Source organism: Andrographis paniculata, unplaced genomic scaffold (assembly GCF_009805555.1).
Source record: "Andrographis paniculata isolate CXL003 unplaced genomic scaffold, ASM980555v1 Contig59END, whole genome shotgun sequence".
In the NCBI taxonomy this organism is placed as follows: domain Eukaryota; kingdom Viridiplantae; phylum Streptophyta; class Magnoliopsida; order Lamiales; family Acanthaceae; genus Andrographis; species Andrographis paniculata.
Window position 1 is genome coordinate 681,520 of NW_026137594.1, and position 480,354 is coordinate 1,161,873.

The 480,354-nt window shown below is 33.0% G+C and overlaps 78 protein-coding genes, 5 long non-coding RNA genes and 1 pseudogene across 163 annotated transcripts; 37 read left to right on the plus strand and 47 right to left on the minus strand.

Moving 5' to 3' along the window:
• The first annotated feature begins 896 nt into the window (after window positions 1-896).
• LOC127258134 (uncharacterized) lies at window positions 897-14,573 on the plus strand. Of its 6 annotated transcripts, none has more exons than XR_007840225.1 (9): window positions 897-1,015; window positions 1,496-1,667; window positions 1,741-1,840; window positions 4,580-4,661; window positions 4,730-8,192; window positions 8,271-8,357; window positions 8,891-9,056; window positions 9,184-9,404; window positions 14,482-14,573. It is a non-coding gene; the product is annotated as an uncharacterized LOC127258134 (long non-coding RNA). The 6 variants fall into 6 exon arrangements; XR_007840224.1 differs by having other exon boundaries at window positions 1,757-4,661; window positions 4,730-4,864; window positions 4,974-8,192; XR_007840223.1 differs by having other exon boundaries at window positions 1,757-1,840.
• LOC127258133 (probable inactive leucine-rich repeat receptor kinase XIAO) lies at window positions 12,249-13,804 on the minus strand. The gene has a single exon (XM_051284821.1). The coding sequence runs from the start codon at window positions 13,762-13,764 to the stop codon at window positions 12,361-12,363; it is 1,404 nt and encodes a 467-aa protein (XP_051140778.1). The 5' UTR covers window positions 13,765-13,804; the 3' UTR covers window positions 12,249-12,360.
• A 508-nt stretch (window positions 14,574-15,081) lies between the features above and the next one.
• On the minus strand, window positions 15,082-21,514 carry LOC127258395 (uncharacterized). Its single transcript, XM_051285219.1, has 8 exons — window positions 20,890-21,514; window positions 18,262-19,953; window positions 18,012-18,173; window positions 17,854-17,908; window positions 16,991-17,139; window positions 16,192-16,278; window positions 15,903-16,031; window positions 15,082-15,480 (listed from the first exon to the last, which is right to left on the minus strand). Exons 1-8 carry the CDS (start codon window positions 20,959-20,961, stop codon window positions 15,355-15,357), a joined length of 2,472 nt encoding a protein of 823 aa, XP_051141176.1. The 5' UTR covers window positions 20,962-21,514; the 3' UTR covers window positions 15,082-15,354.
• Window positions 21,515-35,899: 14,385 nt separating this feature from the next.
• On the plus strand, window positions 35,900-38,226 carry LOC127258295 (protein EXPRESSION OF TERPENOIDS 1-like). The gene is made up of 3 exons (XM_051285092.1): window positions 35,900-36,149; window positions 36,447-37,136; window positions 37,448-38,226. Exons 1-3 carry the CDS (start codon window positions 36,137-36,139, stop codon window positions 37,861-37,863), a joined length of 1,119 nt encoding a protein of 372 aa, XP_051141049.1. The 5' UTR covers window positions 35,900-36,136; the 3' UTR covers window positions 37,864-38,226.
• An 8,645-nt stretch (window positions 38,227-46,871) lies between these two features.
• On the plus strand, window positions 46,872-53,373 carry LOC127258566 (uncharacterized). 9 transcript variants are annotated; one of them, XM_051285447.1, is made up of 9 exons: window positions 46,872-47,162; window positions 48,559-49,573; window positions 50,358-50,548; window positions 51,120-51,207; window positions 51,747-51,801; window positions 52,295-52,436; window positions 52,635-52,787; window positions 52,886-53,076; window positions 53,226-53,373. In XM_051285447.1, the coding sequence occupies exons 2-7, from the start codon at window positions 48,577-48,579 to the stop codon at window positions 52,725-52,727; spliced, it is 1,566 nt and encodes a 521-aa protein (XP_051141404.1). In that variant the 5' UTR covers window positions 46,872-47,162; window positions 48,559-48,576; the 3' UTR covers window positions 52,728-52,787; window positions 52,886-53,076; window positions 53,226-53,373. The 9 variants fall into 9 exon arrangements, with proteins under 9 accessions (XP_051141404.1, XP_051141405.1, XP_051141407.1 ...); XM_051285448.1 differs by having other exon boundaries at window positions 52,932-53,076; XM_051285450.1 differs by having other exon boundaries at window positions 52,298-52,436.
• LOC127258565 (uncharacterized) lies at window positions 47,396-63,113 on the minus strand. Of its 4 annotated transcripts, XM_051285444.1 has the most exons (7): window positions 62,678-63,113; window positions 62,449-62,527; window positions 61,395-62,078; window positions 61,068-61,307; window positions 60,752-60,994; window positions 59,882-60,163; window positions 59,368-59,738 (listed from the first exon to the last, which is right to left on the minus strand). In XM_051285444.1, the coding sequence occupies exons 1-5, from the start codon at window positions 63,093-63,095 to the stop codon at window positions 60,835-60,837; spliced, it is 1,581 nt and encodes a 526-aa protein (XP_051141401.1). In that variant the 5' UTR covers window positions 63,096-63,113; the 3' UTR covers window positions 59,368-59,738; window positions 59,882-60,163; window positions 60,752-60,834. The 4 variants fall into 4 exon arrangements, with proteins under 4 accessions (XP_051141403.1, XP_051141401.1, XP_051141400.1 ...); XM_051285446.1 differs by lacking the exons at window positions 59,368-59,738; window positions 59,882-60,163 and adding an exon at window positions 47,396-47,405; XM_051285443.1 differs by having other exon boundaries at window positions 59,882-60,994.
• LOC127258568 (peroxidase 72) lies at window positions 53,597-56,918 on the minus strand. The gene is made up of 4 exons (XM_051285458.1): window positions 55,002-56,918; window positions 54,725-54,916; window positions 54,464-54,629; window positions 53,597-54,012 (listed from the first exon to the last, which is right to left on the minus strand). Exons 1-4 carry the CDS (start codon window positions 55,227-55,229, stop codon window positions 53,597-53,599), a joined length of 1,002 nt encoding a protein of 333 aa, XP_051141415.1. The 5' UTR covers window positions 55,230-56,918.
• On the minus strand, window positions 57,073-59,148 carry LOC127258569 (uncharacterized). 3 transcript variants are annotated; one of them, XM_051285459.1, is made up of 3 exons: window positions 59,018-59,148; window positions 58,309-58,532; window positions 57,073-57,420 (listed from the first exon to the last, which is right to left on the minus strand). In XM_051285459.1, the coding sequence occupies exons 2-3, from the start codon at window positions 58,474-58,476 to the stop codon at window positions 57,223-57,225; spliced, it is 366 nt and encodes a 121-aa protein (XP_051141416.1). In that variant the 5' UTR covers window positions 58,477-58,532; window positions 59,018-59,148; the 3' UTR covers window positions 57,073-57,222. The 3 variants fall into 3 exon arrangements, with proteins under 3 accessions (XP_051141416.1, XP_051141417.1, XP_051141418.1); XM_051285460.1 differs by having other exon boundaries at window positions 58,968-59,024; XM_051285461.1 differs by lacking the exon at window positions 59,018-59,148 and adding an exon at window positions 58,905-58,966.
• Window positions 59,577-60,121, minus strand: LOC127258028 (dehydrin DHN1). Its single transcript, XM_051284667.1, has 2 exons — window positions 59,882-60,121; window positions 59,577-59,738 (listed from the first exon to the last, which is right to left on the minus strand). The coding sequence occupies exons 1-2, from the start codon at window positions 60,119-60,121 to the stop codon at window positions 59,577-59,579; spliced, it is 402 nt and encodes a 133-aa protein (XP_051140624.1).
• Window positions 63,114-63,718: 605 nt separating the features above from the next.
• On the minus strand, window positions 63,719-65,648 carry LOC127258285 (AAA-ATPase At5g17760-like). 2 transcript variants are annotated; one of them, XM_051285079.1, is made up of 2 exons: window positions 64,593-65,648; window positions 63,719-64,251 (listed from the first exon to the last, which is right to left on the minus strand). In XM_051285079.1, the coding sequence occupies exons 1-2, from the start codon at window positions 65,622-65,624 to the stop codon at window positions 63,886-63,888; spliced, it is 1,398 nt and encodes a 465-aa protein (XP_051141036.1). In that variant the 5' UTR covers window positions 65,625-65,648; the 3' UTR covers window positions 63,719-63,885. The 2 variants fall into 2 exon arrangements, with proteins under 2 accessions (XP_051141036.1, XP_051141035.1); XM_051285078.1 differs by having other exon boundaries at window positions 63,719-64,254.
• Window positions 65,649-70,361: 4,713 nt separating this feature from the next.
• LOC127258223 (toMV susceptible protein tm-1(GCR26)) lies at window positions 70,362-75,201 on the minus strand. Its single transcript, XM_051284995.1, has 9 exons — window positions 74,831-75,201; window positions 72,974-73,630; window positions 72,543-72,749; window positions 72,103-72,318; window positions 71,798-72,014; window positions 71,391-71,638; window positions 71,108-71,286; window positions 70,768-71,021; window positions 70,362-70,695 (listed from the first exon to the last, which is right to left on the minus strand). The coding sequence occupies exons 1-9, from the start codon at window positions 74,963-74,965 to the stop codon at window positions 70,544-70,546; spliced, it is 2,265 nt and encodes a 754-aa protein (XP_051140952.1). The 5' UTR covers window positions 74,966-75,201; the 3' UTR covers window positions 70,362-70,543.
• Window positions 75,202-76,389: 1,188 nt separating this feature from the next.
• LOC127257878 (uncharacterized) lies at window positions 76,390-77,382 on the minus strand. The gene has a single exon (XM_051284379.1). It carries the CDS (start codon window positions 77,286-77,288, stop codon window positions 76,590-76,592), a length of 699 nt encoding a protein of 232 aa, XP_051140336.1. The 5' UTR covers window positions 77,289-77,382; the 3' UTR covers window positions 76,390-76,589.
• Window positions 77,383-81,906: 4,524 nt separating this feature from the next.
• Window positions 81,907-84,477, plus strand: LOC127257884 (lipid phosphate phosphatase epsilon 1, chloroplastic). Of its 3 annotated transcripts, XM_051284390.1 has the most exons (5): window positions 81,907-82,027; window positions 82,123-82,309; window positions 83,278-83,503; window positions 83,839-83,912; window positions 84,140-84,477. In XM_051284390.1, exons 2-5 carry the CDS (start codon window positions 82,178-82,180, stop codon window positions 84,377-84,379), a joined length of 672 nt encoding a protein of 223 aa, XP_051140347.1. In that variant the 5' UTR covers window positions 81,907-82,027; window positions 82,123-82,177; the 3' UTR covers window positions 84,380-84,477. The 3 variants fall into 3 exon arrangements, with proteins under 3 accessions (XP_051140347.1, XP_051140345.1, XP_051140346.1); XM_051284388.1 differs by having other exon boundaries at window positions 81,933-82,309; XM_051284389.1 differs by having other exon boundaries at window positions 81,933-82,309; window positions 84,009-84,362.
• LOC127257879 (putative pentatricopeptide repeat-containing protein At3g47840) lies at window positions 84,460-86,842 on the minus strand. Its single transcript, XM_051284380.1, has one exon. The coding sequence runs from the start codon at window positions 86,640-86,642 to the stop codon at window positions 84,525-84,527; it is 2,118 nt and encodes a 705-aa protein (XP_051140337.1). The 5' UTR covers window positions 86,643-86,842; the 3' UTR covers window positions 84,460-84,524.
• Window positions 86,843-87,086: 244 nt separating this feature from the next.
• On the minus strand, window positions 87,087-90,168 carry LOC127257881 (mannan endo-1,4-beta-mannosidase 7). 2 transcript variants are annotated; one of them, XM_051284384.1, is made up of 7 exons: window positions 90,071-90,168; window positions 89,870-89,934; window positions 89,177-89,508; window positions 88,860-89,054; window positions 88,626-88,748; window positions 87,980-88,185; window positions 87,087-87,900 (listed from the first exon to the last, which is right to left on the minus strand). In XM_051284384.1, exons 1-7 carry the CDS (start codon window positions 90,148-90,150, stop codon window positions 87,456-87,458), a joined length of 1,446 nt encoding a protein of 481 aa, XP_051140341.1. In that variant the 5' UTR covers window positions 90,151-90,168; the 3' UTR covers window positions 87,087-87,455. The 2 variants fall into 2 exon arrangements, with proteins under 2 accessions (XP_051140341.1, XP_051140340.1); XM_051284383.1 differs by having other exon boundaries at window positions 89,846-89,934.
• On the minus strand, window positions 90,134-93,684 carry LOC127257883 (GTPase ERA-like, chloroplastic). Its single transcript, XM_051284387.1, has 8 exons — window positions 93,045-93,684; window positions 91,992-92,132; window positions 91,801-91,911; window positions 91,439-91,564; window positions 91,152-91,250; window positions 90,960-91,061; window positions 90,515-90,595; window positions 90,134-90,433 (listed from the first exon to the last, which is right to left on the minus strand). The coding sequence occupies exons 1-8, from the start codon at window positions 93,528-93,530 to the stop codon at window positions 90,347-90,349; spliced, it is 1,233 nt and encodes a 410-aa protein (XP_051140344.1). The 5' UTR covers window positions 93,531-93,684; the 3' UTR covers window positions 90,134-90,346.
• Window positions 93,685-93,785: 101 nt separating this feature from the next.
• LOC127257882 (26S proteasome non-ATPase regulatory subunit 11 homolog) lies at window positions 93,786-96,016 on the plus strand. Of its 2 annotated transcripts, none has more exons than XM_051284385.1 (2): window positions 93,786-93,910; window positions 94,428-96,016. In XM_051284385.1, exon 2 carries the CDS (start codon window positions 94,473-94,475, stop codon window positions 95,742-95,744), a length of 1,272 nt encoding a protein of 423 aa, XP_051140342.1. In that variant the 5' UTR covers window positions 93,786-93,910; window positions 94,428-94,472; the 3' UTR covers window positions 95,745-96,016. The 2 variants fall into 2 exon arrangements, with proteins under 2 accessions (XP_051140342.1, XP_051140343.1); XM_051284386.1 differs by having other exon boundaries at window positions 93,792-93,910; window positions 94,440-96,016.
• Window positions 96,017-96,234: 218 nt separating this feature from the next.
• Window positions 96,235-100,015, minus strand: LOC127257880 (uncharacterized). The gene is made up of 4 exons (XM_051284382.1): window positions 99,543-100,015; window positions 98,177-99,074; window positions 96,885-97,313; window positions 96,235-96,542 (listed from the first exon to the last, which is right to left on the minus strand). The coding sequence occupies exons 2-4, from the start codon at window positions 99,051-99,053 to the stop codon at window positions 96,379-96,381; spliced, it is 1,470 nt and encodes a 489-aa protein (XP_051140339.1). The 5' UTR covers window positions 99,054-99,074; window positions 99,543-100,015; the 3' UTR covers window positions 96,235-96,378.
• A 1,033-nt stretch (window positions 100,016-101,048) lies between these two features.
• On the minus strand, window positions 101,049-104,764 carry LOC127257886 (gamma carbonic anhydrase 1, mitochondrial). The gene is made up of 5 exons (XM_051284391.1): window positions 104,525-104,764; window positions 103,903-104,046; window positions 102,614-102,739; window positions 102,371-102,522; window positions 101,049-101,577 (listed from the first exon to the last, which is right to left on the minus strand). The coding sequence occupies exons 1-5, from the start codon at window positions 104,637-104,639 to the stop codon at window positions 101,311-101,313; spliced, it is 804 nt and encodes a 267-aa protein (XP_051140348.1). The 5' UTR covers window positions 104,640-104,764; the 3' UTR covers window positions 101,049-101,310.
• Window positions 104,765-105,600: 836 nt separating this feature from the next.
• On the minus strand, window positions 105,601-114,149 carry LOC127257887 (soluble inorganic pyrophosphatase-like). 14 transcript variants are annotated; one of them, XM_051284405.1, is made up of 11 exons: window positions 109,909-110,208; window positions 109,218-109,402; window positions 108,201-108,525; window positions 107,687-107,805; window positions 107,554-107,582; window positions 107,036-107,101; window positions 106,783-106,890; window positions 106,628-106,693; window positions 106,091-106,211; window positions 105,928-106,009; window positions 105,601-105,839 (listed from the first exon to the last, which is right to left on the minus strand). In XM_051284405.1, the coding sequence occupies exons 4-11, from the start codon at window positions 107,796-107,798 to the stop codon at window positions 105,797-105,799; spliced, it is 627 nt and encodes a 208-aa protein (XP_051140362.1). In that variant the 5' UTR covers window positions 107,799-107,805; window positions 108,201-108,525; window positions 109,218-109,402; window positions 109,909-110,208; the 3' UTR covers window positions 105,601-105,796. The 14 variants fall into 14 exon arrangements, with proteins under 14 accessions (XP_051140362.1, XP_051140363.1, XP_051140356.1 ...); XM_051284406.1 differs by lacking the exons at window positions 109,218-109,402; window positions 109,909-110,208 and having other exon boundaries at window positions 108,116-108,212; XM_051284399.1 differs by lacking the exons at window positions 105,601-105,839; window positions 105,928-106,009; window positions 106,091-106,211; ... (3 more) ...; window positions 107,554-107,582; window positions 107,687-107,805 and adding exons at window positions 109,485-109,538; window positions 111,048-113,024; window positions 113,096-113,575; window positions 113,774-114,149 and having other exon boundaries at window positions 108,202-108,525; window positions 109,909-109,973; window positions 110,106-110,213.
• A 3,139-nt stretch (window positions 114,150-117,288) lies between these two features.
• Window positions 117,289-121,041, plus strand: LOC127257976 (calcium-dependent protein kinase SK5-like). Its single transcript, XM_051284588.1, has 7 exons — window positions 117,289-118,155; window positions 118,987-119,130; window positions 119,226-119,378; window positions 119,464-119,579; window positions 120,025-120,192; window positions 120,281-120,505; window positions 120,581-121,041. Exons 1-7 carry the CDS (start codon window positions 117,522-117,524, stop codon window positions 120,737-120,739), a joined length of 1,599 nt encoding a protein of 532 aa, XP_051140545.1. The 5' UTR covers window positions 117,289-117,521; the 3' UTR covers window positions 120,740-121,041.
• Window positions 120,994-122,761, minus strand: LOC127257977 (AAA-ATPase At3g28580-like). Its single transcript, XM_051284589.1, has one exon. It carries the CDS (start codon window positions 122,699-122,701, stop codon window positions 121,136-121,138), a length of 1,566 nt encoding a protein of 521 aa, XP_051140546.1. The 5' UTR covers window positions 122,702-122,761; the 3' UTR covers window positions 120,994-121,135.
• Window positions 122,762-128,955: 6,194 nt separating this feature from the next.
• LOC127258324 (uncharacterized) lies at window positions 128,956-131,327 on the minus strand. The gene is made up of 5 exons (XM_051285123.1): window positions 130,860-131,327; window positions 130,515-130,757; window positions 130,052-130,135; window positions 129,677-129,806; window positions 128,956-129,474 (listed from the first exon to the last, which is right to left on the minus strand). Exons 1-5 carry the CDS (start codon window positions 131,126-131,128, stop codon window positions 129,214-129,216), a joined length of 987 nt encoding a protein of 328 aa, XP_051141080.1. The 5' UTR covers window positions 131,129-131,327; the 3' UTR covers window positions 128,956-129,213.
• Window positions 131,328-132,405: 1,078 nt separating this feature from the next.
• Window positions 132,406-135,538, minus strand: LOC127258234 (probable aquaporin NIP5-1). Its single transcript, XM_051285010.1, has 4 exons — window positions 134,670-135,538; window positions 133,901-134,320; window positions 133,756-133,817; window positions 132,406-133,007 (listed from the first exon to the last, which is right to left on the minus strand). The coding sequence occupies exons 1-4, from the start codon at window positions 134,886-134,888 to the stop codon at window positions 132,812-132,814; spliced, it is 897 nt and encodes a 298-aa protein (XP_051140967.1). The 5' UTR covers window positions 134,889-135,538; the 3' UTR covers window positions 132,406-132,811.
• A 12,229-nt stretch (window positions 135,539-147,767) lies between these two features.
• LOC127257894 (uncharacterized) lies at window positions 147,768-150,151 on the plus strand. Its single transcript, XM_051284418.1, has 2 exons — window positions 147,768-147,978; window positions 149,612-150,151. Exon 2 carries the CDS (start codon window positions 149,614-149,616, stop codon window positions 150,022-150,024), a length of 411 nt encoding a protein of 136 aa, XP_051140375.1. The 5' UTR covers window positions 147,768-147,978; window positions 149,612-149,613; the 3' UTR covers window positions 150,025-150,151.
• A 130-nt stretch (window positions 150,152-150,281) lies between these two features.
• Window positions 150,282-158,765, minus strand: LOC127257893 (uncharacterized). The gene is made up of 12 exons (XM_051284416.1): window positions 158,473-158,765; window positions 156,895-158,240; window positions 156,366-156,373; window positions 155,267-155,442; window positions 154,681-154,741; window positions 154,496-154,594; window positions 152,624-152,718; window positions 152,353-152,466; window positions 152,185-152,252; window positions 151,437-151,547; window positions 150,724-150,961; window positions 150,282-150,562 (listed from the first exon to the last, which is right to left on the minus strand). The coding sequence occupies exons 2-12, from the start codon at window positions 158,214-158,216 to the stop codon at window positions 150,449-150,451; spliced, it is 2,406 nt and encodes an 801-aa protein (XP_051140373.1). The 5' UTR covers window positions 158,217-158,240; window positions 158,473-158,765; the 3' UTR covers window positions 150,282-150,448.
• An 8,497-nt stretch (window positions 158,766-167,262) lies between these two features.
• LOC127258031 (zinc-finger homeodomain protein 10-like) lies at window positions 167,263-167,940 on the minus strand. Its single transcript, XM_051284671.1, has one exon. The coding sequence runs from the start codon at window positions 167,938-167,940 to the stop codon at window positions 167,263-167,265; it is 678 nt and encodes a 225-aa protein (XP_051140628.1).
• A 4,031-nt stretch (window positions 167,941-171,971) lies between these two features.
• LOC127258032 (zinc-finger homeodomain protein 1-like) lies at window positions 171,972-173,311 on the plus strand (annotated as a pseudogene).
• A 4,354-nt stretch (window positions 173,312-177,665) lies between these two features.
• Window positions 177,666-178,229, plus strand: LOC127258034 (zinc-finger homeodomain protein 1-like). The gene has a single exon (XM_051284672.1). The coding sequence runs from the start codon at window positions 177,666-177,668 to the stop codon at window positions 178,227-178,229; it is 564 nt and encodes a 187-aa protein (XP_051140629.1).
• Window positions 178,230-182,622: 4,393 nt separating this feature from the next.
• LOC127258035 (zinc-finger homeodomain protein 1-like) lies at window positions 182,623-183,186 on the plus strand. The gene has a single exon (XM_051284673.1). It carries the CDS (start codon window positions 182,623-182,625, stop codon window positions 183,184-183,186), a length of 564 nt encoding a protein of 187 aa, XP_051140630.1.
• Window positions 183,187-197,875: 14,689 nt separating this feature from the next.
• Window positions 197,876-199,778, minus strand: LOC127257861 (peroxidase 47). Its single transcript, XM_051284356.1, has 3 exons — window positions 199,427-199,778; window positions 198,754-198,942; window positions 197,876-198,681 (listed from the first exon to the last, which is right to left on the minus strand). The coding sequence occupies exons 1-3, from the start codon at window positions 199,712-199,714 to the stop codon at window positions 198,118-198,120; spliced, it is 1,041 nt and encodes a 346-aa protein (XP_051140313.1). The 5' UTR covers window positions 199,715-199,778; the 3' UTR covers window positions 197,876-198,117.
• Window positions 199,779-202,981: 3,203 nt separating this feature from the next.
• LOC127258294 (L-ascorbate oxidase-like) lies at window positions 202,982-206,028 on the plus strand. The gene is made up of 4 exons (XM_051285090.1): window positions 202,982-203,317; window positions 203,836-203,928; window positions 204,028-204,240; window positions 204,646-206,028. Exons 1-4 carry the CDS (start codon window positions 203,051-203,053, stop codon window positions 205,774-205,776), a joined length of 1,704 nt encoding a protein of 567 aa, XP_051141047.1. The 5' UTR covers window positions 202,982-203,050; the 3' UTR covers window positions 205,777-206,028.
• A 946-nt stretch (window positions 206,029-206,974) lies between these two features.
• Window positions 206,975-208,611, minus strand: LOC127257873 (heavy metal-associated isoprenylated plant protein 23-like). The gene is made up of 2 exons (XM_051284371.1): window positions 208,232-208,611; window positions 206,975-207,485 (listed from the first exon to the last, which is right to left on the minus strand). The coding sequence occupies exons 1-2, from the start codon at window positions 208,395-208,397 to the stop codon at window positions 207,187-207,189; spliced, it is 465 nt and encodes a 154-aa protein (XP_051140328.1). The 5' UTR covers window positions 208,398-208,611; the 3' UTR covers window positions 206,975-207,186.
• A 4,023-nt stretch (window positions 208,612-212,634) lies between these two features.
• On the minus strand, window positions 212,635-218,263 carry LOC127258109 (aspartic proteinase-like protein 1). Of its 2 annotated transcripts, none has more exons than XM_051284764.1 (10): window positions 217,658-218,263; window positions 216,656-216,794; window positions 215,122-215,363; window positions 214,783-215,010; window positions 214,569-214,707; window positions 213,980-214,050; window positions 213,788-213,887; window positions 213,361-213,421; window positions 213,215-213,286; window positions 212,635-213,103 (listed from the first exon to the last, which is right to left on the minus strand). In XM_051284764.1, exons 1-10 carry the CDS (start codon window positions 217,975-217,977, stop codon window positions 212,892-212,894), a joined length of 1,584 nt encoding a protein of 527 aa, XP_051140721.1. In that variant the 5' UTR covers window positions 217,978-218,263; the 3' UTR covers window positions 212,635-212,891. The 2 variants fall into 2 exon arrangements, with proteins under 2 accessions (XP_051140721.1, XP_051140722.1); XM_051284765.1 differs by having other exon boundaries at window positions 216,656-216,768; window positions 217,628-217,822.
• Window positions 218,264-218,790: 527 nt separating this feature from the next.
• LOC127258110 (60S ribosomal protein L30) lies at window positions 218,791-220,922 on the plus strand. Of its 2 annotated transcripts, XM_051284766.1 has the most exons (6): window positions 218,791-218,931; window positions 219,025-219,130; window positions 219,241-219,342; window positions 219,636-219,704; window positions 220,308-220,376; window positions 220,449-220,922. In XM_051284766.1, the coding sequence occupies exons 1-6, from the start codon at window positions 218,911-218,913 to the stop codon at window positions 220,487-220,489; spliced, it is 408 nt and encodes a 135-aa protein (XP_051140723.1). In that variant the 5' UTR covers window positions 218,791-218,910; the 3' UTR covers window positions 220,490-220,922. The 2 variants fall into 2 exon arrangements, with proteins under 2 accessions (XP_051140723.1, XP_051140724.1); XM_051284767.1 differs by lacking the exon at window positions 219,636-219,704 and having other exon boundaries at window positions 220,449-220,919.
• A 1,340-nt stretch (window positions 220,923-222,262) lies between these two features.
• On the plus strand, window positions 222,263-226,071 carry LOC127258587 (bifunctional aspartate aminotransferase and glutamate/aspartate-prephenate aminotransferase). Its single transcript, XM_051285488.1, has 10 exons — window positions 222,263-222,702; window positions 223,121-223,349; window positions 223,443-223,536; window positions 223,606-223,709; window positions 224,201-224,449; window positions 224,539-224,652; window positions 224,723-224,806; window positions 225,096-225,266; window positions 225,498-225,611; window positions 225,687-226,071. Exons 1-10 carry the CDS (start codon window positions 222,566-222,568, stop codon window positions 225,825-225,827), a joined length of 1,437 nt encoding a protein of 478 aa, XP_051141445.1. The 5' UTR covers window positions 222,263-222,565; the 3' UTR covers window positions 225,828-226,071.
• A 6,527-nt stretch (window positions 226,072-232,598) lies between these two features.
• LOC127257969 (inositol-3-phosphate synthase) lies at window positions 232,599-235,592 on the plus strand. The gene is made up of 10 exons (XM_051284578.1): window positions 232,599-232,912; window positions 233,039-233,107; window positions 233,286-233,421; window positions 233,588-233,835; window positions 233,968-234,194; window positions 234,284-234,399; window positions 234,507-234,683; window positions 234,788-234,976; window positions 235,076-235,138; window positions 235,249-235,592. Exons 1-10 carry the CDS (start codon window positions 232,725-232,727, stop codon window positions 235,366-235,368), a joined length of 1,533 nt encoding a protein of 510 aa, XP_051140535.1. The 5' UTR covers window positions 232,599-232,724; the 3' UTR covers window positions 235,369-235,592.
• Window positions 235,593-236,064: 472 nt separating this feature from the next.
• LOC127257971 (protein SOSEKI 2-like) lies at window positions 236,065-238,832 on the plus strand. 2 transcript variants are annotated; one of them, XM_051284581.1, is made up of 6 exons: window positions 236,065-236,377; window positions 236,860-237,124; window positions 237,257-237,326; window positions 237,421-237,560; window positions 237,655-238,414; window positions 238,487-238,832. In XM_051284581.1, exons 2-6 carry the CDS (start codon window positions 236,884-236,886, stop codon window positions 238,629-238,631), a joined length of 1,356 nt encoding a protein of 451 aa, XP_051140538.1. In that variant the 5' UTR covers window positions 236,065-236,377; window positions 236,860-236,883; the 3' UTR covers window positions 238,632-238,832. The 2 variants fall into 2 exon arrangements, with proteins under 2 accessions (XP_051140538.1, XP_051140537.1); XM_051284580.1 differs by having other exon boundaries at window positions 236,065-237,124.
• Window positions 238,833-239,107: 275 nt separating this feature from the next.
• LOC127257772 (pollen allergen Che a 1-like) lies at window positions 239,108-240,766 on the plus strand. The gene is made up of 2 exons (XM_051284232.1): window positions 239,108-239,361; window positions 240,208-240,766. Exons 1-2 carry the CDS (start codon window positions 239,208-239,210, stop codon window positions 240,540-240,542), a joined length of 489 nt encoding a protein of 162 aa, XP_051140189.1. The 5' UTR covers window positions 239,108-239,207; the 3' UTR covers window positions 240,543-240,766.
• A 1,085-nt stretch (window positions 240,767-241,851) lies between these two features.
• Window positions 241,852-245,647, plus strand: LOC127258511 (protein ALTERED PHOSPHATE STARVATION RESPONSE 1). Its single transcript, XM_051285373.1, has 6 exons — window positions 241,852-242,080; window positions 242,342-243,596; window positions 243,755-243,832; window positions 244,069-244,271; window positions 244,574-244,797; window positions 244,900-245,647. The coding sequence occupies exons 2-6, from the start codon at window positions 242,591-242,593 to the stop codon at window positions 245,585-245,587; spliced, it is 2,199 nt and encodes a 732-aa protein (XP_051141330.1). The 5' UTR covers window positions 241,852-242,080; window positions 242,342-242,590; the 3' UTR covers window positions 245,588-245,647.
• A 296-nt stretch (window positions 245,648-245,943) lies between these two features.
• On the plus strand, window positions 245,944-248,500 carry LOC127258513 (uncharacterized). Its single transcript, XM_051285375.1, has 5 exons — window positions 245,944-246,104; window positions 246,233-247,406; window positions 247,521-247,574; window positions 247,759-247,940; window positions 248,023-248,500. The coding sequence occupies exons 2-5, from the start codon at window positions 246,257-246,259 to the stop codon at window positions 248,140-248,142; spliced, it is 1,506 nt and encodes a 501-aa protein (XP_051141332.1). The 5' UTR covers window positions 245,944-246,104; window positions 246,233-246,256; the 3' UTR covers window positions 248,143-248,500.
• Window positions 248,501-251,638: 3,138 nt separating this feature from the next.
• On the plus strand, window positions 251,639-253,258 carry LOC127258514 (ethylene-responsive transcription factor RAP2-13-like). Its single transcript, XM_051285376.1, has one exon. It carries the CDS (start codon window positions 251,956-251,958, stop codon window positions 252,994-252,996), a length of 1,041 nt encoding a protein of 346 aa, XP_051141333.1. The 5' UTR covers window positions 251,639-251,955; the 3' UTR covers window positions 252,997-253,258.
• Window positions 253,259-260,455: 7,197 nt separating this feature from the next.
• On the plus strand, window positions 260,456-263,033 carry LOC127258512 (probable trehalose-phosphate phosphatase H). The gene is made up of 9 exons (XM_051285374.1): window positions 260,456-260,990; window positions 261,062-261,133; window positions 261,239-261,334; window positions 261,441-261,545; window positions 261,633-261,734; window positions 261,833-261,910; window positions 262,205-262,274; window positions 262,393-262,463; window positions 262,569-263,033. Exons 1-9 carry the CDS (start codon window positions 260,643-260,645, stop codon window positions 262,770-262,772), a joined length of 1,146 nt encoding a protein of 381 aa, XP_051141331.1. The 5' UTR covers window positions 260,456-260,642; the 3' UTR covers window positions 262,773-263,033.
• A 4,448-nt stretch (window positions 263,034-267,481) lies between these two features.
• On the plus strand, window positions 267,482-268,666 carry LOC127258515 (PLAT domain-containing protein 3-like). 3 transcript variants are annotated; one of them, XM_051285377.1, is made up of 2 exons: window positions 267,482-267,624; window positions 267,821-268,666. In XM_051285377.1, exons 1-2 carry the CDS (start codon window positions 267,517-267,519, stop codon window positions 268,307-268,309), a joined length of 597 nt encoding a protein of 198 aa, XP_051141334.1. In that variant the 5' UTR covers window positions 267,482-267,516; the 3' UTR covers window positions 268,310-268,666. The 3 variants fall into 3 exon arrangements, with proteins under 3 accessions (XP_051141334.1, XP_051141335.1, XP_051141336.1); XM_051285378.1 differs by having other exon boundaries at window positions 267,827-268,666; XM_051285379.1 differs by having other exon boundaries at window positions 267,495-267,624; window positions 267,750-268,666.
• A 220-nt stretch (window positions 268,667-268,886) lies between these two features.
• Window positions 268,887-270,018, plus strand: LOC127258518 (PLAT domain-containing protein 3-like). The gene is made up of 2 exons (XM_051285382.1): window positions 268,887-269,312; window positions 269,424-270,018. Exons 1-2 carry the CDS (start codon window positions 269,211-269,213, stop codon window positions 269,829-269,831), a joined length of 510 nt encoding a protein of 169 aa, XP_051141339.1. The 5' UTR covers window positions 268,887-269,210; the 3' UTR covers window positions 269,832-270,018.
• Window positions 270,019-270,514: 496 nt separating this feature from the next.
• LOC127258516 (PLAT domain-containing protein 3-like) lies at window positions 270,515-271,551 on the plus strand. 2 transcript variants are annotated; one of them, XM_051285381.1, is made up of 2 exons: window positions 270,515-270,741; window positions 270,844-271,551. In XM_051285381.1, exons 1-2 carry the CDS (start codon window positions 270,625-270,627, stop codon window positions 271,309-271,311), a joined length of 585 nt encoding a protein of 194 aa, XP_051141338.1. In that variant the 5' UTR covers window positions 270,515-270,624; the 3' UTR covers window positions 271,312-271,551. The 2 variants fall into 2 exon arrangements, with proteins under 2 accessions (XP_051141338.1, XP_051141337.1); XM_051285380.1 differs by having other exon boundaries at window positions 270,528-270,741; window positions 270,841-271,498.
• Window positions 271,552-275,887: 4,336 nt separating this feature from the next.
• Window positions 275,888-280,839, plus strand: LOC127258141 (ubiquitin carboxyl-terminal hydrolase 3). Of its 4 annotated transcripts, none has more exons than XR_007840227.1 (8): window positions 275,888-276,318; window positions 276,956-277,072; window positions 278,722-278,820; window positions 279,002-279,181; window positions 279,429-279,610; window positions 279,892-280,304; window positions 280,410-280,464; window positions 280,746-280,839. XR_007840227.1 is itself a non-coding variant. In XM_051284837.1 (7 exons), exons 1-6 carry the CDS (start codon window positions 276,202-276,204, stop codon window positions 280,301-280,303), a joined length of 1,107 nt encoding a protein of 368 aa, XP_051140794.1. In that variant the 5' UTR covers window positions 275,888-276,201; the 3' UTR covers window position 280,304; window positions 280,401-280,620. The 4 variants fall into 4 exon arrangements, 2 of the variants coding, with proteins under 2 accessions (XP_051140794.1, XP_051140793.1); XR_007840228.1 differs by having other exon boundaries at window positions 280,401-280,464; window positions 280,746-280,801; XM_051284837.1 differs by lacking the exon at window positions 280,746-280,839 and having other exon boundaries at window positions 280,401-280,620.
• Window positions 280,453-288,459, plus strand: LOC127258138 (cyclin-dependent kinase C-2). Of its 4 annotated transcripts, none has more exons than XM_051284832.1 (14): window positions 280,453-280,464; window positions 280,746-280,842; window positions 281,174-281,518; window positions 283,148-283,229; window positions 283,359-283,449; window positions 283,536-283,565; window positions 283,658-283,767; window positions 283,844-283,916; window positions 283,995-284,115; window positions 284,203-284,320; window positions 285,566-285,705; window positions 285,803-285,860; window positions 286,897-286,967; window positions 287,573-288,459. In XM_051284832.1, the coding sequence occupies exons 3-14, from the start codon at window positions 281,409-281,411 to the stop codon at window positions 288,108-288,110; spliced, it is 1,542 nt and encodes a 513-aa protein (XP_051140789.1). In that variant the 5' UTR covers window positions 280,453-280,464; window positions 280,746-280,842; window positions 281,174-281,408; the 3' UTR covers window positions 288,111-288,459. The 4 variants fall into 4 exon arrangements, 3 of the variants coding, with proteins under 3 accessions (XP_051140789.1, XP_051140788.1, XP_051140790.1); XR_007840226.1 differs by lacking the exon at window positions 280,453-280,464 and having other exon boundaries at window positions 280,752-280,842; window positions 281,344-281,518; window positions 287,573-288,169; window positions 288,296-288,459; XM_051284831.1 differs by lacking the exon at window positions 280,453-280,464 and having other exon boundaries at window positions 280,752-280,842; window positions 281,344-281,518.
• LOC127258136 (BTB/POZ domain-containing protein DOT3) lies at window positions 288,323-291,857 on the plus strand. 3 transcript variants are annotated; one of them, XM_051284824.1, is made up of 7 exons: window positions 288,323-288,434; window positions 289,177-289,352; window positions 289,453-289,522; window positions 289,606-290,538; window positions 290,607-290,883; window positions 290,974-291,102; window positions 291,179-291,857. In XM_051284824.1, the coding sequence occupies exons 2-7, from the start codon at window positions 289,256-289,258 to the stop codon at window positions 291,539-291,541; spliced, it is 1,869 nt and encodes a 622-aa protein (XP_051140781.1). In that variant the 5' UTR covers window positions 288,323-288,434; window positions 289,177-289,255; the 3' UTR covers window positions 291,542-291,857. The 3 variants fall into 3 exon arrangements, with proteins under 3 accessions (XP_051140781.1, XP_051140779.1, XP_051140780.1); XM_051284822.1 differs by having other exon boundaries at window positions 289,637-290,538; XM_051284823.1 differs by having other exon boundaries at window positions 289,637-290,538; window positions 290,622-290,883.
• Window positions 291,858-292,934: 1,077 nt separating this feature from the next.
• Window positions 292,935-301,687, minus strand: LOC127258137 (probable LRR receptor-like serine/threonine-protein kinase At5g10290). Of its 6 annotated transcripts, none has more exons than XM_051284826.1 (13): window positions 301,511-301,687; window positions 301,000-301,340; window positions 299,172-299,239; window positions 298,417-298,549; window positions 298,226-298,297; window positions 297,499-297,642; window positions 297,348-297,419; window positions 296,416-296,481; window positions 296,249-296,313; window positions 295,910-296,056; window positions 294,854-295,195; window positions 294,199-294,593; window positions 292,935-293,585 (listed from the first exon to the last, which is right to left on the minus strand). In XM_051284826.1, the coding sequence occupies exons 3-13, from the start codon at window positions 299,236-299,238 to the stop codon at window positions 293,271-293,273; spliced, it is 1,818 nt and encodes a 605-aa protein (XP_051140783.1). In that variant the 5' UTR covers window position 299,239; window positions 301,000-301,340; window positions 301,511-301,687; the 3' UTR covers window positions 292,935-293,270. The 6 variants fall into 6 exon arrangements, with proteins under 6 accessions (XP_051140783.1, XP_051140784.1, XP_051140786.1 ...); XM_051284827.1 differs by lacking the exon at window positions 301,511-301,687 and adding an exon at window positions 299,996-300,086 and having other exon boundaries at window positions 301,000-301,378; XM_051284829.1 differs by lacking the exon at window positions 301,000-301,340 and having other exon boundaries at window positions 301,511-301,637.
• LOC127258140 (E3 ubiquitin-protein ligase WAV3-like) lies at window positions 301,657-303,906 on the plus strand. Of its 2 annotated transcripts, XM_051284835.1 has the most exons (3): window positions 301,683-301,765; window positions 302,039-302,062; window positions 302,229-303,906. In XM_051284835.1, the coding sequence occupies exon 3, from the start codon at window positions 302,305-302,307 to the stop codon at window positions 303,817-303,819; it is 1,515 nt and encodes a 504-aa protein (XP_051140792.1). In that variant the 5' UTR covers window positions 301,683-301,765; window positions 302,039-302,062; window positions 302,229-302,304; the 3' UTR covers window positions 303,820-303,906. The 2 variants fall into 2 exon arrangements, with proteins under 2 accessions (XP_051140791.1, XP_051140792.1); XM_051284834.1 differs by lacking the exon at window positions 302,039-302,062 and having other exon boundaries at window positions 301,657-301,765.
• Window positions 303,907-304,468: 562 nt separating this feature from the next.
• Window positions 304,469-308,402, minus strand: LOC127258594 (uncharacterized). Its single transcript, XM_051285501.1, has 7 exons — window positions 308,031-308,402; window positions 307,315-307,400; window positions 306,873-307,019; window positions 306,610-306,718; window positions 305,999-306,122; window positions 305,188-305,461; window positions 304,469-304,833 (listed from the first exon to the last, which is right to left on the minus strand). Exons 1-7 carry the CDS (start codon window positions 308,158-308,160, stop codon window positions 304,729-304,731), a joined length of 975 nt encoding a protein of 324 aa, XP_051141458.1. The 5' UTR covers window positions 308,161-308,402; the 3' UTR covers window positions 304,469-304,728.
• A 4,271-nt stretch (window positions 308,403-312,673) lies between these two features.
• On the minus strand, window positions 312,674-319,846 carry LOC127258152 (pentatricopeptide repeat-containing protein At2g22070). Its single transcript, XM_051284863.1, has 3 exons — window positions 317,184-319,846; window positions 316,990-317,084; window positions 312,674-312,991 (listed from the first exon to the last, which is right to left on the minus strand). Exon 1 carries the CDS (start codon window positions 319,704-319,706, stop codon window positions 317,352-317,354), a length of 2,355 nt encoding a protein of 784 aa, XP_051140820.1. The 5' UTR covers window positions 319,707-319,846; the 3' UTR covers window positions 312,674-312,991; window positions 316,990-317,084; window positions 317,184-317,351.
• On the plus strand, window positions 313,595-316,723 carry LOC127258153 (TGACG-sequence-specific DNA-binding protein TGA-1A-like). 2 transcript variants are annotated; one of them, XM_051284864.1, is made up of 9 exons: window positions 313,595-313,797; window positions 314,564-314,733; window positions 314,830-314,904; window positions 314,979-315,038; window positions 315,153-315,230; window positions 315,341-315,404; window positions 315,500-315,771; window positions 316,006-316,233; window positions 316,340-316,723. In XM_051284864.1, the coding sequence occupies exons 1-9, from the start codon at window positions 313,758-313,760 to the stop codon at window positions 316,490-316,492; spliced, it is 1,140 nt and encodes a 379-aa protein (XP_051140821.1). In that variant the 5' UTR covers window positions 313,595-313,757; the 3' UTR covers window positions 316,493-316,723. The 2 variants fall into 2 exon arrangements, with proteins under 2 accessions (XP_051140821.1, XP_051140822.1); XM_051284865.1 differs by having other exon boundaries at window positions 316,006-316,220.
• Window positions 319,847-320,322: 476 nt separating the features above from the next.
• On the minus strand, window positions 320,323-321,094 carry LOC127257932 (LOB domain-containing protein 24-like). Its single transcript, XM_051284514.1, has 2 exons — window positions 320,942-321,094; window positions 320,323-320,877 (listed from the first exon to the last, which is right to left on the minus strand). Exons 1-2 carry the CDS (start codon window positions 321,092-321,094, stop codon window positions 320,575-320,577), a joined length of 456 nt encoding a protein of 151 aa, XP_051140471.1. The 3' UTR covers window positions 320,323-320,574.
• A 1,769-nt stretch (window positions 321,095-322,863) lies between these two features.
• Window positions 322,864-325,088, minus strand: LOC127257931 (pentatricopeptide repeat-containing protein At4g39620, chloroplastic). Its single transcript, XM_051284513.1, has 2 exons — window positions 324,560-325,088; window positions 322,864-324,121 (listed from the first exon to the last, which is right to left on the minus strand). Exons 1-2 carry the CDS (start codon window positions 324,911-324,913, stop codon window positions 323,003-323,005), a joined length of 1,473 nt encoding a protein of 490 aa, XP_051140470.1. The 5' UTR covers window positions 324,914-325,088; the 3' UTR covers window positions 322,864-323,002.
• Window positions 325,089-325,495: 407 nt separating this feature from the next.
• On the plus strand, window positions 325,496-328,827 carry LOC127257930 (cytochrome P450 71AU50-like). Its single transcript, XM_051284512.1, has 2 exons — window positions 325,496-326,535; window positions 328,043-328,827. The coding sequence occupies exons 1-2, from the start codon at window positions 325,654-325,656 to the stop codon at window positions 328,640-328,642; spliced, it is 1,482 nt and encodes a 493-aa protein (XP_051140469.1). The 5' UTR covers window positions 325,496-325,653; the 3' UTR covers window positions 328,643-328,827.
• A 237-nt stretch (window positions 328,828-329,064) lies between these two features.
• On the minus strand, window positions 329,065-329,614 carry LOC127258036 (cytochrome P450 71AU50-like). The gene is made up of 2 exons (XM_051284674.1): window positions 329,303-329,614; window positions 329,065-329,247 (listed from the first exon to the last, which is right to left on the minus strand). Exons 1-2 carry the CDS (start codon window positions 329,612-329,614, stop codon window positions 329,065-329,067), a joined length of 495 nt encoding a protein of 164 aa, XP_051140631.1.
• Window positions 329,615-331,323: 1,709 nt separating this feature from the next.
• On the minus strand, window positions 331,324-333,370 carry LOC127258236 (cytochrome P450 71AU50-like). Its single transcript, XM_051285012.1, has 2 exons — window positions 332,447-333,370; window positions 331,324-332,039 (listed from the first exon to the last, which is right to left on the minus strand). Exons 1-2 carry the CDS (start codon window positions 333,365-333,367, stop codon window positions 331,416-331,418), a joined length of 1,545 nt encoding a protein of 514 aa, XP_051140969.1. The 5' UTR covers window positions 333,368-333,370; the 3' UTR covers window positions 331,324-331,415.
• An 8,992-nt stretch (window positions 333,371-342,362) lies between these two features.
• LOC127257890 (E3 ubiquitin-protein ligase RKP) lies at window positions 342,363-351,132 on the plus strand. Of its 3 annotated transcripts, none has more exons than XM_051284412.1 (11): window positions 342,363-342,922; window positions 343,022-344,592; window positions 345,376-346,206; window positions 347,650-347,810; window positions 348,256-348,394; window positions 348,653-348,736; window positions 349,146-349,427; window positions 349,531-349,662; window positions 349,732-349,931; window positions 350,163-350,376; window positions 350,460-351,132. In XM_051284412.1, exons 2-11 carry the CDS (start codon window positions 343,099-343,101, stop codon window positions 350,775-350,777), a joined length of 3,855 nt encoding a protein of 1,284 aa, XP_051140369.1. In that variant the 5' UTR covers window positions 342,363-342,922; window positions 343,022-343,098; the 3' UTR covers window positions 350,778-351,132. The 3 variants fall into 3 exon arrangements, with proteins under 3 accessions (XP_051140369.1, XP_051140370.1, XP_051140368.1); XM_051284413.1 differs by having other exon boundaries at window positions 342,363-342,616; window positions 342,816-344,592; XM_051284411.1 differs by having other exon boundaries at window positions 342,363-344,592.
• A 433-nt stretch (window positions 351,133-351,565) lies between these two features.
• Window positions 351,566-353,459, minus strand: LOC127257891 (uncharacterized). The gene is made up of 2 exons (XM_051284414.1): window positions 353,121-353,459; window positions 351,566-351,858 (listed from the first exon to the last, which is right to left on the minus strand). Exons 1-2 carry the CDS (start codon window positions 353,331-353,333, stop codon window positions 351,637-351,639), a joined length of 435 nt encoding a protein of 144 aa, XP_051140371.1. The 5' UTR covers window positions 353,334-353,459; the 3' UTR covers window positions 351,566-351,636.
• Window positions 353,460-355,408: 1,949 nt separating this feature from the next.
• Window positions 355,409-357,162, minus strand: LOC127258404 (cytochrome P450 78A7-like). The gene is made up of 2 exons (XM_051285234.1): window positions 356,170-357,162; window positions 355,409-356,073 (listed from the first exon to the last, which is right to left on the minus strand). The coding sequence occupies exons 1-2, from the start codon at window positions 357,160-357,162 to the stop codon at window positions 355,450-355,452; spliced, it is 1,617 nt and encodes a 538-aa protein (XP_051141191.1). The 3' UTR covers window positions 355,409-355,449.
• Window positions 357,163-358,482: 1,320 nt separating this feature from the next.
• On the plus strand, window positions 358,483-363,549 carry LOC127258208 (protein MIZU-KUSSEI 1-like). Of its 2 annotated transcripts, none has more exons than XM_051284965.1 (2): window positions 358,483-359,217; window positions 363,421-363,549. In XM_051284965.1, the coding sequence occupies exons 1-2, from the start codon at window positions 358,580-358,582 to the stop codon at window positions 363,455-363,457; spliced, it is 675 nt and encodes a 224-aa protein (XP_051140922.1). In that variant the 5' UTR covers window positions 358,483-358,579; the 3' UTR covers window positions 363,458-363,549. The 2 variants fall into 2 exon arrangements, with proteins under 2 accessions (XP_051140922.1, XP_051140923.1); XM_051284966.1 differs by having other exon boundaries at window positions 358,483-359,167; window positions 363,421-363,531.
• LOC127258207 (uncharacterized) lies at window positions 359,426-365,582 on the minus strand. Its single transcript, XM_051284964.1, has 10 exons — window positions 365,330-365,582; window positions 363,781-363,876; window positions 363,630-363,704; window positions 363,476-363,544; window positions 362,549-362,625; window positions 361,732-361,820; window positions 360,181-360,310; window positions 359,960-360,050; window positions 359,816-359,881; window positions 359,426-359,732 (listed from the first exon to the last, which is right to left on the minus strand). Exons 1-10 carry the CDS (start codon window positions 365,486-365,488, stop codon window positions 359,613-359,615), a joined length of 972 nt encoding a protein of 323 aa, XP_051140921.1. The 5' UTR covers window positions 365,489-365,582; the 3' UTR covers window positions 359,426-359,612.
• A 15,975-nt stretch (window positions 365,583-381,557) lies between these two features.
• On the minus strand, window positions 381,558-383,576 carry LOC127258582 (cytochrome P450 78A7-like). The gene is made up of 2 exons (XM_051285483.1): window positions 382,517-383,576; window positions 381,558-382,449 (listed from the first exon to the last, which is right to left on the minus strand). The coding sequence occupies exons 1-2, from the start codon at window positions 383,519-383,521 to the stop codon at window positions 381,823-381,825; spliced, it is 1,632 nt and encodes a 543-aa protein (XP_051141440.1). The 5' UTR covers window positions 383,522-383,576; the 3' UTR covers window positions 381,558-381,822.
• A 3,083-nt stretch (window positions 383,577-386,659) lies between these two features.
• Window positions 386,660-388,705, plus strand: LOC127258308 (cytochrome P450 78A7-like). The gene is made up of 2 exons (XM_051285105.1): window positions 386,660-387,852; window positions 387,924-388,705. Exons 1-2 carry the CDS (start codon window positions 386,860-386,862, stop codon window positions 388,551-388,553), a joined length of 1,623 nt encoding a protein of 540 aa, XP_051141062.1. The 5' UTR covers window positions 386,660-386,859; the 3' UTR covers window positions 388,554-388,705.
• Window positions 388,706-389,294: 589 nt separating this feature from the next.
• Window positions 389,295-393,314, minus strand: LOC127258615 (shikimate kinase, chloroplastic-like). 5 transcript variants are annotated; one of them, XM_051285538.1, is made up of 11 exons: window positions 393,152-393,314; window positions 392,537-392,798; window positions 391,681-391,739; window positions 391,440-391,494; window positions 391,284-391,356; window positions 390,962-391,049; window positions 390,178-390,260; window positions 389,952-390,081; window positions 389,737-389,815; window positions 389,588-389,652; window positions 389,295-389,499 (listed from the first exon to the last, which is right to left on the minus strand). In XM_051285538.1, exons 2-11 carry the CDS (start codon window positions 392,745-392,747, stop codon window positions 389,455-389,457), a joined length of 888 nt encoding a protein of 295 aa, XP_051141495.1. In that variant the 5' UTR covers window positions 392,748-392,798; window positions 393,152-393,314; the 3' UTR covers window positions 389,295-389,454. The 5 variants fall into 5 exon arrangements, with proteins under 5 accessions (XP_051141495.1, XP_051141497.1, XP_051141492.1 ...); XM_051285540.1 differs by having other exon boundaries at window positions 392,537-392,792; window positions 393,039-393,314; XM_051285535.1 differs by having other exon boundaries at window positions 392,537-392,792; window positions 393,152-393,313.
• A 285-nt stretch (window positions 393,315-393,599) lies between these two features.
• LOC127258461 (developmentally-regulated G-protein 3) lies at window positions 393,600-399,228 on the plus strand. Its single transcript, XM_051285309.1, has 10 exons — window positions 393,600-393,803; window positions 394,503-394,556; window positions 395,321-395,494; window positions 395,808-395,879; window positions 396,991-397,050; window positions 397,140-397,249; window positions 397,597-397,896; window positions 398,025-398,216; window positions 398,742-398,793; window positions 398,883-399,228. The coding sequence occupies exons 1-10, from the start codon at window positions 393,762-393,764 to the stop codon at window positions 398,931-398,933; spliced, it is 1,107 nt and encodes a 368-aa protein (XP_051141266.1). The 5' UTR covers window positions 393,600-393,761; the 3' UTR covers window positions 398,934-399,228.
• Window positions 399,229-399,725: 497 nt separating this feature from the next.
• LOC127258418 (putative F-box/LRR-repeat protein 23) lies at window positions 399,726-401,958 on the plus strand. The gene is made up of 3 exons (XM_051285254.1): window positions 399,726-399,904; window positions 400,097-400,474; window positions 401,193-401,958. The coding sequence occupies exons 2-3, from the start codon at window positions 400,113-400,115 to the stop codon at window positions 401,830-401,832; spliced, it is 1,002 nt and encodes a 333-aa protein (XP_051141211.1). The 5' UTR covers window positions 399,726-399,904; window positions 400,097-400,112; the 3' UTR covers window positions 401,833-401,958.
• Window positions 401,959-402,100: 142 nt separating this feature from the next.
• On the minus strand, window positions 402,101-404,635 carry LOC127258417 (uncharacterized). Of its 2 annotated transcripts, XM_051285253.1 has the most exons (6): window positions 404,348-404,635; window positions 404,084-404,176; window positions 403,397-403,531; window positions 402,628-402,849; window positions 402,454-402,540; window positions 402,104-402,354 (listed from the first exon to the last, which is right to left on the minus strand). In XM_051285253.1, exons 1-6 carry the CDS (start codon window positions 404,378-404,380, stop codon window positions 402,265-402,267), a joined length of 660 nt encoding a protein of 219 aa, XP_051141210.1. In that variant the 5' UTR covers window positions 404,381-404,635; the 3' UTR covers window positions 402,104-402,264. The 2 variants fall into 2 exon arrangements, with proteins under 2 accessions (XP_051141209.1, XP_051141210.1); XM_051285252.1 differs by having other exon boundaries at window positions 402,101-402,354; window positions 402,454-402,849.
• Window positions 404,636-406,374: 1,739 nt separating this feature from the next.
• Window positions 406,375-408,692, minus strand: LOC127258419 (uncharacterized). The gene is made up of 5 exons (XR_007840307.1): window positions 408,295-408,692; window positions 407,847-407,927; window positions 407,208-407,428; window positions 407,010-407,121; window positions 406,375-406,923 (listed from the first exon to the last, which is right to left on the minus strand). It is a non-coding gene; the product is annotated as an uncharacterized LOC127258419 (long non-coding RNA).
• Window positions 408,693-411,535: 2,843 nt separating this feature from the next.
• On the minus strand, window positions 411,536-413,668 carry LOC127258450 (uncharacterized). The gene is made up of 3 exons (XR_007840312.1): window positions 413,468-413,668; window positions 412,315-412,449; window positions 411,536-411,646 (listed from the first exon to the last, which is right to left on the minus strand). It is a non-coding gene; the product is annotated as an uncharacterized LOC127258450 (long non-coding RNA).
• A 7,360-nt stretch (window positions 413,669-421,028) lies between these two features.
• Window positions 421,029-423,703, minus strand: LOC127258449 (uncharacterized). Of its 2 annotated transcripts, none has more exons than XM_051285291.1 (5): window positions 423,539-423,703; window positions 422,535-422,669; window positions 421,659-421,877; window positions 421,471-421,569; window positions 421,029-421,371 (listed from the first exon to the last, which is right to left on the minus strand). In XM_051285291.1, exons 2-5 carry the CDS (start codon window positions 422,544-422,546, stop codon window positions 421,300-421,302), a joined length of 402 nt encoding a protein of 133 aa, XP_051141248.1. In that variant the 5' UTR covers window positions 422,547-422,669; window positions 423,539-423,703; the 3' UTR covers window positions 421,029-421,299. The 2 variants fall into 2 exon arrangements, with proteins under 2 accessions (XP_051141248.1, XP_051141249.1); XM_051285292.1 differs by having other exon boundaries at window positions 423,535-423,703.
• Window positions 423,704-426,349: 2,646 nt separating this feature from the next.
• LOC127258307 (uncharacterized) lies at window positions 426,350-427,984 on the minus strand. The gene is made up of 3 exons (XR_007840284.1): window positions 427,870-427,984; window positions 427,500-427,592; window positions 426,350-426,669 (listed from the first exon to the last, which is right to left on the minus strand). It is a non-coding gene; the product is annotated as an uncharacterized LOC127258307 (long non-coding RNA).
• Window positions 427,985-429,877: 1,893 nt separating this feature from the next.
• On the minus strand, window positions 429,878-432,198 carry LOC127258583 (uncharacterized). 2 transcript variants are annotated; one of them, XM_051285485.1, is made up of 4 exons: window positions 431,928-432,198; window positions 430,734-430,976; window positions 430,012-430,072; window positions 429,878-429,969 (listed from the first exon to the last, which is right to left on the minus strand). In XM_051285485.1, exons 1-3 carry the CDS (start codon window positions 431,943-431,945, stop codon window positions 430,025-430,027), a joined length of 309 nt encoding a protein of 102 aa, XP_051141442.1. In that variant the 5' UTR covers window positions 431,946-432,198; the 3' UTR covers window positions 429,878-429,969; window positions 430,012-430,024. The 2 variants fall into 2 exon arrangements, with proteins under 2 accessions (XP_051141442.1, XP_051141441.1); XM_051285484.1 differs by having other exon boundaries at window positions 429,878-430,072; window positions 431,928-432,197.
• LOC127258584 (uncharacterized) lies at window positions 431,441-431,921 on the minus strand. Its single transcript, XR_007840331.1, has 2 exons — window positions 431,755-431,921; window positions 431,441-431,668 (listed from the first exon to the last, which is right to left on the minus strand). It is a non-coding gene; the product is annotated as an uncharacterized LOC127258584 (long non-coding RNA).
• An 871-nt stretch (window positions 432,199-433,069) lies between the features above and the next one.
• On the minus strand, window positions 433,070-435,183 carry LOC127258275 (alkane hydroxylase MAH1-like). The gene is made up of 3 exons (XM_051285068.1): window positions 435,084-435,183; window positions 434,853-434,945; window positions 433,070-434,767 (listed from the first exon to the last, which is right to left on the minus strand). The coding sequence occupies exon 3, from the start codon at window positions 434,708-434,710 to the stop codon at window positions 433,166-433,168; it is 1,545 nt and encodes a 514-aa protein (XP_051141025.1). The 5' UTR covers window positions 434,711-434,767; window positions 434,853-434,945; window positions 435,084-435,183; the 3' UTR covers window positions 433,070-433,165.
• A 2,826-nt stretch (window positions 435,184-438,009) lies between these two features.
• Window positions 438,010-441,398, minus strand: LOC127258255 (small GTPase LIP1). Of its 3 annotated transcripts, XM_051285039.1 has the most exons (8): window positions 440,879-441,398; window positions 440,298-440,467; window positions 439,752-439,843; window positions 439,533-439,674; window positions 439,073-439,365; window positions 438,570-438,623; window positions 438,347-438,474; window positions 438,010-438,266 (listed from the first exon to the last, which is right to left on the minus strand). In XM_051285039.1, exons 2-8 carry the CDS (start codon window positions 440,311-440,313, stop codon window positions 438,233-438,235), a joined length of 759 nt encoding a protein of 252 aa, XP_051140996.1. In that variant the 5' UTR covers window positions 440,314-440,467; window positions 440,879-441,398; the 3' UTR covers window positions 438,010-438,232. The 3 variants fall into 3 exon arrangements, with proteins under 3 accessions (XP_051140996.1, XP_051140995.1, XP_051140997.1); XM_051285038.1 differs by lacking the exon at window positions 440,298-440,467; XM_051285040.1 differs by lacking the exon at window positions 440,298-440,467 and having other exon boundaries at window positions 438,011-438,266; window positions 439,752-439,884; window positions 440,879-441,397.
• Window positions 441,399-442,651: 1,253 nt separating this feature from the next.
• On the plus strand, window positions 442,652-446,496 carry LOC127258503 (pentatricopeptide repeat-containing protein At2g26790, mitochondrial-like). 5 transcript variants are annotated; one of them, XM_051285356.1, is made up of 4 exons: window positions 442,652-445,441; window positions 445,567-445,637; window positions 445,736-445,993; window positions 446,146-446,496. In XM_051285356.1, exon 1 carries the CDS (start codon window positions 442,934-442,936, stop codon window positions 445,406-445,408), a length of 2,475 nt encoding a protein of 824 aa, XP_051141313.1. In that variant the 5' UTR covers window positions 442,652-442,933; the 3' UTR covers window positions 445,409-445,441; window positions 445,567-445,637; window positions 445,736-445,993; window positions 446,146-446,496. The 5 variants fall into 5 exon arrangements, with proteins under 5 accessions (XP_051141313.1, XP_051141310.1, XP_051141311.1 ...); XM_051285353.1 differs by having other exon boundaries at window positions 445,770-445,993; window positions 446,146-446,495; XM_051285354.1 differs by having other exon boundaries at window positions 445,770-445,993; window positions 446,151-446,495.
• Window positions 446,497-447,217: 721 nt separating this feature from the next.
• Window positions 447,218-454,067, plus strand: LOC127257830 (uncharacterized). Of its 6 annotated transcripts, XM_051284311.1 has the most exons (15): window positions 447,218-447,315; window positions 448,046-448,223; window positions 448,401-448,535; window positions 448,645-448,707; window positions 448,786-448,906; window positions 449,022-449,345; window positions 449,550-449,631; window positions 449,699-449,924; window positions 450,012-450,377; window positions 450,734-451,219; window positions 451,286-451,435; window positions 451,611-451,781; window positions 451,865-451,912; window positions 452,177-452,613; window positions 453,256-454,066. In XM_051284311.1, the coding sequence occupies exons 8-15, from the start codon at window positions 449,909-449,911 to the stop codon at window positions 453,883-453,885; spliced, it is 2,304 nt and encodes a 767-aa protein (XP_051140268.1). In that variant the 5' UTR covers window positions 447,218-447,315; window positions 448,046-448,223; window positions 448,401-448,535; window positions 448,645-448,707; window positions 448,786-448,906; window positions 449,022-449,345; window positions 449,550-449,631; window positions 449,699-449,908; the 3' UTR covers window positions 453,886-454,066. The 6 variants fall into 6 exon arrangements, with proteins under 6 accessions (XP_051140268.1, XP_051140271.1, XP_051140267.1 ...); XM_051284314.1 differs by having other exon boundaries at window positions 447,218-448,223; window positions 450,743-451,219; window positions 453,256-454,067; XM_051284310.1 differs by having other exon boundaries at window positions 447,218-448,223; window positions 449,510-449,631.
• A 1,040-nt stretch (window positions 454,068-455,107) lies between these two features.
• Window positions 455,108-456,111, plus strand: LOC127258241 (protein MKS1-like). The gene has a single exon (XM_051285017.1). It carries the CDS (start codon window positions 455,145-455,147, stop codon window positions 455,940-455,942), a length of 798 nt encoding a protein of 265 aa, XP_051140974.1. The 5' UTR covers window positions 455,108-455,144; the 3' UTR covers window positions 455,943-456,111.
• A 1,152-nt stretch (window positions 456,112-457,263) lies between these two features.
• On the minus strand, window positions 457,264-460,512 carry LOC127258520 (uncharacterized). The gene is made up of 7 exons (XM_051285384.1): window positions 460,105-460,512; window positions 459,160-459,313; window positions 459,028-459,081; window positions 458,856-458,947; window positions 458,158-458,384; window positions 457,745-457,921; window positions 457,264-457,596 (listed from the first exon to the last, which is right to left on the minus strand). The coding sequence occupies exons 1-7, from the start codon at window positions 460,302-460,304 to the stop codon at window positions 457,487-457,489; spliced, it is 1,014 nt and encodes a 337-aa protein (XP_051141341.1). The 5' UTR covers window positions 460,305-460,512; the 3' UTR covers window positions 457,264-457,486.
• A 1,213-nt stretch (window positions 460,513-461,725) lies between these two features.
• LOC127258249 (probable nucleolar protein 5-1) lies at window positions 461,726-465,844 on the minus strand. The gene is made up of 9 exons (XM_051285029.1): window positions 465,723-465,844; window positions 465,424-465,563; window positions 465,233-465,274; window positions 464,740-464,919; window positions 464,490-464,654; window positions 463,659-463,859; window positions 462,767-463,264; window positions 462,529-462,663; window positions 461,726-462,448 (listed from the first exon to the last, which is right to left on the minus strand). Exons 2-9 carry the CDS (start codon window positions 465,499-465,501, stop codon window positions 461,996-461,998), a joined length of 1,752 nt encoding a protein of 583 aa, XP_051140986.1. The 5' UTR covers window positions 465,502-465,563; window positions 465,723-465,844; the 3' UTR covers window positions 461,726-461,995.
• A 1,123-nt stretch (window positions 465,845-466,967) lies between these two features.
• LOC127257798 (protein TONSOKU) lies at window positions 466,968-477,038 on the minus strand. Of its 3 annotated transcripts, none has more exons than XM_051284263.1 (19): window positions 476,634-477,038; window positions 475,347-476,144; window positions 474,711-474,887; window positions 474,431-474,522; window positions 473,732-473,830; window positions 473,073-473,545; window positions 472,951-472,991; window positions 472,793-472,876; window positions 472,281-472,428; window positions 471,262-471,381; window positions 470,800-470,900; window positions 470,538-470,661; window positions 470,251-470,363; window positions 469,572-469,683; window positions 469,264-469,368; window positions 469,108-469,174; window positions 468,904-469,024; window positions 468,399-468,572; window positions 466,968-467,861 (listed from the first exon to the last, which is right to left on the minus strand). In XM_051284263.1, the coding sequence occupies exons 1-19, from the start codon at window positions 476,919-476,921 to the stop codon at window positions 467,241-467,243; spliced, it is 3,858 nt and encodes a 1,285-aa protein (XP_051140220.1). In that variant the 5' UTR covers window positions 476,922-477,038; the 3' UTR covers window positions 466,968-467,240. The 3 variants fall into 3 exon arrangements, with proteins under 3 accessions (XP_051140220.1, XP_051140221.1, XP_051140222.1); XM_051284264.1 differs by having other exon boundaries at window positions 466,969-467,861; window positions 471,262-471,378; XM_051284265.1 differs by lacking the exon at window positions 466,968-467,861 and adding an exon at window positions 468,681-468,805 and having other exon boundaries at window positions 468,481-468,572.
• Between the last annotated feature and the right edge of the window lie 3,316 nt (window positions 477,039-480,354).

Here is a 480,354-nt window from a genome sequence, read left to right on the forward strand (position 1 = left end):
AATAAGTGTTTAATTTAATATTTTTTTTTAAAAAAAATAAAATAAATAGTGAAAATCTAATCAAATCACCAAACAAACACACTCTAATTTGGATTTTGAGTTGAGATTTGAATAGTAAAAATTTTGAATTTGAATAGTTGTATGATGTGATATAAATAGGTGTTGATGTGATGTTTTGAATGTAAAATTGATTTTTAGTATAATATAAAAAATGAAAAATAGGTGTTTGATTTGATATTTTTGGGGGGAAAAAATGAAATGAATAGTAGAAATCTTTACAAATTTTTCAAACAAACACACCCTAAATGTTATGTTTACTTTTGAAGCATAATATAATAATTTATATCGACAGGCCTCCTGGTATAAGTAGAATATTCTAATGGGCCCAAAGTTGAATTAAATTTAATGGGCTTACTTGGCTGAACGGTGTCCTATTTAATTTATGGTGTATTAATTCAACAAAATATTAATTAAACAAAAAATAATAATAATAATTACAAAATATTATTATTTACCATACTTTTTCATATCTAACTTAAAAAAAAATATACTAGAAAATTAGAACACTAAATTTGAATTAATTAAAATTTCACTGTTATTATAATTATTTTAGGGTTTAGGGATATCAGCAAACATGATCGTAAAGAACTAATTATATCATTATATGGTAAAATCAAATTTTTATTTCTAATTAAATATAGCCAAACACGGCCTTAAGTAACTAATTTTTCCGTTAAATTAAATTTTCATTGATAAAAAATCGCGTGTAATCATCCCGGAAGATTTTGTTTTTAAAAAAAGATCTTTATAATAAGTGATTTGACCGTTAAAATAAAATTTCTTTCCAAATATAACTACTAGTATTATTATTTATTTATTTAACGACTCTTGTTATAATAAGTATGAATGAAAAATGTTTGCGAGAGACTCCTCATCTCTACTCCGTTCTTCGTCGTCGTTCGTCGTCCCCTCAGGGTTTTAAGGTTTGGAGGCGACCAAATATTGCGGTTTTATGGTAATTAGCTTTTTTTTTGTTTTTGTTTTTGTTTTAAAAAGCCTTTTTATTAATCTCTTGATTGACGATCGATTGCTTTCGTCTTTAATTTCTCTGCAATTTGCTCGGTTCAGGTATAGTAATTAGGGTTTCGTGTTTTAGTAAACATTTTTAATTTCGATTGATTGCCTTTTTAACTTCTGTGCAATTTGCTAGGCCAGATACTACGGTTCTATAGTAATTAGGGTTTTTGGTTTTAAAATACCTTTTTAATTTCTTGATTGACGATTGATTCTTTTCGCTTTTAACTTCTCTGGAATTTTCATGGATACTGTGGTTGTATAGTAAGCAGAGTTTCTTGTTTTAAAGAATAGTTACTTTTAAAGTTGATGCGAATGCTATTGAAATCTCATCCATTTCCTCTGCAAGTGCGTGGCTAATGCCTCTATATGTTGGGAACGGAAGTTAATCATGCTGCTGTTGTTGTTGTCGCATGTCTAGCTTTGCTGTCGGTACCTTCTCTCTCTCTCTCTCTCAAGGATTGAAGTTTGTTGTCATGCCTCGGCATTCAAAACTCTGCGGATAGCCACACTGATTAACGAGCAATCGACTGACAAGCAGCAACCGCTAGCTGGTGGTGGCGTTCTACGAGTTTCGCAGTGAAATTCACCCGGTGACTTTTTAATTTCTTGATTGATGATTGATTGTTTTTTGTCTTTTAACTTATATGCAATTAGCTTGGTTAGATTTGTTTGTTCTCAGGTTTTGAAGATCGGAATGGGGAGGAAAGACCTGTTCTCAAGTTAATACGGATTCGACCTGATATTCTGGTTTTATAGTAATCAGGTTTCTTGTTTTAAAAAATCTTCTCTAATTTCTTGATTGACTATTGATTGTTTTTGCCTTTTAACTTCTCTGCAATTTCCACAGGTTTCTTGTTTTAAAAAATCTTTTCTAATTTCTTGATTCACTATTGATTGTTTTTGCCTTTTAACTTCTCTGCAATTTCCATGGTTCCTTTTGAAGGGGTTAAATGCTTTCAAAGTTTGTTTTGATGAAAGAATGAACATGTTCTACTTTAATTCATAATTTTCACAAACTTGTTTTTAAAAATCTTTCTAATTTCTTGATTGACGATTGATTGTTTTGGCCTTTTTAACTTCTCTGCAATTTCCGTGGTTCCTTTTGAAGGGGTTAAATGCTTTCAAAGTTTGTTTTGACGAAAGAATGAACATGTTCTACTTTAATTCATAATTTTCACAAACTTGTTTTTAAAAATCTTTCTAATTTCTTGATTGACGATTGATTGTTTTTGCCTTTTAACTTCTCTGCAATTTCCATGGTTCCTTTTGAAGGTGTTAAATGCTTTAAAAATTTGTTTTGATGTAAGAATGAACATGTTCTACTTTAATTCATAATTTTCACAAACTTGTTTAAAAAATTTTAAACTATCCGTTCACCTATCTTTTCCAAACTATTCTATATTTTTCTTATAGATTGATTTTCACGAAGTTGTTAAATGACGTTCTGTTGGGTGGGGTCTTTTGAAGGTGTTAAAATGCTTTTAAAGTTTTTATCTTGATGAAAGAATGAACATAATATTTTTCACAGAATCTGTTCAATAATTTTAAACTATCCGTTCACCCATCTCTTCCAAAGTATTCTATATTTTCTTATTTTTATTAATAGGAGACCAAACAACTCATTTTTCTCTGAATACAAAATTCTTTTAAATCCTATTTTTAATCTTCAATTTTATTACTTACTTTATTATCTTTTGACGTAGTTTACTGTATTACATTCCTCTTCTCCTGGGACCAGGAATAAAAAATTTATTCACTTTGGGGCTGGGACTGTGGTTGGGTCTGGTTTTGGGTCCGATATTAGGTCTGGTTTGAGATTGCGTCTCGATCTGGTTCTGGTTCGATTTATGTCTGGATCCGGGTCTGGGTCTGGGTACGAATTTGGTGAGGGTCTGCTCCTGGGTTCGGGTCTGAGTTCCGGTCTGGGTTTGGCTTGGATTGGATCTGGTTTACTTCTGGGTCTAGATCTGGGTCGGGTCTGGGCTTGGGCCTGGGTCCGAGTTTGGGTGTGGTCTATGGCCTGTTCGTGTTTGGGTCTGGCTAAGTCTGGGTCAGGGTCAGGATCTGGGTCTAGTCTTGTTCTGGATCTGGTTCGGGTCGGGCTCTAGGCCTGCCTAGCTTTGGTTCTATTCCTATTGGTTCCATTTCAGGAAATATGGTTTGCCATATTGTGTTGTTACAATGACACTTTTGAGGGGCATCTATATCTATATATATATATATATATATATCTGGTTTTAATTATATATTTTTCTTATAGATTGATTTTCACGAAGTTGTTAAATGACGTTCGCTTTTAAAGTTTTATTTTGATGAAAGAATGAGCATGTTTTTACTTAATATATTTCACAAAATCTGTTCAAAAATTTTAAACTATCCGTTCACCCATCTCTTCCAAAGTATTCTATATTTTCTTATTTTTATTAATACGAGACCAAACAATTCATTTCTCTCTGAACACAAAATTCTTTCAAATCCTATTTTGAATCTTCAATTTTATTACTTACTTTATTATATTTTTGACGTAGTTTTACTGTATTGCATTCCTCTTGTCCTGGGACCAGGAATAAAAAATATATTCACTTTGGGCTGGGACTGTGGTTGGGTTTGGTTTTGGGTCCGATATTAGGTCTGGTTTGAGATTGGGTCTCGATCTGGTTCTGGTTCGATTTATGTCTGGATCCGGGTCTGGGTCTGGCTACGAATTTGGTGAGGGTCTGCTCCTGGGTTCGGGTCTGAGTTCGGGTTTGGGTTTGGCTTGGATTTGGATCTGGTGTACTTCTGGGTCTAGGTTTGGGTCGGGTCTGGGCTTGGGCCTGGGTCTGAGTTTGGGTGTGGTCTATGGCCTGTTCGTGTTTGGGGCTGGCCTGGGTCTGGCTAAGTCTGGGTCTGGGTCAGGATCTGGGTCTAGTCTTGTTCTTGGTCTGGTTCGGGTCGGGCTCTAGGCCTGCCTAGCTTTGGTTCTATTCCTACTGGTTCCATTTCAGGAATTATGGTTTGCCATACTGTGTTATACAGATTGATTTTCACTTAGTTGTTACAATGACACTTGAGGGGCATCTATATATATATCTGGTTTTAATCCTTTGGCTTCATGCATTACAAATAGCTGCGTCATAGACTTTGGATGAACTCAACTGAACATGATTTCAATTTATTTGTTTATTTTTCTTTAAGTGCATCCATTCCTCTTAGCTGTTAAATGACTTTTGAATTGAATTTGTTTGTTTCGTTATTCACCGACCTGCAATTTTCTGTGTGTATTTATATACCAATTTGTTTGCTTTTTTGGGGATTACTGCTCTGGTTTGGTGTGATTTTTATTCGTTCTGGTTAAGGAATTAGGGTTGATAATGTGTAAGGGAGGAAAATTGGATAGAACTTAGAAGTGGTTAATGTAGGAGCTTACAGCATATTTGCAGTAATTTTTTTGTGGAAAAAGAATACTTACTTTTAAAGTTTCTGCTAATGCTATTGGAATCTCATCCATTTCCTCTCCAAGTGTGTGGCTCTACTGCCTCTATATGTTGGGAACCGAAGTTAATCATGCTGCTGTTGTTGTCGCATGTCTAGCTTTGCTGCCGGTACCTTCTCTCTCTCTCTCTCAAGGATTGAAGTTTGTTCTCATGCCTCGGTATTATTTTCTCTGCAGATAGCCACACTGATTAATGAACTATCGACTGACAAGCAGCAGCCACTAGTTGGTAGCGGCGTACTATGAGTATTGCTGTGAAATTCACACGGTAACTAATCGCACCTCCAATCTCGCTGTGAGATCAAATATCTGGTACTGCTCTGTTTTTCTCTAGGTTAATTTTGGATTTACGTTGGGGATTGATTGAGGTAAGTTCTGTTGGAATTGAATTTGTTTGTTTCGTTATTCACCGACCTACAAGGTATACAGGGATAATAATGTGGACAGTTTATCTGTAAGGGAGGAAACTTGAATGGAACTTAGAGTGGTTAATGTAAGAGCTTACATCACACACTTGCAGTTACTTTTGTCGCATGTCCAGCTTTGCTGTCTGTTCTCTCTCTATCTCTCAAGGATTGAAGCTTGTGTGTGTTACTGTATGTGTTGGTTTTTGTTTTTGTTATTGTTTGTATTTTTTGCATATATATTATTTTAATTTTACGTTTGTGTTTGTGTATGTGTTTGTTACTGTTTGTTATTGTTATTGTTTGTGTTTTTATTTTTTTTGTAATTGTTATTGTTTGTGTTTGTTTTTTTTACTGTTTGTGTATTTGTTTTTGTAATTGTCTATCTTTGTGCTTTTGCTTTTTTGTTAATGTTTGTGTTTGTGCTTGTGCTTGTATTTGTGTTTTTGTTGTTTGTTATTATTTCTGACTGTTATTGTTTGTGTTTGTTTCTGCTTATGTTATTGTTTTTGTTTGTGTTTTGTGTTCGTATTATTGTTTTTCATTTTTGTTTGTGCTCGTTCAGTAGGGATTTGACAAGATCTTTTGTAGTTTTATAGGAATTAAGGTGTTTGTTTTTAAAAAATCATTTTAATTTCTTTATTGACGATTGATTGTTTTTGCCTTTAATTCCTTTGTAATTTCCATGGGTCCTTCTGAAGGTGTTAATGCTTTAAAAGTAATATTTTGATGAAACAATGAACACATTTTTACTTCATTTCATAATTTTCACAAAACTTGTTTAAAAAAATTCTAAACTATCCTTTCACCGATCTTTTCAAAACTAGCCTGGGCCGAGGTCTGAGTTTGGGTGAGGTCTATGGCCTGTTTGTGTTTGGATCTGGTCTGGGTCTGGTTAAGTTGGGGTCTAGTCTTGGTCTTGGTCTTGGTCTGGTTTGTATCTAGGTCTGGGCCTGGGCCTGGGCCTGGGCCTGCCTAGCTTTGGTTCATAGGGGCCTGCCTATTGGTTCCATTTCAGAAAATATAGTGTTCGCAGGGGCCTTTTGAAGGAGTTAAATACTTAAGAGTTCTATTTTGATGAAACAATGAACATGTTTTTACTTTAATTCATATTTTTGACAAAGCTTGTTTCAAAAATTTTAAACTATCGTTCACTGTTCCTTTTCAAATTATCCGTCGGTCTTTTCCAAACTATTCGATATTTTTCTTATCTTCTTTATACGAGACAAAATAACTCATTTGTTCTCTGCATACAAAATTCTTGTAAATCCTATCTTTAATCTTCAATTTATTATTACTCATCTTCTTCCATTATTCACTCGGGGGCTGTGGCTGTGTTGGGTTTGGTTTTGGGTCCGAGATTAGGTCTGGTTTGAGATTTGGGTCTGGATCCAGGTCTGGCTTGATTTATATCTGGGTCAGGGTCTGGTACGAATTTGGTCTGTGTCTGCACCTAGGTTCGGGTCTGAGTTTGGGTCTGGATCTGGTTTACTTCTGGGTCAGGTCTGGGCCGAGGCCTGGGTCTTCGTTTGGGTGTGACTGTTTGGGTCTGGTCTGAGTCTGGTTAAGTCGGGGTCTGGATCTGGGTCTAGTCTTGTTCTTGGTCTGGTTTGGGTCCGGGCCTGCCTAGCTTTCTTTTTATGCCTATTGGTCCCATTTCAGAAATTATAATTGTCACGTCGTGTTGGGTATTTGTCCTGCAAATTAATTCACTGGGTTTTTAAAATGACGTTTTGGTGGGGGACATCTATATATATATTTATGTATCTGTTTGTGATCCCTTGGCTGCATGCTTACAAATAGCTGCGTCATAGACTTTGGATGAACTTCACTAAACATGATTCCAATTTTTTTATTTATTCAATTTTATATATTTTTCTTTATGTGCACCCATTCCTTTAGTTGTTAAATGATAATTGAAGTTGTTTGTTTCGTTATTCACCAGCCTCCAATTTTTCTGTGTGTGCTTATTCACCTATTTTTTTTATTCTTTTTTTGGGGATTAATGCTCTGGTTTGGTTTGATTTTTATCCATTCTGTTTTAGGAATTATGGATGACAATGTGGAAAATTGCCTCTTTGGGTTTATTGTTATTTTTTGTGTTTTGGTTATTGTCTATGTTTGTGCTATTGTTTGTTTGTTTGTGCATGTGTTTTTTTAATTTATTTGTATTTTTGTTTTTGTTGTTTGTTATTCTTTCTTACGATTGTTTGTGTTTTTGTGTTATTGTTTTCATTTTTGTTTGTGCTTGTTTCTGTTTTGGTTTTGGTTTTTGTGTTTGTGGTTCTGTTTGTTATTGTTATTGTTAATGTTTGTGTTTGTATTTGTGTTATTATTGTTATTGTTTGCGTAATTGTTTTGTTTTTGTTTTTTGCTTCTGTTGTTTTTGTGATTACTATTGTTTTTGTTTTGTGTTTGTATGTGTTCTATATTTTTTATTGTTATTGTTATTGTTATTGCTTGTGTGTGTGTTTGTTTGTTATTGTTTTTGTTTTTGTGTACGTTGTGTGTTTGTGTATGTGTTTTATTTTTGTAATTGTTATTGTTTGTGAATTGTTATTTTATGGTTATTGTTAGTGTTTGTGTTTGTTTTTGTTATTGATAGTCTACTTCTGAGATTAATTTTACTCAAGCTAGCAAGAATTGCATGATTTGGTTTAGATCATCAAGATTGCTTGTGAACTCAACTCACATGTCAAACAATAGCTAACTTATTCTGAGCATTGCTGCATGTTTTTGCTTGATTTTGAGTGAATAGTGCTGTTGATCTTTATTCAACAAAGCATGGGACCAATTCCTTTGCTCCTTTATTTGATCAAGGAAGACCTGCTTTCCAAGTATGAACTTTAAATCATTTATTGACCTACTAGTTTAATCAAGATCGATTGATCAGGTTGTGTATCTTTTCTCTAATCAGTTGATTTCTATTTGTACTTTTAAATCTTCACTTCTAACTCAGATTTATTCAACTTACACATATGAATCTGTGATATGGAGCTTTCGTATGTGCCATGGTTGAAGGCATTCAACTGTAGTTGCTGCTTGAAGACTGGACATACGATGGATTGGAATTCTTTAAACACAGAAAATGGAAAGTATTTGCTATTAAATCTCTCAAATTCATGCATTCAAACGGTGCATTTATATGTTCATTCATGCATTATTTTTATTTTTGAATTTTATAACAATTTTTTCTTTTCATGTTTTACGTAGGACTGGTGTCTGATCAAAAGAAAGTGAGTTTCTCTTATTTATTTTTTCCTATTGATATTTAAAACAAAAATATTTACCAGAAGCATTTGATTGGACATTAGTTAGCAGAGGCATTTGATTGGACTTTCGGCTTGAGAGACTGCACATCCAATAGAATGGAGTTGTTCAAACGCATGAAAAATCAGCAAGTATCCACAAACTAATCTCTTAATTTCTTGTATTCATTCATGCATAGATGCATTTTATTTATACATTACTTTTATATGGGCATCCACATTTTTTTTTAGTGTTAGTATTACTGTTATTACTATTAGTATTTGTATTGGTATTATTAGTATCATTAGTTTTAGTTCTAGCAATATTATTATCAGTTGTAGTGATTGATTGCTTTCGCTTTAACTTCCCTGTAATTTCCATGAGCCCTTTTGAAGGTGTTAAATGCCTTAAAAGTTCTATTTTGATGAACCAATCAACACGTTTTTACTTTTAAGTTTTAATTCATATTTTTAACAAAACTTGTTTAAAAAATTTTAAACTATCCATTCGCCAATTTTTTACAAACAATTCTATATTTTACTCATCTTCTTTATATGAGATAAAATAACTCATTTTTTTGATACAAATCTTATTTTTGATCTTCAATTTTATTATTAGTCATTTTCTACCATTTTATGTAGTATTACTGATTTACTGTATACATTACTCTTGTTGGAGCTACCAGGAATAAAAAAATTAATTCACTCTGGGGCTGTGGTTGGGTCTGGATCCGGTTCTGATTCGATTTGTCTGGATCTGGTTTACATCTCGGTCTGGGTCAGGCCTAGGCCTAGATCTGGTTCAGTCAGTGTCTGGATCTGGGTCTAGTCTTGTTCTTGGTCTGGGCCAGGGTAACTTTGTTTTTATGCCTATTTGTTTGTTTCGTTGGTTGTTCACCATATACCCAATTTGTTTGACTTTTTGGGGATTACTTTTAAATCTTCACTTGTAACTCACAGTTCTTCAACTTGTGGTTAGGTTGAAGTCATTCGAAAGACTGCACATTCCATGGATTGGAATTATGTAATGTAAACATATGGATAATTGGGAAGTATTCGCTTTTTAATCTCTCAAAAACTCATATGCTATTGTTTTTATTTTTGAATTGTATAATAACAAAATTTTCTTCTCATGTTTTCTGTAGGAGATGAGATAGATGCAAAGGAATTTTAAACCAATTGGGCTTCCACCAATACAAAGTGAGTTTCTCTTATTAATTTTCTTTTAAATTAATATTAAAAACAAAATTAGATGTTTTTGGTGAACGTGTAAAAATATTTTTGTTTGATATTTAAAACTTTTTATTTTTATAAAATTAATTATTTGTATCGTTAAAAAATAAGTATTTTTTTAGTTATTTGTATATTAAAAGATTTTATTTTTATAAAATAATATCTATATTATATATTTTTTTATTAAGAAGTAATTTTTAAAATGTTTATATATTTATTTTAAATTTTTAATCATATCAATTATTATCTTAAAATTATTAATAATACCATTTATATAAAATAATAAAATTATATTATTTAAGTTAATTAATTACTATAATATAAATAATAATATTATAATATTTTAAAAAAATAAAATATTATTTTGTTCATTTATTTAAGTAATACTTTTCTTATTTTTACTTATCGGCATTTATAATTAGAGATATATATTTATGTGTGAACATGCTTATATATATTTTATAATATTAGTTAAAAATTGTATAGATATTTTCTTTTAAAATTGAATGAACATATTAAAAATAATAAAATAGTTAGTTATTTTTTGTACGAATGGATATAATATGAATAATATGTTTTAATATGAGTGTGTATTTTTTTATAGTAAAAAATATAGAGAATAATATGATTTTTTACTAAAGAAAAACAAAAATATTTTTTATTAAAAAAATATAAATTTAGAAAACAAAATGAAAATACTTTTAAAAGATAAGACAAACAAAAAAAAAGTGAACATAATTTTAAGACAGAAGGAATTATATTTTATATATGTATATAAAAATTAATTTAAATTTTTACTATCATTTAATTGTTGTATTGTTAACATATTTATTTGTTCAATTATCAAATTAAGTTTTTTTTTTTTATTATTATTATAATTTCTGTTTTAAAAAATAACGTTTACACATAATTAAATTGAAATATATTAGAAATGATAGGAATTAAAACTTAGGGGGATTGTTTATTTTGAAGAATGATATTATATTTCAATGGATTATATGATTACGAATAACATAAATTTCTTAGCTAGATTAATTTCATAATTAACATATTAGTGTAGCAAATTTTAATGAAAACCGAATTTTATTTCATTATAGTAGTGCTTCGGTTGTGGTGCCAACGCCTTAGAAGTTAGCAGTGCGGTGATTTTTCAAAAAAGTAAAAATTAGATGTCTAGATAGCATCAATTTTTAGTGCTAACATAATGCTTTGTGAAGTAAGAGAGATGTGCTATAGGTTTATTTTTTAAAATGATGTTCTAAAAATATATATATATATATATATATGATATTTTATTGAAATATGTCTTGTGCTTATATTGTATTGTTAGTTTTTCAAGTAACGTCAACTTAAGAGGTGATAATACTGATCAATAATTCAAAAATCCGTCTAATATACTCTTTTCATTTCATAACAATTGATACGTTATTAATTTTTTTTAGGAGATTGACAATTTTAAATATATTTAATAAGTGTTACTTAATTAAATTTATCACATTTTATTTTTAGGGAAAAGATCAATTTTAGTCTCAATATAAAAAACTTAATAATAATGTGTTTGTTTGAGAAATTGGATTTTAAATGCACTATTCATCTCATTTTTTCCTCCCTAAAAAATATCAAATCAAACACTTATTTTTTATTTTTTATATTATACTAAAAATTAATTTTACATTCAAAACATCACATCAATACCTATTTATATCACATCATACAACTATTCAAATTCAAAATTTTTACTATTCAAATTATAACTCAAAATTCAAACCTCCAAACAAAAACACCCTTATTTTAATCTTATTATAAATAATTTCAAATAATTTTGGTCTCATTATAACTAATTTCAATCAATTTTGACATAATTATAAACAATTTCAATCAATTTTAGTTCCATTGTTAAAAAACTAACAGAAATTCCCGACGCAATCTACCACGTCACCTCCGTTATGTTTATGTTAGCAATTTTCGTTAATTTTTTAATTATGAAACCAAAATTAATTGAATTTTTTTATTAAAATTGATATATATATATTTTTTATATTGAAACTAAAATTAATTTTTTCTTTTATTTTTAATATCTCACAAATAAATAAATAAATAATTTTTTTTTTATCAAATTTTGGTGAGAAAAAATATGCTCTTCTGAAATTTGATTTAAACTATATTATGTGAATTATATTTTCAATAAATTGTGGACCAGTTTGAATATAAGCTTGTCCTTTAATTTTATTGCCACTGAATTCTTGGACAAAGGACAGACCAGTAACTTTACATTAAAAATAAAATAAAAAATAATAATAATATAGTGATGAAAGCCACGTGAATAAGTGTTCACATGACACTCAATCTAGCACTGTCCTTCACTTTCTTCGCCACTACACTAAATTACACGCACATATACTATAATTATATTTTATTTATTTTACGAGTTCAATTTTAAATTTATGTTAATTGGTAACTGTTATTTTTATTCATGTTCACTTTAAAAAATACTATAATATACTTAAGTTGGTTTACTCTGTGTTTTTTCAGTGGTATAGTTATTAATAAATATAAAAAACATATAATATATATTTTATTCTATTAAAAAAATTAATAATTTAATAAATATTATTTTTGTATAGTACTCAATAATCATACCTAAAATAAAAATATAGAGATTTATAAACAAAAATTAAACACAATACATACTTAGTAATAATAAAAATTAATAAAAATATTATATTTTATTCTTACAACAAACTATAAAAACTATACAAATGCAATATTTCCCAAATAAAAGTAGAGGTAATAATAATTAAATAATAATAATAATGAAATATAAAAATTGTCATACAAATCCGAAATTGTACACGAGATGGAATAAAATTAGTGGTCACTCCGGCTCCGGGACCTCGAAAATACACAAAAACAGAGACACGTGTCAGGGGATGATAGGGCCGAAGGCTCTACACTCAGTTAAGGACTTCTGCACCCCGCCCTCGCAGAAAAACCATCTGAGGGGACACCGGTACAGGCAGTTGTCCCCCAACCGGACAGTAACCGACCCGGCTTTAAGCTCCAGGAACGCACCCGGTATCGGCCCGAATAAGTAATTCCCACCCAACAGCAGCCTCTCGAATTGGGCCAAGCCCAAAGCCGGATCCACGCCCGGATCCACCACCTTCAGAACATACTGGGTCGGAATCGGACCCGAGAACTTGTTGTTCTCCAACGAGAGCGCGGAGAGTCGGGGCAGTTGACCCATGAACCCGGGTAAGAATCCTCGGATCTGGTTGTTACTCAGATCGACGGAGATTAGCTGGCTGGTCAGGGTCGGGTCCGGGTAGGGTCCGGGCTGTTGGATCGAACCGAATTGGTTGTACGACACCGTCAGCTGCTCCAGCGAGGGGTGAGAGAAGAGCGCCGCCGGAATTTCTCCGGCGAGGGAGTTGTGGCTGAGGTCGAGGACTTCTAGAGAGGATACGGCGGCGACGCTCGCCGGAATGCTGCCGGAGAGCTGGTTGTTTCGGAGGGCTAATTCGACGAGGGAGGGGGGGAGTGCCGCCGGAATCTCGCCGGAGAAGGAGTTGTCGCTGGCGTCGAGGAAGTTGAGGGCGGCGAGCCGAGACAAGTCGGGCAGCGCGCCGCCGAGCCGGTTGTTTTGGAGCTCGAGCCGCTGTAGATTTCTTAGAAGGTTGAGGGAGGGGGGGAGGGGGCCGGAGAGGTAATTGGAGTCGAGGATGAGCTCCTGGAGGTTTGGAAGGGCGGCGACGGCGGCGGCGGGGATGGCGCCGGTGAGGGAGTTGTGGGAGAGGACGAGGCGTTGGAGGTTTGTGAGGGCGGAGAAGGCGGCGGGGATGGGGCCGGAGAAGTTGTTGTTGGAGAGGTCGAGGTTTTGGAGGTAAGGGAAGGTCCAGGCGGCGGCGGAGAGGGCGGCAGAGTAGCCGGCGGCGTCGAGGGCGAGGTCGGTGACGCGGGAGAAGTTGCAGCGGAAGCCGCAGGTGAATTTGGCGGAGAAGATGGAGTCGCAGGGGTCGACGGAGAAGTCCCATGAGTCGATGCAGGACCCCGCCGGAATCGACGAGGGGTCGATGGCCGATTTCAGCTGCCGGAGGGCTTGGAGGTCCTGAGGGTGGGTGGCGGCGGAGGCGGAGGCGGCGCCGGCGAAGAGGAGGAGGAGGAGGAGGAGGAGCGGGGCCATTGGGAAGTGAGAATGGGGGGAGGAGAGGGAGACAGGGAGTTGTAAGTAAGTAAGAATGATGGACGGTGGAGATGGAGTGGTGGGGCCGGACGGAGGGCTGGGATGTGTCAGAGGGGGGACTGTTTGGTGTCTTTCCCAGGCCATACATCCATTAATAAAATTGTTGGTTGGTTTGGATTTTTGTGGTGGCTTTTGGAAATGGATTATTTTAGAGTGAAAAAAGATTCTTAAAAATTGAAAATTTAGAGTCCAGAAATTGGGAAACACTTGAAGAAAGGAAGAAAGACCCAAAAATGATGGATGGATGGATGGATGATTGATTTCATTTCATGGGTAGGCAAAGCTAAGGCTAGTAAGTAAAATGGATTTAATGATGGATGGATGAATGAATGAATGAATTAGATTCTCCAAAGGGGTAGTAGTAGTAGCATTGCATAACGTGAGGATTTAATACTAGAAAAATATTTAGTCAACTCTGAATGAATTAATATGAATGATAGATATGGGTATTGGGGCTGTAGTAGGGTACCTGTGTGTTTGTGTATGGATAAGTGAAAGAGAGAATGAATGAGGGAGCAGCCAAAAAACACTACATTTAATATAATATATATATATATATATATATATAGTATGGGTCACTTTAATTCAATACAATACTTGAAGCATCCCACATATTATAAGAGACAACATACAAATTTATGTTAAATATAATACAAATACTAACACAGTGTCACTTACAAACTTACATTGTCTGTCAGCCTAGTTTTTTATGCATCATAGCCAATCACTCTACCTAATATTGGTTCATTCATAATAAGCTATTTTATTTATAGTTCAAGCAAACACACCTTTTTGTTGCAGAGTGAGACTGAGAGAAAGATAGATAGAGAGAGAGAGGCATCAATCCATCCATCAAGTAATCATCTACAATCGATCCCTTTAACAAAGATGCCTCAAAACTCAATCATTCAAAGACAAACAACCTTCATCCCACTGATTTTGCAGCTAAGCATATCACCAACCAGGGCACCATTATTATGCCCAACTAATATATATATATATATATATAATTATCTCCATGCATTCTGCCATCACTAATTTCTTCTTTCCTATCTTCTTCTATACTTAATATCATATCATATAACAAGAACTCACTCAATTATTCATCATGGAATCCATTTACCTAACCAATGAATTAACACCCAAAGAACCTGTTTCTACACTACACATTGATTGCCCCAAAAATCAAAATGGCTCTAACATTCACAAATTTGTACCTATTTTGCTTGTTTTCTACTTCAAAGAAACAGACGGGGAGCAGCACTTATCGAACAAACGGCCAAACAATACCAATGATATATACATACATTCCTATAGAATCACATGCTCTAGGAACAAGCTAAGGTTGGTCTGAAGAAGTATACAAAATTTAACACCGAAAAGTGCCAACAGTTTTTCTCATGATGGAAACAGCTGATGGATTTTCATGAAGCAAAACTAACATATTTGAACAAGGAGAAGCAATATGTTAATACACAGAAGAATCCCACCATACAATAACATTACAACCTCGCTTATTTACAATTTTTGTCGTTTAGCGACAAAAGTAAGAATACATATAGATTCTCAGAAGTTGCTATGCTTATGCATACACACGCACAGATTTATTCAGTAAAAAGGAAAGATGAACCAACCTTTTTTCTTTTTCTTTTTTTTTTTTTTACCAGAATCCAGTCATGATTCATCCTCGCCAGACCAGTCAGTCTTTTCCAACTTTCTTTTGTTTTTCCGACATAAGTTGGCTAAGTAGTTCCTCACGTATCCTTGGTTGATCTCAAATACAAAATTCATCCCTTTAATCTGCAATTTACCACACACAATTTTCAAGAATAAATCAATATAGCTGAGTGTAGGAAATCAGTGCAGCAAAGCAAGTTAGGGGTATAAGGCCAAATCCCAAGGACGCAAAACAACTGACCTAGACATAATGTCAGAAAGGAATTAAAACAGAGGGTCTATAGTCGAATTTCTCCAGTTACAGAACAAATATGGAAGAGAAAATATGGCAAGTTCAAAACCATGATTGGGTATGCATCAACATATAACAAATGTAAAATGAATTAATAGCTTCCGTTACAGGTCTTTGGTATGCACTTAAAGAATAATGATGAGGAAAGAATCTTAAGTTTCTGAAATTTGATGAAAAAAGTGATGCTAACATATAAAATGACAATTATATTCAGATGTTGCACAATTTTGCAAATTTTAGGTGAGAGAAATACCTCAACCAAAGAACTGGAACTCAGGTTCACTAATTGGCCTCTAGCTACTGGCAGGCCATTCACAGTCACGGAGCTCTTCCCAAGATTTCTTAGAAAGAAAGATCCATTATCTTCCATCTTGATTATAGCCTAAACAGATATACTTACAAAAGTTAGGGTTGAAAGGGATCTGAAAACATAAAAAACATTGATACCCCACAACTTAAATGCATAATTAACATCGGAATATGCATTAATTTGCCACCATTTAATATGGGAAGGATGATGCTAGGCACAAAATAACACATACCTGCCGTCGCGATATCTTATTGGCTCTCCCTTCTCTACTTAGGTCGATGTCAACTTCAATATCATCTGTTGATCTTCCTAGTAAAACCTACAATGACAAATACATTAATGAAAGTGACAGACTAATGGAATAGCACATTAAATACCTATGAGGCACATGTACTAATATGATGTGAGCAAATTTACAAGCACCGCGCAATAGTTGGAATGGAAAAATGATGAGTTCCATACCCAAAAAAATTCAAGGAGATAAAAGAAACAGAGCCGAAACAAGGGGGAAAATTATATGGAATTTGTAACAAGAAATTAGTGATACCATTCTACAAATTCTACTAAAGAATCCACTCACCTAATCTCTATGCACTGAGCTTTTTGAAAACATGGATAAACTAAAATTTCAATAAGAGAGAATCTTGAGCAATCTCAGGAACATAAGTTCTCTAGAATTCTGGAATTAACAGATTATTGCGCTGAGAAGTTGTAACTCAAGCGGTTGAACACTCTTTGACATACTATGGGATTAGGGGTTCAATCCCCGTGGAGTGCGTGAGTGTGTGAGTGTTTGGGTAAAAAACAAAGATTACTGGATTATTTCATAGAATCAATGCAATATTGAAAGGAAATAATAATTAACTCAAATGTGGAAGGCACCTCTGTACCAGGGCAAATGCGCAGAGGCACGTGCCTACCAAAAGCGTGCCGGCACAGTGGCCGCAGCATTGCACGCTTTTAATAACTATGTTCGGATTTACACACAAATATGAGAAATACTAGAAGACAGCTGGAGAATGGAAAGTAACCTCAGGCTTCTTGATGTAATGCCTTAAATGCCGGCCATAAAAGATGGCAAAGGCTCTTCGAGATGTCATGGCCCTCTGCAAGCATGAATAAGCATTTTGCTCCAACCGTATGATTGTCCTTTTAGTTTCATCGTACTGATAATTTGGAACTGAATAGTAAATGCAACAAAGCAAATCAATTAGGAATTAATTACAACCCTCGAAACAGCACATAGTGAAGCAAATTTTCACTTCAAACACAAGAGATGAGCCTATCATTAATTATTCAATGCTGCATATTTAATTATTTAGGGTGCTAATTATGTATATGATGGTCAAGGCAGGTCAACATATGATATCTAACTCACAAGTTCAGTAACACCGTCAGTTTTGTCAATGTAAGAATTGTGTAGTGGAGAGTCTTCTAACATTGTAGTCAGCTAAAGATACACAGAGGGTTACTGCAAATGTCTATTCTATTCTCGATAATTGATAACATAACATAACAGAACAAATAAATGTACCTAGTTTAAATGAGCCTAAACTAATCTAACATACAAGTCATACGATCCAAGATTGTTACGTATGAAGTCAAATTGAGAACTTTAAGGCCTTTGTAAATATGTTTGCAAGTTTATTCCATTATTGATAAGTTACATAAAACAGCAAATAAATAAACACATTTTAAATGGGCCTAAACTAATAATAAGATACGGCCTAATCGAACGGTTACAAAAGGATCAATGATAAACAGGTGAAAGGAATCGTAATAATCTTGATTCATATTCTTTTGAAAGATTTTTTACATTTAAATGCTTTACTTGCCGATGGTCAACAGAAAAATAATTATATCAACTAAATATAGTACCATATAAATTACCTACCTTTCCTAATATTATTGGAGTCTTGATCACAAGGCTCCAGGTCCATATCAAGTATCTGCAAGTAAATATTATCCGATCACAAGTGGTATAAATGTATATATTAATATTTCCAGTTATAGATCAGATTCTAGTGAAATAATATATTTCTAAACTAATACCATTGCTTCTACATCTGAGAAATGGGGCACATCATCATCAATCTCAGCTTCATTCAGATCTGATGCCGAGGAATCAAGAGCTGGTTCTTGAATTGGGGCTCCACCATAACTTGCTTCTCTATCTTCCATTATTGCACTAGTTGTCGCCGGGTTTTCACCAACCTATTTATGAACAAAGTTAGCAACGGTTACCAAATCCTAGAATGCAAAACTTCACAGAATAACTAAAAAGGAGCATGTGAAAGCCTACCTTCATCTCACTAGAAACTTCTTTCTCGGGAGGCCTATTGGTAGATGGCAGTGCAATTGCATTAAGGGGTTTGTTTTGACTAGATTCTCCAATGGTTTTGTCCATAAATCTCGATAGGACCTGAGACCTAGAATTGTAACTTTCACTTTTTAATGGTTGAACGTAATTAGGTCCTGGCAAGCCACGTTTTCCAATCTTCTGGCCCAACCCAAAAGGTTTGGTAGACCCTGTTGCTTTTTCCGGCCAACCCATAACTTGTTCACTATTCTTTGCATGTGCAACAGACGATGCATTCATAAATGCTGCGGTGGTTGGTTGTGTCAAAGAACCAAATGACGTCGAAGGATGGATGAGTAAGAATATATCATCATTGCATGGAATTTCAGTGTCTTCAGTGTTCAACACGCAGCAGATCTTGCCATCACTGAGTTCCGAAAAATCGGATTTTACAGTTGGTTTCAAAGGCACATCGAGTGCAGGCTGAGAACTCTTATGGTCTCCATGACCAGAGGGCGCAGCAACGTCCACTGCCACAGCATTTTCTCCATGAGCAGACACTGCACTAGCTTCTACGACAATAGCACTTTCTCCATGAGCAGACACTGCACTAGCGTCTACGACAATTTGAGTCTCATTTTCAGCTTTTGAAACATCATTTTCCTGAATAGCTTTATTGGAAACCTCAAGAACTGAATCAATATTGTTGCTGCGTACTTTCTTATCTCCATTTTTTCCGTCAGCATCCTCCAAAAGAATCTCTTCATCATTTGAGAGGTTCAAAAGTGAATCTGGGTAGACCAATTCACCTGTGCATGGACCCGAACCATCTTCTTTAACCCCAATATCATTAGAAATTACATCTTCAGAATCATGAGCTGCATCTTGGAGACTCATGCTAACAGGTATTGAAGGAGCCAAAAAATCTTGCACTGCGCCCCAGTGGCTTACGTGAGGTGAGTCGGGTGCAAATGCAACTCCTTGAAAAGAAGAAAATCTGTCTGAATTAGGAGTATTACATTGTTGTCTACCCTCAAATCCAACGGCAGAATTGTGGGGATTATCATCGTCTACTGAACTTTGTCCGAGGGTAAGTGGACTTTCGGTGTTTTTAATATTGATCTCCAAAATATCTTTCTTACCTTTTGTCAATGCAGAAGCAACATTCTTGTTATATCCATAGCCACCTATGATTCCACTTCTTTTCTTTACGTCAAAGGAGTTTGCACTTGGTTCTGCAGCGACTTCATTCCTTGTTCCCAGAAAAGCATGACGTAAAATATCTAAATCTTCCTCCTGAAGTCTTAAATGATCTGGTATATCGTCTCCAAGAATACAATTTTGGGCCAAAGCATTCCCATCAAGCATCATCTGTTTATCAGAAGTTGGTCCAAAAAGATTGCTACTAAAAACTTCAGCTCGTAATTTTTTCCTCATGGCATAGTAGTCCCTTCGAACGCTCCCAGCTTTCCTCTTCAGTGAAACCTCTTTATTACCGGATGTGTTCTCTGATTTATTTAACTTTGGTGCATGAGTTAAGCCAGATATCTCATGCTCAAACATACGTTCAGAAGCCTGAGTTGAAATATCAGAATCATAGAGAAGTGCGAACCATCTCTCTCGCAGTTCTTTTAAAGTATACTTGCGAGAAAACTGCACTGCACCCTTGGCAAGTGCTTCCAATGATGCACCAGCCTGAAAAAATAACATAGAATAAAAAAGTAAAGAAACAAAATAGCTGTTACAATATCGATAGAACAGAATAAAAAAGATGAAATTATGATGTTGGACTACAATACAATTACGAACAAAACTGAAAAGGCATATATTGGTGTTTATATCCATATTTTTCAAGTCAGGCACAAAATAATACATTTCATTAGCTTAAATTCATTTCTATCATTGCAAATTTCACCGAATATAGGTAATAAACCTTGTATTCCCTTCATCTCCAAAATTTGTGATCAAACTTTTTGGCACAGATTTTAATGCGCATAGGGTTTTGATTGATACTTTTGTTTTTTATAGTAAAAAACATATATATAAAAAGTGGTACAACTTTTTACAAAACGAGAAAATTTGGACATTTTTAGAAGATGACAAAAAAGAAAAGTGAGCACAGTTTTAAGAGACAGAAGTATTAATCAACTGATGACGAATTCATAGGTAACTTAAATTCATGTCTATCTTTGCGAGTTTCGTCGTATATAATATATAGGTAACTTAAATTCATGTCTATCTTTGAGAATTTCATCGTATATAGGTAAATTAAATTCATGTCTATCTTTGCGAATTTCATCGTATATAGGTAACTTAAATTCATTTCTATCTTAGCAGAGTATTCGTCTAACTAATTCATCCATTGTAACTATGAAGAAAGGTATGTTCAACTTATGCTCCATAATTAGTAACATAAATAATTCATGGAGCAAGTTGCTCAAGCTCAACTGCGTCCAAACAGAGTCATAAAATCCAAAAATTAGATCATCATAAGAGACCACAAGATACATGAATTGCAGAAGATCAAAGAGTAAAATTCACAGTCATGGGCAAGAACATTACAAAAGAATAACTAAGCTAAAGCGAAAACAGAACTTTTGAGTGAAGTATTCCCACAAGAAATTAAATTACCTCAACAGCATTCTTCAACGCTAGGTCATCTTCAGGAACCCATGGAACAGCCATCGGAGGAGCGGTCTCCATGTATAAATTAAATTACTCTTTCCGAAACCTAATCACACTAAATTCTCCTTCCTCCACGCTACGTAAGAACTCAAATCGAGCTTTCCAGAGCAAATTACAGCCAACTCGAAATTTGATGCTTTCAGAAAAATCCCCGTTCAGAATCAAGGGTTTCCGATTTCACATCAAACAAAAGTGAGCAGAAGAAAAACTCAAAACCGTGACGCCATAATCGAAATTAGCACAAAATCACTCGATTCCTCTCCAGAGTGAAAAAGGGAAACACCACCATAACCAATTGGGGAAATGCTAATTGCAAAATTCACAGAATTCCACCGACTTACAGACGAAATCAACAATTTTTCCAATCAGCCAAATTTTTCCCCCTCCCTTGATATCATCGATTGCACTTGGAACCACCGGATAATTCCGCTCGACGTGAATCCCAACCACCCGTTTGCGAGGATTGTGTGGAGTTATCGAATCACACAAATGCACTTCTCTGTTGATCTTCCTCAGATGCTTTCCGTAAGCACCTCTCAGCTTTCAGTTCCGACTCTCGACTCTATGAAGGATTTTGAAATATATTATTAAAAATGAATAATTATTACTATTATTTTTTTTAGCAGAATTGTTAATGACTTATTGACTATTATCATTATTACTTATTTAACTAAATTTACAATACTTAATACTCCTATTAAAATTTTCATAATTATAAATATTATATTTAATGTCTATTTATTTCTTCTATTTTAAATAAATATTGAAAGCTAGAAATGGACTTCTAGAAAAATCTTCTCCGCAAATCGGGTTAAATTTTGGGCTTTATTAAGGCCCGTTTATAATAAAAGCCGAGTAGGCCCAATAAGTGGGCCCAATTCCAAATAGACGTTTAAATTTAATTATACATATACTTTCTAATTATTTTTTACACTTTTCTAATGCAAAATAACTGTTATATATAATATTTTCAGATAAAAAAAATAATTTTTAAGGAAATTTTAGTCAATTTTCACTTAATAATAATAATAATAATCATATAAATATTGAATAATAAAAAATAGATACTAAGTGAATCAGAGTATTTTAATTATTACAGTAATAGGCCTAATCTCATATGATTAGTTAGCTAAATTAACAAGCTATAATGGGCTTTGTACCCCCATAATAGCAAACCTCTTATTTTATTAATTTGTTACGCTAAATAAATAAATAATAATAATAATAATATATTATATAATTTTTTAATAGAGAATATGTTTTTTTTTTATTTAATATTTTAAACGAAAAATAATTGTATGTTTTTGTTCAATAGAATTGTAATGAATAGTAAAAAAAATAAAAATTTATAAGTGTGTTTGTTTGGGTGATTTGATTTGTTTTCTATACTAATCATAATTTTTTCTACTAAAATTATAAATCAAATATTTATTTTTTTATATTATATTAAAAATTAATTTTATATTCAAAATATCATATCAAACAAATATTCGAATTCAAAATTTTACTATTCTAATATTATGATAAATTGTTTTGTTATTTTTTAGTCACCTATTTTTGTATATTTATACTCATAGTTTTTTATATATATATTCTCAAAACTCTATTATTTAATTTTTAAATCCTTTTATAAAAAGAGTAATATTTTCTAGAGTAAATTATATAACACATCCTTATGTTTTACTAAAAATGCACAAAACACCATGTGTTTTATTTATTGCGTGAAACCCTTTTGTGTTAATGAAAAGCTTGCATGAAACACCTTCCTTGTCCAAAACTGATGTTTGGTTCGAAATAAAGGCCTAAATTACGTAAGTTTTATACAAATAAAAAACGTAAAATATCTTAAATAATTTTGTTTGAATAAAATAAATAAATAAATAATTGAGCAATCATTTATTTTTATAATTTTTATAAAAATCAGATAACAACTTGTCTCAAAAGCTATAAAACGAAGGATTAATAAATTATTTATTTATTTATTTATTTAATGCAAAAAATTTATTTAAGATATTTTGCACTTTGTATAAAACTTGCGTAATTTAGGTATTTATTTAGAACTAAATATCAGTTTTGGACAAGAAAGATGTTTCGTGCAAATTTTACGTTAACACAAGGAGATTTCACGCAATAAATAAAATATAGGGTATTTTGTACATTTTTACTAAAAAACAAAGGGGTTTTATATAATTTACCCTATTTTCTATTACAAAAGTAGTATCACATTTAAGCTAGTATTCAAATTATTATTATTAATTTAAATCCTAACCAAACACAGTTGGTGACCTTACAAAATAAAATTATAGGACATTGTGGATTAAGACCAGATCTTGACCTAAATTAACCAACAGTAGTGTCCACAACTTGTACCATATATAGGGTAATAAGGGTGTGTTTTTATTTTAATACAATTTTTTTAAAAAAATTTTACTATTTAAATTTCGACGTATTTCGAAATTTTTTCTTTTATAAAATTATATTAAATATTATTTTACCAAGAATTTGAATCAAAATTTTTCAAGAAAAAAAACCTCAGGTATGATTATACTTGTATAATTTTCACCATAATTTTACTATTTCAAAATTATTTTCCCTCCAAAATATCAAATAAATTACCAAATTTTAATTTATTATATTAAGCTGAAATTTAGTGTTACGTTTGAAATACATATCAATATATATTTATATAATAATTATTTTAATTCAAAATTTTATAATTCAAATCTGGACAATGAGTAATTTACTTGTAATTTGCTGGATATAATATTTTATTAAAAAATAAATTTATAAAGAATTTTGGATCCGACTAACATCAAAGTTTAGGGTGTGCTTAGTTTGTGCATATTTTAAATCAATACTAAACCAATCATTTTAATTAAAAATATATTATTTTTTTTTTCAAATATCTCATTAAAAATATCATTTTAAATCAAAACTCAAATTAAAACAAAACAAACCTTAAAAAAACAAATAAATAAATATTGCTAATGTTTAAATAAATTGACATGTATGTTAGATGCCATGAGGCCAACAACAAATCAATAAACATAAATATATATAGGTTTGTTGGCTTTTACAAAATATTGTACTATATTGTTTCACTAAAAAATTATTTTTTTAAAAAAATTATTTTTAAAAATAACAAAAACATATATTTTCATCTTGAAACTCTAGCTAGGTTCTATTTCTTTTATAATTTGAAAATGATATTGCATTACTTATCAAAATTCTTTTATGCCAAAATCATCAAATAAATTATTTATTTTATATTTAATATATTATCAAAAATTATGTTTTTATTTAAAATATTTTACATCAAAATACTTATTATATAATATCAATAAATAATTCAATTCAAACTTTTAATTTACTAATTATAGACCTAAAACTCAAATTTAAACTTTATTTGTTGTTTTGTAATTTCAAACTAAAATTAATACTTCTTCATTTTATACAATTTTTACTTATTTTTCAAAAATATATTATTCATATTTTTTCCATAAAGTAGTATTATTTTTTCACAACATTTTTTAAAAAGAATACAAATTATTTCACTCAAATAAATTTGCAATTTCTCAAAACACTTTCATAGTTTTCTATAACTAACAAAAAAAAAATACTCCCGTTCCATCTAATATGCCCATATTATTTCTATGTATTATATAATTAGTAAGTAATAAAAAAATTGTATTGGTAAAATAATTATAGGTTAAGATTAAAATGATCAAATAGTTTACTTAAAAAATAAATAATTTATAAATTTTAAATTTTAAAATGTAATTAAAATGTATAATTATATTTTTTAAAAAAAGGACAAAGTATCACACAATCTAAAACATGAGTGTGTTTCTTTGGATTTTTATTTTTATTTTTGGGTTTTGAAGGCTTAAATTTTATTAAAATAATAATTTGATATTGTGTTGTATGAGAAAAAAAAATATTTTTATTATGAAAAATGGAAACTCAATACTAAAAAAAATAAAAAATTAAAGATTTTCGTTTTACATATTTTTTAATTGACATATGAATAAAATAAATTAGGTCGAAATTGATGAAGAAGATCAAATCACTTAATTAATTGGTGAATTGTATTAATTTGATGAGATAATTTGGTAGCCAAAATATTAATTTGTATTAAAAGTGTGACATTAATGAGTTAATAATAAGTGAGGGTATTTTCTGTGTATATTTAAAATTAATTAAGTGGGAAAATAATACCAATTAATTTAATATACATTCGTGCCTAATTAATTTATTCTCACCCGTAAGGAAATATAATATTTGAGGATAAATTATAAAATTTCTTTTCTTGTGTATATATTTAATTATCTATTTTTCTATTCATTGTAATCATGGATGCATGACATATTACATATAAATTATAAAATTTATTCTCATTTTAATAATAATAATAATAATAAAATGCAAAAAAAATCTTTATTAAGTATATGTTAATATTAATATATAAATTAATTATATAAATATACTATCACTAATAAACTTAATTGAACTATCTGTGAGCTAAGTCTGCACTTCTTTTGTTTATAGAGAAAATAAATTTTAATTTCGACCTGTTTATTTTTATAAACAAGTCGAGCCAAATTGTTAATGAGTTGAATTGAATTTGATTTGCGAGCCAATCGATTTGTTTAATAATTTTATGCACAAATGAATATTGATTTGAATAATAGTTGTATGTAATATTTTATTAGAAGATGTCTTTTTATACATATCGTAAGAATTATATACCGAAGAAACTGAAATCAAATTCCAACCAAACAAATAATTTATGTTTATATCATTTTTCTTTTTTGTTCACAAATTTTAATAATAATTTACACTTTTGTATGGTACAATAGTTAGGAATTTTATGTTATTCGAATTCAAACGAAGCAATATCAAAATTATTAATTTAAAATTTCAACATATCATATACTCCATTCGTCCCTTAACAATCTATCTATTTTTTTTTTTTAATTTTGGTCCGTCTCATAACAAAATATCTATTTTCTTTTTTAGTAATTGTACTATCTACCTAATATTACAAATACCCTTCAAATTTACAATATATTACACAAATGTCATTACCTTTATATCATACAATACTAATAGGGTTAATTTAATATTTTTACCTTTATTTTTACTTTATTCCAATACAATACTAATATTTGTAAAATTTCGTGCAAAAAACAAATAGATATATAGATATTGGACGGAGAGAGTAATTAATTCGAAGATTAAAAACTTTTAGATTCAACTCTACAAAAAGTCCAAATGCAATTATATGTATTTATATACAAAACCCAAAAATATTTTAATAGTAGGGTATTAAAAAATAAATCAATTAAATTAAGAGTAGAAGTCATATACATAATTAATCTACAGGACATGTAAAAAGGCTAACAATACATACATACATACATATATATTATTAATTAAAGTACAAAAAATATAGCATGAGCAAATGTAAAATTTTATTTATTAAAGTACGTTTCATGTCACAATTTTAAAGGTAAATTATTGAATTCCAAACTAAAGGGACCCTACACACACTATTATATATATATATATCATATTTGTTTTTAATATAAATTTATAAAATAAATTATTGTATATATATATATAAAGTTTATTAGTAAATAAATAATTCATAAATTTTACTCCCTCTGTCCACTCACAAAGTAATTGAAAGTAGTGTAATGACATTTTTGCCCTTATTTTTTTTTGTGTAAAAGTAATGATATGATGTAAAGTAAGGGTATCTGTGAAAAAAAGTAGGGTATTTAATGAAATGTTTAAATTATAATTGGACGTCCCAAAATAGAAATATGTATACTTTCTAACCGGATGGAGAGAGTATATATTTATGAAGAAACCCTTATATTTATATATATATATATATATCATTTACAACATTACATTAAACAAATGAGTACACTTAAAATTAAAATTTAAATACAATTGTGAATAAACCCAAATTTTAGCCTATGTGTAATTGGTAAATCCTCAATCCCTATATGTTATAATAAGGTAAAAATAAAAAGGCACATGCTTATATAATTATATATGTATAATAAATCTAAATGTCCCTATAAATATTTATTAGTAAGTTTAATCCCACTTCAATTTATTTACTTTGTAGATAACGAATTAGGTATTTCTTGGTGTTATGCTTATATGAGACAACATAAAATTTCAATAATAACAATATCATTCATAATAATAATAATAATAATAATAATAATAATAATACAGAATGGTAGGGTTAAGGGTAGGGTAGGTGTGTATTTATATCACCATAAGTGTAATAAGTCAAAAATTGTGACAATATATTAAAGAAGTTTTAATTACGACCAAAAACCCTTAATTAATTATAATGTAAAAACTTTAACGATATACTTATTTTCAATGTTAGAAAAAAAAAAATAATAATAATAAAAAAAATAAAAGTAAGATTTCGGCTTAATTAATAATGTGCCAAGTGGGCTTCTAGCTAGCTTCACTTATTCATCAATTTTTCACTTTTTAATAATTTATTATTATTTTAAAATAAAAATAAGTGGATGATAATTTGATATTATTATTATTTCAAATAATGTGTTTAGTTTTAATATATACATGAGATTATGGTTGTGGTTCTCTATTTAAATACTCCGTCCGTCTCATATACCGTGTCTGCTACACTGTAGACACGGTATTTTAGAAGGAGTGTAATTAGTAGATAATTAAGAATATATTAGTGAAAATAATTATCCTATAATATAAATAATTATAAATTAAGATTAAAATAACTAATTACTTTAATTAAAATTAAAAAGTTTAAAATGGGATTAAAGTGTATAATCATTTTTCAAAAAAAAAAATGACATGGAATGTGGGACAGATAGAAACGGCAACGTGAACACAGTATGTGAGACGAAAGGAGTATAATTTTTTAATTTTGTATGTTCGGATATACTGACATAAAAACCTAAACGGAGAAAGTATAAAAAAATTCTCCCTCTGTCTCAAACACTGTGCAACATTTGTGTTTGACACGAGAATTTATGTGGAAAATATTAAGTATGTAATTTTAGATAATTTGGATATTAAGTGATGTGATTGGAGAGATAAATGAATATTTTTTTTTTATTTGAGTGATGTAATGAGATAAAGTGTATATTAATATATGTATATAAATATTATTAATTATTTCTAAATTTGAAAACTGCAGTGAATTTGGAACAAACAAAAAAAAAATATTATAGAGTATTTGGGGCGGAGGAAATAATATATACATATGTTTTTATTAAGAAGCACGATAACTTGAATAGTAAAAATATTTTGAGAAAAAATGCAAAGAGAACAAAATTTATAAAATTTTGGTGTTGAATTATATTCTTAATATAACTAAATGAACAAATGTTGTATTTTACTTTGTATTATACACAAATATTGATCATTTAATACATATTATACATCTATTTTATTTAAAATATTATATAGAAAATAGAATTTATTTATTTTTAAAGTTTTTACTATTTCATACATATCTTCATTTTTTCTTAAAAAATTTAATTCAACAACAGTTTTTTATGTAAAATATCATAAATAGTAATAAGAATAATAATTGAAAAAAAAAAAAACCTCAAGTAGGAAACCTTTATTTTCATATTCAACAACTTTTAAATAAAACCACACAATATATACACACACATACACATACCCTGATATTAATTTGCACTCCATTTAATTTTTCTTATTTATTTATTTATTTATTAAAAAATATTATATCAAAAGCGCATGGTGTGCTCTCTTGATTTTATTATTATTTTTTTAAAAAAAATTAATTTATCTAATATTTTGATATGATATTCATAAAAAAAAAGGTGATATTTTTTTATTATTAAGAATTAAGTAGTAAAAATAGTGAAAAATAAAATATTTAAATAAAATAAAGAGCCATTTTTTTATTATTCAAAGGAATTCGTGACCGTGAGATTATTAGTTTAAATTTCAGACATTTCTTGATTCTGTCTGTCACATAGTGTAATTTTTTTAAGTTTCAGACATTTCTTTATTTTGTCTGTTACATAGTGTAATTTTTTTTTTTTTTATTATTTTTATTGGTGTACTTCACGGACTATTGTATTGATATAAAGATTTATCCAGTGCACACTCGAATAATAGTATTGTAAATTCTAATGTATTAAAAAAAATATCACATCAACTCTATAATTTTTTTTTACCATTTAAAAAAAAAAATCAGACATATATACAAATTAAAATTATAAATTAAACAAGCCCATAGTATCTTATTCACTAGCCTACATAGTTAATGTCAAAGAAAATCTTACAAGTCTATAATATCTTTAGCATTGAGATTAAATATTAATACACATATTTAGATTTTATTTTGTGCCACGAGTTTAAATTAAAACAATGTAAATTGCATAAAATCTATCGATCATAAAGTATTATAGTATATAATTAAATTAACTATTCAATGATACATTGTTTTATAATATTACTATTGCTGGGGACTTATGTATGTTAAAAATATATGAATAATACATATTTCTATTAGTTTAAATTTTTAGATGGAATGATCATTTCGATTATCTAACATATTGGAGAATTCCATATATAGAAAAATTAATAATTATAGTAAATAAATATTAAAATAAAAATATAGTTAAATATATATATATATATATGCTCAAATTAGTAATATGATAAGTTAAACAAAAAAAAAAGAATATTGTAAAGTAAGTACTAACTTGATAAGAATGTATGTTTACTCTATTTTATTTTTTTTTCTTAAAAAAAAGAAAAAATTACTATGCAATACTTAGGATTATCTGTAATAATATAATATTTATTTTTACAATATCTCATTTTTTAGATTAAAAAAAATCAAATACACATACTAATCATTATTTTTAATATACATGGATATAGATATAGATATAGATATATATATATATATACATATATAAGTAATGAAAATTTAAAGGAAAGTAAATATTTTCATTTAAAGCTAATTTCATATGTTACTAACAGCTAGAAAAGCAATGATTTAACTGTACAATATATCATAATTAAATTTTCTTAGTTATAATTAAATTATGTCATAACCTAAGTCTATATACGTATGGTCACTTTTATAGTTATGCTAAACTGATTCTTAGTTGATTACTGTAAAAAAAAAAAATAACTGCAATTATTAATTACACTATCTCTATAATATCCATATATATTATGTGTTATAACTAAAATAAATAAATATAATATTTTGTGGACTTGTATTAGAAAAAAGTAATGTAGATTATGTGATATTGTAATATTACGTGTATATATAGGCATTTTATAGATAATTTCGATCACACATGGGATTGATTTTACATAATATATATTTTAATTTGATGTATGCCTACAAAGGTAAATTTAAGTAATTAAATCTTATCTAGCTTAAAAAAACATAAGAAATAATTAAAAATACTGCCTCCGTCCCACGTAACATGTCCACGTTGTCGTTTCTGTCCGTGTCATATTCCACCTTTTTTGGAAAATGATTAGACACTTTAATCTCATTTTAAACTTTTATATATATATATATTTTTTAATTTTAATTAAACTAATTAGTTATCTTAATATTAATTTATAATTATTTATATTATAGAATAATTATCGAGGCGCTTCATGCCCTCTCGCTTCGCTCGAGCTCACTCAATCCTCTCATATTTTCACTAATATATTCTTAATTATCTACTAATTACACCCCTTTTAAAATACCGTATCTACAGTGTAGCAGACACGGTATATGGGATGAAGGGAGTAAAATATTATATTCTCTAAAAAATTTAACATGGTATTATTAAAACTTGATCTTGTGCATGTTAAAATTTGAAACCTTATATATAGTCACATAGTTTCTAAATTTCATAACAAGAAAATTAAAGTAAAATAAAATTATAATGATATATTTTTACCTAGTTAATTACTTAGTAATTTTCTTTCTTAACAATTTATGACTTAAAATTTAGTTAATACATATAGAAAGACAATTAGAAAGGATTATTGGGATTATGTATTAAACAAATATTCATCAATGTTGAACAATGTACTTTTAACATTTTCATAAATGTAATTTAATAGATAGCTTTCTTTTTTTACATCCATACAATATATATTTACACATAGTTTCAATAATTTTATTTATTTATTTCTTTGTAGTTTAATACATTTATATAATAATGATTAAATATTCTTTTTTCTTGTATATATAGGAGTATTTTAATAAAATTACTCATTTAATAGTTCACCATATTTTATATGTAGTTTTAGTATATGTCAATAGTTTTAAAATAAATTAAAAAGGTAAATATATTTTTTATGCTATGTACAACTATTTTAATTCAAATTTTTTTATTCAAAATCAAAATCCAAAACAAACATCACAAGTAAACATACAGTCAGTTTATTATATTATATATAAAAAAAATATTAATATTTTAAAATTTACGTATAAAAAAAAAAAAAATTTATTTATTTACAAAATAAATATACAGCTACGAAGGAGAGGCCGGCGGGCATCCGTATACGGTATTAAATACAGCCATATGTTGTGGTTGTGGATACGTACACATGGCGCACGTGAAATGACGTAAGTGCCCCTTGCCCATAGTCAACCCTAAATGAAATTAATTAAAGCTTAATTATTAAGGTACATGAATATAATATACATATATATATATATATGAATGGTCCACTCTACCCCTAATTCACTGTTTTATTTAAGTGATGACCAAAAATTATTATCTCGAATTATTGTAGTATTACTTAATTAATTAATTAATTATACTTTTATTGGGGTTTGAATTTTGAATTTTGGTAAGTGATAATTTGTGTACTGTGTTTTAAATGATTTTTTTTTTTAAAAAAAAAAATTAAACACAAATCAATACTATATATTTGCTAGAAATATATTATTTTTTAAAAAAATTATTAAAATAAAAAATACAAATAAAAATCAAACAAATCGTAACTTTTCAAGTTTTATTAGTAATTTTAATTTTTTTTTTTTTTAAATATGAAACAAATCTATATGTTATTTGTATGATATTTCATATAATACTTATAAAGGTATATTAAAACACAAACAAACACCTCAACTTGGCCTCAATTGGTTCAATTTGTGCTTTTTACACATCGTATCATAAAGATAAATGTTTGAATATAGTAAATATGGATCATTGGATTTAAATTCAATTCATTTTCGGGACCAAATATGATATTATTTATTTTGAAAATTTTGGGCTAGTTATTTTAATTAAAAAATTTCTAACTTATTTTAGAATCTAATTGTAACAAAAATATATACAATAGTATGTAATGTATTTATAGGTATAAATTTATTTAAATTTTGGATATATGATTGGCTAGGCATTTAAAATATCTAAAATTTCTGAATACTCGACTCAAACTATACAAATCTAAGCTACTCGACCCGGGACAACTCCTAATCTTTAGTATATATAATTGAGTATTGTATAAATAGTGTAGGGATATATAAATCAGTCGAATAATCAATTAATCATGATAATTATAATATAGAAGTATTTTTAAAAATTAAATACTATGTATTCATGCACTTATATATAATTTGTATTTGAGTTTTAATTATTTTTTTAAATATTTTTTTTTTTTGTGAGGAATTTCGACGTTATTCGTAATAATATGTATTGAGATTTCCTTATTTTTGTTGCCCAAAAATTAAGTATATTTGAAGTGTAATCTTATAGGGAAAACATATATATTTAAATTTTTATCTAGTTTTTAATTATACTTTGATTTGGATACAGAATATTATAGTACAATTGATGTTACATATGTGGAATCTTTTCAAACATTTATTTGTTTTTTCTACTTTTGAGAATTTGTTTACTTTGAATTTATATCAGTGTTATACTTTTTAGTTTGATTTTAATAATTGTTAAATGTGACATTTTATAATAAAAATAATACTTCATCCGTCCAATTTCTACTGTTCTAAAGTATATTTGCACAGTTTTTAGATGATTGTCCTTTTTTTTTTTGTTATGAATGGACAAATTTGCCCTTAAATGTATGGTAAAGATTAAAAATAACAAATGAATGAAGGATAAAAATGTAAAATTTTTCTTTAAAAAAAAAAATAGGACAATAGTTGTTGAACGTTTCAAATAGGAAAGTAGGATATTAGTTTGTGGACAAATGGAGTATATTTTATAGAAATTATAGAGTATGTATATATATAGTTGAAAAAATCAAAGTGAACTTAAAAAAAATAAAAAAATAAAAACATTTGCGGCTTAATTAGGGTTGTTCCTTGTGTGTTTTGGTATTGATTTTGTTTTTTCTTATATAAAAAATATAAATATAATATATAACATAATCCTCCCTCCATCCCACATACAATGTTCACATTGCCGTTTCTGTCCGTCCTACATACTATGTCGCTTTTCTTTTTCGGAAAATGATTATACACTTTAATCTCATTTTAAATTTTTAAAATTTATTTTTTTTAATTTTAATTAAACTAATTAGTTATCTTAATCTTAATTTATAATTATTTATATTATAGGATAATTATTTTCACTAATACATTCTTAATTATCTACTAATTATACCGCTCCTGAAATACCGTGTCTACAGTGTAGCAAACACGGCATTTGGGACGGAGGGAGTATATTACAATACATGTTTCTATAACATCAAAAATATTATCTAAAATGTTAATTACTTCGAAATAGTATACTAAGTTGGTCAAATCAGTGGGATCCTACCCTCTATCTGATAACTTACTCGTATGCTTTTCAAAACTCTTCATTTCATATTACAATTAACTAATATAATAATTTCTCTATTTTAACTGAAAAAAATATTATTTTTATTATTTTCGTTTGTTCTATTCAAAAATATTTATTTTTATTATAGTAAAAATAATAATATACAAATACTGAAATACATTTATTTTTTTATATAAATTAAAAAGATATCATTACACATATACATAAAGTACATACGACGAAAATATGAAAATTATTTTACATATTTTGATTAAGTAATAAAATATTATTATTATTTTATAATTTATTATAAAAATTTAAAATAATATATTTATTTGAGGCGAAAAGAGTATTATATTATTAAAACTCATCTCCAATTCAAATAAACATAAATTTTTTGAACAAAAAAAAAAAAAATACAATACATATAAAGAAAATTATAAAGTGAATATATATATATATATACAAAATATATGCATGCATTCGCCATCCATAATCTACCTTTATCAGATGTTTAAATATTTTATATACTTCGTGTCCGTCGTTTAAACATGTAATAGAGTGTGTTTGTTCTGTATTTCTAATATGAATATTATTTATTTATTTTGTTCTGTATTTCTAATATGAATATTATTTTTTTTTTTTTTTTTATGGTATGTATATGAAAGTGTGTCGTCAATATAAAAAATTATAATTTGTATTAAAATTATTGACTTTTTTGAATTAATAGACTATATATTATATATTTTATGTGAATATATATTATATTTTTTATAATAGCATCAAATGTTTTTTAGAAAAACACACTATAAACAAATAGGCCGCGGTTATTGTATTGATTGAAAATTTTTAGTATAATATTGACAATATATAGCAAAGAGATAATCAATTAAACACATAATATGTTAAATAAAATTATGCAGTTGCGCTATTTTTATGGGAGATTGTGTTGTACTTGATCATCATGTCTGTTATTCGTTTTATGTTAATATAATATAAATATAACATATAAACTAACAATATAATTTGTAATTGATTTCAATACAATTTAACATAGTACATGATGTATTAAAAAATAAATTATTCTGATTATATTATATATGCATTTAATAAAAAAGAAATAACATAATTAGTTCTTTTTTTTTTTAAGAAAATATATATATATATATATATATTTTTTTTACATATATGAGCACATAATCTAAATTTGAAAATAGTAATAAAATTTTTTCCCATTGAAAACAATCAAATGTCCACACCAATATATGTGTATAAAGAAGAATAAAGACATAAAAGCAGCGCCTTTTCCGGTTGCAAAAACAAGGGCCACGATGCGGCCCTTTCGACACGTGGCACCACACCAACTGTAGGATCCTCATGCAAGAAAAAACACAACCATACAACACACTCCGGATTAGTATTCACAGAATCAGAAAATTTACCAGACATTTATTTTACAATAATAATAATAATATAAATGGATCTGACCCAACTCACACAATATCTGTGTTATGAATAATATTAGTCTTTTCATTATGGAAAATTATGTAATTTTAGTCGACTATGAAAACTAAAAAATAATAATATTAAAATAATCAGGTAAAAAATAAATAATGATATTATAAAATTTATATTAATTAATGGATAAAAAAATAACGGAGTAATTAATGGTAAAATTATTATAAGTATTTATTAAATTAAGAGTAATATAAAATTATTGATTGATAAAATATTTTGCTATAAATAAAAATGTGCATAAATTAACTTATAACAAAAAATACTTATATAATTTTGGCAGACATGAGAGTATTTACCTTAGTGTTGACACATTTGTTAATGAGGTTACCGAATGTGTTTTCATTTTGTAAGATAGTTATTTTTTGATATAAAATATAAAAAATAATAATTTTTTATAATATATTAATTTTTTTTTATATATTTTTATAAAAAATACACATATGTCAATATATCATATCCAATATATACGAAGTGTTACTTAAAAATATTTATTATCTGTTTTTTTTTTTAATCCACTAATTGGTGCTGATTTATTCCAATTTGCAATCGGTCCCCATATGTGTGTATATATATATATATATATACATACACACAGAGACACACAATTAATATATATGTATATATGAAAGTTGAAAAAGGCTGAGAAGGTGCAGAAAGTTTCACAGTGAAGGAATGAGAGTAGCGTTGAATGCTGTAAATGGTGGTTTGGGGATAAACGGAAGCTAATTTATAAGCTTTGTTGAGATCATCCATGGCGGCGTGCCAGACACCCTCTAATTAATGCCAACAACACAATTCAATTCAATTCAGGAACAACAAGAACAAGCACCAGAATCGGAGACGACTGGATTCGATCGATTTATTATATGCCCATAAAAAGTGAGTCGTCTTCTTCCTAAAACCCTAATTAAAGCTGCCACAAACCCCTTTTTCTCTAATCCATTTTGCAATCCCTAATTTTTAGGGTTTGTTCTTCATCCAACGCATGCAATTAGCTCCACCCCATTCCCAATTCTCAATCGATTTCCAGAAATTGTGTGCCCCCAAATCCATAATTCGAGAATTTCTGAAATTCGACGAAGAAAAATCCCCAATTCGATTGTTCTTCGTCGTCCCCCGTTGGAGTTTGTTTGTGCTATGGATTGTGGCTGCTCGCGATTGATTCCGGAATGGCAGGTTTTTTCTCACTAGGCGGCGGCGGCGCCGGCGGAGGAGGGAGGACCGGCGGCGGCGGCGGCGGTGGCAGCAGTAACCCCGATCAGGAGAGCAGCAGCCACCACAACGACATCAATCCAGAGAGCTGGTTTCTGTTCAGAAATGAGGAAATTCCGTACCGTGGATTCGAGCTATGGCAGCCACAGCCGCCGCCGCACCACCACCACCACCACCACCACCACCACACTCTCCAGGCGGAGAACTTCCTGCAGCGCGGCGAAGGCAGCGTCAATCCGCTGCAGGATCTCGGCGGCGGACTCGCCGTCGGCCCCAGCCGCGGCGGCGCCACCGCCTTCAACGGCTCTCCGAGATCGGGATTTCTGATGATGCGCAGCAGCGGCGGCGGCGGAATCAGCTGCCAAGACTGCGGCAATCAGGCGAAGAAAGACTGCGCCCATATGAGGTGTAGAACTTGCTGCAAGAGCCGAGGGTTTCAGTGCCAGACGCACGTGAAGAGCACGTGGGTTCCCGCCGCTAAACGCCGGGAACGGCAGCAGCAGCTGGCGGCGCTCCAGCAGCAGCAGGACAACCACCGCGAAACCTCCGCCGGAAAACGTCAACGAGCTGAGAATAATAATAATAATAATAATAATACTAATAATCCGTCGGCTTCGAATTCCCTCGCCTGCACAAGAATTCCTCCTGCGTCAGGTAAATTTTAAATTTACATATACAATGATTTCGATTCGATTTGATCCAATTTCTTGACAGATTAGATGTTTTTTCATTACAACTGTTACTTGGTCTTCGTCTACATGACACCAATTCCGATTTCCTGTCCAATCCGATCTGAATTCCATCGAAAAAGGAAAATTCGAAATTCTCACTTTGATTTCTGCCCCAAATTTCTTTCTTGTCAAAGGAACTGTTTTTGGGTATTCTTGACAGGATAATCACTGTTCCAATTTTCCCCCAAAAATTAGGGTTTTTTTATGAACTAATTTTTTGCGGTATGTAATTAGGGTTAGAGATTGGGAATTTCCCGTCGGAGGTGAGTTCGGCGGCGAATTTCCGGTGCGTGAGGGTGAGCGCCATTGACGACGCTGAAGATCAGTACGCGTATCAGGCGGCGGTGAACATCGGCGGCCATGTCTTCAAAGGGATACTTTACGACCAAGGGACGGAGAGTCAGTACATGGCGGCGGCGGCGGCGGGGGAGACTTCCTCCGGCGGAGGAAGTGTCAGCGGCGCCGCCGGAGTTCAACAGCTCAATTTAATCACTGGTCCTTCTGCAGCAACCGCCACCTCCGCCGGGGATAATTCCGGCGGCGCCGCCGCCGCTGCCGGTGGGTCGGGTTTTCTTGACCCGTCTTTGTATCCAGCTCCGATTAGCAGCTTCATGGCCGGTGCGCAATTCTTCCCACCCCCAAGATCCTGAAATTATTTTTAAAAAAAGAAAAAGAAAGAACATCAAAATCAAAATCGAATTAGAGATTCAGAAAAATTAATTAATGATTAAATCGGTTCATTTAGGATTTTGATGTTTCTGTAAGAAATGAAGACAACATAGGATTGATAATTATTACAAGCTGCTTCTGCTGCTGCTGCTGTTGTTGTGTTGTAAAACTCTGTTGAGGTTAGAAGATGAGAATCCATATGTATATATATATGTATGTATATATATATATATATATGTGATATGGATCATCATCGATCATCAATTACATTTGAAGGGACTTTTTTATTTTATTTTATTTTTGTAATCACATTTGATTTAAATTTTCAGTTAATACATATTTCTGTTTATTCCTCATTTTTTATGTATGTATATGTTACACTTCTTGCTTTGATTCTTTGCATTACATTAGGGTTTGCTTGTATATGTTTGGGGAAGAGTTTTAGGTTGATTTGAAAAATAGTATAAAAATTAAATAGAAAATAAATATTGGACGTCGGATATTTAAATAAAAAAAATAAATTTTGAGTTGTATATATATATATTTAAGAAAATAGTAATTTTTGTAAAACAAGTTTGAAAACATATATATATATATATATATAGATATATAAATAAACAAAAAGTTGCTTGGTTTTGGTTTCAAACGAATCAAAATCATTATTGTTCATTTTGTATGATATTCAATAAAAATTTATTATTTTTTCTCATAAAATAATTATTATAGAATATTATTAAATAAAAATTCAAACTAAAATCAAAATTAATAAAAGCTTTGGAGTTTTTTTTTTTAAATAAAAGAAAAATAAAAATAAAAAATTAAATGAATTTCAATACTAGTCAATAGAAAAGGCAACTCCCTTGTGATACACCGAATTCGGCTAGGTTATTGATGGAATGAGTAGATCGTCATTTCTTGAAATTTCTCTTATGATCTTATATAACGGCAATTACTTAAATACAATTACTTCAAATGCATTTGGATAACATCTTAAATTTTATATAGTTTTCAATAAAAATATAAATATTTTTTCACATAAAATATTTCATTAAAATACTATTTATATAAAAAGTCAAATTAAAAAAATACAGTTTTAAATCAAAAACAAAAAAAAAATAATAATAATTTCTTTTCTTAATCCTTAATATTTTTAGTATTATGTAACTTCACACTTTCATAGTAAAATTGCAATAAACATCTAGTACATATGATAAATGACCCCTCTTTTCTTTTAATTATCATAATAGAAAAATATATCTCACATATATCACTATTTCGCGATTTTTGTGCTCTGGCCACACGTAAAGTTCACGATGGATACAATTTCACGCGCACGAAATAGAATTGTGCTATGGAGTACAAAAATTGCGAAAAAAATAATACTTGTGGAATATATTTTGCTAAAGTAACAATTAAAAGATAAGAATGATAATCGCTCGAAATTACACCATTCTTATATTCAAAATTACACAAGATTTGCACGATTAATCTGAAACGACCAAACGAACCAGTTAATGATATATTATTTTATCCATCAGAGATCATTTGGGGCCCTAAAATTTCTAAATGCTAAAAAAAATGTCACTTATTTTCAGATTCAAAATTATACACATATTGAACATAATTTGCACGGTTTATCCAAAATGATCAAACAAAATATAAACTTATTTTTAGACCAATTATCACCGGTTACAAAATACAATTAATTTATACTAAAAACTAAATGCAAACACATACTACAAAATAACAAACCTTGAGGTCTTTTTCTTTAAGGTTTTTTTTTTTTAAAAAAAAAAAAATTACTATTCCATTTCTTTGTTTTTTTTTTTTAAAATAAAAGTATATTATTTTAAAAAAATAAAAAAAATTACATTAAATTATGATTTAAACCAAGATTCAAATTTAAAACTCAAATCCAAATCTTAAAAAACACACACAAAGTATTTTTGGTGCATGTGTTTAAAACATATATAAATATATATATTTACATTTATATGATCAACAGCATATGGAATTTTCCCAATAATCATATCTCGATGTGGAAAAAAGGGAATGACCTCTCTCTCTCTCTCTCTCTCTCTCTCTCTCTCTCTCTCTCTCTCTCCCCCTCAGTCTCTCTCTCTCTATAATATATATAAATATATTGATATGACATGTTTTCCATCAGTTGGCAGCAGATATTCGAAATGAATATGCACATAAAAAGGAATAGAAAGAATTTAATTAATTGAATTGAATTGAAGCAGACGATGTATATATATATATATATATTTGGATTAAATTAATTTAAAATGGCTGCTGCAGCAGGTGCATTTATTTGTTTCTTTACCAAAACTTGAATCTTCTCTTCGAAACAATAATCATAATAATATATATAAAAATAAATATGAAATGAATGTCACTGTATGCATATAATTAAAAGGGTGCCTGTGAATCACACAGAATCGTTTGGAATTTTTTCTTGTTTTAGAAAATATATACACATCTTCATCATATCATATGTATACAGTATATATATATATATAAATAAATAAATTGTGACATCTTCCTTAATTTATTCTGCTTGCTTCAGATCAAATTCAATTCTTCTGCAATAATAATGGATTATATTTATATTCCTTGTCTGATTTGAATTTAATAAATCTCCGCATTTACTGAAAGCAACAATTTTTAGGACAGCATTCAAGAAATGCTGGAAAATGAAGATGCATGCATGCATGCAAGAATTATTATTATTATTATTATTATTATTATTATTATTATTGTATGTGTAGCTTTTAATAATCTTGATGGCTGTAGATATCATTATGGGACACTTGTTGTGCTTACACACACTCATGTACATATATATATATAAATATGTATATTTATAGAGAGAGAAAGAGCAGGAGAGAGAGAGAGAGCTCTACTTGTCTCTTGAAAACATTACAAGAATAAATTCAGATGTTATAAATTATGATGCATTTTGTGCTTTCATTTATTTATTTGCTTGCCTTAATTAATAATACTCAATAAATGCTTATAGGAGTTGTTCATACAAAGAAATGACATTTTATATTTTTATTTATATATACACATTGTGAAGAAATTTAAAGTTATGCTTCATATATTATAACAAAGTCAATAAGCGTATGTTTGGTTGTGGGGTAACTTGGATTGTACCATTTTTTTTTTTTTCATAAACAATATTAAATTAATTTTTAATTTTTATATTATACTAAAATTAATTTTATATTCAAAATATGATATCAATTTATATTTATATTATTAAATAATTATTTTAATTTAAAATTTTACTATTTGAAATCTCACATTTAACTTCAAAACTCACAATCCTTAAATACATAAACTCTCTTATCTCAAAAAGTTGAAATTAATATTTTGATTTAAAAATATTTTAATATGATATTTTATAAAAGAAAAATAATAAATTTTTATCAAAAAACCGTGCAAGAGTGAATAGTGTAGAAATTGCTTTGAAAAAAAATAAAATAAAATTAGGATATGTTTTTTTGGGGGTTTTTTTTTTCCCAAATATACTATTTATCTTTTTTTTTTTCAAAAAATATCAAATATATTATATAAAAAATTAATTTTACATTCAAAATATCACATCAACACCTATTTATATCACATCATACAACTATTTAAATTCAAAATTTTTACTGTTCAAATTTCAACTCAAAATTCAAACCTCCAAACAAACACACCCAAATGTAATACTATCACTATTCAGTTTCAGTGTATTTATTTTGTCATTTTAGTGCACTCATTCTTAGGGTGTGTTTGTTTGGGAGTTTGAATTTTGGATTGGGATTTGAATAGTAAAAACTTTGAATTTAAATAGTTGTATGATGTGATATAAATAGGTGTTGATACGATGTTTTGAATGTAAAATTTATTTTTAGTATAATATAAAAAATGAAAAATAGGTGTTTGATTTGATGTTTTTGGGGGGAAAATTTTGGATGAATAATAGAATTTTGACAAAATCCTACAACCAACACACCCTTAATGTATCCATTTTTTTAAATAATTATACTTTTTATTTAAATAAATAAATAAAAATGCTTTGACATTTTATATAATATGACAAAGAATGCCATTATAAAATAAATGAGTTAAGGATTTAAATATTTTTTTTATTTTTATACAGTGTTATTACCTATAATACCAATATTCTAAAATTTATACGCAAAAATTAAACAGTTATATTAAGATTGGAGAAAGAATATTTTAACTGAAAGTTAGGTCTTAAATAGAGTGAAGACCAAGTTCACGTACTAAAGATTGTAGGTTTTAGATTTGATTTTCAATATTTATAATTTTTTTTTTAAAAAATATTAAATTAAATTATTTTTTATTTTCATATTACAAAATATCAAATCAATATTTATTTATTATACTAGTAATTATTATAATTTAAAATATTATTATTTTAACCTCAAATATAATTTCAAACATACCACCAAACACAAGTTACATATATGGGTTGATTTATGTAACGTTATCTATTTATTTATTTTTGTGGGAGATTGGGTGTTGGATTATGATGCTATGAATAAAAACAGTTATTGAATTAAATATTTAAAAATGAAAATACTGCATATATATTACTCTTAAAACAAAAGTAAATAAATGGTGTTTTAAATTGTTTAAACACTAGTAAAATTTAAGTGGAAAAATAAATAAATAATGTAACTTTTTGTGTAATTTTAAAATAAAAGTATATAGACTTTATATATATATATTCATAAAATATAAAAAAAAAATTGGAAAATAATTAATATTTCCAAATAGTATAAGAATATTGGATAACGTGCGATTGAATTCCTACAGTGAAATATACTAATATACTATAATAATATAATAATTAATATTAGTTTCCTCGAGCAACAAAACATGTAGGAAAGGCATCCCTCCTATCATATGGTACACTATTCCTGCACCCTATCTATATATTTAAATTCACTTGTTATTATTTATATAATAATAAAAAAATTATCCGAAAAATATCAAGTGAGGTATTTATTTGTTTTTGTTTTACATTTAAGTATTAAATTAATATATATTTATATCATATAAAATAATTATTTTGATTCAATATTTTACTCCATTCGTTCAATTCTAAGGGTCATATTTATATTTTGCATCATTGTACTTAATATTAAAAATATTTTTATAGTTGTATAATATTTTGTACAAATGTTTTTGTATTAGTATCATAAGATACTAATTGAAATATTTTTGTAATTATATTTTTTTTTAATTTGTATTACGTTTTGATATAATAATTAATATTCAAATATTAACAAGTAAAAATAAATGAGACCTTAGAGCCAGATAAATGTAGTATTATTTGTTGGGGACTCATAAATTAATGATACATTCATTTTGTACTTCCGACATTATATCAGAGTCTTAGGTCTCGAGTTCGAATTCTAAAATATAGATACATGTTTGATTTATGGTTTTGAAGGGAATTTTTTTTTTTGGGTGTTCTTGTTCGAGGTTTGGATTTTGAGTTGAGATTTGAATAATAAAAAATTTGAATTGTAATAGTAATATGATGTGATATAAATAGAGATTAATATGATATTTTGAATGTAAAGTTCATTTTTAATATAATTTTTTAAAAAATAAATATTTGATTTGATATTTTTGAAAAAAAATAGTGAATAATAGAAATCCTGTCAAATTTTTCAAAGGAACAAACACTATAAGTATTAATAAATTTGGTAAAAAACTAAAAACAAACAGAGCTTTAGGTGTATTTAGTTTTGTTTTTGTTTGTATTTTAATAGTTATTATATTATTATTTTTTTAAGATAAAATAATATATTTTATGTAAATAATTGTGATGGTTAAATAAAAAAGAAAGAAAAAAAGAATCTCAATTATCAAGCATAATAAAGCAGTAAAACCAGTAGTAATAATATGAATAGGCTACTCCATTTTCAATCAAGCAAAATAATTACATTTTATTTAATAATATTTCAATTGTGATTAATTTACATGCACATATGAATACATTAATTAATTATTATTATTATATATATATATTAAATATTGGAAAGATATACGTATTATATATTTATTCAAAAAGTTGAATGATTAGTGTCCGTAAATGATAGTCTGGTGGTGCGGAGTCGGACTTGTGACCGTGAGATTATTTTATAGAAAATTTTGAAGTTCTTGAATATTTTAAAAATTGTAAAAAAATGATTATTTGATGTGATTTTTTAGTATTCACGAATTATATCAAAACTTTGACTATTCGGCAGCAATTTTTATTTTATTTTATTTTATTTTATTTTATTTTTTGACTATTCGACAGCAATTTTTTATTTTATTTTTTAACAGCAATTGAATATGAATTGATGAGCAATTAGGGTTTGTATTATTATTGTAACACTATCACATGCATTGGAGGCTACAGAGTACAGACAACAACTTAAGGTTGTGTTTGTTTGCTCATTAATTACTCTTATAATTATATATATATATATATATATAGTATACTATTAACTAATTCATCTAATTTTTACACTGAATAATTTAATTTGTTCATTGAAATTAAATTGATTTGATAAGTGAATAATTAATTGAATAATGGGTGTATTGTACTTCCCTTTTAATTTAATTATTTATTTCGCTGCATGCATTATTGAATATGATGCAATTGTTAGTGAAATTATTTAGGGATAAATGATATATGTATTTTTTATTCATTAGTGTCATTTATTATATCATTTTGGATTATATATATTTTTATAAAATATTATCACAAAATTCAAAAATTTCTGCAACTTATATACTTGCACGAATAAAACTTAAATTTAAATTTGTACGTACATATATAGTACGTGGCAGACTTTGGAGGGGCAAACGTGCTTCAGCCCCCACCCCCACCCCCCACATTAGATTTTTCGTCACTAATTATATATATATATATATAGGTTGAATTGATATATGTGCAATGATCATTTTGAAATGAGTGGATTGAAGTTCATGTGTGTATTGTATGTATTATTATTGTCCGATATGCATGCATGCATGCATGCATGTGATGTGTTTTTTAATTATGTGAATTATATATATTAAACACACTCAATTTTCAATCTCATGAAAAACCCTTTTAGTTATTTTTATTTTTTTTAAGAAAAAAAAAATAAAATTTATGTATTAGTTTGAAATTGGAAATATTCGTGATTAATCCCAACCATAGGCTGTCTTGAGACATTGAAACAAAGATATTGAATAACGTGTGTTGTGTGTTGTGAGTTGTGACAAGTGAAAATGACCCAAAGTAGATAATAATTATTGCCATTCCAATTGCATTGTTTCCTCAATAATATATATATATATATTGAAATAATGGCATGTTCGAAAATTTGATTGGCACAAAATAAATATACTTGAGCCTAAAAAATAAGTCCGTAAAGTTTTTGAAACCGTGCGAATCCGACAAAACAATGAACCAGACTATGCTTAGGTCTACTAAGATCGAACCGTGTAGAGCCAATCAGGTTTAGTGAATTTAATATATTTTTATATATTATTAAAAAATGAATGCATATAAAAAATAGAAATATAATCTATTTATTTAGTTCTTATTTTACTAGCACTAACTCCAAGGTTCAATTCTCACTTTGAATAAAAATGGACCGATAGCCCTAAATTGTCACATTTCATTACTTTAGAAGTTCTTACAATTAGTCCCACTTATATTATTTCACTTATCTTTTAAAATTAGTTCAAATTTATACACCAATATAATATATATTTTCCTTAATCAACTCTAAAAAGACAAATAAAACACTTTAGGTGAAACATTATTATTTTCTCCATTATTTCTTTTCACAAAGTGTCATCAAATTACTAAATAGTTGTTGATGTAATTTTTCAACAAAAATAAAGTAAAATTCAAAGATATAGAAAATATCTTTAAACTTGATTAATTAGTGGCTGAGATTAGGAATCTCTAAACACTGTATGGTACAGAAAATAAACTGGAAAATAAAAGACTGAAATTTAAAGTGGTGATCCCCAAATCTGACTTTGCTTTGTTGAAGTTGATTGAAGATGCCTTGCCAAATGATGATCCAAATCCTTAAATATTCTTTGAAGAAAACGTTCAGAACCGTCGCACTGTTTCACCAACCGTTCCCACCAGTTACAGAACTCAGAACTGCCTCTTTCATTGACACATGTCTTTAACCGCCTCGCCAACCGCATAACCCAACGACCGACCAACCGACCAATCTAGATACATAATTGGTCGCCAGATCAAAAGACTCACTGGTCGCCCCATCAAACGACCACTATTTGGTCTCTTCAATCGTCTGACCTATCAACAGACCTTTCTTCGCCCGACTTCCTTTTTCGACTGACCCCCATAGCAGCCAACCTTTGTATCAACCGACCCATTTATCCGACTGCGGATAATCCGACCTGTTTGCCCGACCGCGGACCATCTGACTTGCTTATCTGATTGAGAACCAACCGACTGAGAACCCACCGACTGACTCTGGATACCTTATTATTATTATTATTATTATTATTATTATTTTTTGTGCGTAACAATAGTATATGAATTACAACTAAAAAAGAATTTTAATTTCCTAAATAAAAAATATATATAAATTAAAAGTAAAATATACTCTGTTTATCAGTCTATAAGATTCATATTACCTTTGTCATAATGGTATAATTTTTTTTTTTTTTTTTATCAAAATAGTACTTTTACAATTTTTTTTAACTTGTACTATATTTAAAAATAAATAGTAAATAAAATATTTAAAATCGGACAAAGTATTACTTCTTTCGTCTCACCTAGCATATCCGATTATCGTAGATATAAAAGTTTAAAATAAATATAATTAATAAATAATTAAAAATATATTAATAAAAATAATTATGATGTAATATAAATAATTATCATTTTGGATTATATATATAAAAATTAAAATAGTTAAGCTATGAGATGTTTGAGAAATGGAAAGGACGGTGTGACCGGAGAGAGTATTTCAAATTATTCCCAAATTACAAACCCTAATTTACTCCAGCCCGCCGCTCGCTCACCCGTTCTCTCCCTCAGCATCCGACCGCCGCCGCCGTCGATAGTCGCGCCGCCTTCGCGTGGCCGCAGTTCCACCGCCGGCGTTCGTTCCCCGTCCAATCTGCACGCACCCGGACTCAGGCCACGCCACCCCGTCGGCCGCCTTCGCCCGCCTCTCCTTCCACCGTTCGACCGCCCGCCCAGTTGGAGCTCCACCCGGTAAGTTTGTGTTTGTTTTCACCGCTGAGACTTTTGGATTTATCGATTCAGTAGGCTCGTTTCAGTAGAATTTTGGATTCATCGATTTATTTTCACGGTCGGCTCCATACATTCGTCTGCATTTTCCACTAATTGGTGGTCTGAGAGCGTTGCGTTGTAAGATTCAACAACAGTGTCCGAGACCTTAGGTGAGGGGAAAACAGAGAATGTCATCATCATCCTGTCGGGATACTCTTCTCTGATCTTGGAGATCAGCAGAGTTCCCATTCCTGATCTCGTGCCTCCTCCGACTGAATGGCACAATTTGAATCCTGTAAATACAGAAAATTAGTTTCGTAGCTAAAGGTTGCGTAGACTGCTAGATTTGAGTGTCAGGTGTTACCTTGTAGCAGTCACAGTTCTCTGCTTCCTTACGAACAACGTCGATCAATTCAGCTCCTTCAGTGTAATGCCCCTTTGCCCAATTGTTTCCCGCACCATTTTGCCCGAACTCAAAGTTATCAGACCGAAATATTTTCCCATATGGTCCAGTCCGTAGGCCGTCCATAGTCCCCGGTTCCAGATCCATAAGCACGGCCCGTGGGAGATATCTCCCTCCACTAGAAAGGCTTATTATTCATACTTCTGTGCGTTGGGTACAAACGATGAAATTAACATAGAAATGATAGTAAATAATAGAATTGTAGAGATAGAATGAGAATTAGTTTCTATATGTTAAAATTGATGATTAAATTGTAACATAGAAATGCAACAATAGGGATGAATCAATCAAAAGAAGATTATAGGTTTGGGAAAGGAAGGATTTTAGTAGAGTAGAAAACCGTGGAAAAGAAATTTGATTGTGGTTTGAAATTGATTTGAAATAGAGCGTTGCTTTGAGTATTTGTTTAAATACTAGTACTATTATTTTGATGTGATGTTTAGAGAAAATAATGTATTTTTATTGGAAACAGTGCTAAGTGAATAGTAATTTTTTTATTTTGGTTTTGGTTTTGATTTTGATTTTTAAGTTGAATAATAATTTGAATATGATGTTTTGTGGAGAATATAATGTATATTTATAACAACTTATGAAAAATGAATAGTAAAAAGAAATCAATAAATTACCAAATGAAAATACTCTGTATTTCTAATTTATTGTGTCTATTTTCTATTTTGATTTTTTTGGCTAAGACAAACAAGATAAATGAGATATTTCCATTTCTCTGTACTAAAAGTTTCAATTTTTTATTTTTTTATGGAAGTTTGCTATGTCATAATTGTCCGTTTCTGAAGTTGAATCCTTGTTAAAAATTTCAAAACAATGAAGCTAATGTATGCACAAGGTGATGTAGCTGCAATTTATTTGGAAGTTGTTATCTAAATAAATCTCTTTCGATTCGCCATTTTGATGTAGGCTTAGTAGCGCTTCAATATGAGAGAAGAAGACATAAACCGGTGCCAAATTCAGGACTGGTACCCGAAATTCTCGTCCGTATCCATCAAAACCATAATCCACGAGCTTCCAGAGTCCTTCATCCAATACCTTCTCGATGATTCCGGAACCTTCCTGCTCCCGCATTCAATAACTAACGACGATGCCCTGCCGAACCGAGTCCATAAACCCGAAGATGAAGAAGATTTTGTCGCATTGGAAGGATCTGAAAACGAAGCAGAGGAACCGACGCTGCCGCCGTCTTTCCCCGAACTAGAAACCGCAGTTAAAGCTTCGATCGAATCCCTAGGAGGCGCAGTTTTTCCTAAGCTCAACTGGAGCGCTCCCAAAGACGCAGCCTGGATCAGCTCAACCGGGAATCTCAAATGCACCAATCTCGCCGAGATCGCGCTCCTTCTAAAATCATCCGACTCGATTGTCCACGACCTTTGCCATGCCTATGACTCATGTGTCGACAGCAAGACTTCATTGAGGCCCGCAAAGTTTTGCCTTGCGCTCCGAAAATGGCACCCCTCGTTAAAGCCCGAGATGGAATTCCGTTGCTTTGTGCGCAGTAATGTCCTCTTGGCCATTTGTCAGCGCGAGGTTACCAATTTGTATCCGGCCCTTATCGAGAGAATAGCTGACTTGAAGGCCAGAATTCACGACTTTTTCCTCGAGGAGGTGAAAGGGAGTTTTGAATCCGAGAGGTATACATTCGATGTTTATGTTAGAAAAGATTTTCGGGTTAAGCTTTTGGACTTCAACCTGTGGGGTGCCCCGACACTTCCTTTGCTATTTACATGGGATGAACTGGAAGAGATGCCGATGTCTGGATCAGGGGACGGCGAATTGGAATTCAGGATTGCCGAGAACCGGTGTATTCGGCCGGGGCTGAAAACTGCAGTCCCTTTTGATTATTTAGATACGAGCCCTGGGAGCGGATGGGATCAGTTCTTGAAGAATGCTGAGGAGGAACTGAAGCACCAAACTTCAGGTACTTCCTGACTTCAACTTTGATTTCAATTTTAGGGTACCATTGATGTGCTGATGGTATATGTTTTTAGTTTAGATATGGGCCCCTTCATGGTTTGGAGAATATAGAAATGATATACTTGAATTTGAATCCAGTCTTAATTAAAAAATATTTAAGTTTATTCTCTCTTTCTCGTGCACCTGCAATTCTTATTTTTCATTTCAATTTATCTTTTACTCCCTTGTTTCGATGACCGCTCCGATTCGAACTGAACTGCCTGTTTGGAACTGACCGCGCAAGTTTGATTAATAAAATTTTAAAAGTAACGAGACAACAAAAAAAAAATGATTTTCTTCCCTTCTAATTGTACTGATTATGGAGCCTAGTGCAACAGCGGTGGCGTCCCTATCCCTGCCACCGCCGCCGTCAATTTCTTTGTTCAGTCGCTCATCAGGTACATCTCTCTCATTTCCATGGAACTACTTCCTGCACTCTGTTATGTTACTTCTAAGTTGTTTCTGCATTTGGATTTTCAAATCCTGTGGATTTAGAATATTTTCGATTTTTTTTCAAATGTAGACCTACTTGATGTCCAATTCCCAATTTATCTATACTGGTCGGCGCTCACTCAACTTCATCATCTTCGCCTTTTTTTTTGTCCCGATAAAGAACAATGAATCACTACCTTATGATTTTCCTTTTAATTGTGTATTTATTTCCTTGTACCTATTCAAATCCTGTAATTTATTACCCTTTGTTCATTATAATGCAAAGGCTATACACATTCATCATTGTATGCTGACAGAATCTAACATGGAGCCATTAGTAATTACAAAAGGACGGTATACATATGTACATGATGTCAAGAATGGCGGATCCAAAGCCATAGATGTTCATCATATCATTCATGCAAGAAGCAGTGCAAGTATTCTTATGTTTTGCAGATATGCTATTCTTTTGAGCATCTTGTGCATAGTTGTTGTGTTATACTTGCAGGTATATGTTGTAGTCTAATCGGGCTTCCTTTTTTTTTTTTTTTTTTAAGTGAATGCTAGCAATTGTTATGCCTATAATGATACATTTTCATTGCTAGATTCTTGATAGATTTGAGCTCAGTGTTGTAATGTTTTCATGCCTTCATACTTCACAATCTATATTTCAATCTTCGTAGTCAAGACTCAAGCTATATGTTTAGGAGTTTATGCTATCAGTTTTTTTTTGTTACAATCTCATGAAACTTACTGGCAATATCTTTTTTCCTGGAATTTTGGATGCTTCGTAGTTTTAGTTTGTACATCTGTAGATGTCATGACAGTTAGTTCCATATTTATTTGAGAAAGTAAAAATTTGAAAAATGAAAAATGCAAGGTATGGTTATGCCCATCTGAAAGCTATAGCATGTGCCTACAGGTTGTATTGATGTTTTTTCTTGTCTAAAATTCCCATAAATATTAACTGTGAGATGCTTTTCGTGTATTCTCGTTATCTAATGCATGTTTTAGGTCAAACCATTCTTATATTCTATGTTATGTTTCAGAACATGACTGGTTTCTGCTAACTTTTGAAGCAGGAGAAGTTTGCTATTAATGTTATCTGGATCCTTATCGTGGCTGGTTTATTTTTAAGACAATTTGAGAGAAAGAAGGTTGAGAAAGGTGAGGAGTTGAGTAATAAATGCATCTTTGTCCTCAAATATTTGAACTATAATCATAATTGGGTGAATGTACATCTCTTTTAATGTCCAAGTTTGATGGTGGTTGCTTTGCCTGTCATCTGGCATTCCAGAACTCAAAATGATTGTGTTTGTATAAAACACTGATTTCTTTAAATCTTTTTTTACATTCCTTTGTACCCAATAACTTTCGGATTCTGTTTGTGAATCTTCTTTTTATATCACCCTTTACCAATATATATTGTTTAACATTTTCTATCCCATCACATGTAACGTAATATTGTATCCAAAACTTGACTGAGCTTGCTTTGATCCTTAACTGTTTCTGTAATTATGCTGGGAGCTAGCGTACATATATGGAGATTATTTCCTGAAGTGCAATTTTATTTTTTAGCTAAATGACACTGGTCTGATTAGCTGAAAAAGTTTAGCGGAAATAAAAGGATTATAGTTGGTGTTAGTAAGATATTTCCTTTCATCGTTTCTTAAGTTATGACATTTTGTTTTTTATTTGTCTAACAGAGACGGTTACAATTTTTCCAACATTCGGGGTGCAGCTTCAAACATCTTACAGAGGGTAAAACACTTTCTTTTAATTCTCTGCGGAATGTACTGATTTTGCTTCTTCATGGTTTATAATGGCTGGTGTAATACGTTTCAAGACATGGACCTTATCAAAGTGTAGAACATTAATTTCATAAATTAATGAAGTATTTATATTACAAAGTAATCCCCAATAAAGTGAAAAAAACATAAAATCCCTTTGACATTACAATATATTAGCTATGTGACTTCTTTAAGATTAACTAATATCCTAGATCTTCGATATGTTAGAAAGTTGTTTTAGAGATTGGACAAAATACTAAATGCATAAAACACAGTGATTGAAGTGAATGATATCATAGCACAAGGTTACGTGGTGGAGAAGAATAAAAAAACCAAACCATGACAAATTTCAAAATTATTCAATGGAAGAACAACTATATATTGAAAGAGATTTAAAATGTGAAGAACCAAATAGCGCTGGTGCATACTTCCTAACCTTCTTAACTAATTGATTTTGTTTGCAGCAGTGGGAGAACAGTTTGCCACTTTGTTCCAATTGGCAAGATCTTAAAACCTGTCTTGAATGAATGTGTGACTCCAGTTACCTGCTACTGGAGTCTATCTCTAATTCTACGTGGAGAGGAACAACTTTTGCTAGTGTTCAAGGTAGCTCATTTTTAAACTTTTTGAAATAGTTTTCCTTTAGTATTTGCTGTGTGAGAACGACAAGAATTTAGATTTTGGTTGTTTATGGGTACATAATGGATCTTTAATGCTGGGTTGTTAGCTATGGGTTGAGATCAAATTTTCATGCCAAATACTTGTGTTTTTAACATTTTCCATGTGTTCAATTTCTATTTCTAGGAATCATATCCTCCTGTTGCAATGCTTGTCCCCATTTGGAAGGCTTTGTGCACTGATATTGATGATAAAGAATGTCGTGATGGCCATTCGTAATGTGGCACTGGATGATGGGCTAGAGAGCAATAGAAATCTAATATATTGACCTTGTCAGAGGTAATTTGGCATTTTTAATAGGCATATAGCTTCTGTCGTTGTGAGGGGTTTTGTTTGATCAAAAGAGGAAGAATGAAATTTTTCATCTATCCTTTCAGGTACTTTATTTATTTTTTTGAAGAATTCCAGCATGACACTTTTCAGGCTTGAAAATTCTCACATAGCTACAGCCATTGCAATTACCGAAAACATGGGCAGTTCAGTAACTTCCAAATATGTAAAACCATTAACCCACAGCTGACCATTTCCCATGCTGCTCATGTCCAGTGCCAGTGGTCATCCCCGCCAGGTAAGTTGAAATGCAATGCGCCTGCAAAAGTTTCATTAGACTCTATGATATCCAGAGTCCCCCCTAAGGATCAAATTTTTTTATTTTATTTTTTTGTTTTCATTCTGTACCTTATGCCATGACAAAGGTTGCTGTTTGTTTGTAATCAGGGAGCCTTTTGTCCATTCAACTGCAGAAACATTATCTGGCAAGACAAGATTCTCGGTTTCTCGTTTCATCCCAACCTATTTGAAGAAAGGTATTCAGGAGAATGATTCCCATGTACAGTATATATATATATATATATACACACTCCAATAATATACATATTTTTTGGAGATTGATTAGATAGCATATAAAGAGAAGAAACTTGTAAAAGGTGTGGACACACCCGATGTGAAACTGTTATTTTCAGACAAACAACATGAATTGAGACAGGGAATTAAACAAGAAGAAGACAAAGCAACATGGATTAATTCAGACAACAACGAACATGTATATATATATTAAACATCCCGATTGATTCTCTCATGACTCCTCCTCAGGCTTTGTTTATGTATCTGCAATGCTTTCTGATTTCACCCCTGAAGCCCGTTAATGGAGATATGTTTCCCATTTTAACCATGGACTTGGCGAACTGCTCGAAGAAATCCTCGTTGCTCGCCGCGTACTTTTTCACGAGCCCCAGCGAGATAGGATTCTTTGTCACCAGGATTTGGTCCGAACTCAGAAGCCCCTTGTAGCTCAGCAAGTTCCTGAAGTAGCTGTTGTCGAATGCTGTCGGGGAAATGAAGTCGAGAAAGAAGAGGTTCTGATCGCCGCCGGACTTGGGACATCCGGCGCGCAACTTGGATGCATACGATTGGTCCAACGTGTAGTCGGGCTGCGAGTTTCCCGTCTGGTTGTATAGCCTCTGTCTGAAGCTTACACATCTTGCATTTCCTATGGTATGGCTTCCTGTACATGTTTGTGTGTGTTGATATATTATTGGTTAGCACGATGATGCAATTTAATTATGATTAGCCTTCGATATTGTTCTAATGTCCTTTTATATGTAGAGATAAGGACATTTACTAGTGCAATTACTACTGAAATTAAAACATGTGTTTTATGTACTTATTATTATGTTTTATATAATGAATTTATATTATGTTAAAATATAATATGTATTTAAAATCAATCATGACATAACATATGGTGGTACATAAACTATTATACCATGTCTTTTATAATTTGTGTTGAGATCAATATGAATTCATATGTTATATTTGTATTATATTATATATCATGTAATATTGATATATGTTTTGTGTGATTCCAACACTCTGCTTACTTACCTATAGTCACCACAGTAACAATCGTCATAGAGATATGCATGAATATTAAGCATGAGAAGAAGCGAGCATACCGGATAATGCCACAAGATCGACAATGTCCAATCCTTGCAACTTGAACTTTGTAAGAATAGTTTGGAATGTGTTGTTAGGGGCAGGTATGTTGTTGTTCGAACCACTCAAGCTCGCGCCTAAGGAGTCCCGTCTTCCCAACGGAACCACCCAACTTGGCCCTCCGCTCTACGCAAAAAACAGAAAGCATAAACACGATCAAGAAGGCTCGTCACTCACTCGCCAAAAAGTGTTTTTTATTTTTTCTTTTTTTAACAGCTTACAATCACGGTGGAGTCCCGAGCAGCAAGAGCCATTATATCGGCGCAAGAAACGGTATGAGGGCACTCTTTCTCCACGGCTGCTTTGATCTCATCGATCACTTCGAACCCGCGTGCAGAATTCCTATTCGGATTCGATCTCTTCTCGCTCACAAAGCTTCCCGTGCTGTCCAAAAGTATCGACGCATCGCATCCCTTTACACGAAGCACACATTAGCAAACACATCAAATACGAAGATACGGCGTAATAGTGGAAGAAAGTAAATAACGAATAACTAACCTTGACAAAGCAGTCGTGAAAATGGAGGCGGAGGAGCGAGGCAGCCATTCGAGCTTCACGGGCAACGGCCTTGGCAATGACTGATTTGACGATATCTTGGAGTCTCGGACACGACCGATCGTAGAATTGCGGGAAGAGATAGCCTCCATAGTTTTTGTGGCAGAGACAAAGAGGCGAAAAAGAAAAAGAAAGAAGAAACACAATCAAGAATAAGTTGAATTTGGCCATTGTGTGTTATGAATGTTTTCGATTAGACTCGGCTTGGAATGTCACAAGTATTATTTATAGAGATTATATGAAGGAGAAATGATGGAGTTGGTGAGATTTTTGAGTTGAAATTTACAAAGTAGGAATGTCTTTTTTCTTAGGAAATGCTTCTTCATACATTAGTATTAGCTTACAATTATTTCAACAACTTTTCTACATTGCTTTGTACAAATGATCTTTTCTTTTTCAAGGTATTCTACAATATATATATATATATACATATATTTAAAAATGAATTTTCGATCGCATTGAAAATATAAGATAAAATATTCTCTAGGTCCGGTAATAATAAAGATATTTTGTAATTTAGAAGGTTCATTTAAATCCCAAATATTCTCTTTTATTATTATTATTATTATTATTATTATTATTATTATTAATTCTTGAAGCAATGGCAGTCTCATTGGCTCCATTTCTTGCAAGGTATTTTACATGGAACGTTAAGGCAAATAAGGCATACACATACACGTATATGTATGTCTATACACATACGCAGCTACTTAATAATAGGGATGTGATTCCTAGTCATACTTATTTTATTATTATTTCTTTCACAAAAATGACATTTATAGATTTTATGCCAACATAAAAAATAAAAAAAATAAAAAAATAAAAATGACACAAAATAAAATAGATAGCAGTAAGTACATTTTTAGTAAAATACAAAGATGAGTCACTTAGTCACCATGTTTCTTATAAAATATGATAATTTTTCTTACAAAATATTATTTAAATATAAAATATCCATCCTAAGGTGAGAATTGTCCTAAATGTGGAGGTGGGGAAGGATGGGAAAGTGTAGTGAGTAGAAGCACCTGCTCTGTTGACAAATGGACACTGTATCTGTAATCTGTATGTATCCTAGTACTAATTGGCTATGAAGATGATCATCAGAGAGAGAAAGATAAAGATAGGTAGAGAGAGAGACTAACATATGATATGACACAAACTACTTCTAGTCTTAGGTTAAAATATATATATATTTATATAAAAATATATAATCTTGACTGCCAAAACATATTGAGATTAGGACAACTACTCCCCCTCATCCTGTTCATTCTTCTTTCCATCTAATAATCCTGTCGTCTACAGAATCTTCCAATTTAGTTTGCAACCAAACATACCAGAAAGAAAAATAAATAAATTAATAAATAATTCTATCTTTCTTTCTTGGCTAAGAGAAGCAGTTCCATAAACCTGACTAAAATGCCTTGACTTGATCCTATAATGTGAGCAAGATCAGCACATAGTGAGTGTATGCCATTTTTGGCCATCCCTAAACCCTATATCGGTAATATTGTAGTGACTATAAAGCGCCGAGCTAATCCTAATGAAGCGCTTTAGTGTTGCCATTGTTTCGAGAAACTTTGACATCTATGAGGTTTTGGACATTAATGAGATTCAACGGCGTATTACTATGACTATCGTGTGTGCATATCTCTAGAGAGCTCGACTAAATCTCAAATGATCAACACATAAAACATATTAACATAATATCAAGACATCAGATAAACTAACATCATACGACAATAGTCCATAAGGTATATACTGTAATTAAACTCAGCATATAAGGTATATAGAAACAACATAACCTTAAAATATAATTGGTAACACTGTAAAAATCAATCCGGACATTCTATTCATTCAAGTCATGTGTTGTCAACGTATATTTTATATATTGTTGGCACAATACTAATTAATTTAAATAAGCACCCTAACCAATCCGAGTCAATATATATATCACTTTCAAAACCTATGCTCCAAACAAAACTAGATCTATAGACACATTTAAGCACACCTATCCTCACATTGCAAGTAATAATATCATGTCGCAAAAACAAATTTATCCGAGCTCTTGGCAAGTATTTACAGAGTACAGATGTGTCGTAAACATTTTTAACAAAACCAAATAATCTCATGATTAGAATCAAATAATTATCTTAGCCAAAAACATTTATGGTTTCGACCTTGAAGCATCATCAGTTCTAGGCCTCGTCTGCTTCACAACAGGTTTAGTGAACCATGTCGTGTATAGAAATTGCTTGTGAGGCCCGACATGGTTACATATTTGCCTTAGCTTTTGCCGCTCCCTCATCCATCTCATAACCATTTTCATGTGCCTCTTGCTATCAAGTCCTTTTAACCCAACGTCCTGCTCGCAGGAAACTACTTCTTTAACATACGAAAGTAAAAATAATAACTGATTGATCACACAAAAAATACAAGCTTTATAGTAACCATGGAATGTCAAAGGAGAACCATTCTTTTTAATATGTTTTCAACTTTCTTTTAGCCTTATTTATCAGCATTTCCCTCTTTAAAATAGAAAGGGTATGTTTAGTATATAGAATGAATCCTAGATAAATGATAATAGATAGTAAAATTGAAGAGAAAGAGAAAGAAAATATAATTGCTTCTTTTGTTTGGTAGGCCGGAGTATTCAACAGAGATATATAAATCAATTGTAAATTTGTAATTTACTCAAACAAATATTATATATACAAAGTAACAATTTAAAATTACTATAATCAATAACAAAAATATGTCAGAAAAACTTTATCATCAATCTACAAAATTCTCAAATCAATGGCAGATGGTGTGATGACAATGATGGCGGTGGAGAAGAAAATTTTGGGAAAAAAACAATGGAAGACCGTTTTTTGATGCGGAATCAAAAAAAGGTTAGAGATAAGTCTATGTTTTTTCTTCTACTCTCACAAATTCAATTCTCATTTCTCCACGGACAACAAAAGAGAACTGGAAATTAAGAATGAAATTTCTTTCCAATCTTAAATTCTCACGTCCAAACAAACAGTCAAAATATGTTTTTGTGCATTTAACTGTTCTCAATTTCCTATACCAAACAAGTTCAAAACCTAATTTTCATTCAATATATTCTCTATTCCAAATATCATATTCAAACCATATCTATGTCACCTCAAACACCTAGTTTACATTCAATTTGTTGCTATATCCAAATCAATCAAAGACACCAATACATATCCAAAATATTCAAAAGTTGAAAAAAATTCTGGAATACCTTAACATGCTCCCATGTATTGGCGATGGTTAGAGGACCATGTTCCTTCAAGATGTCGAAAATCACCCTTGTGAGTGTTTGCGTTTGCTCTGGAGGAGTTTTGAGTTCTATCGGTTTCATCTTCGGTTTTGGTTTCTTTGCCATATATCTTATTGCAGTTGCAAACATGATGATAACCTTTTAGCAGCTGTGTACCCAATGAACAAAGAACTCCTTTCTTAGCTCTGTGACAGAGTTTAATTAACCTTTTGAGTGATTATCCAGAAGAAATCTCCACGATAAATCATAGAAATCAAATTAAGATTCTACAGATGACAGATGGCCAGCATCGAAAGTGGGGCTTGCAAATTAGAATGAGATATATATTTCGAAAAATAAAAACTCGAAACTTTGCCACACTGCTCAGTTCCATAGCTTTAATTTCCGGAGAAAAAGGTCAATATGAAACTCGAAATCGCTCAAGAAATAGAAAATGATTTCACAAAATGTTTAAATTTCATGAATTGCTTGTCCGACAAAGGTCGATATAATCGCAAATAAGAAAACAGCAAAATCCTAAAAATTGCTGCAATATACTTGATAATTCTCACACTTACAAAATAAATTGAAATAACAAAACATCGAACACGTCAAAAATCAAAATTACTGTGAATCCTTACGGTTGCTTCTCTTATAGCCCTAGGAAGTGAAAAAAGGGAGCAGAACTTACAGTTATTTTGATGCAGCTGTAGCTTCTAGAGACGACTCCAGCTCACCAAACAACCAACAGCGACGAAGGATCGTTTTTCTCGATCCGATTGGCCTTGATTTGGGAATTGAGAATACTGCTAATTAGAGTTGCCCAATTGCCTTTTCAATTGGGCTGAAGATCGGTGTATTTTGGCTGGGCTGGCCTGCTCTTATAATGGAGGGCTATCGATTTGGTAGTTCCATTTGGGTTTTAAAAAGAAAAGGCTATAATTTGATTTTATTTTCTAGGAGGTGTTTCTATTTTGTTTGTCAGAATTATTTTTGCAACTGATGAATTAGCTATGGGTATATGAATCGGGAACAGCCTCATACATCAAAACAAACATATATATATATATACACACACATACAATACATACAGTACACGCCTGCCTTCTCATGTAAGTAGCTGAGAATGGCGGCTTATTGCAGCCTCGTACGCCAAAAACGTACACACACACAGATATATGTATTACAGAGACGGTGAAGTATTGCTTTAATTACATGATTAATTCAGTCTTGGATCCTTTTCACCATCTTCAAATCTTTTCATGGTGTACGGCGGCGCCGCCGTGCACTTCATGTCCAGCGGCGGCGGCGGCACCATCCGTCTTGTGACCGCCGCCGGGGAGCATATCCTTTATCTTCCCCATCAGGCCCTTCTTCTTCCTCCTCCCACCTTGCCCGTCGTCCTCCGAAGACTGCCTTCCACCCAAATACAATAATCATTCATAACAAAAAATATATATATTAGCTATTTCAAAAAAAAAAAAAAAAAAATGATTGTTGATTAATAGTAATATCGAAATTAAAAAAGAGTATTCTTTAATCTATGGTTATATACCGAGCTGGAGGCGCTGCCAGAGCGGCGGTGGTGGCCGCCTTCCTCCCTTCCAGCATCAACTTTTCCGGCCTCCGCCCCGTGGTTTCCGGTCATCCCGTAACCTCCAACAGCACCACCGGCGGCCCCATATTGATCCGTCTTGTAAGCTCCTCCGGTGTTTCCAGTAGTTCCATATTCTCCTCCATGGACTCCATACTTTTCGTCGCTCTGCCGCCCGTACTGCTCGCCGTACTGTGCCATATTCTCAAAATATACTCACTGAAACTTGGTACCTTCTCTGATCTGCAACTTAGTAGTTAACCAATGGCATATATATGTATATACATATACATACAAATGTAGCAGAGAAGATGCAATAAGCAAATCAATGGAATGCCACGTAGAGTTTCTGGATTGATCAATCAACACATCCACAGAAATTTCCACAAGTGTCCTGGCAGTGTCGGCAAATTAAAATTGCAGTCCCCAAATCAACAAGATATGCATAGATTTCAAAGAAAGGATCTTTCTTGCAGACAATCTACAGATATGCCATTTCGGGGCTTACAGGTGTCCCGACTGCAAAACTACATCTGACACTTTTGGAACTTACAGAAATGTCATTTCAGAGCTCTTTATCAAATAATATTTCTTCTCACAATACATCAAATCAAATACACATGTAATTGCATCCCAAATTTGATCAAGAACTGATATATAGAGAATGAAATAAGTTCTAACACTGATTGGATAAGTATAAAAAATGTCAAGCCACATATAGAGTGGATGAAGGGCGTTGATGACTGTTGATTCCGTAGTAAATATATATCTAGATATATATTCATATGTATATATGATTTTGGCTGAAAGAGTGAACTAGCAGACACATACCGTTGCTAATTGCCTAATTCACTTGCTTTGCTCCTTGGGGATGTGAGTGAATCTCGGGTATATTTGTTTGTGTTAGTCGCTATCTATCTCCTCAAGCTAGACATCGATAAACCCTGTAATGAAGCGCAGGATGGCGGATACAGGCTATTGGCCTCCTCGAGAATTCTAATTATCTTGTGTATTTGAGTTGAAAACATGTAGATTTCATCGGCTTGATTTTTACGAACCCAGTCTTCGAGAGTCCTGACCAGTATTCAAGCCCAACAAACATGAGTTCATAAGGATATAAGGAAATGGATTTTAATATGCAAGTTACCTCGAATTATGTTCGGTGTCGTGAGCAGAGGCAGAAAAAAGGACTTTGATACTGGGAAGCATAACAAGCTTATCAGCAGCAGATTCGGTAGAGCAACAGCTCCATGAATTAGGATTCAGAAGAATAATTTGAAGAACGCTGGATTTAGTTCGAATGTCTCTAACAATAGTTCTGTACGATAGTTCATCTTCTGCACTTTCCAGCAACTGACTAGCAAACATTCTCTCAAGGGTGTAGTTCCTATTTCGATTGTACATTAATGGATCAGCAAGTAATCAAGAAATAATAAGAATCTGAGATTAGAGTACGAAGAACAATGTAACTTACTTGAATGCATCGTCAGATAGATTGCAGGGAACACAAGTTGATACACAGCATTTGAATAGACGAATTCCACCATCTAGAGGCGCATTATCATCAACACAAGGATAAGCTCCTATAAGACACGAGCAATCTGGGCAGCAAAATTCGACCCACCGGATATCATTAGAAAGGCCTGAAGATCTAACCATGAAACCATTTCCAAGATAACCGTTCAGAAATACTTTCTGAGTTTCCAACAGTTCAGCATTTGCTTTAGTAATTTCTGCACTTAAAGTGGTTCCTGGTGTTTCTTCAGCATTCGATTTTCCATGACAGCATTCTGTATGACTCTTCTCATTTGCAACCACTATCTTATCATCAATCTTCAAAGTAGGAAAGACACTTGCTAAACTACTATCATCGAATGAATTTCGTAAACTGCTACAACTTTCAACGTGTTCTTGGGAATGTAGATCAGACTTATGGCTTTGCTTGATTGGCGCATCAGAAAAACTACAACCGAGGAGATCATCCTTGGATAAAAGAACAGATGTCGGGTTCAAGAAGCATAATCCCGGTGCACAAGTGTAGGACTTAGCATATTTTGCAACAAGCTTCTCACTTACACCAACAAATGAGCAACAACAATTCCCAAACCAATTGTCAGCGACATCTCGCCAATTAACAGATGGCAGTTCCTCGAAACAACTGTCATTAAAAGCAAAAGTGCAGAATCTGTCACTAGTGATCTTGTAGGGGAATGTATGCAAATTTCATAAGCCAAAATCAATCCGATCTTCATTCACATGGTCAGTCTAATGCCCATTTAGCTCTGGAAAAGTGTTATTAACTTAAAGTCAAACCCAATGCATAGAAAACTAGTCGGAAGATCTACTGAGTGCACTAATAAACAACCAATGCTGCTGCTAATGTTACAAGTTCGTCAGAAATGATTCTATGATCTTAAAATGCAGCCATGGAAATAGTTTTGCCGTATTCAATTAACTCAAAATTTCCATAACAGGGACAAGCAACTCAAACATGAATTGAGCAACAAAAACAGAAACCAAATGTTTACCTGAGACCCTTGGTCAATTTAAAAGAGCAATTTCTGCAGTAGAAGTGAACCTCCTTCATAAGAGATAATTTCTTCAAATCTGACATTCCAACAACACACTTAATGTTTGGAAAAGAATATACATATAAAGTCCCTTACAAAGCAAATTTTCCTAAAACCCTAGAAATTAAGGATAGCAGGAATTAAATCCAAACCCTACCAATAATTAACGAATCAAATAAACAATTACCAGAATCCAGTGACAGAGGAGGAAGAGCATCCCCTTTCTCCTCGAAATTAAGAATTGAATCGAATTCTGAAACGATAGGATGGTCGACCGGAAGCAACAAAACGAGCTTAACTTCAATGTGGTCATCAAATGCTTTCACTTGGAGAGCAGCTTCGGGATCAACCAACACCCGAGGGAGCGGGACCCGAACAATGGCCTCCATTCGGACATCACTCTCCCAAAACGACAACTCAAGAAACGATTTCTCAGGGAGAAGACTGAGCTTGAGGTCTCTGCATTGAGCAGAGGGTTTAACGCCTGGTTTGAATAAGAGTAAGCGCAGTATCGGAGTACGCGACTGAGCTTCCCACGTAAACCGCCAATTCCCGGAGGCGGCGGTCGTCGGAGGTTCATCCCCTGACGGCGTTGTTGAGGCCATTTTTGGGCTCACTGCAGTTTGGACGGCTAATTTTTAGTAAATAATAAGAAATGGTATTTGGGCTATTTTAGGGTACCAAAAAAGCCCAATTATTGGAGCCCGGCCCGTTAATTTTATTCGTACTAATTATTAAGTTAAATTAATCAAACACAAATTTTAATTCATTATGATGTTTGAAATGTAATGTTGGGACAACCCAACAATGCACAAAGATTTGCTGGAAAGTTGCAATTTCCTACTAAAGGAATTGCGTTATCCACTAAAGTCGAAATTAATTAAAGTATGAATGCCTTTGTCTTTAAGCGTAGTGAGTATATACTTTCCTTGTTGGATTTCCATGCTCCAAAGCTTCTTTCCCTTAATGAAATACCCTAAAAAAATATTCGGTCATCTACCCCACTTTCAGTCAATATAGTTTTTGCACGCATCTGTTAAAATACATCTAATTTGCAGAGTATTAGATTCGATCGAAATTATCTAGTGCGCACTTTCGGATAGCAATTGCGAATTTTCGCAAGATATATATATATATAGTTTTTGCACATGCTTAAACAATCTTTTTTGTTTTTTTTACTCAACTTGAAATTTCAAATAGGATGATTTACTATTTGATTTATAAAAGTTTGAATTGCAAATTTTACCAAATGGAAAGATCGTCGAAATTGAACCTAACTTGAAATTAAAAACTACTGAACTTTTACAACTCAAAATCAAGCAATAGTTTTAACAAAAACAAACTATCCTACTCGAACAATGTGGTCACAAGTTAACCTCTTCTATGCTCAATCCCTCATTGGTTCTTCGTTTTCTTGCATTTGAGAAAATTAAGGAGCCCTTCAAGCGATGTTTCGGCATTGTCGCTCTTCATTAGCTCCTCCGCGACCTCGGCCGGGGTAACTTTCATCTCCTCGATTAGGCCTTCGATCTCCGGGAAGCGAGGATGATCAGGATCGTTTACATTGAGGTATGTCGATGCGAGAAGTTTGAAGCCTGCTGGCGTGAGATAGGACATGTGGATGTGCATGTCCATTCGGCCCGGCCTGAGCAATGCCGGATCGAGCTTTTCCTTCTTGTTGGTGGTGAAGATTATAATTCGCTCGTCGCCGCAGCTCGACCATAGGCCGTCGATGAAGTTTAGTAATGCTGATAGTGTGAACTGCTGTCATAGATTAAGATCTATTAGTATAAAGAGAGTCTCGATTTGTATAGATATTTTTGAAAATTTGATAATATTAATAGCAATATTTAAAAATATCAAATCAAATCAAATATTGTGTTCTTTCAATATTAATTATTATAACAAAACGTACTCTAAGTTAAGAAAAAAAAATAATTCTATTAGTGTCTTATAATAAAAATATAATGACATTTTTACAAATATAATTATATTTTTAATGTTAAAATAAAAATTGTGAATAGCAAAAAATTAGAATTTTATAGTATGACATGTAAAAAATAATATATTTGATATCATATTTTTAAAAGAATATTACTAACCTGCTTTTCGCTGGAAGTGGAATTGTTGGGAATGCACTCGTTGTCGTCGTCGTCGTCGTCGTCCGTTGGACAATTCCGGTTGGGGAGCTTGACGGTGCAATCGATGTCTTCAATGACGAGAATAGACTTGTTTGCTGTCCGGAGGAGAACTTTCCTTAAATCGGAATCCTGTCGGACATTGGAGAGTTCGAGGTCGTAGATGTCGAATTTGAGGTAATTAGCCATGGCGGCAATAAGGCTGGACTTTCCGGTGCCGGGAGGACCGTACAGAAGGTAACCTCTCTTCCACGCCCTGCCTACCTTCCTGTAAAATTCTTTCCTCCTCAAAAACCTGTCCAAATCCTCAATTATGCACTTCTTCTCCGCCGGCTCCATCGCGAGCGTCTCGAAGGTCGAAGGATGTTCTAGATTGATCCGATCCCATGAAATCGAGGAAGAACAGGACGACGAGGAAAGAGTGTGGAGTTTTATCACTTTCCTTTTTGACCTAATCGAATTCGCCCATTCGAGGATGTACGGAACGTAGGTTTCCAGGACAGTCGCCTTGTGCTTCGTGTCGAAGCAGAGTTTGAAGTGGCGCTTTTTGTTGGAATTTCCGGTGTCGGAATCTTCGTACATCAAATTAGGTTTCTCCTGGACCTTCTCGACGAATTTCCAGACAAGACGAATACCTTGGAAGGAATCGACGACGGATTCGGACTGCGCGAATCGGACGCGGAAATCGGTGTCGCTGTAGCGTTTGGAGATTTTCATGTTCTGGATGTCGCGTCCGTTTTTGGTGCAGAGGTAGAGCTCGGCGGCGCCGTACACTTCGTTGGTGATCATGTCGTCGTTCTCCTCGATGATGACGGTGGTGTCGCTGTCGACGCGCCGCCACAAGTAGTGGTGGACGGCGGAGATTATGTACTGTTGCAGGCTCGCCGGAATCAGCTGCTTCAGCATCGTCTGGAGCATCATGATGAAGGTCGTCGCCGACGCGTAGGCGGCGAAGATCGACGACGCCGGCGGCATCAATGAGGACAGGAACGCCATTGTTGATTAAGGTCGAATGTTGAAAGGAATTATTGTGTTGGTATAAGATCAAGCGCTGTATATATATATATATACACGTAGAACGGGCAGGGCATGCTTAACGTATGACTCTAAGGATTTGTTTGTTCGGAAATTTGGATTTTGAGGTGTGATTTGAATATTTTTTTAATGTGAGATTCCAATATTAAAATTTTTTATATTTGTATGATAAGATATAAATAAATATTGACGTGATGTTTTTAATATAAAATTAATATTTAATATAATATAAAAATATATATATATATATATAGGTGCTTGATTTATATTTTAGAGATAAAAAATTCTCCAATCAACACACCCTTAAGAGCATTATTATTATTATTATTATTTAAAAGAACATTATTTGAATACCTATTATGCTATCCGTATAATTTCAACAAATTTGGGTGCTGTTATTTTGAAGGTTGAGATTATTGGGGGGAGTTTTGGGATTTAGATAAGATTGGAATGGATCAGATTAAGATAAGTACTCCCGTACGAAATAATTAGGGATTTGGGTGAATTTAAAGAAAATTGATTTGAATTGATATTATAATTATTTAATAGGATATTTAGTGAGAAAAAATATAGAGTATTTTTAAAAAATCATAGTTTAAATAATAATTTTTTAAAAATAAATTAAAAAAATGACAAAATAAACACACATGTTAATCTCTTTTTGTTGTCTGTTAAGCTAATTAGAATTTATATATAATATGAGTGTGTTCGCTTCCGAATTGAATTTGAGATTTTTATTTAATATTTAATTTAAATAACATTTAAATGTGATATTTTATAAAATTAATTATATATCTTTATTGTAAATTGCTTAAAAAGGGAGCTATGTATTATGGGTCTGATACCATGTTGAGAATGAATTCGAGCTTTCAATTTAAAATTAATGGGTGATAGCTAAAGTGATATAAGTCAAAGAAAGATCACATTTTTTCCAATGTGAAAAATGTTTAACAAAATCATAGAAGAGAAAATAACACAAAATATGTTAATGTACATGACACATACAAAATTAAACACGTACTTATATAAATTCAAATTATATGTTGTGTAATTATATTTCAAATAATTTATATATATATATAATATAGGAATCTACAGCTATTTTTATTATAATGTCGTAGCTTACAAATTAGTAACGTTAAGAGGATTTTAAATTATAATCTTACAAAAAGGTATTAAATCGAATTTATGATCTTAAGATCACGAATTCACGGCTCATACCATCAGAGCATCGTATCTTTAGAGACCGTATAAGTTTTGGATAGCGACAAAGTACAATGAAAAAAGGAAATCAAAAGGTCCTTACTCGTTATGGGAAAGTATGCATTACTATTTATTTACTATTATTATTATTATTTAAATTAAGTTGTGCAAGGAGAATACAGCCACGACTTTCTTTCTCTTTATATTCCCTTTACCCTTTGCCCCTTTTGGTGTCAAATGACATATACATATATATATATATAATATACTAACATGCATGCATGCATCAAAACTATAAAAATAATTATATATAAATTAAAATAAAAAATAAAAAAAAATAAAAACAAAAAAGGAACTTGTTATACTCCATATTATTAGGTATACGTGCATGCAACTTTATGGGAAATTGACCTTTGCTTTTGCAGGTTGTTCTGGCAGATCCACCGCCGTTGGATCTGATTTCGAGGGTGGAGATCTAATCTCCAGTTGACACTTGTCCTAAAAAGCCTAAATAACAAATATATGTATACATCAAAATAAAATAATCGATGAGTGTCTGAAAGAAAAGCATATACAATGAAGTGGCCCTTTTTGTCCTCTTTGTTCATTTGTGTAATAAATAGAATAATAGAATCAAGATCCATGAAGATATATAACCAATCTTATTTATTTATGGATATATAAAGATTTGCATTTGTTGGTGTGTGTGACATTCTCAACAAGATTCTGCACCTCTATATATCATCACATGCACAATATCAGTCAGTAGTGGGGGTGGGGGTGGGGGTGGGGGTGGGGGACCCTTTGCTTTAGGTGTCTGTCATTTGTGGTGTTGGATTTAGGACAAATTGTATAACCTGACCCTTGTCTTACTTATAATTATTACATGCCTATTTATCATTCATTGTTGTGTGGTTTTGGAATTGTGGTTGAAATTTTGGTTGTAGTGAGATGTTGTTTTGTAGTAATTATATTATATACTTGATTGATATAAATTTAAAAATGAATGTTAAAGTATTTAATAATAATAATAACAATAGTAGTAGTAGTTGCATCTACATAATATATTCAATTTGAATACTACTATTTCATTTCCGGATAATTATGTCATTGTTCGCTAAATTTATCCATAATTCATTTATGGTAAATAATTTTATTCACTTATAATTTTATTATTCTTAATTCAAAAATAATTATTAATTTGTGACTACTTTTCTTCTACTTACTCCAGTATCTTTTTTATAATACACATTTTACATTTTACCTAATATTTTTTTATAAATAAAATACTATGGAGTAATTATTAGTTGTGCTAGGATAATGTCGCATAAAGTGCCCAAACACAAAAAATATTTCATAAAGAATAAAATACATGTAATATAAATAAATAATATATTACATATAATTGACATAAAAAAAATTTAAACTTATCTAAGAGAAATAGGGATAAAATATTAAGTAGGTCCTTATTTTTTGAATTTGGAGAAATATTTGAAAAATGGAAAAATTAAATTGAAACAGGAGTATTATTACTGGCCAAAGACATCATATCACTTTTGAAGGAATCGTGGAGGTGTCCAGCTCGATGAAAGCCTACATCACAAGAAGTCCCTTTCGAGATCCAAGAATTATAAGAAGAGGTCGTCGAGAAACTTAATTTTCGGGTCAAGAAGTCCATTTTTTTATTATTATTTTTTTTTAATCGGGTCTATTGTAATAGACCTTTTGGAAAGTTCATTTGATGAAATCTATCCAAAAAATGGTATAAAAAGCCCAAGACTTTAGAGAAATTTAGAAACATGGAGGCATTGCATTGCATTGCATTTCCTTTCATTTTAATTCCATACAATTAATCTTTCTTCGTCTTCTTCCAATTTTACTTGCCTTATTTTATGCTATTTGTGTCGATTTTGTTTTATTTTTATTCATGTATCCAACCTACTCGAGACTAGTTCTAAGCTTTCTTGAGGGATCGAAAAATCCAGATTGTCAATCTTCCGACAAGCCTAACTCATACCGGCCTCCCGGGAGTCGAGTTCCAACGGCAATAGATAGTGAAAACTAAAGCTAAGATGGTAAACAAGTAATCGTTCATTAGATTTATTATACTAAAATCAATAATATATTGTACTTAGTAAAATTTTAATTATTTCTAAACTTTGAAAACACTGCCTAGGGGACTTTTCAAAAAAGTACTTTGGAACCCAAAAGGACTAAAGCCCGTTTTGATTAGTTTAAAAAATAAGCAGAAGCTAAAAACAGAAGTAGAAGCAAAAATCAAAAGCAGAAATAGTTCGATTTTATATTTGGATAAATCATTATAAAAACAGCTTTTTGTGAAAAACTGTTTGGACGTTATATAGTTGAAAGTGCTTTTAAACTGTTAAAATTACTTAAAAAGGACATGCGGTTAATATAATAATAGTATTTTTCTATAACACTTTTATAATTTAATTTAAATTTCATAAATTATATTTAAAGATATTAAATTAAAGTATAAAAAATGTACTTTTAAATTTTGATTATTTATATTTTAAAATTTTAATTTTAGGATAATATATCAATTACACATAAAATTAAAATATAATATTAAATAATTTGTATTTTATAATTTATTTTAAAATTTTATAGATTATATTTAGTAATTTAATTACAATTAAAAAATCCAAATATAATACTCCCTCCGTCCCAGATACCATGTTCACGTTGCCGTTTCTGTCCGTCCCACGTACCATGTCACTTTCGTTTTTTGGAAAATAATTACACACTTTAATCTCATTTTAAATTTTAAAATTTTATTTTTTTAAATTTTAATTAAACTAATTAGTTATCTTAATCTTAATTTATAATTATTTATATTATAGGATAATTATTTTTATCTATTAATTACATCCCTCCTAAAATACTGTTTCTACAGTGGAAACAGACACGGTATCTGAGACGGAAGGAGTACATAAATTAACAATAATAAATTAATTATATATTTTTATTTTTATTAAAATATAATATATAAGTTATTTATTTTATATTATATTATATTATCTTATTGTATTTATTATTATTATTATTATTATTATTATTATTATTATTATTAAAGATAAAACATAAATTCTAAATGAAAAGTGTTTCTACTTATTTTAGAAGCTATCTTTAATGTGCTTTCTAAAAAAAAGCACTTTTTAGCTTTAAAAGTTGCTTCTACTTATTTCAGAAGCTACCTATAATGTGCTTCTAAAAAAAACACTTTTTAACTTCAAAAGTTGCTTCTGTTTTTGGACAAAAACCAATGCAAACAGGTGCAAACTGGTTTTTTTAGAAATAAAAGCCAAAAACTCCTGCCAAAATCCTGCCAAAAACTAATCCAAACGGGGCCTTTTTTTAGAAATAGAAACCAAAAGCAAACGGATACCAAAAGCAAAAACAATTTGATTTTATGGTTATAAAACCAATTTCTCCATATTGTGCATGAGCAATAATTTGCATTGATGGCCGGAATAATAACATAACATAACATAAACAAAATCAAACTCCAAAATAATTTCAAATGTTCTATTCCTTATTGTGAGAAGTGGTATATGTGTATATATGTATATATATATATATGTAATTTAACATCACCTTGATTGATTTTTTCATTGATTAAGAAGAAGAAGAAGAAGAAGAAGAAGAAGAAGAAGCTAAGCCAAAGATATAGATTTGTACCTATTCACAGTAGCTGTGATAGCTTCTTCAACAGGCAGCCTCTCCAAGCTCGAAGCCCCGTAGAATCCGTGAACCCCGTTCGTTCTCTTCAGCACATACTCCGCCTCCTTCGCCTCAGATATCGGCCCTGCAACCATCCAATCGAATAATATAACACAAAATACGTAACTCATTATCAAATAAGCACATAATTAGTTACCGCCGTGGCACAGAACAATAGCTTCACGGTTAATTGCATGAACAGCATCTGCAATCGCTTGTACAAGGGTCACGCTTTCCTCGAGGGACACCGCAGTTTTTGCACCAATCGAACCGGATGTAGTCAGCCCCATATGCGCCACGATAATGTCAGCACCGGCTTTCGCCATTGCTGTCGCCTCATTTTCGTTGAAAGCATAGGGAGTTGTCAGAAGTCCCATTTTATGAGCACTGGCAATCATCTCCACCTCTATACTGAAAATGGGAATGAAACAAGGTCATGCTTTGCTGTATTTACAACGATCGGTTAATGGCAGACATCTCGATGTTTTCGTGATTACCTATATCCCATTCCAGTCTCTTCTAGATTCTGTCTAAAGTTACCGTCAAATAGGCCAACAGTCGGGAAATTCTGCACACCCGAGAATCCAGTAGCCTCCAGTTGCTTCAGGAAAAAATCCATCCTTCGGAACGGGTCTGTTGCGCATACTCCCGCAAGGACTGGAGCTTTTTTCACTACCTAAAACATGGTAACCCAAGAAACATTGTAAGTTTAGTTTATTATAATCCGAGGAAACTTAACTTTCGGGTGAGAACACTAAAAACCAATAAATGGAAACTTACAGGCAGCACTTCGTTGGCCATTTCAAGTACAACGGCATTTGCATCAGCAAATGGCAATAGTCCAGCTAAAGATCCTCTTCCAGCCATTCGGAATCGACCAGAATTGTACACGACAATCAGGTCTACTCCACCGACTTCCTCGAACTTGGCTGATATGCCTGTCCCAGCACCAGCACCAATAATGGGTTTGCCCTCAGTGATTAGCTGTTTCAATTGCTGCAGTATCTTCTGTGTTCCTTGAAGAGTTTCTGTTCAAACAAATCATGAATTAACACACGGGCATATAATCTATTATGGCATGGTAGATGCATAGTTTCTAACTTCAGATTACCGATAAATTGCATTTACTCACAAGTAGCACGAATATGAAAAATAAAATAAATTAAGAAAGGGCAGTGGGTGTTCACCTGGTTTTGCATTAGGGAAGTTGTTCAAGGTATATGGAACTGGAATTATGCTGTCATGATGGACGCCAGATTCAGAAATTTGATCTTCAGAGCCTTGCGTAGATCCGGGAACAATCTGACTGCTAGTACTCTCAGTGTTCGTAAACATCTCCAAGAATGAGTCCACTAATGCATCAGCAAACTCCGGATCATTGATATGTTGTGGGATAACTTTAACCTATTAATAAACAGTGATGAATGAAATAATTAGCACAAGCTGAGAATACATAATGCCCGAACACTGTATGTGATGAGAGACGGAAAACCTGACGGTTTTCATCAGTGTCAATTCGCTTCTGAAGTTCATCTATAAGAACACCGGTAGCATCAGGATCGTAGAAGGCCTTGCCTGGTGCATCTAATGCAGAGAAACCCATCTTTGGCAGGCAGACACAAAGCTTGGATGATGACTTGTTCAGTTTGTCTGCTATAAATTCAGCAAATTTGATATTCTCATCCACTGTAGTTCGCATTAGAGTCACCTGATAATAAGGCAACGAACATGTTGATCCATAGAAGCATTACCTCTAGGCATATTCTTGTATGACTTCATGGAGTTCAAAGTGTTGCTTTTTTTGGGTAAAAACATTTATCGTATCTAACTATCTAAGGACCAATGAGTATATCCGACAAGCTTCAGAAGCCCAATGTAGACGCGAAGTAGAGGAAACAGAACAAAAGACATGTCAGATAAATCATAAATCACCTGTTCATTGTGCTTGTAGATTTTTCTTTGCTGAAATTTAGAAGGTACGGTGTCTCTGGATCCAAAGTTCACCATATCCAATGCTCCGGAGCTGAGAACTAGCGGTATCTTCTTTTCTAACATGGCATCGAAACGGGAACCATCACACGCCATGACTCCTCCAACTATGTAATCAGCTACCTCAGTTGTCGTGATATCCAAAACACCCTACAGGGAACAAACATCAGATAAAAACCAAGAAACAATCACAAGAAGTTGATTCTTTTTTTTTCTTTTCTGTCATTGGTACGAAAGATCTAACATAATGGGATTCCGAATAATCTGATTTCAGATTACTAAATTGAGAGACATCAAACGGCCAAAGCTACAAATTTGTGACATTTCAATAATACAAGATACACAAAATTATAATTGGAATGCAGCCAAAATACCTGTATAAATCCTCCTCTAACAAGATCCTCCATGGCTCTCCCTCCAACCCCAGTAGCATGGAAAACCAGGGTCTCATAACCTTCTCGAGCCAATCGATCCTTCACAGCACTGACGCATGGAGTAGTAACCCCAAACATAGTTATGCCGACAGTACCCTTTTTACCCGAAGCAACTGGCAATTTAGGTACCTCTAATTGTCCAACAATCATTCCAGAAAAAGCAGCCGCGGCATTAGACAATACCACCTTACTCACATTATTAATGCCGCAAATATCCACCACCGAAGGGAATAGCACCAAATCAGATGTTCCGACATAACCTTCTGTCTGTCCGCTGGCCACAGTCGACACAATCACCTTTGGAGTTCCTATAGGAAGGGACCGGAAGACAGTTGACATTAACGATGTTCCACCACTACCTCCAAGCCCTATAACTCCGGCGACAACTCCATCACGATAAACATTGCTTAGAAACACGTTCAGCGCTTTCTTCATGACTGCTATAGCTTTGCTTCTGTCATCTGGAAGCAGGGTACTAAGAGGTTCCCCTGATCCGAAACAACAAGAAAGAACCTCTTTTCTTGACACAAATTTGAAATCCTCAAAATTTTTGACATCTTTCTGACTGGTGGAAACATCAACCACAGTCACAAGAATCTGCTTGCACAGACAATTATGTGATAAATTCGGCATATACAGCAAAATACAGTATCTTAGCATTGCCTCCGGCCTAAGAATGACTAAATCCTTCAATCAAACAGCACTAGAAATCTTGGGAATTCATCAGACCTAAGATTTACTAAATCCTCCTATCAAACAATATTAGAAATCATATAAATTATCAGAGTAGAAGTGCATAATGCAGATCAATGTTTTAAAAACCAAACCATCATTGAACCCAAAAGTTAAATGGTTTAAGGATTGGTTTCAAGTTGAACAACAGGTTGAATTGATGACATTATTTGCAAGCACAATGACTGGGTGAAACACTTTTTCACTAAAATTGTTACATTCGAAAAATAAGATGTAGTTTTCCAATACATATTCAAGTGCTAACAAATTTAGCTATTAATATTCATCGATTTTTACCATCCGAAAATGCAGAGATAAAATCAACATCCATCAAATCATTAATAAATTAATGAAATCATCTAAAACATCAATCCCAAGAATCCATAATAATACTAACATTTCAAAAACTCATTTGATTATTTATGCTATGCAACCTCACAATTCCTTATAAAAACATACCACAATTCCGGATATCAATTTTTCATACAAAACATCATCTTCAACCACTATGTCATCTAAAAACCAAACACAAATTAAACACGCACAACAAAGTGTTCAACAAATTTCTTGTATGGTTCAAGAAATTCTTATGTCGCATAACTCATGGGTGTTCATAGCATGCTTATACCATAGTCTAACTTATTTCTTATATGAGAGGGGACATATTCAGCATCTATGCTGAATCCCTGAAAACTAATTAAATTAATTTACATAATTAAATAATATAATTAATATAAATATATATCATCAATTTTTAATCATCAGCATGGTTCAGCACCCGATCCATGTTGTTCTTTATATCACTCATCCAACAAAGGTTGCATATCATCTATCATTAGGTCAAACACACTTCCATATTATTCTAAGAGATTCGAATCATAGTTATGTACACCCAATCTGCTCCCCAATTTTGGAAAAGTATCTTTGCAGATAACAATGTTAGAATATTTCAAGCTCGACTAAAATGCAAATCCAGGACTTCATGCAGAAAAATAACTGACAAATTAACAACTCTGAAAGTACGAAAACAAAAAATTGGCCAAGCAATGAGAGAATTAACCCCACCTTTGAGGAACACTTGGAGGAGAAATGCTGGAGATTGGATCGCACGGATTTGGCCAGGAATCTGAGTTCTTCAAGCTTCGTATCAGCAGTCCCGACGCAAAACACTTGAAGAGGACTGTTCTCCACACTCGCCATTTGATTTCTTTTTCTTCAACAGTATCCGGAATTGATGGATATGAGCAGATTGGGGATGGAGCTCAATTTTGCCAAGTTGCGTATAAAAACAGTTGAAAATTGCAGAAGAGCGACTGCACCCCCTACCCTACAGCGACAGGTGTCCTCACCTCTCGTCACATACCCACAGGCAGGCAGGGCAACGGCAAACGGTGAATCAATTGTCCGCCATTTGTATCCCCCTCAAGAACACGAAGTTTATGGGGCTCCCGTCCAGTATAGTTGGGCTTTGTGGGTGATATAGTCTGAACCCAATTGTTCGATCTTGGTTAGCATTTCTTTAATGTAATTTGCATTTAATTGGATTTGATTTTTGACTAAAATATTTATTTTTAATTAATATAATTCCCCGTCCCGCCTTTTTACGTCGTTATGTCCGCCCTTTCTATACGGGTAGGCCCGGGAGAGTGTAATTAGTATAAAAGTGGTGTCTACCTATACTTATCAATAATAATTTGGATTATTTTTTAATTAAATAAACTACAAATAAATTCTATTTCTTTACATAAAAATTATTCTTATTTCGAATAATTATATCAATTTTTTTATTTTTTTTTATTATCACTTAAATTTTATGTATAATTTTATTATTTTTATTTTAATAAATAATAATTAATTTTTTTTTATGTTATTTTTTATACTTACTCTTTTACTACTTGTGTATTAATTTTTTAATAATTTTTTTATGACATCACTTTTACTAATTTACTTCTATTCTTATTTTGTTACCAAAATAATACTTCACTTTTGACTCGTCCGTCCGGATCCAAAATATTATTCATTCCGTTCACCACATATATCTCTATTTAGGTTAACACGAATTTTAATTAATATAGTATTTTCTTCACTTTGATTCAAATGAATTATTTAAAATTTTGTAATAAATTATTAAATAATATTATTTTACTAGTTAGTAAAAATGTAAAAAAAAAATAAAAATTAAGTAGTTGTAATATTTTTATAAATAAGTATAATATTGAACGAACAATTTATATCAATAAATGTTATTTATTTGTTTTTTAAAAAAAAAATTAATTTTTGTGGATAAGAAAATAAATATAAATTTGGTAAACCGAAGAGTATTGATTTTTTTATATATATACAAAGTCACTTATCAAATATAACATTCTTTTGTTCGGATTAATTATATCACTTTAGTACTAAGTCTAAAATGTAAAAGCTTATAGAAAATTTAATAAAAAAATAATATGACAAATAAAAAAAAAATAACAACAAATTAATTATTATTTATTAAAATAAAAATAATAAAATAATTTATTTAAAAAGGCTGCATAAATTTAGTCCAAGAGAAGATGATATAATTATAGGGACGGGGTAATATTTTTGCTTAATCTAATATAGATTTATTTTAAAATTATTTAGATGGAATATGCGGGGTAATGTTTGTGGCTCCAAATAAAAATGATTTAGAAATAGGTGGAAATAGATGAATTAACGTTAATTTAATTATTTATAAATTAATAAATTGATTTAACTAAAGACGTGCAACTAATTAATTAAGATTCCTTTAATTTTAATTATTCTCTAATTAAGTGGAATCGGAAAGCTAATTAGGTAATTAAAGCTAGCGATGAACAACAATGGCGAGCTTTTCTTCCCGGTGAAACTTTATCTGTCGAGCAATGAACGCTTCGATCGCTCTCCGGAACTCCTCGTTGCTCAGCTCATCCACCATCGCCCTCCGCCGCCACTTGTCCGCCGCCGTCTCCGACCGCCGCAGCACCTTATTGTTATCACCATCGCCGCCGGATCTCCTCAGATTCTCCGATCGACTCCTCCGGACGACGCCTTTTGGCAATTCCAGAATCGCCTGCTTGTCCTCGTACACAATATTCTCCGGCGGGGGCGGCGGAGAAGACGACGGAGACCTTCCGCCGCCTGACGTGATCCAATGATTTTTGAGAATTTCGTAGCAGAGATCGTCGGAGATGGCGTCTCCGGCGGCGGCGGCCTGCTTCCGCGACTTGAAGAGGAGAGTTAGGACTATGAAATTACTGAGGAGGAAGATGGAGAAGTGGCTGAGGAGGAGGTTGAGGAGGCGCCGGAAGTACTCGCCTGAGATTCTGACGGCGAAGGGGAGGCGCGTGGAGGCCCAGACGAGGAAGAAGAAGATGAAAGAAGCTTCTAGAACACGGAACAGCTTCGCGATTGCAGAGCCAAAGCCGTTTGATTTTTTCAGGCTGCAGGAACTTGACGATGAGAAGTAGTATTTGTTATAATTATTCTTCTTATTATGATCATCAAGATCAAAGACAAGATCCATATAAACATAAAAATGTATATATATATATATATATGTGTGTGTGTAGCAGCACTGCACTGTTAGTGTCTGTTGTAAATTTCAGAGACTGATCTGAAATTTCTGAAGAGATGAATGAATGAATCGTGTGAGAAGTGGGGGTTGTCTGCCCTTATATAGACTTATTTAAATTTACGAGAAAATGGAAATTTTAAAAATAATTGAAAAAAAAAATGAAGGGGAATTATTCCTGTGAGAGTTCATATTCATTCAGGGGTAGCTACAGTTTTAAGACAATAATGTCATTTTTATTATTTTTGTCAGTTTCAAAATAAAAATTCTATCTTTATTTTGATAATAACTTTTTTGAGTTTTTTACAAAATTATTTTTATTTTTCACAATAATTTTATAGAGTCGATTATTTTGATCTTTTAAAAATATTTTTACACTCACAAAAAACTATTATTACTTAATTCATGTCTCAATCCCAAATATCACTAGCTTCCCCTGCTCAAGTCGCGGCCTTTGTCAATATTACAATAATTTTTTAAACACGGACTAAGAGTAAATATATATACATTTGAAAAAAATATTTTTTAATAATTTATTAATTATATCACTTTCTAAAATTTTATATCTATATTGTACGGGCGGAAGTATATTGGATTTGGATCCATTGATCCGATGATAAGAGATATGATTAAATGGATAATGATAATGAAGTTATATTTATGAGTATGATTTTGTAATCAAGCTCGGTGAGGTGGCCGGGACACCATCAGTCATTTTTCCTGTATGTGTATGTATGAGTACGATACAGGGGTGTGGTGGGGTGTCGGGTAGGGTAAGGTAGGGTAGAGTAGAGTAGGGGTACGTACCCCGTACCTCTGGGAGAAACATATACTTAAACATTTATCAAATTTTCATTTTAATTTATCCTAAAATAAAATATTTTATATTATATAATATTAATAAAAAGAAAGAAAAAAAGAGTATATATATATATATAGTGTTAATAGCTCTTGGTTTGTACTTTGATGTCAAAGCGTCTTTCAAGCTGCAAGTGCAGGCAGCTGGATTCATTTTTTCATTTCAAGACTGATTGACAGACAGACAGACAGACAGACGTTCAGACAGACTGTAATAAAAGTATTGAAATACTAATCAAATTGAGACAAACACTGTAAATCAATTATGTCCCTAGAGAGGAGAGAGAGCATCTCAAGCTTGTCCACGGCCAAAATAATACTCTATTCCTCCGTGCTATTGTGATCATGTTGTCATTTTTTATTTGTTTCCTGTTTCATGTCATTTTTTTTCTTGTATTTTAATTTATTTTTTTTAATTTAAATTAAATTAATTAATTATTTTAATTTTAATTAATAATAATTTATATTATAAATTAATTATTTTTATTAATATATTTTTAATTATTTATTAATTATATTTATTCTAAACAACCAATGTGAGACTGAGGAAGTAAGAATATCGGGGTCCTGACCCCCACCACGCTCAGTAACTTTTGCGTTCCATCGTTCCTTCATTTTATTTATATATATATAATTAATAATTAATTCATTGGATAATTAGGTCATAAATAATAAAGACCATCAATATATGTTACATCGTACTTTCATTTTGATTTCATCCAGGCTCTCTTCTATATATATATTTATATTTATATGTATTTTACTGTAGTAATAGTTGGGTGGAAGTAGCTAGCTAAGGCCTAGGGGGAGTAGGCGGGCTGGAACGTTCATTTTTTTATAAAAAAAATAAAAATATATTAATGGTATGTACTGATCATGTAATGTTATCACTTCAAGTCGTACTGTTGTACTCTCTGCTCATTTTGATTTTTTACTGTATCCCATTACTCTTATTTTAGCTTTGACTGCTGTCAGATCAGATCTCATTATCACTCACTCCTGTAAAATTCTGCACGGTTAAATCTTACTCTATTATTGCAATTATAAGCACACTTTCATTAATATACAAGTTTTGAGGGTTTTTTATTTAAAAAATTTAAAAATAGTAAAAATTAAAATATTCCAAAAAGGTCCATATAAATAGAGCCTTCGTTTTTTTGGATAAACCAGCTGCACAGTGCGTGGGATTTTCATGAATATATACTCTCTCTGTCATTCAAACGTGTGTTCATTTGATGGGATACAGATTTTAATAAAAACGAATAATAATTGTTAATTTTTTTTTATAATAATAAAAATGAGAGTTTTTTTTTTTTTTTTTATGATAACCCAACAAAAAAAATAAGCATAAATTTGAATGACGAAGGAAGTATTATTAATGCAAACTTATGCCTATTTTATCAAACATTAATTTCTTTAAAAAAATAATAAAAATATGTTTATTATAAAAAAAAAAATTGTAAGAAAAATTAAAATGATAAATATTTGTGGTTAATTTATTGAATTAAACAACGGTGGAGAATCTGCAGTGGGTTGAAAAGGGACGACACTCATCCATTCCATTGATTTTGATGTCTAATTCATTCCCAAATTAATTTATTCCACCTTATTTATTAATTAATTTATTTATTGATGGTTGCTTTTTACACAAAGTTCTATAAATATTAATATTATCTGGAATGCAGTAGAAATAAAATAGAAATATTTAAAACAATCTTATTAGTATTATGTGATATAAATGTAATAATATTTGTGTAATATATTATAAATTGTAAGAGTATTTGTAATGCTAGTTAAATAGTACAATTACTAAAAACGAATTAAAATAGAAAAATGTATAATTTGTTATGAGATAGAGAGAGTATATATATATATATAATCCCTAATTTGAGAAGGTATATTCGAGGACGAGTGATGGATGATCAATCGTGTATGTAATATATTCGATTAGTTAGTTAGAGTTAGTGTGTGGATTTGGGGCAAATAAGATAACTTAACTTTATTGTGGGCATCAAAGTGGAAAGAAGAATTCGAAGGTGGAAAGAAAATAGATAATTATCTTTTTTAATTGCAGATAAGAAACCTGTGTTGGAATGCCATTTTGCTGACACATCCATCTTCAGTTTTTTAAGTACTTATGTTGTGTTAGACAACATCATCGTATTCGTATCGTATCCACTGCCTGCCTCCTGATGCTGTCTTGTAATAAAATACGCCTTTTCGTTAATGGGCCTCCATTAATAAGAAGCCCAAATATTATATCTGGGCCTTTCAGCCCAACTACTCACATGTGGGCTGAAAAACTTGAGGAAAATGGTAGTAACCAATGGGGGGTTTATGGACTAATTAAGGAGTATGGGAGACGTTACAAAAACAAATACATGAGCTAACGAATGAAACCTTATGGGAAGATAATAATTAAATACAGACTAAATTGCACAAAACTCACGTGTAATTTCACAAAATTGCATTATCCTTTTTTTTTTTTTTTTTCATAAACTAACCTCATTGGTCTTTGTTTAATCTGCATGCGACCAAAATGCCAATAAATTTTAGAATTTTAATTTATAAACCCTTTAAATTACAAATATACAGTCATTGTTCTTGTTATTTAACCTCAATAAACAATAAATATGCTAAAAAATAGTTATTTTTTATTTGATTTTAAAAGTGTTTTTTTTACTGTTATTTAATGCTAAATATAAGATAAATAAATATATATTTATAACTTTAGGAGTTTAGAAATAAGTATTTTTGAAATTTATTTAGAAATGAGTTTGACGACGCAATTTTGAAAATATGAGATTTTGCGCAATTATATGAAACCACAAATGAGTTTTTATGCAATATAGCCTTAAATATAATACTATAATATAATAGATGATTTAATGGGTGAACTTATGATTATGAAGTTTATTTGTAACTTATTTTGTCGGAGTAATATATAAGTAACAACGGTCAGATTGCATTTGAAGAATAGCGATGACATATTCTTGCCTTATTAAAAATATATCATTCACACCTTATTCATAAATTTTAAAAAATTATCGACTTTTGTATTTTAAATAAGCACATTCATTATATGGATATGTTTTTTTTGCAAAAAGAAATGCCGACGTTTCTATTATTTGAATTCTGTGTTTTTCGAAAAAAATATTTTTTTTTTCTCACAAAACATTCCATCATACATTATTTTAATACAAAACTCAAACCAATTTTTTTTTTTAAATCCATCAAAGGAAACACACCCATAATTCTATTAGATTTTTAATTTATTATAAAAATTTCTTTATTAATAACTTATTGGCATTCATTTTTCTACCTTCCCGTATTATTTTTTATAAACTTTTTTTTATATAAATTTTCCCAAATACCGATTTTGTCTTTTGACCTTTTGCCCTATATGGAATACCCGATTTTGCTTAAACATCCACGATAGACGAATTTGATAATTATATACTCCCCTTCCCTTCGTTCCAAATACTATGTCTATGTTGCCCTTTTTGTCACTGTTTTTTTTTAAATAATTATACACTTTAATCTCATTTTAAATTTTTAAATTTTATTTATTTTTTATTTTAATTAAATTAATTAATTATCTTAATCATAATTTATAATTATTTATATTATAGGATAATTATTTTCGTATGGGGATTATAATTTATAATAATAATAATGAAAAGAAAATCGTGATTCGTGCCTATTACCCTGTACGGAATACCATTTTTATAAAAGAAAGGCCTGCGGAGTCCCGACCGGCTTTGATTGGGTGGGCATTGGCGTGAGGAGCGAAGCTTCTCCAGCGGGAAGAAATGTCAACGATTTCCGGAACAGTGAGTGTTTTTACGGTATCAAGGTCCAATAATATAAGCAAATTTCAGATTTCAGCCAAAAGATTGATCAATTTTCGGGAGGAGTTCGATTGCAGAGCGTCGGTGTCTCGGCATAGGGCTGCGAGCCTGTGGGTAAGCAGGCGGAGTACTATGGAGAGCTCTCGTGGAATCGCTGCGAGCACGAAGGACGATGGCATTCATTCGTTTGAGCAGGAAGCGTTAGTGGAAGAGACTCTAGGTTTTGGAGGAGGTGGTGGTGTCGAGGCTACTATGAATAATTTGGTTGGTAATTCTGCAACCCTATGTTGATTGTGTTGTTAAAATTCTCTGCTTGCTCGGAGTATATATGATGAAAGATTGAAGTTGTTTGGAAGAACTTGGAAGGAGATATGTGATTCACCATTAAAAGTAGATTCTGCCATTGATTGATGATATGTGTTGTAAGTAATTATGTTGTTAATGGATGAACTAGATAATCCATGTCATTATGAGTTTCTGATTCTGGTCATCTTGTTTAGGGTTCTTGAAAGGCTGAATTCTTGTTGTGTGTTTAGTTCTGTTTTCGAAGTCTTTTCCGATGCAATGCGATATTTTGAATTTAAAACTTATTGAAGGCCCTTTGGATAGAAGTTTTGGATATTTGAGAAACTTTGGAAATAATAAAAAAATTTGGTTATTTAGTGTGATAGTTTTACTAGAGAAAAAAAGATATTCGATGCAAAAGTTAATGTTGTAGAATCTATTAAAGTTCAAAAAGTATCTATGTAAATTTGAGCTAGGAGTTGGATGCGACCTTTTGAATCGTCTTAGATGTACATTTTAAATAGAAGGGTAAAGGATATAACACATCTTTGTATTTTCCTTGTGTTTTTATAAAGTTGGTATAGAATACTCTTTTCATCAAAAAAATAACAATGGTTAAGAATCACACATAGCCCGGAGACACCATAATTGGCCATCCATAGTAGTTTCTGTTTCTGTATAATCTTAAGAAAACATAAGAAGAGTGTATTATGTATTTTACCCTAAATAAAAAGTAGGCGTTAAATGTAATGTTTGTATATATTTTACACTCGAATAAATAGTGCGAAAGCGCCTTTGAAAACAAAGTAAACACACCTTACTAGATGTGTTTTTTTATAAAATTTTTAAGTTCTCTCTTTTTTTATTTGAAAACATGCATTTTGCCATAATGCTGTTGCTTGATGACATTTTATGATTTCGATTGGTTTATTGGCCCGTATTTTCAGAGCAAATGGATCACGCTAGTATTTTTTGCTGCACTGATACTCTGGAAGCACGATGCAGAGTCTTTATGGACTACCATGGGTGCTGTTCTCAATACTGGACTCTCAGTTATACTTAAAATTATACTAAACCAAGAAAGGCCGATTCCTACATCAAGACCAGACCCGGGAATGCCTTCTTCTCACGCACAGTCCATCTTCTATATGACCACATATTTCAATCTATTGTGTAAGCCTGCATCGCCATTGTGATATCTTTTTAAGCATATTTCCATTCTGCATCTATTACTTTTTAAGAAGCTTTGATGCCATTTATATGGTTATGGTGGTTAATTGTGCATTTCTTTTCTCTGCTTCGACATTTTTACCCTTTGTACTTTTATTTTGCTGACCTGCTTAAAAAATGATGGCATTTTTGTGAGAAAGACACCAAGATATAGTATTGCAACACTGAAAAATACCCCATCATTTGCTTAAGTTCATTAAATTGCGATTGTAATTTGAGTTTCCTATATTATTATAATGCATCAGGTTTGTGCGACTAATGTGTATTTCTCATTGCAGTGGTAGCGTCGTTTGGGATGAATGCAGTTACTGGAATTCTCAGCACAATCTTTTTCATAGTTGGATCTTATTTTGTAAGTATGCCAGTTGTTTTCGATTTTACGTCATATATCTCTGGATTGGCAACAGCCTAGAATTCATTTTCATTTTCGACGACTTGCATTCAATAGATCACATGTTATGGCAAAGCCCGGGAGAGTGGGGATCTGCTACAGAAAATCGGGGATTTCATAAGTGATTATATATCAAACCTGCCCAAATATTATGCTGTCCTGACATATTTCGTTGCTCATGTTTGCAGTCATGGCTAAGGGTCGCCCTACAATATCATACAATTAGCCAGGTCGTTGTTGGCGCCGTTATTGGACTAATTTTCTCCGTTCTGTGGTTTTGGGGGTGGAATAATTTTGTATCTCATTATTTTGCATCATTCTTGTGGCTTAGAATTGTGGTTGTTATAGGTTCGATTGCATTCTGTTTGGCCTTTCTTCTTCATGTTTATCAAACCTGGATTTGGGAGGAAAGGTCCGAGCAATTATAAAGCTTTTGTGTAGGATCTGTACTGAATTAGTTCGGTTAGCCTGTATCGAATTGATTTATAGCTTGCGAATGAATCGAACAACCATGCTCTTTTCTATATATGTTATCAAGAAATCTGAATAACCAAAAGCCATAATCTCTGTGTATTATTCTTCTGAAATGTTTAGGATTGAATCAAGATCTTGTACAGTGACTTCTTTACAGGATATTAGCTCCAAAAGGGCGTAGATTTCATCGATCTTCGGGTGGGATTTGTCGCCGGCAACGAATGCAGAAATGCAGCCCTTAACCTTTGTCCAAGACCATCCAGGTTCTTTCACGACGCCTTTCGCTTTCATCATTCTTCGCATTTCTGCCGCTTCTTTCCATTTCCCTTTCGACGCATATATATTCGCCATTGTTATATGTGTTCCTGCACAGTCTGGATCCAGTTTAAGCACCTGCTCTGCTGCAATCCTTCCACACTCAATGTCGCCGTGTTCTCTGCTGGCTCGTAGCAGAATAGACCAGACGACGTCGTCTTTCCCAAACGGCATGCTCTCCGTCATCCTCAGAGCTTCGCGTAAACGCCCGCCTCGACAGAGAAGATCGATCATGCAGCCGTAGTGTTCTTTCGAAGGATCGATTCTGTGCTCTTTACTCATCGAGTCGAAGTAACGGAATCCGAGGTCTATAAGACCGACATGGCTACAAGCACTGAGAACGCCGATGAACGTGACAGAGTCTGGCGTCAATCCAACTTCGCGGATTCGTTCGAAAAGATCGATCGCTTCTCGGCTGTATCCATGCTCGGCGTATCCGTTAATCATCGCTGTCCACGACACGATATCGTTGGCCTCCAAGGTATGAAATATCTTCGCTGCGTCGACTATGCTCCCGCATTTCGAGTACAGGTTTATCAAGGAACTTTGTGTCATCGCCGTTCGATCTAAACCTACGATCAAAGCGTACGCGTGAAGCTGTCTTCCCTGATCGAGTATCGCCATACTCCCGCAGGCGCTCAAAACGCTCGATACGGTGAATTCGTTTGGCTCGGGTCCTTCCCTTCTCATTGACGAAAAAAGCTCGAAAGCTTCCTCTCCACACCCTCCTTGCGAATAACCCGCAATCAGAGTACTCCAAGAAATCACATCTCTTCTCGACATTTCGTGAAAAACAATCGAGGCGAAAGTCGAGCATCCGCATTTCGAATACATCGTCATCAGCGAGTTCGCGACGGATAACGAATGCGCGAGACCTACTCGAAGAGCAACGGTATGCAATTGCTGCCCCCAGTCGAGCCTCGTCATATTTGCGACGCCCGAAATCACGGCGGCGTAAGTGTACTCGTTAGGAGCTACATGACGCGCCCGCATCTTCAAAAAAGAATCGATCGCCTCTTCCTCCCGCCCCGTCTGAACAAACGTGGTTATTACAGACGTCCAAGAGACCACGTCGGGCGCGCTCATGTCGTTAAACAGGCGCATGCCATAAGAAAGCTTCCCGCACTTGTTATACATCGCGGCGAGGCTATTGCACACGTACGAGGTTGTGTCCACGCCCTTCTTCATCGTCCGAGCGTGGATCGCCCTCCCGTGATTAAGACGCTCTAAATCAGCGCATGCTTTCAACGCGATCGCGAACGTATACGCATCATACTCCACCCCGTCGCTCCACATTTGAGCGAAATACGACATTCCGTGCGAACTAAGACCCGTGCGGACGAGTCCCGTGATTATGGCTGTCCACGACACTTCGTTTTTCAATGGCATCTCGTCGAAGACTCTACAGCCGTCGAAAACTCGGCTATTCTTCATGTACATATCGAGTAAGGCGCTCCCGACAAAAACGGAGGTAATGAGACCGACTTTCGTCGAGTAAGCGTGCAATGTTTCGCCATAATTCACGTCGGAGTTCAAGCCGCATGCCTTGAGAGCGAGGCTGAGCGCGAAGGGATCGACTCGGATGGTCGGCTGCGCCGACATTTTCGAGAAGAGAGAGAGAGCTTCGGATAGGTTGGAGGCATTAACATAGCCTGAAATCATGATCGTCCAAGTCACTTCATCTCTTTGAGGCAATGTGTCGAACAGGTTGCGGGCACTTTTCAACTCTCCAGATTTTGTAAGTAGTTTGAGCTGTGAGTTGATTTCTGGCATGTTGAATTGCTCGGATTCGTGTGAGATTGAGCCGTTTGATCCTTCTTCTGAAGAGAAAATGTTTGCGGAAGCAAGGAATGATCTTGCGAATGATCTACGGGCAATGAATGGCCTCAGCGACAGCACCATGTTGATGTTTGTAGGCGAATAGAAAGCTAAGTCTGCGATTTTTGTAGCGTAAGATTTAGGAGTAGAGATTGACTTCTGCCCGAGAACGAATCCATAGCTGGGCTTAGATTGAATGACAATCGCCTACAGCAGAACCCTGTGATTCAGTAATTTTCCTGTAAAATGATGGAATCGAGAACTCGGAGGAAGATGATGGGTGTTTTTAAAGTTTGGATTTGAGAACCAGAAAAAAATAATTTTTTTAAATGGTAGAATTTTGAAAATTTTTAAAAATAATAAAAAAAATTAAATATTTAATCTAGTATTTTACTAAATAATTTAATAATTTGATATTATATTTTTTCAGTATCAACAAAAAAAAAAAAAAAAAAATGTTTTTAAAATGTAATTAATTGTAAAAAGAAAGAAAATACTATTAAGGTAAAGAAACAAGTCTCGGATAAGTTGTGGTTTGGAAACTGCAGATGTATATATATGTATGTAATGATCGTTACAACGCCAAGAAAACAGACAAAACTCATCAAACTCCCAACCACACACAACAATAAAATGGATCATCATCCATCCACTCTGTATATATCATATATATATATATATATATATATCTATATCTATAGTCACAGTATAGCTTCAAGATTACCATCCACTCTGTATATATCATATATATATATATATCTATATCTATAGTCACAGTATAGCTTCAAGATTAACATCTTCAGCAAGCTCATTCCTTCCTTCCCCTAAAAATGCAGTTTCTTTTCATGTTAATAGACACTCTGTATGTCTTCTAAAACAACCTTACCTTTCTCACTGTCAATTTCCGATGCGCCGGCCCCGGTTTCTTCCGGCCGGTCGCGCATGAGCCCTCCTCCACCGTTCCAAGTTCCTCATCCGGACAAATATCCGACGAATCTGTTCCAGCTTATGCGCATGCTGAGCTATAAGGTTCGCCGTCGAGGAATTCTCATCCAACACTATCTCATACCCGTCTCTGAACGAATCCATTCCCGGGGCCAGCAGCTGCCAGAACAGCCCTCCGGCAGCCGGCCCGCCCCGCCTGGCCGAGCTATAGATATTCAAGTAGACAACATTGAAGAGCGTGTCTCTTTGGTACGGGCTAAAACCGGGAACTTTCCAAGATTTTCCGAATTCTGTGATCAGCAAGGGCTTGCGGAGTATGTTTTGCGCGTCTTGGATGTGTGCGCCGAGCCATTTTCCGAGGAAGGCAAGCTGGTCGCGCTCGCTCGATCCCGATATCCTAATCAATCATCGATAATAAACATCATGGAAGAGAGCTAAGAATTTTTGTTAGTTTAGTTAGGAGAGAGGACACACACCATTGATCGGGGTATGAGTGTACGGTCGCAAAATCGATACCGGGGATCCTGTTGTTTGCGATGAAATCAGTTCCGATGTCGAAGCCAGCTGGATTAAGATGAGTCCTCCAACTAGATGACACGCCGTAGAATCCTTCCAACCCGGCTTCGAGCAAATGGTTTCGGTCTATGGACTTCACGTAAGCAGCCATCTCCGCTATCCATACCTGTCGAAACCAAAACCGAAACCGACAGAACAGAACCACCCTTAGCTTAAACCAATATGTACAACAGTAAGAGATATTGTTTCATCCTATAGATAAATGCTTAAGACTCAAGAATATCTTCCAAGATCATGTAAAGTTTGTATCTTTTGGAATGGGGAAACTGATCAATGTAATGTGGGGTAGGGGTGGGGGTGGGGGTAGGGGTCGGGGGGGTGAACTTGTGGCATATCACATGGTGGACCTCTGCCCAATTTAATTTTCTTGGTTTGATCTCTCAGATCAGTTCCATCTGTCCTCCAAACTAAAAGATCTTCTCAACTCACTTCACTCCTAAATATGTGGAAAAGAAGATAACCACATTGAACTCCATTAATGTATTCAAGTTTGGGGTTTCATCATCCAATATAGATAGGACAGGTTAATAAAAAATGCACAAGAACCTGAATGGTCCGGCCAGACGGATCGGACGGGCATCTGGGCTCGTTCATGAGCTCCCACGCCATGATTGTCGGATCGTTCTTGTACACAAGTCTCGTAAAGGTATTGTATCGATTAAGAACTGTCTGCAAGGTGTAAACACAGAAAGGGATGTGAAACAGATAGATCAATTGAGTTTTCTTTTGCTCGGAAAGATGAAAGAAATGGAATCTCATCATGCTATGATATATATATACCCTTATGTGGTTCCTGTAAAAGCCTTTGACAACTGCGTTTCGAAAGAAATCGTCATTGGAGGTAAGGCGCTGCCCTTGATTTCTAGCCCAGTTCACATATTGCTTCTTTCCCCCGAAGCTTTCGTAGTTATTGGCCAAGCTTAATATCAGCCTGATCCCATGTTTTCTTGCTTCAGCGATCACAAAATCCAGTCCCTTCACGAATCAAGAGCCACCGAAACATAGAAAATCACGACGATGTAGAAAGGTGAGGATGCAGACACTTATATATGCAATGTGTATGCAAGCTAATGTGTGATTTTCTCATACGAACAAACCTTAAAAACTTGTTCGTTATAAGAACCAGGGTAGCGCTGCAACGGGCGGTACCCGCCATCGCTGAACGCCCAAGTTCTTGCAACAGTGAGTCCATGGCTTGCAGCTTGGCGAAATGCAGCCGAGACTTTGGCCCTCTGCGAAGGGTCGGAGGCCACATACATGAGCCAGTAGGCATTGAAGCCGTTGGCGTAGAAAGGGTTGCCATTGAGCATGAAATGGATTCCTTGACTCCTGATGAACATATCTCCATTCGAAAGAATCAACTTTGCTTGGAGCAAAATCGAAATCAGGAACACGCTGCTCAAATGCAGCTTCTTCATGTTCTTGTTTCCTGTTTCAGTTAAAGAATACACAATAAAGAGAGGATAGGGAGTTAGTGAGTGAGTGATGGTGACGAATGCCCTCCTATTTATATCACAAAACAAAGCAAGATTTGATCCACCAAAACATGTAATGTATGTATATATTATTCACAGCAGGACCCATCTTGTGATCATAATAATATCACAGATAAAACAAAAGAAATTTAATAAAATCCGGTGAACTTATTTATCAAGAACATTTCATTTGCATTGAAATGTGCAGTTCAACAACTGAAAAGATAAGACAAGAAAATGAAATCAACCACAGCAACTATAACAAGAAGTTACGAGCCGAAGAAAACTTACCCGATCGTTGCATTAAAACTATACCTTGATCCGTTGGCGAACCTAACACTGGCCTACTTTCATCCTCACCATTAAGCAGTTGGTTTTTGCTGCAAGAAAATCAAACTGGGATGGTGATGTGTGTGTTTTTGTTAATGGGTCAAAGAAATTCTTGACATTTAGGAGCAGAACAAGCAGTGATTAATGGCGTGATTGATGGCCTTGTGCTACTGCTTTTAATTTCACCTTTTCTTGGATTGCATTGCAATCAACTGCCAACCACTTTTTCTTTTCATTTTCTCTGTAACATAAAAGTAGAGCACCATCAAGGGCTTCTTTTTTCTTTTTCATCCACAAATTTCATTTGTTCAACTTATACAACATCACAACGATGGCTGTCGCCGGCACACAGCCGACTGGACTGCAAAAGACGGTGACATTAGGGTGTCTGAACAGGCAGCATCAGTCGTTGTTGCCAAAATGTGCAGCCATTTGGTGCCATGGGATGAAATACGGTTAATGTCAGGAAGCTTGAATTTGGCCACCGTAGCCGTAGAACTTGAGGAGCCCCTCGTTCTGTCGCCAGTTCTCTTTCACTTTTACTTCAATCTGCATTGTTTGGCTTCTATCACTCGTTTTACCATTTGCAATGTGTTAATCCATTATTTGGTTATCAGAGAAAAATTATACCTCGAGGAAGACTTTCTTCTGCAAGAAATCTTCTATATCCAGTCGAGCTGCTGTTGCTAGTAGCTTTAATGCTTTCCCTTCCTGACAACATAAGAGATAATGATCAGGACCATAGCATTGCTGCTTATAGATACATTCAATCTGGCTTAATAGTCTACAGTTTGAAGTTTAAGACAACAGGTAACCTTCGAATTTCAGCGTAGCTTGTTCAGTGAGAATCATGTTATTATAATGGGACTTTGAAGGATTAAAGGAAACGCATTTCGATTCTAATAACAATGGAAGTACTTCCATTAATCTGATACTTTTTACAATTACACAAGTTTCCGGGTATTATATCATAAAGGAATCATCCAAAATAACTAAATGGCTATGTAGATACACAAGATGTACCAGTACAAAAAGTAACGGGCTAAATAAAAAGTAATGAATAAAGATATTCAACCTTTCCAATGAGGATGATCTTCTGTGAATTCTTCTCCACAACAATCTCAACTTGGATAAAATCTTTTGCATTTGGTCTACTTTTATAAGCAACCACATTAACCTGTAAAGATGGAGAAAATGATGAAGGAAATAAAAAGTGATGAATCACATGCAGAATAGAAGTTTTTCAAAATTTTATTATTATATTTACCTGGCAAGCATAGGGAACTTCATTTCGGTATTGCATAAAGATTTTTTCTCTGATAATTTCAGCTACAAAAAACCTTTCAGGATGCTCACTTGCAATATCCTGCAGACATATAATCAATCATTGGATTGCAAATGTATAGACTTGCATAGCATAATAATATCGACAATCCTCAAGCGGTTGTATCAATTCAAAACTATATATCATCAATCCTCCAGCTAGCTATACGAAAAACCTCATTTATAATTGGAATCTTATTACATACATGTCGTGAATACAACACCACTCACCTTAGGATAATAAGCTGGCCCATAAGGAAGTTTTGACAGAATCCATTCCTTGACATCTTCTACGCCATCGCCATACTTGGCACTTACAGGTATAACCTCATCAGCATCTGTACATTTCTCATACCACTGCAGGACATGTGGCGTTCATTTAGATAAATTAGTGGACCATGCCAGAAGTAACAGTAACCTATTGAAAGCTTCGATATGCAGGATTAAAGGGAGCAGGAGCTACAGAACAGTCCAAACTATTGAAGGCAACTTCCGTCATATTAATGACTTGTACTTCAGAATAATGCCCGGAAAGAAGAAATCAAGCTACCATCATATGTTTAACAATAGTATACAATGGAGAAGAAATATACCTCAATTTTCTTGGCGATTTCACCAGGTTTGATGAGGTCCTTCTTGTTTAACACCAGCAAGGTGGGTAATTTGCCTTTGAACTCTCCAACCCCTTCCAATACTTCCTCAATCTAACAAAATATCTAGTGTTAATTTAAGGCATAATAGACGACAAATTTAGGCTGTCTTATTATCGACATGAATGGGATACCGTTTGAGGTATCTTAGTGGCATCAACAACAACAATCACACAATCTGCATTGATGGCAGCACTGCGAACATTCTTCATCATCATAGAGTCCAGTTTGTGCATTTTCTTCTCAATAACACCTGGTGTGTCATACAGTATCATCTACAAGAAATCACAACAGAGATTATTGGAGCAAACATACTAATTCATCTTCATTATACTTAATCCATTAACAAACACTCAGACTACTCCACCAACACAGAGGAGCTGAAACAATGTTCAGAAACATCAGCGATAGCATTAAAATAGTACAAACTACCTTAACCAATCAGTTCTATTGAGAGGTTTTCTATATTTTGTTATGATTAGGTCGTTGTTATTATATGATTATATCAATTAGATTAGGAAGTTATTATTTGAGTCTATTCACATCTATTCAGAAGATAGCTGCGACCGGGACATTTCCTCTCCTATAGATTGAGTGACTAAGTTCCTCTCCAGCTATTTTATAGGCTCTAAAATTATTATTAATACGAAGCATCTTTGGAATTCTGCAAAATGTAGCATGATATCATAGCCACGTAATCTCTAGATTCTGAAATATTCAACTATGCCAACAATCGCCCACCTATCAAATTCGTTTTTCAGTTTTCTAAAGTCTTAATTCTGCCTTCGATCATCTGTCCTAATTCTGTTGAGAGCTATGTTTTCGATTTTTAACATCACTGAGAGCCCCGATTCTAATGTTGTTAAGACTTTTAGTATTGTTTCCGATTCTAACTCTAATGCTTCAGACTCTTCACGACATTGGGAATCCTATTGAGTGCATTGAGAGTCTGTGTTTTCGACCCCAATTGACTATTCAGCATCCTATTTCTTTGAGCAAACAAGTCTTTATTCTTTGGTGGTTATACCATTTAGATTCGATCGTTAATTAGTTATTATCTAAAGTCTATTGATTTCGTTATAAATAAGCAACTCTAGAGTTCTGCAGATCGTAACAAGCTACAAGTACCTCAGACCTTACAGGAACCAAAATAATTACACAAACATCAAACTTGAAGATTATCGAACCTGATAAACAGGACCAGAGCAAATTCCAAGGATTCGATGCCTAGTGGTCTGAGGCTTATCAGTGACGATAGAAAGCTTTTGGCCAAGCATTTGATTGGACAGAGTACTCTTCCCCACATTGGGCTTCCCAACCACCGCCACATACCCACTCCGGTGGTTTGGGTTATCCGCCTCAAAATCCATTTCTTCCATCTCGTAATCGTCCAACAGAGACATGTTCCGATCGGGCTTCATACTCAACGAAAGCAATGTCGAAGACGTGTCTGCATCCTCGTAGTCCTCATCAATTTCGCTTTTCATGTAATATCCACGAGGTTCGATAAGAGAAGCAGCTGACCTTTTCTCACTCGTCGTAGAACAGCAATTTACAGCTCTTCCCAAATTCCTCCTTCCCGCGGCTTTAAGAGCTTTTCTCTGGTGGATTCGAATTTTTGTGGTGGGAAGGAGCGGGAGCGGAACATTGTACTGCAAACACACTTCCTTCATGCTGAATTCTCGGAATTACCAACGGATCACTCTGACCATTGCCGCCGCAACTTACTCTTGAAAGATAGTCGTTGGCTTGCAGAATTTCAGTTGGACTGCTCCGACACCATGGCCAAAACCAGAAGGTTATCTGCTCGATTTCTTCCCCGTCGCCATCTGCAAAGGGAGTCTACCTTTATTGCTAAATGGACCGATAAAAGGCCCAAAAATTTACGTTGGCCCATATTTATGGGCCTATTTAAGGCCCACGGGAGGTTTGTTGGGGTTGCCCCTTTCAACAAGAAAGGTTTTCGATTTGTAAGTCATTCCTCTGCAAATCTACTGAAACTCTCCGCCTTTACAACCTTCGCATCGCGCTGAATTTGCTCTGAAAATTACAGGTGAGCTTTCCCGTTTCTTGTATGCAATGTTTTTCTTGTATGGTAGATGGATTCTTGGTTTTCCTTTGTATTTTCTGGTGTGTGTCTCGTTGCTTGCGGGAAGATGTAATTCTGATCTATTGATTGTTTGCGAATAATCGGTAATGAACTATTTGTTAGGTACGATAAACGCTATCATTTCGTTTCTTTGTGTCCGTTTCCTGTTGTTTAATTTCGCTCCGTAATTTTTTTTACCGTAGAAATTGTTAATTCTTGTAGTTAGGGCAAATTTGGGGGAGAAGTGATACTTGTTCTTGCTTCCGGAATTCATTTTCAGTTTTCATCTGTGCTGTATTTTTAACCTTCATTTACGAAGAATGTGAGGAAAGAAATGTTAAAAGTTTTGAGCAAGTAGAAAACGCTGCAGAATTTCGTAGAATCTTGACTTCTTTGAAACAAGCCTAATTGATTAGTCATCTCTACATCAGTTGTGTTTATTTATGGTATTCTTGATGGTAATATATTGCCAATTTTGTAGTGTTTGGTTTAGATTTGCAGATCTTCAGATTGAATATTGATAACCATGTCTTCATCGCCTTTCCCTGCCACAACTGATTCACTTACTCTGGCTTCCGATGCCAAAACCCCTTCTGAGGCTATCTCCATCCTTTATGGGATCATTGAAAGCCCTTCATCTTCTTCGGAAGCTCTGCGCATTAAAGAACAGGCTATTACCAACATTTCAGACCTTTTAAGACAAGAGGGTCGAGCAGAAGATCTTCAGAATCTGCTCACTAAGTTGCGACCTTTCTTTTCGTTGATTCCAAAGGCAAAAACTGCAAAAATTGTCCGTGGAATTGTTGATGCAGTGGCTAAAATTCCAGGCACATCTGATCTCCAAATCACTCTTTGCAAGGAGATTGTGCAATGGACACGTGCTGAAAAGCGAACCTTTTTGCGCCAGCGAATTGAAGCGAGGCTTGCGGCACTGCTGATGGAAAACAAGGAATATTCAGAGGCTCTGAATCTCCTTTCAGGGCTTGTCAAGGAGGTCAGAAGACTGGATGACAAGCTACTGCTTGTGGAAATCGACTTACTTGAGAGCAAACTCCATTTTTCTCTGAGAAACCTTCCGAAAGCCAAGGCTGCGTTAACTGCAGCAAGAACAGCTGCAAATGCTATATACGTGCCTCCAGCGCAACAAGGAACTATAGATTTGCAGAGCGGAATACTTCATGCCGAGGAGAAGGATTACAAGACTGCCTACAGCTACTTCTTTGAAGCATTCGAAGCCTTCAATGCTCTTGAAGATCCGCAGGCAATTTACAGCCTTAAGTACATGCTCCTGTGCAAGATTATGGTAAGCCAAGCTGACGACGTGGCGGGGATTATATCATCACCAAAAGTCGGCTTGCAATATCAAGGACCAGAATTAGATGCAATGAAAGCCATTGCTGATGCTCATTCGAAGCGCTCTCTCAAGCTTTTCGAGGTTGCTTTGCAGAATTTCAGGAGCCAGTTGGATGAAGACCCCATTGTTCACAGGCACCTTTCTTCTCTTTACGACACATTACTGGAGCAGAATCTTTGCAGGCTGATCGAACCTTTCTCAAGAGTTGAAATCGCACACATTGCTGAGTTGATTGAGTTGCCGGCCAACCATGTTGAGAAGAAGCTATCTCAGATGATTCTTGATAAGAAATTTTCAGGAACTCTAGACCAGGGCGCAGGTTGCCTGATCATATTCGACGACCCCAAGACGGATGAGATATATACAGCAACCTTGGACACTATTTCAAATATGGAGAAGGTTGTGGACAGCCTCTATGCAAGATCTGCCAAGATAATGGCTTGAGGTTTGCTTTGCAGGTCGAAATCTTTTGCATGCTTAGTTACTTTCTTTATCACAGATTTTACTGTTGCTCATCTCTCTGTAATTCCTTCTTGAATCCTTGATGATGTCTGTGACACCTTATTGAAGTTTGGTTTAGTGATCTAGCACAATCTCATTATGTTAAGAACTTGGTAGCATTCTTGTCTATGGAGGAAATGCTATGAAGTTATTTTTTAAAATGTTGATTTCTGGCTGGATTTATGATCATATCTGAGTTCTAATTATTCACATGAGATGATATTCTTGAAATGCATTGATGTTTGCTAGATTAAGCTTGTTAGGAACTTCCATTGTTGTCCAAACAAAGACAGTACATTTTAGCTAGCCTAGTAAAAACATGAAATCATATTTCAAATGGCATAGAATCAAAAACCATTAGCAAACAAATCCTACAAGATTTGTGCATTGTTTGGTGTGCTTTTCTTATTGGGTGGATTGCTACATCCCTGTGTGATAAAAATCATGTTGTTGCAACCAACAGAAAAATACATTGTTGGTATCCACAAGATAAGATGGTCAGTATAATACCTCATGCCCCATGTCTTATTATTTCTTTCTATGTTTTTGTCTGTGTACTAAGTTACGAAAGAAGCCCCTACTTTGGTTTGGGTTCGATTTTGGAGGGAGAAGATGACTCTTTTCCACCCTTGAAGTACGAATATGCTAAGACGGCTGAACCGATTGAAATCGCAGCAGCAATAGAACCCCAAGCCCATCTCTGCCTTCTCTTCCTTTTTTGCCGGAGTCGCCTTGACATTTCTGTGCACAAACAATACGACGGCATCACTCACACAGAAAGACCAAAGAAAGCTCGTATAGACCAATATTCGAAAGAAACCAATACAATAGACATTCTAGGAAACAAAAAGAAGATGAACATCTATTCCACTTACGAACCAAAAAAATTACTCCAAGAATTTGACACACAAGATCATTTATGGAGACATATAAGCCTATGTTGTCTAAGATATTTGGCCTCAACATGTCGAAGAAGAAGCTAAGATTCATCTTTCTAGTATATAAGCACACAACGGGCATAGCTCAAGGCAATCATCAAATAAGTTTGGAAAGAATTTAAAAGAGCATGCGTTGAAATCTCACCTACAACTTCTTGGTTCCTTTGAGACATTTCTTGATTCACCGCTTCATAATAATGAAGCCTGTCCCATAAGCGGGCAATCTCGATGTTTTTCAGGTCTATTTGAGCCTGCATCTCCATTTCAACCTCAGCCTTTGCAATTCCCCTTCCGATCGTATTTGACACAAAGCGGGCAATATAGACTTGCTGGCACAAATCTGCTGCAATGGCAACAGGTTGTTCGCCCACTGGCTGAGAAGTTGGATCCAAAGGCAGTGTCAGCCCCACATGAGATAATTGTTCGCGTATCCTCTGCCATTGGCTTCGCATATTTTGTAGGGTTTCTTCTGCTTGCTTCCTCTTCTCTATCTCCGCCAATAAGCACAATCTAATCTCCCGTGATTCAGTCTCGATATCTCGCATTGATAGATGAGAACCAGTCTCTGACAATTCTGGAGAATAAGATATGACAAGTTGAGAAAATGTAACAAATGGTAGTTGAAGGAGACGAAAAAGTATAATGTTAATTTCCACCAAATCACCAAACAAAACATTCTTCACTTAACTATATCTATAGCCCATATGACTTAAGAAAACAAAATACTACAAGAATTGTAAGTTACGATCATAGTTGTCAATCTCAAATAGCTTTATATAGCTGTCAACCTCTAAAATGCTTTGGCGGAATAGCGGATAGTAGGACGACCTCTATTTAAAAATTTAAGAAGATACATAGAAAAATTATTATACATACAAAATTACAATAAAAATGCATAAGAAAGTTTCTATAAATTAATCTCATAATTATCTTTCAATCTAATAAAATTGCAAAAAGTTTTTAATCATAGTTGATAGATAGCTATATAAACAAAAACAATTAGACTACAACTACTTTGATAATCAAAATCTGATAAATAATTTATTTTCTCATTTTACCATCTTCACTGCTACTTTTGTATGAAAATTCTTCCTCTTCTTCGTTTTCTTTTCTAGCTTACTTCATTTCTTCGTCATATTGCACAATATTCTTTTCCTTTTTGGAGCTTGAAGTAATTATAGTATACTATAATACCAAATAACAAATATAATATTATATTGTAAATTCTAAACCTATCTAAACCTACTTATGATCAAATTTATAATATATTATTTTTAAAAGGCATTCCGCTAAAAGCTGTGACGCTGCTATTACATAAAAGCAGCGCAAGAGCATAATGTCGCTCTATTCCACTACACTGCTATTAGCGCATTAATGACAACTACGATCACGATAATAATGAAAACAACAAGAAGCGAAATATGTAAAAGGAAGTACCTTCCCATGCATCATAGAACTCAGCCATAGGTGTCATAGACTTCAAGAACCGTTCATCCCAAGCAAATCCTTCATTTTCACTAATGCTCCTAGCACTCACTGAATCCTGCGGATCAACAAAAGTATCGTCCTCACCTTCTAGGTGTAGATGAACTGCCACAGGCTTCAACATGCCATTCTCCCCTTGAAGGCCATTTTGCACATCACTGATTTCATGGTTATCGACACAAAGCCCATTCAAATGCTCTTCCTTGGGATCTTCAACGCTAGGTAATTTCGTGGGTTCCATAACCATGCTCGGAACACAAGTATCATCCTTAGACGCATTTGCTACCCCTTTTTCTGCAGCATCCCAACCTTCATCTACATTAACCTCATCTCTGGCTGCTGGTTCACGAGCTGCAACATCCTCTTCAGAGAAACTCTTCATTAAACGTGGACCGCGTCGCTTGTGATTAATAATGTAAGGTGATGGCGGGAACGACGAAGGAGAATCAGGAAGCGGTGTCGATTCAGGAGTCGCATATAGTGCAGGAGATATCTGAGTCCAATGGTGCTTTTTCTCCACCAGTGAAGCTGTAGGTGGCGGCAAACTATTTCTCCTGTCGAGCTTCTGTTTGGAACCAGCAAGAACTACCAGATCAGTCTTGGAATTTGGAGGAACGCTTACTCCCCTACCTAGTTTAGGCTTCGGAACATCGCTGGGTCGTCTTTCTGGCTTCAAGCTAGGGGGATCTGTTTCCCTGTCTTTCAAAGTGTTAGGAGCGCTATGCCTCCTATCAAGCATTGAATCATTTGAATCTTGTGAAAGCACCATGGACTTTGTAGCTCCAGGTTCTATTAGCCTATCCAAAGCTATGGCTGTGAACGTCGGCATGACTTTCCAGCATCAAACAATCTACAAAGAACATAAGAACAGTTTTTTATAACCCTAAACAGCTACCAGGACAAAAACAAGAACAAGTTAAAAAGTCCATTTCAACGATATACAAACCTCCAAATTTTCATGAATACGAAGAGAAGCATACCACACTTACCACTCAAAAAGTTCTGATAAATTCCATATTCATAGAATTCGAAGAAAAAGGAAAGAAAGATACAGCAGAGAATTTGGAATTTGATCGTTGGTTTGGAGCATAACGTTATCGTTTTCCAAAGTTCAAGGAATCGTATGAAATCGTATCGAAACCACCAACGACAGACAAAAAAATCAAAATTATGAGCAGTCGGAAGGGAATTCTCGAAATTAAAAAATCTTCCAACACACGAGGCGTGAATTATCAACGAGGAAGTAATCGCCAGATGAGAGATAACAATCAAAATCAACGATTAATGCAAAGGAGTAATAGGAATAAGAGAAACTCACCGAAAGAGCGTGAAAAATGAATTGCAGGATTCGGAGGAATCAACGGAACAATAGCGTGAGAAAGAAGAAACCCTTGCGCTCATCTAAAGGGCAAAATTGCGGAATCAGCAGCATCAATGACGTAAGAAACGAAGAACAGATCCGTGATTCGGACCATATCGCTTGCGCTTGCGGACGGACACACACGATGTTCGCCGCTCTCTCTTTCTCTTTCTCTCTCTCTCTAAAAATCGAAATTGGAGCCCTAAAGTTTGGGAGAAAGATGAGAGAGTCTGTTATGTTATGCCACACAACAGATGAGACAACAGAGTGTGTCGTCTACTCTTCTTCTTCGATTGGATCGTCTTCTTCTTCCCCCTTTTATTAATTAGGTCACCAAAATTCGGCCGTGGCGACTGACTGCCATTTTTGTGCGTCTGAGGATGCTTCGGCGATCGCGTCTGTCTCTCTCTCACCACACCTTATTCATGAATTTGAGCATAAACAACGCTTATTTATTTATTTATTTATTTTGAAACTTTTTATTAAATATTTGAGTCAAATATGCATCAATTTTTTTTTTCTTTATTTTTATTATTTACTATGCGGCTGCAATTTCTTTTCTTCCTGCAAAATAAATACAACTCCTCCCATTCAAATCTTTCAATTTTTTATTTTCGTCTGTACCAATAAAATTATCATTTTCTAATTTAATAATTATATTATTTATTTAATATAATAAATCTTCTTTTAACTTACAATATATTATTTAAATGTCATTATTTTTATATTATATTATATTAAAGGTATTTTTATTTTTTTTTACTACAATTCAATATAATATTAAAAATTTTTGGCAAATGTCACCCTTCCAAACCCTTCCAATAGGACGGATGGAGTAGTATATTTAACAATTACATTGGCACAAATTCAATTAAAATAATTAAGCACTTCATTGCCCCCAATATTTTAAAATACTTATCTAGCAAAGGTTTAATAATTGCTACTATAATTTTCTCGAGAATTTAGGATTTGTTTTGTTAGAGTTTGAATATTGGAGATTGTTCAATTTTTATTTAAATAATATTTTCTTTAAAAATAATCATATTCATGCCAATGTTATTCAACTTATATTTTAAATAAAAAAATTATATAATTTATTTATTAAATATTATATAATTTTTTTAATAAATAATTGATAATAAAAAATAATATTTTTTATTAATGATTAACCTTTTATGAATAATATATATTACATTAATATATATATTTATATTTTTTTAATAATATTTAGGTTTTGACAAACTGAATATTTTAGGAAAAAAAAATTGTTGTATTTTTTATTAAAACTAACAAACCTTTAGTTGTTCTTATAATATAAAAAAAAGCATCCAAATCAACCCAAAACAAATACACCCCCAATATACACATAGATATTATATATATATAAACAAAGCTTCAAATCACGTTGCTAACTGTAGACACCCTCAAAAAAGTTCATCCTGTAAGAACAAATTACATTAAAGATATGATAAAAGTTTAAGGTTGACTTTCAGATATCGAATAAGTTTTCAACCAACCAACCTATCCACCAAATCCATTACAAGCACAACTCCGAGCATACAACAAATAAGCCAACATTTTTAAGTCTCCGGAAAATCAAAGACCAGGATCGATCCAATGGAACTTAAGACTCGTCCCATGATTTATTGGGAGCTGAAAACTTGGGGAGGGATTCTTATAAATATCCACCGGAAATAACAAAAAAGCAAATACTTTAAACACTTAGTTATGAAGCCTTTGGAGCTTTTACATTCTCCGGAAGAATTTCTGGCACTGTCTCGCGGACAGCGCCCAAAATTGAGCCATACTCTCCATCCTTATTAGCAAGTTTCTTGCGAAGTACCTTTTCAAATTCCACTTTGTCGAAATCTTTAGCATTTTCAGCAGCGTGAGCTCGGGCCAGGTTTGCGTAGTTAATGGCTGACTGAGGAATGAAGGCGATTTCTTCATCAGTTAGCTTCCTCAGAAATTTGGCTGGATTTCCTCCCCAAACCTGCGGTTAACAACGAGCAAGTTCAATTGATAAAAATTACGGCACTTAATTAATAATGTATGGTGTGTTTGCTCAATTTTTATCATCATTCACATTAACCACCATTCCTAATAAATATATATATATATATATTTTTCCTAAATATTTAGGAAGCAATAAAAAATAATATTTCCAAAAACTAACAAAAACCTCAAAATTTCATAAACACAAATAGAACATAAAGGTAATCTCTTGGTGAATAAATTAAATTACATCAAATCAAATCAAAATCCAAGGCTTTGTTCTTTTAACCATTGATTTCAAATTTTTTTACTATTCAAAATTTCAAAACCTCCACGATTCATTATAAAAAAACATTGTCTCATCTCACGAAACATCACATCAAAACAACTATTCAAATCAAAGAACAAAACAAAAATTCAAAAAAACAATCTAAAAATCCAGCATTCAAATTGTCAATTTATCAGCATAGAGCAATGCAGGGGAAAGAACATAGAAATTCAGCTGTTTTTTGCATCTTAGTAACACTATTATAAGTGAAAGCAAAAGCACCTAGAGTTTGCTATCCATTTTTTATTTTTCAAGTGGTTATTAATATATTAAGGGAAATTTGGACTATTAAACTCGAGGCAGGTTTTAGAAATCCGAAAGGATTGCAGCTTTTAGGTTTTGGGTTCAGAGCCTACACCGTTGAAGATTGTAAATACAAATTGGGCGCTTATCAAGAAACATGTAAAACTAAATATCATCAAAATGTCATAATAAACAGTGGGAATCAATAAATCTCACAAACCTCTCCGGAAGGTATTCTCGTTTCCTGTCTCACAAGCGCTCCAGCAGCAACCATTGCATGCTTCTCCACAACCACCCCATCGAGCAATGTTGCACCCATACCGACAAATGCCTCATCCTCTACAGTACATCCATGCAAGACTGCGCTGTGACCTGTCCAGTCCAATGCATATAAGTTATTTGATAGGACATCCCAAGCAGGACTTAATTTTATAATATTAAATATTTCCGCAATCTTACTAACCTACAGTGACATTGTCACCAATAAGGGTCGGCAGGACCTTCCCACTAAGATTAGATTTCGCTACATGAATGAGAGAATTGTCTTGTATGTTCGTTCCAGATCCGATACTGATGATGTTTGCATCACCTGCTCAAGAGCATCAAAGTTTAAGCAAACATCACATGGAAGCATGCCATGAGGAAATTGAACAGTTCTCTATAATTAAACCTGGAATGTTTATATCTATAAAATTGTAAATCTTTTGAGTCAAATACCTCAAGGGAATCATTTTCAACAGTTATTATATAGTATAATTTTTCTTCATTGTAGATATAGCAATCTTCATTGAACAAATGGCTTGTGCAACTGAAAATACTTAGGCCCCATTTGTTTGGATGGATTTGGATTCGAGGGCTGATTTAAATGAACGGATATAAATTACATTGAATTTTAAATACTTTTTAATTAAAATACATCATTTGGTTGCATAAAGTATTAGAAATGACACAGTATAAATGGTATTTGAAATATTAAAGAAGATAGAGTTGAAATCCACAACAAACGTATTGCCATATAAAACTAATGAATTTGATGGAATAATTTAAAATACTTATAATCCAATTCCTCAACCAAATAGGGGCTTAGTATATTTGACATTTTATTTGATTCAAGAAGGCTAGAATCATGAAATGATAAAAATCTTAATGAATGTTGCCTTGTTTTCTCAACTATTTCTCTCATGATCATTTATCTTTGATATCACCATTTATAATTCTTGCTTTTTTAGAAAGGTTTTCAAATGTTACAATTTTTTATCGTAGTCTATTTTACAAACTGAAAAACTATTGATCATTAATATAAGGTCATCGACCCAAAAAAGGATAATTGATTGCTCATGCTATGGATTAAGATGTTGGAAACTATTGTTGCTGATACTATTATTTATAAATTTGTGTTTAGAGATGTTCAACAAAATCGTGTGCTTATAATTTTCATGTATTTGTTTACCTTGCAGTTAAACAATGATTATGATTTAGAGAACCTTATTTTCTAATTCACCCCAGGCACTCTAAATATATGTTTCCTCCACATGACCTTAAAGATATAACTTTTCTACAAATCGAGATTGAGTTTGAGTTCCCATACTAGCAACAAACTCTCATCAAAATTTCACATTACAAAAAGCAATTGTGAATTAAGAGGCCTTTAATGATAGAAACCATAATCGCCACGAGGAAATGACCAGTAATAAATAAAGTGAAGTATCAAAGAATCAGCAGGAGCTATAATTGATAGAAAGAAGAGCATACCTCGGAGCACACATCCATACCAAATAGACGATCCACGACCAACATAAACATCCCCAGTGAGGGACGCGCTCGGGGCCACAAAGGCTTCCTTAGCAACCTCAGGAACTTTATCAAATACGTTCATAAGCGTTCTATGCCTCGACACTGGTAGACAAAAACATGTCAAAAACGTCCAAATAAAGTTTATCTTAAAAATTAGAAGGCATATATACATACATATCTACATATACAATTACTTAGTCGAGTACTACGAAAGACAAGTGATGCTCGGGAGTTCAGTTCCATATAATTACATTAGATTGCAGCAAAAGTAAATTGAGAAACGTTTAACTAAAACAAGCCATAATCCTATCTATCAATCAGTTGTGAAAACAACAGAATGTATTGCCACTCTTAAGACTGATTTGGTCGCAACCAGATATGAATCGCGTGATAATTAAGCCTCTACCAAAAAGATGAACTGCAAATCTCGATTTCCATAGAAATTGGGGGAAATAACTAATATTGTAGCGTCGGTAAACAGGGAGAAATTAAAATATAAAAGACAATTCGAATCCAGAAATGCGGCAGCGAGAAGCTACTGATATAGTTGATGAAGCTAAAAGAAGGAGCAGATAATTACGCTGTTCTTGGAAAAGGTAATTCCCCTGGAGACGGGAGCCGAGGCGATCGAGAGCTTGGCCGGATTCCCTGATCCAGAAGCCGACGGTGTAGAAAGCTCTGCCCAGAGTACCCATCGGCGATGGAATTGAGCGTAGTATTTCAGTGGTAGTGGTAGGGTTTTGCAGAGATGCGTCGATCAGAATAAGAGCATTTATTGGAGAAGGGGGAATTGTCTTCGCGGCGACCAAACCTTGAAAATTACTCCAACTAAAACCTTAAAACGACCCATAAATCACTTATTGAGAACTCGATTTTTTTATTTTTTTTAATGATATATTTTCATTAATTAAAATAAAATTGGCTTAATAAATCCAAATAGTGTTCTTTAGAAAAAGAAAAAATATATATGTTCGAATATAAAAATAATAATACTTATTATAACAATTTTATTGATTTGATTATAATAATTTGTTCATAAAATAATTTCAAATTTTTATTCTTTTCAATCACAAATCCAACTCACTATCCTACTCTATGGCTTTGACTTGTTTTTGGATAAGTTGATTTTTAGTATATAAATAAAAAATTATGTTAATAGATTCGTAAGAACCTTTTTTTTTTTTTTTTTTATAATAATATTTGATTTTTAGATTTTTTATAATATGTTTCTAATTATATATAATCATATATTATCTGCTGATTCAATCCCTTTCTTATAAAAAATTATGTAAAAAATATAAAATATTATTTTTAGAATTGCAATGTAACCAAATCGGTTCACTGAGTCCTTTCCACAGCATGTCCAAATCTCAGATTATCCATATGTTCATTAGGCTCTAACCATGAGATGCCCGAGTCGATGGTGCAATCAAATAACCATATATATTTTCCAAGTTCTCAATATGGAATGCCCTCAACCTCAACATTGAAACGTAGACACCTAGATATACTCAGCCGTGCCGTGCAATCAAATAGCTGATACGATACATTCATTCGCTAAGTCCTCACGTGCGCCTTCCTTCAACAACTTCAAGAACAAGAAACTTGGAGAGTGAAATGGCTTAGATACAAGGAGAGCAGATTCACAAAACACGGTTAAACACAATGTAACTTAGATCTTATTCCTCGATGAATCTTCCCATTCACTTCTAGTTTCAGAGTTCGTCGAAGAACTTATTTGTCTAATCAAACATGATAAAAGCATCATTAATCTTCCCAGCATAAGGGTTCAAGGATTATACAGACATCCTTAATAAAGACATACATATAGACATCCTTTATAATAGAGCTACTACTGCCTCAAGCTTTCAACAATGTAGGAAGCATACAGATCCCTGAAAATGCAACACAGCCAAGCTCATTTCTCCAAAATTTTCGACAGGAAATGAAAGATTTTTAGGTCAGATAAATGTTGCAACTTACATGGAGTACTTGATTGCGTTGATTGCAGCTTCAGCTGGTAGGAAGTCTTCGACTGCCACGGATTTGTTCTCGTTCTTTTTATCTATTCAATGTGAGTCAAGGGAATTGCAATAAAATAGTAACAGTTAGTTATATAAGACGGGGAGAATGAGTGGAAGGATACAATCCTCGAAGAAGCGGCGGATTTCAGCTAGTCGATGGGGTGGGAGATCATTGATGTCCTTATAGTGACGGAACTCGGGGTCGTCATTACATACTGCAATTATTTTGTCATCCTTCTCGCCCTGTAGAAATACCGAATTCGAAAACTGAGGTCAAGATTTAAAACTTCACAACACCCAAATTTCTTATATTAAGAGTTGTTAAACAAGCAAGCTTGAGTATTTGTTGTTCGACCTCTAGTTCAATTCGTTTATTTTTATAAACGAATCGAGTCGAGCTATGAGTTGGATCGAGCTTGTCTTGCAAGCTACCAGATTTGTTTGACAGCTATACTCATATATAAAGCATTAGTGTGTTTGATTATGTTTTGAATTTGAATTTTTCGACTTAAAAAGAATTACATCCGAAACCCCCAAAATGCATCCAAACGCACCCCTAGTTTTCAAGATTTTCAGAGATAGAATCAAATGCAGCAAAGACGTATATCGTAGGACATACCATAGCTACAAATATTATGAGAAGTGCGCGTGGTAAGTACCTGATCTATCATGGGCATTAATCCAATTGCACGTGCCCGAAGATAAGCACCAGGAAGAACCGGTTCCTGCAGGCAAGAATCGAAGGAGAATCAAGAAAATGAAATTAAGTTCATGTGGAGAGTTAAGCAAATCATATTGTGCCGGCAGGAGTGACCTGCATCAGGACAAGAACATCCATCGGATCACTGTCTTCACAGATTGTCCGCGGAATGAAACCATAGTTGTGCGGATATACCACCGATGAGTAGAGAACCCTATCTACCTGTTGAACAACGCCATATCAATAAAAACACCAATGTGGTCTAAAAACTTTGTCGATCTTAAAAAAAAAAAAAAAAAAAGGAAAACTGAGGAGATGCAAACAATCATTCTACGTAAATCCAAATGAAGGAACGGTATTTGCTCACTTTGATTAGACCAGTTTCCTTGTCAAGCTCATATTTCACTTTGCTTCCCTTTCCAATTTCAATCACCTGCCAAGTTATCTCATAGATCAAGATGCTGCCCATCGACTCGTGTCCTTATTGAACTATGCTCGAAAGAAATCAAATTTAACGCAGAAATATACGCTTTCGCCGCAAAAACAGACAAATGGAAAGATACAAGAGGTGCGCCGTAAAAAAGAAAATTTCTTCGATGTCATTAGTTATGGATTCTCTCCGTTGAGACAATATTTCAAAAAGCGCTAAGAATTGTACCTAGAAAGAATGATCGAGCTCTGTTTACATACACTTTCATAAATTTTAGCACTAATCATTTACAGTTACATTATAATAAAAGCATACTATCCTTAGAATTTTTCAACACTTCTATCTAAGCAGAGCTGATTTGAGGAATTCCTCAAGTTCGATTATTTCGAGCAGACCAACACAAGATAGCTTATATCTACCAATGTCTGCAATATGCATTGAGAAAAAATACTCACACAGTTGAAGATCGATGGCGCCCCCGGTCCTGCATAAACATCAAGCTCAGTATACAAATATTCAAGAAATTGATACAATTTCACCATGGAAAACACCATAAACTGACGTCTTAGGCTTATGAAAAACTCTTACCAATTTCTAAGTCATGCCAAGGATGAGCAGCCACAGATCTTCGTGCCATGGAAGAAAGTATTCTTTCATTGAGGGCAACACGAACAGTCCCTTGTGTACTCTTGTTAGCCATATTCAAACTGTTTTGGCAGAAACATGATCAGACAACCTTCTTATTTTTCTAATTTAATTTTCAATCAAACGAGCGAAGAACGTGTTAGATATAACAGTAACTACGAATCTACGATAACTGAAGTGATGACTGCAAATTGTTAAAGATCAGCAATCAATCCGCCATGGAACAAGCAGCAAATTCAAAACAGAGTTTTAACAAACAAATTACATACAGGATCGAGCGATGAGCAGTGAATGAAAAAATAAAAGGCAATGGAATTAAAAATTTCAAAATCAAGCAAAAACCTAGATTGTTACTGCAAATAACAAACAAACCTCGCAGAAAAAATCTATCGAGAACGGAATGTATATGAAATCTGCACAAGTAACGAAGAAATCAATTATGAGAGTTGGTACTTACAGTTACAGCGAGAGGGATTTGAGAGGTGGGAGAAGGAGCGAGGGAGAAAAAGAGGTGTGAGAGTAGAGAGGACAGGCACAGTACGGGCGTCAACATCTGACGTCGGATTCTCTGCTTTCTTCAGCATCCAACGATGTGTAAGGCGCCACGGATGAAAGGGTATCTTTTTAGGTATGGAGCGAGAAAAGGAGGGGTCGGTGGCGGTAACCAGATTGATTCAGGGTGGGGTCCGCCAACCGCCATGGCCATGGCCACCAGAATATACCTGAAAGAGAAAATGGGTGGGGCGACTCTGCTTTTCAGATGCTGATTCTGCACATCAACACTGTACGAACATGAATTATTGAGCCATAGCATAAAGAAGACGCTGGTGTTTTACTTCGCAAAACTTCTATCAATTTCCCCAAAAAAAAAAAAAAAAAAAAACTATGAAAATGATATACTTGTGCATTAGTAAAATGTAAGAGAAGTTTTTTTTTTGAATAAATTAATTACATAAATAATTAAATATTATATTTATAAATCAGTACTAATATTTAAAGACATAAATAAATATATACTTTGATGAAAGGAATAAATATTCTTTTCATAGTATAAATTATTATATAAATATACGATAAAAGCCAAGAAAACCTATGCTGCCCACCACCATATGAATTTCTTTTTATCTCAAGTTGAAATCTAAAATAAAAAATATACTATATACTAAAAAAAAAAACAAAGCATATATTATCAATATCTTTTTATCTGATAAATAGTTGAAATTTATGTATAATATTTTATTTTTATTACTTTGAAATTTTTAAAAAAATGATATGTATCTAATAAATTTTTATTTTATTTATAAATTTATATTTATCATATATATATTTAATTTGAGTTATATATAATTCTATTATTTGCCAAACTTATTCTATACACCTTATTGAAGTATAATTTGTAAAATAATTCACACATATATATACATGTACTCCCTCCGTTCGCAGATAAAAGGCAGATCAAGAGCTGGATGTTCACCTGAGCACGATAGTCGGCAGAGCTCCGTCGGCCGTTGGTATTTCTAGACGATGACGGCAGCTCCAAGGTATACTCCCGCCTCTTCCAAGAGGATTCGACGCATGTCAAGAAAGGTTCTACCATGGAACTAGTGATTCTGCTTTCCCGATCACCTGGAGAGCTTTCTTCCTTATATATCCTCCGTCCTGTGGGTCGAATAAAAGTGGCAAGTGAGAAATTACTTCTAAAGTGACAAGGTTATGATTAAAATCCGTGCATTCGACTAACCCGCGTAAAATTTGCAACAAGTTTTTTTAAGCTTGAAAGACCGCTGCTACTATGCTGATTATAACACGATATATATTAATATAACATAAATAGAATAAATGAATGGACAAAATATGACAGTAGACCACACAACACTACTATAACTGATCTTGTTTGGGCTACTAGATTTATGTTCTTTATCTCCTGTGGTAGAACTTAATACAAATATAAAATAGAACAAAAGACAACACATGCTAACAATATATAAAGTATGTGTTGTCTAAATTGTTAGCATATGTTGTCTATTCTATTTTCATGCGCTAATAGGCATCAATCGGCAATCAGCACCCTAGTCATTTTCGGAAGTAAAAGTCTCATTTGAACAACAACCAGCTTTTCAGGCTAATTATAGATGAAGCTGCAAATGAAAGCCTAATTAACAAACCTGAGATTCCAGCACCTTAGTTTTAAGCTTCCAAAGAGCTGACATAATTCCAATTTCATCCTTCACTGTCAAGAAAGCTCGATTAGCTTATAAAATTTTCATGGGAACACTTGTAATAATTTTGGGAGTTCATTCCCAGACATCATTTTTCAAAAGATCTTTCCGCAGAAAATCCAATTGTTCTTCCATTTCATTACATGCTCTTTTGAAGAATGGCTTCTTGTCTTCTAATTCTTTCGTAAGTGCAGAACATTGAAGCTGAGAAGATTGAGAACATCGATAGTAGCTTTAGCAGCAGTGAAATACTGCAGTAAATAACAATAACACATTTTCAGGTCAAAAGCAAGGTAAAGAAACTAGAATGAATTCTCAAAAACATATCATACGAACTGATTGTTCTGTAACCAAGAGCATCCTTCCAATTTCAGACATTCAGATGTCGGGAAACTGATAAATCAATGAATTTTAACAAGAAGACACTTTGAAGAAATAGATCATTAGCAGGATGCATCCACAGATGAAAATTATAAGCCACAGGATCAATACATTTTTATGCCTTTTCTTCTAAAAGTTTTCATAAAAAACTTATTTGAAAATACATCTGCAACAGCGCACCATTTTAAAAGTTCAGTTCATTAATGTTCATCGACAATTATAAATACAAGGGACAATTTATACAGAAACAGAACAATGCATTTGAACTGCACCAGGAAGCAAAATAACAAGAAAGCAATTGTCATTCAAGATGTCCAATCAGAACAAATTCACAACCGAACATCTTAGAAACCGACAAAGCAAACCATGAAGAACATCAAATTTTGGAAACAGAACTTCACAATACGAGATTCACCAAAACAATGATGAGGTCCATATTTATCAAAGTCTGCAAATTTAACAGACAAGCCAATATAAATCACTACCCAAAAACCAAGAATAATAAAATGAAAATGGGAGGCAAGAAGACAAACAAATTCAGAAAAATTATTCAATCTTTATCCAGGGGGATGATCAGTTAATCCACAAAATTACTTTCTCATTCACCTATTGGGGTCTATCAGAAAGCCTAACCTACTATGTTCATGCATAATTGAAGCCCATAGATTTAAAGAAAGGGAAGACGAAGATTGAAGAGAACTTACAATCCCTAAAACTACAACAAAACCTCTTTACAAGTCGACTTGTTGTGCCCAATGCCCTTGCATCTACTGCAGTGCAGTTGGCGTCTCCCGGCATCTCGTGATCCGCCTCTCTTGCTGGTAGGGCGGCCAGGAGGGCGGCGCGTTGGAGGAGGGTTTACAGTCACTGTCATTGCCGCCTGAGAACTGCCGCTCTGCCATTGACCATCTAAATCCAGAACAGGATGTACTGATTCCGAATAAGTTATTCTGTAGCAGTCTGTTGTGAAGTATCTTGAGCAATAATCATAGGGATCCCGACCAAGACATCCAATAACAGCAATGGCATGGCAACAAGGTACGCTCGTAAGCTGCCAGTTCTTGCAAGTACAATCATAGTTATCAACATCAACAGATTCTACTGTATCCCCACGAACTTCAAACCGGTTCCCACCAGAGATCAACACCTGAAGAGTCCTGACTTTGAGGTTTTCCTTCTCTAGCTTTCCTTCCATAGATGGGGTTAACCTGGTCAACCATTCATTGGACTCTGCTCGCCGAGTATAAATCAGTTCCATGATCTTACACCGAATAGTGTCGACCAATTGGGTTATGGGCAATTCGTGCGCATCCGACACCCAGCTGTAGAACAACTCACCAAAATTCGAAGTCATGTGGTTATATCTTGCACCTTGGAAGAATGCATTTGCCCAATGCATAGGCTCGCTACTCATTATCCAATCATATGCATAGATGGAAATATGTTTTATGCTTTCCACACACCTTTCGAAGCCTTCAGACGTAGTGGCATATGCTGCGCTGTAGAAATCTTCGACCATGAGACGTTTCACTTCATGAGAAAACTGCCCTGTCAGATCTCTCATCAGCTGCTCAGATAGGTACCGCAGGCAGAAGCCATGATAAACCTCCTCATCCCGGAAAACCTCAGCAATTGATTGTCGTAGTCCCTTCTCTCTATCAGCCACAAAAGTTATTCCCCTACACATCGAAAGTGCAGCCTTGAGTTGCTGTAAGAACCACCGCCAGTTGTCGTCAGACTCATCATCTACAATTGCAAAAGCCACAGGGAAAACTCCATCTTCCCCATCAGCAGCAGTGGCCGCCAGTAGAGAGCCTTGATACTTCGACTTTAAGAATATGCTATCCAAGAAAAGCAATGGACGACATCCTTGTTCAAAACCGTAAAGTGAACCATGAAAGGCGACAAACAAGCGATGGAAACTCGAGTCTTCTTTTGTCGAGAAAGTGGCAAAGCTTCCCGGGTTTGTTTCCACTATCTTCTCACAGAAAAACGGAAGCTGACCATATGCCTCCTTGTAAGACCCCTGAAGCTGCTCCTTCGCAATCTCTTTGCCCCTCCACGCCTGAAAGTAGTTTAATTGGACTCCATATTCTTGCTTGATGTCATTAACAATGTCCTTCGGTTTGTAATTCGGGAAAACTTTTAGCTTCTCCTTGACGATGCTGGCAACCCAGCTTCTTGTGGCTTGATACCCCGTCGTCACCACAGAGCCTTCACATGTGTGAGTCGAGTTCATTTTCTTGATGCAAATCAGAGGAGTAGTCGACAGCCTTGACGCATGGATCCTCCAGGGACACCCATCCGCTTTGCATTTAACAGTTACTCGGTGGCTGTCATTCTTCTTGTACTTGAACGCAAACTGATGAGCAATGGCATACTTTCGTAACGCCTCCCGAAATTCGTGCACACTGTTGAATCGTTGACCCACACCTGTGATATTGTTCTGCCATTGCTGTGCAGCTTTCGTCTGCTTCTCATCGTAGGAGGTGGAAAAGGGGATTGGTAAGGGCATTTCAATTGGAGCATCGATTTGGGAGACTGCATCATTGTTGGTATCGCCAACCACATCAAAGGCTGAATCGAGGAGAAGATGGGGCTGGTTTATATCATCCACAATATTGTCGATCATAGTTGGGGAAGCAGGCGCCCCCGATTGAGACAATGTCGTCCTACTTGACCTGCAAGAATGAAATTAAATTCCCAAATATGCATTTTGATGCGTGTACAATGCCACAGTGGAAATATATACCTGCTTCCAGGCATGTGGGATCCATCATCAGGGGCAGCAACTTCTTCAGACACGACATATACCTCGGCACAATCTGAATTGTCGTGGAACTTGATCATACGTTTGAGGTCTTTGTCATTGGAGATGGTGATGAGAGTCTTCTTGTTCCCTGGAAGGAAATACTTGATTGTGATGGTTTCCTGGTTAAAATTAAACATCTCAGAGACCTCCAACTTGAAAACTTTAAACTCCATTTTGTTATCAATTTCCATAGCATGAGCATCGCCGCCATTGTAGGTGACTAAACCATCTGCATTGGTCTTGAATTCACCTCCCGACTGACATATGGCTATCACTTTTTTCCCATCCATTTTATCTAATTCGAAAGGAACAAACATCAGAATCCGAACTCATTTGCAGGAAGATCAATGCAAGCAATGCTTAATCACCAAACTGATCTCTGTTCCCAAACCTTCAATTAATCAGTACATCCAAAAACCCCTAGTACGGATAAAAGTAAAATAAACATGATTGATCAGAGCTTTCGAGTTTAATCACTCCGCCGTCGTGCGAGTTCTGGAATTAATTGCCAACGAAACACAGCGTATAGAAGCGAAATTCATAAAAATATGATCCGAACCGACACAAACCCTAAAAAAATTTTATAAAAAAAAACAAAACAAAACGCGATGAACTTACCTTCCGGCATAAATTGAACCTCGGGAGCCTTCGTGGTCGATCTGGAGTGAGCAATCGAAGAAACAATCGTTCGATTTTTCGGAGTGCACAAGGAATTTCCCAAAACACAGACGGATTAGTCCAGCAGCAGAAGCGAAGTGGTAGGTGGGGTGTACGAGAAGAACCAAGAATTAATTGATGATTTGGAAAGGTAAGTGAAAGAAGTTCGTCTTCCTATTGTGGAAACATGACTATGAAACAGTTGGGTGCTTTCATTCTTTCTTTCTAACATCAGCATCAGAATCAGTATCCGCATCAACGTCAAGATCCTTCTTCCTTCCCCAATTGTTTTTCACGCCTGCCTCTTCGTTCACCTATTTCAGTCTATGTTTTGCTTTATCCGACTTGGGAATCTGCGCTAAAACGTTTTCTTATTTTTTATTTTTTTTAATTCACACTTAATAATAATATTTTATTTATTAATTTATATTTTCGACCATAACATTTTATATATAAATTAATACCTCGCATTGGACACTACAATCGACAATATACACTAGAAAAAATCTTTTGGAGATAAATGCAAGTTCATTTTAATATGTCAATTATTGACCAGAAATGTACTAATTCATTCAAAATTAAAATTCAATATTTATTTTTTTATAATACCCTTGTTGTTATTGGATTGCCTTTTATGCCATATCTTTAAGTTTCAAGTGATTCATATACTTGATTTGCCTAATATGACATATTTCGATGAATTTAGTTTGTCGACTAATAAGTTTAATTTACCTAAAATTTATTCGAAAAATAACAGCTTCAGTTTTTTACGTTGAAAAAAATTTTTGACTAAGACTCGAATTATTCAATTCATTTAAAAAATTATATCGGACTCACTTTTATAGAGATTGTAAATTGAATATGTAAAAAGGAAAGTAAATAGATGAAAAACAACACAATTGGAAGACGAATTAGGAAATTGGAATACGATATTGATATATAAAGTGTATGAATTTAAATAGTTGAAATGAAAATTGACTGAAGAATGTAAATAAGCAAAATAAAATAAAGGAAGGAAAATAATAGGAAAACTTGTGTTTGATAGTGGTTCTTATCTCTCTTCCAACCCTCCTCCATCATTTCAATTAATATCATTCCGGCGGCAGATTTCTACGTCAAAAAAAAAATAATAATAATAATATTATTTGATATTCATTAAACTTCTTTATTTGAATTAAATTTGAAAAAAAAATAAAAAGTTAATATTTGATATAATGTTATACTAAAGAAATAGTATATTTTATGTAATATTATTTAAAAATCGAATAATATCAAATGAGTGAAAATGAATAAAATAAACAAAATCTAAATTTTTCATCTTGTATGTTTGGGGCGGGGATAACAATCCGTATAAAAACGCGGCCTTAGTCCCGAATTCAGTAAAACCTGATGGGCTCAATCCATCTCATTTCAGCATTTAGTGTGGAAGCTAAGATAAGAATTCTTGATCCAAATAGATGAGATGAAGATGAAGATCCATTTCCAAGATGTGTTGAGAATTTATGGATATGGAATGTAATTAAGGCTCAATTCAAAGTATATAGACATGACATGAATGATGATATGACCTGACTCACACTCATTCCTCATTTATTTACACTTACAATAGTAGTAATAATAATGGCATCACCAAGCTTATCTAAGCTTTCATTACATCCATTCTAATAATTGTCCAAACCTTTTTACACCTTCTACCAATTTAAAATTGTTGGGAGACATTTGTTCCGGAATAAATAAATTAATGATGCATTTCTTTAACAATTTTAATTTATAGATGAAACGATCATTATGTGCATCCTACATATATCATAGCTTTAAATTTTAAAAAAATTTGATAAAAATATAATAAAAAATAAAAATAATACCATCTTTGTCATCCAAGTCGATTTCATTTTATTAAATTAAAAAGGGTATGAGAAAATATGTTTTTACAGAAATATTAGTTGACCCCAATGAAATTATTACAATTTGATGTAATTTTACTTTTTTGGGATTTTATTTATTTTTTGTAAAAAAAAATTGTATTAATTCTTTATGCCTATTCCTTTATACTTCGAACCTAAAGTGTTTCGTTATTATTTTATGGGAAAAAATTATTTTTGTCTCAATATAATCAAAATTATCAATTTTGGTCATAATATAAAAATCTTATCAATTTTGTTCCCAATATAACCAAAATTCATCATTCTTGATTCAAATATAAAATTTTTATCAATTTTAGTCCCAATATAACCAAAACTTTGTCTCAATATAATCAAAATTATCAATTTTGGTCATAATATAAAAATCTTATCAATTTTGTTCCTAATATAACCAAAATTCATCATTCTTGATTCAAATATAAAATTTTTATCAATTTTAGTCCCAATATAACCAAAACTTTGTCTCAATATAATCAAATCTTATATTTTTTTTTATCCCACCGTCAACAAATCGACGAAAAAAACTGACATTAACTTGCAAGATTATACAATTTCTTCGAATATAAATATAAGGTTTGATTTCTTTTCATGTCAATATTTTCCGTCGGTTTGTTGACGGTGGGACAAAAAAAGATAAGGTTTGATTATATTGGGACAAAAAATAATGAGTTTTGGTTATATTGAGACTAAAATTGATAAAAATTTTATATTGAGACAAAAAATATGAGTTTTTGGTTATATTGAGACAAAAAATATGAATTTTTGGTTATATTGAGATGATGAATTTTTGTTATATAGAGACTTAATAAAATTTTTATATTGTAATCAAAATTGATGAATTTTGCCTAAAAAATGATTTTTTTCCTTATTTTATTTGAGTGTTCATTTTCATTAATAAAATTATCTTCGTCTTTTTATGCAAATTCTAAATGGGAACTATTACAGTTGGAATAAATTAATCCAAACCCCTAATTAAGTAATTAAGGTAGTCAAAGATTAACAGATTTCAAGTTGCATAAATGGCTGCTCATCTCCATCTCCAGCAATGCATTGACGAAGACGATGGCTGATCCTTACCCAGACAAGAGAGAGAAAGAAAGAGAGAGAGAGAGAGAGAGAGAGAGGTAGCAGCATTTGTCAAATTAGTTGAACCGTTCTCGGTCAACGCCTCCATTTCATAGTTTGTCCGAAATTACATTCATTGACCTGGTCTCTCCTGTTCTTCATGATATTATATCTTAGTTTCACCTAACCATAATTAATTTATATTACAACCCTAAAAGCTAAAACCTTTTTGTAACACAACTCTATCCATAAATCAAGAATTGAAGATTAGATATGAAAGAGATGTTTCTACACAGTCATATTATGGATACTTACATTATTACCTTTCTATCTTCCAATTATTGGTAACTCCCCCAAATTATTACCACACCAAATCCAAATCTACACAAGAAAAAGATTACCTTTTTTATTTTATTTTTAAAATTTTACGAGTTTTTCTAATAGGCCTAGTTTGGCCCATTGTAGAATTTCAAGAAAATGATGAACACGTGAAGCAAGGAATATTGTCCATCCCCAAACGAAGAACAACGCAGAAAAAGTGCGACGAAGAAAATCAGGGAAAAAGGATAGATAAATAAATAAAATGAGAAAGAGAGAGAGTGAATCTAGATAGAGAAAATCCAAGAATCAAAATCGATTTCGCACTTCTTTCTGCTCTCTCCCCCTCAAATCAAAGTTCCCTTTTGTTGAAGAATCAAGATTTGTACTGTAATCACCTCACCATGTCATCGTCAACTCCGCCGCCGTCGCACGACCACCACCCCTCCGGCGAGAATCAGAATCAAGTTCAGAAACCCCAATCAGAGATCAAAAAGCCGACCTTTATCCCACCCCACCCCCAAAAACCCACATGGGTCCTCCCCTACCGAACCCCTTCTCTCAAAAGCCTTTACGCCATAGGTAAGAAGCTCGGACAAGGTCAATTCGGGATTACTTTTCTCTGCACCGAGAAATCCAGCGGCATTCCTTACGCCTGCAAATCTATACCCAAGAAGAAACTGATCTGCAAGGAGGATTACGAGGATGTGTGGAGGGAGATTCAGATAATGCACCATTTGTCTGAGCATCCTAATGTGGTAAGAATAAAAGGGACTTATGAGGATGCTTTGTTTGTTCACATAGTCATGGAGTTATGCGCCGGCGGGGAGCTTTTTGATCGGATTGTTCAGAAGGGTCATTACAGTGAAAAAGAAGCTGCTAAGCTGATCAAGACCATTGTTGGTGTGGTGGAAGCTTGTCATTCTTTGGGGGTTATGCATAGGGATTTGAAGCCTGAGAATTTCTTGTTTATTGGTAATGATGAAGATGCTGCTCTCAAGACTATTGATTTTGGGCTCTCTGTGTTCTACAAGCCAGGTTTGGTTCAAACATTTTTTGCTTTGATTGAAACAGGAAAGAGTTTTTTTTGAGTCTTGATGTTTGTTTTGAATTGGTTTTTGGTGTTAATCTCACTTTCTTGCTGGGATTTTGGGTGTTTGTGAATTGTGATTGTGAAATTAGTTTGTAAGAAATCATCTTTTTGGTTATATTAAGAATGTCTCGATTGCTTTGCTGTTCTTCTTATCGGTGTTAGGAATGTAATTGTAGAAAAATATGAAAATTGAGAATGTAAGAAAATGAGAATTAATTCATCTGTTCGGTAAAATGGATAACATAAAGGCAATATGGATGAAAGGATTAAAAGGAGACAATGGATCGGTAAGAGGGTTTTAACTGAGTGGAAATTCATGGAGAAATTTGGTGTGTTTACTCAAACAAACACTAGAAATTGAAAGATTTCTACTTATTTGTCTCCATTTCACTGTACCAAATGCACTCTTAAGTTTCGATTGGTTATTTCATCAGGGGAGATATAATTTTTGTGTGTTGGACTAGATACATTAATTCTATCTGCATATACATTGCTGCCCTGCATCTGAACCTGATGATGCATCGATCCTCTTGTCAAAATTCATGGTATAATCGTGAACTCTTATGGTCATCTGAAAAGGGATTCTTCGCTAACATAGTGCACGTTCTTGATTTGATATCTATTTTCTAGATATGTTCTTATTAGCTGCATCTTTCGTGGGCATTTTCCGTATCTTTCTTTTTCTCAAAATCAATCCGTCTAAGTTCTGTTTTTTGTAAGTAACTTAGCTGATACATGTTGTGGGACGAATTATGTTAGACTTGTCATATTTGCAGATGAAACTTTTTGTGACGTTGTCGGAAGTCCTTATTATGTTGCACCGGAGGTGCTGCGCAAGCATTATGGGCACGAGTCAGACGTATGGAGTGCAGGAGTCATATTATACATTTTACTTAGCGGCGTTCCGCCTTTCTGGGCCGGTATTTTTTAAATTTGTGTATATATTCCCTCGTTTTTAATTTGTATTGGACTCTTGATACGTTCTAAGATCTATGTTCCTTTCTTTTGACTCCAGAAACTGAGATGGGAATTTTCCGTCAGATATTAAGAGGAAAGTTGGATTTTGAATCTGAACCGTGGCCTGGGATTTCAGACGGTGCCAAGGATTTGATCCGAAAGATGCTCGACAGAAATCCAAAGACAAGAGTTACTGCTCACGAAGTTCTTTGTAAGAAGCTTATACATAATGACATTTTGTTATTCCCATTGGAAGAATTTATTCTTTCCGTTTCCTAAATGCTTCTTTCGATCAGGTCATCCATGGATTGTCGACGACACAATGACCCCTGACAAGCCTCTCGATTCTGCTGTTTTATCGCGGCTCAAACACTTCTCTGCAATGAACAAACTCAAAAAGATGGCTTTACGTGTAAGGCTTTAATCGCTGCTTCAAGATTTAATTTTTTCTTCCCATTAGCAATCAACATTAAGCATCTCAGTAAATACTATAGATTTAATCATCCAAAACTAGAAAACGAGACGAGACATTGAGTATGCCGGTTTTTTTCACTATCCATTTGTAAGTGATGTTTATTTCCCGATCTTGTTTCTAGCTAACGCTTAGTTTAAATTTTTTTTTAGATTACTTTTGTTTGTCTGAATTTGGCTTGGGTGTGTTTCTTTTCGATCTCTACACAGTTTTTTACTATTTGGACTTTACATTTCGGTAGAATTGCACTTACAAAGTTCTTAAATTTTTGTCCGGCATAGATTGAATCGATGATGGGTTATTAGTGATCTAAAGCTTTCTGACATGTTGCTAATTTATGCTAATGCTTTTTTCTATTCTTACATTGATGTCTATTTGTTTTCAGGTCATTGCGGAGGGATTATCCGAAGAGGAAATCGGCGGTTTGAAAGAGTTGTTCAAAATGATCGACACGGACAACAGTGGAACCATCACATTCGATGAACTCAAAGAGGGTTTAAGGCGAGTAGGCTCGGAGCTGATGGAGTCCGAAATAAGAGATCTGATGGACGCTGTAAGAAACTTCGATGTCTTAGCTCACACAAATATCTTATTGCTTCCCCGATAAATCCCAGCTCTTTACCAAAATCTTTCCTGTCCAGGCCGACATAGACAACAGCGGAACGATCGATTATGGCGAGTTTCTTGCAGCTACAGTGCACTTGAACAAGTTAGAAAGAGAGGAGAATCTCGTCTCGGCATTCTCGTTCTTCGATAAAGACGGCAGCGGTTATATAACCATCGACGAGCTTCAACAGGCCTGCAAGGAGTTCGGTCTTAGTGAGCTTAATCTTGATGAGATGATCAGAGAGATCGATCAAGATAACGTAAGTTGTATTTCTTGTCTCGATTGTTCGTTTTGAACGAATGTTTGGATTTCGATTTTTGTTTTTTTTGGACAGGATGGGCAGATTGATTACGGAGAATTTGCTGCAATGATGAGGAAAGGGAATGGAGGCGGAGCAATCGGGAGGAGAACGATGAGGAAAACTATAAACTTAGGACAAGCCTTTGGGCTCGGGGCGATTAAGGAAGGGGCGATTAAGGAAGACGTCGAATGAGTCGAAAATGAACACTATGAACACTAATTGGATCGAAACCTTCTAATCATCTAATTTATTTGAAGTTTGGTAATTTTACTACATCTCTGTTTTCTTGGATCCTCGTTCTTTTTGAATTTTCGATCTTATGGTTTTGGTCGGTTGTTGCAAGAAACAAATCTGGTGGCGAGGAAGGGAGTCGAGTAGTCGGGTGTAAAGGTTAGGACATACGGAAATAGACCGAGGGAATCGTACGTTGTGGGCGGCGTAAAATATGTATAGATGATGGATATTGATGAGTGCGAAAATCATTGGTTTTTCAACTCTTGGGTATTGGCAGCCGGCGTCGTACATCCAATGTTAGCTTTCGGATACTAATATTTAGACAATGTAATAAAATTTCTGATTCGAATGAGCCTAGATAACTCCATTTTCTTCGACTCCATTGGCGACATTACTTTGATCAGATTCAACGCCATTTTCGTTGTTCTTATCGTCTTTATCGGAATTCTTTTCTTCTTTTTCTTTCTTTTCTTCTTTTTCTTTCTCGGCCTTCAATCGAGCTTCTTCCTTGGCATCTTCCAGGGCAGTGATCAATCTCTTCAGACAGGTTTCTTTATCTTCACCGGCGGCTTTAGGCATCAGATTCTCGGCGACATCGGCCGGGGTCATCTTCGTTTCCTCGAGCTGCTGTCTCACCGTGGCGAAAAGCTCGTGTGATTCCATGTCCAAATAATTCTTGGCAAGAACCTTAAACCCCTTGAAAGTGCAGTACGAGAGTTCGATGTGCTTGTCCATCCTCCCTCGCCGAATTAGAGCCGGATCGAGCTTCTCGACATGATTGGTCGTGAAGACTATGATTCTTTCTTTTCCACAAGCTGACCAGAGGCCGTCGATGAAGTTTAGCAGCCCCGATAATGTGACCTGGCTTGGTTTCTCCTTCTCCATTTTCTTGACTGAATCCTTAATCTTCTCGACGTCTTTATTCTTCCCGTCTTTGTCTTTGTCTTTGTCCTCGTCTTCTTCTTTCTTGCTCTCCCTCTGCCCTGTTAGGTCTAGAGAGCAATCGATGTCCTCAATCACGACCACGGATTTTCCGGCCGTGTCGATCAGAAGCTTTCTTAGCTCAGTGTTGTCTTTGACTGACGTCAGCTCCAAATCATAAACATCGTAATTGAGAAGATTAGCCATGGCGGCGATCATGGTGGATTTTCCCGTTCCGGGCGGGCCGTACAGAAGGTACCCACGTTTCCAGGCCTTGCCAATTTTAGCGTAATAGTCTTTCGATTTGGAGAAATTAATGAGATCGTCGATGAGCTCCTGCTTCTTGTACGGATCCATTGCAAGAGAATCGAAGGTCGCAGGATGTTCGAACAGCACGTGGCTCCAGAGGCGGCGTCCGTACCATCCGCCGTCGGATTTAATGTTGGTGTAGAGCTTGCGGCGGCGCTCCTTGACGGCGATGGCTTTACCTTCGTCGAGCACGTGCTTTAAATAGAGTTTGGTGACGGCGTCGCGGTGGCGCCGGTGGAACGTCAGCCCGAATTCGCGGCGGTCGTCCTCCCTAGGGTAAAACGAAATCGATTGACGATTGGGGGAAATTTTGTAGGAGGACCACCAGAGGCGGACGCCGTTGAAGTCGTCGGTGACCTCCTCGGACTCGGCCATGGTGAGTACGACGTCGGAGTCGGTGTCGTGGACGACGTTGGCCTTGAGGCGCCTGGCTTGGCTGGCGGAATTGGCGTTGAGGTAGCGCTGGATGGCGGCGTAGGCGGCGCTGCGCTCGAAGCCGTCGCCGTCGTACTCGGAGAAGGTGATGTGGATGTAGGGGTAGAAGAAGTTGAGAAGCTTCTGGAAGTAGGGTTTGAGGGGGTCGACGAGTTCGTGGGGGAAGTAGTTTCGGAACATGGTGTAGGCGAACATGAGGCCGCCGATGGCGGAGGCCACCTGCGCTGCCACCTCCCCCATCATCGCCGCCGTCATATCTTAATCGGATTTTAATTTTATTGCAGCGGAGAGGGAGGAGAAGACGCCCCTCTGATATGATGAATGATATATATATACTTTGTCCCAAGTCATCGTAGTTTTACCAAAATATATTTTAGTTTTTAAAAAGTAATCTCCTTGTCCCAGATCAGAAGGGTATTTGAAAGTCATACGTTAAATTAAAAAATACCCCGTCCGTCCCATGGAATAAGGGCTTATTATAGTAGACACTAGTAAAATATAATTAATAAGTAATTAAAAAATGTATTAGTAAAAATAATTATTATTTAATAAAAATAATTATAAATTAAGATTAAAATAAATAAATAATTTAATTAAAATTAAAAAAATTTATAAAATTTAAAATTTAAAATGCGATGAAAGTGCATAATTATATTTTTAAAAATAAAAAAGACAAATTACGTGGGATCGGACTGACAAAAATAAAAAATAAAAACAAATTATATAGGAATAAAGAAATAACAGTATTTTATTAATTTAATATAATTTAATTTTTTTAAAATTTAATTTACATATTACAAGGTTCGATGGAGTTACCGGGTCATGAGTTAATCAATATGACCCTGACTAAGCAATTTCAGTATTTGTGTGTGTCTTGGCGGGCAAGATTACTGAGTGACAGTGACATTCCTCGAATGCAAGTGGCGGTTGTTAGAGTGTGGACAAGTGTAATAATAAATAAATAAATAATAGGAAGAAAAGTGTAATTGGCATTTCATAATAAATAAATAAATAAATAAATAATAGGAAGAAAAGTGTAATTGGCATTTCTGCTTGTGCTTATTAACTAGGAAGGTACAGAGAAAGAGAAAGGTGACGAGGAGGATGATGATGATGATGGTGTTTTTGGTTTTAGGATCCATAAAAGTCCGTGTGAACATCCACACCACAGAGTACTCTGTCTGAATCTACAGAGGTTCTGACAGATCCTTTTTTCAATGAAAATTTCTACATGTGTTTTACACAGTCCTTTCGTTTCCATCCATAGTAATATCTTTATTCTCTTTTTCATAAAAAAAAATTGTTTACGTAAGAATTTAGATAAAATATTATTAATAAATAATTAAAAAATATATATTTTTTAAAATAATTAAGATATTTAGAATGAAAATATGACTTAAAAAGAATAATATTAGTATTATATTGATAATAGTGGGTAAAAATATTTTAAAAAAATCAAAATGTCTTTATTCTATGTAATTATTGTGAAAAAGTGAGAATAATTATATAAAAAACAAGGAGAACTAATTACCAAAAATAGAAATAAGACTGTTGTTTTGGGATTGGCTAAAATAATAAAATGAAACTATTGTTTTAAGATAAAAGTAATATATTAGTAAAAGTAATCATAAATTATAAAATTAAAAATATAATTTAAAGTGTATAATTTTATTTTTTTTTTAAAAAAAGATATTATATGGAATGAAAGAAATATTTTTTGAGTAGATTAAAAAATAATATTATACTATTAATTAGTGAAAGTGTAAGATCATTTTAATATTTTTATCGATACAAAAGAATTGAATATTTTTTTGTAAAAATTATTAGTATTTTGTTATTTATGTTGGACTACTTTTACTATAATATAAAAAATATACTCTTAAATAAAATAAATAAAAATAGTAAAAACAAAGTAAATATTTTTTTATGTTTTCTACGGAGGACGATCAAACTATTATTGAACAAACAAAACATTTAGGATTTATTCACCTAATATTTTTTTTGGATGGTACAATTCTTATAATATTATAAAAAATAAAAAATATATATATAATATGATTATGGTTTGATTATTGGAATTTAAGGTTTTGCTTTTTATAATTCAAACTATCTGTTGATGTATTTTTTTTAACAAATAACAAGTAAAATTTAAAGAAATTGTACAATACATAAATATTCTAGAAATTAAATGCTAAAATATTGGAAATTTAAAGTGGGAATCCCCGAATCTGACATTGCTTTTGTTGAAGTTGATTGAAGATAAGGTGTCAGTTGCAAATTCTAATTCTTAAATACTCTTCAGAAACGGTACTGAAAACCGTCGCTCGAACGGTTATGACGCTTCTTTTTCAACCGTACTAACCCCTCTCCTGCTGACACGTGCCCTCAGCCGACCGAATTATTTCTCTCACTCACTTTCATCAGTGTCCGACCTCCATACCAACCGATCTGCCTATCCAACAACGAATCGGCCGACTCTTTGGACAGACCGCAAACCTTTCGCCTTTTTGGCTCGACCGCAAACCTTCCGTCCTTTTTTTGGACCGACCGCAGTCCTTCCGCCTTGTTGGTCCGACCGCAAACCTTCCGATTTACCAATCACCCGACTTATTGGTCCAGCCGCAAACTTCCCGACTTACAGACCACCCGACTTGTTGGTCCAGTCGCAAATCTCCCGACTTATAGACCATCCGACTTGTTGGCCCAACCACAAACTTCCCGACTTACAGACCACCTGACTTGTTGCTCCAGCCGCAAATCTCTCGACTTATAGACCATCCGACTTGTTGGTCCAGCCGCAAACTTCCCGACTTACAGACCACCCGACTTGTTGGTCCAGCCGTAAACCTCCCGACTTATAGACCATCCGACTTGTTGGTCCTTCCGACCTGCGGATCTTCCGACTTGCGGACCTTCCGACTTGCAGTTTCTTTAGAAACACGTCTATTTTACCTGATTTTCTCACAATATCCCTCGATCAGTCCAACCAACCCAATCGTTAGCCCATATTTTCTTTTTAATTTGAGCTTTTTAACTTAATTATAAATTTCATACGTAACAAATAAAAAAACAAAAAAAACTTTATAGTAAATAAAGACTAGAAAGTTGACGGAAACTGAACATAGCTAGCATAGCATCATCATCCTATCACTATGCCCAAACGATGGCAAAACTCCAAGCCGACACTAATTCTTTATTTGCTTTTCTCTTTTTTCTATCAAGATACAATTGGATTTTAATTTATTTTATTTTATTTTTGTTATGAAAAAACAAAAATGAGTCAAATTGTACTGATTATGGTTGCAAACTATGCAGATTACAAAATAATCAGTCTCCGGATAAAACAATCTTCATATCAATTGTGTAATTGAATACTATAAAAAGTAGAAAATCGAGCAATTTAATCGGCCACTCATTTACATAATATTATTATTATTATTATTATTATTATTATTCTTCGATACAAATTTTTACAGACTATCAATTTCATTCTATCAATCAGCCACTCAATCAGTCGTATAAGTATTGTTAAATATATATTATATTAATTAAATTATTCAATCAGTCGTACAAGTATCGTTATATATATATTATATTAATATAAATTATGTGATATCTCACTATTTATTATATATTGTGTTTGTATATACGCTATGTTGATACTTTAGCACTCAATAGTAAAATTTTTGTTGTTAGTTATTGAGAATCGTGAAATTTTTTTAAATAAAATAATTTTTATTATTTTTTAAATTATCTTTATTTAAAATATTTTGTTTGAAAATATAATATATATATATATGTTTTTAAAAAATATGAAACTATATAGTATTAATTAAAAATGGTTTGAGCCCACTTTAATTAGTTGGACCTATAGGTCAAAATGGTTACAAAACAGTCTGGATCGCATTCTTTTTTTTTTCTAAATATATATATATATGCTTAAATACCTATATTTAATAATATGCACATAAATCTGTAAAATACATATTTTATTTATTTATTAAGATAACGGAGTATTTTTTTTTTATAGAAAAAAGCCCAAGCTGAATAAAAATACATGCTGTTCTTGATTCACTCATTTTCACATTATTCTTCAACTATGAAATTTCCATTTGGGTTTGTTCTATTGTACTTGCTAATTTTCTTTCAAATATGATCGATCGATACTGATAAAATTAAATAAATAAGATTGGATATTGATTTAGAAGATAATTAATTAAGTAGGTATGAATAATTAATTAATTCATCGTCTTCTTCCTCTTGAATGTGGTGATGGTTTTGAGCAAGAATAGCTTCTTCATCGTCTTCACCACCGATTCCTGCACTAGTAGCAGCTTCTCCTTTTTCTTCTTCTTCTTCGCCGGAATCATCGCCATCAAGTTGTTGCTATTTTGTAAACGATCCACCTGACGCCGACAACTACCAAATCCTTCCAGTTCTGTAATCCGGCGAGGATCCGACGAGAACGACGACGAGGAACCGCCGGCGCCGGCGCCGCTGATGGTTTCCACAGGTGAAGAACAAGAAGAAGAAGAATAAGCAGCCATGGCTGCTGCTGATCCTGCTCCTCCTTCTTCAAATTGACTAGGGTTTTCAGTGTAATTGAAATCCTCCCACAGCAAATCCATCTTCTGCTCGCTTTCCGATTCCTCCTCCTCGCCGACTTTCATGAACAGAACTTGACCTTCCACCTGCGAGAAACTCCTTGTGAAAAGCTTGCTTCTTTTGCAGCTTTCATGTTCCGCCGACGGCAGAAATCCTGATCCTGATCTTGACGCCGCCGTCCAGAGAGGCGGCAGCACTGTCAGATGGACGGCGGCGGCGGCCGCCGTCATAATGGGGAAGCTGAACTCTTCTGTTATCATCCCTGCAATTTTAATTAAATTACCAAAGAACTGATCAAATGATCGATTTGTCTGTATAAAGATCCATGGGAGAAAGAATTGAAGATCAGAAATAATTTGCAGTGGCAGGTTCGATAGAATTTATTTAAATTTATTTATTTAGATGTTGGGTGTAGAGCTGGGAATTAATTAGGGTGGGCTAATAATTTTGGTGGAGGAAGATGAGCTGGAAATTGTCTATCCATTAGCCCCGGATTGCCCGGTCACATTTGTCTTTGTATTCTTAATTAGTTCATTCTTACACTACTTAATTGAAATTATATATTGATGTAATAAATACGGCCGCAGACTTTCAAATCATAAGATAATAAGTTATAATATAATATACTAATATATTATAAATATATTAAAATATATATTCATCATCTCTATAATATATGTTGTTGATCCAATCAAATCAGCGGCTACACAGTATATATTACTATTGATTCAGATTATGTAATGACACTTTATATTTTATGTAGTATTAATTCAATTGGTATGAGAGCTACATATCACCCAATTCTTGTCTCTCATTGTCATATTTATTGTTTATTGTCTATTGCTAGAGAAGAAGAAAATAAAAAGAAGATATTTTTTCTATTAAATATTATTATATCATGAATTAATTACAAATATATTTGTGGAGGTGCCTTGTGTGGCCTGCCTAATCAATATCAATTCAAATATTGGTGAGTACTTAATTATGGAATATCGTTATAATTATAATTGGGCCCCTGGCTAATCGACACGTGGCAATGTGTGTGTGTGTGTGTATATTTCATCTTCCCTCCTTAGATATGCCAATGATAATATAAAATGTGTACATGTACGTATGTGTCGGCATTGATTAGACAAGTAATTCCATTACATTGGCTTCATTTATTTTAAAATCTTAAAAATAATATAAAATTGAGTATTTAAAATAGTATTTTATAAAAAAAAATAATTTAAAAATATTATTAATAAATATTCATTTCATCCACCTCATTTATTTTTTTTTTTGTTTTATTTTTCATTAAATTTATCTTATTAAGAACAAAATCAGCACTAAATGTTATCATTGTTTTAATATTTATTTATAATAAATACTAGTAATTTTATTATATTTTTATACAGAAGAAATAATATAGTTTTATTAAAATATATATATTATAAATATTTTTTTGTCCTTTTTTTTAATAAAATATTTATTTTTTAAAAATTTTTGTATCGAACTCAAATAAATTATTTTTATGAAAAAAAATAGTAAATATATATATATGAATACAGAGTTGTCATTGGTCAAAATGAATTCTTGTTTTGATTAAAGAGTTGTGGATGATTTTATGACTTCAATTCAAATCGACCAATCCGGTCTACTTCTGGAATTCACAAACGAAAGGGTGGGGTGGGTCTTCTTTCCTTTATCAGTATCAGGCGGCATCACTATCTCTACCATGACTCCATTGGTTTTGAATTTTCTCCTATTTAAACGATCCGTCTGAACCAAAGAAAGAACTTTGTGGAGATTTAAAAATAATAAAAAATTTGAATTGTAATAATTGAACGTAATATAAATAAATATTGATGTAATATTTTAAACGTAAAAATTAATTTTTAATATAATATAAAAAACGAGCACAGCAAGAAGTTCTTCCTCTTCCACTTCCACACTTGTAAGTAAGTTGTAACACATCACAACACTATACAATCAACCATATATCAATGCACGCACATCATTTTCAAGTCTACATCCTTCTGTCCATCTAATCACTATCAACAGAACAAAACAAAACAAAACAAAACGACGATTGATCCTACGCATTGATAAAATACCCTTACATTTATACCATACGCGATCGTCACGACAAAATGGGTTATTTCCCGATTGCTTTCAAGTTCTTAGCTACTCGCATTTTCATTTTTGCTATCGTCATTTCCATCATCGCTGTCCGACTGCATATAATCTTCATCAGATTCTTTTTCCTCGCCTTCTAACGGCGGCGCAGAGTGTGCAGCTGAGGATGCTTCTTTTCCATCATCAACGGCATTTGGTTCTGCAATCAAAACTCCATTCTCATCGAATGACGCTTCCTCGCCTGCTTGCTCGCGAACTGTGTGTATCAGGTAATGCGCCACGGATTTGAAGCCAAGCTTCGCAACCTGCATTCGAAGAATCACTTTTAAACTTTTCGTACTATTCATCAACAGTAATATTTTTAGGAAAAAAGAAATTACCTCAAATATCCAAACTTTTACTATCTAAACAGAGCCGCAATATCTTTGTAGTGAATTAGCTGGCTCGAGCATTATTGAAAAACAATGCTAATCGCCGAGAAACAAAAAAAAAATAAAATCGAATTACCTTCTTATAGATTGCTCCGGTAGGTGTCCATCCTTTTTGTCTTCTACAGCGACTGCAATTACATATGTCGCGGCATACAGGGCAGACCCAATCCGGGTTCTGATTAACTTCAGTAACATTCTCCCCATATCTGAAATTTACCCCGACACATTTGTAACTATATTGCGTTTAGAAACCAATTTTCTGGGTCGAGTTAAATACTAGGTAATCGATAAACATGTAAAAATTTAAAGCTCTCCTTCAGATTTAAAGAACTATATAATGTTTTGATGCTAAACAGATCATTTTTAACATTACTCTAAAAAAGAGATTAGGCATTCTTGAAGAACTTTATTAAAAATATCGCCAGATTCAGATAAAAACAAACATACACACCTCATGTACAAGCAATCTCCACAAAACTGCCCGGTGACCTTCTGGCAAATGCTGCATTCAGTGTGAAGCCCGGTAGTTTTTTGCCTGCAAATTCGATAATTATTATTCGAGTCAACAAGTCGAACAAGATCAAGGAAAAAACAATAAAAGTTACACTCGAAAGCATGATAAAGCAATCTTATCACGACGAAATCATTTATTAGAGCTCGGCGATATTAAATGTCCACAGCCTACGATATGCATTCACAAATAACCACAGAAACATCGTCAAAAAACTAGCACAACAATTTTAGAAATGCATATGTTGCATATGTCTATCTCATTCATTAATCTACGATCAAGTGACAGAAGAATAAATTAAACAAATGCAGAAGCAAGCCAGTTCTAAAATGGTTCAAAAATCCATAAAACCTTCAAACAAGCAGAAAGATTCTTCAATGGCGGGTATAGCAATAATTCATACCTGCACTGGTGGCAAGTCTTGCCGTTAACAGGATCGTATATCCGCTGTCCATCCTCGTCGTATCCGTCAACATAAAGTTCCCAAACACTACTGGAATCGCCCAGCAGCTTCTGGTGCTCTTCAGTGTAAATTTCAGGCTTCTCTCCTGGTGGAATATTTATTTCCACATTCTCCACCGACTTGTCGATCTTCGAATTCGGCATTTTCTTCTCTGAGTAACTCACTCGAGGCATATCTTTCAACCTGAAAAATTGCATTCGCAAAATTCAGCCATAACGAGGCCAATCGATGAAGAAGAAACGCATATTCATTATCTAAAAAAAAAAAAAAACCCTAAATGTGGACCTCGAAGAGCGGCGTGGGGGATCACTGGAAGATACTGGCTTGGATTTCCTGAGGGAAGAAGAGGAAGGTTTGGACTTGAGCGCCATGGAGAGATCGAAAATGCCAAGGCTTTTCATTCGTTCGGAGTTCTCCTTGATTCTCTGAGCGCGAGACTCTTCGTAGTGTGCTCGTTTTCCATCTGATTCTTCTTCTTCTTCTTCGTCGTCGTCAATTTCATCTTCTCTGGTCATCTTCTTGAGGGCTCCCACTCTGCTCCTGCGACTCACCATGGCTATGCTATCTCTGTCTCTTCGCTTCCCTTCTCTCTCTTGACGTCTTTTCTGAAATTGAAAAAGGAAATGACAATCGACAGTGGAGATGCAGAGAGAGAGAGAGAGAGAGGACAGAGGAGTATTGTATAAATAAATTCTCCCGCCTCATCGACATTGGGAGGAAGGAAGCATGAATTGATCATCACAGCGGACTTTCTGGAATAATGGTTCTTTTTATAGCATTTTTAAGAATAACTCTTATTTCAATTGACAAATGTTTATTTTTGAGGCGATAGTTTAAATATAATTTTTATCTTTTAAGTATAAAAATTATAATGTAATAATAAAATAAAGATATTTATGTAAAAAGATAGAGTATTTATTTATTTAATGAAATAATTAGTTTGGACAATAAAATATCCATATTTTCTGAATTGATAAATAATATAGTATTTATTTTCCTCTCAAGCTCAAAGTATGAATTTATTTTTGAATAGTTTGAGCTATTCTAATATTTTTATCTTACAAAAAGAATAAATATTGTATAAAATTTAAAAATAAATGATACATTAATACGCAGTATTTGTTTGAAATATAAAGTTTGAATTTGATTTTTAAATAGTAAATTCGAGGCTTACTTATCTTATAGTTTAAGATAATATAAATAAAGTAAATTATGAATAAAATATTTCATTCTTACAAATTCCTTTTTATCTCCTTTTTAATGCTTTATAATTGAGTTAAATTTTTAAGAATTTTCAAAAGTACTTTTTTTTTTTTCTAAGATTTATGAACATTTTTAGATATGTTCTTTCTATATATTTTCACATATATTTTTTAAGAAAGTTAATGTATTATATATATTTATTGATTTATATTATTTATACAATTATCAGTATTATATATATAAAAAAAAATTTTAGAAAAATTTTGTATAATACACACGCTATTTGTAATTAAAAATGTTATATAATCAAAATAAATGATCATCTAAAAGCTTCGAAAACGTATCTTTTTAGTTTTTTTAGGTGAAACAATCAATCTAATCATCTTAAGATAAAAATGAAAAGGAAGTAAACTCATGAACAATTTGGTCATCTCAAGATAAAAATCAAAAGGAAGTATGGTCCACACATGAGCTGAGTGATGCATATGGTAGAATTTGATAAAATTGGAAAAATCTATAAACACACATAGGCATTAGGTGTACAGCATTTTGCATATTTCATAGCAATTTATATATACGAGCTCGAATAATAATGACCTAATGAGCACTGAAATCACCACCAACCATATCACACTAATAAGTATTATTATCATTAGGGCTTATTTTCAGTAACGATTTTTCACAACACACAAACAAACAGCACAGCACACAACATAGAGTTTCAGACAAAGAAAGGAAAAGCAGAGAGTGTAAGAGTGGTGCTGGGAATCACACAGAACACCACTTCCAACACACCAACATTGTCTTCTTCATCGAAGAATATTCCAATCATAAATGGTCCCAAAGGAATTCCAATCACCCAATCATTTCTCCTTCGACCTTTATTTCACCATCACCACACACCATATCCATATCCATATTTAGCAGTAAGTCTTTTGTCTGTATTTCAACAACATCGTACCTGTAGAAGACCAAGTAGTAGTAGTAGCAGCAGCAGCACCGGCAGGGAAGGGCTGATCGCCGCCTAGCCTAGCCTAGCGGCGGAAGCTCCTCGTCTGCCGTGGTTCGAGTTCATCGTCGCCCCGGAGTTTGACGAGCGAGTAGATTCCTGCTCCCGCAACAGCTCCGAGTGTCGGCGCCACCAGATATATCCATATCGACTTGTAATTCCCCGCCGCAACTGCCGGCCCCAGAGTGCGCACTGGATTCATCGAACCGCCGCTCGATGGCCTGCGCCGTCATCGCAACTTTAGTATTCGAAAAGAAGCATAAGATTGACAAGTTTGAAGACTATATAATATGTAATTAAGATGCATTTTCTTATTAATTTAAGATTTTAAGGAAGATGATTGTTTAATATAGTATGAGAACATGAATCCGTCTTGCAGATGAGGGGCGGGCCATTGTTGGAGGACCATATAATATGAAATTAATGATGCCATTGTTGGAGGACTATATAATATGAAATTAATGATATATTTTTCGATTACTAATGTATTTCACAACATTAGTAATTGGAAAGTGTAACATTCTCAATGTTTTAAAACTATATAATATGTAGGCGGCAGTTACCTTACAATGCTCAATGCTCATTTGAAAATAGTCCGAAAGGATAGATCAAAAATTCAAATAGCACATTATTTATGTTAATATTTTATAAATACAACATAAAAATTAAAAGCTCATTACATACTCTTATAGAGCATATGATATATTCCTATAGAACAGATGATTTTCCAAATATCACAAATAGAGTCATCGATGAAGGATTTAGAAAACATTGATCAAAAGTCCAAAGAATATGAGCTATATTTTAAACTTGTGCAATATAAACTCTTGATCGGTCTCCAAATCAATTTGTCTCAATACGTAATTAATTGAAAAACTATATAATATGTAACAAATGATGTATTTCTCTATTAGTTTAAACTTTTAATCGAGATGGTCATTCAACAACAAAAGCGAATCGGTTACTCACCCGGCAACGAGAATATTAAGCATAACCGTAGCCCCGACAGCAATTCCCGCTAGCTCCCCAACCTGCATGATAAAATCATTGTAACAACAACGATCAAATCTTTTCTCGATCAAAGAATCTCACTACTCGTAGGTCAATAACTTACAGCTCGGGTGTCAGTAGCGACAGAAGTGACGACAAACAGCAGATTGAAGGTAATGAGGAACTCGAGGGCGAAAGCCTGGCCAGTGCTGACCGACGGAATGGTGACCCCGCCGGACATGAACGGGTGGAACACGCCTTTGAGAGCAAACGAGGCGCAGATGGATGCCGAGACTTGCGCAGCAATGTACGCCGGGACATGAATCCATGGGAAGTGTCGAAGAGCTGCAAATGCTATGGTCAGCGACGGGTTGAGATGCGCCCCGGAAATGTGGCCCGTCGACAGGATCACTATCATCACAGCCAGCCCCGCGCACGCCGCATTCCCGATCAGCGTTTCTGCGCCGCCGTACTTTTGGTTCACGATTGGCCCTGCCGTCGCTGCGAATATCAAGATGAATGTCCCGACGAACTCTGCTCCTATCTGCGTATTTAAAGATCGGATTACATTTTCGGTTCACTAAAAGTTCGACTCTGTTGGACTAACAGCTCTAAAAAAAAGTTTCGAATTTCTAACACATCCAAACAGGGTATGCTAAAGTTGATTCAATTACAATTGGTGATGAATGTAAACTGACTGGCGCCCGAATTCACTGTTCAATCAGTCATTCAATTTCCACGTTTCACCAGACAGAAAGAATCTACTTTTTTCTCTAGATCAACCATTCTTCCATGGCTATTGTCGTTTACTGTTCGTTTTAGGCATTTCCTAGTTTTCAATTTTCAAGAAAGTAATCAATGGCGGATTAACTGAAAGGTAAAAATAAATTTACCTTGCGGGTGAGGGAGATGTCAGGCACAGAGAAATCGGTCAGGCAGGTGTGAGGCGCCCCCCAAGTTGGGGCATCTACGGGCAGGCACTTGCACCGAGGCTTTGAGTTCCGATCGTACGACATTGAGTCCACGCGCAGCGACGGCATCAACGGCGTCGGAGTTCCTGGAGTCGCCGGAGCCGACGACCTCGTCGGCGTCCCCACTTCGTAATCTGCCATCTCTAGCTAAAAACCAAATCCTTTTTTTTTGTTTTTGTTTTTTTTTTTTTAAAAAAAACAAACCTAATCGAAGATTAACGCAGAAAAGGTGAATCTGGATACAATTACATGATCTGGAAGACTTTTTTAAAGGTTTTCGCTACACAATATCCAGAACTGTACCCAGATCGACGCTTCTCTACAGCTTCCTAGTTGAAAACACTGTAAATATATGTATAATTTTTTTTAGGGTTTCTTTTTGGGGGAAAAGATATGGGTGAATGGAAGGAAGCTGGATTTACATGTTCTTCAGGCTTTTATAAAGATTCAGTTACAGAACACTAAAATCCAAGCTCTCCAGCTTGATTCAATACAGGAGGAAGAGAGAAATTCACCCAATCATACAAAAAGAACCCTTTTTTTTTTTATTATTTTTTTTTTTTGGTGATTTTGAGAAGATACTGAAGTGTGGAACGAAACTTTTACATGCTGGGGAAGATTTTTATAAAGGTTTGTTTAAGGTGTTGCGATTCTGCGTAAGAAATCCAGATTGAAGTTTGTATCAGAAGAACAGTTGATTGGAAGAAGCGATAAGCATGGAGGAATTGGGATTAGAAATGTAGGATGAGGAAGAAGACGAGCAAAGGGAGGGGGGGTGGTTGGGGGGGGGGTGGCGATGAGCAGAGTTTGTTTTTGTTGGGTAGCAAATGACGATGGGAGAGTGAGATAATATAAGGAGGGAGGGGGTGGGGTGGGGTGTAAATGGGTGTCGTTATTACATCATTCACTGATATAATTGAATTAATAATTAAGTAAATAAATAAATAAATAAATACAAGCTGACAGAGAATCAAAAAGAAAGCGAAAGTCAATGCCCAGAGAAGCACTCTTGTATTTGCATTATTACCGAGTCGACTCAACTCAGGTTGAGTCGACTCGCTCCCACTGTCTCTCTCCTCTCTCACTGCCTTGTTTGACCAAACTTAACAGTTTTTATTTCCTCCTGGTTTCTTTCTTTAATTATTACACCATACAGTCTTAAGGGTTTGTTTGTTTTTGATTCAAATGCAAGTTTTTATATAAATTTTAATTTAGATACAACTTCGTGTCTCGTAGAAAGGTTATTGTAAATAGATTTTTTAATATTAGTATTATATTAAATTATAGTGAAAAAAGATAAAAATATCTCTATTAATTTTATGTAATATAGTGTAAATTAAAAAAATATTTATAATAATAATCTTAGACGAACATAAATGAAAAATAACAAACTTTTAATGAATTGAATAAACTATTATTTGGATATAATATATTATAAATAAACAACATATATATTTAGAAATATATAAATCAAATAATATTAATTTTTGTTTAAGATACAAATTAAATACACTTTAAATTATACTCCCTCCGTCCCAAAATTATAGTCTAGGTTGTATTCGGCACGTAAAAAGTACTGGTAAAAGACTTTTTTACCTTTGTGAGTGTATTAGTGTAAAAAGTAGTGATCATTGTATAATAATAATTAAAAAGTAAAGATAACTTTACAGTTATACGAGTATTTATGAAAATGAGAGAATGCACTTGTGCTTAATTAATATTGAATAAGAAAATCAAATAAGCAAATCCTATTATTTCTTTATTATTTATTTTTATATTATTGTAATATAATATATATAATTATATTGTAATATTCAAATTACATAGGTAACTAAATGTATTTATAATATTTGGATAATACAATGTTCAATAATTTACTTATATTAATATTATAATATTCAAATTACATAGGTAACTAAATTTTCTTTACATGATTGTTTATACAATATTTATTTTATTTTTATTTTTATTTTTATTTCAACGTATATGATATAGTTCATGCTAATTTTTTTTGGTTTAGTATTTTCAATTTTTTGCCATGTAACATTTCGAAAAACATATTAAGGATGTATTCTTTTATCACATTTTATTCAATTTTTATTATTTATTAAATTTTTTACTTATCATCTCATGGTCACAAATTCACCCCGCATACCATCGAGTGATTCCTTGACACCTCAATTATATTATTATTATTATTATTATTATTGCGTTGGAGGAGTTTTCTTTCTATCACGTTCACTTTTCACGTAGATTTGTATGTTTAGAAGTAAAATATTATTACATCAGTCAGTGAAGTAGTAAAATATAATAAACCAAAATTAAGCAAGAGTCCATAACACACGAGAATATAACTTACTGTTCAATTGGGCAACCTCCACGTGTATGTATGTTATTTAAATGAGTGCATAAAATAATGTAGAAACCACAAAAAAGCAAAAAGAAAAGATGGTGGTAATTATTTATTTTTATTTTTATTTTAAATTGTAATTAAAATAGTGAATTTAAATCTCATAATTTCATATAAATATATTAAAAAACTCAATCACATTTTTATTAGATGCAGGCAATTGCAATTCAATGGTATTTTATTTCAAAACTTTTATGTATGATTTTTTTATAAAAATATATTATTTTATTTTATATGATATCAAATCCAAACTATAGCTCAGTAATAAAAAATAATAATAAATTCAAATTCCAAAAGTAATTAAAGGATTAAAACTCTATTTTTTAAAAAATTAATTTAATATTATTTTTCAAAACCATTCAATACATAGATGCAACTATTTCAACCTATTTAAATACAAATAAACATGCTCCTATTAAAATCAATTAATTAATTAATATATATATAGTACATAAGTGAATAAATTAAATGTTTAGATGGGGTCCGGTTGAGTGGACTAGACGTGCATAATTTGTTATATTTAGCAGCTAGCAGCCCGTGACGACTTCTTTCGGGGTACTATTCTCACATACACCCCTCAACATTATATATTATTTATTTATTTCAATAATTACGGCCAAGGTCGTAGCATTTATTTAATTAATATTTATTGTGCTCGATTATGATTGTGTATATAAAAGTATATCTATTGGTGTTATTCCGTGCATGAATTTCCCAAACACTTTCTTTTTCTAAATAAATGTCGGCTATATATTTCAATGTATATTTAAATAAAACAATTTTTCACGATCTTATATATTTTAATTACTATCAAAGGTCAAAAGTAATAACTATCTATACATAAAATATATTTGGGCGGGAGTAACAGTGCTGATTGTAATTAGTCCTCAAATATAAATAGACAATACAAAATATATATAAACACAACACATAATGTAATATTAGTACATAAAATATATATTACATAAAAAATTTATATGCAAAAAGTAATTGTAATTGTATTACAATTAAGGTTACAATTTCCTAATTTAGTAATTGTATTACCTACATAGCATAATAAATACCCTTCAAACTTACACTATATTACACAAATATCATTACTTTTATATTACATAATACTAATAGGGGTATTTTCGTCTTTTTCGCTGCAATTCATTATAATACTAACATTAAAAAATTTATATGCAAAAAGTAAATGACAACCTTGCACCGGGACGGAGGGAGTATTATATTTTAAAATATTCAGCATAATTTATTCAGCACTGGATACATACTCTTATTACAATACACATATAAAATAGAACAAATAACATATACTAACAGTTTATACGACACATGTATACATTGTACTAATTCAAATTATATATTTTGCAACTATATTTTATGTATTAATTAGAATTAATCAGCATCCTAACCTAACAACTCTCGTAAATTTGGATAGTGAACAAATATATAAATATTTGGAAGATTTATATAGTAATTAAAAATGTATAGCCTTTGAATGTTTGCATATTTTAGTTTGCAAGTATGGAAAAATGCTGTACATATGTAGACAAATACATATTTACATTTAAGGAAGAGTCGAATATATTCATGATATAAATATAACAGAATAAAATAAAATATATAGCCGTAAGAATGTAATGGTCCATGCATGGTGTCAGAGGAACAAGTTGGTTTAGACTTTAAAGACTATATATATTATAATTATTATTATTATTATTATTACTCCGTTCGTCCAGCTAGAAAGTATACATATTTTTATTTTGGGACGTCCAATTACAAAGTAAATATTTAATTAAATACGTTACATTTTTTTCACAAATACTCTTATTTTACATCAGATAATTACTTTTACACAAAAAAATAAGGGTAAAAATGTTATTATACTATTTTGTTAACTACTCACTATAATTAAAATATTATTATTTTTTAAACACCGCGCCAAAAGTAAATGTTTACTTTATGTGTGGACGGAGAGAGTATTATTATTATTATTATTATTATTATTATTATTATTATGTGCATTATTGTACTAGGGTAGAAGGAATAGAATAAAGGGGAGGACAACTACTTCATTTCTCTATATTCTCTATTATTTTTCTTTTTAATTTTTATACTATATAATTTATAATAAAAGTATAGTTTTTTTTTTTTTACAAAATATAAGGGATGTGCTTTATATTTTTGGATAGATATATTTTTTCATATTTAATTTTATATTTTGTCAGATTATTTGTGTTATCTTTTTGTTGGAAAGATTTACTAGCTATATATATATGTATATATATATATATAAAAGGAATAGAAAAGAAAATTGTAAATAAGGACATTTTTAAAATATTTTAAATTAAAAGTATATATATATTTTTTTGAAATGAAGATAATAGTATTATATTTTAAATAGTTTAGTTTGTACCTATAATTATGAAAAACAAAAACACACATGCAAATATTTATACAAAGGTGTGCTTCTATTCAATTTGAAATGAATTTTAAGATTTGAGCTTTTGATTTAGTGAAATTCAAATAATAATTAAAAAAAAAAAAAATTGTGTGGAGACTCAAAAGCTCTCTCTTTCACTATATATATATATATATATAGTTAGACTCATAGGAGAATATATAGTGATAAATATAATTAAATATTTTCAATAAACTGCATATATCTTTAATTATACAATGTTCACAAGAAATTGTGCTTTGCCTTTTTTCACTTTTCTGTTTTTGCTTTAATGACTTATTTGAATATATTAATTATGCTTCATTTTAAAATACACAAAGGTGAAGCTCATTGACGCTCACATCATGTATATGAATATATAATATGATGCTTATCAGTCCTAATCATCATTGTCTTAATTAGCTCATACATAATAATAATAATAATAATAATAATAATAATAATAATAATAATAATAATGCTTTAGTTAATCTTGTCCTCAAGTTAAAAATATCTCACCGTTTGATTTACAAAAGTTTGACAATATATATATACTTTGGATACCTATTGATAGGCATTTTTCAAAACTTTTGAAGTAAGCATATCTTATATATATATATATATTATATATATAGTTACATTAATTAATCATTTTTCTTAGCCCATTTAGAGGAGTTATACAAATTGTTCAACTCGCTTAGAAGGTGGAAATTACGAACTTACAGTGCAGATAGTACAATAATATATATCAAATAACATATTAGACATAAATCTATAGCACACATAAAATAAAATTAATAGTACGCACTAATATTTTATATAACATATGTTGTTTGTTATGTCTATACTATTTTTATGTGCTGATTGAGACAATTAACATGGTGTAGGTAAATTTTCAATCATCAACCTAATCGAATCTCACTTATAATGTCGACATCTGCGTAGAAGTTACTCAATTACACAACTAATATAATTGCACTGTTCAACTTGATTTTAATTCTTGTTTATCTAGAATACATCTATTGCTCAATCAATTTCTGCTGAATTGTTCAAATAGTAAACCAATCAATTGGTTGTATTCTTTTCTTGTTTAGCTTAAGATTATTATTTTTTTTTTGGCAAAAAAAAAAAAAATAAAATAAAATAAAAATGTGGTGGATGAGAATAAAAGAGAAGAAAAGAAAAGAAATGGAATGATGGAGAAGAGGGCATTGTGGGATCATTGTTCTATATCCTCATGATGATACATCATATTTGATTAAGTGAAATTAATTAGTGGAGATAGGATCATGACATGTCCCATGAATCAATCTTGTAAGAGTGACATTTTAAATTTGCATATAGAGTGGACTTGAACACAACAACAAATCGACAAGACAAGACTTGGAAAGCCATCATAATAATAATATATAGAGAGGCAAAAGTTATGTTCACAAATATTTTCTTTTAAAAAGCAAAATCCCAACTCATCACTATGCCCAATATTTTCTTGCTAGCTCATCACATCATTCCATTCAATTATATATATATATATATATATATGTGCAATCTCAATGATTATATGTTTGTATATATACATACATATATTGAAGTGTATGTGTGTTTATAAATGTGAATGTATGCAAAAGTTATTTTTAATCTTTTGATCACATTCTATATGGAGATGGTTTTATCATTTTTAACTTTATAACACACATGAGTATTCATAAGCAATATATGAAGAATATTAGTATATTCTATTTATTGCAGAATATATTTTATTAGCATTAATTCTGTACACAAGAATTTTCCTTCAATGAAATAAAAAATAATCTTAATTTTTTTCTAATCTTTTTATAATTCAATTTTAATTTAAATAATTTTTTAAAAAATAACAGAAATGATTAGGTTTGCTTGTTGTGATTTGAATTTCAAATAACCACTGTTCACTCTATCATCCAAACTTATTCTTATTTTTTTATTTTTTTTTATTGTCATTCAAAGTTATTCATATTTCATTTTTAGTAAAAAATATACCATATTTTTTATTTTTCCTTTAGCATAAAAAGATTTTTTTTTTTTATTTTTACCTACTTTTTTTAAAACTCGTGCCCGATCATATGGGGTATAAGTTTACATGACGGAGAGAATATTATTTTTTTTATAAAACATAAGATCAAAATATTATTAAATAAAAATATATATATTCATTTGAATCAATTTCAAATCACAATTAAACAAATAAGAGTGTAATTTACTTAATTTTTTTTTATTAATTAATTATGAACCAAATTATATATGCAATAATTACCATGTATAATTCACTTTTATATTAGTCTAAATGAAAATGATTTATATAATCTATATCTTTACCTTAAATAATATATATCAGTTTATAGGTTCTATTTTTTTTTTTTTTAAATAAAGTGGATTATCTAATATAATTTTCAATTGTGTTTGATATATTTGTATCAAAGCGCAGATATTGTGTGATATATTTTACCCCTTGATTACAACAATAAAAAAAGCAAAAGGGTCTTTTGTATATATATATATATATATATACACGGAAAAGAAAAGAAAAAGGAGAGTGCTAATAGTACTTTATTGAAAAAATAAAATTAAATAAAAGGATGCATGCTAACCAACATGTGGTGGACAGCTCTTAGTCTTAAGAATGGAATTAAGCATAATCTCATATATATATATATATATATAATCAATCAAGCAATCAATATATATATATATATATGAAGTTGAAGAGATTAGTAACAATGGTCGTAAATTAATCAAATCGATCATTTTGTTTGATATATTCATTATTTAATTTATAATTTTTGATATTTTTATTTGTAATTTGAATTCCAACATAAATATTTGATTAGTTTACGATCTTAGTAATAATGAATTGTATTGGATTTGAATGGATTAAATTGGTTGGGCAAACTCAAGAGGTTCTTAGCTTAGCTTGCTTAAATAGTCAGTCACATTCACATTCCGACATCATAAATGGTTGACATATATACTTTATTCTTCATCACATATACATACATATATATATATACATGCATGTACATGCACACACAGAGAGTCAGAGAGACACACAGCGTGGAGTGATGAGTGCCAGTGGAGTGGAAGGTTGACTTATAAAGATAATGAAGTAGTAGTTGACGACAATAATAATAATAATAATAATAATAATAATAATAATAATAATAATAATCATATGTATTGTATTAAGGGGGATGAATATGTATATGGATTTCTACATACATATGTAAGTAAAAAGAAAAAAGAAGGGATCGTATTTCAATTTCACACCACAAATATATAACCACATGATCATTATATTGACACTATATAGTAACAGTACTACGTGAATTTTTTATAATGATCCATTCCATATATATTTTATATAGTAATATCGTGTGGTATTTAGTATGGTGCTGAATTTTGCCACGTATATAGTAATTAATTGGTATTCCCTCAATCTTTAAGGTGAGTGTGTAGGTAACAAAAATAAAAATAAAAATAAAAATAAAAGTGCGAACAAAGTGCCGGTGTGCATTCAGGGTTGTCTCGGATTTTTTTGTAGCTCTGAGCGAAAATAAATTATAGGCATTATAAACACATAATTAAAATTTATTTTCAAAATATTATCACTGATTGACGTCGATTGAAGAAGAAGTTGAACGTGACCGTTTGGACCATGTCAATTTGAGAAAAGAAGATGAAAGACGGTTTGTCCGAAATTTTGAAAAGCGAGAAGGACTGAAGGAGAGTGAAAGAGATAAGAGAGCAGGTGAGACATGTTTGGTCTGAACTGGTGGCGTAAAGAAGTGTAGACGACGATTAAATTTGGAAAGATAGAGTGATGCTTGGTTAGAAAGAAAGAGATAAAAAACATATATATATATAATTAGAATTTAAAATTAAATTTTAAAATTAAATAGAATAATTATGAATAAGAAAAAATATAAATTAAAAATTAAAATTTAATTTTAAAATTTAATAATAATTTAAAATATTGACCTTTTATTAAGTAGAGGCCTGAGCTTTTGCTTACTTGTTCCTGCTATGAGCCGTCTGCGTGCATTACAATTCCTTTGAAATGACATTTCTTATGTGACAACGTCTATAAATAAATAAGTTTAATTGAATTGAGCTATTAAATTTGGTGTCCCTTAATTAATTCATTATTTATCATATAGTACACACACGCTACTCGATCCCTACCATGCACATAGATATAGATATAGATATCTGTGATGTGTGTAGACGTGACGACGAAGAAGCGAAGCACTTTATGAATGGTAGAAAGACTGGCTGAGAAGAAATTAAGGGGAGGGAGAGAGAGATGCAATAATTAATGTAGATATATATATATATATATTTATTTAAAAAAATAAAATTAATGATTGATATAATGAATGGCAGTCGATCGCTAGCTGCATCTGCATCTGCTGCTACTGCTACTGCTACTGCTTTTTTGTTTGTTTGTTTGTTCCTTCTTCTTTTATTTTCCACCATTCTTTTTTGGCTTTGCAATTAGGGTTCCATTGACTCACTCGCTCACTCACTCACTGTATTAATTATTAATTAATTATTTAATATTGTCCATACATTATTATTAATTATTATTATTATTATTATTGTGAAAACATATTCATTACTTCCTCTGCACCCTAATAAAGAGATTAAGGATTGATTGATTCCATCATGCATCACTTGGTGCTGTGCTACCCAATAATACTTAACCATATATCACTAATTAATTAACCTCCACCCCATCAGCTTCTCTGATGCTTCTCCTGCTGGCTATACATACATATATATATATATATATATGGTTATGCCTGTGGGATTAAATTAATTAATTCATTATTATAATAATAAATAATACATTTAACTAACATATTATAATATATATGGGAACCTGCACCTGCACCTGCACCTGCACTCATTTATTTAATTTTCATCATTCATGTACAATTAATTAATTAATTAATTAATTAGGAGCTGGTAAGACAAGTGATCATGAGATGAAGGTGGGGTGGTTTCTCCAACAAAGCGAACTTACAATTATTAATATAATAATTATTACTTAATTATTTAATTATGAAAATTAATATTTACATATATATAATTAAACCTAATTAATATTCTTAGGAGCTGCTGGGGGCTTCCTCGTTAGCCGACGCACGTACGGAACACACTGCTTAATTGCAAGCTAATAAGGCTAACCACTACGTACCTTTCTCTTAATTTATTTATTTAACCACTTAATTCAACTTTTTATATCATTCAAATTTTGTAAAATCAAACATAAAAAATATATATATCATTTGAAAGTAAAGAAAAAAAATAAAAAAATGAAAGCATATATACCACACAAATCGATTTTTATATACAAAGTGATTGTTCTCGAATATTGCTAAAAACATTAACACATCAAAGCTTATATAATACTTAGACATAGTTCAATGTAATTTTGAAAACAATACATTTGAAAAATGAACAAAATTTTGTCTGCCACATATAATTCGCATAATGTAATATGTCTTTTCAGTCTAATTTGCAGAAATTTATTCAAAGCGCATTCGAAAAATAACGGCTACAAATTACTGTGTCCTTAATGTTAAAAAAAAAAAAAAGAAAAGGCCTATTGTTTATGAATTATTTATTATTTGTGTTGGTATGAAAATTCAATTTCCGGCCTCATACTTCTCACAAGGAGGATAGATGGGTTCCGAGGCGACTCGATGCGATGATTTTTGGAAAAGATAATACAAATTAATCGAAAAAAATGGCACAAACTGGTTTTAATCGATTAAATCATCGAATACATTATTTCTACTAGAATTAAAGAAGAAATAGTTTGTAGAAATAATCTCATTAATTTTTTATCAACACTTTCCATGATTGCATCCATTACTCTTTCATCACTATTTGTAAGTTTGTAACATCTCATCTCATTGGCAACTTAAAAATTTTTTGTAACCTTTATGCAACCACCACATTCCATTATTGCACTTTTCAATATTTTGTTTATAACAATTAATTCCAAAACTCCACCTATTCTACTTACTTTTCCATTCCAGTCGTTAAACATCTTACTTTATCACTCGAGTTGGATTTTTCATTGGGCTTACAGACTTTGAGGCCACCACTTTTCCCCAACCCTAGCTCCCTCAAATAGTCCGAATTTTGTTCAACGGCGATAATCAGGGTCGTTTCGGATTTTTTTAGGATCCTAAGTAAAAATAAATTATAGATTCTATAAACACATCATTAAAATATATTTTCAAAATAATATCACTAATTGACACAAAATGAACAAGAGGTTGAACGTGATGGTGGGCATGGTCGATTTGAGGAAAAAAAAGATGAAAGACGAACTGTCCGGGGGTTCGAAAAGCGAAAAGAATTGAGGGAGGGTGAAAGAGAGAAGAGTTAAAGCAAGACGAGTTTGGTTTGAATGGATGGACGCAGTACAATAGGGTGTGAAGTAGAAAAATGTAGACTACGATTAACTTGGAAAGATGGGATGAGATATTGTTAAAAAGAAAGAAATAGAAAAAATATATATAATTAAGATTTAAAATTTAATTTTAAAATTAAACTGGATAATTATAAAAAAGAAAAAATATGAACTATATAAGCCCTCTAAGGTCCTGAGCAGTTGCTCACTCTACTCCTACTGTACTCGATGACAATTCGTCTTCTGACCCAGTGAGATGGGGAATTTTCCACTCCTATTTAAACTTTTGGGCATTTTATCTTTCTGAATCGAGACCTACCCTGGCTTGCGTCGCTTTAAAAACCGGATGAGAGCACCTTAGTATACAATCGGTAATTATAATCTATTATTGATTGATCTGATTTGAATGTTTGAACTTGATGCTAACAAAATTATATCGCATCAGGCCAAAATGTTTTTGAGTGATCAAAATCTTCTAAAATCAGCTTGTTATCATCGATGGGTGGCAGCAATGTGCCTATTAATTAACTACCCCGGCTAGAGAATTTCAATTATAATAATAAACACAATTATTTTGTACAAAAACATTCAAATGCGTAATGATGTCTTGATCATGTTTCAATAAAGTGATCACTGATAAGAAACAATGAAGAACTTCACGGGTGATATAATATTAAAATTTAATTTTACATTCAAAATATCGTATTAATCAACTATTTTTATTCAGTATTTTATTATTTAAAATTAAAATCTAAAGCCAAAATTTTACAAACAAACACACGAGTCTCTTTTAAAATACTTACTTTTGTAGAATTTTGCAACTATATTAATAATATAAATTTAACTATTTAACAACATTTTGTTCACACAATCAAGTATAACCTTGTTATAAGAACAAACACTTATGGTGTGTTTATTTGGAGTTCTCCCCCAAATATACTATTTATTCTATTTTTTTTTATATTATACTAAAAATCAATTTTACATTCAAAATATCACATCAACCGTTATAGGCCCCCTATAATGATATTTCAGTAAAATATATATAAAAGTGAGGTAAATTGATAATTAGACGGGGACTCTGCTATTTAGGTAGCATGAAAAAGCAGTGAAAAATCATATATGGTGCGTTTTCTTAAGAATTTGGTGTTCGAAAATCATAAAAAAAAAATAAATTAAATTTATTGTGTCGTTTTAAATTAAAAGATATATATTTTTATAGACATCTAATTTTCTATTTTAATTGTACGCCCTCCATCTATTCATTCTTTAAATAATTGCAATTTTTATTTAAATAAAAAATTGTAGTTACCTCTTATACAATAATGCTATTGAAAAAAAAATAAATATAAAGATAATTTATTATTATTATTTATCATAATATTGTACTATTAACAATAAAATATTAATATTAATATTAAATAGTATTGAAGGTGGATAGAGAGGGATTCTATAAAAGAATAAGATTTTAATTTGATATATGTTTTTTTAAAAAATATTTGATAAATATTATTCCAACAAAAACCAAATCCTAAAAAATACCATTTGTTTTTCTTAACATACAATAAAAACATCTTAATTTATTTGGTTTTGGTTTGATTTTTAATTTTTTATTTAAATTTTTTTATAAAAAATAATAGTAATAACCAAGCACACCCTTTCTTCTTGGGCTTCTCTTTAGTCCATAGACATACAGACAGATACATAATATGTCCAACAAAAATTTCACAGTACATTTCTGAGCCCTTTCTTGTTCGTCGTCCATCGCCATCCTCGTTCGTCAATCGCCGTTCTTCCTCCTTCAGTTGTCGCTGCCTTTTCGCTTTCTTTTCCTTCGCAATTTGTTTGTGGATTACGCTGTGCGCGTTTGTTTACCTTCATTATCTGAATTAATAGTTCTCTTTCTGGCAGTTCAGAGGTATGAAATTTTGGTCAGTTTTTGTACGCAATTTTTATTCGAATTTTCGTTGTGCTTATGAAATAACCAATCTTTTCATTTACAAATGTCTTTGCGTTTATCGTGTGGTTGTTGAGACTTGTGTCTGCAACTAAATATGAACCCTAGGCCTTGTAATTTTGAGTCAAATATTCACAAGGAAACTAGGGCAGAGTTATATTCTGATTAGATAGGGTTTGATGAAATTCGATCGGTTTGAGATCCAGGCATGCATTACCAGTTTGAATATAGTAGCTAAAGTATGTATTATCTATATTTATCCATGTTCTTAGAATTATCCATCAGTGGTTCTTGACAACTTGTTAGCGCAAATGATCAGATTCAACTTGTAATTTTTGACTAACTTAATCACATGAGTTCTATCAAATTTTTTTGGATTAGAATCACTCCGTGCCTTTGTAGTCAAGCATGATTGCAATTTCTGGTGCCATCTCAGTTTACACCAAACTCCCTTTGGGCAATGGCCTCTTGGTTGGCTAGGTGTTTGAATTCAGTGTTATAAATTAAATGTTGAGTAACCACTGACTTCTATGTCTTGATCTTTCTCTGTAAAAGACTTGAGACCATTTTTTCCTTTATGAGTTTCGGCTGGAGCACTGAAGGGAGAGTGCATTGATGCTGATTACAAGCTGTCTTGTTGCAAATCTTTCATTTTTTTTTTGTTGGTTTCACTTGGTAATGTTTCTGGAAACTGCTCTTTACTAATCTCGATTTGCTACTGATGAAATTCAGCACCTCAAGCTTTTTATGTAAAGCCTACCCTCAAAAACATGGGTTTGTTAGGTTTGGTTATTAGTTTGAGTTTTTTATTTGAATTTTAATTTGAAGAGTATTTTGCTGTGATGTTTTATGGAAAAAAAAATTTATGAGTTTTTATTGGAAACCATACCGAATATTAAAAAATTTGTAGGGCAATGCAAACCAAACAAACCCAGAAATGAAAGCAAATTTTTATTAGAATCTTGGAAAGGATGCCCAACCCAATGCCCCCATCCTCCTGTAGGAATTCTCTTTTGTTCTATCCAATTTATCCATAATATTTTCTAAATTCTGATTGACATTTATGTTGTATGAACTATCCATTTTTAACATGAAATACCATAAAAATTGTATATATACATATATACACGGTTATTTCATGCAAGAATGTCTATAGCATTTACCATATATATAATTTGCAGAAGTTTTTGCCGATTGCCTTCCTGCGAAAAACGTTATATGCAAACACATTTCATGGTTTTGGTAACTTTGCAGTTTCCAGTCACTTATGTATCTAACTCCTGCAATTTGATGATTTAATTTCATTGTCGATTTTTTTGGTTAATTCCCACAGGCATTATTTATTCAGATCACTTTCAAGATTTGCATATAGACATCGGTGTATATTAATACAATCTACACAATCTATTGCAATCATCTTATTTCTGACATAGAATTACCAATGTATGTAATTGCCATTACACAATCAAAACTAAAGTTCTATACAGATTAATTGAGCACACACACACACACTGCATTTTAACCTATAAATGATGGCGATACTTCAACGAAGTCCTGTTTTTTTCTTATTTTGATCGATTGGTGGTTGGATTAGGTATGTCGGGCAATCCTACGTTTGTGGATGAGGATGGAACTTCCGGATCTGGAGAGGAGGCAAACATGTTAGATGTGCACAATAAACTTCCGTCGATGACATCAAATTCAGGTCGGTGCAAGAGAAGCCGCAAGGCAACAAGCGACGCCATTGTTGACGCGATGTTGGAAATAGCCGCAGCTTCAAAAATGAGAGCTGCTGCGATCATGAGGAATGACGAACGCTTTAGCATAAGCAAATGCATAAGAGTATTGGATGAGATGCAAGGAATCGACCAGTCACTCTACTTCTATGCTCTCGACCTGTTTGAAAACTCCTCTGCAAGAGAAATATTCATATCTCTTAAGGGCGAGAGGCGACTTGCGTGGCTACAAGGGAAGTTCCGAGCCACCATGAGTTCGGGAGGTCGATAAGTCCAATGATCGGATTTGATCTTTCATGTATCTGAAATGTCCACATTTTCTATAACTTGGTACTGTACTGATTTTGAATATATGATTGAACTTATGCTAAAGGCTATAAAATACAATTCGACAAAAACCTGTTTCGCCCTCGAGCAATGCTGTTGCAATATCTCCTATTTATAATCTGCCTGCAGCAATCTTAAGGAAGGATCACCAGAAGAAAACTTTTTAAGCCTAAAGAAATCAGATTTGCATAGTCAAAACAATTTCAGTACACCAACATGATTACATGAGTCTAATTTGCGGAGTCCAGTGAATATATGTATGTATGAGAAGGTTTTGTCGACACATTCTTACGTCCAACAAGAAATAGAAATCAAGATACTAAGACATCAGGAAGTCGGAATAAAGGATAATGTTGGAAGATGTATAATTAGGAGGTAGGGGAAAGAAAATGAGCCCGAGCAAGTTGATACTCTTTCCCTGCAATCCAGGCACCAGTCTGCGACCACGATATGTCGTCCCATTCCAGGTTGTCTTCCACAACCTGAAAGTTTTCAAAGAGCACAAAATAACAGGTTTTTATCAGTCTCTAACCATCCATGTTTAGAAGTGATGAAATAAGGAGTGCAATGCTTAATATTGCAGGCAATTAAATTGGGTAGTGAGCGAATATATTTATTTATCAATAAGCTGGGAAATAGTTACCTCTATGTGGTCGAGAGGCAGTGGAATCCCAATGCTTAGCATGCTCTTTTGAGGGATGGGCCTCTTACAGAAAGACCACCGGAATATATCCACCACAGAGCTCTCACCATCCACGGCATTCTTTTCACCATTAGGAAGATGTGAATTGTGGGCTTGAGTCCTTCCAGTTTCGAGTCCATGTGCATGAGGTGCAGTACCAGTCTTGGTCATTTTCTCCCCGATAAAGCAAAGTTCATACCTAAAGATCGATCAATTAATCAGAGATATATACCAAAAAAAGGACTTGATTCCATGTTGGTGACCTGAAACTATGTAATTATCCACCAAAAGGAGATGATATTGAAAATAATATTACCACAAAAATATAATGTTGAAAAATTTTCTTTTATTAATACTCCTAGCATACAACATCAGAAAACTGAATCTAATGATGGAAGCATATCATTTACAAGTGGTCAGTAGGTTTGACATTTGGCTTCTTTTATTAATACTCCTGGCCATCGTCTATTGCACACTCTTGGGGCTATAAATGAGTACACCTTTATTTACTTTTCAAATCATAGGTCACAACAAAAATCAAATTCTATATTTTGGAATAAGAATGTAGCAAGTGCACTCAATTAATGTAAGAGCATTCAAAGTACCATAATTAAGGAAGGTGATCAAACCGATTGATTAATATTACAAGAAATTAAAATCTCTAGATTTGTCACCTGCGGGAATGAGTCTCTACATATAGCACTTCCCCCTTCTTCAAGCGTGCTGATGTAAAGAGAGACTTCTTCAGACCTTTGTCAGCAACAACACTTATGCTGTATTTAAGCCTAGAAGGAGCCAATAACCAATATATTAATATGGAAATCAAATACCTAACAAGATACAATGACAAAACCAAGTAAATAAAAAAGATCCTGCCTCATAAATATGAAAGTAGCTATTGGTGCTAGGAATATTACCATAACTTGTAAGAGAAGTAAAGATTTTGCAAAGTGAAATAATTGAGTTGAAATACACCTATGCAGAAACAACTTTGAGAAGCTTAACCACACATAATATGCATCTATATCACCTCTAATACAGATAAGCATATACTAAAACAAAATTTAACTTACATTTGCTAGATTCTGATTTCAGTATTCACTGCATTAAATATAAAATGCTGAATATAATTACTGAGAAAATGCATCTCAATAGCAATCTAAAATACTAGAGAAATCACTAACTCTAAGCATAGTATGCTCCCATCACAATACAATGAAAGTTCAAGTTGAGATATCAGACCATCACAACTGACCAATAATTGTTTTGTCGATCTGAATAGACTAGCCTTATGTAAAAACTTTAGTAAATGCAGTGACAGAATAAATGGATATACTTATAACAACAAGAGCATTCTGAAGAGAAACAGTAGATGATAGAAAACACGAAAATGTTAACTAAATATAGGTGGCGAATGCATACCAGGGTTCCATACAGAGATTGAACTGAATTGTTACTTCACGTACAAACCTTTGTTGTCGTAATGCATTCTAGAGAATTTGGGTATGGTGGAAGTATGTTAGATCCCATCAACTTAAGAAAATAATAAAGGAAAGCAGAGCATCCACAATCAGATCACAAGGCATATACCGAAGCCGCAGCTCTTGTAGTCATTGTGCGTTCCACAGCCACTGGAGCCAGTGTGGGTTCCATGGTTGATGAATGTGTGAGACAAGGTTCAAGCTCAATAATGCCACCTCCTTTCTGGTATGTGTACAAAGAGATCAGTAATTAAAAAAATAAAATAAAATAAAAAGCAAATTGTGTTCTCACTTCTAAATGAATACACTATGAGCAAATGACAGACGCAAAGGAAAATAAAGACATTGCAAGAGAATTAATTTAATTTGGCAAGCACAACCTTCACAATGCAACACTGCTCAACACGGTAACTGCAACCAATCGCAGCTCCCCATGCACGCGATCGAACATTATTCCTCAGTGTAGAAATGTAACCTTAATTAAATGGAGAAAAATAATATCAGTGTAGGCAACTTGTGGCATAGAAATATAATACGAACAAATATTGAATGAGCAGTGTAAGTACTTGCCCATACATGCATTTCATTATGAAAGGAAATAAAAGAACAATATGGACAGAGAGAGAGAGGGCTCCTTTATCATAGCAGATGTTTCACTAAATGTAGTAAGCTCTTCAATAAATAAGAACATTTGGTCAAATAAGTACAAGATAGCACAAAAAGAGTAAAATTATTGACAACTTAACAAGAAAGATTAAATAATGGTAATCAAGAGGGATATGCTGTAATTCGAATCAAGGCAAAGAATGCTTGTTTAAGAAAATGTTTTGAGAGATCATCTTCCTGTTCACAAGTGTCATTAAACCAACAATGTCGCCGTCTCATTTAAGAAGGCATTCGCTCAATGGACATGCACTTATAAATCCTAAAGCCCGTTATAATTTCTACCTTAAATACACTGATAATTACCCAACGGACATGCGCTCATTTAAGAATACTTTCTATCTATATAGTAAATGATTTTTACCTATCGTATGGAAGGTATAATGATCTAAAAATCCATTATCAGACACGCATACAAGCAAATAAAGTAAATCAAACTAATTCTCTCACAGGTGAATCACACTGCCCAATCAAATTTCCCAAATGAACTTCCGGAATGGGCATGAACTCATTTAAGAATACATTCTATTTTATATAGTAAATAATGATCTAAATCCATTCTCACATACACATATATGCAAATAAAGTGAAACAAACTAAATCTCTCACGGATGAACACTCTCCAATAAAATCTTCCAAATGACCTTCCGGAATGGGCATGCGCTCATTTTTAAGAATACATTCTATTTATATAGTACACGATTTTACCTATTGTATGGAAGGTATAATGATCTAAATCCATTATCAGGTACACATATGCAAATAAAGTAAAGCGAACTAAATCTCTCAAAGATAAACACACTCTGCAATAAAATCTCCCAAATGACCTTCCGGAATGGACATGCCCTTATTTAAGAATTAAACGATTTCACCTATCGTATGGAAGGTGTAATGATCTAAATCCATTATCAAACACATATATCCAAATAGAGTAAAAGAAACTAAATCTCTCAAAGATGACCACACTCTCCAATAAAATCTCCCAAATGACCTTCCGGAATGGACATACGCTCATTTAAGAATACATTCTATTTACATAGCAACAGTTTTACTTATCGTATGGAAGGTATAATGATCTAAATCCAATATGTGATACAATTATATGGAAATAAAGTAAAACAAACTCATTCTCTTAAAGATGAATCACTCTCTCCAATATAATCTCCCACATGAACTTCCCGAATAACTCTCCAGACCCAAAAAAGACATTCTGAATGCACAAATTAAAGTTTTGGTGTTGTATGTATAGCTAGTGTACTTTCCGACAACGGAGTTATTTGGTTTGATCATAGTCAAAATCATTTGCTCCATAATACTAATTTAAAAATATCAAGTGTGTGTTTATTTGTCGGATTTGAGTTTTAAATAGTAAAACTTTAAATTAAAATAATTGTTTAATGTGATATAAATAAATATTGATTCGATATGTAAAAGTAATTTTTAGTGTTACATAAAACATAACAAAATAGATATTTGATTAAATATTTTTGATGGAAATTTTTTTATAAATAGTAAAAATATGTAGGAAATCCTACAACCAGATGCTTTGCAAGTAATTCTTCAAACACTAAATGTTTTTCTGAACATACATTCTTGGGGAGGCAAAACTCTGATAGTAGCCCTTAACTCCTGGGTAGATGATGGAGGAGGAGAAGCTGTTGGGCGACAATAACCTGTATGCATCAGAACTAAAAGAGCAGTGGTTTATATCAGTCAATGTGTATCCAAGTTGTTTTTACTAATACATTGAAGAGTATATTGAGGAGATATATACCAGCCACTAAGTCAGAGTCAACCGTATACACATCTGTGCCCCACAGCTGCCCACCTCTTACCTGCAGAAGAGCATTCGTATGATTAAAACAATGAGACAGACTGAAATACTAACAAAATATTCATTGTGCAAAGCGAATTCCAGGGATATCTTGATGTCTGAAGTAGTTAACAGGCAGATGCCAAACAACTGCTGAATGCTAATTTACTATTCATGCATAGTAGGTACTAAACATTGTCATTGTATACAAAAGGTAATAATGCCAACATAAAACAGCTCAGCATCCATTCAAAATGACAAGAAATTCATTTCAAACCAACCAGCATAAGGTCATAAAAAGTATGGAACAGGCGTCAGTGTTATGATGAAATAAGATTCCAAAGAAAAGTATGAATTAGCTTAAGAACTTCAGATAAGTGAATTGTAATAGGCAATAACAGAAAGTGATACACAAACCAATCATGGCACGTTTAGAAAAGTAAAAAGAGAAAATAAAGATAGAGGAACATTATAATATATATATATATATATATATGTTAAGACTTGCTTCAAAACAGTAAATTGAACTTGCAGTATAGTATTTTACTTGGCGATTGGTTGCAGTGACATGCTCAGCTGGTATCCTGATTTCCAGCGTAGGGCCACTTTGAGAACCTTCACTTGATTTTTCTGCTTGTGAAGATGCATATTCCTTCCACAATCTTATTAGTTCTTGCATGCATTCACCAATTTTATAAACAACACATGACATATCAGCCTTGCCTGCAAAAATGCACCAAGAATCAAGGAAAATATAATAACATAAAAAAATTTGAAGATTTGTCAAGTTCACTATTCCAGAGTAGGCCACAATGTCATATATCATTTAATACAATGATGACAGAAAAATGTAGAGAAACAGTTAAACATAATTTTTCCTAAGAAAATATCAACAACAAAAATTTGACTAGGACAAAGTAACTTCCAATGTCACACAAAGTAGCTCCCCAAGTCCTATGATACTGATTCTTCAAGATTAGAGTGCTAGGAAGGGTTAGTTGTCAAATCTATCCATCCAGAGATAACCATCGGATAATAGACTTTGAGAACAACCAAAAAAGCTTTAACAGCAAAAGTAACTTATGCATCAGATCATGCTATCACCACAATTGACTTCTGCATTAAACACTGCAAGCAACTGATGCATAAAACTTGAACATTTAAGAGTAATGGGATAAAATCATGAAATCAGTATTAAAGTTGGACAATTTAAATTGGTTAAAGAAGTTAATAATTACATTAATATAAAAAGTGAAGCATTTGAAACAATCAAACTTCTACACTAAGTTAATCCCCTCAAAACACTTGATCAAGGAGATAGAACTAAAGGAACCACTAAGCAATTGCCTTGCTACAGAAGAATTCGTAAGCACATGTACTCTCATACAAAAAACTTCAACTCAAATCAACTTCAAAGAACCATAGCATGACTCATGCAGAATCATTGATAAGACGACCTTTTGCCTTTCCCTAATTCATGAATTTCTACTCAAAACAGATTTTAAGTATTAGGAATGTCATTGTAAAAGCAGTAAAATTTCCACATAGTTAAGCTCTGGGTTTAATAAATCAGAGAAATCAGAGGGTAAAAGTTTGGCCTAAGAACCGTCAAGTACTTCTGCCAACAAGTCAATTGAAATGCTTACCCTGTGACCTGCATAAAGCCAAAAGATAAAATTTTCAGGCACCCGCACATCATAACAGCCAAAACCAAGGAAAGCTAATCAATAAAGAAGAGCATCTGAGTTAACATCAGGTGACAAATCAAGAGAGTAGTAAAGAGTATGTATAAAGGCAGTTCTAGGGTGGTGGCCTTTACTCATTTCTTTGTGATTTAATGGATATATCTCTTTTACTAAAATCCCAACATCTAATGGTAAGGTCACTGCAGACTTCATATTATGTGGAGGAACCATCAATACCCCCAATTGCTTGAAAAGACTCAAGGAAGTGACCCATAACAGAGAACAAGAAAATACTGTATAAAAGAAAACTGAAGACAGAGAAAACTACAACTCCAAAATTTTTGGGAGCAAATAGAACCAAACACAGTTGAATGCTTTATGTACTAAGTCTGAGAAGGAACAGAATCTTGATAGCAATTAAATAAGTCACAAAAACTTCCACCTTAGTATACTCTCGCATAGAATTCAAGTTGGAGAGAGAGATTCATACCCTTCATTTTCATTCGAACTTGGCCTGTAACGTGGATCACGATTTCCAATTTGGGGACTTCCCCTTGGCCGTAGCATCCTCTTACGCTGCTGAACCCCAGAATTAAAGGATTCTTTTTCCTGTTCCACTCCACCTTCAGCATGCATACCACCTTCATCTGATTCCTTCTCATGATACCTACTGCGCTTATCAGGTCTCTCTGATTCTACATCAGCTTCCCTTTCCTTCTTTTTGTCCCTAGACTCCCTGTCAACATTTTTCCATGTATCATGATCTTTCTTCTTTGGTTCAAGGGTTGAGCAATCCTGTTCAACAGATTTTCCAGGGACATCTATTAATTCTTTTTCAGGGTGTGAAGCTTCTTTGTCCACACCGGTCCACCCTTCCCTCTTGACATGATCCTTTTCAGTTTGCTTTTCCTTGTCTTTCAGGGGATCTTTCTTTTCATTTCCCCACCTCTCAGATTCTCTTTCTTCCCTTACTACTTCTCTGTTTTCACTATTGCTGCTACCCATCTGTACGTTGTTTCGGCGATCATTTCTTTCTTTATCCCTGTCCGGCCAATCCCAGTGTTTTACTTCTTTCCTCTTTCTATCTTTGTCTTTAAATTTTTCCTCCCCTTTCGTATCCACCCTGTTTTCCCCAACTGCTTCACGAGCGTCAGTAAGGTCCCTGTCATCAACATGCAATCCTTCCTTTGTGGCATCAGCTGGGCCATGTAAATCTGTACGAGAAATATGCCAAGGTTCGGCAGAAACATCAGAATATTGCTTCACTTTCATATCTTTCCAAGTTAAAGGGGTGTTAGATGCATAGAAACTCTCTTTGTCCATCTTCTCATTGCTCTTTAGCTCAGAATAGGTATCCCTTTCATGTTTTGTATCTTTCATATCATCAGCTCTGCTATCATATTTATCACTTTTACCACTCTGATGCATCTCTCTAGAATCAGACTTCACTTCACGACTATCAACCTTAATTTCCTTGATGCTGTCTTTCGAATCTCTGAAGTCCATCCTGGTCTCCGTGCCACCAACATGATCAGAGTGTAGATCATTTGGTGTAGAAACCCTAAACAACATATTCGGAAGCATGGGCGGTCTCCTGTCCGCATCCCTAGATGGAATTTTTGGAATCCGACCTTCCTGACCCATATCATAGGGAGTATGGTAGTCATGCCTGGTTGAGGCCACACCCTTTCCACCAGAACCAGAATACGCTCCCTGATCGTCGTGAGGATACTTTGAAACAGATTGGTGACTGTAATTTCCACTGCCAGCCCCACCCTCCTCGTGCAGCCTTCGATTAGGAGGAGCACTCATACTTCTTCCGAATTAATTAATGGCCTAGCATCATAGAAGAAATCATATACACACGCGCATATGTGTTAGATAAGACAAAACTCAAATGTTGGCAGCCACGTCGAAATGGAAGCCAGAAGGTAAAATCTCAGATACTATTAAACTCTGCAACCCTTATTGATCATCCTCTAGGGCATTACCCCCAACACAACAGCGCGATAAACACAATACAAAGCGCGATAGATAGAAATCCAATTACATATTCAAGTTTGCGTACCTTGAAACTCGATTCAGTGTAATTCCAGAGAGATCGATTCGGAAGAGGCTTGAGTAACTTGTTGAATGTGAAACGAATTTGTGGGTTGAAGTGGTTAATGTTAGAAGTCACGCAAAACACAAGAAAATGAAACCCGCTCCGGAGAGAGAGAGATGGAAGAAGCCCGCCTGCGAGTTGAAGAAGAAGCAGAAACTTGGTAGCAGAGAAGGGAAGAGGGTTTCGAGGGAAGGGAAGGGAAGGGGTGCGAAGAGATGCAGCTGCAGCGTCGATTTCGATTTTGGGTCTATGTTTGAGTTTCAGATATTATTCCCTTTTAATAATAATATAGTAATAATATACGGTAAGGACCACCTGCCGTGGAGGGTAAGACTGTCTTTGTTTGAGCGAAATTTTTAATTTTAATTTTAATTTTATATATTATTCGTCCCGCCTATGTGTCTCGTTTACGAAATACATCAAATTGGAATATAATAAAGAACGTAGTTACAGAAATTATACGTATTTTTATTTTGAAACGTTCGGTAATTATTTTTAACCAAAAAAAGTAAATAATTATTTCATTTTTTTTTATAAATATCTTTACTTACGTCACATTATTATTTTTATTCAAAAAAAAAAACAAAACTGTTATTTTACTACTTTTAACTATTCACTATAATTAAAATATCAAAAGTAAATATTTGCTTTATGTGTGGACGGAAGGAATATTAATTTAAATAATTATTTTATAATAAAAATAATTTTAAATTAAAATTAATATAATTAATTAGTTTAATTAAAATAAAAAATATATATATAAATTAAAATTTTAATATATGAATAAAATATATAATTTTTTTTTTAAAAATGAAAGTGATAAAAAATAAATGAGATAGATAAAAATTAAAAACTGAACACGATAGTGAGTACTATAATAGAAATATTTTATTAAAAAATTTATATTTATTTCACTATTTATTTATTTAATTTTACTAGTATTTTATAAATAAATAATACGTAAAATTATACAAAGAAATTATCTTTAAATTTATTTGTTTTTTATGACATTATTTTTTATATAGTAAAAATTATAGAAAGGGTGTGTTTGTTCGAGGCTGTTCATCCCATTTTTTTCCCAAAAAACATCAAATCAAACAAATATTTTTTATTTTTTATATTATACTAAAAAATCAATTTTACATTCAAAACATCACGTCAACACTTATTTATATCACATCATATAACTATTCAAATTCAAAATTTTTACTATTCAAATTCCAACTCAAAATCCAAACCCCCAAACAAACACACCGAAATAGTATTTCTTTTCTTTAATGTAAAGTAAATTATTTAAAAGTTATATATTATGAAAATATTTTTAAAACACAATAATTTATCCATTTGTTTGAAAATTTGACTCCTGTCAATTTCATACTATTCATCTTTTATTCTCTCTCCAAACAATAATATTTTAAGAATGTAGTATTTTATTTTTATTTAATATCGTATAGCACTGTTTTTGATTCAAAAAAATATTAAATTAATTCAATAAAATTAGAATATTTAAGGCCCGTATGAAAATTTAAAAAATAAATATTTTATTTAAAAAAAACAATAAAAATAAAAAATGATTAAAGATACTTCTAAAAATTTAATTAAATTAAAAAATAAAAAGAATGTAACAAAAATAATGATATGTGTTGTAAATAAATAATAGATAAATAAATAATAATTAAATATCATTGATGTTATTAAAATTAGGAATAAAGAAAGTTTAATGGATGAATTAAAAAAATTAAAAAAAATTTAACAGACCAAAAAAATTATTATTTATATTATCAAATTTTTTATTTTAATTTAAATTCTCACTATTGTCGCTTGTCAATCCTATTCCAAACTTTAATTCACAAATGGTTGGCCGATTTAAATGTACTGGTCTAAACAAGCCCAAAATAATGTAATGTAGCCACGCCCAATTTTAGTGGGCCTTGTTCATATTAAATTTATATATTAACATATAATAATACTTCCGTGAAAAGATGGAGCGAATTTACGATGTATTGATTAATTATTTAGATATGAAATTAGTTATTTAATGATTAAAAGAATTTAAAATATGTGTTTAAATATTTTTAATATTATATTTCAATAAAATATATGTAATATAAATATCGTTTGCAAAGAAGTATGTTAGAAATTTAATTAAATTTGATTTACTAAAAATAGAAATGGATTATCTTTTGTGTATGAAAAAAAAAAAAAAGAGTCATCTGTAGCGGAGAGAATAGAATATTTTATATTCATCTTCCGATGACTGACGACACATATATTTGTACAGGGTCTTATAGATCTTTTTATACATTGTAGAAAAAATGTCATACTAACAATGATGCTTACACTACTTTTTTAGTGTGGTCTTGATAAATTTTTGATATGATCATCCGAATTAACCTTCTATACACCAAACCATTTTTTTGACAAAGACTATGTTTACTTTTGTATATAAATCATTTGCAAAAACAATGAAAGAACCTTGATTAGGAGAATTTAAACAAAACAACATTTGTTTTTTTCCTGGTATTTTGTTATAAAATCAGTTTCAAGAGATTTACTAAGCATAAGGCATTAGCCAAAAACACTTCCAAGTTCATAAATCATAATAAATGAGAATTAGGAGACTTATTTGCAAAACTAATTTTTAACTATAGTAGAAAGTTGACTACCTAAGTAGAATATCAAAACTACATGGGACACAAATGGTGTTTCCCCCGAGTTTATCTTATCTGACATAGTTTGCAAATTATTAGGTTCGATCGTGAATTTATTAAAAATGTATTCAAATGGTAGTGACTGCAAATTTTCACATTATAAAAAAAAAATTAAAAATTCAACATCTAAGTTCCGATAATATGATAGAAATAAAAGTACAATTTAAATATTTGATATAGGGATAACCAATATATATTTATACTAAATATTATCGCTTTCTAGATATTATCGCCCTCGAGTCGTTCTAAATATTATCGTTTTTTAGATATTATCATCCATAACTCACTTAACGTTAGTTATTTAAGCCTTTATAGATATTCTCGCCCTGGTATAACCCACTTTATATTGGTTTATGTTACTCTAGATATTATCGCTTTCGCATAATCTACGTCACATTAATAAATTAAGGGTATAATTAGCTGCTGATCCGGTCAAGTCAACATAGTACTGATTTGACCGGCAACATATGCTACAGGGATGACTAGGGTATATTTATACATATCTCAATATATTATGTTGTAAGATAGCATATATTGAGTTATAATATAATATATTATATTATAAATATGCTCAATATGTATAAATATACGCGGTCACCCCTATAGCATATGCTGATCCGGTCAAATCAACGTTGACTTGATCGGATCAACAGCTAATCCATGCCCTTAATTTAGTGATGTGACGTGGATTATGCGAAAGCGATAATATCTAGAATAACACAAATTACCGATATAAAGTGGGTTGTGTCAGGACGACAATATTTGTAAAGGCTTGAATGACTGACGTTAAGTGAATTATAGACGATAATATCTAAAAAGCGATAATATTTAGAACGATTTGAGGGCGATAATATCTAGAAAACAATAATATTTAGAACGATTAGAGGGTGATAATATCTAGAACAATATGAAGGCGATAATATCTAAAATGACTTAAATACTCATACATTTTTATTGGTTGTTAGGTGTAGGAAAATTTTAATTAAAATGTTGAATAATAATGAATTAAGGCCGTTTTTTTTTTATTATTTTAAAATTGGTTGAATTTAATTAAAGAAAAACAAACAAAAAAAAATATTAAAGAAAGAAAGTCTTGTTAGGATGTTGTTTGAAAATGATTTGGTGGTTAAAGAATATTAAATACACATAAATAAATAATTAGTAAAGAATCTTGATAAACTAACTATGTCTAAAGTATTAAGTGTATCCAATTAATAAATTTAAACCGTTAAGAAATCCGCCGCATAGTTACTGGTTATTAATTAGGTGTAAGAAAATTTTAATTAAAATGTTGAATAATGATGAATAAGGTGGTTTTTATTTTAAATTTTAAAATTTAAAATTTTGGTTGAATTTAATTGAAAAAAAATAAAAAACTAAAAAATTTCAAAGAAAGAAGGTCTTGTTTGGATGTTGTTGTGAGTGGTTTGGTGGTTAAAGAATAGTAAAATGAGTACGAACAAACAATTAGTAAACAACCTCGATAAAATAAACGATGTCTAAAGTATTAATTGTATCTGAATAATAAATTTAAAAAAGTTAGAAACTCAATTTCTAATTATAATTCAATTTTTTTAATTAAAGTATCTCGTCAATATCTAGAGCACACAATAAGTCCTATTGTCAAAACTTATTTCGCGTAGTTATTGGTTATTAGGTGTTAATAAATTTTAATTAAAGGGTTGAATAATAATGAATTAAGGTGTTTTTTTTTTTTTAGTTGAATTTAATAAAAGAAAAATTAAAAAATAATTTAAGAAAGAAAATCTTGTTTGGATGGTGTTCGGAAGTGGTTTGGTGATTAAAGAATAGTAAAACCACCTGCGGCTGTGGCCGTTACTTAGTTGAAATTGACCTAATTTTGCGCCGTTACTCATTGCACAGTCAGTAAACCCCATTTTACGCCGTTATTTATTGCACAACTAGTAATAGTTGAAACTGACATCTTTTTTGCGCCGTTACACATTGCACAGTAATAAATAGATTCTTTTACACAACCACAATGTACTTAAAACTCACCTCCTTTCGCCACAAAAATAAATAAATAAAGTTTTTTAAAATGTTTTTTTTTTTTATAATTTCAAATATTATATCAAATATCTATTTATATTTTCATTAGAAAAATAAAAATTCAAATTATATATATTTCAAAACATGAGAAACTAAATTCATAAAGGGTGTATTTGTTTGAAGAATTTGTATGGATTTATACTATTCATACATAATTTTTTCTCCCAAAAATATCAAATCAAACACTTATTTTTTTATTTTTATATTATACTAAAAATCAATTTTACATTCAAAATATCACATCATTACATACTTATATCATATTATAACACTATTCAAATTCAAATTTTTTACTATTCAAATCTCAATTCAAAATTCAAACTCTACGCAAACTAAAATAGAAAAAAAAAAAAAAAATCGGAAACAAACACTGCCATAAAACAGTGGACGGCCCCACAGGCCTTTTTTGTAATTGCACCCCACCCTACCCCCTACCCCTACCCCACCCCCACCACCCGCGTCCCTCTCTATATAAGAGCCCAGGTCTGCCTCGCCATTTCCTCACAAGCTTCAGTGGCAATTGGGGAGAAAGAAATTAGGGTTTCGATCGAGAGACGATAACGGCAAGAGCTCCGAGACAATGGCGACGACGGTCAAGTACATGAATTGTCTGAAGAATCATGCCGTCGCCCTCGGCGGGAACGTCCAAGACGGCTGCAAAGAGTTTCTCCCCGCCGGAGAAGACGGCCTCAGGTGCAAGCGCTGTAACTGTCACCGGAGCTTCCATCGCAGGATTTTCTTGGACGAGAAGGCCGTGGGAGGAGACCTCCACCTGGGGAAATCTTCTCTGTAACTTAATTATGCAATCGATTTGAGTTAACCTAAATTAAAGTTGTCACAATTTCAAGGAATTACAATCAAATTGTTATGTTTTAGAAGGATCGAAACTTTGTTACAATGCTTTTCGATTTACGCAAAACAATCAAGAAAAGTAAAGTTATAACAAAAAAAAAAGAACTTGTATATATATAAACCTAAAACAACAAAATAAGGTTATTTGAAAAGGGGTCAACCCTAGATTTATCCAAATACGAATAAACCATCCTACAAGCAACAATTTCGATCCAAACACACCAGCCCTTACCTAACTGAAGATTAAACTCAAATAACCATTGACAAGCACAATATGCTGTAAATACACACAAGGGGCAAAAAGAAACACTACGACCTATGCGAATTATTTTAGTAACTCAAATTAATAAAAGCAATTAAAATAGAAGAAGATTGAGTTGGATGAATTAAAAAAAAAAAAGAAAAAAAAAACTCTTGCCTATCATGTCATTCAAAAATATTTGTGTATGAATTGCTAAAGATCTTTAGGATAAACTAAATCAAATGAATATTGAAACTTCTCTTTCAAATAGTAGATATTTGTTAGATTTTTTTTTTTTTTTAAATTAAATATTTGACTGCTATCATATATATTTTTTAATAGTATATTATATTTTATACTATAAGTTATTATTGTATTTGATTATTTATTATTATTTTTTCATACATGTATAAGAAGAATTAAAAGACCTACATATATGAAAAAAATAAATAAGAAACTTTTTTCAATTTTAATTTACATATATTGTATTTATAATTTTTTCTTGAGTAAATGATGTTTTTAATATAATTTTTTGAACTGTTTATTACTCTATTTATATATTAATGTCTCTATTTTTAGGAGTGCAATAAAAAAAAAAACAAAAAAACAAAATTGCACCAAATTCACTTATTCGATGAAATTGTGTCAAATCTTTCGTACTTTTAAAACAACTTCAGACTTCTTTGTAGTTTTATAAACCGTCTAATTCCTTCAATCTTTCTTATTTAAAATATTTAATTTTATTTACATATAATTTTTATCAATTGTATTTTAAAAGTATATGTTCTGTCCTATGCCTATTTTATAGAAACTATTACATCCACATCTATTGACATTACATTAGTTTGTAGGGTTTGCTTGGTTTTGCTTTTAAGATTAAAATTTTGATTTAAATAATATTATGATATAATATTTTATAAAAGAAAATAATAGTATTAATTTATTTAAAAGCGTGTAGGCCGAATAATTAATTTAAAACATATCTAAATACAATCCTAATTACAAGACATGCTTAAATTACACAGCCTCTTTGACCATTTTGGAGCTTTACAATATTTCCGAAAGTGACAGGAAACTAATGTTGGCAATGGAAAACTTTATTAAATGCAAAAGTATTAATGTGAAATCTACTCACGATTTTTCATAAAGAAACAGAAAAACTAGTGTCAGAAAAATGTATTAAATGCACAATAAATACTTCAAAGGCCACATCACTATTTCGGTGCTTTGCAATTCTTCAAAAGTAACGAAGATGGGGATAACTATATATTTACATTTTCATTAATACAATTTTCCCTTTTTAATTTAATTTTTTTAAAATAAAATAATAGATTTTAAATATGAATAAGTAAACAAAAAATGTACTTTCCTCCTTCCTTATCGAATGTATCATTTTATTTTTTAATTAATTTAAAAATAATAATATTTTATTAGTAAGTAGAAGTATGTAAAATAGTTTTAATATTCTTGTTCTTATAAGTACAAAAAAATAAATATTTTGGTATTTGTATATAGATTAATTTTACGATAAAACAAATAATTTTGAATGAACTAGACGAAAATAATAATAAAAAAATACATTAAGTTAGAGTTGAAGGAGTATATTATATATAATATTTAAAAAATAATTAATAATTTATGTGTGTGTTTACAATAAAACACAAAGGTCTTGCAATAGTATCAAAGTCTCGTGCATATTTTTCATCTTCTAAAGTGTTTAACATTAGTGTGTGTTTTTTTTTTAACCATAGATATAATCGTGTATGCAATATCCAATTTTGTATTTGCATAAACATATTATTATGTGCAATTAATTTTATAATTCGTTCGCAATAAAATGTAGTATTATTGAAAGTAACGTGTCTTTCCATGTTACTACTAGAAAAAATATATATATATACACATTGATAAATTGTATAAACTCCAAACAATGCAACATTATATTACTTCACACATACGACATGTGTTGTATCAAAATAGCTAGCGTTACTATACTAATTACGACTAATGATGAAATACGAGCAATTTTGGCATAATATCAAATAGTTACAACAAAAATTTACGATTTAATGATAAATAAAAAATAAAACATCGGGGAAAGAATGCATGCGACATTACGTCATCGACACATGTGATTTTTGTGTACTTTCAAAATAACATTACTACTAATTGTGACTTGCGATAAAATATGCGATTTTGTGTAATACCAAATTAGCTGCTACACAATTTTACGATTTAGTGATAAATAATAAATGAAATGTGGAGAGGAAATAATGTAATAGTATGTTATTGACACGTCAACTTTAATTGATGTAATTTTAAAATAGTTACTATTGTAATTACAATTTATTATAAAATACGATTTTAATGTAATATCAAATTAGTTATGATACAATTTCACGGTAGATTAATAAATAAAATATCCAAAGAATAAAATTGTAATTTTACTTTAGATTCTTGTTCATTCTCCTCCAATAGGGGACATTTCCATCTCCCGCAATGGAAAAAAAATTCAGCAAACAAAATTAACTAAATCTTTAAAACCCTAGCATCGACTGTCGCCGCCCGGGCCGCCACCACCATGCATTTGTGCCGTTGTGGCCGCGGTGTGTCGTGCCGCGGCGCCAGTAATGTTCATGTTTGTAACAATTAAGTAAGAAAAACGTGACAGAATTAAATACAAATACAATTATTAAAATAAATTAAGGAGAACTTTCCGGTGATGAAAAGAAAACGAAACGCCAAGGAAAACAACTGCAGATGATAGATTTTATTACACGACATTGTATATCATGTAATAATACATACATATATATAAATAGAAATTGATAGATATAGATGGATGGATGGATTTATGGATGGAAGGAAGGACAGTCTTCTTCAGCTCTCGTCATCGGCGGTGGCAGCGGCGTTGATGTTAATAGTCATGGTGTCGGCAGCGGCGGCGGCGGTAGTGGCAGCGGTAGCGGCGGCGGGCTCTGTCTTGTTGGCGGCGGGGAGGGTGCAGTTATGGTACTTATTATTGTGCATCCAAACTTTCAGCACCTTTCTCTTCACTCCAATTTCCTGACAGAATCGCTTAACCTCGGACTCCCCGAGCTTCTGAATCCTCCAGCCCGACCTCTCCGCGAATTCCTGCATCTTCTCTTTCTGTTCCTGAGTGAACTTCGTCCGGAACCTCTTCCTCTTCCCCGCCGGGCGGTGGTCTCCTCCGGCGGCGCCACCCTCCTCCGCCTGGATAGCCCGCAGCGGCGTGAGCTCCTCTCCCATGGCCTGATGCTGCAAGTGAATCTTCCGGTGGAAATTCCGGTGACAGTTGCAGGCCGCGCACCGGAGGGCTTCGATGGTGCCGTCTTCTCCGGCGGGGAGAAACTCGCCGCAGCCGTCTCGGGCGTTCCCGCCGAGGGCGGCAGCGTGATTCTTCAGACACTCCATGTACCTGAACATCGTCGGCATTGTCGGGTCCCTCCTATTCCTGGCGGCGGCGACGGCGGAGCTGTTGCCGTTATCGTCTCCCGAAACCCTAATTTCTTCCTCCCTGTTGCCGCTTAAGCTCATGGAAGAGTTGTGGGGAAACGGCGACGCGTTGCTCCACTCTTAAATAGAGAGGTAAGGGTAGGGGTGGGGTGGGGTGGAGTGGGGTAGGGTTGGGTGGGGGTGAGGGCGAGGGCGGGTGCACAGGCTGTCAGGCCGTCAACTGTTTTAGGACTGTTTTTTTTTTTTTTTTTTTTGAAATACACTGAATTTGATTTTATTTTTTTATATGTAATTTACAAATACATATCTATTAGTAATCTATTTTTTTTTGTCTGATCTATAATATAATATTTATTTTTTTACTAATTATACTATCTATCTAATATTACAAATATATTTTTAATTTACAATATATTATATAATAATATTATCTTTGTACGATACAATACTAATAAAATGTAATTTAGTTATTTTACTTTTATTTTTATTTATATTTTAATATAATATTAATATTTTTAAAATTTTGTATAAAAAACAAATGAATAGATAAATATGAGATTGAAGAAAGTATGCTATTTTTAATTATGATAATGGTAATATTTAATTTTTTTTAGGTGGCAAAACAAGATGGTGGTTTCACTCATTTATTACTGTTGTGCAGAGAGTAACGGCCACAGCTGACGGTGATTTTGCTATTCCCTAGTAAACCAAAAGGCACACTGAACACATGCATACGTGTCTTTTTATTTATTTGCAGTGTTTTTTCTTTTTCATTTGTAATATGTAGTTCAATGAAAATAGCGTATCAATATTATTTATTCTACGTAAGGGTTGATTATTTACTTAATTTTGATATTTTCAATCTCAAATACTCCTTCTCTTCTAATATAATAGTTTTGCTTATTATTTTTATTTATTTTAAAATAATAATCTTATTTTCATAAATAATCATATCACCGTAAAATTACCTCTATTTTTTCATTTTATTATACAGTTGTCACTACTTTTTACATTAATACATTTTTATCTATACTTTTTACCGACTACCAATATAATATTAATATTCTTTGAATCTCGTGTACATCCCAATTAAGACTATATTTATGGGACGGAGAGAGTATGTGTCTAAATAATTTTGATTTTTCTTTCTTTATTTGGAGTCTTGGTTAAAGTTTTGGACTATTTATTTTTTTTATATATATTTTTTCTCAAAAGTATAATATTAAATTATTATTTTATGATTTAAGTATTATTTAAACAAATATTTTCTATTTCAAGCATCCTATCAAAAGCTGTGTTTGTTTGTGGATTTTTTAGTTTTAGGTTTGAATTTTTGAATAATAAAAAATTAAATTTGAATAGTTGTTTGATGTAATATAAATAGAGGTTGATGTAATGTTTTGAATATAAAATAAATTTGAGTATAATATAAAATAAAATAATTATTTATATTTGATATTTTTGGAAGAAAAATAGAATCTAAATAGAAAAAACCTGTTTAAATCTCACAAAAAAAACACAACCTAAATTATTTTACATATTACTATTCCTTTACCACCGAACCAACTCGAACGAAATCCAAACAAGACCTTATTTCTTTTAATAATTTTTTAGTTTTTCTTTGATTAAATTCAACCAATTTTTCTTTTTAGAGAAAAACACTTTATCATTATTCAACTTTTTATTTTATTTTATTTTTTTTTACACCTAATAACCTATAACTATTCAAAATAATTTTTGATGATACGACCTAATCTATTCACAATATTGAAAAGTTAAATTAATTGTAATAACCAAAATATACATAGAGAATTTCTTAACTGTTTAAATTTTATTACTCTAATTAAGGTTGTTTACTAATTGTTTGTTTTTGTATTTTACTTTTTTAGGTTAAAGTAAGTATTTTATAAATAAATTTTTTTTACTATGATAAAATAATATTTAATTAATGTTCCCTCCATCAGACCCATATATCTTTTATACTAGATTAAAAAATACTACTACCTCCGTTCACTATCAATTTATCCGTTTGTATTTGGCGTCATTGTTTTTAACATTAAAAATATCTTTATATTTGTATAATTTTTTGTACAAATGTCATTACATTAGTATTATAAAATACCAATAGAAATATTTTTGTCGTTTTTCCTTGATTTGTACTATATTTTGATATAATAATTAATATTCAAAAATTAACATGCAAAAAGTAAACAGATAGATTGTGGTGGATCGGAGGTAGTAGTATTTTATTGGTTAATAAAAACATATAAAATGATTTTTTATATTTTTATTTTCTGTATTTTATGTATATTTGTAATTCATCTTTAAAAATTAAAAGTATCTTTGTATTAATATGCAATCACTTTAATTCTAATATAAAAGAGATATTTTAAGTGTCGCAAACAAAATGGTTAAAAATGATACTTTTTATTAAGACAAAGAATATTATACAAACTTATCCAATTAAATATGCATCCAAAATTATTTCAGAAAATAAAATAAATATAAAAAATTTAAAAAATATAAAAAAATAAGAAGATGAGAATACCGACCAACTATTCTCCCTTGTTTGAGGTTTTTTTTTTTTTTTTTTTTTTTTTTTTTTTTTTTTATAAATTAATTTCAACCAAAAAATTTTAAAAACCACCTTAATTCATTATTATTTAACTTTTTAATTAATTTTTTTTTTACACCTAATACCAATAATAAAATACTTTTTTGAAGATACAACCTATGCTGTTCAAAATATTAAAAAGGTACATTAATTATAACAATTGAAATATGTATGATTTGGTTTCTTAAGTATCTAAATTTATTATTAAGATACAATTAATAGTCTAGACATTTTATTGAGATTGTTTACTAATTGTTTGTTTGTGTGTTTGTATATTTTTGGTTAAAATAATTATTGAAGAAAGTATTTTAAATAAAAACATGTTTATTTGTTTAGTGTTTTGATTTTAATTTTTTTTTTTTATATAAAGTATAAAGAATTATTTCGGTAATATAGAAAAGAATATTTTATATTGAACCTTACTTTTTGTAAAAGGACAAAATATGTATATTAAAAAAAAAAACATTATAAAAATTGTGACAAACAAACCTGCTATGCAATTGATTGGAAAAAAATAGCAATTGCTTAAAAATTATTTATAAAAATCGATACTTAGCTTCATATTTATTGAAATATTATGGTGTGTTTGGTTTTTGTTTCAAATCAATATTACCACTATTTATTATTTACGATTTTCAATAAAAGATATATTATTTTATAAAATATTATATCAAAATAATATTTAAACATGTTTATTCATCCAATAATATCAATTGACAAGATTGTTGATAAATATGAATAAAAAATACCTCATTCATCCCGCTCTAAGGTTTACACTTATCTTTTGTTGTAATTGTAATTAACATTTAAAATATATTTATATTTGTATAATTTATTAAAAAAATGTCATTATATTTATTTTATAAGATATTAATAGAAGTATTGACACATTTTTTTATTTATAATATGTTTTGATATAATAATTAATATTATAAATTTAATATGCAAAAAATAAATGTAAAAAATATATGCTCTATTCTTTCATTAAGAAAATCACTAATTCAAGCAAAACAACACTATGACACAATTTCAGATACCCAAATAAGAAAAAAAAAAAAAAAAAAAAAAAACCCTCAAACTATAATACTAAACCAACATACTATTCAAATTAAAATTCCAATTATAAATCAAAATCAATCAAACCCTAATTTTATCACACAAATTTAGTGAATGCATATAGAATCTTTTATAACTAATGATACATGAATGTGAATATTATATTGCCTTTAGATATATTCATGTTACATATTATTTTATTTTACAAACCATCTGTCAATTTTTTTTGGTCTATTACACTTATACATAATTTTTATAGTAAATAATTCTCTTCACCCACAATTTTATTATTCATACTTTAACCCCTCGAACAATATACAACGTCTAAAGTATTAATTGTGTCAGGTTAATAAATGCAAATAGTTAAGAAACTCAATCTCTATTTATGTTTCGATTATTTTAATTAATATAATTTTCCAATATTTTGAATAGATTAGGTCGTATGGTGAAACAGTACGGTAAGTAGTTATCGGTTATTAGCTCGGTGTAAATAATTTTAATTAAAAGGTTGAATAATAATGAATTAAGGTGGTTTTTCAGATTTTAGTTGAATTCATTTAAAGAACAACTCGAAAATAGTGTAAAGGAAGTTCGGTCCGGTTTAACCAAATAAAAATAGTCATCAATTTTAAAAATTTAAAATATCATATCAAATATTTATGTATTACTAAGTATTTTATTGGTCAGAAAGTGTAAGAGATTTTTTTTATACTTTTTGCCTTTTGATTTTACATAAAAAATAATTGTATATATTTGTAATATAGATAAAAGTTAAAAATATTTTGATATGAATTTATGATTACTTTCTCTAAAATAAGAAAGAGATATTTAGATTTAAAATAAAATAGACAAAAATAATAAAAAGAATAATTTGAATTTATACGAAAAAGTATTCTCTTTGTGCGAGTGTAACTGTTAACTTTGTCTTCTCTGGACTGGACGACCCTTGTAATTGCACTACAAAACAAAAAACCCCCTTTAAATTGCACCCACTCCCACTCCCACCCCACCCCACCCCACCCCTCGCTATTTCCCCCTATTTAAGTGCAGCAATGCCTCGCCATTTCCCATCCACCATCACCTCCATCGCTTAGCCATTTCCCCTCCGCAACTGCCTCCATGAGTTTCAGCGGCAATTGGGAAGCAGAACTTAGGGTTTCTGTAGAGGATAACGGCAACAGCTCCGCTGCCGCCGCCTGGAATAGGAGGGACCAAACAATGCCGACCATGTTCAGGTACATGGAGTGTCTGAAAAATCACGCTGCCGCCATCGATGGGTACGCCCGAGACGGCTGCGGCGAGTTTCTCGCCGCAGGAGAGGACGGCACCATCGAAGCCCTCCGGTGTGCGGCCTGCAACTGTCACAGGAACTTCCACAGGAAGATCCACTTGCAGCATCAAGCGATGGGAGAGGAGCTCACGCCGCCGCGGGCTACAGTGGTCCAGGCGGAGGAGGGTGGTGCCGCCGGAGGAGACCACCGCCCGGCCGGGAAGAGGAAGAGGTTCAGGACCAAGTTCACTCAGGAACAGAAAGAGAAGATGCTGGAATTTGCAGAGAGGTCGGGCTGGAAAATTCAGAAGCTCGGGGAATCTGAGGTGAAACGTTTCTGTGAGGAGATTGGAGTAAAGAGAAAGGTGCTCAAGATCTGGATGCACAACAACAAGTACCATCCCAACACCCTGCCCAAGAAGATTGAGCCCGCCGCTGCTATTGCCGCCACCCCCGCCGACACCATGACTATCAACATCAACTCCGCTGCCACCGCCGACGACGAGAACTGAAAAAGACTATCCATCCATCGATCCATCAATCCATCCATCCATCCATATCTATTTTATATGTTTTTAGTTAAAATTATCATCTAGTGTTGTTTCCCTTTGCGTTTGGTTTTCTTATCATCATCATCGTAATAATATATAATAAGATTTTTAATAACCTAGCAGGCTCCGATTATTTATTTTTACTGCACCATATTTTTCTTACTTAATTGTTACAAACATGAACATCACCGGCACGGTGGCGCGGCCACAACGGCGCAAAAATGTATGGTGGTGACCGGCGACAGTCGATGTCTAGGGTTTTAAAGTTTAAGTTAATTTTTGTTTGGTGAATATTTTTGCATCGCCGGAGGCCGGAGATGGGAGTGGTCGCCATTGGAGGAGAAAGGACAAGAATCTAAAGTGAACTTACAATTTTATCCTCTCGATATTTTATTTATTATTTTTTATAAGTCGTGAATTTATGTCGTAATTAGTTTGGTGTTTACACCTAAGTCACATTTTATCATAAATCGTAATTAGTATTATGATACTATTTTAATATTACATCAAACTCGCACGTGACAATAACATAATGTCGCATTGACTTCTCTCAATATTTTATTTATTATTTATAGTATATTGTGAATTTGTATTGTAACTAATTTGATATTACACCAATAAGTCGCAATTAGTATAGTGTCGCTATTTTGATATTACATTAAAATCGCACGTGTCAATAACATAATGTTAATTGTTTGCCCTCGATCTTTTAATTATTATTTATTGTAAATCGTTAAATATTTTTGTCGCAACTAATTTTATATTACACCTAAATCACATCTTATTATAAGTCAAAATTCACTATTTTTATATTATATCAAAGTCGCACGTGTCAATAACATAATGTCACATTATTTTCCCTCGATGTTTTATTTATTATTTATCATTAATTAAGACGTAAATTTTTGTGGTAAGTTATTTGATACTATACTAAAACTCATATTTTTATCATAATTAGTATAGTAACATTATTTTGATACTACACGAATGTCGCACATGTCAATAACATAATATTGCATTGTTTGGAGTTTATACAATTTATCAGTGTGTATATATATATATTTTATAGTAGCATCATGGAAAGACATGTTACCATCAATAATACTACATTAGATCGCATGATTGAGTGCAATTTAGTATACTTGGTATTAAAATTGAATGACTAATGAAAATAATATTCAGCATTCTTCATATAATAGAACAAATGTGAGAATGGATAGATACCACACAATTGACTTAATTGTTTCCTAATTAACTACTTTAAACATCGCATTTTAATCCTCTAATGCCAAAGTTCGCGTGTGCGATTGCATAATGTGACATTATTCGAATTTGTATGATTTCACTGTAAACTTATACTGAATATTAACTTGGAAAGACTTACTACTATTACATGCATTCAAAATTTAGAATTTAGTATCGCACGATACCATATCAAAACTTGTTATATGAATTAATATAAAATTAATTATCAATCATAATTTTTGTTTTTATTTTTTACTTATTTATTCATATTTAAAATCTATTATTCTATTTAAAAATTCGAAATAAAAAACGGAATATTGTATTAATGAAAATGTATATATATACTTATCCCTATTTTCGTTACTTTTTTAAGAATTGCAAAGTACCAAAATAGTGATGTGGCCTTCAGAATTATTATTGTGCATTTAATAAAATTTTATTGTCATTGACACTTATTTTTCTGTTTCTTTATGAAAATTCGTGAGTATGTTTCGGAATTAATACTTTTGTATTTAAGAAAATTTTCCATTGCTAGCATCAGTTTCCTGTCACTTTCGGAAAGATTGTGAAGCGCCAAAATAGTTCTTAAACATAAGATTGTGCTTAAATATATTTGAAAATATTTTGGAGTTTTGAAGTAGTAAAAAATTAAATAAATAAAAAATTATTTATTTACACTCCAAATTACTTTTGACTTTATTCATATATAATACGACCAAAGTATAAAAATTATGATTTTTTCAAAAAAATATGATGAAAAAGTATTGAAAAAATAATTTAAAATAAAAAATTATGACTAAATTTAATTAACATCCGATAATTATAGGGTGTGTTAATTGTTTTCTAATTTTAAACAAAAAATTATTTATTCACTTTGTACTATTTTTAATGAAAATATATTATTTTATCATATAAAATGTTAAATCAAAATACTATCTAACCAAAATTTAAATAAAAAAATTAAATTTCAAATAAAAACCAAACAAAATTCTTATATATTGAAAAATATGAGGTGCTGCTTACTTTTTAAAATCACAACTATGTTATTTTATTTTAAAATAATAACAAATATGTTTCTATTTAAAATATCATATTCAATTATCATTTTAACACAAAAACACAAACAAACAATTAGTAAACAATTTCGATAAAAATATATGACGTTTAACTATTAATTGTTTCTAAATAACAACCAATTAGTAAACAACCCTAACTTGAATAGATTAGACTGTATCGCCAAAATATTTTCGAGTAGTTATTGGTTATTAGGTGTAATAAAAAATTTTCTGAGTCTCAATGCATATTAGATTGGACAAATTTTAATAAAATTATTGAAATACTATTTCATCATAAAAAATAAATTATTTATAAAAATTGATATATTTTTTTTTATCATAAAAAAGAAATTATTTTATAATTAATGATAGATAAATGTGACTATTATCTTAGGTTGAGATATGTACATGCTATATATTATTTTATTTTTAATTTTAATAATATTTAGATTCAAATAATTATATACTCCATTATTTTAATTATATTTTAATAAAAGTGAATATTATAAATTTAATTAGCATTGGATGACTTAAATAAATATCATATATTGGAAAATTTGAGGTTCAATTCACTTATTATTATTATTTGTGTTTACAATTTAATAATTTTTTCCTATCTACTGTAATATATATAGCAAATATGTTTATTTTTAAAATATCATATTTAATTATTATTTTAATTTTAAAAAATGCAAACACACAAACCATCAATTAGTAAACAATCTCGATAATATAAAAGACGTTAGAAATATTAATTTTACCCGAATAATAAATTTAAACAGTTGGGAAACCCATCCTTATTTATATTTCCGTTATTATAATTATTGTATCGCTAATAGTTTGAACGGATTTGGTCGTATTGTTGGTCGTATTGTTTAAAAAGGTTGAATAATAATGAATTGCGGTGGTTTTTAATTATTATTTTGGTTGAATTTAATTAAAGAAAATCTCGAAAAGGGTTTAAGAAAGAAGGTCTTGTTTGGATTTTGTTCCGAAGTATTTTGGTGGTTAAAGAATAGTAAAATATAAAATGATTAAGGGTTTTTTCACCCAATTTTATTTTTGACACCATTCTCATTATATATATTTTATTATTTCGCAGAAGTTTACATTCAATATAAAATACATTTTTTATATTAGGAACATAATTCTCTATATCTCACAAACAAATCATAAAAATAATTTTTTATATAATTCCTAAATTATAAAATAATTAAATGATTATTAATATTATAAATTTGAGGAAAAGAATATATACATCTTTCACTCCATAACAGTTGATATATTTATATTTTTAATAAATTTATCAGTACATTATATATTGTCTCATAATATAAAATATGCATATCTATATTATATATATTGTATTAATTATTGTATATATTGTAATATTTAAATAATATTTATGAAAAATTGTCATGTATTTTCACATTATTTGAACTACAATTTCCTAATTAAAAAAAAAAAACCAATACAAAGAAATAAAATACACATATACATGTGCTCAGTTTGCCTTTTGGTTTACTGGGGAACTAGCAAATCCTGAAATTCACAAGCGGCTGCGGCCGTTACTCGTTGCACAGACAATAATATAATAGATTTTCTTACATTGCCGGAATATAGTTGAAATCGTCCTTGTTCCGACAAAAAAATAAACAATAAAAATTACATTAATAAAAATATTTATAAAATTATCATAATTAAAAATATAATATCAAATATTTATTTATATTTTAAAATAAAAAACATTCAAAAAAACAGTGCACCGGAGAAACTGAACTCATACCCAAAAAAAAAAAAATCGAACAAACACTGCCTTAAAAACAGTTGAAGGCCACTCCCACCCCCATCCCACCCCACCCCACCCATGGCTTCGCCCTCTATTTAAGAGGTGTCCGCCTGCCATTTCCCCACAGCTCCAATCGGCAATTGGGAACAGAAAAATTAGGGTTTCCGCAGAGGATACCGGCAACAGCTCCGCCATCGCCGCCGCCTGAAAGAGGAGGGACCCGACAATGCCGACGATGTTCAGGTACATGGAGTGTCTAAAGAATCATGCTGCCGCCTTCGACGGGTACGCCAGAGACGGCTGCGGCGAGTTTCTCGCCGCTGGAGAAGACGGCACCATCGAAGCCCTCCGGTGCGCGGTCTGCAACTGTCACCGGAACTTCCACCAGAAGATCCACTTGCAGCATCAGGCCATGGGAGAGGAGGTCACACCGCTGCGGGCTATGGTGGTGCAGGCGGAGGAGGGTAGCGCCGCCGGAGGAGACCACCACCCGGCCGGGAAGAGGAAGAGGTTCAGGACCAAGTTCACTCAGGAACAGAAAGAGAAGATGCTGGAATTTGCGGAGAGGTCAGGCTGGAAGATTCAGAAGCTCGGGGAGTCCGAAGTTAAACGTTTCTGTGAGGAGATTGGAGTAAAGAGAAAGGTGCTGAAGGTCTGGATGCACAACAACAAGTACTATCCCAGCACCCTGCCCAAGAAGGTCGAGCCCGCCGCAGCTATCGCCGCCACCCCCGCCGACACCATGACGATCAACATCAACGCCGCTGCCACCGCCGCCGACGAGAATTGATTAGAGACTGTCCTAATTCCATCCATCCATCAACCCATCCATCCATATCTATTTGATATGTTTTTAATTATAATTATCATCTACTGTTGTTTTCTTTCTCGTTTGGTTTTCTTATCATCATCATCATAATAATATATAATAAGATTTTTAATAACCTAGCAAGCTTCGATTATTTATTTTTATTACACTTAATTCTGCCATGTTCTTCTTACTTAATTGTTACAAACATGAACATCACCAGCACGGCGGCGCGGCCACAACGGCGCAAAAATGTATGGTGGTTGCCGGTGACAGTCGATATCTAGGGTTTTAAAGTTTAAGTTTTTGTTTGGTGAAGTTTTTTTGCATCACCGGAGGCCGGAGATGGGAGTGGTCGCTATTGGAGGAGAAAGGACAAGAATCTAAAGTAAAATTACAATTTTATCCTCTCGATTTTTTATTTATTATTTTTGATAAGTCGTGAATTTATGTTGTAATTAGTTTGGTGTTTACACCTAAGTCGCATTTTATCATAAATCATAATTAGTATTGTGATGCTATTTTAATATTACATCAAACTCGCACGTGACAATAACATAATGTCGCATTGACTTCCCTCAATGTTTTATTTATTATTTATAGTATATTGTGAATTTGTATTGTAACTAATTTGATATTACACCAATAAGTCGCAATTAGTATAGTGTCGCTATTTTGATATTACATTAAAATCACGCGTGTCAATAACATAATGTCAAATTGTTTCCGCTTGATATTTTAATTATTATTTATTGCAAGTCGTTAAATAGTTTTGTCGCAACTAATTTTATATTACACCTAAATCACATCTTATTACAAGTCAAAATTTACACTATTTTTTTATTATATCAAAGTCGCACGTGTCAATAACATAATATCACATTGTTTCTCCTTGATGTTTTATTTATTATTTATCATTGATTAAGTCGTAAATTTTTGTGGTAAGTTATTTGATACTATACTAAAACTCATATTTTATCATAATTAGTATAGTAACATTATTTTGATACTACACGAATGTCGCACATGGCAATAATATAATGTTGCATTCTTTGGAGTTTATACAATTTATCAGTGTGTATATATATTTTTTTCTAGTAGTATCATGGAAAGACATGTTACCATCAATAATACTACATTAGATTGCATGATTGAGCGCAATTTAATATCGAACGATTTAGTATTAAAATTGAATTACTAATGAAAATAATTTTCAGCATTCTTCATATAATAGAGCAAATGTGAGAATGGATATATACCACATAATTGATTTAATTGTTTCCTAATTAACTACTTTAAACATGGCCGTTTTAATCCTGTAACGCCAAAGTTCGCCTGTGTTATTGCATAATATGACATTATTCGAGTTTGTATGATTTCACTGTAAACTTATACTGAATATTAACTTGGAAAGACCTACTACTATTACATGCGTTCAAAATATAGAACTCATATCGCATAATAACATATCAAAAGTTGTTATTTGAATTATTATAAATTTATTATCAATCATAATTTTTGTTTTTATTTTTTAAGAATCTTATATTTAATATTTATTGGTTATTTATTTATTCATATTCAAAATCTATTATTCTATTTAAAATTTGAAATAAAAAACGGAAAATTGTATTAATGAAAATGTATATATATGCTTATCCCTATTTTCGTTACTTTTTAAAGAATTGCAAAGTACCAAAATAGGGATATGGCCTTCAGAATTATTATTGTGCATTTAATAAAATTTTATCATCACTGACACTGATTTTTCTATTTCTTTATGAAAAATCGTGAGTGTGTTTCAGAATTAATAATTTTGCATTTAAGAAAGTCTTCCATTGCCAACATCAGTTTCCTGTCACTTTCGGAAAGATTGTGAAGCGCCAAAATAGTGCTTAAATATAAGATTGTGCTTAAATATATTTGAAAATATTTTGGAGTTTTGAAGTAGTAAAAAATTAAATATAAAATAAAATTATTTATGTACACTCCAAAATTACTTTTGACTTTAATAATACGACCAAAGTATAAAAATTATGATTTTTTTAAAAAAGTATGATGAAAAAGTATTGAAAAAATAATTTAAAATATACTTTTGTTTTAAATAATAAATAATGAAAATTATGTCTAATTTTAATTAACATCGGATAATTTTAGGGTGTGTTAATTGTTCTTTAATTTTAAACAAAAAATTATTTATTCAGTTTGTACAATTTTTAATAAAAAAATTATATTTTATCATATAAAATATTAAATCAAAATACTATTCTAACCAAAATTTAAATAAAAAAACTAAATAAAATTCTTATATATTGAAAAATATGAGGTTCTGCTCATTTTTTAAAATCACAACTATATTATTTTATTTTAAAATATAACAAATATGGTTCTATTTAAAATATGATATTCAATTATCATTTTAACAAAAAAATACAAACAAACAATTAGTAAACAATTTCGATAAAAATATATGACGTTTAACTATTAATTGTATCTAAATAACAAACAATTAGTAAATAACCCTAACTTGAATAGATCAAGCTGAATGGTCATAAAACTTTTCGAGTAGTTATTGGTTATTAGGTGTAATAAAAAATTTTCCGAGTTTTGATACATATTAAATTGGACAAATTTTAATAAAATTATTGAAATATTACTTTATCATAATAAATAAATTATTTATAAAAATTGATATATTGTTTTATCATAAAGAAGAAATTATTTTATAATTAATGATAGATAAATGTGATTATTATCTTAGGTTGAGATATGTACATGCTATATATTATTTTATTTTTAATTTTAATAATATTTAGATTCAAATAATTATATACTCCATTATTTTAATTATATTTTAATAAAAGTGAATATTATAAATTTAATTAGCATTGGATGACTTAAATAACTATCATATATTGGAGAATTTGAGGTTCAATTAACTTATTATTATTATTATTATTATTATTATTATTATTTGTGTTTCCGATTTGATAATTTTTTCCTATCCACTGTAATATACATAGCAAATATTTTTATTTTAAAAAATCATATTTAACTACTATTTTAACTTAAAAAAATGCAAACACACAAACTATCAATTAGTAAACAACCTCGATAAAATAAAAGACGTTAGAAATATTAATTTTACCGGAATAATAAATTTAAACAGTTGGAAAACTCATCCTTATTTATATTTCGGTTATTATAATTATTGTATCGCTAATAGTTTGAACGGATTTGGTTGTATTGTTAAAAAGGTTGAATAATAATGAATTTTGGTGGTTTTAATTATTATTTTGGTTGAATTTAATTAAAGAAAATCTGGAAAAGGGTTTAAGAAAGAAGGTCTTGTTCGGATTTTGTTCAGAAGTGTTTTGGTGGTTAAAGAGTAGTAAAATATAAAATGATTTTGGTGTTTGTTCACCCAATTTTATTTTTGACAAAATTCTCATTATATAATATTAATTTTTATATTACAAATATAATTCTCTATATCTCACAAACAAATCATTGATTTTTTATATGATATTTTTAGTAAAAATATTTTTTATATATAATTCTTAAATAATTAAATAATTATTTAATATTATAAATTTGAGGAAAAAAATATACTTCTTTCATTTCATAACAATTGATATATTAGTATTTTTAATAAATTTATCACTATATTATATAATGTCTCATAATATAAAATATATATCTACATTATATATATATATTGTATTAATTAGTATATATATTGTAATATTTATGAAAAATTGTCTCGTATTTTCACATAATTTGAACTACACTTTCTAAATTTAAAAAAAGAAATAAAAATAAAAATACAAAGAAATAAAATACACGTATACATGTGCTCAGTTTGCCTTTTGGTTTACCGGGGAACTAGTAAATCCTAAAATCCACAGGTGGCTGCCCCGTCACTCGCTGCACAAACAATAATATAATAGATTTTTTTACATTGCCGGAATATAGTTGAAATCGTCCTTGTTCTGCCCAAAAAATAAACAATAAAAATTACATTAATAAAAATATTTATAAAATTATCATAATTTAAAATATAATATCAAATATTTACTTATATTTTTAAAATAAAAAAATTCAAAAAACAGTGCACCGGAGAAACTGAACTTATACCCAAAAAAGAAAAAAAAAAAAAAATCGAACAAACACTGCCTTAAAAACAGTTTGAAGGCCCCAACCTCACTCCCATCCCCACCCCACCCCACCAATGGCTTCCCCCTCTATTTAAGAGGTGTCCGCCTGCCATTTCCCCACAGCTCCAACCGGCAATTGGGAACAGAAAAATTAGGGTTTCTGCAGAGGATACCGGCAACAGCTCCGCCATCGCCGCCGCCTGAAAAAGAGGGACCCGACAATGCCGACGATGTTCAGGTACATGGAGTGTCTAAAGAATCATGCTGCCGCCTTCGACGGGTACGCCAGAGACGGCTGCGGCGAGTTTCTCGCCGCTGGAGAAGATGGCACCATCGAAGCCCTCCGGTGCGCGGTCTGCAACTGTCACCGGAACTTCCACCAGAAGATCCACTTGCAGCATCAGGCCATGGGAGAGGAGGTCACACCGCTGCGGGCTATGGTGGTGCAGGCGGAGGAGGGTAGCGCCGCCGGAGGAGACCACCACCCGGCCGGGAAGAGGAAGAGGTTCAGGACCAAGTTCACTCAGGAACAGAAAGAGAAGATGCTGGAATTTGCGGAGAGGTCAGGCTGGAAGATTCAGAAGCTCGGGGAGTCCGAAGTTAAACGTTTCTGTGAGGAGATTGGAGTAAAGAGAAAGGTGCTGAAGGTCTGGATGCACAACAACAAGTACCATCCCAGCACCCTGTCCAAGAAGGTCGAGCCCGCCGCCGCTATTTCCGCCACCCCCGCCGACACCATGACGATCAACATCAACGCCGCTGCCACCGCCGCCGTCGAGAATTGATTAGAGACTGTCCTAATTCCATCCATCCATATCTATTTGGTATGTTTTTAATTATAATTATCATCTACTGTTGTTTTCTTTCTCGTTCAGTTTTCTTATCATCATCATCGTAATAATATATAATAAGATTTTTAATAACCTAGCTAGATTCGATTATTTATTTTTATTGCACTTAATTCTGCCATGTTCTTCTTACTTAATTGTTACAAACATGAACATCATCGGTACGATGGCGCGGCCACAACGGCGCAAATGCATGGTGGTGGCCGGCAACAATCGATGTGTTGAGTTTTAAAGTTTTAGTTAGTTTTTGTTTGGTGAATTTTTTTGCTACGACGTAGACCGGAGATGAGAATGGCGGCTATTGGAGAAGAAAGGACAAGAATCTAAAGTAAAATTATAAGTTTATCCTCTTGATATTTATTTATTATTTTATATAACTCGTGAATTGATGTCGTAATTAGTTTGGTGTTACACCTAAGTCGCATTTTTATCATAAATCGTAATTAGTATTGTGATGCTATTTTAACATAATGTCGCATTGATTTTCCTCAATGTTTTATTTATTATTTATAGTAAATTGTGAATTTGTGTTGTAACTAATTTGAGATTATATCAGTAAGTTGCAATTAGTATAGTATCGTTATTTTGATATTAAATTAAAATCACACGTGTCAATAACATAATATCACATTTTTTCTCCTCGATAATTTATTTATTATTTATCATAAGTCATGAATTTGTATTGTGACTAGTTTACAGAAAAGTCGTTGCATTTGATCATAAGTTGTAATTAGGATAGTAATGCTATTTTGATATTACATCAAAGTCTCCCTGTCAATAACATAATGTCAAATTGTTTCCCTTCGATATTTTAATTATTATTTATTGTAAGTCATTAAATATTTGTGTCTTCGATATTTTAATTATTATTTATTGTAAGTCATTAAATATTTGTGTCGTAACTAAATTTATATTACACCTAAATCACATCTTATTATAAGTTGAATTTACACTATTTTTATATTATATCAAAGCCGCACATGTCAATAATATAATGTCACATTGTTTCCTCTCGATGTTTTATTTATTATTTATCATTAATTAAGTCGTAAATTTTTGTGATAAATTATTTGATATTATAATAAAACTCACATTTGATCATAATTAGTATAGTAACATTATTTTGATACTACACGAATGTCGCACATGGCAATAACATAATGTTGCATTGTTTGGAGTTTATACAATTTATCAGTGTGTATATATATTTTTTAGTTTTAACATGGAAAGACATGTTACCATCATTAATACTACATTATATCACATGACTGAGCGCAATTTAGTATGGCACGACTTAGTATTAAAATTGAAAGAATAATGAAAATAATTTTCAGCATTCTTCGTATAATAGAACAAATGTAAGAATGGATATATACCATATAATTAGCACTGCATGACTTAAATAAATATCATATATTGGAAAATTTGATGTTCAATTCATTTTAATTTTATTATTATTATTATTATTATTTGTTTTTACAATTTAATAACTTTTGTTCACTCTACTGTATATATATAGCAAATATGTTCATATTCAAAATATGATATTTAATTATTATTTTAACTTAAAAAATATAAACACACAAATCAACAATTAGTAAACAACCTTAATAAAATAAACAACGTCTAAAATATTAAATTTTAATTGAATAATAAATTTAAACCGTTGAGAAACCCATCCACGGAGACGAAGGGCTAGGGGATGACCCCCAACTCCTACAATATAGGACTTTTTTAATATAAAAAATAATAAATTTATGTATTTTTTTATTACTTTGTCTCCATATTTTTCAATTTTTTTTATGTTATAGTGTAAAAAATAATAAATTTTTTATAGTTTTGTTGATTTATACTTTTAGATTTTAATTTTTTAGTAGAAATTATTGAATTTTATTAAATATTTCTATAAAAATATAATTTTTAGATATTTTTTCTCTTTATTTTTTTGTTTGTTCTGTTGCATTAGGAGAAACTAAACATTACAATCTCAAATAAAAAAAAAAATGAATTGACATTTTTTGTTATCACAATTGTAATATTGAAAATCGAGATGGTTCAATTCGAAATCAAATAAATGATCTGATTAAGAATCGCAATCTCCTTGACTCTATAGATATATATATAATAATGATTTTAATTACTTAGCTAGCTCCGATTATTTATTTGTATTGCACTTAATTTTGCCATATTCTTCATACTTAATTTTTACAAATATGAACATCACCGGCACGGCGTGTCCACAACGCCCCACATGCATAGTGGTGGTTGGTGACAGTCGATTCGGCGATGTCTAGGATTTTAACGTTTTATTAGTTTTTGTTTGTTGAATTTTTTCGCATCGCCAGAGGCCGGAGATGGGAGTGGCCGCTATTGGAGGAGAAATGACAAGCATCTAAAGTAAAATTACAATTTTATCATCTCGATATTTTATTTATTCTTTTTGGTAAGTCATGAATTTATGTCAAAATTAATTTGGTGTTACACCAAAGTCCCATTTTATATATCATAAATCTTAATTAGCATTGTAATACTATTTTAATATTACGTCAAACTCACACATGAGAATAGCATAATGTCGCATTTTTTCCCAAATCATTTATTATTTATAGTAAATTGTGAATTATAACTATTTTGATATTACACAAAATTCGTATTTTATTATTAGTCGCAATTAGTATAGTATCGCTATTTTGATATTGCATCAAAGTCGCACGTGTCAATAACATAATGTCGCATTATCTCCCATCGATTTATTTATTATTTGTCATAAGTTGTGAATTTGTGTTGTGACTAGTTTTGTGTTACAACAAAATCGCATTTTTATCATAAGTCATAATTAGTATAGTAATGCTATTTTGATATTACATCAAAGTTACACGTGTCAATAACATGATGTCAAATTGTTTCCCTCGATGTTTTATTTATTATTTATTGTAAGTCGCTAATTTGTGTCCTAACTAATTTTATGTTACACCTAACTCGCATTTTATTATAAGTCGCAATTACTATATTAACACTATTTTTATATTACATCAAAATCGCACATGTCAATAAAATTGGTGTGTTCTTTTTGTATTTCTTTCACTCGTATTTCTCTCCAAAAATTAATATATTACACACATTCATTATTTTTATATTATCTACACAATTCTTTATACTTCATATGAAAAATATCATTTCAAACTATTTAACAAAACAAACACACTCATGTCTCATTGTTTCCCCTCGATGTTTTATTTATTAATTTATCATTGATTGAGTCATAAATATTTTTGGTAATTAATTTGATACTACACCAAAGTTCACAGTTTTTCATAAGTCGTAATCAATATAGTAACAATAGTATGATGTTACATTAATGTCGCACCTATATATCAATAACATAATATCGCATTGTTTGAAGTTTATATGATTTATCAATGTGTATATATATATTTTTCTAGTAGTAACTTGGAAAGACATGTTAGCATCAATAATACTACATTACATTGCATGATTTTTTCGTGTGCAATTTCAACTTATGGAAATCGTTAATATAACAAATGTGAGAATGGCTATATACCACATAATTAGTCTCCTAATTAACTACTTTGAACGTCGTTTTAATCCTTTAACGCCAAATTTCACATCTGTGATAGCATAACGTGGCATTGTTCAAGTTTATATGATTAATTTGGAAATACTTAGTAATATTACATTAGTTAATGTCATTGATGGGTTCAAAATTTAGCATTGCACGATAACATATCAAAGTAATTGTTATATGAATTATAAAATTAATTATCAATAATAATTTTTTTACGCAAATAAAAAAATTAAATGGATATCACATATGCTATTAAATTTATAGTTTAAAGGAAAAAAAAAAAAAGAAAAAGAAAAAGGAAACACTAATGGTAAGCACTTTAGAAGATGAAACCATAAATAAGAGAATTAATAGGGAGGTGCACAAAATACTATTGCATGACATTTGTGCCAATATTGTATACCCTTAAGTAAATTATTATTTTTTTTATTTTAAAAATTATTATATCTAATATTGTATATTATTAAGTCTATTATTTTATTTAAAAATCTTGAAATTTAAAACGAAAAATTATATTAATGAAAATGTGGTTTATAGTTATTCCTATTTTTATCACTTTTTTAAAAATTGCAAAGTACCAAAATAATGATGTGGCCTTTGAAATTGTTATTGTGCATTTAATACAAAGCTTTGTCATTGACCTGATTTCTTTATGAAAATTCGTCAATTTATTTCGGAATTAATACTTTTGCATTTAATAAAGTTTTTTATTGCCAACTTAGTTTCATGTCACTTTCAAAAGGATTGTGAAGGGCTAAAATGGTCCTGTAGGCCATGTAGTTTAAGCATGTGTTTGTTTGTTTGTTTTTTTTTTTTTTATAAATAAAATACAATCTATTTACTTTGTAAGATTCTTTATAAAAATATGAAATTAAAATATTATTTAAATTAAAATTTAAATAAAAAATAATAATTTCAAATAAAAAAAATCAAACAAAATTCTTAATATATTGAAAATTTTAAGGTTCCGATCATTTTTAAAAATATCAAATATGTTAGTTTATTTTAAAAAATAATAAATATGTTTTGATTTATATATTATATTTATTTATTATTTTAATCTAAAAAATACAAATACACAAAGAAACAATTAGTAAACAACCTCAATAAAATATGTGACGGTTAAAGTATAAGTTGTACCTAAATAATAAATTTATATTGTTAATAAACCGAATCATTTATATTTTGGTTGTTATAATCAATGTATCTGTCTCCAATATTTTAAATAGATTAGGTTGTATGGTAAAAAGCTTTTTCGAGTTGTTATTGGTTAGTAGGTGTAATTTAAAATATGGTGAATTTCGATACATATTAAATTAGATTTTAAATACACTATTTATTTCATTTTTCTCCCAAAAAATATCAAATCAAACACCTATTTTTTATTTTTTTATATTATACTAAAAATCAATTTTACATTCAAAACATTACATCAAACACATATTTATATCACATCATACAACTATTCAAATTAAAAAATTTTACTATTCAAATCCCAACTCAAAATCCAAACCCCTAAACAAACACACCCTAAGATTATTGAAATATTATTTTATCATAATAAAGTAATTCTTTATAAAAAAAAATGATACTTCATATTTATTAAACGTTATTTATCACAATAATTTAGTGAATGCATATTATATTTTAATTTTTATAACTAATGATAGATAAATGTGAATATTGTATTATGTTGAGATATATACATGCTATATATTATTTTATTTTTAATTTTCTATAACTAATGATAGATAAATGTGACTATTATCTTATGTTGAGATATATACACGCTATATATTATTTTAATTTTAATTTTAATAATATATTTAGATTCAAAATTAAATATTATTTTAATAATATTTTCATTCTTATATTTTAATGAAAATGAATATTATAAATTTAATTAGCATTGGATGGCTTAAATAAATATCATATATTTGAAAATTTGAGGTTAAATTCATTTTATTATTATTATTTGTTTTTTACAATTTAATATTTTTTCTCAATCTATTGTACACATAGCAAATATTTTTTTTATTTCAAAATATTATATTCATTAACCTTAAAAAATACAAACACACAAACAAACAATTAGTATGCAACCTCAATAAATAAACCACGTCTAAAATATTAATTTTATCTGAATAATAAATTTAAACAGGGAAGAAATTCAATCCCTATTTATAATTGGGTTATCATAATTATTGTTACTCTCCAATATTTTGAATGGATTAGGCCATGTTGTTAAAAAAGGATGAAAATTAATGAATTAAGGTGCTTTTTTTATTATTATTTTGGTTGAATTGATTAAAGAAAATCTCGAAAAGGGTTTAAGAAAGAAGGTTTTGTTTCCGTTAGGCAGTGTTTTGGCCGTTAAAGAATAGTAAAATATAAAATAACATCCATCGCTTTCCCTTCTATTTAAGAGGTGTACGCCTGCCATTTCCCTACCACCCCAATCGGCAATTGGGAACAAGAAATTAGGGTTTTGGTAGAGCATAACGGCAACAGGTCCGCCATCGCCGCCGCCTGTAAGAGGAGGGACCTGAAAATGCCAACGGGTCAACTCGACACTAGCATGACCTCAATCGGGATTGACCCAACATCGTCAGGAAACTTTTGACATAATACATCCGCAGGTCACGAGGGCGAGCCCACCACCACAACCAATGCTTTATGCCACCTAGTCCACTTCACCATCTAATTGGACTCTGATACTACTGTTGGGACTGGGTCAACTCAATATTAGCACGATATTGTCCGCTTTGGGCTGAACCCGTACGAATTTATTTTTAGATATTCTCCAAAAAGCCTCATTGGAGTTCATTTGGGACTTATAAAGTGTAGAATTTTCTTCACAACTTTCGATGTGGGACTTGGGTTTGCACCTCAAACATGAATAATCATGCTGCCGCCTTCGACGGGAACGTACGAGACGGTTGTGGCGAGTTTCTTGCCTGCCGGAGAAGACAGAACCATCGAAGCCCTCTGGTGCCTGCAACTGTCACCGGAAGATTCACTTGCAGTATCAGGCCATGGGAGAGGAGCCCACGCCGCTGCGGATAGTGTTCCAGACGGAGGAGGGTAGTGCCGCTGGAGGGGACCACCGACCGGCCGGGAAAAGGAAGAGATCCGAAGTAAGTTTAGCCAGGAACAGAAATAGAAGATGCAGAAGTTTGTGGAGAGGTCGGGCTGGAGGATTCAGAAGCTCGGGAAGTCCGAGGTTGTGCGTTTCTGTGAGAAGATTGGGGTGAAGAGAAAGGTGCTGAAGGTCTGGATGCACAACAACAGGTACCATCACTGCACTCTGCCCAAGAAAACCGAGCCCGCTGACCCTATCGCCGCCACACCCGCCGACACCATGACGATCAACATCAACGCCGCTGCCACCGCCGATGAGGAGAACTGAAGAAAACTGTCCTTAATTCCATCCATCAATTATGCATCCATCTATATCTATTATTATGTATTAATTAAAATTATCGCCGGACAATTCTCATAATCATCATAATAATAATATGGAATAATAATTTTAATAACCTAGCTGACTCTGATTATTTATTTGTATAATTGCACTTAATTCTGTCATGTTCTTCTTAATTAATTGTTACAAACACGAACATCACCGGCACGGCACCGCGCGATGCAGCCACAACGCTGCAAATGTGTGGTGGTGGCCGGCGACAATTGAATGGCAAGGTCTAGGGTTTTAAAGTTTTAGGTAGTTTCTGTTTTTGTTTTTCTATTTTTTTGCATCGCCTGGAGATGGGAATGGCAGTTAGAGGAGAAAGAAAGGAAAAAGATTATAAAGCAAAATTACAATTTTATCCTCTCAGTGTTTTTATTTATTATTTATCGTAAGTCCGTAAAATTGTGTTGTAATTAATTTGATGTTACATTAAGATCGCATTTTATAATAAGTTGTATTAGCATAGTAACTATTTTGAAATTATACCAATTAAAGACCCACGTGTCAATAACATAGTATAGTATAATATCAAATTTGTGTCGCAAATAATTTGATATTATACCAAGTTGCATTTTATCATAAGTCTTAATTAGTATAGCAACGCTATTTTTATATTACATCAAAGTCGCACGTGTCAATAACAAAATATTGTATTGTTTTCCTTGATGTTTTATTTATAATTTATCGTAAATCGAGAATTTACGTCGTAACAAATTGGATATTACAGAAAAATCGTATTGTATCAAAAATCACAATTAGCATACTATCACTATTTTTATATTATATTAAAGTCTCATGTGTCAATAACATAATGTTGCGTTGTTTCCCCTGGATGTTTTATTTATTATTTGTCATAATTAAGTCATAAATTTATGTTGTAGCTGATTTGATATTATAGTAAAGTTGCATTTTATCATAAATCGTCATTATTGTAGTAACACTATTTTGATATTACATCAAAGTCGCACGTGTTAATAATATAATGTTGCATTGTTTCTTCTTGATATTTTATTTATTATTTATTGTATTTTATGAATTTGTGTCGTGACTAATTTGATATTATAGCGCAGCCGCATTTTATCATAAGCAATTCATACAGTAATACGATTTTGATATGATATCAAAATCGCATATGTCAATAACATAATATCGCGATTGTTTCCTTTTGATGATTTATTTATTATTTATCATTATGTCATAAACTTGTGTAGTAACTTATTCGATATTACACTAAAGTCGCATTTTATCATAAGTCATCATTAGTATAGTAACGCTATATTGAAATTACATAAAAGTTGCACATGTCAATAGCGTAATATCGCATTGTTTTCTCTTGATGTTTTATTTATTATTTATCATTAGGTCATAAATTTTTGTCATAACAAATTTCATATTACATTGAAGTCGGATTTTATCATAGGTTGTAATTAGTATAGTATCGTTATTGTATATTACATTAAAATCGCACGTGTGAATAAGATAGTGACGGATTGTTGCACTCAATGTTTTATTTATTACTTTTCATTAGACGGTATGATTAAAAAGCATTTGAGTAGGGTATCGGTTGGAAGGGGATCCTCGGCCCTCCTCTTGCCCAGCTGCCCCCAATGCCGCCCTATCTAATACTATTGTGTATATATATATACACAGTATGTATATATATGTGAAATATAAATATACCTAGTATATGTATGTATCTGTATGTATATATATATTATATATATTTATAAATCATATATATATATACAAGTAGTGTATATATCATTTTTGGCGAGAGGCTTGAAGTGACATCAAGAATGGGGAGGGGGGGTGAGGATCCCATCCAGTATCGGTTACTAGGTGTCATAAAAAATATCCCGAGTTTCGATATATGTTAAATTGAATAAATTTTTGTAATATTATTGAAATATTATTTAATTACAATAAATAATTATGTCATGTATTAGTAAATTTGAAGTTCTGTTCTTTTTTATGTTTCTCATTTTTTTTTTCTTTCCTTGTTCCAATCTAATGCATATAAAAAATATGTTTCGGGCCGATCCTGATTTTTTCGGGCCTAGTGGAAAAAAAATTAAAGCCCTATAAGCCGGCAATCCAGTACAAAACAGACAATGAAAATTGAAGAATAAAAGAAGGAAAATTAAGAGTATTATTATAATTTATAAATATGAAATATTATATAGTCCAATTTTGGTAGGCCCTGGTGGGCGCTCCCTTCACTTGGCCTCTGGGTTGGCCCTACCGACGACGTCTAAATTATTAATTGCATCTGAATAATAAATTTAAATGGTTAAGAAATTCAATCTCTATTTATGTTTCGGTTATTATAATAAATGTAATTTTCCAATATTTTGGACGGATTAGGTCGTATCGTCACAAGGTACACCGGGTAGCGTTGGTGCATGGTTATTAGGTGTAAAAAAGAATTAATTAAAGGGTTGAATAATAATGAATTAAGGTGGTTTCAAAAATTTTGGTTGAAATTAATTAAAGAAAAACTTGAAAATGGTTGGTCATGAATTCATATCGTAATTAGTTTGGTGTTACACCAAACTCGCATTTTATCATAAATCGTAATTAGTATTGCAATGCAATTCTAATATTACGTCAAAGTCATGTGACAATAATATAATATCGCATTGTTTCCTCTTAATGTGTTATTTATTATTTATAGTAAATTGTGAATTTATGTGTAACTAATTTGATATTACACCAAAATCGCAATTTTTTTATGAGCCACAATTAGTATAGTAACGATATATATTTTTATATTACATCAAAGTCGCATATACCAATAGCATAATGTCACATTGTCTCCCCTTGATAATTTATTTATAATTTATTAAATATCATAAGTCTTGAATTTGTGTATTGACTAGTTTTGTATTACACCAAAGTCATATTTTATCATAAGTCATAATTGGTATAGTAACACTATTTTGCTAGTACATCAAAATCGCACGTGTTAATAACATAATGTCATATAGTATTCCCTCAATGTTTTTTATTATTTATTGAAGTCCTTAATTTGTGTCGTATATAATTTTATATTACATCTAAGTCACATTTTATTTTAAGTCGCTATTAGTATAATAACTCTATTTTGATATACATCAAAATCCCATGTGTCAACAACATAGTGTCGACATTATTTTCTAACTATGTTTTATTTATTATTCATCATTAAGTCGTAAATTTGTGTCGTAACTATTTGATATTATGCTAAATTCGCATTTTATCATGAGCCATAATTAGTCAAGCAACGCTATTTTGATATTACACCAACGTCGCACGTGTCACTAATATAATGTTGCATTGTTCGGAACGAGGGAATTTGTGTATTAATTGTATCCAAATAATAAATACAAATAATTAAGAAACTCAATCTTTATTTATATTCCGATTATTATAATTATTGTAACTCTCTAATATTTTGAATGGATTAGGTTTCCCCCTCTGGAACTACCCCCCATTTCCCCACACCTCCTCCATGCGAGCTTCAGTGGCAATTGGGAAGAAAAAATTAGGGTTTTGGGAGAAGATAATCGCAACAGCTCCGCCGCCGCCGCCTGGAAAAGGAGGGACCCGGCAATGCCGAGAATGTTCAAGAAGACCTAACTAGCTCCTATTGTTTATTTTTATTTCACTTAATTATGTCATGTTCTTCTTTTATTAATTGTTACAAACATGAACATCACCCGCATGGCGCGGCCACAACGCTGCGCATGTGTGGTGGTGCCCGGCTACAGTCAATTGGCAATGTCTAAGGTTTTAAAATTTTAGTTAATTTTTTTGTTTGGTTAATTTTTTGCATCGCCGAAAACCAGAGATGAGAATGGCCGCTACCGGAGAAGAAAGGACAAGAATATAAAATAAAAATTACAATTGTATCCTATTAATGTTTTGTTTATTATTTATAGTAACTCGAGAGTCATTAACTAATTTGATATTACATCAAGATCTCAAATGTCAATAACATAATATCGCATTGTTTCCTTTAATGATTTATATATTATTTATCATTATGTCATAAACTTACATAGTAACTCATTTGATATTACACCAAAATCGCATTTTTATCATAAGTCATCATTAGTATAGTAACGCTATATTGATATTACATAAAATTTGCACATGTCAATAATGTAATGTCGCAGTATTTTCTCTCGATGTTTTATTTATTATTTAACATTAGGCCATAAAATTTTCCCATAGCAAATTTGATATTACATCAAAGTTGCATTTTATCGTAGGTTGTAATTAGTACATTAACATTATTTTATATTACATTAAAATCGCAAGTGTCAATAAGACAGTGACATATTGTTGCAGTCAATATTTTATTTATTACTTTTCATCAGGTGGTATGATTAAAAAGCATTTGATTAGGTGTCGGTTAGGAGGGGATCTTTAGTTCCATCCCGTCGGTTATTAGGTGTCATAAAAAATATCCCGAGTTTCAATACACATTAAATTGAATGAATTTTTATAAAATTATCGAAATATTCACTACAAAAAAATAATATATTTGTAACGAATTCCGTCCCTAAAGTTCACGTAGCTAACGTAATTCCATTCCTAATTCCGTCTCTAATGTCATTAGTAACGGAAAAAGTAAATTTAGAGACAAAAATATTTTGTTACAAAAATAATTTTTTCTCGTAGTGATTGTTTTATTACAATAGAATATTATTTTATGTATTAGTAAATTTGAAGTTCTTTTCTTTTTATGTCTCTCATTTTTTTTTCTTTTTCTTTGTTCAAATCTTTCTTTGTTCCAATCTAATGCATATAACAAATATGTTTCTATTTGAAATATCATATCGAATTATTTTTTTTAAATCTAAAAAATTACAAACACACAAACAAAACAATTAGTAAACAACCTCGATAAAATAGACGATGTCTAGGGCGGTGTCTTGATTTTTTACGGCCAGACAGGAACAAAAATTAGGGCCTTACTGGGCGGTTGGCGGCAATCCAGCACAAAACAAACAATGAAAACCGAAGAATAAAAGACAAAAAAAATCAAGTGTGATTGTAATTTATAAATATGAAATATTACATAGTCCAATTTTCGATGGGCCCTGGTTGGCGCTCCTTTCACTTGGCCTCAAGGCCGGCCCTGACGAGTACGTCTAAATGATTAATTTTATCTGAATAATAAATTTAAATGGTTAAAAAATTCAATCTCTATTTATAGTTCGGTTATTATAATAAATGTAACTTTCTAATATTTTGAACGGATTAGGTCGTATCGTCACAAAGTATACCGGTGGTAGCGGTACTGGTTATTAGGTGTAAAAAATTTAATTAAGAGGTTGAATAATAATGACTTAATTAAGGTGGTTTCTAAAATTTTGGTTGAAATTAATTAAAGAAAAACTCGAAAATATTTGGTCGTGAATTCATATCGTAATTAGTTTGGTGTTACACAAAACTCGTATTAATCGTAATTAGTATTGTAATGCAATTTTAATATTGCATCAAAGTCGCACGTGAAAATAATATAATGTCGCATTGTTTCCCCTCAATGTATTATTTATTATTTGTAGTAAATTGTGAATTTGTATTGTAACTAAGTTGATATTACACCAAAATCGCAGTTTTATGAGTCGCAATTAGTATAGTGCTGCTATATATTTTGATATTACATCAAAGTTGCACGTGCCAATAACATAATATCACATTGTCTCCCATCGATAATTTATTTATTATTTATTAAATATCATAAGTCCTGAATTTGTGTATTGACTAGTTTTGTATTACACTAAAGTCATATTTTACCATAAGTCATAATTGGTATAGCAACGCTATTTTGATGTTACATACATCAAAGTCACACGTGTCAATAAGATAATGTCATATTGTTTTTTCTTGATATTTTTTTATTATTTATTGTAAGTCGGTAATTTGTTTCGAATATAATTTTATATTACACCTAAATCGCATTTTATTTAATTTTAAGTCGCTATTACTATAATAACTCTATTTTGATTTACATCAAAATTCCACGTGTCAATAACATAATGTCGCATTGTTTCCTAAGTATGTTTTATTTACTATTTATTATGAAGTCGTGAATTTCTGTCATAACTATTTGATATTATGCTAAAGTTGCATTTTATCATAAGTCATAATTAATCTAGCAATGCTATTTTGATATTACACCAATGTCGCACGTATCACTAACATAATGTTGCATTGTTCGGAATGAGGGAATTCGAATTTGTGTATTAATTGTATCCCAATAATAAATATAAATAATTAAGAAACTCAATCTTTATTTATAGTTCAATTATTATAATTATTGTAACTCTCTAATATTTTGAATAGATTAGGTTTCCCCTCATCCAAGGCTGGAGGTACATCAAAGTCATGAAACTATGTCCTTAACTAATTTGATATTACGTCAAAGTCGCATTTTATAATAAGTTGTAACTAGCATAATAATTATTTTGATATTACACCAAGGTCGTATTTTATCATAAGTTGTAATTAGTATAGTAATGTTATTTAGATATTACACTAAAGTCGCACGTGTAAACAATAATATAATATCGCATTGTTTCTCTTCATTGGTCTTTTATTATCTATCGTAAGTCTAAATTTGTATCATAACTATTTTGTTATTAAAACAGAAAAAGTTACATCTTATCATAAGTCGTAATTAGTCGTATATATAATAGTGTTATTTTTATATTACATCAAAGTCGTACACAGGGCCGGTCTTGACTTTCGTAGGGCCCGGAACAAAAAAAAAAGTATATAAACCTCTAAATATATATAAATAATATGTTTTTATTTATAATAAAATATAAATAATTAAATAAAATAAATTTTTAGAATTTTTAGATGAAAATTAGTATAAAAAATACTTTTAAATGTTTGAAACATATAGAATTTAAATTAAAACCTCAATATTAAAATTAATTTTTATACCACCGAATCACAATTGTTTTATTTATATATATCAAATAAATTATATATATATAAAATATAAATATATAATGAACTTTCTATTTTTACGGTGGGTCCTGGGCGGGCGCCCTTCTGGCCGGGTCAGGACCGGCCCTTGTGGCACATGTCATCTAATATGCATATGAGTATTTCTATAGGTATTAATGTAAAATTATATGGGCGGGCCCAAAAATTTCTTTAAGAGGTTTCCGTCACATTGGACTCCAAATTATTTTGGTGGTGAGATCGAACGTTAGGTATTAATTTAAAATTTTAGTGAGTTTGCGGTCCAAAATCTATATGGACGGATCTAAAAATTTCTTGAAGGGGTTTCCATGCTACTTGGACCCCAATATTCGACACCCACCCCCCACGCATATCTATATATATATATATATAATAAAGTGAATGTGTATTTTAATATCAAACCTTTATTGCTGACTTTAAAACACATTACTAGGATGCAATTCGCCAATTTTATTTTTGCAATTTTTATTTTAGCCTTTTTTTGGGGGTGTAGGGTTTCTGAATCTATAAATATTTAATTATTTTTCTTCATATTAGTAATTACTTTCCATTTTAATTGGCAAATTTTCTCTCCTTTAACTATCTCAATTATTGCAATTTCCATCGAACCTAATTTTACATTCCAAAAAAAAAAAAAGAGAGAGAAACTAGTTGTTCATTCTACAAATACATACACGCAGGAAATTAAATTTCAAGCCATAGTGCAGTAGTAGTAGTAAAAGTGTCTAAGGAATTATTACACAAACATATGAAATACCAACAACAATTATTGGTGCAACAATTAATTAATGTCATGTAAATACATATAATACAAATCGATCAATCTTCAATTGACGGCGCGGCAGGAGGTTCTGACCTCGCCATTGGGGCCTTCCTTGACATCCATGGTCCCCATCTTCACCATGGCCTGCTGGAAATCCAAGAAGAACAGAGCCTGGTTCATGGCGTAGCCGTTGACGAACCCCCGCGTGGCGGCGCTGGCGAACAGCGTCTGGTCGGAAAACAGCACGCCGGCCCTCATCTGCAGCGCCCTGAAGTAGTTGTTGTCGAAAGTGTTCTGGCTGAAGTCCAGCGCCTGCGCCGCGCTGTCGCCGCCGGCGCTGCAAGTTTTCGACAGCGTCCGGGCGAACTGCGCGTCCATGGTCGGGTCGACGTCGTTCGCCGCGTCGAACTTGCTCAGCCGGCTCTTGAACGACGAGCAACGCGCCACCCCCAGCGTGTGGCCCCCCGACAGAGCCACCATTTGCTGCGCCGTGAAGCCGCGCTGACCGAACATTCGGATCAGCGCCGAGCTGTTTAGCGTCGGCGCCGGCAGGTTTATCGTGTCTTCGATCTTCGATCTTCTTCCGTCTTTCCTTCCGTTCGGGATGTCGTACACCGGCCCTCCAGCCTAATTAATTAATTAATTACGATTAATTACGATTTCCATATTTAATTAATTAATTATTGAAGAAGTACTTACAAAGAAAACTGCATCTCGAGCAGCCATGGCGAGGATGTCAGCGCAGGAGACGATACCAGGGCATTGTTTTTCGAGAGCTTCCTTGGCGGCGTCGATGATTTCGTATCCTCTCAGGCTCAGATTCGCAGGAGAATCTTTCTCTGCCGTGTTGCCGCTTGTCGAATCTATCAGTATGCTTCCATCACAACCCTAATTTAATTAATCGAATTCATACAAAATCAAAATCAATTAAATTAATCAAGCATTACAATTAATCTAATCATACATACAGGAGAATTAATATAAGGCTAAATTGCACAAAATTTACATTTAGTTTCATGAACTCTAAAACTATGTGAAACTCGGTTTCATAAACTCTACGTCTAACCTCTTTGTCGATCATTATCGGTATTTGCCATAAATGTGCCCAAACTTCCAATAAATTTTAGGATCTTTATTTCTAAACCTTTAAAATTACAAATATATTCATTTTTATATATTTAATCTCAAAAATAGTAAATATACTCAAAATTTTAGGGGTTTTAGAAATTAAAATTCTAAAATTTATTCACAGGGGAGGTTACATGTATAGTTTATGAAACCGAGTTTGACGCAATTTTAGAAATAGGAGGATTTGACACAATTTCGTAAAACAACAAGTGAATTTTGTGCAATTTAGTCTTAATATAATTACCTGAATAAAGCAGTCGTGGAAGTGCATCCGGAGAAGAGCTCCCGCGAGTGTGGGATCGGACTGCAAAGCAGCATTGACGGTGTTCTTAACGACAAACTCCGCCATGGGACACCCGGCGGCGTAGTAGTAGTTCATGCTCAGGCCATTGGCCCCCCACCCTCCGTACGGCCTCTCCCCACTCACCATCATCATTATCATCATCACTGCCAGCATTCCACCTCCAAACTTCATATTCTTGTTGTGATAGTTGCTCATCACTGCAACTCCAATGGACCTGATTCCCTGCATCCTACCTACCTAATTAAGCCTCAATTAATCAATTATATATGTGTTTGCCTCTTACAGTGATCAGTGGATTCGTATTTATAGTAGTAGAAAGGTAAGGGGGATAGTGCAGACAATGCATGGGGAGAAATGATTGGAGGGTTTTCAGATATATCGACTTTTACAAATTAAAGGGATTGTTTATTTCAAGATTTGACTTATTACTGCAACTAATTTGTTGCTTTTGAATTTTGTAATTAACTGTTACTTTTTTAGATCGTTTGACTTTAAAAAGAACTAATTAAGAGATCTAGTAGTGATCAGAAGAGAGAAGCCATGATTCGTAAGTTTACTAATACAAAAAGATGATCACTAGATATCATATGTACTTGTATAAATAATTGTAATTAATTATAGGTTTCTTGATCAACTCTACCTCACTTAATTTCAATAACAATAATAATAATTGTTTCATTAGAAATCATGGAGTATATAGTGTTTAAATCAGTAAATAATTAGCTGGTGGGTGGGAGCAGGTAATTAATTAGAGATAATTGGAAGCAGTGGGAAGTGAAGAGATAAAGCATTAATAGGTCAGATTGATCATCCGAGATAATGCCACATATATAATCCACATATATATATATATATATGTGTGTGTGTGTGTGTCCAGTGGTGGAAGAATTAATTAAGCAGCAGTCCAAAAGTAACCTAATTAACTAATTAGTGAATCGTTACATCAGTGTAACTATATTGCATGCATGGCGCAATCACGTTTTCATTATATTATTAATAATCCATATTGTTACTGTTATGAATAATACTAACATATACTACTATATTGATAAATTAATTAATGATAAAGATGATTATGATCGTAAATGGGGCGGCTGTTTGTGACATGCAGCTAATTGTTTCTTTACTCTCTCTCTCTCTCTAGCTCTCTCTCTCTCTAGTCTCTATGTAGTGTATAAAATGGTGGGAGGGGAGACAGAAGTCAAAGATGGAAGTGGAGGATGGTTGTAGTGGAGAACAGAAATGAGCTGGTTCCCACCACCCCACCCCACCCCACCCCACCCCACTCTAAGAATACATATATAATTACAATATGGAAGGAATAGTGGAGAGAACTCTGTATAGTAAGCATGCATGCATTCACTCAGTAGTGCTCCCAACACGCTTCTACTCATCTTTTTCTATAAACTTCAATTCCAAATTTCCAATACTTGTACAATGTGATGATCATGTATATCCCATTTATCTCTCTCTCTCTCTCTCTCTCTATATATATATATATATATAGATGCACACGTGTTAATGCTTGTGTGAGAGAGGGGAAGATTAATTGTCCCACAGTCGAGATGCATAATTCAATCTATAGAAAAGATAACAAATTTACAAGTTTCAGACATATTAAAAAATATATAAATTAGGGTTTCACCAACCAATCTTAATATGCATTTGATGATGATGATGATGATGATAAATTCAACCTCGGACATAATTAACTACGTCATGCTATGCCAAGTGTACTGAAAAAAGTCCCATAAGAGATGGTCATCGATTCAAACTCGCACGCCTTCAACCGGCTACACATAGTTCGTCTAATGTGACTTAATTTATCAGACCTAATTTGTAGGATATTAAGTTCGGCAAAAAATTTTCCGGTGGACACTTTCGGATAACTGCTGCAATTTCTCGCGTTATAAAAAAAGAATTGTGTAATGAAAATTAATATTGTTGACAATCTTCCTGAATTCAATTCTTAAAAAAGACTTGTGTAATGAAAATTAATATTGTTGACAATCTTCCTGAATTTAATTCTTATGATTAATTGATCTGTGATCTGCTTGGTTAATTATTACTGTCATATTGGATTCAGTGCAACTGAAGCAACAGTTATCATCATCAGATCAGATCATAAAATAGACATCATTAATTACCCATCGAACTCTTGATCAACTTAATTGATCTCCCATAGCAGGCCTTGTCATATATCATTCACCTCAATTAACAATTACCTACTAAAATTTAATTAACCTTAATCAAATAATAAATAAATAAACAGAAGCACCAGAAATGCACAAGCCTTGCTTGTTAATTATCTCTAGGAACATCGATCATCATATCCTCTCCCCAACTCACTATTGTATTATTGCTCATCCCCTAAATTATTTTCAGACATGTCACAAATTATTATCATCTATTATAAAATGATTAAATAAGTAATACGATGAATTAATACATTAGTAATACTCAGTCTTACGTGTTCGTTCTCTCGATTAACAAAATTTCTTACAAAATCTAAAACATTAAAAGAATACAAAATCTGTTTTTGTATTAATGAAAATTGTGCATAAATAAATTATTTTGACCAATATAAAGATGGATTATAATTATATAAATTTTGTATATTAGTACATTTATAAATATAATTATTTTCTCGTTAAGAACAAAGACAGGAATAGTAATAAACGACCGGCCAATATGTGCTATCTTATCCACACATGACACATCAGTTATCGTATTCAGACTTTCAGTAGTTTCTTGACCAAATAAATACAAACTCTTGGAAGAATAATAGCATGAAAGTGATGAAATAAATTGGCAAGACATTCTGAAATTGATTAGAAGTTGCCCAGCAAAGAATATTCAAATATTTAAAATGCAATAATTTGCTTACTCACTTTTAGTATTATTATTTTATCAGTCTCTATTTCTATTTTTTTTCAGAAACATTTTACTCCTCATCCTTATAATTGAACCAAAATTTCGTTATACAAATAATATTGTGGCAAAGAAATTTTAAACTATTTAATGGATAAATGACATCAGTGAGTTCAAAAAATATACATGCGCACACATATATATATATATATTAATTTTAATTTAAAAGTAACACACAAATCGTATCGATCACTATTATTAAAGGTGTTTCATGCAACATATTTTAACACAATTAGATATTATATGTTATGTAATTGAAAAAATACATATGATTTATATCTTAGTAATATTTACCCAAATTTAAATTATGTAGTTTAGATTGGTTGGAAGAATAAGTCAAGTAAACATGTAACTTCAAGGAAATTTTTTCATTGTTACGTCCAATCATTTTTAAACAAGAAGCTTAAATAAATTAAGTCATAGTCATTGCCCATTTAATAAAATCAAAATTAAAGTTGACAATGTTAAAGTCATTGTCCATTTAACTTTCGCAGGAGGTTCCAAATGTCTAATTTTATCCCTCACATTATTTATTGCCATAGATTCATAGTTATCTAATATATCTCCAAGTATAGAGATAATTTATATATCGATCCCAAAGGATATTCAAACCTTTTGAGTGTGAAAGGTTCGATGGATAATAAGCTGCTGACAATTTTTTGTGTATTTGTATATTGGATTAATAATATCGATTTGTTGGAGGCCAAAATTAGGCACTACAGATGGGAAGTGAAGTACGAGTTCAAGTCACCGGATTGCTACCGGAAACTTGCTATTACCATCAACGGGAGGACGCCGGGACCGAGCATTGTTGCGCAGCAGGGGGACACCATCGTCGTCGAGCTTAAGAACAGCTTGTTGACTGAAAATGTCGCGATTCATTGGCATGGGATACGCCAGGTGATTTCTATTTTCTTTTGATTATCGTCGATATTGGAATTCTTGCTCTGAAATAAAAAAGAAAAAAAAATTGGAGTAATTTAATATTTAATTTCTGGAATGCTAAATGAAGAAGTTTTAATCTATAATTTGTGTTGTGTTTTCATTTTCTTATCGGATATTCTATGTTTTGAGTCTTACCGTCCCTATTCGTCATTATTCACGTGAAAGATTCATATGTGGTGTAAATTCACTTTGGAAGTGTGGGTGACAGTGCATATATTGGTTGACTATATAATAATTTATTTTTTAAAAAATATATATATATATCATATTATACATCAATTCTATATTCAATTCTATATTATATATTACATATCATTTTTTAACATATATCCCACATTGGGATATTTATCATGTCCTACATACCACAAAGAAACATAAGCATGAAAGGATGAGTTGGTCACTTGAAAATAAACACACTCGTAGTACTATTTAATGAATTATTCGACATGATTAATATTCCTACATGATTGCAGAGAGGAACACCTTGGTTTGATGGGGCAGAAGGAGTGACTCAGTGTCCAATTCTCCCTGGTGAAATATTTGTCTACAAATTTGTTGTGGATAGAGTATGAATCCCTATCCTATCCTATCCAATCTTTCGATTTAACTTAAAAACATTCATCCATGGCAGATTCATTACATAGAAACATTGGTTTGTTTTGCAGCCAGGAACATATATGTATCACGCACACTACGGAATGCAAAGAGTCGCCGGTCTCTACGGCTCAATCCATGTTTCACTTCCCGACAGCGAGTCGGAGCCCTTCCGGTATGACTACGATACAAGTATAATCCTCATCGATTGGTACCACAAGAGCGCGCAAGAACAAGCCGTCGGCCTGTCTTCCCGTGACTTTGTTTGGGTCGGGGAGCCGGAGGTACGTAGCTCAAAAACTTTCACTTGTCGATTTTGAATGACTATACAATATATTCCTGTCGTCTCATTACTAAGTATTTATTTATTTATTGCGTATTGATCTTTGAATATTAATTATTATATCAAAACGTATTACAAATCAAAAGAAAATGACAAAAATACTTTTATTAATGTCTTATAATACTTAATATAATGTACAAAAATTTATACAAATATAAGAATATTTTTAATGTTAAGTACAATTATGCAAATAGTAAATGAATATCTTGTTATGGAATTGATGGAATATAATGAATGAAGGATGCATTTTTTTATCAGCTTAAACTTTGATATGAGACGGTCATTTAACAGAAACAATACGACTTTTTGTAGTTGCTAACAATTTGCTTCTTCTTACATCCTCAAGTCGATTTTGATACAAGGCAAGGGAAGATTCGAATGTAACGCATCGGGCATTGGAGTCGGATTGTGCAATGCTACTAACATCGAGTGCTCGCCGTATGTGCTAACGGTTTTCCCGGGAAAAACCTACCGGCTACGGATTGGAAGCCTAACCGGTCTATCAGCTTTGAGCTTCGAGATCGAAGGACATAACATGACCGTTGTTGAATCCGACGGTCATTATGTGGAGCCATTTGTGGTATCAAACTTGTTCATTTATTCGGGTGAGACTTACTCGGTGCTGATTAGAACTAATCAAGATCCTTCAAAAAACTATTGGATTAGCGCGAACGTTGTGAGCCGTAATAGCACCACCCCGAATGGATTAGCCGTTTTCAACTACTACCCGAACCACCCCGAAGAAAAACCACCAACAACTCCTCCCACGGGGGTGCAATGGAATGATGTCTCGTCGCGATTTGCCCAAAGTTTATCCATTAAAGCGCGCAATGGCTTCGTCATACCTCCTCCTCTAACACCCAACCGCGCGATTATCTTGCTCAATACGCAAAATTTGGTTGATGGATATGTTCGATGGTCGGTTAACAATGTCTCATTTAATCTCCCTACCACGCCTTACTTGATCGCGTACAAGAAAAAGTTGTTGCACGTATTCGAGCAAAATGAACCACCTAGTGGCTACGACAGTGTAGGGTACGATATCTACAACGTATCCAACAATGTGAATGCCAAGCTCGGAAATGGAGTGTACAAGTTAGGTTTCAATACGACGGTGGATGTCATCTTGCAAAACGCGAACATGATGAAGCCTAATAATAGCGAGACGCACCCGTGGCATCTACATGGCCACGACTTTTGGGTCTTGGGCTACGGCGCGGGCAAGTTCAACGTGTCTAGCGATCCTAGCAAGTACAACTTGGTTAATCCTATTATGAAGAACACGGTGCCTCTACATCCGTACGGGTGGTCGGCGATAAGGTTTCGCGCCGATAATCCCGGGGTTTGGTCGTTCCATTGCCATATAGAGTCACATTTCTATCTTGGCATGGGGATAGTTTTTGAAGAGGGAGTTGAAAGAGTTGGAAATTTGCCTACATCGATCATGGGATGTGGTGAGGCCAAAGCCAAACCATAGGATTGATTTATTGTTAAACTATTCGTTTGTTTACTTATGTTTCCAAATTATATAATATTTTGTAAGATTTTCAATCTCTAGAATATTAAGAGAGAATTCAACCGTTTTAACTATACATCCTCGTCTTTCTTTTAGTTTGGATAGAAACGTTTCTTTCTTCCACTTTTGACTCATTAGTTTGGACCCAATGGGTCATAACTATTCATGTAAGTGATTACATAAATTTATATGTTAATGGCAAAAAAAATAAAAATGTATTGTGTTGGATACATTTTGTGAATTGCATTAAGAAAAGTGGATGGTGGCCACCCAATCCAATTGTTGCTCATTGCTTCTTTTTTTTTTTTTTTTTTGGTACCTTGTACTTTATCTTTTCCCAAATATTCCTCCAACAATACAAAGTGGAATGCTTTACATGTTTGCTCTCTCTTTTATTTTTTATTTTTCAATCCCTTTTTTATTTAATAAAACATTGCTCGGATATATATATTCAAGAAGATTTTAAATGTAGTACAAATACAATTCTCACTACTCTCTTCCAAATTTGATGAGGGTTATGATCGATTATGAATAAAGATTAATTGATTATGCAATGAATTTTATATGAAATACGTCCTTTATTTAATTAAATGAAAATAAGATTCTAGATATGATTCATCCTAATATTTGAAAACATAATAGCTTGTGTTGACATCATGCAATGGTCATCACTTAAAAGCTTGAATTAATAATAAAAATAAATTATAAAAAATTAAATAACATGCGAAACCTTTTCAATTATATTTATTTTGCTTAATACTCAGTAATTGTGTTTAATATTTATCTTTTGTTTATTTTATTTGAAAAAATAAATAAATAACATGCGCAACCTTTTGAAAGTGTTTTTGTCCTAGAAAGTTGGTCGATAAAAAAATGACAGAAGAATATTCTCAGCTTGAACTCCTCTAATGCATTTGTGCCAATAATTTGTTTTCTTCGATTACTTTGAAACTTATAAATATTTAGTTGTTCTTTTAACTTCAGTTTTCGTTTTCATTAATAAAATTATGTTTGATATTGATCAACAAATTTTCTTCAATTATAGCATAAAATAAGATGGTTAAAAAAAGAAATGAGTATATGCAAATTTGCTTACCTATTTAATTAATTAACCTAATTGTTAATTTACTACACGAACCCCTTGAATACATCAAACTCATAAACACACACTTTCCCTCTTCTTGAACATATCAAATAACATACATTTAATTTCAACCATATATAAAATGGTATTCAATTCCCACATCATCCATAACATAAATTAGGACAAATGTGGTGACAAAACACAAGCATCAAACTAATAAAACAAAATTAGCTGATCAAACACATTACTACCTTTATTACAAACCCTTAGCCAGCTTGTTAATTTTTTTACATTATATTACATGCATTTGGATTGTCATCACTGAACATGTCCATGTAAGGCTCCTCGTTCTTGACAAGTGTTGATGTCGCCGGAGGATTGTCCACTTTCCTGACAAATCCCGGAGGCGCCTTCTTGTCGTATGCCTGAGGCGCATACGGCTGAGCAACAAGGTTGTATGGGACATATGGCCAGATCTCCGCCTTCTTCCCCGTCGCCTTTGCTTTCTTTAGAACCTTACTTTGATCAATAAAGCCCGTCACGGTTACCTTTTGTTGCTTCCTATTTATTTCCACAGATTTAACTCCTGAATGATATTTTTTGTGAGAATACACAGTGATTAAATAATCTAATGAGCAAATACATTAGGCATAGTCAAATTGTCCTATATAGAAAAGTTATGGAGGGAATTATATATTTCTGCATTTTATGAACTTAATCATGGCATTTGGTGTCATCCAAAATTGAATATTTTGAGGAAAGGGTCCCTTTTCTACAAGAAAAAACAAAAGTGATGCAAATAAATACAAAATGTTGATTACCAAACACAATAATCATCTAAGTATTGTTTGAATTATTCATTCATTCAAATTAAAGCAAAGACATCGATCGTGTTTTGGTGTGTTTTGAAAATAATAAACATTTTGAATTAAAGTATGTATGTTGATTGTATTTTTATGTGAAAATGTCATTTAGTCGAGATGTCCTGTGTAAGTCACTCGCACATGAGAGATGTATTGGCGGCTATATAAATAGATATTTAATGTAATATTTTTATAATATACGAAGTGATAGTCCGAATAATGTGTGTTCGTTTGGATATTTTGATTGTGTTCTACTATTTACAAGTTTTTTTCAAAAATATTAAATAAAATAATTGTTTTTAAAAAAAATAATATAATATTAAAAATTAATTTTATATTCAAATTTTTACTATTGAAATCAAAATTCAAAATGAATCCCCCAAACAAACATACCCACTTAGGGTTAAAAAAAAAAAATCAAAGAGAGAGAGATGTGGAAGAGAGTAATGAGTTAGAGGAAGGTACGTACCAGTGAGAGAAGAGAGGGCATTCTTGACTTTAAGCTCACAGCCATCACAGTCCATTCTGACCTTCAGATTCACTGTCTGCAGCTGCTTCCTCTTCTTCTTCCTGCTGTGCTTTTGGGCACTGCTCACCAGATCAGATATGTATTCCAGCGTTCCTGAAACACCCATTTTACTTACTGATATAATTTTATGCTTTCAGATTTCAATTTGATCGGCTTTTAATTATTTTCAAAGTTTTAAGGTTAATTAGTTCAGATCATCCATATACATATATATATATATATATAGAGAGAGAGAGAGAGAGAGAGAGGACTGAATGAATAAAGATGAAGAAAGAGATCGAAGAGAAGCAGCTTCAGAAAATTGGTAGAGAGACTGCTTGTGTGTGTGTGTATATATAGAGACATTTTTAAATATATATATATATATACATATATATGCAGCAGGTAAAGTTGCAGGTGGCCCCTCAGGGTAGGGTACAAATAATACATACATATGTGTATGTATATATATAATAGTACTAATAACCATGAGGATTACTTTAGTTTAGTAGCAGCATACGACCAAAGTACAAACACATCTAGGACAACAATAATAATTTTCTTTAACATTATTCAGCCATTGTCGTATAATATTACAAACTTACAATATGCCAATTTATATGTATTGCTATAATTTTCTCTCTTTTTCTTTTATTTGAGAAACATGTCGTTACTCTTCGAATAATATATATACCGTAGACCGATAAAACGTAAAAATTGAACTCATAACCTCACTATCATAAATTCATCCCACAATGGATAATATTAATTCCTTTATTAAGATAGTTTTCATTTCATAATGAACTACTTCAATTGATCATTACGTTGGTAATAGTCCTTATGTTAAATCAGATTGTTGGGGGTGACGTAATGATTAAATAAATTTAAGAAATTTAGGATTATGGCCAGATATTATGCAGTTGAATGATTTTCAAATTCACCAAAAGTTAAGCACTGTGAGAAAGTGACACAATTATAGTATTTTATTTTATTTTATTGCTAAAAATTGGGTCGTTGCTGATAAGGTGATTTTAACCTAACAATTCTTTATATTTTGAAGGTAACCTTTAGTGTTGACTTAATTTTAATTGGCCACTCACAAAGATGTCTTTAGTTGTATGTTTTTATAATGGGAATGGTTTGCTCTGATTTGGAGAAATTTATCCGGACATCATACATAAAACAATCATATAACACAGATAAAAATAAATATATTGTGTAAAACAAATTACTCCCTCTATCCTATAACAAAGTATCCATTTTTTTATTTTAGTCCGTAACGTAATAAAATATTCATTTTCTTTTTTTAGTAACTGTACTGTCTACTTAACATTACAAATACCCTTTCAATTTACAATATATTACACAAATGTCATTACCTTTATATCACACATACTAACAGATATAATACTAATATTTCTAAAACTACGTGCAAAAATCAAATAAATACTTCTTTTTTAGACGGAAGAAGTGTATATTTTCTATTTATATTGGTGTGTTATACATAAATAATTATATGGTAGAATCGAAGGTATTATGCGAGACTGTATCATATGTATATAGTTTATTTATGTGATGTATAAATTATACTCTTTTCGTCTCAGAAAATGCGTCTTATTGGGTGTCTACACAAAAATTAAAAATAATAATATTTAATTAAAAATTGATATAACGTATAATAATTTGAGTAATAATTATGGATAATTTAAAAAAATTAGAATAATTTTATTAGAAAGTGGATACCATAGTTACTAAATACAAAAATATGACCATTGTTATAGGTGGAACGAAAATTTAAAAAAAAAAATAAAGACAACTGTTTGGGGATAGAGGGAGTATGTTTATTTGTTGTGCTGAATTTTAGGCACATTAACGGCCGTTTATTATTATATATTTGCATTACTTATTAATTCAAGTATCTAAAGACCATCCACATATTTTAGCCCACAAACTTCCCACTATATTGAGTATCATTTTACCATTTGTATTTTTTATAGAAAATAATAGTTCATTATAATATTTAAATAAAAAAAATCATTAAATACATTTTTTCAAGAAGAAATTAAACCTTTTAATTATAGTCTATTAAATTTTGGTCTATATATTTCGAATATGCTGAAATATTATTATTTTAATATATATATATGTTATTATTATATGGTGAGGTTGATGATGCAATTGATGAACTCATCGATCATATTTTGGCATAACTGACACGATACGTACGTAGTTAATTATTTCTTTTTCAATTCACCTCCAAAATAAATGAACGATGGAAAATATTGCCCGCAACTACACTACACTACACTAAATGTATGAGTTATACTAATATTTTATTAAAAAAAAAGTAAATATTTATATTGATAGTTTTTAAAATAATACTACTATAGAAAAATGATGTCAAAACTAAAATTAGAATTTATCAAAACATAGGCTTTTAACTTTTTTTAAAAAAAGTAAAGTCGAAATTCACAATTTATTATTTTTTAAATACGTACCGTAAATCTTTAGCCGGACATAATAGCCTCTAAATTAAACCAATAAGTCTACGTCTTGTCATTTTTTGTTGTTCAAACATAAAATATTTATTTTTTTAGCAGTATGGACTTCACTGCACATTACAAGTATCTTCATATTTACACTTATTTACATCAATATTTTCACATTAACTTTACACATTACGGAGATAAAATACTTTTTATATATAAAAACGATATTTATATTTTTTTAAGTAGACAAAGGAAGTATATTAAACATCTATTTATATTACAATATTTTAATTTAAATGTATACTATTTTTCAAACCCTAAACCCTAAACCAAAATTGGAAAAGTGAGTATGATAGAAAAATATTTTAAATATTTTATATACCACACAAAACATTAATATTTTGTGAAGTAATAATAATAATAATAATAATAATAATAATAATAATAATAATAATAATAATGTTGAATTAAAATTTAAGGATGTTCATGTATGTATGCATACATATTAAATTGCAAGAATGATAAGGACATGTTTGGTTGGGAAGAAACAGATACAGCTGGCATTAATTAAATTGTGATTGATAGAGTCCTGTAACCATAACATAACATAACATAACATCATTTACCCTATTTTTTCCTCTTCTTCCTTCCCTTTATTTTATTTTATTTATAATATAATCTTTATCATTTTTTATATAAATACATTATATTTTTTTTTCCCAAAAATATAGTAACAAGAGTAAATGAATCAAAGATTGATACTAGTATGCTTCTTTAACAACGGAATCTACCTATCATTTTTGAGATATTTAAAAAAATAATAATAAAAACTTTATTCTTATATAAAATTTTCCAAAAGTTTTTTTTTTTTTTTCTTTTGCCTTGTATTCAATGCACGTCAAGAACTTAATCATACATCATTTCAAAATTTTCCAATAATTCAATCCTAGTTGAAAATAATTTGGCTAGTTAGGCACTTGTAATATCATATTTACTTATTTGTTATTTTATTTTAGATCTTGAAAGATTGTAGTAGATATTTTTGAGGAGCAATTATTTACTTGCAACTTCCCATCAAATATATTATACTAGTATTGTTGTTCAATCAAATTAAAGGAGGCAAACACTAGGTTTCAAATTATTATAAGGCTATTTGATAGGATAGGTTAAAATATCTCTCTATCCCTATAAAGGTAACTATGACAAAATAATTTACCTCAATGGGCAAAAGTGAATGGTGTAGGGCTCTTACATGGTACTAATTTTATTGAGACAAAATGTAGTACCAAAAAATCAAAGTAATTGAGCAATATTTTGAAAGCCCATGTCAAAACTTTTGGAATATAATAATATAGCTAAACTAGGGGTTGGGGTGTAGGGAATCTTTACTTATATATATATATATATATATATTCATTTATTTTATCTAGGGGTTGCATTTATCTATCATGTATGACAATGGAAAACAGAGAATGACCACTACCAGTAGATAAATAGCCAAAGTTTCAATCAATAAAGGGAGTTGTAGGTTCACAAAACAAAGAGGGCTTCATTGTCACATGCCTTTATTTACTTTCATTCTTTCAAACTTGAAGACTTAAATCATCATCAAGAATTCAATGTCATCTCCCTATTGTACTATAAAGTACTATGTAAAATTTCTTTTTAAAAAAAAAAATTAAAAAAAAAAAAGATTATATAGAAGAAGAGTAAGCTATTAATGATAAAATTAGTACCTAACTGTGACATTACTCATATAATAGAGTACATATTTTTATATGTTATATAAAAACATATGCTTTATAATTTTTATATTATTCTACTGTAAATGTAAATATGTTTATTGTGTTAAAATCAATAATATACAGAGCATAATATATATAATAGTCCACATAACTAGGAATATGATTGATCTCAACACAAGATAACTAGCCATTCTCTCTCAGTATGAATGATGCATACATAATAGTACAACATCAAAATTGAAAATAAATTACACAAATTTTACAGACTACTACACAAATTACTCTCTCTCAAAGTTAAAAAATAGCCTAGATTTCGACTACGAGACTGAGAATCAGAATTTACATATATAACTACCAATCAACACCATGTTGGTTTTCATATATATATTATGAGATGTGTGCGATTAAAAACAAGAACAGATTCACCAAACCTGACAAGCATGAGGCCGAGGACTTGGAAGGTGTCCTTCCAGCAACTGCCGGAGCGACAGCACGGCCATTGGCTCCACCTTGTTGCGCCGTTGTGGGCAGGGAATTAGGGGAGTTGCTATTACCTGATGAGTTCAACGGGGCGCCGTCTTCGTAATCAAGATCTTGGCCTGATCAAATGTACATAGTGAGAGATTAACAATTGCCCAATACCCTCCTGCTCAAGAATAAGAAAGTATCCCAGAAATATTTTAAGTAAAGATCTTAATTAATTTACTGACAATTTGAGCGCAACCAGCCCAACTTGAAATTTTCCCTATCGAACACAATCTGGTATCCAGTCATGAAGTTCTCTGCAAAGGACAAGGATAATTAGAGGAGAAAGTTTCTCTCAACTGTGTTGAATTAAAAGGTCATGTTGCCTTACGTCCAATTGTCCCAATGTTTTCTTGCGTCGGTTGTATTGCTAAACAAAATCCAACGGCACCCTGTGCCAAGCATGTCAACATTGTGAGGAACTTTAATCCAATGCATCAATTTAAAAAGTAGTACAGAGGTATTCTTGCAGCGCCAGCGAAATGTTTTCATCAAACATACAAAACACCTAAGCCTAATATCAGGCATTTCCACATTAAGAAGAAGTGATCATCGAAACAATTGTACCAAGTTAATCAGATTGATTTTAGTGTTTAAAATCCATAAGATGTTATCCAATGTCTACTAGATGATTAAGTCGATAGTAATCTGATTCTGCTGACTCGTTATGGATAATCAAATAAAATCAGGGCATCAAAGCATAACACTAACAAAATATACAGAATATTTGTGACAGTTCATAACAAGTACGGGTCTACCTTGGTGCCGTAGATCATCAAAACAGGATTGCTGACAATGAAACCGCTGGATGTTGCAAACTTCAGGGTCAACGTAGGAATCTTTGGCATTTCCTGAGAGCTGTTAACCATAAAACAACGAACTGTAGAATTGTAGTAGACAATATATGATATCGAGTGGATTGAATTTTGAATTCCCTATGGAAGACACACCTGGACTCGTAACAATATTGCCAAGGATAACCTGGAAAGCTTGCTTTTGAAGCATTTAGTTGTCTATCAAACTACACGCAAAGCAGTAAAACAAACTCAAGGTTACTGTAGACTTGTCCAAACGGTTCTGAACCACAGGTTACAGTTTCTTAATATGTCAAACCTTCTAAATAATGATTCCAGATTTAATAGGGCCAGTTTAAGTTCAAAACTGCTGGTTAAGGTTCGACAGCCTGTTTTTAATTTTTATTTCTTTGGGCTTCTTTGTAGATTTTTAACTAGGCATAATTTTTTCCCTCTAAATAGATCAAATCAATATATATTTTTCAATTTTTATATTATACTAAAAGTTAATTTTATATTCAAAAAATTACATCAAAAGTATTTATATCAGGTCAAAAAGCTAATTCAAATTCAAAATTTTACTATTCAAAACTCAAACCCCAAACAAACACACCCACAGTTTTTTCAATTTTGGTTTGGACGGATTTAGTTTAATGGTCGAACCGTTTGGATAAGTCTAGTTACTGCAGACAAGAAAACAGAATCACAGATGAAACTGAAAAAGAATGCAGTGAATAAAATATACCTCGTCAGCCACTTTCTTATAGATTTGATCTGGGATGAATGTGAACGATGACCCAGTGTCGACCAGCATTTCAAAGTTCATTAGGTTAAGACAGGAGCTCCCAATACAGCAGTCATCCACTCCAACAATATATGTTAAACTGTAAATGCAAAACTGAACTAATTATCAATATACTGACAAAAATATGAAAGAAAACAATGGGTTTTGATGTTACTTCTTTCCATCCAACGGCAAAAATGGTGTAGTTTGTTGGTCTGCTAATCCCATGTCCCCGAAGAATAGTTTTCCAGAATCATCTTCACTGAAACATAGCGAAAAGGAGTTTCGAATATATCCAGATTTTGCTAGAATACTCGGGACCGAAATTTCTCCAAGCCCCAGACCCAGAAGACCATCAGGTGCAACTCCAGATAGGTAACCACCAGTTTGTTTATTACCACATCTGAAATTGGAATATACAATTATGTGTCAAAGACAAGTAGATAGAAAGATCAGTAATATTAATTCAAGGTAGTTCTTGAGCACAATCAAATACAATCACTAAAAAACACACCCAAAAATAACTGGAGCCCTCACAAATTTGGTGGATGCATCAGAATGGGTCGATATTAGATGTAGAATATCTTCGACAAGAAATCCAGAAGTGGATGTATTAGGTGAATAATAGTCAATGGTATATGGACATTGCTGTCCAGGACTAGGACAATTTGAGCCCAATTCACATAACTGATGACCACAAGAGATTGATTGGCTTGTGCTAGAGACAAAAGGGCTGTACTCATTGAGATCTTTGTCCTGCATAATAGAGGCTACATAAATGGGAAGCACCATGAATCAATCATTTTGAATAACAGATTAGCAATTTAGCATGATATTAGAAACTAGAGCTTTGTAGACCTTTCTGGAATATTATAAATTTTCACACATTCTTTGTAGCACAAAATATGAAAACATCCGGTTTAAATCAGTGCATCCATCATGAAGTGTGTGAATGACTAGCAGATTATGAAGCTCGGCTTATTGAATGAAGACCAGAGCTTTAAGCAGACCAAGTAAATGGTCAATGGCTCAATTCACATTTTAGCTTATGTTATACATGAATATTAACATATCAATCCCATTGCAGTAGAGGTTCAAACTCATAGTGTCGAGGAAAATATTTGATGGTGTTGTTCTAGACTGGCTGTAGCATAAACTTAATAATATGATACCTAACAGATGTATTTTAACAAAATACTTGAAATTCTCTATAAATCTTGTGAGACAAATCTGTCGCTTTAATTTAAAAGATAATCAAATATACTAAAAATAAACATCAAATTCAAAGAATATAGACACTTTAATGTGCCTCTGTGTTTTTCAATATAATAGTTTCACATATATTAAATCATATATCCATTAGAAATAAATAAAAGTATCTGCACTTAAATATTAGGTTCCTTTACACACTAATGGTGACTATATCTGATATTATCATTACATCAGTGATACTACTGTTGGGAATTATTCAGTAACAATGGCAAGTTATATAGATAGAATAAGTACCAGACTATTATTTGAGATTCACCTAGTGATATGATTGATATGAGCAGTGACGTGAAGTCGTGAACCGAGGTTTCTAAAGAAAAAGTTATAAATCAGCTGTATAGCATGATTTCAATGGGACAAGTTATAAGTCTAAGTACCACACTGCACGAATACAATCATAACAAGGGACAGATAGAAAATTTTAACAAAACAACCTTCCCGACCCTACAATAGGTTTGCGCACTAAGCATATTGTGTCAGAGCAAATTGGCTGGAGAGGCAGTTCTTTAGTATCCAAACCCCATGTAAAAGTATTCAAGCTCCCATCAAAATAAGACAACTAAACTTGAACTGCAAATTCAAGTGTATTCTAACAGAAATGGGAGAAAATTTATACACGTGAACGAGCAAGTGTTCACGCAATTAGTGCCCTAAGGCTACATCATGTAATAGTTTAATATATTTTCATTATTTTGTACGTGCAGAAAAGAACCCAAGGAACGTGAAATTGAAGAAAAGAGTTGGGTGAACATGGAATAATTGAAAGAATAGCAGCATACCAGACTGCTGTAATAACTGGCAGATAATGGTGCACATTGCACACAATCACAGGGAACCCAAAACAGATCACTTCCAGCATCCAACGCCACTAGGAAAGAAACTTTTGGCGTGCCTACATCAATCCACATATAATGTAGCCTGTTTACAATGGGTCAATTACAAAATGAGACAGAAAAATTGTACCTGACCAAAACAAGATTTAAAATAATAAAATAAATTAGATACAATGTGATTTCTTATTCAATGACTTCTAAAAAGCTGTTTATGGCCTCAATTTATATTCATGCACCATCCAAAGTTACACAACAATAAACCTTATTTTCACTAGTCATGACAAAAGCTCATCGTATGAATGTAGTATTCAAATATTTACCAGAAGAAAACCTACTGTTTAACCCCATGTCTTTTTCATGAACTAGTTGTGGTCAGTGTAACCTCAAATCACAAGATAAATTAATCAAAGTCGGAATAACAGAACATCAATTTTTGTTACGCTCCCATTATGCAATCCCAAGCCAAAGAGTAAAATGAATGATAAGCATTCCCAACCGTATTATCTAAAAACATCGATTTGGTTTTTGCTATATCGAACTTCAATAAGAATCAATGTGTTAAAAGTTTTCACAGCAAGATCAATGAAAAAGAAATCACACAGCATTATACCATTTTGTCAAGAAAATTCAGCATTACAAATTACATGCCACCACACACAACATTTTCAAAAAAACTTTAGCTCTGTAAGCTTCTCCTAGATCAGATTCAGACACGCAAGACCACACTAAATGTTGCCAGAAAATTGCCTTCAAAACCCCCAATTCAATCTTCAATTACCTTTAACTACACATTAACCATTCAAACCTATTTATCCAGAATCCACCATTATTGATGACCGAATCAAATAAATGCGTTCAAATTCAAACACGATCCATAAAAGAGGTACAATTAAAAACCAAATAAAGACGCTTTTATACTGTGTCTAGAGAGAGAGGGTGGATAACGACCAGCCGAAGTCATTTCCGAGGGCTAGCGAAGCGCTTCCTTCAGAAGGATAAAGAATTTGGAACTGAGGCTTCAATTTCAACGTCTGCCGCTGCAAGTCGCTGCTCAAGAGCCGCCGGTAGTACTCCGAGCTCCGCCGCCTCGGCCAAACTGGAGCTTCAGACACTCTCCCGTTCTCCAAAGCTTGAACACCCCGATGCGCCTTCACTTCATCCGAGAACCTGTGCACTAGCCTCCCGGAATACACAACCCTCGTCGCTAATCCGCTGTAAACCCAGGAAATCAAGAATAACCCCAGCAGCAAGATTAACCGAATCTCCATGGACAGAGAGAAAGGAGATCGGAGAAATGCAGATTCTTTATATCAGCACCATACGCGCAGTCGATAACAGACAGTTGATTGAAATGGAGCGAGGAGAGAAGCGTAGGAGAGGCGGAATATGGTAGATTGATTGCGCAGGTTTGGTAAGCAGGGTTTGTCACTCACACAAACACACAGACACAAGTGGGGGTTGTGAAGAAGAAGATGCTGGGCAGAAAAGTGACGGGGCGAGTCGGGAATGATGAGAGCGCATTGCAGCGTGGCGCATTGTAAGACGCTCCTCATGTGGAAAAAGATGAAATCATAACCGTTTGTTCATTACATTACGGTTTGACATTTATTAATTTTGATTTTGTAAGTTTTGTTTTAGGGTCCATTATTTCCCATTCCTATTTTGCCCTTTCTTATTCTGCGGGGAAGGGAATTGGGAGCGCCACTAGAATTTGAGCTTGATTTGATTGGATACCGATATTCATTAATATAAATATATATTAATAAAAATTATATAATTATATATTTTAATTGTATATTAAAATTTTTAATTTATATTTATTTTAATTTAAAATTATTTTATTATACAATAATTATTTTTATTAATATATTTTTAATTATTTATTAATTATACATTTTTTAAATATTTTTATGTGTACAATAAACAACAACATGAGAGAGTAATATTTAATGTAATTTTTTTTAAAAAAATTTAAATAATACCGGAGTACAAAATTTGCCCATTATGATAATTATGAGTGGTATAATTGGAAATTCACAGCACAGGTAATAATGCCATTGATTTTTAACCCTAAAAATCTCGACGACGAATAGACTAGGGCTGCCGTGCAATATTTATTACCTTCGCAAAGCTGGTTACATACTTGGATTGGATCCCGCACTTTCTATCGGCGGCGGAACCCTAGCTCCACTCCGATCATAATGGTGGCGGCCAAGAAGACCGTAAGATTCTTCCTTCGAGTTTCTTTTTCCGTTTATACACTTGCTTGTTTCTCAAATCTTGTTAATCATTGGGTATGGTTATACGCATTACAGAAGAAAACTCATGAGAGCATCAACAACAGGTTGGCTCTGGTAATGAAGAGTGGAAAATATACCCTTGGATACAAGACAGTTTTGAAATCACTTCGCAGCTCGAAAGGTATATTTGCTTCCATCATCTTTTGCCAATGAATCGATTTGTATACAACTAATTTGATGTTTGTGTGCTTTTGATTCTTTTCTTTTTACGAATTTGATTGATAATTGTAGGGAAGTTGATACTTATCTCCAACAACTGCCCTCCGCTTAGAAAATCTGAGATTGAGTATTATGCCATGCTTGCAAAAATTGGAGTTCATCACTACAACGGAAGTACGTTGTTCATTTCTACCCAATTTACCCGTACCAGCTGTTATCTTTCTTGCTTACTATCATTTTCCGGTCTATTTTCTCAATCATATGTTATATTTTGTTGTTTTTGGACTGCTTTTCCACTTTTTTTTATACATCTATGCATGCTTTCAGTTCTGGTAAAGGTTAGAGGGTTTAGGGATTGAAGCTAAATTGCATTGTAGTATTAAACTAATATGTTCATGGTTATATTTCTCCTGTTCCATATATATCTATTTATGTTGATGTTGGAAATATTTTGCTTTCATTCATAGGGCATTTTTTTTCGAGGAAGCTGGTTTGTCTTGGAAAGCTTTTGCTCGCCAAATTTGCCCATATAATTAGTAATTATCATCAGAACAATGTTGCTCCTTTTCTCTGAACCATGTGTGGTTGCTTTGTTGCTATATTAATTTTGGTAATGTGCATTTTATCCCTCTGTCGATTTGTTTTTTGTTGGCTAATTAAGTTATCCCTCTGATTTTTTTTGTTTCAATGTTAAATTTTGCATTAAGGCTGGAAATTAATAAAAGAACAAGACTTTGTTTTGAGTTGTGTCTATGCCATGTGCATTTTATCCCTATGTCCGATTGATTTTTTAGTTGGATACATCAGTCTTGGCTACACTCAAATTGCAAAGTTGTGTTTCAAATGTTCAATTTTGTGTGAAAGCTGGAAATCAATTAGAGACAAACCTTGTTGGCAACAAGACTTATATATCTTGAGGAAGCTTTTAACTTTTACAGTTGGAAAGGCTATTCTTCACAAAGGATGGTAGCATTGATATGATTTAACACATTACTATATGGTCTGTAATACTCGGTAGGAAGTCTCAACTGTAAAAAATCCTATTAAACAATCTAGAAACTTTTTGTCTTCCTTACCTGGAGACATGGTTATTATAAGTACAAGACTTGGATCTGACGAAATTGTAATTGAATTACCAGATAATGTTGATTTAGGAACTGCCTGTGGAAAATACTTTCGAGTGTCATGCCTCAGCATCGTTGATCCAGGTTTGCATTAGTTTATTGTTATTTGTTATATGTGACTAGAATTGTATTATCAATTGCTTCTCCTCAATGTAGGTGATTCGGACATCATCAAGTCACTGCCCGGTGATCACTGAGAAACGATGGACAGTCTTTGCACCTACCTTTCATGTGTCGAACAGTGTAGGTATTGGTAGAAGTTTTCTATCTTTGCTTTTGCATTATTGATGCAATTTTTTTAGATATGATGTATTTACGGGATCTTCAAATAGATGTTGATCCTTTTCCGTGGGAGTTCTTGAATTTAGAAGCACGGGTAGTTGATATGCTGATTGATTAGGCAGCGGGTCACCATATGGGTCACCATATTCTTAGCCTGATGGATGGACCCCAGAAATTCTTGGATTTCTTTTGACAAGTTTTGCAGTACATTTCTAGTTATTCATTGCAAAGATGCAACAATGCATTACAACCATGGTTTAATATGTTTGTAGTCACATATTCATTAATATTTTTAGTTAAAAGTGAATGTTCTGCTCAATTTTTTATTATTCAAGTGTTAATTTATGACAATTTTGATGTGAAATCAGTGTGATGACTGTTTCGTTCCTCAGCAGCAAATTTTCATATTTTTTAGACAATGATTCATTTAGTTGGTTGAGATTAATAATTTTTTCCAATATAACCATCGCCTATTCTGTCACTAAAACAATTGACCGATGACGTATCATTTATGCATACTTCCATTGAAGATTTTGACCTTAATTTTCATTAACGCCTAATAAAATTATTGAAGGATATGATTTTTAATATTAAATTTTTTTAATAGTATTTTGATTGCTGTAAAAAATAAATATTATACTTTTATTAAAAGTAGAAATGAATAATTGTGATTTTGATTTTATAATATATATAACACACACCCTTAACTAACTTCTCATGATTTCTTATTATGAAAAAAAAAAAATTATAAAAAAAAATTAAAAAATGTGAGTTTGGATGATAAATTATTAAAACAAATAGGAGTATGTCATAAGAATTTTTTTATTTTTTTCACTCAACGCAATTAAAATTTTACATTAAATATTATTTCTTCGGTCAATAATAATTATGACATTTTTTCTGTTTTTAATTGTCTTGTTAGATTTATATATAATCTCTCATTTGTGTTACTTTTTACATTTAAATACTACTCCCTCCGGTCATTTGACTATACTCACTTTTTTTTTGAGTTGTCACCGAAAAATATTTTATTTTTTTAAATAAAAAATTATTTAATTTTTGTACTATTTTTTTATTATAAAAAAAAATAATTATTATTACTCACTTTTATTAAAATCTGTGCCCAGTAAAATATCCGTTATTGTGGTATAATTAATCCTAATGAAATAAGTATTATTTTTTATTTCTTTCTAGAATGCATTTCTTCCTAATAAACATACAAATTGAATTATAAAAGAGAAATACATCAGTAAAGTTGTTCTTTTATAGTATATTTTATATGTTTTTGTTTCAATAATTTAAGTGGGCATTGAATTTTATACCTAGAATTTTATACCAACATTATTTAGTTGGATTGTGTTGTGATATATTTATAAATTTACAAATGGTGTGTTTGTTTGGAGATTGGATTAAATTTATACTATTTATTCAATTTTTTCCCCCCAAAAACATCAAATCAAACACCTATTTTTTATTTTTATATTATACTAAAAATCAATTTTACATATCACATCGTACAACTATTCAAATTTAAAACTTTTAATATTCAAATCTCAACTCAAAATCCAACACACCCTTCAAAATACAAAATATATTTAAATATATATATAACAAGAAATCTCAATTTCTATAAACCCACCACCTACCACTTTCCTTTTAACAGCACAACCTACCAAAACATGATAAAGAACCAAGGACCAGAACACCAGACGGATCCTTGTTGTTCGTTTAACTTTGACGAACTCCATCAACGGTGTAATTCAATCTACTACTTAGCCCCTGGATCTTCTACGAACTGACCCCACCAACTCTTCATCAACCTCGGTCGTTTGCCCCCTTCGGGCTCTCACCAAACCCCATTCCAAGCCCAATTTTTTGTATTTCTGCTGTCACCAATCCGACTTCGGTTTCAAATTTTTGCAGTTGCCATTGCCAAAGAGTACTTAACTCTGTCGAACAAATTTTATTGAGAGAAATACCATAACGAGCAAATGGCGGCAGCAGCTTCATATTCAATTCAAGCGTCGTCAAGCGTTGGCGCAGCTCATATTCAATTTAAACCTCAATCAGATCCACCGAATTCAGTGTCGATCCGATTCTCTTCTCAATTGCAGCCCGTCTCTATCGCGTAATTCTTCTTTCTAATGGGTGTTGTATCTATTTCTACTTTGCAGATTTACTGCCTTCTTTTGCTTGGTTTAATTTACTGCTATTTGTTACTGATCAATTAATGGGTGTACTATGTGTCGAAAATTGTAATTTTTTGTTAATTTTCAAAATTGTTTGTGAAATATATTCCTTAATTGTGATTCTTGCGATATGGCGATGATGAAGACAGTCCTTAGATATGATTTAATTGGATTGATATTATCTTAAAAAATTACAAGTGTTGTATTCTTGAATGGAAAATGATCTTGGAGTAAATGTGCCCTTAAAGATTGTGGATTTATTACAATGAAGGATTGGAATCGGAAACCTTTGGCTTTATTTCATATTTCCGATTGTTTGTTGTTCACAAAATGTCATTCCATCTGTATTTTGTTTAGATCATCACATACAACAAGAGGACTTATGTTTCAAAAAGTTGGTTGTGTAGTGAGAGCAATGGTCAATTCTGATGTCGACATCTCACTGAGCCCTAGAGTGAATTCGGTGAAGCCTTCAAAGACAGTGGCAATTACCGACCAGGCAGCTGCGCTTGCGCAGGCCGGTGTGCCTGTTATCCGTTTGGCAGCTGGAGAGCCTGATTTCGATACTCCTGCAGCAATTGCTGAGGTAATCGGAAAATGCTCTGAATCTGTTTATTTTGCTCTAGATTTGAACAGGTTTTGTTTTAACATTTGCTTCTTAATGAACCCTTCAACTCAGGCCGGAATTAATGCTATTCGCGAAGGGTACACAAGGTATACACCGAATGCTGGAACATTTGAACTCCGAGCAGCTATTTGTCATAAGCTAAAAGGTACTTATAAACAACTAGTAAATTTTCGGTATGTTTTAAAGCACACAATCATAATTTCTTTGATATCAGAGGAGAATGGATTAGTGTACTCCCCGGACCAGATTTTGGTGAGTAATGGAGCAAAGCAGAGTATTCTTCAGGCAGTTCTTGCTGTTTGTTCTCCTGGAGATGAGGTAACTGCATTTTTTACAAACTGGTTGGCCAATTTTGTTGTCTATCTGTGGTAAATAGATTAACCACGAAGTTTATGCTGTTTCTCTTGCATGATGTACCTGCTAAGATCATTTCGCTTCATATTGCTTCGAATGAATCATCTTTTGTATAGGTCTGATATTCTCTGTAGCCTAAGAACTATGGTGCACTTGTTGGTTTATTGAATTTATATAGGAGCGCTATTGTTTTTTCTTTTATTTTATTACTCATTAGTTAAATGTATCTTCACCCGATCGATCGAGTGATTACATATTTGTAAGACTAACAATTTAATGATCAATTGCTGTAGGACACTCCAATCTTGGTTTACCACTAACAATTTGTTTCCCTAATTCTATGGTTTCGTTCTCCCAATTTGTTTACTGGATTTTGAGTTACACAAAAAGTCATATGGTTGTGTTTACACTTTTCTCTATTGCCTCATCTCAGCTGATCACCGCTTTTGCTGCAGGTGATCATTCCTGCCCCGTATTGGGTGAGCTACCCAGAAATGGCAAGGCTGGCAGATGCAAACCCCGTCATTCTTCCCACAAACATATCTGAAAATTTTCTGTTAGATCCAAAGCTTTTGGAATCTAAGCTAACTGAAAAGTCAAGGCTGTTGATTCTTTGCTCTCCTTCCAACCCAACTGGATCGGTTTACCCGCGTCAATTGCTTGAACAGATTGCTGAGATAGTTGCCAAGCATCCCAGGCTTTTGGTACACCCTAGTCACTGATTAACACCTTTTTGATGAGCCATTTATATATCTTAAGTTTTTAAACTGAACTTTGTGTTTTATTATGCCAGGTGCTATCTGATGAAATTTATGAGCACATCATTTATGCCCCGGCAACTCATATAAGTTTTGCTTCATTGCCAGGCATGTGGGATAGGACTCTGACTGTAAATGGCTTTTCAAAGGCAAGTGTGGTATGGTTTGTTTATCTTAAGATTGGGAGCTCCTGCTGATAGTTTAACTTCAATTTTTTAGGCCTTTGCAATGACTGGTTGGAGGCTCGGATATCTTGCTGGTCCAAAACATTTTGTGGCTGCTTGTGGGAAGATCCAAAGCCAGGTGTGCATACACATTTGTTTCAACCTGCATTTCAGCATTTAAAACTCTTATGTGCTTATATATTACTATTATTGAATTTCACGTTGTTTTATTCTTTTTTAAGAATGATACAACATTAAATAGTGATCTTCATAAAATCACAAATGCTGATTCTAGCAACTTAATTTTAACCTTTTCATGAAGCCTTGAATCAATATAATGAGGGAACTATAGTTGAAACTCTTTGCATACCTTCTTCACTTGCTTGTTTATAATATATTTCTAAGTCAGTTTTCCTATGTTGACACAGTCGACTTCTGGTGCAAGCAGTATATCACAAAAAGCTGCCGTGGCTGCCTTGGGATTGGGCTATGCAGGTGGAGAAGCAGTTGCCACTATGGTTAAAGCCTTTCGCGAGAGGAGAGATTACCTTGTCAAGAGCTTCGGGGAAATCAAGGGAGTCAAAATTTCCGAGCCCTGGGTATTTAAATATATACATATATATCTATATATATTATCTTAACCATTTTGCAAAGTTTAGGTGCAAATTAAATCTTTTAATGAATGCTTTGTGTATGCAAAATATGGTATATCTCCTCGAAACAAAATAGTAACAAATAGGGAATTGCTACAAATATAAATCTTATTTGATTGCAAATCATCAAATTCGAATCATTGTACATTATAACCAGTTAGTTAATGGTGGTTGCAGGGAGCCTTCTATCTGTTCATGGATTTCAGTTCTTTCTATGGCTCAAAATTCGATGGCTTTGGTGTGATCGACGGCTCAGAATCCCTGTGTAGATATTTGCTCGACAAAGCTCAAGTAAGATTTCTGCATTGTCTGTTGATTCTGTAGTTGAAAAAGTGAGATGGCAATGATGGCCATGGTTGCTTGTAGGTTGCTTTGGTGCCAGGAGATGCTTTCGGAGACAACACCTGCATTCGCATATCGTACGCAGAATCCCTCGGAATCTTGCAGGAAGCTGCAAGTAGAATCAAGGCAGCCCTTAGCTCCCTGAAGCCTGCCATTCATGGTTAATGGTCAGGGAAGCTCACCTCACCTCACATTTGTTGTAACAGTAAGTTCTATTTTACTAATTTTTTGATAAATTGAATGATTTGGTCAGTATCCGGACAAGAAAATGTGTTTCCTCCATTGAAATAGCTTCAAGTATTGTATTTTATGGTAAAATTTTCTGTATGTTTGCATAGGGTGAAATGTGAATGAATGATGATGCTGTGTAGGTGATGTTGAATGTTTGCTTTTATGTCAATTTTGGGGATGGAATTGGATTTGGGCCATATGGGCCTGACTACAAATGACTAAGATCAACATAATTGGGCCGTTGTGCCCATCAAAATCCTCTCTAAATATGCATTTAATAAATCTATATAAATGTTTCGATTTTAACACTACTACTTTTATATGTGTATATAGCTAACTTTGAATTAATTTTAATAATACTTGGATGGAATTTGTCATGATCCACCCCACCCCACCCCACCCCACCAAGAATAGTTGGGATGCTTTTTACCCTATGATTTTTCTCAAATTCTTCAGTATACAATCTTTATTATTTCTCTTTCTCCATTTGCTTGCTACTTACTTTATTGCAAAAAATAGTATAGATGAAAGTACAATTCATTTGTTGATTAAAAAGGATTCCTAGAAGCAACTGAAACAGCCATCCAAAAGAAAAATTAAAATAAAATTAGGAGGGATGAGTCGAGTGTAAGTAATATATATATATGGACAAAACAATATCACATGCAATAATAATAATAATAATAATAATAAACAACTATCACCCCACCTCTCTCTACCTACTACTAAGTGCTACTGGTTTCTTGAAAATTCCAGACATGATTTCATCCTTGTGATGCAATCAATGTTATTAACTGAAAATGATTGCCTTTTTACGTGTAATTGAAATGATGGCAAATTCAGAAAGATATAAAGGTGGTAAAGCAGTTAGTTGAAAAAAAAAAACCAAGTACGTACATGCATGCATTGCATTGATGGTGCCTACCTGCCTTCTTCTCTCTTTTTCTTTCTTTCTTCACTACCAATATATCTACCAATAGGGCTTAGCCATGAGTTTTTTTTTATGCTTAAATAGTTAATTAACTTAATCTCAAACCACAAAATAATAATGTATACTAAATATGTAATTAAATTGAATAAAATAATATTATTACAAAAAAAAAAAAAAAGTAACTTCATCTAGCTTTTTAACTGTTCAATCCGATTTTGGTCTCAGCATCATATCTATTTTCTAATATATTCTTTGAATTGACTAAAGACATACATATATATATATATATACTCTTGTAATGCTTTAAGAAATTGTCGGAAAAAATAATAATAATAAAATGTGAAAGAGCAAAACTCTGGCTTTGTCTAGACAATCGTTTTTTCGTTGGTTTGGCACAGTAGAGGGGTCCACTTACAATATATTTAGGGTTGTTGGTTTTTTTTTTTTTTTTTCCGACTTGTTAATATATATTTTATATTTTTTAAAAAAATTAATATTAAATATAAAATATTATTTTTTATATTATCAATACAATTTTTATGTCTCACGATTAAAAATATATTCAAATCAAAATACTAAACAAATAAATCCTTAATAATATATAGTATTATATAGAAATATATTATAATCAATATATATTATATACCCTACAATTTATATTAATAATAATTTTATTATTTTTTTGTATTACGTATATATTGATTATAACTATATCTATAAGATTTAATTTAATTTGTTTGTTTATCTAATATTAATTAAATTAATTTTTAAATGCTATACCATTGTTATTTATAAAATAGAGAATAATCGAGTGGGGGATGAGCAAAATAAAACTTGATGAATAGAGAATAATCATAGTTATAGCTGTCTTGCAAGTCTGTGTTTGTTTGTGATTTTTATATTATAATAAAAATATTATATTAACATCTACTTACTTGTATAATATCACATAATTCTTTAAATTTAAAATTTTACTACTTCAAATTGAAATTCAAAATCTCAAACAAACACTTACCAATAAAGTAAACAATTCACGCTTTTTATATTTTGCATTATTGTTGATTGTAATATGTGACAATAAATAAATATATATATATATATATTAATTAATTTATATTATTTGTGTGTGGATGGGTACCCAACCTGCAGATGGGATGGGATGGACATTGATGAGTGTGCAGATGGCCACACACTATTTTAGTGGTACTTGAATTTTCTTTTTTATTTCAAATTTATTTTTCTTTTCCTTTTGCCCCCCAAAGTTTTGGACTTAAAAATTGTCTTTATTTATTTATTAATTTATTATTGTCTTTATTTATTTATTAATTTATTATTGTCTTTATTTATTTATTAATTTATTATTGGTTCATTTGTGTGATGGTCATGGACAACTGCAACTCTCTTCTATTTCTCACTCAATTTCTATCATCATCGCTACATGCATAATTATTTATTTAATATTATTTATTAATTTCCCTATCTATCTGTATATGTATACGTCAATTTCTCTCCCAATTCTTCCATAATTAGTAATCCTCACTCACTTTTTTATATATTTATGAATCCCACCCTTTTAAAGAAATTCTTTCTTTCTTTCTTTAGCTTCATACTTAATTTATAATATCTCTCTCATAATATATATATATGTCATAAAAATAAAAATAAAAATAAAAACTAAGTATTTTATTTCTTAGAAAAAAATATATATATATTTTTTTTTTCTATTTTTTTACTTGTCTTATTATAAAAAATAGTACATCATCACTTTAAAACTCGTGGTACAAACAAAATGAACTTATTTTTAATATATAGTTTATAAAATAAATAAAAATAAAAAGACCCCATTATCTTTCTAGTACTCTAGAAGTAAATGATCCATTTTTTCAACGATTTAAAAATATTGGATAATCAAATTATATCGAAGGATTAATCTTTATTAAGATTTAAGGATTAGGTCGTCGATCATGATTGAATCTCATTGATAGATTAGCATCTTGTCAAAATTTAACCATAATTTATTATTATTATTATTATTATTATTATTATTATTATTATTATTTAAAATGATGTGAGTTTCCATTACTTATTATAAAAAATATATATTTATATATTTAACCATAAAATTAAATAATAATAATAATAATAATACATCCTGAATCACCAATAACATCAATTAGAAAGTGACTTTAGTGCATGTATGTTGGGGTCTAACTCAACCTATTTTTTTAAAAGTGACAGAAGGATAGGAAGTTATCTCTCTACTTCAATTTAAATTTTACAACACAACATAAATAATTAATGTTTAATATATCAATCAAAATTATCTTTATACTACTATATGACTAAATTTACATGAATTTATTAAAATAAAGTCTTCTTTTTTTTTTTTTTTTTTTCTTGTCTAACATGGATTTGTTTTTATTCAAATAAAAAACACTGAAACCAGGGTTTTTTTATTTTGATTAGAATTTGAGTGTTTTTTTTTTTTTTTTTTTTTTTTAGTTTAGTTTAGATTTAAGTAGTATTTTAATATGATATTCTGTAAAAATTATAATACAATATTGTGTGAGAATAAATAGTGTTTATTGTGAAATGTGTTGGTTAAATAATGATAAATTGATTTGAAATCATTACGAAAAACACCTCAAATTTCTAGTAATTAAACTAATTAAGCCATATCATTTTATTATAATTTTTTAACTAAGCCATATAATTTGTCTTCTTTTTTTTTCTTTTTTTGTTGTTTTTACTAAGTCATATAATCTACAAATGAAGGGCTTATTATTGTAATCGATTATATATATATATATATATATATAATTTAACTGCTTTTGGCTGGTACAAAAATTAAGAAAAACAATATTTTTGTTGAAAATGATAAAAGTACAAAAATAGTTGGTGGTATTTTTATAAATTTAAAGAAAATAAAGATAGATAATGAGAATGATGTGTAATAATTGTAGTGAAAATTATAGTTAATAAATATTGATGAGGAATAACGTTAAATGTTAAATTTTTTTATCTTTGTCAAAAATAGTTACCAAATAAATTTAACGAAAAACAAAAACAATTAAAATAAATTTGTGAAGGAATAAAGTAGCACTTACAACATACAAATCTCTCTCATATCAAACAAGCCCTAAATAAAGAATGCATTAGAAAGAATGATAATCCTAAGAAAGATTGATCATGAAATATGTAAATTTTATTAAAGTGTAATTGATTCAAAGAATTTGGCTAAGTTTTACTATTTACTAAAAAAAAATAAAACTAAAAATATGAAATCAAACACTTATTTTTTTTATTTTTTGTATTATATTAAAAAAAATAATTTTATTTTCAAAATATTATCTCTAACATCTATTCATATATCACATCATACAAAACTCAAATTTAATTTTTTACTATTCAAAATCTAAACCCTTGCCTGTATTTGCTTTGTGTTCTATAAAGTTTTGTTTTTGTTGTTTTTAGGTGAATGAAAAAAAAAAAAAAAAAAAAACCCACGTTTTAATTGTAAACGACGAAGCTATATATAATAAATAGGAATTTAAATTGGAAAATAAATAGTAAAAAATATATATATATATATATATAACAATCAAATTATATTTGTCTGTTAATAGAACTCGAAGTATTCATAAGCATTTTATTTTGATAAATGGGTTGGTTTTGCAGTTTTATATAAATTATGGGTACAAAATGATAATAATGAATGTACAAGGGTATCGAAGAAAATAATAAAGCACCCTAACTGATAAGGGATTTATATATGGTATAGAATAAAGGTAGCGAAGGCCAAAATCAGCCTCAAATTGCAAACAAGGACCATTTTTTGGCCAGAGATGCTGAGGAGTACCAATTTAATTTTGATTCGTCCGCCATCACCCGATTGGATTATTATATTGCTCATCACAATAATGAAAGTGATGCACAAAAAAAAGCAAATTAAATTAATTTAATTTATATTATCACATTAATTATATTATTACATTACATGGTTGAAATACAACACCTATTCAATTAATGTGCATTTTTAGGGTAAACACATAATTGTACTATTATTCTGTGGGTGTCATTGATTTTAATTTCTTGTTACAAATTTAATAATTATAAAGTTGCGAAAAGGATAGGCCAAATTCAATGAAAATTATTTGGATTCTTGAAAAATAGGCATGTTACATTTCGATGTAATTTATTTTTACATTTTTATTTTAAAAAGGTTATGAAGGCGCCCAATTTTTTATTTTTTATTTTTTCGAAAATATTAATGATTTTGAAAAGACCATTTAAATGTCCTTTTTGGACAGCATCTTTCAAATGGCATTCCAATGTACACAAATGGAAATATAGGGTTAATTTGTTTACTCACTTTTTATTTTTATACAATTTTTTAAATTAAAATATAAACCAATATTGAATATAATGTTTTATGAATACAAATTTTTAAAAAATACAAGCTAACAAACAAACACTTATTATTATGAACCAAATCGACATATTTTCCTATCTATTATTATGTTAATATTTTGAACTGTTTTAGGTTTTTCTTTATTTTTTTATATTTATTTTTAAAATATAGGATAATTTCATTTTATATTTTTGGATATATTTTTTTATTGTTTTTGTTAGGAAAATAATTATTAAATATAATATTTTTTGTATAAAAAATTATGCATGATTTTACTGAGATTGGTCATATTATATGATAACAAAATTAATTAACTAAAAGTAAATAAAATTATTAACATTCAACAAATTTTTTTTAATATAAAAATACTATATATATATATTATGCAAAGATAAACCATTTTATTGGGAAATGTGGAGAGCTACATCCCAATTGAGTTTTGGTTATTGTGAATTGACTACTTGTGTGTTTTTTTCAATTTGATTTTTTTTTAAAAAAAAAATTGTAATTTAAATATAATTCTCCTTCCCTCACGGCTAATAATTATTATAAATAAAAATAATATATATATATATATCATGTAAAGATAAATCATTTGGTATTTGTGTATTCAAATGAGTATAGATATAAGAATTTAGAATAATTAGAATTAATAAATAATTAACAATATATTAGTAAAAATAATTATTTATAATATATATAATTATAAATTAATATTAAAATTATTAATAATTATATTTTATCTAAATGTATAAAAATTTTATTTAAATTTAATTATACTCTCTCTATGTCCCAATAAAAAATACTTATTATTTTATTTTAGTATATTTCACTCCTAAGCATTTTTTTATTATAATAAAAAATAATTACATAAATTACAAATATACCGTTACATATATAATTAATTTATACATAAAAGTAAAAAATAGTCCAAACACAAATTTAAACGACTTGGGATGATTCCGGACACTTCAATCATTACAAATAACAAATTCTGAAACAACGTGGAATAACTTACTAGATGCAATAAACAAACCAAAGTAGCAAATAAGAAATTTTTTTATATCTCGCGACATTCTAGTAAAGACAGTGAAGGAAGATAAAAGACACTAATTGGATTGATAATAAAAGGAAACAAATTCAAAAAATTTAAATAATATATATAGGAAAAACAAATAATAAGAAGCCATTTTTTTATTTTTGACCGGACGGTCAAAGTTGAGGAACGTTGGTTCCTATTTACATTTCAATATATAATTTATTACATCGCGTACCTTTGGCGGTTCACGTGGGCGCCATGTGTCACAACTCGCTGCCACGTGGACATCAATATTGCCTATATAAACAACGCTCTGGGCGCCCATCGGATGAACACACACTCACCAAATACACATTTCTCTCATAAATTACATCTTTGTTTGGGCTCTCGATCTGCGGGCAGGAGAAGAAAACTTGTGTTCTTTCTTCTAGATCCGAAAATCGAGGCAAAATGTTCATTGAGAGCTTCAGAGTCGAAAGCCCCAACGTTAAATATACGGAGGGTGAGATTCACTCGGTGTACGATTACGAGACGACGGAGCTTGTTCACGAGAACAGAAATGGCACCTATCAGTGGATCGTGAAGCCTAAAACTGTTAAATATGAATTCAAAACTGATACCAGAGTCCCCAAATTAGGGTACGATTTTTTACGAATTAGATCGGAATGGGAAAACAAATAATTGGTTACAGATTGGATTTTTTGCAATTTGATTGATTGTTTGTTTGTATTGATTTCTGTGGTTGCTTCGATTCCTTTTTGTAGGGTGATGCTCGTTGGATGGGGTGGGAATAATGGTTCGACTCTTACTGCTGGCGTCATTGCGAATCGAGAGTGAGTTCCTGTTCTTGTTCCTGTTCCTGTCCGTTCTTCCTTTTCATTATTTTGATGCGTTAGATTGTGCAATTTTTTAAAGCTGTAAAATTAGGGTATTGGTTTCTGTACCGTGTTTGTTTTAATATGTTGTAATTGATTTGACTATTGAGATATGGTGTTGATGGCAACTTGGCAGAGGGATTTCATGGGCAACAAAAGACACGGTTCAGCAGGCAAATTATTTTGGGTCCCTAACCCAGGCATCCTCGATTAGAGTGGGATCTTTCAATGGCGAAGAGATCTATGCTCCCTTCAAGAGCTTGCTTCCCATGGTATCATCAACACACACGTGCTTTATATTAGTTTATGTTGCTTCTATTATTTTATGCTTTCTATACATAGACAGATAATATAATGTTTTTTTTTTTTTTTCGGTTTTGGTGTGGAGCTAAGCTTTTTATTTTTTATGTTTAATTAATGGTGGGAATATGATATTAGGTAAATCCAGATGGCATAGTGTTTGGGGGATGGGACATCAGCGACATGAATTTGGCCGACGCCATGGGCAGGGCCAAGGTTTTCGATATTGATCTCCAAAAGCAGCTGAGGCCATACATGGAACACATTGTCCCACTACCTGGGATCTACGATCCTGATTTCATTGCTGCCAACCAGGGCTCACGAGCCAACAACCTGATTAAAGGAACCAAGAAGGAACAGGTCCAACAAATCATCAAGGACATGAGGTATATTTGCCCTAAATACCAATATAAGAAATATACGATTATGATATGCTTGATTCTAATTTAAGACGAGTTTGCTGATTTGTTTGTGATTTGGGGAGAAATGAATTGGCTTGGTTGATTTGTTTGGTGTAGGGAGTTTAAGGAGAAAAATAAAGTGGACAGAATAGTCGTCTTGTGGACAGCCAACACAGAGAGGTATAGCAATGTTGTTGTTGGTCTAAATGACACCATGGAAAACCTCATGGCGTCACTGGAGAAGAACGAGGCTGAGATCTCTCCTTCCACCCTCTATGCTATAGCTTGCGTGCTCGAGAATATCCCTTTCATCAATGGCAGCCCACAGAACACTTTCGTTCCAGGTACTATATATCTAGAATTGTGCCATTAATCAATCTTGGTGATATTTTGAAGTAGGAAATTTAAGGCTAAATTGGCTTCAAATTATCAGGGCTTATTGAATTGGCCATCCAGAGGAACAGTTTGATTGGTGGTGATGATTTCAAGAGTGGCCAAACGAAGATGAAATCTGTTCTTGTCGATTTCCTTGTTGGAGCCGGTATTAAGGTATAACAAAAACCTCTTCTTTTGTTCTATTGAATTCTGTAGCTAAATATGACTCACTTTGTCTGATTTTCTTATTGTGGGTTATTTTTGACTTGTTTTTGCTACAGCCAACATCAATCGTGAGCTATAACCATTTAGGAAACAATGATGGAATGAATCTTTCTGCCCCGCAAACTTTCCGGTCGAAGGAGATCTCGAAAAGCAATGTGGTGGACGACATGGTTGCCAGCAATGGCATCCTGTATGAACCAGGGGAACACCCTGATCATGTTGTTGTCATAAAGGTTGATAAATTAACACACTTCAGAGATGACCACAAATTGTTACATTCGATTGAACAATTAGTAATTAGGATTTGAGGATTTGGGGTTGGTTGTCTGTTGTGCAGTATGTACCATATGTGGGAGACAGCAAGCGGGCTATGGATGAGTACACTTCAGAGATATTCATGGGAGGGAAGAACACCATAGTGCTTCACAACACTTGCGAAGATTCTCTTTTGGCAGCTCCAATCATCCTGGATCTGGTCCTCCTTGCTGAACTCAGCACAAGAATTCAGCTCAAGGGTGAAGAAGAGGTGGGTCAATTTTGGAAGCCCTTCACATCTCTTTTTGTCTGTATTTTGCAATGGGTCGGTAATATTAAAGGTTGATGAACATGTTTTGTGTGTTTGCAGGGAAAATTCCACTCCTTCCATCCAGTGGCTACTATACTGAGCTACCTCACCAAAGCCCCTCTTGTAAGTACTTGGGCAAGAACTTACTAAATATGCATTCTTGTTTTGGAAGAAGAATGCTTTTTTATCATGTATGTATAGTGATTGAGGTGATGGTATTGTTGTAAAAACAGGTGCCTCCAGGGACGCCAGTGGTGAATGCACTGTCGAAGCAGAGAGCTATGCTGGAGAACATCATGAGGGCGTGTGTTGGTTTGGCCCCAGAGAACAACATGATTTTGGAATACAAGTGAGTGAGTAGTGAAGAATGAGAGAGACAATTAACTATTAGGTCTCGTCCTGTTATTGTGTGAGAATGAATTATGAATGAACATATATAATAAAAGTAGATTCAAATAGAAGTAAGAAAGAATGGGTTGCCATTTGCCATGGGCTGCTTCAGTTAAATCTTGTGATGCTTTTGCTGTTTTCTCTGAATTCAATTTAATGAGAGTAGCACATATTATTATTATTATTATGATTATGATTCATCCCTGTGTGTCATACACACTTGTGCGTTTTGTTAGGTAGTGTATGTTTTATGTAAAAAAGTAGTGCTAGGGTGAAGGGCTTTTCTTCACCATGAATAAAATGAGCAAATCTCATCTGATGGGAATTATGGTAGGGAAGGGCCCCCGACCCGGATGCTCTGACCCTACCCACACCCACACCCACACCCACACCCTGGCTGGCTGGCAGGGATAGGGTAGGGCTGGGGCTGGCACAGCATTCCATTCTGCTGGAAAATACTACAATACACACATTCTCTATCTATTGACTATTGCATTTCATGTGTATAGAATATATATATTTTTAGAAGTAAGCAAAGCAGCTTCAGCAAATAATATACACAAGTTATTTGAGATGAGATGGATAGATTCTTGAGGCAGACGCTCCTTCCTTGCCAATCACATTTTAAAAGAAAATGTGGATGGATAATGGATTGACTTTTTAAGACAAATATTTTCGTTTGTAATAATAATACTAGTGCTATAAACAAAATGTACATAGGCTCCTCCTCCTACCTATCCTATGCCTGAAAAAAACACACTAGCTAAACAGTCTAGAAGCTACAGTAGTGTGTGTGTGTATATATATATATTTATAGCAATGGTGAAGGGTGAGATTGAGGAGGAAAAAGTGGGCAATTGACAACATCGTTCAAAGCAAGCAGCACTTAACCTCATCTGTTGGATTATGAAAGAGAAGCAGAGCAGAAGAAGAATAGGACCCACCAGAATTGAATTGGCATTGAATTGAAAGGTGAGCACAGAGAGAGAGAGAGAGAGAGAGAGAGAGCTGCCTGTCTGTTCTGCCAGTCGATGAGTTTCTTGCACCAAGGGGTTTACTTTTGCATCCTGACCTGACCTGACCTGACCTGCCTGCAAATACTGTTCCCCTACCCTCCACACAGGAAATTAAATTAGAAAACCCCAATCCAATTCATTCTTGTAAATTGACCTTGACCTAATGATCTGACACTCTGACTTGACCCTATACTATGCAACAACAACAACGCCACCACCATCATCACTCTTGAAAAGACTCTGTTGGACTTTTTCAAGGAGACTATCGAGGCATTCTTTTCTTTCCCTGTCTTGTCTCTTTCCCCTGTCTTCTGGTTTGCTCGTGTCCTGTTTCCTTTAACTGTTACTCAGTCAGTCAGCAGTCACGTTGTAGTAGTAAATAAAAAGGTTGGATGATCGGAGGAGAGGGACATTTGACATTTGACATTTTGAAAGCAGACAAGCAAGGGTCTTGAAGGTGAAATGGAGAGAGGCTGCAGAGATCACCACCATCATCATCATCATCATCAACTTCATCATCAGGCCACTCCAGAGAGGCAGCAGGGGAAGCTGAAGCCGATGAGCAGCAGGGCTCCCTCGCCGGCGCCGGCGACGGCGTTCAAGAAAGTTGAGGTGGTGTATTATTTGTCCCGGAACGGCCATTTGGAGCACCCACATTACCTGGAAGTCACCCACCTCGCCCACCAACACCTTCGCCTCAAAGGTCCTTCCTTGTCTAAATTAATTAATCTTACTGCAAACTTAACAATGTTTCTCATTTGCTTTCTTTTGGTATTGCTGTTGATTTGGTGGTTGTATTCTTGATTACATTTGGTATTTGATATTTGGTTTGTAGATGTAATGGATCGTCTTAGAAACCTCAGGGGCAAGGCCATGCCCTCACTCTACTCCTGGTCTTGTAAAAGGTACTAATATATACATACATTATACATATATATATATATACACACACTTAGACTTACTTGACAAGGCAACACAACACAACACTGTCGTACGTAGGAGCTACAAGAATGGATATGTGTGGAATGATCTTGGTGAGAATGATCCTATTTATCCATCTCAAGGTCAAGGGGGTGCTGCTACTGCTGAGTATGTCCTCAAAGGCTCTGAGATCATTAGCGATGCTCCTATTCAAACTGGTAATTAATTACATTATAATTAGTACTCAATCAATCAATCAATACCCTTTTTACTTGTGTAATTTCTTAATTAACTGTATTGTACTGTATTCAGACAAACTACACAACCTTCGACTAGGGGGGTACAATAATGTCCAGCTGCAAGACTCCAATTTTCTGCCCAAAAAGCGGATGGACGAGGTGGTCAGCAGCAGCAGCCCCTATGAAGACGATGATGAAGAGATGATGCAAGGAGAGCAGGAAGAAGAAGAAGAAGAAGAAGTAGAAGTAGAGTATGAAATGAAAACAGGCAGCCATGGAAATGGAAATGAGAATGTTTCTCGCTCTAGATGCTCAAGAGGTGTATCCACCGACGTCGAAATCAAGAAATTGCAAAAGACCCCTAATTCTGAATTATCCCTTCAGAGCTCTTCATTCTCATTTTCCTCACCTCCGACGTCGACCACCTCGTCTGAGACGATCAACAACAATAACAAGAAATCGGACGAGACATCGGCGGCATTGGTGAGCAGGAACTCGGTGCTGCTGAGCCTGATTGCCTGCGGCGGCTCTGCGTCGTTCAGGAAGACAGCAGCGCCACCGCAGGTGGAAGCAGAAGCAGCAGGTAAGCCGTCGCCTGCTAGGAAGAGCAATGGCGTTGGCGGCGGAAACCATAACAATAAAGTGAAAATTGGGATGAAGGAGGAGGTGATGTTGATGATCGGATGCATGTCGGAGAATCCGAGGTTCGGGAACTTGCAGGGTGAGGAGAAGGAGTATTTCAGTGGGAGCATTGTGGAGTCTCAGATCAATCAGAATCACCAACTTGCTACTGCTGGAATGTTGAAGAAATCTTCTTCCCACAATGAAGAAAGGTTAGCTAGATACTCATCAAATTATATAATTAATAGTAATTAATTAATACTGAATGATTGATTGATGATTAGGAGCAATGGTGTTGGACTGGGAGAAGAAGAATCATGGAAGGAAGACAATGACAGTGAAGAAGGGGGTCTGAAAGGGAAATGCATTCCGGGAAGCAGCAGCAGCAGGAGCAGGAAGAAGAAGGCCTCTAAACAATCAAGGAACTAGAAATGCAAATGAAATTCATCTCGATTATATTCTTTTGAGAGAGAGATTGGAGAGACTTTTGAGGTATAGATGAATGATTATATATGTCTGACTCAATAGTAAGTCCAAATGGAAAATTGTTTATGGATTTGCGTTACAAAGAGTCAATGCATGTGCAGGGCACGTGGTTTTCAGATTTACTTAAATAATAGTAATACATTGCCGCAGAGAATCCACCGACCAATTATGGAATAATCAGAAAACACGACTCTTAGCCGGGAGAAGCGCTTTTAGTGCTTTTTACTCATCTACGATAACGATGCACGTAACAGTATATAGGAGTAACATCAATAAATAATAATAATAATAATAATAAACCAATCAATCAATAAATAATAATAACGGCATCCCATGTGAGTGCCGGCTGGCTGCCGTGCTCAATCTACCCCACTCATACCGTATACGTATACACATATACATACACATACAAATACACACACTACAATACATACAGGGCACCGCCACTCCCCACTCCACTCCATATCGCTCACCGCTGTTCGCTCCTTAATCGCCTTTGCAATCTCTTCCCACGGAAAAATGGCGAAATATTTTATTCTGTTGGTCGCTGTGTGCTTTCTGCCCGCCATTGTTAGCGCTCGCTTTGCCCCCCAGGCTTATCGGGTGACAGGCGTTGTATACTGCGACACTTGCCGCTGCGGCTATGAGAATGAGGCCACTGAGTATATGGCAGGTGAATACACTCTTATTTCTTTGTTTTGTTTCCGTCGTCGGGCACTGTATCAATTTGTTTGCATTTTAGTTGAATTTTTGTTTTTGGTAACTGAGAAATGTAGTGTAGATCTGTGTGTATGTGTTGGATCTAGTCTGAAACAGCGTCTATTAAGTTCACTGTTGTCGAAATCGTTGTGATAAGTCTCTTCTTTACACGAAATTTAGAGAATTAAAAACAAATACGGTGTAATCTCTGAAACGTACGAATGTTGTTGATTTTTCGAAAATTTGGGTAACTTCGACTAGATCGGGCGTTTCTCGAGTGAAAGCGTTGGTTCCGGTCCCAGCTACACTGGATCTTAGATTTCAGAGGAAAGTTAGGACTGAAAATCAGTTTGAATGAGTTCAAAATTATCTTCTCTGTTTTAGCTGCTGAGCTTGAGTTGATTGGACTTGTAGTTATCCAATGGATGAATACTGAAATGTTCTTCATCATTAAGTAATTTTGATTTGCCGCAATACATGAAAAATCTAAATTAGTCTCAGTTCAATCAAAGCTAGAATAAAATCCTCAAGCCGTCAAGCAAAACAAACAACACCCCCTGCAAATTGAAATATAATGTATTCAAATTCAAAGTTAACTTGAGCAAGAAGAAGTCTCAATTTCCAGGTTTAGGCTGAGATGCTTAAGAGTTGCTACTAACTTGGAGATCAAAATCTGTGATTGCTTAACCATCTTCGAGCCTGGGAAACAATTGGGCTCAATCTTTCTAATTGTATTACTCTAAATCTGAATACGAATCTCAAATCCTCCCATTTTATGTCTGCACATTGCATTAAAACGACGGTTCTTCCTCTTTTACAGATGCTACTGTGAAAATTGAATGCAAAAACAAGGACACAGGGAAGGTTACCTTCAGCAAAGAAGGGAGGACTAATTCAGAAGGGCGATTTACGATCATGGTGAATGAGGATCGTGGCGACGACTACTGCGATGCTGCCCTGGTTAAGAGCTCAAATCCTGAATGCCGTAATCCCAATCCAGGGCGTGACAAGGCGCGAGTTATTCTAACCAGCAACAATGGGATGACCTCGAACACAAGATACGTCAATGCCATGGGGTTCGAGCGGAACGTGGCCCTCGAGAGCTGCCCCCAGATTCTCCAGAAGTATGAGGTAACTGAGGATGAAATGAACTAACTAACTAACTAAATAAATTCACTTGGAAATTTGATTATCATTTATATGATGTAGTAGTAATATATTATTGTTTGTGGCAGTTAATCTTGTTGTTACTTGTGCTGAATGGATATTATATATGATGTTGTCCGTTTAGGCCTTAGTTTTTATTGTTAAACGGATTTTAAGGTCATATATTATGTATGTTGGATTGATGTTGCAATAGATCCTCTCTATTGTTATTATTTTTAATTGGTTAATTTTGTATAAGTGGATGTATGGGTGTTTGCAAGCCCTAAGACATGAAGAACACGTTCTAACAAAAACAGGTTCATTACATAAATATAAGTATATATATATTTGTTAAAGTGAAAATATGACATGTGAGTAGGGGGTCCAAATTTCAAACTACTAGTAGTAGAGGACATGTGAATGATTTTGAGGTTATAAAAACTTTTCGAAAAAAAAAAGTTGGATATTTGATTTTAACTGTTATTAAAAAAAATAATATGATATATATATGTTTAAAATTATTAATAAATAATAATGTCCAAACTTTTAAAATTATATATATGGCATAAACCATAGCATTCTCCATTCAAGGAATGGCATAATCACGGCACCATAGAGATTAGAAATGCGTATGTGGAAAGATGGGAATATTCTTATTCTCTACAAAGTGGCTGGCACAAGACTGACTGAATCTTCTGAAAAAGAAAAACAAAGACATGTTTAATTAATATTCGATAATACTGATCAGAAAAAGACTATACACAATAATAGTACTTATATTAGAAATACTTGCTAATTTGCTACCTGTACTGTACGCTATAAAAAATCAATAACCCACAACATGCAAAAAAATTAAAAGAATTTGTAGTATTTTGTTGTTAATGTATAATTAATTAATAAAAATACAAGACAAAAGGCGCCGACTAAAAAGTAGCCGTTAGTGACTCAAGGAAGACACCGCAAACCTAGGGGTATTTTTGTCATTCCCGCATTTAGTTAAAATTAAAAAATGAATCAACTAGAGATTATGTATTAAATGTAGTTTGTAGCATTGATTGAATTTTAATTGTGGCAATACATGGTTAATCGTAGAATCAATTATTATTTTACTATTTTTACAAATAAAAGATGTGCTCATTTGAAATTCAATTTAGTTTTTCTTTGGTTTGGTATATTATTTATTATTATTATTATTATTATTATTATTATTATTATTATTATTATTATTTTCCCTCCTAAATAAGTAAATAATAGTAATAAAATAAATAAATAAGAAAAGAATCCTGGTATATGGTAGAGTATGTAATTGCAGAGGGCAAGTGTGTCTGTGAATCTCACGCACACATTCCGATGCTTTCCGCTGTGTCTGCACAGCGCTGCTCTCTCCCATTTCCATTTCCATTACTGCCTCTGCCTGGGCCTGCTTTTCCACTCCCGATTTCGGCATTTCCCTTTGTTTCTTAGTCCTTCGCCTAAAAAAGCCTTTCTTTCAAGTTTCAACACTCGATTCTGCTGCGTGCCTGCCTTAATTCTTTGATTTTGCCAAGGTATGCCATGCCGCTTTGTGTTTCGTAGCTTTCACCGGGATCGCTTGTTGCTGTTTGTCTGCGAGCATTTATTTATTGTGCTTTAGTTGAATGTTTTTTGTTGTCGTTGTTCTTTCTTTTTTGGCGGAGAAGCTTTTTAGCCTAGGAAGGCGGTGGATGATGTTTTTCATTGTGCTACTGATAAGTTTGCGGTCGCATTTTTTGTTTGTGAACGTTTCCTGATAGGTTCGAGGGTTTTGATTCTTTTTCACTTGCTTTCAGGTGGAAAGTGGGAAGGAAAGGAGGAAGTAGGGAACTGGTTGCTTACAATCTTCGGGATTTGACATCTAGGGTTTCTTAATTGGGGGGTTTTTAGTTATGATTCTTATTTTTAATAGGATCTATGAACTTGTCTTGTTGGAAGGGAGTTGATTTCTTGAATATTGGTTTATTGTGAGACGCCATTGTTGTGCAGGTTATATATATATATATAAATTATACAGAGTATTTGATTTTACGTATGAACAAGGGATGGGAATAAGTAATTCAAAAGCTGAGAGGAGCACTGCTCTGAAACTGTGCAAGGAAAGGAAACGATTTATTAAGCAGGCCATAGATTCAAGATATGCTTTAGCGGCTGCACATGTTTCATATGTCCAGTCTCTTAGAAACATAGGCATCGGCCTTAGGAGATATGCAGAGGCTGAAGTTTTGGTGGAGGCCTCTCAATCGGCTTCGGCTACTGAACTCGACAAAACTCCATCCCACTCTTCATATCCATCTCCCTCGCCATCTCACCTCGGCGCTGTTTCCGATTCACCAATGTTAAATGGGAGCCCTCTTTCCCCATCCACTGCTAGAGTTAGTTATATGAAATCAGGTAGGACTAGTGCTTTGACAGTGAGAATGAGTCCTATGCCGAGGAATTTGTATGTGGAAGAAGGTGAATTTTCGATGCCTCCGCCTCCTCCTCCACCACCCGAGCCGGGATCTTCTTGGGATTACTTTGATCCTGCTGATGAGAGCTTTAGGTTTGTTGGCCAAAATACATCAGATCAGAATGTTGATGATGCAAAAATGTATGGGAATTTTGGTAAGGCTGAGATTGGTTTAAGCAAAACCAGTGGTCCTAGTGAAGGGTTTGTCACTCCCAAATCAGAGTCTCCTTCATATGGACGTGATAAATTAGTTGGGAACAATGTCAATTCTTCTGAGAAAGAAAAGCTTGAAAATGAGGCTCAAGAAAGAGTTGAGGAAGAAGTGACTGATATTACATCTAAGAAGGGGGTGAATGGATCGACAGAGAATAAGACAGGGAAGGCTTTGGCAGGACTAAGGAAAAATGTATCTTCTGCCGAGAATGGTATACATGCTGAAAGGGAGGATCCGTCTGAGTTCATTACACACAGGGCAAAAGATTTTCTTTCTAGCATGAAAGACATTGATAATCGCTTCTTTAGAGCATCAGAGTCAGGGAAGGAAGTTTCAAGAATGCTTGAGTCTTGCAAAATCCATGTAGGGTATGCTGAGGCTAGAGGTAATGATTTAATGATAGTAAAATGACGAAATTCCATGGCTTACTTTGAAGTGGGAAATTAGGCTTTTTATCTTTTGTTCCTTCTAGAATTTAAATTTGAGTTACTTGATATTTGTTTACTCTCGGTATGGATTCTGATACAGATTTGTGATTTGTAGGCGGGTCGCCAGCCTCGCTGTATTTGTCCTCTTTCAGAGCATCTTGTTGCCAACGTGCAAAGGCAAATGTATCTGATGGTATACCCCTATATGTAGACTAGAAATTTGAATTTAGCAATCATTATCTGCTTCTTGGTATTGTTAGAAATTCAAGTTTGTATTTACGCTATGTACCATAGTATGCTTAGTAGCTGCAAATACAAAAATTTTATGAGGTAATTGGAACATGATTTTTTAGTTTGATAATGAAACTTTACATTGTAAAGATGCCCCACATTTTGTTTCCTCATACTCAATCTCTGTACAAATATCAGATCATCTTGTTACAAAGGTTATCACTTGGAAAAGGACATCATCATCAAGATCTTCTTCATCTAGAAACCCTCTCAATGCAAGAGAGGATAATGATGACAGTGGAAGTGACTTTATTGATGAGTTCTGTATGATATCTGGAAGCCATTCTTCTACGCTGGAGAGATTGTACGCGTGGGAGAGGAAGTTGTACGATGAAGTGAAGGTACCTTGATTTTTAAATGTCTTTCATTATTTGTTCCTACCATCCAATCTATTGTCTAAATCATCTTTGACATAATAATAATCTTTCATGAATAAGTTGGGTTTCACGGGTTCAAATTATATTATATTGCTATTTTCATGTGATCCGTCGATAGGTAAAGGTGTGGCAATATGATTTATTGGTATGCAAATTACATTTTCATCTTATTGCCATGATATTTATTTTGATGCCTAAGTTCACATCATGATATTTTTTGACTGCAAATTGAATAATTTTTACTGATTGCTGTCGTGTCTTTCCAGGCCAGTGAGTCTATACAGAAGGAATATGATCGTAAATGCAACCAGCTTCGTCATCAATTTGCCAAGGACCTTAGCCCTCAAGTAATTGACAAAACTCGGGCTTCTGTTAAAGATCTACATTCTCGAATCCGAGTAGCTCTCCATGCTGTTGATTCCATATCCAAGCGAATTGAGAAAATGAGGGATGAAGAACTCCTGCCTCAAATCCTAGAACTCATTCAGGGGTAAGTAAGACTAATCTAATTCCGTAAACTAAATATGGCCTTGATATGTATTGTTGTATTTCAATCGTGGTTTTTATTCCTGATTTACATACACGCCTTCAGACTGACTCGGATGTGGAAAGCGATGCTCGAATGCCACCACTCCCAGTACATCACCATCTCATTGGCGTACCATTCAAAGAGTAACACTATCTTACCGCCCGGAGAAACACAGCGCCAGATCATCAACCATCTCCAGGATGAGGTGGAGTATTTCGGGCTGAGTTTCACCGACTGGATCAACAGCTACACCTCTTACGTCGAAGCTCTAAATAGCTGGCTCCAGAACTGCATCTTGCAGCCGCGGGAGCGACACAAGAACAAACGGGCATTCTCTCCACGGCGCTACGTTGCGCCCCCAATATTTGTCCTCTGCCGGGAATGGTCATCCGGGATAAAGTCACTGCCGTCTCAAGAAGTTAGCGACGCAATCAAAGCTTTTCTGTCGGACTTGCGTCATTCTGTGAGGAACCACCAAGCGGAAGAAACAATCCGCAAGACGGAAACAATGACAGCAACAAAGATTGATTCGGAGGAAAATGACGAAAATGTTGAAGAGGAGGGGAAGAATGAGGAGGTGGAATCGAATGTGAGCTGCATTCAGGGAAGCTTGACTAGGGTTCTTGACAGGCTGACAAAATTCTCAGAGGCTTCTGTGAAAATGTGTGAAGAGATGAGGCAGAAATGTGATTTGGCCAGAAATGCTTATGAGAATTACAGTGCCCCGGCACCAAGAGCCTTCAGCATTTGAAGTTGAAGTTTTATTGACTATCGAAATCTTGAAATGAAAATAAATTGAACTTTGGATGAATTTAGATAGGTTTCTCTTATATCATTATTATATACAACCAACCCATGTTTATTATTATTTTTAAAATAGTTTTAAATACTCTGAAATCTATTTTTAAAAATTATCTAATAATCTTAACTTCTTTTTTTTTTTTTTTTAATTTAAAATATTTAGCCAGCCCAATAAAATTTTAATTGTGAATAAAAGATAGGAATTCCGTTCGCCCTCAGCACAACCACAGTACCCAATTTCCCGCTTCTTCTTCTTTTTCCGCCTCGCTTTCACTCTTCCCAGCGCTGAATCCGAGGAGTAATTGCTAGTTTTGCTGCCCAAATTCGAATCGGCAGGATACCCCGCCACAGCTCCTACAAGCACCTTCCCTCTGGTTTTTTTTCTTTGGCCGAATCTTTTGGTGCGTGGATTTTATTGTTTTCTTGCTTCGTCAAATTGGAAGCCCGCCCTTTTCAGAACGAAAGAGGTAATGATATATTTTAGTGTGTAGATGAGTTTTGGATCTCCTTTGACGTGTGCGTTTTGTGAATCGGATGTTTCGAAACTTTTGATGCACGGATGGTCCGTAAGACTGTTTTGAATTGCAATTTTCAGATTTGGTTTGGGTGCTTAATCATAATGACTGAAAGGGAGCCCTCTGGTGGGAACAGTAAATCTAGGTCTGTCCTGGGTGATCTCACGGATAGGACTGGCACAAGGAGAATTCCCAGGAATGAAAAACGTGTCGATCGTAATGATAAGGATGGAGTCAAGCGCATCCGACTTTCGCCTGGAATTCGTACTGAGATGGAATCTTTTAAAGGAGACGTTGTTCCTGCTACTTCAGATGAAAATAGGAACCCTAATTTGCAATGTTTGGTCAATAGCAATGCTGCTTCTAGGCGTTCAGTGCATTTGGATCTGAATTCCGATGGTAGCAATGACTTGAACGGGGAGAATGTTGTTACAAGGAGGAGCTCAAAAGTTCATGGTGATAATGATGGACCTATGACTTCAGGTATCGATGGAGGGCCGTCAAAGATTATTGTTTTAGACAGATCCAGCACCTACAGAGAGAGACTCCAAAGAAGGAAGTACCAAAGCAACAACGAAAGAAAGAGTAATCAACCATATGCAACACTCATGTCCCAGGAATCCGGGGGTACAAGCACTGGAGGAAAAGCCGGCAATGTTGCAATCATCGGTCGTGATGAAAGGAGTGAGTCCCAAACTGTTGGTTTAAGTGCGGTTCGTGATTGTGGCAAGACTGATCTTTTGAAGAATGTTTTTTCATCAATGAAAGATAAAACTGATAGTAAGGATGCCACTGTAGCTGAGGGTTGCAGTGAACTACATTCGTCTAAGGGGAATATGCTCCAGGGAACTTCTGAACTAGTATTGGGGAATAATAGGCCCAAGATGGGATTTAATGTTCGAGAAACCAATGGAGGAAACAATCTGAATTTTGTAGATCTTGGGAGGGGCAATCCTCCTCAGTGTATGGATGTCAGAGCTAATGCTGAGCAGCATGACAGATTTGCTGCTGGTAGCTCAACGAGTGCCAAAAATCGTATCACTGGCAAAGAGATCAGAAGTCTGGAAGCCAGACAAAGTGAAGTAAATTTTGATCTAAATGCAGATAATTTGATCATGAGTCAGTCCAGCTCGTGTGACCCTGAAACCATTGGGGCAGTTGGACTGGATAGATCCTCTGAGAAGGGGGACTGTGTTCATATCAGTGGGGGTACTGAATCGATCAGAGGATGTTCTTGTTCTTTTTGTGCTAAAGGTGCATCTGATGACCTGATTTAACATTTGTAGCATATTAACAGTAGCTTGGTTTGCTGAGATATTATGGTTTGAATTGCTGTAGTAAGGCCATGTCTTTTGTTTTGACAATCAGCTGCACATATATGGTTGGACCTCCATCAAGAAGACATCGAGGGCCGAGTATCAGGTAAGTGATGTTTATATGGCACCAGTATATTATATTTTCCTTGGCTATGATTTCAAATGGTGAGAAAGAACATCAAGAAACTGACATGACACATGGGAAGGAAAATGATGGTTTACATACTGTTTAGTGTTTTGATCACACCTTAGTTTAGTTTAAACCCATTTGGATGCTATGGATTTTGTAGTTGTAAGAAAGAGCCAGAGGGATGCGGCGCTGCTGGCTGAAAAAAGCTGTGGGAGTAGTAGTAATGCTAGTGATGAAAGAATGACTGGAGGAATTGAGAAGATGCAATCTCATTTGATGAATCAATGGAGATGCCTGTTTCAAGGCATGGCCGGCATTTGGAAGGAAGAAGGCAATCACCTTGTAAGTTCAGTTCAGTTTAGTTCCCTTGATGGATTCGGTAAATTGGATATTGAATGCAATATTTGAGGTTTGGATGTTGCAGGAAGCTAGTTTGCAACCGCTGGTGGAGCTGAGGGAGAAATGCAGAACAAATATGAAGTCTTCGAAGCTCTCATCCAAAGAAGTTGAGCATCAAGCAAGCAAGAAAGACATAAGTAAGTAAGTAAGTTTAGATGAAATGGATCATGATTTGGTAGCAATTCACTCTACCTTCTTGTGTCATTTTTTGTCCAAAATTCGCTATCTTCTTGTTTGTTGTCTCGACCCTCCTACAGTTCCATCATTATATCCTCATTGTTAATACTACTATTAAGCTTTGGAGATTAATTTTGATTTTTTGGAAAGCCAACGTGTTGTAGCAGTAGCAAACCAATAAAAAAGAAACCATCAAACCAAGCTACTAAAAGTTGTTACTATATATATGACTTAATGAGTGTTGGGATCTTAATTACTAAGTGTTATGCATATGGAAGTTTTTAAAATACTTAGGATTCTGTATACTTACATGTAGTATTATTTATTGCTTCGATTACGGTGTTGATTGGAGATTTATCATATGAAAAATACTATATATAACATAAAAATTCGATAGACAATACATGTATAAAATATCGGTGTGTTGTCAGTTTTCTGTCATCTATATATAATGTATTGTCTTATATATTAATATAATCAGCACTGTAATTGTGGTCAGTCATTATTTATTAGGATTGTTTTGGTGTGTGTTTTTATTTTTGTGCAGAAATTAGCCAAGCAAAGGTAGAAAGAATGTTTGTTTGAATTGTAAGATTGATTATCTATATTGATATCATTGGTAGCTTCGCTTAAAGGTTCAATTAATTTTAATTTTCTTAGAAGGGAGTTTTGTGAATGAAATTAGGATAAGATGATGAATTGGTTTTTTTTTTTTATAGAATGGATTAAAAATAAATAAATGATCATGCGTATGTTCTTGTTGAATGATTGTATAATTTTATCAAGTAATATGGTTGTTTAATTCTATAAAACATGTTAGAAAAATAAAAAGTCATAGTGATGTATGTCACCATCTGTGCATGTTTAAAATCAAACTGATCAGATTGGTGTAAGTAAAGGTTGACTTTGATGCTAGCCTCCACAATGTAATTAATAATTAATAATTGGTGTCAAGGTTGACTTTGAAGCTAGCCTCCACAATGCCATTATTTGCGCTTTATTCCCTTGTTTTTTTTCCTTTTTTTAGCCCTCATATTCAATATTATATTTATTAGATAATAATATATTTAAAACATCTTAAATACAAACAAATTTTCTAAGTAAAAGTTTAGAGTATATATACATAATATATACATACACTTTTAAGTAATATAAACGTGAGAAGTAGCGAGGTGGCAACATGACAAAGACTTGTAATAATTGTTTAGGAAATTAATGGTGTTAAATTACATAAAAGTCAAGTAAGTTAATTAAATTGCATATTTGCATTGGCAACACTAACACTAAGTAAGGAGCTGGTAGATAATAAACACTAACACAATATTATTTATTATATTAATTTAGTAAAGTTCAATTGTCAACGAAACGATGATTAGTGTGCCTTGTATTATTATATTATATTTGGAGATGCACAAAAAATTTCATAAATGATTCTTCCTCAACTATATATATATATATATATATATTTAAAACTTTATCTACGCACTAAATTAACACCACCTCACAATATATAATTCAAATTTAAGAAAGTCTTGGTTAAAGATATAATTGTCAAATTAATGCCAATTTTAAATTAGATTATTGTTAAAGCCGCAACATATAAATTTGCATTTGGAATTTGGTTCATTCATTTTTATTTTTTTATATATATTTATATTTATATTTTTTTGATTTAATTTTAGTGCAACATAGAACAACACGAATCAACCTGGCGATTGGTTTTATTTATTTATTATTACTACTGTTATTATCGAGGTGGGTGGGGGTGTTTTCAAGTGCATTATTGCATTTATTTATTAGAGCATATGAAGTCAAACCATAGAAAGCAATAAACTTGATTAGTTTTTTGTGACCCAATTTTGAGATCTACACTATTATTAATCAATAAATTCCTTTCGATAAAAAAAAAAAAAAAAAAAAAAAAAATCAATATAATCTACTCGATCTATTTCTGTGTTGAAAATTAAATACATAAAAGTTTAATACTTTCTTTAAATTTTTTATATTAGTATTATTTTAACCTACAGGATTATACTCCCTTCGTCCTATATCTACGTATCAATTTGCTTTTTCACGGAATTTTAAAAATATTAATATTATATTAAGATAAAATATAAATAAAGATAAAAAAAATTAAATTAACTCTATTAATATGGTATGATATAAAAGTAATGATATTTGTATAATATATTGTAAATTATAAGGGTATTTGTAATGTTAGGTAGATGGTACAATTACTTAAAAAAAAAAAAAAATGAAATAGATATTTTGTTATGGGGTGAATTAAAATAAAAAAATAAATAAATAAATTGTTAAGAGACTTATGAATATCAAGTGTCGTTCAGGACAAGATGGAATCTAAAGAACTTGCAAATTAAAGTTAAAAGTAATTAACACAAGATCGAGCCAAACCTCAAACCTCGTACTTGCTGATAACACGTGATATTTCTCAATTAGATACCTCAAAACGAGTACGAATAATCACAATAATAATGATAATAATAATAATAATTCAACGTACATGGAAAACAGAAAAAATACCAAAATGCATGTGAATGAATGGAACAAAACCACGTGCGAGTCACATGCATAAATCAGATGCTTGCTCTACGACAAAATTAAAATTAATACTAGCAGTTTTATTGTTTTATCTTATTTATTTTTACAATAATTTATAATTTATTTAATTTTTCTGTTTTTAGCTAGACGAAGGAACTTTCTTGTATGACAATTTATAGTAAATAAAATGTGGGTGCACAGTAGATGTAGGGGTCTGAAGATGGAAATAATAAAATTTAAATTATAACAGTTGTTAATACAATATAAATAAATATTGAATATGATATTTAAAAAAACATAATATTTTCCATTATAATATATTAAATAAAAAATAAATATTTAATGTAAAATATTTAGAAAAAAATTATCTATGAATAGAAAAATGTAGCTAGAGTTGTTAATTCATCCAAAGAGAACCAGTAATCAATCCTCTTGCCTCTTGGCATGGAATATGATGTAGAATCACCACCACAAAATAAGACAAAATGGCTGCGATCATGATTCAAATCGACGGCCTAGATCATTTATCTGCCAACAGATAAAGCCAAAACTCCTGAGCATTTATTACACGATACATAACAAAACCAAAAAAAAAAAGGAAACTACTAGCACAATAATAGGTCAACCCAGACTAATAGCACTCTTATTCCTATAATAATAATAGTAATAAAAAATTAAAATATAATATAATATACTTTTTTTATAAAAAAAGATTAAATAATATTTTTTTTGTTATTTTTTTTAGATTGGTAAAAAATTATTATATTTTTATATTTTTTACTATAAAATAAAAAAAGAAAATAATTATTATATATTTTTATTAAAATTAATTAGAATTTTTGAGCGACCAAGAAGGCTTTATAAACCCTAGCGTAGGCTTGGTGGAACCACAATAATAGCAATCCGCAATCTGCAGTGCAGAGCAGTACTTGTCTTTCTTCTCCAATCCCTTGTTCCTTCTGTTTTTTTCTTCTTTCTTTCTGCTTAATTTTCTGTCTCTCTGTCTCTGTCTTTCCAAGATCCATAGATTAGATTTTAGTAGTGTAAAGATTTTGGATTTCTTAATTGAATGTTTGCTAGCCCATCTAATCTAGCTAGAGGGTGTGTGTTTTTTTCTCTCCCCCTCTAATTAGATTTGATTAGAAAGTGCTAATCAATCGATCCAGCTGGTAATTTGCAGATTTTGTTCTTCTTCTGCGATCCATTCCATCCCATCTTTCCCATGGCGGCAACTTTGAACACACAGAGCTTAAACAGTAGTCATGTTTGTGTTTTCCCACCCTCTGCTGATCTCTTCTTCTTTTTCAGAGAGGATCAGCAGCAGCAGCAGCAGATGCTTCTGGAACTGGAAGCACTCTCACCTTTGATGAACAGTGCTACTGTTTCTTCTTCCCAGCTTCACTTTCTTCCCCAAATTTCTTCTTCTTCTTCTTCTTCTTCATCATTATCATCATCATCAGCGCAATTCCAATTTCAACGACAGCAGCAGCAGCATCTCGATTTCAAATTAATAAATCATGAGGAGCAGAGGACTTGGGGGTGTGTTGGGCCAAAACCTGTCCCAATGAAGCTGCAGGGTGGGTGCAAGGGGGGAACAGTGACGACAACAAATAAGAAGAAGAAGCTGTACAGGGGGGTGAGGCAGCGGCACTGGGGGAAATGGGTGGCCGAAATCAGACTGCCTAAGAACAGAACCAGGCTTTGGCTTGGGACCTTCGAAACTGCGGAGGAAGCCGCCATGGCTTACGACAAGGCGGCCTTCAAGCTCAGAGGGGACGCCGCCAGGCTCAATTTCCCGGACCTGAAACAATATTATCTGAGCCTACAGCAGCAACAGATCAACGATGATCATCAGTTTAACAAGCAGTCCTCCTCCACCTCTGTGGATGCCAAGCTTCAGGCCATCTGTGAAACCTTGAGCTTGGCAGGTGATGATCATCTGCAGAAACAGGATTATACCGGAGAAGGTGGAGTAGATACTTGTTTTTCTAATTCCAAGGAGGATAACCAGCAGCAGCAGGAGGGATTGAAGAACAAAATTGTGAAGCATGATGAGTCGTCTTCGTCTTCGTCTTCTTCTGTGTCATCATCCTCTTCGACATCTCCTCCATTGGATGAGGTATCATTATCAGTATCAGAGTCGTCATTGGAATCATTATTATTCTCATCAAGGTCGTCTTGTTCCAGCAGCTTGTTCGAGGAATGGAATGATTTCTCATTGCCTAAGTACCCGTCCATTGAGATAGATTGGGCAGCTCTATAATCATAATCATAAAATCATAAGTATTGTATTGTATTTGTATGTGTGTGATTGAGTGGTGGTGGGTGGGTGGGGGTGGGGTTGGGGTCTGGCCTGCTGTGCTGTGCAATGGATTTTTTGGACATTGGCAGATAGCAGGTAGCTGCTACCCATCAGCATCAGCATCAGCATCAGCATCACCTCTACCTGTGGTGTGTATGTTGTCTTTCCTTTCCTATAGTGGCTCACTCACTCTGTTGTTAATACATGCAGTTTTTATGAATGATTTAATTTGTAATTAAATTTGTGAGGATTATCAATTCAGATATACTATATGAATATGATCGAGCTAAGTGTTACATTAATCACGCATTCGTCGTCGTCTGTGCGTGCACATTACTATTAATTAATTCATTTATTACTCACTCATTAGTTACTCATCTGTGGAGATCCAATGTTGATGGTTGACGGGACTCACACTAAGTCCAATGCTGCTATTCTTCTATTTTTTAATATGACGTGAAAAGTTTAAATTTATGTCCTTTCATAATTCATTGCTACACCATAAGATAAGATCATTTATACATTTGGATTGTTTGTATGATAATAATAATAACAAATGACAAATGATTTATTCTTAGAGTGCATAATAAAGAAACTCCAGCTCAATTGAGAAAGTAAGTGTTTGAATCCATGACCCACAGTCAAATTAATTTGCTGTACCAATTTAAACACCCTTTAAGGGTCGTCTCCCACTTTGATAAAAGGATCAGATAAAGAGGAGGACTTTTATTTATTCATGGATTAATTATATATAATATTTTAATTAATAATGTTCATAATATGACAATCTCTTCAAATACATATATATATATATATATATATAATATGACATCTGATCAGAGGGCACAAAAATGGTGGCTGATCAATTACTGAGGAGTCATCAGCCGGCCACCATTAATAGTTCTTGCTCCAATTAATGTCGTATACCTACTTTTAGTAATTATGAATATATACATATATATATATATATAATAATAACAAATTAAGGAATCCATCCCTAAATAAATCAATCAATTGCACAAAAGACAACAAAATCTAGGAATTATGCATATACTTTTTGGCAACTTGTTCACAAGTTTCATCACTTAATTATGAGCATATATATATATATAATACTATATAATATGAGGTGGAGTAGGTTGTATTCTTTTCATCATTTACGAATTAATATACATACATATATATATATATAATACATTAATTAAGCATGAAAGAAGGAAAGAATTGAAGCTAAGGGTCATACTCATTCGTGCCTTAAAAGGCCAAAATAGAAATTCTTTTAATTTTTTTTAATATTAATTAGTTATTTTAACCTATAAATATATTATATAAAAAATAAAATATTTTATCCTAAATATTACTATTTTTGTAACTTGTACTATTTTTTTTCCTGACTACTTCATTTTTTTTCTCTTTCACCGTTCCATTTTAGTGTCAACGAGAATTGAAAAAATTAAGATGACATTAACCGGATAAAAATGAATTGACAAGAAACTTCTTATATTGTTTGATGTACACACAAAAAGTCGAATGATTGATTCAAATAAAAAAAAAAGATAGCTTATTTTATGACTCGAAATACGTTAAAACTAAAAATAAATGATAAAAAGGAAAAAATTAATAAAAGTAATTTTGGCCCTGAACCTCAAAGCTGGTTTCGTCTAACAGGAAAAATATATCCTGGATGAAGTGAGTATATATCACCAGAAATTAATAATCAATAAATAAATGACAAGTTGAAAAGAAGCATCTATGTATGTTATCCCTTTCTTTTCTTTCTCCATCATCAATATGCAAATATCTGCACACACTGCCAAAATTTATGCAGAAGGAAAAATTATTGTGATTGTACAGAAAAAAATAAAAATAAATAGTAAACAAAAACAATCTCTCTTTTATATGATAGATCGTAGATGGGCCCTTCAAGAATCCATGCATCCTTCTATTAAAGATAAGTATACATATATATTCCACCACTTTTATATATCTACGTACACTTGCTCTTACAGGATTCTCAATAATTAATAATTATTATTATTATTATTATAAAAAAAAAAAAAAAAAAAGGTTTTAAGAGAGATTCTTTTCTTTTGTAGAGCAAGAGAGCTGAGGTCTGATGAGGTACGTTGGTCCATACAATTACACTTTATTTGTTGCTTTTTGGCCAGCCGTTAGTTAGAGAAGTTTAATTAGTTACAAAATTATTAAAGAGGTTTAGTAAAAATTAATTCAGGCTGTCTTTATGAAAAAAACATTAATTATTAGCTTCATTAAAGGAATTAATCAAAAGCTAGCTAGCTAGCTAGCTGCTAGCCTGTTCATATTATCATATATACATTAATTAATTGCATTAATTACTATTATTATTATTATTATTATTATTATTATTATTATTAAATTTAGCAAGAATCTTATATATATATATATATATATATATAATATTCATTACTTATAAATTATCCCAATCGCTATCAGAAATTAAAGAAAGAATATTTTAGCTAGCTTTTTTTTGTTTTTTTTTTTAGTATCTCGTCTTCATGATATATTATATAGCGCCACCACTACACTTGCCAAATTAAATTCCACACCACCCTAACCGGATTACTTTACTTAATTTTTGTTGGACTATATTTGTTTAGTGTTTTAGTTTGAAGTGTTTTAAAAAAATATGAAGTATGAGCAATTGTGTAGTATAAATAATATGTTTTATTTTGAATTATTAACTTTTTTGAGAGACTAGAATATATATTATTTATATCAAATAGATGCATGTGTATTTATACATAATTATAAAGTAATTATGAAAACAAAAACAAAAACAAAACCAATGGTTTCTGATTTATATTTATTGTGGTGTTGCATGCGATCGATCATTATTATTATTATTGAAAATGATGTGCACATGCAATGCAATATACTCCATATGAACCACTAGTAGGGTTACGATATTATTATTATTATTATTATTATAGGATGAATTAATGGTGCACATATATTAATAAGTGTAGCCATTTTGGTTGGTTCGGATGCTTTCCATATTCTCATGATATATATATATATACACACAAAATTCAAATTTGAATTAATATAGATATCCAATTCAATATGGATCAAACATCAAGGAAAAGAATAAATAAATAAATAAATTACTACTATTCCAACGAATAATAATAATAATGGTTAAGAGTGTTGTGTGGAAATGATTATTAGTCGCAGGTAGAGAGTACTTATTAGTGAAATGATGTGATTAAACATTAATTAATTTTTATTAATTGAGTCCTGCAAGTCCAAGTGAGAATTGATCAGATGGGCTTTTGTTGGATCTTCTTTGTCTATTGGGCTTTAATCTATTCATTCCTTTCTTTCTGTTGGGCTTTTGATGTTAATTGGGTTCAAAATTGGAAATTTTTAAATTTTGGTATACAGTGCTGGATGAATATATCATCCCTCTCTTTTCATTTAATTTCTTCCAATATATAAATATATATATATATCTTATTTGTCCCAAATTACATGGAATAATAATAGTAATAATAATAATAATAAATCACTTTTTGTCAATTCAGTACTGCTTTGCTTTCCATTCATCAATTATCATCATATAAAAGAAGTAAAAAAGGATAACTTCAATAAAGCACCCATCCCCACCTTAAATAAAAGGAACGTGCCATCATATCATATCATTAAATAAATAAATATATATATATATATATATATATATATATATTCAGTAAAACCTTTACCGACATCGATCCTTGCTTCCTCTCTCTCTCTCTCTCGAAATTATTGAGCTTGTTTGGTTTTGTTTCTTGAATAGGCTATATATATATATTGATCTGCAGTTAATAAACTTTCCAGCTTAACACAAGAATAAGATATTAGAAAATATAATTGAATATGGTAATAATATGTATAGTGATAGTGATGGATGATGATTGGGGCGTGGAAGGGCACTAAACCTATGTGGATCATTGTAGGAAAAACCCATTTTCTTCACACCACCAATTCTTTCGCTTTCAAACTCTTCTCTCTCTAAATCTATTGCACACTCACTAAAAAAAAATTAAAAATAAAAAAGACAGATAGCAAAAACTAAAAAGGCTCCATATCTATCTATCTATCTATCTATCCATCACTTCTCTTTTTATCTTAATATCTCTTCTTCAATCTTTAATTTTATCCTCTCCCATCATCCCCATGCATGCATTATGCATCCAACTTTTATATAGATATATGATCCCACATTGAGTATATATATTCCCACAATGTATTTAATTAGTTTTACAATCCATTCTTAATATGTTCTTCTTTTATTTTTTTGCTATATATAAATAAATTAAGAAGTTGGTATACACTTGACAATTCTACATTGTTCCATCAAGGGGCTCTCTAATTAATACTAATACTAGTGTTTCGTTAATTTAACATATATAAAGTTTATATATATATATATATAATAAATATTAGAGGAGAGATTTCATCCACGTGTATTAAATTAAAATTGAACTCTAGAACAAATACTTCTTTGTGTTCATATCTTGTATTCAAACAAGTAGCAACGTAATGTAAAGCATGCTAACACTTAAGCTAATGACTCTATTCTGAGTTTTGTTTTAATTATGTTATTTCAACTTACGATATATCACATTCAAACTATTTTCAATTAATAAATCAAAATAAAATACAAAACCAAATAATAATAATAATAATAATAAATCACCCAATAATTTTGTAATGGGGGACAACTGCCTGACTGTCACACACCTCTTAGTTATCAGAAATAAAATGTGCTGGTCATACCACATATATATTTTGTCACTGAAACTTTAAATATATATATAAAGGAAATTAATTATGGCAGTGGAAGTGGAGATGGAGATATGAGGATGAAGATGGAGGAAGGGGCTAATGAAGATGTGACTCCAGACTTTATAGACTAGCTGGTAGCCCTAAAAATCAGAAAGAGACAAATATATATATGTATAACTGTATATTTATTGAATGATAGATTTATTTTTAAACTAAATTAAAGCCTTAAAGGTTTGATGATATATATGCATGGAGTGGTCGTGGTCGTGGTGGATATAACCGAAAATGCATGTTTTAAGATAAGCTAGGGGATAGATAATCCATATGTTAGTTAATTAGGATAATATAATATAAATGGTCTTATGCATGCTTGGGACATGTGTTCTTCTGCATGCTAATTAATTATATATATATATATATATATATAAAGCCACACGATCTCGTAATTATCCACCCTTTATATCGTCAGTAATTCCTTTTCTGCAGATGTGTGTGTCTGTGTTTTATCCACAAAACGACAATCTGGTAAGATAAGTTGAATTAAATTAGTGAAGTATAAATATATAAATGACAATAGTTTATATCTAATGATATAGACACCAAAAAAAATAAAAACTGTTGGAGATAAAATCAATGTGGAGGAAGTTAAGGGTGATGGATGGATGGATGGATGGATGGATGGATGGATATATACTCAACTTATTATTATTATATATGTTGGGTGGGTGGTGGGGTTTGTTGTGTAATTTCACCATCACATTGTTTCTTGTATCATCCTTTCAAGTGGTAGTTATTTTAGTTACTTGTCTATCGTGTTTAACTTCAACTGTACATGTAATAATGTGTTACAAACAGTCTGTTACCGCAACTGTATAGCAAGTTTGTATTTATCCTTTGTCTTTTCTTTCAAGTCTATACATAAGACAAAAAGAATATTTTTGGGATGGTCAAAACGTATCAAATTTCTAGAGATACTCACTCATCATTTCAGTGCAAAAAAAAAAAATTAATGAAAATTGTAAAACCATTTTTCAGAAGTTGTCTATACAATCGGGATAATATGAAAAGTTGGTTATGAATAGAGTTTAGGAGTATATTGTAGAGAGAGAATAGATACTTCTTCCTAATTTTCATATTTTGAATACGTGTTTAACACAAAAATCCGCCAAAGTTGTCGGAGATTAGAGTAATCGAAGTTCCAACTAAAAGAGATGACCAAGCTCTGAGCTACTTTACTTTGTTTTCCCTGTACTTATTTTCGTTGTTTTCCCCTCATTTTGTTAATTCGATTCAACCTTTGCAAAATCAAATCCCAAGGCATTGTTGAGTCCTTCAAAGAATTCATCATGTACATGTTTTAGCCTTTTCGCTTGGTCCAAATTACACAGATCATCCAACAATCAAATTCGTCCAATGACTATATTTCGTATTTACATTTTTTTTTTTTCTTGATATTTCTTAAAAGTTTAGTTGAGAAAAGGGTGTCAAGTCTCGTTCGATATATATTCAAATTTAAATTTGTTGAAATTGTCAAGAATAGAGAATCTATTGTGACATGAGATCTGTTTCCCTGTTGAAGCTCCAATGAATGCAATTGCAGAGAATTAGGCATGGGTTATGGTAACTAATTAATAATATTGATACAAAGCATCTCATACCTTTATGATGACAAGAATATATGTTATTTATGTATATAAATTAATATCAGAATATATATATATATGTCATGCATGGAATATTTAGTGCTACATAATAATTTATGCATATATAATAATTAATTATTTAATTCAAAAGGTTATGTGGATGGTCTAAATACTCCTACTTGCAACTACCCATCTTTCTTTCATGTTTGATTCGACATATATATTTATCTTTTTTAAGGATTCTAAGCATTGCACTATGTTTGGTTCCCTTTGGTGGATATCAATCATACTTTGTAAATAACAAATATGGAACAACATTAATTCATGATAATTAAATATATACAATTTACTAATAAATTTATCTTAGTTTTCTGTAATAATTACTTACAACAACGACTAGTAGTGTAATACAATTGTAAGAACGAACACGATATCAGTAGATTAATAAATTAAAGTTGTATATATGGAGCATAAAATTGTTTTAATTTTATGAGCGTGACATTTTGTTTAGAGTGATTTGAATAATGTGTGGTAACGCACAATTAAGGGTTTGTGCAATTTCATTTTCTTTATAATGTATTTTTTATTTTAGGTACCGAGAATTTATCGATAATATAAAAAAATAATATTTTGTATTAAATTATTATTATGTTTAGTAAATAAATAGATCGTGTATATATATAATATATATATATTATGTATTGTTATTTTTATAATATTTATGATAATATATACCCACGTGGCTGGCTGGCGGCGGCGAATGTGTTGTCGTCGACGAGGACGAAAACGAAGGATACAAATAAAAATCAACCACCAGAGACAGGACAGGAAATAGAGGTGTGGGCCCTACCAGACCCAGATCCGACCCATACCCGGATACCCCTGATACCCTCCGTCTTCTCTGCTCAGTCTCAACTATAAAAACCAACCAAACACGCCCCAAATTTCCCACTCTCACTGATCTCCTACCTACTTGATCCATCCATCTAATTACCTTTTGCATCTTTTTATTTTTAATCTTCAATTCAATTTCAAAATTGGGTTTGATTTCGAGCCTTTCCTCTCCTCTCCACCTCATTTGTTGATTGATCCATCCCGGATTTTATCTATCTGTTTCTGGAACATATATATATATATATATATATATAAAATAAGATGAGGAGGAAGCAGCAAAGCATGGCGTTTACGAGATCGAGCGATGGCGGGATGAAGAAATCTGATCAGTGCGAGAATAGTAGTGATCATCTGGATGATGAGTTGAAGAGTAAGGCGTGGGCGGATTCCATGAGAGCATCTTCTCCGACAAGGAATCTTAGTTGTAATAACATGGAAATGGAAATGGAAATGATGAAGCTGTGGAGGGTGGAGCACCCGTCGGCGCTGGAGATGGTGGAGCAGATCACGGGGGCCTCCAAGGGCAAGCAGATTGTGATGTTCCTCGACTACGATGGCACCCTCTCCCCCATTGTCGACGACCCTGATCGCGCCTTCATGTCCAAAACTGTACGTATCCATATATATATATATGTGTGTGTATATATAATGAATAATTAATTTGAGTGTTGACACGGCAGATGCGAGCAACAGTGAGGACACTTGCGCGGTATTTCCCCACTGCCATAGTCAGCGGCAGGTGTCGGGACAAGGTAATATTTTTTCATCCTTAATTAATGCGTATAGTACATGTGGATATATATACATAAACGCAATTCAATAATGCAGCAATGCAATTGAATAATTGATTAATGCAGGTGTACAGTTTTGTTCGTTTGGCGGAACTGTATTATGCTGGGAGCCATGGAATGGACATCAAAGGCCCTGCAAAAGCTTCCAACTACGTTACTAAAGTCAGTTACTAAATAATTGGCTTCCTTTCATTCAATTCAATTCTATATGGAATATATATTGTAATGGTATTTAATTTGTCGTTTCTATATAATATAATTGAGACAGCTGCAGAAGAAGGGTAGCAGTGCAACTAGTCATGCTGCGGCGGCAGCGGCGGCGGCTGCTGTTCTTTTCCAGCCAGCCAGGGAATTTCTCCCCGTGATCGATGAGGTTCCTTACAAATTAAATTCATCCCATACATATGTACAGCCTAATTAAAAACTCTAATTCGAAATTCAATGATATATGTATGTATAGGTGTACAAAGCCCTTTTGGAGGTGACAAAGTCCATAGCAGGTGCTAGAGTGGAGAACAACAAGTTTTGTGTTTCTGTTCATTTCCGTTGTGTTGATGAGAGGGTACGTACACAATACACAATACACAGACATGCTTATTCTGTTTGACAGAACAAGGTATTATATTAAATGTAAAAAACTAATTAATAGTATATGTGCAGAAATGGGGTGAACTGGCGAAGCAAGTTGGGTCTGTGTTGGAAGGGTATCCAACTCTTCGATTGAGCCAAGGAAGAAAGGTTGGTAGATATATATGCTTTTAATAATTCTCTCTCTCTCTCTCTCTCTCTCTCTCTCTCTCTCTCTCTCTCTCTGTCTGTCTGTAGGTATGTGTGTGTGTGTGTGTGCATGTATATGTGGTTTAGTTGGCAGGTTGCACAAAATATATAAATATGTAATCATCAAGACATGGGTGGATTTGATTATATACCCTATAATAAAGAAGCTAATAATATATAAGCCAATTAATTATATATGAAAGTGATATGTGATTATAATTGATATAACATAATATAATATTATTGGGTGTTTAGGTGTTCGAAATCAGACCAACCATTAAATGGGACAAAGGGAAGGCACTGGAGTTCCTTTTGGAGTCACTTGGTGAGTAATTTTATCTACATACAGTATCTTTTTTCATTTTAAATATTGCTTTACTATAAATTACTACTAATTTATTGCATGCCCCATGATTTGACACATTAATTAATGTAATTGGCAGGATACGCGAATTGCGCTGATGTGTTTCCTATATATATTGGCGATGATCGAACCGATGAGGATGCTTTTAAGGTAATTCTATCTATATATATATATATATATATATATATACATATGGCATGGATCGATCAATCGTTTGAATGAATATGAACATGAAAATGATGTATTAATTGGTAGGTGCTGAGAGAGAGGGGGCAAGGGTTTGGTATTGTGGTGACGAAGACAGCAAAAGAGACATACGGGTCCTACTCACTCCAAGATCCTGCAGAGGTTATGGCTTTTCTAAGGCGCCTTGTCGCATGGAAGAGGATGTCTCTACGGCGGATCAGGTCCAGAATCCACCAGATCAACAACTACCTAGTTTCCTTACCCACCTCTTAATTAATTTCAAGGGTTGCAATGCATTGCCCTAAACCCTATTTTAATGAATTAAACTAACTAACTATTAATTAGCTAGGGCTAATCGAAATCAGTTCATCAAAGCCCCTAACCCTTGTGTAAGAATGTGTCTGTGTCGTCTATGCATGTATGTTCTTAATTATGCCGATTGATCATCGATGTCCTGTAATGGAAATGGAAACAGTTGCAACAACCAGCACAGGCCAATTGTAAATCTTGAATTCAATATTAATTAACTCAAAACTTAACCAATAACAAATGCCTAATCAACGTAATGACAAATATTAATTATGATTATCTGTTTACACCGTAACTCTCAAAAACCCTCACATAATACTTTCCATATGAAGATAATTTTGTGATTTCCATTAAAAAAAAAATATACAAAAACAACAACAACAACAAATTACAGAGAAAAGAGATACAAAATATAATTCATATGATGAGGATCTAATATATATTTTAAAATTTTATATTTTCAACCTTTCATTAACTTTGGGAATCTTTTTCGCAATAATAAGATGACATATAACACGCAAAGGTTTTGCTCGTGGCGTAAAATTTATATTTTGGAATACTGTCTCGTATTGAAAAATTATGGAAACTCCCTTTTGGATATAATGATGAAAAACTACTTCATTTAGTATCAAAATGATTTTAAATTGAAACCCCAAATCTCTTTTTAATATATATATATCAAGAATCCTAACCCACATTATATTTCCATATATAGATCATATGTATGTATTAAAGCTACATGTACTAATCAAGATTACAATCAAGTTGGCAACTTGTATACAAGTTAAGAAGCAAAAGAATAAAATCAGTGAAGTAATTAATAGAAGTTGATAAATGGAAATCATAATTATATTGCACTATTTGGTGTTATATGATTCGTTGCTAATGGTGGTTATTAGTTTATGAAAGATCCAATTAGTGATATGGTAATTATATAATAGTGTTCATTAGATTTGGTTGTGTTTTTTAATGCTAATAATGTTAAGGGAATAATAACATTGGTGATAGTGTCCTTAATTAATCAATTAGTTTAGTAGTAGCATTATATTGTGTGGGTATTCTCAATCATAGTTGGAATATTCAGAGCAAAAGGCTTTTCTCTAATATAATATTTATAATTAATAATTTTAATATTTGTTAATTATAATTTTATTATTCTTGCATACGTATTGCTAATTAATTTAATTAGTTTATTAGGGCAATTATTGTTTCTAGGAAACAATATCTAATATCTAAGGCATCAAATCTTATGATGCATGTAATGTAATCATTATTTAATTACTTGAAAGAGCTTCTAGAATATATTTGAATGGAACACATACGCATTTGAAATTTTGTACAAGACTTTATTCTGTCTTTGAAAGTAACTTATTTAGGTTGTGTTCAGATATTTAGTTACGAAAAGTTATGATAATCATAAAAATTGAATGAAAGATAACTTTTTTCATGTTATGAAATTTATGTATTATTTTGTGTTGTATTAAAAAAAAAAAAAAAAAAAAAAAGATAGTGTAATTTTTTACTTAAAGAATAAAAATATCTTTTGATAACAATTGAAAAAGAAAAATAAACACAAATTTAAATGATATTGGAAAATAATGTATTGCATGTACTATATTAAATTATATAATAAGTTGTCTGAATATTTTCTGTGTATTGTATTATCATATATGGACAAACATATGCTATCTATTTTTATTAAATATGTTGTACTTGATGCAAATAGATGTTAAATATAAAATTTTATATTAAAATAATTTTAAAATAAAAAAAACTTCATTAGTTCACTTAATAAATTTATTTTTATCTTTTGTTTTCTTGTATTTAATATTAAAAATATTTTTATATAAAGTGTATATTATATATATTGTCTGAATATATGTATATTATATTAGAGGCAGGTGGGCTTTACAAATGTTAATTGGACACCTACCCAAAGCCCATTTTGACAAAGAGCCCAGAACATATATTATATAAGGTATATATGACTTAACATTTTATGGTTACATGCAAGTACACAACTCTATTCCTTTGCCCTAAAAACTATGGGTTATTTTATTGTAATTGTTTAATATTAAAATATTAAAATTTATTAGCTCTATTATATAAAAATATTAAATTTATTTTTATTATTAAGGTACAACTAATTATAATGACTTCTCATGATTATTTACAATTTTGAAAAACTTTTTTTTATGTGAACACCCATCCTTTAATCGATTTATTTTTATTATTGCATGCCGAAAATATTATTCGTTTGTTGTCGAAAAAATTATAGTAAAATTGGAATTATGGAAGGGTGGCGAAAGTTACCAAATTGATTTATGTTTGTCAAATTTTGTTTGATTTTGTTGTTGTAGTGTAGTACTTTTATAAATTTTGTAGAATAATATTCTTGATTTTATAGTTTCTTGTATCGTCATCATCTAGTTGAACTTTTGATGAAATTAATTATTGTATTTTGTGTAATTAAATGTTGTTGAATGGAAATCAAGTTGTTTTAAATATGTACGAAAGAAACTATTTTTGTGGGGATAGATAGAAACACAATTAAATATATAGCCGGATATGCACATAGCGGCGAAAATGAAAGAACATATATATAGATATTTGGAACAATTCTTTTGTGTGTCTATATCACATAACACGTAATCGTTACCCGAAAATGCGTATTAAATTAAACCCTCGATTGAACCTAATAGTCTGCAAATTAAGCCCGATAGACAAGTTACACTAAACTAACTAGATGGGGGTGGAATTTGAACCTATGATGTTGTCTAAGGCTATACTTGAACATTTACAGGGCCGGGCCGGGCTGATAAACAATGGTTAGACTTAATTAGGGTTAGATCTGCATCAGCCGCACGCACGTGTCTACGTTTTCAGAGAAGGGTAGCTGGCTGCCTGCTCAAATTGAAGCCTTGTTTTATTACATATAGTATTATTTAATTATGCAGTACTTTATTATTATTATTATTATTTAAATTTATTTTCGAATTTTTTAAAATAAAAAATATTATTGTTTTCAATTTTTTGTTTTTCTTTAAAAAAACTTTTTTATTTTTATTTATTTATTTTTGAACGCGTATCCGATCAAATTGACATATATTTTGATGAGAGAGGTACTAGGACAATTGATGTGATCTTCTTCATCACTTCTATGTAATAAATAATTATTTAATTAATACTCCATTATCACTATTTATTTATTACTGACGAATTCACCTTGCTCTGCATGTCTGACTGACTCCATCGTCTCCATTATTGCACTATATTTAATTTCACGAGAGTGTTGTTTGGTTAGGAGTTGAATGTTACATATAATACAAACAACTTTTCGAATTCCAAACAAAAGGATCAATGAAGAATGGCTTTTGTTCACGTCGGCCATTGGATTTGACTCCACGTAAATGATATTCATCATAAACTGTTTTTTTTTTTTTTATAAGGACAAAAATTATTAATATTTTTTTTAAAAGAAAAAAGAAAGGAGTAGTTAAAATCAGATTAGGAAGGCAGGCACGTGTAATACCCAAACTTTCCACTTGATTGCGGAGGAATAGAAGGTCCCGGACTCCTCCATCGCGGGTCCGCACCATTGATTGAGAGAGCGAAATACATACACAGACGTCAGACACGCGGTGCGATACAAGCTCCACGTAACACCAGTCCGGGACTCCCATGGCCATGCATATCAATACTACCTCATTTTAAGACACGGACATTTTAGTCAGTGAATTTAATAGCTTAATTACAATCATTATAATATTATTTTATTTTTTTATATATGTGATATTAGTATTTTTAAAATAAATATTAAGATATAGTTTTTTTTTTTTTTAAATATTCTATCTCAATAATATATATATATATATAATATGAATATAATTTTATAGATACAAATATTTGTATACTGGAAAGAAATAAAAATAAAAGAATTTTGAATGAATTTGATGTGTATGAGGTTTAAAATTTTATTAAAATTAATTTATATTCATCAAGTATGCTTAAAATTATTAAATTTATCAAAAAAAAATTATTTTATATTAAATTATTAAAAAAAATGGATAAGGCTTTTTTATATATATACTTTTTATCCATCAAATTTATTTATATATTATTTTTCAATTTATCTGTTGAATTTATTTTATTTTTATTATTATCAATATAATTAATTACATTATAAAATAATATTATAATTTATTATTAATAATTAGTTAAATATTAATTTTTAAAATGCCTATCACTAATTAAAAAAAATTCAATTGAATTGCAATGAAAAAAGTATAAACTAATGTACGAATTACGATACAAAAAAGAGTTATTTTGCTTTTTGAATCAGTATTTTCATTGTTAAAAATACCATTTTATTTGGATTGTAAAATATTAATGAAAATATATTTGTCAATTTTTTTTGATTTGTAAACATAATATAATAATCAATATTTAAATATTAATATGTTATACTATAGCATTACTAATTGTACAATTAATTTATTAATTATTGCTTATTAATTGTGATAATTATAATTGTATTAATTACGATATATTAATGGTGAGTATTTAATATAAATTGAATTTTTAAACAAATTTAGAAGAAAGATAAAATGGAGTGGGTCCAGCGATGTGTTTTATATGGAGTATATAAAGACAATTGAGGCAGGCAGGCAGGCCTGCCAGACAGTACTCAAATCAGAAATCGATCGCCATGGCAGCCAATCACTCGCTTCTCAATCTCAATCTGAGTCTCACTCTCCTCCTCATCCTCTCCATTAATGTCAACGTTGCCATCTCCACCAGATCTATACGTCCTCTCGTAAGTTCTTCTCATTTCCTACCTATCTATACCTTAAAATTAATTCACCTTAATTTTCCATTTTAAATCCGATCCACTTTCCTCTCATCGTCGATTTCATCATATATATATATATATAAGGTTAGATCTGTAGTGTATGTGCTTCAATTGGATCGTCGGAGGACTCGATGTTTAATAATTAATTAATTGGCGTCAGGGCGAGGGCGAGGGCGAGGGCGAGACCGGCGTGGGTGATTCGGAAATGGAATGTGTGTTCACAGTTTACGTACGGACCGGGTCGGTGATCAAGGGCGGGACGGACTCGAAGATGACCCTGACCCTGTACGACGCGGCCGGGTACGGAGTCCGGATCAACAATCTGGAGGCCTGGGGGGGACTCATGGGCCCGGACTACGACTACTTCGAGCGGGGGAACCTCGACATCTTCAGCGCCAGGGTGCCCTGCCTCACCGGCCCCGTCTGCGCCATGAACCTCACCTCCGACGGTTCCGGCTCCGGCCATGGCTGGTACTGTAATTACGTCGAGGTCACCTCCACCGGGCCCCACCTCAACTGCGCCCAGCAGACCTTCACTGTCGAGCAGTGGCTCGCCACCGACAGGTCGCCCTACGAGCTCACCGCCATTAGGAACTCCTGCTCCGGCGACGCCGACTCGCATCCGTCGTCGTTGATGCCTGTGGTTTAAGGAGGAGGGACCCGACCCGACCCTGTCCGGTTTGTGTGTGTGTGTTTTTTTTTTGTCCACGTGGGGTGGGTGAGCGATTTTCGGGTCAATGGTATTTGTATGATGGGTACTTTAGTTTTGCGCGTTCTGTGGGTAGATCGGATCGGATCGGATCGGATCGACGACTTATTACACTCCCTTCCCTTCCCTTCCCTAATTAATTCCTGTTGTTATTGTTGGAGGGGCATTATAGTCATGGTACATTAATAACCAAATTTAATTCAATTGAATAATGGAGTGAGTCAGTCGGAGTGCTTGCTTTTGTTTTGAATTGAATTGAATTTCGATCGTTATAATGAAATGGAATCGCTTATCCTATCCCTATCCCTATCCCAACCCAATCCATTATATCATGTCATTGTCAGGGTGGATCACGAACTAGAAAAGAAAATGGTGGCTTAAAAATAAATAATGCATGCATGATTACTTACAAGTCTTGGGCTGGTCCATTCAAAGAGCTCTATGATGGGCTCCTTAAAAGGTGAGCCCAGCCCATCTGCACTGATGATCCAAACGACCTCAACTTGTACATCTTGGTAGAAATCATTTTGTTGTTAGAATATTCAAAAGTTCACTACACACTGTCACACTCTCTCTTTGTCTAGTTAAGAATATGTAATTGATCTCTTACATTTAGCCAGCCTACTTGCTGCAGGTGATGATACTCAGATCCAATGTCCTCCTATGAAAATGTTATAACTGTCACTGCGAGGTTGAATATCTATCAATCCATATTCAATGCCGTCGTCAGTTACTTTTTGCCCCCTCACAAACACAAACTCATACTCATTTCAGTTCAGCTCTGATCTAACCTTATCTAATCTAATCTGATAGTCATAACAACTACTATGAAATTACAGCCATGGCAGCAGCAGCAGCAGCAGCAGTCCATGTCCATCCCCTCCATATAGTCCTTCTCCTCCTCATCTCCTTCTGTTCTGCCCCATCTCCTCCACATACCCATGTATGTAATTAAGTATATATATATATAGCCCGCAAGATCGTCTTAAATTATCCATTATTTATTTGAACCCTAATTTAGAAACTAATTAATTAATCAATTGATCAAGTGCAGAGGAAGAATGAGGTCGGGGAGTACTGTGTATACACGGCGTACGTTCAAACGGGATCCATCATAAACGGCGGCACAGATTCCACCGTCATTTTAACCCTTTATGATGCCTACGGCTACGGGATTCGGATCAACAATCTGGCTGCGTGGGGCGGCCTCAATGTCAATTATTACAACTACTTCGAACCTGGGAATTTGGACATTTTCAGCGGGCAAGGTCCCTGCCTGCCCGCCACCATCTGCGCCATGAACCTGACCACCTCCGACGGCTCCGACGCCTGGTACTGCTCCTACGTCCAGGTCACCGCCACCGGCGTCAACCGCCCCTGCACTCAGAGGCTCTTCACCGTCGACCAGTGGCTCGCCGCCGATCATCATACCCTCGCCGCCATAAGGAACTTGTGTTCCTAATTATTTAATTAATGGCTTCAGGCTAATCAAAGTATACTTGAAAACTAAAATACACAAATTAAATCTTATCCATTTTCTCTATTTGATGTCTGTCCAATTAATTGTACTAGTATTTATTTAAAGATGTTGAAAATAGTCTCGATGAATAAAATTCTTTTATATAATAAATTAGTTGCCCTTATCATGTCCATAATATATCTTCACAATTATGGAAAGAAACAAGTAACAGTGTGAAGATATTTCATACTCAATTCATTATCTACCTTACAAATAAAAACACGTGCGTGCAGCTGCAGCTGCAGCAGCAGGAAAACGTACTCGTGGCATTTTCTGCCCTGTCCGGAGCCTCCCCTTCCCCACAAATAATTGCCATAATCTTCCACCTTTTATTTTATTGCAAATCGGACAAAATCTAGTAAATACTATAAGACATATATATGTATGATGGTCCCTCTGCTATCTGTACCTTGTGTGACGCCCACCCCTTTAGATATTTTTCCTCACATGCATTTAATTTCAAAAATTTATACTAGTACAATCTTACCACCATGCATTCACTACCACACATGCCCGTGGGTTGAATTTATATATATATATATATATTGTGTTTTGCTTCAAATAAATCATAAATTTATGATTTTATGGTCACAAATTCATTCTTTGTGATGGGTAATTGCCTTGCCTGCCTGTATATAAGGAAGCTAAGGGTGTGCACAAGCAATGACTCAAAAGTTCAAAAATTAATAACCAGATATATCGAACCAGTTAATTAGCAGAGCAGAATTGAACTACCATGGAAGGTGCAGCCACCTCGAAACACATAAACATTACCTCCCCTATCCTCATCCTCCTCCTCTTCTCCATTCTCGTCATCACCACAACCGCAATAGGCACTGCAACCACTCTAACTGTAAGTTTCCCTAATCATGCATCTTTCATTTAATTTATATACTACTACCTATCAATTCTGAATTCTGATTGATAATGTATTCTTCGGCCGGATATGCAGCAGCAGCCAAAGACGTCGTCGTCGTCGTCTCCGGCGGAGTGCACCTACGGCATCTACGTCCAGACCGGGTCGGTTCAGCGGGCGGGGACCCACTCGGTGATCGGGCTGAGCCTCTGGGACGAGTCTGGGTCGCAGATAGCCATCCCCAACCTGGAAACCTGGGGACTGATGGGGCCAGGGTTCAACTACTTCGAGACCGGCGAGCTCAACATCTTCGGGGTGAGAGGGCCCTGCCTGGCCGGCGGGGTCTGCGGAATCAACCTGACCTCCGATGGCTCGGGGCCCTACCATGGCTGGTACTGCGACTACGTCCAGATCACCTCCTTCGGCCTGGGGATCGACTGCTCTCAGCAGATGTTTCATGTCGAACAGTGGCTCGCCCGGGACGAGCCTCCCTACCAGCTCACCGCCACCCGGGATCTCTGCAAAACTGCCACTACTGCTCTCCCTTCATATTCAAAATCCATCTAATTAACTAATTAATCCATCCCTACGTTCATCACCTCGCAGAATAAGTGTGGTTTTCTTTAATTCGGTTTTTACCACCATGAACGAATCTAGCTAGGTGATAATAATCATTTTAATCATCTATCTATGTTTGTAATGTTTCTTTGTAATCCATGAGATCGATCGATCGATCGATGTTTCTGAACACATACACACACAGACTCAATCAAAATCAATGTGAGTAGATTATGGACTACATATAAATCCTTGACGCATGCCACAATTTGCAGTGCTTTAGAGGTATATAGAGTATAGTTGTGAACTCCATAGCATGTTTACCCCGTTGGAAAAATTTTTGTTTGAGTTCAATATGAAAATAATATTTGATGAGATATTTTATAAAAAAAAAAAATCGAAAAACTCAAAGTCCAAATAGTAAAATATGAGAATTTTGGTAAATAAACAGAGCCATAGTAATCAATATTTGCCAAGTTGCTCACATATTGCCTCTAATTTGTGCAATTGATTTTTTGCTTTCAAAACTCCAAGATATTGCATATGTGCTAACACAAAATATACATAATTGGATCAGCCCAATCACTATAACTAATCAATTTGCTTTGTGATATATTCCTTAAAATACAGAAATCCCACTTCCACATTACCTTGTAAATATCATAATTTCTTTTCTAGTACACAAGATGAATTTCATTAGAATCAAAGTAGACTTATGATTAATCTTTTTGTTTAGTTAAAAAAAATTTAGAACTCTTATCCAGACATTCTTTTGAGAAACGTTGTATAGACACAATTGCTAATAATCACGTCAGCGTGGTAGGCTAGCTAGGATGAATAAGGCCTAAATAACATATTTAAATGTTAATAAGTTACAAAAGTTATAATACATTGTATCTGCTTGGGATTGTGATTTTTTATTTTTTTTTCAAATTAAATCCGAATAGACAATTCACATTAAGCGAACAATCTATGACATACAAGATCTAAAACCGTCCTAGGGATGAACTTATGACTTTTCTGTCACAAATTTTGCCATAAACCATAATATATTTACTTATTATCTATGGTGAAAAAATTATCTGATATGAGGCATTTTAAATGACAATACATACAAAGGGATGACAAAGATGATAGAGGAGGAAGCATAGCACGTTTTGATAATTGATATGTATGTATCTATCCATCGCCGCTATGCTCTGGTCTTCCATAACATTCATCCTTCATTACATCACACTTTGTTGCCCTTTTCTTCAATATAGACTACTATATGTAGCCATTGTTGTCACTTTATTGACTCGCTCTCATCCTTCACTCACCAACCACCCCCACCCCCACCCCCACCCCCTACCCTTACCTTAAATAAATTAAACAAATGATCCTCGACACACATACACACCCCAATCTCATCTCTTGATTTTTCAAGAAATGAACTAATTACTCTTCTTCTCAATCCATCCATCCATCCATCTCTCCAACAAAATAAAGCTTAGGCCTTTTAGTAGCTTGCTTCTTCATGAATCATGATCCTTTCAAAGGCCAAGGTACTACTATTACTACTTTCTGTACTTTTGCTTTTTATTTCTGTATCTTCTCATTCCCAACCCCAACCCCAAAATACAACTCATCCCGGTAACAAGAAACCCAATTCCACCATTGCTACTCCCTCCAAACACCATTCCAAATCCATCAACAACCTTACTACTACTACTTCTTCAACCTTCTCCAAGAACCATACCCTCTTTAATGATTCATCCATCTCTACCAATAACCATAATAATAACCTCACTCAATCTTCTTCCATTTTGCCCAAGACCCACCCTTCCTCAATTTCATCCAAGAACCAAACCAAACTTACCACAATTTCTTCTCCCCCTCTTTTATCCAAGAACCAAACCAAACCCGCCACAATTCCTTCTTCTCCTTCTTCCATTCCATCCAAGAATCAAACCAAAGTTACCACAATTCCTTCTCCTCCTCTTTCACCCAAGAACCAAACCAAACTCACCACAATTCCTCATTCCATTGCATCCAAGAATCAAACTAAAGCTACCACAACTCTTTCTCCTCCTCTTTCATCCAAGAACCAAACCAAACACACCACAATTTCTCCCTCTCCTCCTTCCATTTCATCCAAAAACCAAACCAAGACTGGCCGTGCATTCAAAAACCAAACCGAGCTCATTAGATCAACACCCTTTGATCTCACCCACAACAAATCCAAACCCACTTCAATTCCCAAACATGAAAAACCCCATATCAAAAAGCTTAACTCGACTTCCAATTCAACAATCAAAATCAATTCTGTCCCAAGTCCACCCAAGCTTACCTCTCCAAAGAACAAAACAGCCAAAGAATCCAAACCCCAGTTAGAAAGCAGTGCAACAAAGCCCGAACCTAATAGCCCGGTTAAGACCCAAGCACCGCCTCTGAAGCCCCAAGCTCAAATTGATCAGGAAGACGAAGATTATGATCTAATTTCCGGATTCAGAGACCTCCCATACAAATTACACGAAACAATTGTACCTGATTTGGAAAATTTTTCAAAAACATCTAGGATTTATCTCAGGAACTACAACCAGGGAATCACCGAGGGATTCAAACCCTACGTAGGGAGCAAACACGCGCCAACTGTTGCATCAATCGCCTCTGTTGCCTTCATAATCATCCCCCTGATTCTCGTCTCCTTCATTTTCAATCGAATCACAACTTATATACCCCTGCAGAAGATCTTGATCTACATCCAGTTCTACCTCGCAATGTACTTCGCAATCCTCGGCCTAACATCATGGATCACAGGCGTTGAGCCGCTCAAGTTTTGCTACTCCGCATGGCGATCCATGTATGTGGGCGTACAGGTTCTGCAAACCGTGGCATACGTGCTGTACCTTGTGCTAGTGTTGGTGTACGCAGTTACAGCTTTCTTGGGCAAGAGGGGATTCCATGCGAAGATATTGGGGCTGTCCCAAATGTTCGTGGGCTTTTGTATCGGTCTGCATTATTATGTTGCTGTGTTTCATAGGGCTCTGCGCCATCAACCGCCCAAGAGTAGCTGGAAGGTTCATGCTCTGTATGCCGCATGTTTTCTTGTGATTTCTCTGTTAGGCATGGCTGGTTGGAGGAAGAAGACATATTTGGAAGACAGTGGTCAAGAGGGGAAAAAAAGTTAGAAAACCTTACACTAGGTAATATTATGTATTTTAAAATCATATCACACACAAATGTTTTTAGAATTTTTTAAATATATAATTTTATATTTTTATCTATTTCCTCGATATATAAATATCTATAGATATCTTCAAGATTATATATATATATATATTATAGAATGGATTTATACTAATTATATGCATATTTATTTATAACTGTTTAAATATTTTAATACATTTACATCATATCTTTTAGTGCTTATTCAAACATTACGTCATTGTTTCTTTCGAAAACTAAAGTTGATTTGGTTTGTAATTCAGACTAATGTTTTTAATATGCAATCAATATATTTTTCAATAAAATATAATATAATATAATTTTTAATAAAATGTTATTTAAATAAAAAAGGAATTGAAACCTAAATACAAATTAATTAATCCGGTCCAAACACCATTTGAGATGCCAAACAAACACTGATGCCAGCAAAACCTCCAATTGCTTATGTTCATGTTAGGTTAGATGGGATCTTGAATATCCTTACCTTTCATAATCTCCTACTATGCATTGCAATTCAAACTACAAATCATGGAATTTTGGATAAATTGAATGCAAAGATATTCATCATATATATATATATATAAAAGTAGAATATTGAATAATATAAATAAAAGACTGTGTAAAAATTATTTATTATAAATAAAAAAAATTACTTTTTGTGAATAAAAAATAAAATATATAGAACTGATAGATGGTGAGAATAATAATTTTTAAATGCATGAATCGAATTCACAATCTAACATTTAAACGACAAAAATTTAACTGTTATCAACTATTTGATTTCATTTGATCGAACAATAATTTTTGTTTAGCTTGAGTTCATAAAAAAATATATTATTTTTACGAGCATCTATATAAGTTTGAATGATAATAATTTTTGCTAAAACACAAAACAAAGTAAACATATGATCATTTATTTCGAAACATGTTTGATGATGGAAAATATTAAATAAAATTTAATTTATGAGAAAATTTGAAAATATTGTAAACAAATTTGGGTGTGTTTTTAAGTGAGTTTGATGTGCTATCTTTATATATAAAACATTATTGAATTTAATATATATTTTTTAAATTGGAATAGTAAATATTTTTTTTCATTTGAAGTAATTATACTATTTTCTTCGGTAACAATTTAAAAATTTATTAATAAAAATAATTATAAATTAAAATAATTAAATAATTTAGTTAAAATAAAAAATTATGTATTATGATTTTAAAATATAAATAATATGTATAATTATATTTTGATGAACTTTATAATATCTATTCAAATTTTTATTTATTTAATTTATATATTAAAGTATTATTATTTGTGCTACGTGGCCGGGCGTGGCATAATGTTTATTTGATCTGTTATAAAACGTGGAGTGGAGATAGCAAGTATGGTGTGGCTGCAGCGCTTCTCCCATTTTAGTCCTCCGTTGCTTTCCGTTCTTGAATTTCTCCCACCGATCGTTACTGCTTCGAGCCTCTATAATCGTTCCGCGAGTTTTCTTTCTCCTCCCTATTTCAAACCCCTAATTTTCGATCTTCTGGCTGGTTAGCTCCAATTCGATTCTGAAGGATTTCATCTTGCTCTAATAACCCCGATTAAATTGCGAAGCGCAGGCTCAGAAGCGCATGGAGGTGGTTTAATTTCAGAGAACCGCGGGGAGACGGGGGGTGATTAGGATTGGATGAAGTGAGGGAAGAATGGGAGCGGCGGGTTCGAAGCTCGAGAAAGCATTGGGAGACCAATTTCCTGAAGGCGAGCGGTATTTTGGACTCGAGAATTTTGGCAACACTTGCTATTGCAACAGCGTGCTTCAGGTATTCTTTTGATGTTAATATAGCTGTTTGAGCTGTGGATTGGTGTGGTTTTTGATATTGAATTGAAATGTTGGCATTGGTGGGGTTTCTTGATGCGATGTGGCATTTCGTACGAATTCGGGGATTTTTTTTTTGGCTTTGTGTGGAGATTTTTGCTGTTGGTGATTGTAAAATGTGAAATGCTTTTCAATATCTGTGGTAAATTACGATAGGTTTAATTTGGCATTTTATATGTAGAAGAATTGTGGGTGTGCAGATTGAGTTGAAATGAAATAAGTTGAAATCTTGTGAATATTTTGTATGATGAATCAAAAATGTTTCTTCAAATAGCGAAGCATGAAGAATGAAGGATTTGGATATGGCAAACCAACTTCTTAATATGTTTTGCAAACCTAGAAGTGATTTATGGTAAACTGGTTCTTCTTGCCTCCACTATTGAAATCTTATCTTCCCCCCTCCCCCCCCCCCCCCCCAAAAAAAAAGAAACGAAAGAGAGAGAATAACTCATTAATCATACATGTTAGTCCTGGCTGTAGTTTGATCAGTTGAAATAAGTTATTTTACAAATACAGGCTAAATTCCACTTAGAGCAACATAATTTTTGCATTAACAAATGATTTATTTCCTTTTGATGCAGGCTCTTTATTTTTGTGTTCCATTTCGCGAGCAGCTGCTTGAGTACTACTCAAATAACAAAAATTTTTCTGACCCAGAAGAAAATCTCTTGACATGCCTAGCAGACTTATTTCTGCAGGTAAATAATCTTTTTTTATTTTTTGGTCCTGAAGAATATCAAATTGAATATGTGAGATCGTGAATACTTTTTCATCTTTAGATTGTATATATGTGGACTCTTCCATTTATGTTTTGATTCTATTTGTTGGTGACTTGGTGTTTCCTCTCGCTAATTTATTGGCTACAATGTTTATTGGATCATCAAAGTTCTGTTCTTCCATTTATGTTTGCATTATATAGCTTCTTCTTATGTCCAAAAAAATTTGATATGGTAGCCGCATGATGCCATATACTGATGGTCTATTACATATATGCAAATGGGCATTTGTAGAGATTTCTTTATAATTTTCTCATGACAAAGTGAACCTTAGTTATGATTGCTAGCTGCATTTCTTGTCCCCTCCATTATTGGTGAGCTTTTGAGAAATATGCTACCATCAAAATGGCTTCAGGTTTGTTTGGTTTATGAGTAAATGAATAAGGAATCTTTGGATACCTGTTGGTACATGAATGTGGATATCCAAAGTTGAAAATGGTTACTATATGTTATGATAAATCACCGAAAGACATGCACTCCAGAGGTTTTTGAATGGTTAGATTAGTCCAATTCAGAATCAAATATAATTGAATTTGCTTTCCATTCTCATGTGCAAACCAATGCCTACTTAATGTAAATAGTAACACATTGGGATCAATGAAAGTTCTTGAGAAAATATGAAGAAAGTTATGCTATTCGCAAAATGTTTTTATGATGTCAATGCCCACAATAGATATATGTTTTTAACCTTGATTGTGTTGGCATTAGAAATCTAATTGAAAAAAATTTCCTTCATTATTTTGTTTGCCAAATAGTATATTATAATTCGAAGCCTAATAATGTGAAAGAATATAAAGAGCATGAATAAATTGAACAGTAAATAATTAAAAACTAAAAGCAGAGGTCATATTTTGAAACAAGTAAAACAAACCCGGAACGAACAGATGCAAGAATTTCTATCAATCCTCTAGTGATATTCTCCTTGCCTCAAATCAAAAGGCTGATTATAAACATAGAAAAAAAAACTTAGACACCTAGTTATGGTCCACCTAGGCTAATTGAAAATAATCGTAGTTATATATTGCACACAGTGTGGCATTGCGCATGATATTTGCCATATATATTAATAGATAATTCGCAAATTGTTATATATCTGCATTGCAATATCCTTCCATTAATTGTGTAAATATTGTGACTCTTTTAGAAGTCTTTTTACAACACTGTTGTAGTTTAATCTCTGAGTTTATTTATGTATTTACGCAATCTTTTATTTTCCTTCAAAAGCATTGCATCCAACAAACAATTGTACCCCAGAAACAATGGCTCTAACTTTAATGGTCTTGACTCCCTATTCTCTCTAACAATTTTGTATTATCTATCTCTCTCTCTGTCTTAGTTCTTGGAAGGTTGCTTGTCTCTGTTCTTGTACATGTTCATGCATCAGTAAATGCATTTTTAGGATATGCAGTAATGACTCTTAATCCTTGCTGAAGCATGTTATTTTGTTGACTAATCAGTTTTTATGTTAAATTATAATCTTTAGACTACTTCATAAGTCAAAGTAAACTTGTCCATGCTTGATAATTGCTTCAGATTTTCTTCTGATGGGATGTGCTTGACTTTCCATGTAGATAAGCTCTCAAAAGAAAAAAACAGGTGTTATAGCGCCAAAACGCTTTGTGCAGAGACTAAAGAAGCAGAATGAAATTTTTCGCAGCTACATGCACCAGGTACTTTAATGATCACATTTCCACCATTTTTGTGCATTATTAATGCTTATTTGTACTATTATTCAGTTTCTCTACATCATAAGTCTAGACTTTAGTAATGCTTTGGTTTGAAATACTTACATGAATCACATCTTTTTATTCACTTTGATTTTTTCAATGCTGTAATATGTTTCCCGTGTAGGATGCCCATGAATTCTTAAATTACTTACTAAATGAACTGGTTGACATACTGGAGAAAGAGGCGCGAGCTTCCAAGAACAACCAAGAAATTTCCCAGAAAATTGCAAATGGACAAACAAATATGCCTTGCAATGGTCTTGAGAAGGATCCATTGATCACCTGGGTGCATCAAAATTTTCAGGTAAAACCTATTTTCCATCATTCCGTTCATTATTCTGATGTGTTTTATTGCGCTAACCATGTAATTATCTTATTACATATTTCATGTCTATTGCCACTGAGCATGTATTCCCTGACAGAGTGATGATTTAAATGCCTGAGATCCCTATTTCTCTATTTGTTCTTTTTCTTGCTTAGACATTAGATTATGATATTATTGACTGCTATTAGGTCTCCTTTAGTTGATGTCTATGGTTATTACTTTTCAGGGTATATTGACTAATGAAACGAGGTGCTTGTGCTGTGAGACGGTGACAGCAAGAGACGAAACATTTCTTGACTTGAGCCTTGATATAGAGCAGAATAGTTCAATTACAAGCTGTCTCAAAAACTTCAGCTCCACAGAAACGTTAAATGCCGAGGATAAATTCTTCTGTGACAAATGTTGCAGGTTTGTGACTTTATTCCATTTTCTGGGGTCATATTCTTTTCTTTTGGATGCTGATCTTTCATTTACACCCTAGTGCATAGCTCTCAGTGTCTAGATAAATCTCTCTTGAAAGAAAACATTTGAACTTGAATTACCACTTGAAAAGTTTTAACCAGCAAGCCATGTCCATAAAGTGTTGATGACATTTTGTAAGCAGAGGAAATAAATTGTACTGTTGGGACTTTGTTTGCTATGTATATTATTTTGGTTAATCATGGGTGAGCCTTGTCTTGGGTATGCAGCCTGCAAGAAGCGCAAAAGAGAATGAAGATTAAAAAGCCGCCTCATATCTTAGTCATCCATTTGAAGCGATTCAAGTACATCGAACAGCTTGGCCGGTACAAGAAGTTGTCATACCGTGTTGTTTTCCCACTTGAGCTAAAGCTCAGCAACACTGTCGAAGATGCAGATGCTGAGTACTCCTTGTTCGCTGTAGTTGTCCATGTCGGTAGTGGGCCCAACCATGGACACTATGTGAGCCTCGTCAAAAGCCACAACCACTGGCTTTTCTTTGACGATGAGAATGTGGAAATGATCGATGAGTCAGCTGTTCAGACATTTTTCGGATCAACTCAGGAGTTCTCCAGCAATACGGATCATGGATACATCTTATTCTACGAAAGACTTGTCTCCAGCAGCACTGTTTGTACTTGAGGTGGTAGAGGAGGTTTCCAATTTTGAGCGTCTTCTTTTTTGTTCGATCTTTATACTTGTCTTGCTGCCGTCTGATGCGAAATTTTATTGCTATGAGGTCAAAAAGGAGACGTGGCGAGTGTGTTGGCCTTTGGTGTTTGCCTTTCGCAGCGGAGGATGAGGTTATGCCTTTTTGTTTCGTTTCTTTTACTTAACCAAACAATAAATTTAAGGAGGAAATATCAAGTGTGAATGCCACTAGTGTACTATACAGATATTGACTGTATGTGGAAATTGCTTGTGCTGGCTGAATGAAATCAGCATTATGTTTTTTTGCAGTTTGAAATCTTTATAGCATCATGATGCATTTGACATTAACATATTTAGGTTTGCAATGGTAAAAAGCTCTTTTACACGCAGAGAGAGAACTGACTGATGAATTAATCATATGGAAATGGCATAGGTGAACAGGGAGTGATGTGCTTGAGTATCAATGGCAATGGCAATGGCAATGGCAATGGCAATGTCAACTGCTGGTGTATAGTGATTGAAGTTCATGGGTATTTTTAATTTGAAAATGTTTAAATAAGTTATGACTATAATGTTGTGAATAAATTGAAAATAATATTTTATTTGTCTTAGTCACATATAATTATTTTGTTTATAAGTTTAAAGGTAAAATTGTCCTATTATATTTTTACTGTATTATTACCAATTAAATATTAATATACTAAAATATATACATGATAAAAACCAAAGGGATATATATGATTAAGAGGGAGTATAAAATAAGTTGAAATATTGTCCTTATTTTTCTTAAAATTATGCCCGGTCAGACCAATTCTTTTCGAGCAATAAATTCACCAATTTTTTCGAAATTCTCCACTAAAGTTGTTCGGTTCGGTCCGATCGTTCTACTCAAGCTGTACAGACGGTTCGCGGCGGCTCTATATTCCGGTCGAACCGGTCGGACGCTTACTATATAAAAGCCCTCTCCTCTTCCGCCCTTGGTCCCTCGGCTAACTAATTAGCTCTCGCCTTTTGCCCATGAAAATCGTAAGGATTTAATTCCTTAGAATTCTCTGCCCAAACCGTCTGCAATAAACATCCTTTGGAGGCACAAATAATGGCGGCGGCGATGAATAATCAGCTTAATGTGGGGGAGTGGCCGTCGTGGGGTTCCCGAAGCGTAGAATGCTTTGAGAAACTCGAGCAGATTGGCGAAGGAACTTACGGGTGAGAGACCGTTTACTAATCTAATCTATTGAGAGCATCTATTCTTACATGATGAACACGATTGTGCTATGTTATTTTAGGTCTCCATCTTCATTATGAATATAATGCAAATTTTCATTAGTTGTGTTTGGTGTCTGTAATTTTTTCAAGACTTTTTGAAGACGCTTTTCCCCCAAACGTTGGTAGCTGTCTCTTTGTAAACTGAAGTTGTTCCACTTGAGTTTAACTGGATGTTAGATAGTGGTTATGATTTGAGTCTATCATAGGTCTCCATCTTCGTTATGTATACAATGCAATTTTTGAATCGTCTACAAATTTCTTCTCACTGATTAGTTGGTGTTTGTTGTCTGTAATTTTTTCAAGACCCTTTTTCCCCAAACCGTTGCTTTTCCTGTGTTGGTACATTTTAATAGTGTTTAGGAATCAGTGAAGTCTTATCAGTTCGAGTAATAGTTTAACGGGATAGTTTCTTTCGTGTAGCTTTGAGGGCGGTCTCGTTGCATTCTTTTTTTAACCCATTCCCTGATATGCTTTTACCTTACCCCCTTTCTTGCATTGAATACTGGTTAACCACGGAGTTGTATTTGTTGTGCCATGTTTTATTGGTTATCTTAATCTTTTACATGTTGTTTAGAGCACCACTACAGCTACTTTAAGGTGTTTCTAATTTTCGTAATATTAGTTTTGGTCAGGGCTTAGTTTGGATTACATCATTATGTTTGCTTGTTCGATATTATTATTATTATATTATTATATGTTGTTAATGTTGATCGAGTAGTTTGAGTATTTAGATGACCTTTGTTGGCAGTCCTGGTTTGCATTGAAGGCAACCGTTTAACTGCTAGTTTATTCTCAAATGATTCACTCTGGACAAGATGCATACATGATACTGTTGACAATTGGTTTATATAAATTATTACATATAATAGGCAACTCAACTGAGATTTGTGAGCTATGATGATATCAAGTGGATGTTGGCCTTAAAAATTTATTTGGTATAAAGATGTCATAAAATTGAATTTTGTCACGAGTGGGAGGCCTCGCAAGCACTTTACTATTCCATGGGCCATTTATGAATTAGCAAATCTGGAGTGCATTAGTGCATACATAGTACTTTGATTAATATATCAAATTGAAGAAGGTATGTAAAATCCTTTAAAAGATACTGCAATAGCACCTTCAAGTTCAGATGCAACAGAATACTGTGCCTGTTAGGTGTAAGAATCTTGTGACTGCTATAGCTTGGTGGATAATGTAAAATTTCTTTTCCAAGGGTAAAAGAAAAGAGAACCACTAATTGGATTTGTGAGTCAGTAGGTAAGTTACTGTGTCGAATTGTAATATATATATATATATATATATATGTATTTCCTATTTAAACCATAAATAAAGTATCTGAATAAGTTGGCTTATGTAAAGTTCACATTTTTAATATGTAAAGGACTTGCCTTTTTCATGTTCATCTTTGATACTTATAGTCTTTTGTGAAATTGTTAACAAGCATATTGGTTAAGTTGTTTTTTGTTCCAATCATTGTAAAATTACATTATTTAATTTTTTTATACTAGGTTGATTTAAATGTTCTCTTCTTATTTCATGCTCATTATTTTCATTTGTCCCTTTTCCCAGTCAAGTATACATGGCCAGGGACAAGAAAACTGGAGAAATTGTGGCTTTGAAGAAGATACGCATGGATAATGAAAAAGAAGGGGTATTTTCTTTTCTGCCCTTATTTCCTACATCTATTCATGCATGTATTCCGGGTATTTTAATAGTTGCTTTTGGCATGATTTTATATTTCCCCCATCAAATACTTGATGCCATTTACTCCTTTTTGCAGTTTCCTATTACTGCCATCCGAGAAATTAAAATTTTAAAGAAACTGCAACATGAAAATGTCATTAAATTGAAAGAGATAGTGACTTCTCCTGGTAAGTCTACTCTCTAATTATGTTAATTCTTGTGCCATCTCAGATACACCATTTCCTTTGTAATGTTTTCTACATATGGTGCTTAGGTCCTGAAGGAGATGATGTGGGGAAACCTGGTAATGGCATAATGCCTTTCTCTTTTCGATTAGATCACCTTGTATTCATGCACTTAGAGAACTGCAGCATGATTGTGATGTTCTTGTTACAGATGATAATAAGTACAAGGGAAGCATTTACATGGTCTTTGAGTACATGGACCATGATTTGACTGGCCTTGCAGATCGCCCTGGATTGAGATTTACTGTACCTCAAATTAAAGTACTGTGAACCTTCTCTGACAACTTATTATATTCTGTATCAGTATGAAGCTTAGTTGAAATATTTTATTGTGCAGTGTTACATGAAGCAACTGCTGACAGGCCTTCATTACTGCCATGTAAATCAAGTGCTTCATAGGGACATTAAAGGTTTACAAGCACTTAAGGCTGTTTTTAAGATCTTAAGTTTGGTCGGTGTACTAAACTAACATGATAAATACCTTGCAGGCTCTAACCTTCTCATTGACAATGAGGGAAATCTGAAGCTTGCAGATTTTGGGCTTGCACGTTCCTTTTCCAATGACGTAAATGCTAATCTTACAAATCGAGTCATTACTTTGTGGTACAGGTAATTCCTTATTTCTTCATTGTGCATTTACTTTAGTACCTAACTTGCTAGTTATGTATCACTGAGGTTTTATACCTGATTGTAAAGACCTCCAGAGTTGCTTCTTGGAGCGACAAAATATGGACCAGCAGTTGATATGTGGTCTGTGGGTTGTATCTTTGCTGAGCTATTATATGGGAAGCCAATCTTACCTGGAAAAAATGAGGTAATGTTTATATATTGAATATGTGAGTTAATGATATCTTGAATCCCCTAATAGTTTCTTGATGAACAACCTAGGCTTAACCCAGAGTGTCTAATGTTGAGCAGAACTGCATTGTAGAATATTGTTGTTTCCCCAAGTGACAGTTTTAACAAGTGACCTCATTATAAACCCTCAGAAGGCTTGTTTCTCTTGCCAGTTATTTCCATCACAATTTGTTTTTTTTTTAGCATAAAATATGAGATTTAACACTGATTAATGATATCTTTGAAATGCTCTCAATGTATTCATAACAGTGGAAAAAAAATGCAATGAATAGTGTGAGATTATGTTGAAACTATATCCAAATACACCAAGGGTGTGTTTGTTTGAAGGATTTTGGAGGATTTCCACTATTCATCCAATTTTTTCCCCCCCAAAACATCAAATCAAACACCTATTTTTCATTTTTTATATTATACTAAAAATCAATTTTACATTCAAAACATCACATCAAACCCTATTTATATCACATCATACAACTATTCAAATTCAAAATTTTTACTATTCAAATCCCAATCCAAAATCCAAACCCCCAAACAAACACACCCCAAATAGTTCTATAATGTATAAATATTTAATGGGTTCTTTGCAAATTATACATGCATTATATCCCTTCAATGGTGGTTGGCACTTGGCAGAACCCAAGTGTATTTGTGTTGATTATATAGTTTACATTTTTTTGGGGAGAAAATAGGTATTTTTATCAAAAATAGGGATATAAGATAGAATAGAGTTCAAGAGACTCACCAAGCTTAGCAAAATGATCTGCAATATCATTAGCACTACAAGGGATATGTTGGAAAATGGTGAGAGGTAACCTTTCAATTGAGAGAAATAGCCTGTTTTATGTTGAAATTCAGCTTCCAAGGGGGCGAAGTAGGAAAAATAGAAAAAAAAAAGTACATACGTAATTAAAAAAAAAAAAAAAATCCTAATTATACACATAACTCTATATTTAGCCTGTACAAAATATCTATCAATAGTGTCTTGTTCGTTCACCACCATAACTCTATACACGCCTCTAATTTTTGTTTGCTGATTTGCATATTGATTTGTTAGTGAATCATGGTTATATTAATGTTGTGTCAAGTTAATACATTTCAAGTGTTAATTTAAGTGAATGTTTTGATTTTGTTCATGTTAGTATTTATGGTGATTGAGTTTAAGTTCTTAAACTGAACTTTACATTTTGTACTGTTATTGCAGCCTGAACAGTTGAGTAAAATATTTGAGCTCTGTGGAACCCCTGATGAGATGGCATGGCCTGGTGTTTCCAAAATTCCATGGTACAACAAATTTAAGCCCTCAAGGCCAATGAAAAAGCGAATTTGGGAGTTTTTCAGACAGTAAGTATATGAAGCTAAAACTCTACAACTATGCTTTAGTAATGTGACAAGTGATTTGCGCATGGTTTACAGTGTGTAAATGCCTTCTTCTTTGCAGTTTTGACCGACATGCTTTGGATCTGTTGGATAAAATGCTGGTTCTTGACCCAGCTCAGGTATCTCTTGTCCGAAAACTGGTTTCTTATGCTGGATTGAACGGCACTGATCAGTTGGGGATTCATTATTTTGTTCGTTTATCTGTATTTTTGGGTTTTTGTGCTCTCCTTATTTTAGCATTGGAAGCCATTATCTGCCGCAACCAACTGATAGTTGAGTGAAAATTTAAATCCAAAAAATTCACATAGGACATTTTCATATATTATGGAAACAACTGTTAAATAAGGTGATAAGAAACTAGTAGAAAGCAACATTTTTGAAAGATATTAGCAAAATATTTTGTATGAGATATCTCTGCTAGAGGAAAGGTTGAGTGATGATAACATCTTTAACTGGAAGGCACCTCTTGATAGCTTCCATAAGAAGGTATTAACATGATGTGGGGCATTTTTAGCCTAGATAATTGGATTGGGAGACCATGCTTGGGGGTGCAAGAATCTGAGAGCCAAAAGGACTGGCAGCTGAACAATCCATTAGGATTAGGCTTCCAGATCAATTTGTCCTAAATATTCTTTACAGAGTTGATCGCATTTAAAAAGTTCTCCTGTAATTAACATTCTCAATAAAGAAGGGCTGTAGAAGCTTGATTTCACAATTCCATATGCCGTTGTCCTAGGAGCCAAAGTCTTGGATATATCCTTATTTAGAGCATGCCAAGTAAAAATTGTGGGCGGAGATTGTCTTTAGAGGTTGTGAGAACAATAAAACTCTGCAGTCAGTGAACAGATCATCTTGGATAGTTTCCTCTAAGTCTTGGTAGATTCAGTACACAGTTGTTAAGAATACTACACAACTCAGCAATCCTTGGGTTTTGAAGTTTGAGTATAGAGGACAAGAAACAAATATGTTCCCCCAGTTTCTCATTGTTATTTCTGTTACAAGTTCCATGGTAATGACTTGTCACTGCATAGTGCATACATTTTAGGGAAGTAATGGATTATGCTGCCCTTGATTTTATATATTTATTTATTTTAATTTAAACATGCTTGTAATTTTACTAATGCTTTACCGATTTTGCCTTCTTATCCTCAAAAGAGAATTTCAGCGAAGGATGCTCTAGATGCTGAATATTTCTGGACTGATCCCTTACCTTGTGACCCCAAAAGGTATGTTATCCTCTGGAAGTCATGATTTTGTTGTCAGTATATATTTACCCTTATTGACATTTAAACATAGATCTGTTACTGCTAATGACATTTAAAAAGAAATTTTGTAGGAATAACAATGGTGTATAATATATATATATTTAGAAGGGAATTGGAAGCTGAATGAATTAAGAGATTGGTTTACCTTGATATTGATTTTCATAAAAATAGTAGCTTTAGTGAAGGAACAAGAAAGTTACAGGATCTGGCAACACGAATGGGTTTAGGGTGTACAATAGAAACTATTGATGTTCCTTTTAAATTTTTCATTCTATATAGTATAAGAAACAACTCCAGACTGTTGACTAATTAAAATAATTCCGTGATCAGAGATGTTCTGTTGTCCAAGTGATTGGTTGGGGAAATTAACATGATTTCACGGCAGTGTTTTATCAAAGGGATGAGTGAGATATCAACGCGAACAAAGCATTGACTGCCATAGCTAGTGGATTCCTGATGTTATATTCTAAATCAATAAATAAGAGGAAATCCCTAGTCGATAGTGTATTTATATTCTTGCATGCAAAATCTTGTGGTAAAAACAGTTTTGTCCTTTTATTTTGCAGTTTGCCAAAATATGAATCATCCCATGAGTTCCAGACGAAGAAAAAAAGGCAGCAACAGCGACAAAACGAAGAAATTGCAAAAAGACAGAAAATGCAGCATCCACAACAACATGCTCGCTTACCTCCAATTCAACAGGCTGGGCAGCCTCATCCTCAGCAATGGAATGGCTCGAGTCATCAAGTGGGCAGTTCTCAGCCAACCCTGCCGAGCGGGACCAGTCATCATCAGTATGGGAAGCCTCGTGGTCCACCTGGAGGACCTAGCAGATACCCTCAAGGCGGGGCTGGCAGTGGCTACTATCAAGATCGTGGAGGTCAGAGCGGAGGAGGTTACAACAATGGGCCATATCAACAACAGGCACGAGGGCCACCCCCTTATCCTGGAAATAGCGCCCCTTCAAATATTCCCCGAGGAACTACTGGCGCTTATGTGGCTCCGCCTAACTATTCCCAAAGTGGTCAGTATGGAGTTTCCGGCAGCAGAGGTCCAAATCCACAAGGTGGAAGCAGAAACCAGCAATATGGTTGGCAGCAATAGCATAGACTAATTAATGGTGTGAGAATTGCGGAAGTTGTTGATACAGACACTAGGGATCGGTAAGAATCAAAAGTTGCAATGATCACATTGCTGCATGATGCAATTGTGGCAAAGGAATTACTATGACTTTTTGTATAGCTTGCTGATGAATTAGTCTCATACTCATTGTTTATCACTCACTTCAGGAATTTGTTTAGGTGACTGCCTGAAGCAGACAGTAGCGTCGCATAGTTTACGATATACAAAAAACAGGAAAAACTGAAATGTGTTGCAGAGACTAGAGACTTGACATCAGAATTGTGTTTGGGTTCCTACCCAAATTAGGTATTGGAGTGCTAGTTTCCTTGTATCCATTGAATTTAAATTTCTTCAAAATCTCTTTGCCATATTTATTTGGATAGGTGAATATTTCATATATTCTGCTTACTTCTTCCATCCCCAAGAAAAATGTCATTAATTTAAGTCGATCATTTCAAAAACCTCTATATCATCTTTTAGTTAAAATTATCAACTAACTGTTCATTCAGTAAAAAAATCATCCGCATAAAAGGTAGATTCAAAATATCATTTCCCCTTCCATTTAACATCAAGTTGGAATGGCTTTACATTCATTTGAGCAACTACTGCAAGTATAAAGGGTGTCTAATGTGAAAATGACAATGGGATTAAATATATATATATAGAAAGTTACAGTTTTTCATTTGTATTATCTCAATACCAATTTCGGGTAACCTAAGGCAATCAAGTGACATGCATTCATGCTGGAAAGAACATTCTCCGACGCGCGGTGGTCCATCGCAAGTCGCAACACCATATCAGGTCATGTCATATCATATCATATATATATATAATTCCTATTGTCTCCGAGCATAAAAATGGGGTAGAGAAACATGAGAGGGACGCCATAAACCCACTCAACAACCTCTTTAATGGCAACTCTTCATTCAGCCACAGACTTTCTTCTCCAACATTAATTGATTCAGCCACTGCCCTGCCCTCCCTCCCTCCTAAATCAAGAATTACCTTGCAATGGGGATTGTAATCACATCGCATTTTTGGTATGCAGCAGCAGGAGACACACAGTACTGCCATGTTCTCCATCCATCAGGACCACCCCCAGACCTCTGCAACCAACAAACCTGGCAATGGCATCCTCCTCCCTGCTGCTGACCACCCCACCACCGTTGTTCCCGCCAAGTTCATTGCCACTGCAGATGCCTTTGAGAAGAAAGAGCATTCATGGTAAGAGCAAGACAGAGATCTTCTTCTTCATATTCATGCCTTTGTCTTTCTCTCTATCTTCATTTCATTTTTAACTTCATCTGCTCTTCTTATACAACAGGTTCGCCTTGTCCCAAATCCCCACAGATCTGTCAATCCAAGTTGAAGATATCACATTCCATGTTCACAAGGTAGAACATACTTATCACTCCCATGCCTGTTAGATTACAGATATGTTTAATCAAAATCCAATCATAAGACTTGTTTGATCTAGTTATCATGTTGTTAATCTCGACAATTTCCAGTACCCCCTCATTTCCAAGTGCAGCTACTTCGGAAGGACAGAACCACAGCCTCGAAAATCAAATCACTCTTACGACCTCAAGCTTGATAACTTTCCAGGCGGTTCAGAAACATTCGAGATCATATTAAAATTCTGCTATGGTCTCCCAATCAGCTTGACTGTGAACAATGTAGCAGCATTAAGATGTGCATCAGAGTTCCTAGAAATGACAGAGGCGCTCGAAGACGGGAACTTAATCTCGAAAGCAGAGGCCTTCTTTACATTCGTAGTCCTCTCTTCATGGAGAGACTCCATTACCGTTGTCAAATCCTGTGAAAAAGCTCTATCCCCATGGGCTGACAATCTTCAAATTGTTAGAAGATGCTGTGATTCTATTGCCTGGAAGATCTCCCAAGAAATTTCAACAGCAGGCGAGACTGTAAATAACGAAGACAGGTGGTGGTTCGACGACCTGACCACTCTCCGGATTGATTATTTTACGAGGATTATAACAGCATTGAGAACCAAGGGAATGAAGCCTGAAATTATGGGTGCATGTATAACACAGTATGGGGAGAAATGGTTGCCAAGCACAGATTTGGGAAGGGAAGGAATCGGGAACAACTATGGAAGGAGCGAGCTGCAATGGAATATTATGAGTGGCCGGAAACAGGAAGGAAATATCGAACCGACTAAGGAACAAAGACTCATAGTAGAGAGCCTGGTGAGCATACTTCCACCTCAGAAGGAAGCAGTTTCTTGTAAGTTCATCCTAAAGATGCTGAAAATGGCGATTCTTTACTCGGCATCTCCAGCTCTGGTATCGGAGCTCGAAAAAAGAGCTGGATTCGTGCTGGAGAATGCAGATGTCAATGATCTTCTTATTCCTAGCTATGCAGCTGGTGATCAAGGGAAGCTTTTAAAGTAAGTCCCTAGCTAATCTTCTTCCTAAAAACTTTAATCGACATCGATCCATTGCATTATTTTTATAGATATGATTGGTCCAGTTCGGGTGAGGAAGACACTATGCACAACACAGACGTGGTGCAGAGGATTCTCGGGTATTTCTTGTTGTATGAACAGCAGCAGCAGCAGCAGCAACAGCCTGGACCATTGGCCATTACTAAACTTCTTGACAGCTACTTAGCAGAAATTGCTAGAGATCCTAAGCTTTCAGTGAATAAGTTTCTAGTCTTGGCTCAGTCATTGCCTGAAAATGCGCGGATATGCGATGATGGACTCTACAGAGCCATCGACACCTTCCTCAAGGTTATCTGATAACAATCTTTTCTTGCTTTTTTTTCCTAGTCCAGTGAAATGAAATCACTTGTATCGACAACTTGGTTTTATGTGTTACAGACACATCCGTCATTGTCAGAACACGACCGGAGGAGGCTGTGCAAGTTCATGAATTCTGGGAAGCTTTCACTAGATGCATGTGAGCATGCTGCACAAAATGACAGGCTTCCATTAAGAACCACCATTCAGGTAATTCCAAATCCTAATTCATGTGGCCAGGAAATATGTGGACAGACATATATAAAGAAATGATTTGCACTCACAGGTGTTGTTCTCAGAGCAAATGAAAATGAGAGCTGCAATACAAGGAAGAGGTGAAACACAAACGATCGACAGCTTGGATCAGGAGAGTACTAACAAAGAGGTCAAAGCTCTCAAAATAGAGCTTGACAGAGTAAAGATGCAAATGGCTGAGCTGCAGAGAGATTATTCTGAACTGCAACAAGAATATCACAAGCAAAACATTAAGCAAAGTAATCTATCAGGTTGGGCATTTGGATGGAGGAAAATACGAAAGTCGGCTCTTTTTAATGTAAAAGTAGACGGGGAAGAAGACACCGATGGAAGCCATAGCAGGCCAACCCAGAGAAATAGAGGCAGCTTCCGTCGAAGGCAATCAATATCATGATAAATCATTAAATCCTAAACACTTCACTTCATCCACGAACAACTACCAGAGACAAAAAAAGAAAAAGAAAAGACCATTTAGTTTTAGCAACGAGCTACCCCATAGCCAAAAATGGTTCCCTAGTTTTATGTTTATACAATATGTGTGATTTTCTTGAGTGATGATAAGTTTGTGAGATTGCTCGGAGACATAGACACTGCTTAATTCGATAATCTTGCCACTATATTATTTCATTTTGAATAGTTGGCCGAATAATGTCTGCTAAATAGCGAGAAATCTGTTGGGCCGAATGACAATGTTTTAATCATTTTCTGTACTCTGCACATGCATTTACATTGAAATGCACAAGATTGATAACATTTCCAATGCAAAACAAAACATACCCGTGAGGAACAACTAGCTACACTAGAAGAAAAAAAGTTCACAGGAGTGCACTTTTCCATCTAACTAATTAATGAAATCACGCAGTTCAGCTAAGTTATTACGCGCGACGACGCCAATATATAAGCACCCATTTGGGTGTCTGAAACTCGATCATTCCCACTCCAAATTTCTTAGGTATAACTTGCTAAAAAAATAAGTATGTCTATTGAAGCTTTGGCCATGGCTGGTCTTGACTGCAAGGAATGTGGTCCATTTCTTGAAGTGCTGGAGCAACACTACTTCACAGTTGCAATTGAAGAAGAAAATAGTGTTGTACTTGCAGCTACAGCTAAAACTGAAGTGGAGGAGCTCATGAAACAAAAGATTATACAATGGGCAAAAGTGGTCTGCCTGCACTTATCCTCATCCTCAATTCAAATTCAAGCATGTATCTGATGTATGAGGTTGCTGCTATGCGATGACTTATATGTATGAAGTAATAGTATATTTATAATTTAAATAAAAATTAAAAATATTTTGGTATTAGAGTACGATTATTTTTATTAAAATAAAAAATAAAAATTTTGAGTGAGACAAACTACGATTAAAAAAATATATATATATACTTTGAATTGGAACAAATGAAATACTATATATATATATATATATGTAACGGTATAATAAAATCACTTGCAATATTTGACATTGTTTAAAACTCAGACACACTACTATATCCTGCTACAACTCCACTAACAATTGGTATTACAGTTTCAGTTCTTACCAGGCAAAGATGTTTTCTTTTCTGTATTATCTGTAAGGAGGAAAACAAGAAAATGAAACGTACCAACCAACTCAATTATCCATACAGTTACAGAAAGACATACATACTGGAATATACATATGTATGCATAAACATGTGTGCAATAGTTATCCTTAACACAATCATGTATCTTTGAAATTATTGGTCTAAGCCAGACAAGCTACAAGCAAATAGATGCATTTGGGAATGATAAGAATGCTCCAAACGTAGTGATCAGGAAAACGATAATAGCACTTTGCTTGTAACCTCAATAATAGTACAGTACAGGACAAGGTATTATGATAAGATATGGAATTCTAAGCAATTCTATAATACATGGTTACAAAAAGACAACATTAAGGTGGACACCAAGGCTGGACACTTTAAAATTGTCCATCTCAAATTTGTCGTGAAATCTACTGTACATCATGACACAAACCAATGAACTCACATGTGGTGAAGGCAAAGAGAAAAACAAAAAAAAAAAAGAAGGCACACAAAAACAAGAGCACAGGCACATTATAATATGGAAACACAATTTTAAGGTTATGAATTTAGCCAGCTACCTTATCGACCTCCAGACAAGATCATTGCATCCTGGTTGTAAATTGAGTCATCTCCAAAGTCGAATCTTCTGTGTAGCCTTTCATGTTCTTGCCTCCTTGTCACTTCCACATGCTGCCACTCCTCCCACCTCTCAGCAAGCCCTTCACCTTCCAGCATGCGAACAACCTCTGACATTGCTGGACGGTCTTCAGGCGATGCTTGAGTGCAGAGTAAAGCAACCTGAATCATCATCTCCACTTCTTGAATGTCGTAGTCTTGATTCAGGTTTCGGTCAACAATGGCATCAAGTCTTTTCTCCCTCTGTAATTTCTTGACCTTTCAACATGGAAACAATCAGATCAATATAAATCAATATAAGTACGCCAAAAACTAAGCAGAGGCGTAATTTTGCTTTTGCTTGTAGGCACAAGCACATACTAGAAATTAGAAATGCGGATCACGCTATTATAAATTAATACAGAAACTATGAAGCTTGAATTCCATGTATATCTTTTCAATGATTGAGCATACATGCACACCTAACATCTCTCAAGATTACAACCTATCCTGCCTGTAAAATATTACACATACGCCAACACACAACAAGAAATATGTTAGAAATTCAAATCTATGACTAGTATTCTATTCAGTGCACAGATATGCATAATCTCATATTTATACACAGTTACGCGCGCGCACACACACACACACATATATATATATCCCCATCTACTAAAGTATTCTTGCATTAGGATATTTAATAATAACAATATCAAAAGTAGTAGAGTTGCATCCAATAATAACAACAATATAGAACATAAAAACATTAAATATAAAATATAATAAACACTACCTATAGCTAAGTTTCTTGTATCAACGAGCAGAAATTTACACCATCCAGAAACACAAAACAATAGACTGTGAATATACATGCATGTTGGTATCTTACGTGATCAAGCAGCAAGACATCATCTTCCTCTTCCAATCGTGAGAAATCTATAGCTCGTTGGCCTGTCACAAGCTCTAAAAGCATGATTCCATATCCAAAAACATCTGTTTTTTCTGAAGATTTTCCGGTGGACAAGTACTCGGGAGCTATGTGACCCATAGTACCACGAACTTGAGTCGTTACATTAGTTTTCCTAACATCAACCAGCTTTGCCAAGCCAAAATCACCAACAACAGCTTCAAAATCTTCGCCCAGTAAGACATTTGCAGCTTTAACGTCTCGGTGAATGATTTTAGGATTACAATGTTCATGGAGGTACTCTAATCCACGTGCTGTACCCAGAGCCACTTTCTTCCTTGTCAACCAATCCAAAACAGGCTCCCCAGCTTTAAGCTCTGTGTAGATATAAAAACATGTTAGCAGATTGTACTTTTAGGGGGGGGGAGAGTAGGATTACCGTATAATCCTGTGAGAAAATCAACCTTGTGTAGATTTGAGATTTCTCAAAATAACATATAAGTAGATTTCGGAAAAATAAATTTTTTTAAAAGGAAAATAGGCAGAAAGGGAAGACTCTTCATGTTTCTATAAACACAAAAGATCTATGCCTTATAATTTAACCTGGGGTGTAAAGATGAGGACTGCAAGAAAATACCTCGTAGCTGGTACGCAACACTCAGGTTTTGCATAAAAGGGTAAACCAAAAGCCGTTCAGTTGGTGTTGTGCAGAACCCAATCAGTCGTAAAAGATTTCTATGAACAGCAACACTGATCATCTCAACTTCACGCTGGAATGCTGTATCTCCACCTGGGCTCTCAAAATCAGTCAAACGCTTGACAGCAACCTTTGTGTTATCAGAAAGAGTTCCTTTATAAACCTTTCCGAAACCCCCCTGCCCTAGGACATTTTTTTCACTGAAGTTGTCTGTGGCGAGCTGCAATTCTCTCCATGAAAATCTCTTTAATTGACCAAATTCAATTCTACGATCAACTTCACCTGGCAATATTGCTACACCTTTTAGTTTCAATAACAAAGAATCACAAGTGCACAACTTGGAGAAATCCAAAATACATATACAAATCATCCTTGGAAATATTCCGTGAACTTGATACCAGATTAGGAGCAAAAATACTTGGATCTGTTTAGTTGAATATTTTGTACAAGCTGAGAATGGAAGATCTATATTCACCAGCTTTAGGAAACTAAGAAATTTTTTGTTTGGGGGTTTAGATTTTGAGTTGGGATTTGAATAATAAAAAATTTGAATTTAAATAGTTGTATGATGTGATATAAATAGGTGTTGATGTGATGTTTTGAATGTAAAATTGATTTTTAGTATAATATAAAAAATGAAAAATATGTGTTTGATTTGATGTTTTTAGGGGAAAAAAATAGAATGAATAGTGTAAATCCAATCCAATCCCCCAAACAAACACACCCTAAGTAAACTAGATGAGGGACTATAAATAATCTTCAAAATCAAATGGATTTAATGTCGTAATCTCAGGATGAATTAAAGATTTAATAGAGTAATTTTAGGATTTTTACCTGTTTAGTATACCAGAAAATTGTATGTATTCATTAAAATATATTGTAGAAATAGAATATTGAAATATGCAATTCCTTATGTTCTCTATCAACACTCGTGTTCTTTATCAACAAACAAAAAATAAACAACCCCTTAGTGTGTATCATCAAATAAAAGGAAACCTGCAACATCGACGAAAACTTCACGCCTGCATCCCTTTTGCCTATCCTTCCAAAGGAATAACACGAGGCAGCCTCCAAGAATGAGAATAACAACAAATGCAACAACAATTCCTATTATCATCCCAGTCTTTGATTTGCTGGAACCATCTGCCAAGATAGAATTAAAATCATATGATCTTCCAACTTAATATTTATTGTTTTTTAGATCCGGTTGCTAAAAAAAATTAATATTCTTAAGTATATGCATGAAGACTTTGTTTCCATTATCCAAAAAAAATACCACAATATATTAAAGTTCCTAAAGAGTAATAAGTACAGAGAATGAAAGATCACATATACCTCCATTCTCTGATGCACAACCATGTGAATAGTTGATGCCGCAATTCAATTGGTTCCCAGTAAAGCTGAAAGCAGCAACTTAAACTAATTACTAAATACATAAATAACTGTAACCAAATGAATATATACAAACACACATAGACGCAAAGTTTGGAATGATTTTGTACTTGTACTTAGAAATCTTGAACAATTGCTGAGGTATGTTGCCACTTAGATTGTTGGAAGCAAGCTGCCTGCAAAATACATTTCCCAGCACCAAATAAACACAAAGCAAATAGAGTGACAATGATGTGAAAAAATAAGGGGGATCCAGCCTTGGAATTGAGTCCTCTTAGATTAAGTTTTGGTATTTTACTTTGATTAGTATTTTAGTTTGGTTAGGATTAGATTTGATATTGTACTTTGATTATAATTTGCAAATTCTATCTATTATAATTTTATAGTTAGTCTTGGCATCTATAAATAAGCCAAGTATAATTCATCTTGTCATTTGCAAATAAGACCTTAAATGTGGCAGTTTTTGGCCAAAGCCCTATAAGTTTTGTTTCTAACAAGTTGATCCAACCTGCCAAATTCCCCCACCTTATGAGACACAATTGTTGATAGATCTCATGTTTAGTCCCTTGGGTTGGCTCGCTTAAGTTGATCAATATCTAGAATTCGATCCTTGCTAGGATGGGCAAAATTTTAAGCTTGTTATGGTGGCCATGGAAGGTCACTGCTAGTTCTGTTGGTTCAAACATCATAGGCCAAACTACTCATGGCATGAGTTCACTAGGGCAATCATAGCGCGATTCGATGAGTATGATGGCAGCCCTTACAGCATATGCCAGCACTATGATAGACAGAAAGCATAACAAAATATGTGAATGCCTTCAGCCGATCAGATTCCGGAACTGTCAAATGAGTTTTTCTTATATTTATTATTGAATGGACTGAAAGAAGGAATTAGAGCGTAGGAGCATGCAGATCTGGATTAAAGGAGATATGTAGAATGCAGTAGCATTTTTGGCCAAAGTCTCAGGTTTGGTAAATATTATTTCTAACAGATGATCTTGAGACTACAATAATGGAACGCAAAAATGAAGATAGTACTTACAAGTTAACAAGGTTTGGAAGACCCGAAAATGATTCAGGAATCGGTCCGGAAAGATTGTTTTGACTTAGAATCCTGCCACCATGAACAAGCAAAACTTATTTTGACAGAATAAACAAAATCACTGAAAGACAAGTAGTTGGAACATGCTTACAAAAACGTGAGCTTCTTGAGATTGCCCAGGGAAGGTGGTATTTCACCAGTTAAATGATTATTTTCCAGATCCAGCATTGTCAAGCTTGATAAATTTCCGAACTCTTCAGGAATATTACCCATTATGCTGTTTCCTTGTAACTGGCTGCAATTATAAATTAGCTTCACATAATTAACTGCTTGAATGGGAGTATAAACAGCATCTATACAAGCTTTAAGTTACATGTTATACATAATAGTTCTTCCAGGAATATCAATTTAATCATGGATCAATCTGAAGTTAAGAATTCATCAATCCCCCAGCAAAATATTAACTGAAAAGGCTATCAGACAAATATTTTGAACAAAGTTATATTTTGGAACTTGAAAGTGTCACCTCAAAAGTCCATTTTAAACCAGATAATATATGTGAAGACCATCTGGATTCTGGGACCAAAATACCAACAGCATACCAGTGATCAATTGATGGCCATAGACCATAAAATATCATATCAGCTCACAAACTATGAAATTGATAGCACTTCCTGTTCTCTCCTTAAACTCAAAGCATAGGCAGGTCAAAGGGAAACAGCTACATTGAATTAAAACAAGATCAAAAATTTTCCAATTAAGTTGCATTATGAAGTGGAAGACTTCTCCATAATAATTGTGTCAACCAAGCCAAGATACCAAGATCACTGAAAAGACAATCAATATATTATACAGCTTTGCAAGATTTGAATACCTACAGTGTTGCCAGCTTCTTCAAAATCCCAATTCTAGGTGACAAGGTTCCAGTAAACCCCATATTAGACAATGTCCTGATCAAAATAGAATCATGTTAAAGAGCACATCAGTAAGCCAAGAAGAGAAAGGGAGACAGACCTTTGACCGAAAAGCAGAAGAAAAGAAAAAAAAAAAAAGAAGCAATATTTTTTACACTGTGGTCACATTGTTGCTACTATCACAGATAACTTTGGACCAAGTGCATGGGTTGACTAGATTCCGATTCCAATCCTTGAGCTGATCGCCTGAAGCATTAAGTGAACTCCTTAAAGACCACAGTGCCTCCCCTGCAGTCCTTGAAAATATGAGTGACCTCCTTTCTAAATTATTGTAGGAAAATGAAGGTACACCGCTAATGAAGTGGGAGATAGCAGGAAAGAGTGAATTCAGGCCATTGCACATAACAAATTGTGGATCAGGTTTGATATGATTACCTCCAAGGTGCTCATAATTAACCAGACTGGAGAAATTACTAAATCATGTAGTAACATTTCACATCAAATTATATATAAAATGTGAATAGCAAGCACAAAGACATGGTGGTGGATCACAATTATATTTTATAGCTACCAGTTCCCGTGCACAAAATTCAACTAAAATCAGTCAACGAGTGGTATCATAGTTAATCCTATCAAGTATTGCCATTCCCCTATATATAAATATCCCCAACACTAATTCCCAGTTTTTAGAGCAACAAACAATTTAAGCAAGACCCTTAGTTCAAACGAAGTAATCAATTTTTGGAACCAACTTTGAAACTTCCATCATGTTTTTCCTTGTTTTACATGCGGAAGAAAGGTTTATACCATGAGAAAACAAATCTAGGTTTGGTGAAGCATTTGTCTACCAGCATAATTGTACATAATTTACTTCATATTTTATAACTTGGAAATCCAATAAGAAATGTACCTTGTGCATCAGGAGATGCAAAAGAAAATAAATATGCCAGCACCAGTGCTCTAATAATCAGGCCCATCCTGAACAATATCAAGACATCATAAATGTAGCATGTGAGAATTGATTCAGACCTGCCACTGAGAAGCAGCAAATTAATAAGCTAGCTTGTGTCAATGAGCATCCAGAATGTTGCACCTACACCTTTAAAATGTCAAATAGTTTTAGATCATCAACAAGAAAAATCTGTCCTTCCAAAGCATAAAGAATTTGAAAATCTAACGGGCCTGCAGACTATAGGTCCAGATAGGAAAAAAAATTGAGGAATGAGGAAATTTGATCCTTGTCATCAGTTACAATGTACGGTTCAATGTGAAGCCAGAACAACTTACACTCAGTTTTTCAACTAGCTACCAAATTAAGCTTGGGTCCTCTCACAAGATGTTATCTGGCATGTAACATAGTCACTCAAAGATGTAGGCATATTATCCTATTATTCAACCTCACAATATATTTCCAAAACTGATAGAGAAATCAACTGCTAGATGTCAATATACATTAGTGTTCTTTGTTGTTCAGATCTCAACTGAATCCTAGCTTTTCCACAAAGGAAACGGGAACTAAGCTTCAAAGACAGCAATCAATCCTTGAAGCAAGCAATTTCAAAGAAGGAAATTAACAATTTAGCCCTGAATTCCCTAATTAAGATGGGTATTCCTGCTTTTTTTTAAGGATCAAACTATTAGCTTGAAGAGTACAATCTCTGACATCAACCATGCACGAGTGAGCATGACACCAATGTAAAAACTTCAACCGGCTACAAAGTGTGAAATCTAAACCTTGAAATGGATCAATAGTTGTGAGTTCACCGCTGTGACATGCCGACCCGCAAGCCACGCAAAGCCGGGTGTGTTGGGATTGTAGACTAGCCTACAAGTCAACACAAGTATCTCAAGAGGTCACCCATCCTCAAATTATTTTAGAACAAACTTTAAAGTTATTTCAATAATAATCCCGAAAAAAGAATATACACATTGTTAATACGAGGAGTCTATTCAATTTTAATTTCTATTCACTCTTGAATAGCTAAGCACCGGCTCATCTGTACATAGAATTGGTTTAACACCGGCTTAACTTCAAGGATATTACAACCGCCCTTAGCCAAGCTGCTTAGGAGTTCTTCCAGTAAAGATCAAGACTCTTAAATAATAAATAAATAAATATATATATATATATATATAAGCACCTAAAACGTAAATGCATTTTCCACAAAACAGAGACCTAAATCCATCCCAATGATTACCCATAATTGGCCAAAAATGCATTTTTCCTGAAGGCCAAGCCCAAAAAAGAGACCTAAATCCAACCCCAACCCCAACTATATTCGACTAGTTCCAAATGAAAGCTCACTTTCTCCCTAAGCCATTTCCTAATTTCAACTGATAGGGTGGGAGAGAACGGAGGGCATGAGAGAGAGCGGCGGTGCTTTCAGGGCTCAGCTTTCGGCGAGTGACAGGCCACGGTGGTCGTTCGCGGGTGAGTGAGAGAGATAATGAGGCGGAGGGAACGAAGGCGTAGCGCAGGGGAGATCGAAAGGGACGGTAGAGCTGGCGTCAGATTTCTTGATCAGTGGCGGCGAAACACTGGTCCAGTTGGGTTTATACAAACGGAAGTGTTTGTACATATTACATATACAAACACCACAAAGCCTTCGCAATATACTCACGCAGATCGATCTGCCGAAACCCTTAGCAAAGAATGGAAAATGATCGAAAAATTCTTACAACAAGAGCCCTCAGACGAGGAGTTTATGCGGATCTGTTAGGGCAGAGGCGGATTCTACCTGTGGAGCACAGTAGAGGCCGGTGACTTTCTTCCGGCCGCAAAACGGCAGCGGTCAAGCAGCGGCGTCTTGGTTCTGAGTTTTGCTGCAGTAGATGAGTTAGTTAACACGTGTTTTGTTCCTTCACGGGTTTGGGAACTAGGTTTGGTTTTGGAAAGGTTTTCGGGTGTTTGCTAAATAAAACTATGCCGAAGAAAAGAGGCTCAAATCGGTCTACACAACCACAAGAACTGTGGAAAATATGAGTGCAAAGTGGATTGTGATATTGACGTGTCTCCGTAAAGGTGTATCCATCCGGGCACCACTAAAAGTGGTCTTTACAGGATGTGCTTGAAATTCACCTGGAGGATGGAAAATTAACCGAAAAGTTTTAAACTATGGAAGGATGACAGTAAATCTTTCCATGAAGAGTAACCTTGAGAGAATTTTCCAACCAAGGCAAATCGAAATTCTAAAACGAGTTCCGAAGTTTCCGAAGCAGAGAAGGATAAAATTGGACACTCTTTCGCACCTGAGACAGAGCCAATACGAGAGGAATGAAGATCGGAATCAAAACACTTGGACGAGGCATTTTGTCGAACAGGTAGTAGGCGACTATCAGTCTCAGCCATGACTGAATCGAATGTTAACCGTTACTCGACACCAAACTGAGCAACTCCAGATCAAAACACCAAAGAAAACGGCAAAAAAATTAGAACAGACACGGCGGAATCAAACCAGCTTCGGGCGAGCAGGAACAGGGGAGCAGAGAACGGGGAAGCACAAGGTACAGTAGGCGGAGAGGGCAGAGGGAATTAAGAAAACGTTATATTTATGTTAAAAATAATTAAATAAAGAATTATTTTTGTTTTCGCTTAGCCCATCAAAATTTAGAAACAGCCCTGTATATATATATATATATATCTCTATAATTATATATACATTATGGTTTTGTTGTGCTCTGAAAGTATTCAAATAGTAGTGAAACTGAAAACCAACAAATTGGGGTTTACAAAATCTGAATCCAACATTTCCTCAACGGATCTCTCTCTGCTATCAGGGTATTGCTGCGTCTGCAACGGAGGTTAGATTCAGTCAAGTCTTAATTTTCTATATATAGAGAGAGAGAGAAATTGATGCATTGAAATATTTTATCAAAGATTTGATTGTAATCTCAGTTCATCTTGTATCTTCTTGGAAAATCTGAAATCTTTTCTAACGTTTAATTTATTTTTATTTTTTTGTTTCAGGAAGCCAGAAGTGTGAGTCTACGCCGGACCCAAATCCGACGATGATCCTCTGCCGAATGCCATACCTCTTCCGATCATGAATATCGATTTTCCGAAGATTAAGATCAATGCCGTGCCGGAGATCAAGGACGTCGATTCTACGACGTCGCGATCCAGATTCCAGCTTCTTGTTAAGCTCAATGCACCATCAATGTCGAACTACGCTCGTCCCCGAAATCGTGCTCCTATCGATCTCGTTGTCGTGCTCGACACCAGCCACGGCATGCGCGGATCGAAATTCGACGAAATGAAAAGAGGCGTTGTGTTTCTCATCGAGAACTTATGGCCGGACGACCGGCTTTCGATGGTGTCGTTGTCTCCCGATCCCCGGAAAATGTTTCCCCTCCTAAAAATGACCGAGACTCGACAGCAAGAAGTCAAACGAATCGTCGACTCCCTCGTCGCGGGAGGCTCGACGAACGTCGCCGGAGGCCTATTGAAGGCGGCGGAGGTTCTCGACGAAAGGGTGCATAAGAACATATATTCGTGCATTATTTTCTTGTCGGGTTCGAGAGATAATTGCTACTGCACCGCGCAGCCGCGGGGCGTCGCAGAGCAGAGCCACTTGCCGGATTATCTCAATGCTCTGCCACCGTCGATCTATCCTCGAAAAGAAGAGAAAAACGGCGAGCTCCGGCGAACCATTTTTCCTGTTTATACCTTCGGCATTGCATCGTATCACGACCCTCGAGCATTGCGCGTAATCGCCGATGCGTCAGGCGGCACTTACTCATTCATCGACAGCTTCGACCTCGTCCAAGACGCCCTCGCAAGCTGCCTCGGCGGGATACTCAGCTTGGTCGCGCAGAACGTTAACCTGATCGTCGACGCAGCATCGCCCGGCATAAAAATTCAAGCAATCAATTCTGGGATTTACGATCACAGCATTACATGCAACGGCTGTCGCGGCAAGATCGAGATCCCCGACCTCTACTCCGACGAGGAGAAATATTTCCTGATCTATTTTACTTTGCCAAAACTTGTAATCCGGGGCAGCGAGAGCGACAGAGCTACGTATCTTGCGGAAATAAAGTGCATCTACGTCGATGGAGTGATGAAGGAACACATTATGATCGAGCACGCCCGGGTGGACATACACAGGCCAATATACTTCAACCCGATGTTAGAATCAGAGAACTTTGAGATTCGACGGCAGATGGAGCGCCTTCGCGTGGAGGAGACCATCGCCAAGACAATACACGTCGCGGAAGCTGGAAATCTGCAGAAGGCTCAGGAAATTTTGTCGACATGCGTCTTGAGGTTTTCGAGATTGAAAGAAATGGGGAACCTTGACGAGGTGACGTTGTGGCTATTCGGGGAGATGTTGGAGATAGAAGGTCGGATGAAGAACCAACGGATGTACGAGATGAAAGGGGGACGAGCTTATGCTCTAGCGACTTTGAGCTTGCTCGGGCACCAGAGGGCCACGACAAGAGGCGATAGAGTGCCCGGAGAAGAAGGGACGTCAGAGTCAGTATCTTTCGAGCTTTTTTCGACGACAAATATGGTGAAAATGGTGACCAAATCAAGGAAGGTAGAAGAAGCATTGTAATGTGATGTTGAAATTTAGGATTTAGTGAAGATGTTTGTTTTTTTTTTCTGTTCAGTACTTACGACGTTTGTAGTTGTGAATCAAAATTAGGGATATTATTGATATTTTCTCGATCAAAAGAACTATTCATAGATAGGATTATGAATTTATGATAGCAGTTTTTTGAATCCCATGACCTAACACTAAGATTAGACTAGATAAAATAATACTATTCATCTCAATTATCCAAAATAAAATAAATAATGAGTGTTGACTATTTTTTTATGCCTATTTTGAAAAAATCATATCAAATTATTTTGTCTTGTGGTTGAATAGGATTTCAAGCCATTAAATTAATCTTATTAAATAAAATCAATATTTAATTATAACGCTCATTTATAACAAATATAAAAAAATTTTATTACATTCTCTTTCACTCTTTTTAATTATTAATTAAAATTTCAAAAATGCCATAATCTACTATTTTATATCCATTTTTTTAATAAAATATTCCTTTTCTTAATCCTGTGCCAATATTAAATAAACTAATTTTGTAAGCCTGGAGGGAGTGCATGTGTTTTAAGAACATAAATTAGCAAAAGTACTATATATATAGAGGGAAGCTTCATAGTGATATAGGACGAGCTATATATATATATATATTAAAAAATTTCAAATCATGAAATCTCTCCTTCTGAAAATTAAACCGCATCAGTTAGTTTATAGGTGCGGCTGTAACTGTATAATAATTATAATCTGCTATCATAACTTATCAACATACAGCACAGCATAGTATAGCATAGCACAGGGTAGATCCCCGGAGTTGGGAGGGATGCATACCTTAATATGTGCAAAGCCTCTCCATCTCTTCGATTCTGCCTGCATACTCATACTCGTACTCATACTCATACTCTTGTGGGAATCAATCCTTTATAGAAGCCCAAGTGATTTCAGCTGCTGGACGTGCTCAGGTGGCAGAGCTGGCGGCGTCCAGTTGCCTCCCGTCTCGCTGTCAACATCCTCGACAACGTATTCCTATACATACAAATACATCAACCAAGGACTATTCGTTTTTTGAGATCAAAGCTCAACAGTCAGCAATAGAGAAGTTAATTCAATAACCATCAAATTTTGTGACTTAAGACTGCTCAAATCGAGTTTTTATAATGGTGCTTGCATATATGATAGAAGAATATACAGCAAGCAAATAATCCTGTACTTTTAAATCCTCAACACATTAACCGACAAAAAAGTCCAAATATAGGAAGGTAAAATATACAGAAAGAAAAATGTGGAGTTGTTAGATATCTTTTCTTCACTTATGTTTATTTAGATGTTATTGGGTGAATTGTAATTTGTTTACACATAAAAGAATGTAACATGACTTACTTTTGTTAGCATTCTTTTCGCAAGTATGTGGTAGTGTCTCTGCCAAATCCTCTGCCCGACCATTGTCGCAACCAACATGCTGTAGAATATCCCAATGACAGTAAATAAGCCCACCACGATAATAGCAACTATGAATAACAATGGCACTCCAGCTTCTCCGGCACCTCCCAAGCAGCTGCCACATTCACCAGCTGCACCAGCACAGCCTTCAAAGCATGTGGTGCAGTCAGTCCACATACACAGAGTGCCAGGCAGATGGCAGTCGGCGCATATACTGCAGTAAAGTAGAACAGTTGAGAATGCAGTATTCAAACAATCACTTATTTAGTGTATGGAAAGGCTGAGTAGAAGCTCATCTTGTAATTAGGAATACAAAAGCAATGCCATATCGCTAATCACCATTTATTCAATTATAGAATGGATCACAACAATGCAAGGGTAAAATTGCACTTAGTCTCACTGTAGGTGTTCATTTCTACCATAGTCAAATGATAGGTGAGTTCTTTTAGTAATTTTAGTCATATGTTTTTCGGGGCCCTTACAATTGATAGAAAAATATTGTGTGGATACACAGCCATTATTCTTTCGTTGAAGGGTTGAAACATATACTTTTTTTGGGGATTAAATTTGAAATTTTACCTCCACGTTGGTCGTGCCAAAATGCTAGCATAATTCAATTGTTTAAAGACATTATTGGGAGTTCAGTGTTAGATAACCCCCCCCCCTCCCCCCCTCTCTTTTTTTTCCTTGTAAATGAGTGTTCGATAAATTTTTCTAAGATATGAAGTGGCTATTTAACAGAAAATAATACCCAGGATGACAGCAACAGAGGCACAGTTCTCGACATGGCTGAGCTAGATCGTTGCGCACTCTTCTGTCATAACAAGTTATGAAGCACCCGGACAAGCCCAACAAAGCAAAAAACAATAATGCCCCTGTGTAAAAACAAAATTAGATGGCCACAACATAAAATAATTGACACTCTCATACAATATTAAAAATAGCAAGTAAAAAATTATGGCTAATCTTCAATTTTAGGAATTTATGTATCAATCACAAGCGCGATTATGAAAGACAGTTTGCATATATTGATATGAAACCGTAGCAAGTGAAATAAACCAAGTGGATCTACTGGCTTGAATCCAGATTTGCCCAATTCATGTTTCTAATACAATATATCCATTACATCAGGTCAAGTATCTCTACTGAAAAGTGTACAGTTGGGCAAATCTATGACCTTATTCATAAATTGATTGTTAGCACCTTCAAAAAGGTAGCGACTAATATCAAAATTCAATATATCGACAAAGAGGGGAGATATATTCTGTGTAAGCATTAAAACTGGCAAGACTATAGATTAGACATAATGGTCGATCATGACAGTTGTATTGTAACATTAGACACAATGGATTAGAATGTTACCACATATGTAGTAGAAACTAATTTCTCCCTCAAACCCCCATGTCAGACGAAGCCAGAATTTCTGGTAACCATCAACAAAATAAACCAAATATGCCAATAGAGAAATAACCTGAAAGAAAGAGCATTTCTATAGGAATCAGAGACATTGTGATGTTAAAGACTCTCATCTAATGGCTAGGACACTTATCTTTCCTTGAGACATTAATGTTAAAGGAAGAAAGGAGAAACATACATGAATAATCTATGAAAGCCAAATAACATACCAGCTGCACAGCGAAAAAGATAAATAAAATATCCCTAGTAACAAAAAATCTGAACTTCAGCGTACGCCATTTCCTATCAGCAACTCCTTGTACTCTTATGTAATAGGGAGCTTTACAGGTTGTACAATGAGCGAAGGCAAACCCTTCCTGCAAGAAGCATGGGAAGGGGCAAAACAAATATTAAATCAGCTCGCACTTAGTATAAAGTGTTCCAGAGAGGTAGTGATAGCCCCACAGCAACAAACTTGAGGACTGAATCTTTACCATAACCTCAAAATGAGAAATCAGGCATCCATCATACTAAAACTACAAAGCTAGGCACAAATATGGAAACTTAACTGTAGTAGACGCAAAAATGAAGTACACTACACTCAAAAAGAATTTCCATGTATTATAAAGATGGATACAGCACAAACTTCTCGATGCCTAAAACTGCAGTTACCTTGACAGACCGCCAATGATCCAGACATTCTCGGTGAACAAACTTTGCAGTTCCTTTACACTTGCATGGAGCAATAAAATCTCTACCTGAGACAACAACAAAATCTATAAATTTAACACCACTCGACCATGTATAGCCTCTGACTAGTGAAACTACACTAGCAAAAACTTTTTGTGCACAAATGGTTTCCTAGAATATCCCTCCACATCTAATATATAGTCCTTCCCAAATTAAGTCTTACGTCGCTTGATTATTACCCAAAATGTGTCAAATATCCATCATCAATATTCAAATTCAAATATGAATTTATACATACATGGCTATAGCCCACTCAAGTTTAACTATGGAGATATTCTACAAACTAATTCAGCATACAAGCACACACTCACACATATAATCAAATGTTTCTTATCAATTCAAATTACACAGAAGAAGACCTAAAACTGAAAAAAAAAAAGTATGATGATAAAGAATTGATTATGCAGAAATTTTCCATTGTAGGAATCACAAGAGGAAGTCAGTTTCGCTAAAATCATGTGGCATCCGAGATAAATATATACGGTGAAAGACATAGCTAGGAACACTCGATTCGTATAAAATTTCCACTGCAGTGCGCAATATCCACAATTAACAGAAAAAATAACACCAAAAACCATATCCATCAAGAAAGAGAACAAAAAAGGCTGGCATAATCAAGAAAATTCGAGGGACTAAACCATCTGTTTCGAGGCAAATTCGGCATTGAATTTGCTCATCAGGACCAGCCTCAAGGTCAATCTCGGAAGGGTCTTTCATCGGTACAGGCGCCATCAGCGGCGACGAATCGGACTGCTCGGTATTCATCATGCCAAGACTTGATCACAAAATTCAACAACTTGAATTCGATTTCATACAGGGGAACAGATGAAAACCCCTTCGAAAATCCGCTGATTAACCTTGCTCCCCCAATTCTTCCAAATTACAGCATAAAAAAAAATGGATAATTTTGTTGGCAAACAGGGTTCCGAAATTCCAACTTCCAATTGAAATTGAAGGTCCGAGCAAGAGCCAACAGCAAGAGCAAGGCTTACGAAATAAATAATGTAAAATAAATAAATAAATAAGGGGAAAATTTCAGAAATGAAAATAATAATAACTTAACATAATAATAATAAGTAGTCTTATGCAAGCGCCATGTGAATTGCCATTATTACCCCTGTCTTGTTCTTGAATCAACATCGATTTAAAGGTACCTACCCACTAAGAGCACATACAATGACTCTTAATAATAAAAATCTCTATTGCCTAGTTGGCATCTATGTATCCAATCTTTTTTCATCTATGTCGATTTAAAAATTAAAATCAGCCACAACGACTCTCTTTCTCTTTCTGATTTTCTCTTTCATCACTTCCAAATTTCACACAAAATATTCATTCTCGTGTAAATCCAAATCTCCCAAACATAAACATAAGGTGTTCAACAAGAACTGAGAGTCAATTGAATATGCAAAATGCCGAACATGTGAAAGAATTGAATCAATGTAAGAAATTACAATGTGAGGTGTGAAAACACAGCAATTCACGAAGAATCATTCACTCACTCACACTAAAAACACATTGGAATTTGTAGAGGAAAGGAGAGGGGATTTGTTGAGAGAAAATAAATCTGTTTCTAGAAATAGACACAGGCGTAGCCCTCATCACTAAATAAAAATTAGAACCTAAAAAAATGAGAAAATCCCCAAAATTTACCCGTCGGTCGCCGGAAAAGTGCAACAATGTCGACTGTGAAATGAGGAAAAGAGGAGGGAGAACAGTCATCGGCGATGGGGATGGAAGATGAGTTTGGGGAAGAAGAAATGAGCAACAAGGGTGAGAGGGAGGACAACGGAGAGAAGGAGAGAGAAGAGACGACGTCGAGACGTGCTTCGCCTGCACGATGGTGCTATCGATTTTTGATCGAAATGATGGGGTCGAAAAGTAGGCCATTACGGATGAGATTTTTCGAAATTGAGAAAAACTGACATCGAAATACGAGATAAAGTCTTCTATTTAAGAGCCACAGTACGTGCTCTAAGGCATAACGCGTCATATATTCACCTCGACTAATATAAACCTTTTTGGAAGTTTTAAAGTTTTTTTTTTTTTTTTAATTAGAAATAATAAAAGAGTATATATTGATCATTTGATGTTTTTGTCATATATCTACATCTAGTAATGAGAATTAAGGTGAAAGAAATTTTGTTATACCTACTAAGTACCAATCAGGAGCAAATTCGGGCTGAAATTCAATCTTCGTTGCATAATTCGGCCCAAATTATTTTTCATATTTGATAAATATCATTTGTCCAACTATTAAAAATGAAATTACATAGTATTGAGACAAAGAAACCTATAAAAGAAAAGCTCCGGTACAAAAGGCTAGCCAAAATGAAGCAACTTCTTTTGTCTATCCAACAAAGGATATAGAGTTTATGCCGGTTTTTACGTCATTGTTTTTAATAATAGACATGCGACTTTACTATAGAAAATAGAAAAAATTTCTAATCATTTTCAATCAAAATTTCTAATCATTTCAATACACAAGAAATTCAACATGTATAGGGGCACAAGAATGTTAGTTTTTTTTTTTTTTTTTTTTTTGAATTATTGTATGAATATTAGTATAAATATGAATGATGAAATGGTCGATGGTTGCGACAGCCACACTTAATTAGTGGAGAAACCACTCAAAATGGGAAGAAAACTAAGCCCACAAATATGGAGCAACAAATAGTCATATTACATGTGACGTGTCTTTAATTCTCAATCTCCCAATCTATAATATGCTATATTATTTATATTTGCATTATATATATATATGCCAATGTAATGTTATTATTTAAAATTATATTGCATTGGATGATATTCATGTGGATTTAAAATATGGGATTTTGGATGAAAATTAATTTTTGAGTGTGTTTGGTCCAATACTCTTACATATGACGTGAATTCTTGATATTGATATGCATTTTCATTAGTTTTTATTTGAGTTTCTGTTTTTTTTTTTTTTTTTTTTTTTTTTTTTTTATTTTATGTTATATATACACCACATCCTCAATCCGTAGAAAACTTTTTTATTAGAATTTCATTTATTTTTTTAGCCAAGTTTTGTCTTCAATCTTTATGGAAAATAACTCCTCATATATTTTCTTAAGGGTTGCAAATCTTGTTCGAAAATTTGTTGTAAAATTTTCTTTGAGGAGGTTTTCCACGTTTCTAAAAGAAGAGAAAAAGGTGGTTTCGTATATTGCTAATGCCATATATAGAAATTGAGCATAATTAAAATACTTCTCTTTAGATACCATATTTTATAATTATTTTGTAGTGAGGATTTGCATACATCTAACTATTATTATTAATATAAAATAAAAAATTTAGTGGGTGGTGTGGTGTGACCCCATAATTATGGAGTACATGGATCCACCAATGGAAGAACTAAAGTCCAAAATATAGTGGGTTGAGTTAAATTGGATAGATCCAATCAACCTTTAATCTCGTTACAATTTAAATCCTTCAAATTTGAATATTATATAAATATATATATATGCATGCATACGTGATTAAATTATTGAGTTGAGTGGAAAATCGTGAAATATTGAATTATTTATTTGAAATGCGACGTGGAACCCAAATTGGGTTAATAGAATATTCTTTTGACAAGTTGGAGGAATTGAAGGGTTAGTTAATGATGTCTCTAAAAGATTTGAAGAGTCATTAATAGTTTCATAAAAAAATAAAAAATCAAAGGGGTTAAGCTTAGGCTGTCCCGATTCACTTTCTAACATCTTATTATTATTATTATTATTATTATTATTATTATTATTATTATTATTATTATTATTATTATTATTATATCCAAAGGAGGATTTGATTTGTGTAAGTTGGTGGAAACAATCTGAAATTATAGTTGTAAAATATATTTAAATGTATGCAAATTTTTTATTTATTTATTTATTCTTTTTATGTCGATTATTGGCGTCATTGTTGTTTGTTGTTGTTGTTCAAGTGGAGTAGTAAAGTATCCCACCGTCTAAAAAAAACGCTCATATTTTTCACCACATGTTTTAATATAATGTATAATTTTTCTTAATTTTTTTATAGTAAAAAATTAATATATTATTTTATTGAGACAAAATAATAATAATAATAATACAAACGAACACATTTTTAAGAGATAAAAGAAGTATCACATATATATATATATATATATATATATATATGCTTTGGTTCAGAGAGATGTAGGTCTTGATTAATTTATCAAAACTTTTCACTTCATAAATAATATATGTCGTATTATATTTTTGTTAATTCAAATTTAAATTTACATTTCATATATATATATATATTGCAATTTAATTGGTGCATATACTAGATTTGGTCCTAAAGCATAATGATAGAATTTAATATGGTAAGAGATACACGTAGACATGCAATAAGTAATTTGAGTTTATCTTAATTGGATCTATATTTACAAAATACATATAAAATGTAATATTTAAACCCCAAGAAAAATATAAAAGTTTATATGTATAATTTACACAATATTTTAAAGCCTCCAAAATACATCCAAACACTCACATACAAAAGATGCACAATATATATATATATATATATATTACGTATTCGTCGTGTATACTTATTACATATAAGAGACGTGTATATATTATATGATTTACTTTTTAAAGCACTTTTTGCACTTTTTATATAAGAATTTTTTACGAAATTGAGTTACAATGTGATGCTCTTTTCAAATGTGTTGAATTGATATACCCAAAAAAAAAAGTAGTATAAAAATAGTTATTATTTTATATTCTCTAGGCATTACAATCAATTCTAATTTAATAGGTTGTATTAATGAACGTTTTTCTTAGATATATTATTATTATTAAAATATGTTGACAGCTTCAATACGAATGAGGTTAATAGATTTTTTCTATGTAGAATAATTTATTTAATTTTTCTCATTACTTTTATGATATTTGTTTAACATAATAGTATATTGTAATACGATTAAATTTTAAAATATGAGTTGTTGACTTCTAAAATTGAAATAAATTTAAATAAAACATCTCATCATTTTATATAAAAGTATCAAAATATTTATTTCAATATATATTTCTTATTAGATGTAAGTCTTATAGTATTTTAATATGTATACACTTGTATCATTATATTATTTCATAATAAATTTGTAAACATTAAGGATGTGTTCTTCTAATGAAAAAATATAACTAAACAGATATACTCCATTATATATATATATATATATATCAGAGATATATATAAAGAAGACAAATGTCACTTTCTCCTAGTTACAAAATTGTGATAATCCAAACAAACAGTTTGCATCAGAAGACACTCGACAAACCACACCAATATAATAATCAATCGAAACTCCAACATCATCCCTACACAATACAAATACGACATCGTTTCACTCAGTAGAAAACCCACAACGCAAACATACAAAGCAGATAAAAACCAAAACCGAAAAATAAAAACAAGAATTGGAAGATAGAAGGAATCATGGTGGGGTTGGAAATGAATTGAAGATGATGATGATGATGATGATGGTGAGGTCAGAGATGATTCAGTGCGCATATTCAGAGCAGCCATAGCACAACACAAGAACAACACGACACCGTTTTGCTCGTTCCTTTGTGGAGACGCCACAACAACAACAACAGATTAAAAAACTCAAAAACAAAAAAAACAAAAAAAAAACCATTATTCTATATGTTTGACTGTAGCCTGAGATAACACAATACAATTGCATGAATGATTGTATCATTATTTAGGCACAACAGTAGCTACCAGTAGACTTTGTTTTTCCTTTTCTTTTTATTCTTTTAGTTGGCATTTAAATAGAGCAAGTCTATTGAAAAGAAAGGTATACATATATGATATATATGTATGTATGTATGTATGTGTGTGTATATATCCCCTTTACAATTAGATTCGATGGTGCTGCTGCTTCACAACGGCAACACCAAACTACAGATGGAAGATGGGTTTTGGGGCACTGTGATTTGCCTTCGGCTACTTTTCTTGGGAAGAACAGCAACCAATTGAGAGAGGGAAACAAGATCAGTTTTCAAAGTGGGCTCTTTCTCATAATTTCACTAATACAGGTTATATTTCTATGTCTACTTTCTTATATATATAGAGAGAGAGAAAGAGGTTAGAGAGAGAGAGAGAGAGAGAGAGAGAGAGAGAGAGGTTTTCAACTGTGTTCATCAAAGGGTTGAACTGAGTGAGTGTTCCTTCAAATCATGAAATTTTGGGATTATAACTGAGTTCTTGTTTCATGTTGTCTTGAATTTGTATCCCTTTCCTTTGATGAAAAAATATTTTAGCCATGGAGAGATCACAAGTTTGACTCGACGATTTAATGGATAACTACTGAACTTTTTGCTTTTCATATGTTTTCTTTTGGAAAGCAAGAACTCATAGTCAATCATGGTATTTGTTCTTCAATCTTAGAGGTGTGTGTGTTCTTCAATTACATATGTATAGACATACATGTATGTTCTTGATTTGAGCCCGAAAACTGGCTCTTGTAGTTTTTGCTCTTAGTCTAACCACTCTTGAATTAAACATTTCTTGATAAAGATCTAAATCTTCTTGTATAGCTGTAGCTTTTAATGGGATTATATTCAAGATGGTTGCAATAAGATTCGGTCGACTTTTAGTTAATTATTGAGTTTTTCATATAAGTTTCGATAAAATCAGAGAGAATTTTGATTGATACAAAGCTTTTGTAAAGATTCTTTTGTTCCATCCTTTTTTTTTTTTCCTCCTAACATTCCTCATATTCTCTCATCGTGTCTTTTTCCCATTTTCTGCTGGTGAATCTATTCAAGTACTCACTTATCAGATTTTTTTTCCTCTAAAACCACGGTTGGATTGATGTCTGATCGAATGAAACAGGAACAAGTTCTACCAAGAATTTATACACCATTTGGGAGATTCCGGTTCTTCGTGCGCCTTTTGTAAAAGATTTGGCTTTATCCTTAATTCGATGGCTTCGCCTACCTTCTGACTAAAGCTAGTTAAATCTTATATCGATCTGTTTCCAATAGAAGCTCGACAGATACCCTATGTTTCGAAGAATCTGTACTGAAGCTGATTCTCTTCTATTTCTGGATTCACTAATCACAGTGGAGTGTTTGTTAGGAAGTATTTTTGCAACCTTCATTTTGAGAAGCTAATGAAGTTTCACTAACAGCCTCTTCAAACAGAATGAATTCTGCATCGACTCAGTTTGTTCCCTCAAGACGGATGGGCATCTGTGAGCCTATCCATCAAATGGCCATGTGGGGAGATTTCAAAGGCAACGATTTGCTGCCTGTGTCTCCACCGATGATTCTAGATTTTGAGGCTAAACTAGACAATCAGGTGAAGTTCATTCAAAGAATTTATGTATCAGTAATCTATGTCCCCAGTCTTGCCTAGCCCCGACTCGTGGCTTAACTACTGTCCATGTCTGTGCAGTCAGAGGACACTTCGCATCAAACTGCCGGGCCTTCTAATATTTATACCGAACAAGCAAGTAAACTCAATGACAAGGTAAGCAGCATAACGGTTAGTTATGTCTTGCTTATCATCATCAATCTTTGTCTAAACAGAATTTTGGCTTATAGGCACTCAGACGGTTGGCACAGAACCGTGAGGCTGCGCGTAAAAGCCGTATGAGGAAAAAGGTATGATCATTCCTATTCTTTTCTCATTACACAATCATTATCATTCTAAAACCATATCGTTGTTCATTGCCAAGATTGTGAATTACTGACGGGATCTAACTGTTGTTCGGGCAGGCATATGTTCAGCAATTGGAAAACAGCAAATTAAAACTCATTCAGTTAGAACAAGAGCTCGACAGGGCCAGAAAACAGGTAAATTTTCTTGAAAAAGAATCATAGCCCACACACACACTTGTTACCTTTCCTCTCTTTTAAGTTCTAACAAAGCATTGAATCTAAAAGTTGGAAAATTTCTGCTGCAGGGTCGATATGTAGACAGTAGTGCAGATACTACACAGCTCAGTCACTCCGGATCTATGAATCCAGGTTCGATCCATGACTTTTCTAGTCATAACTGCACTAAATTGGATATGAGTGTTTGAAAGTCATGTTTTACATATATGACGATGTTTAAAATACAGGTATATTGAAATTTGAAATGGAGTACAGCAGTTGGTTGGACGAACAGAACAGAAGAATTTCTGATTTAAGGAAGGCTGTGCATTCGAACATTGGAGAAAGGGAGATGCAGATTCTTGTTGATGCTGCAATTAAGCACTACTCACATTTATTCACAATGAAGGCTGCCGCCGCAAAGGCTGATGTTTTCTATATCATGTCTGGCATGTGGAAAACTCCAGCCGAAAGATTTTTCTTCTGGATAGGGGGATTTCGGCCTTCAGAAACCATAAAGGTGAGATTTTTGCTCCCGAAAAGAAGAACATTATTTGAATTTCCTGAGGACTTCTTACAGAACCAAAGCTTTCTTTCTTGTCTATTAATGCTAACCCAAGAAATTTTCTAAATATCTAAAGTGGTAAGGGCAATAGCTACAACACATTTTTCACGTATGGATTTGAGCTGAATTCGACTTTCTTGAGTCCTAATAATCTCATATTTGTCTATTACATGTCTTTTAATCAAACAGATTCTCTTGCCACATTTAGAGCCACTATTAGAGCAACAACATTTGGACATTTCTAATCTCGGGCAATCGTGTCATCAAGCAGAAGATGCCTTATCACAAGGAATGGATAAACTCCAACATATAATCGGGGGAACCTTAGCTGATGGCCAACTAGGTGAAGGCAACTACTTCTCTCAGATTAATGCTGCCAAGGACAAGTTGGAAGACCTAGTCAGGTTCGTGTGTCAGGTAATATATATATAACTCGCCTATTATTCTAGCCGAAACTATGGTCACATTGATCATAGGACACCAGGTCTGAAACATGTGTTTTATGTTTGTCTTTCTTCTAAAGGCTGATTATCTTCGGCAAGAAACTCTGCAGCAGATTTATCGCATACTTACAACATATCAAACAGCTCAAGCTCTACTTGCCATGGGGGAGTATTCTCAACGTCTTAGAACTTTAAGCTCATGCTGGTCTTCCCGTTCCCATGAAAGAGCTTAGATACAGCAGATTGAGTTCACTATCATTTTAGTTATGTCGTAGGAATCTATGTTATGAAAAATTCTTATGTTGCTGCTTCCTATGATAATTGAGAAATCTGTAAATATGATCAGACAGAGATGTCTGTTGATAGGAATCTGTTTCCACTTTTGTCATATACTTGCTGATTCTCCACGCATTCATTCTATACATGTTTACATCATTCTGTAGTTTTTCCAGGATTCGATTGAACCATCACTTTCCTTGTTTGCCATTTTTTTGGGAATTTTCACAGTTCTTTTCTAAATCCAAGTTTTCCTCAACTGTCTATCCAAGAATAAGAAAATGATATAAAGTACCGGCTAAACTACCATATAAAATTCCAATAGACCACAGTTCTGTGGCACCAAAATTGTAAATAATACTGTTAAACAGTGTAAAAGGAAATTTACTATGCACGATATCTTCAATCAGCACACAAAAGTTCCTAACAAAGTTCAAATTATGTTGCAACTAACCTGACGCTGAGAAAGCCGTTGCTAGGATTTAAATAACTGAGGGGGATTAGTAATAGCTTGCCTCCCCTTTCCTGTCGAAACAGCCTGTAATGAATCTAAAATCAAAAGAAGGAATTTTGGTTAGGATTAAAAATGAATCTGTAGCAGATATAGGAAGGGGGAATTGACACAACTCAGGAGATAGGAATGCTGACCAATATATAGCAAACTCAGGATGCATAAATCCATTTTTTCTTCCCCAATAGGAATGGCATTGTTGCACAACCTGAAGTTTCCTTTGAGAAACACTTTCCAAACTTCAACAAAGCAATAAGCATTTTTCTGCAGTAAGTACCATGGGAGCACTAATGGGAACACTTTTGTTACCAATAATCCCGGCAAGAACATGTGCCGTTCTTGAAATGGTGGAACCGTGTAGCATCTCTAACAACGATTTCCCTGTTAACAAGTTTTGAGATAAACTTGATGGCCAAATGACAGTCATTACAAACTCTGAGGTTCTTCATGATCCTTAAAGTAGTGTTGTCCGGAGTATTCATCAACCCGAATGCAATGGCAAGTTTTTCACTATGATGCTTCAGAATCTGCTCTTTTAACTCATGATCAAGATCATGCAGTACCGATGCAGTATCTGGAACAAATCCGATCTTCTTAATCTCCTCCCAGATTTTGTCCATCCTCCTGTATATGGCCTCTCTCTGTGGATGGAACGCATCGTCTGCCCCGAAAACATGAACTTCACTCCTTATTTGCAACCAGCTGATTCCTTGTTCTTTCTTCACCTTTCGATCTTTCATTGACTTCCTGATTTTCGCGGCTTCTTCCCACATTCCACAAGCAGAGTAGACATTCGCAAGAGATGAGTACGCCCCGCTATTAGCTGGTTCGAGTGCAAGCATCCTCTCCGCGGAAAATTCAGCTATATCTACATTCTTGTGAACTTTACAAGAAGCTAAAAGTGAACCCCAAGCTATCGTATCCGGCTCAACTGGCATGGTCTCGATAAAATTCTGTGCTTCCCTTAACAACCCTGCACGGCCAAACAGGTCGATCATGCATGCGCAGTGACTGGATGATGGTTCGATTCCGTGGACCTCCTGCATTCTTGTAAAGTAGTTTCGCCCTCTGTCCACCAATCCAACGTGCGTACAGGCTGAGAGAACACCAACGTAAGTTATGTGATCCGGTTTGATATTCAACTCCAGCATCTCTTCAAAGAACTCCAACGCCTCTTCTCCATAGCCGTGTTGAGCTAAAGCCATGATCATCGAAGTCCAGGAAACCGAATCCCTCCTCTGTTTTACTTCAATGAATGCTTTTCTTGCACAGCAGATGTTCCCAGATTTCGCGTGCATATTAATCAATGCATTACTCACCGAAACAGACGATGCTTCCCCAAGCTTCACTGCAACGGCGTGAATGTGTTTCCCATGGTTCTGCGAAGCCAAATTCGAACTGATGCTTAGTGCAGCAGCAAGGGTGTAGTTATTAGGAAAGAGGCCGTCTTCCATCATGGATCTTAAATGCTCCATCGCAAGATTATTGTTTCCATTCTGCACATATCCAACGATCATAGCTGTCCACGCAACCACATCACGGTCCTCCAACATGTCAAAAATCCATCGGGCCGAATTCATATCTCCAAGCTTGATGTATCCGTCTAATAAAGATGTAAACGCCGTAATATTTACCTTGAGCACCCCCCCATGCTTTTCCAACACCTTTCGTCCTGTGTCAACGCAGCCACTCTTCGAGTACATGTAGATCAGCACACTCCCAACTACACCAGAGATATCAAACTCATTTCTTACAATATAGGCATGAACTTGCTTCCCAATTTCCAATCGCCTGAGGTTCCCACAAGCAGACAATGCACTGGTTAAAGTGTATCTATCTGGCTTTAGTTTGGATTCTTTAAGCATCATAAAAAACATATCCAGGGCTTCGACATTGAGACCGCACTGATTATAACCTGCAATCATCGAGTTCCAAGTAATGATGTCTCGATCTTTCATTTCTTCAAACTGCGCCAATGCACGATCAACCTGGCTCGTCTGCATATACAATGATATCATTGCATTCCAAGTCGAGACATTCTTCAACTTAATCCTCTCAATCACAGCCATTGCTGTCCCAAAATGCCCCAACTTTGCATACATATTCACCAGCGAATTCGCCACCGATACGTAACCAGATAATCCAAGTTTAACAACAAAAGAGTGAACCTTCTCACCTAAATCGAACGCCTCAGATGCTGCACAGGATGCAATTATATTAGTAAGGGTGAATTCAGTGGGCAGAAATCCACGCTCGAGCATCTCTAGAAACATCAATATAGCATCCTTAAATCGGTCCATCTGATTATAACCTACGATCATCGACGTCCAGGAAACCGAATCGAGCTCAGGTGCTTCATTGAACACACACAGAGCTTCGCGGATCATCCCCTGTTTCGCGTATGCAGACAAGAGCGTGTTGTATGATGATACATTCTTTAGAGGCATTTCATCGAACACATGGCAGGCGTGACTTAGAAATCCCGCTTTGGCATACGCATTCATAACAAGATTCATCAAGTGCACGCCTTGGTGAAGGCCGGTTTTGATTATACGGGCATGCATAGGCTTCACGGCAGAATGGTTTCTGGATTTGAGGCTTGTTTGCAGAATTGATGCGTAGAATTCCATCTGAGACATGCGACGTGGGGTGTTTTGCATTATTAATTATGATTCAAGAAATATACAACGTAAGTGAGGTGAAGTCTTCAGAGCTTCACACACATGCTCTCTCTCTTGAAAATTCTGTGACCGTTAAAAGAAGAAGAAGAAGCGTTGAAATAAACCAGTTGAAAAAATTAGTTGACATGTCAGTTTTTGGTTAGGGGATTTAAATTGTGAATTTAGATTTTAAATAGCAAAATATTTAAATTTAAATTATTATATAAAATAAGATAAATATGTGTTAAATATAATATTATGAATTTATCTACTATGCATTCTAAGTATTTTATTATGTCAATGGCATGTCCGTGACGACAATAAAATAAATATTTTTCCATTGATCATTTCAAGCAATTTCATCATTTTCAATAATTAAAAGCAAATGTTTGCTTATGTTGTTGGCAAAATATATGTTAGATAGCGGTAAACACGATAGAATATATTTTTGCAGCAACATGAATATAAACAAAAGTGATAATGGGATATAATCTCATAATCTGGTATTCATTCACTTTTTGTACTGAATTTTAGAAATAAAATTTAGTAGGAATAAAATAGAAATTATTAAAATAATCTTAGCATCGTGTAGAAATATATTGTAAGCAGTAAGAAATATTAAGTAGATAGTACTGTTACTAATAAAAATAAAATGAATGAGTCTCTGTAACATTGCTATTTCAAAAACACCATTAACCTAGCTACTCGAATAACAATACTGAATCAAATTTCCCTATATATATTTGATCACATTATTCATCTCTGCTACCAAAATCTAAAAATAAATATAAAAATGTAAGAGAGAGAGAGAGGAGAATAACCATAACTATATATGGAAATCAAAACTCTTAAGATCTATCTTGAGCAACTAAGCAAACCACGACGAAGGATCGAAAATCGAATGAGGATTTTGTCCGACGAACAAGTTCGGATTCTGGGTTTGGCTCGGCCCTGCTGCCGATGTTGTGTTATTACTATTAGCTATAGGAGGTTGATTCTTTAGAACAGCAATCTCGGCTTGAATTCGAGCCAAATGATATTGCGCAATACATATTTGTTGATGCAATATCGTGATCATACCAACACAACCGTACACCGGATCTTTTACTCTGCAATAAGCTTCATAGTACAACGACTCAACAGCTTCGGCTCTCAAGTTCACCGGCAAATCCTACAAATTAAATTTACATAAATTAACAAGACACGTGAATTTTCGCGTAGATATTATCGATTACCTGTAGTATCTTTGAAACATTGCTGGCTCCATACACTTTGTGAACATACGAAAATTTGCGAGGATTATTGGACGGGAAATACGGGGAGAAGATGCAGTCGGAAGGGCATCTTCTTCTCAAATGCTTGCAAGCTGCACACCTATGGGAACTCATACAAAAATGAAATTTTAATATTCGATTCGATGAACAGAGGAAGGGTTGAGAGTATAAATATGTTTATTTTCAAAAAAGGGCAAGTGAATTTTTTGTTAAATTCTCTTTTAGATTAGAAGAGGGAATGAATTTGGCACATAGATTTGAAATGATGTCTCAAGTATAGTAAATGGCAAATTCCTAGTTTGAGCAAATTAATGTGTGTGTGTGTAGGAAGGAAACATGTGTTGATTTTTGTTATTAAATTTTTACTTTCCTTTGTGCTGAAAGTTTACAGCATACAAGGAAGTAAAATTAAGTGATTTATTGTAGAGTGAATTGGTTTAATATTTATTGCAAATTTAATAGTATTAACATTTATAATTATAATAATAATGATGATGATTAAGGGAATTTTTAGGAAATGTTAATAATAATAAAGATGATGTAATGATAAATTAATTAATTAATGACTTTGGTTAAGAATTAAAATTAGGAAATTAAATAGTAAATTTTGTTTCTTACCTTGAATTTTTAATGGTTCAATTTCAATTCTAACGTCTTACAAATCATAAATCTGTTTATTTTTTTTAATAAAATACACTAAAAGTATATATACATATATATATATATATATATTTGGTGGTCTAATTGATGGTTTGAACTATTTTTTATATACAAAATTTGAATTTAAGGGATGAAATAAATGACTAAGAAAATTAACTTTGCCAAAGACCTTATTTTAGAAGGTGTTTGAATTCAACCAATGGGATAATAATTGGACCTGTTATTATCTTTGTCCTTTGAATAGAACATACAAATTTGAGTTAATAATTTTGCAAAAGGCTAAATTCCCAAAAAAATATATATACATAAATGTGTAGCACAATGTTGTATCATAAAAAAATTGCCTTGAAAAGTGCCTCCAACAATTTTTTTTTTTTTTCTTTTCTTCTATGCATTTGGCAGTTATTTTCAAGATTCCAATCACAGTAAGAAAATGATATTGAAGTAGCACAGTAAAATTACAGGCTAAACAACCATAATAGACTCGAACTGGCCAAACAAACATTGCCAATAATATGATTAAGCAGTGTCAAAAGACAGTTTCTACATAGACTATTGTCAATCAGCACACAAAAGTTCCTAACAAAGTTTAAATTATGTTGCAACTAACCTGGAGTTTGGAAAGCCGTTGCTAGGATTCGAATAACTCCGAGGATTACTAGTTTATGTCCCCATTGCTGTCGAGCAGCCTGTAATGAATCTAAATCCAGAGAAGAAACTGCAGTTAGAATTGAAAATGAATCTACAACGATTATACAATCCTCCAATTCAAAATAGGATTTCCTGTTACTACTCTATCCGTCGAGACACTAAGCAGGCCTTTTCCCCGATCACAGACTTGAAAATAGAACTCTTATTCAATGATCTACAAATGAGGGGTGCACCCTGCATGTATAACTTAAGTTCATAATGAAAAGTCAAGATCAAATCAATCTAACAGTCTATAATATTCAAATCTATATTCATAAAAATAAATTAAATAAATCTTGGGAACAATTATTCCCCATCTAAGCCCTTGACATCTCCGTCAAGTTTCCGGCTACGTTCCAATAAGTTGTATGATCTCAAAATGTCCATTGTGTCGTTGAGCCAGCCCTTTGTGCACTTGCTGGGGAATTCTTGCATCAAGATTCAATTCCATTTTCCAGATTCCCAGAACACATGTATCACTCTTTTAACTATAATGCGAGACATAGATATTAAAAAAAAATAAAGAAATAAAGAGAAGAAAAAGAAGAAATACCTCAGATTCTGGAAACCCGAATAACTCACAAATGCCTGGGAAAGTACAAATTATTGAGCACATACTAATCTTGTGCACTTTAACAAGAGTGATTTAATCATATACCGAGCTGAATCTATCTAGGACTTGACAACGGGGAGTTCTTCATGTAACACATCTTTTCGACTGATGGATTTCTTGCTGGCAGGAGGCGACGAAGCAAATGCCCCAAGAGCATCAAGGAAAAATCTTTTATTTGGGATGATACCATCTTTATCCATGTCAACGAGTAATTTCTGAATCAACTCCTTCATATCAGCCTTGACATAAGCCTTGTAAAGTAGTTTGTAAGTAGAGGAATCGATGGGAAACAATCTGGCAGCACGTGTGCGCACAAAAAGCTTATCCGCTTCCATTGGTAAGCCATTCCTACAATAAACATCAAGCATGGCATTTAAAGTCGACACTTTTTTCTCCTTCTCTGATTCAGCCATCTCGTCGAATATATCTCTTGCTCTGGATACACAATCACAGTATCCATACATCATAATAAGGGATTCATATGTAATGAAGCTTGGTTTGTATCCCATTTCGACCATTTTCTCAAAAATCAAGTCTGCTTTCTCCCTGAGCCGTGCTTTTCCATAGTTTGTGATCATGGAATTAAATGTAGGCAGTGTTGGTTTTTCCTTGGACCGTAACAAGCTCTTGAACACTTGTTCCATCTTATCAAACTCCTGCTTTCTTCCATATGCATCGATCAACAAATTAAATGTAATTATGTCAGGCTTTATCCTTTTGCTCTTCATTCTTGAGAGGACCGATTCCATTTCCCTGATCATCCCGGCCTTTCCATAGGCATCCATCACGCCATTAAATGTGAAAATATCCGGTGCAATTATGCTTTCATCAAGATCTTTGAACAAAGCATCAACTTGGTCAACTTTTTTCGCCTGAGCAAATGCTCTCAACATAATGTTGTACGTGACGACACTAGGTCTGCATCGTTCCATCCCTTTCATCTTCTCAAAATACGAAAGGGCCTTCGCTAAGGCCTTGGATTTGTCCCGAGAGTGGAGGTGGGCTGTGATGAGTGCATTGTACACAGATGTGTCGGGCTTACAACCACTACTACGCATCTCAGAGAATAACCACATCGCCATCCGACTTTGCCCTTTCCGTCCCATTACAGAAATCAACTTCGAATAAACACCATTATCAGCTATATACCATCTCTGCTTCTGCATCCATCTAAACACCTAAACAAATTTCCAACATAGTGAAAGACTCGATCATCTCTGAAAAGCACACCCCAAACACTTTCTTGAATACTAATATACCTCAAAGCAAGAAAACGGTATCCAAACAAGAACAAAATGCGAGCTAATAAAAATTAACATTCCAAGAACAGTAAGACAAAGACAAGCAGCAAGAAACACAGGGCTAAGGTAGAAATTTCATGTGGTCTAATACAGTTCAATCGTACTTGAAATTGAATCCCTAAATGATTAAACATCACAAAATCTCACCAGCAGAAATGGAAAGAATGCAAATTCGACAATCCCAAAAAGTATAGTTAGCTTAATTTTAACAAAATTGAAATCTGAGAGTGACAGCAAAACCCTAAATGGAGTTGAAACCCTAAACGATGAATTACACAAAAACATTGGGAAAAGTTTAGGAAAGAGGGCAAAAACCTCAAGGCATTGGATCCAATTATCAGTCTTCCCGAGCTCCTCAAAGAGTAAGAAGCAGTGCTCTGTGCGCACGAGCTTCACATACTTATTGAGTGTACTAGTCAGAGGCTGCTTGTCGTTGAAATTCCTCACGAGCAATCGAACCAACTCCTCTGCTTCCGAGGAGCTGGAGCTGCTTTGCTTGTAGCTGGTCCTTTTGGGGAAAGGATATTTCTTCGGTGTGGTTGACGCCCGACACATTCGGATTCCCGACGGCGGAGGGTTTATGAAGGAAGGGATTGTTGTCCATTTGGGTTTTGGCATGGAGGAAAGACGAAGATTGGAAGGAGGGAAAGGAAAGCTGCAGGATGCCATTGAGGGAGAGGGATGCAGCACCGATGGTTGCGGTGGCTTTCGCTGGCGGCGCCACCCGCTGCTGCAACAAAAATATGGGGAAATTGGAAATTACCGATACCTATGTATGTATTGGATTTGGGAAGTCAGACGAAGAGGAGGACCGGAAGAAGACGAAGACGGACTCGAGGTCTTTGGATTGGCATATTGAATTGAATTAATTTTTTTATTTATCTATTTATTTATTTTAACAAAATGAACCAACAAATAAAATTTTACTAATAAATTATCATTAATGAATTTATTTTAATTTTTTAAAAAATAAAAGGTCATGGTGACACAATTTTAAATTGGTGAATGTTTGAACCTGAATTTTCTAAATCTAGTTTGAAATGTCAAGTACATATAGTTTGGTTACCGATTACTTTGATTAGCCTCAAGTTGGTGCTATACTTTTCAAACTCTTCAAAAACATTTACTAATATTTATTTTCAACAAATAAATATAATATTAATTTTAATAATAATAATAATACTAATAACACGACTTTTCATTTGTCGTCTGTATTATTTAACGTATACTTACCATCAAGTTGAGGTTGCCATTCTTAAATCTTTCCAATAAAACAAATATTTTAAAAAAGGTATATCATACTGTATTATCATGATGTACGGTAAAAGCAATTGTGGTTGAAATTGAACGGACCAGCGTTCGATCGACATTAATTCTGCTTCGATCGACAAAATTTGCGTGCCTGAAACATGGACTGGATCTCGATATGGATCTCAATTTCTTCAATTACTCTCCTATGGATTCTCCGGCGACTGGTAAACTCCGGCAGCAGCAAGAAACTACCGCCAGGTCCGATGGGGATTCCGATTTTAGGGCACTTTCATTTATTGGGAAAGAATCCTCACCGCGATCTGCAACGACTGGCGGAGAAGTACGGCCCGATCATCCACCTCCGATTAGGCATGGTTCCGACCGTCGTCGTCTCGTCGCCGGCCGCCGCCGAGGCGGTGCTAAAAACGCACGATCTCGTCTTCGCCGGGCGGGTGCGCCACGAGGCGTCGAAATACCTAAGCTACGACGGAAGGAACATCGTGTTCGCGCCGTACGGCAGTTACTGGAGGAACATGCGGAAATTGTGCACCACGGAGCTTCTGAGCAGTTCTAGAATCAACCAGTTTCAGGCGATGAGGAAGGCGGAGTTAGGGCGGTTAATTGGCGGTCTCCGGTCGGCGGCGGCGGCGGGGGAGAGCGTCGACATAAGCGGCAGGGTTTCGAGCTTGAACGGCGACATGATATGTCTGATGGTTTTCGGGAGGAAGTTCGGCGATAAGGAGCTGGACGAGAGGGGGTTCAAGGCAGTTGTGGAGGAGACGATGGCGGTGGCGGCGCGGCCGAATTTAGGGGACTTCTTCCCGGTGATGGGGGCGGTGGATCTCCAGGGGCTGCGGCGGCGGATGAAGGAGCTGAGCGGCGCGTTCGATGGGTTTCTGGAGAGGATCATTGAGGAGCATAAGAACAAGGAATCTTCTTCCAAGGAGAATCAGGATTTTGTAGATACGATGATGGCGATTATGGAGTCCGGCGAAGCCGGATTTGAGTTTGATCGCCGCCATGTAAAGGCTGTGCTCCTGGTTGGTAACCTTTTCTTAAACTAATTCTTGTCCGAACACCAAATAAATAAATATATTTTAAAAAATATAATATAAATTTTATTTTTTTTTAATAACAAAAAAATTTACACAGTAGTACCTCCGTCTAGACAAAATTTTTGGAGATTGTTTAAGTTTTATAATTTTAAAAATAGTAAAAGTTATCTACTTCCTTCGTTTTACAGGAATGGAACATTTTGATTAGAGAAGATGTTTAATTAGTTAATAATAATTAATTATTATATTATTATATTATTTTTTTATAATTAATAATATTTATAATTTTAAAATAAATTTAATATATATGATTAAAAAAATTAAATTATATTTTTAAATATTTAAAAATTATATAACAATTAAAAAATATATGCAATATAGATAATAAAGTTTTCTATAATACAAGTAAATAAAAAAATATTTTTGTTTATTTATAATTAATATAAATCAATTCTATATCTTAGTTTTAAATATAGATAAAAAAATTTATTTTTTTAAAGAGAGATGTAGAATTAAAATATTTTTGAGTGGGTCTTACGCTCGTTTATTTATATGATGGTGTATGTTACTTAGTTAATTAGTTAATTAAGTTGATTTATATTTGTTAAATATATTTTAATTTAATAATTTTTATCAAAAAAATAGAAAAGTGTCAATTGTTATGACAGATAGAAATAGTGTTAATTGTGGTGGAATGGAGTAAGTATTTAAAATGATGTATTATGAGATAAAATTATATTTAATATAGTATTTAAAAAAATTAATTGAAATAAAATTTTCAAAATTGTTATATAAACAACCTAAATAAATACATATCAACATGCCAATTATATATTTTTTTTCTCTGGATAAATAGTCTGCAAATTAAGTTTTATAAGACGACCATGTGGTATTTTGAGCCGTCAAAAATTTAAATCTATGATCTTATATCACAAGTCATCCTACGGAACAAATTTATGTTTGTTTTTAGTTTATAAGCATGTTGTGTATAGATTTTTTATTTATGAAAAGTATTCTAACGTATGGTTATACTATTTAATACTCCCGGTGCAAAGTTGTCATTTACTTTTTGCACGTAGATTTTTTAATATTAGTATTATAATGAGTTATAGTGAAAAAAACGAAAATATCCTTATTAGTATTGCGTAATATAAAAATAATGGCATTTGTGTAATATAGTGTAAGTTGGAAGGGTATTTATTACGTTAGGCAGGTAGTACAATTACTGAATTAGGAAACGGTAACCTTGTTTTGGGACAGACGAAAATAAAAAATGGTAACCTTCGAATGGGACGGAGGAACGGAGGGAGTATTATACTTAGTTATAAATGTATTGTAATTATTTACCTAATATATTCAAAACGTTCTCTTATTTCATTAATTAGTTAGTACCTTTTCAAAATGTCTTATAAGAATCACTTGTTTTTCTTTTCTCTAATAAAATATCGTATTAAATAATTATTTTATTCTAACTCATTTACTCTCGAGTTAGGATATGCTATTAGCAGGGATGGACACTTCAACAACGGCAATAGAATGGACATTGTCGGAACTATTTAAACATCCAAGCATAATGCAAAAGCTCCAAGAAGAAATCGCGCAAGTTGTCGGCCTAGACCAATTAGTCGAGGAATCACACCTTGACCGACTCGACTACTTAAATTTGATCATAAAAGAATCGTTTAGGATGCATCCCGCAGTTCCTTTGCTGGTCCATGAACCGATGGAAGATTGCGCGCTCAATGGCTTCCACGTAGCCAAAGGATCGCGACTCATAGTGAATGTATGGTCTATTTGTAGAGATCCTAATGTTTGGCAATGCCCTGAAAAATTCACGCCGGAGAGGTTTGTTGGAAGCCATATTGATCTCCGGGGCAATGATTTTGAACTTATACCGTTTGGGTCGGGTAGACGAGGGTGTCCGGGGTTGCAGTTAGGACTAACCGTGGTCAAGTTAGTCGTGGCGCAATTAGTTCATTGCTTTGATTGGAAGCTTGAAGATGATGTCTTGAGCATGGAAGAACACTTTGGTTTGGTTGTTAGTAGAGAAAAGCCTCTCCGAGCTATTCCTACTTATAGATTGCATAAATGAAAATTACTCTTAGAGTTCTTATGACTTCTATTTTCAAATCATATATGTAATTATTTATATGTGTGTAGAGTTAATATGTTTTGTTTGTTTAGATTAATTATTGTATGTATTGTATGAACTAATTTTATGCTATGTTAATTCACATACTGTTTTATATTATATAAACATATATATTGTGTTGTCAATTTATATTTCATGTGCTGTTTTAGGTAAGAAATGAATAATCGAAGTGTTTTCGGCACACAAAAAATATGTTGAAGCTTTTAAGGTAAAATATATTTTTTTTTTTTTTAAAAAAAAATATATCATATTAAAAAATTATTTAATCCAAAAATTCAAATCAAAACCACACAAACCCTGGTCAAGGACATTAGCAACTACAATAAGCTAAACCGTCGGAAACTCAAGTTTTTTTTAATATACTAACTTTCCAAGAACCCATCAAATATCTTGCTAAGATCCCTCAACCTTCGGGCCGATCCCTGGAGATCGATCCCCCGAAGGTACGGGAAGTAGTCGCCAAGATTGAAAGCCCCGGCCTCCTCCATTGTCGCCTTCATCACTTTCTTAAAATCTTTTTCGTCAAGATCTTTATTATCATATTTCTTCCAAAAACACCATTAGGCACATCATGTGGGCGCTCAACGACACAATCCAAACACTCATATCGACAACTTCACCGCAACCCCGTTTAAGTGAATCGACCAATAGGCCGAGCTGTCGTTCCCTCATTGGTTGAAATTGGCTTATCTTCGAAGATGTCAATAGCTCCACGGTGCAAAGTTTCCGCATGTCTCGCGAAAACGGACTATACTCTCCGAATGCAAGATTCCTCTGCTCATAGCAAAGGTACCTCGAAGCCTCATGGTGTGGCCTGTCCGAGAAATTTAGGTCATGTGTTTTCAAGAAGAGTTTCACGGCAGCCGGGGACGAGACAACGATCGTCGGGATCGATCGGAATCGCATGGCCATGATAGGACCGTATTTTTGGGCCAAACGGCAAAGATCTTGATGCGGGTTTTTACCCAATAGATGGAAATGTCCGATGATCGGAAGCCCGACCGGGCCGGGAGGCGAGTTTTTGTTCTTAGAGAGATTCCGGAGAGTGATGGAGAATATGGTAATAATAAGAATAGATGAAATCCAAATCCAGGGCATGGTTGTGTATGTATAATGTATGTATTGAGCGTGAAACTAGTTAGTACATTAAGCTTTTATAACATTCTATGATTTTGCCAGAAGTGGTTTGTTAATGAGCCCTTTTTATAGTCTAGAAATGAATTAGGCAATTCATTTGGACAATTTTGAGATTGTAGGCAGCAAATAGTCTCCAAAGCTTTAACCGTATAAAGTTACTCAATGGTGGGTTCGACTTAAATGTGTGGGCTCACAACTCATTAATATTAACATTATTGCGGCTAGATAATATTATGGATAGTTGAGATTTGTCCGAATGTATTAAAATGTAATTGCAAATAATTTTCATATCGTAGTACCTATTAAATTATACAAATTTAATATTTATGAAGATTTAATAATAATGTCGTATCCATTTTTATATAGAAAATTTAACTATTTTGTAAAAAAAAATCTTTTACATGGCAACGGGTTGTGTGTGTTGGATCGGTCGGATTTGCGACCGATCCGATGATATATTATTAGATCCGAGACTCAAATCGAATCTGATTATACCTGATCTCGGCTTTACTAGGGCCACCCCGAGCTATACCAAAGAAGGCCTAATGACCCGACTGAACCGAAATATCATTGTAATTCAAGTTGGATCCGAACCCAAATATGGACTTGACAAATATCAAAATGTATGTAATTTATTCAAAAACATTATAATATAATTATATTTTTAGAAATTATTTTTCTTAAATAGTATTGATATATTATTAATATATTGATCGGGTAAAATTCGGGTTTATAGGGTCTACCCCTAGACCATAGATCCAACCCAAACATGATTAAAGTATATAATATCCGACCTGATAAGAATAATTAGACTCGACCTAGATAAATAGGCTGGATCTGGGTCGGATCTTGGATCTATTTGAATCCCTTGTCATCCCTACAAAATCTAAGTCATTTTTCATCCTTGAGCATTATATGATCAAAATTATCTTGAAAATTACGTCTTGGCGGATTTTTGACTTGTGTACACTATAAAAAATTCTTAGAAAATGTTCAACCTGATCTTTCTTCCAATTGGCCAAAATGCTTCCTTGTCATGAGAAAAGTTTTTCCGTTGCATCTCGGTTACTTTTACTAACAATCTAAATAAAATCACTATGTCGTTATTGTTAAGATTTTTTCAGATACTTAAAATATACTCAAAACTTAGGATTCTGAATTTTATAATATTATTTAATGCTTGAAGATTATTCTAATGTCGATTGACTATCATATTGTAATAACTCATTTTTCACAAATGGATACATTTTCACGATCGAAGAAGGTTCCGCATTATAAAAATGGACAAAGATCATAAAAATATGCAACATTGCATTTAACAAAGCATAAATAGATCTACATAATTTTTAACCGACTATAATTATGTATACATGTGTATAGATATATATATTCTTAGAGTTGTGGATCCCTCGTTGATTCGGCTAAGTAATCAGCATGGTGCTGATTTAACTGGATCAGCATATGTCATACACATAACCAACATATATACATATGTTACATATATAGCATATATTGATACAATCAAATCAACACCATGCTGACTTGATGGAATCAGCGGCTAATCCATGCCCATATTTTAGATACTCAACCTATAGATTGGAATGGCCATAAGATGATTAGCCCGGGAGGTAACGAGCCCGAAATTCTCAAACATATCCAAATCGGCGGCGACCATTCCGGGGGGAAGTTCCCAATCGAAGCAGTGAACCAACTGCGCCACCACCAGCTGAACCATAGTCAGCCCCAACTGCATTCCAGGGCAGCCCCGTCTCCCAGTCCCAAAGGGTATCAGCTCAAAATCCCGCCCTCGGACATCCACATTATTATTAATATTGTTGTCCTCAAACCTCTCCGGCCAAAACATCTCTGCATCTTTCCACACATCGGGATCTCTCCCTATGGCCCATACGTTCACTAGGACTCGTGTTTTCTTGGGTATGTGGTACCCGTTAATGGTGCAATCTTCGATGGATTGGTGGATCAACAGTGGCCCGACCGGGTGGAGCCTTAAAGATTCTCTTACAACATAGTCCAAGTATTTGAGGTTGGGAAGATGCGATTCCTCCACCATTTGGTTCATCCCGACCACCTCCGATAGTTCTTTTTGTAGCTTCTTTCTTATTTCGGGATGTTTGATGAGTTCCGATAGCGTCCATTCCACTGCCGCTGCTCCGGTATCCATTCCCGCCAATAACATGTCCTAGAAATCAAAAAGTTCATGTATTCTTCTTATAAGATATTTTAGGAAAAAAAAATCTAAATTTAAATCGTATTGTACTGTATTCTCTCTGTCCTAAAAAATTAGCACATTTGAAACTGATGAAGTAGAGATTAAGAAAAATAAATATTTTATTAAAACGTAATAAAAATAAAAATGTAATTAACAGTATTTTTGAAAATTTGATCAGTAATTAAATAAAATGAAGTGATAGAATGTAATAAAAATAGTAATAAATATTAATGAAAAAATAATAATTAAATATTAAATATTTACTTTGCTTATAAAAATCTCTTAAAAAAAACAAACGGGTAAATAAATATCAAATATTATTTTAATAAAAAATTGAGTCCGGACCGAAAATAATTACACCACTATTGTGTACGTACCAACAACACGGCTTTAACATGGCGACGATCGAAATCGAATCCGGCTTGTCCCGACTCCATGATACTCATCATAGTATCCACAAAATCCAACGTTGGATTTTGGGTTCGGTCTTTCTCATCCTTGTTGTAACTATGCTCGTCAATGATTCTTTCCAAGAATCCATCAAATATCTTGCTAAGATCCCCCAACCTTCGGGCCAATCCCGGGAGATTGATCCCCCGAAGGTACGGGAAATAGTCCCTGAGATTGAAAGCCCCGGCTTCCTCCATTGTCGCCTTCATCACTTTTTTAAAACCTTTTTCGGCCAAATCCTTATCACTATACTTCTTCCCAAACACCATTAGGCAAATCATGTCAGCGCTCAACAACATGATCCGGACACTCATATCGACAACTTCACCGTCACCCTGTTTAAGCGAATCGACCAAGAGGCCGAGCTCTCGTTTCCTCATTGGTTGAAATTGGCTTATCTTCGAAGGGCCCAAGAGCTCCATGGTGCAAAGTTTCCGCATGTTTCGCCAATATGGAGTATACGGTCCAAACACGATATTCTTTTGCTCGTAGGCAAGGTGCCACGAGGCCTCGTGGTGCGGCCTGTCTGCAAAATTTAGGTCATGTGCTTTCAAGAAGATTTTGGCGGCGGCCGGGGACGAGACAATGATCGTCGGGATCGATCCGAATCGCATGGCCATGATGGGTCCATATTTTCGGGCCAAACGGCAAAGATCTTGATGCGGATTTTTGCTCAATAGATGGAAATGTCCGATGATCGGGAGCCCAACGGGCCCCGGAAGAGAGTTTTTGTTTTTAGAGAGGTTCCGGAGTGTGATGAAGAAGATGGTAATAAGAATAGGTGAAATCCAAATCCAAGGCATTGTTGTGTATGTGAAACTAAGGATTCTGTTTTGGTAACTTTCCATGGTTTGCCAAAGTGGTTACTTGATGAGCCCTTTTATAGCCCTATATATATACTAATTATACTACGTAATTATTATAGTAGTAAAATATTTTTAAAATATTCAACCTAAATATAATTCAAAATTCAACAACATATTTTTAATTCAAAAAATTTAATTTATGAAATTTCAAGGCTCTATGTCATATAAATAAATATAGTTGTCCATGAGCAATGCTCTGCTGGTGTTGGAAATTAATTTGTCATCGTGAGATCATGGATTCAAATTCCGAACGTTTTCAGATCTATATGTCAGACATGGGGCCTAAACTTTTCTATATTAGATTAGATTCGATTCCTAAAATTGGAGGGCTGAATATGGGCAACTTGGATGTACTTTTCTTGACCGTTAGATTACAGTAATTAATGATGTCAAAGGTGGAATATCAGATGCAAGTGGTAGAGTCTGTTTCATTAGAAGGCTTTCAGAATTTATCACCATCATATCATATATTTATGATTCCAATAATTACATAAAAATATTATAAATAATTTTTTTTTTCGTGTCAATTCAAAATATTCGTTTTTATCATTTTTGTATTTCAAAGTATTTTTGTTTTATTTTTAAAAAATAATTATATATTAATATCAAGGTATTTTTAATTTTTACTTAAATTATAAATATTTCATTACATATAATTATATTTATGCATAAAATAAAAAATAAAAATATCAAAATCTCTTACACACTTTTGCTAACTAATAAAATATTATTATTTTTAATCTAAAACAAACTCCAAAAAAGGTTCGGAGGAGTATATATTTTATAAAATAGCAATATTTATTGTTTATATTATTTTATATGTATATTAAAAAAATATATTATTTGAGTATATTATATTTCCTTCTTTTCAAAATAATAATTTTATTCTTTTATTTTCGTCCATCTCAATCTTATTTTTATTTTTACAAATTTATCTCCATTTTTTTAAAATAAAGTAAAAATATTTTATTCTTCTAAAATACATTTATACCAATTATCAATATAATATTATTTCTTAATTGACATCTTCATCTCAAATATCTCTATTATTTTGGGGTTGAGGGAGTATAATACGACTATATTATGAATAAGCCGGTAGAGTCAATTGTATTATTACTCTTTCATCCGTCACAATACAATAGTTTTATTTACCATTTTTGTCCGTCCCAAAACAATATTCTTATTTCCATAAATAACCATATCACCATAAAACTACCCATATTTTTTTTTTATTGTACAATTGTGATTGTCACTACTTTTTACACAAATATACTCACAAAGGCAAAAAGAACTTTTATCCATATTTTTTATCAACTACCAATATAATATCAATATTCTTTAAATATCATGTCCAACTCAATTAAGACTATATTTATGGGATTGATGGAGTATTATTTTTTAATATTTTAATTGTTTTTCTATCAGTTGTATTATTTTGTGTCAAAGATGGTGCGTTACGCCGATTGCGTGCAGCCTGCACCGTTACTGTATGGGTTTCAATATTTTTTAAATTATTTTATCTAATATGCAACATCATCATTTTTATTATAAATTATGGAGTATTATTTGTTATATAAAATATTATATTTACTGATTATTCTATTTAAGATTTTGATTGAAAAAATAAAAATAAAAAATAAAACAAAACAAAATTATTGTTAATAAATTGTTATATATATAATGTGTACATAAATAGAGTCTTATTATAAATTGAAATTGTTGGTTGTAAAATCATTATTAAAAATCATTTTAAGGGGTAATATTATAGAAAATGAATTCTATGTTTAAAAATATTGGCACGACTAACAACCCAAATATAATAAGAAGCTCAAGTTATTGTAATTAAAAGTCAATGTTCAAGAATGAGCATATTTGAATATTTTATAGTAATATTTTTCAAGTAGACACATGAGCTCTGTTTTTCTAACATTACTTTTATTTTTAATTTTTTTAAAAATAATAATAAAATATTTAAAATATTTTTTTTTATATAATACATTAAAAATCACTTTATCTAAAAAAATTCAGTTAACAGAGTCTACTTTTAATTGAATCATTCTAAAGTCTACATAATTGAAGCTGTATATTTTTTTTTTTTGTTTTTAATGGCGTGAAATTCATCTTCGAGTGCGTTTTAGGTAAACCATCGGTTGAACTTAATAACTTACAAACTATATCCGATAAAACAAATCACACCGGGTTAACCATATGTGACACACAAGGCCTAAAGCATCAAAAGTCTGTACATATTAGTGGAAGAGTACCTCCGCTCGGCATCGCCTTCTATGATTGACAGTTTTATTAGTCATGATAGGGGTGTCAATTTATGATTTTTCTTAGATGATATGGGAACCTGCAGTCGCTACCCGAAAGTGCACACTAGGTAAACTTCCGGTCGAAACTAATACCCTGCAAATCAGGCCCGACGGAAAAGTCACACAAGGCGAACCATGTGTGGCAGGTGACCTGAAGCGTCGGGAGTTTGAACCCATGACCTCACGGTCACAAGTCCAACGTCATTCCTTACGGGACAATTTATGATTTTAGATCGTACTCGTGTTGAGTTGAACTGTGAGAATAACACAAAATCTGTCAAGTTAAACTTGAAATTCTAAATTTGAATACGACAAATTTTTTCAGATCATGTTCATATCAATTTGATTTTGTTTCAAGTCATCCGATAATCCAAACGTATCCAAAAATTGGACACAAAACAATGTGAAAAGTTAAAAATTTTAAACTAGTCAATAATTATGTTATGCAATGTTCAACTATACCTATATACATATATATATATATGTCAACACAAATCATACGCTGATTTTTTTACTTGTGTTGATTAGTTAAAATATTAATTATTTTAATTATATTTAAAAAATAATTAAATAATATAAATTAATGTAGAATAACTTTAGAGGGTTGAGTTTTGAAATTTTTTTTTTAACACCTCATCCATGGGCCACATATATATATTCTGCATTATTTTATTACGTTTATTATTATTATTATTATTATTATTATTATATATGAGAATCACACCTAAAGATTACAAAAAATAATAATAATAGTGATATGAGTCAGATTTAATTATTTTGGTATCAGAATGGATATGAATCAAATATTTTATAAATATAATAATCGGGTATGGATTGAGTATAAGTTTTTATATTCATTTTTATTGTCAAATGCTTTTGAGCATGATTGTGAACATCTAGAAGTCGAATTACCATAAAATACTCCATCTGTTTCATAACAAAATATCTATTTTTCTATTTTAGTCTGTCATATATCAAAGTATCCATTTCATTTTTTTTAGTAACGATACTATCTACCTAACATTACAAATACCCTTACAACTTACAATATATTACACAAATATCATTGCATTTATATCACATATACTAATAATATTATTTTAGTCATTTCTATTTTATTTTTACTATATCCTAATATAATACTAATATTTTTAAAACTACGTGCAAAAAGCAAATGAATATTTTTTTTTGGGACGAATAGAGTATAATATGTTATGCTACACTTTATGATTCAAATATATTTAATAAAAATATATTAAAATCAATTTATTATTTCTTTCATTCTATAACGGGAACATATATTAATATTTCTAAAATAGAAAAATTAAGCCTATGATGAAAATTAATGATTCTTTCATTATAATGTGAATTTGGGATGTCATTGGAAATTCGGAATAGACAAAATATATTTGTCACTTTTTATAAATATGAATATTTGATCTCATTTGTTTTTCATTAATCTAATATATCAAAAATTTGTGTTTGTAATAAGATATTTTCTTCCAATATATATATATATATCCAATTTCACAATTATAGATATTCTTAAAGTATCATTTAAACTTTAGTACTATAAATTATTTTTCAATGGATCAATAGATTTTTATGAAATCTTCAAATTATGTGTTATTGCCTAAGCCTCCTATTGCTCTTGTCAGTGCCCGTTTTTGGGCCCATGTCACAGGCCCAAAATTTGGAATCATTTCAGTATATTTCTATAAAAATATATGTATAAAATTTATTAATATATGTATAATACTAAAAAAAATATACTTCCCAGATTAAATTTTTTTCATTTAATTTTTATATATTTATCTCTCAATGTTAATTATTATATCAAAATATAAGTACAGATTTAGAAAAAATGGCAAAATACTTTTATTATGTCTTATAACACTAATATAATGAAATTTGTACAAAAAAATTATACGAATATAAATATATTTTTATTGTTAAATTTAAGTTTTTTATTTGAATTTTGATTTAAATATATTTTAATACTCCCTCCGTCCCGCAATAAGGTTGTCATTTGGTTTTTGCGTCATTGTACTTATTATTAAAAATATCTTTATATTTAAATAATTTACTCAACAAATATCACTGTATATTTATTATAAGAGACTAATAAACATATTTTTGTTTTCTTTTATTGAGTTGTACTACGTATTGATATCATAATTAATATTCAAATATTAACACGTAAAAAACTAATGACAACTTTCTTGCGGGACGAAGGGAGTATAATATTTTGTGAAAATAATAGTATCAAAATCATATTATACCCTTTTACTAATTAATACTTCCTCCGTCTCGATTTAAATGGGTCATTCGAGATTTTGTAGTAGATTAAAAAATAATAGTATTTTATTAGTTAGTAGAAGTATATAAAAAGTTGATATTTTTTTCTTTTGACTTTATATATAAAAAAATAATAATAATTAGATATGTAATTGTATATTTGTAATTTAGGTAAAAATTAAAAATATTTTAACATTGGAATATTATTACTTTAGTAACACTTTGAAATAGAACATAAATAATGAAAATAATAAAATAGTATATATATATATATATAGAGAGAGAGAGAGAGAGAGAGAGAGAGAGAGCCACAATCCTCAATCACTTTCCCAAACGATTCATATAACACATTATTATAATGAACAACATCAAGAATAACGTACCGTATAATATTATATGTATGTATGCAATTTAAAATAATATGTCGGCCCAATTGTAAGGCCTGTTTCCAGCAAGATTGTATTTTTCAGGGAAGTATGTATATGTTTTTTACATAATTTTTAATAAAATATTTTTAAAATAATATTTTAGTTGAATAATATTATAAATTTTCATAATTTTCAATAATAAATATAAAAAATCACATTAAATCCAAAACACAAGAGCACACTCTTATTTTTTATTGTGAGATTTTTGTTATTAATAAATAGAGATTTGTAATGTTGTCTAGGCTAAAATAAACTTTATTATTTATTCAAATATTTTATATAAAACAACATATGTTTATTAAAATATGAGTAAAGTTTTAATTCAACATAATATTTTTTTTAAAAAAAAAAAATTATAATTGTGATTGTCTCTTACTTCGATTTTTTTTCTTTTTTTAAATTAAATTGTGAGATGTCAAACATGGTGTAATAAAATATAATTATATATGTAATATACTATATTTTATTCAAATAAAATGAAATATGTAAATAATATTTTAAAAAGTATATAAACGTGTGTATATCATTTCATAAAATATATATATACACATATATAAATTTAGGAAAATATAATCACATAGTACGGAATTCTCATGATAGACATATTGAACACACCGTGTAAGAGCATACTGTTCTGTTATTTACTTCCTTCTTACTTAATATTATGTCACAGTTAATATAGCCATGGAATTCTTTTAGAAATATGATTAGTAAATATTAAAAATATATGAATAAAATTAATTACAATATAATAGAAATAATTATAAATTAAAATTAAAATAACTAATTAATTTAATAAAAATTTAAAATTTTAAAATACTATTAAAATGTAAAATAAATTTTCAAAAATGAAAGTGCACTTAGCTCTCAATAGTAATAATTATTTTTATAAGATATTTAAAAAGTATTAAACCACATCATAATTTGTCAAAATACTTATATAATTTTCAATATCTAATATTAAAAATCCATATTTTTTAAAATGTTAAAACACCAAATTCCAATGTACCTCTTCCATCCAAAATATTTTATATTTGTTTAATTGAACCCAGCAACTAAAGAATAAAATATTTTGATATAAAAATAAATAAATAAATAAATAAAAATTAATGATAAATTACTTATTTTTTGAAAATATTGATAATAAAAATTTAAGTGAATAAATTATTATTATAAATAAATTATGTATAAATGTAATTCACACTAAAATAACAGTGATATAATTTTTCAGGATAAAAATAATATCATGTAATAACGAATTTGTCTTTTTATCCTTCAAATCAAAATTAATCAAAATATTATTTAAATAAAACTTTAAATTTAACACTCCATTTATAAATTAATTTCAAACCACGACTATTGTATACTAATAACATTATTTATATATTCACTCCTCTCCATTTTATAACAAATGCTACATTTTTATATTTATAACATTTACTATTCAAAATATATTTAACCCATAGTATAATATTTTATTCTATTGTATTATTACATCGTAATGTGTGTACATCTATAATATTATTCATATATATATATATATATTACAAAAATATTTTAAGATGTCATTCGTCAGCAAGAGTGCTGTTGTTACCTATTGAATTTCATTACATGAATAAATAATTACATATTGCACTGAATAATATATATTATTCATATTCATATTTTATTAAATGATATCATTTGACATATGACCGCAGATAGTGATAACTGATGAGGGCAAAATTGTAAAATAAATTAAAATTATAAATTAAAATTTTGTAATTTTTTTACCGTTTTGTTGTTCTGTTTTTTCTTATACTGTAACTATCCTCTTTATGTCATTTATTTTCTTTTCTTCATTTTTCTAATTATTATTATTATTATTATTATTATTATTATTATACATTCTTTTAATTAAGACAAAATAAGACACCCTAAAGGCGGCGGCGTCCAGAAGCAGGGCATTCAAACAAATTTTCTCATTTGTTTGTGATTTTTTTAATTTTAATTTTACTTTTTATTAATTTTTCTGAAATATTGAATTAAATATTTATTTTTTATTTTATAAAAATAAATTTTACATTAAAAATATTATATCAATATATATTAATATCAAATTTGGTTCGTTTCAATTTAGCAATCAAGCACTTATAACATATAAAGTTATAATCAGACTTACACAAATAGATGGATTGTGTAATAATCAAACAATAAATGCACCCTAAAATAAAATACAAAATAATTATTAACTCAATTCGCCTTCTAACTTGTCCCACGTTTGAAGTTCCAACCCAAGTGTCATCGCTAAAATTCAGTTGAAAATTGCAATAACATGTATTCCAAATTAATCTCAACTTTAAGACAACAAACACACAAGTAAATTCTTATTTATGTATTATAAACTCTCCCTTAAAGGATGTTTAGCACTGTTGGAATTGAGTCACTCAACATTATAATAATAGTGTCCGCTTTGAGTTGAGCCCATATAGATTTGTTTTTGGATTTTTTCAAAATGATCAATCACAACGGTTGGAATAGACCCAGTGCCATGAGACTTTCGACAACCACCAATGTACGAGACTCTGATACCACTGTTAAGGTTTATAAAATGTAGATTTTTCTTATCAATTTTCAATGTGGAATTTGAATTTGCACTTCAAAAAGTACTCTCAAATATGTGTGTCTCGATTCATCATCGTAGCATATTGAATGAAGCAAAAATTGACCTCACTTCCAAGTATCAAGACGACCTCTTCATGAAAAATGTAGTCTGTCAATAATTCGATATGCATTCAAACGGGGCATAATTAGATCACCGTTTGGACTTTGTCTCCAGTCAAATAAACTTTTTTTAGTTTAAAATTATAAATTTAAAAGTTTCCCTTAGAATTCATTATTCAACTCAATATATTTCCTTATTATTTTATTTTCACATCTCTTATCACTTCACTTTCATTTTATTGACTCTTGGTCTGTTACAACGGTCTTCCACTTCAACAAAAAAAGGTGGAGGCTATAGGTTATTTTCGAACTTTTTACTTGGGTCTTCATTAATTTATTCAATTTGAATTGCATTTATATTACACATTCGGTTGATTGAACTCAAATTAAATGGGTTACAATTGTCCATTGAAGTTTGTTTGTTGATCGAACTAATTACTGACAACATTAACTAATACTAAAAATAAGTACAATATACTTTCAACAAATTTAATTCTATATTTTTTACTAAACCAAAAAACAAACGTGTTTATTAAAAATTTATTTTCAATTCAAAATATTACAGTGATATCGACTTATATTATATCAAATAACTATTTAAATTTAAATTTTTATTATAAAAAAATCAAATACAAAACCAAATTCACATGCAAACAATCATATTGGTTAATGATAATTTAAAATTGACTAAAAATAAAATATTAATTTAATATTTTATTTAAATAGCAAATATTTCTGCATATTATTGTGTCCTCATGTCGAAGCTTTATCCTGTGTCGACTTCACGAATTCAAATGCATCTCGGCTGTAGGGAATCAGATCCCTTCGTAGTGAAATACTAATAAATACTCGTCTATCCAGTCACCGTTCTGACCGAACCGTTCAGACCGACTCGGCCGGGACCGGTTCAAACCGGCTGCCAAACACATGTCTCTTGCCGTCAGCCTTCACGCGCGTTGCCAGCCCAGCATCCTTCCAGGAATCCCTCCGGTTCCCCACCGTCCAGTTCTGTGCAGTACCTAATTTTTAACTCAAGTCGCATGGCACTGTTCCACGTGGCTAATGTTGAAGTCGCATTTGTGTGAAATGTCTTTTTCGCCTTCGTACATTATGCGACTTCTGTTGTAAATGAAATAACTGCAGCGAAAGGAACCGGATCCGACCTAGTCAAGAATTGTCACTGTGATTTTTTGGCTCCCAGGTTCTTGCGGGCAACAAAACAAAGGAATTGTTAGGCAAAATGGAAAAATATTAATTCAAAAAAATTTCAACCTCTCTCTCTGGGTCTTTCTGTCCAAAGGGAAACCTAAAATTGTTTCTCTCTCATTGTCTATTCTCTTCCATTGGGTGGTAAATTGATTATGGCGACTGTCAAGAACCCTAATATTTAGCAGCCGCCTTTGGAGTTGCAGGGAAGGAAAGACGCGACATCCCAAAAGCCGCCTCGATTTTGTGTTGATACAGGAGGGTTAGCTGCCTCACCTGAAGTAAGTGCTTCGGGGACTCCCATCTTGTGGATGTTTAGCTCGTTGGAGGGGTGTTGTTGTATGATGTTTTGGGAGGGTTGTTATCTTGGAGGTCATCGTTCTTGCGAGATTTTCCGTTTGATTTATTGTTCTTGTTGATTCATCTGGAAGTTATGTGGTCGGGCAGCTTTTGATGGTGAATCTCTTTTGTTCATATTAGTTAAGTTTGTTCAGATATTACCAGTGGCCGATAGAGGAATTGAAATCATTACATCTTGTTTAGTCGGAACTTGAAAGATTGGATAGCTCTACTTTCAGAAATCGAAGGTATTTTTTCGTAGATACTGTGATAATTCGGAGTGATTGTTGTTGTATGTTGTTTTATTGGTTGGGCAAAAGTTGACTTTGGTATTAAACTTCTTGTAGAATTCTTCTGTAGTTTTATAGACTTCATAGAATTGGAAAACTGTGCCTGATTTGGGGTTAAGTAGTCGGCGCCGGCAATGGCCGATGAGGGCCTAAGGATGGGTGGGGGGCTTTATAATGGATTGGCTGTAGTATTGAAGGGGAAGGAAAGCAGTAATGGTTCTGGGAAATCTCATCTTGTTTCATATTGTGAAAGTTTTGGGGAACAGCCTGTGGAGCGTGCAATCGAGCACATATTCGACCTCCCGTATAAAGCAATTAATCATTTGAACAGCCCGGTGAACAGTGGTGATGTGCGGACAATAATACGGCATGAGTTCTTAAGGCATCACCAAGAATTGAAGACTGTTAGTCGGAATAGAGATGGGGTCTGCACAATCTATGATACATCACAGCAAGTGGTTGGGCTTGATGAATCTAGTATTTGCGGTGACATTCGAATTCTCAATCAGCCTTTGCTCGTGGAGAGCGATGCGTTGTTCAGTAGTGTTAGGGCCAATGCCTGTGTATGGAAAGGGAAGTGGATGTATGAAGTTACTCTTGAAACTTGTGGCGCACAGAAGCTTGGTTGGGCTATAGCTTGCCCCTTCACTGAACGGAAGGGTGTTGGCGATTTAGACGATTCTTATGCGTTTGATGGTAAAAGGGTCTGCAAAAGAAATAAAGAAACTGATCCCTATGGCCAGGGGTGGGTTGTGGGTGATGTGATTGGATGCTGTATAGATATGGATAGCGATGAGATACTCTTTTACCGAAATGGTACCTCACTTGGGGTAGCTTTCACTGGGATTCGGAAGATGGTGCCTGGCTTGGGGTACTATCCAGCTATTTCTCTCTCTCAAGGGGAACGGTGTGAGATAAATTTTGGTGGACTACCATTTAAGTATCCTATTAAAGGATTTCTTCCCATTCAAGCTCCTCCCCCTTCGACGTGTCTTGCAACTAACCTGTTCGATTGCTTTTTAAGACTCTTGCAAATGCAGTGCCCACGGAGGCTGGAATCCAACACTATTGAGAAGCTGAGCAGGCTGAAACGTTTTGCGTCCTTTGAAGAACTTTATAATCCTGTCTCTAAAGGCATTTGTGAAGAGTTGTTCTCTGCTCTCAATGCTGAAATTGCGAGTGCAGAGTACATAGGACATGGCCCCTTTTTGTCATTCATGATGGAAGCCTTCAGAATTCGTCCCCCACATGACTATCTAACCTTGAACAGAGTACTTGATTCCCTTCTCGGGTTTGATGAGTCAAAGCTATTGTTTGGGCATGCATTTGAGGCACTTTCGGGAAGATGTAAAACAGCACCCTTAGTTCTTACCGAGTGCCCTTATTCTGGATCATATAGTTATCTTGCTCTGGCATGCCACATGTTAAGGCGGGAAGAACTGATGACTCTCTGGTGGAATTCAGATTTTCAATTCTTGTTTGAGGGGTTTCTTTCAAGGAAAGGTCCTAACAAACAGGATCTCCAATCTCTGATTCCCTCTGTCTGGTGGCCAGGCTCGTATGAGGACATATCTAATGAGAATAACATGATGCTTACAACTACAGCTCTATCTGAAGCAATAAATAAGGTATGCATTGACTTTTGGATAGTTTCTTTTCGAAATTTATTTATTTTCTTGCTTGATTTCAATTATTAATTTAATGGATTACATATATCCTTCCTCCGTTGGAGTTACAAATGTTGAAATGTTACTATATTTGAATGGAAATTCTGTTGTGAATGGCGGGACAATTTCCAATCTGCATTACCTACCGTTGGAGCAATATCTAGTGGATGACAAGATTTGATGTGTTGAATTATACATAGATCGAAATAATCTTCCGGCTTCCCAAAATGTAATAATAAATGCTGAAAAAGTTATGACGACAGACAAAATGTAATATTTTACACTTTTACACGATTTCATTCTTTTCTTATTATACCCCAATCACTATAGCCTTCTAGTTTACCAAAAAATAACGATAAATGCTGAAAAGTGTTGATAAATGAAAATGTATATTTTATACTTGACACGGTTTCATTTCTTACCTCATTATGACAGTTATAACATGAGTTATTTCATTGGTTGAGATCTGCGGTATATCGTATAATGTAGTGTAGAATCAGATTTCTGCTTTTTATCTTGCGTGACCGTTGCAAGAACTTCACGGAACCTTGGGTTCAGTTTGGTGTGCTAAATTTGGATTTATCCTGTCTATATGTAATAGTTTTCCATGCCTTTTAATGCTAAAAGTGTAGATCTTTGTCACAATGTTTTTGGCACCCAATTTTGTTTCACAATCCTTATTTTTGGCAACAGAATTTTAAGTTGTTATTTGTTTTGATGGCATGAATCTTTATTCTTATTCAGATTGAAGAGAAGCAAAGGGATCTATGCCGTTTGGTTATGCAATTCATACCACCTGTAGGACCTGTACAATTGCCAGGCTCTGTCTTTCGAACATTTCTACAGAGTATTTTACTGAAGAACAGGGGTGCAGATCGTAATGTGCCACCCCCTGGCCTGTCAAACAACACAGTACTTGTCTCTTTATTTAGTGTTCTTCTCCATTTTCTCTCTGAAGGCTTTGCTGTAGGAGACATCTATGGCTGGATTAAGGGCTCTAGGACGAATTCTGGAACTCATGTGGGATTCCTTCACAGGGGTGGGCAGCAAAGTTTTCCTGCTGGCCTGTTTGTGAAAAATGATCCTCATCGAGTTGATATACCCAGGCTAGGAGGATCTTACAGTCATTTGTCAAAATTTAACAGTTTTGATGAAGAGGAAGAAGAGGAAATTATTCGATGGGAAGAAGGATGCATGGATGATGAAGAAATGAGAGTGACTCATTTTGGTAGGCAGAAACCATGTTGCTGTTTTACAGATGATGGTGATTCTTCTAAAATCTTTGAAGATCGCATAAGATGTATGACTAAAGGTTCTCAGGGGAGTTGCAGCTCTATTCCTGATAAATCGACTCACGTTACATCTGAATGTAGTGCTGCAAATCTGAATGATGAAATAGTTGATAAACCCAGTACCAGCGATCACTCTGAGTCTGAGTTTGCGTTTCGACCCATGCAGCAACTGAGGATTGTACCAAAAGAGAATGCATTTTCTTCAGCTACTTTAGAAGAGGAGGAGCTTTTAGATACTATGCTTTTGCTTTATCATTTGGGTCTTGCGCCAAACTTTAAGCAGGTCAGTGAAACTGATTTAATTTTTATTGAGTTTTTAGTCATACTTTCTGTAATAGGGTATAAAATCAAGGCTATCTTCACTTTTGATGACTAGATTTAGATATAGGCTAGCTGCATAATTTTAAGGGATCGTTACCTCTGGTCATGCTAAAATTTTGAATGAATAGCCCATCACTTAAGTACAATATACATATATATATATATTCAGATAATCATTCGTTGTCCCTATCCCAAATATAAAGGTGAACACAACAGGACCTATGGTTAAGACACCATCAATATATTGGAAGTTCCTACTCAACTTCTTGAAGCTCAAGTGTTGTATTTTCTTGTAATGTTCACACATATTGAATGATGTGTGACATTTAATTTTTTTTCTTAACCATGATTTTCTCTTTAACTTTAAAGAGCTGGTGGAACTTACTTTCTTTTCTCGAGCCTGTTTCTTAATCATGATTTTCTCTTTGATTATAAAGAACTGGTGGATCGTACTTTATTTCTCGAGCCTTTGCATTGTCATTTAGAACACAGGGAGTTTCTTTAAAGGATAATGCTTTTACAATTATGTAGCTGTAAGCATTATATTTTCCATATCATTGGGTTTATGTTCACTTTTTATGGGAATCAAAATTCACAAATATAACCTTGTTGCTCAATGCACTAAGCTTCTCATTGTAAGCCAATAAATGTTACCGAATATATTTGTTTAGTTGAAGTATAGTAAATGCTGTGCTCCATTCTTTTCTTTGTGAGTTTCTAGCATTAGTTGCTTTATGCGTTGACGCAAGTTGAACCAACTAATCTATCAGTCACCCCTTGCTATGTATATTGAATTATTGATACTTTTTTTTTTTAATCTACAAGAAATCCAAGATTATTTTGAGCTTTACCTTCATAGGGAGTTTAGTAGAATGTGTTCATTTCTTCTCATAAAATTTGGAGAAATTTTCTTTAGGGTGTGCCATCTAATTGCATTGTATTTGTACTATTATCATTGGAAATAAGACGATAATCAACAGGGAATTATTTACTTCTTGTGTCTGGTAAACTCCCTCCTCAGAGATTTTGTCAATATAAGAATACTTGAGAAGCTGTTCATCACACATTGTATTTTTCCTAAATGAAGCATTATATCCGTTTGTAGCATAAGAAGTCTGTGGCAGTTAGCTCTGAGTTAAAGGAGACATTGGTTGTTGATGCATTGTATTTTTGGAAGAAATTTGTGTGTGGTTTCTCCTTTGTGCATCTATCTACTCTTTCTTGAAGTTCAGTGATACTTTCTTTTCCCCCTGTTATCCTCCTTATGGTCTGCACAAAAAAGTAGGATCGTTGTACAGGGGATATTTATGCTATGAGGTGGAGAGCTTGCTTACTATAATTCTTCATTTATTTATCGGTAGGGGAAACTAATTATTGTTATTTGGTCAAATTTATCTGTATCCAGGCATCCTCTTTCATGTCTCGTCAATCACAGTCCATTTCACTTTTGGAAGAGACCGATAGACAAATTAGAGAATGCATATATAGCGAACAAGTGAAGCGCTTGAGGGAAGCTCGCAGTGTTTATCGTGAAGAAGTTGTGGATTGCATCAGACACTCTGCCTGGTATCTATCCTGTCACGACTCTTACCTTTTCTATTGCTGAGCATAATGAATCTCTTTGTTTCCTAGAAACATATTCTAATTATTTGGTGTTTCCAAGAATTTACAACATGGTAACTTATCTAACCCACTTTCCTGTATCATTCCTGCTGTTATATTACGATCATTCATTTATAAATTGGTTACCAGATGGACAAGCCATGAGCATCAGATTGATTATGTTATAACCTATGCCATTAAGCCAATATTTTATTTCTCTGTGCAGACTTAAAATTCCGTGATATGTTCCTGAATGATTCCTTATCCTCGTTAGAAAGTCTATGTGGAATTGCTGTTGCTGAAATATTTAAACGTTGTGGATTGTAGCTTTGAAATGCTACTATCTAATATTTTGTGTTTTGAAATCTTAAATAATGTGATGCCCTCCAAAAAATAAATAAATCTACAGGTATAGGGTTTCGCTTTTCTCTCGTTGGAAGCAGCGGGGGATGTATGCAACCTGCATGTGGATTGTTCAGTTACTTCTTGTTCTAAGCAAAGGGGACCCGATCTTCTCCTATGTTCCTGAATATTATCTAGAAACTTTGGTAAAGTATCCTTTTTCTCACATGTCAAATGCCTTGTACTATTTTCTTGCTGCCCGCAGTTTGTTACTCTGCCTTTTTTATACTAAAATTTCACTCCGTTTCTTTATATCACGTGTTACTTTTATTTTTCTTCAAATGTATTTGTTTTGATTAAACAACCCCGCTGATGCCTCTTTATCAAGCGATTTGAAGCGAACAATACATTTCTATATTAACATTTCAAATATTTTGGTGATGCTGCTTCTTTGTTTTTGGCAGGTAGACTGTTTTCATGTGCTGCGGAAGAGTGATCCTCCTTTTGTTCCAGCCACAATATTTATTAAGCAAGGACTTGCTCCTTTTGTACGTCATATGTTCCTTCTTTTTGTGTTTTGGTGTGCCCATATTCTTTATTTTTCAGGCAGTTATCGAGCAATGGGATTACAAATAATCTGTTTGTCAAATCACATTCATGATTCTAATGTTTTGATCTCCAAGGATAACTACGTTTGGTTTCTTTCTAAATTTACTCCTTCATCACTTACCTTTTCCACTGAGTGGTTTTTTACGAGTAATCCAGAAGGAATGTTCGTTAGATTGAAACATCTGATTGCATTTTTTATCTAGTATAAAGTTTTGCATTACTAAAATATTTGTAAATTGTATTTTGACATGAACTGTCAGGGATGCAGGCCATTATCTCAATAGTTGTTAGCATGGTAATTTGTTGAATCTGATTCGAAAAACAATGCTTTTATTTCATTTTGTACAGGTTACTTTTATCGTTACCCACTTCAATGATCCAAGGATAGCGAGTGCGGAGCTAAGGGATCTTCTTCTCCAGTCTATTTCTGTGCTGGTACAGTACAAGGAATATTTGGTTGTGTTTGAACGCAACGAAGCAGCGACAAGAAGGATGCCAAAAGCTTTATTGTCTGCCTTCGACAACAGATCCTGGATTCCTGTAACCAATATTCTTCTCAGGCTATGCAAAGGTTCGGGATTTGGCTTGTCCAACCGCGGCGAGTCTTCATCCTCATCCATATTGTTTCAGGTAATGACATATGATTATGTCAGTAAAAATCTAGCCTCACTTCTGCTTTTATACAGCTCTATAATTACTAGTACTTGTCTGATTTTCGAATTCTACACTACAGACATTGCTTAAGGAAACTTGCACCAGCGATGAAGAGTTATTCTCAGCTTTCCTCAATCGCTTATTCAACACTCTTAGCTGGGCGATGACCGAATTCTCTGTTTCAGTTCGTGAAATGCAAGAAAATTATAAGGTAAATTGTAGCTTGATTTGTTAAGGCATAGTTTTCCTTTCCTTATTGATTGATAAATTCCTTTGTCAGATGATGGACATGCTACAGAGGAAATGCAGTGTAATATTCGACCTTTCTTGCAACCTCGCGAGAGTTTTAGAATTTTGCACAGGGGAGATACCTCAAGCTTTTGTATCGGGGATGGATACAAATTTGCGACGACTGGCTGAGTTGATTGTCTTCATGTTAACCCACTTAATCGGTGCTATCGATCCAGAAGTTTTTGACCTGTAAGTCGAAATTTATCTTTACAATGATACCCGTCGCCATATATTTTGCTTTATTTGACGATCATTTAATATAATAGGTTTCTTTTGCAGCCGCGAATAGTCCCTAATGATGATATTAAATAGCTATCGACTTTTAGTGGTTTATTTCGATAATTCTCTATAAATCTGTGCAGTTACTGCCGTAAATTACTTATTGAATGTGATATCATATGCTTGTCTTACTATTATCAGATTGATTCGACGTCCGGGTCAGTCCTCCGAAAAGATGAACGGCGGCATGATTTTCGCGCCGCTTGCGGGAATCATTCTGAATCTTCTGGATGCCAATCGAGGGACAGACAATGGGGACGAGACTCAAAACAATGACGTGGTTGCCGTCTTCGCCAGCATGGACTGCGCCAGCACCATTCGTCACGGGGTTCAGTATCTCCTCGAATACAATTGGGTTCGTATACGCATACATTTCCATCTTAATCGACATTTCACGCAACCGTCTTCTTACAAATCCCATACATCATATTTTACCAGGCGGGCTCGATCAGGAGCGACGATTACAGCGAGCAGCTGAAAAAGCTCGAGAATTTCTCGACCCTCTTGATGCGCCGAACGGAAATTCAAGAAATGGAGAAGAATGTCGTCCGAGTGGGAGAAACCGAAGGCGAAGTAGAAGCAGCCGACGACGGGACATGCTGCATATGCTATTCGAACAAAGCCGACACCAGCTTCGAGCCGTGCAAGCATATATCTTGCCATGGCTGCATTTCCAGGCATCTCCTTAACTGCGAAAGATGCTTCTTCTGCAACACAACCATCGTCAACACCATTGGGATAAACAGCAGCAAATGAAGGATTTGTCCTATTGTTTCTGTTGCATTGCATTTTGCATCTGCCATTTAGATGACTAGTTCATATATAAAATAGATACCCTTATTCAATGGGAAAGACCAAACTATATTATTATTACATATACATACATACATGCACATATATATATATATTATATATATGAGGGTTGTGCAAATGTGAAATAAAGTTAGCCAAGGAGGGATGGATCCTTTGGGATTTGATATTTTTGTAGCCAAATATGAGGCCTGAGAGGCATTTATTTTTTATGTATGTATATATATGTATGAGAGATGTAAATAAGAACCTGTTGAAAGAGTGGGAAGCCATTGGAAGCTTTAAGTAGCTTCATGATGCATATCTTACTCCAAGATTCTCTGAATAGTGCTGTAACTGATATGATCTTGATTTTGCCATTAGAACACAAAATAAAATGGGGAAAAAGTAGAGAGAGAGTACATGAGCAAGAGGACATTGACAAAAACCTAGCGAGAGAGAGAGTGACAGACAGAAACATTAGATGGGAAATAATGAAATTGAACAAACAAAAGGTAAGATACAGATTAAGGGGGCCTCCCATGACTCATGTTTCCTCTCTAACTTTCTTGAACAATTAGATGATCTTACAAACACTTGATCAGTTCAGCAGCACCACAGCAAGAATTATTATCCATCTAATAAGAGGGCGGGGCGCCCCACCCGTCCCCTCCCCACCCCTCGGATCTTCATCAGAAATATGTATGGATGTATGGATGTATGTACCTGTGTAGATAAAAAGAAACGGGCATGACTTTTCTTTCGTTGGATTCAGTATGTCAAAACACAGATGGTGTTCTTGTAGGTTCCGGCTACATTGTATTAGTTATTCTTGTTTTTCATGCTGACGGCTTCTAGAGGAGCTTTCGGGGCTAGACTCTAATCCAAAGCACTTAAAAATTGCGCGCTTTGCTAGTCCAAAATAGTTGCACAGGTGCATTGGATGTTGGAATCCTGTCAATGAAGATGATCCCTCTCCACTATGGTCTTCTTGTTGAGTCGACCCTTCACTGGTTCCGGCATCCCTCCTACCCTGTCGGCATTCCACCTGCCATACCCGAAAAACATTAAAAAAAAAATGAAGTTTCTGCGAAAAAAAGGAAGTATACTAGACGACCCGACAATTTTCAAAATGGATATGGATAAAAGCCAGTTCTATTGGAAGGATTTTGAATAAAGAAAACAAATGTAGAAAATGTATACTTAATTCAAATTCATCAGCAAGAAAACATCTACAAGAGAGTCAGGTGTTTTGCAGAAACTTCCAATCCAGAAACAATTGATGTCATCAATACATATATATATATACATCTAAATATATACACATGCATATAAAGAGAGTTATAAGCAAACTATAAATAGAAAGAACATTATATCACTAATGACAAAACCTTTTCAAACAATAGAGTTCTTCCACAGCTGCTTCATGATTTTCTTAACATGGTTCATTATTGAAAATCTTCTAAAAATACACTAACTATTATTATAACCCTGTTATTTTCAAATTGAAAAAAACTACCCTCCAAGTTCTTTTGAAATTTTCGACCGAATCCCATTACAAGTAAAGAAGGCCAAATCCATTTCAAGTGCAAAGAATAAACTAACTTAAAGGAAGACCAGCTAAATCTTAATAAATTGCCAAATTATTGCAGTATTATAGAAGGACTAGCATTATGTTCAAAGAAATTTCAGAAATTTATAATAAAATCAGACGAACAGACAGTATTTAGTGCTACAATCAAGGCAAGTATATTAGTTCATTTCCAAAATAACAAGAAATTGTTGTTCATTTAACCTCACTGAGCTTTCAAACATAGTTTGAGCGTGAAACACAATTATGACTTAATCATTATATGTACAATATAATCTGAGTAGAAGTTCAGAATCTTTGCCTTTTCTTGCACCTAAAGCATCATCAAATTAACTACAGAAAAATAAGCCCCTCAACAACAACTCTTGTTCCTTTTACCTTGCACATATAAAGCAACGAATAAGACTACTCAATATATCATAATGTCCAACTAAAATTCCCAATATTTGAAATTAACAGAAACAGAGCACCACAATCATATTGAAACAGGAGACAAAGGTCAAAAAGCAATATGAAGAATGAAAGAAAACAATGCGAAAATAAAACGACGAAAGAAGAAATTGGACATTCCTAATCAGTTTATCCTCAATTCAAATAGCTAATTAATCGTAAGCACGAAGCAGATTGGGGAAATTAATAATCTCTCACAGCGATGCAAAATCAGGAAAACTGATATAGAAAAAGGAAGGAAGGAAAAAGAAAAGCCTTCAAGCTCGAACCTTAGCGACTCTATTAGAAACCACGGGGTTAATGCCATGGTTAGTTGACAAACTTATCGGCGGAGCCGCGGAGCTGGCGGAGGAATCCAAAGAAAACACGGAGAGGCCAAAAAAGAGTAGTATTAAAAGAAGAATCGTGACAAGAAGTTGGATCCATATCAGCCATGGGACCTTGAAGCTCTCAATCATCAACTCATCCCCGAACTCCACCATTTTTAGCTGCTCCGGAGCTCCAAAACCCCTCCGGAAAGTCCAATAAACCACCAAGTGAGCTCTGAAAAACCAGGGATTGAAGTAATTTGGTTGATTTCAAGACGGATGTCAATTTGAAGAAGACGAGACTCTGAAACGAAACTAGGAAGGCTGTCTAATATATAAAATAAAATAAAATGGGAACGTCAAAGTCGCCGGACTTGCCCAACGGTTCAACCCACACGTTATGGTTACAAACCGCCGGTTCGATTTCTCATAATTTCAAATTGAAATCGAATTTTTTAAATAACTGTTTTGATTATGATTCGACCGGTTTCGATTACTGTTTATAAACAGTATTTGAACGACGGGTTTATATAAATTCATTTTTAATATATTTTTTATTTTTTTAATTTAAATTTTATTTAAAAATAATTAATTTTAATTTTATTATTTATTTATTATATTGAAATTATATTAATAATAATTAATTAAATTATAATAATATACGAATAATAAATTTAATAAGTAATTAAATTATTATTTAAATAAAAAAAATTACAAAAATATTAATGTATATATTAGATAAAAAAAATAGTTTAATTTAAATATAATTATATTATAAAATAATAAAAATAAAAATAATATTATAGTATTAGTATTATTTTTCAATATTATTAATAATTATTTACGTTAATTAATATTAATATTATTTTTATTTATATTAAAATTTTAATTATAAATATATTATTATTATTATAAAACATTTTTTCCCGAAACAATAATTTACGCATCCACAACCACAACCACCGCAGGCCGCAGCTGCTCACCAGGTTTTCTCTTTCTTCTTCTGCGTCTTGATCCTCCTTCAGCCCTCCCTCTCCTTTCGTCCTCCTTCTTCTTCTTCCTCTCCTTCCTTTCTCTTCGTTCTTCTTCACCTATTTTGTATTTCCGCTGCATCTGCGCCTGATCTGATGGCCAGCAGATTTTAAAATGAAAAAAAAAATTGCAAAACCGCCGTTCAAACCGTAAACCGGCAGTTACGGTTTGAGAAAAGCTCAAATCGAAACCGAACCGTCCGCACCACGGTTTCGGTTCGGTTTGAGTACGGTTCCGATTTGAACCGTAATCGCCGTTTTGAAAACCGACGAACCGCCGGTTCGAATCGACGGTTTGGAACCGAATGAGCAAGTTTACGTCGCTTGGAAACGGGAAGTGTTTCGGAAAATTGCATTTTACCCCTTAATGAGAAGTTGTTTACACTTTTGACTCTCAACCTTTCACTTTTTTTTTTTTTTTTTTTTTTTTGCAAAGAATAATAATTATTGTCATTCAAATAATTTTAGACATTCAAAATATTCTTATATTTATATAATTTCTTTTTACAAATGTCATTATATTATAAGACACTAATTAAAGTATTTTTATAATTTAATATAATAATTAATATTCAAATATTAACCCAAACAAACTAAATGTAACCCTAAAATTCATAGTAATGCTGATAAACTTCTTTTTTGTTTTTTTGTTTTTTTTTTTGCTTTACACCATATTAGTCACATTTTTTTAAATATTTATTACTAATAATTTAAATTCTAACTATATTACTACAATTACTAGAGCCCATATTTTTAGATGACATGCTAATTGACTGACTTAACATAACATATTTTGTATTGTTGAGTTTAAATTATAACTTAGAAATGAATTTTATACGAGTGATATAGATGCAGCGATAAGAATTTTTGAGATGAAAACAATTAAAGATCAAAAAGCTGTAAAATAAATTCTTGATGTAATAGTAATCCGTAAAAAATTATTATTATTAGGATGTTCATGGTTCAATTGAACAGTAATTTATTGGGAAGCAATTATATACGTAAGTTGATAGTAAATTGATGGATGCAGATTCAGAATAACCATTTCATTATTACTATTAATTATATAGAGATAGAAAAGCATGTATAGCAGAGAACATGAACTCTTATTCCACGATGAGGACGACTCGACTCTCACTTTGACTCTAACTTCGACTTCGACTGCGACTGCGACTCCGACTCTAACGAAAATAACATTAACTACCAGCTACCATCGATGATCCATTGAAATGCCAATTGGAATAATATTGTTTAATTAATTATATATGGCGCCGCGCGGTGGCGACAGCAGACAGCGGATGCTTCATCTCGCAGGACAGCTTCAAAAGCTCGGCGAGATCCACCGGCGCCGCCGCGTTCTCCGCCCACTGGAAGTGCCTCACTAGCTTCCCCACCCAGAGCGCCACCGTCGTCATCCCCAGATTCTTCCCGGGGCACACGCGCCGCCCTGCGCCGAAAGGAGCCAGCCTCAGGTCACAGCCGCGGACGTCAACGTCGGCGCCGCCCATTCCCGGTACGAACCTCTCAGGCCGGAACTCCGACGGGTTCTCCCAGACTTGAGGGTCGTGGGTTATCGACCACATGTTGACCATGGCGGTGGTTCCGGCGGGGACAACCATGCCGTTGCTGAGAGAGACGTCGGAAGTGGACAGCCTGGCCCAGGACAAGAGCGGCCCCGGCGGATGAAACCTCAGAGTCTCCTTCACCACCGCCTGAAGATACGGCAGCGCCGCCACGTCGGCGTCGGTGAGGGAAGGATTATTCCCTACGGCGCGGTCGATTTCCTCACGCAGCGTGGCTTGTACCTTAGGGTACAACACCAGCTCCGCCATCACCCACTCCGTCAGCAGCGCCGTCGTGTCGGTGCCTCTGAAGATCATCTCCTGAGATTGAGATTAATTAATTGCAGAAATTAATCATCAATATAATTAATTGTACTCCAATTTATGTGTGTATATATATATATATATAAAGCATACCCATAGAACTGCAATCATGTCGTCTTCATTGAGCTTCTCGTCGCCATCCAAAGACAGCAGAATATCAACAAAATCAGCAGAATCTGAATCGCCCTTCCCCGACGAAGACGATCTGTGCTGATCGATGATCCCCTTGACGAAGGCCCTGACACGTGGGACGAGAGCTTCGCAGCGCGCCACCACTCTGCAAGGATCGTACAAGCTCGACAGCCATGGCAGATGATCCGACCAGTTGAAAGCTCCCAGCAGCTCAAACCCTTCCCTAACCATCTCCCGAAGCTCCGCAAGTTCAGGCTCATCACTGTCCACGTCATAACGCTTTCCAAATACGCTTCCCATAATATTATTCAAAGCCGCGCCTTGTAAATGCTTCCTCAGCGACACCGCTCCCCGCCGCGACTGCTCCGCCGCAATGTTCCTAATCATGGCGGCGCAGTCCTCCTGACGCCCCGCCTCGTGGGCGGCGATGCGGCGGGGGGCGAAGAGGTGCGAGGCGGCGATGCGGCGGAGGAGGCGCCAGTAAGTGCCGCTGGGAGCGAATCCAATGGCTCGGCTGAACATCAGGCTCCGAGCCGACTGTTTGATAGGACGATCCGCAAAGTGTGGGGAAGTCAATATCTCCTTAGCCACTTGAGGATCGGAAGCCACCACAGTCGGCGTCGAGCCGACGCTGAATGCCATAAGCTTCTTGGCGCCCATTGATTCAGCAACTGAAGCCAAGGATCGGTGACCCAAGCCGCGGCTCAGAGTAAAGATGCTGCCCAGAATGGGAAGTCCACGTGGACCGGGAATGGCGACGGCGCCCTTCCGATTCCGGCCATTTCTCCAAGCAGTTCCGCCGGGAGAAAGCGCCCACGTCAGCAGCACGGCGGAGATAAAGGCCGGGACTAATGACAGGATGAGGTATCCGTCAAGGAGGCCGCCGGAGCTCATAAACGCCGGGAGAGTGAACATCCACCAGGTCGAGTCCTTCGCCGTCATTCCCAACTCCATTTTTGTTTTAAGTAAGCTACTGAGACGAGAGGGAAGGTAATGCCTGACGAGTGATGAAAAGAATAGAGAATGAGTGCTCTATATATAGCAGAAGATAAGGGTATTTTAGTCAATTGCGTTAATAGAGTTTTAGTAAGTGCAATGATTATACCAAACTCTTAATTTTATAAGGGTATTTTAGTCTATTGCATTAATAGAGTTTTAGTAAGTGTAATGATTACACCAAACTTTTAATTGTATTGGTGGTAGGTGAAAATTTTTATTGCACTGTTTTACCTTTGTATTAATCGTCTGTAATTTATGAAGAATTTTTATTTATTTATTTATTTTTTATTGTTAGATGAAAAAATAATACTAATATTTTGTCGTGATTGATACTATCTAATATTTTTAAAAGTGAAAGTTATGCTACAAAATCTTTATAGTTTATTATCTTAACTCGATGGAAACATGTTTGTACATTATAATATAGTATTGATAATCAAATTGTTTAAATGCAAGCTTTTATCTCTTTATCATTGTCCTTTCTTTTTTCTTTTTTTTTTCATATTTTATTATTTAAAAGGAATATATTAACTTTTGTTAAGATGATAATCTCGAAAATTCATCCAAACTCAATACGAATAGCTCTGATACCATATTAAAAAGGAATTTGAACATCCAATCTAAAACCAATTGATGACAGGTGGAGTAGTCCTTCGTTCTTATATACTATGGGAGATTCCACACATTTAAGAACAATATTCAACAACTTTTTAATCCATTACTTATTGTTGATGTGTTTTTTCAACCGTAGTTAAGATCAATTGCTTTCGATAGTTCAACCTCGTTATTCTTGTATTCATAATTAATTTTAAAATGTATAAAAACATAGGTAAAAAGAGTTTAATTATTTCATATTTGATATCGCTATAGCCAATTGATGTCATTGTGGAGATAGAATGTCCAAAATCTAATTAATTTTCTGAATTTAGTTGTGTAATTTTGATTTATGAAAACTTAAATGTCAATCAAAACATTATTTACGAGTGATTGATGGCAGATTGAGTTTTGGTTTGGATTTGTTTTCACTTGGATCGGATGAAGCATGTTTTTTGATGTTGTGTGGGTTTAGCCCATAGTTTAATTTTGGCGTTCTTCCTACCATTAATATTTGATATGATATTAAAAAGAAAAAGAAATAAAACATAATATAATAATTATAAGCAAAGAGAAACAATACCTATACTCATCTTATGGCTCGCATTATTTGACGTTCCTATAAATAGTCAAACATATATTGATCCTCAAGAAATTTTTAATTCAAACAAAAATAAAAAATAACCATTAAATTGGATACAAAGAAAACCACAATCACCGCCAAAATCTGAGCCATATTCTTCCCTACAGTTAGTTATTTGTTCATGGTGGAATTCCCATGGGAGGAGAGGTTGCGCCGCCGTCGCCGCCGCCCACGGCAAAGAAGAAGGCCAAGTCGCAGCCCAGACCCATCCGCCTCCTCCGCAACGTCTTCCGCTCCTTCCCGATCATATTCATAACCTCCCCCGCCGCCTGCCGCCTTCCGACGGACGCCAAAATCATCTCCGGCAGGCGCGTGACGGGCACGCTCTTCGGGTGGCGCAGGGGGCGCGTGCGACTCCTGGTCCAGGAGAGCCCCCACGCGCCGCCGACGGCGGTGGTGGAGATGTCGATGAAGACGCAGGCTCTGCAGAGGGAGATGGGGCTGGGTATGGTCAGAATCGCCCTCGAGTGCGAGAAGCGCCCGGCGGCGGCGGCGGCGGCGGCGGTGGAGCTTCTGGAGGAGCCGCTGTGGATGATGTACTGCAACGGGAAGAAGGTCGGGTACGCCGTGCGGCGGGAGGCCACGGCGGAGGACCGGCGGGTGATGGAGGCGCTCAGGGCGGTGACGATGGGGGCCGGCGTGCTGCCGGACGGCGACTTAGCCTATATAAGGGCGGAATTCGATAGAGTGCTGGGGTCCCGGGACTCCCAAACGTTGTACATGGTGAGCCCCGATGGGAGCATTGGTCCCGAGCTCACCATCTTCTTTGTCAGGTTATGAATATTAATACGACGCCGTTACGTTGCTAAACATTTATTTATTTAATTAGTAAATTATATACATATAGAGGTAGTGTATATATCTAGGCGATTGGTCGAAAGAATTTTGAATTTAATTCAAGGTATTTTATTGGGATCTTTTTTTTTTTTTTTTTTTTTTTCATTTCTCTTAAATATGTTAAATCTTTTATATCTTTATTTTGAATATCACAAAATTATTATCATTTCATGATTTAATTAACTTAAAATATTACATGCTTAATTTATCAAATTGCCAAAGAACCCTTATTTCTTTTTTCATATTTAAGCTGCAAACTTTCTTAACTCGGAATTATGACTCCTCTTTCGTTTAAATCTTTAAATCAACAATTATTTGTACAGTGGAAATGTTATGCAGCATTTTCAATGGCTAGTATGCATTCAACCACACTTACCTTGTTAGCCATAGCAGACATCAGAGCTTCATGAACACCTTGATTATTCTTAATCAGTGACGCAGCAAACAGTACCTGTAACATCATCACATAATAATGATGATGATGATGATAATAATAATACTTTTAACATAAATTATTTTTATCAAAAAACTCACAGCCCATCTGGTGAGGTTTTGCTGCTGATCATTGCTCAACTTTGGCTTGCTTCTGTTTATAAACCTCTAAAAACAAAGGACTCGCTTAGTTTTAGCTTTTAGCCTTTACCCCCATGTTTATTTGTGTGTCAAATTTGATCTCACCTGAAGAGTAAAAAGATCTGCCGATTGCCCGACGACTTTGTCATATTTTAGACCTTCTGCTGCCAATCCAGCCATGGCTACAATGGCTAACCTGAATAAACCTCCCATTTTTAGTATGAATCATTTTAGAAGAGACAGAAGCAGAATTTAGTCTACAGGTGTGAAAAATGAAAGCCATATAGTATAAAGATTACGGTTTTAGGAGAACCTTTTATGTATACCTGTCGAGTTCTTTGGCATCTAGCTGTCCACTGTAGACGAGCTTTTCAAGCCTTTCATCAGTGAGATTGACATTCTCCTTCCCAATATCCAGTGAATAACCAAGGATGGGGATGCCAAGCAAATAAGCAACTACAGATATCAAAATGATACAAATTAAATTATCAGGAAATTTGGAAATTTATGAATGCGTTTACTTTGATGACAAGTTGTCGCGTAGCTTAAAATTGAGCCTACACGAGTAAGTTCAAATCCAGTCTAACCCAGATTTTAAACCATTGTAGAATTCTAAGAAGTGATTGTTAAGAAGGGATCCAGGACTTCAATTAAGAACCTTGTTGATATAATGATATATGGCTGTGACCCTCTCAGTAAAGGATGTAAGGGTATTGTTGAATTCTAAGAAGTGATTGTTAAGAAGGTATCCGTGTTAAGTGGAGTAGCCCGTGGAGTAGCCCTTCGAATCCTAACCAAGATCAATACCTAATATAGGCACCATGGCTTTGATACTATCTCAAGAAGAGATTCGAGATTCCAACTTAAAAAATTGGTGGTTAGTGGAATAGCCCTTCACCTTTATAAGTAATAGGAAATTCTTACATTTTTCCTATGCGGGGCTATATTAAACAACTATAAAGCTAAAAAAATCACTAGAAAGACAAATGTCCAAATATAGTGTGAAAGAAAATTACGGACTCCTTAACCGCTAGTAATTATGCTAGTTTTCCCCAGTAAAATTTTGACGATGTGAATATTCTCTTAGTATCAATTGGGTCATTTGGTGACAATTGATTATTTGATTTGGGTTGCCCATATTATATGCATTATAATAGAGATTGATTCTATTCTTGCTGGCAAGTTAATGGATGTGTTTTAATGAGGAACAATACATCCTGTAAGGTTGTTGGAATAAAGACAATTAGAATTAATATGCATGACAGTATTGTGAGGGCTTTGATGTTCGAAATGTGTCGGATGTAAAGAAAAACCTTCTCTTCGATACTCATGATTCACAATGTAAGTATAAATGAGAAGGTGAAGTTCTAATTAAACCCAATCCAATATTAAACCTAAAGTCTAGCAAATATATATATCCTTGTGGATTGATGCTTTCCAAAGATACATATTAGTCTGGTTCATTATGGTTGGACACAAATCAAAAGTTTTTTATTGCTATTATATTTGTTTGTTCTTGTTGCGGTGTTCTCCAACTATTGTTTGTATTGCTTTGTTGCAATATCATTGGAGATAATTGAGTTGTTAGTTGGTGTATTTATTTGGCTATTTGGTAAATTGTTGGGCCACACATTTGATATCTCTTGTTGAATAGCCATGAACATAGGAATTCATCCCCATATGCAAATTGTGTCTCGTTAATTTTTTGTTATTATGTTTTGGTTAAAGATTTATGATATTTATACCGCAAATTCACATGTAGTAGCTTAGCTTTTCATACGTGCATAGAAATTAATCATAATAAAAAATACTCGGACTACTCATGCTATAAAATGAACGACCTCAAATTAGGCATATGAAATTCATGAAGACAATACCTAAGAAATGAGCTGCTTCATGTCTAGCAATCCTCTCCTGATAATCAGGGAAAATAGAAGAAAATGCACCAATGGAAGCCTGCAGCAACCTACATAACAAAATAGATAAATAAATAAAATGCTTCACGATATTAGTCATCTTATTTATGTCATATCCCTATCAATGTTATGGGAGTCAAGCTACTCAAAAGCTCTGCTCGGTCGAAAGAAGCAAAGCTTGAGCTCAAGCTTGAAAAAATACTTGAAAATTTTTCAAGCCAAGTAGGTTCGGCTCAACAAAGCTCAATGAAATAATAAGTTTATGTTGTTATTATATTTTTAATATATAATATATAAAACTCGAGCACAAGTTCAATCCAAAAAATTAATTATGAGCTCAAGCTTGAACTCAAACTCGCTTATAAAATTAGTGAGCTTGATCTTGGTTCGACAAAAGCTTGAGTCAAGTTCGAACATGAGATACTAGTCTCGACTTGGCTCGAATAACAGTATGTCCCCAAGCATGGGGTAAAAAGTTTACTTTGTTAACCAATACCTGAAACAAGAAACAGGCACAATAATAGATAAGTCATAAGAAAGTCCCCAGAATGTTCAATTGCAAACATATGCATGGGTGTGTTTCTTTGGGTTTAAATTGGGAAGATTTGGTTTAACTTTTGTATTTAAATAATGATTGATTTAATATTTTGTGAGAGAAAAAGTATGTCTTTTTTCGAAAAATACGGAATCCAAATAATAAAAACTTAGAAAGAAAAACCAAACAAACACACCTCTTTTGAGCAGACAACAATCAAAGATCAGATAATTTACTACTCACCCTGGGGATATACTGCCTACAGCAAGAACTACTAAAGAGATGCTCCCAATCAAGTATGGCACGAAAAAACCCCAATCCTGGAAAGAATGGTAGATCAAGAATATCATGTACCAGATGTTTGACAGCAATCAAATTTTCTTGGCAATCCTTAAAGAGTAATATGCAAAACTGAGCAGTGTTTAACCCAACCAACTCACTAACTAACTAATAAGAAATGCCAGCAAATAAATAATACAACTACTTTCGAAAACCAAAATTTGTAACCTCCACATTTTAGCCCTCAGCTATCAGATCCTTATCAGAAAGGCATTCTTCCACATTTTAGCTCTCAGCTATCAGATCCAATTCTCTGTGGCTTCTTTCTTCTCATAAAACTTTTATTCACCTATCTCAACTCTCACCACCGACTTTGACCCAATGTAATTAATATCCTTCCGTCCAGGATAATCATGCCAGTTTTTTTCTATTTTTGGTTATCCGCAATCTATTTATACAAAACTTTATCTATCCATAAATTTATTACTCCTATTTAAATAAATAGTAACTATTTTGTCACTACTTTTTCTATTTACTCCACTACTTTTTTATCAAACTCCTTAATAAATTTCCCATAATACCTCCACTGCACTTTTTACTATTCAATTTTTATATTAAAATACTATTATTTCATAATCTCCAAGTCCATGCAAATTGCATAAGCTTCCCGGACAGAAGAAGTAATATATTTTGACTATCAATATCAGCACGAACATCTGGCATATACTTTTGAGGGGTTTGCTTTCATTCCTTGTTTCTTTCCTTCATAACATTTTCTCGAAGGCAAGCATCTATATAAATAATGAATAACAAGCCCTATAAAAATTTTAATGCAGGAGAAGACTGGAATGTAGCGACGGAAATTTAAGCTAATAAGGAATTAGAGGCTACCCCAGGAAGCTGACCAGCAAGAACACCCAAAAAGCCAGTTGTTCCAACCACAGTAAAAAGAAAAGCTGCCTGCATCACTGAACAAAATCAACTCAATAAACAAGGAAACTTCATTCCAAGGTTTTACAGCTTTATACAAGTCCATAGAACTAACATCATTTCTAACACTTGGAATAGCAAGATTTTCTGCATTCTTTATTCCTAGAGATGTAAGCTCCCGAAGGGATGTCTGCAAAAGAATATGCAATTAGCAACAATATGTAGATTATATATAATCTAGATTCATAGAAATTTAGAGGACTGACTGTACGACGTGAAACATATGGTTGAGAACTCCATTTCTTAGCCCAGCCAAGTTCACTCAACTCATCAAGTGCCTCTTTGACACAATCACCATCTTTCTGCAGTCAACCATACAAATACAGTTAAAAATATACCCAAAAAACAAACTTACTTACAGCACACACAAACATAAACATATCCAGAAAAGATCAAATGTATACATTTAATGCGTTAGGGGGCAAGTCATGTTTACTAAAATGATACAACAATAATCCCAATGATTATTTTGATTGAATAATAAATCATAGGTGTTAGATGGTCATAGTTGAATACGATTGGGATTAAGCCCATTGGGCTTATTTGTGTGTGTGTGTGTATATATATATGTTGTATATTGTAAATTATAATTTTTAGAGAAAATCACTACATGGTAGCACAGGTAGGATCATATCCCTCCTCGCTTGTGCCAAATTCGTTCTCTGTCAAATCCATCGCCACCACTGCCACCGCCGTTGGACAACCCACTACCGCTCATCGTCCTCCTGTTGAACGACACCAGCACTGTCTCTTCTTTGTGATGCCTCATGTCGCCCTTCTCCTTGCAGTGATTTCACTGTTGACTTTGATCACAACCCAACCATGTCATTACCACCACTTCTGCACGCTGCCGCCAATTCTCCTCGCACCACCGCCGTGTCCATAGTTGATCAAAGGATTGCGATCACTTGTTCCAGACAGATTAGACCTTTTCTCAGCCTGCTTACTTGATTTTTTTAAAAATTCCGCAGCTATGGCTTCTTCATCTTCCACTATAATCACTCCAACTCCAGGAATTGCTACTGAAAAATTGGTAGGTGATGCCAATTATTCCTCTTGGTCTATAGCGGTTGGGATGTGGTGCTAAGGACAAGGCCCATCCAACTAGTTACACGATGGAAGTCGGTTGATTCAAAATTCTTGGTTACATGATAAAAGACCCATGCCCCATTGTGTACACTGCTCTAGCAATCTATTGACTCTTATCTGTCGGGTGTTATGGAATCAAGTAGCTCTTCTATATCAAATGCAGACAAGACCTTGTTTCAAGGGATGATGCTGAACATCCCATTTTTCTTATTGCATAAGAAACTCAAAAGACTCCAGTTGACTTTGGTTTTTAATACATTGTACCTTGTGATTATAGAAGACTATTGCATAATGAAAGTTCAATGGATTCCGACCTGCATTTTCATATCTGTTTGAACTCTAAGCTAAATGCCTCTCTTTACACTGTACTAAACTTTTTCACTTGTCCAACTGGAACAATAAACCATTTCACAAGCACCCTTCGAGAAAACCAATAACTAACATATACCATACGTGAAATTTTATCTCGAAATTCAACTGAGTGCGCTTGTATAAACCTTTCTTTTCTTCAGCACACTTACACTTAGAACTCACAATCAAAAAACACATCAAAACAATAAAGCAGACACAAATCACCCATTCCGCAAAGCCGAATATTCTCAATAGAACACGAACAGCATTCTCAAACATAAAATCGCAATAGAGCAATCAAAAAGAAGAAGAAACCTTCGCAATAGCCGATTGGAGAGAGCTCAAATCAATCCCCGGTGCAGCCGACGAGGCAGATGCTCTGACCACAAAGTTACCGCCTCGTCTTAGCCCATCCAGACTCGAAGTCACCGGATTGCAGTGCGCGAAAACGAGCGACGAGAACGATGCCGCCATTCCAGCATAAATCCCGAACTCGGTCGATCTCCGTTAGAGAATCATCAATAGCTGATAAGGCAGCAAATTGGGCCGTTCGCTGGCTTGTGTACCGTTGGCGCCTTCGTGTCCACCCCTTCAATTCTATCCTTGTGGTATTTGTTTTTTTAGCTTTTTTACTTATTAGGCCTATTATAAAGGCCCAATAAATAAATAAGCCCATTAAAGGTCTATTATGGGCTGTGTAGTTAATTTAAAATAACAGTAGGAAATTTAAATTTATTTACTTTTTCTATTTTGTCATTTTGTTATAAATACGTAGGCGTAGATACAAAAATGTTGCAAGTTCCGAGTACATTAGCACACATTTCAAAGGTCTCGAATAATTCCATACATACATATAAATAAATAGCGTGTGTGTTTAAATAAAATAAATAAATATAAATTGCAATCCCTGCAAATAATATAATAGGGTTGACTGAAAATTGAATATTGGTTTCAATATAAAAGGAAATAAATTTCACTTAAATTCCCAAACATGGCGAATAAATTGTGCCACATTCTTAGTACTGACGAATTTCGGCGCCGCCGCTACTCTAAATAATTTCGGCCATGTTTGGATGTAACAAACTATTGTCTTCCCATTATTTGGTTTTATTGAGGTTATTTCAGATTTTATTCAAACAGTAAAAAAAAATATTCGACAAGGGGTGGGATGACATTGAATCTGCTCTAATATAGTATAATTTAATTTATTTGTGGGTATGTGCGAGACAGACACTCCAGAAATGTCCCCAACATAACATTCATTCATCAAAATCTTGTCCAAATTGGCTTTCCTTTGCTTGTGTTATTATTATTATTATTTTCTATCATATCCAAATTCAATGTCCCAATTCATAATACTATATCTATATTATACTCCCCTGACTCCGCCCATTGTGTATAAATTTACTTATTCATTATATGTAAATTTCTTTTATAAAAATAATAATAATAATAATAATAACATTTTCTCCATCCATTATATATATATATTTATTTATTCATGTCAAATATATATTTTTATTTATAACAAAAATAAATAAATTATTTAATTTATATTTATTTACATATCACAGCCATTTACACACTCACTTTATCTAAAATTTTCTCTCATTTTATTTTTTTGTTTATATATTTTTATAAAATATTCATATTATGTGTAATAATCAATCAATATAATACATTATTTGTCTCGTGACAATGTATATGTATTTTATCATTTTCACGTATCCATGGCAAAGTATATTATCCCTCCGTCATGCAAATTTCTATCTACTTTCATTTTTTAATTGTCGTTGAAAAATATTCTCATTTTTTTTTAAATAAAAAATTATTATATTTTTATTTTATTTTTTTTACTATAAAAAGAAAAATAATCATTATTACTCACTTTTATTAAAACTCGTGTCCGGTCAAATGAGCACATATTTGCATAACAGAGGAAGTATTATTTTTATACAAAAAATAAATGTATATATAGAAGTATTTTCTTCATCCATCTTTAAGAATTATATTTATTTTTATATGTTGGTCTTTAAATATTATTATATCAAAATTTAGTACGAATGAAAAAAAAAATATTTTATTAGTATCTTGTAATATTAATATAGATATTTGTCCAAAAAAATATAAAAATATTTTTATTTTAAATACAATAACACAAAATATAAATATAATTTTTAGATGTGGAGAGATTGAGAATCATATTTATTAAAATATGCGTCCAATTTTAATGAATAGATATATACTTGTTTTTCAGATAAAATATTATATTCTCTCCGTTTTAGCTGTGGTGATCTCTTTTATTGTAGACAGCGTGAATTTAAAAATATATAATTAGTAGATAATTAAAAATATATTAATTAAAAATAATAATTATATAATAAAAATAATCTTAAATTAAAATTAAAATTAAAGTTAAAAAATATAAATTAAAAATTTTAAAATGACATTAAAATAAATAATTCTTTTTAAAAACGAAAAAATTACAGAATAAATAAAATAGAGAAAAAATAACGACATAAGTAAAACGGAGGGAGTAATGAACAATCAATTTATTTAAAAAAAAAAATTACAAACAAAAGAAAAACACATACCGAGAAAAATAGTACTCAGAAATATTGCACAGTATTTTAAAAATCAAATCTTTTCCCATGTGGGTGAAAATATGATGTTGTAATTAATATAAGTGTAAAATAATTGGAGTGGGAAATGGACAAAAATTGCAATCCCAAAGTGCATGGGAAGTGATTTAATTTGATTGATTTAAATAATGAATGAACAAGGTGGGGTTCGGTTGATGTTCATGTGAAAAGACAAATGAAATGAATTTAATTGAAATGAATATTATTAATTTAAAAAAAAAAAAAAAATCAGAATTGCTTTGCTGTCCTCTTATCTTTAATACATATATAATTATTTTTCAATAGTAAAATTGTGTATATATATAATGATGTATAAATTATTTAAATAAGTTAAAAAATTCTATTAATTTTTCAAACAAGATTAATACGAAATTTAATATATATTTGTTACGTACAAAAATAATAATAATAATAATAATAATAATAATAATAATAATAATAATAATAATAATAATAATAATAATAGTAGCATGATTTTAAATGAAATCAGGACACGAAGTCGGGCTGAAAATGAAAAAATATGCACTCAGGTCGGTTGGTCCGCGGTCGGTTGGTCCGCAGTCGGATAAGCAAGTCGGATTGGTCCGCAATCGGATAAGCAGGTCGGATGGTCCGCAGTCAGATAAGCAGGTCGGATGATCCGCAGTCGGATAAGTAGGTCGGGTGGTCCGCAATCGGTTGAATCGGACGACACGGAGGTCGGACCAAGTGAGGTCGGACGAAGAAGAATGAGATGGACGATACGAGGTCGGACAAGAGACCAAATAGTTGTCGCTTGATGGTGCGGCCAATGAGTCGTTTGGTCTAGCGATCAATTAGTCTCTGGAATGGTCGATGGGTCATCGTTGTAAGCGTTCGGGTCAGTCGATCGGCTTGCGGTCTGTCTGAAGCATGTTGGGCGTTTTGGAGCATTCATTCGGGACTAACCGTCCATTTAAAGAAGTAAAGCGCCCAGAGGCGGTCGATCGGGCCAGTTGAGTTTTGGAACAGGTATAAGCGTTTGACGAGACGATTAAAGACAGTGTCAATGAAGGAGGAATTAGCGGGCGGTTGCTGTAACCAACCAGACGACGGTTCTGAAACGTTTTCTTGAAGGAATATTTAAGGATTTAGATTTTTTATCTTCAATCATCTTCAATCGATATCAAATTCAAGAGAATTGCCTTTGGAAATCACCACTTTATTTTTCAATCTGTAGCTTTATTTTTCGATTTTATTTATATATCCTACAGTATTTAGAAATTTCTAATCTCATGTACTAATTATATTAAATTCGAAGATAATTTCTTATTTTCGAATTTTATTTTTTTATTATTGAAAAATTGCATCAACAATATTTTTTTAAAATATATCTTAATACTTAGTAAAATTCAAAATATAATCTAACTAACTTGAGTTTGGGCAGGAAGTGATGTAGCCAGATCCATCCTATGAGTCAAAATAAGATGCTGCATCCCTAATTGAGATAGAGTCGAAAATAGAATTTGTACACTTTTAATAGAGTTAAAGTTGAAAACAAAATTAACTTGCTCACAATAGAGTTAGAGTCAGAAACGAGACCTCCTAATTCTTAAAGAGCTAGAGTCGAAAATATAATTTGTGTATTCATAGTGGAGCTAGAGTTAAAAATAAGACCCTCTTATTTGAACTTTAAAATCAAAAACAGAATTTGCTCCCTCATACTTCCTCCGTCATTAAAATCAATGTTCACTTTTCTTTTTGGGTTGTCATCGAAAAATATTTTCATTTCTTTTTTTAAGTAAAAAATCATTTCATTTTTATACTTTTTTTACTATAAAATAATTATTATTATTATTCACTTTTATTAAAATTCGTGCTCGATCAAATGATCACGCATTTGAATGACGGAGGGAGTATAAAGTAATAATTTTACACAAATATTAATTTTGAATTATGGATACAATTATCAGTGGCTACCATAAAAACTGCATTCATTTAAAATTATATATATATAATTTTTTTTATGAGGTGGAATTATCGTTATTCGAAAATACGATAAATTTTCTATTGAATACAATACCTGCAACATCAATTAAATTTAATAAAATCTATTAATTAAAAATGATTTAAATTAATCAATTATAATTAATAATAGTAATTACAGTTATAAATTAAAGATGTTTTTATTTTTAATTTTTTTATTAAAACATACTAAAGTAGTAAAAAATATGTTGTTTATCCATATTTTTTTTAGACAAAATTTTAATGTATATATATATTATACTTCTGCAATAATTGATAATTAATAAAAATATTATTTTTTATATTATTAATGCAATTTTTTAATAGTTTTATAAAAATAGAAATAAAAATAAAAATTCTCTAGACAGACAAACCCACCGTAAAGAGTATTAAACAAGGAGAAAAAAATAAAAAAACATGGGGATGGAGGGTGCAGTAGTGTGAGGAAGTAGAGCGAGTGACACAACAAGGGCGGGAGTGGGAGCACGTGACCGGGGCGTGGTAGAAGTCAATTCATACTCAGATTCTGACAAGAGATTTTGACATGAGGACACTTTGTCGTACGATTTGTCGTTTGACTTTGACCCAATCCTATCATTTATTTATTTATATTACTATTGTTATGCAATTTTTTTTATTTTTACAATTTAATTAATTTTTTCGTTTCATTTTAATTATCATATATAAATACAAAAGAACTAAAACTTCAACCATCTATTTTGTTATTATTTACTCCCTCCGTTCCACATAATTTGTCCTTATTTTTTAATTCCGTTCGTCCCACATAACTTTTTTTTTTATTTTTGAAAATATAATTATGTTTAATCGGATTTTAAATTTTAAATTTTAAATTTTATAATTTTCTTAATTTTAATTAAACTATTTACTTATCTTAATCTTAATCTATAATTATTTTTATTAATATACTTTATCTAAATTGTCGTATCTACAGTAATACACTCATGTCACATAGGATGGAGGGAGTATTTATTTGAAAAAAAAATACGATGTTATATATTTATTTTAATTCAAAATTTATTATTTTAAAAAAAAAAATACAACAGAACAAAACACCTGTATTCATCGCCAAAATGGCGAAATGTGCATCCATATCCATACACACGGTTGTTGCCGACAATTAATCAAACAATGCTAAGGGCAAATTGGTCATATCACCTTTCATTTGGATTGTATTCTAACCAAATACATGTAATGTAATGTAATTTTACTGGGCTATTTTATTTCTTTAGGGATGCTGTTATTTGTTTATTTTAAAATATTAAAATATAAGATTAATTAAAGTTTCTGAATATTATATAATCAATTTAATATTAATTTACTTTAACATATTAAAATATTTTTTGCAGTGCATGTATATTATACAATTAATCATTTGATTGCATTAGAGTTTATGAATATTGAACTTGAACATCTGAGTTCAGTTCTCAACGTCTACAAACATTCTGCTAGGAAATCTGATCATGTAGCTTGAATTTATAAATTATTAATAAATTTAAATATTAGAAATGTTAAATTATAAGGGTTATTTTTTATTTTATTTTTTATTTTATGTATAAATCCATATGTGGTTGATATACATGCATATAACTCAAATCAATATTTATTAAATCAATATACAGAGAACCTATATTATTGTCACAATATTATAAGTGATATTTAGGGTGTTTTTTTTACTGTTCATCAAATATTTTTTATTAATTAATATCAAATCATGCAAATACATATTTTTTATTTTTTATATTATTCTAAAAAATTATTTTTACATTCAAAAGATCACATCAACACATATTTATATCAAATTATACAACTATTACAATTCAAAAATTTTATTATTCAAATCTCAATTCAAAAATTTTATTATTCAAATCTCAATTCAAAATCCAAATCCCAAACAAAGGCACCCTTAGGGTTTATATTTAATAATCTTTCTAGCTACTTGTGTCATTGATATTTTAATGAGATTAAATTTAATTAAAATGACTAGATTTTTTCATTGAATAAATATATAATTAAATTTTGGCTTTAGTATGTAAAGTTTCAACTTAGGGTTTCACTTTTGCTTAGGGTTTAGAATCTACGATACTACGCCTCATACATTACCAGAATGATAGTTTGATCAAAAACATGTCATATGCATCGTGGAATATTATACTCCCTCCATCCAATTTTTATTGTCCTATATAAGGTATATTTACATGATTTTTTAGATAATTGTCTTTTTGTTATGAATTGACAAATTTGTTCTTAATTGTAGAATAGATATTAAAAGTAACAAATGAATAAAGGATAAAAATGTAAAATTTGTATTTAAAAAAGGAAATAGGACCATAGTTATTGGACGGACGGACTATTACATACTAACCTTGTTGTCAAAATATAATTTTTTATCATATTTATTTGTTCAACTTAAAAGTATTAATTTTATTTTAGTAAAAATAATTACACACTAATATTAAAATACTCGTAACTTTATACATAAAGTTAAATGACAAAAATATCAAAATTTTATACGTACAGTTACACAAACATATAAAATATTATTATTTTTTAATTTATTATAAAACTTGAAAGAGGTACATCCGAGTGGAACGGATAAAGTATATAAAATTTACGAAAGTATATAAAATATACGTATATTGGTGCACAACGTATTGAATATCTGAAACTTGCATAATTATTACGTTTTTGACATCATCCCGATTAATATACTGCTAGTGGTATATGCGAAGATACACTTATGGTCAATAAAATGTCGATGAAAATGACTATTGCATCAGTAATTCGTAAATAGACAACGGATGATCTTATGACATTTCCACGGTATCCTAAATTTAGAAGGTATCATTGCATGATTTAAGCTTTAGATGGGCTTGAAAAAAAATATTTTGAGTTTTGTATTAAAATAATATATGATGGGATGTTTTATAAGAGAAAAAATTAAAGTATATATTTTTCGAGAAATACAGAGTTCAAATAGTAAAAACTTAGGATTTTAGGCAAAATTTTGTAATGCATGCAGTTTGCATAATAATCCGAACAAGGCTATATGCGGAAAATTTTGAGTATAATAGTATAATTTTTAGGGTTTAGAGTAAAGCATAAGATTTACTGCCACAGTATTTTTAAACTATGTATGAACTGGTTGATCGCTATTCAATATCTCTTGAATCGGTAAGGGTGCGTTTGTTTGTGGGTTAGAGATTTTGGTTTTGAATTTTTGAATAATAAAAAATTGAATTTGAATATTTATTTTATATGATATAAATATATATATATTGATGAGATGTTTTGAATGTAAAATAAAATTGTAATATAATATAAAAAAAAAATTTGATTTGATATTTTTTTAAGAGAAAAAAAAAATCTGAATAATAAAAATATATGATAAGATATACAAAAGAACACAACATAAATTGTACATTAGTTTACTTTGTACTGGGTAGATAATATTATTTTATCCACCCTAATCTTATATTTACTATACATTACTAGAGTCCGTAAATAAGTAAAGCCCGGCATACTAATAGCATAATTAGAGATTATTAATTCTTTATTTTTTAGGTATGAATAAATAATACAATGTAGTTTATTGCCGTCCCATCAAAATTGACACTATTTTTATTTTTATTTGTCCCATAACAATCAATATCTTTCTATGTTGGATAAAATTTATTAAATCAAAATATATTTAACAAATATAAATAAATTTAATTAACTATATAACATATAAATGACGTAGGATCCACTCAAAATCCTTTTATTTATATATCTCTCATAAAATATATAAATATTTTTATATATATTTAAAACTACACATTTTTTATAAAATTAATTTATATTAGTCATAAATAAATAATAATATTTTTTTATTTACTGGATTATAGAAAATTTTATTTTCTACAAAATAATATCTATATTTCATATATTTTTTTATTGCTATAGTTTTTTTAAATATATAAACATATATTATAATTTTTTTAATTATATATATTAAATTTACTTTAAAAGTATAAATATTATTAATTACATAACAAATAATAAAATAATATCATAACTCATTATTATTAGTAATTAATTAAACATTATTACCTTAAATATCGTGACTCTAATCATTACGTTATTAATTTAACATTATTAATATTTAAAAGATCATTTTATCTTTATTAATAGTTAACTTAATATTACTTTTATTATATAATTAAAGGTATTTTAAAAAAAAAATATACTTTTATACAATAATGCATTAAAATAATACGATGTATTATAATACTATATTGTAAAGTAAAAGCATTCATAATATACGAACATTTTTTATTTTTTATTTATTTATAAGAATACTAAATATAAATATTTAATTATATTTTCTACATTGAGATTTTCTTTTATGGGTATATATTTTGTTGCTCCAATTGAAGAATCTATTGTTAAACACACGCGACGATCAATAAGAACCTAAATGATTTTATTTTTTTTTATTTTATTTTTTGCATATGAGATGACATGACATCTGCTTGAAGGAATTTATTGTCTTGTCGGCACACGCGTCAATGTATTAAATGTTATTATTATTATTATTATTATTATTATTATTACTTTTCAAACAAACAACTCATATTATTTTAATTTAATATTTTGAATGTAGAATTAAATTTTAATATAATATAATAATAAAAATAAACATTTATTTTAATTTTTTAGAAAATAAAATAATAGCTCGATTTGATTTTATTGAAAAAATAATTTAAAATAATAAAATCAATATCAAATTAAATTTTATTTTGAGACCGGCAAAATCGAAAGTAACAACCTTTTTATGGGATTGAAATATTTTTTATTTTTTTTTTGACAAATTAATAATTCAATCAAAATATTCTTTTATATTATAATACAATTATTCACATTTCATTTGAAAATAACATCCAAAACTAAAATATTAAATAAACAAACCCTATAATCCGACAAAATCATATTATTTTCTTTGTATTTGTTGGATTACAAAGAAAATATACATAACTATAAAATTATGAATTTAAATCTTCTATGCTTTAATGTGTTTATATTAAATTTACAAATTATAAGAACAAAATAATTTTTGCATATTAATTTTTAGTATTTATTATTAAAATATAATATTTAATAATTTCTGTTTTTTTTCAAAAAAAGTAATTTTTTTATTGCAATTAATTTGTCTCATTTAGCATAGACTGAGTTTTAAATTATATGTAATTAATTAATAATTAAAAAATTTATTAATAAAAATAATTATAATTTAATAAAAATAATTATAAATTAACATTAACATTACTAAATAATTTAATTAAAATAAATAAAATTATAAATTATAATTTTTAAATTAAAATTAAAATGTATAATTATATTTTTAAAAATATAAATTATATAAAATAAATAAATTAAATTAATTAATTAATTAAGTGCAACGGAAGAGTATTTATTTTTTAAAATAGGTGGAAAAAATTATTATTTAATAATGATAATAATGGCACACATTTCGTGTAAAAGTGATTGGGTAAGGTAGGGTTAGCTTCCAGTGACTTGGCTTCTGCCTGTGCTCAGAGAACATTAAGGCATAAGGCTGCCTGCCCCTACGCTCCTATGCACCTACGCCCTATCACTATGCTATCACATTCTACTCATCCCCAAACCACCATTTATATCTTAACCCTAATTCTAATTTACACAATAATTACATGGATTTCATGAAATTTTCCAAGTTAGTGTATTTGGACAAAAATAATATTTTATTCAATTTTGCATGCAGAATGATTGTTTCATCTAAAAAGTATCTGACTTAGGTCCTGATATTACGTCGAATACAGAATTACCGCCTCACTTAACTAATTAAAAGCTCAAACTGTTGAAGAAACGGATCCATTAATTATTGATTCGCAAATAGAAGTTTCCAACACTACATATAATGAAATACTCCCTCCATCTCATAAGAAGAGTTTCATTTTTCATTTTCGTCCGTCTCAAAACAAGGTATTATTTCATAATTTAGTAATTGTACTACATACCTAATATAATAAATATCATTCCAATTTATAATATATTACGTAAATGCCACCACCTTTATATTACACAATACTAATAAGGGTATTTTCGTATTTTTTACTATAATCCAATATAATACTAATATTAAAAAATCGACGTACAAAAAACAAACGTTATTCTTTATATGGGACGGAGGGAATATTTTATTTTCAAATCCCCTAAGGGATGACTTGGTGGTGTGGAGGTTGGACTTGTAACCGTGAGGTAATTGATTCAAACCTCAGACGCCTCAAGCCACCTACCGCACATAGTTCGCCTAGTGTGACTTGTCTATCAGACCTGATTTGTAGGGTATTAAGTTCAATCGGAGTTTAATACTTTTTAAATTTTAAGTTGAATTTCAAAATAGAATAGTCTATCAATTGAAATTGGTTTTGTTTTTACATAGTGACTTCGAGACTATCATAATTTTTTCTTCACTTATTAATGCCAATTGAAGTTGAATATAACTTTATGTGAATCTTCTTCAACTTTGTAATCACTCTCTTTAACAACTTATAAATACGATGAAACATAAGCTCAATGTGCTTTGTTTTTACATGACGTTTTTTTCCTTTAATTTTATCTATAAAATAATTATACGTATAATAATATATTTGTAATTTAAATAAAAATTAAAAGATATTTTGGTATTAGTGTATAATTATTTTTTCAAAAGATATGAAAAAAAATACTTTGAAGTGAGACAAATGGAAATAATAAGAAAAAAAAAATTTAAATTGAGATAAAAAAAACTACTCCCTCCCGTCCCACATAATTTGTCTCTATTTTTTATTTTCGTTCATCCCAAATAACTTGTCATTTCTATTTTTGGAAATATAATTATGCACTTTAATCGCATTTTAAATTTTAAATTTTATAATTTTCTTAATTTTAATTAAACTATTTATTTATGTTAATTTTAATCTATAATTATTTTTACTAATACACTTTTTAATTACTTACTAATTATATTTTACATAAATTCTCGTGTCTACAGTAATACACTCATATTACATGGGACGGAGGGAGTAATATTTAGATTATTTTCAAACTCAAGCACAAAGTACAGTGGCCAAATCATTCTATTGTTAGCCTCCATTACTACAATGTATTTAGGTTTTTGACGATGGTAACTAAATGACTTTTTGTAACATCGAAACATAAGTTGGTATCTACAATTTTTTTTTTTTAATAAAAATATGAAGAGTGTAAAAATTCAAACTCATGACTTCTTAATTACAAATTCACTCTTATACTATCAAATTATTCCATAATATTTTACTTATGTCAAATAAAATATATATATAAATATTGTATATATATAACATAAATATAAAATCAACTCCTATGTGTGTTGAATTTTGGATGGGGGCCCTTTCAGCATTTAACTCATTTATTTCTTCTTTAATGAAATTCATTTTTTGAAAAAAAGTTAAATATTTAATTTTCAAATTAAGTATACTCCATCGGACTTCATTTTCAATGGGTTTTTTATAATTTTATTTTAGTAAATTAATAATAGTTTTTTTTTTTTTTTTTTTTTTTTTTAACATGAGAATCTACTGCCGCTACCATACAAATTAGACTCGATAAGGCAAGTCATATTAGACGAACTATGTATAACAGGTGACCTAAGGCGTTGGGGTTTGAACCATGACATCACTTACGAGTTCACATCCACATTATCATAAATATATTCGGTTCGATTAACCGAATTGAAAAAAAAAAAAAAGACAAAATTGTCTATAACTTCCTTGTTTTTTTGAAACTCAGCGTAAATTCTCATTTTACTTAAAAAATTCCATAGTGTCACTTTATATTTTAAAAAATATTGAATGAAACTCTACGTGGCTTCGAAAGTCAGCGTAAATCTTCACTTTACTTTAAAAAATTGCATGGCGCCCCTTATACTTTTAAAATTATGAATGAAATCCCCCGCCATGCAAATATATAGATAGAAAATCATTTTCTTATCATACATGAGAGGTTTTATGGTGGTGAGGTTTTATGCGATATTTTTTAAAATAAAAGGGGTGTCATCCAAGTTTTTTAAATATAAGGAGATTTTACGCTAAAGTTCGAAACAAAAAGGAAGTTACGAATAATTTTACCGAAAAAAAATATAAATTATCAAAACCAAAATCGAATTGAATAAAACAAATATGAAGTATTTGTATTTAAATTGAATGTGTTCGATTAACCGAAAATTTAGTTTGATTTAATTTGGTTCTAACGGTTTGATTTGAATTTTTTGTCTACCCCCAAAACAAGAAATTTAATAGAAATTTATTTATCATACGAAATTATATTATTTTAAAAATATAGTGTGTTTGTTTGTGAATTTGAATTTTTGGATTTAGATTACGAATTGTAAAAAATTGAATTTGAATAATTGTTTGATATGATATAAATAGACGTTGATATGATATTTTTAATATAAAATAAATTTGTAAAATAATATAAAAATAATTATTTAATTCATTTTTTTTGAAAAAAAAAATCTGAATTATAAAAATAATAAAACCTACGAGAGAACACAGTATATATTAAAATTAAAATCTAAAATACTAAATAAGTAGCAAAGGCCAGAGAAACACAATATATATTAGGGTTAGCGTAGGTGGGGGTGGCAGCAAATAGCTGCGATGTTTCACGTGCCCATGTTTACTTTAATTTAATTAATTTTTGTTTTATGTGTGCATATGTATCTGTATAATGAATGTATTTTATATTACTCGAGCGTCAGCTAGAAAATATATATGTTTTTATTTTGGAATGTTTAATTATAAAATAAATATTTTATTAAATATTTTACTTTTTTTTACAAATATCTTCGTTTTACATTATATTATTATTTTTGCAAAAATATTATTACACTATTTTTAACTACTCACTGTGTGAATAAATACTATTGTTTCAAAAGTAATTTTATATATATATTTTTTTGGACGGGAGGGAGTACAATTTACACCCCACCCATAGGTTTCTCCTTCTCTTCCTCGATTTCCGAGTTCTTTATTACACGTATAACATTAATACGTACGTACATATGCATTTACGCATCCATTAATATCCCTCCAGAGATGACACAGACACAGACACAGATATAGACACACACTGTAATTAATTAATTGCCGACGACGACCGTTATCATGCACGTATATGAAATTCGTATATTATTATTATTATTATTATTATTATTATAATTAATTATTAATTGCGTTGTGGTAGTCGGCTCGGCTGCATGCAAGCAAGCAAGCAAGCAAGCGAAGCTGATGAGCTGTAGCATCTGATTTCATCGTTCCAATAAAAATAAATCTATTATTTAATTACTCATAACTACACTCAGAGTGCGGACTTCCTGTCACTGCACTGCACTGCATGCCCCATCATCATATTATTATTATTATTATTACTACTACTACTGTACTCAACACTTTGAATAATTAATTAATTAATTTGGGATATGTTTTTTGATTATTTAAAATTGAATATTAATTTGGTCGACAAATGACCCTGAACGGTGGTAGTGATGGAGAGATCGAAGAAGTGGGTGGGCCGGCAGGATCGAAGGAGTGATTTCCCATTGTACGAAACCAAGTGAATGTCAAATGTCAAATGTCCAATGTCCTAAGGCTACTGCACTGCATGTATTTGTATGTACATAGTGTTACTGTGTTGTGTGTCAGTAGCTAATTAAGCGGTGAGGTGAGGTGAGGTGAGGTGAGGTCTCTTCCCTGGGGTTGGGGAGGAGAGAGGTCACTAATGAGTATATACATATATTAATGAATCAATCGTACGGCCACAGTTGCATGCATCTGACGCATGCCAAACAAACAATAAATAAATAAATAAATAAATATAATACTAGTAAGAAGGTAGTACATTAGTACAGAATAGGCAGGCAGGCAGGCTGCTGCTGCTATACACATACTGTTTACTGCTCACTCTGCGACTGCATGTAGTGTTGTCTTCCTAGCCTACCTAAGCTTAGCTTTAGCTCTAGCTTTATAGCTTCTTCACTTTTTTCGATTTTTCTAATCATTTCATACCATTCTATTCATTCATTCATTTACTACGATCGTCAGTGTATAATTTTGAAATTTTTATTATTTAATTTTAAATTAAATAATATATATTAGTATATTTATAATTTAAATAAAAGTAAAAAATATTTCGATATTAATATATTATTATTTTTGAACCCATAACTTCAAGATCACAAGTTTATTCTCGTACCACTCGGTCATTCCTTGTTAATACTCTCTTCATCTCAGAAAACAAGAGACTATTACTGTAGATACGAGAATTTAGATAAAATATAATTAATAAGTAATTAAAAAGTATATTAAGCCTCCTCCAACCCAGCAAAAAAATGGGGGGAGGGGCTCCAACCCACCCCCAAATCCCCCACCTATTTATGGAGTACATAATTGGAGTAACACTGTACCTCCACTCCAAAAATGGAGTGAAGCTTTTGTAGTATTTTGTGGTGTTTGATGTATTTTTGTAATTGTTTTGGTGTATTATGTAATTTTTATTTTTTTAGAATAATGATATATAATTTTATATTTTAAAAAGTTATATGTAATTTTATTTTTTTTTTTTTGAAAAATAATACAATATATAATTTTATTTTTTTAAAAGTGATATATAATTTTATTTTTTCAAAAGTGATTATATTTTGAATTGAATTTCACTAATTAAAAAGATACGATTAGACACTAATTCTTTCGGAAGTTAATTAGTGAGTGTATCTTTGATTATCTATATTGTAAGGACCTCATCACTTGTATTACAGAGTAATGAATTATTTGATTAACAACATATATATTCTTACTTTTTTGTGCTTCGTGTTAATCTATTAAGGATAGGTTGAGAGACCTTTCATTCTTATAAGTTAAAGGAGTTTTTATATTTTTATTATTGTGGGACAATATTCAACACTCTCTTCAAAATAATAATTTTAAAAGTTCATATAAGATCAATACCCAATATAAACACTCTGATTTTATACCATATTAAGAAAATATCTGGGCTTCCAACCTATCAATTTGGTGATATGTGAAGTGGTACTTCACCCTTATAAATTAAGGAAGTTTCCGCATATTTACAAATGTGGTACAATATTTAATACTTCTTCCTCGAAATAAAAGTCTCGAAAATTCATACAAGATAATACTCAATACGTATATCATGACAAGATCTAAACTTACAACCTAAATTATTCACCTTTATAAACTAAAAGAGTTCCGACATATTTACTAATGGAAAACAATATTCAACAATAGTGTAATTTGTCCCTTTCTTATGCTAAATATTACATGTAAAACAGTGAAAATATTTTAATTTTTTTCCTAAAACATAACTTTATATGGAGTATTATATATGTATATGCTAAATTCACCAAACAAAAATATACTAATAAATATAATTTGATTAAATCAAAACTTTGTTACAATTATTAATTTGGGTATTTTCTTTTTTTTTTTTTATTGTTTGAATTTGATAATAAAATAAATATGATATAATATATATTTATTGTTTGAATTTTAATATTAAAATCTAATTCCTTTTTCCTCTCTTCCTCTCTCGTTTTTTTTTCGTTCACTATTTCTATTTATATTCATTCTATCTTACTTGTCATTTAATTAATAAAATATATAATAATATATTTTAAATTTTATAATTTTTTTATTTTTAATTTATAATAATTTGGAAGAAAAAAAACACACCCTTTATATCTTTATGTTGCCTAAATTAAGCCTACAAATATAGATGAAATTATTGATCAACACTAGTTGCAGTAACGGAGAATGAATTTAAATCAAGGCAGAAACGAGTAGAGGAAATGCAAATGCAATTTCATAACATATGTATTTATAAATAATAATATAATAAAAACATTAAAAGTGGCTCCTCCCCTAGTGAGTGACCAAAATTGGGAGCCAAACATGCCCTGCCCAGTCCGCCCTATCACAAAAATAGGGTTCCCATTTCTACTACACATTCACTTCCCTAAATACTATAATATACTCATATTTAATATAATATTATTTTCTACCAAACAAACCCTTCCATAAACAAACAGACATACCAATCCCTCACTCAAATTGGAACATTCCGTATCTTAGCCACCGCAGACAACGGCTGCTTCATCTCGCACGACAGCTTCAGCACCTCCTCTAACTTCACCGGCGCCGACGCATCCTCCGTCCACACAAACTGCCGCACAAGTTTCGCTACCCACAGCGCCACCGTCGTCATCCCCAGATTCTTCCCTGGGCACACGCGCCGCCCTGCGCCGAAAGGAGCCAACCTCAGATCGCAGCCGCGGACGTCTACCTCCGCGCCGCCTAGCTCCGGCAAGAACCTTTCCGGCCTGAATTCCGCCGGTTTCTCCCAAATTTGAGGATCGTGGGTGATTGACCACATGTTGACCATGGCGGTGGTTCCGGCGGGGACAACCATTCCATTGCTGAGAGAGACATCGGAGGTCGACAGCCTGGCCCAGGACAGAAGAGGCCCCGGCGGATGAACCCTCAAAGTCTCCTTCACAACCGCCTGAAGGTACGGCAGCGCCGCCACATCGAAGTCCTTGAGCGGAATGTTGTATCCGACGGCGAGATCTATTTCCCGGCGAAGCCTAGCTTGTACCTCAGGGTACAACACCAGTTCCGCCATTACCCACTCCGTCAGCAGCGCCGTCGTGTCGGTGCCTCTGAAAATCATCTCCTGAAATAATCAAAATTAACACAAAATTAAATTAAAATTTGACAATCAATCAATCAACCGAACGTACCCAAAGAACTGCAATCATATCGTCTTCTCCGAGCTTTTCGTCACCGTCCAAAGACAGCAGAATATCCACAAAATCAGCAGAATCTGAGACGCCATGGCTGCCGTCGGCCGGATTCGTCCTCTCCCGGTGCTGATCGATGATTCTCTTGACAAAGGCTCTCACACGAGGGACTAGAGCTTCACAGCGCGACACGATTCTACAAGGATCGTAAAATTGGGGAAGCCATGGCAGATAATCCGACCAGTTGAAAGCCCCAAGAAGCTCAAACCCTTCCCTAACCATTCCCCGAAGCTCAAAAAGTTCATCACTTTCCGTTACGACGTCGTATCGTTTTCCAAAAACGCTTCCCATGATATTATTGAGAGCCGCCCCTTGTAAATGCTTCCTCAGAGTAACGGCTCCACGGCGCGACTGCTCAGCCGCGATGTTCTTAATCATGGCGGCGCAATCCCCTTGCCGACCTGGCCCGTGGGCGGCGATGCGGCGCGGAGCGAAGAGGTGCGAGGCGGCGATGCGGCGGAGGAGGCGCCAGTAAGTGCCGTTGGGAGCGAATCCGATGGCTCGGCTGAACATGAGGCTCCGAGCCGACTGCTTAATGGGACGATCCGCAAAGTGCGGGGAAGTCAATATCTCCTTAGCCAGCTGGGGATCGGAAGCCACCACCACCGGCGTGGAGCCGAGGCTAAAAGCCATAAGCTTCTTCGCGTTCATTGAGTCAGCCATGGAAGCCAATGATCGGTGAGCCAGGCCGCGGCTCAGAGTGAAAAGGCTGCCGAAAACCGGAAGCCCGCGCGGACCGGGGATGGGAACGGCGCCGGTTCGATTCCGGCCGTTCCTCCAAGCAGCTCCGCCGGGGGAGAAGGCCCACGTCAGCAGCGCGACGGAGAAGAAGGCGGCGATGATTGAAACGATGACGTATTGATCAAGGATGGCGTCGGAGCTAATAACCGCCGGCAGAGTGAATATCCACCAGGTCGAGTCCTTCGCCGCCATTCCCAAATCCATTTTCAGAAAGATTTTTTGGGTGAGTGAGACTGTGAGGGAGAGAGAGAGTGAGCGAACGATGAGAGGGGAGAAAGGAGGAAAGGTATTTATATAGGCGGAGGGCAGGGGTGTTTTAGTAATTTGGTAATATGTGTTAATGATGATTATCTAATCTTTATTTATAAATATGTTATTATCGGGATCATAAGATTCATATATTTATTTATTTATTTTAAATGTGGAATTTAAAAGGATGGGATGGATATTCATGTGTTGGAATGTATGCGATTTATTAATTAAAACATTATTCTATTTGTCTTTTCCAAAAGAGAATTTTTCTATTCAACTATACCAATATAAAATGTGTTGCCCCCTGTTTTCATTCGAGTTTCTTGGTTCTCATTTAAAACAATGTGTTATTAGAGGTTTTATTTAAATATGATAAAGGGAGAAAAAATAATTCCCGGATATTTTATCCGATTTACTGTAAATACTATGAGGGGTATAATTAGTAAATAATTAAAATATATAAGTATAATAAAAATAATTATAAATTAAGATTAATATAACTGATTAGTATAATTAAAATTAAAAAATTACAAATTAAATTTTTTAAAATAAAATTAAAGTGTATAATTTTTTTTTTTTAAAAAAATGATAAAATAAGTGAGACGGAAGAAAATGGAAAAGTGGACATGAAATGTGAGACGGAGGAAGTACTTTCTGTCCACTGCTAAACTCGTCATTTTTCATTTTAGTAGGTGCAAATAAAAAAAATAACTTTTAACTAAATATCAAAATAACTATACTTTTTATTTTTAATATTATTTTTTAAAAATAATATAGACATTACATTATTTTTAACACTACATATCTATAAAATACTAATTTTTCTTAATTCGCTTGCAAAAATCAAATAAAAATATTACCATTGGATAGAGAGAGTATAATTTTATTAAATATTGTATAAAATAAATAATATTGATTGTAATTTAAAAAATATATATATAAGAAACAAACACAGTTTTTTATATATGTTGTCATTTATGCCCGCAAGCACCGGGAGTGTCACTTTATTAAGTTATGATATTATTTTGTTATTTTTTATATGGGTAATGTTGTTGATATTTTAAATATATATACTATTATATCTCAATAAATTATATATAATATAAATATTATTTTGTAAATAATAAAATTTTATATAATACTTATTTATAATTAACTTAAAACTATTTTTATAAAAAATAAATTTTTTTAAATCTATATAAAAATATTTATTTACTTAGGGGAGATATATAAACTTAAACATTTAGAATTAGTAACATATGTTTAGAAATTTAATTAAATTAATTTGTATTTATGAAGTAAGTTAAAAGATGAATAAGTTTTACTAATAATATAAAATAATTATTTTTATGTGGCATAGGGAGATAATATAATAGATTATTAATAATCATTCAACTAATTAGAAAATGATTAAACCTTGTTAAGTATCTCACATTGGATGTAATGTTGGGATTCCCCTACCTTATAAGGGGTGAAGGGGGTTGAATTTCATATGGTAAATTGGCGAGAACAAAGACATCATCAATGACTAATGGGTAAAAATTATACTCCCTTCATCCTATATATATATATTTATTTGCTTTTTGCACAAAATTTTAGAAATATTAGTATTATATAGGGATAAAGTAGAAATAAATATAAAAAGACTAAATTAACCCTATTAGTATTGTATGATATAAATGTAATGACATTTGTGTAATATATTGTAAATTAAAAAGGTATTTGTAATGTTAGGTAAATAATACTGTTACTAAAAAATAAATAAATACTTTATTATGATACGAACCAAGATAGAAAAATTAATAAATTGTTAAGGGATAAAGAAAATATATAAAGAATAAGATTATAAATAATATATTACGATGTTCAAAAATATTTCGAATGAGTTAAAATAATAAACTATAAAGAATTGTGTATGAAATCCAATAGTAACATCATTTTCACCTTTGTAAATATTAGATGGTGCCATTTATAATTGAATATTATTATTTTTTAATTTAATATACAAAATAATAAGAAATAAAAACTCATAATAAGTTAAAAACAATCAATATACTCTATTCATCCGATTTTAAGGGTGATATTTATATTTTGCTTTATTATACTTAATATAAAAAAATACTTATATTTGTATACTTTTTTATACAAATATCATTTTATTAGTATTATAAAACATTAATAAAAGTATTTTTGTAATTTTTTTAAAAAAAATTTATATTTATAATAATTAATATTCAAATATGAACATAAACTTCTGCTTATCAACACAACAATTAATTAAAGACTATGAGTATAATAATTGAACTTATTAAAACTATATTAATGCATTTGACTAAAATATCTATAATATTCGCCTATATATACTATATCTCATCTCTTATATAAATACATCTATCCTTATTCAAAAAGCCCATTGAACCAATTCAGACAGCACAAGCAGAGTGGCTCCAAGTCCAAAATTAAATAAGCCCAAACTAAGGATAATAAATAATAAATTTACAACTAAAAAAGTTATTATACATTTTAAGATATTTTTAAATTAATTATGATACAAGAATAACGAGGCTGAACTATCAAAGTAATTGATCTTAACTACTATATTAAAAAGTTAATATAGTCCTTTTAAACAGTGAAATATGAAAAAATAAAAAATAAAAAATAGTTTTATAGACATAAATTGACACATTATACCAAGTTTGGAAAGAAAAGGGACAATAATAAAGAAATAAAAGCTTACATTTAAACAATTTGATTATCAATACTATATTACAATGTACAAACATGTTTCCATCGACTTAAGATAATAAACTATAAAGATTTTGTAGCATAACTTTCACTTTTAAAAATATTAGATAGTATCAACCTCGGTCTAGATAATTTGAGTGTTTTACTGTGGATACAAAATCTAGGTAAAATATAATTAGCAAGTAATTAAAAAATGTATTAATAAAAAATAATTATTGTATAATAAAAATAATTATAAAATATAAAATTTAAAATATGATTAAAATGAATAATTATGTTTTTAACCATAAATAAAAAATAAATAAAAAATTACAATAAATTACAGACAATTAATACAGAGGTAAAACCGTGTAATAAAAATTTCCACCTACTAACAATATAATTAAGAGTTTGGTTATAATCATTGCACTTACTAAAACTCTATTAACGCAATTGACTAAAATACCCTTATCATCTGCTATATATAGAGCACTTCTTCTCTATTCTTTTCATCACTCGTCAGCCATTACCTTCCCTCTCGTCTCAGTAGCTTACTTAAAACAAAAATGGAGTTGGGAATGACGACGAAGGACTCGACCTGGTGGATGTTCACTCTCCCGGCGTTTATGAGCTCCGGCGGCTTCCTTGACGGATACCTCATCTTGTCGTTAGTCGCGGCCTTTATCTCCGCCGTGCTGCTGACGTGGGCGCTTTCTCCCGGCGGAACTGCTTGGAGAAATGGCCGGAATCGGAAGGGCGCCGTCGCCATTCCCGGTCCACGTGGACTTCCCATTCTGGGCAGCATCTTTACTCTGAGCCGCGGCTTGGGTCACCGATCCTTGGCTTCAATTGCTGAATCAATGGGTGCCAAGAAGCTTATGGCATTCAGCGTCGGCTCGACGCCGACTGTGGTGGCTTCCGATCCTCAAGTGGCTAAGGAGATATTGACTTCCCCACACTTTGCGGATCGTCCTATCAAACAGTCGGCTCGGAGCCTGATGTTCAGCCGAGCCATTGGATTCGCTCCCAGCGGTACTTACTGGCGCCTCCTCCGCCGCATCGCCGCCTCGCACCTCTTCGCCCCCCGCCGCATCGCCGCCCACGAGGCGGGGCGTCAGGAGGACTGCGCCGCCATGATTAGGAACATTGCGGCGGAGCAGTCGCGGCGGGGAGCGGTGTCGCTGAGGAAGCATTTACAAGGCGCGGCTTTGAATAATATTATGGGAAGCGTATTTGGAAAGCGTTATGACGTGGACAGTGATGAGCCTGAACTTGCGGAGCTTCGGGAGATGGTTAGGGAAGGGTTTGAGCTGCTGGGAGCTTTCAACTGGTCGGATCATCTGCCATGGCTGTCGAGCTTGTACGATCCCTGCAGAGTGGTGGCGCGCTGCGAAGCTCTCGTCCCACGTGTCAGGGCCTTCGTCAAGGGGATCATCGATCAGCACAGATCGTCTTCGTCGGGGAAGGGCGATTCAGATTCTGCTGATTTTGTTGATATTCTGCTGTCTTTGGATGGTGACGAGAAGCTCAATGAAGATGACATGATTGCAGTTCTATGGGTATGCTTTAGATATATTGGAGTAAAATTAATTGATGATTAATTTCTGCAATTAATTAATCTCAATCTCAGGAGATGATCTTCAGAGGCACCGACACGACGGCGCTGCTGACGGAGTGGGTGATGGCGGAGCTGGTGTTGTACCCTAAGGTACAAGCCACACTGCGTGAGGAAATCGACCGCGCCGTAGGGAATAATCCTTCCCTCACCGACGCCGACGTGGCGGCGCTGCCGTATCTTCAGGCGGTGGTGAAGGAGACTCTGAGGGTTCATCCGCCGGGGCCGCTCTTGTCCTGGGCCAGGCTGTCCACTTCCGACGTCTCTCTCAGCAACGGCATGGTTGTCCCCGCCGGAACCACCGCCATGGTCAACATGTGGTCGATAACCCACGACCCTCAAGTCTGGGAGAACCCGTCGGAGTTCCGGCCTGAGAGGTTCGTACCGGGAATGGGCGGCGCCGACGTTGACGTCCGCGGCTGTGACCTGAGGCTGGCTCCTTTCGGCGCAGGGCGGCGCGTGTGCCCCGGGAAGAATCTGGGGATGACGACGGTGGCGCTCTGGGTGGGGAAGCTAGTGAGGCACTTCGAGTGGGCGGAGAACGCGGCGGCGCCGGTGGATCTCGCCGAGCTTTTGAAGCTGTCCTGCGAGATGAAGCTTCCGCTGTCTGCTGTCGCCACCCCGCGCCGCCATATATATAATTAATTAATTAATTAAATAATATTATTGCAATTTCAATTTTAATGGATCATCGATCCTAGCTAGCTAGCTAGCTGCTAGTTAATGTTATTTTCATTTGAGTCGGAGTCGAAGTCAAAGTCAATGTCAGAGTCGAATAAGAGTTCATGCTTCCTTGCTTGCTATGCTTTTTTTATCTATATATATTTTTTATTTATCTTCAATAAACTATATTTGTATGCATTTAAATTTTCTCATTTTTTTTTATAAAATAAAATAAATTATATATATACTTTATTTGTGTATTATATAAGATTTTTTTTTCCCTAAAAGATGGAGTAATATCTATATTAAAATTTTCTTTATTGATGATTTTGTAATTAATTTTGGAGAATTTTCATAATATTATTAAAATATTTTGTCAAATAGAATTGTATATTTTACTAAAAATAGTGTATACTGAATAAATGCAAACATACCCAAATATGTGGACTTATATTTGTGAAGACATGGATTCAAATTTATTTAATTTTACAGCGCGACAACACTGTCAAATTTTGTTTAATTGGCAGAATTTTTTAGTACTAATAAACCCCCAATAAGCACTCTAAGAGAAGCATATCCCTATGGTAAACTTCTATCAAATCTGTCATCTTTTGAATTATAATTTTTCTTATAACAAAATTGAAGATAAAATACCTACATAATCCCACCCATCATATGAATAATTCATGCTGTAATAGATCTAAACAGTAGTGTAGAGAAATATAATTCTGCAAATGATTCTAACAGCAATCCAAAATATATGTACAGTACAGATTGCACAAGCTCCACATTATACATATGGGCCTCATAATTCATTTGTTCATACCATTTAACATAAAGAAAGAAAGAAACTTGCAGAGTTTAAGGCAAAAACATCGATGAATCATCCCTGCTGTTGCAGCAAGAAACTCTTGATTTGTCCGAGCACCTAGCAAGTCGACATGAATCGTTTCACAAGATTAGCACCTGACATTTCGGACACCCAAAAATGTACAAGGAAAGATCGATAAACACACCTCGATAGCAATTACAGTTGGGGTGAGATCACAAGCATCTTCATATCCAAGTTTGGCCGTGATATCTACGATAAACATTTGCACAAAATTTACAAGAAAATAACGCACAAGATACATAAACAAGATGGGTATGCGAATCAAAGTTGTACCTTCAAAAGAAACTCGCACGGTGGCATTCGCATATGCTTCGCCCCTCTCTTCAAATAGGTCGGATAGCAATTTCATGGTCTAGATAAAACCCACACGGAGCAACCATAGGAAAAGAAATTGGAAATAGAAGATTAGCTATCTTTCATTCATTCATTTTTAATATTCATTTCTGATTCCGTGCTTCGTAAGTAATTTTAAGAGATAGATGACCCACCTTTCCATAAGGATCACTAGATTCATGATGCAAAAGTGGCCGGGACTTTGTTCCAGATGCTGTAAGTCTTCGTGCAAGCGCTTCCAAAGGTACATCTAGCCAAACCGTGATGCCGTTTCCCATATGTCTCCTAGTTCATCACAAACAGCAGATTAAATGGTCAACTAGACGGAGGTTTTCTGCAAGCTAATTAGCTAAATGATGCTAGACCTTCAAGTATTATTACCAATTGATGGGTCGAACCACAGCACCACCGCCAGTGGATACAATCAATCGATGCATTGAAGACAGCTTATACAATACCTCAGTCTAGACAATGAGAACAAAACACATGTTCAGTGAGATATTATGCATAGGTGGTGCTGACAATATTTGGCTCTCAGATAAAAGCAATAATATTTTACAATGATGGATATGAAGCAGCCAAAGCACTATAGGCTCTACACATACAGATCCGAATTAACAATGACATTTCAAAAATGATATTTAATAGTCAAGAACAGCACTTTCAAGGAAAACAATAAAGGGCATAATAAAAATCATTACAAGTGGTTGTTCGGAGGGAAGGGAAGATTTTTAGATTCATAAACAAAGATGTGTACTGTAAACATGAAAACTTTGTTTTGTATTAGAAGGAACCAAATAATAGCCAATAGTCAAATCATTAGGTATATGTTATGGCATTTATTACCTTTCCCGTATCATACCTACGTCAAATATGAAACAAATAGCATCCACGCTTTATTTCTATTTAAGAAAAATATCACCTACTGCACCATTCATAGATTGCGGAATATATAGGTTTTAATGCATCGTATGGAGAAGTGTGCAGAGTCTGTCCATCAAATAATACAGCCACACAAGGGGTGATACATGTATGCTTAGGTAACTTGTGGCAATAAATAAAGATCGTATCTCCATTTATATCGGTACTAGTATCCAGTATATTTATTTTTGGCTGAGAAAAGGTCCATACGATAGAAAATAAATCAATAGATAAATAAACTAACCTCATTATCTCTGAAGAAGTTCTCACCATATGACTTGAATATTTCAGCAACAGAGTACCCGCCTACTGCCTCCTCTATCAGTGCATCACTGAAAGATCCAAGAGTGAGAATGATTACATACTACTATAGGCACTTAACCAACAAAACCAAACTACTAGTCAAAGCTTTTTCAATCCAGCAGAAACCAATCAATTTGTTATTCGTCACAATAAGAATCAAAGTAAATATGCATTATTTCAGTCTTCCCAGAAAAGGAAAAGAAGGAAAAACAAAAATGCCTTTCTCTGCAGTCAAGTTATAGAAGGTATTAACTGCTGCTCACCAGTCATAAAATGAATATCCGAGGGCCTCTGCCAAAACCTTGCCCACTGTTGTTTTTCCAGATCCCATCATTCCTTCAATCCACAAAAACAGAATTAAAATGGAAGTGATCCTAACAAACAGTCTAACAGCGATAAAAATGCAGATGTGTCCCCACCAACAAGATATATACATCGCCCATTCAAAAATCGTTGAATCTCTTCTGATTTTTTCTGCAACAGGATCCACTGACACTAAGTCAGAGCTGACTTCAACTGTTTGAACACTTTTGAACTTGCCTCATCTTCCAATACACAACATTATCTCATGGATACATATGCGAAGCAACTTATAGGCTGCAAAAAGGTTTCACTGAATTTGAAGCCTTCTAGAATGAAGAATGAGCTAGAAGAACTTACCTTCATGATCTTCGATTCATCAACAGATTCTGAAATTTTGCCAACCTCCAGAACTGAAGCTACAAAAGGACAAAATGAATACATAAGCTATAGGCTAAGCAGCAGAATAGGCAGCCACCATAACAGTAGCAACGAAGCTATTGCCAGGCTCTTCCATACACCTCCTCCTAAAATCCCCACACAATCCTCATCCCTAATTTATCTTCCCCAATTTGCACCCACAAGAACAGTCCAATACCTTATAAGAAAACAATTTCTCTAATAAACAAGAATGATCTGAACTGCATACAAGAAAGTGGAATGAAATAAACTGCACGTGCAATAACCTAGTACATGTTGCTAGTTCTAGTGTTGCAATTATGTTGGGCATTACCTCACAAGAATTATCGTAAACATTGATGTCGTATTAATGGTGCTCACTGTTATCTTCACATTTTACTGTAATTGGAATATATATATCAAACAAGTGAATGTAAAATGACAGAAAGGTAACAGAAGGCAACCCTACTTGCTTAAACATTCACACTGATAACGAAAAAACCTGATGAAGTAAAGAATAATATGGTGACAACTACTCAACTTAACTTTGGAACTCAATTTCACACCAATACTATCCTAAAGATATTTTGCAATGTGGCTTCAGTCTCCATTTAACAAACTATTTAAGATGCCAAAAGAAAGGCGAAATTGGAATAATTCCCACACTTTTATGGTCTCAATTTATGGTTGTTCAACAGAAATGGTTTATTTCACTAATGCCACCACTAACAAGCACCCATCCAAGTTGCCCACAAACATAATGTCATGTTTACAATCAATCCAAATTAAGAGCAATGCTTATGCTTTCATTAACTACCTGGATTGTTCTCAGAAGTACACAAGACCTTTAAAGCCAGAGGCTCATGGAATCTTCCCCTTTGACTAAGATATCGGAAAGATGACATTCGACATGAACTTCGATCCACTTTGTTCCACCAAAAGGGCAAGGAATCTCTGGACTTTCTTGAAATAATTTCTGGATTCATCCAGGTTGAGAGATGCAGCCCTTGCAAAACTTTGGCCTCCATGATTAACCAATCACTCCCTTAGATTCCAACAAGGTTTGCTACAATCTACATCTCCATTAAAATAATTTTCAGTAAAGGCTAAAATCACTGCAAACAACATTCTGGTAACAATAAACAAGAATTAAAATGAGAGTAAACAAATCAGTATTCCAAACCACCCCGGAAAGCTAAAAAAAACCCAAAAAATCTCACCCTAAACTCGCTCACATCGAATAAATCAGATGAACCGAGAAACATTAAAATATCAATAGCACCTCAACAAAATCATAGAAACATTAGAATAGCACACACGCGGAATATATGCAAGAAACCGATACGTAATCTTTTCTTCCCCTCAAAAATACTCTTCCAATCAGGATGAGGATCATTTCCAATATAATACGCAAAATATTCAGCAGCAAAACCTGGGAAGTCGAGGAGCAGCAACTGAAGTTGATGAAATGGAAATTGTAGGGTAGGTGGCGATTGAAACCCGCTCCTAACCTCCAAATTGAAAATCGAGGTCGTCGCTGTCTCAACTAGAATATGGGCAAGATTTTCTGAAATCCACTACAGATGTTGACAAGAACACAACGTCGATGTGGTGTCTTTGTTTTACTGTTTTTTAATTTAATTTTTTTAATAATTGATATTTTAAAAATTTCCGATTAGTAATATTATTTTGTGAAAAAAAAAAATTTAATATGATATTTTAAAAAATATTACTAATTTAAATGGATAATTCCAAAATTAATTTTTAAGGATTTCTTCATCAGAATTAAAATGTACGACCACCGAAGTACCCTATTATTATTATTATTATTATTATTAAAAAAAAAAAAACTATAATGGTCCAGCCCGAACATGGTTTGGGCTTTCTAGAAAACTCTTCTTGGAGCCCTGTTCTGGTTTGCAATCTTACAGAGCGCTCTTCCCCGTTCAGCTCCGGCGTCCGATTATCGATTCTCGATTCTCCTTCAGCCGCAACCCCAACTTGTAGCCTTCCACGCCGTCGTTAAGTTTTTACCAGCGACGATGGCGACTGTTATGCAGAAAATCAAAGACATCGAAGATGAGGTAAATACATATGTTTTTTTGGGTAGAAGTGGTTTACATATGTTTGAGCAAGAAATCGCTTGTTATGTGATGCTCTTTGTGTTGCTTGTTTACTTTTGATTTAATAATTTTTGGTGTTTAATGGGCTTATGGAACTGCAAGTGTGTGGAGCTCAGTTTATGGAGGAAAAAGTTACTACATGTAATCGTTGTATCGACAAATTGTCGTAAGTAAATTGAAAATCATTGATTGTGTGAAATACTCTTATGAGTAACCTTTTCCCTCTGCTGAATTGACAACTTTTTTCTGAAGTAACAAACCCTATGAAATAGTATGAAGAAGCATTTGTTGGAACGATAATCTAGAATTAATTTGAGGCACTACGATACTTTTGGAATGGATTAAGAATCCCATAATTTAGTTTATCAACAGTGGACTTAAATATAATCAGGGGCTTTTATGCATTGACGTACTGTGGTTACTATGTGTAAAGTAATTAGTTCACGGGGTAATCGGTAATCAATAGTTGTAATCAATGAATTGTAGTAAACATGGCCATATGACTGTATAATCGTTACCAAGTTCTTAGTTTTATTTATAATTTATGATTCATTGTTGCAAGTGCTGTGATATTTTATTTTATTTTTCATCTTCCATTGTGGCTTCTTCATTGGTACTGTGTATTTCAAGATATTGATTTTTAATTCATGCCGTTTGCAGATGGCAAGAACTCAGAAGAACAAAGCTACGGCTCATCATCTGGGATTGCTTAAGGTACACCGTTAGATGTGTGTCTTTCTCCTATTGACTCGAATAAACACTAAAAATGTCTAGAATTATTTTATATTTGACTATTGCTTGGACATTCTGAAAAAAAAAGCATTTGAAACCGATTATGCTGTCTAAGTCTACATTGGGGCACATATTTCTTATTGACTTAAATTAACCAGAGTATTGTCGCCTAGAAGATTATGAAGGAATGAAACAAAACTGAATAACTGAACTGGGAAATCCGATGAGTTTAGAGTGAGCTCTGGATGATCTGTGAAATGAGCTCTGACTGTACACTTGTTCATTGAATGTACTCATAAATATCCCCATTATTGATCTGGAAAGATAAGGCTAGTCATTTACATTCTGTACATAAGTGCGATACATGCTACTGTTTGTTTTTTCAGAGGGCTCTTATTATTATTATTATTTTTTAACTCAATATTATTTAGATATTGCTATTATGGTTTTATATGAAAATAAGATCAGAATCTCAAATCATATTCAAGTATGTTCTAACACATTCCCTTAGATATGTAGTATCACCATCTTCTTATATTGCATATGGATGGTCAAAATGCACATTGTGTATTTATTTATTTTTATTTTTATATTGTTGGTGTGAGTTGTAACATGCTGAACCTAACAGATAGGGAAGTGTCTTCACATCTAGGAACATGAGTTGTTTTTCCTTTCTGTGCCTGTATCAAAAAACCAAGAACCTTTTTCTAAAGCTGAGTTTACTTTCAACTCTTCATCTGCATTAGGCAAAGCTTGCAAAACTTCGCAGAGAAATTCTTACACCAGCGACAAAAGGAGGTGGTGGTGCTGGAGAAGGCTTTGATGTTACAAAGAGTGGTGATGCAAGAGTTGGCCTTGTTGGTTTCCCATCAGTTGGAAAATCAACACTGTTAAACAAGTTGACTGGAACTTTTTCCGAGGTTTGTAGTTTTTGAGCATTTGAAGTGTTTTGTTTGGAATAATTTCGTAACTATTTGTTCTGTTGCAAAAATTATATTCTACGCGGTCGAATTTACATTATCATGAGATCATGTAGTGTTTATCACCAGGAGAAAATTAGTTCTCTTGCTTGATGCAAGCATATATTAGCCACATCTAATAGTTAGTCTGTAAAAGGCATCTGATCATGTGCATGACACTTAAATTTTTTTTTTAGCCTGATGAGTAAGTTACATTGATCAACTGAAATTGCTTGATGTCCAATATACCAATCTCATTTCAGTAAACCTGCAGGTTGCTTCATATGAGTTTACTACTTTAACTTGCATTCCTGGCGTGATCACTTATCGAGGAGCTAAAATTCAGGTAAAGATATTATTGCGTCCCATGGATCATTCAGTGTCTGGTTTGAACTGGCAACTGACCGATGTTTGATTTTTAAACTAAAACATGCCTATTGCCATGGCCATATCAAGTGCTGTTATTATTGATTTTTTTTCTTTCCCCTCTAATTCTTTCCAAAGCACATAAATCTTGCGGGCAACTGATATGAGGTCATACAATATTAAAGTTTACGTGGAAAAAAGAAGGACCAAGTTCACTTAGGTTTGATTGTGGGCCTTGTGGCACAAGGTTGATGACTCTAGAGTGGGGCTTTTATCTTCTTTTATTTTATTTCTAAGTCTTTTATTTAATTTGGCTTGAGGCAATGTAAATGAGCCCATGCATACAAGGGTCCATTTAGGTCAAATATAAAAGAGGGGTTTATCTAGTTTAGATGGATTATAAGGTTTTTGGGTAATGATGGCTTCGGCTTGGTAGCAGAGAGAATTTGGTTTTCCTCTGCATGATTAATTCGTCTAATTCTCAATGAAGTTCATTATTTTTGTTTTACCTACATCCTATCAGCAAGAAGAGTTGAAATTTTCGTTATGTTCTTAAACTCTCAGTTTGTTTGTTTGTTTGGTTTTTTAATGATTTTCACTTTTGATAAGCTTTGTGTAGTTGTTATTCTGATCAGAAACTTTTAGGGGAAATGTTGTTCTCTATTATAAAAAAATTTCTATTTTAGAATATAGCAGATGATGAGATGGCTAGATGCACTTGATTCTACTGATCCATGATGATATGCGTGCACACACACACACACATATATACTCATTCGATTATATTAGTTTTGGTATGGTTGTTCCCCTTTATGGTCTAGTTACTGCATAGCTCCATATCACCGATCTTTATTTTATTTGATAATATCTATATTTTTTATTCTTCCTTGTGCTTTTGGTATGCACTTATTACCTACTATTGTTGGAGATATGGTGGTGATAGCAACAAAATGGAATCTGAAGGAGATGAAGTAATCCGTGCAAGATGATAATTGTGAATTTCATTCTCAACCTGTAATTTGCTACTGAATTTATTTTGTAATGCAATATATGATATATAGATATTTAATTGATTTTCATACTTTTGACAGTTATTGGATCTTCCTGGTATTATTGAAGGTGCAAAAGATGGCAAGGGTAGAGGTAGACAGGTAATGTGCGTGCAACATAAATTATACATTCTTAACATGATTTAGATGCTTGTTCTCTCAATTAATTCTGGAATATGGTTCTCAAATAGGTTATCAGTACAGCACGAACATGTAACTGCATCCTGATTGTGCTTGATGCTATCAAACCAATCACTCACAAACGTCTGATAGAGAAAGAGCTCGAAGGTTTTGGCATAAGGTAATATGCTTTTGATTATGATAAATTTTCTGTGTTGTCTTTTCTACTTCATTGCAATGAAGTAGTTCACCATTATTAATTTACACGGTGAATGAGAATAGCTACTTTGGGAATTTCTATCATACATTCTCATGTTGTCCTGAATCATCTACTAATTCAATCTTTGTAAATTGTCATGCTTACAATCAATGCATGAGCTATAATCTTATTGATCCTTACATGAAGATTATGTAGCTTAATGCAATTTGTTTGTAAATCTTAGATACTCCATCTAAATGTGTCTATTTCAGAATATATATCTCTTTTATCTGCAGTTATATAATGATGTTATTGGTTTATGAAAACAGATTGAATAAGGAGCCACCAAATCTGACATTTCGGAAGAAAGATAAGGGTGGAATCAATCTTACATCTACAGTGAACAACACGAATCTTGACCTTGAAACAGTGAAGGCAATTTGTGGTGAATACAGAATACACAATGCTGATATCAATCTCAAATATGATGCAACAGCTGATGACCTTATAGATGTCATTGAGGGCAGTAGAATATATATGCCGTGCATCTATGTTGTCAACAAGATTGATCAGATCACGCTTGAAGAGCTTGAAATTTTGGATAAACTACCACATTACTGCCCTATCAGGTACTCCACCTGATTTTTGTTAAGATGCACTAATGGACTTAGGTATTAGATTGTTCTGATTGGTCCCTGTTATGTTTGTCCCACTTGTTTGCTTGTTTCCTGAGAGATTTGCTTATTGATTTCTGTAGTGCTCATTTGGAATGGAACCTTGATGGTCTTCTGGAAAAAATATGGGAGTATTTAAATTTAACCCGCATATACACGAAACCTAAGGGGATGAATCCGGACTATGATGATCCTGTGATATTATCATCAAAGAGACGGACAGTTGAGGACTTCTGCAATAGAATCCACAAGGACATGGCCAAACAATATAAATAGTGAGTTTTCCTTGAATTCCTTGACTTTAAAGCTCTCCTCATTTTTATTGTTTAGCATTTAGATCTGACGGAACTTTATGTTTCTTAGAGGCTTAGCAGAACATTCTTGGCTATAACTCAATGATTCCAATAAAAATGGTAGATAACTTATTAAGTTAATTTAATATGATGACTTTCAATAATTGCCTTTGATCAGATGAATGGAAGAATTTTCCTTGATCGATAACTTATTAGGTTAATTTAATATGATAGACTTTCAATTGATTGCATTTGATCAGATAGATAGAGGAAAATTTCCATGATGGGATTCATGTAATGCAGTGATGGTTTCTTTGTGTCACCTGCCATCGTATTAGTAAAATTATATTTTTGATATTATGTTTTCAATAAAAATTAGGCACTGGATGCAATCCTTTAGGGGAAAAATATTCTACTATCCCATTGTACTAAAACCGAAGAACATTGAAAACACATACAAACATACATAAAATTGATTTTCTAATGTTTAAATTCAATGAATTGCAGTGCTCTGGTTTGGGGTTCGAGTGCGAAGCACAAACCACAAAGGGTGGGCAAGGTAAAGTCTTTCAACTTGCTCGCAATTCTCTCCTCACCTGAAGTATAATTTCTCCTTGGAGATTACTAATAAGTTTTTTCATCGATTAGGAGCACGAACTGGAAGACGAAGACGTCGTGCAGATCATCAAAAAGGTGTAATATACACATGAAGTTTTGCTACTGAGAGTGATTGCGGTATGAGTTAAGAATCCACGCTCAAGTTATTTTCTTGAAGTACACTATTTGTGCGTGTATCACTCACTATCAGGTAGAAATGAATAGTGACGTAGATTTGAAACTATAATGTATGTTTTGTCTGATGAAAGCTGTTTTGTTAGTGAGTGAAATTAAGATTGCTGTATCTCATTCTATCCTTTTCTTTGTCAATTCATAACTGAATAGAATTGCATGATTTTGGAGGCCGTTGTTAGATATGCATGTTCTAATGATTTTTGATTTGGGTTTGAATCTATAACACCCCAAATTGGGGCTACCATTCTCCACTAGGGTGGGAAGAAAATACCATAGGAAAAATTAATAGAATATATATATTATTATTTTAATAGATTATATTATCATTGCATCAAATCGAATCATGTTGATGTAATATAATTTTATTAGCTTTAAGTGTAAGCATTCAAATCCTAATAATTTAAGTTAGGATGGCCTAAAAAGAATGTAAGTCTAATGAAATGGTAGAGTGATTAGGCCCAAAAATAGCCCAATAAAATGATAAAAGTAAGTTAGGGTGAATGTAAATCCAATGAAATGATAGAGTAATTAGGCCCAAAAGGAATATAGCCCAATGAAATGATTAAAAGTAATTTAGCCAAACGGTGGTCATTAACAAGATTATAAAGACAGAAAAGGATGATCATGACACAATTAATTTATATTTATATTACATTAACTAATAATTAATTTAAAATTTTATTATTCAAATAAAAAAACACAAAAATCAAACAAACAAAGTTACAAACGCACCTCTATTGTTTGCCTGAGGAGAGAAGAAACAGGAGATGGAAAGTCGGGAAGAACAGTAGTCATAGCATACTATTTGTGAAATTGGGATTTGGAATTAGGGTTTCGCTCGCTTTACTCTTTTGTTCGCCCATCGTCTTCATAAGACCGTAAGTTGAATTTCTGTATTCTCGTACAGTCAGTTGTGTGGATACATGTTTATACACTTTGCTCGTTTGCGCCTGTTAATTATTTACTCAAATATTTACCCCTTTTACACAAGGGTAAATTTTCCTACGACCTACGGTTCGTCGATCCTCACTCTTCGTGTTAATATTTTCATTTGTTTCTTTTTATTGCAGTTTATCTAAGGTAAGGATGCATCGTCGGTTGAGAAAAAAGAAAACGAAGATTAGGCGGCGCAAAAGAAAATCCCAAGCGATGAATCCATCGCCATTGTCGCCTCCTTGGGTTGATTTGCCTTCTGATGTGACAGCGAATATCCTACAGAGACTGGATGTGGTAGAGATCCTTCAAACTGCACAGAAAGTATGCACTACCTGGTGGAAAGTGTGCAAAGATCCTTCCATGTGGAAGGTAATTGATATGAGAGATTCATTGCCGGACTTCAATATTGAAATCATGTGTCGCGAAGCTGTTGATCGTAGCCAGGGCCAGTTGACTGACATTAACATTGGGTATTTCGGAACCGATGAGTTGATTTTATACATTTCGGAAAGGTAACATCATCTAGTTTCAATTTTGATAACATTTCAGTAGAAACTAAACTGATTGTAGTTTCTTTCTTGATTAACTTGGGTATTCCTTTATGCGGTAAGTCATGTTCTCTATTCAAATGTGGAGAAAGAAATGTCTCAGTTGTAGCTATAGTTTCGACCCACCTGAAAGAAGAGTTTTCCTACCCCGTGGATTATCACTTCGGTTTCTTTTCAGGCTAGATTGGGGTTGGAGGTTTGTGTTTTTTGATTAAAATAATGTTTAATGTAATGACTTGTGAAAAGGATTCTTTTTTTTTTTTTTTTCTCATAGAGTCTAAATAATAAAATCAGTGTGTAGAATCCCTAAAGAAAAAGGTTTGGTTCTTTTCAATACGGATTGGGTTTGGAGGTTTGGGTTTTTTATTGAAATAGTGTCTGATGTGAACAGGTTCGGAAAATTGAGTTTTATAGTAAAAACCCGCGCAGAATCCCAAAAGGAAAAGATTTGTTTCTTTTCAGTCTGGATTGGGTTTGGAGGTTTGAATTGTTGATTAAAATTATGTTCGATGAGATGTTTTGTGTACATAATTTTTTTTTGTATTTTTTTTTTCCCACAAGAATATAGACATCAAATAGTGAAAACAAGTGTAGAAACTGAAAAGGAACAAACCTTGAGAAATTTCATATGTTAAGCTATGCTATATTCATTCCCTACTCATTTGCTGTATTGTCGAAACAGGTGCAGTGGCCTTAAATCCCTCACTCTCAAGCTTTGCTGTGATGTTTCGAGCTATGCTCTGCGAGAAGCAGTTCGAAATTTCCCCAAGTTAGAAGAGCTGCACCTCTTATTCCACTGCATTGGTGCCGAAGATGTTGAAAATATCGGCACATCTTGTCCTCAATTGAAGTCTTTCACACTCAATGCTGCCGGAACAAATTATCCAGGATTGGGACACGATGATTCCTGGGCACTGGCAGTTTCAAAAAGCATGCTGAATTTGCACCATCTCTGTCTTCTTGGGCACAACATGACGAGCGAAGGTTTGGAAGCAATTCTTGATGGCTGCCCACATCTTCAATCACTTGACATCCGCCGTTGCTTTAGCATTGATCTAAATAAGGGAAATCTTGGCAAGCGGTGCTCCGAGAGGATTAAAGATCTCAAGTTCCCTCATGATGCAATCGATGATTGCAACAAGATTGCTTCCGAGTTTGTTCATTGTTACAACTACTATGACTCGGAATTTTCGAACTACTCTGATAGTGACTTGTTCGGAAACTATGAGGATTACAGTGAAGGTGACTACGAGGATTATACCGATCTATTTGCTGATGATTTCCTTGCCTCTTTCTTGCCTGGGGGCCATCAGTATATTTGAGACATCAGGTGATATAATTCTCAGTTCCTTGTTCTAATCCAATCTGTTTTTGTCACTACTGAATATTTCAACAACACTTTGTTGATCTTTTGCCTTTTGGGATCTTTAGAAACATCATTTCGGATTTGTCTTCTCCATTTGATTTGTTTTTGTACTGTGTTTCCATCAGTGTGTTATGTTTTGCAGTAGAATTACTGTCAACCAACAACAATTATTATTATTTTCTTACATAGAATTTTAATTAGTTGAAATGGAAAATACTAGAAATTATAGAAAAATACAGAAACAGAAATTAAATCTGGGAATGAAAATTAAAGGAAAAATGCAAAGATGAAATAAAATACAAAATCCATTCCTCATAACCTCATCACATATTTACACACACATATATATTGCTAGGGTAATATTAATCATATAATTTACAATAGAAAATTAATAAATGTGAATTGATCTACTATTGTATTGTTCAAAGGCCAAGGCCATGAAGAGATCTCCAACTCGTATTTTTTTTGATGTCCTTTCCTACAATAGAAAAGAACAATGTAAGAACTTAGATGCAAAATTCAATTTACTATCAATATATAAATAATTGAAATACAATATTGTACTTTTGAAATTTACCTTTTCACTTAGATGTTTCATTTCACATCCATAGAGCATAGACAACGCAACTCTTTCAGTGAACGAGTCTTGTAGGTGGATATAATACTGTCTTAGAAAATAGCAATTTTTATATGACATTATTAATTCAAAAAAATCAATATTACAAATATAATGTATCGTAGAATCATATACCTTATCGGTGAAACTTGAATTATTAAGCTTTTTTATTTGGAGTTCCCAACCCTCCAGCCGTTCTTGTAAAAATAAATTATAAGCTGGTTCAAGTGGTGGATTTATTATATCTCTTGATGGGTTTTGAGTATGTTGTTGTGACATTTTCTTCACTCCAATATCGAGTTTTTCACCCTTCCGTACAACAAATACATGGTACACGATTTTTTCATACTCGTCGCTCTATATGCACAAATAAATTATGATAAGTAAAAACGCTAATAAATTGCATCTCTACTTTATTTTTTATATAGCCCACTTTAACATTATAATAATATTATCACTAGATACGTTGAACCCATCATATATTATATAGAAAACTCATCATATTGAAGCTTATTAAACTTTGATATTGTTAAATAACATAACCATAAGAACATAGAATCCTTCGACATAATCAAATTCACATACCGTACAATTCATTTCGAGGATGTATGTATCACCACTTTTAAGTTTAGATAATTATTAATCTTCTTATTATCAACTCATCTATAACTATAATACAGAATTTTATTTACCATGACATTAATCAATCCCCACCTACCAACACATTTCATGAATGCAAACTCTTTTTACTATTTTATGCAACTACAAAAATATTGCATGAAATATAATTTATTTCAATAGGTGGATTAAATCCATTATACCTTGGAAAACTTCCATCACAACAAAAATGAAACACATACCAGTATAAAAAAATAAAAACTTTCAAGATAATTGATCCACTTACCGAAATATTCATTTCAAGGATGTAATTTTCATCGCCTAAGTCATGTTTGAATATTTCGAATGATGCTGTCCATGTCTTTTCTTTGACACGCTTTTGACGGCGTGAAGTTTGTCTGCTGGTTGATTTATAATGATCCTACGAAGTATTCCAACAAAGATAAACATGTTAAAAAAAAATTAACTATAAAAATATATTTAATTCATAAATGTAAATACACTAATTTTTCTTTTATTAATTTCGAAGAATTTTTTTAGTTATTTAAATTTACATATATTTAGCATATGTTTTGGGTAGTATTTAACAAGAAATGAACCGGTTGAAATGGAGATTTTTTAATAAAAGTTGACTCCCAAGAAAGCCAAAATTAATATGTCAATATTATCAATTTATGCTTAAACACTTTTTTCATATACATTTTTAATATCCATATTTTAACAAATAATATCAAATTTGCCACTTTTTTTTTTTTTTTTTTCTATTTACCAAACCACCATTTTTTTTTATCAATACATTAATAATTTTTTATAATACCTTACATTATAAATAATATTATTACATTAATCCCATGGTATATATAACATAGAAAACTCACTTTTTAACAAAATTGAAACTTATTAATCTTTGATTCTATCACATAACATAACCATTAAGAGCACAAAATCCCTCAATATAATTAAATCCACATACCATATAATGCATTTTGAGGATGTATGTTTCACCCCTTAATTTGCGTTTAAATATTTTGAATGATGCTTGTCGGTTGATTGATGGAGAGTGATACTGCAAAGTGATTCAAGATGAATAAAAACATTAAAATCAAAACTTAAAATTTATTTAACCATTGTGTACAATAAATATATCAACAAAACTATAAATTCAAATAAAAATAAATGAACAAAAAGTTTAGCTAGTGATATTAGATTGTATAAGCAAAAATCTATCAATACTTACATTGGTTTTTGGCCGCAACAATGTGATCTGCATCTTCTATCCCCAAACATATAAAACAGTTAATATGTTAGAGTATATAAAAATTATATGTAGGTGGATCTATCCCTAGATCTCAATCCCCAAACTTGTTTTGTATCTTTAGAGCTCAAGCAAGCTGACTGATCGAGTGTTCCCCTCAATGGTGGATAATCGGGTTTTCCCCTAAATGGTGGCTAGATCTAGAAAACCCAATTTCCTATTCCCAGACCATTTGGGCTCTGTGTATGTCCTCCAGGCGGCGGAGATGAATTTTCTTTTCAGTATAGTTTCGAATAAACAATTAGGGTTTTTATAGATAGAATTAGGGTTTTGTTAGGTGAATTGGGCTTCGCAAAATTCCATAAATTCTTTGTCTATAAAGCCCACAACATTGTAGTTACTAATGCAAGTATTTATAGTACTATCATATAAATTTTGGACCTATTATGATATTTGGACTTTAGTAATATATCTGGTAATTTCATAATTTACTTCATATAATTAATTCAATTGGATCCAATAAAAATATTGTGGAACATTCAAATCAAAATATCCAATCTCAAGATGAATCTAATATACAGGAACTATTATAATTTTGACTCGTCTCACTTAATAGTTTTAGCATAGTAAAAAAATATAGTTTTAGCATAGTAAGAAAAATATACTTTAAAACTCGCACTGAAATAAGTTTCGCATCATATTAAAAATATACTTTTTAAAACTCTACAAACGCAATTTATCACTTTTCAAACCCAGGTGCTTGACTCCATAGGTTCGTTTAAAAATTCAGTTCAGATGGTGTATTGGATTATGGCCGGTCAAAAGCTTATCACGGTTGGATCTCCGGCTTAATCAAGAAAAATATTCGGATCGGATCTCACAATGATAACTTGAGAATGAGCAGCCGAGGAATCAAATCAATTGAAGATATTAAAATACATAGGATTTAAATTAGCTGGAACGGGAAAAAGCTTAAAATTATAGAAAACCTACATAGAAAACCTACAGGATTTAAAGCTGTAAAAAATGCTGAAATGAAATTTAAAGGAAAAATATACTAGGAGATGAAATAAAATATAAAGAAACCAGATAGAGAACAAGGGGAAAAAAATCAACATTTGGATGGTGTTCTGTGAGTGTTTTTTAGGCAGCAAAAGTATGGTGAGTCTATCCATTCCTCGATCATCTTCACAATCTCACTTCTTTCGCTTTCTCTTCCCACGTCGTCTCACTCTCCTACAACCAAATACTGCCATTTTCAGTCATTACCAATGAATTGTTCAACTACTCTTCTCAGCCTGATCTTGAGGCCTCCAGGTTTCCATTCCTCTTTGTGCCTTTCAATGATTAATGAGGTTTAGTCCACAACAAAATCTATTACTTGTATTAAAATTAATTCCCTACTCATTTTGTCCTAAACATTGATGTGAGCCACATTCAAAACCATAGTTTGGATCATATGGGTCTTGTTAAAAATATATATAGACAATGGAACCAGACGAGACTAGTTTAATATACTTTTATCTATGTTTGTCCGGTCAACTTGATTACCTACTTTCCATACATGTTTATTACATTGAAGTTTAATTTCCACAGTATCATACCCTTCCGAAAAAAAAAAAAAAAAAGATGCACATTTTGGTTGTTAGATACACAACAATCACAAGCATGATTTCATGTAGTAAACCATCAAGTCGTTGATAATTTGATTTCACATTATATTTAAAAAGTCATTGTTTATTAGGCCAACATAGATACAACTGGATTTATAAAGTGAATTAAAACAATGAGATTGGATTAGATTTTCCTATTAAGTATTTGTAATAAAATCTAATGAGTATCATTTATACAAAATCTTCATATGCCAATATAATTCTCTAATAAAACAACAATTTTTATATGCGATCAAAACAATTTTAAAAAAAATATTAAAATGGATTGAAAGATACTGCATATTCCTATACATATGCAATAAACTTAATAACCTGGTTATAGAAATTATGGGTTTAAATTATTTTACCATACCTACTCACATACCATAATTGCATGATATAAAATTTAATCTTCTCGAGATAATTATTACATAAACCAATGCATCATTATACTTTCACTTCATTATGAATGAATTAGGTAGGAAGGAGAGTGACCGAGCTCATAGAGGGCTTCGATGTGGCTGTGTCGACGCAGAGTTTTAGGAAGACAGCTCCTACTCATCATCAAATCATTGAAAGAGAAAGGAAAAATATGTACTCCATCTATCTCTTCCAAAATATCTGAATTTTTCCAGCAAAGCATTCTCCCCAATGGCATTTTCCAGTTTCCTCCTCTTCACGATGCAATTATAGCTTGCGGATAATAAAATCCCCTCCTCATCCTCATCACATATATACATAAATACATACATATGTAAAGAGGAGCCGAATATCACTAGGGCAGTAATCATACAATTTACAATAGAAATTTGATAAATGTGAATTAATCAATAAGTTACAAACCACTATTGGATTGTTCGAAAGCCATTCAAAAATCTACATCTCTTTGTCTTTTTGTATCCTTTCCTACAATAAAAAAGAATAATGTAAGAACATAGACGTGGAATTCACTTTACTATCAATATATAAGCAATTGAAATATAATTTTGTACTTTTAAAATTTATCTGCTCACGAAGATGTTTCATCTTACATCCATAGAGTATAAAGAATGCAACTTCTTTAAGGCAACGAAGCGTATGCGAGGCTTGTAGGTGGATATAATACTGTCATAAAAAATATACAATTTCTATGTAACATTATTAATTCAAAAAAATCAATATTACAAATATAATGTATTGTAGAATCATACCTTATCGGTGAAACTTGAATTATTACGCTTTCTTATTTGGATACCCAACCCTCCAGCCGTTCTTATAAAGATAAATTATACGTTGGTTCAATTGGTGGTTTATTATTTCTCTTGATGGGTTTTGAGTATATTGTTGTGACATCTTCTTCACTACAATATCGTGTTTCCCATCATTTCGGACAACAGATATATGGTACGCCTGTTTTTCATTTTCATCATTTCTACATGCACAAATAAATTATGATATAAGAACTTTGATAAATAGCATGCAGTAACAATAATTTTATATTATATATAACGATAGAGAAGGTAAACAACTTAAGCACATCACACATATTTATTGGTTAGATTTGTTGAATGGGCAAACTATCAAAAGGGAAACATGATATAAGTTGGCATCATCAGCATTTATTATCATTATCATTATAATTTTTTTAATAGGACTCCACTTTATTTTTTACATATCTCATTTTAACATTATAATAATATTATCCCTAAACACGATAAACCCATCATATATATATATAACATAGAAAAAATTCACTTCTTAACCAAATTGGTGCTTTATTAATCTTTGATTTTATTACATAACAGAACCATAAGAGCATAGAATTCTTCAATATAATCAAATCCACATACCTTATAATTCATTTCGAGAATGTATGTTTCACCCCTTAAGTCGTGTTTAAATACTTTGAATGATGCTTATCTTCTGATTGACTGAGAGTTATATCGCAAATTCACGATTCAAGATGAGTAAAAACATTAGAATAAAATTTTAAATTTATTTTAACATTGTGTACAATAAATATATCAAAAAATTTATAAATACAAAGACGAAAGACCTAAACATGTCATATATATACATATCCATTAGATTTGCTAAAGTACATGGTAACAAAACTAAAGATCGTCTAGTATGGCTTTAAGGATCAAATATTTTGGCAACCCTGTGAATATTATTAAATAACTTTTATAACAAAGGGTATATAAGAACTTTCAAAAGCAATATTTTTCTAAAAGTAAGTGAAAAGAAATTTTAGCTAGTGATATAGATTGTATAAGCAAAAAAACTATCAATACTTACATTTTTTGCCGGCAACAATGTGATCTGCATCTTCTATCCCCAAGCGTAAAAGAAAAGTTAATATCTCTGTCTACAATTGCGTCTAATGGTTCTAGGCACAATGTTAGAGTATATAAAAATTATATATAGGCGATTCTATCCTTAGATTTCAATTTATATACGATGAGATCGGCGGATATTACTTTTAGAATTCCGCCGGCACCTTACGAGAAATCAAAGTTTTTGGGTTTCAGGAAGTATAGTCGCAAGGTTGAAATTTAAAGGAATTGACGGAAGGACAACTCAAACTGGTAAGCAGAATGATCTGAATATTCCCCTCAATGGTGGCTAGATCTAGAAAACCCAATTTCCTATCTTCCCTACCACTTGAATTCTATCTATGTCCTTGCGGCAGTAGAGATGATTTTTCTTTTTAGCATAGCTTCGAAGAAACAACTAGGGTTTTTATAGAAAAAATTAGGGTTTTGTTGGGTGAATTATTAGGTTTTGGGCTTCGATAAAGCCCACAACATTGTAGTTGCTAATGTAAGTATTTATAGTACTATTATATAAATTTTGGACGTATTTTGATATTTTGACTTAATAATATATCTCGGTTATTCACAATTTGCTTTACATAAATTCAATTGGATCTTCAATTCAAAATATCCAATAAGATGAATTTAATACATATGAACTATTATAAATTTGTCTCGTTTCACTTAATAGTTTTAGCATAAAATAATACTTTATAAGTCGTACTAAATAAGTTTCACATCGTATTAAAAATTTACTTTTTAAAACCCGTCAAAGCGGCTTATCAGATCACTTTTTAACCCTTAGTAAGTGACTCCATAGGTTCTCTTATTGTTCAGAAAAATATTCGGATTTTGGCCTGTCAAAATTACGGTGGGTTCTCCGAGTTAATCAAGAAAAATATTCGGATCGGATCTTAAAGCAATTGAAGTTATTATAAAATACATAGGATGTAAATTAGTTGGAATGGGAAAAGGCTTAAAACCTAAGAAAAATTACATAAATTAAAGCTCAAAATGAAAATTTAAGGAAAATTGCAGAGAGATGAAATAAAATACAAAGAAACCACAGAGAGGACAAGTAAAACAATTCAAAAGCATTTGGATGGTACGGTGTTCTGTGAGTCTTTTTTAGGCAGCAAAAAAATGGAGAGTCTCTATCCATTCCTCGATTATCTCCACAATCTCTCCCCACGACGTCTCACTCTCCTACAACCAAATACTGCCATTTTTAATTATTACCAAGGAGTTGCTCTACTATGATCTTCTCAGACTGATCTTGAGGCCTCCAGGTTTCCATTCCTCTTTGTGCCTTTCAATGATTAACGAGGTTTTAGTCCACAACAAGAACTATTACTTGTATAAAATTAATTCCTTGCACATTTTGTCCTAAACATTGATGTGAGCCACAATTCAAACCCATAGGTTTAGATCATATGGGTCTTGTTAGAAAATTTATAGGCAATGGAACCAGACGAAACCTGTTCGAACTTCTATCAATTTTTTTCTGGTCGACTTGATTACCTACTGTCCGTACATATTAATTAAAGTACGAACCACATAATGCATTGAAGTTTACTTTCCACATATCATGCAGTAGTAAAGCATCAAGTAGTTAATAATTTGATTTGGCATTATATTAAAAAAAGTCATTGTTTATTATGCCAACATAGATACAACTGCGTTTATAAAGTGAAATAAAATAATGAGATTGGATTATATTTCGTGTAAAATATTTGCAATAAAATCTAATATAGTATCATTTATACAGAATCTTCATATGCCAACATAATTCCCTAATAAAACAACAATTTTATATGCCATCAAAATAATTCTATAAATATTAAAATGGATCGATAATTACTGCACGCATATTTCTATGCATTCAAATATGCAAAAAAACATAAAGTCTCGTTATTGAAATAATATTTATCATACGGGATGAGTTAGGGTGTTGAATTTTTAAAATCCATCACCATACTTATGCTTTAAAAATAATTACACGTGATTATATTTATATTATTTAATTACATAAATTATAATTATTAAATTTTAAGGCATAAGTACGGTGGTGAATTTTAATTTAGTAACTTCACTCTTACCATACCTTTGCATGATAATCAATTTTTATCTTGTCCAGATAATTACTGCAACATAAACCATTGCATCATAATTATACTTTCACTTCATTATGTAGGAATTACATGGGAAGGAGAGTGAGCAAGTTCACGGAGGGCTTCAATGTGGCCGTGTCGGCGCAGAGTTTGAGGAACCATTGAGTGAATCCGACAAGTTTTTGGCTTTTACCACTACCTTTGTTTAGGATCCTCTTCCAGAAATTCAATCTTTCAACCATAAATCACCCGACCTAATCTATAAGGACATAACTTTAGGCAAACAAGAACATGCTTGCAAACCATTGAAATGAATCGGAACTCCGAAATCAAGAACATATGAGTAAGACAGCTCCTACTTATCATCAAATCATTGAAAGAGAAGGAAAAAATACGTACTCCATATATCTCTTTCAAAACATCTGAATTTTTCCAGCAAAATATTTTCCCCTATGGCATTTTCCAGTTTCCTCCTCTTCACGATGCAGTTATAGCTTTTGTATAACAAAATCCCCTCCTCATCCTCATCCTCATCACATATTTACATACAGACATATATATGTATAAAGAGGAGCCGAATATCGCTAGGTCATTAATCATACAATTTACAATAGAAAATTAATAAATGTGAATTGATTGATTAATTACAAATCAACTATTGGATTGTTCAAAGGCCATGCAAAAATCTCCATTTCCTCCTCTTTTTGTATCCTTTCCTACAATAAAAAAGAACAATGTAAGAACTTAAATGCAAAATTCACATTACTATCAATTGATAAACAACTGAAATACAATTTTTGTTCATGTGAAATTTACCTTCTCACGTAGATGCTTCATCTCACATCCGTATAGTATAAATAACGCGACCTCTTTCAGTGAACGAAACCTATGCGAGGCTTGTAGGTGGATATAATACTGTCATAGAAAATAGACAATTTATATGTAACATTACTAATTCAAAAAATCAATATCACAAATATAATGTATTGTAGGATCATATACCTTATCAGTGGAACTTGAATTATTACGATTTTTTAGTTGGATTTCCCAACCCTCCAGCCGTTCTTGTAGAGATAAATTATACGCTGGTTCAATTGGTGGGTTTATTATATCTCTTGATGGGTTTTGTGTATATTGTTGTGACATCTTCTTTACTACAATATCGTGTTTTCCATCATTTCGGACAACAGATACATGGTACGCCTGTTTTTCATTTTCATCATTCTACATGCACAAATAAATTATGATAAATAAGAACTCTGATAAATAGCATGCAGTAACAACAATTTTATTATATATAACCATAGAGAAGGTAAACAATTTAATCACATCACACACATATATATTGGTTGGATTTGTTGAATGGACAAACTATCAAAAGGAATAATTTATATAGTTGGCGTCATCAGCATAAAATATTATGAGGCAGTTATAGGTTTCTATATAAATATGCTTTATTACAAGAGAGAAATAAGAAGTTACATAAGCAGTAGTTTGCTAAAGCAGCGGCAACAACAACAACAGCAACAATAGCAATAATAATATATGCATAGAAATCTAATCTAAATGGGTATGCTGAGTCGATCTTCTACGTAATGAAAGAGTTTAGATAATTATTAGTCTTCTTATTATGAACTCATTTATGATACAAACTGTTATTTACCATGACACTAATCTATTCCTACTTACAAATTCATTTCATGAATTACTGTTATTACTATTTTATGCCACTACGAAAACATTGCATAAAACATAATTTATTTCAGTAGGTAGATGAAATCCATTATACCACAGAAAACTTTCATCATAACAAAAATGAAACACATGCTTCAGTTTTATAACATAAGACAGCCATAAGAACATAAGTTTATAAACATAATCGATCCACATACCCAAGTATCCATTTCAAGGATGTAATTTTCACCACCTAAGTCATGTTTAAACATGTCAAATGATGTTGGCCATGTCTTCCCTCTAACACACCTTTGTCGGCGTGAAGTTTGTCTGCTGGTTGATTCAGAGTGATCCTACAAAGTATTCCGACAAAGATAAAAATGTTAAAATAAAAATTATAAAATTATATTTAATTCATAAATGTAAATACATTAATATTTCTTTCTTGTAATTTTGAAGATTTTTTAGTTATTAATTAAAAAATATCAATTTACATATATTTAGCATATGTTTTGGTTAGTATTTAACAAGAAACCAACCGGTTGAAATGGAGTTTTAAGAAAAGTTGACCCCCAAGAAAGTCAACGCTCTATGATGATGTTATATACCGTACATGCAATGGTTAGGGCTGTATACATTCTTAATCTCAAGCGACTATGAGATGAGAATATTAAATCATGCAAGCTACATAGTTAATAAAAGTGATGTTAACAACATGTTAGGTTTCACAAAATCAACATTTTATGTCACATACAAGCCTATAAATGATGCTAATAAAAAGTGTAGTGATGATGTCATTTTAGCTTATGAAAAACTTCATTCCAAGAAAAGGATATTGTTAGCAATCGAGTTCTATGATGATATCATATATATTCCACTGAGGCAATATTTATGGACAAACACATTTAGAATGTTGAATGACTGAAGGGTGAGAAAATCAAGTCATGTGAGTTACATGCAGTGATGTTTAAGCTACATTTGAGCTGTCCAAAAACAAGGGATAAGAAGTTGTAGCACTTACAATTTATAAAAATGATGATGAAAACAAGTCATGTATCGCTAAATCTACATTTGATACCACATATGAGTCTATATGGGATGCTACTATAGAAGTATTGTAACTAAATTTAAGGACCAAAATAAATTTTTATTAACCAAATACAAGTTATATTTACAACGAATTTTGAAACAGGGAAAGTTTGGGTGATTTAAGGCTCAGTCACCCCAAATCACTCGACAAACACAAACTCAACACAAAATACACCTAAAATGCGATGAACACACAAAAAACTACCCGAAACTTACAACACACGAGAGGGAAGTCCCCCACAGAGAGATACAAGGTGAAACTGTAGTAAACTAGACACCTACAGTGTTGAACAAGTCCTTTGCAGCTTGAAACCACCCAAAATAGGGAAAAAAATATGCCACGGAGCTCCACAAGATTACAGAAGGAAGGTACAACCGTGAACCGTCGGAAACCGTCGCCGGAAGGTGTGAGAGAGTGAGAAAGGATGAGAGAGGCTAGAGAGAGAGGATGAGAGAGGCTAGAGAGAGATGAGTAAATATGAGAGTGTATGTATCAATTTGAAGCGGCGGCCTCTCTCACTCTCTCTTATATATGTAGGTCAAATATGTAGGTCAAAAGAGAACGTATGATTGTGATCGATGCCCTAGATTGGACAGACAGAAATCCATCTCAGAAAGGCGCGGATCTTAGATGGGTCAAAGGTCACGGGGTTCGGGTTGGGTCAAGGATCAGAGACACAGGTTGCGGGCCTGGATCGTAGGCTAGTGCTTGTTTCTCATGGGCTGCTAAATTGGACCCGAAAACCCAACAAATATATTGCAATGAAGTCATTGTTGCTTAAGAGTAACTTGTTGTCTAACAAATTACATTGTTAGGAGAAAAAGTAAGCATCTAACATGATACATTGATAGGTTACAGACAAATAATGTGTCTTCCTTAATGAGTAGCATAGCGATAATTAGAGGGATATAACAAAAATGGGTTGGATTGGATACAAATGAAATATGATGTGGTTAAAGAGGACAAAAATATTATCATTCAATATCTTTGTGTTTTATGGTCTTAATTCCAAATGTAATCTAATTACAACAATATTGCGCGTATGAGCGAGGATTTGTGCATGTTGGCACAAAGAAGGGAGAAACATTTGGCTTGAAACAAGACGACCAACCAATGGCGATAGCAAGATGTGATTCGAACTAGTGGTTCAATTGGTGCATTGATGCTAGCATATTAGGTTCAGTAATTAAAACCTTATTTTGTAATTACCCCATGCATTAATATATATCCTTTTATTTAAAAACATCCCAAGATATAACCCTCCATTGATGCTACATATACCTCGACGGGCTCAGTATAATGCTTCAAGTGCTAGGGTTTTGGGCACATTCAAGCTGAATGTTGTATTAGACAAGTTGTGGCTTTATAGTTGATAAAGACACCTTTCACATCAATGATGAGTCTCCGGAAGATAAGGAAGAAGCTATATTTGAGAATGAAATTGAGATTTTATATGCTGATAAGGGGTAGTTTGGCGAGTTCTGAATGGAGAAATGGGATGGGGCGATGAATGATTGTGTCACAATATCTTCTATAAAAATTGTATAGTCAAGGGGAATGTTTTCAATGCGATTATCGATGGATAAAGCTACAAGAATGTAGTGTCAACAAGTATGATGGATTATTTAGGTCTACCAACCCACGTACACCCAATGGGCCATACACTTATGAGTCCAACGGCAAGAGGGCTTGTAAGAAGGCATAGTTCACTAGGAAATTTTGAAAATGAGTGGGCACGATCCAATGCGCAAGACTTCAACAGCTCATTCAGCCCATAAGATAATCTTTCCTTGTATGAATGGGCTCATGGAAATCCAAACATTGATGATCTTGGGGCATTGGGACACAATAAATAGGATTATTGATGAAAGCTAATATCAAGACCATTAAAAGAGAGATGTGATCATGGAAACATTGATCAAACCAAACTTTGATGATGAGGTAGAGATCAAGGGTTGTTGAAGACAAAGTCAACACACATTCAAGGCATCAGAGATACACGCGTAAATCAAGGTGGTAGGATTGAGAGAAAACCATGGAAATGATCTTATGACAAGTGATGGGGACAATAATTTTGAGTGAACGGAATTTAAGATAATATGTAAGGAAAAGAAGAAGGCAAATGAAAGACACAGAATTCCACACAAGAATTTTCTTCTTTCTAGTTTTATTTATTTACATCTTGTAAATTACAACTTTATTTACATTTCAGCACCATTGTGTAATTTTCTTTTATCAATGATGCTTGTCCTTTATTCCATTTGCAGTTGCATACCTTTGGGAGTTCACATCAAATATATCAAATATCATAAGAGCCCACCATTATGTATATCCCAAGCTCGGGATACTTGCTCTACAGAAACATTGGGGTTTTAAGAGATAAGTTTAGGCACAATAATATATATCTCAGTGCTAGGGCTAGAAAAGTTTTGTATAAATGTATCACGAGAGTCGACTTGGGGGTAATATACATCACCATCTAGGGGCGAGTTGTTAATTTATATTTGCATTGATTTTTCAACTAATGAAATTAGTTAAATAAGAGTTTGTATCTCCATAATAAAATGTTCCAATAATTTATGCATTGAGTCTCACATCGATATAAAAGGATACAAACAAGTAAAAACTGTGTAACAATATACATTTTGACCACATTTCAGACTCTAAACAACTTAACACATCCACAAGAAATAACACACAAGCTATAGGAAACAAGAAAAAAAAAACTAAAATTCAACATAATAATAAAGTGAAGCCAGATACAAAAATTAACAACAAAATAAATTTTTTTTACCTCCATGCTCATTCTTGTATATGGCAATTTAGATGTACTGCCAATATGGTTGAATTTTGTATATGGTGGCTGAAACAATAAATAAATGAATGTTAATAATATTCTTCTGGGAATAGGAATAGTTGTTGTATAAATAATTTCTAGATATAATTTTTTATTCGAATTTTCTATTATTTAATTGTTGTTATAAAACAAAATTAAATGACATAAACTTATTTAATAAAATGTTACCTTATTATAGGCAGTTCAAAACACCTACTGCATGTTTACTTCAAATTCAAAACACCCCCTATTTATACAAAATAATATTTACTCATATATTAAAAAAATCATTAAACCTTTCATACAATAAATCCTTAAACTTAATTTTTTTTTTAAAAAATGTATATATTTTATATAAACTAAAACATTTACTTACATATATAATTATTCTATTTTATGCTTTTAATTATCATTATTATTATATATCCCCATTAAACTTATTGTAACGTATAATTTCAGATAATCTAATAAGTATATACAAAGTATTTAGTTACTATTTATATTCGACCATGGTACGTAACATAATCGGACATAAATCATAACTAAATTTTAAAATTAGAAATAATTATAATGTGATCCTATGTAATTTTCCTTGATTGTTGAATTAAAAAATAAGTAGATTATCGATTAAAAATTATGGAGATAATAATATACATATCCTATATAAGTTTTTAGTTATGTAGACTGTGAAAAACAAGAAACCCATACTTAGATTAGGTATTTTTTGAGATATGAGAATAGATCTTCAATCTCAAATTGTCTGAGAGATTGGATTTCTATTTTCTGTCTAACTCGGTCCAAAGATTAATGATAAAATATCAGATTTTTAAAAACTTTATTTTAGTTGAATTACTTCAAAAAAATCATACTCGTTTTGTATCTCTAAATCGCAAGCTCGATGAGTACCGACCGAATTTCTCCTCAGTGGGTGTTAGACATGAACAAAAATGTCTGAATGTGATTGTCTTTCCAGCAGCAGAGCAGCAGCAGCGATGATGTCTTATTACTGCAGCCTCAGAGAAAACCTAGGGTTTTTATAGATAGGGTTAGGGTTTTGTGTACAGTGGAGTATTTTTTGGGCTTTGTACAATTTCAAAAACTAATAAATAATAAATTAAATCCCAAAAATTATTATAAAAAAACTGAAATATTCAAAAAACTATTACATGAACTTTGGTGTATTAATTAGTTTACTTAAAACAAACATTTGTCTAAATAATCTCCACCATTATAATTAATACCTAACCTTTCATCCAAATATATAAGGTCTGTATCTGATTTTAGTTACTAAGAAAAATAATTCAATTTATTAGCTTTACTAAATAAATTAAAAAAAATATTTAAACTACTTTCTATAAACTCCACCTAACTGGATCGCCAGTTTTAAATCCTCATTGTGTGACTCCAATTAAATATTTGCCATTAAGGAATCCTAATATATGGAAAATACCTAGTAATTAAACCCCCCATTGAACATTGTAATTTCCACAAGTATATGAATAATGATGTAGAATTTTTAATCCATTTCTTCCTCTTTTTGTATTTTTTCTTACAATAAAAAAGAACAATGTAAGAACTTAGATGCGAAATTCATTTTACTATCAATATATAAACAGTTGAAATACAATTATGTACTTTTAAATTTACCTTATCTCGTAGATATTTCATCTCACATTCATAGAGTATAAACAGCGCAACTTCTTTCGGTGAACGAAATGTATGTGAGGCTTGTAGGTGGATATAATACTGCCATAGAAAATATATAATTTTTATGTAACATTATTATTTCAAATAATCAATATTACAAATATAATGTATCGTAGAATTATATACCTTATCGGTGGAACTTGAATTATTACACTTTCTTATTTGGAGTTCCCAAATACTTTGAATGATGCTTGCCTTATGATTGACTGAGAATGATACTGCAAATTCATGATCCAATATGAGTAAAAACATTAAAATCAAAATTTTAATTTATTTCAATATTGTGTACAATAAATATGTCAGAAAACTATAAATACAAAGATAAAAGACCTAAACAGTTCATATATATACATATCCATTAGATTTGCTAAAGTACAAACTAACAAAACTAAACATTGTATAATATGGTTTCTTAAGGATAAAATATTCCGACAAACTTGTGAATGTTTATAAATAACTTTTGAAACATAGAGTATAAAAGAACTTTCAAAAGCAATATTTTTCTAAAAGTAAATGAAAAGAAATTTTAGCTAAGGTTATAGATTGTATAAGCAAAAAACTATTAATACTTACATTGGTTTTTTGCCGGCAACGATGTGATCTGCATCTTTAATCTACAAACGTAAAAAGAGTTAATATCTATGTCTCCAATTGCATCTGATGGTTCCAAACACAATGTTAGCGTATATAAAAATTATATGTAGGCGAATCGATCCCTAAATCTCAATCCCCAAACTCGTTGTTTTGTGTCTTTAGAGCTCAAGCAAGCTGAATGATCGAGTATTCCTGTCAATGTTGGCTAGATCTAGAAAACCCAATTGACCACTTGGACTCTGTCTATGTCCTCGCGGCGGCAAGATGATTTTTCATTTTAACATAATTTCGAAGGAACAACTAGGGTTTTTATAGATAGAATTAGGGTTTTGTTGGGCGACTTATCAGGTTTTGGGCTTCGCAAAATTTATGAAATTTTGCGTTAATGAAGCCCACAACTTTGTAGTTACTAATATAAGTCTTTATAGTACTACTATGGGTGTATTTATTTGTAAGATTTTGGTTTTGAATAGTAAAATTTGAATTGAAATAGTTGTTTGATGTGATATAAATATGTATTGATGTGATGTATTGAATGTAAAAGTTAATTTCAGTGTAATATAATAAATAGAAAATAGCTGTCGATTTGATATTTTTAGAGAAAAAAAATTGAAATAGTAAAATCGAAAATCAAATCGCACAAAACACACCCTATATAAATTTTGGACTGGACTTAAGTAATATATCTGACAATTGCATAATTTACTTCACATAAATTCTATTGGATCCAATAAAACTAATGTGAAACATTCAATTCAAAATATCCAATCTCAAAATAAACTTAATATATAAGAACTATTATAATTTTGCCTCGTCACTCGCACTAAAAAAGTTTAACATCGTATTAAAAATATACTTTTTAAAACTTTACAAAAGCGGCTAGTCAGATAACTTTTCAACCCTTGGTGTGTGACTCCATAGGTTCGCTTAAAATTTCAATTCAGAAAAATATTCGGATTTTGACCGGTCAAAATCAAGATAGATTCTCCGGGTTAATCAAGAAAAATATTCAGATAAAGCAATTACAGTTATTATAAAATACATAGGATTTAAATTACTTGGAATGAGAAAAAGGCTTAAGACAATAGAAAAGTTACAGAAATTAAAGCTCGAAAAAAATGCTGGAAATGAAAATTTATAGGAAAATTGCATAGAGATGAAATAAAATACAAAGAAACTAGAGAGAGAACAAGTAAAACAATTAAAAAGCATTTAGATGGTGTTCTGTGAGTGTTTTCTTAGGCAGCAGAAAAATGGAGAGTCTATCCATTCCTCAAATCTCTTTTCTTTCACTTTCTCTCCCCACGACGCCTCACTCTCCTACAACCAAATACTGCCATTTTCAATCATTATCAAGGAATTACTTAACTATAATCTTCTCAGCCTGATCTTGAGCCTGCAGGTTTCCATTCCTCTCTGTGCCTTTCAATGATTAATGAGGTTTAGTCCATATCAAAATCTATTATTTGTATTATATTAATTCCCTACACATTTTGTCCTAAACATTGATCTGAACCACATTCAAACTAGGGTTGGCAATTCGGGTCAGCCCGGTTTCGAAGTGGGTTGTATAGGCCATGCCGGGTCAATTTGTTTTATTTTTTTAATTTAAATTTAAATTTTTTTATTTTTGAATTTTAAATTAATTTAATAACAATTTTATTTAAATCATCGGAATTGAATTCACAACCTAATATAATATAAACAACTTAAGCTCTTTGCCATCAAACTATATCTACATTTTTGTTATTATTTTATTAGTTATTATATATAAATATATTAAATTTTAAATATTAATTTTTAAAAAATCGGGTAGGGCCAGGCTCGCTTTATTGGCGTTTCGGGCCTATTTTTGGAGGCTCAAACACCATTTTTCATGCCGAGTTTAGACTGGATTTTTGTGCCTATTTTTGTCACATCTAATTCAAACCCATAGTTTATAATCATATGGGTCTTGTTAAAAAATTTATAGGAAATGGAACAGGACGAAACCTGTTTAATCTACTTTTATCTATTTTCGTCTGATCAACTTGATTACCTACTGTCCATATATGATAATCAGACCATTCAAGAGAAAAAAATGCAAATATTGATTATTAGATACACAACAATCATAAGCATGATTTCATAGTAAACCATCGAGTTGTTAATAATTTGATTTCGCATTATATTAAAAAAAAAAAAAGAAAAGAAAAATCATTGTTTATTTTGCCAACATAGATACAATTGAAGTAAAACCATGAGATTGAATTAGATTTTCGTGTAAAGTATTTGTAATAAAATCTAATGTAGTATAATTTATACAAAATCTTCATATGCGACATAATTCCCTAATATAACAACAAATTTATATGCCATCAAAATAATTCTACAAATATTAAAATGGATTAACAATAATTGCACGCATATTTCTATGCATTCAAATATGCAAAAACATAACACCTCGGTTATAGAAATTATATTTACCATACCAACTCACATACCATAACTGCATGATAATCAAATTTTATCTTGTCGAGATAATTATTGCAACATAAACCATTGCATCATTATACTTTCAGGACCATTTTCCAGAAATTCAATCTTTCAACCATCAATCACCCGAGCTATTTATAATGACATAACTTTAGTCAAACAAGAACATGCTTGCAAATCATGGAAATGAATCGGAACTCTGAAATCGATAATATATGAGAAAGACAGCTCCTACTTATCATCAAATCATTGAAAGAGAAAGGAAAAATATGTACTCCGCATATCTCTTCCAAAACATCTGAATTTTTCCAGCAAAGCATTTTCCCCTATGGCATTTCCAGTTTCCTCCTCTTCACAATGAAGTTATAGATCCCCTCCTCATCCTCATCACATATTTACATACATACATATATGTATATATATAAAAAGGGGCCGGATATCGCTAGGGCAGTAATCATACAATTTACAATAGAAAATTAATAAACGTAAGTAACTGATTAATTACAAATCTACTATTGGATTATTCAGAGGCCATGAAAAAATCTTCATTTCTTCCTCCTTTTGTATCCTTTCCTACAATAAAAAAGAACAATATAAGAACATAGATGCAAAATTCACTTTACTATCAATATATAAGCAATAGAAATACAATTTTGTACTTTAAAAATTTACCTGCTCACGTAGATGTTTCATCTCACATCCATAGAGTATAAACAATGCAACTTCTTTAAGCGAACGAAATCTATGTGAGGCTTGCAGGTGGATATAATACTGTCATAGAAAATATACCATTTTTATGTGACATTATTAATTTAAAAAAAATCAATATTACAAATATAATGTATTATAAGATCATTTACCTTATCGGTGGAATTTGAATTATTACGTTTCCTTATTTGGAGTTCCCAACCCTCCAGCCGTTCTTGTAAAGATAAATTATAAACCGGTGCAAGTGGTGGGTTTATTATATCTCTTGATGGGTTTTGAGTATGTTGTGACATTTTCTTCACTCCAACATCGCGTTTTCCATCCTTTTGTACCACACATACATGGTACAACTGTTTTTCAAACTCATCGCTCTACATGCACAAATAAATTATGATAAATAAAAAATCTTATAAATAGCATGCAATAACAATAATTTTATATTATATATAATGATAGAGAAGATAAACAACTTAAGCACATTACACCCATATATATTGGTTAGATTTCTATAAATATGCTCTATTACAAGAGAGAAATAAGTAGTTACATAATCAGTAAAATAAGTAGTTACATAATCAGTAGTTTGCTACAGCAGCAGCAGCAACAACAACAATAATAATAAATGCATATTTTAGTTAGCTAAAAAGAAAATTATGATAACTATTTATAAGTTTAGGCTAGAAATCTAATCTAAATGAGTATGCTGAGCCAATCTTCCACATAATGCAAGAGTTTAGATATATAATTATCATTCTTTTTATTATGAGGTCATCTATAATACAAACTGTTATTTACCATAACACTAATCTATCCCCACTTACAAAATCATTTCATGAATGCAAACTCTTCTTACTATTTTATGCCACTATGAAAATATTGCATAAAACATAACTTATCTCAGTAGGTAGATGAAATCCATTATACCTTAGAAAACTTTCGTCATAACAAAAATGAAACACATGCTTCAGTTTTATAACATAATACAACCATAAGAACATAATTTTATAAAACATAATTGATCCACGTACCGAGGGATTCATTTCAAGGATGTAATTTTCACCACCTAAGTCATGTTTAAACAGCTCAAAGGATGCTGTCCATGTCTTGTCTCTCACACACCTTTGTCGTCGTGAAGTTTGTCTACTGGTTGATTCAGAGTGATTCTGCAAAATATTCCAACAAAGATAAAAATCTTAAAATGAAAATTATAAAATTATATTTCATTCATAAATGTAAATACATTATTTTTTTTTTCTTGTTTTGTAATTTTGAAGATTTTTTAGTTATTTAATTAAAAAAATATCAATTTACATATATTTAGAATATGTTTGGGGTAGTTTTTAACAAGAAACCAACCGGTTGAAATGGAGATTTTAAGAAAAGTTGACTCCCAAGAAAGTCAACGCTATATGATGATGTAACAAAAAGTTAGGTTTCACAAAATCAACATTTTAGTCACATACAAGCCTATATATGATGCTAATAAAAAGTATAGCGATGACGTCATTTTTTAGCTTATGAAGAACTTCATTCCAAGAAAAGGATATTGTTAGCAATCAAGTTCTATGATGATATCATATTCCACCGATGCAATGGCTATGGACAAAAACATTTAGAATGTTGAATGACTGAAAGGTGAGAAAATCAAGTCATGCGAGTTACATGTAGTGATCATGATGTTTGAGACGATGCATAAGAAGATCTAGCACTTACAATTTATAAAAATGATGATGAAAACAAGTCATGTATCACTAAATCTACATTTGAAATCACGTATGAGCCTATATGTGATGCTACTATAGAAGTATTGTAACTAAATTTAAGGACCAAATAAAGTTTTTTATTAACAAAAACAAGTTATATTTACAACGAATTTTGAAACAGGGAAAGTTTAGATGATTTAAGGCTCAGTCACTCCAAATCACACGACAAACACAAAATCAACACAAAACACACTCAAACTCACGACACACAAGAGAAAAGTCCCCCACAGAAAGATACAAAGTGAAACAGTAACAAACTAAATACCTACAGTGTTGAACAAGCCTTTTACAGCCCGAAACCACCAAAAATAGGGAAAAGAAATATGCCAAGGAACTCCACAAGATTACAGGAGAAAGGTACAACCGTGAATCGTTGCCGGAAGGTGTGAGACAGTGAGAGAAGCTGAGATAGGCTAGAGAGAGAGAGGAGAAAATATGAGAGGGTATGTATCAATTTGAAGCGGCGGCCTCTCTCACTCTCTCTTATATATGTGTCAAAAAAGAACGGATGGCTGTGATCAATGCCCTAGATCGGACGGACAGAAATCCATCTCAGAAAGGCGCGGATCCTAGACGGATCAAGGGTCACGGGGTTCGGGGTTCGGGTCAGGCAGAACGGGTCGAGGATCAGAGACATGGGTTGTGGTCTTAATTCCAAATGTAATCCAATTACAGCAATATTGCGCATATGAGAGATTTGTGCATGTTGGCACAAAGAAGGGGGAAACATTTGGCTTAAAACAAGACGACCAACCAATGGCCATAGCAAGTTGTGATTCGAACTAGTGGTTCAAGCATTGGAGCATTGATACTAGCATATTAGGCTCGGTAATTAAAGCCTTATCTTGTAATTACCTTCCTTCATTAACATATCCTTTTATTTAAAAACATCCCAAAATATAACCCTCCATTGATGTTATATATGCCTCAACGGGATCAGTATAGTGCTTCAAGTGCTAGGGTTTTGGGTACATTCAAGCCGAATGTCGTATTTGACAAGTTGTGGCTTTATAGTGGATGAAGACACCTTTCACATCAATGATGAGTCTCCCGAAAATAAGAAAAAAGCTATATTTGAAAATGAAAGCGAGATTTTACATGCTGCTGAGGGGTGTAGTTCCATGAGTTCTAAATGCATAAATGGGCTGGGGCAGTGAATGATTGTGTCACAATATCTTCTATAAAATTTGTATTGTCAATGGGAATGTTTTCAATGTGATTATTGATGGGAAAAGCTACGATAATGTAGTGTCAATAATTATGATAGATTATTTAGTTCTACCAACCCACGTACGCCCAATGGGACGTACATATTGAGTCCAACGGCGAGAGGGCTGGTAAGAAGGCATAATTCACTAGGCAAATGTGAAAATGAGTGGACACGATCAGATGTACAAGACTTCGGCAGCTCATTCAGCCCATAATAGAATCTTTCCTTCTATGAATGGGCTCATGGAAATCCAAGCATTGATGATCTCGGGGCATTGAGACACAATAAATAAGATTGATTATAGATGAAAGCTAATATAAGAGCATTAAAAGAGAGATGTGATCATGGAAGCATTGATCAAATCAAACTTTGATGATGAGGTGGAGATCAAGGGTTGTTGAAGACATAGTCAACACGCATTCAAGGCATCGGAGATATACGTGTAAATCAAGGTGATGGGATTGAGAAAAAACCATGAAAATGATCTTATGACAGTGATAAGTGTTTGAATAAGAGTTTGTATCTCAATAATAAAAATTTTCAATAATTTATGCATTGAGTCTCGTCTCACATCGATATAAAGGGAAACAAACAAGTAAAAATTGTCTAACAATATACATTTCGATAACATTTCAGACTCTAAACAACTTAACACATCCACAATAAATAACACACAAGCTATAGGAAACAAGAAAAAAAAAACTAAAATTCAACATAATAATAAAGTGAAGCAAGATACAAACAATTAACAACATAATTTTTTATTTTTTTTACCTCCATGCTCATTCTTGTTTATGGTAACTTGGATGTACTGTCGTATATGGTTGAATTTTGTATATAGTGGCTGCAACAAATAAATAAAATAAATGTTAATGGTATTCTTCTAGAAATAGGAATAGTTGTTGTATAAATAATTTTTATTCGAATTTCCTATATTTAATTATTGTTATAAAAAAATTTAAATGACATAAAATTATTTAATAAAATGTTACCTTATTATAGGCAGTTCAAAACACCTACTATATATATACAAGAATGTTTACTTCAAAAAATCCTTACACTTCATTTTTTTTTTTTTTAAAATGAAAATTGTTTTAAAAAAAAATGAAAATTGTGTATATTTATATAAACTAAAATATTTACTCACATATATCATTATTCCATTTCACATGCTTTTAATTATCATTATTGTTATATATCCCCATTAACTTATTGTAACATATATTTCAATGCAAAAAAATTAAGAAATAAATAAGTGTTGATGTGATGTTTTGAATGTCAAATTGATTTTAAATATAATATAAAAAAAAAGTGTTTGATTTGATTTTTTTGGAGAAAAATATTGGATGAATAGTGTAAATTCAATCCAATCCAATCCCCCAAACAAACACACACTTAACTATATACCAAGTATTTAGTATCGGACATAAATCGTAACTAAATTTTAAAATTAGAAATGATTATAATGTGATCCTATGTATAATTTTACTTGATTGTTGAATATTAAAATAAGTAGATTATCAAGTAAAATTTATGGAAATAATAATATACATATCGTATATAAGTTTCTAGTTATGTAGACAATAAAAACCAAGAAACCCATACTTCAATCCAAATTGTTTGAGATATGGGAATAAATCTTCAATCCAAATTGTTTGAGAGATTCAATGTCTAGTTTCTGTCTAGCCCCAAATATTAATATGATAAAATCTCAGATTTTTTAAAACTTATATTTTAGTTGAATTACTTCAAAAAAAATCATACTCGTTGTTTTGTATCTTTAAATCGCAAGCTCGATGAGTACCGACCGAATTTCTCCTCAGTGGGTGATAGACATGAAAAAAAAAAGTCTGAATATGATTGTCTTTCCAGCAGCAGAGCAGCAGCAGCAATGATGTCTTATTACAGGTTCAGAGAACAACTAGGGTTTTGGTTAGGGTTTTGTGTACAGTGGAATATCCTTTTGGGCTTTATACAATTTCAAGAATAAAGCCCAAAAGTTTTTTTATTAAAAGAATGAAGTATTCAAAAAACTATTACATGAACTTTGGCGTATTAATTAGTTTACTTACAACAAACATTTGTTTAATTAATCTCCACCAATATAATTAGTTTACTCAACAAATCTACTATTGGAATGTTCAAAGGCCATGCAAAAATCTCCATCTCTTCATCCTTGTGAATCATTTCCTACAATATAAAAGCAACATGATAAGAACTTTGATGCGAAATTTATTATACCATCAATATATAAGCAATTTAAATACAATATTGTACTTATGAAATTTACCTTCTCAAATCGATGTTTCATCTAACATCCATAGAGAGAGCTTAGACGCAACGATGATGATTATTATGATGAAGATGATTAATAATGATGATGATGATGATTATTATTGTTGTTATTATTATTATTATTATTATTATTATTATTATTATTACTATGACCTCATCCATAATACAAATTATTATTTACCCTACCGGCTTTAATGCATCCTCACTTACAAACTCATTTCAATGCAAATCGTTATTTATAATTTCATTCCTCTACGAAATATTTTATAAAACATAATTTATTTCACTGGGCGGGTTAAACTCATAATATATAAATTTGAAAACTCACTTCTTAACAAAATTAGAGGCCATTAATCTTTCGTTTTGTAACATAACATAAGGGAAAATTACAAAAAAATATCCCTTATGTATACCTCATTATCATTTTTATTCTTTATTTATCTTGTTAACTAAATATATCCCACATGTTTTTAAAAGTCACCATTTCTATCATTTGGTTGCGCGTATCCGCGTGTGATTGCGCGTGACCGCGCATGGTGCGAATGTCACGTGCGGCCAAACGACAAAAATAGTGAATTTTGCAAACATGTAAGATATATTTTATTAGAGAGATAAATACATGACAAAGCGATGATGAGGTATACATGAGGGATATTGTTTGCAATTTTCTCCCATAACATAACCATAAGAGCATAGAATCCTTCAATATGTTATAATCCACGTACCGTATAATTCATTTCGAGGATGTATGTTTCACCACTTAAGACGTGTTTAAATATTTTGAATGATGCTTGTGTGCAGGTTGATTCAAAGTCATACTGCAAAATATTCAAAGATAAGTCAAAATATTAAAATCACCATTGTAAACAATAAATATAGCAGGAAAACTATAAATACAAGATGAAAGACCCAAGCACATCATATAAAATTTCAACCCAAAGAGCAATATTTCCATTAAAGATACATATCCATCAGATTCGCTAAAGCGACAAACTAATTTCCACTTGTGTCTAATGATTCCAAACACTGTGTAAGAGTATATGAAAATTGTATGTATCTTTAGAGCTCAAGCAAACCGAATGATCGAGTTCTAACCTCAATTGTGGCTAGATCTAGAAAATCGATATTTCTATCTTCCCTGACCTCTTGGACTTTGTATATGCCCTTGCAGCGGCGGAGATGATTTCTTCTTTACAGCATAATTTCAAAGTAACAACAAGGGTTTTTGTAGATAAGATTAGGGTTTTGTTTTGGGTGAATCGTCAATTTTTGGGCCTTGCAAAATTCTACAAATTTTGCGTCAATAAAGCCCACAAACATTGTAGTTACTAATTATATAAGTAATGTTGGCCCGATAATGATATTTGAACTTACCTAATATATCTCATAATTTTATAATTTAAAATACACTCGACCAAAGTTGCTTATCACTTGTCAATCTTTGTTGTAAGTTCATTCCATGTGCCAACGGAAAAATTCAAAGACATCTATATACAAGTTATGCGCACCCGACATGGATCCAACTCTTAACTTCAAGCATATAAAGAAAAATTTAACCGCTTGAACTACACACCCTCGCAAATGAGAGTTCTAGGTTAAGTCAATAGAGATTCTGGAACGAACTTTTAGGTGTAGAATATTGTAATGAAGAGGAGGATAATAATAATAATAATAATAATAATAATAATAATAGTAGTAGTTGTTGTTGTAACGAGTAAAGTAAGAACAAAGAAATTGAATATCAAGAGTATAACAAGCAAACGAGATAAAATAAAATACTTGAAAGCAATGAAAATGCAACCAAAAATAAATAAATAAATAAGGACCTATATCTTGAAAATTACGACATAAATGAAATATGAGATTTTTGAGTAGTCTACTTCCCATCAAAAGATGAATTTCTTAGATTACAATTAATTTGGAGTTGTTCGCATCCAGCAGCGGACATACCTTGGGGCAGACATACCTTGGGGCAAGAGTATATACTCTTGTTTCGGTACAAAGTCCTCTTTTAAATTTTTGTATTAGATTAAAAAATAATAATATTTTATTGATTACTGAAAATGTTTGGATTAAAAATGTGTAAGAGAATATTGATATTTTTATCTTTCGTATCATATATTTTTAAATTAATTTTATATGTAATACTATATTTGTAATTTACATAAAAGTTAACATTTTTTAGTATTAATATATACTCCTCCGTCATTCAAATATGTACTCACTTTCCTTTTTGGATTGTCATCGAAAAAGTAAAAAATTATTCCATTTTTGTACTGTTTTTTTTACTGTAAAAAAAAGTAACAATTATTACTCACTTTTATTAAAACCCGTGCTCGGTAAAATGAGCACATATTTGCATTACGGAGGGAGTATTCATTTTTACTATAATAAGAAACATATTTTCGTGATAAAAAAAAATATATATATACTTTTAAGGAATATGTTATATATATAATTATGTTAAATTATTCTTTAATTATAAATTTATCACCCCATTATTAACATTATAATAATTTGTAAATATTTTGAAAAAAATGGCCAAATGAGATTGGGATGCCAACCAAAACACAGTCTTAATTTCTCCTCTTTATTACTAACATTATTATTACCATCATCAAACTTTTTCTTTCCTTTGGGCCACCTTCATTTCATACCTCTTGGCCCAAATTCTTCATTTCATATTCTTTATATGGCCCAAATACTAAATTTCATAAAATGCCAATAATTTTGGGCTAAGTCCAACAAAGATTAAGAATTTATTATTTTTCTTAAATTTTTCTATATAATACCATAATTTTTATTTTAAACTTTCTCAATTTTCAACAATAAATTTTTTCTTAGTTATATTTTTTTATATTCAGTGAAATTACTATGCATTTACACAATATTATAAACAATGTCATTAAAAATTAAATTGATTAAAGAATAATTTTTTTTTTTTTTTTCTGTTGTACTATTATTTATAATACTAATATACTAAAATTCACCTGAGAAAAGACCATAAAATATAAATTAAAAAATATGTAAAAATTATTTGTTATAAATAAAAAAATACATATTTTTTTGAATAAACTTAAAAAAAAATTTAGGATTGGCAAAGTGATACAAAACTCTAGTATTTTATTATTTCCACCAAACCACAAACACTGTCAAAACATGAAAGTAAAATTTGGATGATTAAACATGTATGAGCTCTCTCTCTCTCTCTCTCTCTCTCTCTCTCTCTCTCTCTCTCTCTCTCTCTCTCTCAAGCTTTGACACAGCAGTTGAAGTAGCTGAAGAAGCTCTTCCTCGTCTGCATCGACAACACAAATATATTCATACATAAATTATTCACCACCTGTAATAAAACTCAAAGATAATCAAGAAACCATATATATATAAACATAAATATGATGGTTGGGGCTTTGCTATTTATTCAGACAGATAACTCATTCCTACAAAGCCTTACAACACAACATATCTATAGCCATTAAATTCAATTCAATGTTCATGTGGTCCACCTCATTATATTTTTTTCGATGCATCAAACTATAGTTCACATTGCTTTCCTCTTCGGGCACAACAAATTCCATCATCCCATCAATGCCATTTACGCCCTCGACGAAAATCCTCATCAAGATTTTAATTTTCGTGGGGTTCTTAAACCCGTAATTCATTCATTTCGCAAGATTTTGACAATGTCCATCTCGAACATCGGATTCTCCATCGAAAGAAAGAAGATTCTTGCCATAAATTCATGAAAGTAGTTCAAATTTTTCCCGACTTTTTCCCAGTTTTTTAATTAAATAGAGGTCGACAACTTGCCTAGCATAGGCTATTCCTTATACTAACCCAATATTTAGTGTTCTAACTAACAACTACCTATATCTAAAATTATCACAAATGCACTTTCCAAAATTAAAATGAACTAACTAAACTTTGATCATCAAATTGTTCGTAGAAGAGAAGCTAACCGTTGGGGAATGGCCATCGTGATGATACTTGGTGTCGTGGTCAATATTGTTGCGGATTGTGTCCGAACTTCTAGTGGTTGGAGCTATGAGCTCTTCGTCGTTTCCAAGACTAGCCCTCGATGGATCCCTCTTGTTTTGCTTCCTCATTTCTCGAATTTTTGTGAAATCCATGGAGTAGTCGGGCATGACGCCCTTTTGATCCCAGTCTCCAAATTGCGGCACAGATAGCCACGGAGCATTTTTCTACACGTCGACATCAAACAAGTGTAATTGTTAATCAAGAGTGTATAGATTCTTCGCCTTCTTTAGATCAAAATCATCGCTATCCATCGTAATGTATGGATTGAATCAAGAAAATAAAAAATGGAATAAAACATCTTCGATTCCGAAAAGGTAAATTTACACAATGAATGCTCATAAACAACTTCTAGAGTTACCATTCATATCCACGAGTAATCTATCGATTGATTTTCGCACATTTTTAGGTAGTCTAATTACAAAGTAACTATTTTAAAAATATTTCTTATTTTAGAAAAAATAATCGTGCACTAATATCAAAATACCTTTTGACTTTTACTTAAATTACAAACATATCATTACATATACAATTACTTTATAAAAAGTATTTTAATAATGCTTTGGCAATTCCATAAAAACTAACAAAAAAAACTCAAAACCAAACCAAAATAAGTCTATATTTTGACAGCTATAAAAATAAGCCAATGTTTTCATTCCTTCATCCCTCTTCACAGATTTCTAAGACATTATAGAAATTGATGTAAGAAAAAACATCCTTATTTATTTATGGCCTTTTGAAATAAATAAATCGAAAACACAGACTAGACTTTTCTCCATGGATGAAAGCTCGATTTTCTTCCTCAATTCAACTATTTGACCGAAACTCATCAGAAATCAATGGATGATCTATCTCACTCCTGCGAAAATCAACCAAATTGATTCGAACAAACATAAAGACACTGTTCAGACATTGCACAATCTTGAAATGCGATTCAAAACCTACATGTACAAGAAATTCAGAAACCCCCAAATCTAAACAACTTCAACCTAAAATTGAATTAAACTTGTCAAACCTGCAACAAATCAATCAAGAAGCAGAGAGATTCATCATACAATAGTTAAAAAAAACGCATGTAATAATTCTTGAAAATCGTCAAAAGCCCTTCAATTTGATACCTCCTTGTGGTCTTCCATCTCTAATCTGCAAAAGCTTTATCGATTTATCTTTTTTGTTCTTCGAGTGGCAAATTTCGATGAAGAGGCAGCTTTTAAGTTCCTACCAATAGATGCAGAATTAAAGATTGGGGAGATGGGAAGAGAGTAATAATTATATTAATGCATGAGGTGTGAGAATCTGACGAATCTAGCTACAGGTTTTATAGAGAGAGAGAAGATGGTTGATGGTGATAGAGAAAGCTTATTAAGGGCGCGTTTGGAGAGAGAATTGGAAAAAAAGTTGGCAGTGATGGTAAGGCAAGGAATCAATCTGTCACACGGTTTGGCCACCATTCAGGCACTTGCCCTTTTCACAGCTGTGCTTCACTCTGCCTTTTCTCATTGGAAATCTATAATCTAATATTATAATATATATATATATATATTGTTAATATTGTATGGTTTTCAATTATTCAATCATTATATTATACATATCTCTATAATCATGGACATGGTAATCCATATTGAAGAAGAAAAAGCAAATTATGAAAATACTAGTCCTCCAATCCTCGAAAAGTATTTCTATATTTTCTATACATATTTCTATATATGAGTATTTATTTTCTTATTTATTTACTTTTTAAAATACAAAATACAAAAAGTAACAAAATTTTACCAAAAAATAAAACAAAAATTATATTTTTTTTAAAGATAAGCTATATTGTCTGTCTTGCATGACTTCAAATTTAAAACTAATTGATATCAGATAGACTGACTCGTACATCCTTATAAGTCAAGAAACTTCTTTTCAATATGATACAATATTCAACACCGGACTTTGTTCCGTTGAAGAACTCCATGCCCAACACTGTCTTGTAATCGTCTGTTCGCCACATTCGCGATCGGCTTCGATGCCAGGTTCACTGCCTTGATCCATTCATCGTCTTTCGTCACCTTTATGTCCAATTGTGCCGCAAGTTGAACAGGTACTTAAATTTTCGTATCTACAGTAATATGAACAATTTTAGTAGGACGGGTAGAATATTTGATAGACCAAAACAGACATATACACACTCTTAAGATTGAACTCGAATTTAACCCAAGTAAAGAATGTCTTACAGCTTGAACTACAGGGTTTGGCTTTAAAATTCTTCTATTAATACTGAAAACAAACATATGATTTTTATTTATACAACAACAATCCATACATAAGCAACACATACAAATCAAACAATCTCCATACATATATATCTAGACAATCACTCCATCCTTCTAGCAACCCTAACCTTCAATCCATCCCTCATGTAGAGTATAACTGAACAATTCGGTTCAACGCGGTGTCCCTCGCTCATCCGAACGTCGTAATTATGTATCATGGTAGCCGCCACCGTCTTCATTTGAGTAAACGCGACATCCTTCCCCAAACATGTCCGCGGCCCGGCATTGAATGCCAAGAACTTGTACGAGGGCTCGTGTTGAATAGTTCCACGCTCCGTGATCCACCTCTCGGGCTTAAACTCTAGGCAATTCTTCCCCCATATCGACTCCATCCTCCCCATTGCATATAGAAAGAACATCACCTTTGTCTTAGAATGCACTCGATGCCCCGTGGGGAGAATGTCCGGATTCACCGGCTCCTTGTGTTGAAATGGGACCGGCGGGTAAAGCCTTAGGGCCTCGCACAAGGCTCCATGAAGATAAACTAGCTTGCTTGTTTCCTCGATCTCGAAGACATGCCACTTCTTGTTAGGACAAACGGATTTTAGTTCTTCGCGAATTTTGAGTTCCACGTCGGGGTGTGTTGAGACAAGCCACGTGAACCATGTTAGGGCCGAGCTCGTGGTATCCCGGCCCGCGATCATCAAGTTCAATATGGTGTCCCTTAGGAACTTATCGTTGCAATTTAGGTCGAGTGTTTGATTCTCATCTCCATTTATGTAAGATGTTAATAGATCAGCATCTTCTTCAGAATCCTTTTCTTTCGAGGAATTTTTATCAGTTAGTTCTGGCTTCTTGCTTCTCAACTCCTCCCGTTTTTTGGCGATGTATTCGCCGGTGACCTTATCCAAAACTTCCCAAGCCCGCCTCAACTTCCTCTCCGACCCGACGCGAATCCACCTCAAAATTTTCCACATTCTCTCCGGCAAGACGTGGCGGACGAATATCGCCTCCTCGATTTCATCCATGGCTTTCGAGAAGGGCACGTCGGGAAGATCCGGGGACAAGCACCCGGGGTCGTACCCGGTGACCAAAGCGCAAGTCGTGTCGAAAGTGAGCCTTTGGAAAACATCTTGTAGATCGATGATCTTGTTGCCGGCACAGGCGGCTTCGAGCACCGGGACGAGGCCCTTCTCGACTTTTTCGCGGCCGATCCTCACGAGACACTTATGGAACCTTTGGTGCCCTATTAGGACCCTCGCAACCTTCCTCTGCTTCTTCCACGACTCGCCGTCGGCATTGAAAATTCCGTCCCCCAACACGTCGAATATCTCCCGGAAGTCGGGACCCTTCGGAAAGTTGTGGAAATTCGAACTCATTATGTAGTGAACGTTGGCTGGATTCACTGTGCCAAGAATCTCCATGTTGGCAAACCAGGGCCCCTGGAACGTAAAAGTTCCCCGGCGAGTCTTCCGGAAAATCTCTGTGCAGCTGTCGTGGATCCTCCCGACGTGGATCACCAGCGCCGGCAGCATTCCGATCATCGGCCAATTCCAGGCGAGTCTCCGGCGGTTATGCCAGACTCCGACGGCGAGGAACCAGACTGCCACCAGGAAAAGCTCAGCGTAGATCAAGAAATCCGCCATTTTTGGAGCTTTGCATCAAACGTATGTAGCTTTTTTGAATCAGCTGATCGAACAGGACTGTATATATATATATATATATAGAAATCAGAAATTAGGGTTTCTTCTTTAATGGAATTCTCCGGGCAAAATGGATCAATATTACCGGATAACCACCACCGAACCAGAGGCCGTTACGCTTTGGCATCACGTTAGTGAAAGCATCGGGCGGCGGGTGAAAGTTGAGAAATCAGTCGATCTGCATTTAATTTAAGCTTCAATGTTGTAATAACAGATTTGGCAGAGTATCATCAAGAACGGTAACCGAATGAAAGGAAGCAATATAAATATATATATATATATGTAATATATGTGTGTGTATCTGTGTAGTCGTCACCTGAAGCAAAAAATAGCTGTATTGCATCACCCCCACCTTCGTCAACAGCAACACTAGACTTTTCCTACCTCTTTTCTTTTAGGTTCGAAGCGAGGCTATGAGGAATCCGTAGACAATATCGAATTTTTTAAGGTTTAGTTTTGCTTCCAAGTTCCATATATATTTCGTAAGTTGTAAACTTTGTAATGTAAATTGCAAAAAAATACACTATAATATATTTGTATCGAATATATTTTATTGAACTATATTATTTCAATACTTTTAGAGTATAGTTTAAATTTATTTCTAATAAAATTTATATTACATCACAACCGAATTTACAATTAAATCATTCATTTCTTAATAGTAAAATGTAACATTCAATTACAACTCCAACTTACAACCAAGCGAACCCAATTAAATATGTATTTATATATATACACATAATACAGGTAGGAAAGGGTTTGTTGGAATAAATAAATAAATAAAGCCTTGCATACCTATTATAAAAGATTATTATATAATTTTATGTATAAAATACATAATAAAATTTAAAATTATTTTTATTTAAAAATATATATTTCTATTTTGGATGTCCAATTATAAAATAAATATTTCATTAAATACCAAATTTTTTTTCACAAATACTTTTACTTTACATCACATTATTATTTTTACACAAAAAAAAGTAAATACAAAAGTATCGTTACCCTATTTTTAACTACTCAGTATAATTAAAATATTATTATTTTTTAAACATTGCGCCAAAAATAAATATATACATAAGTGGACGGAGGGAGTATTAAATAATTTTTTTTTTAAAAAAAAAAAAAACTTTTAATGAATAGTAAAAAATTTTGAACACACCTGTAAACTGAACCGAGTTTTTTTTCTTTTTCTTTTTTTCTTCATTTAGGACATATGATATATGCATAGGATTTTGGTGTGGGCCATTCTTGTGAACCAATTAATAGAAAGAGTAATCTTGAAACGTACGTACACTAATAATTACGGAGCATGATGTTGACTTTGATTTAATTATTAATTAAATAATATCGAAACACTAAATTGTAAGAAGAGACTTATTAATGTGCCTGCCACGTGGCATGTGTTAACATTGGTTTGCATGGAAAGATGTGTAGGTATTTTTGTTTATTTTGACAAAATTACATTATTCATCCAATAAAATTTCCTCAAAAACATCAAATCAAATGTTTATTTTTTTATTTTTTATATTATACTAAAAATTAATTTTACATTCAAAACATCACATTATTACCTATTTATATCAAGTCATACAATTATTCAAATTTAAAATTTTTACCGTTCAAATCCCAATTTAAAATCCAAACTCCCAAACAAACACACTTTAGTGTGCCCCGTCCCATGCACGTCGTCTCCTTCAATTACTATTCATCCAATATGCTTATCATATTACTATTTTATTTTATCAAATTATTAATTCCTATCTATCAACCAATCAATCAATCCAATTATGGTCATTCAACCCACAAGATATTATTCCCAAGAATGCAAATTAAAGCTGGCCTAGACGTGTAAAATATGTGGTTTTTTTTTTTTAAAAAAAAAATGTGGATTCATGTTAATTGAGCCAAAATAGTATCAAGGTTTTTTATTTACTTTATAAATAAGGATGTGAATCTCCGAGCTAATTAAATTTGACTCAATTAACATATATAATAAAAATAAATAGCAAATATTTTTATATAGTACAAAATATATATATATATATATATTATTTTCTAAGTTGACAGACATGAGATACATGAAGAATTTGTTAATTGAATCATTAATTCATATGACAAAACGATGAAAGTGAGGACAATTATATGATGGTTAATTAAACTGTCAATTCTTGAGTAAGTCCTATGTTGATGAAAATTAATTACTCCCTCCGTCTACAAACTAACGTCCTAATGTTCAACAATTATTGTCTTCTTTCTATTTTTATACACAAAATTTATTCTTTTATCCTTACTTTATTTACTCTTTCATTTTCTATACATAAGATTAAGGACAAATTTGTCATTTTATAACAAAAACCCTAATTACTTAAAAATCCGTGTAAATATCAAATAGAACATTTGAAAATAGACGGAGGGAATAGTATATAATCACACCGTGCTTCTTCGGTTACGGCATCATACTAAATTCTCTCTAAAGCATAGAGTAAATATTCATATAACATCAATTTTTAGTGCAGATAATATTGTAGAAATAAGAATTGTCTGCTATTTGTTTATTTTTTAAACAGACGTTTTAAGAAAATATATTTAGGGTGTGTTTGTTTGAAGGATTTGTAAAGATTTTTACTATTCATTTCATTTTTTCCCCCCAAAAACATCAAATCAAACACTTATTTTTCATTTTTCATATTATACTAAAAATCAATTTTACATTCAAAACATCACATCAACACCTATTTATATCACATCATACAACTATTCAAATTCAAAATTTTTACTATTCAAATCTCAACTCAAAATCCAAACCCCCAAACAAACACACCCTTAGTATTGTAGAAAAATAAGTGTGGTACTCTATAAAACACTTACATAGAGTATATATTGTGCTCCTGTATAAATATAATTTGTGTTCTTTGTATTTTTTATTGGTGTTATCAAAATAATTAATTGGAATTTTCTAAAAATTTAAATAGTATTTTCTAAGAAAATCAACACATTGTTAAATCAGCACCATAACTGCTGTCACTAACACAAACTATAACTCAATAACACATGAACTATAAATATACATCATAAAATGTCTTGTTAACATACTACAAACATAATATTTGAATTGACAGGATATGACAATAATCCGCCTAGCATATAAAGACTATCCTTAAAAAGATATATAACTATATATGATTATAAATATAAATATATGGAAGATTAAATTAATTAAAGACACATATATCAAAGAAGAGCTTACATATATCAAAGAAGAGATTCATGCTTTATACTCTATAATTTTTTATTTATTTTAGCACAAATTTATTATAAAAATATAGTATTAATTTTTATATTAAGTATAACATTCATATACTATATAAAATGAAAAATAAAACATAACAGATCCTCAAAATAAGTACACACATGAATGGATTGATATTAGCACCTGTGTCTTGGGGAAGGCAGTGAATCAATTCAGTCAGTTGTGGCAAGCATATTATATTTCACACTGCAAAATTTATAAGCAATATTATCCACATGATTTTTCATGGCTCAAATCAAAACACTAAACAAATGTACTAACATTACCTTGAAGTTGTAACATCAAGTTGGCCCTCATCTATAATTTCACCTGATGATGATGGCCGTCGAGTAAACTGCACCTGAGACCACGGCGGGGTTTCACTTGCATCCAACAGGTATCTCCTCCTAATTAACTGCACAAACACACAAATTATCATATCATATTCAATATATAATTACAAACAAATTACTAAATGATATTTATTTATTAGTATAGATATCTGCACACCATTTGGAAAAACTTCATCACTGCTTCCTTGTCATATCTTGCTTTCTTTGCAGCCTGATCATCAATTTTGTGCAAAATATATATTACAAGGATTGGAAAAGTCCCATCAACATACATATATATTACTCAAGCAAAATTTGGAATTTATTCATTCCTCTGCTGCATTTTTATTGAATATTTATTTTTCCCCCTCCTGTTTCTACATCATCTCTCAAGACAATAGATTTGATCCATATGAACAAACAACTAAAGGACTTGCTTCTCAAGAAATCTCATATACGGCTACAAATTTTGCAATTCTTGAATAATGTCTACTCCAAAAATCGATAAAACTTTGATGTAGAATTCGCAAGGTCAATTAACCAGTTTAATGGATTTAAGTTCCACGAAATCCCTACCTCTAATTGCAAGATCTCTTGTCCTAATAAGATGCACAGGCAAGAAGTCTATCTAAACTTTTGTATGAAATGGTTCGAATTGCCATAACCTGAAACAGAACTTACTGCTAGGAGTCCTCCACCAGTAGGGAAAGTCTCAGTTAACGGAAGTTCTTCATTCCGTGGAAGAAGACCCTGTTTCTCAACCCATTGACGAGCAACATCGAGAAGATTACCATTTTCCTCTTTCACTGCAATATCAGCTTTATTACCAATAACAATGTAAGGGACAGGAAGGCCCCCCGGCCCACCCGATGCTAATGGTGCTAAGAATGTGCCATTTTCTGCAATCTCAGCAGCCCAATTTTGCAAGCTCGCCTTTGTCCTCCTTTGAGACAGATCGTGAACAAACATAACCCCTAAAACCAATGTTTGTGTCATATCATGCGAAAAAGGGATTGTAAATTTGTGATCAAGAAACTTACACCTAAAAACAAAGATCCACCAATATGTAACAAACATTACTTAAACAGGCAGATGGCACATAAAGAGAGTCCTACTTATATAAAGGAGAAAGACAACGTACCGTTGATTTGAGAGTAAAACAGAGACCGGCAATCTTTATAACATTCACGCCCTGATATATCCCAAAGTTCAACAAAAAAATCCCTCTCATTGTCGCTTCTGATGCTACTTGATGAGCTAACAGAGCTTCCATAAGTCGTATGCTGCACAGAAAGAGTGAATGGCACTGCTACTCTCGGGGGTAGCTATTTATCATTCGGAAGAAGAATTGGGATTTTACCTTAACACTGACTGTACATCCAATAGTTTGAGGAGGACGAGCTATTGAAGAACTTTTCATGATCAGATGAACGAGAGAAGTCTTCCCCACACCTGAACAAAGATTGTGGTAATTTTGGCGCAGTTGCTGCTGACTATACAATGATGTTGAAAGAACATGTTACAGAAATGTAGAGAATCATCTGCACATTTTCGACTTTACAAATTGAAATAGTTGGTTCCTCTGAGATCCTGGAATATTGATCCCTAAAACATTACTATACACTTGATCTTGGAAATTTTCAACAAGTGCACCATGAGTACAGATTGTCGAGGAACAGCAGAAATTGCAATATGCTAATATCCATAAATTACTGTGAACAGCTCATGGCCTATTTTTTAAAGATTATTTATAAATTTATGGATTTAACTCCCACATATTGTTTGGTTTATACATACATATTATATATATATATAGAATATATCCCTTCTACAAATTTGTCTGCGTATTCATTTACAGTTCAAAAGGGATAATCTGATCAATTATAGATCAAACTGCTAAACACACCTTGTTTACTATTCATAAATGTCCAGACTCCACTGAAAATAGAACATTCACTCTTCTGTCAAAAACAGTTTCTATTCTTAGAGATTGTCACTTTATACATTGAGATTAATCCATCTCTGGATCATTGGTGGTTCTTTCATTTCAAAATATCAGCCAGCTCAAGTACATTCCTGAAACAGAATATGCCACTTACCCATTGTTACACATGGTTTTGCCTCATTTGAACACAATTGAAGCAATGAAGAAATAAAGATACGTGGGATCAACTAAAAGAATAGATCAACATGAGATATGAAGAATTTATTGGATAAGTTTACTGAGAAACTACTAATTTCTATCCCAAATCAAATACAACAAGATTATAAAATCAAAATTCATGATAAGATTTGAAGTCACTTGTTAGAAGATGTTCTTTATATTTTATGTATTATGTTTGTGGACTGCACATAACCACAATCAAGATGGACAGATCTTTCGTGAAAATGTTCTTAGTTAAATCTCTTAACCAGGCAGGAAAAAACATTTCAAACCATTATCAATAATGGAAAAGGCAAGATATCTCAATGAATGTCAAGATTTACCTGAATCACCAACAAGAAGGACTCTGACCTGTCCACCAGGACGCCCACCGTTCTGCTCTTTGCTCTCTCTTTCCCTTCCAAACATTTTTCTCCTTCTTCAGGGAAAAACAACCAAAATTGCTCCTCAAACAATTATAGGTATCCCAAAATATAACTACAGAGATGTCTCCTCCGGTCGCATCAAGAAAAAACCCCAAATCTCCACGTAAAACAGCGCTTCCTCCAATTAGGTCTTTGAGGTTCCAACCGACAATCCATCTCACATTGACGTTGAAATCGATTCCCCGAAACCAGTCTCGTAAATTCCCGTGAGATTCATCATAAACCAACAATTTCGAAATAATTAATCAATTGGAACTTAAATTCTCACCCAGCAATCTCGTAAAAAGACATACAACCAAAAAAACATTCCCCTCCGAGAGGGCAGAACACTTTTTTTTCGGTGTTCAAATCAGATGTACAGAATCGCAACGATGGAGAGGAAACTATCTGAGATGTAATTGCAACGCAACGGGCAGTAAATTACGTTGAGTTGATCCGACGGTTTAAACGGTTTGGCGGTTTAGCTCTTCAACTCGAATATTTTTGCTCTTTCAACCTTAAAAAAAATTAAAATAAAATAAAATAAAATGTGTAGTTTATCCTTTTTTTTTAAAAAAAAAAAAATGATTTTTGATTTGAAATCATTTGTACATAAAAATTACTTAACATAATAAATATTATTTTCAACTTACAACTTACTACTTATAATACATTACACATTTTTACTTTTATACTTTTATATACTTTTTGTTTCAGAGAAAGATTATCGTTTATTTTTTCATATAGATATTTTAATACTCCTTTCATCCGAGTGTAAGGTTACAGTTTACCTTTTACACTTAAAATTTTTAATATTAGTATTATAATAAATTACACTGAGAAAAAAGACAAATATATTCCTACTAGTATTGTGTAATACAAAAGTAACGACGTTAGAAAGATATTTACTATGTTAATGTTAAGTAGATAGTACAATTACTAAATTAGAAAATAATAACTTTGTTTTAAGACGAACGAAAATAAAAAATGACAATAGGACGGATGGAATATTAGTATTATATTAAGGTGTTGTGAAAAAGACAAAAGTATTCTTATTAGTATTGTGTAATATAAAAATAATAAGTAACATAATGTAAGTTATGATATTTATTGTGTTAGACATGTAATACAATTACTAAATTAGAAAATAATAATTTTATGTTTTTAAAAAAAATAAAAAAATAACAACTTAATATGACAAATGGAGTATTATAACATACTTAATAATAGTATGTTTATCTTTTTTTAATTATTATTATTATAATTCAATATAATACTAATATTTACGTTTAATATAATAATAATATTTCGATACAATAATTTATGAAAAATAATAATATTTATTTATAAAAAAACAATACAAAATAAATAGTATTGAAATATGCTTCAAATAATAAAAAAAACAAACAAATTCTAATTAAATGTACACTTTTTTTTTTCTTAATAAAAAAAAAATAAAAATTATCCAGCTATATAATGGGGTAAGGAATGACATAGGTTTAAGGGGTGAACTTTTTTTACCGTAAAATCGTGAGTTCAAACCGTTTTTATACCGGATTTCATTTTAATGAGATTTTTCTTTTCTATTTATTTATTTATTTAAAAATATAATTAGGAAGAAAAACGCCCATGATTCTTACTTCAATAATTAATAATTAATTGAACAAATATTTATCTTTAACCTAAAATTGACGTGGCTATCAGCCAAGGGATGTCGAATTCATGACCCATTCTCGCCGGCGCCGCCGGTGCCATGTCAAAGAAACCCTCCGGCCACCGGCAGAAAACCTTGAGTTCCGCTGCGAAGATTACTCAAGATTGAAAAAAGAATTGCTTCAGATTTTACATGTTCCGCACCCTGATATCTAATAGACTTCACTGTACCCGAGGGTTTAAGCATTTCCTGATATCGTTGATGTAGAGGGTTTAGGAAAATCCCTTATTAGGTCGGGAAGGGTTTCATCAGGTGCGTTCATGTGTGTATGGAATCGTCTGACTTTGGTTTCCACAATCCGGTGTGTTTCTTCCAGGAAGCTTGTTAAGAATCTCCAGTTTATTCGATTGCAATCGATTCCGTCGATTGCACATTCCACTCCCTATTTCTCGGACTCCGGTTCTGAGTACTCCAGTCGCTATTCTGGAAACGGTGCTAACGCAACGAATCACTGCAACAACATTGGAGGTAGTGGCGTTTCTGTGGAATTAACTTCTTCTAGCGTTGTTGCGATTCTGAAAAATCTGCATAACGAACCTCTTTACGCATTGGATTTCTTCAATAAACTCAAGGGGAAGGGTTTTCAGCATAGTGTGCAGACTTACTTGGCTATTATTGGAATACTTTGTTGTTGGCGTATGGATAGGGCATTGGATTCTCTGTATAAGGATGTTATACTCTCGAAATATGAGAATCAATGTTTGGAGGTATCAGAATTGTTGGAGGCAATGGTAAATGAGCTTAAGGCCGATCGGAAAAGCCCGATGCATCGGGCTATTGGTTCTATTATCAAGTGTTATGTGGCTTTAGGCATGTTTGATGAGGCCATAGGCATTCTTTCTGAAATGAAGAAGCATGGTGTTGTTCCTTCTTTGTTGTCGTGGAATTTTCTGATCAATAGGTTGGTTTGTCATGGGAAATTGGATGATGCCATTGAGGTCTATAAGGAGCTGAGAAGTTCTGGGCTGAGTCCAAATGTGTACACTTATGGTATTGTGATTAAGGCGTATTGTCGAAAAGGAAGTTTGGAAGAAGCTGTGGAGGTGTTTGAGGAGATGGACCATGCTGGGGTTGCTGCTAATTCTTTTACCTATGCAGCTTATCTGCAGGGGTTGTGCAGTCGTGAAGGATCGGATGCCGGCTATAAGCTTCTACAAGCTTTGCGAGCCAAAGATGAACCAATTGATGCACATGTATATACTGTTGTGATTCAGGGATTTGTCAATGAAAAAGATTTGAATAAAGCGGAGATTGTGCTACATGACATGGAAAAACATGGGCTGGTTGCTGATAGAGTTGCCTACCATTCCTTGGTTCGGGGGTATTGTGATTCGGGGGATATAAGTAGAGCTTTGGCTATCCATTGTGAGATGGAAGCAAAAGGTGTTACGACCAATTGTTTCATTCTCACACCAATTCTTCAGTTTTTGTGCCAGCAGGGAATGTATTCTGAAGTTGTGGAGCAATTCAAGAACTTTAAGGATTCGGGCATCTTTCTTGATGAAGTAGCATATAACGTTGCTATTGATGCTCTGTGCAAAATGCACGATTTAGACAAGGCTCTCACTTTGTTTGGAGAGATGAAGAGTAAAAATCTAATGCCAGATGTTAAGCACTACGCCACTTTGGTAAGTGGCTACTGTCGCCAAGGAAGGCTTGCGGATGCCAAAACTTTATTTGAGGAAATGAAGGAAAGAGGTATCGAAGCTGATAATGCCATTTATAACGTCCTTATTAGTGGGTTGTCTCAGCATGGCCATTTAGACGGGGTGTTTGACCTTATAATTGATATGAACGCGCAAGGTTTAATTCCGGACATGGTGACACACAGCATGATCATTGAAGGCCTCTGTTGCGGAGGAAAAGTGAAAGATGCTGAAATATATTTTAGTAGTTTGAAAGAGAAGAGTGTAGAAAATTATACAGCAATGATTAACGGGTACTGTGAGTCGAGCAAAGCAACCAAGGGATATAGACTTTTTCTTCAACAGTTCAGTAAAGGGATACTGATAAATAAGAGTTCTTGCTTAAAGCTTCTTAGCAGCCTTTGTTTGGAAGGTGAAAATGACCGAGCAATAAAGCTATTTGAAGCTTTACTTTCTTCGGGCAACGGCCCCACAAGGGCAATGTATGGGAAGCTCATTGCAGTGCTTTGTCGTGCTGGGGATATGAAAACTGCCCAATGGGCACTTGACGGTATGATTGCTAGGGGATTATCTCCAAATCTGATTACATACACGATAATGTTGAATGGTTATTGTCAAGTGAATTGCCTGAAGGAAGCGTTTGATCTTTTCAGCAATATGAAAGAAAGGGGCATTAGGCCCGATATTGTTACATATACGGTCCTGCTTGATGGATACAATAAAATTAGTGTGATAAGGGCTCGTACTCGAAATGATACTGAAGCAAATAAGAGAGTTATAGAGGCCATTCTCTGTGAAATGAAACAGCTGAAATTAAAGCCTGATGTTGTTTTATATACAGCTTTAATTGACGGTTTGTGCAAATCAGACAACCTTCAGGATGCTATTTCCTATTTCAATGATATGATTGAAGAGGGTTTGCTACCTGATACTGTCGCATACACGGCTCTATTATCTGGCTATTGTAGGCATGGAGACCTCAAAAAGGCTTCACGTCTCTTGGAGGATATGTTATCAAAGGGAATAAAGCCTGATTTCCGTACAGTATCAATATGGAATCAATGGAACGCAAGGGAGACAATTATATAGTTTCAACATTGAATTCCTGGAATTTCCTTGACAGTAAGCGAATTCTTGATCTGGCTATCTTATGGCAATTTTATTCATCTTTTTTCAAATATTAATAAATAAAATCATTTGGGATCTATTTGGACCCTGTTGTTTGACACCCTTTTGATTATTTGTAGATGGAGCAATCGGAAGGTCTGACATTCAGTGATTGGTTTGGGCTTGTCCGAAAGAATGCACCTTCGATTCGGTACTGGACTATCTGTAGTGATTTTATTTTGTCTCGCAGATCAACTATATTTGTATTTTGTTCTCCTGATATATATCTTGATTGTCACTATGAAACAGGGAAAATTAACAGTGCAAGTACATGAATTTTCAGGAACTAAAAGTTAAAGCACATTGGTTGGGATATTGATTTAGTGCATTCATATCAAGCTTCAGACAATGTCGTTCATGCAGCCAAGTTATATTATACGCATGAATCTCTGCTTCGACTCCAGGTAGTTTTCGTATTTATGCAGCAGAATGTTGAACCCCTTAGATCCAACAGCCTTCCAAAATACTAAAACTGGCGAGGACTTATCATTGACTACAAACCTTTCAGTGAGTCAGGCCTCAACCTCAAAATATTCCTTCTTATTCTATAAATTTTTATGTTTGAATTGAACTGAACTGAACTTTATTACTTGTTACAATGACTACTTGTGTGTTTTGTTTACAATCAATCAACCTAAGGCTGTCCTGTTTTTGTCTAGTTTAGTTTAGGTGAAGAGTTAGTTGCTGTACAAATTTGGTGGGGGAGATGATGCATTCCGGAGTTACTTACAGATATGGAGGGCCATTGATTTTCCACAATGACCGCCCAGGCCAAGCCAGGATGAAGATGATGGTGGCGACCGAATGGATAGCAAGCAAAGCAAGAACTGGCTGGCTGGCTTTGTTCAATTAACATATAATTATCACTTTCTATTAAAAATTGTTATATATTGATGCATTTTATATCTTTTAAGTGATAGATATAACTCTGTTATTATAAATTTTAATATTAGTGTTGATAATAACAAAGTATCCAATTTTTTTATTTTAGTCTGTCTGGTAACAAAGTATCTATTTTTTTTATAACTGTAATATCTACCAAACATTACAAATATCGCAAATGGATATTTAGTAGAGAGAGTATATATTTTTTTTGGATGAAATTATTGGTTTTTATAATAAATTAATAATTATATAAACATTTTTAATAATATTCCGTTATGAAATTGATTATAATGTATTTGTATAAAGAATACAAGCATACTATCATACTATTAAAAAAGTAAAAGAAATATCCCACGTCTCAAAATTTTATTTCCTACACTATAACAAAACTAAGTTGAATAAATAAATAGTGTTGTTGAATAAATAAATAGTGTTGTCCGTAAGGGATGGCCTGGTGGCTTTCCGAATTTACCCAATGCATATAAATTATTATTTTTATATTTAAAATATAATTTTTTTATACTTAATATAAAAAATATGTACATATATTCAAAAATACAGAATAAACAAATCCAATAATAATAATAAAACATATCTAAAGAGAGCATAATATAATACTCCTATAAAATTTGTTTGAATTATGTTTTAATTTATAGCACATTAATAAAATTTGAAAAAGTTATAAATATGGTAAGTAGCTAAGAGAACTGATTATTGCCTTATCCGTAATCTTACCGTTACTTAATTTTGGAAGTAATGTTACCGTTGTAATTAGGCGCGTGAAGTATTTATTCTAGTTATTCTTGCGCAGCACTCACACAACGAATTCCATAATAATTTCAAGAAATCAGAGAGAGAGATCAGAGCGTCTCAGAGGGAGAGGAAGAGAGGAGCGTCTCATCGCCGCCGTTTTTGGCCTGACTTCGAGAACTGCCTTGCCTAAGGTTGAATCGTCAATGGAGAAGAATTGTCTTCTGGAAGTGGCTCCATTGTCTTCTTTGGAAGAATTGCAATTCATCTGGAAGTGGTTCCATTTTTCTTCTGAAAGTTCCATTGGCTGCTCTTCTGCTCTTCTCAACCATTTTCTTTAATCAGATTCTAAGAATTTAGCACTATGGTTCAAAATTATGTTCTCTTTTGGATGGATTTAATGTGTTCTTGGTGGTCTGTCTCTGCATGTTTCTTGGATTCAATTATGTTTTTGCTATCATGAGAATTTCATCAAATTTGTGTGCTTGATTTCAATTCCATGCATATTTGATTATGTGTTATTTCCTACCCTACCCTACCTCACCTCACCTCACCTCACCTCACCTTTATATTCATTTCCATAGAGCTAATGCACGGCAACAACTTTGTTGTCTGGGTATTTCTTTTTCTCATTTATCCCTATGGTCTCCTTGTTGGAGGTTATGTTTCATATGTTGACTGTTGTTACTGGTTTACTATGTGGTGTTGCATTGCATCCGTGGATGATGTATTTATTGTGTCAATCGATTGTTACTGTAGAATGAGGATGAGAAGTTAGGTTTTGTTTCCCAATCTACTTGAATTAAAGCTATTCGTGCTTTATTCTTTTCTTTTCTTTTCTTTTTTTCAAAAAAAATTGCTATGAAATCGTTAACAGAGATCCCATTTATGTGCTTGATCTGAATTGAGTGTTTCTTGAATTAGGCTTTGGTGACTATTGTGATTGGAAGCAGCTCTTAAAGCATCAAAGGATTAACGGTTCGTTGTTCAACTTTCCGGCCACCACTGCTGCTGCTCTGATTCAATGCCCTGAAGATCATAAATTCTTTCAATACTTGGCTACTGTTGTCGACTCTTTTGATGGATGGGGTAAAAGCAGTGGGTAAGTTTCACTTGGACACCCCGTATTCTAATGTAACTAGTGATATCTCTTGGAAATGAAACTTTTGCAGGGTTTGAACACATTATCCCTCTGATTTTCGATTTAGATAATCTCTTTATAAGTTATGTTTGTGCTTGTTGAAAATATGTCAATGGTGCCGTGTGGTGGCTTTGACAGGACAAGATATACATGGATAATATAAAATCTAGTGTTGCTGTTATAAGGAAACTTTCTGAGAATTGGAATGAATTTTCTTTGCAACTCTCATCTCTTCAAGCCATTAAAGACACAGTCAAGAATTTCAGGAAGAAGGTCATCACCAAATTTATTTGTTCAATATTGAAGGCCTTGGTTAATTTGTATCTGATGAAAAATTTAGCCCACAAAACATCAATAAAATTTTGTTTCTTTTGTAATTTAGGGAACTGTTAATTTCATTCTGAGGATCCACTGGGCTGAAACTAATGAGAATTATCTTCTATAGGTAAGATCATCACTAGCACATCAATTGACCATTTTTCTGCTACTATCTGTGCATTGTGACATGTCTGGAACTTTACAGAGCTTCACATGTGAGAATATATGAAGAACTGGTTTTGAAGAAAATTCTTACATGGAAGAGAGAGTTTCTGAAGCAACAACTGTTGAACCAAAACATTCCTGACAAGAAATTATTTACAGAGGTGATATTTGTTTCAAGATTCATATATCAAATTTTAAGGGAATGACCTCCTCATTCCTTAACAAGCTGACTCTTTTAATGAAGTTTGACTCAAATTTTTCTTCGGAACTTGAAAGGTGGAACATGACTTGAGGAATTCCTACGGAAAACTCGATCGAGTTAGTCATGGACGAGGCATCGAATTATACAGTGTTGAAGAATTTCATATGCTAAAAACTGCATATAGGTGGAACCTCTTTCATAGGTGAAACTAATACTCAAGGCATGGTTTGAAGCTCTAATGGTGTGGCAGCACAGTTAGGTTGCTGCTAATGGTGGGAGTGTCGGAGAGAGAGAGAAAAAACATGGTGGAAAGATGCAGCAGGAAGAAGAAAGTTAGTCGTATGAATGGACGCGGCTATGGCGGTGGGAGAAGAAGACTCGACCACCCGGCGGAAAAGGTGACTCAATTTTGCGATGCGTCCACAAATATACTCCATTTTCGTATATTGTTTTGACCTTGGGAGTATGAATTGCTTTTTTCTGGTCGGCGATCAATCGATCCATGCTTATTTAACTTCTGAATTTCTTTAATTCATGAGTCAATTTCAACCAACTTCTTCAGTGCTCATCGTGCAATTGGAACATTATCTGCATCTGGACAGGAAATTCATTACGCTGGGCTCATCAGGGAGGGGGGCTATGGTGTGCTTCTTCGTTGCTTCAACAGATGAGCAAGAGAAAAAGGTAATGCACAAAGAGCAGCTTCTTAGTAGTGGGATTATCACTTTATCATGCTTCATATCTTCTGCAGTGGATTGGTAAAAGGATGAACGCCAAAAAAATCAAAAAGGGCACTGGCCACTAAAATGTGAATTCCGTGAGGTGAAATGTGAATCACAGTAATTACTATTCAGTAGGATGACATATATATATATATATATGTATACACAACGGTGCACTTCAAAAACCTCGAAAAGAATTCTCAGTAGAACAAAATTGCAGGAATAGTTTGGCCAGGATAATGACCAAGAGTTCAAGTAATTTAATCTGCCATTCTTTTCAGGAATGTATTTCTCATATTTCACTATATTGGTAATATTAACATATACATGTTTTTCGAATAGGCAATGGGAGAACTAGTAGAGCAGGTTTCGGAATTGTACCAGAGGAGCTAACTGAGGATAACTATGAATACTGGAAGGTATGTCTGAAGAATTACCTTGTTGGGCATGGACTCTGGGGAGTTGTCTCGGGGAAGGAGATCGAACCAGACAGGAACCAAAAACAGGAGCATGAGGAGTGGAAGAGGAAGAATGCACTGGCCTTGCATGCCATCAAGATGTCCTGTGGGCCGGCAATTTATTCCAAGTTTAAACAAGTGCGCATCTCTGCTCGTTATGCTTGGAATCACTTGGCCGAAAAAGTGAAAACACCACATACATTTCATCCTTCGGATCATGAGGATGAAAGCAGCTTGCATGAAGACATTGGTTAGTTTTCCATCATCATGTGTTTTCTTCTCTTCACATTGATATATTTTATTTATTTTAAGGCTTCGAATGTGTTCCTAGGCTAATTATCCACCTAATTAGGCTTGATTTGATTCATTCCACAACCTCAATGGTTATAGCTAGACTACCTGTTATCAGAAGAAAAAAAATTGTTGTAATTACTTTCTACTTGACTAGAAATTAACCGAGTTTTTGAAGAAAAAAAATTGTAAATTAAGTTGCTTTAGCTCAAGCTCAAGCTCTCAAGTATGTAGATCTTCACACTTAATTTTCTCTGTGCCTATTCTACAATATTAAATGTAAAACCTTTGTTTTCCTGGTCTTTTCTGGATAAGGAATGGCAGAGTACATTGGTTATGAAATCTTATACAAGGCCATTGAAGAAGGCAACTTGAAGGCAGTGCTAGATTTCCTTAAACACAACCCAGATGGAATGAGGGCAAGAATTTCTTCTCACAAAGACACAGCTCTTCACATTGCTCTTCTATCAGGACAGACAAGATTAGCTGAGGAATTAGTGAAGATGATGAATCCTGAGGACTTGGAACTAACGAATGAATATGGAGCCACTCCCCTCTCGTTAGCTGCTATCGATGGGGCTGATAAACTGGCTAAGCTAATGGTACATAAAAACAGACACTTGGTACAGATGGATAATGAACACGAAGATGGGCATCTTCCGGTTATTGTTGCTGCACAGTATGGACAAAAACATATGGTTCATTATCTCTACAAAGTTACCCCTAAAGAAGTGCTAAGTCCTGAGTATGGTGAGAATGGAGCTACACTGCTTAACTGCCTTATCACTGCTGAGATTTACGGTAAGTTAATCTGCATTCGATACAAATGCAATGTCTCAGTTCTAACTGTCTTTTGTTGTACTGCAGATGTAGCTTCAATGCTGTTAAAACGGTATCCAAGACTTGGTGTAACCCCAGATCATAGTGGCAATTACACCCTTAAAATACTGGCCCATAAACCGTCTGCATTCCCCAGTGCAACCAAACTTCTGTTCTGGGAAAAATGGATCTATACTTGTAAGTATATTGTTTGCATTACTCTCGTTGTTCATATGAAAGTGTAGATGGTTAATATACCTGGTCATATCCATAGTCAGAAATCTGTTAAATAGCCTAGTATTGTTCCATGTGCTTTTAGTCATTCGATTAAGTCCTATGACTTTATAGTTTCACTGAATGAATGTCACTTAAGTAGGTGTGCGGATACATTCGCCATGGGAAACTCAACGAGTATCCCATAGTGAGGAGCACAAGAATATTGAGAGATGGAAGAGTTGCAATGATCACTGCATTGAAATCAAGGAAGTGAGCGATGAGGAGAGCTCTGAAACGGCGCACATAGGCCAACGAATAAAGGCTCAAGGTATCATCTCGATTCCTTTTTCATGGATATCTTTTTGTAGAGCTTATTTTCCATTCATTTACCAAGTAATTATGCTTATGCAGTGCTGAGGCTGCTGCACATACTCGGATGGAGCATTTTGCGCTGCCTTGGTAACTATACTTTTAATGTACTTAAGTACATAATATAACAAAATTTAATTCGAATCTTCTCCCCATTTTATTTCGGGTGTAATAATATTGGGACTTGAGAGACAAACACTATAGAATATTACTCACATTTTGTGCTTCTTATGCTACATTATCACATTAATCTTAGTTTTCTTGAAATTACTTGGCTAAAGTTATTAAATTTCGACTATATTGTAAAGTTGCAGTAAATCTCTTGTACTCACATCGATTTTGTATTGACTCTAGTTCCAGAAATCAAGCGCATACACCACAGAAAGTTGATACACGACGAAGCAGTGAAGCTCCTAAGCTGCATTTTTAAGGAAATGAGGAAAATGAGCAAGTCCGAGCTTGAAAAGATGGATGTTGATAAGATCATTTATGACGCGATCAAGCATGGTATTGTTGAATTCATCATCGAAATGATCAAATACCAACCGGAGATCGTATGGAGAAAAGATAAAAAAGGGAGAACGATTTTCTCACATGCCATAGTTTTGAGACAAGAGAACATCTTCAGCCTCATATACAACCTGGGCACGAAGAAGAACATCATGGCCCGCCGACATGATCTTTTTGGAAATAACTATCTGCATTTAGCGGCGAAGTTGTCCCCTTCAAATCAACTCGAACGTGTCTCGGGAGCTGCCTTGCAGATGCAAAGAGAAATGCAGTGGTATAAGGTATGTTATCTCGATATTTCTTAATGTATCATCTTACATATTTTCTGATATGAAGTGCGCAAATCTGAACATTATTGTTGAAATGCAAAATCAAGTCTCACATAGGTAGATGTGAAGAAATTCTAACATCTTATAAGTTTCACATAAACTCCACCGAGCCCAAAAACAAATTTGTGTGAGCCCAAATCGAACAATATCATACTAGTGTTAGTTGGCCCAATCCATCTTCAGTTGGTCCCTAAAAGCTCGTATGTTTCGAGAAATGCTGCAAGTGGGGTATGCCGTAAATAGAGACGACGGGACTCGAATTTGAGACCGTCTCACCTAAAACCTCAAATTGTTCGAGAAATGCTGCAAGTGGGGTATGATGTAAATGGGGTGGTGGGACTAAGTTTGAGACCGTCTCACCTAAAAGCTCGAACTGTTCAAAAAATGTTGTAAGTGGAGTATGTCGCAAATAGGGACGGTGGAACTCGAATTTGAGACCGTCTCACCTAAAAGTTCGAACTGTTCGAGAAACGCAGCAAGTGCGGGGTATGCCGCAAATCAGGACAATGAGACTCAAATTTGAGACCGTCTCACCTAAAAAGCTCGAACTATTTGAGAAATGCAGCCATTAAGTTCGTCTACATTCGTTTACAGGAAGTGGAAAGCATCGTGCAGCCGAAGCTGAAAGAAGAGGCGAACGAGAACAACAAGACACCGAGCACGGTGTTCAGCGACGAGCACCGAGCCTTATTCAAAGACGCCGAGCGTTGGATGAAGAACACCGCTGGATCGAGCATGATCGTGGGCACGCTCATAGCAGCTGTCATGTTCACAACAGCTTTCACCGTCCCCGGCGGCAACGAGAACAGCTCCGGCCTGCCGACATTGCTGGGAAAAGAGCAGAGACCGTTCCTGTTCTTCATGGTCTCGAACGCCATCTCGATGTTCAGCTCGAGCACCTCCGTGCTGATGTTCCTGGGGATCCTGACGGCGAGGTACGCCGAGAAGGATTTCCTCAGGTCGTTGCCGACGAAACTGATATTTGGGCTGATATGCCTCTTCTTCTCGATTGTGACGATGATGGCCTCGTTTGGGTCGGCGCTGTTCCTGATTCTGCACAAGGAGGTCGAGTGGATCAGCGTGCCGATCATCGTGGTTTCGACCATTCCCATTGCGTTGTTCTCGATCCTGCAGTTTCCGATCTTGGTAGAGATGACCCACCGGACGTATGGATCCACCATCTTCAAGAAACCGAAGAAGCTGCTTCTTCGGTTCTCCGGCTGACTTCCTCCAACCGGCTGACGACGGTGGTGGTACGTGTCTGCCAGGTGTCGGTGATCTGGCGCACCCGTGTACTCCAGCGAGCTATGTAGCAAGCATTTCCAGTCCCCGTTGACTAAAAATGCAATAATTTTTTATTTAGTAGAATAAAATGATAAAAGTGTTCTAATCCGCGACACTAAAAAAACTCAATTAACCCTATGTGATTTAATCAAGTTAAGAAATCAATGTTAACAATTAACCAACGAATAGAAATAACACATTAATTCAAAATAACTAATATTTCGTCACAAGATAGGATAATATATAGTCAAATTACTGATATTAAAATATACTATTTCTATTTCTATTCAACATATTTAAATTGATATATAATTAGTACGATTTTGATAATTAATATGTCAACATTGAATATACAGCAATATTATAGGTGTAATTTCAAAATATTTTTAAAAAAATTATTACAGTTGACCTTCAAGTTTGAATTATAAAATTAAAAGCTATTACAATAATTTATTAAAATTGAATTGAATATACTATATAAAATATTCATTTATTTTAAATAATATCTTGATAGATTAAATTTATAATATACAAAACACATGTATGTGTATGAAGTTTTGATTAAGTTTTACTTCAAAAATTTTTTGAGACAAAAGGTTGGCTCATAATCGATTTTGCATGCCTCATAAATTATAGGCTACAGGATCCGTCCGACCTCAAAAATATTGGGTGAGCCAACCCAGAAAATCGGTATTGTTTTATAAAATATATATATATATATATGTATTTTTATTTTTCTAAAGTCATAGTATAATATAATATCATTTTAAAAAAAAAATAGGTATTAAATATCAAATATTTTAAATTGCAATGACATTAGTGCAGCTATTGCCATATTGTGAAAATTTGATAGTTGAGAGTTACTAATACATATGCTTGAAAGTTGTAACAAAAATCAATGAAGTTGACAAATATAAAATTATAAAAATATCAATTCAGGATGAGACCGAATTTGGAAAGAGTTTATGATCAAATCCTTGAATCCGATGAAGATTTAAAATTTTAAAATTCATAACATCCCATGACTATAATTTTATCAATGCCATTTATTTCATACAAATTAAATAATAATCATAATAATTTCATAAAATATGTATTAATAATTATTATTATTTAATAAAAAAAAAAAAAAACCGTTTTTGATAAATAATGGCAAGAGTTAAAAGTATCCATGTCCATATCTTAAAATATTTGTCTAAATGAATCATTGGACTTCAAGAACTCACTCTCTCTCTCTCTACCTTCCTTTACTCTCTCTCTTCCTTTTCTCTCTCACACACTCGCAGAGTTCTGCGGTGAATCGCTCCCCAAATCTCCGGCCGGCCGGCTATAAACTCATGAACATCCCACCGGAGTTATTCTCCGGCGGCGGCAACAGACCCTCCCCGAGAAAAGAGTTGCAAGGCCCCCGCCCCACCGCCCTAAAAGTCAACAAGGACTCCCACAAGATCCGGAAGCCGCCGCCGCACCCTCCGACGGAGCCGCCGCCGCGCCCCGCCGCCGACGACCGGCAGCCCGTCATAATCTACGCCGTTTCCCCCAAGGTCATCCACACCACCGTCACAGATTTCATGAATCTAGTCCAGCGCCTCACCGGAAACTCCGCCGACACCCAAGGGCAAGGAGGATCCGCCGCCGGCGACCTATCTCCGGCAGCTCGATTAGCTTCGATCGAGAAGCTGAGCCCTAACAAGGACCGCGAAATAACCGCCATGGATATAGCCGGCGGCGGCGGCGGCGGAGATTTGATCGGAGAGCTGTTGGATGATTCGCAGGTGGAATTTTCCGGCAGAGCATCGGGCGTACTCTCACCGGCGCCGGCGAGTCTGCCGCCTATATCGCCGGGATTCTTCTCTCCGGCGGGTGACCCGTTCATGACGGCGTACGGAAACATGTTCATCCCGAGCCCGTCGACGCTTTTCTCGGTGCCGATGGTGTCGCCGTCGCCGTCGTCGTCTTCCTCCTTCGATCTGTTCAATCCATTCTTTGACTTTTAAATTTTTTTTTTTCTTTTTTTTTTTTTTTTTTGAAAAAATTAATCTGAAATTAGATTTGCTGAATTTTCTACATAGAGGAAAGTGGGCATTGTGGAAATTTGGGATCCATAGGTGGGAACAAATTAATTATTATTTAATAAAAAAAATACCCATTAATTTGTTGGCTTCATTTTGTGGCTGTAGCTTTTAATTTGTTTTCTTAATTTTTAAATAAAAAATAGTAATGAGCTTTTTTATGGGACTAATTAAATTGTGTTAGGAAATTTATTGAATTTTTCTAGTAAATTTACACAAGTTTGTTTGGTTTTGTTTTCTCTAATTTGTTTTTATTAATTACTTATGAATGATTTAATTTTTTTTTTTAAATATTGTTATCATATATTTATTTTTTTATTCAAAATATTAATTAAATATTTATTTATATTATGGTAAATTATTATTATTATAATTCGAATTTTTTTTATTATTTTAGAAACATCAAAATACATTGGAACAAACCTAGAACTTTCTTTTTCTGATTATTGTTTCCTTCTGTTTTTATATACTTAATAGATAATGTATTATAGATTTTAAGATTTTACTTACTATTAAAAAGTTTTGATAGAATATTTTGTAATATGAAATAAGTATTTGGTGTTAAACTTTAGAAAATTATTATTAATATATAATAGCAAAACTTTAGAAAATAAGTATTTTAAAAGAGTTTTTATATGATTTGTTTTTTACTATTTACATGTAAAATTGACAGAGTTAGAGAATTTAAATTCATAATTTTACGATCATAAATTTATTCTCGTACCATTATATCATCTTTTTTAAAAACAAATGAGTCCTTATATATATGATTATGGATAATATTGTGGGTAGTGTTTGAAAGTAATATTTTTGTTGGAAAAAAATACTCCATTGGGTTGGCTATAATTATGTAAGTTGTCTTTCTTTTGTTTTGTTTTTTTTTTTTTTTTTTTTTTTTTTTTTTTTTTTTGTTCATTAAACTTGTGATCACAATTTTATTATTTCTACTTTAATAAATAATAAATAATTTACCACTATTTTTTTTCTCTATTTATCACATTAATTTTTGTCCATTTTTTAATAAATTTTCTATATAATCTCCTCTTTTAAAAAAAAATAAATTATATTTTTATTGAAAAAATATTCCAAATAAATAATGTTGATTTCAATTTAAAATTATACATGAAAAAACCTAAGTAATATTTTTATGGGATATATATATATATATATATATCACATGTTCAAACACAAAATAAATAAATAATACTGCAAACCTATACAAACCAACAAAGTCTGCAAACAAACATCAACTTAAAATTCAATAATATATATTCACAAAATCTGGAGTGTCAAAAATTCAAGAATTTGTGAAATTCCAAGATCCTGAAGATGAAGAAATGAATTGCATTGTGCAGAACAAGGGGCTGCGCTTAATCCTAATTCTGTCGTATATAATATGTATAAAAATATGCAATTTCCAGAAATTTTGAAAGAGGATAATAACTTGTAGGCAGACTCACAATTTTTTATCAAGCCTTGGTCATGGCAGAACTGCGATCTCCTCCAATGTAAGTCCCTACATTCTCTCCTCTAATGGCTTTAGCGATGTTGCCCGGTTTATTCAGGTTAAACACCACAACTGCATTACAGAAAGACAATGGGGGATCGAACTTATTCGTATAATATATAAACATATATATATTGATTGTATTTCACAGGCTTTGGAGGGATTTTCATGAAATGTCGACAACAGTCATGCTAATTATGGAGGATTGATGAAGAATCACCTGGAATGTTGTTCTCCTGGCACAGAGTAATGGCAGTCAAATCCATCACGGAGAGTTCCTTCGAAATGACGTCTTGGTAAGTTAGAGTATCGAGTAGGTGAGCATGAGGATTGCGCCTCGGATCGTCGTCATACACTCCATCAACATTTGTTGCCTTCAGCACAACCTCAGCATTAACTGAAAGCATGAAAAGTTTGGAGTATTCAAAACTACAATAATTCAAACTAGATAAAAATTTGACAACAGACATAGCATTATACGGTATGTTGAATATTAGCCCCTGCAAAACAAGTCGCGATAAAAAAGATACAGAAAACATAACACCAAAATACCAAAATTTTTTACAAGATTTTTCTGCGATAGAAATATATATTGATCTAATGTAAGCATTAATGTCAAAGAAAGAGACTCACTCTCAGCACACCGAAGCGCTGCAGCTGTGTCTGTGGTGAAGAAGGGATTCCCAGTTCCGGCTGCAAAAATAACAACCCTTCCTTTCTCTAGATGCCTTACAGCCCGTCTGCGTATGTACGGTTCGGCCACTTCTGACATGCGGAAAGCTGTCTGGACTCTAGTCGGGATGCCAATGCTTTCCATCGTCGATTGCAGAAATATTGCATTCATCACTGTTGCCAACATCCTTAACAATGAAACAGCTTAAAATCATTACCGTCTGAAACAGTTAAAACTTACACAATACAGAGCCATTAGTTCCATCGAAATAATTAAGATCAATCTTCACATGAAATTTTGGAATGACTGTTTAAAAGTAGAAAACGACGAAAATACTCCAAACTGGAAACTCCAAATGAAATCAAATTTCATAAGATCCTAACGCTTAGTTTTGCTACGGTTGCATATGATAAAATTGTTCTGCTGTATATTTAATAAAGTTTTTTCGTATTCTTGTATATTTCTCCAGCTACGTGCGGTCGGGCATATGAATCATGTGTCAACCACAGCAAATCGATAAATAAGAACAAAATATCACAGTAAGCACCGCAAACCAGCAAGATGCATAGCCCTAACATTTCACAATACCAAACTTACAAAGCAACGGAAATAAAGCACAAAAAAAGTTTCCATTAAAAAGAGAGAAAAAAAAGGGTACCCAATATAATCAGCAGAAGATCGATCAAGCTCGCTGCTACCTACCCAGGAGGCCCCCCTGAAGATATTCCCCCCACCAACTACAATAGCGACCTGAAACACTTATTAACACAGGTCAGATGCATATTTTGAATAGAATGACTACCAGATATTCTGAATGGGAAGAGGACAACCTCAATACCAAGCCGAGTAACAGATGCAACCTCTCTTGCAATGGCCATTGTTATCTGCACAGGCATCTTCATTATTTAACATAAGCAGTAAGCACAGAGGACTCAATAAATGAACTTCACAAAAAATGTAACCTTTGGATCGATGTTTTGTGTTTGATCTCCCGCAAGTGCTTCTCCACTTACTTTAAGCAATACTCTTTGCCATTTATACGATTTCTTTTGCGGGGTATTATCACTCATTGCAACACTAAATGGAGGCATAGACATAGAGGAGCGTATTGGTTGCCTACAAAGGAACAAGTGCGTCGTTACAACATTGTTAGAAAAATAAAAAATAAAAGGGAAAGCAATATATGAAACTCATGAAGAAAGACTCCGCATAAAGAAAGAGAACAAACCAATTATCAATGAAAAGTAGATTGTAGAAGAAATTTTCCGAATTTCCTAAAAGCAACTAGAAAATAGCATGAGCTGCAGATTCCTTGAAAAAATTCTTCATGCAACAAAAAACCTACACTTATCCACTACTTCCCCTAATTCAACATAACCAAGCTCAGTTCTTACCTCAAGGTTTTTATGAAATGAAACATTGAGACAGCATTCCCATTATTACTCTTAGCTTCTAACAGAAAAACCAAACTTAGTCAAGTGATAGTATATTCGAAGAGAGTTATCCATTGTAGTGATTTTTCGATTCATCCGCCTTGATCCTACTATCTAAACACTCTCTGATAATGTTTTCGTAATTGTAAGGTTACCCGAATATGTCCAAATAGTGATATTCTAACCTTTTGGTGTCAACAAATGGACTACATGCTATAGAGAAAGGCAGGCAAACGATATTACTAACAATTAGTGGGAAAGACAGAAATTTGTTCCTTATTTTTATTCTTTTGCATTTCTTAAGTTTATTTCAGCTAATTTGTGAAATGATGCAATGTCAAAAAAAAATAAAAATAAAAATAAAAATGCAGGGAATATCACACACAAATCGAATATAATCACAACAAAAGTTCCACCCACCATATTTCAGAGCAACAATCCGGCCACAAATATGAAAGCCTTTATAAGACAAACCTCAAATCGATGGAATCGGAATCGGAGAAGGAACCCATCTGAGGCGAGCGGCAGGAGATGGGCGTAGGACGAAGAGAGGTGTGAAATCCAAATCCCGCGACATTATTCCGAAAAGTAGCGTCGGTAATGATGGTGTTGGGGTTGGAGAAACAGAGCGAGTGGGAAGTTACGGCATTGAAGGAAGTTGAAAAACAGTTCATGGCGCCAGAAGAAGTTACTATTAATAATCACTCCTCGTCTTCCTCCTCCTCCCGCTGCTTCGAATCAATTCATGGGTATGAGTATGAAGTGCTTCCTTGTTTTCTTCAAATAAATGATATGGAGGCGAGGGTTTTGTTTTGGGTTCTATCCTCTCGGAAGCCTCTCTCTCTCTCTCTCGTTGGAATCTAAATTGGGTAAAGATAACACACACTACACTATATGGGTACAGACATTTCTGGCGGCCGATAAAATATCTGATGTCATGTTTGCATATCCACAAAATGAGGAAATGAAAAAAAATAAATCATAGAGGAATGAATAATTGGAGTTAGAAAATGAATCAGTGTTTCTCTCTCTCTCTCTTCACTAATATTCTCTCTATCCATATACTTGAGTTAGTATTTTTCTTTTTTTCTTTGTTTAGTAGTAAATTTTTCATGATACTCATTTTATTTCTTATAAGCTCGGACTAAATTGCATTAAATAAATATATATTATTATTTTAAATATGAACAATTTAATTATAATTAAATAAATTTTTTTGCAGTAGTGTGTGTTTTTTTGGTTGAATTTGAAAAAAATTAATTTAATTTTTATATTAAAATAATATTTGATGAAATATTTTGTGATTGAAAAAAATATATTCTTTCCGTCTCATTGAAAGGTTACCATTTTTTATTTTCGTCCGTCCCAAAACAAGGTTACCATTTTTTAATTCAGTAATTGTACTATCCACTTAACATAATAAATATCCTTTCAACTTACAATATATTACATAAATGTCATTACTTTTATAATACATCGTATTAACAGAGTATTTAATAGAGTATTTTTGTCCTTTTTCATTACAATCAAATATAATACTAATATTCAAAAAATTACTTGAAAAAAGCAAACATCACTCTCAGAATGAAGGAGTATATTTTTTTAAAAAGACAGTACAAAATAGTAAAATTTGGAGAAATTTTGGTAAAGAAACATACCCTTGAATATATCAAAGTTTGGCATACCCAAGTTTTCAGCATACTACAATTAGTTTGTTCACTTATTTTAAAATAAATTGATTTTTTCATCCATAGTATATATATATATATATATATATATTTATATTTTTTTAATACTAATATTTTTGAAAATTTGTTATATTAAAAAATACTAAATGAACAGAATATATATACATGATTTTCCGTATGACAACCATATTGTAAAAAGAGTTTGTTCAGTTACTTTTAATTTTCCAAAAATATTAAATTCAATGCTAATTTTGAATACCAACCCTATATCACATTCTTAAAAACCAAAGTCTCCAAGAAATGCAGCGCACTTGAATATAATGACAACTATGTACCAGTAAAATAAAATTCAACACTGAAGCAAATATCTATTAGAATGAGCAAACAAAAATCAAAGAAACCATAGATGGCAGCTAAAAGCTTAAACTTAACTCATAATAGTGTTTAGGAAATCCATTTTGTTTTGCTTCAAAATTAACAATACACTAATAAACTCTTCAAGAAAATTGAGGAATTTCACTGCATTGCGCTTCAAAATCATTAAGGTAACACAATAAGTTAAAAGCAAAGGATTACACAAACAAACACCAAAATCATGCTCGAGAAACAACAGTCTGATAAGCAAAGCATTGCTTGTACCTCTATATGTAAGGCAGGCAGGCAGGCAGGCATTCGCTTCATTCTTCGGATTTCTTCTTCTTCTTTTTGTCTTTCTTTTTAGCTGAAGTCTCATCGGCTTCCTCTGCGGCAGCTTCTTGCTTTTTCGCCTTCTTTTTCTTCTTCTTCTTTCCATCCACATCCGCATTTTCGTGTTCATCCTCCTCTGCGTGCTTTCTTTTTTTCTTCTTTCCCTGGTCGACATTCTCGGAGTCATCTGCTTCTGCATGCTTCTTTTTCTTCTTCTCTTTCTTTGCAATTGCTTCACCTTCAACTTCCACATCCTCATTTAAGCCTGCGGCATTGTCTTCTTGATCTTTTCTCTTCTTCTTTTTCTTGCTCTTTTTCTCTCCATCGGTCATAGGCACATCAGTGTCCACCTCCCCGGTCACTTGTGGCATGGATTCATTCTCATCTTTCTCGGTCAAAGACTCCGTTAGCCCCAGAATCGAGTCAGCTGCTGGATTGTACGTCTGCAGGAAAAGATAACAATTATTTAGCCAAAATACAAAAGAATAAAATTCCTCAAACCATTAAATAAACTGCTCTGTACCTTTGCTGGAGTAATTAGCCCCCCGGATCCTTTCTTCCTGTCCTTATCATATACTTCAATCTTGGGTTTGCCTTTAGCAGATCCAGCAGCATGACCAAGCTCTCTGCCTTCTAAGCTCCTTAAACGAGCTTCAAGCTGTATTTATGCAGTAAAGATGAGTGAGTAAATAGGGCCAAGTTTTATTAAATCGAATGATGCTTGTAATCATCTGAAATATAGTTTTTATATAATAAAATACCTTAAGCCTGTTTTCCAAACCCATGGAATTGTCGATATTGTCTCCAAGAGCATCACACCTAATTGCTAAAGCAGATTTTGCTGCAAGAGACCTAGATATTTTGCCCTTGTGCTTCGGTGCTGCTTGACCGATTAAAGATGCATGATAGATAAGTCCATATTTAGGAGTTGCATGCTTAGTTTTTAGTGCCCTGAACAGTGCCTTCTCCGCACCAAGTATCTGCACCGTACTTCCAGGCTGCTTAGCAAGATTGATTAAGCTGCCGCCATGGGCAATCAATCGAGCACCAACTAGTTCTCCAACAAGTGCAGTAAGATTTGGGGCAATTGTGTTCATCCTGCTCTTTAGGTAATCGTAAAGCTGAGCTCTGTATTCTGCAAGAGAGAGTACTTGGTTGCACAAATCTTTGATGTTTGTCAAGTCAAGGTCACTAACTTCAGTTCCCATGGAAATAACAGAGGCTTCTTTGAGTTCTGCTTCAACATCTTCAGGTAGAATCTGTGATCATTCAGGTGCAATTGTAAGGACCAAAAACAGGTACGCCCAGTGAAAAATGCATATAGTAAAGAGGGGGGAAATGGACAATAAAACAGTGGCACAAATAGTAATTTCCCAAAGCAGGCCTTTTGAAAAGAACAGAAGTAACAAGTAGCAACCACCTTTGCTGGCAGCCAGAACTTCAAATTTATGCTCTAAACAAGGGATTTATATTAGTTAGTACTGTAAGAAAAACTTTGACTTAGTTGCGGATTTCCATTGCCATAATTTCATAACAATGTCATGAGAACACATTCAAATTTTGTAAGCACACATTAAAATTTCTTGGTCATAGGTTACATGGTATATGTGATTTCCATGATAGTTGACAGAAAGGGATCATGGATTTCTCTACCTCAGAGAAGTCGAGCTTTGCAGCATTTGTTCGGTTACCCATCAACTTCACAGACTTGGCATAAAGGATATTATCTGTTACTATTTTTGCAAGCTCTGGAAAATGCCAACCATACCATTCCCTAACTCTCATTGCATATGTGTTCAGCTCTTTATCAAGGTCATCCAACAAGCTAATGGCTTGTATTATCATTGTATCAACCTACAGAAGCACCAAACAAAAGTTTGTTATCAGCTGAAACTAAATAATAACGGCAGTAAGTACACATTACATAAACGATAAATAGATACAGCTGTATAGCAGGCTTCGCAGCCACCACTTTAATGACAAGAGGATAATGCAAACTGAGATATTAATATCTGCAAATAGAAAAAATCTAATTCTGCTGTAATTTTGCAGTGTATGGCGTCAACTTCCAAGTATGGGTTGACTCCATATCAAGTTCCCCCCTATTTATTTCTAAGGAGTAATTAGACCGTTTCTGAATTTATCGTCACAAAACAAATAAAAAATACTGCTTCATAACTTCTAAGAATAGCATCTAAAAGGTCATTACAATTTGTTTACTTTTCAGTATAAAGGAAATTATCTGGGGAACATATGCGCCATTTTTCCTTATATATCATATTAGGTTAAGACTGATTCAATAACAAATTATAATATTTCTATCATATTATCAACTCCAGTCCTGTAATCGCACCCATACATGCTTGGGGAAAATTAATACATAACTGTTCTCAACATATATTACAACATACACTAGTGGCAACCCTAAATAAAGTGGAGATTTCAATCGCACAACCAACAATAATAAACTGCAAAGAGAGTCACCTTGTCAGGACTAAATTTCAGTTTATATCGTGACAAACTGTGGGACAAACCCAAGCTCATTGGAGCCAAATCTTGTGAAGCTAAACCAGATATAAGCTCAGTCAATTGACTTCTCACTCCTCTCATGAGTTCCATGACAGCATTGTTGTGGACACATTCAATTTTCTGTAAGTGAAACAATCAGAATGGAGAAAAAGATAAACAAGTCAAAACAAATAAATAATTGCCTTATTGCATGGATCTAGCTCACCAGCTTCTCTTTGATGGTGTTCCCAAGTTTGGAATCAGCTACAGCTAAAATGTCATCCTCACAATGGCTGCGCAAGAATTTCCGAAGGCCTTTGCTGGGCTTGCTATCTATCAACAATGTAGCAGCTGATAAAGCCTCAGCCGTGTTCTCAAACTTGGAAAAAGCTTTTAGCTTGACAACCTATGGTTAACATTGAAATACTATTAATTAATTTATTAAAATCCAGCAATTCAAAAACTTTTAAGCCCAACAATTCTTTTTTCTAATTCAAGTTTGCACTATTTATTTACAATATATTGAGAATCCCTAAAATCGTAATATGATCTACACTGCAGCAGATCTCAATATATGAAAAACATGAAAATCTACTTTATCTGCAGTTCTAGAAAAAGCCAAAACAAAGAAAAATAAAAATAATGCATATATTCTCAACCTAACAAAAATTCAATTCAGTTTAAGGATTGCAACTACAGCAAAAATTCAGAATCAAGACCTGTCTGGCAGATTCAGGAGTAGTGAACTCCTTCCCCAAATCCTGCAACATTAAATAATTGAAAAATCAGAAAATCTACATAACATCAACAAGCAGCACAGGCAAAAAAACGCCCTTCATAACAGAAATACATACATATACATACACACACGCGCATATATACAAACATGCATCATTAACGAAACAATTACCTCAACTTTAGAAAGTTTGCCTTCATCCAAAACTTTGAAAAGCGCGAACCCCGCGGGGGTTTCAAACAGTAGCAACATCCTCGCTCCAACTCAACCAAAAAGAAACTGATTTTCCACCGTCTCCCGAGCAAAAAAAGTACCTAACTCGTAAACAAAACCAAAAACTACCGTCAGCACGGATTGGCGACGACTGAAAGAGTTAACTGTGTTCAAAGAACGTTTATACTTCCAGCATTCTCAACATCACTAAAATCCTCATACAATACTTTATAGTGAGCAACAACACCACGCAACCGTACCTGGGATTACTCCGGCAGATTACAGTGCGGCGGAGCAATCGGCTGCCTCAAAATTAGGGTTTTAGAGGAAAGGGTTTAGACTTCCCAGCAGCATTTATAAGGCTAACTAACGGTGTAGATTTGCGCACGAGGATATAGTAGTAATTGCGCAATCGGCTGGAACCGCCGGTTCGATGGTTTTAAACCGGATGTTCCGGCTTGAACCGGTACCGCATTGAACCGAAATCGGAACCGGTTTACACTGTTCGGTTTTGGTTCCTGTTTCGGTTCGAATCGGCGGTTCGGCGGTTTTTTTTTTAATATATATATAAACCTGAGGGTGGTGGGTGAAAAAAAATGAAAAGAAGAGGAAAGAATAGGGACAGAAAGAGAGGAAGAAAAGTGCAGGCGGCGGCTGTGACCTGTGGTTGTCTTGTGATATTTCTGATTAGGGCAAAAATTTTGAATAGAGTGTAGATTTTATTTATTAATATATTTATAATTATTAAAAATATTCATTATTATAGTTTTTATAAAAACAAAAATAATATATTAATAATGATAACAAAAAATACATAACAATTATATAAAAAATGTAATATTATTTTTTATATTCATATTTTAAATTTTTAATCTTCTATTATATAATTATATTTAATTTAAATTATATATTTTTATCTAATATACTAATATCTTTTATAATAAATTTAATTTTTTACGGAATTTATTGTTTTAATTATTTTTTATTATGAATTATTAATTTAATCAACTATTATTATGTATATAATGTTTATACAATAAACAAATAATAAATATATATGTTTAAATAAAATCAAAATTAAAAAATACTTTCTCTGTCAAAATACCTTCATTTACTATTACACTAAGGGTGTGTTCGTTTGTAAAATTTGTGCAAAATCTTGTATTTATTCAATTTTTTCTCCCAAAAAACATCAAATCAAACACCTATTTTTCATTTTTTATATTATACTAAAAAATCAATTTTACATTCAAAACATCACATCAACACCTATTTATATCGCATCGTACAACTATTCAAATTCAAAATTTTTAATATTCAAATCCCAACTCAAAATCCAAACACCACCCTAATAATATAATATCCTTGTCAAAATCTCTTACAAAATCCATTTGAAGTTGAACAATAAAAAAAGGAAAATATTAAATCATGTATTGACACCTATATTTGACATGTTTTCCACACAATAATGATTAATTTAATTAAGCACTCCCGACCAAATCATATCCATATGATTTGCGACACTCAATTTGAACTTGATTCATTTTGACAAAAATTGGAACTGTCAGTTCCAAATAGTTTGAGCTATTCTAATCTTAATATGAGTCCATTCACAGGTATGAGGTATCAAGAGTCAATTCTTTAGTAAAATTTTATGCAGTTATTAAAAAAAAATAAAAAAAATGTTGCATGCCAAAATGTAATTCTAAGAATGATTAATTAAAAAGAGAATATGATATCAACAATGAAGAAGAGAATAGATTTTGGTATGAAGGGGCCTAACCTCTTCTGCAGCATGGTCTTGTAGAGCCACAGCACTTCTTACCCTGCACACTAAAATGGACAGTCCCGTCGTCTTCCTCCTGCACAATGTGTTTTCGTGCCGCGCCATCTCTAGCACCTGAAGACCATGCTGAAAACAGCATCTCTATGGCTTCTGTAGGGAGCCCGTTGCGACTAAGATCCAACAGCTTTAAGTTCCCAGCCAGTCTTATCCAACTTGCAAGTTCTTTCATCAGCTGGCATTCTGAAATGCACACACTCTTTCGGGAGATGGATACTGTAGCCTCTGCCCCTGTTGGATCCTCGTCTTCGCTGTCAGCAACCTCGAGCTGGATTTCATTTGTGTCTTCATTAGTTGCTGCAGGTGCATTTGATGAATGATCGCCGGCTTGGTTGGTGTTTGCATTTTCTTGTGAGGATCCATGGCTGTTTGCTAGAGCTTGAATTTCTGTTGGAGTAACATTGTCGGCCAGATTGAGTTCTATGAGAGAAGAATTCGTTGACAGTGATTGTATCACACGAATGGCGCCAACCAGACCGAGTTGGCATTTGCAGACAATGAGAACTCTTAAACAGGATTGAGTGCTGCTGAGTAAAGATGCCAATTCACTGCAACCCTGCATTTGTGCAGAAACTTGTTAAGAAAACTGTACGAATATGGAACTCGGTGGTGCAATTAATGGAAGCATAATTCGACAATGTGCCTGTAGTGTAATTACCAAGAAAAGTTTATATGTTGAAGGTGGAACCAAAAAGATGAAAGTTATGACCTAAAGGATGAAACTTTTCTTCCCTCTAGTCGAATTTTGGCAAGAATAAATTGTAATAGATAATGTAAGATCCTGATATTAGATAAAATACGAGCAAATATTCAACTCGTCTAGTCAAATGTGAGTAGAATGCAGACCAAACAAAACTCTCCATCTGAATGCAAATTACATTGCATGTACCAAGAAGTCAGATTGAAATCTCAAAGCAAAACACAAGGTAGAAGGTTTTATAAGACTTGGCGACGAGAAAATTATGATGATAAGTAATGGTATGTGGTAGATCTCTATGTTCATTGTTCATAGAAGTGACCATTAACTGGTGAGAGTGCGGATTCAAAATTAATAAATGCTCAAGTGCAATATGGAAGTAAAAGGGAAGCACACCTCTCTCATGATTGGATTTCCACCGAGATTCAACTCTAGAAGACCATTAAATAAGGATGCTTCGTCTTTAAGCCTAGTAATGAAGACACTAGAAAGTCCACAGAATGATAGGTCAAGCCTGACCAATTCTTGAGTGTCCTTGGACAATGGTTTAATCAACTGCATTGCACCCTCCTGCAAGAATTCCTCATGTTAGATTAAGTACAATAATCATCAACTTTGAACATCAGCTGGAAAGTTGATGTCCATAATTCTGAGGTCTGTCGTATATTTTTAAAATACCACATGAAACCAGATACACTAGGATTGCATATGTTGTCCACTCAGAAGGTGTTTGTTTCTTCTCTTATTATCCCAATATATACATACAACTTTGCAATTGAACCTAATCCCCTCCCCGAAATTCTCTAAAACACATTAAAGAGAATATATTATTGGAACGTTAGAATAACCGTGTGGGTGGTATTGCACAACAATCAGTAAATAAGGTATAAGGATAACTTACAGTTCCAATATTGGTATTTCCTAGCAGCAAACCAGACAAACAGCAATTCTTAGCAAGTTCACTAAGGCTATCAACTACAGGCTTGCTTAGCTTTAGCCCACTGAGATTTAACTCTTGAAACCTGTAAAAAGCAAAATAACTCAGCTTGACATTCAGGTTATTTCATTTTGTTGAAGTATAAGCAGCAGTTGATAAATTATTGACCCTTTTAAAGTGGAAAGCTTGAGCAAAAGATTAATCAAGGCATTTCCAGATACAGGGTGATTGTGTCCTGTTCAAAAGACATAAAAGTTTCAAAGTTATTATATATGCAGGAAATATTCATAGACACAATTAAGACATATTGGAGATAGGATCAACCTATAGAAAGGTGCGTAAGTACTGATAGCGAATCCAATGAATCAGCAACCTTTTGAATTGTTCTTGATGTGATTGAACAGTTCTCTATATCCAAACTATAAAGATCTGAATAAAAAAAAGGCTTTTCAATACAGAAAAAAGAGCTTGCCAAAGTGTCAATTACACATCCAATGTATAATTTATTTCATATACAACAAGATGGTTGGATTGCATATCTGATTCCTATGTAAGAAATTTTTAAAAAGGACACAAAATTGGTGCTGCTGGAAAGGTGAGAATATCAAACTCCACAAGTTAAAAGATGTCACCTCTGCAGCGCCGAATGATAGTCGAAATGTAAGATGCACAAGCATCAGTAAGGCAGTTTCCTGATATTTTGAGAACTTCCAGTCGAGTGTACAACACTGGACACTCACAAATCTGCCATATCAATAACAGTTAAGGGAACAATTCAGAGAGTTACATTAATCTCCTAGTAATAGCAAAATTAAAGCTTGCAAAGCAATGAAGTTGGAGAAGATGAGTTTTGTAGGGGTTAGAAATCTGTAAGATGATCACATCACAAAGGCTAAAAGAATATGAGAATATTTGTTATCTTAAGATTTTGCATCTATGTTGCATTTCATAATAACACTATATAATCAACAAATTTAAGTAATACTCTAACAAAGAAGCCAATCATCGCATCTCCTCATGTGACAAAGGGAAACAAATAAGTGGTCAAGTTTATATACTTAAGCTCATTGAATTTTCACCTATGACACTTCAGTGTGCAATTATAAATAAGAATTAAAAAATACTTGTTTATCCACCGAAGACACATTCTATGCAGACTTTAATGCTTTAATACGTAACATCTCAGTGATCATCCAAGTAAAAATACTCAGTTGTTCAGTATCATTGTATGTTCAAATTAGTTCATGGAGGTGTTTGAATAATATTCAAATTAGTTCATGGATATTCATGTGGTTGTAGAGATTTCAAAACCTGAAACAGAGCAGCTGGGCCCAGTCGATTATTATGCAAATCAAGTACCAGACCACCATAACTTTGCTCTAATGACATGAATAGTTCTTTAAGTTTCTCAACAGTTCCATTTCCTGCAGAATTGAAATAAAAATAATATAAAATAAAATAAAACAAAACAAAAACATATGAAGAAAGATGATAATACTTCCTGAACTTAATTTCCAAAAATGATAATTATTGTACACATGACAAATGTGCAAGCACGAGTTTACTTGTGCAAAGACTGATAAGTTGAGAAATTGTACCCAATAGATTATGAGAAAGGTTCAAGACAGCAAGTGTTTTGTGCAGGCGAAGAGCATTCAGTAATGGTTGTGCAGATACATCTCGCAATTGGCAATCAGACACTATAATTTCATCTTCTGACACCTGTTAAAAGTTTTTTTAAAAGAAATTAGATTTAGTAACTCAATTGTTTAGGTCTTGACTGGATTTGTAAATAGTGTCCCAAGGGACAACTGCATGTAATTCAGGAGTGTGCTGAGAAAATGAGTTTAAAAGGCTTACCTCTAAGGTATACAAGTTTCGTACAACTTCCATATTTGGTGGTTCAGATAGTTCTTCACAGCAGTCAAGGTAAAGTTTCATCACGTGTTTTGACACCATAACTGATAAAAAATAAAAGCATTCTTGAGAAACCGCATTTTAATCCTATAAAGTAAAATTAATAAAATGGTTGCTCTTATCTTCCAGATTCTAGGAAAATGTCATCAGATACACCATGCTTGCTAGTTTAAAAGGTTAAATATCAATCTTCAAAGCAAACCTTGTACTGATGCTGATTTAATCTTCAAGTTCAGGCCAGTATTTTCAAAAAAAAAACCAAACATATTCCACATTCCATAATGTAATTTAGTGACAACCGAAATTCTTAAATTGAGTTCACTACAAGCAACATATAGAGTGAATCATGAACATATTGAAGCAGCATACAGTCATAAATGAAAAGTACAAGTCAATGTTACGTACCAACTGAAAGCTCTAACAATATCTTTTCTTGTCCATGATCTCTTAAGTTATAAAGTGTTTCTATGGATTTAAGAATTTGACCACCATACTTCATATGTTGAATAACTGGAACCAACCCTGCTGACAAAGAGAAAAGAGTATTAACAGCTAATGCACTTCAATAGGTAATATATGTTTACTCCAAGTAACAGAGGTTGTAAAGTAGTGGCAAAGACACATTCTTATGCAATTACTTAGAAGAGGTTTCCTAAATAACTCTTATACATGATATTCAATATAGGCCTATCACGTTCTTTGTCAAGGTTCAAAGAGAACTTCTAGTTCTCCTCCATTTTCCTCATCCAAAAATACAAACATAAAAAGCACTCAAGCATACAATATGTCAAATATTATGTCATGAAGTCCTAAATAACATCATATCATAAACATTTTGCATATAATATACTACATCCAAAATTTATTTTCTATTCAAAACATCAATTAAATACCTATTTATATCACATCAAATAATTTCAATTCAAACTTCTACTACTCTCAAAACACTAAAACAGAATCAAACACTTTCAGATGTTTGAAATTGTGCGTGTGTGTTGTTGAAGCAACAGTAATGAGTTTTTGTACTTTATATATTGTACTATATTCATGGATGCTGTGATGGAGAATCTCACTTATAATCAGGTACAGAGTATTGTAAATATAAATGGAGGGTAGGAATTAAAAATTTATTAATAAGTTATTAGTTATCAATATTTTATTTTATCTAAATGCGGAAAATGTTAGTTATGAAGAGATAATTTCAGAAGATAACGGTTCTCTGTGTCTTTTTTTTTTCACTTTCTTTACTATGCAATATCAGGGTTCCTTATAAATATACACTATGTTTTCTCACGAAGCATTACATCCAATTACTATTTAAACCAAAACCAAAACCAAACAAACACGTCCAGGAAGAGTTTACTCAAAAGCTTTCATAGGCCTGTACATCTATAAAATGTTTGACGGCTCAAAAAAATCAGTACCTCTGGATTTTTTTTCTCTGAAGAGTTGCAAATAGTACATGCATGCCAACTCAATCTTCATTTGTTCCACGTCAAGTTTGTCAGCCAAAGTGCTTATATCTAGGTCCATATGTACCAAATCATGCTCAATTTTGAACATGATACGTTGCTGCAACATAGTCAAGTTTAAAAATAAATAATATCAGTAAAAAACAGAAATTTGTAACCATTTTAGGTACCTGCCTCACAGCTTACTTTTCAATAGGGTTAACAATCAGTGAATAACAATTAATGTTTTATGTTACTAGTCAAATGATAGCTTTGCATTCAATCTCAGGGCATGCAATTAATTTAAAGCAAGTGTTGAATGAATCTTGCCATGCTCCAGCAGCAAGAATTGACAATCACTATGACATATTTACAGCATGAAGAACAAAAGAGTACAATGACACAAGCACACAATGTTCAACACAACAAGCACCCATGAACTAACAACTGATGCTTTCACTCCCATGAATGTAACATATACCCACCTCATCATGTGTGCCTGTGATGCTATTCTCAGGTTTTGGAGTGCAAGTACCGTCTGGACATCTCGAGGCAAAAGGTGAAGCATCCTATAACATACAAACTAAAAGTTAAGTTGTGATTGCTAGGTTTTCATGTTGATTCAATTGTAAGAAGCTATAACCTGGGTCTCACTAATGGGGATTGTGACAGATTTTCTGGTTGCTGCAACACAAGCAATTTGGTTAAATTTCTTGCCTTCAAACAATCAAGTGTTGAACGGGATAAACATTAACTGCAGCTTACACTCCTCAGAAGTTGCAATGCCTTCAGCTGGACACTTGCAATGTAGCCTCTTCGAGCAACAATCATCTGCATTCTCACCCTCATCATCAGAAATGATAACCCGTACACGCTTACGGTTTACAGTAGAACTATCAGTGGATCTGCATGTGCTCTCTCTGGGCGATTCACATGGTCTGGAAGAAGCATTATGTGCAATTCCACAAGCACTTTGCTGCTTTACTAAATTTTTATTAGATTGAAGTAAGGATCTCGAAGGTACATTTTCATTTGATTCCTTACCACCATCACTAGACATTCCTCTCAAGGGATTCAGTTCACATTTCTGTGGTGAAAAGCTACCATCAGACTTATCATCTGCTGAGATGTTATCCAACTCTGTTTTAGTCTCAGAACAACAATCTACTGAAAGCCCACTCGCCACAAGCTCTTCATTTTTGGAGTTCTTCAATTCATCAATTAACAATTTTGTCCTCCTGAAAAGTACACATTTTTCTCGCCCAATTAACTTAACAACCATAATGATAAAAATGAATAAATAAAAACAAAAGTACTTATACTTTGGTCTTCATCAAGATGAGTTTCATCTCTTTTCATTAAGGAAAACATTCTCTCTATAGCTAAAAATTAAAGATACCAATCACAGACGAACTAAGATTTACCCAGCCTCCTCAGAATCATCAAAACGAATCATGTAGCTATAGTGCATGTTTTCCAAAGCAGAGAGCTGCAATGAAACCAGGTTCCCCTTAACAGCGATCCTGCAAAAAGGAACACCATATTCAATAAATGTCAAATCAATACAATTTAGAAGTAATATCTGTATACATATTTGTGAGGACTTGCAACAACCGAAGGTCAGTATTGGTCAGAGTACACTGTAGATTGGAAGAAATACCTTGTCTATTAATCTCTATTGGGAACACACACACACATATCTATGTATACAATTAGAATCCTTACGGTTTTAAGAAACCAGATAAATCAGATTCCCTAATATCACTAAATCTGATCCTACAATATTAATGCCAAACACTACCCCTCAAGTTGGAGCATATATATTGATCATACCTAACTTATTACAAATATTATTCATTCATACTCCTCCACTCAATGCCTCAGTGAGATCTTATATTTGTCCTCCCACTTAACCATGTCATGACACCTCAATTCCCACTTGACAATACACCACTCCACTTGCCTAAAATTCCCAATTTGTTCTTGTTTTAATACTTGAATGGCCGACCAAACAAGCTTCCAACACTTACATGTATTTTGTTGGTGTAATAATGATAATGCTTGCACATAATAAACGTGATGACACTAATCTCAAATTAATGAGCAATGGTAAAGGTAATTGCCTGTATCCCTCTTTGAAAGCATCTAAAGCACCTTGCCAATCACCACTGCAGTCCAAAACATCTCCTATGTTAATCTTCGACAATGCTTGTCCCTGTCAATAGTCGTTTAGAACCAATTTGCATACAAAACAATATAGTGACTAGTGGTGAAATATATTCCAAAATAATTTTTTTCTCAAATAAATGATAAACATGGCAAACTGCACCTGCTTTGTAGACTCTAGTACTCTACTTACTGAAATTGAACATATAGCAGAGTAGGGATAATAAAACTAATCACCTCCACACTTCCAATCAAGCGATAGGTTTCCCACCCCTTCGTGTACCATTTAAGGGATTTAAGGAATTTCCTCAACTTCTGGTATGATTCGCCAATGACTAGAAAGGAATCACTTAGCTTCTCTTTGTCACAAAGTTCACTTGCTATCCTCTTCTTCTTTTTTCCATATTCACGAAGCTAAAAACAGTTCAAGCATGAAAGTTACGTCAAAGCTTCAACAAAGAAAAATGGTTTAAAAGGGATTTTAAAGCAATTTCAATATCTTTCCAAAGACTCCATGTGTGCTAGAGATCTACTAAAGGCAAACAAAGTGCAATATCCCAAAAGTTATGCATCTTGTAAATTTTATCTTCCAAATTTTTTATTATTTTTTATTTTTTTGATCGGAAAGATCAAAGGAATTTTATAAAGAATAAACAAATACACCGTGCATACCCGAGAGAATCATACAAATATAAGGACTCTTAGGCCTAGAGTTTAAGTGTAATGAAGCCGATAAAAAATAGTCATAGTAAGTGTTTAAGATATATACATACACCAATTTCAAGATAATTATAATTTTTATCAGGGAGTACACATATGTTTGAGAAAAAAAAAAAAAAAAAAAAAAAAGAAGCACTATTACTGGTAACATACTTTAATCCAAGCAAAGATGATCCTTGATTTCTCCACGAGGAAATCAAGAGATGCATCCTGCTTCAGCAGGCATTTCCTTTCTCTTTCTGTGCCTCTAGCAAATTCTGTGTTTCTTTCAAGTTTCTTAAAGTTCAGCTCTTCTTTTCTAAGTTCTTCCATCACTTTCATCGCTTCTCTAACAGTTTCAAGATTTTGATCAATTTGATCTACTAAAGCATCCTCATCCTCCAATGACTTTGCCAAATCAAGTGCTTTTTGATAAGATGCAATGGCTTCATTGTACTTTTGAGTCCTGTAGTGCAGCTCTCCAAGATTAACGTAACCTTTAGCCTCCCCTTGACAATGCCCTATTTGCTTACAGATAATAATATCCTTTTTTATGTGCTCGTAAGCTTTTTCCCATTTCCTGAGCTCCAAGTATACATTTCCAAGATTGTGATGGAGTCTACTGCGTGCATCGTCATGTTCAATGACCTCTTCTTCATCACAGATATCCAATCCTCGGGTAAGAATCTTTTCTGCTTCACCCAAGTTGTCAAGATCTATTTCAATCATCCCAATATTATTATGGGCATCAATATACTCCTTTATAAAAGAAACTCTCTCAGAAGGTGGATTTTCCTTGATCATTCTAGCTAGTTTCATTGAAGATCTAAAATATTTCTTAGCATTCCGAACTGAGCTATGATCATCCTCAGATTTTAAAAACATTTCATGGTAAGTTCGCCCAAGCTGAGTGCTGGCTCTTTGTTGTTCTATGAGGTCATCCTGATCCTTGGCAAGCTGTAAATGCTTTTTCTGCCAAAAACAAATACAATGTGTAGGAAAAGGGATCAAATCTGGAAAGTAGAAATTGAATAGAAACCAGCAATCTGCTGCACAGAGTTTGTTTGCTTAAAGAAGACAGGACTCATAAATCCTTAAAAATCGCAATGTATCGGTATACAAAAAAGTGGTGTACACTAAATGGAATCAACAACTATAGAAGTTAAAACCCTAAGTAGTCTGAATGAACAATCAATAATATATGTGGAATCATCAATTTTCTAGCCAAGTTACGCGAACACAATGCACAAGACAGTCTAAACAGCGCACACCATTCCAATTCATAAGCAGTTTAATATAATTATCTAATAGACTTAGACATCCACCAGACAGTAACAACTAGTTTTAATCAAAATTATGAAACCTTACCATTCTCCAGTACAATAAAATATGTTGATATTAAAGAACAAATAAATAAAATAAAGATACTTTCAAAAGAACACGTACAGCGATGGAAGATACCTGATAAATTAGAGCGTCGCTGTAGTGCTGAAGGCGGAGATAAAGTTCACCAATGGACTGGCAAGTGGCGAGCAGCTGCTTCTCCGGCAAGTACTTAACGGAAATCTCGTAGTCCTTTCGCAGCCATCGCAGAGCCTCCACGTACTCCCCTCGGTTCTTGAGTATGTCTCCGATGACATTCGCCCACCGCGCCTCCTCCTGCCGATTACCCTCCTCTGTCGCCGCCTTGTATGCCCTCTTCGCCGCGCTCAGCTGCTGCTGGCGGCTCCCATCCTCCTTCCGAGGCATTATTACAGGGTTCGATCAAAGATCTCCGATCAATCTTCCGGTGCAATTCCAGTTTGGGACTTGGGAGGGTTTCTTGTGAAATTGTGGCATGAGCAAATTAACTTCCCGCCAATTTGGCAGCGCCGCAGTTGAAATATTTTAAAGAAAATTCTAATTTAAGTATTTCGCGTTTTCGTTTTCCATAAAACGTTCACACAATCATGAATTTGAAGTATGAATAAAAATACAGAAAATTATGAAAATTACCAAAAAAAAAAAAAAAAAAAAAAAAACCTGACTTTATTTTATTGTTTTTGCCCTAAACAAAATCAATTTACTTCGTTAATTATAACTAATAAAACCTTTCAATCCATTCGTGTATGTATATTAAGGGATGTATTCAATCCTAACTCTCTATAATTTTGTTGAACTTTTAAATTGCATATTCAATTCAAAGTTTTAAAAATCTTAAAAATTGTGATTGTATTCTACCATTCTTAAAATCTATAATTTTATTAGATTTTTATGAAAATATTATTATTATTGTTGTATAAGTGATAAATAATACAGGAATATATATAGTTGGTAAAAAAAATATAATAAAATACATTTTTGAATAAAATATATTTTTGCTATTGCGAGTGTATTAGTGTAAAATGTAATGGTAATTGTGTAATAATAATAAAAGAATAAAGGTAATTTTATAGTGATATAGTTATTTATGGAAATAACACTATTGTTTTGAAACGGACCAAAAATATTAAACAACACTATTGTATTAGGACAGATGAAGTATAATACTAATATTTATTAATATTATTGTAAGTTTTAATAAAAATGATAATTTTAAAATAAAATATATTAACGAATTATTATTATTTTTAAAAAATATTTATTTTTATATATAAATATAAATTAAAAAATATTATTATCATAATAAATTTATATTAGTGTTGTCTTTTGTTTTCAACTATAGAATCATTTCAGTGGCGTTCTCTTATTTCAATTATGAATACGCTATATTGTTATATCGGTGAAAATATAGCATATATTTATATATATTTTGTTCGTTGAACCATTAGTTTATATCTATTTATTTTTTTTATTTTAATATTATTTTCAAAAATAGTAAATTATATTATTTTTTTATTTATATAAATATTTTTTATGTAAAAACATATATAAATAATAATAACTAATAAAAATAATTTAATATATTGAATAATAATATAATAACAAAAATTACAAAATTAAAAATATTAATATGCAATAGAGTACTCCCTCTGGCTCACCTACCATGTCCATGTTGCATTTTCTGTTCGTCTCACATTTAATGTCACTTTCCTTTTTTAAAAATATTTATACACTTTAATTTCATTTTAAATTTAATAATTTAATTTTTTTTAGTTTTAGTCAATCTAATTAGTTATTTTAACCTTAATCCATGATTATTTATGTTATAAGATAATTATTTTCACTAATACATTTTTAATTATCTATTAATTATACTTATCATATAAATTCATGTCTATAGTGACCCAGACATTCAACGTGGGATGGAAGGAGTATCCCATAACTACAAATCTATTTGTTTTTTGAAATGACTAAAATAATCTTATTAATATTGTGTGATACAAAGGTGATGATATTTGTCTAATATATTGTAAGTTGTAAGAGTATTTGTAATATTAGGTAGATAGTACAATTACTAAAAAAATGAAATGGAAACTTTGTTATAGGACGGACTAAAATGAAAAAATGGATAATTTGTTATGTGATGAGAAGTATATATTATAATATTTTTATATTATTAATATAATTATTTATTTATTTTATAAAAATATAATAACATATATAACTTTAATTATAAATATATTACATTTATAAAATTTGTATTTGATATAAATTTATATAATTATATATATTAATAAAAATTATTCTTCAATCCTATAAAATTCATATAAATTCATAAAAAAAAAAATCAATTAAATTTGTAGAAATTCATTTAAATCAATTATTAAAATGAAGTAATTTTTATATTGTTGATGTAATATATAAAAGGTAAATTCACTAAAAAACCTAATTATTGACCCAATTATATCAAAGTGGAAAAATCTGACTATTTAAATTATATTGATAAATTATTGAATAGCAAATAAAATGTGAGTTCCTTTCATGAAAAGTTATTTAAGGGTGTGTTTGTTCGGAGATTGGATTTTAAATCCAATATTTATATTATTTTTTAAAAAAAATATCAAATTAAACACTTATTTTTAAAAATCAATTTTACATTCAAAATATTACGTCAACACTTTTTTATATCACATCATACAACTATTCAAATTCAAAATTTTTATTATTCAAATTTCAACTAAAAATCTAAACCGTCAAACAAACACACCCAATGAGATATTGATTAATTTATAACAGACTAAATATATTTATTCATCTTATATCTATGTACTAATTTATTTTTTTTACAGAGTTTTAAAAATATTAATATTATATTAGAATATAGTAGAAATAAAAGGTAAAAAAAGACTAAACTAATTTTATTAGTTCACATGTAATGAAATTTGTATAATATATTGTAAATTGAAATGATAGTTATAATGTTATGTAAACAGTATAATTAATAAAAAAATAAAATTAAAATATACCAAAATAGAAAAATGAATAAATTGTTAAAGAATAGAAAAATCATTAATTAGGGCGTATTTCTTTACCCATTAAACTCAATTTTTTTATTATTTGAATTATATATATATATTTTAAAATATATACTCCATTTGTTTAATAACAATGTATATTATATTATATTTTTATTTGTCATAAAATAGTGTATTATTTTATAATTTAATAATGGTATTTGATAACAATGAATATTATTTTTTATTTTTATTTGTCGTAGTAATAATTATACTATTTATATTAATTTTTTTAATATTAATATTATATTAATACATAGTAAAAAATTAAAATACTAATAATATTTGTCAAATATATTATAATATAAAATAAATAATAAAATTATTAAAAATATTATTTTATTTTAACAGAGACAAAAATAAAAAATAGTAATTTTTTATATTTTTTACAAAAATATTTTATTATATATTATGTTAATATTTTAAATCCATACTAAAATTTACCCAACCAAATCAAAAGAAACACCCTCAGAAAAAATGAATATATTGCCACTAGGAAGGACCCTTGACTGCACCCACGTTGAAATTACCCGACCACGAAAAAGTTTTCAATAAAAATATGACACGTGCGCAATAAGGTTCCCGAAGGCGACACGTGGACATAGAGCACCCGCGCTAGTGACACCTGAATCCATTCTCCCTTCCTGGCAATGAAGCCTTTACTGCCAGAAAATCCAGGACCTGCCACACCCGATCCATTCTTAACGTTTAATCTCGATCCAATGGACGGTGCAGATTAATCCTGC

Coding starts and splice junctions, on each gene's coding strand:
- LOC127258133 (XM_051284821.1), bottom strand. CDS start 13,764: ATGGCCTGGGAAAGACACCAAACAGTCCCCCCTCTGACACATCCCAGC.
- LOC127258395 (XM_051285219.1), bottom strand. CDS start 20,961: ATGGAGACCGCTCCTCCGATGGCTGTTCCATGGGTTCCTGAAGATGAC. Junction 18,174..18,261: donor AAGTTTCTAGTGAGATGAAG/GTAGGCTTTCAC, acceptor GTTCATAAATAG/GTTGGTGAAAACCCGGCGAC. Junction 17,909..18,011: donor TCTCAGATGTAGAAGCAATG/GTATTAGTTTAG, acceptor ATTTACTTGCAG/ATACTTGATATGGACCTGGA.
- LOC127258295 (XM_051285092.1), top strand. Junction 37,137..37,447: donor AAGAATTCCTCCTGCGTCAG/GTAAATTTTAAA, acceptor GTATGTAATTAG/GGTTAGAGATTGGGAATTTC.
- LOC127258566 (XM_051285447.1), top strand. CDS start 48,577: ATGAGAGAAGAAGACATAAACCGGTGCCAAATTCAGGACTGGTACCCG. Junction 51,208..51,746: donor GAGAAAGAAGGTTGAGAAAG/GTGAGGAGTTGA, acceptor TTTGTCTAACAG/AGACGGTTACAATTTTTCCA. Junction 51,802..52,294: donor CTTCAAACATCTTACAGAGG/GTAAAACACTTT, acceptor TTTTGTTTGCAG/CAGTGGGAGAACAGTTTGCC.
- LOC127258568 (XM_051285458.1), bottom strand. CDS start 55,229: ATGGCCAAATTCAACTTATTCTTGATTGTGTTTCTTCTTTCTTTTTCT. Junction 54,917..55,001: donor TTCACGACTGCTTTGTCAAG/GTTAGTTATTCG, acceptor CTTCGTGTAAAG/GGATGCGATGCGTCGATACT. Junction 54,013..54,463: donor CGATCTTGTGGCATTATCCG/GTATGCTCGCTT, acceptor AAACATGTACAG/GAAGCCATACCATAGGAAAT.
- LOC127258569 (XM_051285459.1), bottom strand. CDS start 58,476: ATGTTTGCAACTGCAATAAGATATATGGCAAAGAAACCAAAACCGAAG. Junction 57,421..58,308: donor ATACATGGGAGCATGTTAAG/GTATTCCAGAAT, acceptor TCCTGCGAGCAG/GACGTTGGGTTAAAAGGACT.
- LOC127258028 (XM_051284667.1), bottom strand. CDS start 60,121: ATGGCACAGTACGGCGAGCAGTACGGGCGGCAGAGCGACGAAAAGTAT. Junction 59,739..59,881: donor CTGGCAGCGCCTCCAGCTCG/GTATATAACCAT, acceptor GGTGGAAGGCAG/TCTTCGGAGGACGACGGGCA.
- LOC127258565 (XM_051285446.1), bottom strand. CDS start 63,095: ATGGCCTCAACAACGCCGTCAGGGGATGAACCTCCGACGACCGCCGCC. Junction 62,079..62,448: donor AAATTGACCAAGGGTCTCAG/GTAAACATTTGG, acceptor TTTTAATGACAG/TTGTTTCGAGGAACTGCCAT. Junction 60,995..61,067: donor GACACCGAACATAATTCGAG/GTAACTTGCATA, acceptor AATACTGGTCAG/GACTCTCGAAGACTGGGTTC.
- LOC127258285 (XM_051285078.1), bottom strand. CDS start 65,624: ATGGCGTTCCTGTCCTCATTGATGCCGCCGGCGTCGTCGATCTTCGCC. Junction 64,255..64,592: donor CCACTTCCAGCGAAAAGCAG/GTTAGTAATATT, acceptor AATCTATGACAG/CAGTTCACACTATCAGCATT.
- LOC127258223 (XM_051284995.1), bottom strand. CDS start 74,965: ATGGCGAGTGTGGAGAACAGTCCTCTTCAAGTGTTTTGCGTCGGGACT. Junction 72,319..72,542: donor TCTACAAGCACAATGAACAG/GTGATTTATGAT, acceptor CCTTATTATCAG/GTGACTCTAATGCGAACTAC. Junction 71,639..71,797: donor CTTCCCTAATGCAAAACCAG/GTGAACACCCAC, acceptor TTGTTTGAACAG/AAACTCTTCAAGGAACACAG.
- LOC127257878 (XM_051284379.1), bottom strand. CDS start 77,288: ATGGATCTTGTCTTTGATCTTGATGATCATAATAAGAAGAATAATTAT.
- LOC127257884 (XM_051284388.1), top strand. CDS start 82,007: ATGTCAACGATTTCCGGAACAGTGAGTGTTTTTACGGTATCAAGGTCC. Junction 82,310..83,277: donor AGGCTACTATGAATAATTTG/GTTGGTAATTCT, acceptor CCGTATTTTCAG/AGCAAATGGATCACGCTAGT. Junction 83,504..83,838: donor CACATATTTCAATCTATTGT/GTAAGCCTGCAT, acceptor TTCTCATTGCAG/TGGTAGCGTCGTTTGGGATG.
- LOC127257879 (XM_051284380.1), bottom strand. CDS start 86,642: ATGGTGCTGTCGCTGAGGCCATTCATTGCCCGTAGATCATTCGCAAGA.
- LOC127257881 (XM_051284383.1), bottom strand. CDS start 90,150: ATGGTGCTCTACTTTTATGTTACAGAGAAAATGAAAAGAAAAAGTGGT. Junction 89,055..89,176: donor ATAACGAACAAGTTTTTAAG/GTTTGTTCGTAT, acceptor TGATTCGTGAAG/GGACTGGATTTTGTGATCGC. Junction 88,186..88,625: donor CGTCTGGCCGGACCATTCAG/GTTCTTGTGCAT, acceptor TGGTTTCGACAG/GTATGGATAGCGGAGATGGC.
- LOC127257883 (XM_051284387.1), bottom strand. CDS start 93,530: ATGAAGGAAGTGTGTTTGCAGTACAATGTTCCGCTCCCGCTCCTTCCC. Junction 92,133..93,044: donor GCTCTGGTCCTGTTTATCAG/GTTCGATAATCT, acceptor GATTTCTTGTAG/ATGATACTGTATGACACACC. Junction 91,912..91,991: donor CCACTAAGATACCTCAAACG/GTATCCCATTCA, acceptor ATATTTTGTTAG/ATTGAGGAAGTATTGGAAGG.
- LOC127257882 (XM_051284385.1), top strand. CDS start 94,473: ATGTCTTCATCGCCTTTCCCTGCCACAACTGATTCACTTACTCTGGCT.
- LOC127257880 (XM_051284382.1), bottom strand. CDS start 99,053: ATGCCGACGTTCACAGCCATAGCTTTGGATAGGCTAATAGAACCTGGA. Junction 97,314..98,176: donor GTTCTATGATGCATGGGAAG/GTACTTCCTTTT, acceptor CTTATTCTCCAG/AATTGTCAGAGACTGGTTCT. Junction 96,543..96,884: donor AAGGAACCAAGAAGTTGTAG/GTGAGATTTCAA, acceptor GTTTGTGCACAG/AAATGTCAAGGCGACTCCGG.
- LOC127257886 (XM_051284391.1), bottom strand. CDS start 104,639: ATGGGTACTCTGGGCAGAGCTTTCTACACCGTCGGCTTCTGGATCAGG. Junction 102,523..102,613: donor TGGTGACAATGTCACTGTAG/GTTAGTAAGATT, acceptor TGGACTGGACAG/GTCACAGCGCAGTCTTGCAT. Junction 101,578..102,370: donor CGAGAATACCTTCCGGAGAG/GTTTGTGAGATT, acceptor TGTTAACCGCAG/GTTTGGGGAGGAAATCCAGC.
- LOC127257887 (XM_051284402.1), bottom strand. CDS start 113,472: ATGTTTGTTCCTTTCGAATTAGATAAAATGGATGGGAAAAAAGTGATA. Junction 113,025..113,095: donor TCCCACATGCCTGGAAGCAG/GTATATATTTCC, acceptor TCATTCTTGCAG/GTCAAGTAGGACGACATTGT.
- LOC127257976 (XM_051284588.1), top strand. CDS start 117,522: ATGTCATCGTCAACTCCGCCGCCGTCGCACGACCACCACCCCTCCGGC. Junction 119,131..119,225: donor CGTTCCGCCTTTCTGGGCCG/GTATTTTTTAAA, acceptor TTTTGACTCCAG/AAACTGAGATGGGAATTTTC. Junction 120,193..120,280: donor TAAGAGATCTGATGGACGCT/GTAAGAAACTTC, acceptor TTTCCTGTCCAG/GCCGACATAGACAACAGCGG.
- LOC127257977 (XM_051284589.1), bottom strand. CDS start 122,701: ATGACGGCGGCGATGATGGGGGAGGTGGCAGCGCAGGTGGCCTCCGCC.
- LOC127258324 (XM_051285123.1), bottom strand. CDS start 131,128: ATGGTGAGTCGCAGGAGCAGAGTGGGAGCCCTCAAGAAGATGACCAGA. Junction 130,136..130,514: donor AAGACTTGCCACCAGTGCAG/GTATGAATTATT, acceptor TCGAATTTGCAG/GCAAAAAACTACCGGGCTTC. Junction 129,807..130,051: donor GGAGATTGCTTGTACATGAG/GTGTGTATGTTT, acceptor GGTAAATTTCAG/ATATGGGGAGAATGTTACTG.
- LOC127258234 (XM_051285010.1), bottom strand. CDS start 134,888: ATGGCAGATTACGAAGTGGGGACGCCGACGAGGTCGTCGGCTCCGGCG. Junction 133,818..133,900: donor TCGCTACTGACACCCGAGCT/GTAAGTTATTGA, acceptor TTTATCATGCAG/GTTGGGGAGCTAGCGGGAAT. Junction 133,008..133,755: donor CTTAATATTCTCGTTGCCGG/GTGAGTAACCGA, acceptor ATGACGGCGCAG/GCCATCGAGCGGCGGTTCGA.
- LOC127257894 (XM_051284418.1), top strand. CDS start 149,614: ATGTCGGGCAATCCTACGTTTGTGGATGAGGATGGAACTTCCGGATCT.
- LOC127257893 (XM_051284416.1), bottom strand. CDS start 158,216: ATGAGTGCTCCTCCTAATCGAAGGCTGCACGAGGAGGGTGGGGCTGGC. Junction 152,467..152,623: donor AGCAGTGTTGCATTGTGAAG/GTTGTGCTTGCC, acceptor TACACATACCAG/AAAGGAGGTGGCATTATTGA. Junction 150,962..151,436: donor GTAGAGACTCATTCCCGCAG/GTGACAAATCTA, acceptor ATCGATCTTTAG/GTATGAACTTTGCTTTATCG.
- LOC127258031 (XM_051284671.1), bottom strand. CDS start 167,940: ATGAGCTTAAGCGGCAACAGGGAGGAAGAAATTAGGGTTTCGGGAGAC.
- LOC127258034 (XM_051284672.1), top strand. CDS start 177,666: ATGCCGACGATGTTCAGGTACATGGAGTGTCTAAAGAATCATGCTGCC.
- LOC127258035 (XM_051284673.1), top strand. CDS start 182,623: ATGCCGACGATGTTCAGGTACATGGAGTGTCTAAAGAATCATGCTGCC.
- LOC127257861 (XM_051284356.1), bottom strand. CDS start 199,714: ATGCAGGGAATCAGGTCCATTGGAGTTGCAGTGATGAGCAACTATCAC. Junction 198,943..199,426: donor TCCACGACTGCTTTATTCAG/GTAATTATATTA, acceptor TAATTAAATTAG/GGTTGTGATGGAAGCATACT. Junction 198,682..198,753: donor CTCGAGATGCAGTTTTCTTT/GTAAGTACTTCT, acceptor TTAATTAATTAG/GCTGGAGGGCCGGTGTACGA.
- LOC127258294 (XM_051285090.1), top strand. CDS start 203,051: ATGGATAATAAGCTGCTGACAATTTTTTGTGTATTTGTATATTGGATT. Junction 203,929..204,027: donor ACAAATTTGTTGTGGATAGA/GTATGAATCCCT, acceptor TTTGTTTTGCAG/CCAGGAACATATATGTATCA. Junction 204,241..204,645: donor TTTGGGTCGGGGAGCCGGAG/GTACGTAGCTCA, acceptor TACATCCTCAAG/TCGATTTTGATACAAGGCAA.
- LOC127257873 (XM_051284371.1), bottom strand. CDS start 208,397: ATGGGTGTTTCAGGAACGCTGGAATACATATCTGATCTGGTGAGCAGT. Junction 207,486..208,231: donor TGCCCTCTCTTCTCTCACTG/GTACGTACCTTC, acceptor AATATCATTCAG/GAGTTAAATCTGTGGAAATA.
- LOC127258109 (XM_051284764.1), bottom strand. CDS start 217,977: ATGGAGATTCGGTTAATCTTGCTGCTGGGGTTATTCTTGATTTCCTGG. Junction 216,795..217,657: donor CTCGGAAATGACTTCGGCTG/GTCGTTATCCAC, acceptor CATTGTAAACAG/GCTACATTATATGTGGATTG. Junction 213,104..213,214: donor GGGCTGGTTGCGCTCAAATT/GTCAGTAAATTA, acceptor ACATTTGATCAG/GCCAAGATCTTGATTACGAA.
- LOC127258110 (XM_051284766.1), top strand. CDS start 218,911: ATGGTGGCGGCCAAGAAGACC. Junction 218,932..219,024: donor TGGTGGCGGCCAAGAAGACC/GTAAGATTCTTC, acceptor TACGCATTACAG/AAGAAAACTCATGAGAGCAT. Junction 219,131..219,240: donor ATCACTTCGCAGCTCGAAAG/GTATATTTGCTT, acceptor TGATAATTGTAG/GGAAGTTGATACTTATCTCC.
- LOC127258587 (XM_051285488.1), top strand. CDS start 222,566: ATGGCGGCAGCAGCTTCATATTCAATTCAAGCGTCGTCAAGCGTTGGC. Junction 222,703..223,120: donor TTGCAGCCCGTCTCTATCGC/GTAATTCTTCTT, acceptor TATTTTGTTTAG/ATCATCACATACAACAAGAG. Junction 223,537..223,605: donor TATTTGTCATAAGCTAAAAG/GTACTTATAAAC, acceptor CTTTGATATCAG/AGGAGAATGGATTAGTGTAC.
- LOC127257969 (XM_051284578.1), top strand. CDS start 232,725: ATGTTCATTGAGAGCTTCAGAGTCGAAAGCCCCAACGTTAAATATACG. Junction 233,108..233,285: donor GGCGTCATTGCGAATCGAGA/GTGAGTTCCTGT, acceptor GCAACTTGGCAG/AGGGATTTCATGGGCAACAA. Junction 233,836..233,967: donor CAAATCATCAAGGACATGAG/GTATATTTGCCC, acceptor TGTTTGGTGTAG/GGAGTTTAAGGAGAAAAATA.
- LOC127257971 (XM_051284580.1), top strand. CDS start 236,884: ATGGAGAGAGGCTGCAGAGATCACCACCATCATCATCATCATCATCAA. Junction 237,327..237,420: donor TACTCCTGGTCTTGTAAAAG/GTACTAATATAT, acceptor TGTCGTACGTAG/GAGCTACAAGAATGGATATG. Junction 238,415..238,486: donor TCTTCCCACAATGAAGAAAG/GTTAGCTAGATA, acceptor ATTGATGATTAG/GAGCAATGGTGTTGGACTGG.
- LOC127257772 (XM_051284232.1), top strand. CDS start 239,208: ATGGCGAAATATTTTATTCTGTTGGTCGCTGTGTGCTTTCTGCCCGCC. Junction 239,362..240,207: donor GGCCACTGAGTATATGGCAG/GTGAATACACTC, acceptor CCTCTTTTACAG/ATGCTACTGTGAAAATTGAA.
- LOC127258511 (XM_051285373.1), top strand. CDS start 242,591: ATGGGAATAAGTAATTCAAAAGCTGAGAGGAGCACTGCTCTGAAACTG. Junction 243,597..243,754: donor AGGGTATGCTGAGGCTAGAG/GTAATGATTTAA, acceptor TGTGATTTGTAG/GCGGGTCGCCAGCCTCGCTG. Junction 244,798..244,899: donor ATCCTAGAACTCATTCAGGG/GTAAGTAAGACT, acceptor ACACGCCTTCAG/ACTGACTCGGATGTGGAAAG.
- LOC127258513 (XM_051285375.1), top strand. CDS start 246,257: ATGACTGAAAGGGAGCCCTCTGGTGGGAACAGTAAATCTAGGTCTGTC. Junction 247,407..247,520: donor TTGTTCTTTTTGTGCTAAAG/GTGCATCTGATG, acceptor TTTGACAATCAG/CTGCACATATATGGTTGGAC. Junction 247,941..248,022: donor AGGAAGAAGGCAATCACCTT/GTAAGTTCAGTT, acceptor TGGATGTTGCAG/GAAGCTAGTTTGCAACCGCT.
- LOC127258514 (XM_051285376.1), top strand. CDS start 251,956: ATGGCGGCAACTTTGAACACACAGAGCTTAAACAGTAGTCATGTTTGT.
- LOC127258512 (XM_051285374.1), top strand. CDS start 260,643: ATGAGGAGGAAGCAGCAAAGCATGGCGTTTACGAGATCGAGCGATGGC. Junction 261,911..262,204: donor GATTGAGCCAAGGAAGAAAG/GTTGGTAGATAT, acceptor TTGGGTGTTTAG/GTGTTCGAAATCAGACCAAC. Junction 262,464..262,568: donor CCGATGAGGATGCTTTTAAG/GTAATTCTATCT, acceptor ATTAATTGGTAG/GTGCTGAGAGAGAGGGGGCA.
- LOC127258515 (XM_051285377.1), top strand. CDS start 267,517: ATGGCAGCCAATCACTCGCTTCTCAATCTCAATCTGAGTCTCACTCTC. Junction 267,625..267,820: donor CCAGATCTATACGTCCTCTC/GTAAGTTCTTCT, acceptor AATTGGCGTCAG/GGCGAGGGCGAGGGCGAGGG.
- LOC127258518 (XM_051285382.1), top strand. CDS start 269,211: ATGGCAGCAGCAGCAGCAGCAGCAGTCCATGTCCATCCCCTCCATATA. Junction 269,313..269,423: donor CATCTCCTCCACATACCCAT/GTATGTAATTAA, acceptor GATCAAGTGCAG/AGGAAGAATGAGGTCGGGGA.
- LOC127258516 (XM_051285380.1), top strand. CDS start 270,625: ATGGAAGGTGCAGCCACCTCGAAACACATAAACATTACCTCCCCTATC. Junction 270,742..270,840: donor GCACTGCAACCACTCTAACT/GTAAGTTTCCCT, acceptor CCGGATATGCAG/CAGCAGCCAAAGACGTCGTC.
- LOC127258141 (XM_051284837.1), top strand. CDS start 276,202: ATGGGAGCGGCGGGTTCGAAGCTCGAGAAAGCATTGGGAGACCAATTT. Junction 276,319..276,955: donor ATTGCAACAGCGTGCTTCAG/GTATTCTTTTGA, acceptor CTTTTGATGCAG/GCTCTTTATTTTTGTGTTCC. Junction 279,182..279,428: donor GGGTGCATCAAAATTTTCAG/GTAAAACCTATT, acceptor ATTACTTTTCAG/GGTATATTGACTAATGAAAC.
- LOC127258138 (XM_051284831.1), top strand. Junction 284,321..285,565: donor TCTTACCTGGAAAAAATGAG/GTAATGTTTATA, acceptor CTGTTATTGCAG/CCTGAACAGTTGAGTAAAAT. Junction 285,861..286,896: donor TGGTTCTTGACCCAGCTCAG/GTATCTCTTGTC, acceptor TATCCTCAAAAG/AGAATTTCAGCGAAGGATGC.
- LOC127258136 (XM_051284822.1), top strand. CDS start 289,201: ATGTTCTCCATCCATCAGGACCACCCCCAGACCTCTGCAACCAACAAA. Junction 289,523..289,636: donor TCACATTCCATGTTCACAAG/GTAGAACATACT, acceptor GACAATTTCCAG/TACCCCCTCATTTCCAAGTG. Junction 291,103..291,178: donor CATTAAGAACCACCATTCAG/GTAATTCCAAAT, acceptor TTGCACTCACAG/GTGTTGTTCTCAGAGCAAAT.
- LOC127258137 (XM_051284826.1), bottom strand. CDS start 299,238: ATGGGCCTGATTATTAGAGCACTGGTGCTGGCATATTTATTTTCTTTT. Junction 298,298..298,416: donor AGCAACAATGTGACCACAGT/GTAAAAAATATT, acceptor TATTTTGATCAG/GACATTGTCTAATATGGGGT. Junction 297,643..298,225: donor TTGAAGAAGCTGGCAACACT/GTAGGTATTCAA, acceptor TTATAATTGCAG/CCAGTTACAAGGAAACAGCA.
- LOC127258140 (XM_051284834.1), top strand. CDS start 302,305: ATGAATATCGATTTTCCGAAGATTAAGATCAATGCCGTGCCGGAGATC.
- LOC127258594 (XM_051285501.1), bottom strand. CDS start 308,160: ATGATGAATACCGAGCAGTCCGATTCGTCGCCGCTGATGGCGCCTGTA. Junction 307,401..308,030: donor AATTTGCCTCGAAACAGATG/GTTTAGTCCCTC, acceptor TTGTTGTCTCAG/GTAGAGATTTTATTGCTCCA. Junction 306,719..306,872: donor TCTTTTTCGCTGTGCAGCTG/GTATGTTATTTG, acceptor TCTTTCTTTCAG/GTTATTTCTCTATTGGCATA.
- LOC127258153 (XM_051284864.1), top strand. CDS start 313,758: ATGTTTTCTTTTGGAAAGCAAGAACTCATAGTCAATCATG. Junction 313,798..314,563: donor AGAACTCATAGTCAATCATG/GTATTTGTTCTT, acceptor TTTCACTAACAG/CCTCTTCAAACAGAATGAAT. Junction 315,772..316,005: donor GGCCTTCAGAAACCATAAAG/GTGAGATTTTTG, acceptor TTAATCAAACAG/ATTCTCTTGCCACATTTAGA.
- LOC127258152 (XM_051284863.1), bottom strand. CDS start 319,706: ATGCAAAACACCCCACGTCGCATGTCTCAGATGGAATTCTACGCATCA.
- LOC127257932 (XM_051284514.1), bottom strand. CDS start 321,094: ATGAGTTCCCATAGGTGTGCAGCTTGCAAGCATTTGAGAAGAAGATGC. Junction 320,878..320,941: donor ATGTTTCAAAGATACTACAG/GTAATCGATAAT, acceptor TTTAATTTGTAG/GATTTGCCGGTGAACTTGAG.
- LOC127257931 (XM_051284513.1), bottom strand. CDS start 324,913: ATGGCATCCTGCAGCTTTCCTTTCCCTCCTTCCAATCTTCGTCTTTCC. Junction 324,122..324,559: donor ATTGGATCCAATGCCTTGAG/GTTTTTGCCCTC, acceptor AAATTTGTTTAG/GTGTTTAGATGGATGCAGAA.
- LOC127257930 (XM_051284512.1), top strand. CDS start 325,654: ATGGACTGGATCTCGATATGGATCTCAATTTCTTCAATTACTCTCCTA. Junction 326,536..328,042: donor ATGTAAAGGCTGTGCTCCTG/GTTGGTAACCTT, acceptor CTCTCGAGTTAG/GATATGCTATTAGCAGGGAT.
- LOC127258036 (XM_051284674.1), bottom strand. CDS start 329,614: ATGGCCATGCGATTCCGATCGATCCCGACGATCGTTGTCTCGTCCCCG. Junction 329,248..329,302: donor GTGAAGTTGTCGATATGAGT/GTTTGGATTGTG, acceptor TGTTTTTGGAAG/AAATATGATAATAAAGATCT.
- LOC127258236 (XM_051285012.1), bottom strand. CDS start 333,367: ATGGAAAGTTACCAAAACAGAATCCTTAGTTTCACATACACAACAATG. Junction 332,040..332,446: donor ATGTTAAAGCCGTGTTGTTG/GTACGTACACAA, acceptor TTTGATTTCTAG/GACATGTTATTGGCGGGAAT.
- LOC127257890 (XM_051284411.1), top strand. CDS start 343,099: ATGGCCGATGAGGGCCTAAGGATGGGTGGGGGGCTTTATAATGGATTG. Junction 347,811..348,255: donor TGCATCAGACACTCTGCCTG/GTATCTATCCTG, acceptor ATAAATCTACAG/GTATAGGGTTTCGCTTTTCT. Junction 349,932..350,162: donor GATCCAGAAGTTTTTGACCT/GTAAGTCGAAAT, acceptor TACTATTATCAG/ATTGATTCGACGTCCGGGTC.
- LOC127257891 (XM_051284414.1), bottom strand. CDS start 353,333: ATGGTGGAGTTCGGGGATGAGTTGATGATTGAGAGCTTCAAGGTCCCA. Junction 351,859..353,120: donor TTTCTAATAGAGTCGCTAAG/GTTCGAGCTTGA, acceptor CGGGTATGGCAG/GTGGAATGCCGACAGGGTAG.
- LOC127258404 (XM_051285234.1), bottom strand. CDS start 357,162: ATGGAGTTGGGAATGACGGCGAAGGACTCGACCTGGTGGATGTTCACT. Junction 356,074..356,169: donor ACATGATTGCAGTTCTATGG/GTATGCTTTATA, acceptor TCTCAATCTCAG/GAGATGATCTTCAGAGGCAC.
- LOC127258208 (XM_051284965.1), top strand. CDS start 358,580: ATGGGAGGAGAGGTTGCGCCGCCGTCGCCGCCGCCCACGGCAAAGAAG. Junction 359,218..363,420: donor CTCACCATCTTCTTTGTCAG/GTTATGAATATT, acceptor ATTTTAATGCAG/GAGAAGACTGGAATGTAGCG.
- LOC127258207 (XM_051284964.1), bottom strand. CDS start 365,488: ATGGCGGCATCGTTCTCGTCGCTCGTTTTCGCGCACTGCAATCCGGTG. Junction 363,545..363,629: donor TTCCAAGTGTTAGAAATGAT/GTTAGTTCTATG, acceptor TCAGTGATGCAG/GCAGCTTTTCTTTTTACTGT. Junction 360,051..360,180: donor GATGCCAAAGAACTCGACAG/GTATACATAAAA, acceptor AGGTTTATTCAG/GTTAGCCATTGTAGCCATGG.
- LOC127258582 (XM_051285483.1), bottom strand. CDS start 383,521: ATGGATTTGGGAATGGCGGCGAAGGACTCGACCTGGTGGATATTCACT. Junction 382,450..382,516: donor ATATGATTGCAGTTCTTTGG/GTACGTTCGGTT, acceptor TGATTATTTCAG/GAGATGATTTTCAGAGGCAC.
- LOC127258308 (XM_051285105.1), top strand. CDS start 386,860: ATGGAGTTGGGAATGACGACGAAGGACTCGACCTGGTGGATGTTCACT. Junction 387,853..387,923: donor ACATGATTGCAGTTCTATGG/GTATGCTTTAGA, acceptor TCTCAATCTCAG/GAGATGATCTTCAGAGGCAC.
- LOC127258615 (XM_051285538.1), bottom strand. CDS start 392,747: ATGGAGGCCAAAGTTTTGCAAGGGCTGCATCTCTCAACCTGGATGAAT. Junction 390,082..390,177: donor GTGGTTCGACCCATCAATTG/GTAATAATACTT, acceptor GTGATGAACTAG/GAGACATATGGGAAACGGCA. Junction 389,500..389,587: donor CAACTGTAATTGCTATCGAG/GTGTGTTTATCG, acceptor TCGACTTGCTAG/GTGCTCGGACAAATCAAGAG.
- LOC127258461 (XM_051285309.1), top strand. CDS start 393,762: ATGGCGACTGTTATGCAGAAAATCAAAGACATCGAAGATGAG. Junction 395,495..395,807: donor TGACTGGAACTTTTTCCGAG/GTTTGTAGTTTT, acceptor GTAAACCTGCAG/GTTGCTTCATATGAGTTTAC. Junction 398,794..398,882: donor AACCACAAAGGGTGGGCAAG/GTAAAGTCTTTC, acceptor TTCATCGATTAG/GAGCACGAACTGGAAGACGA.
- LOC127258418 (XM_051285254.1), top strand. CDS start 400,113: ATGCATCGTCGGTTGAGAAAAAAGAAAACGAAGATTAGGCGGCGCAAA. Junction 400,475..401,192: donor ATTTTATACATTTCGGAAAG/GTAACATCATCT, acceptor TTGTCGAAACAG/GTGCAGTGGCCTTAAATCCC.
- LOC127258417 (XM_051285252.1), bottom strand. CDS start 404,380: ATGCAGATCACATTGTTGCGGCCAAAAACCAAT. Junction 404,177..404,347: donor TGTTGCGGCCAAAAACCAAT/GTAAGTATTGAT, acceptor ATCACTTTGCAG/TATCACTCTCCATCAATCAA. Junction 402,355..402,453: donor TGAAACATCTAAGTGAAAAG/GTAAATTTCAAA, acceptor TTTCTATTGTAG/GAAAGGACATCAAAAAAAAT.
- LOC127258449 (XM_051285291.1), bottom strand. Junction 421,570..421,658: donor ATTCAAATTCCACCGATAAG/GTAAATGATCTT, acceptor TTTCTATGACAG/TATTATATCCACCTGCAAGC. Junction 421,372..421,470: donor TGAAACATCTACGTGAGCAG/GTAAATTTTTAA, acceptor TTTTTATTGTAG/GAAAGGATACAAAAGGAGGA.
- LOC127258583 (XM_051285485.1), bottom strand. Junction 430,073..430,733: donor ACGATGGCCATTCCCCAACG/GTTAGCTTCTCT, acceptor TTGTCGATGCAG/ACGAGGAAGAGCTTCTTCAG.
- LOC127258275 (XM_051285068.1), bottom strand. CDS start 434,710: ATGGCGGATTTCTTGATCTACGCTGAGCTTTTCCTGGTGGCAGTCTGG.
- LOC127258255 (XM_051285038.1), bottom strand. CDS start 440,963: ATGTTTGGAAGGGAAAGAGAGAGCAAAGAGCAGAACGGTGGGCGTCCT. Junction 439,844..440,878: donor CCTTCTTGTTGGTGATTCAG/GTAAATCTTGAC, acceptor ATCTTTGTTCAG/GTGTGGGGAAGACTTCTCTC. Junction 438,267..438,346: donor CTTGATGTTACAACTTCAAG/GTAATGTTAGTA, acceptor TAAATTTTGCAG/TGTGAAATATAATATGCTTG.
- LOC127258503 (XM_051285356.1), top strand. CDS start 442,934: ATGTGTGTATGGAATCGTCTGACTTTGGTTTCCACAATCCGGTGTGTT.
- LOC127257830 (XM_051284310.1), top strand. Junction 450,378..450,733: donor CAGCTTGCATGAAGACATTG/GTTAGTTTTCCA, acceptor TTTCTGGATAAG/GAATGGCAGAGTACATTGGT. Junction 451,913..452,176: donor GAGCATTTTGCGCTGCCTTG/GTAACTATACTT, acceptor TATTGACTCTAG/TTCCAGAAATCAAGCGCATA.
- LOC127258241 (XM_051285017.1), top strand. CDS start 455,145: ATGAATCATTGGACTTCAAGAACTCACTCTCTCTCTCTCTACCTTCCT.
- LOC127258520 (XM_051285384.1), bottom strand. CDS start 460,304: ATGAACTGTTTTTCAACTTCCTTCAATGCCGTAACTTCCCACTCGCTC. Junction 459,314..460,104: donor TCCGATTCCATCGATTTGAG/GTTTGTCTTATA, acceptor GTTCCTTTGTAG/GCAACCAATACGCTCCTCTA. Junction 458,385..458,855: donor TCTTCTGCTGATTATATTGG/GTACCCTTTTTT, acceptor TTCATTGTTAAG/GATGTTGGCAACAGTGATGA.
- LOC127258249 (XM_051285029.1), bottom strand. CDS start 465,501: ATGTTGCTACTGTTTGAAACCCCCGCGGGGTTCGCGCTTTTCAAAGTT. Junction 464,920..465,232: donor CTCCTGAATCTGCCAGACAG/GTCTTGATTCTG, acceptor TGTTAACCATAG/GTTGTCAAGCTAAAAGCTTT. Junction 463,860..464,489: donor TGAAATTTAGTCCTGACAAG/GTGACTCTCTTT, acceptor GTGCTTCTGTAG/GTTGATACAATGATAATACA.
- LOC127257798 (XM_051284263.1), bottom strand. CDS start 476,921: ATGCCTCGGAAGGAGGATGGGAGCCGCCAGCAGCAGCTGAGCGCGGCG. Junction 474,523..474,710: donor GCTTGATTGGAAGTGTGGAG/GTGATTAGTTTT, acceptor GACTATTGACAG/GGACAAGCATTGTCGAAGAT. Junction 469,369..469,571: donor TATCATTCGGCGCTGCAGAG/GTGACATCTTTT, acceptor TTTTTTATTCAG/ATCTTTATAGTTTGGATATA.